The sequence below is a fragment of the Grus americana genome, chromosome 1 (genome assembly GCF_028858705.1).
Source record: "Grus americana isolate bGruAme1 chromosome 1, bGruAme1.mat, whole genome shotgun sequence".
Taxonomy (NCBI): domain Eukaryota; kingdom Metazoa; phylum Chordata; class Aves; order Gruiformes; family Gruidae; genus Grus; species Grus americana.
Window position 1 is genome coordinate 150675175 of NC_072852.1, and position 558066 is coordinate 151233240.

At 41.5% G+C, this 558066-nt stretch overlaps 2 protein-coding genes and 1 long non-coding RNA gene across 8 annotated transcripts; 2 read left to right on the top strand and 1 right to left on the bottom strand.

Moving 5' to 3' along the window:
* The first annotated feature begins 71254 nt into the window (after positions 1-71254).
* LOC129208203 (pinopsin-like) lies at positions 71255-164167 on the top strand. The gene is made up of 4 exons (XM_054830544.1): positions 71255-71600; positions 96760-97085; positions 136472-136705; positions 163815-164167. The coding sequence occupies exons 1-4, from the start codon at positions 71264-71266 to the stop codon at positions 164040-164042; spliced, it is 1125 nt and encodes a 374-aa protein (XP_054686519.1). The 5' UTR covers positions 71255-71263; the 3' UTR covers positions 164043-164167.
* ST6GAL2 (ST6 beta-galactoside alpha-2,6-sialyltransferase 2) lies at positions 151524-343473 on the bottom strand. Of its 6 annotated transcripts, none has more exons than XM_054830484.1 (7): positions 210963-211103; positions 183581-184583; positions 179287-179384; positions 176050-176151; positions 174784-174958; positions 161127-161427; positions 151524-156344 (listed from the first exon to the last, which is right to left on the bottom strand). In XM_054830484.1, the coding sequence occupies exons 1-6, from the start codon at positions 211071-211073 to the stop codon at positions 161159-161161; spliced, it is 1758 nt and encodes a 585-aa protein (XP_054686459.1). In that variant the 5' UTR covers positions 211074-211103; the 3' UTR covers positions 151524-156344; positions 161127-161158. The 6 variants fall into 6 exon arrangements, with proteins under 6 accessions (XP_054686459.1, XP_054686470.1, XP_054686487.1 ...); XM_054830495.1 differs by lacking the exons at positions 151524-156344; positions 210963-211103 and adding exons at positions 209759-209824; positions 210550-210621 and having other exon boundaries at positions 156397-161427; XM_054830512.1 differs by lacking the exons at positions 151524-156344; positions 210963-211103 and adding an exon at positions 343352-343473 and having other exon boundaries at positions 156397-161427.
* On the top strand, positions 239091-260304 carry LOC129208210 (uncharacterized). Its single transcript, XR_008577716.1, has 4 exons — positions 239091-239871; positions 250293-250397; positions 252111-252166; positions 259775-260304. It is a non-coding gene; the product is annotated as an uncharacterized LOC129208210 (long non-coding RNA).
* Positions 343474-558066: the final 214593 nt, after the last annotated feature.

Genomic DNA, 558066 nt, shown 5'->3' on the forward strand with positions numbered 1-558066 from the left:
ATACAAATGCTAGAATGCTTCCAAGCCCCTTAGCTTGCTGTTGAAGACCAACAATTTCCATGCATACATTTGCATTTGTTATAAAAGTCATTCTCCACTGCCATCTTTCTGAAGAGTCCACTGTTTGCTTATAGAAAGCACACATTCGGTGTCTGTATCTCTAAAGTGCAGATGTGGAAGCAGAGAAACACATGAGAGTTAAATCAAAACAACCTCTCCAGCTTGCTGAACGGAGGGCTAGCTCTATTTTGAATACAATTACTGCATCCAAATTGCTACTCCAGCTGTTGGGACTCACCTGAGGAGCAATGTCTTTGATGACACCCTTCAACAGTCTTATTTTCAGTATATCCTCTCTCTTGTAGTACTTTAAGTCAGGAGTTTCTAGCAAACAGCACTTAGTTTCTATGTCATATCAGAATTTCCCTAAACTTGGGAAAACTAATGCAAAAATAACATTGCTAGACCAAAATGCTGACCTGAGTTCAGCCCTTTGATAATGAGTTAAAGAGGTTTGCTCATACCCCCACTGGAAGCCAAAGCATTGCTGGGTCTCCTTCCCGCATGGAAAGCCTGCACCTTCTTCTGTCCTCTCCTCTGCAATCTTGCTTGGTAACTCCCACATAGCTGGTTTCAGCTTGTGGCTGTGGACATCTTCTTTAGGAAATACATCTTATTTGTTCAATGTTTTCATGGCAGCTGGGAACAGGTACCTGGTGGGGAAACACTCCTTATGAGTTAAGATTGCAAGATGTGTAAAACTGTTTATATGCTGGTCTGTAACACGGAGTTGGTATGTAAAATGGAGTTTCGGAAAGGGCAAGTCCATTCAATGAATCAAGAAGATAACCAGGATAAACTGACCCTCATGATCTGTAGATAAACAGACTCCATCTCTTGAGGGAAGGGGGTGGGGGGCTGTTTATATGCATTTGGCCCAGCAAATGCATAGTAATTTTCATTAGCTAAATGAGCAATACAGAAATTGTAAGCGTTTCCCACACACTACGAGCATTCACTTTTGGGGAGTCACCACAAGTCAGCTAAAAAATGGCAATTTGTTAAAGTAAGCTGATCACAGACCAAGACACCCAGTGTCCTTCATGCTGTAGCAGCGCATAACAGAATCACAGAACAGCTGAGGTTGGAAGGGACCTCGAGGTCATCTAATCCAACCCTTCTGCTCCAGCAGGGTCATCATGTTGAGATGTCTTTTGAATATCTCCAGGGATGGAGACTCCACAACCCCCCCAGGCAACTTGTGCCAGTGCTGGGTCATCCTCACAAGGAAAAAGTGTTTCCTGATGTTCAAAGGGAACCTCCTGTATTTGAGTTTGTATCTATTGTCTCTGGTCCTGTCTCTGGGCACCACTGGAAAGAGCCCGGCTCCATCTTCTTTATACCCTTCCTTCAGGTATTTATATACATCGATGAGATCGCTCCTGAGCCTTCTCTTGTTCAGGCGGAACAGTCCCAGCTCTCTCAGCCTGTCCTTATAGGAGAGATGTTCCAGTATGTCCGTGTCTCTCTTGTACTGGGGAGCCCAGAGCTGGACGCAGTACTCCAGGTGTGGCCTCACCAATGCTGAATAGAGGGGAAGAATCACCTCCCTCACATGCTGAAAATATGTTGTCTAATGCAACCCAGGACACCATTTGCCTCCTTTGTGGCAAGGGCACATGGCTGGCTCATGGACAGCTTCTTGTCCACCAGGACATCCAGTTCCTTCTCTGCAAATCTGCTTTCCAGCACAGGATAGCCTCCAGCGTATACTAGTGCCTGGGGTTGTTCCTCCCCAGGTAAATGGCAGGTGTAACCTAGATACACTAACCCTTTCATATGCATTCTTTTCTATTTCAGCCGCATTTTTTTTTTTTTTTGAATGAATGAGTGAATGAATGAATGTCATCCTGTGGATCTTTGAGAGAAAAAAAATAACTCTGTGAGAATTATCATGGCAGAGATCTCATCTGACTGCTCCATGGGAAAGACCTCCAGCTTGGGGCTGTGCCTCAGTAGCTGGCCCAGAGAACAGGGAGGGACTTGAGCACCAAAGAGTGTTCTCTGTTCTGTGTCTCCTAAATTTTACTTGGCTTCAAGCAAAAGTGCAGTATGAAATATGCTATAGCATACTATTGACTGCAGCATGATCTATCCACGAAGTAGGGGTCAGTTCTGGACCACACTCAAGTATCTGTCACTGAAGCCTGGATTTGTTGTGGCCAGTAGTGGTGTCAAAACTAGGAAACTCTAGTAACCTTGTCAAAGATTGGCACTTACACATTACCTTCATGTGGTGCTTCAGACATTCCTGTGCAGCTGCTTGGATGGTAGCCCGTATTAACCGCAGTCACTGGGGACAGAAGATGAGCCCTCCGGCACGGGGCTTAGCTGCACAAGGAGGCAAGTTGTCAGCACATCATATATCACAGGAGGGTTTGGCTCTTGGGGACGTACATAAGGCACACTGCATCAGGACGAGTCTAGTGCAGCGGCGAGCTGGCAGAGGCTTTTGTCCTCTCTTGATAAAATGCAGTTGTCAATTAATTAACATTTTTAATTAACAAATTTTACTCATTTGTGTCTTCTGTTCCACAATGACGGGACCTTTTTATTTATTCCTTCCATTGCTACTGTTATTATTTAATTTAGGCAGTTTACTGATTCAGTCACAGTGTGTCATTCACGGCAAACAAAAACCTCCTTTCCTCTCACATTTTATTATCACTTGTTTCCTGCCAGAAGGGGTCACACGACGACCGCAGCTTCCCCTCGCCGCTGCTGCCCTGCTCTCCCATGCCAGCACATCACTTCTGGGTAAGAGGCACTCGGAAATGCCTCTGAGTTATAGAAAAGAGAGCTGGGAATGACCATCTTATTATATAAATATTTTCTGGGAAAGATCCCATCATATCTGTAGCATTATTTTCTTAAAAGCTCAGATTTATTTATTTTTTTATGGTCATATTATTAAGTGTTATAGCAATTCAGATAAATATACTCGTTCTGCACTTTGCTGTCTTTGCAGGCTGTTATTGCTCTCCCAGTGTTAAACTTGACTCCCCTAGCTCTGCTACAAATGAGTATAAAACTTCCTCTGGTAAAAGAAAAAAGAAGCAGTTGACTGTTGGAACCTTACTGGAAAAGCAAATTGGCAGTCAGGAATTGAAATAAAAACATTAATATTTTATGCTTTCACATCTGATACGCCCTTAGAATTGTCTCCTTAGTGGATTTTTCTTCAAGGAAAAAAAGTCGTCAATGAAGACAGAGCAGCTGAAGAATGAAAGGCTGTTACAGTATTTGAAAAAGTGGGATGTAGTGTGAAACCTTGAGGTCACTTTTGCATAGTATTGGTATTTCAACTGCAAAAGAAGTAAGGATTCCAGTGAGGGGTCAGGACTCCCTTGCACTAGGCGTTGTGCACACAGGTACCAGAGGGACAGCTTTTGTCTGAGACAGCCAGAATCTAAGATCTGGATAAATCACGAAGGGAAGAGTACCGTGTGACTATGGAAACATGGGCAGCTTTTCAGAAATCATCTCTAGGCATGGTGGTGATAAGGGAAACCCTGGTGATCATCTACTCCAACCCCCTGGCACCAGCACTAGATCAGCTCAGCTATGGTTTTGTCAATCCAGGTCTCAAAGACCTCCAAGGATGGAGGTGTCACAGCCCTCCTGGGTGGTGCATTTCAGGGCTGCATCACCCTCTCGCTGAAGATTTTCTTCATGTCAAATTCAACTCCCCCAAGCTATAAAAAGGCCATTCTATGCCACTGCCAAGAAGAGTTTGGTTCCAGCTGCACCAAAATGTATCGTCTCTTGAATGTGGAAGCAACTGTCAGCATAGGTCTGAGCATAATCTGCAGGGGTGTTGGCCCATCCCTTTCAAATGAAGGACCACGTGTACATGGGACCACATGGGCTAGCAGCATTGCTGTCTCACTAAGGTCAGCTGGATAGATACAGTGACTAAACATATTTTTCCTGTCATTGTTAGCTATTTAAGAGATTCATAGCTGCCTCTCTTACAAAGATACCTGAACATTGATACCCCTGAATGTTACCTGCAGGCTGACTAGCAATGCATAGACTCTAGAGGACGCACCTGCTCTGCTCTCACCCTCCCATGTACCTTGCATCGTGAAATCTATGAGAATGGCACATCTGGGAACTGTGCTGAGGTTTGGGTTTAAATTTGCAGGGAGAAATGGTTTGAGATGTTGCTGTGGCAATACTACAGAGAAGAGCAGGGTTTGCAGGGGGGCATCATCCTGCCCTGCCAGGAGGGCACCATGGCTCCATTCTCCAGCTTCATTTGGGGAATCTGGATCCACATGCAGGTCTGAGCCACGGGTGGCTTGGTGGTGCTGGGCATGGCCTGTGTTCCTGTCACCACTGTGTTTCTGCAGGCTGCAAGATGTGTCTGAAGCCTATTTCCAGCCCTTAGCTGCATGAGAACATACCCACTTAGATTTAGTTTCAAATAAACAGCATGGAAATATCTGTCAAAGGAAAAGGGAGAGGAGAAAAAGGATTCCAGTCTATGACGGTGAATATGCTCTGAACTGTAATTTCTACTACTTGATTGCCTATTAATGCTTATTCATCTTATGTTTTGTAGTGAACTGAAGTGATTAAGATCAAAAAATGCCAGAAGAAAAATCAGAATTTTTAAAGGGTCAGAGTCTTTTAGCCAACTTTGAAAAGAGACAAGAAATGAGAGGATGAGTCTGCAGACCTGAAAAGAAAGAAAAAGAGAGGGGTCAGTAGCACTGTGAGGTAGACATTCTCAGTAATTACTATAATGGCAGTACTAAGTAGAGGTGCAGTAACCTATCTGCAACAGAGAGAATGGGCTCACTAGATGAAGTTAAAGCTAAAGCCTGCCTTACTTTATCTGCATACAGCCCTACTTCTTCAAAAGAATTACAAATGAGTAAATCATTACCACATTAGACCAAGAGTTTTAAATCGGATATTAAAATTCTCATTGTAGTCATAGTTTGTTCATTTCTGTGAAATTTTTCATAACCTTCAATTATTCTCATGCAAATGACCTGAGAGCTATTAAAACAGATATAGAGATACACTTAGCATCTCTCATTTTAAGACTCTGAAGTTCCACGTATTATCTTTTGCAAATGCTGAGACACTGAAATGAGACCAACTGGTGAGCTTTAAACATTAGACTGGAAATTGTAAGATGAATGTATCTAAAAAGCTGATACCTAGGGAGCTCATTATCTAACTTCCTAGGATCTTATTGATGTTATTAATTTCCTTCTGTCAAATAGGCAAAGATAATGTGAGACACTGAATGGCCAGGTCATTCCAGGAAGAAATAATTAAACATTTCCAGCTGCAAATGCTTCTTCTTTATGTGACAAATGATGGCCTTTTCATGGTGCAAAATTACACTACAAATCATGATGTTAATATGTGAGATGTGTTCTAATTCTCTCCTATGCTGCAGGATACCTGTGATGGAAAAATTATCCATTCACCCGGAAAGATTATGCAGTGCATAGCCTAAAAAAGTTAGCCAAACATCCTCCCAAGGGAGGTACACATTAGTATTGTGAATCCTCTTCTAGCTGATGAGAAGTGTCAAGCAGGAGTTCTGTCAAGATGAGATTGTGAAACAAACCTCATAAGTACCGTAAGTGTAATACCTCAGAAGACGTTAGAAAGAAGAGATGCAAGGGATACAAAAGGCGCTGGGTGGCAAGTCTCAGAGAAATGTTTTCTGCTAGTTGTGCCCTTACTTAAATTCAGATGGAGATAAAACTACTCCTTCTGCGGGAAGCCTCAGTGTGGCAACACCTCAGAGATGCTGAGCGACACAAAACAAACAAGGAGGACAAATGGTGTTGTCTCTTCACCAGCGTTAATAAGGCAGGACCCTTAAAACTAAAAGGACTTTTGCAAAAAGGCATAAATAGGAATCAAGTGGCTTGGTTCTTTGAGTGCTCTGAAAGAAGCTATGTCACCATTTCTGGAGATGAGCTCAAACTGGTGACACTGCACTGCTCAGCACTGTGCAGTGGCATGAGCTTATAACCTAACTTCAACCGGTATCATGCCTTGGTTCATAAACCAGCTTCTCAGATTGTAGTTCTCAAGCTGTGTCTTGGGCCCTCTGCATCTACTGCATTACACCATGAAGATGTGCCCCACTCTCCTGCGCTCTTTTGACCTTCTAATGAGACCTCTAGAGAAGCTGATATGAAGTTCGGTATGTGACAGACATCCTCAGATATCTGGTGTCCATGAGTCACTGAGACCACCAAGCCCCCTGAAATGTTTTGTGGCTGCTTTGTCCCTGTGAAATTTCGAAATCTCTTGCTTCTTGAGAAAGCAGAGACTAAAAAACACTCTGTGCCCCAGAAATTTTGAGTGAGTTTTCCTCTTTCCTTGCTTTGGAACGTATCTTCTGGACACAGTGAATCTTGAGTCGGACTTCTCAATGTTTCAAAAAAGTCTTTTAAAGGCTAAGTGGGTGGTCATAACCATCTGTAAAGGTTTTGTCAGTGAATCTTTTCAACAGATTGTTAGTGTTTAACCACCACTTGAGGGAATGCTTTATGTGTCTGTAAACATCACTCTATCCAAAAGATGCTGAGAAGATAGTACTTCCAGGCAAATTCTTTGAGAATGTGGGCGAAGTTGCCTGGGGAATTGTGTTTTGGCTCAGTGATGTTAATCCTACCAGGCACAATACTGTCTTTGCTGCTCGTGTGTTGTTTCGCAAAAGGAGGTCTTCAGACCTCTGCTTCCCCCCTCCGCCGCCCTTTTCTTTTTCTATTCTGAGGAGGAAAATAATGTCAACCCTTGTGTTGAACAGAGCTTCTTAACTGGCATAAATGCTGACCCAGACTGACAATGTTCATTACAAAGTTCAAAAAGTGATTATTTTTTCTTTTACTGTTGTAAAAATAGTCATATTTACAACCCAGACTTTTAAATATCTGACAGGCAAACACTGCAAGCCTTCCACAATAGCAACATCTTTTGGGATGATTTATTGGCTGCCAATGGGAAAAGGATTGAGCCTGTGTAGACTACTGAAGTGCACCGTGCATCTGCAAGATTATAGCCTAAAGAAGGTAATGGAAATATATACCACTGAGCTCTTCATAATGTAGGTCCACAGTCAAGCATCTTGACTAATTTACAGTATACAGCAGTTATAAATCCTTTATCACCATGACCATAATTCAGTGAAATGCAAGGCAATTTTTTTGCATATCAAATACATGTTTTTATAATTCTTGTAAATGTTTAGAGAAAAACAGGATTGTGAAAACAGTGCAGAGATATAAGATTTCAGAATACAGTGTCCACCTTCTAGTGCTGCTCATTGTACTGTGTGTTTTGCAAGCCACCAGCAAAAATCAGAACATTACAGTGGGTACAGCTTGGCCTTTTGTGCTTGTTTATAGGTACTAACAGCATGTTTTTAAGAAACCTAATAGCATCAGTTCTCATTTTGTTGAGACAAATGAACAATTGATAACTACCAAGAAGGATTTCTCTTCCTTTCCAAAAAGTTATTGTTATATTCCAGAAAAAAACCCAGCCACCTAATATTAAATCACCCTCCTCCTCCAGTTTGAAATATCAGCTTTCACAGATATACATGCTCTGGTAAAAAGAAAACATTAAGTGCAGCTGATGAAGAAAAAAACAGCAGGTGGCAACAAGTTATATGACACTGCAGGTAAATTAGATGAGTGAGAGTTCACAGACTAGTAGCACAGGGAAAAAGCAAACTATGGTTGAAAAAATCCCTGTAAGTATCTAAAATGGCACTGCTGCAAAGTTTTATGTGCATAAACAAAGTTAACACCACTGTTTTAGGGCAGTGACTATATTTATATGTACTTAACATACATTACTGGCACCGAACCCACTTTATGGAACAAACTAAGCACTTGGCATTTTGCTGTAGAGCCATAAACTCATACAGAAGCAGTGTCCAGCCCCCAGCCTGTGGTGTCATGAAGTCTGTTGTAGAGGAGGCAAAGGATATTACCTTCGGTTAGTCAACCCAATTAATCTTTTGCTCCCCTCCTCCACCTTAAGTGCAGTGTTAGGTTTTATCTCGCAGGTTATAAAACACCAGGCAGTGAAGCTTTGAGGAAGACTCAGGACATGGTTCAATTGTACGGTGGTTTTGGCGTGAGTACCACCATCTCGATTCCTACTCCTTCTGCCCACATATGGGCAGCTTTTTCTCTGCGCAGAGACTGAGAGGGCAGTTTCTCATGGTAAGAATAAACAACAGTGGTACATTGGTGGGAGTCCTTATCTAGCCTTCCCACGAAAGTCCCCGATTAATGAGATACTGGAAAACAGTTTTGCAGGTTTTCTATCTGGAAGTGGCATAAACAAATGGGGTTTCCTGGGAACAATATTTTCCATTTGTAAGGGTCTCCATTATTTGGAAATCTTTTTCTCTTTTTGTATGGAAGAAAGTAATTCCTTAATCTTCTGTGTGAGATAAAACCTCTTTTAAGTCATTTCAACATATCATATTCTTTCAACTCTTTTGAGCTCTTTAAAGGTTCATTCACTGTTGGAAGTTAAAGCATCTCAAGAGGGTGACTGAACCTAATCAGTTTAGACACCCATCTTAGTGTGAGATGAAAAGCTCTTGGAAGTATTTATCTGTTCCTATTGATTCTAGATAGGTAGTTGAAATCACATGTGTGATTTTAAAATGGTTAAAGTCATCAGAGAGGAAACCTAGCCACTGGTATAATTTGGTAAGAATTATGGGATGCCATAAACTTGAATACTTGGAAGTCTTTTGAAACAAGCATCTGTCTGTAGTTGTCTCATAACCTTGGATGTGAGTGATTCTGAAGAGTTCCTTCTTGTTTCCTTTTTTCATTCAGATTTTCTGTTGGAAAACATCCATCGGTCACTCAGAAATTTACACTTTCCAATGGCAAATATATAACAAGCAAAACACAATTATTTCCCTAGTTTAGTAAGACTTAATGTTGTATCAGGAGGAGAAAATATATTAGACTAAACAGCTGGAGAGAAAGGCAAGAGATCATTATTATTTCACTGTTTGTGGTGGCACTCAAAGCAAAGGAAAGTGTGTAGCGAAGCACTTTTCAAGCAAAAGAAAGCATTTCACAGCAAACTATTAGCCAATGCAGAAGAAAAGGTCGTCATGAAATGTATGTAATGGTATGCCAACTATAGATAAACCGTTAAAGCCCATTGTCTAGTGCATTTTAGATCAGAAACACAGAAGCTAAATAGCCATATTCAAATGTGCATATTCTAAACTACTGCACCTGATTAAAGTGAAACAATGATTGTTGAGGAGAATAAGAAAAATGAAGATATGAAAATCTGGGGAAAAAAGTGTGCTTATGCCATTTACATCCATCGTCTCAGTTTCCTTGTGATACGTTTTTCCTTTCTTCTCAATGTATAATGAATTTCAAAAGGGAAGAGATGTAACGAATACAGTCTAAAAAAAACAGAGATAGCAAGACTCTACCAAAGGTCAAAGGGAAATCAAATGCATAGCATAGAAACTTGAGAGAAGATCATTGATTTCCTGAAATTTGTGAGTAAAATTACATGTGTGAAGCAGCCAGACCAAAAAAACCCCCAAAAAGCAGACAGACAGACCTCACTTAAGAATACAGAGTTATCTGGAAGATATTTGCTCAACTAAGGTAAAAAGAGAGAGGAGAACGAAAGACCCTGAAGTGTTATGAAAAGGCTCTCCACAGTAGTAGGTCAGGTAGACTTGTTTTCAGTGACAGGAAGAACTATAAGTCATAAATTCTTCAGGGTAAATCCATCTAAAAAGTTCATGCTCCAGCTTCTGTATGAAGGAGAGATTATTTTTTCACTTTAAAAATCAGACACTTCACATAAGAGAGCCAGGGGAACACAGAGGTAGAAGGGCAGAAGTTACAGTTCAGCAGTAGCAACTCTTTGAAAGTATGTGGCGTATGAGGGTAGTCTACAGACTAAGAAATATGAATGCCTCTCTCTCCTCTTTCCCCCCAAAATTAGCTTTTGTGCAAAGAGGTGAATAATGGTCACAGTGATTCATGTTTGCTGACCCCTTGAATATCAGGGTACATAAGTGTCCCATGGGCTACTTCGGACTGCTGACAGCTTGGTGGCAGAAGCAGACTTGCAGGAGGCAAATGCTTTGCTTTTCCCCAAGTTCTGGCCAGCCATCAGCTCACCTATGGCCAGGAAATTTCCTTTGTATTCTGCATTGTTACTGATTATCTTAAATCTACTCAGAGAATGAGCCTATTAATGGTCATACAGCATTACGGGTTTTAGTTCCCAGCCTTGTCTTTTTTTGACGTTTGTAACTAGCAATCTGAATTCTTTCTTAAGGAATACTACACTAGACAGACAGCTTTCTGAATGTAAAGAAAAAAGCAAAATCTTTTAAATGTCTAGTTTTAAAAGTTAAATTGAAATACACTGCGGCACTTCTTTGCTTTTCTGGCTTATTAACGTACATTTTCAGACGTCATTATTGTTGGATAAATTCAGCCTCAGTATACCTTATTTCGACTTAAAGAGAGCTTTTGCATTTAACCCTACGTACCTCTACTGTGTCTGAGGTTTTCTGCAGGAAGCTTGAGATCGATTCAGTGATGCTATCTATGAGTATGTTGTGTTTATACCAGAAAGAAATCAGTTATTCACAGAAGGAAACTGCACGGGAGAAGAAAAGATGAATGGGAAAAGGAAAAGAGGAAAACTGGAGCAAATGAGAAGAATCATGGAATTTGGGAAGATTTTGGAGAAAGAATGATAGATAATTTTCTCCTAGAGATTTCCTCAATGTTAAATTATTGCAGTGCCCTTAAATCAAGTAACACAACCTTCAAGATAACCTACTTTGGAATACGGCAGCCTGACTGCAGAGTAAAGTGTCTCAGCAGGCACATGTGAGACTCACATTTTCTGGCAGATAGGAGCTGAAATTCAGAATATCACCTTTTCATGCCTGAAGAAAATTTTCAGTGTTTTGGATAGTGATCCTGCCATTTTGTAAACCTGCTGCCAGATTAAGCATTCATCTGAAGCGCCCAGCCTCAGCCCAAGAAGAAGGGGTGGGTGCTTTCAGGCAGAGATCTATGGAACATGTTCTACATGTATAGGATCTTCACCTATCATTTATTGTCCTATGCTATGTTTTGAAGCATAGAAATTCCATTGCCTACAGATTTAATTATCATGTCTCCACTTATTGTATACTCAGCTATATTTACCCCCATTACATAGACATCCATAAGAAGGCCCCCATCTCTGTAGTTTGTATTCATTATATATTCCTATGTAAAATTGGTTCCTCCTGTTGACAATTCACAACTCGTTTTCTAATCTTCCCTTAAGGTGAGCCTCACTCTTTTCCATTCACCTAGCAGTAAGAGACACACAGGTGCTGGAAGACTAAGCCGCAGTGATAAATACTGATAAAGATGATTTTGTGAAGCTCTGAATTAAAGAAGATTGAATTTTGTGCTTCCCCCTGTGGATATATGATTATCCCTACATTTCCTTATAATACCTAGAGTTGCATTCAGTTGAAATACGATTGTGTTCAGAAAACTATAATGAAGGCATTGGAACTGCATGGCAATTCATCAAGATTTTTTTGGAAAGAGCAAAGATTTTCTGCCTTGAAAAAGCTGTAAACTCTTCACACAGCTCCTGGTATTCAGGAAGAGAGAAATCCTCCTCTGGATTTCTCCACTGATGTTGGATCAATCTCTTTTCCCTTTTCTGTCCCTGCTGATGAAACAGGGAGGATGGTTTGCACAATGCACCCATATGCTGTGAGACAGAAAAATGGAGCTTGCCTCCAGAAATAGAGTTCCTTTCCTCAGCTCTTGCTCCTAATCCCAGTTTTTGGGGGAGCTGTGTTTCAGCTAGTGTTGGTGTTTTCAAACTGATCATTGAGTCAGCTGTGATGGGAAATGGTCAGAGAAGGGATGTGGAACTGGGTGCTGAGAGTGGTGATGTGATAGGCAGCGTGGGGGCTCACCACTTAGGACGCTATGATCACTTCTGCTGGCACAGTGCTTCCTTTACAGCTCTGAGCCAGATGTGCCCAAAAGCTGGACCCTGGACACTCTGCGAGTGGGCGTGTGTGTGTGAGGGAGTGTCAGGGGTTGGTCATAACTGAGTGAGAAAGGGGAGTCTTGTTCCTGCTTGTCATGGGAAGGGACTGGGGGATGCCAGTGTCCTGTGGAGAAGTGGCAGTCTTGGCTCCTGTTGACTATTTTGCAACTGTCTGTGCTTGCCCTGGTCTCTTCTGTTGAAATCCCTTTGTGCAAACTTGTTGCTCATTAACAGGGAGGAACTTTGCAAACACCCCAATGCTGTCATTCATATTCTCAGCTATCAACCTCTCTTCCTTGGCCAGTCCAGCCCCATCATGGCCCTTGGGCTGTGCTGGCACCAATATTTGTGTTGTTGGACAACTGGGTCAAGAAACTCATCTGTTGGAGTGGGGAATAAAGCCTTCTTTCTGCAGAGCTTTTCTTCAACTCAGCCTCTTCCTTCAACTTCTACAGTTGGACTCGATGATCTTAAGGGTCTTTTCCAACCTAAATGTTTCTATGATTCTATGATTCCTGCTCTAGTTCGTCACACAGCACAGGGCAGGAGGTGTCATGTGGCTGGGGAGAAGGGTGATGGTGAATATGCTCGTGGCATCATAGCTGTGATACTTTTGTTAGGAACCAGTAAAAGCAGAATTCATTCTTTTGGCTGCCAGCTGGCATCTAACAGAGTAACTGCACACACAAGATCTCTGCAGGACATCGTGGACTGAGTACCAAGGGTCCTTGCAGTCCTAGTTCCCATGGACAACCCTGTGCTGCAGCTGGAGGTGTGACTGCTGCCCAGAAATGTGCACTCAGGCTGTTTCTAATGCAGTGAGCGTGGGCCAGCAGTGTGCTGTGGGCCTGAAGCACCGCTGACTTATTTAGCTGAAGCTGAAGTCTACGCAAATATGATTTAATTCCTAGGGGGTCTAAGCTAGAGTCATGATTAAAACAAGGTCATATGCGTTTTCAGATCTTCCTGTGGAGTCATGCCTCTTTTTCCCCTTTGTGGGAAAGATGATAAGGAGCATTTCTGTGCTTCTCCAGAGCAGAAAGTGGTTTCAGGCCAGCCTAAATGCTAAATACAATGAAGGCCACATGCAAAAGAAAGCAATTGAATGGATAATATTAGCATTAAGTGTAATGAGGGTCTAAGGTAAGGAGGACTGGAAGTGGCATCCTATTGGGACCAGAAGGGTCAAGAAACCTTGCTAGTTTTAATGAGAACTTGTTCAATGAGTGACTCAGAGAGCAAAAGCAGGGAGCAGATGAGATCCCTTCTGGAGCTGGGTGTGAGGAGACGGATCCCCCTCCTCAGCTGTAACGTGCAGGTAAAGTAACAGTGAGTCCAGAGAGAAGCCAGGGGAGCAGTCTGGGGTAATTCTCCATTATTAGGACAGGCACAAAAGGTGTTTCTGTGGTTAAGAGGACAGAACAATTTTTCTTTTGACAGCTTGCTTTTACATGCTCATAAGCCTTTTAGGCTTAAATTCACTGCACTCAGCATAGCTCCTATATGAAATTACTACCATTTTTAAAGCTTAGAAGAAGATTTGCTGAGCCACCTCTGAGTGTTCAGGAAATTTTCTCCACCCCAACAGGCTATATTTACAGAACCAACGGTATTATCACATTGGCGTGAGCAATGGTCACGGTTGGCTCACTTCCCCTTCCCCCAATTTTGCTTTCATATATTAGGCCCCTAATCTTATGGACTGGTAATCTTTTGCTTATTCTTGAGAGAGGGGAAACAGCTAGTCTGCATTTTCAGCGATTACGCTGAGCGCTGTGTAATATTGATAAACAATGTGGTTGATGATTAGACAACTGTGTGGCACACATGCAGCCTGCGTGCCACTGCTTCTGAGTGGAAGTCATTCGTACTATGCTCTTTCATGAGGAGAAAAATAAAATCCAGAAACCTCCAGCTTTCTCAAAATCTTTTAGATTGCAATTGTAAATGTGGATGCAAAATCCATTTACAAATGTATATTGATAAATGAAGTGCTATTTAGGAATTAATTTACTTTCGTGTTTGTGTTACTGTGTGTGTGAATTACAGTACTATAACAAAATCACTGAAAAAATATGTAGTCCTAATTATGAATAATATAGCAGCATCTGGGAAGCTTGGGTAGGTGCCAACATGAGAGCCGATGTCATTTTGGTTTAAAAGCTGGAACAGTGGTTTCTGAATACCGAACATCTTTCTTGCATATTTTATAGCTCTGGGAACTAGCTATGTCAAACCCATTCAAAGCTTATGACTTGCATAAATGCTCATGGCATGAATTGGAAGGTAAGATTTTTAAGAACATGTTTAAAGTTAATTGCTTTAGGTTCGATATCTCTGTACAGGACATTTAGCAATAAAAGGATAGAGGTGTTTTAGTGGCAGAAGGAGCCTAATCACAAAAGACAGACTGTTGTCAGCGTGGTGGATCAGTTATGCAAGGCAATTCTAAATGGTCACATCAACTAGCTCGGTCTTTGCCAGGCAAAAATGCAAATTTTGACCATAGTAAACCCGAATAGAATAATCTAACCCTATTCTAATTGCACAAAAGGCTACATCTATTTTTGAAAGATCTTTGAATGTCTTTTTTTTTTTTTTTTGCAACCTAGTCTGAGAGAAATAATAAAGAAGAATTTTCAAGAAAATAAGTGCAGTTTAGTACTGGTTTTGCTGAAATAGAAACCCACTAGCCATAGTTTTCTTAGTTGCATGAATTTCCAGGCATAAGCACAGAAATCGTTACTCTTTAATAGTTAAAAAAAGTCCCTAAACATAGAGATTAGAAGTCCCAACAATCTGTATGTCTGTGCAGTTTTGAAATAGTAAGAGAAAGCAAAACATGGTGCAGAGCATACAACTTCGTTACAGATCATGACAGCAAACGGTGAAACCCAAGTCAAACTATTTTTCATGCCTCTTTTAAACAAGAGATGTGGCTTCCCTTCTGTGTGCTAAATGGAAAACAGTGACTTATTAATGATGATTACTTCAGGAAAAGTCCCACCCCTCCATGTCCCTCTTAGCTTTCATCTCTCAGATCAGCTATGTTAAATCCGTGGATGAAAATACTCAAAGAACGCGTGTTGTTCTTATCTGGCGCTTTCTCCAAAGAAGAAAAGATATTTCCTTTCCAGCCAGGGCGTGATGGCGATGCCAGAGGAAGGCACACAGCTCCTCTCGATGCCCGAGTGCACGGCCACGCGGTCGTGGTGGAGTTCGTGCTGGCCAAGGGGCACACAGGGGCTGGTGCCCCTCGGGGAGCCGTGAGGGAGGACAGACCCAAGGCACCATCAGCGCTGTTCCCCTCCGTCCTTCTGAGCTGCAGCCTCTGCAGTGAAAACAGATGGGTGTTATGCCATTTGTCTGTGCCTCAACAGGGCCGACTTTTCACTATAGTGGAGATCTGCATATATCAACAGTGCTAGATGGTATAATGTGCCAGTTAATAACAGAAATAGTTTTTAAAAATGGCATGAGAAAGGGTAAGTAGAAATTCTGAGTAATTTACAAACAGCTTAAAATGCAGCATCATCAATGGCATTTTAGTCCTTTTAGTATTACCAAGCCAGTGCCATCATAGAGCCAAAAAATCATGTTGGATATTTGGAGGTGTTGATCTGTGCAAGAATGCAAAATATCAAATTAATTTAAATAATTGTAGTCGTGACAGTATGTAGGCCAAACATACCACAGCTTGATTTTCTACTCCCGTGCTCAGTTTGTGGGGTTGGTAGTTAGAAAGCAGATTTGTACTTGCAAACTGTACGGAGTGGGTAAGATATCACTGAGAATATTCAAAGAGCAAGAGTAACATTTTGGCTTGCACTTTTCTGGCTAGAATCTTATTTTTAGCCAACTCCTCTTATTATGATCTGTTCATAAAACTAAGCTAACTCCTCTTTATATCTCCACACCAGCAGACATCTTATTTGGATCTACCCAAACTATTTTGACCTTGTTTATCACATTTTGTCTTCACACAGAGTAAATGCAGCAGTTTATAAACTCGAACTATGATCTTTTTATTAGCCAAGAAAAACAGGAAATGTTGTTCAGAAAAAAGCAAAACATAACTAGAAGATAATTATCGTAACTAATTAAATCAAGTACAAGTAGTATTTAGCTCTGACTTTTGGTAGCAGACATCTCAGGCTAAAACACATTCTTGCAGAGAATCTCATTCTAATAAAATTAGCTCTAAGTTCCTTTCCCTCCTACTCAATTATAGTGAGTCCTTCTGAATTCTGGCCAGGTTGTCCCTGAAGAGGAGCACAGCACTTCTACTCACAGGAAAGGGTATTTCAGAGACACAGCTGAGATAAATTTAGTTTTGCAAAAAATTGAAAATTATATATTGTTGACTGAAAATTTTATTCATTTGTATCTGCTGGCAAAAGTAATACAGTGAAACGAGATGCAAAATTTATTTGGTTAGGTACAGTACAAATGAAGCCTATAACACTACTTGCCCAACATATTTTTAAATACTAATAAAAATATGAAATTGGCTCTACCCCTCACCGTGTTCCCTCTTCCTTCTCCTACTGCCAGAAAGGCTAGATGCAATGTGTGGATGCTGAGTAAAACTGCACATCTTATTATAAAGTACAATTATATGTATAGGATTACAAGTCATACAGAAGTCTGCATAGAACAGGGAATAAAGAACCTTATTGAAGAGAATGAATAAGATTCCAAAATATGAGAAATTCTGTATCTACAACCAAAATAATCTTCTAAATAATTTTTACCTAATCAAGAAAAAATTGAACAAATACTCCAAATGACAGTGGAGCATCTTAGATAGTCCATTGCACCCTTTATCATAAGATGCAGGCCATTCATAAGAACGCTTCACTGTTCTTTATTATTTGATTATTGAGACACCTACTATATATTTCATTATGAAACAACAAAAAAGGCAGCCATTCTTGAAAAACAAATCTAGTTATGCCCTGATTTTCTGAAGTTTGTGAAGGAGTTCTACCTTTTTCTTATTTAATTAATTTTTTTGTATTACTTTTTTTGTGTGTGTATGTGTGTAACAGCAATATTACTTTCACTTAGTCTTTGCATAGCATTTCCTCCTTACTTCAGGAACAACTACTGCTGAATTACCACCATTCCTAGTGTGTTTATGTCCAAGAGATTAAAAGTTTCTGTGGATCAGGGATAGTACAGAGCTATAGGCGAGCAGGAGAATTGAAATCACTGCATAGAGATTGAAATTATTTTAGTTCCAAGAGGCTTTACACGTCTTTTCAAATAGAACATAATTTCTCTGTAGAAGCATGACATTTCATGACTAATTAAAATGCATTCTGCAGGCCTCTAGAGATTTTATCTGTCGGTTTACTTACCTATGTTCAAATTAAAAAAGCCTTTAAAAATGTGACCTCCTAATGGATTTTAAAAGCCAAGGATATTCAAGATTTATATTTTTCAGATGTGTAATATCTGACACCTTAAAAAGCCCCTGACATCTCTTGCAAAGTTGGGGACTGCATAATGTACAGTCAGGGTTGTCTTCTAACATCCTTATAGCTTGGGTAAAGCACCCAGTGAACACATCTGTAACATGAAGGAAAAATTAAAGACCTAATTATTTGTATTTGTGCTTGCAAGGGAAAAAAAAAACAAGTCACTTCATACCTTGTTAAAGAATGTGTACATATATAATTCATATAGTGGCTAGAAATGCTACACGTATTATATATGTATTCATGTATTTATCTAACTTAAAAGCACAGTTGGATAAATTTAACTCCTAGTCAAACTAGGAGAGAGAGGAAGGATGGGAAGGAGGCAGAAATACAAAAAGAGAGAGGAAGACAGCGCTCGAGGTGCTGTTGCAAGAAACTGTCGTGCTCTGAGAGCGTGATGGGTCAGCCTGTCAGGGAAGTCCTGTCACTCTGCCATTGCCAACCAGGGCGGAGGGAGCCACCGTAGGCTGGTGTCCCGGCTCAGGTGCGAGCTCAGATATGGGAGCTAATGCATAGGCTGGAGGCAGGAGAATTCTTCCTGCCTGACCACCTGTGGGTTATTGGTCTGGAAAGAGAATCCTGAAGCCAAGAAGAGGTGTATCCCAGGTGTGAACATTGCTCATGGTGGGTGGCTGAGGCTAGAGGGAGAATGTGGGAATGGGAGATGTTTGCTGAAGGGCAGCTTGCACATCCCTCCTGTCCCTGGCATGTGTCACAGTTTCCATGTCCTCTCGCATCCTTAGACAACTGCTACAGAACCTCAGAAAGTGGGATGCACGTGTGCTGTTTGTGAGAGAGGTGAATGCAGTTCCCAGCTGAGTTGGCCAAGTGCTATTTTGGTTCTTTGCGGTGAGAGGAGGAAAATATTGCATGTAGTCTGTAAGAGTGTCTGTTTATATCGCTTCTCTCTTCCAGTGATGTCCTTAACCCGGGCCCCAGGGAGGCAGCAGACTTCCCTAAGAGGACCGTCTGTCAGGCATATTGGAGAGACTGTTCGTAGAATCATAGAATTGTTTTGGTTGGAAAAAAACCTTTAAGATCATCAAGTCCAATCATAAGCCTAACACTGCCAAGCCAACCACTAAACCATGTCTCTAAGCACCATATCTACGTGTCTTTTAAATACCCTCAGGGATGGTGACTCAACTACATCCCTGGGCAGCCTGTTCCAATGCTTGACAACCCTTTTGGTGTAGAAATTTTTTCTAATATCCAATCTAAACCTCCCCTGGCACAGCTTGAGGCTGTTTCCTCTTGTCCTATCACTTGTTGCTTGGGAGAAGAGACCCTCAGAAGGGAGTCACCTACAACCATAAATTGTCTTTTCTTCCCTGGGGAGGGTAGGCCTTTCTGACCCTGGCAACACCTGTGGTGTAGATGGACTGTCACCCGCATCATCCATTGAATGGCATTCCACATCCAGAGCCTCACACCAGTTGTACAGAGGCACCTGGGAAGGTGAGGTGGGCAGGGAGGGGGTTCACCTGCTGCCCTAAGCGTGTACTTGCTTCCGTTCATTCCTTTCCTGTAAGTTCTGCCTTCTGCCTGGCAAGGGGAGGATACAGGATCACCTTTATCTCATGTATTTTCTGGTGGCTCTTCCTGTTTCTGTCTCCAGGAGGGCAGAACATGGTTCCACCTGTCTACCTCTTTCTCAGACTCCCTGATGCTCCTTAACCTTTCTACTTCCCCTTGTAGCTCTGCCATCAGGCTGAGCAGATCGTCCACCTAGTCACACCTCACACACCACTGCCATCCTCTGCCAGTGACAGGCTCTGGCACTCCCTGCAGTCTGAGACCTGGAAAATTCTTCTGAAATTCTGGAAGAACTTTTTTGAAAGGAAGTTTCAGATATTTCATTACTCTGCGCTCCTACAATGTTATTAGCCAGTGCAGTGGGCACCTCTGACTCTCTTGGGTAGCTCCTTAAAGAAGAATGCATCCCCCTTTTCTCTGCATCACCCTTGGCGGGGATGGGGTCGATTCTCCTGTTGTCCCAGAGGTGCCCGCTGCTGCCTGCCTGCCTGCCCTGTGCTTGCTTTGCTTCTCCTGGCCACATGAAAGCTTTCACACTCCATGGTGCAAGGACGGCTGGATGTCTCTCTGCCAGTACCTCCCTGTAGAATGTCCAGCCGGTTTCCTTGTTCCTCTGGGGGTGGGAGAACCTCTTCCCCACCCAGCCCTTTGGGGACTCTCAGGGACTGCAGTGTTGCTGTTGGCATCATTTCCAGGAACCGGGAAAACTTCAGTGATCTTTACCTGTGGTGGAGAGTTGAGCACGGAGAATGCAGGCTCTGAAGAAACATCTCATCTTTGACCTTGCGCCCTGCTCTGCTGTTGACGTTATTTGAAGCTCAGGCAAGGAAGATGGAGCTGGTTGAGGACACGCTGGACTGCTTCTGAAAGGGCCCATAGAGCAGAAAATAGAGTGTTACTTAGGATGGGAACAACAAGAAGTTTGTTTAATCAGGCAGGAGTTTTATTACACCTCAGGTAACGGCAATAACTTGAACAAAACAACATTGTTTCTATTTGGTGGACTGTGTTAATATTGGTTATCTTTTCTCACTGATATGTAAAAAATAGCTTATTTGTATTGAAACGGTTATATGGTTTCTTTTATGAAATGAAATATACGATCATGTTTATTTTCCCTTTTTTTTCCCCCACATACAGAAAACATTTCTAAGAACTCATATACCAATAAGGCACAAGAAACTGTCACTGTATGCTTGAATGAGGAACAGACAGAAAACAAGCTGAGCCCTTTGGGAAGAATTTCATGACAGAGACTATATTTCTGCTAGTTAGGATTATGAATTGCTTGGACAAGTAAATTAACCTGGGAGGGCATCGAGGAGGTTTGTATTTGTTTTTGGAAGACAGGTTTATTTGGGAGCAAATGAGAGAATCAAAGTGATTAGAGTAGGAACTATATAAGGGTGGCTATTCATACAGCAAAGCCTGAAGGATCACTGAGCCAGAGGGATCCATGGTTAGATAACATTTATATCCCACACCTCAAAAATACAGTTTCTAAACCAAAATACGATCTGTACTGTTTGAATACTACTACAAATGAAGCCCAGAGCTCTTCTTTCAATAGCAAGAAGTTTGCTGAATTTTGGATTTAGACTTAGTTGTGTTTCCATAGCACCCAGGCACTCCAAATAAGACAGACACCTCATTATTTGGTGTTATGCACTCACACACCAAGAATGAGAATGAAAATTGATGGGGAATTAGGCATCCAGGGAAAACAGAGTGTTGGCACAAGGGAGTCCTCTCGCCAAATTCGGTAATTCGGATTGCTGTCTCACACATTTTTGTTTCTGGCATGGGACACTGTATTCAGTATTGATCTTAATTGGTTTTCGCTGTCCTGTTGCATCCTGCTAGCTATTCCCACTACTATAGAGGTATCTTCTCCCTTCATGGACCACTGACAAGGCCCAACAGAGAGAAGCTGCTGTATCTGTACACAGAGCAGGGCCGATGGGGCATGTATGAAGGATCCCCCATCCTCAGGGCCTGGATCGGCTGTCCACAAGATTGTACAGGTACCTACACAGGAGGTGAACCCTGGGCTTTTTGATCTCTTGAGATGACACAGAGTCGTGAGGCATTGACTAGAAACATTATCTACTAGATAGGCTTGTGTTGTTTCTTGGTAAACCACCCAAAACTGCCTGCATACTATAATCTCTATCAGGCTGAAAATGCTGATAGTGATTGTTCCCATGGAAAACCATGTCCAAAGATTTGATATTTTTGTGAAAAGTGAAATATTGCATTTGGATACTAATGCCAAAATGCTCTTTTCATGGAGACAGCAGTCCTTTTCTAGACTACCATCCACTTGCAATTAAAATGAGCAGTCAGAAATATAAAGCATACTCCTAAACTCAGCTCTCCTAAATTCAGCATCCTTCTAGCATGACTGAAATATGTTCTGTAATATATGCCATCTTGTGGTTCACACATTTTTATAGGATCTAGATCAAAAAGTATTACATAAATTAAGCCTTAGAGTATCAACATCACATGGCTGGACAAATGCATTATGGGCTTATCCCATCAAACATAGGTCCCCAAAGCAGGGGGATTATAGACAATGTTTTTATGAGTGCTATTAAGCCAGAAAGGAAATAAATCCTGTGACTGTTTAAGTGAACAGCACTGTTTCCTTGTTGCATGTTATAGAAATTTCTTCTTAGCTTTATAGACGTGCAGTTTGCAATTGAAATATGCTTGACAGCACTTGTACTCATAGTTCAAAGGAGACCATCACCAAAGTTGTTCATGTTTCTAATATGTTTCATGGAGGATTTCTGTTTGTGGTCCTGATTCCATGAAAATACTGTACAGAAAAGGAAACTCATCATCATAGGCTGACTTTCTATTCATTTAGTTCATTATTCACTGTTTATAAAAATTCACTTTTAAAACTTTCATAAAATGTTATCATGCCAAGTGTTGGTGGTGCAAGTTTGTCATCCTGAAATACCTGAAAGCCAACCTAAGATTTGACGGTTTATTTCACCAAGTGCCATTATATTTAAAATCATACTATTGCTTGCATTGTATAAAACAGCATCTATGTTCCATTCTTGCACTATGCACCATATGTGAGTTATCTCATTTCCTAGCTAATACTCGTGTCATGCACAGCAAGTGAAAAGGAAGCTACACAAGAATGCATATGCTAAAAATTTTCTTCCAGAGCCGACAATCACATATCTCATCCTAACCCCAGCTATATGCACAGCTGATTGCATTACTAGTATTGGCAGAGTTAGCAAAGTCAAGTAAATTACCTTGTGCCTCACAACTGAATAGTTTATCTCAAGGTACAAGGGTATAAAGCCTAAAGCTGTGACAAAAGTTGAAAACAGCTGTTAAGTGACATAAGTTCTGTGCTAGCTTGATTTCTAAAGGACTGAATCACATCTGCCTCATGCCACTGATGGGACAGCCACAGGGGCACAGCACAGGATGTCACATGTCCAGCTATGGGACTGTGCTGTCCCAGCTCAAAGCGTAACTGTAGGTAGCACAATTTTTCTGTAATAACCTCTGTGCAGGGCACCTGCAAGCACAATGTTTTGGATCTCTCCTTACAGGCAATGGAGATCTGGTCAGTCCAGCCAGTGGAGCCTGGAGCACAACTTCACCCTGAAGTAGACACCTCATGTTTACTCATCTGATGTCTTCTCCATTGACTCTAGTGATTAGCGTCTTAGTTTGGTTGGCAACATGTAGGACCCTAGTCATCTAAGATGCCCTAGGATGTGACATGGGACATATAGGAAACCTATGCTCTTCTAGACTGGCAGCTATGGCATGAAATAGCCATAAAGCCACCAAAAGCAACTGAACCAATCCCCTAGTGTGCCGTAGACACCACTTGTATAGTCCTGGTTTAGGTCTTAACCTCGATTGATTCCTACCCTTCAAGCAACACCTATATTGAAGCTATGAACATCTTATGGTGGGCAACTGCCCATCCAGGGCTTTCTCTTGGGCTCTAGCTCATGAACCGCAGCTTCCCACCTGTCTCCACAAATTGCAGACAGCACATATTAACAAGAGGGAGATGACAATTTGGGGCACAGCTAGGACAAGCCACAGGCTGCAGGACTAGGAAGAACAACTGGTCACAAGCCTGCCAGCAGGAGTGGCTGACAAAATGTATGAGTAAGGTGAAGCAGTTTTCATGGATGGTATCATCCAAGTCAGCATCTGGGTTACAGAAGCTCAGTGTTCCCAGCCATGTGTAAGAAACTGCTGTGGGCTGCACGGTGGCTACTCTGCTCAGAGGGGAGACAAAGGCTGCATGCTGCAGGTTTTGCCTGGGGAAACTTCACATTTGCAGATGACTTCTTGTGTTTTCTTTTTCCTTCTTCTGTTCTGTTTGGATGAATCCAAATGTTGGCTTCCACAGAACAGCCACCACTGAGACAGTTTGTTTCCTAGGCTTAGTGTGGGGTGGAGAGAAAGAAAAGAAGGAGAGAGGCTAGGCAGAACTCAAGCTGCTCTGCCCAAGTGTTTTAATACTCTAAAGAGAGGACTCAGTCCTGAATGCGGCAGCCAATGTCTGGAAAAAGTTTTCCACACATGAAAGAGCTGGAGCATCCTTAGCAGCTGTCCACAAATCTGGAACAATCTCCTGGTACCAAAACACAGAGAAATGCAGTACACACTCCTTTGCCTATACACATCTCTTCCAGAAACATCACACATAAAAACTCTGAAAACAGAAACCACACGCACTAAACAACATCAAGACCTTATTGTGTATTTGGAGGCCAGTGACAATATGCTGGCAATCACTTATCTTTTGTTAGTCCTTGGCAAGGCAAGACTTCTCCATGTAAAAATATTAAACAATATTTTAAACATCCATTTAAATAATATTTTTTAATCTGTGAGTTCTCCCAGGCTTACATTGTAGATTTGAGGATTAAAAAAACCAGTATGCCCATCACTTCCAATGAAGTAGAGTCATTGCACTGTATTATTGCTTAGTTTGGGGGCTATAATGAAACCCTCCAAGTTCTCTGCTGTGCTGTTTTTTGGATCTTTATCTACTTGGTACCAGCTTTAAAACTCCGATCTCACTGAAATGCCATTGCAAAACTCTCAGTTTGGTTGCTAGCAAAAACACAGGACTTCCCACCTGAACTTAACTAATGTCATGTCAATAAATAAATTTCTTTGAGAAATGTTATTTCTAAATGAGATGAAACGATATTTACATCAGTTTAAAACAGGTCAAACTCCATGGATTTCAATAGGTTTGTTCTTAGACTGTGCTATTAACTCCAGATGAATGTTCTTACGTTTGGGCAGTGATATTTAAAGTTGATTTGAATCACTTAGATAAAAACTACAAAATTAGAGAACATTTGCGTGGAAGGCAGAGCTGAAAATACTGAAAAGAAGATGTCTCTAAAGGTTTTTAAAGCTTTCTTCTCAGGAAGAATTGCATGTCAACAGCTGGTGGCCCTACACTGACTGCTTCTGCTTTCCCCACTTGAAAACTAGAGCAATGCACTAGAACCTTTAAAGAAAAAAAGCATTTTATGCTGAAAGTGCTTGTGGTCCCTACAAATGCCTACAACGGAGCAGCCCAGAGGAGGGCAGAGAGATGGGGCTGTGCATTCGGGGCAGCATACGTGCCCTGTAAGGATGAGCAACATAGTAGGCACTATGGGTGGCTCCAGAGGGTGAACTGGGGCTGGCGTGAGCTGTGGCTGTCAGTACGTGAGGGAACAGAAGCACTGCTCTCCCACAGCTGGTGGCAGTGGATATTTGACCTAGGAACTGATGTGCTCAGTTTTATTCGTTGTGCCCAGCTTGCAGAAAACTGCTTCCTCTTTGTTTGTCCTGAAAAACTATCAATGCTCTAAAAAGCTTTAAAGATAATGAGAGGCAATAAAATCTTAAAATATTGCTCGTTGCATCTGAGTAACCAGTTAAAACACACATTTAGTTTTAAGACTGAAAGCCAGCGGTAGCTTCAGCAGATGAAGGATATGCATATGAAGATGTACGGCACTGAAGATTGTTTTCCCTGATGAATAACCTCTGAAACAAATGAACCATAAGATAATGCCATGCTGCTGGTCTGGTACTGGTATTTGCATCAAAACAATTAGCACTTAAGTAAATAAATCTCTTTTGCTATAAAGATGTCCTCTACCTGATAGGCTTTCAAATGTATAAAACTGGACAACCATTTATTATAAACTGTAGTGTAATAAAAATAATCTCTACAATGTTTTTTGCAGTTGCAGTCATTGTAGATGACAGATGTGTTACAGTAATGCCGTTCTGAGAGAGTAATACATTACCCATTTATTGCTGTGCAGGAAATTGCTCAGGTAATTATTGTCTAGTTATTTAATCCAGGCTTTGAGGGAAAAAAAAAAAGGAAAAAACCCCACAAAAAACAAAGGGCAAAATACAGTACTATTGTGACAGGGAAAACTGTATTACATTCTTGGATATTGAGTTTTCCTCCAGCACTCCCTAGTGGCTCATTATAATGTATCCATACTTTCAACTGTTGCATACTAATGAAATAAGCATTTACCATTTCTGAGTACTTTTCTGATGCAATTGTGTATTATTAGGAAACATGGGGCAATGCATAGCCATAGCACATCTGTTTCCTCTTCTTCCCAGTCCTCTCCCCCTGACAAGATCCTCCTGGATACGCTTTTAGTTTTAATTCACTTCACAGTATCTGAAAGTTGAAATTACAAGGCATAAACTTTTCTAATTCCATTAAGTTATAAGGCATGTTATAAGCAACCAAGGATGGGCAATGAAAAATGCAGCCTTATTTTCAGAGTTACAGAGGATTTTTTAGATAATATCCATCAAATGCAGCTGGCTTTATGTAAGCAGTTTAAAGCAGAATTGCCTCCAAATGTGCCATAAGAGCACATGAGTAGTAACAACAGATTAGATTTTCTGTACCTTAGAGAACATGTATGCATTTAGCTTAGTTCTTACAAGCAGGCAGCTATCAGAGCAGGGGAGCAGCCAACATAACAACCCTTCTGCCCCCGGATCTTGCTGCAAACCGTGCTGAGCAGGTACCTTTCTTCTCACCTCCCATAATCCCAATTACGACGAGAGTCAGCCCTGGGCTGTGCTCTGCTCCCACCAGCTGCCTTGCCCTTTGCAGGCAGGGACTCCCAGCCCCTGCCGTGCCACCCTCTCCTGCTTGGTCAGCCCTGGGAAAAGAATTCAAATATTTGTGTGTGTTTGTCATTATTTTTTCTAAATGCACAAGTCATTGAGAGCTGAAAAGCAGAGCTGACCAGCCAGCTAATTCAACTATTTCTGTCTTTCTAGAACCAGAGGAGGAGGGGAGCAAACCAGCCCAACCATATTTGAAGAGCTCAGATGGGGCTGTACAAGGGAAGAAGGAAAATCTGCCTTTGGAGGAAAGAAATCTCAGTTCCTTAAAAAAAAAAAAAAAAAGTGAAAGGCCGTGTTCTGTCATTTTAGTTGTGATGATTATTAAGGGAAGTGTGGATGCGTGTAACTGAAATAATCAGGAGAGCAATGACAATGCGTGCTCTGCAGAGCCCAGAACTGGCAGGTTCATTACACCATGCATCCCTTTGGGAATTTGCTTTTTATTTCAGTCTGTCCACGGTCAAATCTATTTCCCTGTGTCAGGGTTTGGGGACAGAGTCAGGGCTCGAGCACACGCTTGCCACTGTGCCCAGATAGAGAATGTTTCTTATGATCTGCGCAGCTCCAGGATTACTATTTTGGAATGAGAATTATGGAGATTTGGCAATAAGAGCATGCAAGGAAGTTTGTTTTCAAGTACCAGCTTATCTTCAGTTGCTTGGACCTAAACAAGCTGTTTCTGTGACTGCAGCACTAAAATGCTAGGTTACCTACAGGACGTCGGAGGCCCAGTTAGTGCCTCGATTTTCAGTACTAGGGGGCTTTTCTCCATTTGCTTCAGGTTGCTGCATTTCTTGTCTGAGGAAATCGGTGCGTTTTTAAGGATGATTTACTGCCCTGCTATATTGATGCTCTACCAAGAGCTGGCTCAAGCAAGAACAGGTTTTCAAGAAATGGAAACTATTAATTCAATGACATTTCAGCAGCCCACAGAAGCACTAAATACTGTAGTATTTGGCAGTGCAGAGGTGGCCAAAGTGGCAGCTTCAGTTCCTGGTTGTGTATTTCTCAGATGCATATCCTTCCTTCTGCAGTACATGCCGTTTGCCAACATTTTAGGGACATGCCTCCTGATGCAGTTGCTAGGTATCAAAGATCTTCAGCCTCTTTCTTTGTCTCCAATTCATTTCACATATTTTAAGGCAAAACATGTGTTATAATGAGTATATCCCTTGCAGCATATTCCTAAATTGAACAAGCAGATGCACGCAAACAACCCCTCGCAGATATTTATCTCTAGTCTTTGATGGGATGCCTTGCCATTGACATGCTGTGTTTTTTCAGGCATTGTGCACGTTGTCAAGTTGCATCACATTATGTCTGCCTACCACAAAATAAAGCCTGGAAAATGTGTGACAGGACTTGAAAATATATTAATTGTGGGTCTCCTTTTAAAGTGAAAGGGCACTAAAGTTGGTGAGATTTGGTCTGAACTTCTCATAATTTTCTTCAATTGCTTGCCAGGTTACATCTATGACCGACAATTCTCTATCCAGTCTGTTAGTCCTTTATCTTTATGTCTGTGGTTTATCCTGTATGTCTCACTAATTCCCTTGTAATAATGACACTCCCTTGGTTCAGTTCATCTCAGGAGCCTTGCTTTTTTCTAGCAGAGAAAAAAACCTGTCTTGCCACAGCATCAGTTCCTGTATATTTAAAATGAATTAGCTTTCTGAGACAAAATAGCTCTTTAAGAGAAGTCTGATGTAATCTATATCTTTATATTAATACATCAAAAATTAAATGCTCAGACTATGTCCTGTCTAACAACTGGATAGGATATAAAAAAGCAGCTCAGGTCCTGCCTTAAGTATCTGTTGCATACATATAAAAAAATCTTTCTGTCTTCCAGCTATGGTAGATCATAAATCATCCAGCAGAACAAACTGAGTCACCAGTCTCTTTTATAGGATACAGATTAAGTTATTTATAATTATTCTTGGGCAGTTTGATCTCAGATATGATTTTCATCTGCCCGGTGGTTGGATCCAAAGACTGAGTCATTTTCACAACCACGAGACATGCACCCTCACAGTAAGATGCAAAGGTTTTTGGACCTAGTGTGGAAGTATGCTATTTTATGGCATAATATATCTCAATAATCTTCCCAGAATGTGTTGGAAAATCAAGGCTTGCCTATTTTGAGGTGTTGTCAGATTCAGGGTGTTTATGAAAGATCTGAATCCCCCGTGACTGGACACTGGAATGACAGTGGCCATGTGCAAATGCCAAGACACAACCAGCTTCTTTCTTCAGTTTGCCTCGTTCGTCACAAGTCTTTGGCGACTCAATTAGTTGGACTTTGTTATAATTCCTGGTAGGAATATACCTTTAGGAAAGGCTTCTCCTCTCATTTTATCTTATGTCTCTCATATCAACTTGTAGCTCATCATTACACTTCGTATCTTAATATAATGCGATTCTGTACAGTGTAACCCACACTGAAACATCAACCCAAATGCAGCTATGGAGCTCCTACATTTCTTTACATTAACAACATTCACTGCTGGTTGCAGAACCAACAATCTCAGCACAGGTGAGTGTTTCTCATTATGTTATTTAGTTCAGTGGTAAAACACCGAAAAATACTTGACAACAATCTTCATATCTCATTGCAAGATTTAAGACTATAGGTGTAGAATCAAATAGTGGAGTGCTTGTTAAGGTTGGTTTTTTATCAGTAGATAAAATAGAGTACGGCTTGCATTCCTTTCACTGAACTGTTTCCTCCATACAGTCCACTGGGAACAGACGGTGGTCCATGCTCTCCCCAAGACCAGCTAATTTATGAATACCTTGCATATTAAATGTAGGCAGGTATCCCACAGTATACTTGAGGGATTTTATTGTTTTGTTAGAACAGGATTCACATTGCCTCTACATGAACCGCAGCTCTACAGTCATAAAAATATCAGAATCTGACTGAATCAGTAGGTTAAAAATACTGACATCAAAATTCCCTGATCTCACAGATGCCTTCTCAGGATGCTTGGTGATAGGATAACTTTGTTCCACACACACCTTCCAACAAAACCAAGTATTGCTAAATTATGCTTTTATTGCTAAATAATAACTATAGTAATAAAATTGTCTTATTCTACATCCAAGAATATTTATTAATCTTATTCTCATTTCTCTCATAAGAAAGCTGTTATAGTTTATATTCTCTAAAATGGAAATACTTCCCTATTTCCACACAATTTGTTATACATACTATCCAAGGTACATTTCTATAACTGCAAACTTACAAAGATTATGCAGATCACTCAGCCACTAGCCTGCATCTGCTTTCATGATTAACAGTGCTTAAAAACTTAATAAATGCAATGGGGAACTTTTTCGTTTCACACATGTGACTTGATATTTTTTCTCCCCAGAGCCTGTTCTCAAATAGTAACTGTGTTGGTTCTCCCTTTGGATATGATCCTCAGACTCCACAGAAACTGATAAACATCCTCAGATGTCTAAAATTGTTTTTCTAGTGCACAAAAATCACTTTTTCTGACATCTTATGCCCTTACTGCCACTTCCTAGCATATTGATAAGTCTGTTTTCAGCATTGGGAAAACAAAGTCTTGAAGGAACTTCAACTTCTAACCTGTAGGCCTTGCCTTCAGCTTGAACCCACATACTGGATAGTTTAATAGCCTGTTACTTTCAACCGCAGATTTTGATTCACATCTCTTTCTCTCTCTGCCTTCCTCTCCTTTTAGTAGTCTTTCTCCCATTTCTCTCACAAGAAAGCTGCTATTGCTTATATTCTTCTGAATTTAAATACTTTCCAATTTTCACACAAAGCATGATGACATTTAGTGAGTGTATTTTAACAAGATTCTTTATTTCCATGAGAAAGCTCCCAAAGCCCTTGTTTGAGATAAGCTCATATATTATTATTGTTTTTTCCAGCACTAGTTCAAGCTCATTGCTTTATAAAATATACTTGATGGTGAAATAGTCCAGGATGAAAACAAATTTCAGCTGAGGCAGATATATCTTAAGTCCTTTCCCAAGTGCCATGTAATTCCATAGTAGTATTAGGAAGTATTTAATCTTTATTGTACATATAGCATAACTAAATCATACAGCTGCCTACCTCTGTAAAAAAGCATCACCTTTACTGAGAATCCTTGCAATATATGGTAACAGTGGAACACGTGAAAGAGGTGTGTCAAGAGCAGAAAGGAACCCATGCAAATATGCAATGGATATAAGCTTATACATAATAAACACTTTTTCTTGCACCTTTCTGGCCAATCAATGAGTAAATTGCTCTGCTTCTACTGACAAGACCCAGCACAAGGCGCCCCACTACTGTTTGTTTAAAAATGTTCCGGGTCTTCGCTTTCTTTTCTCTGCATGATCACTGACAAAGAATCAGGCAGAAATGCAATTCTGCCTTTTACCGGCAGGTTTGTGTGTTGGACTCAATGGAGGGTACACTGGTATAGATTAAAATTTCTTCTGATTTTTTTTTTTTAACAAACATTTTATACCAGCAGAAAAAAAACCCAGATGGTTTTACAGAATAAAGATAACAGTCATTTGGGGGGAAAGCTCTTAAGAGCACATCTTGAATAGTCAATATTAATTATCTTTTAAAAGCCTCAGTACAAGCGACCTGAAAAGTCATAGTGACCACCTGTGACAAGCTCGTACAACAATGTACAGAAACACATTTAAAGCACTTTATTTCCATTCCCAGAGGAACACAAGGCACAGAAGAGTGTGCTCATCCCTCAGATTGTTTATACAGCAGAGGTAAATCTTTCGTAAATCTTGAAAGACACGTTCTACTAGAAGGATGAAGGTTTGGGTTATTTTCCAAGCAGGGAGCCTGGACTCCCTTTGGCAACCAGGCTCCAGAAGAAATGCGTGGAAGGTGATGGACACGTTTGCATGCAACAGTTGTGTCACATGTGCCGTCAGAGCCATGTAATGTCTTTCTGTGTTAGCACAGGCGAGCCGTGTAGTGTCTTTCTGCGTTAGCACAGGCAAGACGTGATGGGAACTGTCTCTGCTTACTTTTGCAACTGAATTCACTGTCAGAAAGTGGTTGCAAAGCCTGCCCAGCTGGATTCTGTTAAAAGTAATAATTTCTGCCCCACTTAGCCTGAGCTGATTGATCTGATGTTGAGAAAAAGATGGGCAGAAAAAGGAAAACAGTGGCGGCTTATGAGTGGTTGCTGAGAATATTCCTGCAGGTTATCCACTGAATTCACAGTTTTTAACCAAGTGATGAGCTAAGTGTATTTCTGGAAAGTGCTCCAGGCTCAGATATTACCTTTTCTTGGGGAACCACTGTGCCAGAGTTCAAGCTTTGCATTTGCTTTCAGGGACCACTGAGCTCATTTCTCGTTGTCTCCACAGTCTTTACCACACAGGGATAAACTTTAGATAGTAGCATGAACTGTGGCTATAGCCCGCTTATGCCTCAGTCAGCATCTAAGGTGCCACTTGATGTCTACTTTGAGACAGCAGGTACTGACTTGTTGTTTAAACCAAAATCTCTCAATGTTAAAAAATTGCCCTTCTGAGAAGGGACTAAGCTAAATAGATGTGCTTGGGTGGTTTTGTGTGCTCTATGGTTATGGGTTCCTCTGAGGGGCACTCAGGAGTGGTGTTGACTGTGATCCAAGTGGCTCAAATGTGTTCCTTTTACAGTCTCCTATCACACCAATTTTCAAATTCTTCACTGAATCTACTGATCCTTTAAAACTGTGTTCCACTTCCAGTTTTAAATGAGGTAGCTAGACAGCTGCAGACACCAGCAGTGTAAGAATGCAATTTGGATGCTGTGAACACACTCCTTTATGCTTTGAAGCTGATGCACTGAGGTGTAGTTTAATTCTGTGTTTAAAAGCAATCTAAACTAAAAGTATAGTTCTGAGTTTCTTAAAATACGTAGCATTCATGTCAGCCCTTCCTTAGATTTGTTTGAACTGAGCACTGTGAAACTTGATCGCTATGAATGTGCTACATATTTTCCATAATTATGAAATGAACATTTACCATAATAATGTGCACATAGCACGTTTATAAACTCTGTTTTGAGTGTTGGTTGTTCATTGTGTACAATTCCTTAGAAAAATAATATGAAGTAAAATCTGAATTCTGCAACCAGTTAAATACAGATCTGACAGAATCCAAACTCCTTCATAAGCTGTCCTGATACATCCTCAGAACACTACATAAGGCAAGCTTTTTGCAGCTAAGATAGTATGGAAAGATACAGTTAAGATTTTCTTCACAATACAAGGGGCTCAAAATGAGTTTGTGTGGGTGACATTCATTGTACATAATATTACACAAAGATATTTGATTTTCTCATAACAATAATGTTCTCAGAAAACAATCAGTAATTTTTACTTCTTTCTAAGTTTTTCTACTTACTTGTGCACTTGTGCCACCAACACAATTTTGAGCCTTCAGATCAACAACACAGAACTTATAGAGGCCGCATTTAAACTGTGGATCCGGGAATGCTTCCAAATGCCTGGATCCAGGTCTTCACCCAGCTAAGCTGTAACCTCCTGTTGGACATGGCTTTGCCCTGATTTCTCTAACACATCTTGGCTGCCAGTGAAGAGAACCCACATGAACTCACCAGTCGGAAGACAGGACATGCTCTAGTCACAGCCCAGCTCTAAATTTTGTCTGATGGTGCTCTGGTGTCCAAGTATTAGAATCACAGAATGGTTTGGGTTGGAAGCGACCTTAAAGATCATCTAGTTGCAACCCCCCTGCTGCGGGCAGGGACACCCTCCGCTAGACCAGTATTCCTCTGCTGATTCCTTTCCACCCTTCTGACCTGGTGTTTCCTTTGGTTAATCTGTAGTCTTTGCCTCGCCCCTCTCTACCCATTACCATACTACTCTCCTCATCCATCTAGCTCCAGTCCTGTCTCCTCTAGCTCCCCTACTCCTCCCAACTGTGATCTCCTCCTGCAGCCAGTTCCTTTCCAGGTGTCCTATTCCTCTCAGGCTCTTTCTGCTCCCAGGCCCATTTTCCTGTTTCACTCTTTCTTCCTTTCCCCCACACCTTCAGAAGCTGTCTCACCTTCTTTCCTTTTCTCTCCATGTCTAGATTGTTGTCTCAGTCAGTCCCATTTCTTCCTGATATCTGCTCTTCAGTCCCTCATCACTCCTATTCCTCACCTCTTCTCCCTCTTTTGCAGTCCCAGCTTTTCCCTTTCTCCGTTTAACCTCTATTGGTTCCCAGTTCTCTCACTGGGACTGGTATGACCTCCCAGTTCTTGCTGCCTTGTCCAACTAGTCCATCTCCCTAGTCCACATCCATTCCATAACTACATGATACATCTTTTACCTCCATGGACAGTGATCCTGCCTTCTTCTCCAGGATATGTCTTCTCCTCCTTTAATGAGCAAAGTGTAGCTCCTTTCTCAACCTTGCCCATGAGCTAGTAAGGAGCTGGTGAAGACCCATTCTCTGCTTTTCCCCTGGTCTCTGCCTTTCCCCTGGTCTCTGCCTTCCCTCCAGCCATGAGAGCTATCAGTCCTGCCTCTAAGACAGGAATGCGCTAACAGTTCTTCAGCTTTCCGTTGTGCTTGAATAGTCTCTCCATGTGTTGTGGTTTAACACCATGGAAGAACGACTGCAGTTCTTGGCAAGTAATATAAAGGCTTCATTTCCCTAGCAAATGGATGGGTAACATTCTTTTCTTTTTAATGTTGAAGAAGATTCTCTGTAATGTTATCCCTTTTCCCTTTATGTTTACTCGCATAATTCCTATAGTTTTTCCCCCAATAAATGCTACACTGAAAAATAAAATGGCAAGTTTCTAGCTACTGCTTGACTTTGAGCCAACTAGGTACAAGCCATGCCTCTCAGATTTCAGAAATTGGTCCAGATCTCTGAATCTGTTGTTTTACTCATCTTTCTTCCAAACTAAAATCTTAAATTGAAAGTTGCCTATGACAGGCAGAGGCCAGTATCTCTCATAGCTTTGAGTTATTCATTAATGTCGGCAAACATAAAAGGTAGAAAGATATAATTCACTCAGGGGAAAAAAAAAAAAAAAAGAAATCTGCTAATACTATTCCATGATGCTGAGACAGTAAAGAAGAATGCAGTCAGTGTTCACATGTTAAAGAGAAGTCTGATTTGGTGAATGCATTCAGGGCAGGATGGGCACTGTGATCCCACTGAACTTTTGCAGGTCCTTAAGCTTTTTAAATGTTGAAGTCATCTTCTACTTCATTATTTTAAGCATATCCCAGGAAACATTCCTGTTATTTTAAGCATATCCCAGGGAACATTCCTGTGGGATTGTATTCATCAAGTCCTTTGTTAGCAGTTGTACGAATACCAAGAAAGAGGGCTACAGTGCTGCCTTCTGGACATTAAAAGGGTTTTTTTCTTGACAATTATTTCCTAGTAAGGGTTCTCTGTTTTAAGAGTACTAGATCTCCAAGGACCATGCCAAACTAAATACAGAGATGTGCAGTATAAATTTAATAGTTCGAACCAAGATACTAATTCAGTAAAAACCACATTGAGATTACCATTTTGCAACCTGAGTTCTAAAGTTGGTGTCAATAGCAGAGGATGAAAGAGAAGTATGAATTAAAGATTACACTAGTGTTTTGCAAATACACAGGAATGAATTTAAGACAAGCTCAGCACAAATGGCTGATCAAATGTCATACTGTACAACTCCAAAGATAAGTTTTAAAGACTTAAAGGTCATAATTTCTTTAAACCCTGCAAAAAGCACTTCATGTGACAGCAAATTTTCTCGTGATGTGCAGCAGAATTATACAAATATGTGATACAACTTTATTTGCCTGGCATATTGAGATAGCATGTCATGTTTACAGCTTTGTTGAAATTGAGAGGGGATTGGGAAGCACGTCCTGTTCCTGAGGGTAAAATGTAATTTTCTAATAAATAAGGAGTGAGGATGGATGAAAATGTAAATCCCTCAGACATTCTGAATTCCATCACGACTTTGATGTATGATTGTTTAATGATTTCCTGAGGGAAAAATGTCACCTTGTATTTAGGGAATAGTAGTTTGGAAGATTTGGTGAAGGAGATGTCCTAGAAAATATTTGTAGGAATGCAGTGGTTCTTCAGGAGATACAGCTGCCGTTTGTAAGGTAGCCTGTCTCTCAAGTCCCCTTGTTTATTACAGGAATAATGCAGCCTTCTCAAGTTCAACAGTAGTACACTGTAGGTTTTTGAGCTTTAAATCTACGTAGCAGTAGGGAAAAAATACTTAGGGAACACGAATCTGCTAGAATGCATTTATGCAGTGCTAGACAGCTGTTGTTACAGCCCAGCTAAAATGGAAACACTGACCTAGATTCTCCTCTAAGAGGCACCGGTGTTCCTTGGTGCCTCCATAGACGTCAGTGCAAACTTATGCCACGTGCCTATTGAGAAAAATGAACGATGTGTTAGAGGATCCATAATACTTGCCTTTCGTTTTCTATTCTGATTCTTTTTCCAAAATCAACTGTGAAGTTAAGAAGGTATCACATGCAGAAATTGTTACAAAAGCAAGTGGGCTGTTTATTTTGTTCCGTATGGTGTAATCAGCAATATCGGTGTGAGATGACCAGGTCTGCTTACTAGGGTTGTGACCTCAGGTGTGCTGAATGTGAGTCAGTAATTCTCTGGATATTTTGCACTGCAAGTAGCACACAATTATAATGTGAATATCTGATGATTTTTTGACACCCTGCCATGCCAGGAAGTCAGCCTTCGGTGCATCTACAACGGTGTTCTGGTCTGGATCAGCAGAGCTCTCTTGCAGCAATTCCCCTAACTGCGAGGAGGTTTGCTGGGGCTTGGTTCCCCTCACGGACTGACCTCAGTGCGTACGACGTGCATCTTTTCTCAGCCAAGCTAAGCCGCAAGACACCCTCCAGGACACAGCCTAAATGAACTGCAGCTGTGGGTGGGCATTCAGCTCCCCGGCTCGAACGAGCACGAGTCAAAAGTAAACTCCCCTGAGCACGTACCATGCCAATGCTGTGCGCTCTGCACCAAGCGTTTTGATCTACGGACCCATTCCCGTTGTGCGGCTCTGCCTGCTAGCAGAGGAGTGGCAGGGCACTCAGCAGGTTACCAAATGGAGGCGTATTTAGAAGTGGTAACACGCCAGGGCTCAGGCAGTTACCCACTCTTTCACCTCTCACTAAGTCACCCCGGGCTTCAGGATTTCATTAAACAATCTGACTTTCTTCCTCAAACAGCAGGCAAGTGAAAAGGAATACCCAGAGACTATCAGGAAATAAAGAGTACAAGTACTTTTAAATGAACGTATGCAGTACTTTTTCTACCAGAAACTACAAGAGAAGAGCAAAATCTTCACATATGTTATTTTACTCGTTCTAAGGCTAGCAGGCTTTGGGATGCAAATATGGAGGAGGAAAAGAATGGGAAACAGATGTATCCAGAAGGTACTGGCGTTTCTTGGGAGACTGGAAAAGGATACCGTACCAGATTTTTTTTAGAAGAAAAAAACATAAGAGAAAATTTCAAATGAAAGCTAATAAATATTATTAATGGGAGAGTTATTTCCTTTGAAATGAATTGGTAGAAAATACTAAATTGAAAAGATGATAGTAGGCCTAATGTTTCCACATGGAATGTTTCAGGATTCTAGCAGGAAAGGTGAAATATGTTTTGAATAAGCAAACTTCACATCAAGGTATTTGAGTTTACTGAATAGAACAGAAACCACATTATGTTATTACGCTGCCACAGCGCCTCTGGGAAATTGTGCTTAGAAGGCTGGCTTCTGGGCAGGCTCAGCTCTGGACTTCATGTCACTCTCTCTTCTGTCAGACGGTACAGGATCGGATGTGTAGGTAATTCAGGCAGCATGCTCTGTAAGAACGTAAAAATGAATTCCATGTCGAAGCTTTGCTTTCACAATGCTCACCGTCTTTTCTTTCATGAGAGTGTCATACCACTGTTGGTAAGAGAAAATTTTTAACTCTTTAGGTTTAAAATGTTGGTTAATATTTGGATTGCATTTAATTTTCATGGTCAGAATTTCCTAAATGGAAATCCTAAATTTCAGTCAAGACTAATCATGAATGTATGGCAAAGCACCCTGTGAAAACATTTTGTACTGTCAAAACAAGACTCTTGACAGCCTCAGATTACATGTGTCCATAGCAGATCTGGCATGGGTAGTGGCAATGAAGCATACCATGCTTGCTCTTCTTTGCTGTCATTCTGGAGGGTGACAGCCGTGAAAGGCAGTCCAAGCTTATTTCTTAGCCTTTCGCAGAAGTTGCTATTAAGACATCAGCTTCTGAGGAGGGAGGTGGTGCAGGCCTCCTTGTGCAAAGCAGTGTTAGGAAGACTCTTACATGTTTCACACTTGCCAATAAAGAATTACAGAAGTGACAACTTCTAACTGCTTAGGTGCAAGCTATTGGCGTTAGCTGGTACAAGCTAATGAGAGAGTTGGGGTTGTTCAGCCTGGAGAAGAGAAGGCTCTGGGGAGACCTTATAGCAGCCTTCCAGTACCTGAAGGGGCCTACAGGAAAGCTGGGGAGGGACTGTTTATCAGGGAGTGTAGTGACAGGACAAGGGGTAATGGGTTCAAGCTGAAGGAAGGTCGATTTAGATTAGATGTTAGAAAGAAATTCTTTAGTGTGAGGGTGGTGAGGCACTGGAACAGGTTGCCCAGAGAAGCTGTGGACGCCCCCTCCCTGGAAGTGTTCAAGGCCAGGTTGGATGGGGCTTTGGGCAACCTGGTCTAGTGGAAGGTGTCCCTGCCCATGGCAGGAGGGTTGGAACTGGATGATCTTTGAGGTCCCTTCCAACCCAAACCATTCTGTGATTCTATGAATTCATCTGGTCTCACAAAGCATAACTGAAGTGTCCTGGGAACTGCAGCACAGGAGCTAGGACACGTCAGCAGTACCAGAGGGGGGTGAAAAGGTGGGTTGAGCTCTGTAGTAAAATATTAACATCACCCTGAAGTTGGGCTCTTGCAGTTTATGGATACTTGCCAACTTTGGCCAGTCTCTGCTTGCAACTCATTTTCCCCATTTAAATAAGGAAAAATATCATTGAAATAAGATTAAGACTTATGACACACTCAGTTACTATGGTGGAAACATCACAGGTTCATCAAGTACAATATTTTGTGTTCAGTTTAGGTGAAATGTGCTAAACTAGGCCCCTCTGAATGACAGGAAGAAAAACACTGAATATCCAGCTACTGCCCAAGACAAGGTTCAGTGAAAAACAGCGTGTGAGCATGTAATTAAAGATTTATAGTTGTTCACGTGTAGAAGGGACCATAAGGACACTTTAGAGATTTCTTAAGTGTGCAGCTTTGCAACTTGCACATTTTTAATACAGCTCTTATTTTTTTCAAGTCATCTTGAATTTCAGCACAGTAGCAGAGAAAGAAAATGAGCAAATGCTGCTCCCGACAAGATTGTCCATCTGGCATAGTTTTTCCATGTAATAGTGTTAGGAAATGTCAGCTGTCACTTGCAAGTGAATGTGTGCAGGTTCAGCTGCCTAAATTTATCATGGAGGGTGACAGACCTAGAGAAATTTGTCCAAGGCTTCGTTTCCAACAGCTGCCACAGCTTGGGATGCAGCAACTATCCTCCCTGTGACTCAGTGACCATCCAAAGCGTAGTTAGGCAGCTGCTAAATTTTAGCCAGCCCCACTGCTGTGGTACAGCTCTCCAGCCAGCTGGGCAATTCCTCTTTGTACCCACGGGGCCACTTCTGTGTGGGGAGGCTTGCACCCCAGCTGAAACCTATGCATTTGGGCCTGGCCTGGCCTGGCCAGTCAGGCGGCCTCATGACAGCCAGCTGTTTATAGCATGTCCGGTGCCGTGTCCTTGTTTTTCTCTGCTTCCGTGCAGGCCACTCAAGGTTGGGGTGGTGGGAAAAACCCCCTGACCTCCTGGGAGAGGGGGTGAGAGGGCTGGTGGAGGCAGTCACACAATGCTGCCTCCTCTCATTTTTAACAGACACCGGAGTCCTGCAACATCTTCAGCCACGCCAAGACAGTCCCACTCCTCACGGCTGTGGAGCAGCCACTGGTGTGAGCATGGGCTCTGCTGTGCTCACCAGTCCTGGGGCTGCCTCGGGGGTGTAGTCCCATCCTGCCCGGCCCATGCTTCAGCTCCTGGGGGGTGATCATCCTCCTCGGGGACTCTCATCTTTCATCTTTTGTGACAGCTGGGAGTGGCGAGCATGAACTTTCTTTTCATGGAGGGCTGCACTATGGCAGAGCAGGCTGCTTGCTGGGACCAGCCCACATGCCCCGCACGGGACAGGGCTGGGCTAGGGGAAGGCTGCCCATCCCAGGCCAAATCCAGGCAGGATCCGCACCACAGGAGTAGGGGCTTGCAGGACTGCCCCAGTTCGTACCACGGCACCGCTTAGTTTACCAGTACAGCTGGCAAGGCTTCTGCTGGCAGGCGGGCTGTCACTTTGGGAGGAGGGGGGCAGAGATGCTCACCCAGAAGCCAGCCATCATGCTAGTTCCTGGGTTGAAGATGCAGCACAAGGGCTGGAATTGTGTTTAGTAAGTTGTTAAACAGGAAAAAAATGGACCAAAACCAGTCAGTTCACAGAGGTCTCCAAATCTATTTAAACACACTGCATGAATTCACAGCCTCAAGTTTGGTACAAAACCTTAATCGCAAGAAGCCTAGGACCAAGGTCTGAAGAAATTAAGCATGAGTGAAGACAAGGAACAAAAGAACAAAAGAAAAGTGATATCCATCTCAGAATATGTTTTATTACTACTTCAAATTAAAAGCTGCAGCCCTTCAGAGGTATTAATATCTGTCCTTATTCTGAGAAATAGCTTCCTTATTGAGTCCACAGATAAATCTAATAGCAAATTCAGGAGTGTGATGATTCCTGTATTCCACAGCATCAGTAAGAATTTATTGCAGTATTCAACACAATTTCTGCCCCTGAGGGTCATTGCATCTTCATTGCAGGCATTTATTGAACAACATCCTGCTTTGCGTAATGGCTCACACAAAGCAAGATGAATTAGAGCATTTCTGAGGTGGGAGCTGTGGGGGTTAAGGTGTGATACGCACAAATCAAAAAGGAAACCTCAGGCTTCTTCCCGACAGTTTGTACAAGTGCCACAGGCAGGAAAATAGAAAATCAGCTATCGCTTAAAAACATCACCTAAACATGCATGTGAATCATATCACAGAAATCTTTGAGCAAAAAGACCTCAAGGGTATTCCCACAAGAATGCTTCTTGCTGCACAGGTGCAATGGAAGTAGCCAGCGTATATTTGGAACTGGGCTTTTAATCACAGATAATCTGTTTCATGTGGGGTTAAAATTAGGGAACAGTTTGAAGCTCCTGGGAAATGCAAAGTGCTAATGGCATAAGTTGATGTTTGGCTATTTCAACCAAAGCAGTCTAAAAAGCAGAATCTAGTGTGGGAACTTGGGATTGCAGCATAGGAACTTTGCAAGCCCGTTATTTTCTTAGCTGCAACTGATTTTTCTTCAAAAAAGACAAGACACAGCTGGGTATACAAGAGCAGTGCTGGGGAACAGCAAAAGCCTATAATGTGGAGGAATTTCCAGTTCTGGATGTATCTGATAGTGGAATAATAAATATTAAACAAGAACTCTCAAAGATATCATGGAATGTTAAAAAAACCCAAATGGCTACTGAATAAAAATAAGAAAACTGAAGAGACACGCCAGCACTTGGAAGTCCCTACCATGTCAGCTAGCATTGGATGACAGCTGACTGTGCGTTGTTTCGTTTAGAGCTGCTTAGGAGTTTTCCCATCAGAACAATTTTCTGGAAGAAGAGTAAAAAGAAAAACATAAAGTAAAAAGCAAAATTTACCTTGGGGGTTTTTCTATTTTCTGTTTCAAAACAACAGAAACAAGATTAATTTTCTAACTGGAAAGAAGCTTCTCCCTCTTAGGGGCCATGCACCTTTTACTAAAAACTAGTAAAATCAGTAAATTGCATTTTTTTTTGCTAAAATCTTCTACAAAAATTAGCAAAATCTTTCCAATCATGCAGCTCATAAACCCCAAAAGCTCCAGTTCAGAGCTGAGCCATGCTTTTTAAATGTGTAGACTTTCAATGGGATGAATTTCCATTTTTCCAGAAGATCTAGATAGAAAAAAACTTTGCCAACACTTCACAGAGTAGCAAAGCAATTCTCACATCAGCTCTAAACCTGCAGACTTCATGGATGCTACCACCTCTCAACTTCTTATATTTCTGTGGTGCTGCAGCACACATTGAAGGATGCAGAGAATTATCTTGCTATTTAAATGTGTGAGAAAGCCAAAGATTTCAAACCTTTTTTTAAAAACTGAGTTGCACTTACAGTAACTTTGAAAAGTGCATCTTGCTTTTTCGAAGAAGATTTTTAATGTAGCAAAAGTGATTAAATCTACTTATTATCAGCCTTGTCTGTAGTGAAAAAAAGTGCATTGATCCAAACATGGTGGCTTACTCAACTGCCTCAAATAATTAGAAACCAGGAGGCTGACTTTAGGTTTAATTGGGTTTAATTAATTGGCTCACATTCACCCTGATATAAGTCAAAAGTACATTCACAAGCATCAGATGGAAACCAGTGCAGATCACCAGCAAGGGGTGGCTGAAACTACTACAGAATTTGTATCAGTCTAACAAGCCAAAGGATATGTGAGATCAAATCTAAAATGAGGATAAGACAGTTCTAGAGGAAAATCAGCAAGAATGATCATATAGTTAGACAAAAGAGGTGAGGACTGAAAATACTAGATTGGAGAGGAGTTGGTGGACATGTGGGATGAGACTCACCTTAGCGCATGCTAGGCATCTGCTGAGTTGATGTCATCACTTGAGCATATTCCCTATGATAAATGGAGAGAAATAGGCATTTCTGGAACACAATCTTTCTGTTGTAGCTAAATCTCAGACTGAAATGAATAATTGCCTACAATGACATCTGTTACTACTGCTGTTATTATTGTAGAGGTCTAAAGTGAGATGACATTTACCCTGCCCTAGGTATTCATATTAAAGGTAGTTTATAAAGTAACAGAAAGCACTTTTTGTTCAAACACTACAGAGAATACCCCACTATTTATCAGTATAGGAGTTTCTCAAGATAGTTTGCTGAGTTTGGCAGGATTACTTCTAAGACACTTTCTTAGACTTCCTTATAAAAGTTTTCCTCAAATGAGGTGTGCCACCATATCTGGGCACTCTTGTGTAGATCATCATGTCAAGAAACCCAGACTTTCTAGTTGAAGTGATGCGTTTTAGGTTCTGCAAGCAACGTAGCCAGGGTAGGGGACACCGCAGGAGAATCTGAGTGTAAATAGCCAATCTACTTATGTTCAATCTGAGCCCTATGTGGTCTCAGCTACACTATAAAGCAATCCAGAAAAATATGCTTGAAGGAGACGCAAAGGATACAAATAGCCTTTAGAATGTGTGCTCTTCATGCCAGTGTTTATGTGTGAGTTAGCATCTGTTTTCCTTTCTTTCAGCTGAACATAAATCCCTTGGGGTGTGAGCATCCAGGTGAATTACAAAGTATGACTTTTCTGATGTTTGACAACTGAATTTAAGAGTGCTTTATGGGCTTTTACTTTCTATTTTGCATTTCTGAAATTGTCTCTACAAGTTATTTTTCATCCTGTTGTCTCTTTCTTCTATGTGATCCTCTTAAGTTATTATCAGAAAAAAAACTTTGCAGAAAGTTCTTTGCATCAGGTAACACCAATGAATGATCTTGCCATTCATGAGATTTCATATACTGACTTTGCTCTGACAGATGACAAAGTCTGAATATCCACTAGCTTTTTACTGCTCTAATGAATCTTCACCATCCTGTGAAGAGAGGACTAAAGAGGAAAGAAAAGTAAAATAATAAAAACAGGGAGTGAAAAGGAAAGATGACAAGATATTATTTAAAGAAGGTAAAATACTTTAAAATCATTCCTGAATTTATTCTGAATTCTTTCTGCCTCAAGTTCTTCTTTCTTTTTTGCCTATGCCACTTCGCATTTTTTGTGGCCTCTCGCATGTTTGTCCAAAGTTCCGCAAAAGGTCTCATGGGGTGGATCTCCAAACAGCTTCCCAAATTTGTTTTTATCATAAAGCTCCCCAAAGGTCCAGCCTCACACGGCTCCCTCTTAACTGGGGTTGTGTCATTAGCATAAGATCCTGAATAATGACTGATGCATGTTTGTGCCAAACTCTGCAATCTGACTCAACTGGGTTCATGGCTTTATTTATTGCTGCTCAAAACCAGATCAATATGCAGCTTACAGCTGTTAAATAACAAGATATGCACTGTGACCTCCTCTTTCTTTCCTGACTCCAGGCTTTTAGAAACCTCATAAAAATTACTTTTGAGTAATCCCTTCTCCAGTCAATATTTGCTATATTCTCAAGTGTATATGGTCCTGTTAGAGTCGATAAGCTGCAGTTTCATGAGTCCCGTGTGCCTTTCTACTATGGAAATACAGGTTTGCTTCTCTATTCCTTTCCCTTCTTCCCCAGGGAGACAAAACCTTGAATATTTCAGTCTCACACCTCATGCAAGGTCATATTTACGGACTCTCTTCTACATCGCTTCATTGTTGGAAAAAGACAAAAATTGCAAAACTTGACCACAAATGATGCTAGTACAAAGAAGCTATGACTGGTTTTCTGTATTTATGACTTTTTCTCACTTTTCTACAATGTGAGAACTGTTCTCTTTGGTATGTTTATTGGTGTTACAACTTCTGGTGTTGCATTTGCTTTTTAATTAAGTTGTCTTGAAGGAAGTTGCCTAATACCTAAACAGAGACAGCTAACTGAAAAAAAAAATACACTCAATTTCATGCATATGTATTCATATGAGAGAAAGAGACAAGACATGGTACAGAAGGATGTTTTTTTGGTTTTTGGTTGGTTTTTGTTGGCTTTTTTTTTTTTTTTTGTGAAAACAGCTGAAAATCAGAAGGGGGCTTGCTGTGAGTTTCAGGCATCAACTTCCTGCTGTTGGTGTCCACATGGACAGACCCTGCCCTCCTAAAAGCCACCCCACACCTCAGTGCAAAACAGCAGACTTTGTAATAGCGTTGAGAGCCTGAGTCTGCTCTCCCAGATGGCAATTTTCCAACTTACATCAGTAACAAGGCAAATTTGAACCAGACAGATTTATTTATATGGGTTAGTAAAGACTTCTTATGTGTGATAACTTTCCCACAGGAACAGCTTTTGAGATAGCTGCCAAATGAAAATTGAATGCCACGATACCATGTTTATTTATGCATCTGTTATCACTGCTCTTATTTACATGATCCTGGTAAATTTTTATGTGTTTTACAGTGCAGACACATTTTTATTGCAGGTTTGAAGCATTAAGTTCATATTGATGGAGCTAAGTGGTAAAAAAGCCTTCTGTTCAGCCTTTTTGAACAGAATATGTGTGTTCACACATTTCCCATGGGAGATGAGAGTTCACACAACTTCAGAAGCTCCAGGTGCTCTCCTAGTCTCATTTCAGAGATCATTTTCATGAAAGCCCATCCTGAGACCCACCCATATCTGCAGCCATATTTCACCTCCAGATGGTGCCAGGAAGGTGAATGGGAGCAAGATATCAAAGCTATCATGTCAATACTGCAAATTACTTATGAGGGAAATTTAAAAACTCTTTGAAAGATGTTATGTCATAAGAACATAGAAGAAATTAATCTGGTAAGGGCAGTAGTGCCAGCTGAGAGACTTATTGGGTCAGGCCCAACAATCCATGAATGCATCTATACTGCTTTTAGGTTTCAGCAGTTCAATCTTTGTCCTAAACAGTTTCTGCATTTACTTACTGCAGTTGGCACTAAGTCATCCATGATAAGCTCCACTGAAGGGATAGATATCCCTTGAATATCCATAGTTTATATAGTCTAGCAAAGCAAAGGCTGAGGAAAGATATGATTGCTCTGTTAAACTACTTCAATGGAGTAAATACCATGGGAAGATGAAATATTTATGTAAAAGTGGAAAGCTGGCATAAGATCAAATGCACAGATGCCTAAGTCATGAAGTGGGTTTCTATTCAGCCTTTTGAAAGGGGCAAAACAATCAGTTGGAAGATAGAGTTATACTAAAATAATAGGTCTTCTGAGGAAAACAGGAAATGGACTCAACAACCTAATAAGTTTCTTCCAGACTAATGTTTTTAGATGGTTCCAGTGCTGGTGATTTTCTCTGTCTCTCCAGCATTATTGGTCATCTTCTGTTGTAAATGGTTTCCCACGGTTTAGTGGGAAAATATCGTGACTCAATTAAGGGAGGCTTATTTTAGACAGATGAAATTAACAGCAGTATTGCATCGGTTAAAAATAATATCCTCTTGGCTACTACATAGACTGTAGAAATTTTTTCTCTCTTCTATCAGATTTTCAAATATGCATATTCTTTTTCCTGTGTTTTAGAACCAAAAGACATACGTGTATATTATTTCAACAAGTAGCTGTGAGATTGGATATTTAGATTAAAAAAATTCTAAAAGTAAAGACCGAATAATGTTCCTAAACAGATGTTGGCCTTTTCTGTACAAACACAGAAAATCCCATGGTTTAAGTTATGGATAAAATTTTGGCTGCTGAAGTGCTGTGTGCATCCACTGACTGCTTCCTACACAGATTGTAACCCATATAGACCTCCTTTCTGATTTGGGAATTTTCCAGAATTCTTCTGGATGAACAACTTTGTAACATTCATTTTTTATCATATTTTTTAAGGGCTGTAATTGTCCTCATGCAGAGCTAGCTCCAGCAGAATCCAGGCGTGAAGTCCCCATCCAGTCCGTTTCACACACAGAAAGGGGCAGAGCTGGCTGGCGGGAGAGGCTGAGCCCCGGGGTGGATGAGGACTCCTGTCCCCTCCACACTGCAGGTGCCCAGGTCAGGGCTGGGAGCGGGCACGTTAGCAAGGACAACGTGTGGCGTGATGACAGGAGTCCTGCAGAATGAAACAGCTGGATTTGAGTATCCCATATTCATATCATTTGCATTTTGGGGGGGGTGGGGTACAGTGGACATTGCAAGCTAGGTGTGCTCTGGCAGTGTGTCTTTTGGCTTTGTGTCATCTGAAAGAGTCCATTTTGAGAGATCCCTCTGCAATGCAAACCGAAGTGTAGTTAAGTAGTGACGATTGAGATATTTACTCAAAAAACCACACTCCTGATGTGAAAGGAAGCACAAACATGGGCCACCCATTGCCTGCTTTGGCTTCAGAGTCAGACCTCCTGCGGGCTGGCACCTATTGCTGTCATTTGAAGGAACTGAGGAATGTCTAAAGTTTTCTTTTCAAATTCAGAAAAGAGAAAGTGTTGGTATCACATGTCTCTTTGCCCCATATTCTGGGAATTATCCATATTCTGAATGTTCATATTATGCCAGAGGTGCAAAGGTTGGCAAGCAGTGGCACATGTTTCTCCGCTGTGCTTGGAGTGAGCATCAAGGGTACAGGGAGGCACCTGGCAGGAGCTGCTTTTTCACAGTGGCAGGATGCTGCCAAATAGGTGACATTGCCTGCAGAGTGGGAAGTGGCATGGCATGAAGCAGGAGGCCAGCGTGCCTCTGCCTGAGGCAACAGCTACAGCTCATGCAAGAAAAGGTAGCGGCAACAGCTTTGGCAACCATTCCCCCTTTTTCACCCGCTTCAGACACGACCTCATTCAGTTGTATTTCTTTAACAAAAAGGAATCACATGGAAGGAGGTGTGAGATGCTCTAGCTTAACACTTAGACCACTTGGAGTTGAGCCCTCCACCACCAAGGAGAGTGGCAACAACTACCACGCCATACGCCTTCACACTGAAGCCTTGTCTCTGTGCCAAGGGAATACAAGGACCATGGCATATTGTCCTGGTTTTAGCTGAGAGGGTTGATTTTCTTCATAGTAGCTAGTGTGAGGATATGTTTTGGATTTGTGCTGGAGACGGTGTTGATAATATAGAGATGTTTTTGTTCTATGGACTTATTGTTGAGCAGTGTTTACACAGGGCCAAGGCCTTTTCTGCTTCTTGCGCTGCCCTGCCAGCGGGATGGCTGGGAGTGCACAAGAAGTTGGGAGGAGACACAGACAGGACAGGTGACCCAAACTGACCAAAGGGATATTCCATACCATATGACGTCATGCTCAGTTTATAAGGAGCTTGGGGGGAAGAGAAGGGGGGGGCGGCGGCGTTCGGAGTGATGGCGTTTGTCTTCCCAAGTAACCATTACGCGTGACAGGGCCCTGCTTCCCTGGAGATGGCTGAACACCTGCCTGCCCATGGGGAGTGGTGAATGAATTCCTTGCTTTGCTTTGCTTGTGCGCGCGGCTTTTGCTTTACCTATTAAAATATCTTTATCTCAACCTACGAGTTTTCTCACTTTAACTTTTCCAATTCTCTCCCCCATCCCGATGGGGGGGGGGAGCGAGTGAGCGGATGCGTGGTGCTTAGCTGCCGGCTGGGGTAAAACCACGACACATATAAAAAGAGGATGCTTGAAGGACACACAATTCATGGAGGAGGGGTTTGAGATTCTGCTTTTGTTTTAAACCACGCTCTATTCAATGTAAAAGACAAAGGATGAATCCAAGGATGGATCCAGCATGAATGAAGATTCCTCCAGGTGCGTGTGAGATGGGAACCACTGTCTCATACTGAGGCAAAAGGGATCTGGCTTTTATGTGATGGTCTGTCATGCAGTGAGGAGTTAACAGGGCTAATTAGCTCAGTGGTGCTAGGATGGCTATAATAGCACTGCTGGTATGAGAACTATCTCCGGTATCTCTGCCCTGCTCTTCACTGTACTGTGTAAAGTGACTGCTAGCTTCTGAGACACCAGCTGGTGTGGGCCACTCACTGTTGGACTGGCATCGCTCTGGATGGGTGCAGAAACAGAGCCACAGACAGCTTGGGAAACTTCCCGTCAAGCACAGATATCTAAGATCCTGTTTGGAAACCTTCTGATTTTTGTCGATATGGAGCAAAGGTGTCTGATTCATGCACTTGGAAGTTGCATCCAAAGTCCTGCCAAGCCTTTCTTTGGATGGAAACATTATTTTTTAAAGCATACTCAATGGCCCCCATCCAGTTCAATGGAAGTGGTAGCACTGACTGCAACAGAGGCTTGAAGTAGCAAAGCGCTTCTGGAGCAGAACATCAACTGTTACAGGTGACGTGAGCTCACCCTGCTCTGCTTGCCAGCAGCACTTTTAGCAGCTGGAGTCACATCAAATCATCAAGAGTACATCTGACTAATTTATAGAAAATTCATCTTAATAGAAATGTATGACTGAAGTATGTAATAATTGGGTTTAGTGCTCATTTTAGCTGTACTGCTAATGAAAATACTGCAAGGAAAGCTATATGCAGAGAGACAGCAAAAGAAAATGCAATATCCTGCTAATCAGACGGGGTTTAGCAATCTGTGGTAGGTTTTTACCAGCTTTTACTTCTCAGACGCTTAACTGGAACACTATTCTTTCACTTTTTATTAGGAACTGCAGACATCTTTCTGACAGTCCTCTTGAGAATACCAAGAGAAAGCAACTATTATTCTTTATGACAAATGGAGATCTTAGAAATCTTATCCTTGAGGGATAATCAAGGCTGCTAATGAAGTCAGTAGAAATTTCAGGTAGAATTTTAACACTTTTTTGATAGCCCAATATAATTAGGGATGAAGTAATGGAGAAATGAGCATAAATAGTGAAGTTCAACACATACAACACCCTGCACACTGATTTTCACACCAAAAAAAGATAGCTTGCCTTCTGTTCTAGTGGTGAAAACACTAGTTACAATAGGCTGCAAATGAGGGATGAGCTATGCAAACATTAAAAAAATCTTAGATTAAATCTACTGAACTTCATGAACCTTCAAAACTATCTGTCACTTTTCTCTAGTAGTTCTGAGACTGTATATATAGGTGTATACATAAAATAGAAGCACTTGTGACAAAATGACCAATTGGAACATATGCTATAAAGCTTTGGGAATGAGAAAAACTGCATCAACCTAGTGTATTTTTCCAGATGGAAGAAAATCAGGGTCTTAAATCAACACCTGAATGACACAAAAACCAGGAAAGGAGAAGTTAATGCGTTCATTTTTCTGCCTAGTTGCTTTGGTGTCAGACTTAGATGCAATTCCAAAAACACCAAGTTTTTTGGATAAACGTCATTTTTTTTAGGACTTTGGATCCCAGTCCAAAATTGGGCAACTAGGTAGAAATATACAGGCACAAAACTGTGGCATACAAAAATGTTTCAGAATAATTTTATTTTACATTTTCTACATTCTCAGATTTCTCTCTGGCCAGTGGATCCTAGGGAAAGGCTCCCCAAAACTATGGGTGTAGAAACACAGAGGTAAATTGCATCCAGTGTGTATATGTTCTCCATTAACTCTAGTGTGATCTATATTCAGGAGACTGTGTAATTATGTTACAAATAGATGAAAAAACACATTGGAGAAGAATGGTTCTGCAGTCTCCAGAAAGAATGTGTCTTCAAACCAGCTTTGCAGGAAGAGGTGGATCCACAGCTTTGCTTTTCTTTCCAACCATTTGTGGCTGGAAAGCCAACAATCCTAATCCACAGCTTCATTTCCAGTCCCAGTGGAGGCTGTGGCTGGCAAAATGGACAGGCTCTATATGCTCACTGGCCTTAAACTAATCTTTAGACAATATTTTCTGTGTTGAAAATTATTTTAAAATGGATTAACTCACTCTGTGTGCCAAGACCTTATTTAATGAGATTGTGATTTTAGTGTAACTAACAGACTCAGTTACTCTCAGATATATTTTGACAGTTAAAAATAACTAAATTAAAAGCAATATATGGCTTAGAAAACTGCCTAACATATGTTTGTTTGAGTTTGATTTATTAACCCATTCGGAACTCATAACCTTGTTTATTTTCCTCAGCACCCCCTCAGCAGCCCACGCTTGACTACTTAACCTCGCATGGCCAAAGCTCCGTACGCCAGTGACGTTATTCCCCATTGCCTCGAAGGTAAGTGAGGATGCAGTCAGGCTCCCAAAGAGCAGACAATTATCTCATCTTGGCTAGGTCACTGGCTAAGGGTCATTTCTTCTGCCCCACAGGGCAGTGATTGCTTACACCATCGGTTCCATCTGCTTTGACAATACCTCTTTTCTGTTTCCCTCCGATGAAGATGTAAAGATCATGTAAACTTGAGCAAGTTTTACCAGATTATAGAGGCTGAGCAGCCTCTTACACAAAATACTCATTTTTCATGAAGTTCTGCCATAAATAAAGTAAGAAGAACCTTTTTGATAGGGTGAGCTGTCTTTGTAGCCTCTTGTGAAATGATTTCCTGGAAAGCTTGAAGCCCATTGCTAGTTAGTGTCAGCAACTTTAGCTGGTCTCGCACACTCAGGCTGGATTAGTTGACCATCTTTAAATTTCCACGCAGTCATTTTGTTCTCCACTGCAAAACAGCCTGTCATTTGTTTAAAGCTGAAAACATTTTTTTCCCCAGGTGCAGTGTTAAAAGATGATGAAAACCAGCAAACAAAAAGACTTACTGCAGGGTGCTGGTGACAGCCCTTTACCCACCCACCCACCCCCTGTGGGGACTCTGCAGCGATAGTGATGGGTAACCTATGGTTCCCGGACTCCTTGAACAGTGTGTTGGGTTTGTGTGGCAAGGTTTTGGTAGCGGGGGGGCTACAGGGGTGGCTTCTGTGAGAAGCTGCTAGAAGCTCCCCCTGTGTCTGATAGAGCCAATGCCAGCCGGCTCCAAGACGGACCCGCCGCTGGCCAAGGCCAAGCCAATCAGCGCCTCTGTGATAACATATTTAAGAAGAAGAAAAACACTTAGAGAGAGAGCTTTTGCAGCTGGAGAGAGGAGTGAGAAGATGCAAGAAACTGCAGACACCCAGGTCAGTGCAGAAGGAGGGGCAGGAGGTGCTCCAGGCACCAGAGCAGAGATCCCCCTGCAGCCCGTGGTGAAGACCACGGTGAAGCAGGCTGTCCCCCTGCAGCCATGGAGGAAGGATGAGGGGGTGTAGAGATTCCACCTGCAGCCTGTGGAGGACCCCACGCCGGAGCAGGTGGAGGCACCTGAAGGAGGCTGTGGCCCGTGGGAAGCCCACGCTGGAGCAAGCTCCTGGCCAGACCGGTGGACCTGTGGAGAGAGGAGCCCACGCCAGGGCAGGTTTGCTGGCAGGACTTGTGACCCCGTGGGGGACCCCACACTGGAGCAGTTTGCTCCTGAAGGTCTGCACCCTGTGAGAGGGACTCCATGCTGGAGCAGGGGAACGATGAGAGGAGTCCTCCCCCTGAGGATGAAGAAGCGGCAGAAACACCGTGAGATGAACTGACCGTAACCCCCATTCCCCATCCCCCTGTGCTGCTGGCAGGGGCGGAGGTTGAAGCTGGGAGTGAAGTTGAGCCCGGGAAGATGGGAGGGGTGGGGGGAGGTGTTTTAAGAGTTGATTTTATTTCTCATTCCTCTACTCTGTTTTGCCTAGTAATAAATTAGATGAATTCCCTCTCTAAGTTCGGTCTGTTTTGCTCGTGACAATAATTAGTGAGTGATCTCTCCCTGTCCTTATCTCGACCTACAAGCATTTCGTTATGCCTTTTCTCCCCTGTTTAGTGAATGAGGGGAGTGAGAGAGCAGCTCTGGTAGGCACCTGGCCTCCAGCCAGGGTCAACCCACCACAACAGTTTTCAGCTGGGTGCCATTGCTGCAAATGCACACACACACGCTCACACGTGCTGAGAGTGGGCACTGGTGCACTGATCCAGCAGCAGCAAGTGCAGACATCTAGCAGGCATCAGAGATGAAGTATTCAGCACACATCAACCAGGCTGCATTTATAAAGTGAAATTTCAGCCCTTCTAATTAGGCTGATAGGCCTCAAAATGTCAACTAGTACCCAGGAGGCTTTTTGATCCTAAAAACAAGGAGACAACAGACTTAAGAAGAATGTTTTCTGTCCTGTCATCTGAATTAGCTGAGTGACTCGGAAAGGTTTTAAGACAATGTTACTGCTACTGCACACTAATACCTTTAAATCCAGGTACACTTAATCAAGTGTATGTATTCCAGGCACCGACTAACTATTTTACCTACAGGAGGTTGCAAGATATCATCTGACTGGAAATTAACTGCAAGCACTGTATCAAATACATTAGTGTTCATAAACTTGAGGGTAAAAACCTAAAACAAAAGGAAAAAAAAGTTCATTATTTGTTAAAAATTAAGATATAAATAACCTCATGTTTCTAATAGTGTCAGCTAAGCTACCTATTTCTAAAGCTACTTGCAAGGTTTTGAGAGCTCCCTTTATAATGTGGTCCAGAAGCAAAGGCAATTACGTGCAGAAACTTTCAGTACAGCATCATGAGTCACTTCAGACTGGGTTTTCAAATGTGTTTCGCACCTGCAGATGCAGAGGTGCTTTGTGGCATTTGCAAAAGTGTCTGCAAATACCCAAGAAGAAGGATGCCACAAAGGTACCTGTTAAAAAGTCAAATAACTCTATTTGCTTCACCTTCCACACACCTGTATCTTACAGGTATGGAAAGTTCTCTGGAAGTGATAAGTATTAAACAAAAAAACTTTATAGGTTTCACTGGAGAGAAAACTCTTACGGAGTTGTCAAAATTTCCCACATCTCTCCTTTCACAGGTCCAAAATTAACAACACTGAATTTCAGGTCTGACTACAGCTGTAAGTTGGTGGGAAACACAAAGGTATGCAGAAAATAAATCAGACCACACTAAACCAAAAACATTTTATTCCCAGTCTCCCAAAACAATGGTTAAACATTTTTAAGTAAAATTATTGAAGAAAGATGTTTCCAGGACAGTAATTATTCTTAATTATGGTATAAACGCATTCTGGAATCGTTTATATTTAGCAGAGATGATAATGAAATCCTTACTACTCAATTAGAAGTTGCTTTTTTTGCTTCATCTCAGAGAGGGTGTAGAGTTGTAGCCTGCAAACAGTTGCAAGGCTCACACACCAATGCTGAGTAAAATGCTGCCATCTTTTGGTTGTACTTAACAGAAACAGGTAGAAAAGACCTACAAGATTTTATCTTCACAAAGACAAGCATCAATTACTACGTCCACAGCAGCTGCTCGTAAGACTGCAGTCATTGGCTATCACCCCGTTATCCTTGTCCTCAGATATAGACTGTAACTCCATAGGAGCTCTATAAACCCTGAACAAAAAGTGGTCCTGTTCACAAATAATGATAAACCTCCCCCCAAAATCCCCAAACCCCACATTAAATAAGTGGTGGAAGGTGCATAACTCATTTTGATGGGAATCATTTTGAGGAAAGCATATCTTGAAATTCTAAATACCACCACTGTTAGATTAATCCCCTCCCTTCCCCCTAGCTTCTTACTGGTTGCTCTACAGGTAAAGCAAGACTAGAAAACAGACATGGACCTTACCTTTGAAGTGAACTTCCCTGAAAAGAGATTTTTTTCCCTTTCTGAAGCCATGGGGAAGACTGAGCCGTGAGGCTGCTGAAGTGAGCTCCGTGCCCAGGCACTGCCCGGCTGCTGCCCCCGCGGGTGACGTCACTCACGTGCACTTGCCCTTGTAGAATAAGTCATTTACAGTTTAACACCTTTCCTGTTTCGGAAAATTACCTTCTGCTACTTTAATTTAAACTATATGATAGTATCTTTCACAGGAGAAGCCATGCAATGACAGAAAACCCTAGGATACAAGCAAACCTGCAAGGTGGAATTCAACATTTTTGTCTTTTATGTTACGTACGGCCCAGGGCCCTTCCCCTTTCCTACTGTACACAAATGACACCTCTCACGCACAGAGATCTGCAGCATGCTACAGCAGGAATACCTGTTTTCAAAACACAATAATCCATAAATCCCACTGGTGATTAAGCACTACTGTTCAAATATTTGTTATCCTTTTGCACAGTAATGAATAGAAAAAAAATTTAATTGCCTGTTCTTTTGTTAAAATGTAATTGCCAATTGTACACCCAGCAGTAGTTAACATCTGCCCAGCACATAAATATTTCTCAACTCTCCTTTTACATTCTAATGCTGTCCAGGGACTCACTCTGTCAGAAAAAGCTAATGCTTACGCTTTGCCAGGATCATTGCTTATGAGGTTGAGGATCATTCCTGCGTGCATACACCCGTATTTGAGGCTTTTGTAGAATTTAGCTGGCTAGTGGTTGGGCTGTATGCATTAGACATTGGAAAATTATGCTGATTGGCCTCCTGTAAGCATTCAGGGATCCTATAAGTTAGGCTGTTCTTGTTTGAGACAGACTTAAAACAACATCCACCTAGAAAATGTACTCATGTCAAATGTACACAGCTCAGATTAAATATATGAATTGTTAGCACAGGTATTATTCCACAGGTATATATTTGTCTTGTCCATATTTTTACCAAATTCAGCCTAATCTTAATCATAAAGGCAAAAGCTTAACTTTCCCACCACTGAATCTGTAAGTCAGAGACAGACGTGCCCTCTTGGCCCATCGGAGCAGCTGCATCCAAGAAAGACCTATTCCTGGGGGAAATAGCTACGGTGCTGTGCCTCCAGGTTCCTGGGAGAAACCTGGCTGAGAGAAGATCTTCCTTCGAGCCCAGACACCTGATCCATTTGCCTCCCCAAGCACAGCTCAATTTCTAAGGTAACAGCAAAGAGGGGATCACCTCAGTTCTGGGAGAATGATTCTAAATCAAACCTCAAAGAAGTCTCTTCTCTTTGACTCTCAAAACCCAAAGACACCAAGATTTTAATGCGCTGCTGCCCTAAAGTCATGTCATTGAAATGAATCACAGAAGCTACAGTGGTTTGCATAGTAGTAATACCTCCCCCTTGCATAGCTGTTCTCTCAGTCTCTATAGCCCATGGACTGACAGGAGTTAAGGCACATTAATTTCCATCACAGGTGGAACACAGGGAAGCAATATAAGCAGAGCTGACTTTCAGAAAACTCACATTGAGTCCCAAACCCAGTGACTGAGTATTCATTAATGCTTGAAATCTGGATCGTGACTCTGGATTAGGAGAGGCACTCATGCCTGAGGACACATCCTGAAGGGTCAGAGAGATCCTACCATCACATCTTCCAACAGATCCCAGTCCAAAGAAAGTCTGCCCCAGCCTCCCACTGATTCACTGAGGAGGGAAGGAAGGGAAACACTGGAAATTTTCAATTTTCACACATATTCCCCTACAACAAACTTCTGCGTGATAAAAGTAAACACCTCAGTAGCCCTTGCTCTATTGTTCACCTCGGTCATTGCGTTTGGCACAGCACCCTTCACCCGGTGTTTACCGCATGGGTCTTCACATGGCTGGTTTCCCATCAGCCAGCCGATTCTACTACGGATTTGCTGGTTGCTGTTAAAGTTACAACACATGCCCAGCAGCCATTTGACTGAGTTGTCTGTTCTTGTTTTCCAAAGGTGGTAATGCTAACTATGGAACATGACAAGTATTCGGCAAATTGGTTTTTGCAGAATGTGAATGTCAATCTCCTCATTCAATTACATTTTTGGCCAGGATTGTCATAAAGCTTTCAAAGTGTTCTCTTAGGGATTTGTAATCACTAATGCCAAGAAAAAACAGCTGTCATCTTGCTAAAAAATCTACTGAATTTTGTAGGAAACCTTGCTCTTGTATAACATGGCTGCTCTTGTTGGCAGCATGTATTACATCTGCTGCAAAATCTTGTTTTACAACTAGATCTAAAATAGGAAATAGAAAGCAAATACATATTTTACAACTGATTCCTGGTTAAAACATGCTTCTGAATTTGTAACAACCTGATATCCCTGTAATACCTGAAATATAGTTATTCAAAATTTTGTTTTCTATGGTTTAAGGACAAATCTTGCCTTGGGTACATCTGAGTGGCAGATGTGAACTGCATGGGCAAATGTTGATGGGCAATTCATATCAAAAGATGAACTTGATGCATGGATATATTGTTCATGAAGAATGCTAATGAAAGCCAATGTTAGTTTTTGAAGGTATTTAATGAAATTGTAGGGGACTATAGATTCCTAATTCTGGAATCAAAGAAATGATAGCTCTCTAAGTTTATCATAGAACAAAATGCATGCTTAGCATTGGCTTTTAATTTAATTAAAATAAAGATAGCATCAGCTTCACTGCTCAGCATGTCTCCACAGACCAGCTGCAGAGCCATCAGCTACTACAGGTTCACAAGCTAGTAATTCAGAAGTATGGCAAACATAGCTTTTCCTGAGTGGTGAAAAATGTCATGGAGCTGATATTTTTGTGGGACATAATCTGATACATTTTTCTGAAAGAAATATTCCGGGAATTAAACCATCTTCCTTCTCCATTTGCACCACATTTATTATTTAACTATTAAACTTCCAGAGAAAAAACTTCTAAAAATTTATTTTTTATTAAGCTTAAATGAAAGCTTACCCTAAACATCGAAAGTTATATTTTAGCTCCACTCCATCATGACAGGCTTAGAAGACTTGAGACTTCACCTGAAGAAGGGTTACACAGGAAGACTAAGTACACAAAAGTTTGGAGAGACTGTAGGGAAAAAAGGTGGAGCTAAAGCAACAGAAAGACATATGAGAGACACATTATCCATATTCCAACTATGTTTTTGACAAAAATGGAATTTGTATCCAACCAGGACACAACATATTTTCTAGTAGAGAAGCATCTTGCTGGAGAGACTTGTGAGCAAGAGAGGAAGAGGGTTTTCTTTTTCCATAATGACAGGCTGGAGTGCTAAGTGCGTGGATTGGAAGTGATCAGCATAATTACAAATGTGGAGTTGATTTTTTTTTTTTTTAAATTCTCTGAAATGTCTGCTCTTAAGAAGTTCAGTTTGTGTTGCATGGGAAATCTTGTTACTATGCTTTGACAGACTGTGCTTTGCTTTAAAATGGATGGAAATAATTTTCATTCTCCAGAAAACAGAATATGTTGATGGAAAAACTGCCCCTCCAGGACCAATTTCTAAGAAAGGGGGAAGAATGTGACAGCACTTTAGAAATATAGATTCTGCTCCTGACTTATATAGTCACAAAAATTCACCAGCTAGTAATTTTGAGTCCCTAGCCAGACTCTTTGAATATTAATGAAATTCTCAGAATGACATAAAATGTTTCTTTTTTATGTGTGTATAAATCAAATGAGTAAATCCACTGTTGGGTTTGTTGCATATTATTCCATTTTAAAACCTCTAGCAACTTCAGCTTCATTTAATTTCTGAGTTCTTCAGATTTGCTTACATTATTTGACTTTTTTAGTTACCTTTTTAGAAAAAAACCACAATATATAAACCCAGTAACTTTGAAGTTCTGTTTCTGTACTTTTCATGGGTCATTTTTAACTGGGGTCATGTTTGAGATATCTTCAAATAAATGAAAGCTTTTCTACATTAAAGTTTTGATTCTCATGGAACCAAATTAATCTAGAAACTAGAGATTTAAGTAAGGAAAAAAAAAAAGAAAAGCAAGCCCAACAACAAGCTGCTTCTTTTAAGGAAATCATGATGAAAATATGGTAGTCATCACCAAGAACATAAGGAATATAAGGGAAAAAGTTGTACCTCTGCTCCAATTTAAGTCCTGACCATGGATGTGACCCTTTATATCACCCAGAACATAAGCAATAACAGCAGCTGGCAAATTCTTAGGGACAGATCACAAACCCCTTGTGCCCTTGTTCCCACCACCTCTATTACACAAATACTACTCAGTCACGGTGTTGACATGCATCAGCCTGCCTCTCAGCTGATCATTGCTTGCCTTGTGGCTCCTTGCTGTCCTTGTGGCTCCTTGCTGTCCTTGTGGCTCCTCAGGGATGTGGATGGGGTAATTCAAGACAAGTAGCTGATATATATTGTCAGTTCTCCTCTAAAACCAAGGTACAGGAGAAGACAGAAGAACTGTGGGCTGAGTCTCACCTTCAAGTGGAGCTGGGACTTGAACAAGGTATACTCTTGGACCTGAGAGCCTGGAAGGTCTCTGTGACTCTGTAGCTCAGACAAATCCAGAGAGTCCTATAGATGTGAGAAAACCTAGAGAAAACAAAGTGGGCAGCCATCTGCTGTAAGACGCACCTGTGTTGAGAAACAATGGAGCTGGCTTTAACTGCATAAGCACAGGTATATTTTGCAGTGAAACCACGGCAGCAATATCTCAAGGCTTGTACAGAACCAGCCAGGCCCAGGTGGCTGGTGCCCAAGTCAGTGTCATACAATCATAGAATCATAGAATCATGGAATGGTTTGGGTTGGAAGGGACCTTAAAGACCATATAGTTCCAACCCCCCTGCCATGGGCAGGGACACCCTCCACTAGACCAGGTTGCCCAAAGCCCCATCCAACCTGGCCTCGAACACTTCCAGGGAGGGGGCATCCACAGCTTCTCTGGGCAACCTGTGCCAGTGCCTCACCACCCTCATAGTGAAGAATTTGTTCCTTATATCTAATCTACGTCTACCCTCTTTCAGTTTAAAGCCATTACCCCTTGTCCTACGACTACACTCCCTGATAAACAGTCCCTCTCCATCTTTCCTGTAGGCCCCTTCAGGTACTGGAAGGCCGCAATTAGATCTCCCCGGAGCCTTCTCTTCTCCAGGCTGAACAACCCCAACTCTCTCAGCCTGTCCTTACAGGATAGGTGCTCCAGCCCTCTGATCATCTTCATGGCCCTCCTCTGGACTCACTCTAACAACTCCATGTCTGTCTTGTACTGGGGACCCCAGCGCTGGACGCAGTAAAAGTGTCACTTTTTATAAGTGTCGCTTACAAAAAGCTGTTACCCAGGGCAACTAGGATGACAGGAACAAAAGCAAGTGTCCACAGGTTACAACTACATTTCCTGCTGTAGTATAGACATAACCTTCTGGCTACTAGATAATCTCCATGCTGCAAAACAAATTTAAGACTCACGCCAATCTTTTAAGACATACAATTTCATCATCCTCTGATCCTTTTCTTCACCATAGTCCTTTCTTCTGTACATCTAATTCTGATCTTGGTGGGCTTCACAGCTACCTCCCTCCTTCTGCTGAAAACAGATTGTTGGTTGAAGGAACTATAAATATCACATCCAGTATGAAACGCAACTGCTGTAAAAAATTCATCTGTGAATCAAAGGAACTGCTAAGCGGTTGTTAAGAAAAGTAAGATGTAGCACTTTGGCAAGAGCACATTCAGAAATATGAAACAGCTCAGTGCCCTACCTTCTCGCTGTGGCAGATCTGACATTTGTGTGCATTGCTAGCTTGGACTGACAGATTAGCCAGTATTTTCCATGAACATCCCTGCTGCCAGGTCTTATAATAAGTAAGGAGATGCCAGATTTCAGCTGAGCTGGAGATAATGTCAGAAAGCAAACTACCCCAGCCATCTACCAATTTACAGATAAGCTCTGACTGCTACCCAGTTCTGTCAGCTACTGGTGGGGGGCAGGATGGCTAGGCAGGACAAAGCTACCCAGTTCTGTCAGCTACTGGTGGGGGGCAGGATGGCCAGGCAGGACAAAGCTAGAGAAAAACAGCTCTTCCCCTTCCTCATCTCAAGAAATGGTCTGTGAATAGGACTCAGGAAACTCACTAGGTTTTCTTCCTTTCTGTTGCCCAGGAGAAAATCTTTTCTCAAAGAAACACCAGATCAGAAAATGATGCAAGGGTGAAGAGCTCTGGATCTGTGTCTCAGCCTCTGCAGCCCCAAGGACTTTGATATGGTAGATGCAAAACTCCTGGAGGTGCAAGAGGGACTGACATGCGAATTTGGGAAGCACAAGCAGTTGAGGAGAACTGTTGGGTGGTAGGATCACTCTGAAGAAGCAGCTGTAGTAGAGGCTGTTAGGGAGACTGTTTAGGGATAGCATTAATTCCTGGGTACACAGTGAACAGATGTGCTTGTGGGAGCTAAATATGGAACAGTGAGCATCACAAATATTCCTGTCTCTCTGTCGCTTGCATACATACACAAGCACACACCTATCTCCAGAAGGGCAATGCAAGCTGAGGGCTCAAATAACCAAACCTTTGTTTAAAAAGTCCTTTTTGTCTGAGGGAGTCTGATGTGGGTTTTGAGCCCTTATAATTTAGCATACTGCAAAATTACAATCCAAAATTCTGCTCTTCTCTGAGCCACCTTTATTGTGGCCAGGCAATGGGGGAAACAGAAGGTGCCTCTGGGTGAGGCTGTAATTTCCAGTCATCCATCTGATTTCCAGTGGGAGCACTAGGAGTGATGGGGCCAACAGAGTGTGGAAGGAGAGAGAAATGCCTGTAATCTGTTTTTTCTAGGGTATGCCCTGACAACGAGGCAGAATGGAGAACATTGCCGAGGAACTTCTGCTGGGGAAAGGCTCTGCCAGCCAAATGCAAATATGTAGGGTGCCTGAACTGTCTTCTGTTGTCCTTTGATCTTTTTTTCTCTGCTGTCTTTTATCGTCCATCTGCAGCTGCACTGAACATCTGTCTTCCTGGGACTAGTGTCAGCAATGCATGCAGCGCTGTCCCTTGGCTATCCAAGGGAAAGAGTGAGAGAGATGCCAATAGCGGTTTGGAGGATGAAATTTGTGCCATACACCCGGGACCAGGACTGGCGATGCAGCTTTCCCACCCCCAGTTTGGCTCTGGTCAGCCCTGTTCTTTCTGAGCGACAGCAGGTCAGAGGAACATGTCCGCCAGTGGGCACAGGAAAATAAGCTAGCTCCCATCTTGCGTAAGAGCAAGGGAAGTTGGATAAAGCCCAAATAACAATCTGAGCTTTCTCCATAGTGCTCATTCTGCCTTTCTGAACAAAAAGTTCCTTCCGCTGCCTTGGTTTTCTCTTTACTTCAGCAAAGAAAGATGTTCCTTATATATTCCCCATTACAACAGTGAAGTGAGGCACAGTTGTTTGTGTTACCTGAAGTCAGGTGCCTTCTGAAGGCACTTGTGACTTTGTGCCTGGATTTCCGAAAGCATTCCTGTTGCCTTTCCCTTACCTGCTGATGGCAGAAGACTCTGGGCATGAGTTGTAAATAGAAAAGGCATAGGATCTTCTTTGGCAACTTCCAAATGATCTGAAGCAAGCATTTATTAAAGTGCAAAGCTACAGAAAGAATGGTTTAAATTTACTATAACCTTCAGAAAGAAAGCTACTGGAAAGAGAAAAATTCTAGTCCTGCTTAGTCTGCCTAGATATGCTGTGTGGTGCCCCTAAAGTTGAAGTATCCCTCAGCACGATGGGCATTCACTGAGACTGGTTAGAGAAAGAAGAGAGGACGTGACCACAACTAGTGTTCGTGCACTGCGGAGTCAAGGAGCAGCTGCAATCTGCTGTCTGGATCCAGACCTTGGATGTGTCTTTAGAATCTGTAGACAAATTAAGCACCAGCTGATTGTGATTTAGAAATTCTGACAAAGTACAAAAATGAGAAAGAAGTTCACGCAGGCATTTCAGAGCCTTACAGAAGCCTAAGCAAAATCATCCCCTGGAAACAAGACACCAACTGAAAGAACTGTCTCACTGCATGGTCATGTTGCTCTTGCTGTGATAGTCAAAGGACAGGTAAGACAAGGTTTCTAGACAGAGGTAGCATCTTCTATTAGGCCAGATAGTATGCTTGGAAAATGAGATAAGCCTTATGCACACAAGCTCTTGTCTCAAATATCAATAATATGTTTTATTAGACCACTTTGTGGAATGTCATCTTGCATTGCTGTAACAGCTACCCAGTAATTGATGGAAGTATTCTTTTCACTACAGTTTGTAAGAACTGCCCAGATTTTTCACAACTATCAGTTCTGCTGGAGACTCAAAGACCGCCCATAGGCATCTAATGTGATTTGAGATGCAATGGGGTATTTGAAGCATTTATCAGGAGAGCACCTTCAGAGACCTACACCCCTCTCGATTAGAAGAAAAGCATTGGACAGAGTCCTAAAGGATGTCTCAAAACACATTAGATACCTCTGTGTGGGTAACTGAACCTAAAGATTGTTTCTAGGCAAAGAAAATTGAGTTTGACTCCCAAATTCTCTCTTAATTTACAAGGAACAATCTTCCTCCACACTGTTCAGAAGGCATTTCAAAATCTTCTGATGGCAGTTTTAGTATGATGCAATATATTCTCAAATATTATTCCAAAATTGGAATAAATATATTTTTGTATCTAACCCTAAATTTTAGTAGCTGCTTTCAGAGTCTTGTCATCATATGCTTTGTACAGAATAAAGAGATTATGAGCAATTTCAGTCTTGGACTCATATCAACTGTTCTCTCTCCAGACTCACAAACTGTGAAATCTGTGCCATCCAAAACATCTAAATATGGAATCAAGGCCAATGCATTTTTTATCTGCTGCCATTTTTTACAAGTAATCAACTAGTTGGGTTTCAAACTATAGACTATGAGATATTGTGATAAACCTTAGGATACTTTGGTTTTGCTTCCAGTATCCATTGGTAAATCTTTGCAGTAAGGATTTTAAGAATTATAAGAAGTATAAATGTTTGCAGCTGTGGACACGCAGAAGGGAAGAGTTTCTCTCCCTTTTCCTTATGTTTTCTCTTTATTTTATCACTGTCATAAAAACAAAATGGTTCCACTGTTAATGAAGCAACTACTCGGCAAAACCATGTAAAGTGCCGCCACTCTTCAGTATCTCAGGATATATACAGTATGTCACTGAGCTAAGCAACCACTCAACACCATATGTTAAGCCAATGAAATTATGATGACTGATGCAAATTTGAAGTCTTTTTAGTAAAACCAGGGAAAGAGTCAGAAAACCTTTTTTTTTTTTTCTCTTTTGAGAACATCAGAAGACACGTTACCTCTAGTGCTAAGCTGGACCAACCGTGTCTTTCTCAAAGAGCAATGGGAAAGTTAGAGAGATTATAAATGAGGGCACTAAAAGCAGTTCCCACCGGAACATCAGAAAGTAATTTAAAGATGTCTTATATTCTCGTAAATTTAAGGACAGATTCTGAAATCACGATATAACCATCATATGGCCACAGTCTCAACTACACACATGAATCCACATCCCTCTGTCCACCTGGCTTACATGTTGGTGTACACCCAATTCTCCACCTTGCTATGCATCTCCAGCTGCTGCAGCCAGGGAACTGGGGCGGTGAGCTCTTGGGCGTTGCTGTGAAGGACAGCACGGATGCAAATACTGACTCCTGCACCGGGGGGACACAACAGCAGGTGTTCTCAGCATTGCTCCCCACTCCCCACATTTACTGTCCCTTCTTCTGTATGATATTAGAGACTTTACTAAAACTCAACACTTGTTTGGAAACAGGAGGTAAGCAGGAAATTCATGGGAGATGCTGGAATTCCCTAGCAACTTTTATTTTTCATTAAATGAAACAAGGAATTCAAATCAAATATCCCTGTTTCATTTCTGAAGCACCACCAGAACCTCAGGATTACAACCCCAGACGGACACCATCCAGAGCACGGCAGACTGCCTGCTCTTCTACTGACACACACTGGCAATTAGTAATGCTGCCAAACTGCTCTGAATCATAATCGGTGAAATAAAAGGAGACATGCGACAATGAATCAGGTATGTAAACTGCCCAACAGTTTGTTTGTTTTGACAAATTTTTTTGGTGCTATAACCCACTTTTTGAAATCTTCCAAGTTTGTAACAGGTAAATGAATTCCAAACCATTTTTTTAACCTAGCTATCTTTAGTAAACAGTTTCATCCGAATTTGCATCAGATAATGAAGAACAATTTAACACTTATAGAAGTACATTTTCATGCTGCTTAAAATTTATTAGAAGCATGTGTATTTGGTAACTGGGTTTGTTCTCCTAACTAGATGCCATAATGGAGATCTCTGGAGGTACACATTTATAAGTGACATTGAAAAAAATGACCCTTTATATTTTTATTTTTAGTTAGGCATCTCTAAAGGAGGTAGACTCCTGCTCTCTCTCTGAATGTGACATTAGCAGGTTTTGGGTTTGGTTTTGTATTCTGGGAGAAGCAGTTCATAGTTTTCAGTGCAGATCTAATCAACAAAATTGTGATATCATGTATTTTCTGAAGGTGACGGTATTAGGTGTATACCTGATTTATTTCTTCAGAAAATTCTTACTTTATTTCACGAAATAAAAGCTACTTAACTGAATTTTGGAACAAACATAGTTATTAGTACAACAAATAATACCTAGGAGGTCTGCCTTTAGACTTCCACTAGGGAAGAGATTTTATGACATGATCCCACAGCATCGCTTTTGCTGGGCTGTTTTTCTATAATGATAGGTGCATCAGTCTGTCTGTCTTTAAGCCAGAGAAGGTGAAAAAGCTGACAAGTGTGATGAGATAAAAGGTTAAATCTAGGTGGAATCATAGGAAAAGGTGGAATCATATGACTGTGATGAACACTTTAAAGGCTTTAACTGTGATCTACAAATTTAAAAGATTTAAATTCAGCAAGAACCAGAGCTAAGAGATGTTCAACGGAGCAAGGCATACTCCGAATATTTTTCCTCTAGCGTTTTATCCAGCGATTCCCTCCCCATGGGCTTTTTTTCTCCTGTAGAAAGACCAGAGCAGTAGAAGTGTAAAAGAGTAGTAGTAGGTAGTAGTAGGAACAGAAAGACACAGTATTACATAGTTTTCAAGCCATATGCTATTTCTGTGAAACACATATTTCTGAAGACACAGATTTCAGCACATAGTAACCATACTGCTTGTTTGATCTATAAATGCTTAAAGCGTAAAGATAGACATGGAAAATATAGACAAAGCAGACGACTGACAAATTACACACAAGACATCTATGTTATGTTTTTGACACATTTTTAAATTGCATTCCTGATCAGCTGCTGAACAGGTATTTATACCTGCTTGCATAGAAAAAAGAAGACTTTCACAGCAATTAGAGTGCGAAGAATGTACAGCCCAACCTTTCCGTGCAGACGTGCCCCACGACCAGAGATGCCCTGGCAGACCCTGGGGGGGACGGAGACGGGGCGCACCCCTGCAGCAGGGAGGGGGCAGCCGGGGTGCGGGGGGAGGCTCCTAATATGCGGGGCCGTGAGTGCCCCCATACGGCCCCCTCCTCCGGTGCCCCCTGTCCCGGGCGGGGGCGGCCCGGGCTGCAGCACCGCCCCGGCGCGGGCGGAGCGCGGCGGCTGCGGGGGGAGCCCGCAGGCGGGAGCGGTGCAAGCCCTGCCTCGGCATCCTTAGTTTTATTTTAATTTATTTTTTCAAAAAATCTGTTTATTCTCCCCCGCTATCCTGAAGTTGGATGTCTTCTCAGCCCGCCTAGGAAGGGAGAAAGAGAAGAAGGGGGAGCGCAGGGCTAGCCCACAGCATCCATCCCGCGGAAAGTAAGCACCAGCCGGCCGGCAGCCCGGGGAGCCGCGGCTCCGTGGACGGGAGGGCGCGGGGGATCCGCGGGAGGGGTGAACCGGGGTGGGGGGCGCTTTCCGTGCGGGCGGAGCCCGCTCCTCGCTCCCGCCGGACATCGCCCTCCGCAGCGGCGGAGCCCGGCCGCACCTTCCCGGGGGGGGTAGCCCGGTGGGTGCCGAAGCTGGGACCCCTGCACGTCGCCACTCAGAGTTTGGTGTGGTTTTTTTTTTTTCCCTTGCGTTGCTGTGGATGATGCGGGTGGGTTTGATTTTTTTTTTTTTTCCAGACTTCTATGTCATCCCTTCAAATAAGTGTAAAAAAGTTTGTGAAGGGCAGGAGAAATCCTAAACTGAGATCCATCCAGCTGGGTGGTTTGGCTGAAGAGGCTTTTGCTCGATGCAGTGTTTAAAAGCTCGGGCAGAGCCGGGGCGCTGAGAAGGTGCTCACTGCTCCCTCGGCTGAGTCCCTGAGAGATGCTCCTCGTCACTTCAGCGCAGCCCAGGAACGGGTCTGCCTCGGTTCCTGTTGGCATAGACATTGCTGTGCAAAAATTCCTCCTCGCACGTAGGAAGGGTTGCCTTAACTTTTAAAATACTAAATAAAAGTAGCTTTTATTTCAAAAGCAGTGGTTCAAGGTTTTTTTCATGCCACACTATTAAAATTTTCCCTTGAGTAAATAGTATAGCTTTTGAATGTGGTGGACTTCACGTGTATTCTGCACTTATGTTGTTCTCGTTTTCATCTTTGTCTTTTTAATGAATGTGAAGTCCTAAAAGTGAGTCTGTAAGTCTGCATGCAAGAGGTTCTCCCACAGATAGCAGGTTTTGGGAGCTGGGAGATACCTCAACGTTTGGACCACAGATCCTCCTCTCTGTCTTCTAGATCACTTCTAAAGACTCGCCCCTGGGTGTCTTGACCCAGTGTGACTTAGGGCATGGGAAAAATAGGACAGGAATTTTGTTTCTGTGTTGTGGTGTTCCACGCAGTCTGCCTTCTTTCAACTGTGTTTGAAAGAATTATTTCAGGTGATACCTCTGGTTGTAGGTGCTTCCTGTTAGAAAGAATTCCATTTCCCATCTGGAAGACAATGTTTAGTGTAAAAAAACTTAAAAATATAGTATTCCAAACATAATTCTGGCATCAAGTAAAAAAAAAAAAATTGAATCCTCTTTCATAAACTTGCACCTGGGATTGTCTTATTATATTATATTATGATTAAATTATTAAATATTATGATTATTTTTTTTAAATTTTAACTTTTCAGTAGAAAGCTAAGATCATAAATGAAGGAAAATCACTTTTAAAATTGATTTTAATGTGAACTGAACAACAAGGTGATTAAGGCTGTATGGACATGTAAATATAAGGGGGTTTTATAGCTCCTTTGTATCACAAGAGAATAAATATATGACAGTAATGTAAGTTTTTTAACAATATGATTTTGAAATTTGATTTTATTTTATGCAATTTCGTCAGCTGTTAAATATTTAAAGTGGATTAAGCATCATCTTCGGCATGTTGCACAACTTTGCAAGGGAAGATGGTAAAGAATCTGCCAATTAGAAATAATGAATGAGTTCATGCAACAAAAAACCAAAACAATCCTAAACCCTTAAAGCTAATATCTTCAATAAGTTAGTATTTATTTTAAGGCAAAGTGAGAAAGAAAAACCAGCTTCACTGGTGTAGGGTACTGCTCAGACTAATGTGTGGTGGCAAGTGCAGAAAGAAGCCTTACACTCTCAATATTAATGCCCGTGTTCCCAGAAGCTGATAGAACATCTTTTGAAACCTTTTTTTCTAACAGACTGCTTCAGAGAAAAGTGCAAGCAGTGACGGGTGTCTGTTTTGTTGTATTTTTAGATTACTACTGTCAGAACCAGTTAACAGATGAAACATTTAGTAACTGGTGATGTTAAATGAGCTTTTGGCCTGTTTCACCTGGCCATATGTTTTTTATCACTTTGGGTATGTTTTCCTTTCCACATCAACTCAAACAAATTGAAGGAGGCAAAATGGATGTTCTTTTATTTGTTTTGAATGCAATTGTAGGTTTCACTGGGTTTTTGCTTAACATTTTTTGAGAAGCAGAATTGGCAGAATTTGATAGAGTTTGGTCCCGCAAGCTCCTGACGTTGCCAGAAATCAGGAGGGTTCAGGGTGTTCAGCTAGATCATGGAGACTTGGGGAGGGCAGAGCATCACCAGTAAGACAGCGTTGTCAGAGTTGCAAAGTAACCTCTATTAAGCCAAGCTATCTGTCTGGAGAGGAGAAAAAAAAAAAATCAAGTGAACCTTTGAGCACACAAGCCTGTCTTCAGGTGTTTTCAGCAGTAATGTTTAATTGAGTTAAATGCCAACATTAAGTAAGAATTAGACCCATTCTTTCAAGGGATTTGTATGGGAGTTTAGAAGCTTTATTGAAATCTGAATTTGGCTTGTACTTCATCCAAAGGTGTAAAAAAGCTTAGCACTTTACACATGAGCTACTAATAAAAGACTTCCTCCTGCACAGCCCAGGTAGATCTTCAGATGTTTTCCTCTGCAGACCCCTGTCTCTTAAGTTCACCCCAAACTTTTTGAAGCACATCTTAGTGAGTCCTTTTTGTCATCTTTCAATGTGAAGTGGACACATGGCTTGACCTTCACAGTGTGCCTTCACAGTGTACTTTTTAAAATGTATCTTCCATTTGAGTTACCAGGGCGTGCTTCTCTTGCGTGGGCATTAAGGCATCCTTCCCCGGCTCTGCACCAGGGCAGAACTCGTCCCGCCGAAGCCGGATGGGTTGCAGTCAGCAGAGAAATGGCCTGGGCGCTGGGCTGTGCCTGGACACCTGGTGTCAGACTGCTCAATTTTAGTCAGCTGAATCCCATCCAGGGAGCAAACGTCCTTTTACAAGCACTGTAAATATGAACTCTTAATATGTCTTTAAGAATGCAGGATGTATGTGACAGTGTATAAAAGATCTACATTTTATTATTTATATTTTGAGCTTAATAGAGATACATATATAAAGTTAGTCATATTTGCTAAGGGAATTATAACCTTTGGCTTTGTCTAACACTAAGGCTGTGATGCTTTAACGATAATATTATTCAGACTCTGCCTGTGATTATTCTGGTGAAGTTAATTCCCACATAGAAATATTTATGATGGCATACTATAATCTTTGCTACAGATTATCTAGGTGTAACCAGTTCAGCTTGGAAAAAAAATTGCATCTGAAACTGAAATTAATCTGCATGTAAATCAGACTTAAGTCTCTTCAGATTTTGAAGCCCGATTCTGCAATATGCTTTGCAGAAAGAAGGAGCAGATAGGACTGACCTTAGCTGCATTCCTCAGTAAACAGATACATACAAACAGATTAGACAAAACTGTTTTCAAAGTGATGGAAAAAGAACAGATTAGTTTGGTAGAAGCTAGGGTATAAGCAGAATTACTAAAAAAAATTAAATAAATCTACCAATGATTACTTAGTTTATTTTGCTGTACATGCTTGCTTTCCTTTGAATTCTTCCTTCTGAAGCTCTCCTTCAGCACAATGCCACCATACTTTTTTTCTTACCAAAAAAGTGCAGCTGTTTGCCTTTTCAGTCATGCAATTAGTGACTGAGAAACACTTGGCATCAAATTTTTTTAATCAGTTGATTCTTTCATTTCTGTTTTGTTCCACTAAACTTTAACTCTGTTCCTTTAAACACAGTTATGATTAAAGTATATTGATGGTTAGTCCTAGTTAGTTTCCTTCTATAACCTGCAAGCAGAATTGGACAGGGGATAATTTATTTTTTTCAAGATGGTAGAAAGAGGATTTCAAATGTTTCTTCTCTTAGATATGCTACCTCAGACCCTTACCGATCTAAATTACTATGTACCTCCTAAATGGGGAAAAAAAACAGGAAGTATCAGTGTTTTAGGTTATCAGTGAAGGTCTGCAAAGTGTACATTTACTCATCAGAAGAGAAAGTAAAGACAGACCGTATACATTAGAGTTAAAAATCACTGCAATAATATGTCATATTTAGTACAGTGAGTTTGTGAAAGTAAGGAAGTAGTAAGAAGAAATACTTGCTATAAATATTCACAAAGATATGGTAAAAGAAAAAAAAACCAAACAATGTCTGCATCTTTAGTAAACTCTGAATTCTCATTTTTCCAGTTGCTTGACACATCTTTTCTTACAAGACAATTTCAAAAAAGTGATGACCAGGAGTAAATCAGAAGATGCTCCCCTTTGAAATGTGTGTAGTCATTCAAGGAGTACATGATTCACGAAAGAAAAGTTTTCATACTTTTTAGTTCAAGCTATGGGTGCCATGCATTTTGCGCCAGTGAGTGGAAATTCCTACATATATCTCTATATATCCATCTATGTTTTTATAGAAATGTCTGTGCAGAATTTGCCTGCAACCATGCAGAGGGCTGGTTAAGCAGTTACGCATCCACATTAAGCACTCTGCTATTGCTTCACACCATAGACACACACATTTGTAGTCCCTGCGTGTGGGTATACAAATTCATGTCTGTGGTGGGAGAGAGATGTGAGGCTTTGGGCGTTCGGCTCCTTTATAAATAATGAAGGAGAACATCTGTCCACTGGTAAATGTGGGAGAAATGAAATTGATATCACAGTTCTGCCAACCTTTGTAAGCACGTGAGAGCTTCAGGGACTGCGCTTGAAATTATTCTTTCTGGGCAAGAAAAATACTTTCTCCTAAAATTTTCATCATTTTAATTAAGGTCTAGCCAAGACTGAAGTTTTGCTTGGTGTAGATTGACTTAATGAGGAGGAAGATACAGTTCTTCCTCTGGGAAGCTGTTGCAAAAGCTGTGCCTTACCATGCATTTTTCTCACCTGAGGAACTTTGCTAGGAAGGTGCAAATAACCTTCTCCATGCTAAACTGTGAGACAGGGAAAAACTGTTTAGAACAGCCAAGGAAATGCCAACAAACTGATTTTTCTGCTGAAAATCAGCAAGAAAACTGAAAAGACTGAGAAATATTTGTTACAGTTCAGAAAGGGAGGAACTGTTATAAAATTATGTACCTACTTTGGTCTTGGTACGGAAAGGGTTGTTTTGTTTTTATCACTTGTTTTCTTCTCTGTTTTCAGACAGACACTCATTGTCAGAGGAAACAAAGGTAGCTGCCCCATTGATAGAAGCGCTGCCCATTCGCTCTGAAAGAAGGGACCATGCTGAAGCACCTTTTTAAGACATCTTCCTTTCTGAGCCTCAAAAAAGACCATCTAACATGATCCTGGGTTTCAATAACGAAGATGAATTTGAGGTGACCGCTCGGTTTTGCTGCCCTGGAGTTAGCTGCAGAGCTGACCACTGGAACGGCACAGTGCAGGAAAACGCTCCAGTGCTGCGATACAGTATTTCACACCTGAGCAACCGCCCAAGAGGCATCTCAACTGAGTGAAGATCGCAGGAATCCTGAGATGATTTGACCTGTAATGGAGGGACGCTTCCGGGAAACTGCTGGAGGACTTCAGCACAGGGCGCCTGGTGTCTCTGCCCTCACCTTTCCGTGTGCAAGTCCAAAATGAACCACACCTGGACATACAACCTGAGCTTTGGTGCACCTACAGATCCTGTTGAGCCAAGGGCTGGACTCTCACGAAATGGGCACACTATAGTGGCTGTTTTTCTTGGATTTATCTTGTTTTTTGGTTTCTTGAATAACTTGATTGTCCTCATCCTCTTCTGCAAGTTTAAAACCCTCCGTAACCCAGTCAACATGCTCCTCCTGAACATCAGTATCAGCGACATGTTAGTGTGCATCTCAGGCACTACCCTCAGTTTTGCATCTAACATCCATGGCAAATGGATTGGAGGGGAGCATGGTTGTAGGTGGTACGGCTTTGTCAATTCCTGCTTTGGTAAGAGTTCAGTGATAATTCTCTTATCCTAATCTTTTTAACACTGGTGCGTGAAGCAACTCGGTGAGTTGGGTGCCTGCTGCTCTGTGGTAAACAGAAGGATGCTTTGATTGCCTTGTTATGGTCAAACACAAGTGAAATGCATGGTTTAAAACATTTTAACAAAAGACTTTATGAAAGAGTAGCATATATCTGATAAATATTTCCTAATGTATCCCATTTTTTGAAATTACGTGTTTTTAAGAGCTAAAAATGGCATCTAGAAAGAGGCAACTCACTGGAAGGAGTTCAACTAAGTGTATGAATATATACAATACTTCCCTCTTTTTTTAGGAAAATCTGTGCCAGTGCTGAACTACAGGCCCCTCAGCGTTGCTTCTGTCATGAGCAAAGCCTCCTGAAAGTACTCCATTTACCATTTGTAATTATCTATCAATCCATAATATGAATTCCCCTATGTCCCAGATAATGACAGTTTTCATCATTAGAAGCTTTCCATTCTCCCCCAAAGCAAAATCTTTATTTTAAAATTACATGCTTGCAGATTCAATAGCAAATGAAGTCATAGGAATAGATTTGTTGGAAATAGTCAAAGTGTGCATCAAAGCTGCAGTAAAACAATGTTCAGTGTTCTTCTCCTGTCCAGACAAAACTTTTCCTGCAACCAGCTTTTGCACTGCTAGATTTAAGGGTTTTTTTAACTGAAACTTACTTTAGTTATTAAAAATGATAAGGGAAGAAGCACAGCCAGAGGACAGCCTTCATCCCTCTAAGGTGGCCCACTGCTTTAAGAATTACATCACCAAGCAGCGACCCTTTCTGCATTTATTCCTACATTCAGACAAGGTCCACTAAAGCATAAACTGGCCTGTGGGTGCACATCTAGACGTGGTCATCCTCTCACTCAGGCTGGGGCACCTGGCATAGCTCCCTCCTGCTGTGTGTCCTTGCTTTGACACCTCCAGGCCAGGAGGACAGGACAGGACTGAGCACATCCCTGGTTCCTCTCGCACCTTGGAGCTGCAGTACATCTCGTGCAGGCACTTTGGCATGAGAAACGCTCCCGTGGCCCTTGATGTAGAGTCAGGCTGCAGATCCAAACCCATGTTTTCCATCTGAATTATAAGCCCTTGCTGTTTCCAGTGGTGTACCTTTCCCTTCCTCACACCTGTGCTCCAGTATTGGGAGTTATCTCAGCCTGGCAGCTTCCCCTGGGAAACTGCTGCATTGCCCCCAGTGAGCTCTCAGGAGTTGGCAGTGTTCTGTAATATAAAAGCACCGACTTCAGCCATCCAAAAAGTAGACCCCATTACCAGCAATACCTTGGCTTGTTTTGGCAGAGTATTTTTGTTTCGGTCTGTGCAGAGCGGAACGACGTGTCTTCTCCTCCCACGTTTCATTTCCATTTTTGTGAATTTTATGAATGCCAATATTGCAGTAACTAGTCTTCTCAAGGAGGAATGGGTTAGGACTGGTTTTTCTCCATCCTTTAATTTGGCCTCTTTTTTATTATTTAGGGGTGGGATGGGAAAATAACATTTGAAGGTGAGGGAAAAAAAGGTATGTGTTTAAGGGATTAGAAAAAAAAGTATATTGAAGGTGCCCTTTGAGCCTGCTGGCTTCTCTCAGGATACCTGTGTGTTACTACCCCGGTAACTGTGGCATTAAACCAGCAAATGGGTAAAAGTTGCTTATGGAATAAGTCTTCTGAGTCAGATCTTCTGTATAAATCAGCTGGATGGCAGGAGAGCAGATTTCTGCGCTATAGTTATACCTGTATTCATGCAAGAATTACTGGCATAATTCATAAATTGATTAGATCTTCAAAGAACAAGCAAGCAAACAAAACCACAAAACCCAGAATGCCAAAGGTGACCTCAGCTCCTCTGAGTGGTGGTGGTGGTGCTGTCAGCAGGGCGTCCTGGGCGGCCGAGGCAGCCTGAATGCGGACAGTTAGGGAACTGTGCACATGGAAACTTTTCGTGACAGTGTTAAAAAAATTCTTTTCTCGAAGTCTTGCAGCGCTCCCAACATTTTTTATTTTACTAGTGCGTATAAAGGGCATACTGAAGAAGTTTGCTTGTGGAGTTATAATTAAAAAATGTTCACTGGAAAATAACGTGAGTAAAAGCAAGTAATAGTAGCAGGTTGCTTAACATTTATCTGTCTCTATGGACAGATTATATCTGCCAATAAACACCATTATTCATCAGATTGTTTGAATTTTTGTACTCCAAATTGTGCTAAGAAAGAGCTACTGTAGGTGTGCAGTGTGTTGCTGGCTTTTCCAGGTCTTATAGCACTTGACAACAAAACGCTTAGGTATACAACTGTGGGGTTTTTTCATGCAGTGTGTACTGTAAGCGTCATAGACAGCACAAGGATCCATTGAATGGAATGGTTAATTTTTTTTATGGCAATCGAGAAGTGACCTGAGAGAGTTGTGAGCTTTTTATTGAGACTTGCAGGTGTTATTATTAAAGAAAAAAATAACATCTCTTTCATTGTAGGATTGTTTTCCTTGTCTCCTGTGGACTTTGGAAAAACTGTATAAAACTTATCAAAATGATTCAGAAACTCAAGAGGCAGAAAATCAAGTATATTCTATATCATGAGCTGATGGCTTAAGATCTCGCTGATTGATGCGGTGTAGTTACTGAGGATAAGGAAGGTTTTTGTCAGTGAGAGGATTTTTTGACACCTAAGCAGTCCAGTTTAGATACAGCCTTTGGCCTGATCGCTGTGACTGCCTTGTAAGTGGCAAAGCTGATCAGATTTATAGACATAAATACAAACACTGCAAAGACTACAAACTGTTACATAAGGCTATCATATAAAAGGAGCATGTGAGAACACAGAGATGGTAGGACTGTATAGACTGGGAGGAGAACATTTCTTTGTGTTATTTACACTTTCTAGCAATCCCTTAGCTATTCTTCAAAAAAATAAATATACTTTCTATTAACTAAAAATTAGCTTACTCTCCTTTGTGCCTCATGTCTGATTTTGGCTCAGCAAGGCTGAGAGGAAGGGTCCTAATGCCAGAGACGTGTAGTAGGAAAGACAATTAAGAACAACTGAAGTTCAGCGTCAAGCTTTGTAACAATGAGCACTTCCATATTCTCATGTGTTCCTTTTTTTCTCGTGGGATAGAGCCTAGGATAACCATCAGTGTAGGGCCAAGATTTTGGATGATGTTACAGTAAGTTCACTGTCTTCAGTGCATTCTCCTGTACCAAATGAAGATATGTACCTTGCTTTTAAACTGCAGTATTTTCCTAAATGATGAAGAAATTTGAATGGGCAACTAATCTTCATGACTTGGTGAGTATTTGATGATGTGTAAAACACACCTAAGGCAACGTAGGTTAAAATAAACCTGTTAAAATGTTTTAAAATGCAATTCATTTTTAAAAGGCTTCTGAGAAGGACTGTATTTTAGTGGTTATTTTTTTCCCCTCCCACTTTGTTTTGTGATGCTATGAAAGCCTCGTTCTCCGTGTTTAAAAGGAAGAACTGAGAGTGAAGGTATTATCCCCCAGGTCTGTGGCCTGGATGAAACCTGAGCCAGTGAAAGTAGAAAGCTGAGATTTGCTTCAAATGTATACGCGTGGTAATAGATCACTCTTTTTGTTCGAAGCGTCTTACCTTTTTAAATCACGTAGCTGTTGCCCTGGGAGGTGATCTGGAAAGCAGATCTGATCCTCATCCCAGCAAAATCGACACTGCAGTGTACATTGATGTCGCTTACTGTGGAATCGAGCTGTAAGTTCTTTACTGGGCAATCCATTGCCTACCCCAGGCACTTCAAAACCATGACCCAAGAACCAGCACCAGGGGGTTGCCATGGGCACAATGGAAAAAAAATACGGACAAAGTGTAGGTGTTTGGTTTATTTATGTGCTGCTTTCCACATGTCTGCTTTGTGATTTCAAACCATTCACAGAAAACAGAACATTTAAAAGCTAATGGGAAGTGCAGATGCTGATCAATAAGCATGTAATGGGGATTTTAAGGAGAACATTAAATATCATGAGACCTGCTATAGAAGTGTGGGAGCTGTTGGGTCCTGATATGGGGGAGCATTAGGGATGGAGCTAGAGGAGGAACAGCGTGGGCTGTTCTCATCGTAAATGATTTTACCCTGGTGCTTGTGCATGTTTGCAGCTCTGTCAACTAGGTCATTGCAGTGGAAACTGCACATGTGGCTGAGTTGGGGAAATGGATGGATTTGCTAAATTTGCTTCCATTACCCATCACTTAGCCACGGTTTGACAGGCTCATGGTTGCACATTTAAGCAAACACGGAAAGGGACACAGAAACGGGACACATTTTCCCAGCTGAACTCTGAGTAAACTTTGCAAGCAAGCTGTAATAAGAACTGTTAAATATATCATGAAATGATTAAGCATTAGATTTTAATTTATGAAAAATACATTATTTAGTAACACCCTCCCATAGAGACCATATATACAAACAGTAATATGCCATCCTAAGATGAAGTTTGTCATGCAGCTTTGATCATCTCACACATAATCTCTCCAGTGCCTCATTAAACACTTCAGATCTCTGGACAGATGAAAAGTTTCAAAAACATTTCATTTTTTCCCAAGATACTTACACTAATGTAGACTTCCCAAACATGTAGGACAGGCAGAATTTGGGCTCAGATGACTTCTGGGGTTCATTTTCAGAATCACCACTTTATGCCATGCCGTATCAGGATTAAATATTAAATAGATTAATACATATGGGAAAGATGAAACCTTCTCTGGCTCAGAAAATCTAACACTAGATTCTAATGCTGGAAAAATTTCAAGGCACATCAGTAGCAAGGATATTTTTGTGACTGTTGAACTCTTGGCTCATGTTTTCAAGTGTCTGCTAGTTGTTTTCTCTTCCTCAACCTTCATGGTAGTTAAAATATCTGGCAGTTTGCCTGAGAAGTTGATTCCAATATTTCATTTTAAAAAATGAATTCAGATTAGTGTTGTGTAAGTGAGCATCACTATGCAAGAGGACAGAGAGATGTCTATGCCATGTGAAAGCTGTGTGATTCGAGGCTGTGTCTTCCCATACAGCATCTTGTCTGTCCTGGACGCAGGAGAGGGCTATGTTCTTAAACCTGTTCTAGCTGAAGTAAGGCATGTGTATGTGCCTTTAAGTCCATTGATAAACCAAGGTCCTATCTAAATGAGGACTTCAGTCTTTTTAGAAACCCCATAGTACTCAACTCTAAGAGTAGATAATCTTTTCAGCCACATTAAAGCCGTTATTGATTCTTTTCCCTTGTAAACTGCCAGAGAACACACTGAATGAGAAACGGAGCTGCTCAGGATTTTATTTGAAAGTTCAGCTGCCTTGTGAGCTTAAGCAAATAATTTTCATCTTAATTTTTTACCTTGATTTTATATGCTGTGGCTTAGACTCACTGCACTAAACTAAGGTACTTAAATTTAGAGTACAGGCTTCTAACGTACTAGAAATGCTCTGCTTACGAAATGCGGTTGAGACCTCAGGTGAAATGAGTGGTTCTTCTCACAGAAGATACATTTATTTCTAGGAGTAAAGACGTAATTCCCCTTGGCCTGGTTGAAAGAGCTCAAGCCTGAAGTTTTCTGAGCCCTGATACCACAAGTACTCACCTCCCAGTGCAAAACCACTCGTAGCAGCTCCTTTCCCAGTGGGCTTGGGATGGGATTAAAAGTGATATGTCTATAAATAAAGCTGATAGCAAGCACAACTAATCAGTAATGTTTAAGAAAATGTAGTTCTGCATCAGGGCCCAAAAATGTCCTCTGTTCGAAGTGCGTAGACTCTGTTACGCCTGCAGTCAATGCAACCCGTGCAAGCTTTCCTAGGTATCGGTATCAGAAATACTCCGCTGGCTCAAAGAGGAGGGAAAAAAAGGGGTCTGACTAACTGGAAGTCAAAGGTGCTTACAGTTCCTTTATCTAAAAAAGGGGAGATTTTGTCATTACCTGAAGGGCTTTACTTATTTTAATACAATGTTACAACTGATGGTTTGTCCTGAGTTTTTCTGCTTAATTTCAAGCACCTGATGTGCGTTGGATTGTATAATAAATAGAAACAGAAAAGTGCTTATTCAGGAGATATGTAATCTGAATTCCTCTTTGGCATCCCCTCTCTAGGGAAACTGAAGTTAGTCTGCTATTCTTTTTATTTAAATAATTAATCAATGAGGTAGTGGTGTATTATTAAACACACTTCCGAGGGCCATATTTACATGAAAAAATGAAATGCTGAACCCCTTTGAGATGAGTGGGAATAATCCGACTAAACCCAGCCATCTTCCAATCCCTCAGGCTTCTTTTATAATCAGTAGAAAACCAAATTTGTACTGCCAGCATGCAAATTGTCTGACATGTTTGAGATGTTCTCTTCAGGGTGATATAAGCTGTGCCCTACAAGCACCCCTTTATCTCCATCAGCTATGAAAGGAGCCCAAGCGCAGGGAAAGATATTTGCTCTGTACTTCTCTGAAGTCATGAGATGACCTCACAAGCAGGGTGATTATTGCTTCTTTAGACTTTCTGTCAGTTACTTTTGCTTATAATTCTCTCCCCACTTCAATGTCCTTTTCCTGGATGTTAGGTTTATTTTTTAGTTTCTTTCTAGTTCCTGTAAGCATTAAACACTGTACAATGTTGAGATCACTTGGAATAGTTGTCCAAGGGTGAGTATTTGGAAGACATCTCTTGTGTTTCCATGAAGAGGTGCCCAAGTCCTCCATCAGAGCTTGAGATCCCACATTCGTCATATAGGGAAAATGCTGTCTGCTCTTCCTACAGATAATTTGTAGAGCACAAGTATTGGGCTTCTGTGTTCTGTTTAAGTGCTTGAAGCTGGGGGTCAGCTTGGGCAAGAGTTTTGAAAAACCTGGTAAAGAAGGAATCATGCCATGCAGAGAAAGTGGAAATGGAAGACCTAATGTTGTACTTTGAACATTATTCCTGAAATCAGAGACTTCACTCTGGTAGGTGCTTTTAACACCAGTTTAGGATAAGAGAGGGTTTTGCCTTCGTTACGGCAGTGCATTGGCTCAGGTGTCATTCAATTTGCCTGTGTTTTTGAGTCATTGCAGACCATGGGTGTTGATGCTAGCAGTGTTAGGTCGGATCCCGTGTTGTGCAGTCGGTATCTGTATTACCAGGCATGGTTGCTTCTCCCTTCCCTGGTCTGGGCAGCCCCAGCTGAGCCCCGTCTCTATGCCATACTGCAGTGGGACTGTGGGGTGCACCAGACCCCCCTACTTCCCTTCTCCTCAGCCCTCCCAGCTTTCAGCACAGCAGAAATTCAAGCATGTGGCTCAAACAGGAGCTGGAGCGTGCTCTGACCAGGTCGCTGATCCCCAGGTGCCCCCAGCATGCACCAGCAGCCACGTGTAAGTTGAATCATTGCATTTTCCCTTGGCTGCCATCCTTAACATTTTCTGCTGTGTTTTGTTGTATGATAATCTAGAGTCTATTTTCCTAATGCCTGACCAAAAGAAAACAGCAAAAAACATGCAGAGATTATCAACAGTGAAGGGTGGACAGCAGCCTGTGTCTCCCTGGAAAGAGAGACAGAAGGACAGAAGAATTCTGTAAGGAAATTGATAACTTTGGCATTTTTTGTGCATAGCTAGCTGTTCATGTATTGCCAACTTAAGTTCTGTAAAAAATGTTCTGCCCATGCCCAAAGTCTGTTTCTGTGTGTGTGCAAGTGACTGCAAATTCCTGCCAATGTTTGATGCTTCCTTACTGAGCAGCCATGCTTGCAGTTCAGTTGCATATTTTTGGTTGTGGGACATCGCTCTATGTTACGGCCACGTGTTGCAGAACACTAAGGACTTTATGCAAGGAGGTATGCAAATAACATCACTTTACATAGGGACCTGGAATAGGAGCTTAAAGACATCGGATTTCCTGCAAAATTATCCTGACAGTGAATTGAGTCTAAAAGGTCACGGCTGTAAGCTGTGTTCGAGATGATGGAACAGCATTTCTGTCAGAGTTAAGTTTAATCATTTGCATTTGCAGGCCCTTTTCCCTAATCCTGGGTCACAGCATTAACCCAGGCAACACCATGCCTGATGTCGGTTTTTCTGTGACTTTAGGAAAAAGCAGAAACCAGCTGTGCCGGTAGTCAGGCCACATACATGTGGAGAAATACGTTATTTAAATGTAGCTGGCTTTCTGGTCCCTCACTGAATAAAATGAAATAAACTAGAACCTGGTAAATAAGCAGTATTCAGTCCAAAAAAGCATATTAGAGAGCAATGGACTTTGCTTGTGAAAGGCTATTAAATCATATTCTATTTAACTACGTGTTTAATAATCTCTAGTAACTCTTAAGACCATCTGTGTGTTGACACATCTGAACAGAATTGGATAATTTTTTGGAAAACTTTTAAACTTTCCTTGTAGTCCCTGAAGTATACCAGAGAGAGGATATTATCTTTGGCTACTTAAATCCAAGTTATATACCTAGTGGCTTTTTCTTAACTGATGACATTCATTTTCTACGTCCATTTCTTTTTAGGAAGCATTTAAGCAGAATGCTACATCTTCCAGTCTAGTAAGCAAACGACTAACTACAGGCTTTTCAGTGATAAAAGGGATTGGCATAGTTCCAAATAATGACACAATAATTGGTAATAACTAACAATTTCATTTTCCCCCCTTTTCTCAGCTGTGGCCAATACTTCAGACTTGAAGTAATCACCGGGGAGGGGGGCTGGGGGGTGTTTGGTTTGGTTTGGTTTTCTTTCTGTTAGTGCGTCTGCTACTTTTCTGATTAGAAATGTCTATTAAGATGAGAAAATAATTTGCAGTAGTTTGTTAAAAGAGTGTGCTGACATGGAAAAATAAGTTTCTTTGAAAGCTGGAGCTATTACATTATTACATTATTACATTTATATTTTTCTAGGTATCAATACTAGCTGAGAAACTGTTTCTGAAACCGGAGATTCAGTAAATGTGTAGTAAGTTAATAAACTACAGCCTCTGATTCTCAGACCACTTATTGTTTCTGTTGATTTCACAGCTAAGATAATTCACTACTTAAGTAATCCAAATGCTTCCTGTTACTGGAAGGTTTGTGGGTTTGGTTTTGTTGTTTGGTGGATTGTTGGGGTTGTTTTTAATACTAAGTCAAAATGACCTCTGGCTGCTGTAAATTTTTTTCCATAAATGATAGAGGGAGGATGAACATTTGATATCTGTGGAGAGCAAATGCAAAGGAGCAGTACTCCAGGCAGCCGCTTCCTTCCCCTGGCATCCCACCATCACTTTTCTGTGAAGTGTTCCTGTGCTGTGACTCCTGAGTGGTTTGGGACCTGGTTACCCCTCTCTCTCCCAGTGCAGATCAGGGGAGGCAGACGGGCGAGCATTCACCCCGTACAAGGGTGAAGCCTCAGGTTCCCTGGGGGTGCCCGACTCCCCTCTCATCTCTCGGTGGTCCAGACAGTAATGCCTCTAACCAAGGTCACCTCGGCACCATCTTTAAAACTGCTGTGTTACAATAGTGCCAGACTTCATGTCCTTTGGCTGAAGATTTCTCATGTTGGCTATCAACGTCGTGCTCAAATGCTGTGGGCAATTTCAGCCAATGACTCTTCCCAAAATGTGGCAAAATTACATTACTTCTCCCGTTTATGGTTTCTTAAACCCATTTCACAGCTGGATGCCAGTATGTTGGAAGTACGATCTCATCCTATGGCCAGATACAAACTCCTACTGTTCCTCATGAGAGCAGAGGAGCCACAGTGCAGAAGGCTAGCGAGTCACTGGGGTAAGCTGTAAATCTTTGCGTATATTTCGCAGTGTTTTATTAGAGGCAGACTTTGACTACGCGTTAATTTTCAGTGTTGTTTGTCGGTTGTATTTTTCTCTTCTTTCTATTGGTTTCACTAAAGCAATCCAGAGCAGAAATAGTAGATAAATACGGGAAGAAGGGATCAAAGGGAACAGGCTTCAGATGAATCAATAGATGGAAACTGTTCTACGCTGAATTATTTTTTAGAGATTTATAACAATAGAAATCTTTTCAGCACCAAATAACTATCAGAAAAGGGAGACAAAAGCAAACTTGATTGTGAAAATTTTTCATAAGGAGTAGTGTGATCATCTTCAAAAATCAACAGCAATGAAAACTTTGCTTAGAGTAGGACTCTAACAATTTCTAAGATTCAAAATCATTAGTTAATTCACATATGTGGCATTTTATTGATAGATGTCTAAGTGTTGTCCGAGTCTAGTACAAACCTCTGAGATAGTCCTGAAATAGCACACTAACATCTGGCAAGATTTGCTTTGAGCTAAGAAATGGTATGAATTTTACAAAAACATAGATAATGCCCTTTATACTTGTCCTTATGAAAATTTTAGAACACACAATGGTTGAATACGGTTGGGTCTGCATTAGACTTAATTCTTACGTGCATATGCACACTGAAGCATGATTGTTTGCCAAATTTACAATTTGTGGGTAATTTCTGTTCTGCATTCAGGCTGTTTATGAAGTTACCCGGGGCGGGGGGCTCTTTACACTGACACATTTAATCACCCTAATGAAATTAGGCGCAGCAGGCAGCACAAGGCAGAGTATCCTGGAGCGGGGGTCTAGCGTGGTGGTCGGGAGCGCTGCCTTCCCCTTCCCCTCCGCCTCCGGCGGCAGAGCGGGCACCGTGCGGGAGACTAATCGAGCTGTCTGCCTCGGTGTGAGCTCGGCAGGAGTTAATTAGAAACAGTTCTAGGGTAGGAAGTAATATCGTAGGGATGAGGAGTTACAAATTCTGCTTCTTAATGAAAGGGTGGAATATCTACACCGTATGTGGGTGTGTATTATGTATATGTTCTGTGCATTGACTACCATGCACAAAGCAGCTGTTCTCCGTGCAAGTCTTTGTAACAAGTCACAGCAGTTTGCCTTAATTTATCCAAACTACCAAATTTTGCTCTGTTTTTGGTCTGCTCAGTTTTCAGAGAAAGAGGATGTGGCAGCACAAGAGCACCAAGGTCCAGCAACGGCTGCATGAGGATGTCGAGGATTGCTTTACTGTATGCACTTCTTAAAGTGTATTTCTATTTAGTATCCTTGTGAGAGGCAAACACTGCATCAGAGGAGTAGGATGAAAGGCTGTCAGATAAATATGCCAGTCAGGATTTAAATTGGCTTTTTCTAATGTGTAGAAAGCAGGTTATGAGGCAAGACAAAGCCATAGCTTAATATTCTTTGTGGTAAGAGCAGTAGACATACCACCATCTGGTTTGCTCCCTATAACAGTTTATCTCTATTGGTCAGGGCATCAAAGGGTGTTTAACAAGGAATTTGAGGATGAGAATGAGTAGGAGTTTTACAAGTGTTAATATCTTTTCTGGGGTTGGGGCACTCAGACCTTTGGGAAATAAATAATAGTAGTAGATACAGGAAGGTAATGTCCTCTTACTGTGCTGTAATTGTTTCTTCTTATCATTTCAATAACAAAATAGTAGTTGTGCCTTGTGAAGGAGTGTGTATATACATACTATGTTTTTGCCATTCAAAAATATGTTGCCCAGCTAAGCTTTTAAAATGCTAAACTTAAAGTTAGGATAACTTTCAGCATCCAGTGATATTTTTCCAGTATGTAGTCCCAGCAGCCTGTGATTTGTGGTGTAGGGACTTCATGCCTAAAGTAGCACTGCTGAGTCTGATAGGTCTTCCTCAATTTATCTCCCAGGCTGCTTTCTCTTGCAACCCCTGCAAAATTTTGGTATGCCAAGGAGTTCCACTTATTAACTATAGAATCATAGAATCATTAAGGTTGGAAAAGACCTCTAAGATCATCAAGTCCAACCATCAACCCGACACCACCATGTCCCAAAGTGCCATGTCTACACATTTTTTGAACACCTCTGGGGATGGTCGCTCCATCACCGTTCTGGGCAGCCTGTTCCAATGCCTGACCACTCTTTCGGTGAAGAAATTTTCCCTAATATCCAATCTAAACCTCCCCTGATGCAGCTTGAGGCCATTTCCTCTCGTCCTATCACTTGTTACTTGGGAGAAGAGACCAACACCCACCCGGCTACAACCTCCTGTCAGGGAGTTGTAGAGAGCGAGAAGGTCTCCTATCAGTCTCCTTTTCCCCAGGCTAAACAACCCCAGTTCCCTCAGCTGCTCCTCACAAGACTTGTGCTCTGGACCCTTCCCCAGCTTTGTTGCCCTTCTCTGGACACGCTCCAGCACCTCAGTGTCCTTCTTGTAGTGAGGAGCCCAAAACTGAATACAGCACTCGAGGTGCGGCCTCACCAGTGCCCAGTACAGGGGGACGATCACTTCCCTGGTCCTGCTGGCCACACAGTGTACACAACTATGTACTATGCAAAAAAAGGTACCATGTCCTGTTTATTAATTCTGAGTCTGAAACCCAATGATTTCATTTGAAAACTCAGTTCTTGTATTATGAGAAACACTAAATAATCTTCCCACATCCACCTTTTCATGTTTTCTATTCTTTTCTCTGTTTTCCTTTTCTAATAATCCCTGATGTTTGCTTTTCTAAATGCTGCTGAGCATTGCTGCTTAGTGGAAGTGGTTTACATAAAGCTATCTATCATAATTCTCGTTGCAGAGTAGTAAGTCAGTCAGAAACAATTGCTGTGTATTTAAAGCTAGGACTGTTTTTCTCCACATATGGCAGTTTACATCAGTAGGGCATTTCATCTGCTCAGTGACTCAGTTTCATGCGGTTGTTCTGCAGTACTTCACAGTCAGCTTTTGTTGATTTTGAGTTATTCAGCATAGTATAATCAGCAAACTTTACTCTTTACCATCTTTTCCAGATCATTTATTAATGTGATGAATAGCCTGGGGCCTAGCACAGATCCATAGGGGACTTCGCTGGCCACAGTTTCCACTGAGAAAAAAAATTATTTTCTCCTGTTCTTTATTTCCTGCCTCTAATCAATTATTTATCCGCGTGAAGATCTCTGTTATTGCAAGGCAGCTTCCTGTCCTTAAGAGCCTTTGGGCTAGTCAAAGCTGTTTGGAAATCCAGGTAGGCTTTATGGCATGTATCACCCCTGTCTGCACAGCACTGCCAAGGATCTCTAATGAATTAGTGAGGCATGGCTTCCCTCTATGGTAGCCATACTGGCTTGTCCCAGTATGTCATACCTCCTTATACATCCGCTACTATATTCTCTAGTGCAATTTCCACCAATCTATCCAGTGTTGCAGATTAGACTCGTTGGTTGGATGAAATGTGCTGTAAAGGATTTCTGTCTGCATCAATAACAAACCATTTCTTAACTGATGTAGCAAAAGATTTCCTCTTCTGAGGTTCTTCTGAGGGGTTAAGGAGTGGAGAATACCACTTCACAGAATCACAGAAGGGTAGGGGCTGGAAGGGACCTCTGGAGATCATCGAGTCCAACCCCCCTGCTAGAGCAGGATCACCCAAAGAATGTTGCACAGGATTGTGTCCAGGTAGGTTTTGAATATCTCCAGAGAAGGAGACTCCACAACCTTTCTGAGCAGCCTGTTCCAGTGCTCTGTCACCCTCAAAGAAGTTTTTCCTCACATTGAGATGAAACTTCCTGTGTTCCAGTTTGTGCCTGTTGCCCCTTGTCCTGTCGCTGGGCACTGTTGAGAAGAGTCTGGCCCCTTCCTCTAGACATCCACCCTTTAGATATTTGTAAGCCTTGATCAGATCCCCTCTCAGTCCTCTCCAGGCTAAACAGACCCAGGTCTCTCAGCCTTTCCCAATATGAGAGATGCTCCAGCCCCCTCATCATCTTTGTAGCCCTCCGCTGGTCTCTCTCCAGTAGTTCCCTGTCTCTCTTGGACTGGGGAGCCCAGAACTGGACACAGGACTCCAGATGTGGCCTCACCAGGGCAGAGCAGAGGGGGAGGATAACCTCCCTCGACCTGCTGGCCATGTTCTTCTGAACGCACCCCAGGATACCATTGGCCTTCTTGGCCACGAGGGCACACCGCTGGCTCATGGAGAGCTTGTTGTCCACCAGGACTCCCAGGTCCTTCTCTGTAGCACTGCTTCCCAGCAGGTCAGCCCCTAACCTGTACTGGTGCTTGGGGTTATTCCTCCCTAGATGCAGGACTCTATACTTGCCTTTGTTGAATTTCATTTGGTTCCTCTCTGCCCAACTCTCTAGCCTGTCCAGGTCTTGCTGAATGGCAGTGCAGCCTTCTGCTTTGTCGGCCACTCCTCCCAGTTTTGTATCATCGGTAAACTTGCTGGGGGTACGCTCTGTCCCCTCATCCAGGTCATTGGTGAATATGACTTCTCACTACACATCCTTTAGCCAGCAAATTCATATTGGATAGAGATAGGAGCAGCCTTCTCCTTCAGTCTTACATCCCACCTCCATAGCACGTGAGGTTGTTGGGTTGTAAAACCACATGAGAAACTCTTGGCCCAAGGGCAGTGTAAACACTGGTCTACGTATTTTGACACTGCATTCATATTGTCCAATATGACTGGTTATTGACCAGTTAATAGCTAGTTATTCTAAAATGCAATTTGACCACTAGACCTTATGACAGAAACTTGACTCAGAAAAGTATGTATTTGTAGTGTGTTCCATCTCTAGGAATGGTAACTGCCAAAAAAAGCAGATTATAGAACCATTTCAAAATCTCTAGAAATACACCTTTATTATTAAAAATGAGCAGTTGCATTCAGTGAAAAAGCAGAGGATCATAGGAGGGATGTTAGCTAGGTGTGCTCTGGTGGAAGCTTGTCTCTCTGGCTGGCAGATGATAATATGCTCTAATTTCACCTCTTAGATCACTTGGTGCTATATCCCATATGTAGACAAACCCTGAGACTATGTGCTATGTGTTAGCTCAGCATGAAGGAAGGTCCTGGGGATCTCCTCCCATCTGGAAAGCAAAGGAGCAGTCCTGGCAGGAGATGGAGGTCCTGCAGGACAACATGGGCATGGACATGGGGATACTGCTGTGAACCTGTCCACCCTGAGAGCATCCTCCTGCTATGCCAGCACTGTACATCCATCCCTGCTTTCCACACGCACACAAGCCTCGAAGGCTTCTGAGATGTTGCTGTACAGGAGCTCCATCTAGTGCTGACATTACTTCTTATTCTGACTCCCTGCGGCAGCTGGATACACTGATATGGAGGCAGCCAATCTAGGAGGCTAGATTTGCAAGTGCTAGCCTGCCTTCCAGAATGCAAAGGGATCCTGCGTAACATATGGAAAGTGAGAATGAAATTAATATTCGGTTTTGTGGTTTGGGTTTTTGTGGTTTTTTTTTTTCTTTTCTTCTCTTCTACTGTGCTAGTATCATTGAGATGCAAAAGGGAATTCTTTGCTATTTTTATGCCACTAGGAGTAGTTGTTTGTTGGTTGGTTGGTTGATGGATAGGCATATTAATAACATACCAGAAAAGCATAGTGCTACTCAGTGATGCACATTAAGTCACAAGATATAGCTAAGAAATAAGATCACCCTTAAAGGACAATGTATACACATTTAAAAATTCAGAAAGGAGGAAAGAAAGAAAAAAAAATGATAATTCTTTACTATTAAAAGTAATACATACTGTCTGTTTTGAAGATATCACCAAACACAAAAGGAAGGGTATGTTGTACAAAGGAGAAAACAGAGACATGACTGTTGAGAAAAGAGCAGGAAAGATTTACTGAACAGGACCGGTAATGCTTGTTGTCAGATTTGTCCCAGCAGGCTTGGATGCAGAGTTAAACTGTGACTCCCATTAGAGTTAAGCAGGAAGAGAATTCTTTAGGGAAAGGAATGATTGCCTGCTCTAATGGACTCACACTACAAGTCATCTAAGCAAAAGAAAACAAATAATTACAGGCATTAGATAAATAGTGATGGATGTATTTATTTCTATTCAAAGTGAATTGTTGATATTTGAAGTAGCCTGTATTTTGAAAGCCTGGACTGCCAGCATTTAAAAACTGGTTGTAACTCCTAATGTGTAACAAATGATTGTGGGACATAATTTCTCAATTTTGAATCAGTAAAAGTGCTTTTAATGCCTTAAAAATCAAAGGAAAATTGTGATCTGATCACTAACATGTGAGAGCATTTAACTAGAATAAGAGTCACCAAATGCAAGAATATTTGATTGCTTTGACCGTTTATTCTTTGTTTATTATATAAATATTTAATAGGCATATCCAAATACAGCCAATAGTGTTTTGGAAGCATATCCCATTCTCAGCTGCTTCTGTCAGTTATTGAGGCATCCATGCACTCCTTTGCAGTTCACATCATTTATAGTAGCACTGAACTTATCAGGAGTTGTTATATTCACATTGTGATTTTGCTATATCATAAAATGATATATTGTGATTTGTTTATTCGCTGAAGTATAGATACTGAGCTGTAGAGTTCAAGTGAGTCGGGCTAGTACTGGTTGGTTGTCCACCACGGACACTTGATCACCTTGAGTATCTTCATCTTAACTCTGGAAAGACTTCTAGGTTCAGCAGGCTTTCTTTTTAACTCTGGAAATGTTTGGGGTCTTCTGCAAAAACCTGTTGGCAGCTGGATTTTGGCCCATAAAATATGTATCTTTTTTTGTTTGGGAGGGAAAAGGACCAAGCTTACTGTGAGTGAACAACAAGCTTAATATGAGTGAACAGTGTGCTGCAGCAGCAAAGAAAGCCAACAGGATGTTGGGTTGCATCAACAAGGGCATCACCAGCAGAGATGAAGAAGTCATTATCCCACTCTACTCAGTGTTGTCAGGCCTGGAATACTGTGTTCAACTTTGGTCCCCACTATACAAAAAAGATGTGGACAGGCTGGAGAGGGTCCAGAGGAGGGCCACTAGAATGATCAAAGGACTGGGAAGCCTGCCATATGAGGAAAGGCTGAGAGCACTGGGTTTGTTCAGCCTTGAGAAAAAAAGGCTTAGGAGTGACCTCATCACCATGTTCCAGTACTTAAAGGGTGGCTACAAAGAAGATGGAGACTCCCTTTTTACAAGGAGTCACATGGAAAAGATGAGGGGTAATGGGTGCAAGTTACTCCTGGGGAGATTCCGACTGGACATGAGGAAAATTTTTCACAATGAGAACAATCAGCTACTGGAATAATCTCCCCAGGGAAGTGGTGGATTCCCCAACATTGGACACTTTTAAGATTTGGCTGGATGGGGTGCTGGGCCATCTTGTCTAGACTGTGCTTTTGTCTAGATGGAGCTTTTGCCAAGAAAGGTTGGACCAGATGATCCTTGAGGTCCCTTCCAATCTGCTCTTCTACAATTCTGTGAATACTCTGAGGACTAGCGAGGAAGGAACAGCAACCATATATGTCTGCCACTCTCTAGACCTGTTTGCATCCCTTCTGAATATTCATTTGTGGTTCTTGTCTCAAAAAATGGAAAAAAACCCAAAACCCTTGGTAAAAATGATTTTGTGAAATTCCATATTTACAATCTCTCACTTGTTTGTCTCTCAGATTTGCTCTTTTGATGCTACTTTCCCACTTGCATCTGTGGTTGTGGAAGTTGTTAACTAACTTAACTAATTTAACTGTGTTCTGTTAGTTTGGCTGAGTTTGTTTCATTCTGGGCTGCCCATCCCAGATTTTGCAGGCTGATCAATATTCTCATTGCCACTTGTGGCAATTCTGGTATCATGCAAGAGGAGGAGATGTAACTGTAGAACCTCAGTGGAGACTGTATATGAGATAGGGAAAAATCTGTCTTGACTGTAGGAGAGAAGTGTGTGTTATAAAACTCAGCGGTAGAAAGCAGAACAGAGTACATTTTTTGGTTGTTTTTTTTAACAATGAACAAGTTTTGTTCTTTCTTCTCCTGTGATGCTGTGCCTCAATAAGTTCTGATTTTTTGCAAAAGTGCATGTGCTGTGAGGAGGTCAGTGGTCAGGTCAACAAATCATAGAAATGCTCCCCCCGTTCTGCCCAGTGAGTCAGCTTTTCAAAGTTTCTGTTTTTATCATTGTATCATTCTACCTCCTTACCTACAAGGAAGTCTCTGATGGCAGCAACTGCTGTGGTGGAAATTACTGTATTTTTGTGGAAGAAATGCTTTGACTTTAAGGTAAGTAGAGCCCAGTAGTTTTGCTTATTAGTATTAATATTAACTAGTATATAAAAGATGGAAACAACACTGATGATAGAACGGATTGCTCCATGTGCACTCTCGTAAAGTCTCCGATGCTATGGCACGTGTTAGGTAAGGTACTTTGGCCCAGAGCTGACAAAATTTCGCCTGAAGATTAAGCTACCTTTAGAAAGAGAGCTTGTTGCTTTTTTCCTCTTGCTTTCCTCCTCTTCTAAACCTCTCTTGTGAATAGTAGACCTACAAATTGTATTTCATGCACAGTCCCTGAGGGATGACACTAGGATATGTTTTCAGAAAGGCTTCTAAGGAGATATAGAAGTGCAGATATGTTGGAAAGGTCATGTCTATTAAGTTGCTTAAATTGTTTATGTTTCATTTCCATGTGTGGAGGGTGTTATTTCTGTAGAGAACTAATCAAAATACTCTCATTTAAATTCAGAAAAGTTATTTCCCTTGAAAACAGCACTGAATCACTGATCAAACTAGTTTTGTATAACTCGGTAACATTTATGTAATACCATTCGGTAGCACAGCTTGGAATCAAACTTGAAACCTTAAAATTGAGGTAGTAAGAGCCTTCATTTGAAGAGGGCTGTTTCTTACTGCTGCTGTTCTGTGCTTACCTCTAAGTCCGTGGGCAAGCACGATGAAAGATGTCAGCCAGAAGCAACAGCAGAAGAATACCTCAGCACAGAATTCTCCAATATTCCTAACTTGGGGTGCATTTAGTCACAAAAAACTTGTCTTCCTTTTACATCTTATCTCCATCTCATAGTGCCACAGAGCATTTAAGCATATTCTGCAGCTAACGGAGCAGCAGATTTAGCAGCTGAAACCTGAGGGGCTAGAGGGAAGTTAACATAACAATATTGCTGAGAAACTTCTTCCATCCCTGCAAATGTCCTTACACCACTGTGCTCTTTCTTGCTTGCTGTCTCTCTGAGTTCACTGTTCACCGCTGCACGGTGGCCGGCCTTCAAGAGGAGGGGTGCAAGGGTTGGCTTTTGGCCAGTCCCAGCCCACCAGCTGCCGATTCATGCTCCTCTTCTGCTTCCAGGTGTGTGATTTCCGGTTCCCTGCCTTGCACCAGCCTCGCAGCTGGGTCTCACCCCGGCAGCTGAGTTTGGACTGGCTGCAGGCTGCAGTGGTGTCAGGAAGTGTAGGGACTTGCCATGGAGTTACCAAGGTTGGTATGGCCAATGTGTGAAGGGAAATAGGTGTAAACGTCAGAAGAAACTGTGGAAGAAGAGTTAGAAGAATGACCTGTGCAGGTAAGGAAGAACTCTATTCCCAGCTGATAAGAGCAGAGCACAACAACTCATTGACAGAAGACCCTGCACCCCACTGAGAGGAGCATGGCATCAAGGGTACAGCATGTCACGCCTGCCATTTCTTTCCCTGGTAGCTCACCATGAAAGAGACGGTTCCCATGCAGGTGCGCACAATCCAGGCAGATGTACTTTCCACATGAGGAAATGCAAACAGAGAGCAGCGGCCTCGCCTGAGACATAACGAGGTGAATATGGGCAGGATTTGTAAGCAATGGATCACTTCATAATGACGGTGGACTCCTAAAGTACATGAGAGCTCTATCCAAAACCCAATCAGTTGCCAGGAAGGTACCCATAAGGAAGAGGTTTGACAAACTGACAGCCGGAGTCCCTTGTTCTCCCTGTTGCACAAAAGAGATCCCAGACAGCCTTCTTGAACACAGACCTTTGTGCTTGTTGGTGTGAGAGTGTGAGTGAATGAAAGCTATGGGGGGATGACTGTGAGTGGGTAAAATCAATCTGCATAGAGATTGGGTGCAATAAAATCATCTTTGCCTTTATTGAGAGCTTGCATTTAGTTTTGATCCATTAATGCCTTCTCAGAGAAGGTGCTGTTCTATTACTCCAAGCTCGGTCTGCCTAAGCTTACCTGTGGCTTCTTTTCATTGCCCGTGGTCCTCGATAACCAGAATACAGTGCAGGATATACATTACATCATGCAACCATGTTGCTCCAGGACTCAAATCCTGATGTAGGATAATGACCTTTAGGAGCTTTAGGAGGGCAAATATACATCAGTTAGTACTCAGAACATTTACCCAATGCAGGCTGAATCTCTGGAATTCTCGTTTTTTTCAATTACTACATCACAGTGAGCAGCATAAAACAGTAAAAGCTGACAGAAAAATGTAACGCTCTTAGTTGGGACTCGCAGGAACAAAACAATGATTTGCTGTGTCCTTCACCTAGAGCCGTACTCTGTGCTGTGCTGCCAGGAAGAAATGTACAGATCTTTAAATAAAAGTAAATAATAGATAATGTCTTGGTAGTCCTATAAATGGATGCCTGTCCTGGTTTATGATTTTAAATTGAATTTCTTGCACTCTACTTACTGCAACTAATTGCTGTGTAGAAAAGGCTCATGCCTCAGACCCAGCTTGCCTCAAAGTCACTTACTTCCGTGGTTAATTTTTGAATAATTATTTGGTCCTGTAATGCAATCTGCAGTGAATTTTTATGTCATCTTTCAGTACTGTACAGTGAGAACCTCAGCTTTGTTCCTGTATGCGTGAATGATGGGGGAACAAATTACATTTCTCACTGAGATTGACTCCTGTGGAGTTATTTGGCTAGGTACCAACTTGAGGCCCTAAATATTTGTTGGAGGTGAATTCTATTTAGATTTGCAATTCCTGAACTTAATTTTGTTGCAATTTTAGAAAACATTACTCATTTTAAATTAATATATGTATTCTACCCAGTCATAAATGTTATTGCAAAATAATAATGAAATGTTGGCATAAAGCATTGTGATTAGCTTTAAAATTATAATTGTTTTCTTCTTTTTTAGCTTACATTAATTTTTAAAATTTGTTTTCTGGTTATTAAGAGTATGGAGATTACATTCAAGTCTTTTCCTCAGCCATAATTCTAAAGTATTGTATTGCTTTTTGTTTTAAAGCTGAGATTTTTACTAATTCCTATGACTGCAATAGATAGGGTGTGAAATGGAATACCAGATAACTGCAGGATTTCTGGCAAAGGCCACAACAGTTAAATGCGTGTGACATCGAGAAAACTCTGATATACAAAAATAGGAGGCACGATGAAAAGTGAGAAGCTTTATTCTACTTTATCCAAACCGGATTACAAGAAGGGCATGAGGGAAGACCAAGGAAACTACTGAGCTGTTAGTCTAACCTCAGTACCTGGGAAGATTATGGAGAAGATCATACTAAAGGACAAGGCAATCATCAGGTTTCTGCTGGCAGCTCATTCACTAACTGTTACACACCTGATCCCCATTTTTTACTTCCGCCCAGTGTCAAACTAAATACTGAATGCAAAACCAGGTTTTGCCTTTGTTATGAAATTATGTTGTTTCAGTCCAACAGATGAGGCCTGTGTATCTGCTGTAATTGATCAAATGATAGTGGTATCTTCCCAGGATTGAGCTACTGAACTGATAAAGGAGTGAGATGAAAAAAAAAAACAAAACTTTTTTAAATTAAGAAGCTGAGGATATTCTTAGCAAACGGAGACATTTGAGCTGATAGTCTACCACAATATTGGAACAGGGTTATCTCTTGATGTGCATCCTGTTTTGGTTTTTCTCCAGTCTTGGCTTCTGTGTTAAGGGGAATGGCCCTTCTTCATCAGCAAGGTCAGATGGAGCTGCAGTGTTGGGGCGTAGAGGGAAGGGGCACATCTCGTGACTCTGTGTACGCTGCGCAAGGTCACACAAAGTAGACCGAGAGAGGGTTGCCATCGCCTCTGTTGTTTCTGTTTCTTCCTCCCATGGGTAAGAGGTGTTTTCATTACTCACAGCCGATTCAATCAAATGTATCTCAGTGTTGGAAAAAGCTACTTGTTTAATATTTATTTTGGTTTTGGGTCTTAATTTCATCTTTTTTCTTTTTCTTTTTTTCTTTTTTTTGTCTTTCAAAGCACCAGTTTCATTCTTTCAAAGTATTTGTAATTTTTCTAAAATGTTAGCCAGGCTTAGTAAATTTTAACCACATGAAGAACATTGAATTCTTTTAATATCTCTTACGAACTACCCCTTCAATGCTTTCCTCTTTTTCCCTTGTTGTCTTGAAAGCATTAGATGTCAATGCAACATAGTGTTAATTTCAGTGCTATTAAAAAGTTCAGGTATAGCACAGATCTTGAACTCTTACTGTGACAAAGAGAAAAGTATTGATGTTTTTTCTGAACTTTTGTGGTCTGGGATTCCATATATCACAGTTCTTGTCCTCCAGAGAAAAATGTAGTTTGTGTTATGTCAGTGGAACTCAGTAATAAAAGGTGAGTAAAGATGAAATGACTCCTGCCAAGATGTGTAATTAAGAATCTCCAATTTTCTTCTGTGAAGAGAAGAAAAATGATTTGCTATAATTTAAAGGCAACTTTTGTGGTTTTGTCTGATTGCTAATATTTGATTTATTCTTAACTGACATCACTGTGGTCCTAATTTAATAACTGAGCATTAATTCTATGCCAGTTAAAGACAAGACTTTTTGTCTCAAAGCAAGCAATCCTGCATTCATGGCCAGTTATCTTCAGATCCGCTCCATAGAGCCATCTGTCATAAAAACCAGCATGAGAAAAGCTGAGCATCTTTCTTATTTTAGGCAATAGGCAAAAATATGAGGAAGTGTAAACAAATGCTGTAAACCATGACAGTGCACACCATAAGGAGCTGCCGGCCACAGGACACAGCCACAGGGGCGAGCGGGCAGAGCTGGCAGCCAGACTTACCTGGGAGCCCAGTGGCTAAAGCAGCGAAGGGCCCTGAGCTAGGCAAGTTTGAACATCCGATTCGGGTTTTCTAGGCAACACTGCACCTGCAGGACTGTAGGGTATTCTCAACCAAAGTATGTCTCACCTGCTGTCTCTTCAAAATAGAGACCTTGTGTCCTTCGTTGCCATCAGAGATAGAACAAGAATAATACAACCTTGCTGTAGAGTGCTCAGCTGGGAAGGGAGAGATTTCTTGTTCCCAAGACTGTTTTCTGTTAGTCCATGGTGGTCTAATCCAAAATGCAGAAATAGATCTATATCACCTTACTGGGGCCTAAGTTTCAAATATAAAATCTGGATTTTTGCCTTAGGTACCTACATGAGCTAAATGTTTTTGATAGCAAGAAGCTCTTTTGTCAAGTAGATAAAAGCATGGAAAGAGGCAGTGCTAAGAAGGTGAAGATAAATAAGTGTGGGCTGGAAGCAAGAAGAGCGGTAGATTCTTTGTTCTTATGTCTGTAATTCAGAACCTGCTGGGTTTTTTTTTCTATATTGAGATACATCTTTAATGCAGAAATTATGGCCAAGGGCTTTCAAGAGCTATGTTATGTAGGAAATCAGATTAGATGGGGGATGTTCAGAAAGTCTCCACTGCCTCTAAAATAGTCTAGCCTTAAAATAGGTTTAAAGTTAGACTCTTAAACTGTATAATTCAGTTGAATTTAGTGGAGCTGTGTCATTTTACAGCTGTGAGCGTATCTACTTTTTAGGTCTGACTTCCCAGTAGTATACAGAAAATACTTTTGTAGGCTCTTGTAACAAGAAAGATGTTTTCTTCATCAAAAGTTGTCTTCTCCTCACACCCTTTTGCCTTCTCTTCCCCTGAGAAATAAAACATCGCCCTGGGTCCTTTGCCATGCCCAGCTCTGCACAAAGTGACTGCAAATTGTTGTCAGGATGGCAGGAATAGCTGCGCCTGCATCCAGCTAACTAGGAAACGAGTTGCTGAATTGTAGGTGAAAGAGAAGCCAAATGCTGTGCCTGGGGAGAATATCCTCCTGTGCCCTGTGTGGGTATTTATGTCCACTGTTTTGCTGGGGTACAGGATAGACTACTGCTATCCCCAGGCGAGTCTCTGATTCACCTCAGTTCCACACCTGGGAAGGAACTACAGGAGAAGCTGACAGTTAAATGGGGAAAAAATGGATTACAGCTGTGGATTCCTCTGAAGGTCACCCTTTCTGTTAACAGATTTGCTGGAAGTAGGTACCACTCAAAACCAGAGAATTTTGGCAGGGTATATCTCAGTGCTACTGTATAGTTGGATGTTACTAATGGCAAGGATCAAGGGGAAAAAAATCCTGGAAAAAGCTGGACTGACATAGACCTATGCAGGTTTTTCATCTTACAGGACCAAAAGAAGAGGCCTGGAAACCATGGGAAAATAAACCAGGGGTGTTAAATTTCTTCCAAGAAGTTCCTTCTGTCATAAATCCTGCGAAGTGGTATCCAGTGTTTTGTCACCAAGAACTGTAAGGAAGCTGCAAGAACAAAAAATCGGAAATAACAAAAAAACCCCATTGAGTCATGACTAAGAACCTGCCATGCAAATCCATAAAGATTTGTATAGGGGACTGGGACATCAAACCTTGAAAAAGAGAGTGGAAATGTCCTACAGCCCAGATTTTTGAACCTTCCACTGGAAGATATAGCTGGTCTCTGACACCTACGGCTCAATATTAACCTAAATCACTTTTTAACTTATGTGATGGATATGTAAATAAAGTTAGAACCTGCCATATCACATATCATGCCAAGGGTTGTCTGTTGTTTCCATATATGAGTGGTCAGAACTGAAGCTCCATCTAGCTGATGGGGTGGAAGTGCAAATTCATTTCGGGGCTCCTAATCTTGAGTATAAAGCTTTTTGAACGTATGAAAGTCAATGCAATATTTGAAAATGCTTATGGATGTTAAAAATTGAATTTTTCTTAGTAAGGGAATCTTTCTACATTTTACTAGTTCATGTAGAAAATGGATTTCCCCTGAGTAATACTAAAACAGCTAAATCTGAAAACCTGCCTAGAAGAGGAATAGTTCTCAAGTATGAATATCTCCCAGTATAAGACAGATAAGAGTTAAACAAAATTATACATGGTGGACAGAGCAACCAGGTCCAGTGAGGATTTAAGCATAGAAAATAATGGAAATAGTTTTCACTGTTGCTTCTAATGATGTAATAACCAGAAAAGCATATTGTTTCTTGGGGTTTAAAATGGATACCCCACAAAATAATGGAAGTAAGCATTTAAATTTCTTGGTTCATTGCAGGCATTGTGTCCTTGATCTCCCTGGCTGTCCTGTCCTATGAACGCTACAGCACTCTCACCCTGTGCAACAAGCGCAGCGCTGACTACCGGAAGGCATTGCTGGCAGTCGGCGGTTCATGGATTTATTCCCTGCTCTGGACCGTGCCACCTCTGATCGGTTGGAGCAGTTACGGGGTAGAAGGTGCAGGTACAAGCTGTTCGGTACGCTGGTCCTCTGAGTCAGCCGAGTCCACCTCCTATATCATCTGTCTCTTCATATTCTGCTTGGTCATCCCTGTGATGGTCATGATGTACTGCTACGGTCGCCTCCTTTACGCTGTTAAACAGGTAAGCTGCTGTGTGCTATCGATAGTGCAAACTGCTCTGAGACATATATTGCATTTCTCTTCTATCAAGTTTGGAAGCACTGATGACAGAGAGCAAAACAACAAAGCAAAATGAAATTAAAAAGACCACAGAAAGCCTCAAGGAAGGGGTAGGAGGTCTTCACCAAGCTTTTTCATACTCCTGAAGCTCCAGTCGGAACAACCAGATAACATCCGTATAGATACTGACTTTGTGGTTTGGAAATACTGTGTTCTAGGAAAAACAGCATTATCTGGGTGAAGGTTGCATTTGTAATGAAGTCAACACTTACCTGTCTATAAATAAGACATCCATGCAAACATTTCTTCCTGGTTTTGGATCATGATATTTTAATAATTTCTGCTTCTTAATCTGTGGACACCTACCTCTACAGTAATGCAATTCTACTGCAATTTGCAGATTTATCCCAGGTATCAGCTACTCCTTGTAATTGTAGGCCACATTTGAAAGTGTCCTTAAATACTATTACCAGCACTATTACTACGACTGCTACAACGCTGACACTCCTCTGACTGGTCTAAGGCGTACTGCAGCTATTCCAAAATGAACTTTCCAAAAGACCCTGCCAGGGGGTGTGGTATTGTGAAGTATGAATACTCTTGGGAGAGTAATGAAATGGTTTAATGATGAATAATGAGAAGGGAATTAGTATATAGGTGTTCTCTAAAAAGCAATTCTCTAAAGTGTTCGGATGAATTAACTAAAGGTGTTAAATGGGGAAAAAAAGCAGTAAATCCCTGAATAGAAGCTCTCATACAAAATGTAGTTTACTTCTGATTAGTCATAAGGAATTAAGGCTGTGCCTTTTACATGATTTGTCAAAACTTTCAGAACACTTGAAGCCCAAGTTGAGTGCTGAGCGGGCCAGTAAAATCCCTTTGATGAATCACACATTAGTACTCCTCATAATGCTGTGCACTAGTAATATGGAAAAAATTTCTCTTGATTGTAAACCATGAAAGTGAAGTTGCAGACTATATCTGGTCCCTGGGCAGCAGTACCATCACCTTAAAGAAAGGAGCAGGATCTTGGAACAGGTACTACTACTAATATGCAGAAGATACAACTTTCTTAAACTTTTGCCTTTTCTTTCCTTCAGCCCTCACTGTCGTTCCTGACAACAGACATCACCTACAACATACAAATACTTGTCTGGATGAAGCTTCTGTAGCATGTGCTTTAGCTTCCAGTTGTAAATGTGGAGTTGTGTTATTTTATTTAACTTTTTTTTTTTTTAAGTTCAGCTATATTAAAAGTAATAGTAGATCTTACTGATCAGCCTGATGGGGCTCAAGAAGTTGTGACAAACATGCTGAGGGAAAAAAGTATCATAGAAAAGATATGTGCAATCTATTGCCATTTTGTATTTAGACATGAAGACAGGGTAGACTGGGTGGAAGACTAGGTTGATTGATTAATTGACTGTCCAGAGAAAAAAAATGGGAGTAGGAATAGCATTTTCCACAATGCTCTCTCCTCCATGCTCCGTGTGCTTTTGAGAGCGATCAGGAAGCCTCTGGGATGCTGAGGTTAGAGAGCGCTGAGAAATTTTGTAACTGGTGGAAGTGAAAAAGAATCGAACCTGATCTTGCATAACATGTTGGAGGGCAGGTCTTAGGGAACTAATGCTTATTAAATGCAAAGGAACTCCAATGAGGGTTAGATTGTACCTCCTCTCTAAAGTTGTTATGAGTCAGGGTCATAACAGCTGCCTGAGTATTTGTGAAATCTTGAATAGCTAAACCCTGAAGTTTTACACAAAGCGTCGAGTGCTTTCCTGCTATCTGTAAAAGATTTCCGTGATAAATTATATTTCAGAAAAAAGAATCTCAATCAGAAAAGTCATCAGTCTTCAGCTTTCTGTGCTGTATATACCTTCAGTACCATAATTCTGAAATCTTGCATTTTATACATTTCCTGTGACATATTTATAAATTTCCAAAGACCATATCATGACAGTCACTGAAATACAGACTTTTTTCCCTTTGATCTAAGGTCCTCTTAACTGTCCTGTAATAGATAAGGTAAACTATAAAGTGCTAAAGTGTGTAATGTTTCAAACTGGAGGAAGAGATGAGTCATATGCAAATAAAAGTATAGTATTTCTTACATAAAACTATAAAGAGTAGGTAGGGTAATAAAAAAAAAAGTTAAGAGAAGTTACTACATCCATTGTAATGCTGTTACTTTCTGGTGTGGGCAAAAAAATTCACTATTTTGCAATATTCTGGCCTCATAGATTAAAGTCCTTCTATGACCCTCTGTGTAATATATTAGAAGAAATGTGGGAGCACTGCAAACATAGTAAGCGCATTATCCCAGCTTCAGCTGCTTGGTAAATTTTCTGAAATATGCATTTCATACTTTTGCAGGATACATAGAAGTTTTTATGTTAGAGCATTGTAGCGTTAATGGTATTGCACCCTGAGATCAAGAGTGCAGAAGTTATGCTGTTATTAATACTGCAATGTAAATTAATTGAGTTGGAAGAAATATCTTAATAGATTTGGGATAGTTAATGCAAGAATTGGCACAGCGCCTGCATTTTCTCTTTGCAGGGACAGTAATTATAGGTCTGCTTTTCTCTTTTTCTTCTCTAAATTTAGTCAGGTGCTGCAGCATTCTGTCACTCAAGGCATTAATAGATCCTGTGAAGTCATCTGCAATCTGTGTAATGGTAAAAGGCACAAGGATTTCAGTAATACAGGTTTTATAAAAGATAGTCTTTTCAAGGAATTACAAGTCAATAGCATCCCTGTATGAATAATGTTAACAGCAAATGCCATTAAACAGTATTACAGCATGACTGTACTATTATCTCAGAGCTCTTGCCATTTTTCAAGCTCGAAGACCCTTAGGAATTGCTCAGCTTATTTTCTTTAAAGGTATGGCGTTTTTTCCCAGAATGGCTTTACCTGTACGGCTGAGTTTGGTTCTGCAGATGGCCCTTGGTGCCGTCCTTGGGCGACTCGCTTGCAGGAGCCGAGCTCAGCCCGGCCCGAGAGGTGGGGCGGGTTGAACGAGTCCCAGGGCAATATTAGGTCTGAATAATGAGTGCATTTCAGGGGTGCTAAGCGAAATAATGCTCAAAATGGAGAGCTGAAGAAAACCTGTGCTTTCAGAAGCTGTTAAGGAACTTGGCAGTGCATCAGATGTTAAGACATAGAGAAACACAAATATTTTATTAGACTTTTCTTCCCTTTGAGTCCATATTTTCACTCGTGCTGATCTTGTTTCCTGGTTTTATGAAACCTGTTCTTCCATCCCTGCAGGTGCTGAAATTCAGTTTCGTTTTTAAGTTTTCCTTTAGAGATGATGCATCTGATACCTGTAAGTAGAAAGGGGCAAAGTTTTCTCCCTCACAAAACATTATTCACATATATTTTGTTCATGCACATTCTACAGAACAAGGGAAGGAAACTGAGAATGGTTTATTTCTTATAGTACAATTAGATTATTTTCTCTGGTTTTGGCTTATAATGCTTCTCTATGACTCTACCATTGTGTTCCCTCTGGAAAAATGTTCTTTATGAAGTCAGTGTCAGTTGTTTACACTTTGAAAAGTGGGCTCCCAAATGTGGAATTACAGAGATTAGCATTGCAGTCACTGTAGCGCAGAAGGCACAATATGATTAAAATCCTTCACTGAGGGGCCCAGAGAACTCATATGAGCCAGCCTAATGAAAATTAGCAAAACTTTTAAAAAAAGACCTCGTCAGTCTGCATTATCTCCCACTTGCACATAAAAATACTGCCCAAGGACAAGAAGAATCCCAGAACATTGTTTCAAGATAAGGTTTCAGATTGGTTTTGTGGAGTTTCTCTTCTTGGCTCATCTCATTGCCAGTCTTCTTTCATCAAAAGCTGTGCCTGAGCAAAGCTCAGCAGCTCTTTATGGAATGTAGCTGGGACATGGAGAACAATAAAAAGGATTGTAAGCAGAGCACGAAGACTTGAACACATAGCGTAATACACATCTGACGGTGCAATTCTTGCTCAGTGCAACAGACCATGTGTTAAAGTGGGCAAAGGGTCAGTGGTCACACTGTCTCATGGGGTTCTGGAGTAGATGGACTTGTGACCTGACCTAATAGTACTACTGTGTTGTTGGGTTTTTTTTCTTTTTTAGTTGAGAACAGTGAGGAAAAAGTAGAGATGGAAAATGTTTATTATGTTCTTTTTATGTTGTTACCCTAGTTCTACTTTGTTTTTTTGTCAAAAAACATAGTGCACCTACTAATGCTTAATTCCTCATAAACTGCTGGTTTAACTAGTGACCAAATTGTGGGGTCAGGTAGTGGAATTACCTGTTTCCCTTTACAGCAGCTTTTTTTGTTTCTTTTGAAAAGTGCCACATGATTTCTGACTTCCATGTGTCACCCTTTTTTATCCCATCCTCTGAACCTTTCTGAGTCTTGTCACCTTGTAGGGGAAGGGGGACAGTCAGGGTTAAGCCACAGAGAGCTGCCTGGTCCTCTCTCTTTTACTCCTCTTCTAGACTTCAAATTAGCAAATTTAGTGGAGGAAATGTGCTTCTATCTCTTATTTAAGAAGTAATGCCCCAGAGAGAAATTGTGAATCGATTATAAGCCTGAAGAAAGTAATTTTGAATTCTGTACGATGAGATTTCGACTCTAGTATATTTTTTAAAGCACTGGATATAAACGACAGTGGTGGTTTTGAAATCTCCTGTGCCTGCAAAGAAAGTCTGCGAGAAAAAGGAAAGGAGAGATGTACATTTTTATGACTTCTGATTCCTTAATCCTGCTTTATGTCTGTACTATTTGGAACAGTTAAAAATATCTGTGAAAGCAATTCTTGCATCGTTGTTCATTAAAGTAGTCAAGAAAGGATTATAAAGTAGAAGGATCCCTCCTGTGACTGTTTCCAGTTCTCCAGCTCATTTGGAAATAAATGATTGTTTGTAGGAAGACAACACATTAGGGCAGAATGCTCAGTGATTTAAACTGAAAAGAAATTATCTTCGCATAATACAAAGAGTAGGATGGAAAAGTAATAATTGTTCCATCATTCCTTCATATGCTTCATGTGTCTATTTATAGAGAAACTCAATTCTCTGAAACTTTCTATTTGATGGCACTCAAGTTATGACTGATGACTGAGAAAACTGATAAAGCAATTACATACCATTAACTCTATCTCGTAAAAGCCCTAAATAAAAACAGGTTTGTAGTCATAGGCCTTCTTTTAGAAGCAAAGCGCAATATCTTCCTAGTTATTTAATGAAACAAAGAAGTTCCAAGATGATGTAGACCTGGTCCTTTGGTTCCTGTAGCTCATCCCTTTCAAATGTGATTAAGTACATATTTGGGATTTATTTAATTTTGAATATGTTTGACCATAACTGCATCTATGCTCAGACAGTCAGCTATACTCATAGACAACCATATCTTGCTGTTTTTTTACTCTATGCTCATATATTTTATTTCTTCCCTTTGGGTCTTCATGTATACCCTCTCTCCTACCTTCTGGTGGTATAAAGGAAGAATGATAAATAACTTTGCCTTTCCTTTTTAAACCTTGCTGTAAATATATGATAATTATAATTCACAAGCAAAAAGAGATTCAATTTGCATAAGAACGGACAGACGTTTTCTGTCACATCATCATGAGGCTATGGTAACTTACTTGAAATGTAAGTCTCATGTTAGGCTGAGAGAATTGGAATAAATCTTAGCAGAATGTAATGAAAGGTGTCTGCTGGACCAAATGTTACAAAGTAAGGTAATCATATAGCTTATAAACAGCATCGTCAAGAAAATAATCAAAATGAATATTTCCAAGTTTTCTGTACAGCCTTCAACCAGTACACAGCAGCCAATATTCAAATCTCCTTACTGGGCAGCTGTTTGAGCTTTGCCAAGTTCTGCATGTGCAAGCCACTGCACAGCTAAAGCACAGAGCTGCTAACAAGCCTTTTTTTTGGTTTAGTTTTTGGGGTTTTTTTATTCTCTAATAACAGTACTCAGGACATGCAGTTTTATTGTTTGATTTGGGATTTTTGGTAGAAGAATGGGCTTTAAATTATGAGAGTAATTGACATTCCTATATAATAGTATGTTTTGTCTGAATTTCTAGATCATTTCTCAAGTAGAAAAGCAAAGCAGCTGACTTTTATTTGTTGTTTCAAAGAGGAGGAGCACTGAAATCCATTTGGCTGCATATAGTATGTATCAGTGATCAGTTCTTTGAAGGAGAATGGCAAGGTTTAAAAAGGAAAGGTAGTTATTTATCATTCTTCCTTTATACCACCAGAAGGTAGGAGAGAAAGTGTACATGAAAACCCAAAGGGAAGAAATAAAATTATTCTCAAGTTTTCTTGGCTTCTGCCATTTTTCTCAAAATCTTGTAGGTGACATGATACCTGGGACAGCTAATTTGAAAATTATTAATAAAAATGTCATGGAATACTTGAAAAAAAAAAGGCAAAAAATCATTGCTGTCACCATTTTGTGAGAAGTTAATTAATTCTGTTGAATATGTAATTTGTTTAGAATCAAGTCACAATCTGCAAATGGTCTTACATAAACTTCCTAGCGTATCAACTCTTTTTCTGTTTAAATTTTTTCTGATCGCTTCTGTAACTACTCTCATCTTTCACAGACCATGAGTCCCATTGCTTTCTTTTTCTCCTTTACCCTGGTGCTATTTTTTGCATACATAGATCGCCTCCTTCCTTCTTTCAGTGAAGACATTTCCATAAATATTTTCCTTTGACAGTTTGAAAATGCTGTGAACATACACAGATTTTTCCAATGCTTTGTAAAGATGATACTACTATTCCTACTCTACAGAAGGAAAGCATGGAATATTGAGAACTGTGAGAATTTAAGGCATTAAGGCATTAAGGTAGTCTAATTTTTTGTCTACATTCCCTCTGTAGTGAATAGAGAAGGAAAGTCACATCCAAGGAGTTTTTTCCCGAAGTAGACAACTTGTGTCAGCTGCAGACAGGCAAGATGAGTCCCACTGAAAGAAGTAAGTTATTGTATTACAACAAAACAAAGAAATGCTTGCATCTTGAAAAGAGGATACAGTGTATCAATAATTTCTTTTTTTAAAAATAGTACCCGTTTTCAATGATTTTTTAAAAAAATGGTATGATTGTTAAATGATTATGCCATTATGTCATTGTTATTTAATGCCAGGTCATAATATAAAATACAAGCATAACAGAACTATTGAAACAAAATCTGTAGCATTTTGACACTGAATTTTGGCATTGATTTAATGAGAACTTTAAAAATACTTGTTTTCACTTTCATAAGCAATTTTCAGATGTCCGCATTTCACATTTCAGACACTTCTATCATTACATTTCTGTTCAAGGATATTACAACGAAGCGAGCACTGATTATTCCTGTTAGCTGATTATTATTATTTTTTAAATGGGAAACCTGCTGGAATAAAAAGTTGCTTTGATTAGCTCAGAGGAAGATTTACAAGCATGCTTAATTTTTAAAGAGCTAACTTATTCTCGTACTCTTTCATAACTATTAGGGTTTGCCCAGGAGGCAAGAGGATTGTTATGTAGCTATCATGATGACACTATAAATACAGCATTGATTTTTGGGGTTCACTGCTTTCAACCATAAAAAGATTTCAGTTTCGTGCACTACATTAATACCAGTTTTTATTGAAGGAGTCTGTCCCAAGGGCAGAAAATCCAGTGTTTTCTGTAACAGTGGAGAAAAATGTGAAACCCTGTGAAACCCTGAGAAATAAAGGAGATATAGCTAACATTTTTTCTTTGTGTATAGGTGCAAGGCTTGTAATTTCAGAATCTCAGCTTTTAGGAGAGTAAAGGTGGGGCGAGTCAATCCAATGTAAAATACCTTTCAAAATGTTTAGAGACTTCAGCTACTGTCCGGTCTTGCATAGACACATGTCTAGCTCTAGACAGGTATGTTCGCTTGGGGTTGTTCTCTGTATTGCTAATTAAAAAGTGTCGACTGACTGTTGAAGCACGCGTGACCAGATTAGTCTTCATTTTTTGAGGTCTGAGCATGCTGGAAGGGAGACAGGCATGAGAAAAGATTATGATCCTCTTTCTCCTGTGCTTGCATAAGCGTAAATCATTAGTTAATTGTTTGTATTTTGCAGAGCAGCAGTGACACAATGTTGGCATAAATCAGGCACTGTACGAATTCATTGTAAATCAAGTTAATGGCTGGTCAGAAAATAGGATTTTATTGGGTTTGCCATTTTTCATTCTTTAGATAAACTAGGGAGGAAATAAGCCTGTCACAATCTTTAATAACAAGCTAATAGAATTTTAAGATCTGATGCTTTAATCTATGGATGCATTACATACGTAAAGAATACGCTGTGGTCTCACAAGCCTTTCAGTTTACAGCAAATGGTGTACATCAATACCGAGCACTCACGATGTCTCAGTTCAGGGGTGGTTTAGGAAAGACTTTTCCCAATAGATAAAAGCATAAGATTTTTTGTTTCCTCTCCAGTTATAAAACTGGAAAGGTTAAATGTACAGAAGGGTGTCTGCAGGGTAAAGAATGTGTTTTTGTGTACTTACATTTCAGCACTGAGAACTGAGCCACACTTACTTACTCTCCTGTAGTTTAATTCCACTTAAGAGACCAACTTGTGACTGCAGGCAGAATCCCTGGCAGAAGACTTGGAGGAAAATTAATTGTCCTACACGTAGCGCTGTGGCATTGTCCCCCAGAGAAGCACTTCTGAGGGTGTATCTGCAAAGGAACACTGCTATGCAGTGAAAAAAGAACAAATGTGCAGTGCCCAAGGGCTTCCACCTCTGGTGACCACCACACTCTTGATACCACGTTAACTGTGCTGTTGTGTGAGCGTCCTTATGCCAGTCCCCAGCCAGTGCTGTCCAGGTTGGAAGCCAAAGCGGAGGGCCTTGGTTCCCTGCACGTAAACCATAATGTATATAGTGAAGCCTTCAGTCACAGTCCAAAATGTTCTGATTTTTTTCCTGGTGGAGCAAAGAGGGTTAACGAGGATGTTTGCTTTGACTTTTTCCACCTTTATTCCACCTCCATGTTAGTCCTGTGTTATTTGCAACTACAGGATTTGGCCACAGATGTTTGTGATAGCTGTTACCATTCATTAGTTCCTCGGTTTAGACCCCTTCCACTGCTGAAAATCCTGAGGCCCCAAGATACAGTGCCTGAGGCTGTATATGTTGGCAGGTATAGAGGCAAAGAACTTTACCTGAGAACTTAATCATGTAGTGAAGAGCGATGGCATGCCAGTATGACATGACAAATCCATGTGCTACAGAGATATGAAATGGATGCTGTCATGGTTTAACCTGGCAGGCAGCTAAAACAACCACACAGCCATTCGCTCGCTTCCCCCCTCCAGTGGGATGGGGAAGAAAATTGAAAAGAAAAAGGTAAAACTTGTAGATTGAGATAAAGGCAGTTTAATAGGACAGAAGAGGAAGATAGTAATAATAATGATAATGATAATGTACAAAACAAGTGACGCGCAGCACAATTTCTCATCACCCGAAGCCAATGCTCAGCTACTTGCCAGCCAACTCCCGCAGTTATATACTGAGCATGACGCCATATGGTATGGAATATCCCTTTGGTCAGTTTAGGTCAGCTGTCCTGGCTGTGTCCCCTCCCAGCTTCTTGGGCACCCCCCTGCCTTCTTGTTGGCAGGGCAGTGTGAGAAGCTGAAAAGTCCTTGACTGCTTGGCAAAAACTAAAATAGTGCATTACCGATGTTATTCTCATCCTAAATCCAAAACACAGCACTATACCCGCTGCTAGGAAGAATATTAACCCAGCCAAACCCAGGACAGATTCAAATGATGATTATGTGCTTATGGAATAAAAATCAAAAGCATGTAAAAGAAGAAAGGTAAATACATAAAACTAGAACAAACATTGTTTACAAGTATCTAATCCATTGTTTCATTAGTTTGTAATCCTACTGGCTAGGTAGGATTTTTTTGCTACCTCAGTTGAATAACTTGCACATCTGCATGAGAACATCTGCATGAGAACCTCTGCATAAACATGGATTCAAGGTTTATGGTCAGTGGAATGCAATTGAGCTGCCAGGCTTTTATTATCTTAATAATATGAATGTATTAAACTAAATAAAGTTATAAGATTATTCATAATTTTTACCACAATTAAAATAAGTTAAAATTTAGATTTCCTAGCTACTTGGCACTAAAGCTGTTTCTTCCACAAACAAAAGGCAAGAAAGCCCAGTTCATTTCTGTCTTACTTCTCCAATGTTTCCTGATCCTGTAACTTCATCTTAACCTGACTAAAGCTAAGGTGGCCTAACCTACTGTAATAGATACTCATTTTGCTAGACTACTACTCATATGCTAATATTTTTATCACCTACTATATCCTATATTTTTTCATGGTGAATATTATACCCTGCTAAAGGGTTAAACTGAAATGGTACATGTATGGTTCCTCTATGAAACCTACATTTATTTTCAGTGAAGGCAAACCTAGGTGGAATATGAATATAACGAATTAAATCATAGAGTCATTTAGGTTAGAAAAGACCTTTAAGATCCTCTAGTCCAACCATAAACCTAACACTGCCAAGTCCCACTAAACCATGTCCCTACCTCCAGGGATGGTGACTCAACCACTTCCCTGTTCCAGTGCTTGACAACCATTTCAGTGAAGAATGTTTTCCTAATATCCAATCTAAACCTCCTGTGATGCAGCTTGAGGCCATTTCCTCTTGTCCTAGCACTTGTTGCTTGGGAGAAGAGACCAACACTCACCCGGCTACAGCCTCCTTTCAGGCAGTTGTAGAGAGCGAGAAGGTCTCCCACCAGCCTCCTTTTCTCCAGGCTAAACAACCCCAGTTCCCTCAGCTGCTCCTCATAATTCTTGTGCTCTACATCCTTCACCAGCTTTGTTGCCCTTCTCTGGACACACTCCAGCACCTCAGTGTCCTTCTTGTAGTGAGGGGCCCAAAACTGAACACAGCACTCGAGGTGCAGCCTCACCAGTGCCGAGTACAGAGGGACGATCACTTCCCTGGTCCTGCTGGCCACACTATTTCTGATGCAAGCCAGCATGCTGTTGGCCTTCTTGACCACCTGGGCACACTGCTGGCTTATGTTCAGCCGGCTGTTGACCAGCACCCCCAGGTCCTTTTCCACCGGGCAGCTTTCCGGCCACTCTTCCCCAAGCCTGTAGTGTTGCATGGGGTTGTTGTGACCCAAGTGCAGCACCCGGCACTGAGCCTTGTAGAACCTCGTACAGTTGGCTTCAGCCCATCGATCCAGCCTGTCCAGACCCCCTGTAGAGTCTTACTACCCTCAAGCAGATCAGCACTCCTGCCCAACTTGGTGTTGTCTCTGAACTTACTGAGGGTGCACTTGATCCCCTCATCCAGATCATTGATAAAGACATTAAAGAGAACTGGCCCCAGTACTGAGCCCTGGGGAACACCACTTGTGACTGGCCACCAATTGGATTTAACTCCACCACAACTCTTTGGGCCCGGCCATCCAGCCAGTTTTTAACAGAGTAAAGTGTACACCCATCCAAGCCATGAACAGCCAGTTTCTCCACGAGAATTCTGTGGGAAACAGTGTCAAAGGCTTTACTAAAGTCCAGGTAAACAACATGCACAGCCTTTCCCTCCTCCACTAAGCAAATATCAGAATTAAGTACAGCATTTTGGTAGTGATGCAAGGTTATGTTGTCTTCACAGTATATACTTTAATACTTAACATTTATGTGAAGTAGGCAAGTCACTCTTTCAAATTGTGCATGCTCTAGAAGCAAAACAACTATTTTTTTTGTGCTTATGTGGACTCTGCACGCAGGAGCATGCATGCAGACGACTCTGCATATTCAATGTTGATATGTTTTTACATGGTCAGGGAACTTCCTTGGCCTTGAAGCAAACAGTACAAGCTGCCTGTGTCCATACTACACAGGGGCTGGCCTTGAGCATCCTCTGGACATTACATAGCATCCCTGTGACCTTCAAACATATTTTGTAGTTCGTATCTTCTTTTTTTTCCCAAAGTGAAATGTCTGAAATGACATGAGGGCTGCCTTCCAGCTCAATAGAGTTATGAGCTCTTACAGCGTGGAGCTGAGAGTTGATGTACTGTGCCCTGATCTATGTAGCAGAGGTGTTGATGAATGCAAGTCTCTGACACAAGTCAGAGGACTATGTAGAAAGGATGAAGCCAAACCTGGTGCAGCCTTGTTCATGCTACCTACTGGCAGTTGTCACTGATGCTTTCTGTCTTTCACATAGTGGCTGAGGGCATTGTCTTAGCGAGTGCTGAGGAAAATCTTGCTGGGGAGGCAAGCACACCAACAGTTAAGGAGGATGGATGATTGGGGATGTCGTGGTTTAGGCCCAGCCAGCAACTAAGTACTACGCAGCCGTTCGATCACTCCTCCCCTCACCCTCAGTGGGATGGGGAGGAGAATCAAAAAAAACCCAGTAAAACTTATGGGTTGAGATAGAGACAGTCTAATAGGACAGCAAAGGAAGAGAAAATAATAATAATGATAATGATGATAAAAGAATATACAAAAAGAGTGACGCACAGTGCAATTACTCACCACCTGTTGACCGATGCCCATCCCATCCCTGAGCAGCGATCATGCCCCTGACCAGCTTCCCCTAAGTTTTATATATATCTGTACTGAGCATGATGTCATATGGTATGGATTATCCCTATAGCCAGTTTGGGCAGCTGTCCTGGCCGTGTCCTCTCCCAGATTCTTGGATGCCCCCAGCCTCCTCTCTGGTAGGGCAGTATGAGAAGCTGGAAAGTCCTTGACTTGGTGTAAACATTGCTGAGTAACAACCAAAACATCAGTGTGTTACCAACATTGTTCCCATGCTAAATCCAAAACACAGCACTATACCAGCTGCTAGGAAGAAAATTAACTCTATCCCAGCCGAAACCAGGACAGGGGATAAGAACTTTGTCTCACTTCATAGAGTGATTTTATTTACTAGCATAGACATAAACTATTCATGCTTTTAAAAATATGTGCCTACTCCCTGTCTTTCTTTTCCAGTGAGGTTTAATTTTAATACATGTGTTAAGAAAACTGGAGTTTTATTTTCTTCCTAAAAGGCAGCTTGTATGAAAAAGTTCCATATGAGCACATGTGACTTTAAGTTTCTTGCTTTCTTCCTTGACTTCAGAGAATTGTGGATACTATTTATAAATAGAGCTGGTTGGGAAATAGACTTTCTGATCTTTTCCCAGTTTGAGATTTTTGATGGAGAGATTTCTTGTCTTGGATAAAGGGGGGGGATCTTAACCTCACTATTTTTTACAGATCAGGAAATCAGCAGTGTTTTATTTTAACATAATCCTCCACTGGGGCATTTAGATATTAAAAATAAAATAATCTCCTCTTGACCCTGAAACCACTCAGGGTCCTGGTGCCCTTGTACAGCAGTTGCTTAGCCAAAACGTTGCAGAACAAAACGGCCTAGAAATCCTTGGAGCTGATGAGCTAAAATGCCTGTGAGATCCAGCATCCTGAATAAAATAGCTCTGTGAGGTAACTAGGCACTAAAAGCCCAGGCATTTTAGATCTCTGTCAGGCATATTGTCAAGGAACAAGAGAGAAGTTCAGGGAAACCTGAGTACCACCAGAAGTGTCTCAAATTTGCATGTTCCCACAGGATGTTTTAATTTTTGTGAATCAGTTTCCCAGTGCAAAAATGTCGCACTGGGAATAATTTTGACCTTAACCGATCTGTCATTTGCCTCTTTTCAAATGAAACACTTCCATTGTTGCAATGCAGCCTGCTTATAAAATGCCAAGAGGGTTCTGTGGTTCTACCTAAAGCTTTTCCCACCTTCTTCGTCTTCACCACCTTGTTCAGTATGCATGACGTGACATGGTAAGAAATGTGCAGCCCTCACATTCACATAATAGTTCCTTGCCCTTGGGATTTAACAAGGGTAAAGGTGCAAATACTGGTAGTCAGCTTACTGAGTCTCATCAGTATGGCAAAGAAGTGTTGAAAAGTCACACTAATTTTCACATTCTAATTATGCGTTCTGTCATGTTCATACAGTCAATCCAAATCAGTATTACTGCAGGGGTGGGTTTTGGGTTTTTTTGGTCTATACTTGTTTTTTCCTTTGTTATTAAAATAAACAGCCAGCATATTTTATGGAATTGTTCTCCTTTACTAAATTGTTGCTGCTTTGCACACTACTTGGCTCTGTCTTATGGTGAGTCAGTGGAAATTAGCTTCTGTGTACTGTAGTAGATTAAAACTGGGATCATGCTTCAATTTACAAGTATCTTACTATGCAGCTGGCTCTACTTATTTCAGTGTGGATGATGGTAAAATGAGGGCCACTGTCACAAGTGAAAAATGATGGCAGAAATAGGGCCAATAACATTTTAAACACACAGACTTATATTTCAGGCAGCATTTTATTAGTCTGAGTCAATGAAAATAGATTTGCAATACTCTGAGTGCCTTTAATTACTAGCCTTAATAGAATATAATCCTACAGTACTCCATACCCAGTGTAACTCAGTCGGATTAAACGCTGGGGCAATCAGCTGGCTGAAGATTAATCTCGGTGTTGCACGCATGGCGTGGGGATAAGGTGGGAAGGCAAGGCTGGAGTGGGAGGAAGGCAGTGATGCCACCGCCTTGACAGCGGCAAAGGCTCAGAGCCGCTGGTGCGGGGCAGGCAGCTGCGCCCGGGCAGCGCTGGGTCGAACACGCTGCGTCCCGACAGAGAGCAGCTTCCAGCAGAGTGAGAACAGTCCTCACCAAGTATTTAGAGTAGAGGCTTCTGAGGGGTTTGGTTTTTTTTTTTTGGTTTTTGTTTTGTTTTGTTTTGTTTTGTTTTTTTGTTTTTTGGGGGTTTTTTTAAATTAAGTACTAACATACGGCTCTTCAAAACATCTGGTCCTGCTGGAAGAAGAGATACTGTGCAGGCACTTCCCAGTTTGCACCTGACAATTCAGTTTTACAGGGAGCCTCCTTTGCTGAAGGAGCGCTTGTCCCAACCTTCCCAGGAGAAATGATGCCCATCTGTCACACCACGTAGAGAGCTCTACATCTCTTCTTATCATCAGGCACATGTTTCAGTTGAATTTTACTTCGTTAGTAACGCAGTTGTCAGATGAACTCTTCAACTGCTTAATTATAGATATCTTCAACTCAAAAATCTCAGAAAACCTTGTGCGGTAAATTGATATCCCTTTGGACAGATAAATTACAGCAAAGAAAAAAGATATAATCACAAGTAGCCAATGTTTCCTTCAGAGAAATATACATAAGGTGTCTTACTCTATTTCTCAAGTTATTTTTAAGAAAATTATGCTTAATCCGTTGACTCCAACTTTTCTATTTCATACAGTTTGCATTGTAACTTAACCACTCTCTCCTTTGTGGTCTTAATTCATCCTTCCTTTGTTATTACAAGATATACAAGTAAAAAGAATGAACATCCACTCTTCATTTTTAAGATTTAGGGGTCTGAGGCTTCACTTTCCTGTTCATTAAGCATCTTTTTTTTTTTTTTTTTTTTCCCATCATTGTTCTTTTAAAACATCTACACCGTAGGCATCTTAAAACAATGAACGACTGTCTCTGGCTTGAGGTAGAGTCATCTGAGCTTACAGTGAATGGGTGATTGTTTGCCTTCTGGTAGTACAACTGACATCTGCTAAGCAGCTGGATTAGTCACAGCTGAGTATGTGCTAGGGCTGCCTTTAGGGTATGTTCCATACCTTCTGCTGTACTTACGAGTGGTAATCTAAATTCAAATGGGAGATCTGTCAACTAAACAGCTTCTCAGATAATAAAAGCCATGTAAAGTTTTTACTAAGGAGATCTGAGTAATATTGGACTGTTTTGTTTCTAGTCATGTATGAGGCAGAAGAGGCACAACGTTGCAGTGTTCCAGAAGGCTGTAACATCCATGTTACCTGGTAATGTGACACTTACCTGAAACTGCACCAAACATGTGGAAAGAGAAATTTTCATTTAGCTGAGATCTTGCTGCTTATATCTGGCCTATTAAAGATTAAATATAAACAAAGTGTGAATAAAACCCACCTGCACAGAAGTAGAAAAAAAAAATTCATAAATATTGTGAGCCTAAATTAAAAAAAAAGATAATTGAGCAAACACTCCTGTGATGAATGGAGCTTTCCCTACCCGGCAAACACTGAAGTATATGCATTTTTTTATTCCTATTAGCAATCCCATTGAATATGCTTAAAGGTTGGTATGCTTAAAACACTGCATACAAGCTGCTGCCTTGCACAGAAAATAGAATGAGTATTGCCACTAGTTTCTGAGCGTAGCTATCCCTAGTTAAACAAAAACGCTGGTAACGCTCCGCTCTGCTCTGATGCCTTCGGTAGGAACTGCGCCTTTAAAAACACCTGTTTCTGGAAAAGTTCACTCAACTAATTCACCTGGATATTGTGTTCTAGTTTCTCTATTGGTATGACTTGCAAGCACTCACTGAAAACCTTTAAAGGCCTTACCTGATACTTCTCTCTCTCGCTTGCTGAGCAAGTTCAGGATATTAGTTCAGTCTAAATGTCAAGTTGAAAGAACTGACTTTCACATCGTTTCAACCTGGCCTTTCTGCATCAATCTTTAAACTCTGTATGAAGAACATTTGTAACTGTGGTTGGCAATCTGGCCTTAGCATTTTATTAATTGCATGCATCCTGGGAGCCTTTTCTTTTTGCATGTTTTCTTTCACTGTTCAGTAGTGAAAAAGCTCTTCTGCCCCGCTCATGCTTCCAGGATGGTCAAGGCTCAGTAGGTGCTTAGTCATGTCAGCCTGGCACATTTTGGATTTTCTCAATATAAAACTAAATGGATTTGCTTTGAGCTCCATTGCTTGCTGAGTAAGTTCAGGATGTTAATTCAGTCTAAATGTCAAGTTAAAAGAAATACGATTCCAGTCTGCTGAATCATCTTGTTAACTCAGTATTCTTTTTACTTTGACCTTTCCCTAGGGAGGTACGGGTATTGCTCAATTAGTTTCGGTCTTTCCAGAAGAGTGGTGGAATTTTGTAAGACTACATCATCCTTTTCTTTCTGAGGTGATAAAATTCACACTGGACGGGCTTCATACTGGCTCTGACTATATCCATCCCTACTTACTCATTGCACTCTGAAGGATTCTTCTCTCACAAAACTCAGAAATGAAAGTGTTGCTCAAAAGTGAGCTGAATTTGCAATATCCATATTTAACAAATTCTGACTTGAAGGGGCTGGGGCTTATTAGTGAATCATTGCTGGAGTAGTTTGTATCTTGGTACTAACTCTCCCAGACATGTGTTGGACCCCTTGAAATTGGAATTAGAAGGAAATCTGGAGAATTATTTAAAATACCTACCTTGCTTTTCCTGGATGTAATTGTCAAAAACAGCGTATCTAGAGCAAAATTAGGCCATAAAAGAATATTATATTAATGCCAACCTCTTACTTGAAGATAAAGGCCATGTTTTGCCATTGGGAGTAGTATTAATTTGCAGATTGAGAGAGTGAATCAAGGATCTGACCACTTGCCCTGCACAGACATGCAGACATGAAAACAGGTATTATAGTAGATACCCATGGAGATCTTCAGCTGGGAAATGAGTGCAGTTGATTAGGAAAGCAAGGGATGATGGCCAACAATGTTCGTCTGAAACAGGAAACCTGGGAACAAGGGGAGCGAGTAGCTTTGGCAGTGGGGCCACAAATCAAGGGTGGGGTGGGCAACGCCGGCCATGGTACTGCTGGAGGAGAAGAACAGAGTTTGCGAGGCCTACGAGGGCAGTAGGTGATAACGGCACCCGAGGTGCAGTTATTTGTGCAGAGAAAAGTAACTGTAGCATATATCATACATATACATAGATATATGATGAAGGGCTCTCAGTTATCACTCTTCAAAGAGATCGTGGAGTCAGTTTGAGTAATTTCATGAAAAACTCAGTTCTCTGTTCAGGAAAATCAAAAGAATAAGTAAGAAGTTAGAAAGTTCTAGGAAAGGGATTGAGAGAAACATCCCCAATGTTGTTATGTCCTTGTATAAGCTTGATTATTGCTAGGAATTCTGGTCATCTATTTGAAAAGGATATAGGAGAAACAGAAAAGGCACAAAAATGGGTCACAAGTGCAATCAGTACTACGAAGTAGTTTTCAAAGAGAGATTAAACAGTGAGAGCAACATCCTTAGAAACCAGCATTCAAACATTATCAACTTTCAATTATGGTGCTACATTTCAGAGTAGTTTTACATTTTGACGCTTTGTCTTTCATTCTGGTGCTTGTGACATAGTTATACGCATAAATTTCTAGGAAATATAAGAAGAAAAGGTTGCTCATTAAGCTAAAATAGCTACTATGACAAACTAGAGGGTTTTGCAAGCTGTGGTATGCTGATAATCCTCTTGTACAGGCTATGTGTCAAACTCTGCCATGCAATAAATGAAGGCATTACCATGCACGTAGATTTTTGGTGATGATTCGCTGGTCTCATTGACCTTCCAGGTTAAATCATAGCAATTAACCAGTATTTAGCTGCATTTGTGATTCTAAATATAATCACTTCTTTCCACTTAAGCTGTCTTCAGTTTCTGAAAAGTAACCTGTAAAGGAAAACAAAGCTCAAGAAGCTCTGTTTCTTTAAGATGGGTCTTCTATGGGGTTTTTTTTGTTGTTTTTGTTTACTAATTGTTCACATTATACTCACCGATCCTGTTGACTTTAGCGATCTTATTTACAGATTTCTAAGAATTCAACTCCAGAAAGGATTCTTAGGTTATCTAGTTTTCCAACCTGCAGCCAAAATGTTTTTCTGAGTTCCTCCACATTCAAACTAATACTTGTTTGACAAAGCACAAATCCAGCATCCGGAAATGCATCCATCCTTGGTTGAAGGAGATTAAGAAAGTTTCTACTACTTTCTTGAAAAGCCTGGTTTGGTGGTTAGTCACTCCAGTTGATAAAAAGGACAACCTTTATTTTGAAAATTTTTTTTTTTGCTCACTTGAGTTTCATGGCGTTGGACACCAAAGTACTGTATGAAATTCTTTAGTCTTGGCATTTTCTATGGCCAGCTGGAAAATTACAACACTGTTAAGTAGCAATGTGATTCCAGATTAAATATAATGGAAAACAATATTTATTTACTCAAGCTTACTATTTAATTTAGAATTGGTTCTTTGTGATCAAGCCTATTTATTAAAATATTTAAGAGAAAAGATTTGTCTGTGAAGGATTTAATGCACTGACCCTTTCATCTCAGTAGAGAAAATTCATTCCAAAATGAATTTAAACATTAGGAAAATGACGGAAATGTGTCTTAGAATTTTTCTTTATCTTTAAAGTAAAACCTGTAATTAATTTTTCAGACCTTTAAATAAAAAAATCAACAAGGATACAGACTCATACTGCTACATTGTTTCTTTTTCAGTATGCCCTTTGTAGAGGAAAAGATAACAGGCATAGCTGCAGTTGAGAAATGGATCCCTGAGCTGGCCAGTCACTTAATCACACAGAATAACTAATTGGGACCAAAAAGAAATATTTTTTTGAAAGAGAAGCCTAGGAAGAGACACTCAGCTTCTTCAAGCTGAAATCCCAGACTCCAAGATCATAATATGATCCAAACTGGAAAGCAGCCTGGCCCATATACAGTCCCACTGAATTCCCTGCGGATACAGACGATGTTTCAGGAGCAGGGCGTCAGCTCTGAATTTCCATGTATACCTCCATAAGCGAGCAAGAGCTGACTCTGTCACACCAAGTCCTTCTTTCCTTGCCCTTGCCCTTGCCATTGCCCTTGCCCTGCCCTTCCCTTTCCCTTTCCCTTTAGTGTCAGTCAACAGAAAGTTTGCTGATAACAATTGTTTTCCTCTAAATTAATGCACATCTTAAGGTATAGCTACCTGATCATGTTTGCTGACTGAATCATTCCAATGGCACTATATCTTTAACCCCTATATTAGATTACTCATAGACTGCTTCTGAACAAAACCTGCATCTGTATAAACCGATACCTTCTTAGATGTAGTCAGTGGTCTCACTGGCAGAAGACCAGTTTGTTATCTGCTAAACTGCCAGTTCACTCTTACAGGATTTTAACCGCTACGCAGAAATATTACAATATGCTAAAGAATAGCCATCATCTAGTTTTAATTCATAAAAGTCAGCTACTGCACCCTTCTGTCTGTCCCCTCGGGGTATGTGAGAACGCGTGGCAAATAGCTCAAATGAACCATTACAGCATGGTAGCAATTTTTCTGCTTGGATACGAAATTTGGAATCTGTATTGATTGTTTTCAGCTGCCATCAGTACTGTGTTATTCTTCTTGTTCCCCTATAACCCACAAGTCTGTGCTACCTGAAGAAATCATTTATAAAAGTGCTACCTTTTGTACAGCAGCGCAGTAACAGCAATATAGTAACACACTTGCTATACTCCTCCCCCTCCACAAACTAGAAACAAATTTGAGGGAAAACTAATATTATTTAGAACTAAAGTTCCAATAACAGCTATCTTATATCCCAGTCATCTTCTAAGAGATTACTTCAGTCTTTTTCATACTGAAATTGTTTCTTTGCCATAGTAATGCTAATTTACAAGCTCAGAGCACTTGGAGCTGTCAAGTTTCAAAAGAATGAGTAGTATCAAAGCCAATATAACATGATGGGCTATTGGTGTTTTTCACCGTTTTCTTCCAAAGTGAGTATACCTATCAGAAACCAGTTGTCTCCTACATTTTACTTTACATATGATTACAGTTCACAGATAAAACTGAAATGGAGTTTGCCAACTAACCAATTTTTGCAAAGTTGCACATTTTACTTTTAGCGTGTAATATATTTCTCTTCCCTATCAAGACCATAATTCAGCGTCAGTATACTTTACAATTGTGCTTCAGCACTATCTATATCGTGCTCTTTCTGCAGAGAAATGGCAAGGATTTATCTAAGTGTAGCGAAGTTAACACAGCTCATCACTTTTACAAATGCTTGGCTCTCTCCTAGAAATGCCAGTAGGTCTCTAGCTGGGCTATTAGTACTATAAAACTGCCACTTCTTCCCTAAGTGATGCTGGTGTCTCTATAGAAATCACTGACCTGCCTTAAAGCGAGCTTGGTGAACTCTGTTTCAGTGAAGACTAGTGGTGGCCTGTTGCAGAGTCAGCTGCAAATATTCTGTAGGTCCCTTCTTCTCAGATGAATGCTCTGTGCTATGGGCAATTTTAACAATTGCCTGGCATTCATGGGCTTAGTAGCTGCCTAACCTCATGTTCAAGGTAGTTACACAAAAATATCTTTGAGATGAAAAAAATAATCTTTTAGAAGTCTGGTTTTGTCTGTCCTCTTCATTATGTGTATACCAGATAAAATAGTTGTGCTATCAGAGGAGGATTAATTTCTTTCCTTAATGTTAATAGCATACACAGAAGAAAAATGTCATTCTAGTAAAAACTAAGTATATATAGATGGTGAAGTAAAATATGAAGTCAGGAGTGCCTCTTCAGCATAAAGTGACATATATAGCATCTGGAATACAAGTAGATCATGGGGAGGGGGTTTGTCGTAAAGATCTGGGAAAGTCTTAGACACCAATAACTGAATTGTTCATAATCTGTAGCTATTTCATACAGACATAGTAAGGCAAAGTCTGCAACGAGATCATGGTTCTCTCTGCTGAATTCTGTATGCGGTTCCCTTGGTGGTCCTCCGGGAGCACAGGGGAGCCCCACCGGTGGTCCATCACCCTGGTATTCTCCTCCTGACAGTGACTATGGCAGATGCTGTCTAGGGAGTGTGTGCAAACCTGGCCCCTCTCTGCAGCCCATTCCCCCAGCGTTCCCCAACATCCACTAACATACATATTTTGTCTAATACTTCCTGCATCTTTACCTCAAATCGATCTAGGTCCTCTAATATATCTGCTACAAAGAATTCATGAGATCTTCCCAACATCTTTGGCAGTTGTCCTGATTTCAGCAGGGATAATTCTCTTCTTAGCAGCTGGTATAGGGCCTTGTTTTGGAGTCAGGATGAGAATAATGTTGATAACACACTGATGTTTTTAGTTGTTGTCAAGCAGTCAAGGACTTTTCAGCTTCTCATGCTGTCCTGCCAACAAGAAGGCAGGGGGTGCACAAGAAGCTGCGAGGGGACACAGCCAGGACAGCTGACCCAAATTGGCCAAAGGGATATTCCATACCACATGGCGTCATGCTCAGTGTATAATTGGGGGGTGGGCTGGGAGGTGGGGCAGCTCAGGGTCTTGGGGAGCATCAACTTCAGGTGGTGAGAAATTGTGCTGTTCATCACTTGTTTTGTATATTCTATTATTATTATTATTATTATTATTTTCTTCTTTTTTGTTCTATTAAATTGTCTTTATCTCAACCCACAAGTTTTTTGTTTTGTTTTGTTTTTTTTTCTTTTCCATTTTCAATTCTCTCCCCCATCCCACTGGGAGGTGGGGCAGTGGGCGAATGGCTGTGTGGGTGTTTTAGCCAACTGCTGGTTTAAACTACGACAGCAGTGAAGACTGACGCAAGGAATTCATTACACTTCTGTCCTAGAGCCTTTTCAGTCCTGAGTCTATCTTTTATACCTTGGTCATCACATGGTCCCAACAGTTTGCTATTTGGCTTCTTGTTTTTCTGCACATTCAAAGAACTTCCCAGTGCTGAGGCTGTTAATATAATTTGTAAAAAAAGAGAGCTGGAGAATGATATCCACTCGTTTCAAAAAACAGCAATCATACCAGTTACAGAAAATTAGGATTTATCAGAGAAGACCATCTTTGCTATCCAGCAGTCTGAGCATATACTGCAGAAGTGTCAGTCAAGGAGTTTTGTTTCTCAGAGATCCACTACCTGGACATTTTCAACTACCTCCATTAAGTCATGGTTGGTGCACAGACCTTTTCAGAGATATTTTTCTTTTTTAACTTTGTTCTTGTTCTCACTATTCTAAAAAAGGCTTCAGACCCTTTGCAGTTGAATGTTCTGGGTCAGAACTGCCAGCATGAGTTAGTCAAAAGTTGGCCAAAATGAACTGTACTAATTTTCATTTTGACAGGTAACCTGGCTAGTGGATAGAAGGGAAAATGTAATTATGATATAACTCAAGTTCTTGATACGTGATATGCTTATAGCAACTAGAGAAATGGTGTCTTAAAGGAGTCCCCATAAGGTGCCCATTTCATGGAGATCTGTCAGGTGCTTTCAGCATTTTCATTACCAATTTGGATGATGGAGTAGGAATGTATGTCTAAAACTGTCAGTGAACATCAGGATTGGTCAAGGCAAGTGCAGAGTTTTGCTTAGATGGGAGAAATCATACAGGATGGATAAACACAGCTTGGGAATCAGTACAGTCTAAAGGATCTAATTTGAATAGTGAGTCACAAACAATGTGTGGGTTTGCGAACAGAATAGATCTTATGGTGGGACAGGTGAGCAGAGCTGTGGAACACCTGACCTGGGTGTGCTCTGTTCTGTCTGCTGGTCTTGATAAACCAAGATAAGTACATATTGAGAACAGACATGAACAATTTTGCAATGTAAAAACATGACTACTAAAGAAAAACAGTTGTGACTAATTGGGCTTACACACCCTTACACTAATGGAGAGACAAAAGGAAACAATTTCTATTAATGAAGGTTTAGATCAGGTGCTACTGAAAGGTTTGTAAGGATATAAGTATTGAAATTGTGGAGCAGGTTGTTCAGGGGTATGAAATGTCTTTCTGTTAGACAGTAACTCTCAGGCTGGTCGAGGAACACCTGTCCTGTGTTAGAGTGCGTACTGGGGAAGGGGGGGATGATGGACACCACCGGATCTCTTTTAAGAATCCTTCCAGCCCTCTGTCTCTATGATTTTAAATGCAGTAAAATTCATGGCATTCCCAACATTTATTTGCAAAGACTGTAAAACAAATTCATTGAGGTAACAGAAATTTTCCTGTACTAGAGGAGTTGAGGAAAATATGCAAACGAAATGGTAGAAAAGCAGATAAATTCAGTCTTTTGCCTCTACCAGCTGCTATTTATTTTAATGTGCATCTGACGAAGTAAAATAAACTTTCAGAAAGCCAGATTTTTGAATATGTAGCAACAGCTAAAACTCAAAATTTTGTGGAAAGCGCTGACTCTGTCACATTTGGTATTTGTTTTCAGTTAGTTAGAGAATACTTTATGACATGTTTTTTATACTTTCTGATGCATATTGCAGTGTTTCTGTTCCATCAGAAAACATGTATTTTCTTTCATCTGAAGTATTATGTTCAACTTTAGAAGGCAGACAAAGGACAAAATTTGGCTTAATCTGGAGTTGAAAAATTGTGTCAGTTGGTAAAAATATAATTCAGAGACATTTTACTAAAAAAACCTTACATACATATGTTTTGTCATAGTCCTTTGCTCTGTTTTTTAATGATGTTTCTGACTCTGCAGGAAAGATACCTAGATGGCTCCACTTTAAGTCATGATTTGGTGTAAAACTGAAACAAAGAAAAAATGACATTTCTATCCCACCTCACCCATATGTATCAATAACTTTTAAGTTTTCATGCATCAGTGCTTCCACAGATTCCATCAGAGAGGGTACATAGGGTAGAAATTGAAAGTCGGTCAGTGAGCACATCCTTTTAAGTTGCAAGCATTTGGAAAACTAGAATGTTTTGACCCATACAAGAAAGCATCTTACTTTTGTTGGTCTTGTTCATAATTCTAACAAGGAATAGCATTTAAAATCCAACTTCCCATCTTTTCTGTATTTCGTAGGAGCCGTAATCTGTTCTTACCCATGTCTTATTGTGTATCACAAGCCTATGGTAAGAACATAAAAATGCTGGATCTCAAGTGTCTCCAAGTCAACAGGACGTGGATAGACTCTGGTCACTGCTTTTAGATTTGGCACTCCAGGACTTGTTTTTCTGATCCCTTTCTTTCCATGTCATATTGCTACCCTTCAGCTGCATTACACTACGTCTGACAACTTCGAAATCCTTCCCATCATTTACATCTGTTTTCCCGGTGGCCATCTCCTACCTCTTGTTTTCATGTGGAGCAATGGCTGGCTGCCCACAACGAGCAGGATTCTCCCCTCTTAGAGAAGGTTTCTGGCAGTGGGTGTTTATTCAAACTGAGAGGTTTAACCGGCTCACTACTTTCCCTTTTTTGGTGGGTCCTGATGTGAAGAAGAGCACTGCTTCATGGAGGTGATCCTCAAAGTAGTGTTAGAGGGACAGTCAGAGTAGATGTTCCCAGACTGAAGCCATGATGGTTGTCCTACAAGGATGCAAATGCCATTAGGAAGGGCAGCTTTACAAAGTCAATACCTGTAGCACCAGATGAGGAGAACTTCTATGGAGGAATCACTAGAAGAGGCCACACAATATGCACTAGAGAATGGATATTACTTCCTCCATGTCTAATCATTTATTCTCTCCTTACCTATTCCCTGATCTGTTCCTCTCATTTTTTTATGCTATCTTCCCCTTGTAGCATCAAATCTCTGGTCTAATATTATGAATATCCCGATTTCAGTATGAGTTTTTTATTTTGCGGGGACAGAAATTAAACTTTTAACTAGAAAAAGGAATTGTTTGGTGTTTTTTTTTTTTTAAATTTATTCTAGGTAGATCTAAAAATCATGCAAAGTGCCTCATACTCTTTGGTTATTTAGAATAGCTAATGAAGATACAGCTTCTGAACTCACAAGGCAGGAACAATTAGTACTTTATTATTGTTGTTCATAAAGCAGATTTGTTTTACTTGTGTAGTAACCTCTTCATGAATAATAAATCAAGAACTGAAAACTGCTTTTCCATATTTGTTATACCTGTACCATCTTTATTAATAATAAGTAGATTTGGGGCCAGCTCTCTACATGCAATTCTGCCATACCTATACATCAGTGTAAACTGACCAGATGCAGAGAAATATTTGTGATGTACTGCGTAACCCTAACTCTCCTAAAACCCAAGTGCCTCCTCACCATGCTGTCCGTGTGCTTGTGGCTCAGGTACGCCTGGCAGGCGGTGGGACCGTTTCATATTCACATGCACACCAAGTTCTGGAGAGACTCTACCCCCCCTCGCCCACCTAATGAGGAGGTTTGGGAAAAGGATTAGAGAGTATTTAGTACGGGCTTCAGTCTTGTTTAGTCCTGGATTATTTTGTGTTTAATCACAAGCACAAATCGCTGCACAGTCGAAGACTGCCTTACAGGGTAAGGTATCAAACTCATAAAATTGGAACAGTGTTGTTCTGCTTATCTTGTCTTTTTAGTAATCTAAAACAAATATGAAACTTTAGGACAGTTTAAGTTTCCTAACTGGAAGTCTTAAAACAGTACATAATTTATAGAGGATTGTCTGTAATACACAAGCTACAGAAAAGGAATTTATCTTCATTTTCTGTGAGCTAAGGTAAATGTTTATAAATACCCAGGCTGGGTACAACTCACTAAGCCAATTTCCCCTTGCTTACGCTCTCTGGCATATCAGAGTGAAAGCTAGAAAGAGCTAACTGTTTCAGGTGCAACACAGTCCTGGGTACACAATCTCCTGAGGGAAAAAAAATAAGTGTACACCTGAGCTTCAGTCTTACTGCTTAAATTTAACTCATCTAACTTAGCAGTTTACATTAATTTCTCCCTCTACTTGTCATTCTGTGTTGAAAAAAATACAATGTGCTGGAGACTGAGATTAAAATTCAAGAGAGTGTTGAGGCTCCTGCTGAGAGGAGAGAGATTGAAGACTTCCAGACTTTGCAGGGTTGGGCTTGTTTTGGTTTGGTTTGTTTTTTTACTGAATACCTCTGTGCCATGATAAGTGTATAATAATTTGAGGGAAAGGGTCTGCCAGTTTCAGCATAATTGCTATATTTTTAAAGATGCCAATGAGATGAGAGCTTTGAAACCCCTTTGGATTTATATTCTGTATAGAGTCTACAGAATTTGACAGGCAGATCTGAGCACATATATTAGGCTTATTTAAATATAAATAGCTATATGTCAAAGGCATACCCACAGGTCATTAATGATGCCTTGCTTTATCTTATCTGTCAGTAGAAATTTTCAGGGGGTGGGAGGTGATCCCTCAATAAAAAGTGGCAAAACTTGACCTCTTCCCAGGAAAAGGGATAATTGTGGTTAAATAATGAAAGACTGCTGATGCCTGAGACATCTTAGCATCTAATTTCACTGCAAGGAGAGCAGCTACGAATCCAAAGGAAAGCAAAGCTCAAGTTCTCACCCACATGTGCTAACCTGGTGAAAAGTACTGTTAAATGCAAGTGAGAGCTTTATACATGCATGCAAAAATGCATCTAGGGGAAGCTCCATTTTTAGGGAAAACATTATCCTGACACTTTTTTTTTTTTAAATTCACACCCCAGATTTAGAGGAAGTATAGGTATTTAGTGCAGAAAAGGTCGCTGTTAATCTAATTCAAGAGGTAGAGAGGGCAGTGAGCCATACTTGCATCATAGCTTTCTTCTCCAGCCTTGGATGACTCCTCTGTAAGACTTTTCGCAGAATTATGGACATATGTAAGTGTGTGTGTATATATATATTATATAATGTATTGTGTATGTGTATACATCATGTATCGTGTATATATACATATATATAGCATCTACAGTATGTGGTGTGTATACATTTTTTTGCATATATACATATATATACATACACACATTCGTACATACACTGCCTTTTTCAATGAGAAGGGAGAGGTCATAAACCAAACTGCAAACACACCTGAAGGGTGGGGAGAAGGTTTTTATGTGTTTTGATTCCAGCTGAATAAGTTTTCCGATCTCAGCTGACATTTACTCTGACTCTTATATTTATTGCCAATTACTACACACAGGCTGTTATTTCCTGCTTTAGCTATATCAGTGTTCCAGCCTTTCGAAGCGTTATTTTTTGTCACCTATGATTGAAAACACTTTTCCTTTAGATGCGGGCCAATGTGCATTCCATTTCCTATGTAGATCGTAGCATTTTATTGCTTAGCATCAAGTAGTGACTTTCAAACCTGGAAAGAAATATTACACCTGTCAGTTCATCTCTTTTTGAAGAGTTCAACCATATTAGTGATTTTGCAGATAAACATTCCGTGCAGTGCTGTCTCTGAAAGAATGTACGTGGAAACCAAGGAATTAATGTGTGCTGTTTTCTCCTTCTGCTCTAGAAATTCTTCAATGCAAAATACACTGAAGTCAGCTTTAAAAAACAGAAGTATGTTTTCATTTTTCCTTTCCCTTAATTTCAGCTGGGCTGCTAGGTCAGTCAAAGCAATTGCAAAAGTTATTAAAAAAAAAAAAACCCACCCAGACCTACAAGTTGGTTATTGGAAAAGTAAATCTGTTAGAAGTATAATTTGTTGGCAAGCTTTTCAAAAAGAGGACTCAAACTAAATTACTGGCTTGATTTTCTGAAAGTGATCTCAGCACCTTCCACCTTTATAAAAGCAAGTTGTGTTGCTAAGCAGCAACACATGTAGTCATGTAGTAATATTCTCATGTGTTACCTTTACAAAACTAGCTGCATTTCTACTCTGTTATTGGAGAGTATCCTTCATACCTTCAGCTTTTCTTCCCCAAGGTGGAATTCCTCAGTTTCGCCCTCACAGACGAACCCAGTATTATGCACCATGGGTATAAGGTCATTCTCAGTCCTGACTTGGTTCAGCAGCTACTGAATCTCGTTCAGGAGTTTGTGTTGTATTTGCTGACAAAACATCCCTTTTATTACCTAACTCATACAATCATAGAATCTTTAAGGTTGGAAAAGACCTCTAGGATCATCAAGTCCAACCATCAACCCAACACCACCATGTCTACTAGACCATGTCCCGAAGTGCCATGTCTACAAGCTTTTTGAACACCTCCAGGGAGAGTGACTCCACCACCTCTCTGGGCAGCCTGTTCCAATGTCTGAGCACCCTTTCAGTGAAGAAATTTTTCCACCATGTAACAAAACCTAAAACCTAGTTGTTTTTGAACTACCTACTCGACGCAGTTACAATAAAAGCATCCTACACTCTTGTTGAAAGAGGACTGTGGAAGTCCTCTAACTACGGGATAGTTAAATCTGGACACCAACAAGCTTAGTTAGTTCCCCAGAGCCTGTCCAGTGTCAGTCTTTTGCCAAGTCTCTAATTTTCTTCCTGTCCCCCTGAAAAACACATAATTTTCTCTTTTCGGATACTTTTTTGACAATCTTACCACTTTCTGGACATGTATTAGCGTAAAATCCCAGATTTACTGGGTGTCACACAATGGGAATAGGAGTAGCTACCTCTCTGTCCCCTTCCTTCCCTTTTCTGGATGAGGTTCAGTTTGCATAACCTTAGCCACCAAAAGATTAGGCCAAATTAGTCTTCTAGGTTTCTTTTGCAGTCAAAAGCAGGAGAGTGGATCTGCTCAAGCCTTGCAGTTCTTGCTGCCAGGTGCCTGATGGTGGCAGTCTGGGTGCTCCACACCAGGTCAGGAAGGATTCTGGCTTTTGGCCATCAGAAAATGTACCAAAACTTCCTTCTTTCCTGAAACAGGTGCTGATAAACCTACATCCAGGTAACTGCAACACTACCTATGGCCTGGGACTGATGTTCAGCTACTTCGAATGAAAGGACCAGAAAAAACAGCTGGTATTTGCTATCAGAGAGAGCTTGCAGACATTCAGTTCGTCCACGGCTCTGAACTTTCAATGCTAATCCCTACAGAGGGGCCATTGCACCTTTCACAACCCCCAGAACCAGAGCCAGCTTTGACTTGATGTTTTTTTCAGACCGAAATAGGTGTCGCCTTTGATCAAGGAGCACTTGTCCCCTTTGTAGTGCATGCTGGAAGCAGAGTAGTGAATCCTGCCTTTAAAGCTTTGTAGTTTCTTTATCATCCATAGGATATAATCTTGTTTTAGGCTAATTCAGGCCAACATGTTCTTGCTGAGCCCATTGATAGGGATGTCAGTTGGTGTGAGTCAAGGCCAGTTATAACAGGCTCACTAGAACCGGACTTAGACAAGCAATCAAATACAAGCAAGTAATACAGTTTGTGATTGCTATCAGTTTGGGAAAATTAGACCTGATGGCTTCAAGGGAATGGCTTCCTATCTATTACAGTCTCCCAAACTATCTAGGGAATTCGTATAAATAGGGTAAGTCATGTTAGACAGACAAAACTCCAACCATCTTAATATTTTATAGCAGATATAGTTTCTTTTGATCATCTTTTTGATAGAAAATTAATTAGAGTTTAAATAACTTCGGACATAACACTTGATGCTCCTTGCATCCCCAGGTTTTTTCAACTAACTATATCTTCCAGATAGCAAACACACTTCACTGCCCTTTCAGTTTCCATTTTCCACATATCTCATTTTCTACACATCTTTGATTTGTTTCAGGCAGGTAAGTGCCATAGGAGTGTCACTGCCAATATCAGAGATAGCAGCTCTGTGCAGTCCCACAATTACTGAAGGACATACATACAAATAGCATTTTTGAGACGCGCATATCATCATATACAATGTATCTGCTTAAGTGAGCTGCCAGGGCTGGTGGCTCTTCAGTGCTAGAGTGATTCTGTTTCACCTCAGAAGCACTTTTTTTTTCTTTTTTGGGCACAGGTTTTAACATTTCCGAATTGCTTTACTTGTTGCTGTCACACCTTTGGACCATGCAGTGAGTTAATCCCTATGCATGAGCCAGTTTTTTGGTGTGGGTTCCTTACGGTGTGCCGGAGGCAAACCAATTCTCCTGGCCCTGTACTTGGCATACAAGAAACAGCAGCCCTAGCTGCTGGGGGGCAGCCGCTTGTGTCTATCTGTCTGTCCTGGCTGCTGTAGGGGTAGGCAGACTTTGCCTGTACTCCAGGCTGGTGGGATGCGAGGCAGCGGCGGACCTCCCACGTCTGTGTTAGCCCAGCGCTGAGCCCAGGGCACAGGCTCACTCGCGGGCAGGCTGAGCTTGTTACTCGTGGCCGAGTGCAGTGCGTGCTTAGCTCTTGCACTGGAATTGGCTTGTGTCCTGCCAACTCCGTGCGTGGGACACCCGCACTCGTGTGTTTGTAGCCATTGTCCTTGCTGGGTATGTCTGTAGCTATAGAAAAAAAAAAAAAAAAGATAGCCTCCGCTTGGGGAAGATGGGAGTATCTAATGTACTTCTCTTTCTAAAACCAAAATGTTAATGCAAACCAAATGATAGTTATGTGTAATACACCTTTAATTTTCTCATGCACACTGATGCTAGAAAATACACAGTGAGGAAAAAAGGTCAGGATAAAACATGAGTTGTATATGATGGAAGTGACACCATGAGCTGCTTGTTTAGTGCATGGGCATATGTTCACTCTCTAAGTCAAAATGCTGCTAAAAGCCCTTTAGCTAGTGCAGTGAAAGAATTCCTGCAGCTAGGAGGATTATAGTGTTCCTTAAGTCCACAGTAGAACTTCACTGATATTAGCAGCAATAGCAGTTATGCTTCAAGGACAGTGTACAAAGCCATAAGTTTTGTATTTAAAGCATAGCTTCACTTCACCTTGAGGCATTAAGATGACTATTCCCATTTCAATAACAAAAATTCCCCATAAAGCCAGACTTCAGCTGATAAAATATTCTTCCTATGGACTTCAATTCCTAAACTTGATTGTGGCATTAAAATAATTAACTATAAAGCCCCTCATGTGATTTTATGGCTTCCTCCTTCTGTATTTGTTGCTATTAACTCAGTATGTGGCCCCAACTGAGCAAAGTGCTTGTGTGCATGCTTAAATCTCAGTTCAGTCAGTGAACATGTAAGTGTAAATGCTTTGTAGATTCAGGGCCCGTTGGACTCTAAGATGACTCGAAGCAGATGTTTCTGTTTAGTCACTGTTTCCACAGAGACTATATATCTCTTCAGTGTTCACTCTTGTTTTGAACTTAGCCACCTAAATGCTGATAAAGAAGGCATTTATTTTTAAGCCAGTGAGCCTTCTTTTCCCATGATTGTCTATCTTAAACAACATTAATCCATAAAGTATCAGTTCCAGGGTAGCCACACTAAAAAGTAGATTACTTGGAGTTTCTGTTTCCTACAGCTTTTTAGAGCTTTTCATGCTTCGGAGTGTTTGATTTTGTTTGGGGTTTTTTGGGGCTTTTTTCCTTGTTTTTGCTTGAGGAGAGAATCCATAGAGGTGGAAGAGGAGAAAGCTCATCATAACTGATTTTTGAGTCACTGCTTAGTTTGACACACTCCTGGGTTTGATAGAGGGTTATTCATACCAATAAATGCAGAGCATTTCTAATTTTCTTTTGTTAGAAACGTAACAAAAAGACAACTGTCTTAATTGGTTCATGAAGGAAGAAGAATGATCTTTTTCCAGCTTTTTCCTCTACTGCAGCTTTTGCATTAAAAAGTCTAGCTCCCTCCTGTTCATTTCGAGAAGCCGTAGTAGACTAAATGTTCAAAGATTGGCAGACTTCCCTCAGATGATTATGAATATTTCATTTGTCTCTGGTTCTGGTAGTACTGTTGAATATTTGATCATGTCAAAACAAGCACTTATAACTGACACTTAAAGAGGTTGGCAACAAACACTGCTGCTCATAAATAGCCTTCTCTTTACTGTGCAGTTCTGAAGTAGTGAAGAAAACATGGTCATTTGAGTGTAAAATGTACAAAGACAGATCCAGGAATAATGCATCAGCCCTGATAAAAAAAATCCACTTTGCACCCTGTTTCCATATTTCTTGTTTAGAATGGGCTAGGTAAAGGACGATTACAGCATCCACTATTTAGATGCACAGAGTATAATAAATGGTATTATTTTCCATCTTAATAAATAGTTGGAGAAGGAAAACCTGACTTGAAGGACAAAATGCATAAACAGCCCCCCAGATTTTTAAGATGCTATGATGTACACATCCCCTACTTGAAGTGGCTCTGGATGCTGGATTCTTACTGTATAGCCTTTCCATCTAGTGGTTAGATGGATGGGATGCCATATGTTCTTCATAACCTTTCAAGATGTTCACAACTGAAAATGACTGGGAGCTGTTAAAAGGAAATGCTTCAGCTGCATTAAGTAAGGAGGAGAGACTAAGGTAAATGCAAAAAAGAAAACATAGGGGAATTCAATGAAAACAGGTTAGATCTTCATCACTGAAGCTTTCCCTTCTTTAACTAACTTTAATGGCTAACTTTAGCCCAACTCCCTTGCCATATATATATATATACACACATATATATATATATAAAACCCTCAGCTTGCCCATGGATGATGGGAGTATGCACAGTTATACATGTTAGTGCCTCACAGGGGTGACCTGGATATCTGCCTCTGGCACTGTGGACCTCCCAGTTGCCTGCAAGATGCAACACCACCACCTCTGTGTATGCCCATCCCTCAGGTCTTCCCTGGCACCTGTGCCTTCTTCTAAGCAGGTGAAGTGCCACCAGTACTCCCTTGGTCCCACAGCTCATGCCCAGCTAAATCCAGAGGGAGCTCAGCAGGGGCTGCAGTAGGTCAAACTTTTGGCTCTGGAGCACAGGAGGGGGCAGGCTGTCCCCTTGGGCAAGGCACTGCCCAGGGCTCTTCTCCCATGTGGAGCCACATGGTGGCTAAGAAAAATATTTAAAAGCAGTAAATCCCTCACTGGAGTCAGGCAGCTGCTGTCCTGTTTTGTCTGGGCTGTAAAGCTCCAGCGTTTAGCCTGAAAAAAGCCCACGAGCTCAGCTGTGGTTGCCACCTGGCTGCTCCCTCCAGCAACAGGCTGGCTGGACCTGTTGACTTGGTAGTGGTGAGCTCTGGACTGACCCCTGCATTCCTAAATTGGGTGACTACACTCTGTTACCCTAAAATCATTCCATATGGCCCATAGTTGTATTACTATTCTTTCCCATACCATTGTACAACAGTGTTCATGTGTTTGGAAGGTGTTGGTTAGCCTTCTGCAAGGAAAAGGACAGGCCCGTTCTCTTTTCTCTGTCAGGTCAACCAAGCTTCCTCTAGGTTGTGGCTTTCCCCCAGGTCCCTGTTGTGAGAGGCCCACATATTTGCCTACATCTAGTCTGAGGCAGTTCTCTGAGGTTCCTGGCACAGCAGATGTTTGGGATCCTTTTCTTAAACCTCCAACCCAACAAGCTCCACACTTAGAGCTAAAGCTGTTAGCATCCCTTTTTACTAACTCCCTCCATTTCCTATTGTAAGCTCCTCTTTTCAGTGGTTTACGGCCCCTCCAGACTTTGACCAGTGCTCTTGAAATTTTCCGGGCTCTGTGCCGGGCTCCCCAGTTTCTTTTCCAATGCACGAAATAGCACTGCAGCCCGTTACTTGGTAAGCGATGTATCTGCTACATCTTGTCAGCTGGGAGGCAATGCAGCTTTTGAGGTCAACCAAGCAATGTGTCACCCTTTTGAAGGCATCTACTACTGCCGTCCTCCTCACTGAATACCCCTGTGGCTTCTCCCATGCTCTGTGGCCTATCACATCTCATGTATCTGCTCAGCACACTGTCGTAGTCATCTAACTACTGGTGTCTAACTTGCGTGCCAGATTGAGTGGAAAAGGAGGGTGAAAGGGAGTATTGGGTATGTATGGAAAATCCAGCTTGGCTACAGGGCCAATCCAGACGAGAGCTAATGGTGCCAGTCTTACGCTCAGTGCCTGAGACCAGCTTGCCTGTTGCTGCCTTCGGCTGAGTTCTGAAAAACCGAAACACTTCTGCTACTTCCCAGAGTGAAAGTAGGGGAGACACACCATTTTCTCATTAAAAAAACCTCAACACCACCCTCCCAACCCTCTTCTTTTCTTTAAATATAGTGCCTTCTATACATTAGAACAGGACTTCCCAATGTTGGCAGGAGATGATCTTTGTCCCAGAGAAAACAGCTGAGTTTACGGCAAAGATGTGTGTTTTCCAGCCATCCTAAATAAATACCTTTTGATCCCAATGGGCCAGTATTTCTTGTGCTGCTTTAAAGATGTGGTTTAGATCTTCTGTGTATTTTAAATGTATTTTATATATAGCCTGTATCTTCACGTTTAGATTGGGCTTTACAAGCTCAGCTATTCTATAACAGTATTTGAATCTATTTTTTCTCACCACCATCCAATGCTCTTCTATCAGCTGGCTGTCCAGACACTAGGCGTTTCTGGGAGGCACTTCCATTAGACTACTGAAAATGCAGTGTAGCAATTGCATTAAATTGTCCAGTAGTTTTAAAATAAGAAATAGAATAATATTAATATTAAATTGCCTGGTGCCTACTATAATTTTTCTGTAGGTTACACCAACTTGAGCTACATTGTGCTGGAGGCCTTCCAGCACCTGTAAACAAAGACCTTTTAAAGATAACACCTTCTAAAGGTAGGCTGCAAAGCTGCAAAGGCAATGAAGACAAGAGTGTGTAGATAAATAGCGTGGAGGTTGAAAAACAAAACTCTGGGGTCACATCCTACAGAGTAGTCTAACACTTGTTGAAATCCTCTGGCATTTCTTTCATTGCTAACGTATCCCAGAATGTACCAGGGTGATACCGCAACCACCCTGAGACTCCGCTGCTTGCCTTTGCCACTATCAAAGCAGCCGTGTTTGGGCTGAAGTGCCTTGGAGGGACAGAAGGAGCACAGCAAACAGGATCACACAGTTCAGCTCTGTTTCCCAAGATGTGGCACAAGGCTGGGGGAGGGACAGTCACACAACGGCCTGGCAGCGTGCTCAGAGGCACCAAGCAATACGGCTCTTCTCCCACCCCTTCAGTTGTGCAAGCACACCTCCAGCACCTCACGCGTCCTGTGCATCAAGCCAAGCAAGCCATCAGCGTGCTGTCTTTGTCCTGGGGCATATCTAATTAAAACAATGATTGTGATGCTGCTTTTTTCTGGTGGCCAGAACACCAAGAAAAGGTGAGATTACTGACACTGAGTAAGCAGATGAGTTACCTAAGCATAAAATATACTTAAGAGCTACAGCAGCTCTAAATTGAGAGACGCATCAACTACATTTGGGGTTCATTGCAATGGGCGCTTAGAGGCCATTTGTCCTTTGGACTCATCATACCATCTTGTCCCCCCTGGAAAGCTGGGACATCCAGGTCACCTGGGATTTAGAGCCATTAAGGAAGGACATACTTTATGATCCTTCCTTACTTCTGGTCCATTGCTTGCATTTCTTACTGCAATTTTGTACTTTTAATCTTTTCTCTGCAACAGTGAGAATAGAAATGTACTTTTGGAAAAAAAAAGAAAAAAAAAAGTACTTTCCAAAAAAGCCCTGAAATTCTAATTTGCTTGTTCCCTGGATCTGCACTGTAAGTAAAACATATTATAGAATTATAATATGAGGCACATAAAAATCAAAACAATTGGCTACATTAGTGTAAACATGGAAGTGAAAGACTGTGTGAGCATGACAGCTAACTAAGTTTGCTTTCCAATAGGCTTGTCTCATGACAAATGAGGTTTTAAACTCAATTATAGAAGACTGCAGCGGAAGATGACCCTTAATAGAAACTGGGGACACATTATGAATGTCCTGTTTCAGGAACAGCTGTAATCAGAGCTTTCTCCTTTTTAATTATCAGAAAAGGAAAAACATACCAGAAAAAAAAAATCAAAACAGAACCTAAACTAGAGTGGATCCTCTGGTGTCTAATTTGAGTTCATTTCATACTGTATTTTTCTTCTTCATGAGAACATTAATAAGAATCCTTCTGCTCTAGTGACATGTGAAGAATTCAATGTCAAAGACCTCTGTCCACCTAATAAGTTTCAAAACCTTAATCAAATTTACAAGGAAGATATTGGGACTGACAGACAGATTTATTAACATATTAACACAGACACAGTGAAAATGCAGGCTTCCCTTCCTAAAGAAACTAGCTAAAGATGTGAAAATAGAAGGACACATACCAAAATCCCACCCACAGTCACTTCAATTTTGCACATCTTTCCTTTCCTTCTTTCTGATCAATATTTTTTCTGTGCAGATGATAAACTCTTGCAAACTCTTCAGGACAGAGATACTACCTAAACACAGAAGGAAAATGTGCTGACTGATGCCTCTGCCTTTATTGAAGATCTTTAGCTTTGAATGCTGTGGCTAGCTGAGGCTTTGCATTCCTCAGTTAATATTAAACTTGTAACATAGCTGCAGCTAACATGGGATCCTGGGTTCTTCATCAGAGAAAATTCCCATTAGTCATTAAAAATTTAGTTCAAATAATCAATACAGGATTTGACCATTATCTATTATTAATCCTTTTTTCAAGCTAAAGTAATTATGAGATAAAATAAGTTCTGTTCTTGAAGAAAAAGGAAAAAGAAAAAAAGAAGAATAGTCCCCAGTGTTTTCAGAAAGGATGGATTTTATATTGTAATTGCCTTTTTGCAGAAAATCATTGGAGGACTACGCAGGAAAAATACTTGTTATTTTTAAGCAGACTAAGTTGATGTGTGTTTTATTTACTTTCAACAGAAATATTTCTACTGAAATTCCAGATAGAACAAATCACTCTGGAAAGCTAGAGTCATAATTAGCTGAAAACAAACAGTGTCACCATATTATTTTGCTTTCCATTTGTACTTACCAAGTTACTATATATGTTTTTAACTTGCAGTCTGATACATAAAGACATATGTTATGCAAAAGCACCCACATTACAAAAAGGCAGGTAAAGCTCTGACTATTTCCTCTGCATTAGCATGTGCAAGTTGCACGCAAGGCATCAGGAGATGACATTTTACTGGGGCGATGAGTGGCTTCCACCTTTAACTGTGTTCTGTTCGTTTACGGAGTTGTGCACATCGGTGTTCTCCTGCATCAGCTGAAACCCATTCGTTTCAAACTTATTTTCTTTCGTTAGGTAAAGTTTGGATGCATTGTATTCCAGGGAGCTGCCTTTTTGCTTATTTAAATTTGTAGCTTTACAGGGTCTTGGTTCCCTTGGGTGCAGTTTACTCTTAAGTACTGCATTCAGGAGGCAAAAAGATCTCAAAGTGGACATAAATTATATTTGGCTGAGTACAAGACTCAATCGATATACTTTAAATATTTGAATACTTCCTGAAATCCTGCTGACACATCTGGGTTTGCTAAAGAGACGCTGGGGGGAAGTTGAGGAATTAACCATAATCTCGGGAGGCCAATGTGCTGAGGCTCCATCTAGAGTCAGTGGAGAGAAACTGGCTCCAAAATTAGCCGCCTTGCAGAGTTTGCATTTCTCTGTTGGCTGCAAAGATGCTTAGGGAGATCAGCCTTGCTATTCTGGAGTTAACCTTTCTGAATGTTTCCTAAGAAAAATAAAAATTGGCTGTTATTTTAATGTTTAACCTCCATCTTAGAGCTCTAGACTCCAAAAGGGCATGGTGCATTAGTCCAGAACGGATCAAAGGTGAGTACATTTTGAAGCATAGACTATGCTTTAAATCCTTCCACAGCAGGGCTGGGTTTGCTCACAGGCTGTTAACTACTGGTAAATTCATCGTAGCAAGATGAGCCCTTGTACCATCGCATTGAAACTGATTGTTTAAGTCTGTGCTTCCTGTTTACCCGGGTCCCCTCCATTTCCCAAACAAACCCCAACACAATAGCTGAACTATGTCAGTATGTGGCATGTTTTTTAAGAGCACAAAAAAAAAAAAAAAAAGGTTTTTGATGATTATCAGGAGTCAATCCCTTTTATCAAAATAGTAAACTGTCTGGAAGAAATAGTCTAGAAAGGATGAATCTTACCTCTTAAAACTTCATAAAAGTGCTGCTTGCAAGGCTTCTCTAGTGTCCCACTGGGAGTGCGGCCACCGCCAGCAATGCACCAGCTGAGGCTTTGTCTAGCCAAGCCTTGAAAACATCCAAGGGCAGAGGTACTAGGCACAGTCCTAGTGTTGCTCTGCTGTTTCCACACCTCTAACAGAAAATGTTTCTGTTGGTTCACTTGTGCTTTGTAATGCTTTTCCATCTCAGGCAAGTCCTGTATGCTGGAATAACTTTGAGTGAAAACATTGTACCGTTATACAAAATACCATACCTGAAAAGCAACTAGAGATGACCTACCAGTTATTAAGGACTAACTTTGTCACCTTTTTGCTTTTGTTCCAACCTCCACTGGGACTCTGATTTATTCTGGCACGCAGCATGATATCTGCAGGGCTTCCCCTGGTCCCTGGTGGAGACAATGAAAGTCTTCCCACTGCATCTGCTCACTTTTGGGTTTGGGTTTGTTTTGCTTCTGGATCTACAATGTTGATTGTCATTGCTGACCCAAGACCAGTAGTCCCAGGTTGTTAAAGCAATCAGTCCAACAACTCAGCTTCTTAAACCTTATCTTTTTTCACATTTTCCTAGGTTGGAAAAATCCACAAGAATGCTGCCCGCAAAAGAGAATACCACGTACTATTCATGGTGATCACTACAGTTATCTGTTATCTTGTGTGTTGGATTCCCTATGGAGTTATAGCATTACTTGCAACATTTGGTAAGCCAGGTGTGGTGACTCCAGTTGCAAGCATCATACCTTCAATCCTAGCAAAAAGCAGCACTGTTTGCAATCCAATTATCTACATACTTATGAATAAGCAGGTAAGATATATATTACTTTTACATTTTATTTTCTTCAGGGTCTGTCAGACATTCTTGACCACTGTGACTATCAGTCCTATAGATGTGTCTTTGGGAGAAGGGCAATTGAGGCTTGTCCAAACAATATCACTGGAGTCTTGGGGTGGAAGTGTTTGCAGTAACATAATATATTGCTAGATAGGATGAACACGTTTGCTTACTGAAATTGCTTGTGTTCTTCTGAGGCCACACTGGGTGTTAATTTGTATGCTGCAGAGTTGCCAAAGGTATTGGCATCTATTTACAAGAAGAATACTCAAACATTCGGGGGGTGGGGTGAGAAAAGAGGGACAAGAGGAGGAAGGGATTTCATGGACTTGAAAACAATATAAAGGAGGAGACCATTTGCAAATATAATTTTCATGACAGATCCCCCTGAAAACAAATGATCATTGCAATTACAGTGTTTGTGGACTTCTACATTCTCCCTTTTAAATTCCCAGTTCAGCTACGTGCCAAAATGGATAATGAATTTTGTCTCATGAGGACCAAGGCCAATTCTAACATTTCTAAAATGCCTAGATCCAGTTCAGATCCCTTGTTCCTGTAAATAGCATTTCCAGTACACAAAAGTAAACTTTCTAATGCAACTCTGACTCTAAAGTTTAATAATGGCAGATCTGGAAGTTTTAAAAGTGTTTTGCAGTAAGAAATTTGGAAAATATGCATAGTTTATCTTTTTTTATTACATTATGTGTTAGAGTAATTTCCTGTCTTCATTATGTCCACTACTCTATTATAAAGCAAATAAACCCCCTTTATCCTTTCTTGCTCAGTGTATGCTGGAGCCTACCCTAGTATTTATCAATAGCAGCATTATATTATTATGGACCCTACACAAGGGGAAAGTTGAATGTAACAACCAAATGTATTCCCATTTTGCTACAGCCTGAGATCATTCTTGGTCTGGTTCATCTAACCTGAAGTTCTTAAACAAGGAGTGAATCTACTCCTGGAGTTTGAGGGAAAGCTCTCATGCAAGCCATGAAACCTTGCTGAAGTCAGAAGGAAAAAATGTTATTGCCTTCCCCAAGACCATGACTTAATTTCCAAAATCTAGTTTGAGCTGCTGTTGAAAAAGATAGAGAGCTCCATTTGAAAAATGCTAATGCTGAAGCAAAATAGTAGCATTTTCTCCTTTCCCTTACATTTTACAATTCTTATGGAAACTTATCAACAGCAGCATCTGCCTTGCTTCTTTATTCTCTAAGCACTTTGACTGAGGTTCTTGACTTCCATGAGATCATCTGACAGTGCTGTGATCACTGGAGAAGGCTGTAATAGAGAACACATATACATTTTGGCATTGTCTTTACACATGGAGCACATCCCAAATAGCAAGAGTATGGAAGCTGGGGGAAACATATGGGTTCTAAAACACTAACTCAGTACAGAGCCTTGGGTACCTCCGTATGTCTCAAGAACAGAATCACATGCACAGTTATCTGTGGTGACAACCTGGCATCAACAGATATACACACAATTAAGGCTGTTTTTATATTCTTAAAGTGCTCCAAGCAGTTATTGAGAACTGTGTATTCTGCAGTATCAAAGGCTTATTAGACAGTCACGCTGCTGTGGGTGTGCTGAGGCAAAAAGCGAAGGCTCACTGTTGAGAAAAAGTTGATTAGCAAGAATAAAACCAGGGTGCTTGCACATCAGAGGAATGTAGCAGGCTGTCTAAAATCACTCTTTCCTTGCAGTAGCTGCCTCTTTCATCTATAAAGGAAATACTTCTGAATGCTTAACTTGTTTCTCAATGTGGGGTTTACTTTTGATCCAGTTTATCATCTGTTATAAGGAAAGATCAGTGTGAGATGATCTGTCTACAAGAGGAAGACCTGTTAGGACACTTTTGAGGCAAGGCAGGCAGTTTCTTAGCAGCAGACACTGAAAAGGCTGGGCAACAATTCAGGTGCACCATGGCAGGGAACAGTTTCTTAAATGTCCTTCTGTCGTCTCCAGTCACATGTGACACCAACATATTATACTTCTCTCTTTGAACACTGACGATGTTTCATGTGTTTCCCACTGCCTGCTGTTCCACAGCTGCCACCATTTAACAAAAAAATGCAAGGGGGCAAAGTCAAATCTGTCTTGGAGGGTGGATCATTAGTTGCCAGCTGGTAGTCACTGTATGGGTTGGGTTTTTTCATAGTTGGCTTCCTTATTGTTGCAGAGTCATAGAATCATGAGTAGTTTGGGTTGGAAGGGGCCTTTAAAGGTAATCTAGTCCAACCCCCTGCAATGATCAGGCTGCTCAGAGCCCCATCTAACCTGACCTTGGATGTTTCCAGGGATGAGGCATTTATCACCTCTCCAGGCAACCTGTTCCAGTGTTTCACCACCCCCATTGTAAAAAATTTCTTCGTTCTATCTAGTCTAAATCTACCCTCCTTTAGTTTAAAACCATTACTCCTTGCCCTATCACTACAGACCCTACTAAAAATTTGTCCCCATCTTTCTTATAAGCCCCCTTTAAGTATTGAAAGGCCACAATAAGGTCTCCCTGGAGCCTTCTTTTCTCCAGGCTGAACAACCCCAACTTCCTCAACCTGTCTTTATAGGAGAGGTGCTCCAGCCCTCTGATCATCTTTGTGACCCTCCTCTGAACCTGCTGCAATGGGTCTATGTCTTTTCTGTGCTGAGGACCCCAGAGCTGGACGCAGTACTCCAGGTGGGGTCTCACAAGAGCAGAGTAGAGGGGCAGAATCACCTCCCTCGACCTGCTGGTCACACTTCTTGTAATGCAGCCCAGGACACGGTTGGCTTTCTGGGCAGTGAGTGCGCATTGCTGGGTCATGTCGAGCTTTTTATCCACCACTTTCCCCAAGTCCTTCTTCTCAGGGCTGCTCTCAGTACCTTCATCTCCCAGCCTGTCTTGATACCGGTGGTTGCCCTGACCAAAGTGCAGGACCTTGCACTTGGCCTTGTTGAACCTCATGAGGTTCACATGGGCCCACTTCTTAAGCTTGCCCAGGTCCCTCTGGAATCAAGACAAAAATCACTCCTAAAGAGGAGATTGGTCAGATTCAGGGTAAATACTTTTCACTGTAATAAACCCAAAATAATAGCTAATACATAGCATTAATCCTCAGCTCTCCTCTTCTTTTCCACTGTGTATTAACAGTAAAACAATTATTTTTATCTGAAACTGAGGAATTAACTTCACTCAAAAATGGTAAAACACATCCCTCATCCATTCATCTTCCTTCCAGAACAGGAACAATGGTAACACCCTCATCTGATGCGTCACCATCGTTCACCACACCTCAGCTGCTTTGTGGTTGTTCTCATTCTTTTTTGTAAATTTAACATCTCAGGAAAAGCTGTCTTCTTCCCAGCACTCAGCTTTTCTGGGCTTCGTGTTTAGCTGAGAATTGTCACAGGCGGCTGGTGCCTCCCAACACAGAAATTCTCTTGCCTCTCTTTTTGGATGCAAGAGGCCACAGTAGGCTATTTACTCCTGCATCTTATAAGTACACTGAGAACATATGGCTTAAATTTTAGTTCTCTGTGCATAAGATAACTTTTTTGCTTTGGGACGTGCCTTGAAGATTGCAAACTAGCATTGGTTGACTGCAGCTGTGGTGTTAGCTTCCAGCTATCATAAATCAATGTTGAATATCGTGGAACCATCAGCCTCTGAGTCAGCCTTAAAACTCATCCTGCAGAGCGCACCTTTAAATTAACTCTCAAGCAGGCCCTGAGTCGCTGTCACGGTCCAGGAACCTCAGAGAAAAAGTTTTGTCTTTGCCGTTGCCTTCTGTACTGACCTGAGGTGATAAAATGCTGAGGAAAATGGTGAATTTCTTTCCAGCCGCAGAGACTCCCTCAGGTGGGACAGCATGGGGCACACCGCTCTCCTTCTTCCTCTGCTCTCCTCCAGGAGGAGAGAGGTGCATCCTTTAAGCTGGACTGTTACTGGGCTGATAGCATCCTGCCAGGCAGACATTAAGCTTCGTTGACAAAGCCTTAAAGCACTAAACTGCCTGAGACGGAGTGATGTTTGGGGGGAAGCTGGAGGAGACAGTAGAGAAGGAGACTGTGTTTTCCCTGTTCTCTCACTTTGGATGTCTCTTTTGCCCCTTGGCAACACAGTCGAGTGTGCCTGGGGCAGCCCTCCCCAAAAGGCAGGCCCCGCAAATGCAGCACACAGCCAAGGACCATGCCAGCTGGGCTGGCACTGCCCCCCGGTTGCCAGAGCAAGCTGGGCAGGGTCAGCATGCTTAGGCTTACAGTGCATCGGTCCTTCATAGTTATACAGTTAATGTAGCTACGCGGATTTTCTGTTTCAACTTCTCTTACCTCTCTGTCTATTTTATTCCCATCACAGCTCCCTGTCAAGTTCTCATTGTCTCCCTGCAAACTTCCACCCATGCGGCCACCCCAAACAGATTTTTAATGACAGCTTCAACTACCTCCCTTCCACTGTGCTCGTGCTGACAGAAACCTGCTCTTTCATGGGTTACATGCAAGCGGGTATTAAGCATTCACTCAAGAGGTATGGAGCTACTCTGTAGCCGTGGGCTTGCTGTTGAGGAGATGATTGCTGGGGGCATCTTGCTTTCATGTATTCCATAGAATAGCACAGGAACCCCAACACGGAAGAGCTTTCTGGCTGGTGTAACTGTACGTGAGGACATACTGCACTGAGAACCAGGGATCATTAGCTGGATAACATAATGGTGTGGCAGGTTTTGAGGTCAACCTTATCTTACGTATCAGAAATTCATTTTTTATTGATACAGAAGTCAAGATATGAATAATGAGTGCCTGAGAGGATATGGTTATGGATGAGACAACAGTGAGATTGAGTGAATCTGCACTTGCTATCTCACATAATTTCAAGTTAGCACTCAAAGAAAACAGGAATTTGCTGCATTGCCACTGACAGCAAATTTAAGTCAAGTTAAGCCTGTATCACTCAAAGATCTACAGAACCAATCGCTTGGAAGCCACTGATCAGATTATAAGTCACAACCTTTGTTGATGTAAAATAACCTTGCTCCACTGCACTTCATGAGCTTCCAACTAATTGCTTCCACACATTTAGTCACTGAGGTAGTGACCTAAGGCTCCCTGGACTACTGAAACTCAGGCTAGCACATCTAATACTGTTTTGCATATTACAATTGGGAAGAGAGTCCACCCAAACCCTGTGATCAGCAATGTGCTATTTCTGGTGTCAGAAAGTGCCTCTAAGCAAAAGTAAGGAGGGAGAGGGTGAGGGAAGGGATGTATTAGATGAGAGTAGAACTCCCTGATTAGCGATTTGATTTCTATTCTCTGTCTTCTTGTATTAAAATCATTGCACATTTAAAAATAGAAGCCAGACTTGTCATTTTCCCCAATGATTTGAAGAAGTGATGCTGAAAAGAGTATATACACTTATTTGAAAATAATTAATACTGTGCCCTTTCCAAATTTATCATGTATTGATAAAGGAGGCAGGTTGGATGAGGGAGGAATTAAATAGAAAGAATGAACAAACTAAGCCAATACAAAGATATATTTTTTTTTCCTGGTGGACAATGAGATTCAAATAATAATAGTAATGTACTTAAAGAGTGTTCTTCAGTGAGACCTGGACCTAGTGTGTGCAACTGTGCCTCTCGTAAGTGAGCACTTACTCAGGCACACAGCCCTGTTGCTGCAACAGGACCGCTCACACATCAAATTATCTTTAGATTTATCTTCATTGTTCATGGACACAAGGTAAAATAGCTGCCTGTGCCCAAGCTGAGAGCCTCTATGGAGAGGCTGTGAAGAAGCAGGGGAACAGTGTTGGAGTCTGATGTGTGATAAACAGGAATTAACCCAGCAGGGATGTGGCATTTCCCCATCAGGTTAGAACTGTGAGCAAAAGGAGACGGTTCCATATTATTTTGCTACATTAGGATGCATGATAGCACACCATCCGGAGAACTGGTACTGACTCAGATCACAAGTCAGCCACCTCCCAGGCACGCTGTGGCTGCGGTGGTCCCCGGGAAGCTGGGCCACCACGTAGGGAGTCACCAGCCCACTCCTTCCAGGGCCTTCATGGAGCTTCCCTGCTGCCCGATGAGGAACAAGGAGTCCTTCTTTCTTTAATGATAAACTGTCTGTCCCTTGTATACGCAGTTTTCTAGGAACCCTTTTCAGTCCTTCTTTACCTCACCTTATGCACTGAGCAGGGAAAAATGCATACGCACTTGGGGAAGCAGAGCTACACATGATAGTCATGAAAAAATAGTAACAACCTTAACATTTCCCAACTGGCTGGCTAAGAGCTGTATTTTCACAGTCAATTTTCATGTGGCATTGTGCAGTTTTCAGTATTTCCAACAAAAGATAACATTTCATTTTTAAAGCTGCAGGAATATGTGGATAAGTTAATGCTTTTATTTTTATCTTTATTTTTTTAAAGCTGCTCATTTTCCCACTTGGAAAACTAAGATATTTTAGCTGCATGAGGACACAAAATTACAGATCTGGAAAGATAGTATACAATGCAGGGACAATTGTGTCAAGCCTCATTTTATGCACCACTTGGAACACACCTATTAAGTCCTCAAAAGAGACCTTGTTTGTTTAGTTCATCCCCTTCTAGAGGTTTGTGGGCTTTCCATAACATTTACTATCATAAGTTGTTGTAATTCTTTCTTCATTAAAATTCATGTACATGTTAATACTCATGATCTGTTTTTCATCTCTTCACTGGTAGCCGGGCTGACTTTGAGTAAATAATAGTCAACATAAACAAGTGATGCTGCATTACCTTCTCAGTCATCTGGAAACAACAAGAATTTTTGTCCAAATAGAATTGCACACCCAAGCTCTTAAGCTGACAATGGGCAAAGTCAAAATGATCTTTTAGTGCAGAATATTCTACACTAAGTACAATACTGTAGTACAGTTCAGAAGTGTTTTGACTTTATTTCTCTCCCAACATGCAGTGTTATGACTTTTTAAAGTTGAGGGGCAAAGAGAAGAAAGGTCTCAAGGGCACCTTTGCCGCTGTCATAAGGCATAACTGCATTTCACACAGTGAGTTCAAAATTACTTAAGGAATTTTTCTCACAGCTCATGACAAAAAGATCAATTCAGGTAAATAACCTAGGCATTTAACAAGGGTTCCGAGCAGCCTCAGCCCTGCTTCATGCTGCCCCAGGCTACATCATTGGTACAGCCTGGTTAAGTATGTTGACATGAACTCAGCCTTGTCCTGCCTGTCGTGTGGGTGCTCTCCAGGGGCTGGACTGGCTTCAACATCACAGAAGGGTTTAGGACTTGCTTCTTTAGACCCAGGGCAAAAGTAGGAAGCAGGCAGCCAGGCCACCTCTCACGCAAGCAAAATATTAAATGAAGTTGGAAACTAATACACATGAATGAACACAAACACAGGATAAGGACATATGTTTTAGACTATATAATGACTTGCAACTTATGGCTAGGGAATGCAGTTATGGAAGACACAGAAAGTGAAGGACAGCAATTTTTCTTTACTTTATATGTGATTTTAAAAAGCATATAATAAGTTGATGTCTCTTCCTATATTGCTCTTTCCATAGCACTGGAGAAACATGGGGCTTCACAGAACTGGGAAGAGACCTCCACATTAGACAAGGGAAATGAACGGGTCAGAACACCTAGGAGAAAATGCAATGACTAGGATTTGTAGCAAAGACAATGGGATCCTTTTGTAGTCCATGTCCACCCTGCAAAAGAAAACAGTAATTTCTGAAAGAAGAAGAAAGCCAGAGACTCCAAAGAGAGTGAAGCTGAGGTCAAATTTGAAGTGAAAAATACTGCAGAAACAGAGGGAGGATCCCTCAAGGGTTTGTACTGGGACCAATACTATTTGATAACTTCATCAAAGACAGGGGGATTCAGCGCACCCTCAGATGACACCAAACTGAGTGGTGCCATTGATATGCTTGAGGGAAGAGATACCATCCAGAGTGACCTTGATAGGCTTGAGGAGCGGGCCTGTGCAAATGTTAGGAAGTTCAACAAGGCCAAGTCCAGGGTCCTGCACTTCATTTGGGGCAGTCCCCAGTATCAGTACAGACTAGGCAATGAAGGAATTGAGAGCAATCCTACAGAGAAGGACTTGTGGGTACTGGTGGATGAAAAGCTGGACATGAGCTGGCAAAGTGCACTTGCAGCCCAGAAAGCCAACTGTATCCTGGGCTGCATCACAAGAAGTGTGGCCAGCAGGTTGAGGGAGGTGATTCTTCCCCCCTACTCTGCTCTGGAGTACTGCGTCCAGCTCTGGGGCCCCCAATACAAGAAAGACATGGATCTGTTGGAGCAAGTCCAGAGGAGGGCCACAAAAGTGATCAGAGGGATGGAAGACTTCTCTGCTGAAGACAGGCTGAGGGAGTTGGGGTTGTTCAGCCTGGAGAAGAGAAGGCTCCAGGGAAACCTTGTTGTGGCATTTCAATATATAAGTGGGGGTTATAAGAAAGATAGATAGAGGCATTTTACAAGGACCTGCAGTGACAGGAAAAGGGGCAATGATTTTAAACTGAAAGAAGGTAGATTTATACTGGATATAAAGAAGAAATTTTTTATGATGAGGGTGGTGAGACACTGGAACAGTTTGCCCAGAGAAATTGTAGATGCCCTATCATTGTAATTGTCTGGACAGGGCTTTGAGCAACCTGATCTAGTGAAAGATGCCCCTGCACAAGGCAGGGGGATTGGACTTGATGGTCTTTAAAGTTCCCTTCCAACCTAACCCATTCTATCATTCTATGATACAGAAAGTAATCTTGTCATAGAACACACTTATTAGGTCCTTTCTTGTCTCTTCCACATACACTGTAAACCTGGATGACTTACCTATTTCTTCAGAGGTTTAAGTGACCGGTGTCATTTAGAATAAGCCCCTCGGCATGGTGCATGTAAACTTTTTGATCTATTTGGATGAGTCAACTTTCAAAACAAAAATATAGCTGAATCTCAACTTAAGATGTCACATCCACCTTAGTACATTTTCATTGAGATTAGCTTAAAAAAGAAGGACCATTGCCTCAACTGTTTCCTGACAACCTTGCAGGTGATACTGGTCAATAGAAAGGGTCACAGTCACACTTACTGTAGCAGAGGTGGGGAAATCAGAGTTAACTGCAGTGATTGAATGACAGGAGATTAACATTGCTGCCTGCTTGAGGGCCAGCAGGGAAATATCTGTAGGAAAATATTTGACCTCTAAAATCATTGCCACTATCCAAAAGGCGATAAAACATCAAACTGTTTAAGGATTCAAAGAATTTATAAGGTTACACATCTCAGCTTTTCTCCAGTACAGGGAAAACACCTTCAGTCAAATTGTTTGCACTTGCCTATCGTGATCAGCCTATAGTTGTGCTGGGAGCTTCAGGACACCATTTACAATCAGCTATTTTTCATACACTTCCTCCTGTCACTTTAAACCTGCAGGGTAGAGAGATAAATGGAAGTTGCGAGTATCCAGAGCTTCCTACAAAAGCAAGGAATGTGATATATTCACAGCTAAAAAAAAAGTGTTATAATTCTCATAAGCAAGGCCCCTTGGTATCCTGTTTGCTCTTGCAAGTATACACCAGCAGAAACTCAACCAAAATAGTATTTTTTTGCTGTCTTCACATGTACATCTGTCCTCAAGGGAGAGTCTGGATTGTCAAGAGCTCTGTCAGTGCTAAGAGAAATGCAGGAAAAAAAGGATAAGGTATTAATGACTGTGCTGTTTCTCACTTGCCATTACTTCAGTGTGACCTAGAAGTTGGGTGAAAGCACTTGGCATTTTTGTATCTCCTTCTGAACTTTCCAAGTTTGGTGTGGACAGTTAAGGTCCTGCAAAGGCATACAGGATCTACAGGTAGACTGAACTAGTGCTACTCTTCAAAAAAGCGTTGCTAAGCCATACTGAATGGATGTTATGGGATCTTTTGTTGCAGTGATCTCAGCTGCAATGCCAGGTCAGGGATCAGACTGAATTTTAACCCACCGCTTGGTCCAGCTAAGGTCAAGCATTAATTTAGCCTCAGAATCCCCCATTTTCATTCTAATGCTTCTGCTTTTCTATATGTCCACATTTTACAAGTAGGACTCCAGCTATGTATTTGCTGCAACCTACCATTTCAAAGCTGAAATGTAGGCATAGGTCAGCTGAAGAAAACAGAACTCTAATGCAATACAACAGATTATATAAAAAAAGAATTTAGGTTCTTTATGAGGACAATCAAATTCAACAGATGAAAAAGATTTGAAAAATTAAGTGTAACCCTGGAGGTAAGAGAACCTCTCATTTTCCTCTCCTGTTCAATCACTGAATAATCTCTAGTGATGTGGCAGTGGCATAATACTAAAATTTTATCCAGAGCAGGACATTTTTGTACATTTTGTGTCAGCTGACATATTACTTCTCAGAGTTTTACTGTGTCCACCAGGTATATCTTTGCAGTCATGTATCCAGCTAACAATTCAAGCAACAATCATTTCAGATTAGGTGAATGAAGAAAAAAGCAAAATGAGATTTCCTAGTCAGATAATATTTTTTGGCATGTAACCTCCTCTAAACAAATATTGTTAATTGATTTAATCCTCAGTATCCTTGTAAAGCAGATGATAATTATCATCATCCTAGTTTTACAGCAGAGAAATTTGAGGATCAAAGGTTAGATTACTGCTCAAAACCTCATGAACTTGCATGGCAAGTCTAATTCAAATCTGTAGAACTTTATTTTATGATTTAATCATGATGCCCTCTTCCTTCAGGGCAAAAAAGCTGCTGTACTCAAGGAAATAATGGTTGCCACAGTATGGAAAATACAACATAAAACGATACTGGACCTGTGATTCATTAGAATAAATCCCTTTTCATTATAAACTGCATCATTTAATGCAATTCAGAAATTTGACAGTGGCCAAATGAAAACAAGTTTGAGGTTCCTTGTCTTTTGAAGTAGAAACTGTTGCAGAGCTTTGTTCCTCTGATGTTTTGTATAGTAACTGCTTTAAAACTAAATTTATTTGTAGACAGTTTATAAACCTTTATTTCTGATTTATTCAAAGAGCCCTTCTTCTTTGGTAGTTGTCTTTTCTTTATACTGGGACACCGCAAACAGATCATCTTCTGTCTCCATATTGCTAGGCTGAAATAGTTTAGTTCTTTTCATTTCCTCCAGTGACCTAGGCTCTTCATCTTTGCTGATCTCTTCTACCTGTTATTCAGTGACAGGACGTGTAGGACCAGTTCAAAGGTGCATGAGGGGAGGTTTAGACTAGACATTAGGAAGCATTTCTTTACCGAGAGGGTGGTCAAACACTGGAACAGACTTCCTAGAGAGGAGGTTGATGCCCCAAGCCTGTCAGTGTTTAAAAGGCATTTGGACAATGCCCTTAATACCATGTGTTAACTTTTGGTCAGCCCTGAAGTGATCAAGCAATTGGACTAGAAAATTGTTGTAAATCTCTTCCACCTGGAACTATCCTATCCTATCCTACTGATGTCAAATCTAAACACAATTACAAACATCTTTAGTCCTACCATTTGCTATACATAATCTCATGCTCAAAAGTGCTCTTGATACTGTGCAAATGCCTGTGACCAAGAATATGCCCAGTTGCCATCACTAACATGTAGTCATAGCAAAAGCAGTCCTGCAAAGGTCCTGTCTTTCATTAGTTGCATTCCCTTGCTTTGTAGGCAATGGGCCACTCTTGTGGCATGAGCATGCAGTAGCTAAAGCAACACTCCAGTGAATGACACGTTGGCTTCATAGTGCTTTCCTCTTCTATTTTTCCCTGGTAATAAGTCTTATAGCTTTCTGAAATTATGAAAAATTCAAATAAAACCCCAATTATTCAAATGACAACCCTTTTGTTAATCAAGCTTGTATTTCATCTGGGAAACAACTTCTTAGGAATTCACTGGATGTTAGTAGAGGACCAACACTTCAATGCATTAGGAGTGATTTCTTGTTTCTGTCTTGTTTGCAGTGCTTAGCTCTCTTGACTATTGCTATCTTCAGAATCTGAACTGAAAACAAGAACATCAGCTCTACAGTGACTTCTTAAATCCCTTTATCTAACTAGGACCAGATTTTCAGAAATGGGTGTATAGAAATATGCAGAGGTCCATTATATAGGGTACAACTGTTGTATACTGAGTACTTTACAGATGACCCTGCTTCAGATGTAATTTTTTATCCTTTAGGCAAAATACTTACTCAAGACCTTACAAATCACCCAGGGCTTTATAAGACTTCTGTGTATGCTGGCTTTAGGCCAATAGGAATACACTACAAGTAGGACTCAAAGGTTAACCAAAAACATGTACAACTTGTCTTCCTTTTCACCTTCAGTGCCTTCTCTCTCAGTGATGACCAACATCAAAATCAAGGGATTTCTATGTGAGTTATAAAACAAAAATCAGGCAGTTTTGTAACTTGTTGGGCAATTTCCCATTAACGCATTTTCTCAGTGCAAAATGTGGTTTCTGCCAAATTAGAAGCTGTTCATTTTGCAAATTTTATTTTCAGCGTGGAAAAAATAAGGACAAAAGGTCTCATTTCAGGCCAGATCTCCATGCCTAAGCCTCTACACCTTGATTCTTGTAAAATGTATCTTCAGTGAAAAGCACTGTCCTTCACCCAGGCAGATCAAGCTCCCTTACCAGACTGCATCCCCCATGCACCAGTGCAGGAATAGCAGTGGCTCAGCTAGGGGAAGACATGTGGTGAAATGTAGACCAGCCCAGAGATCTAGTTTATAGGGGAAGAGGTTCAGAATGAATCTGAACTATAATTCTCTGAAGGCATCTACCAGTAATTGGATATTTTGACAGTCCAAGGTTTTGTCTGGAACTTTTTGACAACCTGTTTTGGCTTTGTCCAAGATAAGAAAGACATTGTAGAAGAACTAAGAATTCTGTCACAACAGAAATTCTGATTTCTCAACCCAATCGGTTCTGTTGTTGCATTACACATGAAACAAAACAACTGCTACCAAAACACAGTCACAAATCAAACCACCCTCAGTAATTTCTAATTCTGTCTTGGGTAAAATCAATACCTAACTGGCTGCAAACCAAGATAAAGACAAAATAACTGAAAAGACTTGGTTTCCATCCCTTATACCCACCACTTACCACACTGTAGCTCTCTGCCTGAAAAACAGTGTGAGCTCTGTAACAAAAGTCCTCATCCAGCAGCAAGATGTGTATCTGGTAATTAAAAAGTTCTTCCAGCATTCCCATATTAGAGCACATCCAGTATGTCATTCATAGCAACTGATGGAAAGATCATTTTGGACAACAGAAGCTGTAGCAACAGGGCAGGTGGTATGGGAATCTGGGGGAAGGGAGGGCTCGTAAGAATCATGGAGTCGTAGGGGTTGGAAGGGACCTCTGGAGATCATCTAGACCAACCCCCTGCTAAAGCAGGTTCAACTAGAGCAGGTTGCACAGGATCACGTCCAGGCGGGTTTTGAATATCTCCACAACCTCTCTGGGCAGCCTGTTCCAGTCCTCTGTCACCCTCAAAGTGAAGTTTTTCCTCATATTGAGATGGAACTTCCTGTGTTCCAGTTTGTGCCCATTGGCCCTTGTCCTATCACTGGGCACCACTGAAAAGAGTCTGGCCCCATCCTCTTGTCACCTGCCCTTTAGGTATTTATAAGCTTCGGTGAGATCCCCTCTCAGTCTTCTCTTCTCTAGGCTAAACAGGTCAGCAGGTCAACCCCTAACCTGTACTGGTGCTTGGGGTTATTCCTCCCTAGGTGCAGGACTCTATACTTGCCTTTGTTGAATTTCATTTGGTTCCTCTCCGCCCAACTCTCTAGCCTGTCCAGGTCTCACTGAATGGCAGTGCAGCCTTCTGGTGCATTGGCCACTCCTCCCAGTTTAGTGTCATCAGCAAACTTGCTGGGGGTACGCTCTGTCCCCTTGTCCAGGTCATTGATGAATATGTTGAACAAGACCGGACCCAGCACTGACCCCTGGGGCACCCTGCCAGCTACAGGCCTCCAACTGGACTCTGCGCCGCTTATCACAACCCTCTGGGCCCTGCCGTGCAGCCAGTTCTCAGCCCACCTCACTGTCCACCCATCCAACCCACACTTCCTAAGCTTGCCTGTGAGGATGTTATGGGAGACGGTGTCAAAAGCCTTGCTGAAGTCAAGGGAGACAATATCCAGCCAGTCAGTCATGCTATCAGATTGGTCAGGCATGATTTCCCCTTAGTGAATCCATGTTGACCACTCCTGATAACCTTCTTCTCCTCCACATACTTAGAGATGACATCCAGACTGAGTTGTTCCATCACCTTTCCAGGGATGGAGGTGAGGCTGACTGGCCTGTAGTTTCCTGGGTCCTTCTTCTTGAAGGCCAGAGTGACATTTGCTTTCCTCTAGTCCTCAGCACTAATGAAAGACAGTGCTTAGGAAGACTCAGTAGATAAAATGCCCAAAAGCTGCTTTTGTGTGCATGTGAGTGTTAGCAGAGTGTAAGACAATGGCCCACCCTCAAGCAAAAACACCCTGAGTGATTCACAAGGGAAGATAGTCAATGGTATTGCACTACAAAAATAACTTCATGATAATAAGGCTTTGGATTTCCTTGTGCAGTGTTCTTGGTCTTAGCATAAATGAAATTCTGTAAGGAACATCTGGAAGAACCGTTTTCCCTAAACATGTGTTACACACATAGCCAAGGATAGGGAGCTTATAAACCACAGCACAAAGGAACACAAGATCATATTTCTACAAGTATTTATTAATGTACTTTAGTCCTAGCAGAATTGGGGCAGGAATATATCAGCATAAACCTATCACAGCTGGAGTCTCTTTTAATCCTTGTGGGCTGATCGAGAGTCCATGAGTGAAGAACTGAAAATACAAGAAGAAACTGGGTAGGCAGAACAGCATATTGACTATGACTAAATAAACACATTTTTCAAGTGTCAAAATACTTCTCGTTGTTATACTTTGAACTTTCAGCAAAATGGGAGTTATTTCAAAATGATCTGGAATCACTCATCCCATATTACAGTAGTAATAGACCCTTCATTCCTCCTCATGAAGTAAAATGTTACTGTAGGGACTGGTAAATTTGCTGCTGCCTCTGTCAGTCAGGATCCATCAATCACACTGCAAAGCCCTAAACAATTCTGACTTAATGAAATGGGAATAGGAAATAGAGGCAGGATCCATTTTGTTGCTCTTCTCTGAAGTTCTTTGCCTGTTTTTGTTCCTCACATTGCTTTAGGAAACCCTTCTTAAGTTTCTTTTAGGTAGGAGGAATTAACTTCACATACGCTACCCCTTTTGTCTACTGTATGGGTTTTAGTAGCTCTATTTAAGGCCAGGGAAGAGCATGTGCGAGATAAATATGACAATTGGTCTTTTTTTCCTGCAGTGATAAACCCCATTGAAAGCAATTGTGCTGTCTTAAACCAGTGTGCCTTAAAGACATAGTAGCGTTGTTAATATTGTGCTTTCATGTGCACCACCAGTCCCTTTGAAATGCAGCAGCCATGCTGGTTACATTGAAGTATGGGGGAAGAAAAGTTTCTGTTTTCCTCTAACAAAATAACTATCCCTAGTTTATGATCCCTGCAGCTTTGATCTCTCACTTTGTTCACTTTATATGAGAGAGCATATTTCATGAGGAATTATCTAAGATGGGTACTTATAAATGACCAAGGATTATCTGAATAGTATGCTATATCCAGGAAAATAAGGTAATATTTCTCAGACATTGGTATATGCTCTTTTGTTTCTGCCTTCCCTGCTCTTCTACCATGGAACAACTTTGTTAGTATTATTTTGGTAACAGCTTATTGATTTGTTTTCTTCTCATCTCTACCATTCTTGGGATGCTCCAGCTGCTCATTAAAATGCCTAATGGCCTCATAGCTACATTCAGCCCCATGCATTTGTAAAGTCTAAATTAGGTCCATTAGATTGCTTATAATTTCATTTGTATAGAAGAAAACAAGCACTGAAAGTAACTGAAAAACAACCCAACACCTCCAGAAAAGAATATTGCTAGGGAAGAAAAATAACATTGCTTGATCCAGGCAAAAGCCTCCTGTCCTCTTTTCTGAAAAAGCAGGCTCAGAAACAGGCAGAGAACAGAACTTTCCCCACCTTTCCTTCCTGGTCGTCTGCCCATACATCTGTCCTCCTTATGCTGAGGATAGCAGCACCTTACATGAGCCTCCTGGCTCACGTGCTTCGTGGGCAGCAAGGTTGGGCCTAGGGACAGACCTCAGGCACTTTTAACTCGTACAAGAGACACATCTCATGTTTCTTTTCTTAACTTGCCAAAAATTCTTCCTACTATCCCTGTCTTAATCCAAGATGTAGACACTTTGGATCAGGAATGCCACCCAGTCTACAAAACATCAGATAACTCAAAAGTCATGAACTCTAACTTCTTGAGGCATGTTCATGTTACGCTACCGTGAACTGCTGTAAGAATGACTAACCAATGCGTAAAAGACAAAGTCTTCTAGTTTTACAGAAAACAATTCAGAAATCCCCAAACCTCTTCCATTCCCCGCCCCCCACGAGGACCTCACCGGTCCAGGAGACATACCTGCTACACATGGTAGCAACAGTTCAAGATATAGCCAGTACACCACATGCACCAGGACTGAGGGTGGAAAAAACCCACTGTTTAGAAGGTGGGCAGCAAAATATTTTAATCAGGCAGCTCAGTTGCAGTCAGATAACTGTCTCAGAGCAAGGCAATTAACAGCAGCTGACACAGCCCGGAGTCAGCACTGGTAGCAATTTTCCCCTCTGGCTGCTTCCATAAAATCAAGGCAGCTGTGATGTCTATTGCCTGCCCTCCTGAACCCCTCAGGGTTTCTGGAGTCCTCTCACAAGCATATAAGGAGTTGTTGCTACAGTAATTATCCTTTATCTGTCAGCATCCTGTAACCAAGAGGGTATTTGACTCATATTTGTCTATGCGCAGAAACAGGTCACCAGAGGAAATGGGTTTTCTTATTTCAGTTATACAGATGACTATAAGCACATAGAGGAGGCTGTTCAGCGTGTAGCAGTATAACCCCACAACTCTGCTGACATTAGTCTTGTCTCAGTTTAATTTGTGGGATTCATGTTTACAAAGAAGCTGAGCCTCAGCAGAAGTCAATTACTGCTCATAACTCTACCTTAGTTCTTAATTTTAAGATCACATCACACCACAGTAAACCTGACAGCAGCAAGATGAGCACCAACAGATGAGTTGGGTTCCTCTCCAAACGTACAGAAAAAAACATAACAAACAGCCAACACCAATTAAGTGTCTATTAGGAAAAAGCAGCAGTTCTGCCTCTGCATCTTGTATGGTGTATCTTTCTAGCTGTTGCTTTCTCCTCCCTTGCTATGCTTCATCATTCCTTGTCTCTCCCCCTTCCTTCCTCTGGATCCCTGTCTTTACTTTTATAATTTTTAAGAACCCAGCAATCCACCAGCAATGGCTCCCCCTGTGATTTGTCACAACCTACGTGTACTGCCAGTTCTCTGGTGGCTACTCTGCCTCCAGGGAAACCCCACCACTATATCACTGCATTACAGTTGGTTCCGTCATTTTAATATATTGAGTTAGTATTTCCATCAAACTTAATAAGCAACTACTTGAACATTAGCATATTTTTAGGAAAAAGCAATAACAGGGCATGCTCTTCTGACTTGCCTTGGGTATCAAGGCATGAAGCTTAGGGGTCAGGCTGTACTTGCGGTAAAGTGCTTTCTTTGAAAAGAAAAAGCATTTCCTTTGAAGTGCTCTATCTGGAGTAACTTACCACTGTAAGAAAGTAGAATCTATATATTAAAATAAGGAAATATTAAAAATAAGGAAAGATACATGCATGGAGTGGACATTAGTAGGTTTTGGGGTGCAGCAGATAAACCCATGCTATTCTGATGAAACGATCAAATTATCCACTAGTCACCCTGGAAAATTCAAGATGTTAGGAGAGCTAGAAGTCCATCCAAATCACAAGTGTTAGTGGACTGTTCGTATTGAGGGATGAAGTAGTCCCACAGTAAGCCACTACTTAATCATTGCTCCAGGTGCAGTTTCCTGCAGAAGAAGGTGGCGGGTGTGATTATAGCAAAAGACTGGCTCCTCTCTCACTTGTCTAGCTGTTCAACAGGTTCATGCTGCAGTCAAGACAGCAAGTTGGAGGAATCGTCCAGAGACATGTCTTTCAGCCAGGTCACAACAGGCGAGCTAATAACGCAGATAAACAGACCAAAACGCCTGTATGAAGTTCAGTCTGTCAGAGAACTATGCCCCTCAGAGCTGCTCAAGCGAAACAGCTGACTCCTATGAATAAAAAGATAGAAGGTGCCTCCTTCAAAGGAATATTGTTCAGAAAGGGGCAGTCTGACTTTGGGAATGAATCCTGGACATGGGTTGCCTCCAAGGTTCCCTGAGATACGATCAGAAAGGTAATGTCACACCTCCTATAGCTGTCACTGCTAAAGAATAGAGGGTATAGCAAGATGTTCTCTCTACCCAACGCAATGTAGTTCATGGGTTTCAACCTCCTGCTGAGATGCTGGTTTGTATGCACTGAGACAATATCCTCTCCCATGTCATAGACAATGAAGTTTACTGAGCATTTTATCAGATGAAATACAGTGATCATATTTTGTTGTTGTTTTTTTAAATGAAAAAAGCAGAGTAAAAGCAAAGCTGATGGATTTGAAAAGCATCAATTAATTGCTTCATTCATGCATCCCAGCATTCAGTTTATGCCCTAGTGTAGCTCGTTGTTCTGAGTCTTCTGAGAGGTGTTACTTGTATATCATGACATATAGTCATTATGCCCTCAACCCTGCCTGCCAGGAGGTGGTGTAACACACAGGATGAGCTGCGTGATTACTGGCTACCAGGAGTTTATGCGACAGCAATCCCACTTTTAACGTTCCGCTAATGTGTAACTGGCTTTATTCTCGGCATGGAATCACAGTGACTCCCTGGGATGAAAACAGTGACTGTCACCTCTCTTGGCCCAACTCCAGCCACTGCGTAGTTCAAAGACTACCAAAAGCAGCAGAATGCCTCACATTTAATGGATGTAAGCAGACTTGTAGTGGTTAAATTGTATGGTATTGCATCACAGACTGAATGGCAAGTTATATTTTCCCTTTAGTAAGTTGTTTTTCATTTTAATCAGTAATTGATAAAAAAGTCTGTTCTTATTCTTTAAGACATGACGCTGGATTCCTTGAATGGGTGGCACAGCCGTTAGCTGAAGTTCACCAGCATTTTGAGTACAGCATCAAGTCACCAGAGCGTGACCTCCTTAGAGGGCTTGACTCTCCCAAGAAATTTATTGCCAAAGCTAGAGCAGTATGGTATATTCTCCCAGGGGAAACCTACAGCACCTGCTTGGGGAAACATGTTCATTTTAGAATAAAACTAGCTTTACAACATTTGCCTGCTTTCCGTAGTTTACTGTGAAAGCTACTTGTTAGCCCATCTGTCCGTTTCCATTTGAGATTTCATTGCAATTGTGGGCAGAACCGACAGGCACCTTCCCTGTTTCGTGCCATCTGTAGTTCAGTGTCATTCACTCAAGGCAGTATGAAAAGACCAGGACTCCTAAACAAATGAAAACAAATGTTTTATTTACAGGAAAAAATCTGTACACTGTGCATACATAAAAATATACAAAATCATAATAGAAAATATAAAAAGTGTTAAAATGTATACAAACACTGCTTAAAAATGTGACTCCTGTAAAATCTTAAGCTTTGTTATTAGAGTACACATTCATTTAAAAAAATCATCATACAAAATAATTCTCAAAGCTATTAAAAAAGTACACAGTCTATATTTGAATAGTTCCAATGACTACATATTGTAAGAGTGATGACATGATATGGACAAATGTAAGGCTTTTACACACAACTCTTATTTCAAAAACAAAACTCTGAATCTGATCACTAAGCCAGAGAGAAGAAATTTGCAGTGTCAAAATTCATTCAATGATGCAGGTATGCCCAGACATGGGCTACTTGAAATTTCAAACAGTTAAATCAGGTATCCTCCTTGTGTGTGAGAGGATAGCTCCCAGGAAAGATTCAGATGCTTTCTAATGACAGTCTTCTGAATTACCTACTTCAAAAAACAATTTAATTTATTCAATATGCATCAACTTTAGAGAGCATGAAGGGGAAAATAGTAGCCATTTATTTTTGCAGTCAATGCATTTAATATTCCTTTCATGGTACATCTGTGTCACTGTCCAAATGGCATTTTTCCATCCTTAAAAATGCTGAAGAAAAAGGAAATGAAAAAGAGAAACCCCACTACATATTGGTCTACATGTGTTTTGAACTCCTGTTTAATTCAATCCATCTCTAAAATTACTGTGTTCAGTCTGTGCAACCATTGAATGTAGACACTTGTCTTCATTTAAGAAAAAAAAAAAAACATCTTGGTTTGGCTGACTTTGGCAAGAAATCTACTGCAACAAGTTCAAAATTTGGATGTTTTCAAAGAAAGTGTCCTGACCAAAGACGGGCAATGATTTAGCTAAACTTCTACAGAGAGGGTGTAGATTAGAGTGTGTAAATCACCCCCCTCTCTCTCCAAAGGTACGTATTTCTTCTATCATTGTAATTTCACTGACTTTACCAGAGTTTCAATAGCATAAAACTGCACAGCAAGGGAGAAAAAGAAGATGGAGTAGTTTAATCCAAGGACTGACTGAGCTGTGAGTTTATGCTCAGGTAAGCTTTAGAACTACAAAGGAATGGAACAATTAATAATTTTTTCTAAGAAAAAAGATTTTGGCTCAAAATGAGGCAAAATCTTCCAGGTTTTTTTCCTTGAATAAACAGAAGAATACCTTGATTTAACCATCCAAAGGCTGAATGCATAAAATGATAGAGCACCGCAAGTCAGAAAAGCTACAGAATTCACAGTGGGAAAAAAAGCATAATGAAATTCAGCATAAACTCGGCACGTTTCCTTAAGCTGCTGCTGCGTTTCTGGTTTGTTTCAGCTAAGTGCAACTGCTGTCCACAGCACCAGGGCACAGAAATGAGGCTCAAGAGCTTCTGAAGGCAACTTACTCCTACTTGTCAGTAAAACTCCACAAATTTAAAACCTGCATGATTGCAACAAGTGTGAAGGGAGCTCAGGGCTCCACTAGCAGAGGCATTTGCTTGGCTGATGATGCGCCTCAGGAGCCGGGTGTGGGCAAACCTCTCATTTACGATGCCGTTCCACTCCGTTAGGCTGAAACAGCCACACGGGAGAGCTACGAAGCCATGCCTGCATCTTCTTCCCACCCCCCACCCCCCCTCCACGATCTGGTTGGAAAATCCTTTCACACTGTCTGCATTTTATACATGTACCTAAACCCAGCACTTTCACATGTTGTTATTATTATTAAAAGATACACGGTTCAGTGTTACTACACACCTCCTCGTTGTTTTAAATTTACTGAATGTGATTCTTTGTAAAGATCTCTCTGCCCTTGCGAGGGATGGGGAAATGCCCATAAATGCAAAAATACTTGGTGTGCTCTTACAGAAACCGCCAACGCCACAGAGTGTAAGCGGTGGTGAGGTGAGCACCTCTGCAAGGTCCTTTATGTTCCCCCTTTATTTCTGCCCCTTCCCCTCTCGCAGCAAGTGGAGCTGAGCCCTCAGATCACGCACACTTGCACTTGTGCCAAAAACCGAAGGAGGACAAGACAAGGTAGGGGGGTAAAATCTCTTTAAGCAGCCACAAGGTGCCTGAGCAGGCAGAGCAGTGAAACATCACAGTGGAAACCAGTGTTGGGAAGCCGTGCCAGGGGATCCTTATTTTTTCAAGAAGATGGGCATCACGAGTCAGTCTTCCTCTGTGAGAAAGCAAGTGCTGGCAGCACAGCTCTGCAGCATCTTCTGAGGTGACGGTGCTACAGAACCCACGTTCGCACTTGTGGAAGAAGCACTGACTGCTGTATAAAGCCGGATACAGCAAAGAAAAAATTTCTGCTGAGAGGGCTTGAATGCACACAGTCCAGTAAATTAAAAATACACAGTTCATTTTACAACATCTCAGCCCTGGTTCTGCATTATTATTTAAATGATGTATTAAGTAGGTATGCTTAGCACTTGTTACATGAAACTTTGCCTTGTTCTGTACAACAGTTATGTTGATTATTCTGACAAATTACTGGGGGAATAATACAACATAATCCTGCTGTGGGTGGTCGAGTAATGCAGTTAGTTAGTATTTTTCTTCTTCGTGAAAATCAAAGTTAAAGGTTAGTGGTTGCAGTCCAGTCCAAATGATACGGGTTTTTCTTTCTTCTTTTCAGAACATGAGAATTTCCAGCTTATGGAAAAGTAGCATATTCACTAGTCCTAGAAAGCTAATCAACTCTCTTCCTTTACAAACATGTGGTAGCTAATCCAGCGTACAGGAAAGAGAGACATGTTTGATTGCACTGTTCAAACTTCATATGTTTTGCAATCATGGTACCAAACATATGGAAAAATAGATTAGTTCTGTGTAGGTTATCTATTCTCCACAAGATTAAATAACAGTGTTGTTAACTTTGAGAATAAAAGTTGCCATCATAGATAACATTAAAAAGAAATCAGCATGTAATATATCCAGAGTCTAAGGCTAATATGAGTAAAACCTATTCATTTTGACATGTACCAAAATGATTTATGGACATAGCTATCCACACAATACAGAAGTACAATTTTTAGATCATCTGGACATACTTTCTGTCAACAAAAGAATCTTAAGAGGATCATAAAGCCCAAATTAAGAGACTACATAGGAAAAGAAGGCTAAGGCCTATGCAAGACACATATTCCTCACTTTTGAGGAAGGAAAATCATCAGACCCAAAGAGCAGAATGAGAGAAAAAGGATTCTGTGATTATACTTACATTGCTACTGAAGAGGAAATAGTCATTAATAGTGTGCACTCTTCAATTGCCTTTCTGTTGCTTAAGACAAAATACAAAAAATACTTTCCACCGCAATCACTCAGCTATTCTTTTCAGTGCCTCTTTGAGCTGGCCACCTTTTTACTGAATGGACATGAGTAGGATATAGCTGTGCTTTTTCATACATAAGTTCCTGCTGAACTTACCCTAAGAGAAAGGGTACAGTTGTGTGGGAAACAAAACCCCAAAACATTAACCTCCTGTCACTTGGGAAATCTGAAACTCAAGTCTTGCCATGAAAAATAATGCTTTAAATATATTAGTAACCAGGTAGATCTTTAGAAGTGCCTTAGAGAATATTCTCATTGTGTGTAATGAAGGAAAACATCAAATTATCTCCATATGCAATCCATAGTCAGGTTTGTTGCAGGCATTACAGCTTCTCTGGGGTGCAGTCTTTCAAACGTTAAATAAAAAATGCTGATAGCCTCTTCCTGTGTCAAAAAACCTCCCTATACTTTCTTAACAGCAGTAACTTGTGAATAATTGAGTTTGATTTGGATCCCAATGAAATACCTAAAAAATGATGTCTGTAATCCTGAATGTTATCTTTGCTGCAGAAAGGTGAGCTCCCTCTGCGCTCGCCTTCAGCGTGATGTGTGAGTGCTGCACAGCCTCCCTTGGCTTCCTCTGGATCTTCTTTATCTGTGCAGACCAGGGGAAGGCATCGTTTCCATCTCACGCACACCCTCGTGATAGTTCTCCCAGGGAAGAGGTTTTTCTCCTGACTGGGTTACAAATATGTTTGTTACTCTCTAAAGAAACGAGACATTTCTCTTTCCCTCTGCCGTATGCAGTCAGTGTGAGCATGGGGGGCTGGCATCAAAAGCACCTCCAGTAGTTTAACTGGTTTAGCTGTGTGTACAACCATCTCCATCTGCGCTGACTTCTTAGCCACCATAAGGCCCCCCTACAGTCGGAGGCCTGTAACTGAGCCTGCGTACCAACAGGAATTAAAGTCTACTCTAGTCAATGACTGCACAGCTTGGACTAGTGATTACGTCATTCTTGAGAGTGTGAAAATCCCATGGAGCCATGAGAAACACTGCATTGTTCAACTGGCCGCTCTGTACACAAACAATAGAGGCTGTTTCACAATGCCAGGTTTGGCAGTTAAATAAGTTCCTTAAGAAAAAGTTACAGTCTAGCATATGTGGCATAAGAGACCACTGACAAATTCTGACAGTCACACCCACAACAATACATTATATTTCTGCCTAAGTATGTCCTTTGCACCTTTCATAAGCGAAGCCTTTTTTTTTTTTCTTTAACTATTTGCAAAGCAGTAATAAATACTCAGGCTCAGAAAAGAAGTATTTCTCATGCCTGCTACTTAATTACAATTTATAGACTCAAGACTAGATTGGTCTAAGATACATTTTTCAAGTATTCTCTTCTTGTTTATAGTACGACAGTAGTACCTTATTGCACATTGTTTCTGAAGGACTCTCTTCTACAAGTGTGGGAAATTGTTTCGTTTGGGGCACTTGACAGATTTGAATCCTGGCAAAATGACTTTCCCCTTCCGATAGAGATCATCCTGCAAACCCTTGTTCATCCTCTGCACCAACAGCTTCTCGTAGAGCAGCGGGTGGTAGGCCCCTAAGGTACAAGCTGCGTCGTAGTAGAGTTCATGGTAGTGACATAGGTCGGTCTGTCGAACTGAAGGGATGTATTCGTACACGTGCACTTCGTTACACATGGACATCATGATGAGGATACCTGGAGCAGGAAGCATAAACAAAAGTCAGCCCCAGATCTCACCTTTCTCACAGAAATTTCCCTGCAGTCATCCAATCTGTTTTTCTTTCCTGCTTTCCTTTGCTGTATTACTTCTGTAAAATCGTTAAGTGAAGTAATAGTTCCTTTTATTAGAGCAGCTTCCACTTGTCCCTGATACATAAAGATTGCAATCCCTGTAGAGTTGACAGGGTAGGACAACAATCATGAGGAAAGAGCAGAAAGCCTATAAAGGGCTTGCATACCACCATCTGCCTCCTTGAGTGAGAAGACTGCTCTCCCACCTCTCCCCATTTACCCCATCCTGTCCACAAAACATCCCACACAAGAATCAGGGACCTCATGCAGCTGCATGCTTTTTTTTTTTTTTGAGTCAACTGATCACTTTTCTTGGTTTTCTTGTATATTATCAATTCTTGAAGCTGTTTAGCAAGACAGACCAGGTCTTTACATTCACTTGCAGAATGCAGAACACACACATAAACACAGAGCAGTTGTCTGGTGCTTTTAAGGAGCTCTTCTTGGTACTTCCACCACTTCCACACCTGAACTCTGACCTGCCACGTACAGGAGATATACAAAAAAAATCCCAGGTATGCCCATTCTGTCCTCCTCTGTGCTTTTGGATATCCGTGTTGTGCGAATATTTACATACATACTAATAATCTTCAAGGCTATGAAGAACCTGACTGATTTCCCTTTCCTTTTTTGTACACCATGGCAAGGGGAAACAAGAATAGAAAGATGGGCCAGTTCTTCCCTTGTTTCTTCCATGTTTCTTCCCTTGACAGCTTTTGGATGTTCATTCAGATCGTTGGCAATATTAGGGTATCAATGTACTACTTGAAACATCTCCACGCTATTACAATGTTTGTTGGTCTTAGTCTGGAACTGAACCGATTCCGCTTTTTCCATCCACTTGCTTCTCCCTGGGCAGGAAGACATGACCAAGAAGGCAGCCTACATACAGGCAGAATGGCATATAAAGAAACATCAGCCATGTGGTGGTGTCACAAAAGCCCACAAAAGCTTCTAACGATTTTCTGGAGTCTCACGGAGAGAGGCTGAGGAAGGTGAATTCCTTCTTAGAGCAGTGCTGCTACGAGGAAAAGCCCCCGACCACCTCCTGCTCAGCAAGGAGGAGTCCACAAAATGCCAACCCATTTTCTCCTGCCACATGTCAATGGCAAACTATCATTAGCAGTGCCAATAGCAGCTAAGAAAGGCCATATGGAAATTAATTTCCTGTTTAAAGCCAGGCAAAGGTTCACTTTGACCTTAGGTACAGCCCAGAGATGCTGTTACTCTCCTTATCCCATGCTCAAGATCAAAACTAGACCAGGACAGATTCAGGAGAAAGACAGGTAGGCTTATGAAAACTTTGTTTTCCTATAGCACAACTGTAAATCCGTACTAACAGAAGGTCTTTATAGCCTTGAAATGAGAGAAATGTTACTGTTGCGACTGCACATTTTCAAAGGGACTAATATCGGATATTGATCAACAGCACTGTCTAAACTGCAATACTTTCACATCAATCACAGCTTCTGGGAGCCTCTTCTGTTTCACATAACCATGGGAAAGGAAAATGACCAAGTAAGCTTTGGACACCTTTTTTTTTTTTTTTTTAAGATTTCACTTAAAGAATAAAAATAGATAGAAAATGTATTAAAGCACTTGTTGCACTACTGGTATCCCTATCCATTGAATGTGACTGTCAGCTCCCAGAGGAGGCAGCTGTATAATTCTGCGCACTTTGCACTTATAAATGAGAACTGATGTAATTGTTGAGTTTTTTCTGTACAACAGCTTTGGATTCATAAAGCATCAAAGGTGTTTTGGGTAGATCTCACAAGTGAAATGAATTAACATAAAAAATTATTTTGGTTTGTTAATTAAGCAAAGCCATTTTCTGAAGTTTAGTTTGCAGTTTGGGAACACGGAGATTTCAACGGCTTGCTAATGAAAAGAACCTTATGTTCTCCCTGCTGTGTATCATTAGATTATCAAAATGATTTTTTCCCTGCCTGATGTGTGAAGTAACTGAAAACCAATTACTTCTGTGATTAAATCTTCTTTTATCATAAATGAAAGGTTCTGAAAATGTTTTAGATTGTTTTACAGCTTTACACTCTACAGTCTTAGAAAAGCTAAGCATATCAATTTCAAAGGAAAAGTCCACAAATGTAGGTGAACTTTAGTCTTAAGCAGCAAGAAACATAGATGCACGGTGAAAAAAATATTTAATCCCTATTTGAGCAAAAAGTACGATCTTAATAAACCATGTTTCCTTGCCTCCAAGCTGTTAGAGAGATGCTCTGAATTGTAGCCTGCCTAGCAACTATGTCTGGAATTGTTTGTTGTTTCAGTTTTACAAATGCTTTCGTCAGCTTTTCCACTGCCAACCTCCTTCCTCCGCTGACGGGGAGCCCACCTGCCACTCCAAGGTAACCGTAATCCAGCTGAATCAGAAGATGGATGGTGGAAACGTGTGCAATAATGAACCACGTCCACAAACAGACAGTAAAGTGACTTCTCTCCTGCACCCAGAGCCAAGCCTGGAGCCAGTTTCAAAAGCTGCACCACCGATGTCTTAGGAGAATCGGCACTGATGGAAAGTACAAGCCTTAACCAGAGTGTGTTTCATTTCACTGCCACGTTACCCAGCTAACCTTACAATTAATAAAGGCAGTTGCCATTTGTGGGATAGGAAAACTGTCAAGAACAAAAATTGGGACCCTTATTATTTCCTTAATAACAGTAAAGATGGCCACAGCGCCACAGGTATGGTTCAACAATGACTACATTTTAAGCGGTATCATTGACTTCCCTCTAAATTAGTTAATGGAGCACCACTTAGAAGTGGTAGAGCTTTAGTTCTTAGTGATCTGTGGATCAATGTCCTCCAGAATCAATCTAAAAGGCACGCTGGGCTATCTAGTTTAGCTCCTTGCCTTTCCTGCCTTGTTCCATCCAGTCCATGTCTTGGGATTTCAGATTAGGTCGCTCATAAATAACTGTAATTTCTGACAGTCCACTGAAGGTTATGCTCATGCTGGACAATGATGTTTTGAGGGAGAAAAGACAGTGACTTGACAGGGTAGTTTCTGAGTGGTAACAGCTAATTTACAGCACACCTTTGTGTTGAAGTCCAGGGTTAACAAACTGAAAGATGAGCTAAGACAATGAGTAGAGATTACCACATACAGAGGCGTCCCTGGGCTAGAGAGGCTTATCTGTCCTGGTGGAAACGGGAGCACTCCTGAGACTTCCAGACCTGGTGCACATTTCAAATGCCCAAATCCTACTCTGGGGAAGAACAGTGGTCATTGCCAGATTTTTTCTCCTTCAGCATCTCTAACACTACAGACCCCCAGCCAGAGAGACCAACGGCATGGTACAACCAGCACTCCCATCCCAGCCACGCACAGGCAAGATCCCAGGGCATGCAGTACTACACACTCAATCTACATGAAGCCGAGGAGGTAGGTCCCTCTGCTTAGCTCTCACAGCCCCCACATTCTCCCTTGGAATGATCTGCTCCTGCTCTTTCGTTCAAAAACAGAAGGTGGGATAGCACTATATTAAAGATGGAAGAGAGGGAAGGCAAAAAAAAAAATAAAATCAGCAACCCTCCCCCCTCTTTTTCAAAAAGAAGCTGTTTTCTTTGTATGAATAGAGTCCTCACTAAAATAGGGAATAAATGAGTTCCGTTCTGTCCTGTGCCTTAGATGATGTGAACCCCCCTCCACAGGGGACAGCCCTAGTGTTGTACAGCCATTACTGAAATACAAGTTCACAAAAACCATCAATCAACTGTCTCTAAAAGAACAGCAGCAGTTTAAACCATGAGTACATTTACACCAATCCGTGTACTAGGATATATTAATTTTTTATTTTCTTTACTGTCTAATGCCATGTCTGGCTTGTTTTCCTCAAGTCCCTAAAACAGGGCTGCCAACAGAGCTCCCCGGGCTACGGGTCTCACGTTCGAGCCCATGTTTTTTCGTACCACTCTAACTCAGTTTCTCTCTTCGCTTGGTGTTACCAACATTGCAGTGAGTTACTGACGTCTGTATCCAGCGGGTATTAAGTGTGCCACGCTGTCTGTATTTTCATCTACCTCACAACTCAGTTTTGCCATCTTCCCTTATCTCCTCCAGTTACCTTCAGTGATCTTACACTTTTTTTGAAATTACTAATAGCTTTTTGGCACTTACATGATCCTCAAAATATTTTTACATTACATTTGAACTTTTATGTTTTGGATGCAATCACAAAGATATAGAAGAGGTATGCACCTGACTGCTTGCTGACTAGACCTTCCTTCTGTTAACCTGTTTTGCTTGCCAGTCTGCACTGTGAATCCTACCTTGCTTCCCATTTGTTATTCTATTTGTTACCTTTACACATCTCTTTCTGTATTATCGATTCCCAGGTTTCTCTTCTGTGGCTAAATCTCTTTGCATTTCCTCCCACACATATTAACCTGTAGTTTCCAAGTTTATTTCCTTTCCCTATTTTGCCCACAGAGTACATGCCTATCTACTTATTTCTTTCATCCATGTGCTTTTCACATCACTGCCTGATTCAGTATCATCTGCAAGTTTGTTTCATATCTCAGCACTCCTCTGTGATCATCAGCATCAGTATGAATGAAAACCAAATTGTCTGACAGCCTGTAGGGTGAAGAATTTCCATATGCTACACTTCAATATTTGTCTTTGCTCACAGTCCTTATGTTAGTTTTCAGTCAATGCACAATTACTACATATAAAACAGCACAGACCGGCTTACATGTAACCTAAGGAGACATTCACGAGGACGATGAGATAGTCATTGTCCCAACACCTTATAGTCTGGACAGAATTAATCTCACTGAGATGTTCATGCCCATCTCTGACGTAGCTGGTCTAAAGCACTCTTTATAGACAATGTGGAAGACCAGTATTTCTAGGGCACAATTCATCTGACTTATTTTAGATGTCTATTTTAGGATGGGATGAATTGTTCCCTGTAAGTGTTGTTCCTCTCCAGTAACTAGGCAGAAACTGAAAATAAGAATCCAGCTCTTGCTATCAAGCACCTTCTCCTCCACTCTCCTAGGTCAGAAGCTTTTGGAGCTTCCTGAAAAAATAATGTAATTGGCTTTTCCAAGAGCACTGTGAGAAGAAATGAAAACAAGGTGTGATTCATCTGACCGACTGTGCCCACTGGTGCAGTTACCCACACCTGAGAGAGGTATCGCAGGCTCCTTTGCTGTCAGTAGAAGCAAGCGGGCACTTTTAGGCAGCAGCACGTGTCTACTCATCCCAGAGTAGGCATTTAAAAATGGATCATACAAGTCATGCCCCAGAAGTTTGTGTTTCTTTCTGGTGACCGCAGGGGAAGCCTGAGTGGCAGCGTGGATACCTGTGCTGCCTGAGTCCTACCTGCACTCCCAGTATGGGATGAGAATTTCACATGTAGAGGGGAACACAGGTCTCACAGCCGTATTTAAAAGATGCCTGTTTTTTTTTGCTCTAGTAAGTCTGAAGCTGACTTAACACAAATACAGACCTGCACCGGAGGCATCTAAAGCTAGGTGGCATGAGTCCTGCTCTCTGACTGACCTAGCCATGGACCATAAACAGAAAGCCATTTTACGTGCAACATTAAGCTAAGAGAAGATGGCTTTTTTTTTACACTCATAAGGATTAAGGTACAGAAATAGGAGTGAAAACAGAGAATTACAAGGTATTTAGGGAAGGCCAGAGGACACGCACAGCTTAAGAAAAAGGAAAACCTGAAAGGGAAAGCCTATAGGCTATCTATGGCATGCAAACATCAAAAAAGGGTGAAGTACTCCTTAGAATGAATGCTGAGAGAAGTCCATGGGGCATGACGCAAAGTCTGCTTTTTATCAGTGGGCCCTAAGAAAGCTCAGTAAAAACTAGATTAACTAGATTAATTGGATTAATCTAGTAGTAGCAGTATTACTATCGTGCCTAGGGAAATTGGTCAAGAACCCGTTAAGGTCCAGTACAAACCAGCAGAAATATTGCCAGTCTGCGTGATGACGTTGCCATGAGATCTGCGGAGGGGTCTGGAGGGAACTGTGCGGGCAGCTCGGAGTCCCCTCAGAGCAGGGGCAACTTGGAAGTGAGATCAGATTGCTCAGGGTCCTGTCCAGCCCAGTTCTGAGTATCTCCAAGGATGGAAATGGAGCTGCTGAACCTTTTCAGAAGTTTACTGAAGTGTGCAGGCATAATATTGTAGGCATGACTCTGAAACCAGCAAGCAGGTGCGAGAATGACCATCAGACCTGATCTCTTCCACGTCTGATGCTTAAGCTTTAAAACTTTTAGATCTTAAATATCCAATTTAAATTTCATAATAAGGAAAAAGTCAGGGTATCTGGCATGGTTTTAGCTTTAGCAAACATGACTGGTGCAATCATACGTTCAAAATCACAACTGAAGATATTTCTGTATAAGCTACTCGAATTCTAATACCCTTGCTGGATTTTCAAAAGTCCCATTTGGAATTACAACTGTGAAAATGGAAAAATGCAAAGTAATTCTGCCTGTGTGGAGAAAAGTTGCTTTATAGTAGATCATTCAAAGATGTGCTTTATGAATGTTTTATAGTTGAATGGCAATGTTCCTGAATACTACATTGGACAAAAAAAAAAAAAGAAAGGATTGTGAGCATACAATATTATTTTAAAAATATTTTAAAATATATTGTTCCAAAGAAATTATGTAGCTGTCACAGAAACAGTCAACCTGCAAATTTGTTATAACAGTACAAGATTAGATGCTAATAAAGTATTACGTATTTCAAAATATTATGTATTAGTATTTCCAAATCCTTAGAAAGAGGTGTTACTTCTTTTTCTCCTATTTGGCAGACATCTATGCTGTCAGGAAGTGTTGGGTACGGTTTAAACTCAGTCCAGTCGGCACAAATAAACTCTTGAGCTTTTACAATCTGCGCTGAAAACATTTAAACCAGAATTAAATTAAGATTAAACTCCTTGCATGGATGGTTTATACAAATGAACATATACTACGGATTCTAATCAAAAGGAGAAAATGTTTTTCAATTTGTTCTTGGAAATTTTAATGACTGAAGAGGTTTTGAATTTCCAACATGCATCTTGTGTACAGTACAATAAGGCTTTGAGGTTAGCACACTAATTTAAAAAGAATGTTCTCTAGTTTACCAGTAAATAAAATATAGTTTAATATACCTGAATACAACAGATGCTGTATGAAAGCATCTAGAATAGTAAGTGTAATTCAAACATTCAGCAAGAATTCAGCATCATTTTAACAAAATGTAAGAGATGCTGAAAACATTTAAATACACATAATCTGATTATTATACTCATAATGCGTCTCATTTCACACCCACCACAAATTTAGTTACAGAAAAGAATTTAGCTAGACACACTAGTAAGTTTATGTTTAATAATCTGTACACTTGAAAGAATTGCAAATAAACATAAAACATTTGGAACATACAGTTTTCCGTATGTTAGTCTACTTCTGTAGTCTCTATTGACTGGATTTCAGGTAACACAGGAAAATCTGTCACTCCTTGAAACTGGGCCAAATGTGCCTCAGTTATTCTTTGGAACATACAGTAAATGTAGCTCTGGGTTTTTAAAATACTATGTTTCTAAAAAAGTGTTCTTTTACCTCTGTTTCATTCATGAACTATGACAAATACTAACCACAAGAAAAGCAAGTATTTATTAAGGAATTTAATTGTCACCAAACGGCCCTCTACCTAAGCTTAATAAATTGTGCGATACTTGCAATCTTTAATGTATAGATACTTGCATTATATAGTAGACCTAGCAAATGATGTATTTATCACTTAATACTGAATGCAAAAAGCCATACATTAATCACAATAATATATTCCGTAATATGAGCATAGACTGGAAAATGCTGACCAGTAATATCATATAGTTTTAAATGTATTATTCAAATTTGGGTGATACACTAGAATAGTAAAGATTTTTTTAATGTGATTTGGGGTGCTGTAAGAGGAGAGTTTGCTCTTTTATCTCTGTATTTCAGGAAGTAGGAGATGCTCAAATTTCAGAGTGCTTTTTATTAGAATAAGAATTTAAAGCTTATGTATTTGGAGGTATTATTTATCTGTGTGATAATACTTGAACAAGGCTGAGCTGGAAAGAGTAAGCACTATTCTGCTCCTTCACCAACTGCTGGCAAACAGCTGAGTAAGTAACAGTAATAAAGGCAACTCTTAATATGTCGAATTGTTTCTTTCGGTTCATGCAAGCGTATTTTTTCTAAGCAGAGCTGGAGATCAGCTGCATTCTTCTATTCAACGTGCTCTCTGAAGCCATTTTAAATTTAAGTTCTTAGTCATACAATGATCTGCTAAAGTTGCAGTGTAATGATAGTCTTGCTTGTACTATTGTCTCCATGCATGCAAATGAAAATTAAAATAATGTTATCAACTATTACTGACGCATAACTGTTAAATCTGTAATGTCAACTGTAAAGCTTCAAACAAGCCTTTCTTTCTTCCGACAATAAAGTAATCTGGGCTTAGTTATTTTGCGTTCAGTGGTTCATGTGCTACGCTAAAAGCTACAACACATAGCAAAGGCTACCGCCTACACAGACAACCTAAAATGTAAAAATTTACACAGAGCACCTTTTGATTTGGGAGTTAAAAAAAAAAAAGAAAAGAAAAGAAAAAAAAGAAGGACTACCACAGAGCTTTCAACTAGCTTTTTAAAAAGACAAAAGCTGCCAGGTATATACAAATGTGAATTTCAAGTAAAACCACCTCAGAAAAGGTAAGCTAGCAAAGCATACCAAGGGACTACAGTAAGTAGAAATTCCTGGCAAATCCAGTTAGTAAACAAGGGACAGGAGCAAAATCTTCATAGAAAAGCCTGTATATAGTCTAGGCATTATTAAAAAGCCCCCAAACTTTCCAAATGCTAATGTATCATCCCATCCAATGCTCGAGAAACTCAAGGGAGCAGTTTTAGTCTTGGTCTTCAGACAACAAAAACGTAAGGTTAGAACTAGGTTGTTGACATAGGTTACCAAGGAGGGTATGGGAACAGTTTTCTTATAGCAAAATGGTAACAATAGAGACTGCCGATTTATACACCATCGGCCTCAATTAAAAACTGAGCTTTGATATGTTCAGATAGAGGGGAGGAAGACTGAGTTTTTACTTCACAGTGGAAAATGTATTAATAGGAAGTGAACAGGTAACACTTATTTCTGCTGCCAAAAGATAGGGAAAATCCTTCCCTAACAACAGTGACTTTTTCTCAACTGTCAATTTAGGATTTGCCAGTGGAATCCAAATCTGAGATTTGGTGGTTGGGTGGTTACATTTCTTCTGAGAAAAATGCAGTATATCAAAGTCCAAGACGAGATGTAAACATATCAATACTCATTTAACAAACCCAATTTTCAGCCAAATGTGAACCAACAAATTCAACTGCAAAAAGCCACCATGGCAATTGCCTAACGCTAATGCAAGATGCTGAGAATACTGTGCAGAGTTTTGTTTAAAAGCATGAAGGTGGCAGCTGCAAAAATGATGCAAAAATATGCAAGAACAGCTTCTCAAAGCTCATCTAAGGATTAGATTGGGGAGACAGAGAGTAAATAATTTATAATGAGAAGTGACATTAGCTCAGATACGACATGCCACCTAAGGCAAAGTTACAAGCCAGGGAAAGTCTACATGAGTGTCTCGGAAAACAAGACAAAAAAGACTCCTAGATTAAAATAAAAGGTTTCTTTTACCCTGGTGAACCTTTCCCCACAAAAAACAAACCCCAAACCAACAATCTCTGTGTTGTCTTGGTCATTACTCATAGCCTTTGAGATGGATCCACTAGAAAATACCACACTAAAGGATGACTTAACTATGCTAAGCTAATTCTTCCTAGACATGGTATAGCCCCAGAAGAACCTAGCAAACGGGACGCGATTTCACAGGCAATGAATTCAGCCTACATTCAACGATGTCCTGAACTTACACCTGTCACTAGGTTGGGTAGAAAACAATGTTCAAGTAATAACAAATATAGCGGAAAAGACTGCGGTCAGATGTGGGTCTGCGTGTAGCGTTGTTAAGGTGCAGCCTGACACCGGTGACAGATGGGCTGCTGCGAGCTGACACGCTGTTTAGAAGAAAACCGAAGACAGAAACATCTACAGGTTAGACGTCTTCTTGGAGGAAGCTGATCTGTGTCGGGTAATATTCATCTCACCTTGTTTTAGACCTCCGTAGTGCCTGTGTGCTGTATGTTACCATCTCAGAAGTGGCCGGAAGCAGTGACGTATTTAAAAGGCTTTAAACAGTGAGTGTACACAAAATGCCATATTACTAAAGCATTCTAGACCTGTGCCTTATTTTGTATGTAACCTGTTGAGCACAACCTGCCCCGCTCTGTGCCACGCTTCTCTCCCCATCCTCTCCTCTCCCCTCCTCTGCAGCTGGGATGCGCTAGGCTTCCCTCACCCCAACCACCCGCTACTGCAGTGCTGCTGCCCCTCCTCACCAACATGCCGGCGCAGAGCTGATGTACATAGGGTTTTGGGGAACCAGGGGCTCCAGGAGGGGCTTATGCCGACACAGGGCATCCCTTAACCCAAAGGAAGCAGAAGAACATTCTTCTCGCTAGCTCTCACGCGGTGGAGAAACCAGGGAAAAAAGATCCTACCTCTTCTCATTCTCTCATTCCCCTGAAGTCTCAGCATGCAAGAGACCACCTCTTCCCCACAAATGACCCACTGGCCCCTTTTCCAAGAGACTTAATAATATTGTGACTTAAGTACTTTAATACAGTTATTAACAATGTTAAAAGATTCCCCTGACATCAGTCACCGCTGAAGGATGGTGACTCACTGCTGCAGAAGAACGCGGTGAGAACGCATTCCACCAAGCATCCTCCCTTTGGGAAGACTCAGTTTCTTATAAATAGCGCTAAGCAGCAGAAATAGATACAATTGTCAGGTGAAAAAAGTAATTACTGAAGGAACAGTCTAAGACCACCCTAAAAGATTCGCGACATCCTGAAAGGAATCACTGTGGTGTCTGCTATAAAGAGCTTAGATTCAGGGACACAGGTCCCTCTGCCTGTGAAAATTCATAACCTCTCTTTAACAACAGCCTACCTTCCTTCACATAGCTGTTTTGAGCACAGTGGTGTTAGCAGTGTGGCCATTTAATAAACCATTTTCCCATATCTTGTTGAAATTAAGACACTCATGGTTTATGATGGTCATCACTTACCCATTCTTCCTATTAATTTTATAGGAAATAATTTTATAGATTTTGTAAGAATCAGCTCGACATTCAGGATACGCCTTTCATACAGGCGCACTCAGTTGCGTCTGCCAGCTTCAGTTCCAACTGGGTATTTGCTGCATGAGTTGTTGAGAGATAAGATCATAAGACCAACATGACTTTTCAGATATCTGCCAAGCTGTATTATATTTTTTATGCTTTATCTTGCCCTTTATGTCCACCTTTGACAATACACGGTTGCTGTTTCTGTGCTGTGTCCCAGTTTATATTATGTTACACGTGCAATGCGTAGACATCCATTCAATAAGGTTACTAAAATAGGAAGCCTCTCCCTATTAAAATATTTAAAATGCATCTATAAGAACAGTAGCTAGTTATCAGATGAGGTGGATATGACTCCCAATAAGCTTATCTTACTGCCTTGTTTTCTTAAAGCTAATAATAGCATTACCAAAATGTCTAAGCATCTCCTTTAGAAAAGAGCAATATAAATAAAATTCCCAGTAGAGGTGAAGGAACCAAATTTGCATCTGTACACACACAGACTATATTTATCTGTACAGCTTTTGTTGTTAATGTTTTTGCTTGTTTAATGATTTATATTTTCAAAGCATTCTCTGCTTGAAGGATATTTTTTGTCAGGAACATTTAGATTTGGGGTTGAAGATTACTGTTCTATTCTTACAGTGAAATTAACTCCACTTCTTCAAAGAAAGCTTTTGAAGTGTTTCTTATATATGGTGGAAGTACTGAGTGACAGCACAATGATCCTCTTCGCTATTCTCATGATCAGCAGCTGTTAACCTATTTTTATCAACAACATTACTCCAAGAAATGCTTTTACAAAATGTGAATGCTGTGGTGAGATCATTCCACATGAGCAGACTTCTCCTTATGAATTTTTACAAGCAGGTTCCAAAAATCTCACTTCAAGAAGTAACCAACTGCCAAGCCATCCTCCTCCAACACACAAGGCCGCCTCCTCCTCTTCTTTCCACTCATGCTCCAGGTAAGCACAACCCACTCAGGTCATAGATGGGCATCTCCCAGACACCTTTATGTCATCCCTCTGAAAGCCTCAGCACCCTCCCTAAGGCCTTTGGTGGGCTCCACAGTATCATGGGATGTCACTGCTGTACACAGAGCCCAAGATAAGTGCTCAGAACTGGCTTTCCCGTGTCAGGTGCAATCTCAGGTATCTTCACTTTCAGATTCAGATAGAAATAATGATAAGAGCATTTTCTGCCTGCAGCAAATACGCAGACCAGTATCACAATGTCAAGAAGCAAAGGAAGCAGTTTCCGAAATGGAAGATGGTATTTGGAGTTCTATTGCCCTCTGTGTCTCTAGAAGCATGAGCAAAGAAGATCCAGCCTTGCTGCTCTGGCTACTTGCATGCTTTAGAGATTTACGATCGGGACCCACTATGCATCAGATAAGTTGTTATGTTGTATGAACTATGGGCAGAGTGCCAAATTACCCCCAAGAAATGCTAAGGAAGGACCAAAAAGTACAGTGAAACTCTATTCCTTTGAGTGTAAGAAGAAGGGGAATACTTTGGGCACTTTCAGACTGAGCACAGGATGCCACGACAGGGCAAAGGAAATCCCGTTCGTTGACCTGTGTAGGGAATACCACTTGGCCTGTCAGACTGCGTCAGTGATTTCACCCTCTCTGTATGATCTGCCATATGCTTTCGCTTGTCTGATGCATCTCTGCTCTATGATCCCAACAAAGAGCTTCAGAATTGAGTAGATAAATTACTATGGAATAATACAAATTTCTCACAGATGTATGTTTTATAAATCTGGTATGCATACTATGGATGCAAAGGGCAAGAAAGCAGAACATTAAATTCACCCAACTGTTTCAGTTCTCATACTATGTGTTTTAGCTACTCAGTGTTTCTGTATAGAGCACCAAGAACAAACAGTACATGTATATGGACTTGATCCTCATGCAATGTACGCATTTACAATTTATTTTTTTTTAATCTAACATGTCGACCGGGCCTCTCTTTGATACACCTACCAATAAAACCTGAAGAAGGAGGGTTGGGCTGTATCTTCTCTTTAGTGTTCTCCTGAATGATGTCCCAGAGCTGCCATATAAACTTTGGATGGAGAATGTAAAACGGCTGGTTTGGATTCTTCCTGCGATGCTGTACATAGGGAGTGAACAGATTGTAGTCTGGCTTCTTATACCACTGGGAGGAAAAAGGTAAGAGTTTTTATAATCTTATGGTATCCAGTGTGGTTTCAACACTACATGCAAAATAACGTGGACTAGTTTCTTTAGGGTTCCTCAGAACAAAAGCAAAGGTAGTAAAGCAGCCTGCACTGGTGGACGCTTCTCCTAGGAAGCCAGTCCTCACCCTGGGCTATTCTGTTTCTTTTCTTCATACGGAGACTCCCAAGTAGCGATTCACTGCAGCGGGACGAGCCAACCTCATCTCCCACTCACAGGTCCGCATTAAACAAGGGGTTCAAAGAGCCTTGACGCAAGACCTGGGTGAATCTTCCTCTGAAAGTGTCCCTGTCCCTGCTGGCGGCAGCAGCAGCAGGTGAAGCAGGCTGACGGCAGCCTGCGTAGGAGACAGGCAGCCTCTGGCATCTGTTGCTAAGGGAGTTTTAGTTCAGCAGATGAAGGTCTACTTTTGTACTTTGCAGCCTGCTCAGCTCTGAGCTCCCCTTGCCAAGAACCATCAGATCAAGTGGTCCGCTGGAGCTGCAGCACCAGCCAAAGCAGAGACTCCCCCAGTGACAACCAGATGGACGTCTGCTGCTCTCAGCGAGGGGGCGGGCGGCGGGGCACAGATGGCTCTGGGGGAGTGGACACAAAGGCAAGACTGGTGGGGAGGAGGCCTGAGAAATGGGGAAGGCGCCAAGAGAGATTTCATTAGGGTGTTGTATTTCGTCTGGGAAGGCAGAGGGGAAGGTGGGAAAAAATGTATGCAATTCTTCATCTTTCTTGATAAAACCTGTTTCTGAAATCTAGCAATGTTCTCTCCTTGGCAAACACACAGAAAACTCACTGTTATGTGAAAATAGCAATATTTTATCAAAAAACCCCCATCATCCCTCTATCCTAACATCTCAGAGCAGCCCATTCCAGTACAAGTGCTGCCTACTAAAAAGCTTTTGACCAACAAAGCAATTTTGACCAGTTCACGCAGAAATAGTAGACTTTGGGGTTCACTGTGACAAGTGAGAACCAAGAGGCTGCAGTACTAAATACATTCATTTTCTCCAGTGCTTTCAGACTGATTGGGAAGAAAGGTCCAAGCAGACATCTTACCACATTCAGATTTGCAGAGTAGGGGGCAGGATCCCAGGCTACTAAGATAACATCTTTGTACAAGGAGCTGTCAACAAAGTGATGGTTTGGGTTCGTGAGGATCTGTAAACACAGATGTAAAGAATTGCACAGTGTTAAAAACAAGTGGGATCCAGAAAAATGGCAAAATCCTTCTCTAAAATGAACAGTCCTCCCCACACTGCTGTTTGTTCTGCTTTAATTCTGGTTGACTTTAAGCATCTTGTTTTGTTAAAAAGAAATATAAAAAGGAGCTTAGCCATAAACAGCACTCATGACAGTTTGAAGTAGCAGTAGGCTGAATTACTCTCCATCTGTGAGGAATGTGATGGGACCACTTGAGATGTTGCATAATTGTATATCAACACTACTGTGTATTCTGGAACTTGAAAATGAAAGCTATTCGATTTCAGCCTGCCCACAGGATCCTCTTCTTGGGCACAGAGCAGCCTTTTTCGAAAGGCTACAGCCCCCAAGGATAATGTCTTTTTTTTTTTTCTCCTGGTCCCCCCCATTTTGGTTGCTGTCTCATTTTAACAGCAAGACAGTTTCATTTCAACTAACTCCAAAAAGACAAATTAGACCATGACCGTAAAAGCTGGTATACCTAGAAAAAATAATTCCATGAACAGACACGTGATAGGGCTATTTTTGAAGGAACTGCCATATTGCTCTGATCTACTGTTCTCATACAACTCCCTCCCGCATCTCCTGGTACTCTGCCTGATCCTCCCGCCCCACTGGAAGTTTTCTTTTCACTCCTGCTGGCTTATCCCTTCCCGGACCCTCCATGCCCAACCAGATCTCTCTGATCCCTGGTGCATCCAATCTCAGGCAGGATTGAGCTGAATGATTTCAGCATTGGTTGAAACAGCATGAATTTGGCTCCAGCTGTTAAACTAATCAACATTCCAGACAAATAAATTCGTACTAATTTTCATTTCCCTTTAGGATCCAATGAGCCATATTTGATTATGCATATTTTTCTTCAGAAAAATAATATTGTTACCATAGCAATATTCTTCCTACCATAAACTTTGAGCTTAATGACTTTCCATCAGCCTTCTACAAGAAGAACAGAATTAGTCGTGCTGCCATCAGCATCCCCAACTCCATTTCTCAGAGCAGTTTTTGCCTGAGAACGTAAACTCCTTTTTTGAGAGTACTAAGTAAACAGACCAAAAGGTCAAGCTTTTAAAAGCTCGGTTCCACAGTTATCACACAAAGGAGCTCTTACTTGCCTTTCACTAAGCAAGAGTCCTTTGGAGGTGTTGTCCACACAAATTTGCTCTTAGTGAGCCCGCATTCATATGTATGAGATGAGTTTCTTCTTGAATAACAATATCTGTTGTGGCTGCACTGGCTTCCTTCACGTCCTTCGGGCTTTCACAGCAGAAAACACGAGGGAAGAAGAGGGCCACAGCAGCCTTTTAATCAACTGAATGCAGAAATTTCCAGCAGTGAGGAGGGAAGGAGGGTCAGTAAACCTGTATGGGTAACTCATCTTCAGTATTGGTAAGGAAAGCAACTTCTATCAAGTGGGCTGCGCAGACTTCTCTCCCAGGAGGGGAAGGCCAGTTTCTCAGCAGGTGGCCAGAGCACCACGGGGGGCTTCTGACCTCTTTGAAGGAGCAGAAAGGTGGTGAGAATGCAAATGTTTGTGAGGAAGCTGTATGAGCTGACCCGGCCTGAATTTTAGCTGTGTCCTGTTTTTCTGAAAGGCCTTTTGGAGAGTAAGCAACGTACAGCACAGCAGAGAAGACCATGGGACCCTCCATTGCCACCCTGGCGGGAGTGTTCTGCAGCAGCTCCAGGACCCAGGAGGACCCCAGCCTGCTGCAGAGAGCAGCTAATTTACCCATTTAGTCTCTCTGAATTTGCTGGGGAGCTAACCAAGCTCAGATCACTCCCTGGAGGTATTTCTCTCTTCTCCTACAGGGAGCCTAGTGAGACGAGTCAACTAAATAGAGTTTCTAAGCCCTCCTCCTTGCCTGGCACAGGAGTTCAGGCATGGTCAGCAACCAGGACATTTGGGCTAACAGTAAAACAAAGAACAGTCAAAAAAAAAAAAAAAAGGTAGTAAAATAAATGACATTAAGATCAATGTTCTCCGATACCTTGATTTCAGCACTAAATCCAGAGTAAGATATTTCTGCTTTCTTCCTCTAAGCAGAAGACAGGGGGCATATTTGACTCAGATCACTTCAAAGATCTACTCTGCCCTACAGCCTCACAAACAGCTACAAAATGAGTATGAAAGGAATGGCAGTGAACAGTCCTCTCTTTGGTGGCAAAGAACAAGAACTTATACACACAGAGAACACAGCCACCAAGGATGGACTTTGCATGGGCAGTCACTCAAAGAAGAGGAAGAAAAAATGAATTCATAAGAATTTGCTCTCATTCAGCAAGAATCAGTATATATAGAGCATGCTACATGGCCAACCATTCTACTGGTGTTGACTAATTAAACTCATCATTTCAATATGTCATAAAATTTCACAGGAATTCTGTTGTTGCTTTTTGGCTGCATTTCATAAAGAGGAAAGAAGCTTGGATTGTCCAAGACCAGACTTCATTCTTGTTCAAAATTGAAAAACTGCTCTTAACCATAAGGTGTCACTATAGCTCAATGCACAATTATTTGTTGACAACCATATGCAGAAAATTCCATTTTCTGTTTCCATTCAGATGAACAAACTGACCTTACGTATAACATCCAGTGTACACTGAAGTTTTTTACTAGTTCATTCCAAATTTTTCAAGAACGACGACTTGCCTAAAGTTACGCATGAAGGAAACTCAGTTCCCACTTCTTTCGCCTTCCAGCGAGGAAATAATTGGGGAACTGGAGAATATGAGAGAAAGAGCTTTGGGATCCCCACAGCCTGGGCTTTGTGAAGATCCCGGAGGCAGTGTGGTGAAGGTCTTCTGTACTGACGGCTCTGGCATTCTGCAGAGCCTTTACAGATGTAGGACACACGAGAAACTTTACAAACCAATTCTTTGAAACAAGGATATCAAGTAACTACTGCAATCACTCTACACGGACAGCAGTGTGAACATCCCTGTAAGGGAGAACTTTTACCGGCTCTACATCATGACTGTTAAATCACTAGCTGTTTCCCAGATTACCCAACACTTTCTCAGAAGTTATTAATTTAATGTCATATTGTACAGAAGTGACATTGACTTGAATTCACAAAATGAAGATCTTACCTGAGAGTTAATGATCCGCATCGTTGTTTTATTTCCAACATCTTTTTCATAGCCACGTGTTGGAGCAGAATTAAATCTTAGAACAGCATCATGAGAATCTAGGAGCATAAATGAGGGGGTAATTTGTTTCTCTTAGTAATATAGAACAGAAAAGTAAAACAAATGATCTAAACTAATGCAAAACTTACACATCTTTCCTAATCTTAATATTCTAAGGATGATAAACATTCTACTATATGCAAACAAAAATCCTCTTGCATCTGCCATACATTATTAACATTATTAAAATCCACTGGAAAAAGTACAGAAGCATCTATTAATTTAGCTTGCAATAATTAAATATTTCTCTTAATTGGATAAACTTAGTGTGGGAAGGTTATTAGTACACCCAGTACACACAATTGCTTGCTATTTCTATTGCAAAATTCACAAAGAATTACTCCATGCAAAAGCATGTTAATTGTGAGGATATCTCATTGAACATTTGAATGTATAAAAATGCTTAACGATAAGCTTGTGCTTCAAGGTATTTCATAATACCTGAAAATCTCAGACTACCCCAAACCTATTAATCATACCGTGTACTTATTCTCAAGGTCAGTAGAAGTCTTAAAGAGTCTCTGCAGAGAAGTCAGCCCACAAACCTGCTCACATACAGAAACCTGAGGAGCCCTCGGTAGCAGATCTAACAGAGCTGAACTGTCAGAGTTGTTTCCCCACATGCTGTTGACCTCGGAGTCATGCAGAATAGAAAGCAGCTATAGGTCAAGTATGGGTCAAGGGTAGACACTATGTGCAAGCCTTCGCTGGATAAAAGATAATCACTCTCCCAGAGCCTCTTTTAAGAGGATCTCAAAGCCCAAAAGGTGTGAGGGAGAGTAAGACATTATATCCATTGCCCAGAAACATGCTGTCCCTGTCAATAGCCCCCTATTTGGTCTACGTTTGTCCCTTCTATCGATGGAAGCAGTGGTTGTCTGCAGCTCAAAAATAGAGAAGGCAGAAGCTTCCAAAGATAACCAAGATGCTACAATGGAGTTCAGGCCTGATCCTACCGAACTGGGATCTTCCGTCCTTTCACACCTTTACTCCACACTTCTTGTACTCCAGACAAGAAAATGCTGTGTGACATGAAGTCGGCAGTCCGATCTCAGCCATACCTGTTTGCTTTAACATGTTGCATCAGAAAAGAGAGATTTTTGCCAAATGTCACCCGAGCCCAACTCCTCAGAAGCTAAGGAGGAGTGGAGGCTTCGTCTCTGTCCCTATGCAGGGATAACCCTTGCCTCAACACCTAGCCTTCATCTGCCTAAACGTAAGCATCTTGATTGCATAGGAGCTAGAGGACATGAGGTCAATAGAAGCTGTAGGTACTCCACATTTTTGGAGACGGAAAAGAAAACCAAAGGTCCCTTATACTTGAAACCTGCATGAATTTAAGAACATAAATTTGGACCTGCATTTGACAACTTTTTGACAATCTGTTGACTGAGAACTGGGAATTGGTTTGGGAAATGGGAGTTGTATGGTTCATAACTTGAGAGACAGTGTGCTGCGTTTCCAACATTATTCATGCTGTTTCTTCATATCAATAGTAAACACTTTTCCTTCACCATAAAATATATGATCAGGACACAGCCTAACACTGATTTGATAACAGCTGGGTTTAAGTCAACTGATTTTAATCTTACTAAGTATTTGGAGATAACTATTTTAAAGATACAAAACATTTGGGTTTTGAGTGCAGATCCCTTCCTGATGATGCCAAAATAATTGGGTCTCCTATTAAATAGCATGATCACGATGGGAGCGTTTGCTGTTCTTGCACAGTATTTCCATATCTAGTTTCATTCAAAAAAAAAAAAAACCAGTCGGAGTGATGGGAGGGAGGAGGGCCAAAGGCAGGACACAAATTAACATTTCTGTCTGCGTTTCTAATAGGAGCACAGAAGAGGGAGCTAAAGGCCTATGAAGAGAAAGGTCCTCTGCTGCTGCTCTGTTAAGCCTTTTTTTTCTTTCAGGAGGGTAAATAGTAAAAGTCTTTTGCCTGCACCAACTTCATCAACCAAGCCTGTACAGCCCATGGCCCAAAAACCCGAACTCACGCATGAGGTGTTTTTCCCCACTCCCTAATGATGCAGACTTGGCTGTGCCCCTGCGGATACACCACCAGTTGCCCAAGGTGCCTCCAAACTGGCAGGTTTGCTTGCATTTTCAACCAAGAGCTGGTAGCCCTGCTGCCAGCTCTGGGAGAGGACAGTGTTCTACAGCTGTGAATGCACAGGGAGAAAAAGCATCTCGAACAGTCCGATCTTTCTCTTCCCAGTCAGGCTCTTCTCACTTTTTCAAGGACTAGAGGGGAGGTGGGAAGGCATGGCCAAGAACTCAGCTGTAACACACACTATCTAGACTCTGCAGGGGAAGTGGAACTTCTTCCCCATAGGAATAATAATACAATCAGATGCTGGAGCTTCCATTTTCCAAAGTGGGAAACACTGGCACAATGTCTCCCGCGTCTTAGCGCTTCCCGGGAGCCATGCTGACCACTAAGACCCATAGGTTTGCACCAGGCCCTTCTGGGATGGCTTTCAGCAGTCAGTTGGCCCCAATTCTCTGCTCAGTCACAAGTACCTGCCCATGGCCTGGAGGACACTTAGAAAAAATCTTCTGTGACTCCTGCTGCCCCACACACTTCCCTGTACAACAGGTAGAAGGAGATCTGAAACTTCTGTGTAGGTGTTACAGAACAGCATCTCCTCCCTTTAGGTGGCATCAGATGACAATTTCCACTAAATTAAATCAAAAGCTCTTCCTCAGAGAATGGCATAAACTTTCTGTGCCCAGAGGGTTCCCAAGAAAATGGGTACACGCAGGAGCATACGGGCCCCAGGTACCATGTCAAGCACCAAAGTCCACACCTGGGCTGCACCTGAGTGTGCAAGTATGTCATGATGCATGCTGTAGTATGTAAATACGTCATGATGTGCTATGGATTCTCCAGTACAGCACTACCCCATACTGGTGTAAACTGGGTGTACTGGGGAACACTGACAGAAGATTTTGTTTCAGTCAAGCCTAACACATTGGAGAAGGGAGGAACTGTTAAGCTTTTTTACCCCAAAGATTTCTACATCAGTGGGGCTTCCTGTGAAACTGAGGGTTACCCTGGTATGATTTTAGCTGCAGGACAGTCAAGCACCCATGCTGTGCTAGAAGCCTATTAGAGTAGTTTGATAATGATAGCAGCTCGAATAGAGCCCAGAGATTTAAAGGAAACCCATCTGTGTCAAAGAGATGATACAGTGCGATGAAGCAGGTATTGGGATGTGAAGTCCTGGAAGATGGGAGGATTAATGAGTGCAGATCAAAAGGTTTTTATAGAGAGCTGAAGGAGATAACTCTCCTTGCTCCAGAAGTAAGTTTGAGACATACATTTCATCCTTCTTTCAACCATTTTAGCATACTGCACGTGTACTACTAAAATGAAGAACTACTGAGATATTAACATGAGTAGTAACACTCATTTTTGAAAAGAAAAAATAAAACTGACCTGGATTAGTTTTATGGCTCCACAAGCCCTTTCTGAACAGCTACCACAAAACTCCCACCTTGATGTGGGGAATTCTGTGTGGCGTTGACATCTCAGCACCTGCAACCTCACTGACTCGGTGCAGCAATGGAAAAACAACAGGAGATACTTCAACTCATTTAAATTCACTCTTGGAAAAGAGGTCAGGGGACTTGACCTCAGCACATGAGGCTGCTCAAAGGTCTGAATTCTGTATGTCTGTGAACTCTAACCATGCAAGAGAAGAGGAGGATGCTCTACTGCTTCTTGGCATGGAGACAAAGCTCAGTCTGGGATAGCAACACCACAGGCAGTTTCTCCATGAGCCACTGCAAAATATAGACGGGTACAACACAGCTTTGTGGAATAAAACCTAAACATGGCTCTAATCTGCTGAAGAAATAAACACGTTGGAGCAAAATGTGAAATATGGCAGATCTGACGAAAAGGGTGCCTCCTTTATACTATAAGCTGTAATAAGATAAGAAGGCATCATTGTTTTCTTTAAATCAAATTATGGCTTCAGGCCTGATTTTCCTTTCAGTTATATTGTCCTGAAAGGGAACAGCTTCACTGAAGTCCATAAGCTCACACTCATGTAACGCTGGTGAGAGAGAACAGCCAAGCTTTGCAGACCTACGCTTGAGAAGAACGAACCTTTTGAAAGACAAACATGAATACACGCATGTACATGTAGCTGCACATGAATAGATGCATTTCACCCACCTATTTCATCCCCTAGAGAGGAGTTCAGTATTGCACCAGCAGACATAACAACGGCACAGCTCCCAAAGCCATGTGTATACAATTTGCCCAGTGGAATTTGGGGAACGTGCTTTTCCCATCCAAGAGTGGAGAAGGGAGCCTCCTTGCCATCTATTGTTTTCACATTCACCCTTTCTTTTAGCTCGCAGAATAGCTGGTCTCCTGTCAACTTGGAGTTTCGTTTCCCCTTGAACCGCACCCCATGCTTATTGGTGCTCAAATAATCTTTCATTGCCTTCTGCAGTCGAGGGTTTAGCATCTTGGAAGAGACATCCCCTTTCCAAAGCTTGTAAAGAAAGGATTTCGACATTGTGGAATATAGCCCATCCCAGTCATCAGATTCGTCAAGCATCTGGCTTCTCCTGTGCTTTGTGCTCCTTCTCCTCATTCTTCTCTGATGACTCCAGTTGTTCGGTAAGATATTTACTTTTGGATTAACCTCATCGGCTGAGATGAGTTTTGCTATTTCTTGAAGGTGGTTGTGTGGCCGAGGCTGACCAGCAGCAAATAAATAATCATCATTCACTTGGTAGAAAGCACTTTTTGATTTTCTTCCTATCTGGGGTGGAAAAAATTCATCTTCATTTCTAAATGCATCTTCCAAGTCAGTCCATTTCTTAATACTTCCAGTCCCCGATTTAAACGTACCTAAGAGATCTTCACTAAGAAGTACCTCATTCCCATCAATGGTTTCAGAGAATGATGGATCGTGTATGGCTCCCATGATGACTCTCTGCTTGCCCTGAAGGGGCAGAAGCCTCTTAGTTTCAATGTAAGAAAAGGAACTGGGAACTGGTTCAGCAGTGTTGCTATCTGTAAAATAGATGAATATCACCAGAAAAAGCAGACCCCATGCAAAGATCCCAAATAGCATGAGTTGTTTCCATTGCTTCAAGTTAGGTTTCATGGCAATGCCTTTACCAGCTCCTCTGCGCCTTGAAGTATTGGTGAAGGAAAATGAAACCTGGAAAGAACATCAAATATTAATCAAGAATGGTTCTAAAAATAGATACAATTCAGAAATACTTTAACACGCTTTGATAGAAGGTGCAGAATTAATCTCCAAGCTGTAGCACGGAGGATTCAGAAGCAGAAACAAACTCCAGAGCCTGCAGACACCGTAGGAGTGACACGCTTTGGCTGTAACCACACAGTGACAGCTGCTCGCTACAAAAGAAGCTGGTGGCCAGTTTCTACAGTAACACTGGATCCTGCCTTCGGGGAGATCATGTGCCTGCCTGCTTCTGCTAAACTGAGTGTAGCATTAAGACAGCAAAAGCAAAACCCACGCCTGCCTGTATGCCCGGTGGCGACAGTATCAGCTGTCTTCTCTTTTGCCACTGAAAGTCCTTACGCAGTGGGAGCGCAAGCAAGCCTGTCCCCAAAGGGACCAGGCAGGGACCACAAACTCCCAGCTGGACAGCCCTCCTCTGCCTGCGGCCCTGAAAGGATGGTGCTCTGCAGATATCGCCAAGGGGGAGTAGGGGAGGGCATGGCACCGGCAGGTCGGAGGGGAGCCTTTTCTTTTCCTCGGCTGGTATGAACTGGCACAGCATCAGTGGGCCACGTCATTTCCTGGGGAGTGCCGCCCAGGATCAGACCCGAATAAGAGAGCGACCGTTGTACCTCTGCTATGGACGCTGCATGTGCGCTGAGGTGGCGTGAAGAAGTTCTGCACGCCAAGGTGCGAGGGGTTTGTGTTTTCCAAAAAGGGGGAGGGCTGGCAGAACTAACTAAACACATGCCTTTATAGGATAATGACAGAGATTTACGTAAAGGGGAGGTGGAGGGAGATGTCAGATCTAGACTTGGAAATTCGCGGTCTACTAATACCTGGGGATTTTGGACAGCTTGTGCATTATTGGAGGGATGCATGGTCCAAAATTAAATAAAGTCTGACTGAGGGAGCTGCGTTCCAAGGAAAATACAAACACGTTGCAGGACCATCGTTCACACTACGCCCTTACACGAAATCACTTGTGTAATCAAGTGGTGTGGGCATCGGTGGCAAAGCTGGCTGAAGGAAGTCCAGCCCTTCCTTATCATAAGCCTTATCATTCACCTCCCTGCACCACAGTCATCCTCAGCCTCGGTTGCTATGCTGCAGTGTAACTCAGCGTACTACTTAGTGACAGATCACTTACCTGATCTGGATTAAAAATAAGCCCCTTCTTCTGGAGTTTTTGTTTCTAACCCAGTTTGTTTCAATGACGCTTAATGGTGGGACTTAACAGCCACTTGTACCAGCCAGCTGGGATCAGAAAAGGGGAGTGGGGGCAGACTCAGATTTCACCAGCAGCTTGTGCCTCCGGAGCCACCATCGCATCACCACGCCGCTCTGAGGGGCACACACAGCTCCACGCACCTCTGATAACACGCTGCCTGCTTATACCTGACCATCAGGAGGGACCAAAATCACACTCACCAGACGCTATCACCTTTCTGCAAGCTGCTAAAGTACATCAAAGCTGAGTGCACGCTTTAGACCGAAGCTGTAACTAAGGCTGTATTTTCACATCAAAAAGAAACTGGCAATTACATTCGCCGCTCCGTCCCTCATTCCTGCACCGTGCCTCCACCACCGCCAACACCCCTGCGTACAGAGCTGGCATGTTACAAACCGGACCAGTAAACTGATACAGCGGGGAGTTAGGGTGGAGAAATAGATGTTAGAGGGGTTTTTTTGGTTTGGTTGTTTTTAAACTAGGTCAGCCCTTTCATCCACTTCAGTGTGGTCACACATCCAGTTGTTTCAGCACAAATGAGGAGACTGCCTACCACAATGCAGAGGCGAGAACAAACCGCAGGTGGTATTAGCAGGGATACTTCGGGCTTGCATTTCTGCTGACCTCCTGGGAATGTGAGGCCACAGCATTACATTTCCAAACACAGTCCATTTTAATGATCTAGACAAAGCCTAGAACATTAAAAAAAGCAAACTGACTTTGGCACTCAAGGCAGTGTCCAAACAGAGAGAGGATTCATGTCACACTTGGATGACCAAGTTTCATTGCAACCACATTCATTTCTAATATACTGGGGGAAAAAAAAATTTCCTGAGTGTGATAGCCCTGTGCTCCGCACACGTTTGGCTTGGCTCACGCAAACCACATGGAAAAAAAGCAATTACTCCAGCTGACCCATTTCCTACTTGCACTCTGCTGCTGCTGCAAGTTTGTTCTCTGCAGCACCTTGATGCTCCCCCCCACCCCTTCCAATTTTAGATCACTACAGGCAATGTCCTGTGGGAGTCGACTTACAGTATATGACTGTTGTGCAACTTAGGTCTGCCCTGAAGTTATTGCAACCTGCCCACTCATCAGTGTTCAGATGGTTTGCATTTTTAAATCAGCATTCTTTGCCCATCTGAACTGCTTTCATCCCTTTTTATCATTTTCCCTGCTGTGTTTCCCCAGCACTTTTCAACACGTGGCTTCCAAACCACTGTGTAAGTTAGTCTTTGCTCAGTCAGATGTTTCTCCCGCTGAATATACATTTCTTACAGGATCTGCAAAGGAAGCATCTTGCAGAATCTTTTTAACAGACAAGCTTGCAGGAAGTCGAAGCTATAAAGGAAGAGGTCATTAATATTTTCCACTGAGTCACGTAACAAGTCCAAACACCATTTAAACATAATCCATAACAAAATCTCATGTTTTTCTCAATTTATTCCAAGTTTTGTTGTATCTTATAGCCAGAAGGTGATAAGAAATAGAAAGGGTTTACTCTTAATTCAGGTGTGAAACTATGAACATTTCTAACTGCCTGTGATCGCGTGTGCTTGGTGAAGCAGACTGCCTCAGCATGCAGAATTAGTCTGGACTCCTAAATTTGATATTCAGGTTACAATCTGAAAAAGGAATGAATTGCATTATTAATTATTTTTCAATCAAAGCAAATGAATTTTTCCCCCCCTAACACTTACAAGGTCATAAAAGCACACTCATCTTAGTCAGCGTGAACATACGAGCATGCACATGATAATTTTTTGCTGCATGAAAAAGGTAATCTGTGTAAGACAAAAAAAATCAGCATACAGCAAGTGTATTTGTCAACACTGAGAGCAAAAGGAGAGGCACCAGTGAGAATAAATCCAAAAACTTTACACATTAACTACTGCAGAAGCTTATCTACAATCCCTTGTTGCAAGTGGGGCCTCAAAAAGGATACTCAAATCTCCTGAAGACCGGAGCTATGCAGGCAAATCTCTCTGCTGCTTTAATGTTTTTTGCTCACAAGAAAAGCCTTGTCCTCCAGCAGTACAGCTGAGCTGGAAGCAAATTCAAGGTCATTACTGTATTAGTTGCAAGAGGACCCCTACAACCTCACAGGATCTTGAAGGTTGTGCGCAGAAAGCCGCAGTAAGTCCGGAGAAATATAAGCTTATCTTATCTCCCTCTGCACTAAACATCCAGTCCTCTCCCCCTCAGCCCCTGCGGTTTCTCACACCTGACAGTCCCTGGCTTTGGGAATGTCTGGGAGAGGAGGGCAGCCCCTCCGAGTGCTCCCCACCCCCCGTTGGCAGCAGACCCCTCCGCTGCTCACTGGGGAATCTCCCGCGGTACCGCCTGGGGATGTGCTTGGGCTCAGGCCCCGTGTTCCTGAAGGAAGCACCACTCGATTGCAAAGGCAAAAACGTTTGTGTAGGAAACCAGAAATGATGATTGTAATGAATTACACTGGCTAAATAAAGAAAACCAGGTGGTTTCATAGATGTAATTATTGAAGTCCACTGGATGCTTCAGGAAGAAACTTCCGCCTCTCTCATCTATGCTCATCATACAGCTTTCAAGCTGTCAAAGCGATTCTACACAAATTTTAAAACTATCGTTAACGTTGCTTATTGTCTCCAACTTCACCACCCCTGCTGTAATAATCCTCCCTGCTTACAGACGATGAGATGGCTGGAGTCAAAGCTCCAGCTAAGGAGGACCAGAGGAATAAGTCTGCACCTGGGGAAAACAGCCAAAGCTTAACCCAACCCAGGTTCCTGTTCAGCAGAAGTAATAAAGTTGTTTGCCCCAATAGCTGATGTTCTCAATTTGCTACATATCTCCCAGCTGATGGGCTTTTTCAATCATTAACTGATTTAAGCTCTGAGTACCACATGGAGAAGGGCTTGCTTCTTACCCAGTCAGGTTACTTGCATGATAGCCATGGAAAGCATGAGGCAAGGTACAAACCGGTGAAGTGGGCAGAAAGGGAGAGACTTACTTATTTGCTTAATAGAAGTAGTAGCAGCGGCTATGAAAAAGAAAGGCAAGCCCCAAGGGTATCTTTGAAGCATCCCAGGAAATAAAGCCAATTCCCCATGGAAAATAAAGGCCGATTTTCCAAAAGCGGCACCCATTTATGGGAAATTTCATTTCGCTACGCTAAGATGCAAGAAACCAATGTGTTCCCCCTCCCTTTATATAGCCCATTGTTTTGCAACAAGGAGCACTTTTAATATTTCTGAAGTAGGCCTCCTGACTATTTCTTAAATGAGAAGAGATGGATGAGGGAGATTTTTTTTTTTATTCCTTTGAAACATTCCTCCCTTTCAACACTGTCTATTGTTAAATTAATTTGTACAGACCCCAGCAGCTCAGAGGTCAGGATGGTTCAAGTTGATGTTCTAAGCTGTGCACTGTTATGTTAAACAGGGTTTTTCTTGGCTGCAGCTTTGCAGCGAGAAGGTCACCTCGGGGTTATTTGGGGTAGCAAATGTTAGCTGTGGGCAACCGTTCCCAAAGGGCTGAGAATCAGACCAGGGTTTATTTGATGGAAAGCTTAGGCAGCCTGAACAGATAGAAAATGCTCCTTTAGTTTGCTTCATCTCTTAGTCAGCTAATTCCAGGGTATTAAGAAACCTCTGGCATAGGGCAAGACAGCTGGAGGCTGCATTTCCAGGATGGGGAAACACACTCATCCTCTCATGTGGGAAGTGCCAAATTGGTTTTAGCATTATCACATCATTTCTGCGGTGGAAGCCATACAGTAGGCAGCAACAGACAGGCAAGCCTGTGGGGAGTGGTGACTGCCAAAAGATGTATATTAGTATGTTGATGGTCTGGGCACTTGTCTTACTGGCTGTGATTAGGCCTCCTAATTAATGAATCTCTTTTGGACAACTTCCTTGTTAGTCCCAATAAATCTGGCTCCTTCCTTCAAGCTGCATTCAGTATTATTTGTGGCAACATAAGAGAATGTCTTCTGAAACAAAGAAACATTCAAACAAGTCAGAAGTAAGATTTTTTAAATTTTTCTTTTTTTCAATATTGCTCAGTGCCTTTTTAACCTATATTTAGTTATCTTCTTAGGGAAGATTCCTTGAGAGGTATGCAAACGATGGTATTACTAACCTGAATCAGCTGTTAAACATGAGCCAAGCATCCCAAGCCAGCGCATTTCCAAAGTGGAGTCTCAGGTTTTTGTTTGTTTCTGGGGATGCAGGCAGGCAGCATGCCTGTTCTCAGGTTCTCTGATAAAACCAAGGATTTCAAGTTAAAGGAGGTGGAGTGGCTTTTTTTTTTTTTTTAATTTTATTTTTACTAATGACCCATTTCCAGGAGCTCAGGCTGGAAGAAAATTACCAAATATAGTGAGACTTGCAGTAAAACTCACTTGAGCTGGCAACCCGGCAGCTGGAGAAATGCTCAGTGGGGCTTCTGCCAAGGAACGTGTCCTAGATTATTCTGCAGGAGCATAGGGGCTTAGATGCATAAATCTTCAGGCTTTAGTGGGAGGTCAAGGGTACCTCCTCTGCACCCGATACCCACTCTCCACGCTCCATCATCAAGTTCAAGCTGCCTGGCACTGAAGCCAGCTATCACTTCCCTACAGCCCACAGCGCCGCCCGCACAGCCCAGAGACCACATACAGGTTATGCGAGCGTGGGCTGACAGGAGGGAAGTAAAAATAACCATACCGGCTCTTAGCCTTCACATGCAGACTTTCCCACTGCCGATGGAAATGTTCATCACAGCATCAAGGGCCAGGGAAAACCTGGCTTCGCAGTGACTGACTGCACCTCTTGGGTCAACCTCCATCTACCCAACCTGCAACATCTTTTCTCCTGAGCCAAGACAGTGGCTCTCGCTCTCGCACACACCGAGATTCAACACTCCAGCCAGAATTTCCTCCCAATTTTTAGGTCAGGGGAGACAACACAACCTCATTGTCTTTTACGGACTCGTTATGAGCCGACCACAGTCTTGTTATTGTAACTGAGGGTTTCCGTAGAAATGTACTACATTGCACTGCATGTGAAATTCAGAACAATTTCAGTGTAAATCGCTTCCAGGTTCCTCAAACAAAACTACAAAGGGGCAGAAGCGTCACACAGTTGTGCTGAAAATAAGCAATTTTCACAACATAACTCAAATCAGTCCCTACAGCATCTCAAGGAGCCCCTCACATAGCCATGTACTACCTGCACTCTGCCTTACCTACTTCTGACCTCTTTTTACCATTCGCTCTTGCCATACCTTTGCTGTGCCCTGGCACTGTTCATAGGCGAGTTGCAGCAAGTGTCAGCAGCGCTTGGTTCCACCACGGGACATGGGTGCAGAAATCACCCCTTTGGGCCACAGTCCCTAGCATGACCTCACACACAAATAGTAGAGAAGCAGCTAAGGTATCTTTTCTGCCTTTGCAGAACTACCATATGGCTCTTTTGGACAGTTTTTGGTCATGTTTCAGCTGCCACAGCACTGCCTCTTGATCCAAGCACCAGGGGGAAAAAAAACAAACTCTTATCTACATCAGTATAAAATCACTGCAGATATCCAAAGACAGTGCAAGTCGCTTTTCCAAAGCGAAACTCAGTATGCCGTTGGATGATCACGGAGAGATCCAGCTTTGTACAAACACCATCCCAGCTGGCTACACTCTTACACCTCAGCAGTTCCTCTACACAGGCAGAACCTTGCGCATCAGGCCACGGAGCTGCACGTGCGTTTTCTGCGCTACATTTGTGCATCTCTACTCCCTCTCATGAACTGCAGTTGTTCCCAGGAGACCCGATCAGCGTTAGGGTCCTGGGAAGCCAAACGCTGTGCATTTGCACGAGGCGTGCAGGCTGAAACGGCAAGCTGGCTGGAGATAAAAGCCACGTGGGGAAAAAAGGCGATCAGACTGATGGCCATCACTTACTTGCACAGCCTCCGTTTCATACGTAACCACCTAATTAACGTACTTACTTTTATTAATGAGGTGAGGTCAATGAGGAGGAAGTGAGTACGCCGACACAGGGAGGAAGAAGTGAGGAACTGGTGCGGGGGAGCTGGGAGGAGGCTGGGATGCTGGCCCGGGTGGGCTGGGAAGGAAGCCCGGCTGGAGAGCAGCGTGGAGGGCAGGAAGGCAGGGGTGAGCGGCACAGAGACTGAAAAGAAACTATGCCCGCAGCAGGGCTAGGGAAAGAGCAAAACACCACCTGCCAGAGGCAGGGACACCTCAGCGCCGAGGGGTGAGAACTGGAAGCACAAACTTCCTCCCACCGGAATGATCATATCCTTCCCTCTGGGGAAGCACCCGGCAAGCCCTGCTCCTGCTGAAGGCCCAGAGCATCCTACCCTCTTTCTCCCAAGCAATCCCTGGGAAAGAGGCGACCACGCTCCTGCACCAGACAGGAGGTCTCGGTGAGCAGCAGGACCCACACCGTGTTCCCCCTTGCTCTGGGCAGCCCTTCCCAGGTCAACGTGCTGCTTTCCACCATCCCTGTGCATGGGAAAGGGGGCACCGACTGCGCTCCTCGCAGGTGGAGCACGGCCCTTGCTCCCCTCCCACCCTGTGCACCAGGACACCCTTGGACTGGGCTCTGCAATGGATTAACACCAAAATAGCCGCACATATCTTCCCCTCTTCTACCCTGTGAACGTCACTTCACACCCCATGCAGAGATGCTCCGAACTACAGGCACGGCTGGTGCCTGAGGACCCAGAACAGGAATTACTGCCCATCTTCAGCACAGACTGGCTTTCTGTGGGACTGATCCTTCCCTGCCCACAGAATCATGTTTTAATCCTTCTCCCCCTGCAAAAGCACGGTTCAGGAGCAGCCCATGCCTATGTTCTGATGTCATGTGTAACTGAACATGGTGGCAGGAACCTCTTAATGCCCCGAAACAAGACAGAAAGGTGCAGAGAAATGGACAGTCTACTTAGTGTCTAATAAAACATAAGAGAAAAAAAATCCAGCCAACATACATAACTGTATGTGGTTCCCCTCCCTCTTTTTAAGGGACAGCTTTTGATACCGTACTTGCAAAAACACATAATTCAAAAAAGGAAGGAAGTGCTTTGAGGGTTTTTTATTTAAAACTTGACAGGATAAACGAATCACAGTCTCATTGAACCACACAAATCTCAGGCTGCACACAAGACTAAACCACGAGAAATAGGACATTACAAATCCTCATGCAGTTCTACACTTCCAGCACAACAGCTCATTTTATTTCTGCTCTTGGCAAGGTTAGAATAAAAGGCTTCTTTTCTTTGCTCCATAAATGTTTTTAGATGCTATATTACTTGAACTTAACACAGCAGTAATTGCACTGAAAAAGGGCAATCTGAATTGCTTCCTGAAAGAAGGAAACGTTTATACTAACACGCGCATGAACAGAGAGCGCAGTTACAAAAGGTCTGTTTCAATCCTATCACGAAAAACTCAACCACAAACTCTTCCAGGCAGAAATGGTTGGAGAATTTTTGATTTTCCACTCTAAAGCAAGGACGTTTCTCAGATATATTGATTATCCATATCTCAATATAGCAGTAAATTTTACATCCGCAGAGTATGTTTCTACTGTATGTTCCAGTAAAGCAAGTCCTATAGGCACTGTGTTTTGCTTTGCATTTTATTACTAACTTTTTTATTAGACTCTAGTTTGTCTTTTTACATTTGTTCCAGAAAGCAAGCAAGCCCTTTTTTAAAGCTCTGAAAAAGAACAATGGTAAATAAATTGTTCCCTATTTCTCAGCTCTATCTCAGTGCCAATTCCCATTTATGTTAGCAACATAATTGTAAAAGAGCATTTAGAAAATTATCATTGTTAATGTCTCATTTCTATATACTCATATACATATATACAAACAGCATGCCTTCTATAGGCTTATTTGCTCTAGGCTAAAAGCTTGAATGAAAAGTTTCACCCTGGAAGAAGGCTTGCCAAACTGAAGGATGAAGTCAGTTTAGTCCTTGTTACATTACAAATACACTCCAAAATTGAAGTTTCCTGGACTGGAACAATTTTTTCCCCCCTTTTTTGTATAATTTAATACTTAACATGACTAGGCTGATGATAAGCCAACCTACACTAGCTGGGATGTTTTGTTTGGCTTCATAAAGCAAAATAAAGTGGTATTAGTATTTAAATTCTTTTTTGCCTTTCCTTTTCTTTCTCCTCTCCATTCTGGCACAGTTTTATGCATGGCTTAGGGCAGTATTAGTTTAAACTATGACTAGATCAACAGAAGTATCTTCTGTGGGGGATACAGCTGTTTGTAATTTGACACGAACAACTGGAACCTGAATCCTACCTGTCTGGAAATTCTGCAGAGAAACAAGATCTCTAAGAACTACCACCATGAAACCAGTAAGAGGAAAAGTGACAATTAAATCAAGGTTGTTGGTTGGATTTTTCATAGATTTCCCCTTTGTGCAGTCACTAGTGCCCACGTGCAGTGCACTTGAAGTCTTCTCTCCCAGCACTTGCCATTCACTCCCTACAAGTACAAATGACTTTACAAGGTGGAAGGTAGCAGAAAAAAACATAGGGTCTCTGAAAGCTCTGACACCATGTCATGGTTAAGCCCAGCTGGCAGCTCAGCACCATGCAGCCACTCGCTCACTCCCTGCCCCAGTGGGATGGGGGAGAGAATCAAAAGGTAACAGTGAGAAAACTCCTGGGTTGAGACAAAGACAGTTTAATAGGTAAAGCAAAAGCCACACACACAAGCAAAGCAAGACAAGGAATTCATTCACCACTTCCCATGGGCAGGCAGGGGTTCAGCCATCTCCAGGAAAGCAGGGCTCCATCACGCATAACAACTGCTTGGGAAGACAAACACCATCATTCCAAACATCCCCCCTTCCTTCTTCCCCCAGCTTTATATGCTGAGCATGACGTCATATGGTATGGAATATCCCTTTGGTCAGTTGGGGTCAGCTATCCCAGCTGTGTCCCCTCCCAACTCCTTGTGCACCCCCAGCCCGCTCGCTGGTGGGGTGGTGTGAGGAGCAGCAAAGTCCTTGGCTCTGTGTAAGCACTGCTCAGCAGTAACCAAAACATCCCTGTGTCACCAGCACTGTTTTCAGCACAAATCCAAAACACAGCCCCATACCAGCTACTGTGAAGAAAATTAACTCTATCCCAGCCAAAACCATTAAAAGAGTGAGAAACTGAGGTGAGAGGCAAAACAGAGCCAGCTAGTTTGCAAGATTATTTGCATTAGTTGTTTTTGTTATAAAAGTTGAAATGACAGGATAAGATTCTGAGCTCATCCTCAGTGGATACAAGTGTGGAATTACCATTTGATGCTAATTTTCACCATCATAAGAGACAACAGAATCTAAAGCCTTGTATTTTGAGATCTACAGGCTACTACAGATGAATGTATGAAAGCTTTTCTCACCAAGATACTTGGCAGAGGTTGTTGACATGCCTTTACCTCTACAGGATAGTCTCCACTTAAATACCGACTTTGAAGTCTGAAGCTAATCAGTATATATGTAATATATTCCCTTTCTTCAATTCTTCAACAGGTGGGATTCTCAAAATTTTCATTAAAATATTTATCAGTAATTCAAATGATGGTTACATCTTTTTGTTTGTTTTCAGCCAACAGGCAGGCTTTTGAAATATCACTTATTTCATGAAAAAGCCCTCCTTCTAAGACTGCCTCAAGTAGCCAAGCCGTGCAAACACCCTGCCTATCTTTTGCACGCTCTGCTTAGAAGATGCAGATGAAGCGCATCCCCTTCCCCGCAGAGAGCATAGCCACCCTCCCAGCAAGATGTCAGACATGCCTGAAATTCTCTTTCTCCCTCTCCTCTCCTCGCTGCACGCTGGCGACTCAGCACCCATGGGAACAGACTCCCTCCCGGCTGTGGTAAGCAGTAGCAGGGGTCTGCCCATGCTCCCCCCGCAGCGCACCCGCCTGCCCGCTTTCCTGGGGAGCCTCTCCTGAGCCAGTGCTTGCTTCTCTTCAGGTTCTCGGCCTTCCCAGAAAACATGGGTTTTCCCTCCCCACGGCACCATCTGCCACTTAGGAGGGCTATCGGCAACACTCAGCCAACTGTACGGAGAATCGGGAACAAAGTTTAGGAGGACGGAGACAAACTTTGATGTGGTTTTACCCCTCACCTAGCATAACACAGCCCCAATCCACATCTGCAGGTTTTAAGTGCTAAAGGCAGAGAGCAAGTAATGAAGTGAAGCCAATTCACTGCCCTAAATCAATCAGAAGGTTTTCTCTGCCAACATACAAAGGGACTGTTCTGAAAAAGAAATCTTTGTTTTAACATAGATTGATTCCTTAGCAACACCCAATCCTGTCAAACCTATTCTGTTGATGGGGTTTAGTCCTGCTTCAATCCTGTTCAGACACTAACTAAATGGAAAAAGAAAAAAAAATTAGTCTGATCTAAAAGCTAATGATTAACATTTCTAACATTTTCATTATTCTTGCTTTTATTTCCTGATTTGCATCTATATTCTAGTCGGCATATGTTAAAAAAGATGTTTTACTAACAGTTAAAACTGCTACAGAAGGTATAGGGTATACTACACAGGATGACTGCAGGCAAAGCAAAATTTTCCTACTTTTATCAGGTTGGGGGTTTTTTAACTGTTGGAGAAAAACGCATTGAATTTCATGCTAAATCTGGGTATAAAAATGCAAAAAGATATACTGGCAGCAATAATAAATGACACCAAGCAGTGATGAGACTCTTGTTCTCGTCTTCAGCTGTCTTCAGTATACTCCAAACTTTTCATATTTTTCAGTATCTGTGCAAAACATTCTGTTACACCTGCTCTGCTGAGGCAAACAACTAAAATTCTTGTGAACCTGTATTTGGAAATGAGGTAGTATAGCAAGTGCTGGTAATCCACACTCACTAGTAGGAAACCTGCCACTAGTAGTAAATTTACCAATCACTAAACCCAGTTTGGTGAATTGATTAAATAAAATTTACCAGTCCAATAAAGTGGAAGGAACTCTATACAGGAATAGCATATTTCCTTAATGCATTGTAACTTGTACTTTATTTGAATGCATTGTACAATTTCATAGTACTTCTAGTAACTATACTGAAATGTATGACATAAAAACCCCAAACAGGAAATCTGATGTTACCTCTAACAGACCCTGGAGGGTGGCGAGAGACACCAGGTTATTCCCAGAGAGGAATGGCACAGCTCCGTGTGTTCCCATTACCCCCCCCACCCCGCTGATACAAAGCTACAGCAGAATCCTGTAGCATCTCACAATCCTGAAGTGAGATTGAAGTAGAGGAACACAAAGATTTTAAGATGAACTTACGAGCAGTGGTAGACTGGTTCTACTTACAAACCACATTTATCCAAACATACGTGTACCTCACATTCTGCTTTTCCAATTAAGGAGCCCAATTCTGTGAACAGCAGCAGTCACACAAGCTGGGCGGGGGGGGCGGGGGTTGACCTCAGCATAAGAAAATGAACACCACTGAGCTCTTCTTAAAGAAGGAGACAGACAATAAGTTGTGCCCCAGAAAAAAACCAAAGAAATATTATTTAAAGTTAGTTGGGGAGGAGGGAGTACCCACACCCACAGCTCTGGACGCAGAACCCCGCTGACTGCATTTGCACGCAAGCACGGACTGCCAGCGCACGCCCTGAGTTCACACTGCAAATCAGGTAGCTGGATACCACCACATTTTAGTCTAAAGATGCTGTACTTTTACAGATTTGTCTCCTGCTTCTATTTTAACCACTTTCTGAGATTGCCAAATCTCTTCAGATTGCTCCAAAAGCAGCAGAAGTTATTAACAGTGAACTAATTTATGATGAAATGGACTTATCATACTAACTACTGATAATTTTTTTAAGCTTTAATTGTTCGAATTTGATACAGCTCTTTAGGAATCCTATCCAATGTGCTTTTGCAATTCTCAATGGATAGTATTTATCTGACTTATTTACTAATTACTTCCAAATTACAAGTGTCCCTCAGGTCTGAATCATTTCTGATGAAAGAATGAGCAGACTTAGACAGTTTCATACCACGAGGGAAGAGAAATTAAAGGAAAAGAATTTCGCTCAGATCAAGCAAATGGAAAGTTTGATTTCATTAAAGTGTTTTCTAACTTTATCACCAGGTGCAGGTAACAATTTTGCCTGTTAAACCTTCCACACCATCATCATGTCAAGATCTCTGCTTACGTGTTGGGGTTGGTTTTTTTTTCATGAAATGGAGATAACCATTAAAACCGATGGGGAAAGCAGTACTCCAGACTGCAAATACTGTAAATGTCACTGTCTCCGTAAAGAAACCGAGTATGGACAAGCACATGAAGAATAACCACATATTTTCAAGCCACTTAAATAGAACATGCCCGAGGGCATGCTGTAGAGGAGCCCACGTTTCCATCAGCGGGTAACGTATACAGTTTCCTTTCCCGGAGTCAGAGAATCCAAGTTTATGTGAATTCTAATATATCACTTTTCTGCCAAGCACGCTATTGTAAGAAACAGGCTCATCAGTGTCTTTAAAATCAATTTCACTTGGCCTGGGCATCAGAGAATTGGGGAAAAAATAGACTTTTAGCACCCCACATTTGCTTTCTAAAATCACCATCTTTCTTGGAAAATGTAACATTGTTAATATAATACATACTTTATGTACTCTATGTACTCTCTGCACAGTTACTATTTCTCCAGCATTTTAGCCAGTGACTGGTGACTCCAGACTACAGTCGTGTGTTTCCTCCAGCATCACCACGTCACTATAACCACCTCCTGATTTCCAAAACCTCAGGAGAAGTAGCATCCCTATTCTGAACCATCTCCAAGACCTAAGAACCAGTCACCATTTTGGCAAGTCTTGACCAATCTGTCTTTATCTTGATGACACTTTTATTTAGCATGCCTGTTCCCAAGTCACTTGACATTCTCCTGAGTACTTCTCATACACAGGACTTGCAATTTTCTTCTTTTGTAACCTCACTTCAGCTGGATGGAAAATGAGGGGAATCTTTTGCTTAAAAAGGTATTGCATTTCAAAGAACAAAAATATAACTGTTTTGTTTAGCGGATCTGAATGAAAAATTCATTTTCGGTTTACATCCCAAAACCACAGTGGAACTGATGTGGTATCAAATACTACTGTCTGAGAAACTTGGACAGTCAAGAAATGAGCAAGTCTTGTTCCTCTGCTGTTACTGACCACACTTCTGCTTTATAGCTGGTTCCAAACAATTGGGACGGGGGGGTTGGACTCACATACAAAGAGGCTGACTTGAATCCAGTGGTAAGGTAAGGAAGACTTCATACTCTATCACATATACTTACTGGGCCCATCCTGCTCTTAGAATACAGTTTTGAGTCATGAAACTCCAGTAGTGTCCATCCAACAGCTTTATTGCCTTTGCATAGCTGTCTGGCTGTTGATGTTCCTGCCTCATTTACTTAAAACATTAAAAGTCAGCAAATAAGGAAATAATATCAAGGATTTAATGAGAGGTATTTTAATTATTTGAAGTGTCATACCTTCTCACTATTCTTTAGAAAACAAGCAAGCAAATTTGGAAACAGTTAAAATGGCACTATCAAAAAGAAAACTACTGTAGAAAGAGGACTTTACTTTCTTGAGCTTCTTTCTTGAGCTGGATCAGATATCTATCTTGGCCATGCTGAATTTCTCAGCAGTCAAGGCTATGAATTACTATCGGCTGCTTGACTGATTAGACATGGTGCTGGTATGCCTGAGACCTTCCAAACACAGCAGGGTTACTGCAGCAGTAGACAATACTACAAAATTGCAGTATTAAAAGGCTATGCCGTTTTCTATCCCTTCTCTCAGCTTGTGCAATGGGTTTATGAGACTCCTTGGAAACTTTCATCTGCAAGCACGGGATGGAGTAGCACCAGTAGTAAGTCAAAGCTTTGCAGCTCTGCTGCAGTCTGAAGAGCGCAGACACACTATTTCTAGAAATGCCAAGAAGATAAAAATTCATTAGGTGATCTCCAGCGAGGCCCTGCTTACCGAAGAAATCATTCAGGGAGTCTCTATGCAGAGCACTACAGTGCTGTGCGGCGATGCTTGAGCTAGCTCAGGAATCAAAAGTTGCATCCTCATACCTATATAGTTTGCTTTGCATTTCCTCTTCAATGGCTGTGGGTTTGGTGCTATCATCACCTGAAGAATCCTCAGGGCACTTTCAACTGCAACTAGTTATTGTTTTCAAAAAAAATAAAGAGCCTCTGCAACACACACAACAAAAGCAGAGTTCCACATATACAGTGTGCTCTAGCTGTGCCCTTATTTATCTCATGACGACCTTGCAAGAACAACATATATTCCAGTGACTGCAAGGCTTAATTATTTTAATTCCGTGGTCCAGGAGTTTTCAGCGGGGTTTCTCTACTGCTTGCAGCTTTTGCAGACTGTAGCAGTATATCTGATCACTGGTTTAAGTAGCTGTGATCACATTACACCCACCCTGCACTGTTCTCATTGGCTGCCTATATAGTGGCAGATTGATTTTTAGCTGGCTCTGTTGGTCTTTTTAGTGCTCCTAATAATAAAACGCCCGAGCAAATAGAAAACCTTCTGATAGGTATTTTATGCAGACACTCTTTTTCAGGGAATTAACCCATGATAATCTACTGTATCTTGACATACAATTGTACATTTGCTGTGGGGTGTGTTAGGTAAGAAGCAGTAACCCCCCTCTGCTACAGATGCTAGCGCCAGTACAGATGCTAGCGCCAGTAGAGATGGCAAACAGGAGAAAGCCCGCACCTTGCACAGACGTGGAGCACCTCCTGGACTCACGAGCTGCAGAGCTCAGCAGGCGCTGGGTGATCCTACCTGAGAGAGAGTCCTACCAGGCAGTGATCAACAGCACCTTGTCTCTTCCAGGAGCAGCACCTCCTGACTTCTGCCGAGTCTCTGCTGGCACTTTCAAACTCCAGCCCCGGAAAGAAAAATACAGTCGAGCATCGACTTCAAACACTCAGCCGCTGCCTCGGAGTGAGGGCTCATTCCAGCTTGACATCTGTTCCAGCCCTGCTTGCTCTGTTTATAAAGTGACTCAGTCAAATTAATTTAGTGTCTTTAAATACAGTGTATTTAGAGACCTTTGCTCATTTGGCTCCACCTTACAATAGCAAGTACCTGCAACGGCATGCTTTGGTCTTCACATCATGCAGAAAACAGCACTCAGAGCGGAGGAAAGGGTTGGTACATAACCAGATCTCACTCCTATACAGAATTAAGTTACAGCTAAGATGCCCCTAACTTGAAAAATAAAAAAAGCATTTCCAGGCCCACAAACATTTTCTCTGTATTTTCTAATACCCATCTGAAATTTTGCAATTTTGGCAGCTAGACATTTCAGGCTACAGATGCTTACACACAATGAAGAGCAGTTCAAGAGCACCCATGGAGAACACCGATCCCAATCTTAGGCTATTGCCACCCCCATGGCTTTCCACAGCAGGAGCTGCCACTAGGGAAACTCCAAGTGACAAGATGACCATCAACCAGAAACATTTTTCACCTGGAGGCGAGAGTACTAAGTAGGCCAACAGAGACACTCTGTTCTACCAAGCAGAGAGGGAAAAGATCTATTCAACAGTGAGCTCCCAAACCAGACGCTCCTATAAGCTCTCCAGCAGTATGTGGGAGAAGGACTCTAACTGTGGTTCCTTCTCCAGTGGATACAGGACTAATGCTTCTGCTTTACCACATGTGCCTGTACACAGCCAGGCACAGTCTGGCTCCAAGCTATCCTGCTCTGAATTTACCCTTAAACCCCTCCCACAACTAAAATAAATAGCAAAAATATGATCAGCCTGAACAAGAAATAGCAGTGAACAATTAAGATGGAATGAATACCAACCACGCAGAAATATTTCTAACAGAGAGATTAGCTTTCTGTAATAAACTCTGGTTTTAACCTTCGTAACTTCAACAAAGTAAAACCCAGTCACATAAAATTTCACAGTCATGGTCTTGTGCCAAGGAAAGCTTCTCTGGAAAGTTTGAGGTAGATCAGCCAAGGCATCTTGGAGATATGAGAGTTCCAGAAAAGTGAGGTGTTCTTCATTTCTTGGACTGTTTCCTAATTTTTTTTGGCTCATCATAACTTAAAAATGGTTGGCTTAGACATTCCAAATTTGCTTGGCTATTACTGGTGCCTTTGACTAGTTGCAGGCTATTTTATTACTAAATGTGGGTTTGTACAAATTCTGAGCGCTGCAGTTGTTAACACCACATGCTGGTTTGTATATACCGTAGGCAAGCCAGCCTGGCTCACTGCAGGCTCCTCCATCACCTCATCAGCTGTGCTCAGGAGGCAGCGTCGAAGTCCAGGACCCTTCCCTCAGGTCCAACTGGGTGTAAGAACTTGGCTGGACTTTACAGTCTCCATGGGGGAGCTACGTTTCATCAGGCTGAACAGAAATGGTCCCCAGGTGCTTCCAGCACCAAAGTGCCTCTCTTGGAAAGATAAGTACGGTCCAGGCACAGATGGTTTCCTCCCCAGACTTACTGTCATCCTTCCATTACTCCTTCAATCCATACGTAGCCTTACTCTCTGATTTGCCCAAAAATTTTCCCAGGGAACATCCACATGGCTCCCAGGTACCCCCTCCTCCAAGGATTACTGATCCAATCTATTGTCCATTTCCATTTCTGCAGTGACTGCAAACTCAGTGCTGGGGTCTGGGTGCTTCTACTGCAGCTTATTCCCTCTCCCTGCGCCGCTCCCTCGGTCTCCAAGGCCCTCTTCTATGCTGGGAGCCTTATACACACAGACACAACATACCTCATTAGACTTCTGGGCAGGAAAACCCAGGGGGAAGATCTCAGCCCTCAAGAAGCAAATTTCCCCTGAGCAAACTAAAAGCTTTGATGAACCCTGGAAAGACTGTGGGTAAGGAATTCGCTCCTGGTGGGGACTGCTCTGTTCACAATCTTGATTTTGATAACGGATACTATGGCAACCTCATGCATCTCTTGACACAGCCTTCAGCATGGTCAACTACTTTAAACAATTCTCCTTAATCTTTGATATTTCCTTTGACAATGACTATCACCTGCCGAGCTGCCAGGAAAACAAGCAGTGCACAGCTGATCAGTGGTAGAAAACATTAGGACATTAAAGACACTTCTCCGTGAAGTATGTTTCTACACAGAAAATGCCTCGGTTACAAAGAGATCTATTCTTTTTGAGATGCACACATGCATGACTCCCATTCACAGGATCTATGTGAGTGCATCCAAAGTAGAATAGGCTTGAAAGTGTCTACATTTACCAAACATTGATCCCACACAGAAGTGCTTTTTGAGAATGACACATTCTTTGACCTACAGCATCTTACTTCTGGTTTCCAGAAACAAAAGATTTCACCACAACCACGTCACCTACACTTAAAAAACGAAAATGGTGATACAAGCACAAAAAAAAATCCATAAAATATAAATTATCTACCTAGTAGATAGTAAGAACTGAAGTTTTTTCCACATTTCTCATCCAACTGCATCGTCATCAGAGCTCTTTGATTTGTACTGGCTTCCTATACCTGTTCTGTCACCTTTTAAATGCAGATAATCTACCTCAGAGGTTTGCTCTTCCTAGGAGAGACCACGCAAAGCTCAGCCAAGTTTTACAAAATACACAGCCCTGCGCTGGGTCGACACAAACCTGCGGAACGCCAAGGAAAGCTGCAGGAAGAGGACTTCTCACGGTCTCCCACGGAGCTTGAACAGCCTCCACTGCCCTTTGGGAAGGGGTGCTACCTCGCTCCACCTCACCGGCCGCTCTATGAGCTAATGAAAAGAGCATGAGGAGGATCTGCATGCACTTTCCTCCCCCTCTCAATTCACAGAGGGCCAGTCACAGGCTGACCCTAACTTAACACTCGGGCTGTAAACTTACTTAACACTTGCAGAAGAATTTATTTTTTTCAAACACACTGATGGCAGCATATGGCCCATCGACAGGTTTATTATTATAAGACACTTTTTCCACCAGGTTATAGTCTTTTTTATAAACATATGTTTCAGCACATAATAAAATCACTAAGAACTGTTTCTGAAACATAATCACTATGCAGGCACAGAAACTACTTTTCAAGGTTTGTCAAGATAATGAAAGAAACAATCTTTTAAGGGACTTCCAGTTTTCTAAATGCCTTTTCCTAAATGTCTTTTAAATCTAAGGGTACCGAGAGTTATGCATGTTAAACAAAACCAAAAAAAAAAAAAGAAAGAAAAAGAAAAGTGAGTTGCCTTTGTTAATGCCACATTATTCTCCATTTTGTCAAAGCAATCATTTTTATACTTAGTAAAACTTCTCCTTCAGCTAAGCAGATCTTTTAACTATGCTTTAAATCAGAACATGAGTTTTATGGGTGAATGATATGCTTCTGAAAAAAAGGTGGCACATTATAAAGAAAATGTCAACATGACACAGCAACGGCCATGCAAACTCATCAGTGTAAAACCATCGTTGATATTTTGTACCTTTCAGCTGTCCTAATAAAAGGTCTGTGTGCGGAGTCAAGGTAGTTAGATCACAGCCTCGCATCCATCTGGAAGACTATATCCAAGTTAAATGTCTAAAAACATGTCATTGCTTGATTTGGCTATAAACCACATTTGTGTTCTTAAGAAGTAACGCTTCCCATCTATGCAGCTACAATGCAATTTCTATGCTAGCACCACAATCTTTAGGGGGAAAAAAAAATAAATCATACAGTGTACACTGCTTTCTTCAAAAAATTCCTGCACTCCTCTTATTCTTAATGCTTCCTCTATAATACCTCATGATATATTTAGCCCAAGCAGGCTTCGTTTTAAAACCAGCTCCTTCAATACATCACAATATGACCCAACTCACGACTGTTTGCTAAGAGCTTTGTTTCCTGCCACCCAAGTTTATTGTCTCCTGTTGAAAGGAGCCTGCAGCTGGAATACAAACTAGGACTTGCAGGGGTCTAGATCCAAAGCCTACTCAAAGGCAGTGCAAGACCTTTCACGGATTTTACGGGACTGGGTATCAGACCTGTAGTTCATGAAGACACTAGAGGCCTTCCAGACTGCATGACACACTACATTAAATGCTCCCGAACCACTAGAAAAAAAAAAAAAAATTGTAACCACTTTGAACATTTCTTTACTACTTAGGGTATTTTGGGGGAGAAAGAGTATTTCTGCAGTTCCTCCCCCACCAATGACCCTCCCCACAAAACACAGATGTTTTACGGCACTGGAAAAAATAATCAGTCACCAGCAGATTTGATGCTTAAAGAAAAAAAATCCTTAATTTTATCATACGCGTACTGCTATAATTGGCATGTGTGAGCTTGCATTCAAAGAAAATTCATTTGTTAAAATTAATCACCGACTTCTCAGCCAATTGGTCAGTAACCACAATCAAGTCTGGAGATGATCAGCTTCACTGGGAGATACAGTGTGCCCTCTATGATGCTTCCACAGGATGAAATCCTGAACCCAGCGAAGCCTTTGAATATTTTGCAAGCAACTTACTCGGAGCCAGGACCTCATCGAAGCTGCTGTACGCTCTACTTTTTTTCTGCTTTTACAGATTATGCCTTTCTAAGAGAGACAGACCAACAGCTCCGACAATAAAACGCTCTCTCTCCACCAGCAGACGGAGCGCGATCAGCAATCACGCGTCCCTACGCTGTGTTTGGAAACACTCGACTGGCGGGATCGGTCTGAGGCGAAGCCGAGGCGTGATGTGCTTGTTAGCCACTCTAATTGCGGGCGGCTGCTCCTATGATGTGGAAACCTGTCTATTAGAAACCACATTTCACAGGTGACTAAACAGCCATCAGATGGTAACGGCTTTCATTTGTTACTGACCTCCGTTCGCCGCCGCAACGGAAGGGGAAACGGCCCCATGTCCAGCCGGTGCCAGTCCAGAGCCAAACACCTCCCGCTCTGCATAGTGAATTATAAGATACCTACAACATCTTTCAGATTTGCAATGCATTGTGTTCAAACAACACTTTGAACTAGCATCTTCTTATCTAGGAATCAGCCTCAGAAAAGAATGTCAAATTCTGCACTACTCGGTTATGCAAAGACTGAGGGCATTTTGGACCATGACTGTAGAGCACATCGCTACATTTTTATACACAGAAGGTATGTACTTAGGTCCCTGTCCCTCAAACAGAACATCATGGGCAGAAGAGACTTGGTATTTCACAGTGCGAGGATCAGAGCCTTTGCTGAGGGACAGACAGGACAGTGACCAGACCAAAAGCAGTCTTTCCAGTGATGGACTGAAAGGCAACTCCACTACCAAAATTAAATACCAAACTTAGCATAGCAGAGCTACTTTAAACTAAGGATCCTATAAAGATCCCTCATCAAGTTTTACACCCTCCAGACCTTTGGCTCCATCAATGACATAATGAATTCACAAAGTTGCAGAACAAATCACCCCATCTCACTAAGTCCTCTACATGTGGTGGACCACATATCTTCCACCCAGACAGGTATGTGTCACAAGGGAAGAAGAAACTTTCCTTTACACAGTTAAGAGCCATTTGGTTCACATGATTTTGCGTTCAGTCCTCAGAGCGCGCTCGCAGTCCCTTCACAACCCCAGCTATAAAACACCCTAATCTCGGATAGTATTTATACAATTTAATACAATAAACAGTGGATTGTACAAAGCCTGCGGTGAATACTACTCCGATGACAATCGCAGAGCTATGCAATGAATAACATTTACTTTTCATTTACATTTAGATTTCTGAAGTGCAACCTTCCAGAAAGCACAATGCAATAATACGCACAACCAGCCACGCTGTCGCACCGCCAATAAAATTTAACAGCAATCCAGGCCATCACATCCCAGAGCCCAGCTCTGCTCCACTTCCCCAGCTCCCACCGAACCTCCAGCCATCTTCAGCAGCCTGGAAGATCTGGCCTCCCCAAAGCGACAGGCGTCGAAGGGGGCTTTGAAGGCCCATAGACCGACAGGCTCTGTCAGAGCATCTGTCGGGAGCAAGTTCCCAAGGTCAAGGACCCTCATCAAGAACACTGGCAACAGTGTCCCTGATGTTTAATTCTTCAAGCGTTTATCCTCCTGGAACTAGCCAATCTTTGAAAAATGTATAGAACAAACATAACGATTTTGGCATGCTTTCCCCTTGAGGCCAACTATCCAAGCACTGTTTCTAGTTTATGTTAAATTTTCAGACCAAATAAAAATAAATCTGAATTTCTTTTCACAATTGCTTTTCTCAGAGTGTTACTGATGAAGAAAAGCAGTTTTCTATGGTTGCACCATAGAAAAGACTGGATCTAAAATACAAAATGCTCCTAGGACCCGTAACACATATCAGGGTTTTTTCCATTATCCTCAGGTATAATATGGTAGTTGTAGTCAGCTTTTCATGTGATCTTGTACCCTAAATATGACACCATGAGTTTTAATAAATTCCATTTATTATGGAATTAATACATATGATTAAGCACATGAAGAAAGGGTTGCTGTATCTGAACCCTTTCCTGTAAATTCTTTGTGGCACAGATTTCATCCCATGCTGCTACTTTTACATTCTTAAAATAATTTTCAAGACACACAATGTCACTGGAAGAAATACTCATAACTTCAGTAACCATTTTAAAACTTTCAGAAAAAAAATAATTGCAACTTTCCCATTTGCATCATGGTTTGGTGGATACCTAAATATGAATGACAGAGTTTTAAGGAAGATCAAAAGATATTACCATATGATGGCATGCAGAACAATTGCTCTGAATTACTACCAGCAAAATCCCAATGCAACTGCTTTCAGTTATGCAAATTGGAAATGTAGTGGCACGACTGCAAATGAGAGCCTAAAAAGTGCAAAGTTCAGGAAAAAGCCACTCATGCAGCTGCTCCAAAAATAACCATGGTCAGATAAAAGTCTGAAAGCAATTATTTGGGTTGAATATTGTACACAGACCACTGCACTAAGCTTCTATAATTACACAAGACAAAAGTTCAGATGGTGCCTAATAAACCATTTACTACATTAATTATATTCAAGTGTGGCAGTCTAATGCTTGGTAATAACTAACAACAAGGGAAATAATTTAAAGAGAAGGATCTGATGTTGTAAATTTCTTTCTTTTTTATTCGTCAGTACCAATGTTACTAGCCAGCCTTTCTAACACACTTCAAACGCATGAAAGGGATACTGCTTAGTGTCAGGAAGAGCTATTTAAGGGTTGTAAACCTTTACTCTGAGGAAGCCAACAGTCTTACTCGACAAAAATTATTTCTGCACTACGAAAGCAGCAGCAAAGCCAGATTTTCCATTCCTTGAATCAAGTCCCTACGCCTTTGTTCCAAAGTTACGGTGTCACAGGGGAGTCCCATTTTTTTGTAGCAGCAACAGCATCTCACAGATTTCCCACTGACCCTGTTCCCTGGATTTGCCTTCACACCAATCACACGGCATTTGTATACATCTGCAATTTTAATAGTATTTGCAGCAACTTCTTATCAAGGCAATTAATATTAGAGATTAATATATTTTGGCTTCTTTTAATGCCATTAGTAGCTGAATACATGGAAAATGAGCCCACACCATATGCCCAAGTACTTCTCTGTAGACTGCCAGCCAATTGCTTAGCAAATACAGAGAAGTTCCCAAAACACAATCCAAAAATTACTGCAGAGAGATTTGCATACAATTTCTGATGGACCAGTAGCATTCCAACAACTTAGGTAAAATCCAACATGCTCCACTAGTATATGCAGTAACTAATATACATAGAGTCAATTCACAATGGAATCATGAGGATGCTACCAACTGGATGCTGTTTTGTCTCATTTCACTAATCTGAAATAGAAAAAAAAAGCAAACCAAAACAAAAAACCCACAAAAAAACAAATTCTGTATGATTACGAGTATTTTCTATTTTGCTTTCTTAATTTTAAACTGGGAAATGGTATCTCCAGATTTTATTTACGCACAACTCTCTGTTTAATCTTAGAGGGCATATAACAATCATTTTGCAGGTTTCAAAGAAGGACAAAGATAACGTGAACATATAACTTTATCCATAATGTCTTTCCACTGGGAGGTTTACATATGCAATCCTAACACCCCTTTAAGCTCCTTTTACAAAGTTTTTATAACACCTTCTCTATTGTTTGGCCTCTCTTTTCCTTTCCTCAGTAGAAAACACATCACACAACATAGATGTAGAGGTCTGTAACTTTGCAACAAACCTCTAACATTTTCTATACATCCTCCAACTCTGAATGTGCAGCGTGGACAATGCTGGGAAATCCTGTCCTCTGCCCGGATCAACTGTAGAAGAAAAAGAGCTCTCCGACGACCACATCAGGCGTTGTGGAGGTCCTAAGCTCCATCGCAGAAGATTTCTGCCTACAAATAGTTCAAAGTCTTTGCTTACAAGATCTCAAATCCATTCACAACAAATGGCAAGCGGAGCCCTGTCTGCTTCAGCAGAGGCGTCTGCCAGGACACCCCTTTGTTGTCAGCGCCAGAATCAGCGCCGAATATCCTTGGGTTTGAATACACAGGCAGGACTTCACCTCCAGACCCTTTATCACAGCTTCTCATGCAGCAACATCTTTTCCCAATAGTGCAGCTTTTGGTCTTAAACAAGACATACACAAAACCAGTAACCACCGCAGAATTTCCAGTCAAACAGTACTTTAATTGGAAAGCGCATGTGAAGGAAAAATACCTCTATACTTCAAATGTAAAATAATAATAAAAATCCCTGTTAAAAAAAACTGCAAGAGCTTCATCTTTAAATGGAAAAAATGTAGTCATTCTTTCCCCATATCCAAAAGTCCCACACTATCAAAGCCAGCTGAATTATTTTTGCATGAGTTTTCCAAAGAAAAAAAGATATATACACATATATGCATTAAAATTACCTGGATGCAGACACCACGCCTGGAAAGTTTCATTGCAAAGGGTTAAAGTTCAGAAAGTTTGCAAGACTGAAAAAGGAAAATCAGATTGAAAAACGAGCAAAAACCTTAACCTTGAGGTTTGCTGCTGCCTCCTGCCTATCCCTTAACAACATTTCTCTCCACATGAAGAAACGAGATGACTAAATCTTACTCCAACAGTTACCAACTAAATAACTTGAACGAGTAACCTCATCAGAATTTTTTCTAATTCCAACTGAACCACATTACGATGACGGAGTAAACTACAAATGGTAGTTGAGTATTAGAGATGATAATGTTCCCGATAAAATATATAAGCAGACCACAAAAGCGATCTACACTGCTTATTAAGAGGCAAATTCGCAGAGATCTTTTTTTTCCCCCTTTGAGAATATCGATTTTTATATGCTAATACGACTGACTATTTATAAGCGCAATCTGCAAAAGCAAATATAGAACTAATAGAACAGCCTTGAAAAGCAACCACAAAAAAAGGTCTCATTTAAATTCCTGGAAAGCACTGCTTCTCTAAACATATCTATTCAAGCTCTCTTGAGCAGGCGAACCTGACTAAAAACACACCCTGCACACTCCCCGCCTGAAAACTGTTAAGAAGCCACTAAGCTATGCCACTGAGAATCCATATGGCTTCACGTATAGGATTTTCCTTCCAGCAAATGCTGCACAGTAGAAACCCTCCCCCTCTCCCTCCCACCCCCCCCCAAAAAAAAAAAAAAAAAAAGTGCTTTCCGCCCGGGGGTGCCCCTACCTACCGCCGGGGCGCTCAGGGCTCTCTGGGGTGCCTGCCCCCCGAGGTGCAGCAGCCGGGGCGGCACGGGCGCTCCGCCTCGCCGCTTCCCACGAGGTGCCTCTCCCCCCGCATGGTGGTGGCCGCCGCACGCACAAAGCGCAGGGCGCGGGCAGCCGCCGGGGGCGGGCGGCACCCCGGCTCCCGCCGGATCGCAGCGGCACCAGCGCCGGGAGGTGACACGGGCAGCGGGCGGCTCGTAGCGGCGCGGCGCGGCACGGCACGGCACGGTACCGCCCCCCGCCCCCCCGGGCGCTGCCCACCCCCCGGGAGCCGCCCACCCCCCCAGGAGCCGCCGCCCCGCCGGGGCCGCCCTCGGCCGAGCGCCCCCCGCGCCGCCGCCCGGCCCCTCCCGGGATGGGGGGGCGCCCCTGTTACCTCGCGGGCGGAGCCGGGCGCTACGGCGGCGGGGCGGGAGGCTGCGCTGGCTGCGGGGCGGAGGGGGCCGCCTGCCTGGGGCCGGGGCCGGGGCTGCGGCGGGACGGACATGCCGGGGCTGCCCCGGGGCCGTGCCGCGCTGTCCCGGCTCATTGTTCGGGAAGGGCAGCGGCGGGCGGGGCGGCCCCGGCGGGAGGGGCGGGCGCTGCGGCGGGAGGGGACACCCCGGCGCCGGGGGTAGAGCCGCACCTTCCCCGGCGTGGGCAGTGGGTTGGGGGCAGTGCTGCATCTTCCCCGCGTGGGGGGAGCGCATGGGGCCGGAGGCAGCGGGGCACCTTCCTCCGCGCTGGCCGGAGACGGGGGGATGCCCGGGGATGGGGGGGGGGGGGGCGCGCTGCGCCTTCCCCCGCGGTGGCGTGGCGGGGCTGGGGGGCTGCGCTGCACCCCCAGGGGTCTGCGCTGGAGAAGTTCAAAGCGGGAGGGAAGGGTGGGAGGTGAGCGGGCGGGGGCCGGGGCCGGGGCCGGGGCCGGGCCGGCAGGCGTCTCGCTTCGCCTCCCCCGGCCTGCCGAGCACGGAAAGCGCCTCGGGGCTCCGGCATCGCGGCGGCGACCGAGCTCTGGCACCCGGACCCCGGCGGGGCCGGCCGGGCAAGGGAGGTCTTCCCTGTGACCGGTCCGGAAAGTTGAAGGCATGGTCCTTTACCCAGCCCTCCCCCGTGAGCCGGGGTGGTGGGACTCTCGCACCCACGCGGCGTGGAAACGCCGCAGCCAGCTTTGCCTCTTTAAGATTAGGCTCCGTTAATTAAAGAAATATTTTAAGCTTAAAGGTCTCCTGAGAAGAAACACATTAACTCGCTCATAAAGCGGGTAGGAAAACCAATGCGATACAGGGCTGTTAGATCAGCGAGCACAAAGGAAACGAGATCAAACAGATGCTGAAGGAACTACGGTAAATCCTGCCTCACGCCGCTGGACCCAAGCGACACTCATCGCCCCTGTCGTACTTGCAGTGTCTGTCCAGCGGTACAGAGCAAGAGAAATGTTTGCAGTGCAATTGTCGCTATCCTTTCTCAGCTTGCTGAACAGCTAAAAATATCTTAAAGCATGTTTTACTGTCTTTGTTCGGATTGAATAGTAGTTTACTTTGCAAATAGTCTAAGTAAGTCTTGGCTTACAAATGATCAGTACAATGATAGATAACCCTTCTTGTGCTGCATCTGTGTTCTAAGTTAAGCGTCTGTGTAAATGCGTCTGAAACTGTAGCTTCTTTGTGCCCATATTTGTAAGGTGTAAGATGATCAGAACAACATGCCTTCAAAGCTATGAAACAAGTGTCGAAATCAAAACAATTCGTACTGAAGTAAAAAAGATGCAATTTTCTAAGTTAAGAGGTAACGTCTTGGAAATAGAAGAAAAATCACAAGGATGTGAAAAGCAAACCAGAATCAAGAATGGGTTAACAGTTTAAAAAACATGGTTGTTGAAAAAACTCTCCACGCCAAAAGCAAATAATGATTGTAAATCCCAGAGAAGTTCATCCACTCACTTCATTTAACTAAGAAGTTTCATGAATTGCAAAGAAATTAATGAATATAAATGTCATTTTTTCCCCTCAACCTAGGACATTGTGAAAACAAATTTCAGACCTAGAGCTAATTTCTTCAGAAATATAAAAATCCTCATTTATCAATGTGATATGATGCGATGCAAATGGATTGCCCTTCCATACATGTGATAAAGGCAAAAAAAATGCTATTGAAAGGGACTGCGATGTAGATCTATCCACAGATTGGTTCTATGGGCACACTGCTGCTTGAGGGATAGTCCTCTATAGCATTCATTCAAAAATCTAAATTTATAAACATAATTAGCAATTAAGGGATGGATATTTTCCCAGTAGTTTTTTTGCTCAGGCTTGCTGCATCTGTCTATAAAATGATGTGCTGGCTCGTACAATAAACCATGAGCACGTGTTTTAAGAAACAATATGAAAGGTAGATACTGCTTACTCAGTGTTTTAATTTATTTAATTAATTTGAAAGTAGGAATCTAAATCTGTAGAACTCTACAGACTTCCCCATCTGTTACTATTTTAAAATGTGCTGGGTTTTAGTAGGCTCATTTTTAATATACCAGTGAAATAGAATTTCAATTTGGAATAGAATGTAAATGAATAGCATAAATTAAGTGAATATTACAGGGAAGCTGGTAGCACTAAGATATTCTACAAGGGAATCTGAGGCAGATTAAACACGCTATCAGGAGAGCTTGTCGCCCAAAGACTGCCCTCTCTTTGAGCAAAAGACTTCCAGAATGGGCAGTTGGATTGGTGACAAATAACGCTGGTTGAGCACAATTTTTATTGACTGCAGTGGGAGTCATCCCTACCCATCTAAATGTAAAATTTATCTGCAGAAGGCAGGTGGAGTTATTCTGCAATCCAATAAGGTTTGCTTCTGCCTTTGACATTTTGCTTTTGGCTTAGACTCCAAACTCCAAAATGGAAGAGCTCTGCATCCTGTATTTCTGACCATTGACCTGATTCTGTCTTCAATTACAGCGGTGTAATAAAGAACAGCATCCCTGGAAACCAGGAAAGTGAATTGGGTAAGGTCTGTGAGATCAGCATCAGGTCCCTGTGATGTCGGAGCAGGCCTGCAGAAGGGTTTGAGATCAGAGAACAGAGTAATTGCTGGCAAGTCCAGAATGGTAAAGAATTTACTTTCACACATTCACAGCTTGAAGAATTTGTCTTTTATATAAATTGATAACAATAGGGTAAAGTTACACACAGTTGCTGTTCCTTTGTTATTGAGTTTGACTACTGGTATAGGTGCATCTATCACTTTGTTTTGTTACAGTGTTGGAGCAGTGCATATAAATAAAGGGGATAAATAACCTAATTTACTATGAGCAAGAGTCACAGTATATTAAAATCTGTGACACAAAGAAAGCGTTCGCCTCTCCTGGAAAAAGTTTTATAACAGATCTTTGTAGTCATCATTTAAACTGGCAGGGTACAGTACACAAAGATCCTGAAAGCCCAGGCACAAACTCATTCAACCTTTTCAAAATATATCCTTGGTTCGTATGGCTCCACTGATGTAAAAGGGAATTTTTCCATTGACTTTACCAAAGCTGAGTTTCACCCAAGTAATTGCAATTTTATTTCAGAACTATTCTGGTTTTGAACAAAACGGGTGCTCTTAAGGTTATGTTGGTGAGTAAGCCCTGGGTACCCGCAGATCGTGCATCTCCCGCTTCTCACGATTCCCCAAGATAGTTTTCTGCCATTAGTCTTGGAGGGGATGCATTAGATGGGTTACTGCTCTCTTTCTGCAAGCCCTCAGACAGCTTGGGGGTGCATGCCGTCCCCGTTTGGGGCCGGGAAGGAAGGAGCACGCTGCAGCCTGTTCCCTGCAGCACCTCAGGAAACAGTAAATCTCCTAGCTCTTCAGCAGCGCTGCCTCCAGGTAAGGCTCCTCTAGCCCGGCATTCCCGTCCTGCCGCACCCGGGAGGACCTGGAGTCGTCACATGCCGTGTTTCTCATTAGTGCTGACCTGTCTTTTGTTTCTAATCATCGAGCATGTTTTTAATAAGCTGGAGTTACTGCTGTTGGCTTCTGCGCACCTCAGATGCATCTCGGTGTTGTAGCTGTTCAGATGCAGACGTTGATTTAGGATTGGAGCCTACAGAGCTCAATTAACAACTCTCCCTTAGGAGAGAGTGTGGCCTGGTTTCTTTTTCTCATATCATCTCGTGGCAGGTGATTGGTAGAATTGCCTCCTCTCCAAAGCAAGCTGCTGTTTTGCCCTTCAGAAACATCCTGATGAGATCCTCCCTGACTCGGTGGTGAGGTGGTTTAGTTTCAGGTGCGTACGTACATTTGGCTGGGCTCACAGGGCTTGTCGCATCCTGGCGGGTGGGTACTGGTGTGTGTACAAGGTGTTTCTAAGAACTCCTTTTGTTTGCACATAACAGGCAGGGGAGGAAAAAAAAAAAGGGGAGGGCTTCTGCCACCATGGCATAGATCATCTCAGAAAGAAATGTGCATCCTGTTGCATGGGTATCTGATCAGCCAGCCCAGTTGCAGGCCAGTGTTCGTTGCATCTGAGCAAGGTGCAGTAGGAGATGCAGTGGGTGTGAACTGGGAGCCTGCCACCAAGTGTGAGTGTGAGCTGCACCATCTCTGAAGCAGCCCTGGGACTCAAAGATATGAGGGACACAATTTCTTTCTACTTTTCCCAGCTTATGAGGGAAAGTGGTAACTTACTGCTGGCCTGACCTGTATTAATAAATAATTCTTATCCTTCAGCGCTGGCTCAGATGTGGAAGCCGGTAAGCAGAGTCACAGCTTATTCTTTGCTTTCCTCTCCCTCACATTTGCCTTAGGAGGGACGCACGGACTTCCATGTCCACAGCATGGACTTTCAGCCAGACCAGGGTCACCTGTCCGTTTACTCCCTTGCGTATGCAAGTCACCTCTGTGACTTCTCCTCATCAAGGAGACAGATTCATAAGAAACAGTAAAGTGCTAAAATGAAAAGCCAAAGGTGCACAAGCGATCTTTAGCTTGGATTTTTCTGCCAATTGTCACATTACTGCAGAAGTTGTCCCCAAGCTTCAAAAAAGGTGAACTTCAGCTGCATCTATAAAACAAGTAGGTAACAGGGTGGAGACTTCAACTTGAGCAGGGCAGGGAGATCGCTTCTGTCCTCTTGGGTGGTGGGTCCCACCGATCTCAGCTGACGTCCTACAGCCAGGGTTTCTGTGGTGCTGCACGAACTTTTAGGCAGAGTCACCGTTAAAATCACAAACATTGTAAATCGCCATCCTTCGTATTAACGAGATTGCAAAGCCCTCACAAGCAGAAGACTGTAGCATCCTAAGGATGCGCAGTCAAAATGTTCCTGAAGACTAGTTGCTTTGATGAACTCGAACGATGATCTCATCCACTTTTTTGCTGAAGCTCTGGAAGTTCCTGTCCATTTTCCCTCCTGTTATTTATTACTATTAGTAGCACTCGTTGGGTGCTATGTACCTTGGCTTGATTCCTTGTCAACTTCCTTTCAATGGAAGTTGAAGATGCTAAAGTAATTTGCAGCCTTTAGGCAATTTTTATTAAAATCGGTCAGGGCAAAACTTCACTGGAATTCAAATCCTGGATATTCTGTATATGTAAATAAATGTCTAGAGACAGATGAGTTTTGGAGCAAATTTTATACACAAAATTACTTAGTATTAATCTCTGCCTGCAGTCTGTGGTTGTGATTTATGGAGGCATTATTGATGAGCTGCAGTGGGCTGGCTCTTTGGTTGAAAGGTTAACTGAAATAAACATGTTTTTATGTAGCAGGTTTTCGAAGAAAAAAAAAATACGTGCCGCATCTGCTGAATCATCAGGACAGGAGAATGGAGAAAAAAATTGGTTTTGGAATGACAGCTTTCTCAGTGTACAGTGGGGTTCTTGCTTCCTATTTGAAGAAATACTTATTTACCGGGATGGTGTTATCAGCAGGGAGGCAAATACATATTCACTCCCCGATAGCCCTTTCTGCCCAGCCTGCCCGCTGCAGCACGTGCCCGCCCGGGGACAGCCCCACCTGTGCAGAGAGAGGCCGGGGCAGCGTGCAAGGGTGATCCCTTCAGGATTAATCCCTTCGGGCCAGGCAGCACGCCGTGCCGCAGCAAGTTGTGCAGCTGCCATGGATGAGCAGAGGCCTCTCCTGTTTTGCTGTCGCTTCCCCTTCTCAAGTTCGACTTGAGCCCCCACACCTGAAGGGATCTGGAAGATCCTTCAGGCTGTCCTCATTGCCACGGCCAGCCTCCACCTGCATACATTTAAGTTTTTTCGGATGTAACTTAAAGGTCCAAAAACAGTGCCCCTATACCATTTGATTGAAGAGCTCTCAAAAATTCATGCTCAGTGCCTGGCTCCACTCCAAGTGTCCCTCTTTGTGTCGCCCGACTGCTGAACGTGGGCGCTTGCTGTTCCAGGGCAGGGTGCAGTGTCCCCACAGGCAGAGCAGTGCCTCTCAAATCGGGCGCAATCAAGGGCAGGATTCATAGCCTGAAGTGGGACTGTGGCTTTGCAGAAGTCACGCATACTAGTTTCACCTGGTTAGGAACCACCCAAGAAAGTTAGTTTTCTGATAGGAATTACTTTATATTTTGAAAATGGGTCATTGTTTTCTGGTTGATTTAAAATGCAAGGGAGCTTTCCCAGGAGTAGCTCAGTTGCTGGTTATTCATTGCTCCAGAGCTAGTTACTGCTGGTACACTGTTTCATGTAACTTTGTAGCTGGACTGGGAAATGCTGCCTTGCTTTTTTGCTGTACATAGCCTAAAAAACCCCCCATGACTCGATCTCCGCTGCAGGGGAGTGCAGACATACCAGTGTAGCAAAGTTGTTCTCATCACGCGTGCTTTCCAAAGGCTTTAAGACAAATAAAGAAATATGAACAGCGGTTTAATGGCTATTTGCATACATACAGGCTATGTATCATACTTTGAATATGCAAATACTGTTTTTTTAAGAAGACAGTTAAAAACACAATTAAAGTACACGGGGTTTAGCCAATTACTGTCACAAAGCAAGTCAGCAATTTTTACCCTCCATTGTTAATATGAAGAGTTGGCAAAACCTGTTCCTATCTTGCTTTGGTATTTTCAGATCAGAACTTTACAGTGCAAACATTGCCTGGTTTGTTTAAATAATAAAGGCAGGACTTCTGACGTTAATCTGGGAAAACAACTTTTAGGCTGGTTTATTTTGTGTTCCCAACCTTTTTCGGAGACGTAGAAGATACCATACAACTTTATTCTACTTTGCAAGGCACTTGAATGTGTTGCAGTTACATCTGCAAAGATGTTAAATATGTTGCTGAAATTGGTTAAATAGAAGCTATTATATGAAAAATGGGAAAGTAAATAGAGGCATACAAGAAAAGCTGTGTTTTGAAATGGTGTCACTTTTCTGCAAGGAATAGACATTGAAAAGACAACTTTAATTAAAGTCTTTATTTTCCAGCACATTTCACAGTTTAAAGATAGTAAACAGTAAGCAGTGTTTCCCACTCGGCAATAAAATTTACTCTTTCCTTGAAAAAAAAAAATAAAAATTAAGACCATTTTGTGCAGGGAACATTCTGCCCCAGTACATAGCACTGGGTATGAACAAGAGCAGGATTTGTCCTGCTGTCAGGAGGGAGGTGGCATTTGGGCGCCTGTCACCACGGCTGTGAGCACACCACCCTTTTCCCGATTCTCTTGCCCCAGCTGAAGTTGCCCCAGTCCCCGTCCCACCCAGGTCTTCCTGCACAGAAATGAACTTTACTGTTTCTCGGTTTTCTATGCTCTTGTTGAAGGAAACAGATGCTTTTCTTTACCTCTCTCCCCTCCCCGTCCGCCCCCCGAACCTGTCCCTTTTATCTTCCAAACTTTTCTGCAGCTTTCTTGCTCTGCCAGTACCCTTCTCAAATTTGCAGTTTGCTCCCGGACAGAAATCTGTTTATGGCAATGGGTGGAAAAAAGTTTTAAAATCCTACTGAAAAAGTTGGAGGCCAATGTTTGAGAAGCATTGTTTTATTTTTCCTGTTGTTTATAAGCAAATGGCTGAGGTGGAGGCAGTTTTGGTTCCAGTATATAGGGCAGCTTCCATCTCCCAAACATTTATTTTAGCCACACAGGAAAGGTGGCAGAGAGTTAAGAAAAGGGAATTAATGTTAACCTTGGCTGGAAAATAGAGTTCTGTTTTGAAAAAAAAGAGAAGAAAAGGAAAAGAAAATGTCAAGACTTTGTTCTTCATTGAGGCGAAACAGAAACCTTTTGAATAAGTTCAAGGGAAAACATGCTTCCAGAAGAGCCAGCCATCAGCATACTTCTCTGGGATGTGGAAGATTTCAGGTGTGTGTTCTTACTCTTCCTCACTGGGAGCAGACACTTGAAACCCATACCCCAGTTGGACACCCCGTGGCTTCTGGCTGCGTCTAGTAAATGCTTCTCTTTCCCTCTGGATTTTGAACAAGAGTCTTGAAGTGAGAATGGAAATTTCATTGAAGCTAATGTGTTTCTATTTTCATTAAATTGTAATTTTCTGGCAAAAATAACAGTTTGAAAATTGGCAAGATCAACCAAGCATATATAGCTCTCAGAATAGAGGGGATGCTAAAGAAAAATATTTGGGTCCAAACTGTTCTCAGCTTCAGTGGCAAAATATGGGTGCAGCTGAGGGCAACGTGCCCTTTGGTTTGCCAGGGAAGGGAAAACATTTCTCCCAACAACTGAACTGAACATTGTGTCCCATCTAGTGCAGTGACGATTACACAACATTGTTTATTCTCCTTTTTCTTTTTCATCTCATCCATCATTCACAGCTCAGATTTCTACAGTGATTCCACCAAGTCAGTTTACTGTACGATGCAAAATGAAAGTCAAGTTAATTTCGCGCTCTACCCACCTCAGTCTGATTAACGCAAATTAAATTTTGTGCTAATAAGACTGAGTGTGTGGCCATAATTGGAAAGCCTTGAGTTCCTCTGACTGCAGGGAAAGTGCTGTTTTTCCCTGCATCATGAAAACATTTGAATCATAACATCTGGGAAATTTGCAACAAACAATGGTATCAATTTGGGCCTCCATATAAAGTTTATTCTGTTTCTCATCAGGGACCATGAATACATATCTATATCAGATTGCAGCCCTTGAAACATTTGGCCCATCTGCCCACCAGAGGAAGACTAAAGGAGCAGTGACACACACCTAATAAGAGGGAACTGCTGAACATCTGTGTTTCTCCATTACACGGAAATCCTCTTGGGCTAATAACTGGCTGCTATACCTTGAATTCAGTCCTGAATTGGTCAGGCAGTTGGACTAGATGATCATCGTAGGTCCTTTCCAGCTGAAATTGTTCTGTTCTGTTTTATTCTAAATCTATTCTATTCTATTCTATTCTATTCTATTCTATTCTATTCTATTCTATTCTAAATAACTGGACAATTATTTGATTCTGTTACCAAAGTCTCAACAGGTCAAGTCAGTGGGAAATGTTGCTAAGGTCGGGATCTTTCACCAGCCATTTGGAGAAAGAGGAAAAAAACCCTCGAAGTGAGACCTCAAAGACTAGCTGGAAGGGAAGGGAAGGCAAGGCAAGGCAAGACTTTGATCTAAAGATAAAGAAAGCTTCAGAACAGTGAGGAAAGAGTTTGGTAAATGTGCGTTTGAGTTTATAGTCCTATTCCATTTAGATCTATATATTTCTTGTATTTGCTAAAGCAAAGATTGTTTTCCTCAACTCCAGCAATGCCCTCTTGCTCCAGCTGTCACCTGGTCCCAGAAGAAGAAATCCGTAAACCCAAAGTAAAACTACAGCAGAGCCAGCAGGGCCAGCAGGTAGGGTTTGGGGAAAGGGTGGCTGTAAGTTCTGGGACTGTGGGAGATCCTGGTATCAGTGAAGTCGTGCACCTGTGTAAGACCAAGGTGCATTTGTAAGACCAAGGAAATGTGCCAGAGTACCTGGCACCAGAGATGATGCAGGAGCACACTGAGATTTAAATAATGTAGAAGCACATAAATCCTGTACGCTGGAATACAAACAGAGAAGGCCAGTGAGTGTCAAACAGGATAGGAGTAGTTGTAAATATAATGTACCTGCATTATAATGGAGCATCTACACTTCCTGATGGGAATTCATGGGGATATATATCATCCATGGGCTACCTCCCTTAGCAGCAGGAACATCATGATTGCACAGTAAGTTTATTAAGTATGAAACAAGCCAGCAAACTCTTTAAGAAGCCTCTTACAGCATACCATCCTAATGAAGGGTTTGAGAGTCAGAAATGTTACCACTCACCAGAGAGCTGTTCAAGTGATGTTTTGAAGTCAAGCCCTGCTCTCTAACCCTGGGATCAATAGGAATTTGCTATTATTTTCTATGGAGGCAGGATCAAACTCCTAACTGGAAGAACTGCAGCACCACTTTTGTGTGTCTCTATCAGGTCTGAATTTAGTTTTAGCAATATAAAATGGGCTTCTCCTATTTGTCCTCTGTCTCTCTGACAAACAGCCTTATAAAGTAAACATTCACAAAGCAGGAAGAACAGATTGTACATGGCTGTAACAACAACATGGTTTTGGTCTGACTGCCCCATAATATATGAAAATAAGAGCACAAAAGAACTGTAAATAAGACAAGGGTCTGAGCACAAGCTAGCCTACTTGTACATCATTTCTATTGCAAAATGAAGCACTGGGACCTGGGCTTGTATAGCAAATAGCCCTAAATTTCTTCCCTCCCTGCTGCCGTGGGAGTATAATTTAGCCGGGGAGTATTGTCTCTATGTGACATCATCTTGAAACAACAGATTTAAAAATGGAGACAGGTAATATTCCCCATTAATTATATTCCACATCTGTAAAGCATATACATTGCACTGTGGATAAACAGAGCAACCTGTGGCAGCAGGCTTCCTGAATATCTGTAGCCAGGTTTGTCATTTACAGTTTTCTCATCGTTTTGTACAATGGGAGCAGACTGGTTTCTGGCAGCGGATGGGAAAAGGTAGGATTTTAATGAGCTACGAGTGTGCAGCAAATGAAGGGGTGTGCACTGTGCACTGTCACCCACCTTTGTGGAAGTCGGCTGTAAAACCTGATATCTGAAGGCACGACATACACCCAATGTGCCAACACTAATGGAGGCATCTCTTTTTTACTCTAGGTATGGAGAGTATTTTTATTTTTGCAAATAAAACATGCGCATCCAGGTACCAAGGATGGAGTTGCAATACCAGTAGTTGTGGATTGACATACATTTGGTTATTTGTGATTTGGTTTTGGTGTCTGCTGAGCCCTTGCTTTAAGACCGATGTTTGGCTGCGGCAGGACAAAGGCACAGGGAAATCTGCTCAAGAGCTAAAGATCTCACTTGAACCATGGGACACCCTCAGACCACAGAGAGTTTTTTCTGGCACGCAGGATAAAATAGGACCCCAACCACGGTGCAATGTCCTCCTATCGATCCTAGCGGTTGCTGTTACTCAGCAGGCAGCTACAAGCCAGTGGTGCTGTCTCAGAGCCTGCCGGCTTGTGCCGAACGTATGCTCCCTCCCACAGCCACGCTGGCTAGAGGGGAGGCTCCAAGTCACACCGCGCTGCTCTTTTCCAAGCGCTCCCGCCCCGACCTCACACTCTCCACGCTAGAGCCGGAGGATGAGGCAAGGATAGACTTCAACCCACTTAGGCTGCAGTATGCTTTTGAGTGGTTTGTTCGGCCTCAATAGATAAGTCACAAATTTTCTTGCCGTTGTGGCTGGCTCTTGCTGTGTTGTCAGCTTGAATGTTACCGAGGGGTTTTTGAACTGGGGAGGTAACTGGGCTTTTAACAGTCTGTGGCGGAAGGGAATATGCATTAAGCCATTGAGAATATTTCATCACAAAGAAGCTTTTGAAAGAACACATCGTATACACCTGCCGAGAAGCATTTCAAATAATTGAGTTGATGATAGTGGAACAAGCAAAGTGTTTGTGAGAGTGACACCGCATCCAGCACACAGAGGACTAGCATTATAATTAATTAATGCTCATAGACGTTTCCTTAGCACAGATGCTACGCTTTTCTGCTCTTCATCCTTTGACAGAGGAATGCAGGGGAGGTGAAAATAAACAGTCAAATCCTCTGTCATTTTTGTCATGTCTTCCCTCTTTTTAAAGCCTCACACAATTGGTGATTTCAAGGTCACTCTATTTACTGATGATTCTCTGTCACCACTAATACCAATTTTGTACTGAAATGAATCAAAATATGTTTATCGTAGCAGCCCCTCTGGATCCCTTACCTCCTTCCCTTTCCTAAAAATGGTAAAATAATAATAAGATATATTAAATTAATATAAATTTAAAATTTGCTTAGAGTATGTATTTTAGAGCTCTGGTGTTTAATGACAAGCCACGGTATTCAAATAGGAATAAAAATATTTATATATTGAGTTTTTCAGATGGTTTTGCAATCCAGCCAGCCTGGGTAAGGTATGATGAGATTCCACAATCACTTTTCTCCCCCACACATATTGATGGAAACCCTCATAGCCAAACACAATTGCATACATCTCTTTTTCAATCTGTGCGTAGGTTATTACTGTAGAGGTGGAAGAGCTGCATACATAAACCACTCACTGCCCTACCTGCAGTAACAGAGCCACAAGTCATTGCTTAGATGCATCCATCTGAATTTTTATTAGTTACTTCATTTCGATGAAGGTGGATTCCTGCCAGCATCCCATTGAAACCAAATCTTCAACAGATCTTAGCGTTACCAAGACTTCTGAAAGGTAAGATAAAAACTTGGCAAGATAAATTGCCATCCCTAATATCTTTTTAAGTTGAACATGCAACAACAGTAGCACAACTTGCTGCCAATTTCTTAGGGTTATCCTGAACTAAAAGAACAGGATGAAAATATTTCATTCTGATGATGCACTTGTTCCTTTCTTAGCTGTCTGGAGCACGATGCAGATTTGCATCATGTTATATCCTGACAGTATGAAGTTCTCAGGTTTTTAGTACAGGAATGGCAGTTCTATACAATGTGAATGTTGGGTCCATATGTGTTTGTGCATGCAGTGTGCTTGTGGACACGCTTAATGTGTTGATTAACAGGTCTGTCTTTTATCAAAAAAATCTCTGGTTGACATCTGTGCAAGGTTTGAGAGCTGTGACTGCTTATGCACTTTTGCAAGCATTATTTTGACTGGTGCACTGGAATTCCGCTTGGGCTTTGCAGTGGCACTTCATTTTAGGAGTAATCTCTCCCAGTAACACCTGGTACATTATTGACGAGGTGACATTAGTCCAGGCTTTACTTTCCTTAACCTCCTTCTTCACTAAGGAAGCATCTCTGGTTTCTTTGCTACTTATGCATTTTTTTTGCATTGCTCTTATTTTGCAGAGTGATTTTTCTTTTACCCTGGCAGCATAACTTCTTGTGAAAGCCACCCACTGGGTTTGTGGGTTCTCATTCATTAGCCGCAGACTCTCCCTTCGTTTACAGGTGTATAATCTGTATAAGATGCATACACTGCCAGCTACGTTTTGATTGGAAATGAATTTTAGCAGCACTTGCATCCTCCCAATAGTTTTATCAGTGCTTTTTGCTTGATTTCAGTCAACCTGAATTAATTCTTGTTGAATTCGTCCCAGACATTGCCTAGTATTGGATTATTTTCATCCCTATCAATAAACACAGAATCTTTCATTAACAAACCTGTCATAATCCATTACATGGGTTCACTTTGGATTTTGTACCGAGTCATTAAATTCAGGGCTTGCCAATACTGGATTAGCTTGTTGGAGAGAACAGTTTAGATATTCAGCTAACATCTAGCCAAGCACTACCCATGCTGCTCCCTCTCCTTCCAGCTCAGGTCAACAAATACATTTGTAGTTCCTTCTTGATTGTGACGTCCAGTGAAATGCAAGCCAAGTTTGGTCTGTTGCTTCAGGTCCTACTGCTTGTCAGAAGAGCTGCCTTTCTGTCCCTCACCTACAGTAGGCATGGACTCCAGAATCCTCTGTCCTCTCAAGGAGTGTCCTGTCCTTTGGGGCGTGTTAAGCCCTATCACAGGTGACACTGGATTGAGATTTTGGAATTATGACTCTGCAAAACGGGGATTATGGCAGTGTGAAGTGCTCTGAAATGTGTTGTTGGAAAGTGCATATATGAAACCGGTGTTAGAACTATTTTGCTATTTGCATTATTATATGTAGGTATAGTAAAAAAGGGCAGTGAAGTCAAAACAGAGCAGTGGCAATTACAGTCTAACAAGAGATGATATTTTAAAGTTCTTTCCCAATTGTACAGCTCATTCTTGTGACAAAGTACTGTCTCAGCATCGTTAATGAATTTTCCTTCCGGGTATATCCTGTAGGCAGCAGCTGTGCCTTTAAAAAAAAAGATCCAGTGAGAAGAACAGCACCATTTTCCTGCCGATCTGCTCAGCTTCCAAGCATAACAATTGAAAATAAGCATATTAGAAAGAACTGAGCAGACCTCGTGAAGTGATTTACAATAGTGTCATGGGGTGACTCCCAATAATGTCACAAATTGAGCATATGGTAATTGTTCACCTCTTACTGTAAGCTTTCAGATGTAAAGTAAAAAAGAAACAAAAAAAAAGCGGTTTTGTTCTGGCCAATAATTATAAGAAGTTCGGCAGCCTACTAGAACATTAGCATATTAATTACATGGTAATCAACATAACAACAACACAAATCATAATGTGTTGCTAATTACTAACCTTGGATAACATTTTGAAAGGGGCCTTCATGCTTTAGGAACCAAAGCCAAGATAATGTGGGCACCTACACTGAAAGTTGCTTAAGAAATTTCAAGAATGCCATTCCACACTTCCCTTGCCTTAAAATAACCCTTGATCCTGATGTTATCTTTTTATTTATCATTACTAATGCTGTAGTTTTAACTGAGATTATTAGTTCGTTTCTCCTGAGCTTTTGAAAGTGTATGGGTGTCTGTCACAGACTGCAAACCCCCAAGTTCCCAGGGGTGGCACTGTCCTGTGGCATGGTCCATCCAACTCCATATCCCCTGGGAAGCTCAGGTTGATGCTTGACATCTCTAAGCCATTGGGTACGGTTTCACCACTAGATGGGAGCATCGGTTACTTAGCCTTTGCTTTGAAGTGGTGCTCTTCCAGCCTTGGAAAGTCGTATTCCCTCTTGGCTCTTGTTACAAACTTGCAGGATGCCTGAACCTCCCCTCATCGCTGTGCAGCACATTCAAGAAGCGCTGGCTTACGCTGGTCCCTAGAGGACATCCCTCTCTGCTGATGCCCTGCATGACCAGCATTCAGAGTGGTACCTGCTGTTCAGGACGGAAGCACGCAGTTGCTCCCTGAGTCTTGAGGGACATGCTGGGAATTGCAAGAACGTTCCAGCAAGCTTGTTTTATGGCTTATTGTTTCATTGGGAAATGGAGCATCTGTAGTTTGCCGGTTGTCCTAAAATCGCTCTGATCACCCGAGAAAAATGAAGATAAAAGGAAAGATGGACTTGACTTTTGTGGTCCAAAGACCAACGGTGAAGTTGCTGTGTTTCCAGATGGATGCACAGAAATGAAGAGAAACCCTACAGGCTAGCCCAGCTCCAGGGCACCCCCTCTGACCCCTGCAGCTGCCAGGGTGCTTCAAAAGCTCTTGTAAAGCTCTTTAGAGATCAAATGCTTAAACAAGGCCGTGATTCAGTGCATGTCCTCCATCAAGAGGATCTCAACCTAGGGGCATGTCCCTCCTTGTGTGCCTCTGGCCCCAGGGGATCTGTTCACTTCAAATATCCCCTCCCTCCCACAGGGCATGTTTGCAATGTTTGAACTTGATAAATACATGCTTTGATACCTTTTCCATAGAGCCATTGCCTGCCCTCACCTTGATGCTGCTTGAATAGGAAGATGGTAGACAGCAAACTAAACTAAGGGCTGTCCTTGTGTTCACTTTAATTATGAACGAGCTGTTAATCCACTATGAGGGAAATGCTTCCTACGGAAGCAGGATGGAGTACAGACCTCAATGCACAACCTGTTTTTTCAGTTGAAAACTACAATGTCTTCACACGTAAATAATTGACAGCCACACTTCACAGAAACGTAACCAAGAGAAATAACGCACATGGACCGTTACTAACTCGGGACTGAGACTTGGTATAAATACAGCAAAGAGCTGCTGGGTGGTAAAGGGTTCAGTTGTGTGCCTCCTGCTCTGGGCTGTGAGGGTTATGGAGAAACAGGATCTGTGCCAGTCAGTCCATCAGCTCCCTCCCAAGCAGCCATTCTTCTCTGAGAAGAAAATCTGGGAAAAGACATGTGGCCAAGATCTTGTTGGGAAAGGCACGGATTCAATTCAGCGCTTACATGAGAGATGGCCCAGAGATTTCAGCAATGGAAGAAGACCCCAAAATGAGGAGGCATGAGGGTTCAGGATCAGGCTCTGAGCCTGCTGGGCAAGTGGGGATGAGCAGTGGAGGAGATGCAGCAGCTGGAGGGCTGGGGTGTGGAGGTGGACAACTGGACTTTGCAAATCAGAGGGGAGAGTGGGTTGCTGCAGGTAGCAGGCCACAGGGATAATGAAGAGCCCCAGAGCAGCCACTGACTGTCAGCGTTGAGCTTTGGCAGGAGAGATGTGCCAGCCAGGAAATAGCTGGTGGCATTGGACTGCTGGAGTAATGTAAGCATGAGGCATGGTCTCAAAAATTCAACTTTTCTCCAAGCACCCATCACTTCCAGCTTCACAAAAAGAAGACAGTCTTAGCCTCTGTGGCTAGGAAGAACCTCTTGAAAGGAGGGAGGCTGCTATGCCTTCAAGACCCTGAAAACAGAAGGCAAATGGGAAACACAAAACTTGGGAAAAAAGGTACTTTTAACACAATTGTGATTTTCTCTAGGCATGACATTTTTTTCATGTCTAAAGTTGACGTTACCACAGGTACCCTTCTACTGTGCTGTGCCAGAGGCCTGAGCTAGAAATGTCTCATTATCTTTGACTGTAATGATTTGAGTCTCCTAGCTGTGTCCTGACACCCTGCTTTTCTGAGGCATGACGCAGAGCCATGTTCCTCAGCAGCAGCCAGCAGCAGAGACAAACACACACTCTGAAGTCTACGGTGTACGAGGAATTGTATTTCCTCCTCATCAGCACCCACTGGGGCTCAGGATGCCTCCCAGGTCACAGACTTACTAGTCATGCAGGAGCCCACAGCCCTGTTTGGGAATTTGGGGGGTCCACACTACACAAACAGTGAAATGGCATCACTGTTTATTGCTGGATGAAGCCTACCTGATTAAAGCGTGACAAACTGCTGAGCCCAAAAGCACACAGATTTGCTGTAGCACACAGATAGTATGTTGAAACCAACTAGTTTTTCTCAAAATCCTTCAACTTGCCTGCAGCCTCAGAGGAGATTACAGTTTATTGACCAAGTGAGTAGCAAAGTGGCTGGGTACCACATTCCATCAGACTTGTGTAGGTTCAGCTAGGAGCAAAATCTGTCTTCAAGTCAGTTCCTCCACAAAACTTTGTGATGTGACTAACACTGAGACCAGATTTTATTGGCAAATCAAGTAGAAAGCAAAGTGAGGTGCAGAGAACTCATTTAAAATCACAGCTGAAATAATACCAAACATGCAAGTGAAAAAATTACTGACAAAGTTAATTGCTATTTTTTCCATAATAAAATAGTTCCAGGTTTATTCCAGTGCAAAAGTCACTTGTAAAGTCTCTAGGGCATTAAAATTAAGGTTTTTTTTCCTTTTGATTTAATCCAGGAATTAGGTGCATGACAAAGGTGGGGACACTGGCTAGAAGAAAATCAGAACAGTCAAAGATATGGGATCTGGCAAAGCTCTCAAAGGCAGTACACTGACAATTAAATTTCTCACTAATCCCCATGATGCATGTGTGCTTATAAGCCTATGGAAATTGGGTTTGATTCATTTTTTTCTAAATTAGGAGTTTATTTCTCCAGATTTTCGTTCTCCCTTCCCTTTCCCTTTCCCTTTCCCTTTCCCTTTCCCTTTCCCTTTCCCTTTCCCTTTCCCTTTCCCTTTCCCTTCCCTTCCCTTCCCTTCCCTTCCCTCTGCTTCTGCTTTTCCTTTTGCTCCTCTCCTCTCCTCTCCTCTCCTCTCCTCTCCTCTCCTCTCCTCTCCTCTCCTCTCCTCTCCTCTCCTCTCCTCCCCTCTCCTCTCCGCTCCTCTCCTCCCCTCTCCTCGCTTACCCTCCACTACTCTCTCCTCCTCTCCTCCCCTACTCTCCTCCTCTCCTCTCCTCTCCTCTCCTCTCCTCTCCTCTCCTCTCCTCTCCTCTCCTCTCCTCTCCTCTCCTCTCCTCTCCTCTCCATTTCTCTACAAGATGCACAGCAGCTTCAGCAGCTATGTTTAGGACTCTGAAAATGTTTGGGCATGCAGAATTTCAGACTCTCAATCTTTTGTACCAGAATTTGCTTTCAGCATCTGGATGGAACTTTATGAATATCACAACTCAATGACAAGTTATTATAGCACATGGACCAAATTCCACCTTATTTATAAATATTCAAGTCCACTCAAATTAATAAAGTTCCACAGTTAATATAGCTGCTTCTTTATAAGTAAGGGCCCAGTCTGGATCCTGTTATCCAAGAACTCCCTAAACCACATTGGTTTGTTTTAAAGCATTCAAATCTCTACCTTCTTAAAATGCAAGTCATGGAATTGATAAATATGCTTGGCTCAGGAGGAAAAATATCACTTTTACAAAGATGCATATCAGCATTAAGTACGGAATTTAAAAGCCCATAGAAATGTTGGCTTGACAGAGGAAGATGGAGCATCCACTCTCTTCCTCTCAGGCTAGGTAACTTCATTAGTGTTCAACTTCACATGTGCAGATTGCCTCTTTCACCGCTCACACTTTTATTCTTTGAAAGGGCACAGTCTTCCTTTATAAGCAAAGATTCAAATATGGGATGCAATGCTCCTGGCCAGCAAGGGCTCCATAGCAGCATTTAAAGAAACAACTGTTGTATCTTTCTAACGTATACTGAACTTCTGCTGATTGCTCTGCTAAGTCAGTATCCATAGTTCAGTGGCTTGGAAATGCTCCAGAAAAGTATCTTGGTCCAGCATTGGAAAATGGTATTATCTGACGCTTAAAAAGTTCACAGGAGACGGTCAGCTTTGCCAGATCTCTTGATTCATGCTGAAATAGCTGAAATCACCTATAGAAATGAGGTGATTTCTTTTCCTATGCAGAAAGGTGAAGACATGCTTGAAAGAGTTGTAATAAAGGCAAAGGCGAAGCTGAAACCAAACACTACAATTAACTTATAGCTGAATGCTTTTGGATAATTTGCTTGGGTTATTATTTCAAACAAATGATTAAAGTAACGTTCCTTTAAACCTGATTTGGGATAGAAAAAGTGTTCTTTACATTAAAAACTCAAGTGAGCTTGCCAAGTCTCATCTGGAAGAGACCTCTGGTCCAGCCTTGTGCTGAAAGCAGGGTCTCTCATTATTATGTTACCCAGGGCCCTGTCAGGCCAAGTCTGGAGTGTTTCCAGCAAGGGAGATTCCACCACTTCTCTGGACAACGTAGTCCAGTGTTTGTCTCATCGTGAAACATGTTTTTTCTTATATCCAGACAGAATTTCCCTTGGACCAACTCTGTGCATCCTTGTGAAGGGCATGCCTCCCTCTTCTCTGTAACTGTGTTTCAGGTATTGGAAGACTCTGACTACATCCCCCTGGAGCCTTTCCTTCTCTAGGACAAGCAAACCCTATTTCTTCAACTTGTCTTCACTTCAGGTTCTTCAATCCTCTCATCGTCTTCATGACCACTCTCTGGATCCTTTCCAGTTTTTCAATGTTTCTCTGGAACTGGGGAGACCAAACCAGGGCACAGTGTTCCAGTTGTGGCCTAACAAGTGACAAGTACAGTGAGATAATCACTTTCCTTGATCTGCTGGCTGTACTCTTGCTGATGCAGCCCAGGATATGGCTTGCTGCAATGGCAGACTCCTGGCTCATGTTCGGTTTGCTCCCCATTAGGACCCTCAGCTCCTTTTCAGCAGAGCTGAAGATTCCCAACCTGTATCCTCAAACTTGAACAACAATTATTGATATTGAGGAAGGAAGTTGTAGTCAGTCAGCTCATAACATACCCTAAAATGATAACTCAAGTCCTCTTTACTGCAGTTTGGACTCCTACACCACAACAAAGGGCACTTTCCATTTTTGCATCTTTCTGCACCAGCTGTCTTTCCAGTATAGTCTTTCTGCTGATCAGGGTTACTTTAGTACCACATGAGGTAAAAAAGGAAAGGGTCCCAGTGGCTGCTGGACAGGATGGGATTCATCCTCCTACATAGTTCCTGTCTGAAATATGAACTGCTGGGACTGGCATTAATCCCAGCAGCAGAAACCTGCTTGGGTAAAAGAGCTTGTTAGTATATGACAAGTATGAAAGGTTTTGTCTCATGGCCACTCACACCTAGATCAACCAGAGGGTAGAGGGCCTCTGCTACTCTGAAGACATGCCAAAGGGAGGAAATATGACACATCAGGACAGATGCTGAAGCCTCAGAGAGGGAAGGGTGAGGAAGGAAGCACATTGTCTGAGTCAAACTGCTCAGTTCCTGGTGCAGTACGTCAAGAGAGCCTGAGAAAGCCTTTGCAAGTCTTCATTGCACCTCTGTTACACAGGAGCACCCTCTTCCTAGTGGTATGTTCCTACCTCTTAAAGAAGGTGCATATTTTTCCCTATTACTTTATTCATTTTGTCTATTCCCAGTTCGTAGAATTCAGTGATCCATCACTTGATTACAATCCATGTTACAAAAAACTTTCAAGAGTTTCGTCTACATTTCCTTTGATCAATGCCATTCTTTTGTTACTAGCTATTCCTTAAATCATTTTAAACAAGGTTTCTCAGTTTCCTTGCACCTGCAGATGCTTATATGGAGTTATCCAATTCCCCCTTAGTCAGTTAGCAATACTGAGCTAAGCATATTTATTTCTTTTAATCTTCTCTAGAAATGAATCCCTCAAGTCCTTTAATAATTCTTTGTTGCCCTTTTCTGAATTTCCTGCAGTTTGTTGGAGCCTTTCTGGCAGAGATGTGCTTAGACTGGGGAGCAGTAGTCTACCTACAGCTTCCCTGTTTGCTCCTCTCTGCATCTTGTCTCTGGGTTCTCACCTCTCCAGCTGGGGAATCAGTGGCAAGGCCCTCAGCAGCCTTTGGAAAACGGAGCAGTAGCCTGAAGTCAGGTCCATCAGCTCTAATGATGGTGTTGGAGCTGAGCCCTGTGTGTGTTGTTTGGCTGAGGCAGGGGAATACAGATGCTGACAGTCCTGAGGAAGCTGCCGCCCTCCTGAATCTGTACACATCACTATGTTCCTGAAGCTTTGCATCTTTACATAAGATATAAATCAGAGTGCTTTGTAACTGCATGCATGCGGAGCAGGCTGATGGAGGGAGGGATTGCATGCCAAAAGGTAGTTTTGTGCACATAGAGAATTAAAGAAAATGATATAGCATAGTGCATGTTCTCAGCCAAAGTGGAATCCTGCTTAATATAGGAGCACAGGCTGGGAGTTAGGGGACATAAAGATTGCTTTGCAGCTTTCACTTCCTGAGGAAGATTATATAGAAATTCAAATCCCAGCATGAATTTTAACACACAGCTTCCAACAGCTGTTGGGTATCACAGAAGGAATTGGCAAGTCTGTGGCAGCAGCTGTGTCTTGCCACATCCCTGGCAACACCACAGAGCTGTAAGAGATGGAGGTGAGGCAGGTACTTCTGTGAGGCGTTTTCCACTTGGGTTGTATTGAAACAGAGCAGCTGTGGTGACAGCAGACATTTGAGACCTCACCATGTTACTTTCTCCAATATGGTTAAAAGAAGATCATAATTGGTTTTGGGTTTGGTTTTTTTTTTTTTTCAGTCTATAAAATGTAGTTACCAATCTATGGTACTATATATACTAAATCAAAATACATGGGTTTGATCTCCAGAAGAGAAAAATATGTTTTGAAGTCAGAGACATCCTATTTCATGCATGGTCACATGATTTCAGAGGCAGAGCTATGAATTGCACTTGCAGTCTTGCTTTCTATTCCACCAACATCGTTTCAGGTGTTTTACTTGCATTTGTGCCCAAAACAAGAGGATGAACACCTTAATCTGAAGAAACTGATGCCTATTCTGACTTCTCTGAAAAACTCGTGTTGTTTCCATCCCTGTTGGTGGGGAAAGGATGCAGCCACAATGCAGCAGTCCTCTAGGTCATCCTTTATTCAAAGTTGGATCAAAGAATAAAAATTAATTGTAGCTGTTCCGTGAAATTCATTTCTGACATACTTTAAGGCGTTTGAGCATTACTATTGCTTTGTAATAGACGAGCAGCACACAGTAGCCGCCCCTCAGGTGACAGAAGTAACATCTAGCCAAGAAATCAGCAGTGTCCTAACATCAGAGAATTCAATCCCTTGCAAACATCTTACCCTACCCTTCAGAACAGTTGGTGGATTGTTTTTTTCTTTCCCTGCCCAAAAGAACAAAAAATAAACAGTTCGTGTAGATGATTTATTTTTCACAATAACGGCTAGCCTTGCTTTTCAAATAGGGAAATGTCTGAAGGGGTGAAGCCTGGACGTAAGCTATGTACAACTTCCAGTGGTTAGGGGTCAGGGCAAAGAAGGGAATCAAACTACTGAATGTGCAAGATTCAATATCAGGTAGTAAGCATTTCTACAGACCTAGTCTGTACTTGCAGCAAATTCAGTGGCACCGTGTACATTCCATAGGGAATATGTATGTATACCATAGGGAACAGGATTTCGGGGAGTGTGGAGTGCAGTCTGTTGGGAGAGGGTTCTCTCTACTCACTTCATCTATTGTTTCTGATTATTTTCAGAGTCCTCAGAGATGCCTTCATATAATAATGTCTCTAGGAACAATTCTTAATGCATTCAAAAGAGCTGGACTGGGAAATGAATATGTATTTACAAATATATTTTCATACAGGAGTTGAGCATGCATTTTAATGAAACAAAACTTGTACTAATAAATGACATTAAGCAAAGCAAGACAGATCATCTCCTTTTACTCTGGGGAGCCTATCCCCAGATTTCCAGGATGTCATGCAGAGTACTACAGATTTGGACTTGATCTCCAGGTACTCCAGACACAACCACTTCTCCCCCTCCCCAAATTCTGAAAACTTTACTATTCATTTAAACACTGCAGGGCTAGCAAATAAGTTGATTATTACTAGGAACAGGTCTCTGACAGTTTTGGGAAAAATCTGTGAGAGTGTATTTGAAAAACTTGAGAAAAAAAACAATATTTGTGTCTATATAACCGAGCTTCTTGGTGCTGGAGTTAGCTTTCTTTTCTCAGATGTCTTAAAACTGTGCTCACACAAAACAGTTTGAGTTGCCCCACAGAAACGTTGGTTTCTTAGTTCTTGCAGTAATTTTGCACCTCTCTGGCATCCACAAGACTATGGTAATCTTAGCAAATTAATGCTGTCTCTGCTGGGAGTAAAGAAAAATGTCTCTATAGCTATTGTATTCAGTTCGATTTGACAATGTTCTTTTCTCCTTCTCTAACTCTGTGCACTCAATGGAGTCTGGAAGGTGATTCAGCTGACCAGCTAATAGGCGTTTATTTCAGGATGAGATAAATTTCTCCCCGTGATCTGTCACTGTATTGACTAGCTCTCCACTGAGTAGGGAGGGAGTTTATGGATCTAACTTACATGTAAACACCTATGTGTAGATAGCAGAATTTGTGTATCCGTAGCCTGGAGCCAAGCTCCCTTTCGGCATATCTCCATAGGTGGAAAATTTTGGAAGAGGATAGTTTTTAAATATTGCTTTGAAGAGACGGACCAAGAAAAAAAGTAGTTACTCACAGATTTGAAAGTGGACAGGCTGATGAGAATGAGAGTGTCCTGGCAAAGCCAAGAGCTGGGGTTGTCTATGAGAAGTAACTCTGAAAGGAAGGGAGGTGTTGCAGTGGTTCATTCATACACATTTGGCCTCTAGGATTGACCTCAACATGACCACAGGATGTCTCTCTCAGGGACGCTCCTCTTCAAACATGTCCACAGAAGCCCGGGGCGAGCACCCAGAACCCAAACCCTTGAACTCAAGCTCTGAGAAAAAGAAGGAGATGTCAGAGCATGGCTTAGGCTGGCAAGTACGTGTAGCACTGACCTGTTCCAAGCCAAGCCCTCAGGCACCACACACATATTTAAAGGGAATGTAAAAATAAATCGAGCAAAAAAGAATCCCAAGAGCAGAAAAAGCCACAAGAAAGACATCATTCTCCCTGAGAAAAGTTCTCCTCCTTGTGTAATTAACTTTGCTCAATTTAAAGTAAATCCTCGCCTGTCTATTCTCTTTATGCTGAGGCGCTTGGCAAGGCTCTAGCTGAAAGTGTCCTTCAGAACGTGGGCAGACAGTTTTCCAGTGGTAATAAGGCAGCAGGAGAGTGTGTGCAGTGGTCTTGGGGAGTGTGGTGGGAGCTGTGTGCTGGGGGACGGCTGGCAAGCTCAAGCCGTGCTTGCAGAACAAGCTTATTTCCAGGCAGAACGTGATGGCCTTTTTCACAGATGCAATTTCAGCAGCGTTCATCACCATAATCAGGTTGGTTAAAAATAAACCATGGTTACATAGCTCAGCCACTCTGTTAATTTGGTACTCGGAAAGAAAACAGGTGTTTTTCTGAAGTTTTGGATGCAAGGAGGTCCTTGCATGTGGACATGCATAGTTTGTGAACCCTTGATTTTCAGTCCCGTCTCTCTCGCTGCACTCCAGGTTCCCACGTGGGAAATCTGGGATTATTTTGGATCGAAACAGCTAGAGTGGGAAAAATGCATCTAAAGACTTGTTTACACTAGCAAGTCTTGCAGCTTTAACTGCACCAGTAAAGAACCATTCTTACTTCCCTGGGTCCCAGTGCAATTATACCAGTTAGGTGTGCTTCTAGTGGTAGAGCTTATTCTGCTTCAGGCTGCAAAACAAGTTCCTCTAGTCCAAATGATACTTTCATACTAGTATAACTACACCTAAACTGCAGCTTCCAGAAACAGATGTAAAACGAACATCCACACAAAAAAACCCATCTATCACTGTGTGCTAGTGAAAATAGCTTTAGCTGGATAAAGCCTCTCTAACACAGGCCAGGCCTAAATGGCAGGCAAATGTGGTATTCTGAGTGGAAGTGTGTCCTGGTTTCAGCTGAGATGATAGAGTTAAGTTTCTTTCTAACAGCCCCTACAGTGCTGTGTTTTGGGTTTAGTATGAGAATAATGTTGATAACACACTGATATTTTTAGTTGTTGCTGGGTAGGTGTAGTGTCTACACCAAGTCAAGGACTTTCCGGCTTCCTGCACCCTGCCAGGTGCACAAGGAGCTGGGAGAGCACAGCCAGGACAGCTGGCCCAGGCTGGCCACAGGGATGTTCCCTGCCGTAGAACATCACGCTCTGGACAGAACTGGGGAAAGCTGCCGGGAGGAGGGATCGCTGCTTGGAAACAGACTGGGCATCGGACGTTTGTTGCTTTTTTTTTTTCCTTCTGCCTGTGGTAAACAATTGCATTTGTGCATCACTTGGTTTACATTTACTATTACTATTTTATTATTATTTTATTATTCTCTTCCTTTGTTATCCTATTAAACTGTCTTTATCTCAGCCTACGAGTTGTTGGGTTTTTCCCCATTCTCCTCCCCATCCCCTTGGGGGGAGTGGTGAGCGAGTGGCGGCGTGGTGCTTGGTTGCCGGCTGGGGTTAAACCACGACAAAGTGACACAGTAGAGGCTCTGTAAACTGCAAACTCTACTCAAGGTATACAAAAGTGTCTCTGCCCCACATTCCTTCTGTATTTAGCAGTGCAAAATCTCTTTCCTTATCATGTGCATCAGTAGGAGAAGGCAATGACTGCGTAATTTATGCTAAAACTCATTCACTGCATTCATTTAGATAGCTATGTTAAACCCTTCTGAAGGTTTTTCATAACACATAATGCAGTGCTATTGATTTATTGCCCCCGGATTCTTCTTTCTGCATACCTCAGTAATGCTTCTGAGCATCCAAGCCTGTGAGTCCTGTGCAGCACAAGCTACGCACTTCCGACCTCCATCCCACATAAGTAAAAAATGCCCTACAGTGGTACTCAGGGAATTTTTGTTGTTCTGATGGGTCCAAGTGTTCCCTTGCATGGGGCTTCCCCAGACTCTTCAGGGCACACTGCCACACTGCTCACTTAACCTGTTCACCAGGGAAGAACTGACACTGTGAACCAGACTTTGGAGCTGGCAGAGCTGTCCCTGCACAGGACACTCTTCCAGATGCCTTCCTCCCTAAGCTGTAGCAAAAATGAGCCTGTAATAACATGCCACCGCAGTGTCTGAGGAAAACAAAGATAAATGTAAAGTAAATTTCTCTGCTTCTACTGTGGACGATGTAGGCTACATCTGCCCTGCCTTATCATCGCCTTCTGTGGCCCCAGCCCTAGGCAGTGTGGCCTGCCTTGCGTGCGTGCTGCCTGTGACTCCGCAGTACCTGGAATTTGGCTCACTCCGACCCTGACATCACTCTTGACTTTCTTCTGCCCCCAAAGTGGTGGGAATCGAGCATCCATACAACATTGACAGACTGAGGGTTTAAAAGACGCAAGACAAGGTGCTAACAACGCTGGCACCTCTGAGTTTTCCCAGGACTTATATGCAGCAGACAAGCAAATTTGCTCACCTTTTAATATATTATTGAACCACAAAACTACCTATCCTAAAGACTCCTTTTCCTCCACCCCCCAAAACAGGATTGGAAAATACATACTGGGTGGAGGGAGCCATAGCTTACCCTAGTGCCAGGGTAGAATATTAGGAGGGCCCAGGGGCAGAGCTGCCTGGGAGTATGACAATTGCCATACATAAATCTCTTCACCATAGCAGGGCAAGTGAATAAGCATGAGAGTTACATTGATCTGCACGTGGAGCCTGTGCAATCACGGAAGTTGTATCTACTCTTGATCAAAAGTCTTGGTCGTGGCCTCCCAGGAGAAGTTCTTCCTTATAGCAGTTACCCTTTCAGGACATGCTGTGGAGATGTTTCATGTCAACCAGGGAGGTCCTTCCGATTCTAAATATAAGTCCTTCAACAACTCTATAGCTGAAGCCTGCGTTTAAGGCAGATCAAAATTCCACCCTGTGGCATGGTAGCTGGCATCTGATTTTAAAAGCACAAGTCTTTAAAAAAACAACCAAGTGAAACCAACAGACACTGTAATTTAAATAAGAATGGTGTTCAGTCCCTTTTCCCTGTATCACTTGTAAAAATAGATGCTGTATACATTCTCTGTATTTACATACATATATGCACACATACAGTGACTGCCAATCACTTTGTACAAAGTGTACAGGTTGAAATGGCAGGTGTTTGCAACTTAGGAAATGCTAGAACTCAAGCAACCTGAAGGTGAGTCTGTCTGAATGTCTGGCACTTCTTTTTCCTCACAGAGTATCTGCCTCTTTCAGGGCACTGAGCAGCCCTGGGCGGTCACGAATCAGGACTGTGCAGTGGGGGAATCAGCTAGCTGTAGGACATCTGTCTCATGTATCAAAATTCACCCCCAGCATGAAAAAAATTAGCTCAGATGGTTGTGATTTTTGCTATCATCTAATGATCAGATGATTCTAACTCTTACAATGGAGAGTATTAAGAATTCTTTTGGTAAGCTGTGAAGCTGTCGGTGTTTCTTATAAAAAATAAAGCCTATTCTTTCAGGATTTGTAGTTCTTACACTTCTTTCCCCTGCTGAGCAGAGCTGAATGGAGGCAAACTTTGTTGGTTAGCTTTTCTTCCCATTCTGCAACAGGTCTCATCTCAGACTTACCAAAATTTTTCACACAGCCACCCTACAACCAGAACAAATGCTCACAGACCCAAGCCACAACAAGGAACATTTAAGGATTCCAGCATCTATTAGCAAAAAGGGGAAAAGAAAGTAAATTTGAGAACCATTCAAGATGCTTTACCATTCTTCCTTAGAGCTCCTGTCCTCCCACATCTGTTGCTTAATTTTTCCCACAAGAAATAAACCGGAGCACAACCAGTAAATTTCAAAGAAAAACATTTATAGCTCTCTCATATCTCCACTAGTCATTTTGAAGTCTGACATAAGAAGACCAGCTGCAAAGGATATGTTTACAAATGTGAATTTTTTGAACGATTGATGACCACATGCCAAACCATAGATGCTGAGTAATTAATTATCCAGAGTGCCTTGTGAATCATAAAGGCAATTAATCTTTTTATTCAGCTGAGCCCTATTGCAGGACATTATCAAAGCCATATAAGCCGAGTAAGCAAGAAGGAAAATATATTCCAATGCAATCTTAAGTAGTAAGATAATTATAAAAAAAAAAAAACAAAACAAACAAAAAAACCCCCAAAAACCCAAAGCAAATGCATATAACTTTAATCGAACTGTAAGTTATTTTTTTCATTTATTAATTCTTTCCTAAATTACATATCTTTTCTAATACCTAGATATGCATGTGATTTTCTGCTTCTGACACCCTTCTGCACACATAATTCCTCTTGCAATCAGTGAAATTTTAACATTTGGGTGTAGGAAAGTTTTTCTTCTTTATTATCTGGAAATGTTTGGTAGAAGGGCTATGTGCATAAGATCTAAGCCCTGAAATGAAGACATTTGGGCTTCCAGCTCCACACAAGACTTCTCATTTAACATTTGTGCAAAGGTCTCCAAGTTACCAGCTGCCTTTACATCAAAGCTGCCATTAAAACCTTCCTGTGTCCCACTTCTCCTGTGAGGATAAAGTCACTAGTAATAACTAGGTTACAGATCTAAGGGTGGTGAGGGTAATCTAAGTACAGACTACATTTCATACACACAAACAGGTCAAAACCCCTGTCTTGGATTTACAGATACATTTCAATGGGGATGAAATTGCCTTTACAGAAATCAGGCTAAGTTCACTGGAAGATTTCACCAATATAATTGGCAGCAGCTTCCTAGGGAGAGGAACTGCCGGAGGGATTGGGTACTGGGGGCAAAAGGACATTAAACACACTCTATCAGCTGCAGACTGCAGACGGTGCAGTAGCACTCCCACTGAGAGGTAATGGATGATGAAGAGACACGGCCAAAATGTCTCTGCAATGCTCATGAGCCCCAGCTGTGCTCAGGAAGTGATTTCTTCCTGAAAATCCAAAATCTTGGACCCTCCTGCCCTGGAGCAGAGCAAGAAGGAAGAGTGGAGGAGGAAAGTACTTTGAATGAAAACCACGTGCACAGTGTGTGCAAGGGGGACGTGGCCAAGGCAGGTATGTTTTATACTTTATGGAAGTGGCCCCTGGGAAACTTCTCTTTGTATGCTTTATGAATATAATATTTGTTCCACCGCGTGCTCAGCCATTTAGGCTCTAAGTTCTTTGTGCTGCAAAATAAAGCCATGAGCAGAGCGGTGTGCTCTTGCAAAGCTTCACTGACTCAACAGGATTCTCACCGGTGTTGCAGGCTGCATACAACCTGAAAAAAAAAATCCAAAGGAGCTAGCATCTTGTGCACACAAGACCTTGCACCCCACCTTATTGAATCTGTCCGTAGGTGGTGTTAAACCTGGAGTGTGGTCTGTCATTCAGAATGCCAGTGCACTAAAAAGAGATTGGCAGGAAGATGTTGTCTAGGAATATAAATGCCATGTGTTAAGTGGGGATTTTATTTGAAAGCTAGGTGAAAAAATGATTTTGTTATTGCGCTGTTTTTTGTTTGCTTGTGTAATTTCAAAGATGTGGCATTTGGTGTTACTGCACTCCAACAAGTTTGGAGCTATTTGGTAGGAATCCTGGAAGCTCTCTTATCACAGTAGACCACTGCACATTCAGAAAATCTGTCTATCATTTGGGTGTTGCTATAGCAACAACCTAGTTCCAGCTGGAAAAAACTGGTTCACTTCTGCCTGCGTACTCCACACTACAAGCTTGCTTTCTCCCATTGAGCAGCAGCAAAATGTCTTTTAGTATTTGAGGCATAAAATAACACCTGGGAAAGGGAACGCCATGGAAAGGACACCGCCCTACCCTCCTGGCATGCACTAGTAAGCAACTTATTTACTTCCAGATGAATAAAATATTGTATTTCTAAAACAGATTCCTGGTAATTATTTCTAACTTTGTTGCTGAACTCAAGTCTATATTAAGAAAAGCAATTCTGCAGCTTTTTAACCAATTAAGCACTTTCTTAGTTTTGCTATAAATAAAGATGCTGTTTTCATGGTAGTTATCACCAGTTCTCCTCCAGCTATTGGAAGGGGTGTGTGCTAACCCACCGAACTATAGAGATTACAAACGATCTCCAGATGGTACCATGGCAGGCCAAACTGATGGTATATTTAGGTCCAAATGCTTATCTTCCCAGTCACAAATGAGGAATTCTTTCGAAATGTGCCTGAGGTTTCCCAGGAGGGAAGGGGGGCTGTCCCTTGGGTCCCGCTTGGGCTCAGGAAGGACCTCTCCTGCACTGGTCCCAAAGTCAGGTCACTGCCAGGGCCGGTGACACGGAGCACGAGTGCTTCGGCAGCACAGGCTGTTTCTTTAGGACAATATGGTTTATGTGCCCCAGCTGTCAGAACTGTCCAGGCGTGAGGACAGTGTGCTGGTAACGTGCCAGCTTTCCACTGCAAAGTGAAAGAGGGTGATTTAGCTAGTCCATCATTTTTTCCTGAGGCAAAATTTCTGCAGGGCAAGTGGTGCCCTCATGTGCACCCCCGGTGCTTGCGGTCTCTGCCACTACAGGCCCCAGGGCAGCCCCCTCTGTCCTTAACGCAGTCATTCAGGTGCAAAAGGATAATGCTGAGACTTTTGGTCGCCTTTTCCTTTCCCTACCTTCCGATAAAAGAGTTGCTAGTTCTTCTCCTGCAGACTGAGCCCACAGAAAGCAGCAGGGTTTGTGTCCGCCTTGCTGAGGAGAAGGAAAAAGAGGATTACTGTAAAGACAGTGGGTTGCTACAAACACAGATGATCAGGCCATTAGTGTGTGATCTGGGCTTTAATATACAACTATCTCTGTGCAAAAAGCCTCCTGGAGGAAAAAATAAATTCTCACAAGTTGATCAAGTCAGATGCTGAACTCTTTGCAGGTCTTGGTGTTTCTCAGCCTTTTCTGATCTGACTTTCTCAAAGGATGGTCATGGACTAGTCCATGCAACGCTGTCACATCAGGCTAATTTCAGTACGATTCACTCCGAGCATTGTTTTATTACCTCTGGCTTCCTTCCCACAATTCTCTGGCATATTTACCTGCGTGAGTGGGAAGAATTTAGGGGAAAGGAGGTTTTAGCAAGGTGGGTGTTGGTCTCTTCTCCCAGCTAACAAGTGCTAGGACAAGAGGAAATGGCCTCAAGTTGCGCCAGGGGACGTTTAGATTGGATATTAGGAAAAATTTCTTCACCAAAAGGGTTGTCAAGCACTGGAACAAGCTGCCCAGGGAAGTGATTGAGTCACCGTCCCTGGAGGTATTTAAAATACGGGTAGATGTGGTGCTTAGCGACATGGTTTAGTGGTGGACTTGGCAGTGCTACTTTAATGGTTGGACTTGATGATCTTAAAGGTCTTTTCCAATGAAAATGATTCTATGATTCTACAATGATTCAATTTTTGAAATGTAAGTAGTTAGAATCTTTCTGAGGATCATCTCTGAATATCTGATAGATTGTTGGTATTCTGCAGACCAAGACAGAGAAATGCTGCTCTAAATGACCTCAGTTCTCCTTCTGTCCCATATATCCTTTTAATCTTGCACCCTGAACCCAGCAGAGACACTGCTTTTCTGTGATGTCTGTGTGTCCGCCAGCTGCTTTAAAGCTTCAGCCTTTTTTATCCTGACAGTGAATAACACAATTGCAATTTTAACAATGGAGAAGTTTCTTGTCCGCCTCCTTCAGTTCAGGCTGGTAGAGTGCTGAGGCTCAAATGATTGAACCGCATCATTATCATGATGCACAGATATTTACTTAACAAATCTCATCTCCAAATGATGCACCAAGGAATACAGGGAGTATGAATGCAATTGGTTTGGCAGCCCCCATTCGAATGGAGCAAGCTTCACCCCTCCCTCCTTTGTGCATGCTCTTTCCTGAGATCTCTCTCCTGCAAACAGCCCTGTGCAGCTGGATGGGGGGGACTGCAGGGGCAGCCAAATCAACAATGGGAAGATCTTGCATGGAAGAGTTTGCTCGGAGAGGCTGAAGCCTGTCAAAATATCTGGAGCAGCAACTGTGCATGGGATCCTGTTCTCTTCACTTAAGGTTCCTAATATTTAGGATGGAAAAAAACTGAAGTCTCAATGCTCTTCTCAGGACACCATTCTACTTTCAGCTCAAGTGGTGCATCTGTTTTATGCTTGGAATCCTTCAGTCGTTATGCACTCTAATATCTTTTATCTCTGCTATTTCCTTCATGCACTTCACCCATAGCAAAATCATTAGGGACATTTATGAAGTTAATACTATGCACAATAGGCTTAGCTACTTAGTCATTTTTCTCTTTCTTGTGTCGTTTATCCACCTACGCATGTGGTCTTTAGAGATGGGTAGGCTTCCTGGGAAGGGAAGGCCAGGAAATACACCTTCTAGTAATGGCATAAGGTACTACTTAATTTGTTTTTTAATGTGATTTGTGATGCAGCATTGCCAAGAACTTATCTTTCTGGTTGACAGAAACAGCCACTCTTTCACACCTGTTTGGATCCTTTCTAAATTCATTTCAGCAACCACATTGTTAAGAACATCTCCTATTGAAGGCTGCCTTGTTCCACTGTGGGTATGGGGTTTATTCTTCCGACACACTGTTTTGCTGTCCACTCATCCCTTTCTGAGCCTGGCTGGCCTGAGAATTCAACCTGTCTCTTGCATGTTATGTTGTGAAGCTCTAACTATAGCCCAAGGGATCAGTGTTGAACAACATGATTTTTTAATGAGCCCACTCAGTGTGGGTTGCTCTTGTTTAACATAAAAGAAAAGCATAATCCCCGCTCCAAGCCATTTGCAGTCTAAGGGCTGGATTGTGGCACTAAGCCACATCGAGCAGTGGGGGGAAGGTGCAGAGGGAGCTGCTCCTGAAGGCATTTTTACCAAGGCTGTGGGAGCTCAAAGAGCAGCAACTGCTGTTACTCTCATGTATAAACATGTGGAACATGACTGACATGAGTTGGTGGCCCAGCTCTCACTTGGGGGGCTTGGAAGGTGGGCATGAAGCTTCCCTTTATGTCTAAATGCCAGAAATGATGCAGGGAGGAGAAGGGTCCTTGTCCCCACTCTTTGTCACTCGCTCAGGATTACAGCAGAAGGACGTACAGGGTTGTTATAGGAGGTTGCAGCAGAGCGACTATCATCTTCCTCCACAGCTTTTTGCTGCAGACCTTGATAAGGCAACCAATGCAATTATCTTCCTGTGCAAATAGGTTGCAGTTGTTTAAATAGGAAGGGCAGCTAGATGTTTGCATTCAGCCACATAAGTGAAGGGACGCCAAGAAAAGCTAGGGTCAAGAAAGCTACTTTCCAGCCATGGCTGTTTACGCAGATTGATCAGACGTAGCATCATGAACCATGCATTTGGTCAGTGTGTGACTCAGAGATTGCTTCCTCTTCATCACCTGCTTTTGAAGCTAGTAACTCACAAAGAACCTTGATCTGCAGCTTTTACAGAAGTGGGCTTCTGGAGTCAGTGCTGTTCCAGTCCTTCAGAGGAAGAAGAACTTGCTCAACCAAGCTCTTATTACTATATAGGAAGCACATCTGTTCCTAAACAACCAGCTGTTTCTTAACAACCCTTTTCTGCAGAATATAGCATTAAAAATAGAAAAAAAATAATTCTAGTCCTCAGGCTGGCAAACAAAACCTTCCAGGTAAGCATTGATACTATAGATTCAGAGATTTTATTTTCTTCTTGACATCAGGGAGGCATCTTGCCAAGAAAGAGACAATCAGTGGTAAGAAAGTAGTTGGGGAAGACATTGCATTGGACATCTTCCAGGTGGCAAAAGAATCACTACCTAGGGAATGAGAACAGGAAGAAAGAAATAGAGAATGGGAAGGAATCAGGAAGACCCAGGACACTCCTTGCACTTCTGCATCCATGTACAGTGAAGACAAAATGGTGGAAAGAAGATTCATGGAGACAACAGCAGATGAAATGAAGCTGGCTGGAAACTGGAACATTTTTAGACTCAAGGAAGAAACCAGTGGAAAATGGGCGTCAGCTAACATCGTTAGCACACTTGACCTTTTGCAACCACATATGACTTTAAAAAGTCCTATTCTAGCAATAGAAATGTGCATTTGTCCTTCAAAAATGCAACACACTATACATCAGTGTACCAGACACAAAAACTGGACTGTTGCAACTCTGAAGTCTATAAAAGATGTCTGAAAAGCATTGTTTTGATAAGTCTGATATAGACAAAGAGGTACAAATTCCCAGCATGGACAAAATTACCAGTACCATTTCCTTTGTACATGGAAGATATACAATTATTAAGAAATCTTTAGTCTAACATAATTGTGCATAATAGTAAGAATTATGCCGGTATTACTATCTAAAACAAACAAACAAACAAACAAAAAGTCAATTAAGTTAAGCCATTGCAAAACCCGTGTTTGGATCAAGTTAGATCAGGACTTACAGACAGCTCAGGCAGCCCTAATTTTCCAGTGTACCCATGCTTTGGAAAGAGAACCAGAGTACCTGCAATGGCACCTAAAATAAGACCACAAATTCCAGCACTGAAATCCATCCACAGCCCAGCAGCCCCCAGCCTGAGATGTGCTTGCGAAATCTAGTAGATGCCTAAATATGAACATCAGTGTATATATGGACAAAAAACTGGTGAGCTGGATACCTTGTCCCTACCCAAAAGGCAGAGCCTTCTTTTTAAGACCTTTGGTCAGTAGGCATGTTCAGCGTGTGCCTAGTGCACGTGGACAGCAGTGGGTCCGGGTTCGTTTCACAACACCTTTGGGAAGGGCAAGGCCCTCTTTTCTGCTACAGTAGTTCAAGCTTGTACGTGAGGTGTGAGGGAGTTGCTTCAGTCACCTCATCGAGCCCCAAAGTATGTGAACTCACATGTCTGCCTCCATAAGTGCCACATAAAATAAACTGAAGTTGCGGGTGAATGGGGCACTGTCCCACTCTCCCATTGAACTGGAGGGATGGTGCAGCCAGGGAAGTACAAGTCACAGGTAAAAAGTACAAGAGGGCAAAGGGTGCCTGACCTAGCCTTGGGCTAGGGCAGAATTGCCTTTCCACATGGACTTTTCCCAGCATCAAATGCAACCTCCCTGAAGCCTGTACGGACAGTACAAGAATGTAACCTTCGGATGAGAAGCATATGCACCACAGATAACCTTATCAGACCTGAACACAGGCACACACAGGTTGAGAAACATTTGGCATGACAACAGAGATTCTTCCTGCAGCCTTGCAAAGCATATCCGTGCCAATTCAGTCAGACACAATAATGTATTGTGAAGTAATGAGTTTCCTAAAAAGGGCCAAACTCTGTGTTATGCCTCATAGGAACCACGGTGTGAGTGGTCCTTTTGTGCACAAGGCTCTACAAGTTAATAAGATTTGAAACCAACATCACTTTAATTTGGCTGTAGTTTCTTTCCAAGGGAAAGCTGGTTATGGTTTTGCAAGAGTAAATGAGCAACCGTGCAGACTTTTAGGCTTGATTATTTTTAATTACCGGTGCAGACATACAGGCACATGAAATATCTGATGAGGGATGGGAACCACACTTCCAAAAAACTGGTTTCAGCTCCCTGCTATGGCAGGCAGTCACATCTCACACAATTATTAAAACATTTTTGTCCAAACACAATTATGCCTACATTAAGAATTGTGGTGGCATTACTATATATTAAAAATAAATACATAAATCAATAAAACCGAAGTAAATCTTTGACCTAGTTAAATCTACTTCAGAAACGAAGCTCGGTCTAACCTTCTCCATGCTCGAGTACTGAAGTTCCCCTTGCAGGTCTGGCAAGGGATGCGTTGGTGACTATGCACACTGGGCCATGTACAGATGGCATGTAGGGGATATTCTGCTGCTACAGACTAATGTTCTCAGCACCTCATAGCTGTCACTGGAACCTTATGCAGAGACAGTGCAAGGGTTGTTTGTCCATCCTATCCCACCTGGAATTCTGCTATGGGACTTTGCTGTTGTTTAAACAGTGGCTGGAAGTTTTGTTCTTGTTTCTGGCCTGCCTCTGATCACCAGGGAGCTGGCCTCAGAGAAGTCTCCTGCTGCCTGTCTTCCTGCCGTTCTCAGCCCTCCGCTGCCCTGAGAACCAGAGCAGCTTCCCTGTTGGTTCTGTTGCGGTGAGCTCAGGGCATGGTTACCAGCTGCCCCAATTGCAAGAGGATTTTCTGTCTCTGAAGAAAGCCATGGGAGGATACATCTAGTACCACAATAAATAAGCTTGGTAGAGACGAAGTGTGATACAGGAAGGACACAGATCCACAAGACTGAGATGGTTCTTTCAGCCAAATGTTCATTTGCAGTAAACACTAAATAAAACCTATGGGCTACTCTTCTCAGAAATCTCTCATCTGAAGTCCTGGGCTGGTTAAAAAACAACTACCGTGGTGTTCCAGGGGAATGTATGAAGTCCATATTTGCAATTAAATTCAAGACAGCAGTGAATGACTTGAATCAGCTGTAATCCAGGGCTACCACATCCCGGCTATCTATTCCATCTGTAGTGACAAGTAATTATGGTTTGTCCAGGGAGTATGTGACTCAGATATCAAGAACACTTCTCACAGTTAATTCTTTAAAGATTTGGTGTCTGGTAGCCCTGGACAGTAGGGCATGGGAATCACTCCCTTTTTTTCTTAATCTTAAGTAGCACAGTGATCCAAATTTCAGTGGCAAAATTTAAAATTATTTTTATTCAAATGAGATACTTTTTTCAGATGGCAAGAAAATAATTTTATGAATGTTAGTCTTTTTATTATAGGCATGCAACAAACGCCTTTCACAGGAAATAATTCTTAGGCATTTACATTTGAAAAGCAGTACTGTAAATAATGAGCTTGAATACCTCAGGGAGTGAGGATGTAAAATCATAGCTTTCAAAGTTAAGTAATTTTTAAAGCTAAGCATGGTCACAACCTCTTTCAGTAGGTGTGAGGGTTTCCTAAAAAAATAACATTTTTTCACCTCTCTAGTTCTAAAGTGTGATTGATGGTATTTCAAAAAAATTCAGAAGAAAGTTTTTTTCTGTGCTGTGGTTATGAATGGAAAGTTTCATCCCTGAAAGTTGTAAAATAACTGAGACATAAATCTTGCAAAAGAAGTGTTTAGAATAAGCACAATAATTCAGACCTAATTATGTGGTCATAAATAGGATTCTTTAATATATAATAGGGTCCAAAGTTTCATAACTCTCATAATAAATCTTGGTTTAGTCTGGAGAAAAAGGCAGGGTTCATGCTCAGATGTGCTCATTTAGATTTATAATTTCTTTTAAACTGGTTCATAAGACCCTAGACTCAATATCATTAGTGAGTTTTGCAGGCAATATAAATCTCGGTTGGAGTTTTTGCAGAAGGCTAATAATTTGTCCTAAAAACTCATGGCTATATTGAATCACTTTCTGATGTCATTAAATTAATTTTGTTTTCTCTCAAAGTCTATAAAATCCTTTCTTGCAACATTCTAGGCATTTCAGCCCTGCAAGGAAAATAGCCATATAGAGGGATTCACATTAATTAACAGTAGCATTAATACCAAAACAAGAAAACCAAACCAAACCCGAGGCTCCAGTCCCATATTCAGCCTGTATCATTAGTACGAATCAGATGTACTGATCAGTGAAGCAATTTGCAGGCGGGACTTTGGGAGTGACAAAGCCTGGGATTTCCTGCCAGCTGCATCACAGAGTTCCTGTGAGATGCTGGCCTCATCATTCAGCTCATTGCAATGCTGCCAAGCCCCAGTATGCAAATTAATTCACCAGCTCTTCCCTTCACCTACCTCTGAGATTTAAAAAAATTACTGTAGGTACCTCTTGTTTCTTTGCTTTCTAGGCTGGTGGGAGTCCCGTTTTTCGGGTTTCCACTACCGTCTTCCAGAACCATACACATACACCATTTTATTCCTGAACAGAATTTATATTCTCACACAATCTCTTGGCTCCATGAGCTGGAGCGTTCACAAGAAATGTATCATGAGGTCCACAGTGGAACCGAGAATTGGTAACTGCTGTCCTCGGTGAGTCCTGCTTGCAATGAGAATGCTCTTCCACTGATTGCATCTGCTTCACATGGATTTACAAAGATTTAGCTCGTGTTTGCAGGTCTCTGAACTGCTCAGGAGAAAGGTGCGATATTCATGCTGAGCACAAAATGCTGTAATGTCTAGCTTTGAAGTCTGCTCAACTGTTGGCCATACAGCTGATGAGACTTATCCAATTTCTAGAGCCCTTCATCTGCTCTATGAAATGAAAAATAGCTGTATTTATGTAAATACTAGATAAAGTGCCAGTAGGTGGCACTTGAAAATATTTACTATGTTTCCTGCATTTTATTGGGCCAATGAAAACATGTTACTGTGCACTGCAAATGGTTTCCTCTATGCAGCTCTTCACATCAGCTTGTAACAAGAGGGGGGTCAGTTCCTGTGCTCTGTTAGGCTGGTGCGTGGCAGCGTAACTCCGCCTCACTTGCTGGAGTGCTGGTGGTGCAAAAGAAGAGTGATGTTCAGCACTGTGTGTCTGTCCCTGGCGTGTGACTGCCTCCGGGCTCCAACACGGGTCCCTTAACCTTCACAGAGACCAGGCACCAGGCTTATTTTCTGACTTTCTGGAATTCTGTTTTTGTAAGATTTAACTGCGTACAAAACAACTCTGATCTTTGCACACACTTCCACGCTTATTTTATTTTACTGCACTTTGAAGTAATTGTAAACAATGGTATGGAAATATAGAAGGAAATCTCTCTAGAGAAGGATGGGGAAATTACTGCAGTTGGAGAACCATAGAAAACAGAGCTACGAGGGACTATGAGAAGTTGTACACCGAAAGCATTTGATTTAGCATGGATTTTGGAAGATTACTGCAGTATAATAATGTCAAATCAATTTAAAATCATTCTTTGCAGCAGTATTGTGTTAAAAAAGGAAAGAGACTTCTGAATGCCTGACCAAATAAAGAAAGTTGAACACTTTCTATTCCAATATAGGTTTCAACACATGGATTCTGCCTTTCTTCCCACTCCGTGCATTCCATGACAGTATAACTTCTAGGAGTTATTGCACTTGTAGTTAGCGATTTCTTTTCAGAAGTGCAAGAGAGAGCAGAATCAGACGTGGCATACCACAAAATTTTATGCAGTGGTTTTGTAATGAGAGAAACAATATTGCTTGAAGTAGAAGGGGAAAATGGTCCTCTGATGTGCTTTTCTACAGCAGCCAGGGAAAACTAGCAACATGGTGGAAAGTAATTTTATGTTTTGACCTCTCAAATTCTTTATAAAGCACTTTCATGTGCTATGAGAACTGAGCTGTAACCCCTGTACCAAGTATTTGAATTCTCTAATCTCTTTCCATTACTCTGCCAAATCTGAGTTTCTTAATCCCTTCTCTTATTGGAAGAGAAAATCTGTCCTGCACCCATAGAGATTCAAGTGATATTAAAAAGCTGAAGAGAGAACCAGTGCACTCGTTTGCCTTTCAGCAAGGAATAAATCGTAAAAGCGAGAAACAACCTCTGAGCGTTAAGGAAAAGGAAGAAGACGTGGCACGAGGGATGAGCGTGACTTCACACGCCCTGGTGTAGACTGTAAGTAATTCTGCTGAAGCGGCAGTGGCGCAGGGGCCGGTGCCACCGAGAGCAGAGTCCGGCCCCTTCAGGATATCTCGTCTCATGATGGACTCTATCACAATAGACATACATGAGGGCAATTTACCTGTTATTGCCATTGTAGATATGCTACTCTTCCTGTACTACTTAGAATCGGCCAGTAAAGATCATACGAGGCAGCAGGAAAACAAGAGAAGCAAGCAATAACTTAGCCACTAAAGCATATATCCCATTTGTAAGATGCTGCAGAGGTTTTAACCCCTTTCTTGCTTTTCTGAAATGCTCTTTGTGCCCTCAGGAGCTGCCATGACAGACTATAGCACCCAGGACCTCTCGTACTTCTGGGAGCCCAGGAAAGCTTTCTGCCTTGCCAATCAAATGAACAAAAAATCTGACGTTTCATCTGAAGCAAAAGATCAGTGCAAACCAAATCTTGTAGCCAGGAGGGGCCCCTCCTGTGGTCAGCAGGCCTTCTGGTTCACTGTCAAGGTTAAGAGTGGTCTCCTTACACTTTTTCTAGGAAAAGACAGGTGAGGATGAAATAACTTCTCTGAACCAGCAGAGGCTGTCAGGTCCTGAAAATGTGAAAGCTAATCATTGCAGATGTAGCTGTACCGTAAACTGCAGAAGAGTCTCAGAGCATAGCTCCCACCCATCCCATCCTCTCAAGAGTCTTGGGCTAAATGAGGCGCATTGCCTCTGGTTTATAGAAAACGAGCACAAGATATTGGTTTTAATGGCAGCAGGCAAATTGAAATAAATAATGCCTAGATCTCTGTAGTGAACAAGAGCCTCTCAGGGATAAAAAAATGAACAATTTTGTCTAGCAAGGGCTTACAGACCACAGTACACCAGCCACTTCACACTGACCCATGCCTGGACAGAGACAGGACTTCTCTCCATTAGCGCTGGTTTGGCTGTTGGAGTAGCTGCTCTGCGGGGCATCAGCTCTCACTGTCGATGGCTCCTGTCCAAAGCAGAGTTAACTCTGATCTCTATATGCACCCAGGGACAGGCTCTGCCAGGACGTCTTCCACTCTGAAGCTGAAAATGCAGATGCTAGCTCCACAACTGAAAATAGAGATGCTAGCTCTGTTCCTCTCTTTCCCGCCTTTCCACTGTATTGTCCTGCTTTGCGTTACTGTCATCACAGAGAGAGCCTGCAGTGGGACTCGAGATCTGGGCTAACATACACTGGTCTGAGCAAGACCCAGGGCACAGGGTGAGACTGTGAAGCACTCTGGAGCTTTTGAGGAAGCTGGATTGGATGCTTTAATATGCACAGTGCAAAAATCAGAGTTGCACTGGTGCTTGCATTGCGGTGCTAAGTTATGTGATTCTTAATTTTTGTGATATTAAATTTGCAATCACAGTGCCTTAGTCATTTTATACAGTAACAAATACAGTCATCCCAACTGTAAAAAAAAGGGACCATTTTGTTGCATTGTTCAGCACAGGGAACAGAGAATCCAACCCCACAGCTTTCACTGACTGACACACCAAATCATCATTTATACAGGCAAAATCCCTTTCAAGGTTACTCACACGTGAATGGTCATAGGATCAGGCCCACAGAAAGCACTTGCTGGTTTAACTTGCTGTTGCATTGCCTTTAGTCTGTCCTGGTATCCCTACTGAAACTGCAGCCAAGCATTGTGTTAAACTAAAGTCTATGTATTTTTGTCTCCACAGCTGTGATAGGAGAAGTCACAAGAGCATTTTGCTGCCAATGAAGTGGAGTCTTTTCAGTAAGTAGTCTGCCAGTGGCAATACACCAAAATATTGAAACTGAGAGTGCAGCAGGTATATAGATTTTGAACAAAAATTAAATTATAGTAGACAGTTCTATCTCCTTGCCCTTTCAATTACTTCTGTTAATGATATATTCAAATCAATAAAACTACGTTTAGTAAAACAGAAAAAGAAATTGCATCAACTGTGTTTGGAACTGATTCCTGAATCTTCCAAATTACTTTCCTTAAACAAAGAAATAAGTTTTTCTCTTCTCTTTTGAGGGTGAAATTTTCCTCTTTCAGATGAAAAGTAACTTGTATCTAAGAAAAAAAATCCAATGAACAATGTGATAGGGTGCTCCTTCTTTCAGGGACCTTTTGCTCTGCCTATATGCATGTAAATACAGCTATGACAGCCACATTCCTGTTTTAACCACATTTTCCTCAGCAGCGATCCTCCCTTTCCCTCCCTATCTATCAATCACTGGTGACCTGTCTTTACCCTCAAAACTCTTCACTGCCTGGCAATACCTGGCCTGTGATAACCACCAATTTTCATGTTCTTAGTAATTACATCACTGTTGTCCTCCACCGCTTTGTTGCGTTCAGGTTGTGTTTCTGAGCTTATCGTGAAACAAAAAGCTGCTCAGTCCAGGACCATCTATCTGAGAAGTGCTCGAACAACACCTGGAACAACACAAACTTGTATTGGGAGAATGGCAGAGAGACATCCCCCTGCACTAGCAATGCTGCCATGGAGGCTAATGCTACTGCACTGCGAAAAATATTCACCCCAACTGCCATTTGAGTTTCACTCAAATTTACTACACAGATTGCTCCTGCAGGAGGAGAGCTCAGGGTCCCTAAGGATCTTGCTGCCTAAATAATAAGAGCATCTGCTGCAGGTAGGAGCGACTCTCTGGGCAATCCCCTCTGTGCGGGGTTGGGAGCTGTGTGAGCAATAGGGGTGGGTTTCAGAAGTCGTGGGGTTAACAAGACTTTAATTACCTAGTGTTCAGAGTTTTATTAACGAGCAGGTGTTTCATTTCTATAGGATCTTTTCAACATGGCTGGGCATGTGTATTATTTGCCTAGTAATATTCAAGCAGGTGTGAATTTACTGATGTGGATTTACCAGTGGCAGGGGGTGAGATGGGACAAAAGGAGGTGAAAGGCTAAGGGGGTTGTTGCTCCTCCACTAACACCGGTTGTTTCAAGGCAGGTAATGTGGCCATGGGGTCACAACGCAGTGCCATCCTTCCCTTTAAGCTCGGGCTGGAGCTGAATTTATTGCTGTTGAAAGGAAATAAACACATTGCTGTGGTCCAGACTCAGCATCGGAGGTGGTTTCTTCAGGAAGTGTTACAGACCTGGAGAGCACATTGATTGTGAAAGTCCTCACACACTTTCATTGGAGTGTTTTTGTCCTGTAGCCAACATCCCTCCTCATGCTGTGTTGTAACACTGATCTGCATCCAGTGGCAGGGTCTCGAGGTTGTGCAGAAATATTGCAAATTTGCTGGCAAAGCTCCAGATAGAGTTCAAAAGAGGCAGATAATATTCATTAGTACATCAATTCAGTAAAACAGTGCCTATGTTCATTCAGGACCATGAAAATTAGCTGGATGTTTCTCTTCTGACACTTAGCAGTACAAAGCTTAGTGTTTTCAGACTCAAGATGCTCTGAAGTTGCCATATTTTATAATATCAACACCAATTTTCTTGACTGAGCTGGTCTGCTGAGCACTTATTTGGAGCGACATGACCTGACCTATTTTTCCTTTCCAAAGCAATCTGATATTTTTGCAAATCTAAAACCTTGGTTTCCAATTGTCTGTTATCCCAATGTGAAATTAGATGTATCTCCTTCAATGCTTACAAGCAGAGTAAAATTCACTCCATTATGATTCAGTGCTGAAATCTTACAATGAGTAGATGACCCTGTCCAGACGTTGTAACAGCTCTGTCCCTGGCCCTTGTGAGGAATGAATAGACTATCTTCTCATCTGATTCCCTTTCCCATCACGGTTACCAAAACTGCAGGGAGGAAAGAAGTGGGGGATGCAGGGGCAAGGCTCTGCCTGTCCTACTTCTGCTTCACCCATCCAGAGGGGGCTTTTCTGAGGAAGTCTGAGAAGATCAAAAAGAAGTCAAGCCCTTAGTATTTCACAACGTTAGCTGTGTTGCTGTAAGAATAACCTATTTTTTGTGACAGTATCGGAATGATGCAGTTCACTTCCCTTAGTGCCACTGCATGAGATTCGTCCACTTAATTTAGGCATCTTATTTATCTATAAGCACCTGGTGAAAAAGTCTTCTGATGTAAGTGCTTCAGTTAGCTGCATTGTCATTGGAGAGTCTTTGAGGGCCTCCAGAGAAAGACACTACTCCGACACGTTCATTTAGGTGGAACTGATTCCACTTGGCCAATTCCCACTTCTGAGACACAGAAAAAACCAACCTCAGTTAGAATTTTTTAAAACCTTTTTTTTTTCTAATGAGAAGAGACAAGTCTTTGTTTCCTTCTTTGTCATAGATCTAATTTTCTAATTCGCCCTCAGTTTGCCACAACCCACTTCATTTCTTGATCTGTCCTGTGTCCATTGTGTCTCCCTCTCCTGTTTTAGTTATTCACCTGACACTTTCCTCTGTCTCCTTCCCCTCAGTGCAAAATGTGTTTGTGCTCCTCTGTTGTCCCAGGATCCACCCATGACTAGCTGCAGGCTTCTCTCACGGTTCCTTAACCTCTGACAGCTCATTGAGACATTGCTTTCTTTTGCAGCCTGAGTTCCTCTCCACCAGCCATGTGTCAGGCCCATCTCCAGCCTCAGTGCCACTCTTCTGATGTTGCTCAGATGTGTTCAGAGTCAGTGCCTCTTGGTGTACCCTCAGGAACACTGGCCATGTCCTTAAAATGTTGCTCCTTGAAGTCTGCGACTCCTATTTCTTCCTCAGTTCCCCTTTTGACCTGGCTTGGGCTGCCAAACTAACACCAGAGCAATCTTGTAGGCAGAACAAGTGGTCATGGTAGGGGACAGCTTTTGTGATGGGGGTTAGAGTTTGCTGAGACATTAAGTTCACCAGCTGGATCCATTGAATGGGACTGAGCAGCCTGAGCATGGACCCGTCCCTTTCCCTCTCCTGTCCTTAGAGGAGCTGTAGCTATGCAGGCGGAGGGAAGGGTGCTCGTCTCTAGAGCCAGCGCAGAGACTGGGGGTGTCCACCCCAGCCGATTCCCGGTCAGACCCCTGGAGAGCGGCTGTGCACAGATCCCTGCGTGCTGCGTCCTACCAGCCCAGGCAGCACCCAGCTGCTGCTTTGGCACAGGTGGGGTTTTCTCTTGTCATGGTAATATTTGTGGCTGTATTTGTCTCCTTGCTTTGAGTAGTATCTTCTCGGGTCAGGTCAATCACAGCACATCATGTCATGCAAAGCATGAAGTGCGGGAATGTGACAATATTAATGGAAAAAATTTTTATGGGCTCCAGGGAGAAGACAAACATTCTGAAAACTAAAACTAAAAATAACTGAGGGTTTCACATCCTCTGACTGGACCCATTTGAAAGTCTGGTTGCTGCCTATTATAGATGAAATAACTCAGTCTGCGGCTTTCAAATAGGATGAAGTTAACTGAGCAGGTCTTTTATCTGTCTTATAACACTCAAGCCCATTTCACATCTCCAATTTAAGACAAGTTCTGTCCTGACAGAGACAAATGCCTACACTGAGGTCAGTACAGGATCAGGCCTCTGTCAGTAGTGTCAGCATATATGAGTTTTATGGAAGACCTTGTCCAAAGGCTACAGGTGAGGAATAGTTATTCCATGTTTAGGTATTATGATTATGTCCTGACATTTAATGCCTTTGCATATTAATCATTTTCCGTGGACAGGTCTGAAGTTCCGGGGTCACAATCAATAGTTATACAATATTACAGGCACCAGTCAATAACAAACACACAAAAAAATTTCTATCACAAGTCTGACAGCTACTGTATGGATTACAATAGTATTACTTTATACAACTTAAACCATTTGTTTGCAAAGTCTCTGAGCACTGGCTAGAATGAAGTCTCAACAGCCTTAAAATGTTAATTCCTCATCTTTTACATAGCACACAATTGCAGTTATTTGGAAATTATAGTTTTGGATACACTAGTTAGTGATAACTTCTTTTTTAAAAAATAATTACACAGTTTCTGAATTATATGCATTGGCGCCTGTTTAGCAGGGCTTTTTTGACAAAAAAACCCATTCCTCCTCTTGAATTCAAAAATGTCTAATGAACAGTGGGTGTTGCCAGAAGAAAATAGAAAACTATTATAAAACAAGGATTTAACAGTAGTGCTGGAAAAACAGGGTAACAATGAGAAAACTTGTCTGGCAAACTAGCTGCACTGCTGGTGCAAACTGGAATAGTCCTTTGGGTTTTATAGAGTTGTGATGAATTACTTCAGCTGACAAGCTGGGCACATTAAATGTCCTCTCTCCTCTTCCCCCTCCCACTTCCCCCCAATTTTTATGTAAGATAGGAAAAAGAATAAATAAATAAGATGATAGGAAAAAGAATAAATAAATAAGAAACAAAACAATCATTATCTTAAGACATGAAAATGAGCAAAACTCTGAGGCTCTGGTTAGTCCAAACACAGATTTTGTCCTCTTCCCCTAGAATACAAGGAATTGGACAACAGAAAATTGGAGTAACACATTTTTGTGGCTGTACAGCCAACATTTTATAATTTACATAAGGGGAGAAAACATCTTTAAGAAAATGGACTTTAACACCATGAAAACAGGAAAAAAACTTTTCCCTGGAGGGCAAGAACAAACTAAACTTGTTTTTTAGGTGAAAAAGAAAACATAGCAGCCAACAGCCCATGGAAACAGTAGATTTATCTATCTGACCAAGCACAGATCTAGTAACCATAGCTGCTTGGGATTGAAAGGTTACCATCCTGAAGTCATTTTAGAGAAAAAAACAACAACAACCAAACAAACAAACAAACAAAAAAAAAGCCTAAACAAGCTGGCTATTCTCCTCTGTGCTATCCTGGTTTGACAAACGTTTAACACACCACTTTTTTCATCTATTGCTTTTGGCACAAAAGCAGGACAGTAGACAGCATCACTTCTTGTGAAGGAAGAGGGAGCTATCCTTGCAGAAGGTTAAATGTGCAACCACATGTATTTGAAGCACAAATGGCAGCTCTGTCCATTGTCTTATGGTCCTGGTGCTGATATACTCAGAAAAAAAGAGACAAAGGATGAAACTCTGGTCTGGTTTCATTTTGACTCAAGCCACAGAGCGAGCTCAATGGAGCCTTTTGCTGTGAGCATAGAACAATCTCAGTTTGGAGTCTTTTTTTTGGTTATACGTTAGGTGGGTCTAGGTGAAAAAGTCAAACCATATCAGTTACATATGCAAAAAAATGTAAGCAGAACATCTGGCCCATTTGTTCGCATGTGTTTGAGTACAGCAGGATGCCTGATATTTTTGGTGGAACCCAAAGGATCCTAGGCTGATAGTGATCCCACCCAAAACTTAACCCAAAAGATCCCAAAACCAGAGGATCCCCCACTGGCTGACTTTTTGCAACAAAACAGTCTGGGAATGCTCACACTTAGCAGAACAATGTCTCAGCTGTGGGAATAGTAACAAAGAGCTGAAGGCAGTAGCTGCTCCAGCTAGACTTGCATGAGCATTCCTGTGCCTGAGATAAAGACACACAGCATCTGTGAATATTCCAGGTTTAAGATGTTGTTACTCACAATATCCTTTCCTGAGCAAGGGGTAAGAGGGAAACAGAAAAATGCAAAGAACAAGGCAGTTTTGTTCTGACCACAGAATGCAACTCTCCATACAGATCCCTCAGGACATACGATCAATCTGGGAAGGGGACAGGGTTAAACATGAGGTGAAAGATTTGAATTTGTAGATCCATTGGATTAAGACCCATATAGCGGATCCCCTCCTAGGTGGAGGAGATCTCCTTAGCATGGCTCCGTAAAACCTTGTATGCGAAAATAGCCAAGGCTAGTCTGGTGCTAGGCCTATAACTGAACTAAATGTGGAGCTCTGATTTCATTGGAAGCTCCTCTTCCATATCCCTTAATTCACTTTCAATTATAAGGAGCTCTTCCAAAGGCATTCTGCAGGTCGGGCAGTTCTGAGGTTACAGCCATTTTGGAGCACTTTCCAAGGCATTTAGACAATACCTAGACCTACTGGAACCCCAATGTTTGTGGTGTCACTGACAGATTTGCACTTGAGTGTGCAGTATGACCATGAACAGTCCTCAGGAGGTGACCAGGAGAGAACAGATGCAGGAAGGGTATTTTACCCTTGACATCAAACTCAGTAGCCTTTTTCTAAATTCTGTCTCTCTTTTCTTAATAGCAAGTGAGAATAGAATGAATGCATGTGGTTGAACATGAAATAATTAGTTTATATGACCTAAAAGAGGTGGGTTTTTTTCTTTGCTTAAAATTTATCATTTTGTTTTGAACAGTGTCTGCTTGATATCCATGGTTTCAAGGAAGGCTGTTCAAGTTTGGAGAATTTGTTTGCCTAGCTGTACTATGTATCTTCATAAAGCCAGCAATGTAGCTGCAATTCAAGGCTCATTTTTCTTCCTCTCTTTGAAATATCTAGTTAGAAAGGAAATCACTCAGGAAGGAGTGCAACAAAAAAGATTAATTATAGCAGAGCACTTACAATGCAATGGTAAGAATTGTGCTGGCCCTGTTGGATATTTATATGACTGGGAAGAAGAATGATCAGGAGGCCCACAGTGTTTCTTTGAGATCAGAGGCAGTGCTCATCAAAGAAAGACCTCATCTGTACAAAGATCCCCCATGTGCTTCATCACTGTTTTTTCTATGAAGACCCCAAACCTCACTGAGTGAAATGATCTCATTATATTGGAGATTGCTAATACTTGTAAGTGGGATTAACACAAAGGCTTATCTAGATTGTAGCAAACCGCACAGATTGGACCCATAAGAATGATACAAAGGCATTGTAAAAAACATTATATATTTCTGAGTACCTTACTCTGTAAATGGCTATAGAGAGTCACATCAGTTCCTAGCTGTTAATTATCTGTGTCTGTGGTGGGAGAGGAATGTGTGACAGTGAGGAGCATGTGGTATATTAATCTGTGAGGACTTAAATAAACTTGAGCTCTGATTAAAGACAGGTTAAGTCCTGTTCAATACCAGATCGATATAATATTCTGGAAGGGGGCAGGGGGAGAGAGAAGTCGTAATTTTTGATAGCTACATGAAAGCTGGGTAGAGAAACTGGTAGAACGAGTAGCAGAATATACTCTCACCAGAGTAAAATGTATTCATGGAATACAAAAAGAAATTTTAATAGATGAATTTTCCTGTGTTTCTTCTGTATATATATTGGTTTATATTCTAGAGTGCCAATTTTCTCAAAGCCAAACTTCACTTAAAAATGGGATAACGTGCTTTTCACAGGCCTAGACATTTGGGATTGCAGAGCAAAAGAGTATCACTGAAATGCCAGCAAAAAGTGTATGAACAGTTGCACACTGTGCAAGGAGATTAGGCAGTCTTTATCCACACCAGTGAAATATCAAAACATCTCTTTCAGGTCTACAGTACAGGCATGACAACCAAAGAATCTGAATTATGCTGTCCTCCAGTCTCTTCTGTCACGCTCCTTTTGGCACTTTGCACAAAGTAGATGGATCAGAGTTCACACCTGTGAAGAGCTCTGCTGAAATTGCAGAAACAAAGGTATTTGTTGGAATCCAATTCCCCAAATAATATGTAGCACTCCTTATCTCAGAGGGCATGTACCAGATGCTAACACATCATCCTGCAAGCAACAAGACACTGTCAGCAGCTGTTGAGACAATGAAATGGCTGATTTTATTTCTCTGATAGCGATTTGGTTGCCTGAAGTAGCTCATTTCTGCCAAAGGTAGACCATGGTGTTTGAATGGGGGGAAGCTGATCATTAATGGTAATTTGCTTTGATCTTTATGAATATAGAATTAGAGTGGGAGGTGTGTGCGCTTTAATTGCCTTCTAGCTTCGCCAAGGCAGACTAATATTGACTAATATTGATTAAGTGGGATGAAATCCTCTTCTAATTTTTTCTCCTAAGGAGAAAGCAAATTGGTTCATTCATTAGATCACAGAATTGGTGAATTGGTTCATTCACAGAAAAGAGGCCTGTTCCCAGAACACCTACTGCTCAGATATCGATAGCCCCCTCCCCCCGTTATTGGAAACTCTTGTTTGTATTTGTCTCCTTTTGGTGAAATTGTTTCCCAAAATAAAAGCACTAATGGGGAGGTTTTAAGAACCCCACTTGCAATATTTATAAAATGAGTGGGCTATGTTGGGCTGTTCATCACATTTGTTCAGTGCCCTAACGTAGACTCTCTAAACCCATTCTTGTGGCACAAGAAAGTCACAGGGTCATTTGCAATGGTTACACTGTGGACCCAGGGAAAGAAAATCAGCTAAGACGCTGGCTTGCTAATTAGCAAGTGCTACTTCAGGTTTATTGGCTTGAAATAAAGTTAAAGTCATTAAAGTCAATTTAAACAAACCTTCAGACCATATTGGTTTTTTGTTTCTAGGTAGTAAGCCCTTGTAATCCTCTAAGGTCTTCATCTCTAGTACATTAAAATTCAACCTTCTAGAACAGGTCCTTTAACTGTGAGCACATCTGAGTATGATGACCTTGTCTCCCTATTGACAATTGTGATGTGGGAGGCCAAAAGAAGTAGAATGGGTCTAGAGTTCAAAATAATATTTATCCAGCTTCCTAGCCCATCAGAGGATGGCCAAGCTCAAAACTACTTGACATATATAGAGAATAGCAACCTGTAGATCTCATTTCCGAGAGAAGTTCCAAGTTTTTTGCACTTCCAAGATGATGATTCTGATGCAGCTACATTAACACTGTCAGGAGTAATTCCAAGTTCTTTGTGTCCCAGAATGTGGTGGTTTTATTCCAGGAGATTTTTTTTTTTTTTTTTATTCAGCAAAAATTCTAGGGTGAAGCGATTGTTTCAGAATATTGTTATTTATTTTGGAATAAAGTGTTCACTTACTCTGGGAAGGCAATGTCATGTAATTTCTGTGCATTGACAATCCTATTTATTGTTATTTTAACAAGCAGATATTGGCTCAGGAAGGAAGATTTCCAAAACATCACTACATTTTATGTGAACTTTAATTTTATTCCTGAGCAGTTCAGCGTGAAGAAATGCCTGTTTCTGCAGCTGAAAAATTGTGTGAACAGTTATATTTGAAAACTGGTAACAGAAGGTTGGAGGTCACACATCAGTCTGAAAAAGTAAGGATGTCTTTAGCGGATAAAGTGCAGGAACCCTCAGGGAACAGAATACACTCAAAATCCATACTCCAATGGAGCCTGTCACTACTTTCTTATCAGTTCCAGGAGGATCACGATTACATACCTGTACAACACAGATTTGTGGTAAGGCCTTCGGGATGCTACCGCTGTTTAAAGGAAGAAATTTAGGGTACTTTGTATAGCAGTTTGTTTACTCCTGCATATGAGTACAAGTGCTTTTGTGTTTGTTTTTTTTTTTTAAAAACCCTTTTGGTTATCAATCGAATTAAGATCTTGATAAATATATTACTTGGGGTTTTTTTCTGTCAAATGCCTCTCGGGATATGTATTTCTGAACAGGATACCTGTAGTATCCATTTAGATTGCCACAAGTACCAGAGAGCTGCAAGAAAGTGGAATTATAGGGAGATTTTGTCATACTGTTGTGTTATAGTATCTTTCCATATTCGCTTTTGTCTGTCTGTCTCACTGTAATACCCAGAGCCTTCTTGCTGTTATGCGGATTCTTATAAAGGCATGCAATTCTCAGTAAGAGTAATGGAAGTGACAGTAACAGTGACAGAAGAAAATGCAAGATAAACGAAAAGCCTGCACAGGAAGATTGTGTTAGAGAGTTAGGCATATTATCTGTTATCATTAAAATAACTATGCTTTATCCATTTATAATGTGGCCAAAACCAAGCTAACTTGAAAGTAAAGTATGATGACACACAGAAAATGGGATTTTCTGAAGTGTTCTCTGTGGTCAGAGTGAGTAGTTTTGATAATTCCAAATAATTTCTAATGGATGCTGAAATAAACCTAAAAGCAGTAATAAATGGGTTCTTTTCTCACTGGGATCCCTTCCAACCACATTTACACCTGTGTTTTTATAAGTCATCAGTGATTTTGAGTACCCACCAAAAGAGAGTTAGGTTTTTTTGCTTTTGGAGAGTGAATGCTAAATGCCTGCCTTGATACCAGCAGAAAAAGTGAGTAGGACAAAGGATGGCACCCAAAATTCCCTCGTTGCTGAAAACATGGATCTGAATGAAGAAACACATTTTGTAGCTTAGCCTGTGCCCAAGTGGTTTTGCCTAGCGATTTCTCCCACCAAGATATGTGCAAGATCATCGTGAATTCCATTTAAACTCCTCCTCAAAATCCATTTCCCCAAGGAAAACCTATGAATTACCCCTCAGGACCTCTGGCACCTGTTTTGCTTTAAATTTTGCTTTTAATTTTTTTCTTCAATCTTTCTTCCTACCAGCTCAACAGACCTTTTCTTGTTCACCTTTTCTTGTTCACCTTTACTTGTTGCATGCACCCTCACATTTCTGAGACTTGCTGTGTCTCTCATCAAACCTGCCAGGCAGTAACTGGCACAAACCAGCCCTCATTCCTGAGTGGGGGTCAAAGCACTACAAAACTCAGTCACTGCCATAGCTGGCTGCCAGACGCTTCTGTGAAGGTTGGGGGTTGGTTTTTTTGTGGTTTGGAAGTGCATGGGCTCTGCCTGGCTGTCTATTTCCATGCTTGTGAGCTTTTTTTTTTCTGGAGAGTTGGTTGTCCAGAGAGTTGATTACTCTTTTCACTGATTTGTTATAATGTTTACATTTAAATAGCTTTTTTCTTTCTTTTTTCTTTTATTTTGGCACAGCACGTCCTATCCCTGTTAATACCAACCCGTTAATATCAGCCTTTGGCCCCTGCCATTCCCTTTCCTCTGCTCCACAGGTGGGAGAATGCAAGCAGAGCCAGGTGGGGGCCAAACCTGATAAAGGAGGTAGGCGTCCAACAAGCATAGCTTTCCAGCAGCTGGCCCAAAACGTTGACCCAGAACCTCTGCTCATCTTCGTCCTCACTCCTCAGGCACGTACCTCCTAGTGAGTATCAAACACGTGAACTTCCTTTATTTTTTACATTCGCCACTCAATCAAGCTCTATACACAATGTGGTTATGGCTGCCACTTTCGCCCCAAATGTAACAGGAAAATGAGAAGTCTTCACCTCTTCCCTCTTTTATAATCTCCCACAGGGTCGGAGTGCTCACCCAGAAGTGACAGAATCAGGCCAGTTATCTCCTCTACCCAAGACCATCCAAACTGAGAGCCTGTTTCTGTTAGTGATGCCCACCAGCAGGGAGAAGGGCACACTGGGTCTGCTCTGAAGCTCTCTTCTGTGTTTCACATTGCACAGATGCAGGGGCAGAGGCGGTGGCTTTCCCCTGTGAGTAGCTCGGCATGCTGGGTGCTATGTCTGTGGGTGCTCGTCGCACGTCCCTGCCCAGCTTGGCAACCTCATGCTCCCAGGCACTCAGCACCACGCTTTGCAGGGCGGGTTGTTCCAGACCTGGGCATAGCAATGCCTGGTTTAAGATGCCCAAACCCTTTGTAGGCCAAAAGAAGGGACTTGCAGAGGACCAACTATCTGACCCCCTTTCACACTGATGCCTGATGAGCTGGACCACCAGAAGCTAATTCTGGCTGTTGGGTGAAGTTAATAATGAATAGGTCAAATTGAGCCAACTAAGTTCAAGATTTGGCAGTAGCGCTGAGAAATGCTGGCATTATCTATGTCCTCTGCACACTGGGTATCCCGTGGGACTATGGCACAGGGGAAATCCTGCTTCTCCTCATTCCCCAGCTATTGTCCTTCTGTGAATATTATAATTTCTCTGTCCCCTTCAACATCCCTGCAATTTCTCAGCAATTGTTGCTGAGATAACTCTCTGGGTTTCTTCCTGTGTTTGTTGTTGTTGTTGTTGATCCTCACTTTAAAATGCTCATTGTTTCCAGTAGCCCAGAACGAGAACTTTTAGTTATTGTTGTTAAAAGGAAAATTGAGTTAAAAAATGAAGAGTTTTTCTCACGCACTCTAAATAATGAAATAACACCAAGGGACTCTGGGTGCAGAAAACGTTAAATAAAAGGATCGCTTTCAAAGGGACAAAACACAGCCTTGTCAAGGCTTTGGTTAAGTTCTTATCAGGAAAGAGAAGTCATCGTCTTTGCTCCAAAAGATCACAGCCTCCCTCTGACGGTACTGTAAAGGAAGGGCCTGGCCCAAGGTGTGTTGCTGTGGCACAAGCAATAAAGATGGAAACGAGTGATTATTTTTACAGCCTCTCCCAATATGATTAGCTGCATCCACCTCTGGCTTTCCACTCGCATTTCACAAGAGAAATGCTTCAATGCTGTGCCTGCGAGTGAAAGGCTTATGTTTCAGAAAGGACATCTGATGCCTGTTGCCAGCAGAAATAATAATGACAGGCTTTCCCATATGAAGACACACTCCTGTCATGTTTTTATAATCATTGCTTTATTTAAAAAGGAAAGAACCCTCCTCCTCCCACTCAGTACGGCTGCAGGATCAGACGCTTGTATTAAAAGCTGCGTTACTCATTTGGATTTTTTTTCCCCATCTCTTCTAAAATGAAACCTACACAGGCCTCTGAATTTAGAAAAACAAAATGCTGTAGTAAATCAAAAATGATCTTTTGTTCTTCTCATTAAAAACCACATTGGGCACCTGCATTCCCAGTCCCTTCCCAGCCCAGGGAGAGCAGGAGTCCTGTGTGGGGCCACGCAGCTGCAGGGAAGCAGCTGCCTGGGCTGAGGCTGGGCTACGGCAGTCAGTTTGTAACATACCCTTCATGTGACTGCATCGAATTTTCCCGTAGTGATTTTTTGCTGTCCAGATACACAGGGGAGAGGCTCCCCAGGGAAGAAGTGCCACAGTCTATGCCCATTGCCTCTCATCACAGGCAACCTTTGCTCCTTTTTTTTTCTCCTGCTTCTTCCGGTGCAGACTCAAAGCCTGCTGTATTGGTGGCAGCATTTCCATGGCTTTGGGGAGCTTAGGTCTGGCTCCGCGCAGGTACAGGCAGAACTCCCTGCCGTGACTTTTATTACTATTATTGTTATGAAACACTGGTTATTTAGTTTATTTTGCTGGTAGAGCTCTGCTGGGGTGGCGGAGGTCTGCCGTTCAACCCTGATTTCTGTGATCAGCAGAAGCCCTTACTGCATGACCTAGCTATCGCTACTCTTTCTGTCATTGCTTCTTTATTTACTTTTTTTTTAGCCACAGGATGGAGATGTGTAAGAATAATCAAACATTCTCTAATGACAGAAGCTGTTCCTGCAGGAAGGTGAACCACTTTCTAAGAAGAAAAGGAGGGTATTGCCAGTCATCAGAGTATGCTGGAAGGGGGACTTGCAATGAGCGCAAGATGTTCCCCATCTCCATTTCATCCAGCTTTGTGTGTGTGTATAAGAGACGCAGGCTGAAGCCAGCCTCCTCCTCCGTGTTGGTGCACCTGAGACCAGCAGGAGGTCAGCCCAGCTTTTCCCTTTGCTGAAATGGGCTCTGCCACAGCATTAAGCAAGGTAGAGCTGGGTTTGACCTCTCTCCTGTCTCCTTCAGCATCACCAAACTGAAGGCTACTCTCAGGCTGCAGAGAAGCCAGGGAAGGAGCCCGAGCAGTACGAGGAGGCCAGGGGTGGAAGAGCAGGGCTTTCCTGCAGATTCCTCTCCCTCCCCACAGACTGAAATAATTCACAAGGAGCCGTCTGATTTCATACATTTGCCTACCCATGAAGCATTCTCCAGAAATCCAGTTCTGATTAAAAAATACAAAGAACTCCTTTTATTAAGTGCTAGAGAAATACTTTATTATTGCCGACGCCCAGATAATTGAAGCCATCTGAAATGTATACAGCATTTTAAGCAAAAGCACCATTGGTTACAAGAAATACCTCTTGTTCCCCCTACTCCCTCCTCCATACCTGAGATGACATTGTGATGGCTTCAAAAGCATGTCTCTGTCTTGTGCTGTTATGAGAAAAACTGCACACAGAAGTTTTTCCTTTTCATGAACAGACACAGTCTTGGCTACGCACATTCGCTATTAACACATAAATAGGCCAGAGTCCAGAAAGTATATCTGCGCTCAGAAAAATCCTACATCTTGAACAGTCCCACCCTATTTTAAAATTATCAACATTTTTACTTCATTTCGAGCAAAATGGCCGAAGATTTTACTTACTGGCACCTGCTAAAGAGTGCAGTTCTGTTTCTGATGCTCAGACAGCTCTGTAATATCACCTTCAAAGCAAACAGGAAAAAAGGTTGCTTCCTTGAGCAAGAGGTACAAGCAATGTGAAGTAAAGAAGACAAGTTAATCAGGTTTTGATTTACTAAGCTATAAGAAGAGAAAATCTAACTGTCCGTCTATCTATCCATTCATCTCATTCTGTCAGTGTTTTGAGGCACTTTGATTTTACCTCGATAAACCAAAGCCAGATTGACATTAAAAAATTAAATATAAGGAAATAAATATAAGGAACTTAAATATAGGGAAAGCTGCAGAGTTTGAGCTGCAAACAAAGCAGATGAAAAACAGTAAGGTTAAGTGCAAAAAAAGTATCTAAAATAATTTCAAAGCAGATGTTTTAAAATTGCCATGACAGCAGCCTTTCAACTGTGTGCTGAAGAAACAGGAAAGTTACTAATGATGCTCCTGCTATTTCTGCCGTCAGAGTCTAGAGTTCTGGCTTCGACTTCAAAGGGAATGATGCTCACACCTTCTATTTGCAATATAAAGCTCTCTTCATGATCAGTCCACAAAGCAACAGGTAACGATTCTCTTTCATGTGGACCAGAAGATATGCAAAGGAAAACTTCCCGCTGCGATGAGCTCAGGTCAGATTCCTCTGCCCAGGTTGGGAAAGGCTCTTTTCTGGATCTCTGTGCAGCTGCTGCATACAAAGCTGCTCGTTCAAGCCGTGGCTGGGAGCACACTGATGTGCTCTCAGCGGGCTGGCTGTTTAGCTGGTGTGAACGGCTTCGTCTCCCTGACATTAATGGAGATTCAGCCATTTAACCCAGCAGAGGATTTGAGCTAACACATTCAATCCCCTTCAAAAAGGCTGGAGGGTGACTGGTCCAGCAAAATCTGAACTAACCTTAAGCTCCTTCATCACAGCAATTTTAAAGGTGAAACTCTTAACATTTTACCCAGCTATTTGGTACATAGCATCCGCGGGACTGGGACCAGCGACGGTGTAATGTGAGCATCAGCATCAGCTGCAAATCAGCTGATGTGTGTTCCCTTCCTGGGCGCTGTGCTGCCACGGTTACACTCCTGTCGTGCCTGAGCTCGAAGCTGGCTCAGGGCTACGTTGTGAGTGTGTGCCTGCCTTTGACTGCTCGGTGGCCCCAGGGGTGTGCTGGCCTCTGAGAGGGCATTTGGCCATCAGGTAATGGTGCTGCATGACACACCTGCCCATTTTAAACCTGAAAGACCGTATTTATGCAGTCAATGGAGATGAGGTAATGAGTGAAATTTGTGCAAAACCTATTTTTTGCTGAACTTCTGTTTTTGCATGAGCAAAATTACTGTAAAATTGCAGTATTTTTGGAAAATTGTCTCCCACTCAAAAAACTCTGAATAATTTTTTTCAGTTTTGTGTGAGATGTTTTCACAGAAACTTTTGAAGCAGATAGTCATTTTTTCTGGCTTTATTTTTATTCCACTTGGGCAATTATTGATCACATAGTTTAGCTTACAGTTCTCTGATTCTCTTGCATTAAGAAAGGGAAGAGAAACCATGGTGACTTTCTTTATCACAAGGGTAAGTTATATTGTGAATCCTTCTGCCAGATTACAAGGTGGTAATTAACTCATCCCTTTTCAATAGTCAAAGCACAAGTGGGGCCTGACTGGTGTGATTCACAATTGACTGTATATTTCCTTTTCATTATCAATACACACTATGCTAGATGAGTGTTTGAGGTGTCACATTTACATAGCATACACCTTTTCACAGTCTATAGCTATCTGACTGCAGTTTCCTCTCTGAGGTGTGTATGTTGCACACTTAAATATTTTTAGCGTCCCCCTTGCTTTAACCTGACAGGGCTGCTTTTCTCTGAGTGCTTTCATTACCCTCTTTCTTCTTTGTGTGCTGAATTCCTTACACTGAGTACCAAGGGCAACTTTTCACTGAACGCAGGCACTTTATCATGCGACACAGAGGAGTATTTGCTGCCCCAGGATTTGCTGCATTGTCAGGAGAGGAGAGACATCCTGCATTTACAGACAGTTATAGATATCAAAGGATGCACAGACAGATGCAGAGGAAGCAGATGTAACATCAGAAGCCTACCTTTCTGCTAAAATGTCCCAGAAATGCCAAAAGCTGTAGGGTGTAGAGAAATCCTTGGTTACATCTGACTATGAATAGCAAACTGTTAGGGACTGCAGGTTCCTGTTGAGTTCAGAGGTTGGAAAGTGCCACTTCCTTGCAAAACTGCTGCTACGAAAGGTCTTTCAAGTCTCCAGCAGAGGTTCCATGCAAAGCAAGAGATATTTCAGATTGATCTTGTGTGACAGCACGCCTGTGGGATCTGTGAGATGCAGGTATGGACTGCTTCCCTGGGATGCACCAGTCTTACACATCCCCACTGCAAAGAGTGGGTCATTGCATGTTTTTTTTATGGCTCTGAGCATTTTGAAGACAAGCCACTGTGCACAAACACTAAAATATGCAGGAATGAATCTGGACCATTAGGCACATTCCTGGTGAATGCTGTAAGTGTGAAGCTAGGAGACCATTTTTCTCTTTTCATCAGTGATAGTAAATGTTGAACACAACCTCCATCAGTGGGGAAAGAAAGAAGTCTATGACAGCATAGCTAATAACCGTCTGGTCAGGATGCTCTTGTGGGAGATAGGAAGCCCATATCCACATCTGTGGTCTAAATCAGGCAGAGGACGGATCCCACATACTCACTGATGGTTTAGGCTACCAGGTTACTGTTGAGCATCTTCCTTGTTCCTAAACAGGAACTTTTCCAGTTCCTTGTAGTAGCACCAAGATACTCCCACCCACATAAGAACGAAACACACACACACATAAAGAGCTTATGGCATTAAAGGTGCCATAAAATGTGGAAGAAAAGCATTCAGCATCTGTCAGCCAGTCAGCATCCTTCATTTGAACAGTAACATCAAATTTTGTAAAAAGCAAGCTGTTGAGTATGTAGGACAGAGGCTGCTGGACCTCCCTTGGCCTAATTCCTCAGCACACTAGCAGGGAAAGGCTTGCTCATGTCCATAGACCACTGAATATACTGACTGATGAGACTGAAAGGTCCTGCTTTTTCTTTTTATGCATTGGTCTTCTGACTCCAAGTGCACGGTTTTCCATATTAAAGAAAAATGCCTTCACGTCCAACTCATGTTGACTAATTTCCCATCATAATTAATATTGTATTACACACTAGATTTTCCTGGAATAGATGTATATTTAATCCCCTTCTTTTGCAGGGGGAAATAAATTCTTTAATTTTTATTCTCCCTCTTCTTCCTTGCAAGAATATAGTTGTCTGTTTCTGGCTTCTCCCCATCCTTCATAAATGTGGAGACAAAGGATCCATTTCTGGAGTGAACTGTTTAGAAAATCCTTTCTTGTCAATAAATTACTCTTTCCTTCTCAAAGAACATTTCTATATCCCTTACTGACCTCTTGCTCCTGGTGTGCTTGAAACATTTATTAGTTCTCTCACCATTTCCCCCCTTCCCTGCCCCCCCCCCCCGCCCCCCCAATGATCTTTGTGATTTTCCACTTCATTTCTCATGTTCTTTCTTCATTTTATTCTTACAATCTTTGTACTCTATGGCCAAACATTGCTACTGTCTGTGGCCAATAGCTAAGGTCACCAGCTGAATGTCTATATTTGGCAGAATTGATATATATGTCCCTATTTTTGCTACAGTAATATCAGTCAGAGATCAGAGCTCCAAAGTGTTGCCATATCTTCATCTACAGTTCTTGCCCTGAAGAGTGTAGGGGCTGAACAGACAACGAGTGGCACCACACACACAATACTTAACTTGTCTTTACTGGAGTGATTTTCAGTCTAAGCTTGAAGGAAAGTCAGATAAATATATATCAACTTGATTCTTATCTGAACCATATGCTTGTGGATTGGTTATCAGGAGCACAGTAATATAAATAGCATGATGTCACACACACTACAGATCCAGCTCAGGAATATATTTATGGAAGAGTACTATTGGATTTGGGCAAAAATGGCATTCCTAACTCTACTTTAAAGTAAAGCTGCAAAACTAGAAAGTCTGCCTTAGCCGTTCTTAGGGGCAGTAAGTACAAATACTCACACAAGCATGAGCCTTCAAAAGGAAGAAAATGCACATGACTTCATCAGATGTTCAAAATGAAAAATCTGTCATTTTTTTACTTGGCCTGCAATAAAGAGAAGTTAATAGTAATTTTGCAGATGTGCCTCAAATCACGAAGAATTTCTGGTGCTAATGGTTTCAGTACTATTGGATTTGTTATATGCAATTCATTAGCTCTGCTTTTAATATCAGGAAATTGCATACATTTTGCTTGTTTTAGTGTTCCCCTCTGGAATGCTTCAACAGGCATAACAGCCAAATGTTGCCAATGCCAACAAGACTGGCAGGGTCAATGTCCACATTTAGGAGGCTTTGTGGAAAATGCAGGAAGGTTTGAAGGTCCTGATAAAACTGTCCCAGAGTCCAGCACCCACTCCTTAGTTTTGCCACCAGGATCCTGGAACACTCCATGGATTCCAGTGACATTTTCCCAGTCTGGAGGAGACAACAAGGCCAAGTCCACCCTGCCAACAGATCAGACTCAGCTCTGCATGTGCCGCTGCTCTAGTCTGGCAGAACACTTTCACCAGCAGGTTTTGCACCCTGAAACATCCCATCATGTTTCTTACTCACTAAACTGTGGGCTTAGTTTAACATTAGTAGCCTAGCAGCATGGTTACACAGCCACCCACTCACCCTTCTCCTCTGGGTCTTGGGAAGCCAAGATGCCCTGTAATGTTTTAAAGATAACTGGAACGTGAATTGGAGGAAAACGATAATAAATGTAGTTGGGCCAATATGCAAATTCATGCAAATATATAAAGAATATTACTTGTCTGGCTATAATTTTAATGAAATACAAAGTGGTTTTTTGTGCAGCTATTTTCAGGTAACCGGAAAATATTTTTTATTGTTTTCAAGTGTTGGTGTTTCACTAGGGAAAAATACAAATATTCATGAATTGTGAAAGAAAAAAAATTCCTGGGGGATTTTGATTGACTGATGCACGGGAAAGCAGAGGCATGATGGATAACGTTGGTAAACAATAATCTACTAGGATAATAAATTACATAAATAACAGAATACATTTTAAACTCAGAAGCCACATGAAGGGTCATGAGTAGAATAGTTATGTACAGTTTAGAGAAAAGATTATTTAGGATTTAGAGAGAAAGGGGATGAATAATAATTTAAAAACATTGTTTATCTTATAATAATAACCTCAAGAAACAAAAGAACTGCCTGTCTAGCTTAGTCTAGCCTTTTCCTCTATAACATCTGAACAAGTCTGTCATTAAAAGTAGTGAAGATTTCATTGCAGTTTTCTGGTGCACGTACAAGTGAATGTACAAAGATTTGCAGCAAGAAGTTATCTATCTATCTGCTCTATTATACTGCAAGGGCGAGTAAGAGAAAGAAGTGGAATCTGTACAATAGAAAGAGGACTGGATATCGAAAAGGATTTTTATCCTGTTTTTCTAAGGAAAGTGGACTTATCTGACTATGCTGCCTGTGTTCTTTTGTGTCTGTCAGCCTGACTCATAATTTTAGAATGTGTTGACTAATTTCAATTTAATGGGCATCAAGGTAGAATTGTCAAAGATATTGTGTTCCTGCTACTACCGGAGATAGAGTATTTGAACTCCCACCAAGCATAACTCTATTAGTAGACACCAAGAATGCACAGCTGACAGGCATAGTATGGATGAAAGCCAGAGGTAACCTCCCTGTGCAAGTTCTCTTGCTCACAGTGCTTCTGGAAAGTGGGACAGTTCTTTTCTGAACTTGAAGCCAAAAGATGGCTCTACCTCCAAATGGAATCCAAAATGGATACGTGCTCACTGGTTAGCAAGAAAACTATAGAGAAGAAGGTTAGAGGTTGATACTTGCCATTTATAGTATCTGAGTTGGTCCTTTAGGATACTCAGTTTTTCTTCTCCAGGAATTCCTGGGAATAAACTGATGATGGATAAACAGAGAAAGTGGATAGTTCTTTATTCTGGCTGAAAAGAAGAAGATAAGAAACAGGATCATGGACATGGCGGAAATAGCGTGAAAGAGTGACATATGCCTATTTCACAGAGACACACCTGAAGGGTTTACAACAAAGCCAATCATACTTAATGGGGCACCAGTCAGCAGTCAGTTAAATGGTCAGCAGTGACATTTAGGAACTTTGGTTGCTTTGCCACAATATTTTACAATGTTCTTTGTTTCCCTATGAATAGAGAAAGTAGTAACATTGATCCTGAGACCCAGCCACAAAGACTTTTAAAAATGACAAGTTTTAAAAGAAAAAAACCCTTCGTTTGGGGTTTTGCTAGCAGCTATCAGAAAGGGACCTCCCTTGGCAAACTTCCCGAGTCTTTCCTACTCCACACTGATGGGAATTGTGTTTTGACAGGTTCAGAATTCAGAGGAACAAGTTGAGGAGTTCCTGACCAGATGACAGCAGTGATCCAAGGGGAGCAGCATGAAAGCAAAATTAAGTGGTGACCATTAGCAGAGGAGAAATAGCTCTAGTGTTGCCATAAAAAGACTTTCCTACCACAGCTCAGTTGGTATGTGCCACTCCTGAACAGCAGGTCATTGGACGTTCAAAATTTGTCCCAGTGAAAAGAAGACATCCAGCATGGAGGCTGGTGTAGCTGAGGTACACGTGGGAGCTCCAGAGAGTGGGACTTCTCCCGGGCTGTGAGGGATAGGGTTAAATTTTCTATGAGAATTGTACCGGAAGCAAATGACAATGCAGCTGAATTATAAATCTTTTCAAAGTCACTATCAAAAAAGGGAAAATGACTGATTCGTTTTCGTAAATCAAAGTTGAGCTTCATTGCGTTTCTTACCCTCAGGAGCTCGTTAGTTGCTATGGAGAGCTTCTACACCAATACAATATTGTACGTATGGGAAGTGAGCATCTAGCTGACAGAAAAATCTAGGTGAACCCAAACATAAATTTCACAGGAGGTCAGAATGAGTTGTTAATTTAGGTGAATAATGACTGTTATAAATATGTAGTGCCGCTTTAAAAATTAAAGTGTAAGATTTATTAAAATGTGACAGATGCAGATAATAGGCTTGGCTTGCAAGATAAGGCTGCCATTCATATAACCTTTTTTCATTTATCAGAGCTGCATTAAAACAATGTATCACACAAATAACATTTTAAAAAATATATCAGCTTTAGTAAAATTATTAATTACTATTTTGTGCCTAACAATAGAACAATTTAATTATCCGTTTTTCAAGACTCAAAGACATGGTTTTTTGTGAATCATTAAAAATCACATTCTTAGTTTAGAAAAATACCCCCCTAAAGCATAGAAGTATCCAGAGTCTTTCTTTACCTTCCTTTACCACTGTGCTCTTTCTGATTTCCATCCTGATTAATGTGAGCCAAGATTATTGTCATCGTGAAGTATTTTCAGCCTTTCCTGGAAGGCAAGTGTTTCCCTGTGTCGACTATTGTATTCCTGTCTCCTTATGGTAAAACTTGTGGATAATTCAGGTCTGGAACCTCAACAGAACAATTACGGTTATAAGTAAAGAATTGCTCAAGGTTTAGCAGATAAATCAATTAGTGACTGGACAAGAGCTCTTTGTGGAATGTTAATAATTTTCATAGCCACTAATATGATGGACAGATGAGTGGTAAAGTTTTCACAAGTAACTCATATTAGTTACTTATGACCAAGGAACAGTTTAGTTTAAAAAGCTCAGAAAAAAAACAACAATGCTTTTCTTAATTAGAAGAATATAGCAATCACCTGGCTTTTCTGAAGATTGCCTGCAGACAGCACAGGCAGAAATGCGCAGACAAGGTGGTACAGATGGCACATAGTTCAAGTGTAGTCCCTCCACTCAAAATCAAATTATCAAAATATTTCTTGCTTGTGAATTTGTTTCCAGATGCAACCTGAACAAGTCTGCAAAGATTATCTTTCTCCATCAGTCGGTCTGCTGGGTGGTATCGTAACCAAAATATCGCCTAAACTGGAACTGTGTGACACTGACATTTTCACGGTGGGCATATTCTGCCTGTTTTCAAATTTCTGCAAACACTGCTTTGCATCTTCTCAGTTCTGCTTTGCAGTTCAAATTCAGCCAATCTGACTTCCCAAGTACAGTGTGAGCTCATACCTAGTTGAGATGACCCGGTGTTTTCTATGCATCTGTGCACACAAGCAGTTGTTGCTGAATCACAGGTTCACCGTTTAGTTTACCAAGCAGCCTTTTGCATGCTCATACTCTCAGGATCTCACCTACTTTATGTGGCGAAACAGTTAATAGCTGAGGATAATGGTGACGATGGGTGGCTGTAAGAATAGCTGCACTTGTTAGACAAAAGGTCTCTTTACCCTGATATTTCAACGGTGGCCAGGAGCGGATGCTTAGAAAGAACATAAAAGTGAGTATAAGCTGATCCTTCTCCAACCACCTGAGATAATATTTGCAGAGGACACAAATTTGAATTAGTCAAGACTAGTTTGAAGAATTTTTAGAATCATAGAATCACAGAATGGTTTGGGTTGGAAAGGACCTCAAAGATCATCCAGTTCCAACCCCCCTGCCATGGGCAGGGACACCCTCCACTAGACCACGTTGCCCAAAGCCCCATCCAACCTGGCCTTGAACAATTCCAGGGAGGGGGCATCCACAACCTCTCTGGGCAACCTGTTCCAGTGCCTCACCACCCTCACACTAAAGAATTTCTTTCTAACATCTAATCTAAATCTACTCTCTTTTAGCTTAAACCCATTACCCCTTGTCCTATCACTACACTCCCTGATAAACAGTCCCTCTCCAGCTTTCCTGTAGGCCCCTTTTATGCAGAAGGACTATGGGGAAGAGGGTGACAAGGGAGTGTGATGGCAAATGAAATTCTGCTGTTCACAAATGCCAGGTAATGAGCACTGAAGGGGATCACTTGACACTTGAAACACCAAGACATGCTTCTGGGTTATGCACTAGGTGTAACTGCATAAGTAACAGACATGGAAATCACCATGGAAAATCTGGTAAAAACTCAGAGGGTTTACCCTATCAAAAAGGAAAATCAAGTGGCAGGGTGTGGATAAATGGGCGAATAGACCCAAATCTATTGAATTCTCTTTAGAGATCTCTTTAATTTAAATAATAACCAATATAATCCTTTCTGCCTTTGGGCACATACTGGCTATGGAGTGACAGAGGGTGTTATGAAGGTGTCCTCTTTCATAAAGATCTTTTCCAGGGTTTCTTCCACCTCTTTCCGAAATTTCCTCTATCGCCCACCAATATGCAGACAGATTTGTGGAAACTAAGGGTATAGGGAAGTTTATTTCATTTAACAGAATAATATAAATCAGATCTAGTGAATATGAATCGGTAAAATCATCTGACTTTTGAGTTTATTGGGATTTCTGAAATCCATCCATTCCTCATATTTCTATGCTAGTTTCAAATACTTTTCATAGCAGTAGCACAAACATTAAATAATTTCTGTAATGAAATCCACTAAAGTTACAATGATGCTAACATGCTCAAGGGGGTCCTGGCAGCCCAATAGTCAAGGAGTCAGTTTTGAATATTTAGGAAAAGAAGTCAGAAGAACCATGACAAAATTCTATAGCAATTTAAAATTTTTCAGATAACATATATTTTCAAAAGGTGAGTAAAAGAGACAAGACAACTGATGAAATTAATCTGAAATGAAGGGGGATTTTTTTCTGATACACCTGCCAAAATAATGTAATCGTCTGAGTACTTCCAAATATTACTTTAAAATAAATATATAGACTGACACTGGCCTCTACTCCATGCCACATTTCTCCAAATATAATTTGCCCTGTGGATAGTAGTTTGCAACACATGAGTACTTGCAGTGATATTAAAGAAGTTATTTTCAACAAAACCCTGTAATTTCCTAAATTACCACTCATATTTTGCGAGAATGACAATAGAATTACTTATTTGAAACTTTGTTGTTTGTATCTTCGTCCTTTCTAGATGTAGGGGGGAGGCAGAGAAGGCGTTTTGAACTACAGTATCAAAACAGGAGGCAAAATACATCATGTACCAAAAGCTTAGAATAAAACAACATAATGAGGACGGCATAGTCAGGCTGCTCTGCGCTCCAGAGCCTTGTCGGATCTGTCTACATCTCTTCTTAACTTTTACTGATGCAGTACATATCAATACTGGAAAATGATTATTTAGATAGCACTGCAAGTACTTCCAGCTACTTGAGCAGCGTGTCATTTGTCATCGTGACTACTTGCTAGAAACTTCTGACATTTACATCATTATGCTTGGGGGGCGGGGGGGGGAACACGACTTTGTTGTTGTTTTTAGAAATGTTTCCTCTGTCTCTAGCACCTCATTAACCTGATTAGGGATTCTCATACCTCTGCTTTTGCTGCAAAACTGAATTCACAAATGCTGTGGTGCCTCACACAGGATATGATTAGGGATTCTTTTTGAGTTTGCCCACCCTAAACTGCATAATATAACTAATTATAAGGATAAAAATAGGATTTCAAGTCCTCAAAAATGAATTAAGAAGAACATGAATATCTGCAGTAGTGATCAGGCCTTGGTTAGTTCCAGAGAGTGTGTGTTTACCAGCATAATGGCAATAGTTCAGTTTCACTAGGATGGGCATAGGTACAATGATACAAAAGTTGCCTTGCATCAGAGCAAATATTTCCACATGGAAAAAGCAGAAAAAGAAACTAGTAAGTGATAACCTTAATGCCAATACAACAGTGTCTGTACAAGGAGGTTTATCAGTCCATAAAAGATAACACAACAGAAAAATCAGGTTTGTTTTTTCTTCTGTCAGAGCTATATATCTATAAAACTGAAAGGCATAACAAAGCGACGTCATTTTTTAATTTCTTGAAACTCACAGATACTCTCCATTTTGGAGGTATAGTGATTTTGTCTTTAGTCCTCTCACCAGCTAGAAGATACTTTCAGAATGATGTTTCCCCACTTCTATTTTCCACGGTTCCAGTGTTTCCACTGCCATTGACGGAAGGAACTAATTTCAAAAGAAGAAACGCCAGAACAGTTCCCAACGTGGTTCACGCTAGCGCTCCCAGAACTGCACCCGCAACTGGTGCAACAGTGCAAGTGCTGGTGCGACCAGTCACACCTGCAACTGGTACAACCTGGTGTGCAGTGTGGGGGCCAGGGAGCGTTGCTGAAACCTGTGCAACCAAAGAGACAATTGCCTGCGTACCCTTACGTGGAATTGCTCGGGGATTCTTCCTGAGCTCACTTAAAAGCTGTGTAACTAACTCTGGTGTTAGCTTGTTTTCCCTCATTTTCCATGCCCCTAATTAGATGGTGGGCCAGCAGGGACAGTCTGAGCACCAGGACTGAGTCTCATCACACACTAAGACCCCCGGTAAACCCGTGCTCAGGTTTGCACTACAGCCATCCAGATGCAAGCAGTCTGAAATGCGCTATGTCTCTAACTGTGCTCTTGCTAACTTGCACTAACTTGCAGTCAGCTCCCCTTTCCAGAAGCAAGCACATCGTTTCTTCAGTGTGGCTGGCTCCTGTCCAGACAGTAAATATGTTTAGCAGGAGTGCTGCTAAACTTTCTGTTTGCCTGCAGGAAAGGGATTGCAACCTCCGCTTGGTTTTGTTTCAGTGTCCTTCCATTAGCCTTGAAGTGGACATGACAAGCTCCATCCTCGATATGTTGTGCTGGTACTCGCTGGCTGAAATTCAACACTTCTACTTCCAGCAGGTGAGCGTTTGTCATTCACATCCTCTATTCCCACTGCCTGGCGCAGGGCTCTTGTGCTATAGTTTCATGGTTTATTTTATTTTTTGGTTTATTTAGCTCAGGAGGTGAAGATAAAGATTTTTTTCCCTTTTTCCTCTCACTCAGAAAAAAATGATGTAAAGTGTATTTTTAGACTCCCTTACTCTGGATTCAAGTATTCAAGATACGAAGTTTTTCATGGCCTCACGGTAATCAGGAATTAAACATGGTGTCACTGGCTCTCTGACATGTTTTCCCTGAATGTACTATAGATTTAAGACTGTGGTGGGTTGACCCTGGCTGGGGGCCAGGTGCCCACCAGAGCCGCTCTCTCACTCCCCTCCTTCACTAGACAGGGGAGAAAAGGCATAACGAAAAGCTTATGGGTCGAGATAAGGACAGGGAGAGATCACTCACTAATTATTGTCACGAGCAAAACAGACTGAACTTAGAGAGAAGATTCATCTAATTTATTACTAAGCAAAACAGAGTAGAGGAATGGGAAATAAAATCAACTCTTAAAACACCTCCCCCCACCCCTCCCATCTTCCCGGGCTCAACTTCATTCCCAGCTTCAACCTCCGCCCCCGCCAGCAGCTCAGGGGGACGGGGAGTGGGGGTTACGGTCAGTTCATCACACGGTGTTTCTGCCGCTTCTTCATCCTCAGGGGGAGGACTCCTCTCATTGTTCCCTTGCTCCAGCATGGAGTCCCTCTCACGGGGTGCAGACCTTCAGGAGCAAACTGCTCCAGCGTGGGGTCCCCCACGGGGTCAGTAGTCCTGCCAGCAAACCTGCTCCAGCGTGGGCTCCTCTCTGCATGGGTACACAGGTCCTGCCAGGAGCTTGCTCCAGCGTGGGCTTCCCACAGGCCGCAGCCTCCTTCAGGTGCCTCCACCTGCTCCGGTGTGGGGTCCTCCACGGGCTGCAGGTGGAATCTCTACACCCCCTCATCCTTCCTCCATGGGCTGCAGGGGGACAGCCTGCTTCACCATGGCCTTCACCAGGGGCTGCAGGGGGATCTCTGCTCCGGCGCCTGGAGCTCCTCCTGCCCCTCCATCTGCACTGACCTTGGTGTCTGCAGAGTTTCTTACATCTTCTCACTCCTCTCTCCGGCTGCAAAAACTCTCTCTCACTGTTTTTTTCCCTTCTTAAATATGTTATCACAGAGGCGCTGATTGGCTTGGCCTTGGCCAGCGGCGGGCCCGTCTTGGAGCCGGCTGGCATTGGCTCTGTCAGACACAGGGGAAGCTTCTAGCAGCTTCTCACAGAAGCCACCCCATAGCACCCCCCTGCTACCAAAACCTTGCCATGCAAACCCAACACAAAGACTTGAGTACTTTGCCTGCAGCAGCGCTTTTTGTGCTGTGGACTTCTGTTTAGGCTCGATATTGTGAGCTCCGCTCTATTCAACATCCCATGTGGATTTTGTGCCACATTACTGACCTTTTATGATATCCTATTGTGATAATCCTTTTTCTAATAAAAAATCCCGTCACACAGAGCTATTTCATCTCCATAATCCCAATGCCTTTTGTATAGTTGGTGGTGCTCAGGCTGTTTCTTGTTAGCCTCAGTCCAAGGTAACTCTCTCAAGCTGCTGTGAAGTTGGGTCATTTTACATTTCTTGCTCAAACTTGTCAAATTTAGTATCAGTAATAGGTAGCACTTAAATCACATTTGCTTCAAACTCTTCTTCCTGCAGCTTCTTGCTTTCAGTGTTTATCAGTACTCTTCAAAGCATGTCCGATATAAGAAGCTCTTTATTGGGACAGTATTTCAGTTTAATGAGGATTTTTGCAATTTCATGATCATTTTCTGAAGTCTAGGTAGTGCTTTGCACAATGATTTCTTTAATACGGCCTCTGAGGTTTCACAGCCTGCATCTTCTCTGACCTATTTCTCTCTATAAACATATTTACGCAACTGCTCACAAACAAGAACAGTTGCTGGTGTCTATTTTCCAGGCTGAGAATTGCACTTTTGTGTTAGAGCTAGTGTTTTAGAAGAATGCACAGCCAGGGCAGGATATGTTGGCTACAGGCTGGATTTGGATTTTTTTGGCTCCGTACAAGTGGGAAAGGGCATCTGCCACCGCCTCCAGCGGGCTGTTTCACCTCCTGGCTAGTTGCTGAAGACTTCTCCCACTTCCTACCTTACCCGGCATCCCTGTGCTTTCTGGATGACTTTTGGCAAGGCCTAGCCTTTCCAAAGTTTCAGATTTTCAAGGTGGGAGTGTCTTGCTCAGTTTGACTCTGTATCAAGCTGCTGCATTTTGTAATCACAGATTACTGGCGTAACTTTAATGAAAGTCTTTATGCTCAAGCCTCTATAATCATTCTTGTAGTCTATTTTATTTGCTCCCCCCTCAGTCACTGAGACTCAATTTAGTCCTCTTATCTGGTCGGTTCATGAAATTCCCTTTTGTTCCCTCAGGGTGACTGGCAGAGCTTGCTCCAGGAAGGGCTTCTGCAGAAGCTGGACCTGAAGGCTACAAGTAGTCCAGGGCTTACGTAGCTGTTAGTTACACACACTCGGTAACTAACTGGAATTGCTGTGAAAAGCAGAGATATCCAGGCTCAGCCTCTGCCCTCGTATGGGACAGCGAGCAGGCAGAGCACCCTGAGTGGGCACTCTGCTTACGAATGCCCTTGGAGGGCAGGAGGGAGGAGTGCGTGGGAACCGGCCAGGTCTGGGGTGGCATCCCACGTGCTGCCTGGCCTGCAGATTGCTCAAGGTGGGAGAAAATCAGAAGCTCCCCCTGGGCCTCCCCACTTACTCCCAATAGGCTTTGTGCAGCCCAGCTCATGTCGCAAAGGGCACTCGACTCCCTCTAGCAACTACCCAGCTCCCTGGACGCGTTTTGCTAGCGCAGCCTATAACTATTTCTTAAGCCATGTTTCTATGTATGCCAGATTCCAGCCCATAATGCCTATAATAAATATGTGATAATTAGAAGCTGATACTGCAGCTAATACCCATTAATTCATGCGGGAACTAAAAAAGCTAATGTTAATATATATTAACTGTCACCTTCATACCTCACATTCCCTTGACAGGGTTTTAATTGCCTACACCTGTAACTCCTGCAGTGCCATGTTTGACTTGGGTGTTGTGTACGATTTGGAGGAGCATGGTCCATACAGAGAGCAGCAAACACAGTTTGTTTGCAGAACACATTGAGATACAACAGACAGACTAAGAAATGCGGAGAAGTCAAATGTCAGGTAGTAAGCTGGTTTGGGTGTTTCTCAGCAGGTATTTTTAAAGACTGCTTAACAAAATTGCAGAACATGGATCTGGGGAGATACCTCTTCACACGGTAAATTGATTTGCTTATCAAATTACATCAAACTGTGCATTTAACACCTCTTACTTTTCCCCAACTGTGTGACATTTAACAAGGCCAAGTGCCAGGTCCTGCACTTGGGTCACAACAGCCCCATGCAGCGCTACAGGCTTAGGGAAAAGTGGCCAGAAAGCTGCCTGGTGGAAAAGGACCTGGATATGAGCCAGCAGTGTGCCCAGGTGGCCAAGAAGGCCAACAGCATGCTGGCTTGTGTCAGAAACGGTGTGGCCAGCAGGACCAGGGAATTGATCGTCCCCCTGTACTCGGCACTGGTGAGGCCGCACCTCGAGTGCTATGTTCAGTTTTGGGCCCCTCACTACAAGAAGGACATTGAGGTGCTGGAGCGTGTCCAGAGGAGGGCAACAAAGCTGGAGAAGGGTCTGGAGCACAAGTCTTATGAGGAGCAGCTGAGGGAGCTGGGGTTGTTTAGCCTGGAGAAAAGGAGGCTGGTGGGAGACCTTATCGCTCTCTACAACTCCCTGACAGGAGGTTGTAGCCACGTGGGTGTTGGTCTCTTCTCCCAAGTAACAAGCCATAGGACAAGAGGAAATGGCCTGAAGTGGAGTCAGGGGAGGTTTAGGTTGCATATTAGGAAGAATTTCTTCACCAAAAGATTGGTGAGGCATTGGAACAGGCTGCCCAGAGAGGTGATGGAGCGACCATCCCCAGAGGTGTTCAAAAAACTTGTAGACATGGCACTTCAGGACATGGTGGTGTTGGGTTGACAGTTGGACTTGATGATCTTAGAGGTCTTTTCCAACCTTAAAGATTCTTTGATTCTAAGATTCTATGATTCTGCTTAATTGACTTGAACCATAAATTTGTCCTGCTTCATCGCTAGAATTGCAAAATACTTTTACTGTATCAGACTGGAAATAAACATTTTAAATCCAAGAGATCTTAAAAAGAGATTTGCAAATGGTCTAATGTGGGCAATGGTAATTTGAGCCAGCTGCTTTAGTCATAAGGACAAAATTGCTCCCCCCTCCCTGAATTCAATGACTGAAAAACTTTCCGTGGAAGAAAACTCGTAGTTCACACAACATTAGGGACATTCATTTGCACAGCTACTTTATGTTGGCACAAACCAGTGTGAAACCTGTCCATCGTACTAATAATCAAAGGAAATGAAGATATGTTCAGAGCAATTTAGGCTTGAAAGTTTCTTGCAGCAGCAAAGTCTCTATGAGTCAGCCAGATGTTCCAGAATGAATTATTCAGAAAAGGATTTTCAAGTTAATTCTGTGAAATTAGTTTTTCATATTTTGTATGAAACAAAAAAGGTGTTGAGCTTGTGACGGCAAAAAGAAACCATCCAAACTTTCTACTCTTGATATGTATAGGAAATTAAGTCTGTCTCTTCAATTCAAAACTTACAGATTGGTAGGATAATATTATGGGTTATTAATATGCCTCCAGCATGCTAAAATCCACGACAAAGCTTTTAAAATGTTGGTTATCACAGAGAAATGCAACATAACCCCTGTGACTGGAATGCCCAGTAAAAGTTAACTTGGTCCTTCAAGAATACAAGTTGCAGTATGTGTAAAGGAACCTAATCCCTCTGGGCTACCCATACCAATTTCAGAGCAGAGACTCAGTTTTATGTCAGGGCTTTTTCCATCCATATTTTGAAGGAAATTTACACCCAATGTCTAATGCAGAGTGGGATTGTGCATTGGAAGTCCACAGTGATCGATGGATTAACTTGAGATATAAAGTATGCATTTGGCTTTCACTAGGCTGATTTGCCTTGAAAACAGTTTGACTATTTCAGAGTCTTGTGTCCTTGATAAATTATCTGCTCCTTCAAAGTTCTGGATTAGTGCTCTTGATGCAAAAAATGCTTTTTTTTTCCCAAGGAAAATTGCATGCATTACCTGATGTAAAATATGTAATTGATTGTCATGGTTTAGCCGCAGCCAGCAGCTAAAGCACCACGTGGCTGCTTGCTCACTCCTCCTCTCCCTGACCAGATGGGGAGGAGAACTGGAAGAAAAAGGTAAAACTCATGGGTAGGGATAAGGACAGCTTACTGGGACAGCAAAGGGAAAGGAAAATAACAACAACAATACTTTTAAAAGAATATACAAAGCGGGTGATACACGATGCCCAGCCTGTCCCAAGCAGTGACGCCTCCCTGGCCAGCTCGCCCCTTTATACACCAAGCATGATGTCATATGGTATGGTATACCTCTTTAGCCAGTTTGGGTCACCTGTCCTGGCTGTGTCCCCTTCCAGCTTCTGGTGAAAATTAACTCTATCATCTCAGCCGAAATTGAGGACAACAATGATGTGTTTGCAATTTTAAAATGTTTCATTGTTCCCACCACACATTTTACAATAAATACAGCATTAAGACTCACTGAGAACAAATTGCTGACTATTAAAATGTCAACTAAAGAAATCATTGGAATAAAATACAGTAATTTTTTTTAAAAGCTATGGTTAATAGATTCCCCTTCAACAAATAAAGGAAAAGCTCAAAATGTGGAGCATAGGAAAATAAAAGAGTACCACTATTTCAGAAGATAATTGGAAGTGAGGGGTTTTTGATAGAGCAATATGGGTCAGGTTTTTAAAAAATCAGGAGGAGTAAAAATAAGAGAGGAGAAAAGAATCCAGGAAGGATTAATTGGCAGATTTGCAGATGATAGGATAAAGAGGCAGAGACCTGCTCTATGGAAGCTCTGGATCCTGTGATAACCCTGCAACAACATTCATGAGCAGCTTTTCCATTCATACAGGCACCAGGATGCCAGAAAATAAAGGGAAAAGGGTGGAGAGGTTGCCAGGACAGCTGGAGAGATGCTTGATCGTGGTGTGTAACAGGAAATAAGCTAGTTCTGGAGATGGGATGGACTGAAACACTGCAAGCTCATGAGTTTCTGTTTTTACAAGAGACATAAGAGTTTCACACAATTTGTAGTCCAAATAAATAGTATTTGTATAATTAAAGCAGAGGGCATATTATCACCTCTGTGTTTTCTTTCATGTCATTTTTATGTATAGTACAAACAGAAAGTTTGTCTGCAAACCTTCCACCCAATCCACATTTATATCCTCCTTGCAGCCCTAATTCTGCTCACTTCCCAGAATCGAGTTGACTTTTACTTAAACCCAAATCCTCATTCTTTTCTTTCGGCTTCCTTTAATCTTTGACTAACCTTCGTGTAGGAACCTCTCTGGGCCAAGACCCTGCACTGTCATGGCCTGCCACATGGACTTTTCTATGGAAGCAGTAACAATGGCAGAGAGCATTTCCCGTGAAAACCAAGAATAGGAGGAGCACCCCAATAACTCAGGTAGGCAACTGAGAAAGGATGGCTAGTTAGCCCAAAGTCTGCATCCCTAGAAGACTCCCTTTGCCTCCACAGAAGATAAAGCTTCCAAGTTCACAGTCCCGGGAATTTCTAAGCTGGATCCTGCAATGGACAAGGAAAAGTGGGAACCGCACTGAACCTGACTGGAGTTCCACCAACCTAGAGTGAATCTACTCCGGAAATTCAAATGGAATTGAAAATCGATGTATTAATCAAAGTTGATTATGTCTGAATAAAAGCTGTTTATCTCAGAGCAAAAGGATTAAATAAATACTCAACTGCATCAGCACCTGCCCATTCCTACCTCTATTTCACTCCATAGTGCTGTGCTCCTTGAGTGTTTTGAATTAACAGCATGGGCAGTTTAGACTTTATTCTGCAGCCAGTGCAAATCACTATGGTTCAATGGGTTTAAATTTGAGTGATGCTGATTTGCACCTGCTGGCCCCGGGGACACAGTGCAGCAGAGTTCTGGCAGCAGTTTTGCAATTAGCTAAGATCAGTTGCAAGGCAAATAGTCCTGCTTCAAAATGCCATCAGTGTTACTTCTCCCATTACCTTATCTCTCAGCTCCATGATAAAACTTTAAGACAGACTTTAAGATTGATCCAGTGGAAACGCAGTGGTTAAAGAGCACCGAGGACAGCTATACATTTATTCACTAGAAGGCCGTGATCTTTCATACAGTATCTTGACAACAGACTAAGCATATGATGCTAACTCACGACTAGGATTTGCCAGTGGTCTTACTTCCCTACAAACTGCAGGTGCACAGCATAAAATGACAAATGGAAGAAACATGAAAAGAAAGACATTTTCGCCCCCTCACAAGTAGAGACAGAATCTTAATTCCCTAGGCCAGGTCCCTTCCCACACAATTCCTTCAGATCAATAACAAAACAGGAATAGGATGATACCTATTTTGCTGATTGCTAAAACGTTAGGAAGGAGAAAATCTGTTCTTCTTCCTGATTCTGTCTCCTGAGATGTGCCATGGTATCAAAACATTAATAACTGATTATGCTACTATTATACCATCTCTTTAAAAATAGTTGGTTAAAAATCAGTAAGAAAAATGGATACAGCTATAGAAAGACCCATGTAAATGCCCAGTACTTGCTTTCCCAGCAAATGGGTATTATTCTTTTACAGGTATCCCCTAATCACTACCCTAAGCATTTGCAGCTTATTGATCATATGGATGTTTCACTCTTGGTCTCTGTAACGCTACATTAATAGTGTCTAGTGTCTAGCATCTAAACATCTTAGACATTTCTGATAGTCTCAACTCAGCTCTTTGTCAGTATTCCCTGAATAGATATTGCTTTCTTTGTCTTTTGTCTGTCACAAAAGACTAGGTAGAAGCTATAAAAAAAAAAAAATAAATCTTTCTTCCATGACGGAAGACCTTGTCACACTTTCTCTTACTGAAGGATATCAGGAGCCTTTTGATTAACGTCAGAGGGAGCAGGGTCAGACCCAGGATCTCAGTATCCATTCTTTTACTTGCTAAGTTATAGTTACCTTACGTTGTTTAGTTATGTACAGACCATATTCATCAGTCATTTTCATTCATGACAAGGATGAATTCATTAGTTTCTGATGCTGATTTAGATTCATAACTGTTACTTATAATTAATTGCTAATGAAGGCTATTAGTGCCTAGCTGGCATTTCTCCCTTCTCTGCTTAATGCTAACAAGTTCTAGCACAGGAAAAGGGGCTTGTCTTAGACGGGAATTGACTCATTTTAACAAATAAGCCTAAACAGTGCTATTAGACTTCCAGAGCACGAGATCTTTTCTACTATAAGCACTGAGCACTGCCTCATAGAAAGTAAAATTAAGGCTACAAAGAAAGCTTTTTTTGTTTTTCACAGCTGTTTGCAAATACAGTCTCGTTCATCTTTCCCCTTAATCTTCCTCCCATACAGATATACATGAGCCACAGAGAAGTATCTCTAGTGGGTTTATGCAGTGGTAAGGACAGGCGGTGAGGCATCAGGCTAAATTCTGCTCTTCACTGCTTAAAGACAAAGTATTCCACCGATGTCAGAGGAGCTATACCAGGTTTCAGCTGGTGTAGCCAACTACTGCAGTCCAGCTTTCCCCATTTCCCTGGTCACCATGGGCCTGAAAGCAACACAGTGTGTGGACAAAAGGGAAACTTATGCCCCTTGTCAACCTTTTGGAAAGCAATTCTCCTCCATATATTTTTTGGTTGAACAGAAGAGACAGAAAGCAAATGGCATAAATGAAAGCATTTCAACTGGGGCATTGTATTTCCTTTTTTTTTTTTTCACTTTACATTTACTTTGCCACCCTCAACAGAAGAAACAAAAAAGACGGGCATTTTTGCCATTACCCCTGAAACATCATGTCCTTTTCTTCCAGCTCTGTAACAAGAAGTTATTTCTAGACCTTATCAGGCAGGTGCTTCATGGGACCTGCTCTTGACTTGATTTTGGAAGACCAGAGAGCACAGAGATGTGTGATCGGACAGACATCTAAAAAAAGAAGCAGTGAGCAGGTACCTGTTCTCACAATTGCCTGAGTACAAGATGGAAACTAGTCACACAATGGGAAACTTGTGGATCCTGCAGCAATGCTCACCATGTCCTCCTGACCTTGTTAGGAGCCTTCAGAAGGATGGACCAGGAAGGGACAAAGCCAAGATACCAAATATTTCTCCCCAGAAAACAGGGCTCCTTCTGGTGATTCTTCCACATTTTTTGTGGGACCATTTTCAAAAGGGGTTCAACAAGAAGCACATGCTAAGGAGTCCAGTGGGGGACTGGAAACAGAACAGGGACAGAAGGTTGAAAAGTCAGGATACTGTAAGAAAGACTTGGGCAGATGCTTTGAATTTGGCATCTTCATGATCTTGGTTTGTAGAGAAGCACTTATTAATTATTCATGCATTTCAAAAATTTAATAACAATCAGAAGAATCTATTCATTCCAATATTTTATAAAAGCTCCTTTCAAATGAGGCAACCAAGGGCTTTATGTAACAAATACTATATGCTAGTTAGCATTAGATACTGAGTAATGCTTTAAACTGAGATATCAACACGCCTAAAAATGTTCAGGGAAATCTCAAAGCAAAAAAATGACTACAGCAAATCTGAAGCATGTCAAAACAATGGTAAATGACCCACAAAAGGTACTTTCCCAAACCAGTTGGAAATCACAATGTTTATTTATTACTGCATATACGTACTTGGCATTTGTATTTTTATATTACATCTTCCTAGCTATTCTAATCATAAGTGCCCTCATGGGCTCGAATCTTTCATTTCAGCTTCACTCAAATATGTACAGAACCTCAACAAACCTAGTCCCAATGTATAGTATTCCTTTATGCTTTTCTCAAACTTGTTATTCATAAAAGCTCATTGATACACCCACTTATAATATGCAGACTCTGAGGGTGGTGTGTAACTGTTGTTACCCACCCTTTCTTCCTCAATATCCCCAGATTTCATTCTGTTTGCCACCATGCCTGGACTGTTCTGTCTCAAGGTCGTCAACTCAACAAGGTTAAAATGGAAAGGTAAAGGGAAAATGGAAAGGCAAGGGAAGAAGAGGAAGCTCCAGGACTGAGTGATGGGATGTGTATTCCTAGTAAACACAAAAGACACTTGACTGAGGATAATGCACTCTGCTGATGAAGATCAGTGATGTGCAGCTGAATACTGTTATCTGTAACTGATAGCTCGTCTTGGATGTATGGATAGATCATGCACATCATTAGCTTGAGAGAACGTCTGTAGTCTCCACCTGGAGCCTGACACAAAGTCTTTTATTTTCGGTATTCCATGGGGACATGTGATATGAAAGTTGTTTTGACTCCCAGTGTGTAAATAAGACTCACACTGTGCAAACAGAGACTGTAGAGAAAGACTACACCATTTGGTGCTCTGCTCTGCCGTGTCTTTTTCCATCATTAGCTGTGGAAGGTCAGATAGCAGGGTAGGAAGTCCTAAATTGTGGCTGATCTTAAAAATCACCTTCTCCATGAGTGCTGGAAGATGTGGGGTTAGACCTTTACTAGCAATGTGATCACGAACCAAAATTCAGTGGAAATCAGTGGAAATGTTTGCACTGATTTCAACAAACTTTGGATCAAACACCATACAAACTTAAGAAAAGAAGGATACGCATGTACTGGGTTCTACCCACAATTTTACAAATCCCTCAGCACTGGGCAGTTTACCCCACTAAGCTATTTCACTATTCAAAAGTACTACTAAAACAACAACAGATTTCCCTCCTTGTCTGCTGCATTCTTGTCACGGGTTAATAACACACATTCATTGTCAAAAGAAAAATAGCAAAACTCTGTTTTGGCAACAGCAAGAGTGACAAAACATAAATAAGAGAAGCAGAAAATAATCAAACCAATGAATATTTCTTCATAGCAATTTTGTATGAAGAAACATCAGTACTGCTTAGGATTCATGGATTATAATTAAACATAGCATTAATATTCAGTACAATTTAAAAAAATGAATGCATTCATTTACTGGTACATTAAGAAAAAACACCAAATCTCATTATACATGTGATGATTCTGCCGTATTTCAAATATATAAAATAAAAATGAAGGCAACTTATTCATGGAGGGCACTCCATTCAGCTATGAACCAAAATTGCCTCTGGATTTACAAATATCTAGTTAACTATAACACTAATTGATTCAATGTGATCCATGATTAAAGGCCATCTTTGTAAATGTGGTTTCTAGTTAACATTCTTCCCAGCTGTTTCCTTGACAGATTCTACTTTTAAAATTATTAAAAGCTAAATTATTGAAGTTCTGATTTTAATTAACATCATCATTTGTATTTATTCTCTACTTTTTTTTTTTTTTTTTTTTTTTTTTAGTATCTGAAGCCAATTCTGAAGATAATTTCTCCCTGAAAAATTCAATGCCAAAACCAGGTGAAATTGCACTTCTCTCACAGGAGAGGTACTCTCATTCCATGCTCTAATTTGCAGTAGCTTATAACTTTCAGCTAAATTACCTTTGTGCTGACAGTTTTAATACTTGTGGTTTTTGCTCATGTGTTATTTGGTGACATAAGTTTGAAGGAAATCTACTTAGCCAGTTCAGTTATCCACATATGATTGTAACAAATTTTACTCTACTTATTTTTCAGATGCTAGCACACACACACGTGCTCACACCTGTACACATCTATACATTCTAATGGATGCACACATGTCCAGATACAAATATACACCAACTCTCAGTGAAATGGTTTGCGCTGAAATACTCAAACATGTCATTATGGATGAGATCTCCAGATGGGCTAAATCATGGTAGTTAACTGCTATTAATGGTGCTGTTTTGGTGCTCTCTTACTGAGACATAGCCCTGGGTTTGCTTCAGTAAGGAACACGTATCTTCCTGGAGTAGAGGAAAAAAAGAAGTGAGGAAGATGTGAAAATAGTATATTGTAAATGTTCTGGTCAGCGTTTTTCAGCAGTGACTTAAATATGCCCCCTCAAATTTTGTTCTGTCTTCCATACTCTGAAAAGGAATACAGCAGACCCAAAATCTGCTTCCAGAGCGAGAGGATTTACAAAGGGCCTGAACAGTTAAAGCAGTGATTGTGGTCTATGACCATGTTGCTCATGCAGCAGATGATAACCCACGAGTTAGCTGTATAAGAACTGAAGTTGATCTGCCAGATAATGGCATTTAATAACAAATCATTACATGATACACACAGAGATTTCTCTGCTTTCAAAGAAGGAAATGTACAAAATGAGGGAGAAAAGGGATAATATTCAAAGTGTAACCCGCTTTCTGTTCATAAATATGAACGATTGTGGCCATGCCTCATGAGATGGTCCATAGAGTTTTTTTCCAAAGCATTAGTTAATCTTTGGAATTTTATTTTTTTTCTTTTTGGAGGAAGTTGGATAGTCCTTTCTTAATGATAGACTAAGGAAAACGCCTTAACTAGTCTCAGTATTACTGGAACAGATCAGAGCTCTGGTGACTTTGAAGAGAAACAGGGGGATGGAGGAGGAGTGGGATGAGGAGGGAGATTTGTAGTCACATTCCCAAAACTTTTCTGAAGCATGCTACTCTTCAGCATATATACTTCAAAAGTTGAAATCCTTGTGTGATTAAAGCACTCCACCCTTGACTGTCGCAGGAGGCTTGACTGCTATTTCAAAGAATGCTGCTCCATGGCCACCTTTTTCCCCCAAAGAACCTAGAGAGCCCAGAAAATGAATTTGTCATGGCTCATAAGAGCAACTGCTTACTGAAACAGAACAGATGTCTCCAGGTACGATGGGAAAATGTAACAATCTCTCTCCTGTTTTCTAATCACAGCAGAAGTGGAATTGGTGCATCTAAGACAAAACATTAAATGGAATATCTTTTAGAGAGCTGATACAGGCTTCTCTTCTATGGACAGGGGTTCTTGAAAAGAATCGGTGGGTAATCGGGTGAATGTGAGATCTCAGAATAATGCAGTAAGCAAAGGTGATTTGGACTGAAGACTCCGTAAACTGGGGAATGTGAAGTGGAAGCAGAGAGACTTTATTACTACTGTTTTGCACTCTAGTGGGAAAATGGCTGTAGCATATTGTGGGTAGTTGTAATACTTGCAGTTCAAAGGCAAAAACAGTAGTGATTTGAGAATAGAGCCAGCATGATTAAATGATTGGAAATTGTCCTGTAGTGTGAAACATGAGAGGAGGAAAATCTATTTCATTTCTCAAAGAGAAGCTTAAAGGAGGCTTGATTACAATCTAGCAGAAGGTGGAGTAACAGGAGCCAATGGCTGGAAGCTGAAGTTCAACAAACTCAGAACTCAAGCAGGGTGCACATTTCAAATTGTGATGATGATTAGTCTTTGGGACAACTGAACAATTGTTGACAAAGATTTTAAAATGAAGACAGATTTTTCCCCTTTTTCTCTCTCTCTCTCTCTCTTTTTTTTTTTTTTTTTTCCTCCTAGAAGATAGGTTCAGGCTAAACCAGAAAAGAGTTCAGATAAACACTTTGACCTATTCTTTGTTCAAGATCAAGCTTAATGGTTGCAACTGTCTGGCAAACTAGTACTCTCTTCTGCCCCATCAATAGTCCTGCCTAACCTGTTGGTTATAAACTGAACCTGTGGCAAGTATGTTGCTTCTGCAGAGTCCTCAACATATATCTGGTGTTGCTAGTAGCCTACTGGGAAGGTCTCTTTCTCTCTCAGCTACATTCTACATTTCTCCTCATTTCAAAATCTCTTTACTCCTGCTCTGGGCTAGAAATCCCCCTGTGTCTGGTGTGTTAGTTCTGTGCAGTTACTTGAGTGGTTTTATGCATACACCAGCAGCTTGGATGCTCTCCAAACCCTAGGAAGCAATGCTATTCCAGCAGGTCACCTTCAATTCGCTGACTCCACTGGAGCAGCTTTCTGTTTCAGCAGGGTCACAATGCAATAGTGGTTGACACAAAAATCAAACCACTGTATTCACCTCCATTTGAAGACTATTTTTGAAAGCACAATAAACATCAAAGAAATATGTCACTACAGAAGTATAGTTACACCTTACTAAACACAAGCAGAGGAATCCTTAAGGCAAGGAAGAACTCTAAACAATGTAGGTGTGGATGAATATAGAAAATATGTGACCCACTGCTGTGTTTTCAAGGTAGCTCCACACCTAAGGTGCTGAATGCCCTCTGCTTCAAATGAGAAGGCAAAATACTGCACAGGATATGTTCTCCAGCCTCAGAGAGAGACACAGGACTCCATATTTAAACACATTGGCCAGATTCCTCCCATTGGTAACTTTAGGCACTCACATATCCTAAATAATCTATATAGTCACGAAAGAGAGAGGAAAGATCATCTTGTTGAGTGGTTAAATTACCTTAGGCTGTACATAGAATCCAAAGTAGCTATGCTCTCAACTGTGGGTCTTATATGCCTTAAATGAGGAAAGGAGAAGAGAATTTGAATTTTAGCATTGTACAATAACATTTATTTAAGAGGATGCAAAGTATTACTGAAATCTGATCACAGACCCATTTCTGACTGTTCCTTATTGCTGTTCTCTTCATCTTTCTCCTTCCTCCTTTTCCTTTTTATTCTGTCCTTCTACTTACACTAGCTACTTGGTCCACATTTGCCTTCTGTGCCATGTAAGAAAATATCTTTCACCATAAAACCATGTACGAGCAATATTTGCATATCCTGTCACAATCCCACACGTTTATCTGCTCTGCTTGTCAGCTGGGCAAGGCTGACCTTCCACATCAGTTTCTGCATGTGGCCAAATACTTGGTTCTGATGTCAGCCGTTGACTACACAGGAAAAGAGAGTGACAAAGATATCTGTCACTGCTGCATATCCACTTTGGACTGCCTCATCACTGACCAACCCCAGAGACGTGCTGGCACAACTGAGAGGGAAACCCAACTGTGAATAGAAGCGAAAGAAAAGGTGATGTAGAAATTAAGAGTGATGTTTCTACACATGCTTTTTCAGTCATAATGCTGCCTTGACAGAGGCTTTGCACTTAATGATCAGTAATCATGGACTGATCTCCATACAAATTGTAGTAGGGGTGAATCTGATCTGTTACTGAATTCTTTATGTGCTATACTGGCTGTAAACCAACCCTGAAAGCACATTCAGGTTACTTGAGCTCTGATATGATTTTTTTAAGAAAATCTGCACTCATAGCATCTCTACACACATTTGGCACTCCTGCAGTCTTCATGCTTGGATCAACTCTGCTCTGGGTTAAAAAAAAAAAAAAAAAAAAAAAAAAGGGTTACTGCTTTAGAAATTTGCAGAGGTTTAGATGACGCCAGGGCAGCGCTGTTATAAGTGTTTCCATCAGATGGGATACAGCTGGTGCCTTTTCCCCTACCACTGTCAACTTAACAGGAGGATTTTCAGTAAGGTTGCTATGCTATAAATCTGAAGACTAAGGCAAGGACACTTGTCATAACTGCTTGACAGCAGCCGTGGGAGGCATAAATCATCATCGGTTGAATGCTGTATATATGGATAATGGGTATGTCACAAAACTGCTGTATATATTATTACAATGGAGCTAAAAACCTGATCATATAGCTTTAATACATACCCTTATGCTCTGAAAAGAACAAGACTGCTCCAGGATTAAATATTGCTTAAAGGAGTAAATTTTTTAAAAGTTGACTTAAAGTCTGGAAAGCGGATGAAAATGCAGTTAGTGTGTAAGATTTTTTTTTAGTTTGGTTTTTTTTTTTTTTTTTTGTGTTTCAGCTGGGAATCTAATTCTGGATCTCTGGCCAGGTACTGTTGGTGGCTATCTCACAATTTTTTATGTCAGATCAACCCAAGAATTTCATTAATATTTACCCTGAGTCCTGTGGACAAGCTTCACTGATCTCCCACATGACTCCTCTTTTTGACAGCTTTTGACTAATTCTTCCCCAGCTTTTCTGTTGCAAGAACTCTTTGTTCTTTCCAAAATCATATCTTCAGGAAGGATATTTGGGCCCTTCTCTCCTGGAATAGTCTCTATGGCCACATCTGTAAGAGCAAACTAAAAAGAATTGAATCACAGGCCAAAGTACTGTCCCATGACTGTTGAATGGTTGGTGAAGGTGTAGGAACAGTTTTGGCCTGGATCAGAAAGTGTGGTTTGAAAGACAGAAGGCTGTTTACATGCAGTCGGTGAGTGACGGAGGGCAAGAGCAGCTAGTGGTATGCCTCCGAGTTTTGCCACACCGAAGTTTTTGTCTCAGGGTCCGAAAACCTTTTGTCACAGTTCCCAGCCCATTTTATTCATTCTTACAGGTAGAGCCCATAAGATTAAAACTCATGAAAAAGACGATGGCATTGGTGGCATTTTTAAGACAGCATTTTAGAAAACACAATGACTGGCACAGTGTATATAAGTACATAACATGTATGTGTGTGTTTATGTGTTTGTTTATACTGCATATTTATTTTGTATGTATTGTATATAATGTTTTTCATACCATTCATCTATCCATGCTTTTGATTACATTTAAAGTTTTTGTCAAATATGGAAGTGAAACAAAATTACTTGAAGTATTCAAGTCACATAAAAACTTCTGAACTCTACCAAATTAAAATGTTTTGATTCCACGAGTATGCTTTCAGACTATTTTCATTTTAGAGCAGAAGTCACATTTTTAGTATCTTGTTCTTATTATGAACTGCATTTTCCTCCTTGAAATGTCAGCATTTCCAAAGAAACAGCAATTTCAGTTCCCGGCTAGCTGTGCACAATGAGTTTATCAGCTTCTCTGGTTTGCAGAACTTGCTGTGTCATGAACTTGAATGAAGGATAGCTATTCTGCTTGGACACACCTCCTATTCAGGATTTTCTTCAGAACAGTGATGATCTTCAGTGTATTTGAACAGTGATACAAGATGAAAGGAAAATCCAGACTTTTGGAAGAAAAGAGAGTCTCTCAGGAACTCTTTGTCAAAGCCCATAACCATGACCTTTCCTCTGCCAAGACAATCCTGCTGTGAAAGGCTTTGAGAGTTACCCGTTGCTGTAGGGATTTGCTATCCCTTGTGCCATTTGGGATAATAGCTGAAATAAAGACATGTAGGTATTTTCTTCATGTGTACAGGCACCACCTGGAATTTGCTATTAAATCATCCTTCCATTACCAGCCTCTTCTAGGGTCTATAGATTGAAAACCTATGTATGACCAGAGAATACTCAGGAAATATAGATAACCCTTTACCTTCTTCTTGTAAAAAAAGGAAAAGAAAATCTTGCTGCAAATTAGTTACCCAACCCATTCCTTTTTTTTTTCCAGCTGGAGGACAAAAAAGTTTAAGGCATAAAATAAACCAAAACTGTCCTCTGTAAGCAGCACAGACTGAGAACTGTTACTATGGAATTAATATTCATAAGGAAGATTACAGGCTTTGGATGCCAAGTTTCAAATCTTCAACATGCAGCAGTCAGAAGAAATCCTCCCATAAGCCAGAGCAAACTCAGGGCCAACAACCTGAAATTCTATCTATCTCCAGTAATGCAACCTGTAAAAGTTCTGTTAAACAGGCTGTACACAACAACATAAAAACTGGCATTCATTTGAAATGAGGACAGGAATATATTAATACCAAAGACTTTTTCTTTCAAGGTTTGTACCTTGAGTGCAAATGAATGCACACCCCATTCATTACAAATGGTACCTGTAAGAACTCTGTATCCAGAATTTATAGAGATTTATAAAGGATGATCCAGCACCACAAAAATTCAAAGAAGCATTCTGACATTTAGGGTAAAAACCTGGCTCTGGCGTCAGTGAAGTTTTGACAACATCAGGAAGGGATCCAAAATTTCATGCTTTGCATGTTTTTCAGAATAATGTATATTCTTAAAACCTTGCCATGCTATTCTCTGAAAATACCGGTGAACTTCTACCAGTTTCATTCTACTAGTAGGCAGCAACAGAACAGATTACTAAAACAGTTGGTAATAAACAATGTCTGAGACTATTCATATTTATTTTTCTACATCCAGCCCTTCTCTGTCCCCACTTTTTGATTCAGTACTTTCTTAATTTTGAAAAGCACCTAATGAATCACTGGTTAATATTAACAGTAACAAACTTTGTTCTTTTGGAAGGGACTCATTACCATGCCAGCTTCCAGCTTTGTGATGCCAAAGGGGTTTCTGCTAGCAAAGGCATCCATACATTGGTCTGCAAGAGAGGGAGAGAAGGGCTGTCTAATTCTCATTCATAGTAAGTCCTTTTTGCAGCACACCGAAATGGGGCGATGAAATAGGGTGCTCTGAGGCCTAAGAAGAAAACATGAACTATGAAACAAAAAATAAAAAGAGTAAAGAAAGGAGAAACTGCTGAAGAGAAGCATAGCCAGGTGGAATACTGCCATGAGGTCTCAGGGAAAGAGCTTACACAGTTATGATCACCCCAGTTCCCCTCTCCATACATGGCTGGCCCTTTTTTCACGAACCATATCTTCTCACAGGGGAGTCTTCAGATGAGCTGTCTTAAAATAGAGGTCTCCCTGCCTTAGCACCATAAATTAGCTTTGAGACTTTCTTGCATGGGCTGCGAAGCAATGACTGAGCTTGCAATAAGTAAAAGGGCATGGAACTGTGATTTACAAGGAACCTGCAAGCCCTCTGGTTCATTCCTGTGTTGGTTCCTCAAGCAGGGAAACAGTGTAAAAAGTGGAAAAAGAAAAGTCAGCCTGCGATTAGGATATAGCAGAACTCCTGTACTTTACAGAGGCACCAATTCAGAGGCTGAAACAGAAGGAATAAATAAGACAGGAAAGCCAAACTCTTCCATAAAAGCAAGAAGAAGGAATTCTTTGCAAAAAGTGACTGGCCACCTGCCAAGGCAGAAACGATCCCACCAGCCCTAGGGTCGCGTGCTGTGTTTGCCCCTGCCTGTCCGTGCTACAGGAGGACCAGAGGCAAACGAAGCCCGGGAGGGTGGGAGCTCTCTGCTCCTTGGACTGCTGATGCTAATTCTGTGCTGAGAGAAGTGACAGACACCAACCCATCACCTGGGACAGCAAGCACGCATATCCCAAAATGTGCTTCCAACTCAGCTGGCGAAAAAAGACAGAAGGAGCTGCTGCTGGGGTGAAGGGGGAAAGTTTTGGGAAATTGAAACGCTGTTGAAGTCCAGGGCATAACAGTTATGGACAAATGCCAAATGACAAGTAGAATGTGCCTCTCGTTACCAGGAGGTCATATCTTGCTATCCATCTTCTAGATTCCTCAATTTAATCATTCTGTTAATTGCCTGCATTAGTATATTGCTGATTTTGGCTGATATTATGATTACAAAGGAAACAAATAAAGAGAAAGGCAACACTTTCAACTCTCCAGCATGTTGTACTACTGCAGAAATTGCAAAGTGCTTCAAAGCTCCCCAGAGCTATGCTACTGCTGAAAACCTGACTTCCTAGTGTGTATTTTATAAATTCGGAAGCGTACACTGGATGATGTATTTCTGTTGCAAAACAAAATGAAAAGGGACAGAAACTAGAGAGGAGTTTGAGTTTGGTGGAGGTGACTGAGTGGCAAAAAAAAAGCCTGTGGAATCAATGATGAAGTTGAGTCTTTTAAACACTCATTTACAGTCATTCATCTCTGGGAGAAGATGTGAGCTATTATTCTAGGTGTCAGGAGTAAACCAAAATACTGGGTCTGTATGCATCTTATGTGAGCAGAATACATGTGCTGGTGAGTACCTCCTTGTATCTGCACAAATCCAGTTCCCTAAACCATGTAGGTCAGGATGGATACAGAATAACACAAATTCTCCATCATTATTTGTATTTTAGTTGAAGCCAAGACACAGAGAATTTGTATTTTTTTAACTCCAGAGAGAGATCTTTTGCAGAAAGAATCAAAGTAACTGCTGTTTTGTTTCCCCCTTCCCCCCTTCATTTCGGGAGATTTGGTTTTTTGTTTCTTTCTGAATGTAAACTGAAGTATCTTTTGACAAAGTTGCAATATTAATGACAAAGGTTCTAATACCTCTACAAGTTACTTTTTCTAAAGAAAAAAAAAATCAATGGTCAATTTTTGAACAGTTTTTTTCTGGAATGGAAATCACTTATTATCAGCAAAGGTGCTATCACTTCAGCAGTGAAACTCCTTGGTCATATTCTAGCCTTCTGTCACCCAAACCAGGTCACCTTTATTTTCTGCTTTGCACAGGAATAAAGCTATTTTGTTGCTTCAGTTAACTATTTTCATGGACTTCAAATAAAGTACATTATTGTTATGGACTGAAAATAAGCATTTAGATATTAAGACCTGAAATACTGATTGAACCATTGTCCTGGTTTTTGGCTGGGATAGAGTTAATTTTCACAAGAAGCCGGGAGGGGACACAGCCAGGACAGCTGACCCAAACTAGCCAAAGGGGTATTCCATACCATGACATCATGCTCCAGATATAAGGGGGGAGCTGGCCGGGGAGGAGGCATCACTGCTCAGGGACCAGGTTCCAGCTGGTGAGCAAATTGCATTGTGTATCACCCGCTTTGTATATTCTTTTAAAAGTATTGTTGTTGTTATTTTCCTTTCCCTTTGCTGTCCTAGCAGACTGTCCTTATCCCAACCCATGAGTTTTACCTTTTTCTTCTGATTTCCTCCCCATCCCACCAGTGGGAGGGAGGAGTGAGCGAGCGGCTGCATGGTGCTCAGCTGCCAGCTGGGGCTAAACCACAACAGTCCTTTTTGGTGCCCAACGTGGGGCACGAAGGGTTGAGATAACGACAGATCTGACCAGAGCATGTTAAAACAAATGTTATACACATTTATTATATTAGTTAAATAGCCACAGTGATGTGTTGTTGTATGATGTGAATCCTTACTTGCTGTATGTATTCCCTGTGGTGCTGTTTATCACCTCTGGGAGAGGGATCAGGATACTCATTTTGTTATACTGTGTAATACCGATATGATAACATCACCAGTCATGAGGTTAACCTCATATTTGTATGTAGCATTACTGTCATGTCTGTACCTCAGACAACATCTTTCAGAATTTATTAATAATCGCCCCCAATCTATGGGGAAGACAGAAGGGGATACTTTTTTCTGCTCTTTCACCTCCCCGTTTTCCTTCAGGCTAGTTAAAACAGCTTTTGAGAATTTTGAGTATCCTTGGGATGTTCAAGCCAGCACGCTCCTATTGCTCTCTCTCCTGAATGTGCTCCAGGTCTTGTTTAGGGTTACAAGAAGTTGTTTTAAGAGTACCACCCAGAGATCTGCCCTGAGGCTGGATAGTCATGGGTGGCATGGCATGTGGGAGAATATGGGCAGGTATCTAGAGAACTTCTCACCTCCAATGGTTTGGAACTTCATTTCCAAACAACTACAGGACCCTGATAAAGTGGTAGAACATTTGAAAGGAAAATGCTGAGGCTATTCCAAAGAGGCACAACTTACTTACTGCACTGTGCTGGGTCCTGGCCATTATCTGGCCAAACGCTGCTCGATAGTAGGCAGCGCCATCAAGGGGAAGAGGGAAAACAGAGCTACAGGCACTGCAACCACTCCAACCCTGGCGACAAGCACTGGAACTACTCCAAACCCAGTGACAGACACTGCAGGTGAACCAAAAAAACAACCTGTGCTGCTATCAGTTGCTCCTATACACAAGAAGAAATACACACAAAAATCAGCTTGCTTAGTAAGGGATGATGATGAACCTGGACCATCACAAGAAGAGGAGGAAGTGGCAGAACCAGAGGTAATCACTCGATCTCTGTCCCTGAGTGAGCTGTGAGATATGCAAAAGATTTCAGCTTGGTGAGCACACCATTACCTGGCTGCTCCGATGCTGGGATAATGGGGCCAGTAGCCTGGAATTAGAGGGTAGGGAGGCCAAGCAGCTGGGATCCCTGTCTAGGGAAGGAGGCATTGACAAGGTGATTGGAAAAAAGACACAAGCCCTCAGCCTCTGGAGGTGACTTCTGTCAGGTGTGAGGGAAAGGTATCCCTTCAGTAAAGATGTTGTATGTTGTTCAGGCAAGTGGACCACCATGGAGAGAGATATCCAGTACCTGAGGGAATCAGCCATGCAGGAGATGATTTATTATGACCTGGACAATGCGCAGTTACCCACAGATCCTGATGAAGTCCAATGTACCCAAACCAAGTGGCAGAAGTTTCTATGGAGCACACCATCATTGTACACCAACTCACTGGCAGTAATGGACTGGAAGGGCAAAGAGGCACCAACGGTGGATGAAGTGGTTGGCTGACTCTGGTAATATGAAGAAAGCATCTCTTCCTCCCTCGTCTCAGCTGTGGAGAAACTGTCCTGGAAGACAGCAACTCAAAGAGAATATGTCCTACTCCCCACCTATACAGACCAGTATCTCAGCTATTAGGAGTAAGTGTCCCTCTGCTCAAGAGAGAGCATATAGAGGGTACACACCATGAGGCACCCTGTGGTTTTACCTGCATGACCACAGAGAGGACATGAGGAAGTGGCATGGAAAACCTACCTTGACCCTAGAGGCACGAGTACATGAGTTGCAAGGAAAAACAATCACAAAAGGGGATTCTTCCAGGAAAAATGCCACTCCAGTTTCCAGCAGGCAGTTCCTCAGATCTAGTGGAAGGCCTAATCATACTTAGGATCCTCTTGAAGGGACTTCTATGTCATTTTTGGAAGGAGTAACAGATACGATGACCAGGATTAGAGGGGCCCTGCCTCCAGCCAGGTGGAGGAAAGGGACAACCAGGTTTATTGGACTGTGTGGACTCATTGGCCTGGCATGTCAGATCCACAAGAGTACAAGGCTCTAGGAGACACCGGCGCACAGTGTACCCTAATGCCATTAAGCCATGAAGGGGCAGAACCCATCTGTATTTCTGGAGTGACAAGGAGGTCCCAACAGTTGACTGTATTGGAGGCCAAAGTGAGTCCAACTGGGAATGAGTGGCAGAAGTGCCCCATTGTGACTGGCCCAGAGGTTCCGTGCATCCTTGGCATAGACTGCCTCCGGAGAGGGTATTTCAAGTACCCAAAAGTCTACTGGTGGGCTTTTGGCATAGCTGCCTTGGAGCCAGAGGAAATTAAACAGCTGTCTACTTTGCCTGGTCTCTTGGAGGACCCTTCTGTTGTGGGGTTCTCAGGGTCAAAGAACAACAGGTGCCCATCGCTACCACAGTGGTGCACCAGTGGCAATACCGCACCAACCAGGACTCCTTGATTCCCATCCATAAGCTGAGTTGTCGGCTGGAGAGACAGGGAGTGATCAGCAGAACCCGCTCACCCTTTAACAGTTCCATATGGCCAGTGCGGAGAGTGGAGGCTGACAGTAGACTATCGTCCCCTGAATGAAGTCACATCACCGACAAGTGCTGCCATGCCAGACGTGCTAGAACTTCGATATGAACTGGAGACAAAGGCAGCCAAGTTGTACGCCACAACTGATAGTGCTACTGTGTTTTTCTCAATCCCTTTGGTGGCAGAGTGCAGACCACAGTTTGCTTTCACTTGGAGGGCTGTCCAGTACACCTGGAACCAACTGCCCCAGGGGTGGAAACACAGCCCCACCATTTGCCATGAACCAATCCAGAGTGCATTGGAATAGGGTGAAGTTCTGGAGCACCTGCAATCATCGTATATGGGGCAACACAACAGAGGATTTTTTTGAGAAAGGGAAGAAAATAGTCTAAATCCTTCTGAAAGCTGTTTTGCCATAAAACAAAGTAAGGTCAAGGGACCTGCAGAAGAGATCCAGTTTTTAGGAATAAAATGGCAAGATGGGCATTGTCACATCCCAATGGATGTGATCAACAAAATAACAGCCATGTATCCACCAACTAACAAAAAGGAAACACAAACTTTCTTAGGCATTGTGGGTCTCCTGCAAACGCATATTCCAAATTACAGTCTGATTGCAAGCCCTCTCTATCAAGTGAACCAGAAGAAGGATTTCAAATGGGCCCCTGAGCAACAACAAGCCTTTGAGCAAATTAAACAGGAAATAGTTCATGCAGTAGCCCTTGGGCCAGACCAGGCAGGACCAGATGTAAAAAATGTGCTCTACACCACAGTTGAGGAGAACAGCCCTACCTGGAGTCTCTGGCAGAAAGCACGAGGGGAGACTCAAGGTCGACCCCTGGGGTTTTGGAGTCAGGGATATAGAGGATCTAAGGCCCACTACACTCCAACTGAAAAAGAGATATTGGCAGCATATGAAGGGGTTTGAGCTGCTTTGGAGGTGGTTGGTACTAAAGCACAGCTCCTCCTGGCACCCTGACTGCTGGTGCTGGGCTGGGTGTTCAAAGGGAGGATCCCCTCTACACACCATGCAAGTGATGCTACCTGGAGTAAGTGGCTCACACTGATCACACAGCAGGCTCGAATAGGAAACCCCAGTCATGCAGGAATCTTGGAAGTAATCATGACTGGCCAGAAGGCAAAGATTTTGGAATATTGCCAGAGGAGGAGGTGACATGTGCTGAAGAGTCCCCATTGTAAAATAAACTGCTGGACAGTGAGAAGCAATATGCCCTGGTCACTGATGGGTCCTGTCACATTGTGGAAAAGCATTGGAGGTGGAAGTCTGCTGTATGGAGTCCTACACAACAAGTTGCAGAAACTGCTGAAGAAGGGGAATTGAACCAGTTTGCAGAGGTGAAAGCCATCCAGCTGGCTTTATACATTGCTGAAAGAGAAAAGTGGCCAGTGCTCTACTTCTGTACTGACTCATGGGTGGTGGCCAATGCCCTGGGGGTGGTTACAGCAGTGGAAGCAGAGCAACTGGCAGCTCAGAGGCAAACCCGTCTGAGCTGCCCCATTGTGGCAAGATATTGCTGCCCAGCTAGAGAAGCTGGTTGTGAAAGTACGTCATGTAGATGCTCACGTACCCAGGAGTTGGGCCACTGAGGAACATCAAAACAACCAGCAGGTGGATCAGGCTGCTCAGATTGAAGTGGCTTAGGTGCATTTGGACTGGCAACATAAGGGTGAGTTATTTATAGCTCACTGGGCCCATGACACCCCAGACTGTCAAGGAAGGGATGCAACGTACAGATGGACTCATGATCAAAGTGTGGACTTAACCATGGACTCTAACACGCAGATTATCCATAAATGTGAAATATGTGCTGCAGTCAAGCAAGTGAAGTGGTTAAAGCCTCTGTGGTATGGAGGACGATGGCTGAAATATAAATACAAGGAGGTCTGGCAGATTGATTGTATCACACTCCCACAAACCTGTCAAGGCAAGCGCCATGTGCTCACAATGGTGGATGCAACGACTGAATGGCTGGAAACATACCCTGTGCCCCATGCCACCCCCCAGAACACTATCCTGGGCTTTGAAAAGCAAGTCTTGCGGTGACATCGTACCCGAGAAAGAATTGAGTCAGACAACAGGATTCATTTCCAAAACAACCTCATAGACACCTGGGCCGATGAGCCACCTGGGCATTGAGTATCACATCCCCTGTCATGCACCAGCCTCTGGGAAAATCAAACAGTAAAATGAACTGTTAAAGACTACACCGAGAGCAATGGGTGGTGGAACCTTCAAACACTGGGATACACATTTAGCAAAGGCCACCTGGTTAGTTAACACTAGGGGATCTACCAATCGGGTGGGCCCTGCCCAGTCAAAACTTCCACGTACTGTAGAATGGTATAAAGTCCCCATAATGCACATGAAAAATATGTTGGGGAAGACAGCCTGGGTTACTCATGCCTCGGGTAAAGGCAAACCCATCTGCAGGACTGCTTTTGCTCAAGGACCTGGGTGCACTTGGCAGGTGATGCGGAAAGATGGGGAAATCCAATAAGTACCTCAAGGAGATTTGATTTTGGGTGAGAATAGCCAATAAATTAAATTGTATGATGTTAATTGCTAAATAACCCTGCCATTATATGTTATCACTACCAGAATTGTTATATGCTGTATCAATGGTATTACAGTAAGAATCCCACAAATTAAGGAAGGATGAACTTTGATGAAACCGAGCAAAGTGCAGAGATGCTAGAACTGGCTTCAGCAACTGGTGCCCAGCAACTTCCTTAAAATCAATATCTTCAACCTGCAGACCATGAGCATGGACTGCACCAGGTACACCAGCCGCAAGCTCTGTATGCAGCATGCAACAATCCGACAGCACACACCATCTCTCTTGCCCTAAGAGACTCTTACGACAGATGGACCCCAAAGTCATGGACTGAATCAACTCAACGGATATTCCAGAGGGATGTCCCATAGACTAAAGGAATGGTATGTGTGTGTGTGTATATATATCAAAGACAGGAAAAGTGGTGGTGATTAATTAGGAAGTGTAGTATCTGTGCATGACATAGATGGTACAGAATAAAGGGTGGAAAATGTACCGGTTTTCAGCTAGGACAGAGTTAATTTTCACAAGGACCTGGGAGGGGACACAGCCAGGACAGCTGACCCAAACTAGCCAAAGGGATATTCGATACCGTAAAGTGACATCACACTCTGGATATAAGGGGGAAGCCGACTGGGGAGGAGGCGTCACTGCTTGGGGCAGGCTGAGCATTGGCTCTGGGCGGTGAGCAAATCACATTGTGTATCACCTGCTTTGTATATTTTTTTATAAGTATTGTTGTTGTTATTTTCCTCTCCCTTTGCTCTCTTAGTAGACTGTCCTTATCCCAACCCACGAGTTTTACCTTTTTCTTCTGATTCTCCTCCCCATCCCACTGTGGGCGGGGAGGGTGAGCAAACGGCTGCGTGGTGCTCAGCTGCCAGCTGGGGCTAAACCACAACCATTATATACTTGACTCCTTTTTCTTTCAAACATACTATGAACTGTTTTTCTGCAGATAAATTATTGTTTATATTCTCTTGCAAGCATTGTTCATGTATAAAAAAAAGTCTGCTGTTTTCTGATAACTGGAATATCAGGAACCCCTAGAAATATCAGCCCTGTATATGTCCCCAGTATTGAACCTGTAATGACTGGTGGGAGGTGGATGGAGGATCCAGGTGATCCTTTCCCATCCTCTATTCCAGCACTGGTATTTCTCTGTGCTAACATCATGGTGTTGGTGACACAGGGATGTTTTGGTTACTGCTGAGCAGTGCTTACACAGAGCCAAGGGCTTTGCTGCTCCTCACACCACCCCACCAGCGTGGGCTGGGGGTGCACAAGGAGTTGGGAGGGGACACAGCCGGGACAGCTGACCCCAACTGACCAGAGGGATATCCCATACCTTATGACGTCATGCTCAGCATACAAAGCTGGGGGAAGAAGGAAGGGGGAGACGTTCAGAGTCATGGCGTTTGTCTTCCCAAGCAGCCGTTACACATGATGGAGCCCTGCTTTCCTGGAGATGGCTGAACCCCTGCCTGCCCATGGGAAGTGGGGAATGAATTCCTTGTCTTGCTTTGCTTGTGTGTGCAGCTTTTGCTTTACCTATTAAACTGCCTTTATCTCAACCCAGGAGTTTTCTCACTTTTACCCTTCTGATTCTCTCCCCCATCCCATCAGAGGAGTGAGAGAGCAGCTGCATGGTGTTCAGCTGCCGACTAAGTTTAAACCACAACACCAATAGGAGGAAACATGTCTATAGGAGACAAAACCCTTCATGGATCAATCACAGTTGAAGCCAGACCAACAATTACACTGCTTTCACGTCTAAGCATAACTATTTGCTTTTCTGCCAACAGTTGTTATAGAACTATTTCCATTTTGTCCATCCCAAAGCCAAATCGTCTCCTTTCAAAGGCAAAACAGAACTGACATGCTTTGACCTAAAAAGATACTTGGGCACCTGACTGATGAGGGCCATGAAAGTACTCAGAGGAAAACATAAAAACTCAGAAATGAGAATTTGGTTGTATGTATGAGACTTAAAAATTCACATTTCTGCAGGACAACTTTTATCTTTTTGATAAAGAAATCAGCCTCTCAGCTGTTCAAAGAGGTCTTGAAGTCAAAATGGCAGGATGTTTTGCTTATGATATTCAGTAGAGGGAAAAAGAACAAAAATACATGAGGGATAATTATGCTCTTCATGGGCACCTCCAAAACATGCGTTATAACTCGTGTTGAGATTTGCTTCCAGATAGCTTTATACACACTTTGAAGTAGATCCTTGTCTGGTGTAAACTGTTAAAGCTCTATTGACTTTGGTGGCATTACAGCAGCCTACAACAGCTATGGATATATATCTGAGTATTCATGAGCTTGCTTCTTCATGTATGTATAGATATCAAGAGTCTGCTTTATTTAGTCGGATTTATGTAAAAGTATTTTGTTGTGGAGCTGTGGGTTAGTGACACATCATGCAATGAGATAAGATACACAGTATTTTAAATTTCAGAATGTATCTTCTACGTGTTTTTATCAAATAAAAGGAGTAATGTGATAAACAGTATTTTAAGACAACAAATTTCTTTTGGTGCAAAATCAACGGAAAATAATTTATAGTAGCTCTTTGAGAAGTTACCCACTTTTTATTGAGGATTGTCTCTCTGTAGCTATAGGTATGAGGCATTTATCATTTGTTATCTCAGACACTCTGCCTGCAATCCGTGCTTTAGAAATGTATTTCATCACAGAACTGTCCAGCTAAATGGATGGCATTGCTCAGTGCTAAATTTATGGCTCAATTACAATCAATCCTACCCTATCAGCTTCCAAAGTGTGCATACAATTAATACAAACAAAATGGAAACCCATCATTTCTGGTGTCATAGTGTTCAAAACAGAAAAAAATATGAAATCAGTACTCTCTTTACAGGTAATGGAATTTAGCATATGTCTGTAGGCTGTGCTACTTTCACCTGCGCTGATAAAATGCAGGCAGCGCTTTTCTTTCTTGCAAATGAGTAATTTATTTCTGTTTTGTAGTTTTAGGGCTGACATGCACACACAAAGTCACACAAATTAAAGATTTAGGAGTGGTGTTACTGGGAGGCTATTCGTTTTACCCTCCAAAACATACTTATGAAGCCCATTCAAGTTTATTCAAAACCTGCTGAACTCTGCTTGCTGTTGCTGCGCTGTATGTGAGGCAATGAAATGAGCAGGACATGGCAGGGCCCAGGCAAAGCACAGAGCCCTGCTCTGCCCCAGTGCGGAAGGACGGAGGAGTCCAGCCGTCGCCTCTGAAGACAGCCCGGGTACCAAATGTAGCCTGCCCATTGCAAGAACAACTAGATTTCCGAGGATGCTCTTATAAAGGACTCAAAAACATTTTTATATTATTTTCTTTCTCCTGGAAAAAAACACCAATGTTGCACCATGGATGTTATCAGACTATAGATTAGATCTAATTATAATTTGCAAGTGTTTTCATTAAGGTTTAGGGAGAAGCCATCACAAAGTTTATAACCTAAACACTCCAGTTAATGACTCAGTGGCCTGAACTTTAGCCCTTCTATTTTCATACAGATCTGTGTCACAGAAACAATGTGTAGCTGCAAATAAATCCTGTCAACACATTTAGCTTTTAAAAAAAAAAATAATCTGAATATGCGCCTGCAGGATTATAAAGGCTCTGCAATCTACAGAGGGTATTATTATCTCTGTTCATTCTCTGGGCCTGCAAATATCTGAGCTGCATAGCAAAGCATTTTCTTTTTTCTTTGCTTTTTTTCTTTTTTTTCAAGAACAATGGTGTGTCAGTTTATCTTGGCAGCATTCCACATTATTCGGTCATAGATGTCACCTCGATACCTCACCACAAGCTCATCTACAAATGTGGCTTCTCCTAAGCTACACAGTTGTACAGAGCTGGCATCAATACAAGGTCTTATTTATAATTACATTGATAAACCTTTTTACCATTCAGCCAATTGATTCTCCGTATTTGTGCCTGCTGCTTTGTTTAACATGATTTTCTCAATGAACTGTTAATATGCTTCACTAAAACACTGACACTCATAAATCCTAGATGAGGTCATCGAACACGCAGTCCAACATGCAGCATGTATGCCAGAGTAGAATAACTTAATTAAATCTTTCCTCTGAGGATTAAGAGGGTTATTCTGACAGGCTTTTTACAAGCCTGGGCGTGCTTGTATGGCGCAGAGGAGTGTGGTGCAGAGATAGGGAGGCAGCGGAGCGGCTCGGGCAGCGTCGGCGTGGTGCAATGCCCCCGGCTGAGGAGATAGCCAGGACCCGCAGGCTGTACCACGCCGGGCTGTGCCCAAGGGCTGGCTCAGGGCGACCCTCGCACCTGAACTGGGCATAGCAGGCAGGTTTGGGTAGCGGGGGACGGGGGGGTGGCTGTGTGGGAGGAAGCTCAGGGCTGACCATGCTAGAGCAGGGACGCCAGCAAAACAACTGCAGCTGCGGGCAACCCATGCTGGGGAAGGGGTACCCCAAAACAAAAGCAGCAGAGGAAAATCAGCAAGAACCAGATATCAGCAGGAAAAAAAAACAATATGCATGGAGCAATGGACAGAAACCATCACGCACACAACCCCAAACCTCCTGCGCCTCAGGGAGTTGGGATTGGGATGGACTGCAGTGTAACCTGCAGTGAAAACAAAGGAATTTGAGCATAGGAAGGGGGAAGGAGAGGTGTTTAATAAAGTGTTTGTTTAATTGTTTATTTTTTTTTCTTGATACCTTAATGAATGATCAGAAGTTTGTGTTGTCAATAAATTAAATTATACAAAAAAAAAATTAGTCTGTTTCGACCATAGCAGCACCCTGACAACTGCTGATTTTTCTCACTTCTTAGCTCAGATTGCATGATCAAAATATTCCTTTACTTCTCTAACATATTTACAAACTCTTCCTCTTGTGGCCCTCTTTTTAGTCACGGTCTCTTTGCTCTTGCTCCTGCCTGTGATGCTTTATGCACTGGTTTCTTCCCGCACCATTTCTTCCTTTCCCCTCTCCCATTGGAGGCTTTCTTCTCTTCTCACTGGCAGGGCTACTGCTGAGACCCGGGCATCTACTCATCTGTGGCTCTTCAGCATCAGCCGGACTTCCCAGCTTCTCTTTCCAGGCTATTGCCTCTCTGTGTGGGCCTGACCCCATTCAGTCTTTATGTTTCTTCTTTCACATACCATGACTGCCCCGTGGCTTTGAACAGCTTCCCAGACACACGCTGGTCTGGCAGTGGGAAGAAACCTTGGCCCAGGTAAATACACATGTAGATAACTGGGTGACAAATGGCTTGAGGGCAGCTCCTCAAGCCACGTGGCTCACAGTAAGAGGGTTAAAACTGGTCAGTTCATCAACTTCTGACTGCAATGGCAGATGAGAATGGCCCTGAAGTAGCCAAGTGTAAGTTGATTTCACTGTGATTCATACCAACAAACCCAGAAACAAATACAGAATCATCACTGGTGAAAGTTTCTGTACAACAAGCAGCTAGGAGGAATGGTAAAGAATGAAAATGATGGGTTACTAGTACAGTCATCTGAATTGATTGGTAAATGCAATGATATATTTCCATTCAGATGGATAAAGAGGAACAGCTGGGCAGGTTCTGGGAAGAAGAAATTCTACAAAAATCTTTGGACTATCTAACATAATCAGCTAAACATGATTTTATATTTTTTTTGGTAGTTTGATGGCCCTGAACAGCCTGCTAAGGAAGTAGATCATGTAAAACACGTTAAACACAGAAAGAGGACAGCTGAAAGGATTAATGCTGTTCTTCCATGTGTAAACAGAAGAATATTAACCAAGAATAAAAAGGTGATATTTCCTCTGTAAGTGCACTGAAGGGATTGCTGATATAACACCATTGTCTGTTCTGAAACTTAATGAATCTCTGAATCTATAAATCTGAGTGATTTTTCCTTCTCTAGTCTTGTTACACAGGACCTACATAGATTGTGTATTGCTGTTCCTCTGGGCCCTAGCTATCCTTCCTTTCCACTACATCAGTCCTCATGTTCTTGCCTGGCAGTGAGCGTGCTAGAGCTATGCCTCATTCCTGTGCATTGAAGTGAGAGAACAATCAGACTCATTGTGCTCAGAGCTGTAATTAAGACAGCCATTTGTTTCTTGTGTTTATTTATTTAGAATAACTGAAATTATGTGAGAATAGATTTTAAGCTGACCGCCACAAAACCACTGTGATCTGTATGACGATAGGGATCAAGGCTTATCATTTTCAGTATTGGCAGGATTAAGACCTATAAGAGGGCTAATTTGTTTAATCTAGTGCCAATGATGATAATTTCTTTCCACTTTTTGTTGCCAAGTTTTACGGAATCATATTGTGCATCCAGCTGTCTTCATAGGGATCATTGTTTATAATAATGTTAAGGAATACTTGGAGACAAAATTTCAGATCCTGACAACTGATGTGTACATAAAGCAGTGGGTATTACATTTGTGTGTTCAGAATCCCACCTGACGGCTTGGTAATTGCATGTTAGTACAAAGAAGGACCTGTTCATAAGTGTAGTTCTCAATTCTGTCTGTGCAGATATGAATGTGCAGGCTTATTACCTGCAGACCTAAGGTAGGTCCCCAGTTTCTGGAAACATACTTGAGAAATGAGTACATTTTCCCAGGCAAAACTCTCTCTTCTCAGGGAGTAGTACTTTTCTTACTTCATGCTCTCACCTTGGGGACAGTACGTAGTTAAAATTAATTCCGTTCAAGAAATTCCTCACTGTAATTTTACCCATTCTTTGGGGAAAAAATACTAAAAAACTTGTGAGATGTCTCAAGGTTCTACTAAGATCATCCTGACCCTGATATGCCACTCAAGGAATACAAGTGGTCCATTCATCTTCATCCAAGAGTGGAGCCCATTCACTTACCCACCCAAAAATATATGTAAGGAATGGGAAAAGACAGTCTTCCAAATGGAAACTAATAACATGTTTGGAGTCAGATACAAAGCATCTAAATCGGTACTTCACCTCCCACTTCTCTAAGTGCAGTGTTATCACAAGCATAAAATGAAGATCTGTTTAAAATCAGCAGTACTTTGCATTGCAAGTGTTGGGGTGGAATGGGAATTGTGAATTTGGCAGCTGCAGCTTAGGAAGCATCTCAGGATGTAAAGAACTGCAGACTCTTACGCTGACAGGAGAAGGGTGAGAAGCAAAGAAAGACAGAGGGAGCAGAGACAGAAGTCCCTGCAGTTCTACAGGGGAACATAATCTCAATGGGGATGATGGAGATAGCCATGGTAAGATCCTGAAGATTTCGAAGTTTGAACAGTGCTTCAAAGACCCGGCTTTCCCTGTATCTTCGTGCAAACCTCCATGGAGATATCTAGTTTCTGGAGGTAACCAGGAGTCTACCTTTGTGCTTCAACCATTAAAATTCCAAATCCCAGAATGGTTTCACAACCTAGCTATGTGTAAATGTGTGTTTATAAACATGAACTAGCTTAAGCAACTCCCACTGCTCGTTATGTATCAAGGAATTAATGGAAAATCCATTTTCATTCATGACATCCTAGCAAGAGTGGCTTTCAGAAATGCTTTTGCAAATGTCGTCTCCTGATTTTTCAGTCTCCTAAGACACTGCTCTGTAGCAATGGTATCATGTACTTTACATTCCATAAGTAATCCTACTATTAAAAAACCCCACACAAAAACAAACAAAAGAAACCCCTGCCTCAGCCTCTAATTGAGAGTTTCCTGCAACAGGTAAAAATAGGAAGAGTGGTGTTTAATGATTCTAACTATCAAATTATATATCAAGTGCAAGACTAATCCTTATTTTTCTGGGTAAGCAAGAAAACACTATTAGTTCATTTTAGTGATAGCTACTTGAGGTAAGGATAGTCTACCATGTTTTTCTAAGACTCGTGGTGATTAGAACTGTCACAGACACTAATAAGGGGGATAAAAAATGGTGCTAAAATAGGAGAGATCGACAAGAAAAATCTAAGTGTGTCCTAACATCAGGAGCAAACAGTGTTTATTCAGGCATGCCCTGTGTGCCTTTTCCCTCATAGATTCACCATAAAGAATATGGGTAAGCTAATTAGGGAATATTTGTTGTATTCCTTTAATTGATTAGTAGTTTCTAGCACACTAAATCAAACATATAGCACTTATTTATTTTTTATTTACTTATTTTTATTGTCTGAAGGGTTAATTAATCCATTGTCATCAAGCTGGCAGACATCTGAATGTTCCAAGACTTTACTATGGAGATGGTCAAAGTAACAACTTTGAACTATCAGGACAACTTGAGCAGTGAATGCATTAAGTTTTTGCATGACTGCATGAGTGTATGTTTATGGTCTATTTCTATACTAACTGTAGTGGTGAATACATCTGCATTTTGATGAAGACAAACATTTTCACGAGCAGCTAATCTCACCTGGGTAAACAAAAGAGGTTACCCAAGTAAACTACTATAGAACATTGGATTGCTCTGTACTGCATTTGTTGGTCTGAATAGACTTGTGGTTGTGTTTTGGTCTGCCTGTTGTGGTTTAATGAATAATATTCTGTACTTTCAAAATGAAATGAAAAAAAAAAGCATCATTTATAAAAGAGGTTTCAACATCAAAGAGTTCTTTATTTATACAAAGATGCAAAGTACCTGCCTTTTGCAGGTCTGAGTAACTGGATGTCTCCAGTCTCACAAGAATTCTAGTGTTTATCAGCTCCTCTCAAGTAAACTTAGCTTACATATGGACTTTTCATATTTCTTCTACTTTCCCACATGCTATTCTGGATAATTTCCAATTCTTTCCTTCTCTGCTTCTTTCTCCCTGACCCACAACTTCTGATTTCATCTGCAACCTTCTTTCCTGTACATACCTCACACAGCTCCATAGCTCTTTCTCTCCCCCCTATCACCAAACACTTGCTATTCACTTCTCTGAACTCTTGCCATCCCCTTTTTGCAGATTTTCATAATCATGCATTTTACTTTTTACATCTTTTTTCTCCAAGTTCCCATCTCCTCCCATTTTATTGGGCACTGGGTGCATATAATTTGCTCATGGCCCAAGCAACCAAAATCAACACATGCTTCTTTCCCCACAGCAGTCCCAGTGGCATCTCAAGGATGGTCTTCCAACAGCAATGGGAATAGGATTTATTCTACTAAACTCAGTTAGGAATTCTTTTAATTGCTTGAAAACATCACAGTCCTTTGGAGTTAGTATGTTTGCCAGGAGCATTTCTCAATGAAAACTCTCATAATATAACTATGTCCTGGTTGAATGTCCTTCTTCAATTCTGGTCAGTTAAAATCCCATCAGACAAGATCTCGCCACAAGTTAAAGTCTCCAGTAGGACCTTGGGTGAGATTCTAAGGAGAAGTCAACAGCTTTCAGTTGAAAAGCTTGAGTTTAAACTATAACTGGCTGTCTCTACTCTCTGAACAAAAAGTAAAAAAATGAGACAGAGAGAATGCTCTTTAAAATATTTAAATCTTCACCTGGTAATATTCAACCCATCTCATCTTGGGCACGCATGCAGTTTAGCAGCAGTACACTCACTGGTAGGTCCCTCCATCCAGTAATTATATTTTCCCAATCATTTTATGAGTACTTTATCACTTCAAAAGTAGATCAGACCCCAAAAGAGAATGTGAGAAAGTTATCTGTTGGAAACTGAAGCATTTGCACACAGCAGAATTAATTTACTGATGTTCAATGCCTTAGTGTGATCTCGTGGTGCTAGCTAAGACTATAAGGGCTACTTTCAGTTGAAACGGGCCATTGGAAATGAGGGTTTGATGGGGATTAAACCTCCAGTTTGAATGAGCTCTCAATATTGAGAACAACTGCATCAAGTGAAAAGATAAGTCTTTGGTCTGACCCTGCCATTCTCTAGGGAATGCTGATTAACACTGCTGCATTGTCATCTGTCTAAACAAGCTAATTACCAGTATGTCAGACCCCCCTCCTGGAAAACTGTGTTAAAGTGCTGTTTAGGGCCTGACTTGATCTCTACAGACAGGTAAACCTCTGTACCATGCTGTGTTACCCTACTTGATTGAAGAACAAGGCAGTAATCGCAAGATAAGCTATCAATTTTGAAAGGCTTCTGAAATTCTGAGGCAAAATGGGATGACTTAAGAAAGGAAATGTAGGCTTAACTCTGAGTTTTTCTAGCTTTTGTGGATATAAATCAAACCCTCTATTATTTTAACTGTTTGGGGTGTGCTATTTTCCTGATCTTTCAGATCTCTCTCCTTTTAGTTTTTCTACTGTACGTACGATCATATAAAAATACATTGTTGTTATATAGGGTCATTGGTAACACTGGGATCTATTGATTCTGCAAGACAATATTAATGTGCCTATTTAGACCCAACCATGTTTTTCAGACTGTGCTGAAGAATTCATTCAGAGTTTATGCCTGCAATGGTTTTGTAAAATACTCTCAGCACTACAGATCGAGCATCTTCAGATTTTACCACAAGCCAGATTTTTAGAGGTGCAGAGTACCCATACTCCAAAGGAGACTATAGGTGCTGCAAGTCCTTACCAGGTCTGCAAATAATCTGTGTATATTTGAAATGTACTAAATTTGAAATAAACACCTACATCTTTGAAAACTAAAATCTGAGTTACAGTTACCGATGGCATGAAACAAGCAAAGAACGATAGATTGTCAACTATTACATTCAATTCTTTACACTTTGGGATTAGGGGCATCAGATGAAGTCAGCAGGAAATCAGTTCAAATGAAGCAAAAGGAGGCTGTTCTCCAAACATGAGAGGTTAATCTGAGAAACTTCTTGAAAGAGTTCGTTGTAGACTCCAAAGGTTTGCATGGTTTCAAGGGGAAAAACACCTGAAGCAGAAATCCATCGAGGGATACTGGTTAAACAGAAAGCGTGACTCGCTCAGGAAGTCCTACAGCCTCAAGTGCCCCGAGCTGGGAGAGTGCTTGTGCAAAGCATCGCGCCTGCTTGCACTGCTCCTGGACTTAACGTATTCCGTTCCGGCCACCCTGGGACGCAGGACACGGGGATGCATGTAACTTCAGTCTGACCCAATGCAGCTACTTTTATGTTACCATACCCTCTTCTATTTTTAAAGAATCTTTTGTTAAATTATTTTCGTTACTTCATTGCTAACCCTTTCCTCTCCCCTCCTCTCACCTCCCTTCTGTTTCTCTTTAATCATGTCTATTCAATTTTTTAGGGGGTTTTATTTGGTTGGTTGGTTTGGTTTGGTTTTGTGGGGTTTTTAACTCTGAGATTTACCTTAGAGCTACTAGTATGTGTTGCAAATAAATTAGTTTTTAAAATGACAGAACAAATCCTGCTGGCACTTATTTCCTGAACCTGCCCATCTCATAAGGCCAAGGAAACCTCTTTGTGTCAGAAATCATTTTTTTTTTCAGTGGAACTGATGTGTGGCTAGAGAGAAATGTACTCTGCTCTTCAAGAGACTCCAAAACAAATCTTTAAATTGAAGTTCAGGGTAAGTAACTATAAAAGTCTGAATCTGGAAATCCTTTTTTTAATTTCTGATCAGTTGAAGAACTTAAAACTGAGGGAAAGAATTTTGTCAAGAACAAAAGCATTGAGCTCCTCAGTGATGCCATCAGGATTTAGTCCACAGATTTTACACTGAAATGCTGACACAATCTTACTACTGCAGTGCACTCTATGTTGTTAGAATTATTCTTTGCTCATATTCAGCAATTAAGGTACCACTTGAATGACTGCTCATATGTAGCAAAGCTGGCAAGCTTTCCACTTTGAACACAGCAACATAAAGTTTTCTTGATGGCCACAATCATAAAATTGTGTTTCTCAGCTGGGAAACAAAAAAATACATGCAGTCCAGGGGCTCATGTGGTTCTTTTCAAGCAACATAAACCCAAGTAAAAATACTGAATTGCTGGACAGCCGGTGGTTTGTGCTGCTATTCATGAAGTCCAGCAAAGCTGGCTGCTTCTTTTATCATAAACATGTTATCTGGTTACAGCGACTGTAGAGTCAGAATAATTTGGGGCATTGTCAGTGTAAATGTTTCTGTTCATCCTTGTTTACCAGTTGCAGAGAGTTCACATACAATCTCTGGAGCTCTCTTCCAACAGCATTTTTTATGTATTAATAATATACAACCTTGTTGACAATCTTGTTGGCAGTTCCAGAAAGACAGAAATAAAAATAATCTCAGAACAAATTGAAAACAAGTTTGTGTTAAAAAAAGTTTGCTGAGTTGAAAAACAATTTCTCATTTATTTTTTAAACCATTAGTGTATTCAACTTGACTTGAAACAGCTCTTTCCAGCTGCAATAATTTTGAAACTTATACATTCCCTCCTCCTCACCCCCCCCCCCCCAAAAAAAAAAGAAGTGAGAGGAAGGGAAATTAAAAATGAAAACTTGATTGAAAGCTTGAATAATTTCATTTGGAAAATGTCAAAACAAAATCTCTAGTTTTTTCTCTTGTTTTCTTTCCACAAAAAGAGCAATTCAATGAAAAGGAAATGAATTCATTAAATCTTTCAGGAAGAACAAATCTGCATTTCTGGTCCCCAAAAAAATTTAACTGACAAATGTTGCCCAGCTCTACCACATAAAATTTCTCCTTTTGCTTCAATTGCCGTGCTTTTCCATGCAGTGCCTAGAATTTAGGGGTCGTTCTTCATTTGTTAGGTGCAAAGAAATAGCACAGAGATTCATAAATGGCATGTTCCCTTTTCTACCCTTGGTCCTAATGGCCTTCCCTGTTTCACTTAGTGTTTGCCATCAGTTATCTCACAGTACTTATTTTACAGCCTTTGCATCTTTTGCCACACCTTTTTCTTACCTTTTTTCCTCATTCATGAAGCCAGTGAGAGACTTCTGCCCTGCTGTCTTTCCCGTTTTCTCTGATGACCTGACCTAAAGCCCACTGAAAGTTGTGGAAGAACTCGTTTTGTTTTAAGAGGGCTTTGCATATCAGTCTAGTGGCATCCAGTTTTCACCTTAACATTATTAAAGCAAATTTCCATGTCTGAAATGCTGTGACTTTAATTGTTTTTATACAGTGCATGCTCTCTTTTTTTTTTTTTTCTTGTGAAGATCACTACGGTGATGGAAACGTTAGGAATATTAATCCTGTTGGATTAAAGGCATTTTTCAGGTTCTATATGCCAGACACAACTGCTCCATTTCCACTTTCATCACACTTTTAGGGGACTCCCAGCAGGTTTCATTCCTACATTACAGCGTGGAATATTTTTGTGGCTATACTAGTAACTGTGGCAATTTATAGTCATGTACAATTATGTTCCAGCACAAGAAACATGGAAACAGAAAACCAAAAGTGATAACGATATGATACAACATCAAACTCTCCCCTAAACCCTTGCAGTAACTCCAGGTTAGTAAATGAATTTAAGTTTATTGGCACCACTTTGCTAATAGTATGAGAAGAAAGGGATGGCTGAGAAATGACCGTGGAGACAGGGCAAGGGTAAAGAGAGGTGTCTCCTGGGAAAGCGTATAAACATTTCTTCACTGAGTTTGCAAGGCTTGTGCTTTGAGCGATGCAATATGGACCTGTGAAATCCACAGCAAAATCTGTCCCGATGCCTCCTTGGAGTCAGGGGTCTGATGGGGGAAGAACTAGTGCTGTCGGGATTTTGGGGAACCTGTATTCCTGCATGAAAGGATTAGAAACAAACTGACCCAGGTGTGAAGCTGGCTGTCAGGGGAAGCCTTGGTTCGTGTATCAGCACATCTTATCAAATATTGGGATAGCGGGGTCTGAAGGGATCACTTGTTACCTTCTTGCAGAAAAAGAAGATAAGGAAAGGGGAAAAAAATGAAGAAATAAATTATCCTTGGTTGATGCAGCTGGTGTAAACAGGAGTAGCATGAGAGCACAGGCACAGGCCACACAGGCTGCCACCTGCCAGAGAAAGGTCCCAAACTTGATGGGGGAGGCAGATGAAAGTGTTCAAATGCAGCAGGGAGGAACACACCCGCACCATGGGGTTCCGCTGGCTGCAGGAGAGGTGAGCATGGTGAACTCAGTGCCGGGTCAGGGCACCCCAGGCAGGCTTGAGCCTGTGCTGAACAGAAAGTGGAGGTTTACAGCCTGTCACAGCTCAAAAGAACAAAGATTAAAGCCTACTGATGTTATGGACAAATTCCCCAAACTCATCTCGTATTTGTACTTGCACAATTCAGGGACATGTCTTGCTCATATATTTTGAGGGAAGTTGTGTCCAATTTCTTAGTCAGGACTCCGGATTAAAAATTTCAAGGGAGGGTGGTGATATAAATAGAGAGACAAAGTTCAGGTCTGTATTTTACAGCGATTACAATGTTTTCTGGTGTAATTTTAATTTTGTATTCCTGATGTTTAGACTATTAAACAATAAAATGCTATTAGTGTTTATCCTCTTTAAGCCACTGATACGTATTGAAAACTTTAACTCAAGCATAACAAGCATTTTTCATATCCGGGAATGCAGAAAGTGATTCACTGTGGTATTTTTCATGACAACACTATATTTGTCATGGCACAGCCCATTACTGAAGTAGGCTTAGTTCAGACTTCTTTTGCTTGAGAAGGAAGCCACGATACTAACACTTATGCAAATATACTTCTATTATTTTTAATTTATATATTATTGATAGTGATAAAGAAAATCTCAGCAGAATTTAACAGTTTCCACTTCTGAAAGAACATTGTTCATAGGGTTTGTAAGTAAAAAATACTCTTGTCTCTTTTTCACTTCGAGGTTTTCTATATTTTCTAATAAATTATTCAACATTTCACGTTATGATTCTTGAGCTTTCTCTCAGATCTATTAAATCCCTGAATATGTAAGTTTTATGAACACTGTTTGTAAAGATCATGCAGAGTCTAAGTGCATTAGTGACAGGGGTCATGAAATATTGAGAGATTTAACCACATCTGTGAGATAAATAAGTATTTCTCCCAGAGGCCTAAGAGCTGGCATGTTCACATACAACACAAAGCCCTGCGCAATATTGACACATTATATCCCACTATTTGGAATTAATCCATAAAATAACACTAGCTCCCGTAGCAGAGTATTGGGGTACTATAACCATCCCCGAATCTCGGGGTGATCCAAGGAGGTGTTTTGTCATTGCAGCAATCATAAAGAGGAGGGAAGGAAATTAAACTGAAAAATGAAATATTCTTAAATCCACAAAACCTTTTTTTAGTTAAAGTCAATTGACTGCTAAAATCTCCCTTTGTGTTCTTTTTTTTTCCCCCCAGTCAAGTTCACAGCAGAATATCAATGAGGTTTGTTGAAATGGAAACTTTTCACTGTGCATAATTAGAGTAAATGAAACGTGCATCAATTCTCAATGTGTTTCTTTTATTTCTGTAAAATTTAATTTCTCCAAGAATGGAGGCAGGAAAAAAATGGGGTGATTGTCAACTTACATGAAAAGGAATTGAAAATTTCAAGACCAGTTCAAGAACAATGATTGGGATCAGAAATCTTCCTCTGTGATAGGGGCAAACACTTCTTCTCAGCCCGATCTCTGTGCCTTGGTTCTGCCTGTGAAAAGTGGGCACCACTGACAAGAATTAAGCATGTGGAGGTGCAGAGTGAATTTCCCCTCAGTATGCTGCTGGAGTAGCCTAATTGGAAAACCTGCCACTGCTCCTGTGCCTTGAATTTGCTAAGCGTTGAGTACCATTAATACAGCTGGAGCCAAACTGTACGCTGTCACGACCTTCCCGAGAGGAAAGCTCATGAGGGATTAGGCTGAGCCTGCCAAAGTCGCTTTGCTCGTGGTCTGTGTCAGATCTGAAAGAGCTATACTTGCTTCAAATCGGTCCATACCAGGGATAGCAACTGTAAAGTACAGCATTTGGGTGAGTCTGACCCCGGGAAGTGAGGACCAGTCAGGTTAAAGCACTGGGGCCATAACAAACCGCAACTCTTTCCATTTCAGCAGGGACCCCATCAATGCCGTGCTGCATCGGCTGCCGTGCGTGCCAAGGGGAGGAGGACAGGCCTCTGAGGCAGGCAGAGAAAACAGGCAGGGAAGGAAGAAAGAAAATGATGTCATGCTCCTCTTTTGCAGATGGGGAGATGGGGCAGGTGAATGTTGGTCAAGGACGTGCAGGAAGATTGGGTGGAGGCTGGGGCTGTGCTCTGAATGTCACCCCGATGTCCTCAGGGCTGTTCTCACGAGCAGAAGTCATCTGTCCACTCCGCTTGCCAGCTGAGGCTTCATCTCCCGCTGCCGTGGCAGTGCTCCTCTCCCACCTCAGCTGCGGGGTAGCACGCGTCTGCTGAACCCACCATCCCAATGTTCACTGTGAACAGGTCTTCCTGTGCTTTTGCAACAGGCTGGGAACGTGCCTGTGGCTGTAGGTACCAGAGCACAGCTGCTCTGTGGCAGCCTCCGCTGGCCACCCTCCTCAGATGGGGTGCTGTGAGTCGGCCGTGCTCCTGGGAACACAGCCCTTGTCTCAAATCAATCTTTTCCTGGCTTAAATGCCCATGGGGCTCAGCGGTATGGCGAAGAGGGCTGGAGCATGAGAAGCGGTTAAATGCAAAGATAAATTTCTGTTTAATGAAATTACTCCTGTGGGACTTTTCAATGTGATTGAGAAGGCCATGGAAGCCCTCCGGATGTGCTCAGTCACACTGTACTCCTGGTGTGCTTTCGTGGATGCCATCAGGATCGACGGAGAAACCAACATAACAGAAGTCTGAAAAACTTTACCTTGTCAGATACATCACACTGGGCTTCCAACCACAAAAGCTAAAGAAAGACAGAGGGCAGAGCATATTTCACTCAGTGGGGCCAGTTTTCCTGCTTTTATTGTCACTGGATTTCTAAATTACAGAAGTTGAGACACTAAACAATAGAGGATGCTCTGTTAGGACGGCTGTTCACACTCTGTAGTTCTCTGAGTTGAGACGCCTCCTGCTATAAAACTTGAAGTTCACCATAGCCCGAAGTGCTGCTATTATTCACTTATTACCACAGAATTGCTTAGCAGTCTCACAGGACATGCAGGGCCCTGTGATACCCGGCGCTAGATGAGCATGCTGCGAGAGACAGAGTCCGTCCGGAGGAGCTGCCAGCCTGAGCAGACAGTCCTGTCCCAGGGAGGATGGAGGGCTGGCCAGCTGCCCGCTCCGTGCAGGCAGACCGCGGTGGGGGTTAGCCGGACACGAGGCTGCAGCTGCCAGATTGTCTGCCGGGCAGATCATCCCCACTTTAGGAGGTGTCTCAGATCAGAGGAATTAATTGCTTATTGGAAATGTCCATATCTCTCCATTTTAAGTAGTTCAGAGGAGAAGTCTCACTTTTACATGGCTGAAGGCAGCTGAGATTAGTCTCTCCCAAAGTGACATGTTCAGTATCACACGGGAAACCTGTCAAGGATTCAGCATGAGGGTTTTTTTGAGTCCTGGTTTACCACCTAATCCACAAAAGCACCTTTCTTCTCCAGTTCGTGAAAGGCTAATTTGTCACCAGTCTTTGCCTTACCCAGAGATAAACGTTCACACCTCATTTAGGGGGAAGAGAGTTGGTACACAACATTCTTCTTCCTGTCCCCCAGCACTCCCACTTCCTTGTACAAAGCACAACCTTATTTTCTAGAAGCACCATTCCTCTTTCTTTCATTCTCTGAAAAATGCTACTCTTGCACTTTTACTTTTTGCATCCTATGAATAAAGATATCAGTTGATGAGATACACATAGCAGTCAGACCAGGAAATGTGAAACATATTGTTATTAATTTGGGTCCACATAAATCTTTGTTTGTCACAGAAAAAAACCCCAGATCGACTATTTTTAGAAAACATTCAGTCTTTTATTTTGTCTGCCAAGCATTTCCAATCTGAATCTCAGAGAAAAAGCAATCTGTTACACTCAGACATTTGGGTGATGAGGGGGTCTATCAGGTGCCACGACAAACAAGTGTGTCTCTGTGCAGCATATTCAAATACCTCCAGTACTACTTCTCTTCCCTCCCCAAAGCACAGACAGTGGTAGCTATGCTGTAAACAAAGACTGACTCTAGAGCTGACTTAGCTGTGCTTGAGGAGAAACTCTGTCCACGTCTTTGTGCATTTTTTTTTTCTTTATAATTCCTCTGTCAGACTTTTTACCCTGCTGACCCTGAGCAAATTTGTCAGAGCAAGATGGTCATCCAGTTTTACAGGCTTGGGCACAGACTAGACACAGAAAAGCAGAACACTGGACTGTAAATTGCAAAATCCCAGAAACTAAACTCAAGGAGAGGCAGAAGTTGAAACACTAATGCAATATGAAAAGAGGCATGCCATTTAAATCAGCATTGTAAAGGGTCAGCCTGCTATGGAAACATGGGATTTTTTTTGCCAGTTACTGGCTTTTTTACCTTGACATGTCTTTAAAGGGTTTTATTTCGCTCAAGATGAGGAAATTGCATGCTTTCTTGACTAGGATTCCCTGATAAGATGGTATTCCAGTTACTCTCCTGAAAGCAAAGTTTTTACTACAGGGTAAGCAAATTAAGGTGTAGAAACTGAAGCAATGTGGGCCATATAGGAGGTGCATAGGAACCATTTTCTATGTAATAAAATTTTTTGTCCAAGGCACATTCAAAAGCTTATGTCCACAATAAGATAACAATGCCACAAATTTAGTAGGTCTCTATGGTGGGTTGACCCTGGCTGAAGGCCAGGTGCCCACCAGAGCTGCTCTCTCACTCCCCTCATTCATTAGACAGGGGAGAAAAGGCATAACAAAATGCTTGCAGGTCGAGATAGGGACAGGGAGAGATCACTCACTAATTGTTTGTCACGAGCAAAACAGACCAAACTTAGAGAGGGAATTCATCTGATTTATTACTAGGTAAAACAGAGTAGAGGAATGAGAAAATAAAATCAACTCTTAAAACACCTCCCCCCACCCCTCCCATCTTCCCGGGCTCAACTTCACTCCCGGCTTCAACCTTCCCCCCCTCAGCGGCACAGGGGGACGGGGAGTGGGGGTTACGGTCACTTCATCTCACGGTATTTCTGCCGCTTCTTCATCTTCAGGGGGAGGACTCCTCTCATCGTTCCCCTGCTCCAGCATGGAGTCCCTCTCACGGGGTGCAGACCTTCAGGAGCAAACTGCTCCAGAGTGGGGTCCCCCACGGGGTCACAAGTCCTGCCAGCAAACCTGCTCCAGCGTGGGCTCCCCTCTGCACAGGTCCACCGGTCCGGCCTGGAACTTGCTCCAGTGTGGGCTTCCCATGGGCCACAGCCTCCTTCAGGTGCCTCCACCTGCTCCGGCGTGGGGTCCTCCACGGGCTGCAGGTGGAATCTCTACACCCCCTCATCCTTCCTCCATGGGCTGCAGGGGGACAGCCTGCCTCACCATGGCCTTCACCACGGGCTTCAGGGGGATCTCTGCTCCGGCGCCTGGAGCTCCTCCTGCCCCTCCTTCTGCACTGACCTTGGTGTCTGCAGAGTTTCTTACATCTTCTCACTCCTCTCTCCGGCTGCAAAAGCTCTCTCTCTAAGTGTTTTTTTTCTTCTTAAATATGTTATCACAGAGGCGCTGATTGGCTTGGCCTTGGCCAGCGGCGGGCCCGTCTTAGAGCCGGCTGGCATTGGCTCTGTCAGACACAGGGGGAGCTTCTAGCAGCTTCTCACAGAAGCCACCCCTGCAGTCCCCCCGCTACCAAAACCCTGCCACGCAAACCCAACACAGTCTCATATTTAATCCCCAGCTGAAGTGATAACCATAAACAGCTAAAACTTATCCCTGACAACAGACTGACACTACTGACACATAAAGTCAGCTCTGATACGCAGGGTCTGCTGATCGGTTTCAATATCCTGCAAGGAGCTGATGTATTTGTACTAAAACATTCAAATACGTTCCCTTCTCTCCACGCAGGGCGAATGCTGTTGGGCAGCAGCTTCTCTTCCCCAGTCCCCCACCCGCCGTGAGAAATATCTGACATGCAGAGGTGCACAAGGCCTGCTCTGGTTGTCACTTCTACTTAACATCTTCTTGCTAGGGCCATCGTGAGAGGAACTCATCTGGAAGAGTGATAGGGGCTACTGAAAGGGATTTCTGGGTCTTGCATTGCCTTGAATTACTAAGGTAAGAATACTTGGATAACGCTGTTCTGCGGTCCTGTGAGCTCCGTTTATCTTATGTCAGGTGCCATGAGCAGTGCTGGCTAAGCAAGCACAAGTGCAGCATCTGCTTTGTTCTCTGGAGAGGTGCAGCACTGAGCAGGCTCCCCATCCATGACAGAAAGCATTAGGGAGAGCTGGGGCTGCCTGAGCGGAGACTCCTCCTGGAGCTGCCCCCGGGCAATTGCCACTCTTCCGCACCTTCGCTGGTGAGCACTTGTTGTAGAGTTGCTTGGTAGCTCTCTACACCTGGTCTATGTCAATTAAGAAACCTTCCTGCCCTGACAGCACACACCAGAATACATATGTAATATTAATCATACAAGTATATAGATTTGAAAGGAGAGCTTCAAAGGACAGTGAGCAGCTTGAGTATCCAAATCTGGGCAGCTTGTATAGCCAAGTCAATGTATTTCAGATTACTTTTAATAAGAAGCAAAGAAGATATAAGAAAGGGACCGGAACCATTTTCTGAAAGTATTTGTGAGGACTAAGGAGTGAACAAGTGTAGTCCTTTTTTTTATTATTATTTTATTTTTTAAATGGATTACATGGAGGAACAAACTGGGTAACTTAGAAATCTTGCAACTTTGGCAAACATCACAGAAAACTACAGAAAACATTCTTGTCCGAGATAATGTGCTCTCCTGTATGTTATACTGAAGCCCAAGATGAAGACTTTTGAGTTGGATCCTTGATTCAGCCCAGCGCTGGGGGAAAATCAAGCCTGATCCTGTACACTTATTTTATATCCCAGTTTGTTCTTTTCCTCACTCCTTCCATTCTGACCACCTTGGTTTTATTTTCACCTTAGCTGTCACCCCTCCTTCATGCTTCAGGACTTTAAATAATCTCTGTCTGACAAGAGTTGGGAGGAAACCTCCTTGATAGGCTGATTACATCACAGGTTTTCAATATATGGCTTTCTTGCACGATCCTCTGAAGTATCTCATCCTGGTTTATAGCAGAAACAAGATGCTGGGTATCAAGGGCAGTGCCTTAGATATGGTATGACAATTCTTACATTGGTGTGTGTCCTCTTGCTTTTCTATTGCCTATCCCCTTGAATTTCTCTCCTCTACTCTCATCCGTTCTTCTGTAATTCCTCTCTTTTTTCAACCTCCCTCCACTCAGTTCAGTTTAATTTCCTACTTTCATTTTCTCTTCTTCTGTGTCATTTTTCAAATACACACAATGCTTATATTTTTGCTGATATGACCAATAGTCTAATGATGATTAATTTGGCTCCAGTTGTATCTTTGGATATGATTTTCATAGCCATTCTCATGTTGTTTTAGAGAAGTGAATGCACTTAGACTCATAATCTCTGTCCATGAACAGAGCAGAGCATTTCAGGAGTCAGTGCTTGTCCCAGGCATGTATTTCTCCACACATCCGTTTCATGACAGAACCCACGTTTATCAGCTTTCAGGGCATAAGTGTGTCTTCAAGCATCTGATCACCTGGCATAACAGTGATGGTGTATCTTCAAAGTTCCTTATTTCCTTAGCGCTGATGGCATACCTATATCCTGAGTTACGTCTGTGTTGTAGTGATGCTTCAGCGTATCTCCTCAGACTGACACTGAATGGGCTGATCTGACTAAATTCAGATACCTAGAGCATAGCTGGTTATGTCTAGGCAGGTCAGCCGAGGTTCCCATTGTAAAAAATTTAGCGTACAATCATCTCATTCCAAGGTAGACATCTGAATAGTCAGTTGATTCACACCCTAAAAGTGTTCTTCTGAGCTAAGAATCAAGCAACAGGAATCCCACCCACTGAACTGGAGGGGGTCAATTATGTTGATGCCCTTTGCTTAAGGTAGGCATAAAAACCAGGTACTCTCCTTTATGAAGAAAGGTGACCTTCACTCCATATGTAGGTGTTCAACTACTATCCAAAATGAAGGCATATGCAAGGCACAAGGTGGATGACCTGATTTCTGCTGGTTATGGTTTTGCATGTTAGTGGTAGGAAGCAATAAGAAGTTGGAAAGATGCACAAGACACAGCCTGGGCAGGTACTGAGAGCATGGTCTAAGCGTTGGGCATGATGGGGAGGTACTTTGGGCTGAATGGTAGATGAGAAAATCTTAGGAATTTGGTCATATTCCTCTGTTGTTCTACCTCTGCTTTTCTGAAGGAAACAGGACTTTGTGTGCTAAATACATGGGCTCACATCAAAGAACAGCCTGATTCCACCTAATTTTTCTCCACAAATGGAACATCACTCAGGGTTTTGACTAGCATTTTGAGCCATCAGGGTCACAACTGAAACTGTGCAGTCACCTTTGATACTGATCTTTCATCTCCTGAAGCACAGATGAGCCCTGCCATTTGTCTGAGACCATGGCATGGGTCCTTCTTTACTGAAAAACTTACTAGCATGTTTACTTTCACTTTGTGAGCATCAAATACTTATTAAGAGCTTTCCAGTATTTCATATTGCCAGTGTTTCCTTATGCACGTTTTACATCAGTTACTGAAAAACAAATAAGTCCTCCCAATGAGGACACAAACTCTTTGTCTTCTAAACTATATTTTCTCAGCCTTTATCAGTGTTTGGGAAGTTGGAAATCACATTGCTTTTAATAAATGAAGTACACCCAATTTCTCTTGTATGTTGATCTATGTGAAGGATCCACAAGTTCTCATGCCTTCTGCTGCCCAAGCTGCAATAGAGCTGGACTTGTGGGTCCAGATTGTGGAAGAAAAATAGCACAAAAATAGCACCAGAAGAAAGCTTTTCAGTTTACATTTTTTTATGCCCTGGATGTCTCCAGTAAATAGGAGTGGTACAGTGGCAGACAGCTTGGGCTCACTCTGTTCAGCCAGGAGCGATACACTACATAAAACCAGAAATTATAGGAAATTGGTTTATGGAGTGAGGATACTGAGAAAATCACCATGTGCATATAGGAACTGCAGAACCAAGAGAAAGGCAGGTCATAGGCCCTGGAGTAATACATGTCAGGTAGGCTACGTATGAATCAGCCAAGGCAAAGCACACAGAGATGAAGTTGAAAATAGTCTTCTGGTAGACCACAGCTGGGAGCAACAGGAATACCTTGGGAATGATCCCCAGTACACAGGCCACAAATGTGCAGCACAGGCACACAGGGACACAAGCCAAGACAGACACTTGCAAGGATCCAAATGGTGCTCAAACATCACTGGACCTCTCAGAGGAGAAGTCTGGACCTCACATAACTACAGGCTCCTACCTGAGATGACTTCCTAGGCTCTACATGCAGTCCAATGGAGATTTGTCCTGCAAAAGGCAATATAGCCTAAAAAGGATACTCCGAACTTTTCCATGGGCTAAGAAGAACAGGGAAACTTACCTCCAAATGTAGGCATCTATACAACTACAAGTAGTTTTAACATACCCTATTCCTTACTGGGTGTCATTTGGAGGAGCACAGGGGCACAACTGTCTAGTCTCTGGTTGCCCTTGCGTATTCATAAGACAGAAGACATTGTCCTGTAGCCACATCAGTGTCTTCTGGGGGAAGCCAGCATTGCTCTGCTGCTGTTCCACATTACGCAGGGCTTTGTGCTATTTTTTTCCCAGAACTTGGCCCACCTTGTACCATTTTCCTTCTAGTCTAAAGAATGATGTCCAGACCCAGACAGGGTTTTGTTTTGTCAGACAAATATATGTGATGGCCTGCCTTCTGCTGGCAAGAGTTATGGGTCTCTTTCAGAAACACACAGAAAAAAGAAAAAAAATAATAGGTATAGTGCAATAGGATATATCAATGGAATTAGGATTGGGATTTTGCTTCTTTCTACAAGAGGGCAGGTGTCTCTGTTCTTCTAATATACACATAAGTAAAAGAAGCGCCAGATGGCTGATGATTAGATTTGGTTGCTAAAAAATATCTAAGCCTTTAACTTCTGAAAATTCACAATTTCCAAGCACAGTTACACTGCCTAAAGACCTGTGACAGGTTTATTTGTGGCAACACAGAAAATGAAAGAGATACATAATAATTTAGAAAACTCTTATGTGGCTGTGCTGTCAATTATGTCATGGTATTCTTTGGGATACTTTTATGCTTGCAAAACATATAAGTATTTTTTTGGCTGCAGCTTTTCAGAAAACCTGTTGCTATAACATGCCCAGCAGTTTGCATTATGCAGTGTAAATATGCAGCGTATGCTTAAAGAATGTGAGATCCTAACATGTAAGAATGCTCATCTTCAGATGAAAAAAAACAAATGAAATGACCCTGTGATGATCTTGCTTACTAAAAACATTTTTGCTCTTTACAGTTCTTACATATTTTAACTAAAAACTGCAATGCCAAAGTGTGGCATCTTTTTCTCTAATTATTTTACATGGAAATTCTTCTTATTTTACATGGAAATTCTTCTCTTACACTTCAAGGTCAAGAAAGGCATTTCAGCCAATGACTGAAAAATAATAATGTAAAAATGCACATTGATTTAGATTTTCAAAATTGATTAGCAGTTTAAGACTGTGACAGCAATTTATGTGGTGTTTCCAGTTTACTAGAAGCTAAAATTGATTAGCATTTTTTCAAAAGTACCATGCTAATCAAGGTAAATTAAGTCATGAAATGACTTGATTACTAGACAATTTGCCCTTTGAGAGACTCTTTAAATAAAACTAGTTTGGGAAACATTTTCTGACAGCAGATTTGCTAAAACTATTGCTTGCACTAGGAGAAGGTAATAATGTTTTTTCTTTCATGCTTTTTCTTTTGTATTTCCTCATATTTTTTTAGTAAATAACAATCCTAGTCCATATTGCTCTACTGGATTTTTTTTTTCCCTTTCTTGTGCATTTCACTTCAAGACTTAATTATATTCGTTCTGATAAATAATTCTATGTGCTGTCACCCTGTCTGCTATCCCTGTATGGTATAGTGGAATAATGTGTGGACTAAAATCTGGAAACCTAAGTCTGCTGCCCCAATTAGAAATATTTCCAGCAGGACAGATAGTCTAACAAATCTATCTTCAGACTCCCTTCCGAGTGTGTATTTTACGTTCTAGAGATATGTATATAGTTTCAATGGGAAAGACTCCTGAACATTATTTTCACTTGAGGGTGAAATTCAGATACACATAAAAAATGTATTAAGCCAAACTAAATGGATTTTTAAATTATTCCACAAGAGGTGGTGGGGACAAAATCAAATCATCTTTGTTGTCTGTGAGAGTCTTTCAACTCTGTTAATGATGAGAGAGGTCTACCTTAAGCTCTGGCTTTGTGGCCCCTTCACCAGCTTTCACTCCCAATCACCCCATATTTATTTGGTGAGGGGATCGCCACAGGTCACGATACCTCTGAGGACATGCAGCTTCATAGACTGAGGTATCAGCTCTCACGCATGCACACATGCATACACACTGGAGATGCTGAGCTGAAGTCTACCTCATCTTTTGCTCAATTCTTCACCCCTGGGAAAAAAGTTCTGCATAAATAAAGGTATGTAATGGAGAACTGTATGAACACACTGTGTGCCAGGCCAGAGCTCTTTACATGACAACATAAATCCTTGTCTGCAGCCTGTGGCACCTCCAAGAACAGAGACCACAGTCCCTGCCAAACCCCCCCTAGCGATGCTGGCACCAGTGCTTCGTGCTGTTTAAGCCAGATGCTTCTTATTTAAGAGAGCAATTGGAAACATAAAGCACTAAGAACTAATGTTATCTGGGTTCACATCTGGCCAAGATGTATGGACCGCAAGGCTGGTTTACTTTAGGAGTGGGCTGGAATTCCTGACTTTCTGTGGTGGATGGTATAGTGAATGTAGGGGAGTATAGTAAAATTAGGGGAGGAGATGTGGCTGTGGGGTTGTTCATCAAGTGAAATTTTTTCAGATTGATGTGATACTAGAGTGAAAGTCTCCTGCTGAAAGGGAGGAAGGAGAATACACAGGCAGAAGGAAGGACAATACATATGCAAAAGAAAATAAATTAAACCCTGAAGTATTTCTGTATTTCCATTTTCCCCTTTGTATAGATCAGATATGCTTTTGCACAATGGTTCAGATATCACTAAACATATGTAGATCAATGCAAATCTGCAGACACCTGGCTTTTGTTCGGATGGTATTGCCAGTAATGCAGATAGCTTGGTTAGAAAAGTTAAAAACTAATAGCTGTAGCTCTGTCTAGCCAAGGTCCCTACATTTCTGCTCTCTTTTCCTCTCCCCTCTTGTTTGTGAAAGGCTGCCTTGCCTGTCTTTCTTCAGACCATTTCCATTGCCAGTAAGGAGCTGTCTTGTGTGAGAATCCTGCCTCTGCTTTCACATACCCTCCACCCTCCACAATATTCAACAGTGTTGATCGGGTTTTGGCAAGATATATGATTTTTTTATACTTTTTCAATCTTGGTTTTTTCCAGACTGTCCCTCTTTCCCTTGAGAAGCCTAAAAAATATGTAGTCTTTTTAAAAAAAAAAACAACAAACAACCAGACCTTGAGAATTACAGTTCAGGAAAGTAAAAAATGTGTGCAGAGTGATAACTAAGCATGGGCAGTCACGCTGTGTGGCAGAGATTGCAAGCTGAATGTTTTGCTTATGCTCATATTGATTGTAGCTATCTTTCCATTTTCTCACATGAGCCTCATAAATTATACACCCTTGCAAACTGTGCCAGTTGGCATTTAAAATGTGCCCCTTTACCACTGGGAGAAAAGGAACAATTAATGAAGCGGTGACAACCGGTGCTTCCTCCCTTCCTGGGGAGAGAGGAGACAGGGACAAAACCCATCCAATGTGGATGACACATTCAGTTACTAACACCACTGTGTGAAATTCCTTGGGTTTAGATCTGAAAGCAGAGCAACATGTTTTAATATTCCATTTCAAAATGTTTTTACAAAAAAAGGATGAAAAAAGAGATGGTGAGGGAGCGACCCCCCCGTCCAGTTCCCCTGGATGATGATGAATGCATCCAGGGGCTTTTGCTGCTCTGTTTTTCGTTGCAGCCACGCTCCAGAGCCACATGCTCTGCACTGCCGTAAATACAGTGTTTCAAATGTCAGAACTGATTTACTCTGTCCCTTGGAAAGAGAACAAAGGAAGTCAGTTTTTGAACCCAGTAATGACAATAAACAGCAGTAGTTGTTCAAAAATAGCCCAGATCAGGAACTAAATAAAGAGGGTGCTGTGTATGCTCTTAACCATTATCCATGCTGTTCCTACTAGCTTTTACTCATAGTGTAAGCACTTTCACTGACATTAACAGTACCACAGCTTGTCAGAAAGTAGTCATATGAGCCAAGCCTTGAAGGACAAAACACTTGTGCTTCCTAAATTTCCACTATAGCAATGATAAGAAATGTGACTGTCCTCAAACACGCACGGTAAAACCAAACATTGCCTGCTAACTTGGATGTCACATTTTCAAGTTGGGCTTGCTTGGATGCATTTGTGCGGCATAACGCAGGGCTATGTAAAGGTATCCAGGCTAGTGTGTGCCCTAGAAGCAGCATGGTGCTGTTCAGGAGGTCTCCAGCCAGGTGAACGTACTCTTCTAATGCAGCTATCTTTCCTACTTTCAGCAACTCAATATTGCGCCCTATTGGTAAACCCAGAAAGCCATATTTAGAATTTAATAGTTTTATATATGTAGATGCCAATATAGATGCCTTTCAGTTGTCTGTGTTTAGATTCCTATTTTTGAAAACCTTACCTACGGCGGTCCTTTTGCACTGAAAGTCTAATACCAGTCAAACTATCTTATTTAAATATGCTAAAGCAAATTTATTCCTGTAAATATGCAAGACATCATGAAGCCTAATGTTTTCAAACAGATTATGTCTTATTTAAAAGGGGTGACCCTACTCTAAAAAACATGAAGAAACTGTAATAAACTAAGGGTGAAATGTTGCCTAAATTCTTCTACATGGAGCTACTTCACACTTCCGCTTGCTGCATCTCATTCTTCTGTGATTATTCAAAGCTTGTACCTTCCCAGCAATGAAAACATCAGCCCTGAAACTAGAAATTTCACAAAAGCAACATTAATGGTGTCATCTTCTGAATGCCCTCTTGCCACCAACAGGATACATGTTTTTTCACGTGGTGTGTACACAATTTTCTACAATGTCTAAACAAGGCAGCACAGTTGACAAACTTGTTCTTGTTAATTGCCAAATCCTCACTTTCAGGGCTGCATAAATCTTCTCAATAAAAGATCACAGCTGATGCTGTCAGGTCAACAATCTCACAGCATGTTTTTGGTGCCAAGTCAAACACAAATTCCCCAGGGCTTACACTGGTAACACCTTCTTATATTTATTTTTTTGTTCTGGATATGTGGAATAACAGCTTTGATTTCGTTGTAATGTGTTGCTGTTTGCTGCGTGTGCAGGGCTGCCAATTTCTGAACCACTTGGCTTGAGAAATTGTGCTGTGAGAAAAGTCCCTCTTCTTGCTTCTAGTCCTGCCTCGCTGCTGCCTCAACTCCCAGGCACTGCACATCAAAATATTGCCAGGGACACCATGAGAAAAATAGTTTGTGTCTGGTTGCTCTTTCTTTGTTAAACAGCAATAGCTGTAACCTCGTCATACCGCTTTTTCAAAGATCTGAATTTTATGCTTTCTACAAAAGTTCTGTTTCCTTCGGTTCGGAGTTACCCCTGGTTGCCTGGCATAAAGCACCATATGTCTTGGGTTCAACTGCAGCCTGATTGTTCCGTGCAGGTATGGAGAGCCAAATCACCTCCATCCTCTGCAGTTTTACCCCTAGGACCACAGGTGTAAACATTATGCGTGTCTTAGCAGTTAAGGTAATCTCACTGGTAACATCTGGCTTGCTTCAGCTCTGGAGGCATGTCTGCCACGTACGTTAATGCCATAGCTCTCATCTTATGCTTAATGCAAACCCCAGCCTGTGAAAAGCGATGCCTTGTTTCACTCACGCTGCCAAGCCCGGTGGGATGAGGTGGGAGACGGAGAGAACGGTCGCCACCTGCTCTGTTCTACAGGGTGGTCTTGGCCCCACGGAGCTGCCAGCTGCTGCTGCTGCTGCTGCAAGAGGGAGCCTGCACATGGAGCAGGACCCACACCACCCAAGGGGTATACACCACCCTTCAGACCCCCCTTAAAGCAATAAGAAAAATGTAAAAACCCAAATTAAGGCGAAGAGGCGTAGTTTGATGCCTTCAGCGTTCCTCTGGCTCAGATGGATGGCTTGCCATGACACAGAACTGAGGTCTTCTGCCCTGTGGCAGCTTGTGTCAGCATCACTCCTAGCCGGGCCAGTCCTCTCCCACTTTAAAGCCACCCAACCCTCAGCGAGACCCTGCCCCTGGCACTTGGTGTGGGTGTGCTGTCACTCACACCCAGCCTTCTGAGATTCTGGCCTCAGCGGTTTCTGGGGGCCTGATGTGTTTAAAACAGTACCAGGGACTTGGCAAGACATTAGACTGATGGTTCAGCTGCACAAAGCTGATCTCACCTTGCCGTGTGCCAGTCTGCCAAATGAACAAATGGTGCCAAAAGTACCTCATATTGCTTGGCTACAACACTGATTTTATTATGTTTTTCAATGCTCAAGCTTATCCCCTTGATCCTTTGAATTATAAAGCAATTGTGCAGCTCTACTGAACTGTACCCATCATGGAGCCATTAATGGTCTCCTTCCAGGCACCCTCCCTAGTAGTCTGTCTAGAGACAAAACCCCACACCAAGATCCATTTTCAAGTAAAAGGCATTCCCAGCTTCCAACAAGGTCTATCAGGATGCTCCAGTGAACCTGGCTGGGCTTCTGCTGCCAGAGAAGTCTGCCAAGGGAAAAATGGCTTGAAGAAGCTGCCACTCCTATTTACTGCTCTTTCATTTGAGGTGTGTGTGGGGGAAACAATGCTTGTGTGCACCTCTCTTTATCTCTGTGGAGCATCTGTTCCCATAGATGATCTTGGCTAAGGATTTTTTGCAGTTGCTTTCCAAAGCCTAACAAATTAGATAGACTTTGGTCCTTTCCCTCTGATAAATGTCATATGAACATGGCTCAACTACCTTTGCTAGACTTGCCCTTGAAGAGCAATATCTTTCTGAAGAGCATTGCTTTATTTTTTTTTTATTATTTTTTTTCAGTTCATCATTTCATTTCATTTCAGAATTGATCAAATCATGTTAGCTGCAGACTTACCACAGGAAGCTTTTTTCTCACCTATACTGCTAGGCAGATCTAACATTGGCTTGGTTGCTTGGACAGATTGGCCTCCTTTGAGTCATGGATAGAGAGTGTCTGGGGGTAGCCCCAGTACACTAGTTAATGAAAGGGAACACATAAATTTGAACTACCAGAACTAGCAGTTATGCAAACAGCTGGGCATTATCTGTACTCCATCATGTTCAAATGAATGGTGTCATCACTGCAGGATCACAGATAAAAATAGCATGGTTTTTCTCTTAAATTCCCTTAAAAATTCCTTTTTTCTTCTTCCCCCCCCCCCCCACCCGGCCCCGAGAGTAGAAGGTTCTGATTTGCTTGCCCATGGATCTTTTCCAGTCTGATTTCTCATGCTGTCATCACCAATGTGTTCATATAACGATACTGTAGCTAGAGCAAGGGGAGTGGACAAAGCTTGTGAGTGTCATGTACCAAAGCGCCACACTGGTTCTAAGTGGATCCTGCACGAAATACAGAGGGATTGTTTGCTGTGGGAAAGAAAGTAAAAGAATCGTTCTTGTCACTGAAAAGAAATTGAAGGTTCCCATACATTGCTGTAGCCCTGGGTCACTTTCTATCATGTGCTCATTTTTTTCCAAATGGACAATTTTTACCCTTCTTTGTTCATTCTAAGAAGACTCTTCTTCTCCAGCCTTCTTCAAACAACCAAAAAAGCAACCCAAAGTTTGGCTGAAAATCCAGATGGAAGATTACAGAATCTACATATCTTAAATGAGACGGATGAGTAATGCAGCTTACTTGTCTAAATTGCTCAGAAATCCAAATTACATGCCACATGTTACTCCTTAAGCTAGTCAAGAGCAGAGGTTTTTTTGTTTGGGGTTTGGGTTTTTTTTGTTTTTAATTAATTCAGGCTAAATACCTTTAATAACTGCAGAGCTGAGAAGAAAGAGCACTGCTGTAAACAGTGTTTTGATTTCATCTGACCCTTGCATTATGAGATCAGATCTTAAGATACATTATCTGGAAATGTGATGGTCCTTAATTTTTTCCTTTGAGTGTCCCTGGTTTAAGCAGACTTCATGCAGTCTAAAAGCAGGAGCTGGACACTCTGGTATGCTCTCAGTTGCTACTTGTTAAAAATGAAAAATAAGAGCTGTACTGACATACAGGTGTTGCATGTTTCTGGGGGAACAGCTTTGGAACACAGCTGTAGAGTGGGTACTTACAGACATAGAGATAGATAGACAGATATATACACGTTTATGCTGACACTTTGCTGAACCAAAATCACAACACTGAATATCTTAAGATAAGATTAAATCCAGATTTAAACCAGACAGGCTTAGCCAACTTTAATAAATAACACAGTCATTACAGAGATGTAGAGTTGCTTGCTTAGAAGTCCGTGTACAGCTGGGTGGATTAGTTGCATATATGGAGAAGTAAGCGTTCCGCCTCCCAATAGCTGTGTTCGTGCAAACTCAGATGCATATACCTGCGTCCATGATCACAAGTGAAATGTATGTGATTTGTACTTGAAGAGAGAGTGGATCTGTTAGCTAAAATGGACACTGTCTTTAAAGGTATTGTCCTTTCCTGGAAGCGTTCCAGAAATTGAACAGATGGCAAAAGCCTGATGATTTTTCAGGTATTTTATCTGGAGCACAATGCAAGTGACGCACTACCATGATGCACGTTCTGCTCTCCCTCCACTAGCCCGTTTCCCAACCCCACTCCTGTCCAGATATCCCACTGCTAGCCAAAGAAAATACCAGTTTTGTTTTAGTATAGTCGCAACTCTAAGCCAAGAGAATCAAATCTTAGCAAGGAAGGACACGCAAGTGCCCTTATTCTTTGCCTTTTAGCTCGCTTTTATTACAAGCCACTTCTGGGGGGAGGCCAAGCTAAAAAACATGGCAGCTAACTGAATAACAGAGGTGCTGAGCTCTGACCTCAGACGCACCTGGCAGCAGGATATTGAGCTAGAAAAATATGCTCAGAGAATTCAAAGGAGATCTGTGGTGAAAGTAAGGTACTGCCTCGCATCTGTATTGCTCTCTGTAGTGCCTCGGAAAGCATAATCCGATGGTGCTTCCCAATGAGCAATGCAGAATGAATGCTTGCCTGCTTTGCACGCCATTCTCATGAAGAAATCAATTTTTCATTTTTAAATATAACATTGCACCTACTTACAATTTCTAAGGCTATGTACTGCAATTTGCTGGCACAAACAACTGATCCTATAAACTTCAGCAATGTCAGGTAACATCTGTGGGGAGTCCAATCAATAAATAAGTTCTCTCTCCTCTGTTGCTGAGTGATTTCACCACCAAATGACTTTGTTTAATGCTGTGAAAGTGGCCAACCATACTGTATCACTTGAGAGAAGAAGAAATTTGGAATCTGAAAGCATGGGGAACGGAGAACCACGCACTATAATTATTTCCCTGGAGCTCCATCAGTGGGTTTGTGGATAACCACAGAGGTAAGATCTGCTGCCTCATGGGATCTAATCTCAGAGACACTGAGCAGGGACATTTGGACTCTGCAACAGGAAGCAACTTGGCACCAGTGATGCCCCAAAAAGAAGATCGGAACTGCAATCTCAACGCACGGGGCTGCCAGATTTCCCAACTGTACAGAAAAGGCGCAGCTGTCTTTTTCTGTGCCAGAGTCAGGGTGCTTGCTCTGACAATAAGCTCTAGGGAGCTGATGAAATCTCTAGAAAAAAGACAGCAGCTCGGAGAAAAAGCTCTTGGGAGTTTTCCTCTTCTGTGCTGAGTCTTGGCTTGAGTCACCTTGTTGACCTCTGGTTGAATGCAGCTAAAAGACAACAGGGGTTTATGAGATGGGCGGATCTGGCTTTATCTGAAGGCATTTTACAACAATTCAGTTTGAACACACTAAAAGAGATGTTTTTGCATCTCACTATGTCAGTTTTCTTTTTAAGACTGTTATCATAAATCAGACTTTTAGTTGAGCCAGAGAGGTGGGCAGCTTTATTCTGTCTTTTTTTAAGAAGAACAGCATAAAATAAATATCCATAAAATATATTGGGGTTTTTTGGACCAACATTTTGACTCTTCTCCCTGTCCTGTGCTGGGCTGCTGTAACTTGTATCCTCCTCCCAGTGATCCCAGTGGAGCAACAAGACAGACAAGGACCTAAAACAGCTGCTCTGTACAGGCTCCCCACCCCCTGAAACAGTCCTTGTCTACTCTCTTCTGTCCCTGTAACCAGATTTAACCCCCCCTGAAGTGGACAAAATTAATCAAGGATCAATTCAATAAATGCTTTTACTTCAGCAGAGAGACAGTTTGTTGCTGTTTAAAGGGGGCAGAGAACACCCTTCAAATTGAATTAAAATATATTTTAATACAAAATATACTAAATAGAATGATAAGAGCAGGCAGTTCTCCAAAATCTGCTCCTGTTCACACAGCCTGTTCCAGCCAAATGCACCGAGTTAGGCTTGGGACATAGATGCATCAGTAAGATGGGCTGTTGTTTTGATTGTTTTGTGCTGAATTTTGCTGAAGGTGCCAGCTGTCAGTGAGATGAGTGGGTTTCTGGTCAGAAGGAAAATGCTGCAAGAATATACCTTGTTAGGGCACCTATCAGCTCCCCATGGATTCACCTTATCTAGTCAACTGTCAGAAACAAACACTTACTGTAGGCAGTTCTGTGGAGCCAATATAACTGTCAAAGAAATTGGTATTTCTTAGTATCCTTGATATAATTGCCATGTCCATTCCCAGACACTGATTGCAGAAATGGTATGCCAAGTGTCTTCTTCAAACGCTTGAGTGAAGAGATTTTATTATTTGTTAAGAGGGTCAAAGTAGTAGTTGGGGGCCCTCTGGGACCACATCACCAGTGCTGGAAGAGGTTTGAAGCCCGCAGGTGCTTCTAGGCTCAGTACTCCGGAGGGAAACGCTGCCGGCATCATTAGCACCATCCGGTTGGCTGAGGCTGATACTAAGAATATCAGTTAGTGGTATGAGGGGAAAATTCTTTTACAGGAGCACCTACAGGCTGTAGCCAAGAGCTGTGTAGGTGCTGACTGTGTAGGTATTGTGCGTATAATAAGGCACAGTCTCTGCCCTCAGTATGCAGTATAAGCAACGACGACAGATGAAGGGTGTATACATGGAGGCAGAAATATTATCTCTCTTTTGCAGATGAGGAACCATACAATCTTAAGGTCTAAACACTAGCAACCGAACATCAGGGTCAGATTCCCATAAAAGGAATTGTTTACCAATGTTTTTCATTTGCAAGTAGCATCTTTTAAGACATTCAGGAAGAGAAAGGAATAGCATTGCATCTGAATGAAAATCCTTAGGTGTTATGGCAATGTATTAAAACATATTACATCTGAGTGTTTGTCAAGTACAATATGCAAGTGGCTAATGCTGCAGTCAAATGCATTTTTCCAAGGAATCAGCTGCTTTCTTATTGCATTTATCAAATGTATCTCCATGGAATGATATTTTCTAAGACATGAATCAACACAACATATGTTATAGTGCCTCAGCTTTGTTTTCATAATGAAAAGAAGCTGCTTTAATAGCATCTGTTGTAGTGCTAGGAACATATCCTGCCACAGTTTCTCAGTGAAAAAACTCCAATTTCAAGTCAAAGGACTTGGATCCAGGTTTAAAGCAATGGGCAAGCTAGTTGTGATCATGCCTGCTATTACCTAGTTATCTGTTCTGCTCTGCTCTCCTTTCTTTAATTATTTAGAAGACTTAACACAAAAATGCAGTAAAGGAAACATTCAAACTCAGTATCATTTCTGGATACAGATATTCTTTAAGCCGGCAAGGAATTTTGAATACAAAGTCCTATTGAAGTAATCTCTTTTTTTTTCATTTAGGGTTGTATCTTCCCTGTGCTGCAGTGGTCTTCTAAAATGTACATTGTAGATTATCTTCCTTTGAGAGAACAGTAAAATGAAAACTTGCTGTACTGGGACATGGTAAACTGCCTCTAATCTAATTTATATTACAGGGCACCAATTACTGGGGAATTCATATGCTACTAAATGTCAGTTCCACTCTTGTCCTAGCAATGACAAAAACAATTTGTAAGTCATTCTAATCACGAGAATGCCACGCTGAAAAATTATTCCTTCACAATTCCCCTGATAACTGCAAGAGTATGGCTTTTCAAGGTCCTTCCACCCTTACCACTGCCCTGCAGTAGAAGGTAGGGGTAGCAGGTAGCAGATGTTTGGATTTTGAGTCCTTTCTCTAAGGGCAGTAACAAAAAGATAATGGCAGAAGGTTTGAATAGGTTCTTTCCTTTTGACCCTGCTAAGGTACAAGGAGTTACAGAAAAAGGAGCAGTTAGGATCAGGAGATTGCATTATGTTTTTATCCACTCTAAATACTCTAGCCATAGTTAATATTTTATATTTCCATGCAGTGTGACAGACGTGAAGGTGTGCAATGAGTGGAGATGTGATACCTGTTCCAAAGAGCTTCAGTCTAAATCAGATCCAAGGGGATTTCACAGGAAATGGGGAAAGAAGGAAGATGTCTGAGGACAACAGGGAGGGCTTTTAGGGCAATAAACTGTGAATTACACCAGTCTTTGCTTCCTTGGCTTGGTTTTGCAATTCTTATAAGCAGAACTGTAGTCAAATTATGCAAATAAAAGCAACCTCTGGCACAGGGAATGCCCTTTGAAAATCCCTGTTTATTCAGTAGATGAGGATATATGGACCCTTATGCTTTAGTGATGGGTATTGAAATGCCTGGATTGGCACATTTTGCTATATATAAAAATAGAGAGGGGAAATAGAAAACTTTGACATATAAAAGGATGATAAACTAGAAACATAATTTAAAAGAACTCTGCCAGTGCTTGAGTGTCTGGCATTTTCTGCTTCATGAATTGTAATCTTTGATGGGGGGCAGGGAGGAGAGCTCATTTCAAGTCAGAGAAGCAACAGAGAGAATTTCTGATGAAAACCTAGGTTGGCTTGAAGGTACGTTTAAATCTCTGTCTGTGGCTAATGCTGGCAAGGTCTGAAGACTTTTTGTATCAGTGAGAACTTAGGACTGTATCCTCCAAAAATAATTCCACTAGGGCTGCTAGGGTGGATGGAGTAAGCCATTACCTGGAGACACATGCTGACCAATCAGCCCAAACATCAGCAACACCTCCTGCCCACCACTTACTAGGGTATTTACTACAGGGATGCGTGGCTACACGATCACGAGTAGGGCAGTCTTGTGTGTCAGGTGCATGTAGTCCCTTCTGTAGGAAGAGACAAATGATTCCTGCCTCACTGTGTTCCTGTTGGGGCAGATCTGCGGGAAGAGAGAGGAGCCAGATCCCTTGTGCCATGGGCAAGGCGCTGCAGAGCATACACTGGCCATGGTAAACACAGATTTTGTCTATCGGCCGACACACTTTCCTAGTTCCTTCTTCTTGTGCGAGGTTGCATCATGCTCACAGAGCACAACACTTCCAGCAGACAGAGAGGTCATGGCATCTGGCCTCGGTCAACAGCCCCCAGCATTTCTCTGCCATCCTGACCTGATAGTAAGTTGCTTTGAGAACATCCTGCCATGCTGATAGCAAACAGATAACAGCAGAGTCCCCTTACTAAAATGAGTGTGGTCAAGGCTGAATTTGATATGAGGATGTAGCGCAGAGCCGAATAGAGTTACCTCTTCTTGCCCCCCCCCCCCGCCCCTTTGCACTGGAATTCTTCTCATTGATGTGTTTCTGCTTTTTCATATATCCATGCAGATGATGAAAGCAAAAGAAACTTAGAAAAGGCAGTGCACAGTTGTATTCAAGAGTGTTCTAGCAACAACCTTATGTAGTTGATGGACATCAAAATAAATTTTTAAAAAGTGTTCTTTGCTTATACCTTCTTAGCTTCTTTTTTGTTGTTGTTGGTTTTGTTCCCTGCAGATTATTATTCTCTAAGTTGCACCCTGGTATTATATTTAATGCACTAAGCATCCCAGGTAATGACACAATTTTGACAACATTTTAATTTATTGATGGAGTAATGTTGCCTCTGAAAACCTGGAACATGAGGTATATTCCTACTTATAATCTCCATTATGTAAATTTATATAAGCTCACTTATCAATCCCCTAGTCATCTGCACCCCTTAGCATAATTCCTCTATCAATATAATGTAAAATAACTGAGTGTCAGGAAGCAATACCTATTCTGTACTTGGCTGCAGATCTGAGCTCTGCTTTAATATTAGCTTATGAAAGTTGCCCCTTAATAAGCACTGAAGTCTTCCGAAAGGAAAAAAAAAAGTAAGTCTGGTCCTTTCGACCAGCAGAAGAGATGTAAATTTACTCACACTAACTGGAAAGCAACCATTGCAGACCTAAAACCTAGTCCTTCGAGCTATCATGTTTGCTCAGTAGCAAAGAAAAATGATGTCTAGGGACACTAAGCAGCGGTTTCAAATCATGAGTGTATGTTTTCTAAATATAAGGAGCAGCTTTTCCCCTCATAGCTATAAATACAGCTGTGTCACCTATATGATCCAATGGACAGCTGTAGCCAACAGAGATCTGGACTGGACTGACAGTAACAGATGAGCCAGTGGTCCCATGTCCTGCTAGTCAGGCAGCCGGCTTTTCTGGATTGGAGTTATCCATCAGGGGAGTAGATGTGGGTTCAGTTAGGAGGCAGTCATTCTGTTAATGCTCTGTATTGCTAGACAATAACCTCTGGCCTGTCCCTGGAGTAACTCGTTCATACTTTTCAAATCAAAACGCAGCCAGCTCCAGGGTACTGGGACCCTCAGCTAACGGCATCATTCCAGCCTCTCATTTCAAATGCCATTGCTCAGCTGGGGCAAGGAGAGTTGTGACCTGACCTCCCTGATGGCCTCTATCATCTTCTGTTGAGGCCAATGAACTTGATTCATAGGATCAAGGTAAAGAAGAAGAGTGCCTGTCTGGGGGTGCTTTTTGCTACATATACTGAGAAGAGCTACCTGGAGAGTGCCACTTGTCAGGCAGATGACTAATAAAACATGTGATACAAGCACATTTAACAAGCACAAACATCGGTGTCTTGAGCAGTAAATGTGCATCTCCTAGCTTTTTGGACTTTTCCTGAGCATGGTAAATCAGTACAATCAACACTAGAAACGTGGACAAGAATGTACATGCAAATAAAAAGCACACATATCTCCTCACATATCTTAGCTCTCATTCCTCTCCTGCTAAAAGTTCTACATTTCAAAAGCCATCAATCAGCAGGAAGACACAGTTTCTTCTTTCTGAGCCTATTAACATGTTCAACACAATAAAGAGGGAGAGGAAAACAAGAGGAAAATGATAGGGGGAAACAAAACAAAACCAAACCACTCTTCATGCAGTTCTGAGAACCATTTACCAATCTCATCTCCCATAGAAAAATTCTGCTCTGTTTCAAACACTCCGGAACGCACTTAGCATTGCTCTTGAGCACACAAAACATTCCTCGCAACTGCCTTCGCATCCTAGCAATCCACAGAAGACCTTACACATTTATTACAGAAAATCTTTGAAATCTAATAGATCTCAAGCCGCACGCAGGCTCTGAGCGCTCCCTGCCACCCCCCTCCTTCCTTTTGCTGAGTTAATCCGCAGCTCTGCCGGCTAAGGGGACTTACCAAGGGCTTTTCGATGGGAGAATGCAGTTAGGCGCTCTCGCACACTGGAATAGCTGCTACCCAGTAATGAAGCAGGAACTGAGAAGTCTCACTCTTTCAATAGCTATTCAGGTAGTGCTGCCAGCTTTCTCTAGCTCTCTGCATACACACACATGGGGGGGGGGGGGGGCGGGGGAGAGAGAGAGAGACGCAATAAACTCTGACTATAATTAAGAGAGCTCCTTTCTACAAATTACAGCAGCAAGAGATCCCTTTATCAGCCTTTTAGCACGATCTCTTCAAAAAGGAGTCCCTTGCAAGAAACACTGCATCCTTCCTATTATCTATCTTTTTTTTCTTTTTTTCCCCCATAAGAAAAATTAAAGCCAGCTCTCTCAGAGATTTAGTCATTGATGTATCATAGGGAGGTTATTGTTGTTTGGAGTTTTGATTTTTTTTCTTTTTATGATGAAAGTTTTATTATGAAATTCAGCCTAGTTTGCAGCCAAACAGAGACCTGACTCTTGCTCTTTTTAAGGAGCAGCCTCCCCGGAAAGCAGTTTAGATCAATAATTTCGTGCATTTAATGACAGTACTTATGGAAGAAAGCATCTGTGCTAAGCAATTCACTAACTGTGAAGGTAACAATTTAGTAAATACATATCACTGCCTTTTTGTACCTACATACACCGTTAAGGAAAAAAATAATGCCATGTGTAAATTAATAGGAGGATCTATAATGGAACTCCTGAACTTGGAAATATTTTAGAGAGCAAATGTACGGTGCCCCAATGTGCCAGTTCCACAAGGAATGAGCGTCCAGTCTGTCAGTTAGCGATGATGGTTACTTGCTCCTAATACACATGAAGTAAAAACTGTCATAAAATTTTGGGATATTATTGTATTTGGCAAAGGGATTTGAAGGATTTAAGGAAGTTAAATCTCCAAGACAGAGCCTTTATTTATTAAAGAATCCTCTTTCTCTGAAGCTTTAAAATTATTTATCCTTTCATTACTTCTGATGTCACCTTTGATAAAAATCGGATAAAATATATCCTCTCCTTAAGTAAAAGAGGAAAGTGTTGTGGAAGATTTCCCTCCATGAATCCATCTCTCTCACACATAGTCACCCATACACCCACATACACACACGCGCAGCGCAATAGCAAAAGTAACAACTGGGAGAAAAATCATTAATTTCCTTTAATTTACTAGCAGCCTTGTTCCCCAGATAGCAATGGCTTTGTCCAGATCTTGGTACAACCTCAGTAACCACAGGGTCATCTGTAAAGCAGATGAAAAAAAGGTGAAAAAAATTAAGCAGGGCATATGACTGTGACTTTGCCCTCGTGAGCAAGGCAGGCAGCGGCACAGAGCCAGCTCTGCAGAGCCCCAGTGTGACCATGACTTGGTACCACCATTCAGAGGCACAAGGAGACCTTGTAATAAGGATGGAAATGGGGAGAACAGAAGAGAAAATGATTAACAGAAGCCTATTAAAAAAGCAGTCACAACTGAGAGGTGCCTTATTGACAGTTCTATCTAAAACACGGTAACGCTCTGCAACTCTCCATGACACTCTTGTTCAGCCTGCTAACCTTTTCGCAGGGGATGTTTTCACACACAGCTGTCCAGTTGTTAATCTCCAAAGCATGTACTTAGTATTTAATTACCTTTCATCAAACACAAATAATTCTGGGGTCTTGCCAAGTTTATTAGGAAGTCAGAAAACATGAAGTGTTCAGGCAGAGGCTACTTCAGAGGCTTTGATTTGTCTCAGTAGCAGGAGAAGTCTTGAAAAGATGGAAATTTCTGTCCTTCCTGCTCAGAGTGGATGAGACAGTGCGTGGTGGGTACAACCTTGTGCTTAAGCTGCAGGCCAGCCCTGCCTGGCACCTCTCGTTCCTAAAGGGACCCCAACGCGGGTGGGCTCAGGAGGCATCTGGAGTCATTGGAGGGCATGGAGAGTAACAGCCATGACTTCCAAGTCTTTGTTCTTCCTGGTAGAAAAGGGAGGGAGTATTCGTTGTCTACAGCCCGTACATTGCAGCATCTCACTGTTAGCATCATTTGCTGGGGAAGTTTACCCTTATGAAACATGCTCAGTGTCTCTATTCATCCTCTGGAGAGGTCAGCCAGAAGACTGGAGAGCTGCGATGCTTGCCATGCCAGAGGGCTGCTCCCAAGGTCAGAGCTGCTCTATCAGCACCACTGGGGCTTCCCATCAGTAGCCCAAGGAGACCCTCAGCTCTTCCCCATCACAAGCACCCTTGCTGCAGGACCATGGGGATTGGAAATCCCCTCACTAAACTCCCATAGCTGGCATGTCTGTACTACTGCAGCAGGATAGAGCATGGCTTGGGAAAGAGCTGCAGGTATCTGCCATAGGTAGACCATCCCTGCCTTGCAAGCTGTACTAGCTGAAGTTGTTAGTTTTGAAAAGCTTGTTTCTAGAAATAACAAGTAGGCAGTGGAAATCTGTTTACATCATGAGGGCAACCTGAATAGCTGACATTTGACATCTTTTTGCATTAAAACAAACTTTCCATCCCTCTAGCTACTTCTCCATCTGGGCTTGCTAAAAGAAGGTTTTGCAGAGAAGAATCAAAACAAAGGGTTCAAAGAATGCCTATTACCTTTAGAATGATAGGAGGGCTCTGTTCTTAGGGGATTATATTAATTCAGTCAGATCTGTGGGCTGTCACTTGTGAGGACATGCAACTTTTACACTTTAATAAAAAAAAAAAAAAAAAGATTCCTTTTTGTAGTGCCGGCAAAGAGGCCAGGAAAGCTCTCCCATAAATTACTGCTCTACAACTTGGAAAGAACTAACAAATCATCTGTGACCTGTGAATCTAATTTTACTGTGCAAAGAACTTTTCCTCTAGGGCTTTTTTCCTGATTCATGTATCTATTTGCCATTCTTCATTGACATAAACCAATTTCTGTGGTTTGCCTGTCAATAACTGTACTTAACTTTTAATGTGTAATAGTAAAGCCATTGACCTCCAGTAGAAGCAGGTTCTTAAAGAAACAGCTCCCATTTTCCCTGGGACCTACAACATTTTGCTTTAAATACACCTCTGAACAGAAATGTGCATTTAATATACTAGAGGATGAGGGTGATATATGGGGTTTTTTATATTTCTTGTGTGGATGCTACTCTCCATCAGTATCAACTAGGAGTTTCATACACTGATACCTTGTTTACTGTCTGAAAATAATAAGACGTATCTAATACGGCACATGAAACTTTGGCAGTCAGTGTGGAGTGGGTACTGACTGGTGCTAGCATGTCCTAATGATGTTTTTTCCTCTGTCTCTTCATCTTCCTCCTAACACTCTCCATGCATGACTGATTGGCCAGAAAGACTACACTGAGGGAGTAGGTATCGGCACACATTTTGTAATGATGTCAGAATTATTCCAGCATCAGTATTACTAACACAGGAGAATTGGTATTACTTTTACAGTTAAAAGAAATCTGAATGGTCTGAGGAATGGAAATTCATAACAACTCGTGCATGCCAACAACCTCTGCCCTGTGAGTGACACCACAGACATACTGTCCTAATGAAAGCACTCCACTTTTTGTGGTGATAGCTCAGATGAAACTGATTTCTGAAGTCATAACCATACCCTTCCTTCCTTTCTCACACAACTCTAATCATTTTACAGTTCAAAGATACAGACACATCGTGTCTTTCAGGCAGTAATTTTTATGTGTGTTAGACTGTGCCAAAATGAAGCATGTACATGTTAATGTCACAACTGTAAGATTTTAATCCATTGATTAAAGGCAATTTAAGGGAGGTGGGGAATTTTTATGATAATGCTTATATTCTGTTCTCCTTCACATTCAGGTAAACCTGGTTTCAACATAGTTACTATTGATTTGCACCCATACCAACTCTGGTCCGCAACACAAAATTAATCAAGCTATTGCTGTCACATCTAAGACTGTATGTAAAACACCCACAAATGCTACATGACACACCAAGCTTTTGTACCTACAAGTATTGGCTTGTGGCTTTTTTTAAAGTTTTGTAACGCAGGAGGAACTGAACAGGGAGAAAATTCTTTATAAAGCCTTTTGTATTTGTTTTTTCTGGGTTTAAAAAAAACCATGCTCATTTATCTTGACATATTTCAATAAAACCTGAGCTATGGAGTTGAAGAGATGTTCTATTGTGGGTTTGGGGTTTTTTGAGGTGTTCATGGTAAGGAAAATTCTAGGCAGATCCATTCAGAAGCTCTGGCTGACTCAGGTTCCCATTGCGGTAGCTGAGCAAGCAGATTGAAAGACAGACTAAGTCCAACACTGGACAGGCCCTCAGCACAAGTAAAGCTGCTGTTTCTGCTACAAAGACTCAAAGCTGAGTTATGGCAACCCAACTTGTAGCTCATCAGTTACCCAAAGCAAACTCTAAACTGGGTTTCCACTTTCGTATTTGTATCTGGGCAGTTTTAATGGCCCTCACCACCTACTTAAATCTGAGGAGGCAAAAAAGCAGTTTGCTTGGTAGTTGCCATTGAGTGGACATATCAAAATACCTGAGAAGTGAAAAGAAGGACATTAAGAAAGGAAGTACTAAACTAACCCCAAGAGCACAGCTGTCCTGGGGAGGTGACAACTAGAAAAAGGCCTCTGCAAAGCATGCAGAAACAGCAGCAGGAACAAGTGAGGTGGGCATAGAAGTGGTCAGCTGCTGAGTCCAGTGTTTTTCCAGCAAGTCCTTGTCTCCCTACTCTTTGCTCCGGCAAGGAGCCACCACACAGCATGGCTTGCTTTACTACTTCATGCACTTTGAACATATTGGAAAGTTTCTTTCCCGTCCGTTAGAGCACTTGTGCTAGCGCCCGCATTAACTGATCTGGCAGCAAGTCTGTTTGGGTTCCACCTCTGTCCCCATCAAGCTGCTGTGGCAGTATGTCCTAGGTGATCTAAAGGAGATTGTTCCCCTCTCCTGATTCCGGATGGCTGTGGTGGTAGCTAACAAGCATGTGTGGGTGTTGCTGCTGTGCTTGGTGGAGAAGAGTCATGTAAGCATGACAGGAAAAGAAAGCTGCAAACATGGGTTGTACTGTTTGCTTTGGAAGTGCTGAAATGTGTGGTTGTGCTGATGTCTTCCAGGCTTGAGTGCCATAACTGTGGGGGAATCATTAAAACATCTGGGATATGCCTAATAGTGCATGGTTTCATGGTAGGGCATGACATGAATTATCAGCTTGCCTCTGCCAAAAGGGACCGTTTCCTAGAGAAAGGTAAAAACAGGATTTCACTACTGTTTCTTTTATGTGAAGGGCCGCTGATTATCCCAGTTCTTGTCAAAGATGATGGGCTTACAACATGAAAGAGCAAAAAAGGGACAGGAGTCCTCGTTTCAGTCTGAGTCTGAGCCTAAGCTCACATGAAAACAACACAAAGACATGGATTAAGCACAGAGCAGTGACCACCTTATCATCCAGGTGAAGGTGAGTTAACCAAGGAGAACAGAGTAGGTGTAATGCAGGGAGCAGAAAGGTATTTGGCATGTTCATGCAGTGGTTGTGCTTGGAGGCAGAGGTTATCATCTGCCACTTGGGTAATGTTGCAGCTTCTGTCCATGTGCTTGGCCCACCTTTGTGCAGAAAGTAGGACATGGAGGAAGAGGGCTCTTGCCATGACGGGGTGTTGAGATCTAGCCTGGACTTGCACCTGTGCACAGGAACTCACTTGTGCTCCCAGACACCGAAGTATGTGCACAGTCAACAGGAATGTGATGCAGCTGAGAAAATGGTGGTTGAAAAAAGGAGACAACGCAGACTAGATCAGAGTCATACCAAACAACAACTATCCTTCTTAGGCAAAGTACAAATAAACTTCCTACAATTAACCCAACATCCCAGGCTGGCTTTCTTGCAGGACACAAATCCAGGCTGGTGCCTGCTAATGTCCTGTGACTACCCACTTCCTTCTCAGGCGTACCACACTTTGCTGGGCCATAGCTGTTCCCGGGTGTTGTCTCAGGCCCATAACATCACAGCACACTCCAAGGAGCTTAGGGGAAGGAATCCCAGGAGGAGATGAGGGGTAGTTGAGGGAGTCTCAGTACCACTGGAGCGCTAGTTGCATCTTGCCATGCCTTGGTAAATAGTTGTCCCAATGAAGAGACACCTTCACCTTTGAACCAAGCCTTGCATTGCTAGACAGGACACAACCAGTGGTGGCACAAAGGCCATGTGATGAGACCTACAGCAAGGGAGAAAGTACAATTAGCAGCCTCCAGAAAGAGAGCTAATAAGCATCAAAATCATACTCCAACTACCGCGGAAGCTGGATTGCCAGATAAAAGTTGATCAGAAGCAGTGCAAGAAAGAACTGGGGAAGAAAATGAACATTAGCTATTTTTATTGTCTCCCTGAGGGAAAGGGATGAGAAGAAATAATGCCAAAAGCACAAGAACAGCTGATAAAGGTTTACTCAGCTCAGAAAATCCTACTTTTAACATTTTTTATTCTATGAAATATAAATTAAGACATTAGTACTTGAGGGGGTTTTAGTTTTTTAATAAGTACAAATCTAAATACATTCTACTTGGTGTCTGAAAAACTTGAAAGCCTGAGAAGACTTGAGATGATCATAACTACACAAATAGGGCACTGCAGGAAATGTCTTCTTTTATTGCTTAGTCAGTCCTAGGTAAAATAGTGCAAAGTTACTCCTTGTATGAAGAGAGTATACACAGCAGTCAAAATATTTGAAGTCAACATTTAGCTAAAAAATGGTAAAAATGGAATTAGTCCAGTTTACTACCAACATGAGCATCTATGTATCTGAGAAAAGTGTAACAGAGGAAGAAAATACATCAGTTTGTTCCTTTTGTTTTCTGTTAATTCTCCCAACACTGCCTGTGCATGCTCTAGGCATTTTTGTAAAGATTGGGTTTAAATTCACCAAGTTGCTATGCACTTAACAATGGGTTTATATTTCTGCTCAAAGAATTCATGTGTAGGGTTGTTGTTTTTGTCAGACATGAGTCCACAGAAGAATAAAAGGCATAGAAAGATCAGATAATAAGAGCATTTAGAAAACAATGATAAATCCCCAGCAACGTAATTGAATATGTTGTAAATTTTAAATATAATTTATGGTTGATCCTTTCCTCTTTCTCCTCTATATAAGCCCATGGTACTGAAGAAGTAGTAATGCCCTCTGCTACTAGCTGGGCATAAGACTAATATGACTAAATCTCCTGGGTGCTCAGCACCTCCAGAGGTGCGGCAAGGCTTAATGTGAGGCATGCCAGAAAGCCAAATTTAAATTCCTGAATGCAAACCTTCCGCTTAACATTTTTCACAAACAGTGAGCCCACTGAGGAAAGACAGGACAGAATTTTGCTTCAGGATAAGAAGCAGCACAGGGAAGGAGAAAAAGCCTACCAGCAGCAGTAGATGTGGTCTGGATAGGTCTATGCTGTCTTTCATGCCGCACAAAAGAGCTCCGGCAAAGAAAGCCATCTCCTGTGGTGGAGTGCACATTCTGCTGCAGCAGGCATGACGGGGAAGGTTGGTATCCATAGGCATCTCCCTTGAGGATATCACCCTAAAGGGGCATGAAATGTGATGATCAGGGTAATCCAACTACATGTAATTTATGAATTCTGGCTGAGATGCGGAAGTTGTTGCTTTGAAAAGGCTGCTGCGGGGGCTTGGACTCCTCTGCTTGCTGAGCGACCAGGGAGAATAGAGGGCTAACCTTCATAATTTGGGCCAGACTAGCCAGCGGGTGGGCTGAAGCCTGGAAAGACTAGCTGGCTTTAAACATCATTACCAGCAAATTCATTTTTCCACCCTATGGGCTGTGTGTGTGCATGTGCATGTGTTATTGACTCCAGATTTTAAATGCCCCTGAAGATATACCCAATGGACTGAGAGTGCCCATGAGTTGAAGATAACATTGAACTTGCAGCTGGCAATGGGAAAGGGCTATGCTGGCCTAGGGCAGGGAACTTGCATGCTCCAGAATTTCATTTCCCTGAAGAAGTAACCAAAAACCAGCCTGTGCCCAGGAAATGTGCTAAAAAACATAGAAAATGAAAAGCAGTGCACAAGTAACAGGAAATCTGAGAAACTGCAAGCTGAGCAGGCTGGGATCCAGTGCAGTAGCATGGAGAGTGTCCACGCAGGAGTTGGAGAGCTGGCCTCTTAAGCTTGTGGTCTTTCTCTCATTGACATCATCCAAAATGGGGCTGAATGTTCATGGAGAACTTTCAGATGACATCCAGACCAAGCAACACGCATGTTGCTCTAATGTCAACAGTGGCGAACATGTGTGGAAGTCTTGCTGAAAAGAAGGGTGGAGAAGTGGCTGACCTGGCCCAGGGGGAGGCACCTTTCAAAGGACAGCCATGGCAAGACATCTCTAAACTCCATGTATGCTTCTGACATCGCTGATCTAACTTTTCACGTACACCTGTGTTGGGTTTGCGTGGCAAGGTTTTGGTAGCGGGGGGGCTACAGGGGTGGCTTCTGTGAGAAGCTGCTAGAAGCTCCCCCTGTGTCTGATAGAGCCAATGCCACCCGGCTCTAAGACAGGCCCGCCGCTGGCCAAGGCCAAGCCAATCAGCACCTCTGTGATAACATATTTAAGAAGTAGAAAAACACTTGGAGAGAGAGTTTTTGCAGCTGGAGAGAGGAGTGAGAAGATGTAAGAAACTCTGCAGACACCAAGGTCAGTGCAGAAGGAGGGGCAGGAGGAGCTCCAGGCGCCGGAGCAGAGATCCCCCTGAAGCCCGTGGTGAAGGCCATGGTGAGGCAGGCTGTCCCCCTGCAGCCCATGGAGGAAGGATGAGGGGGTGTAGCGATTCCACCTGCAGCCCGTGGAGGACCCCACGCCGGAGCAGGTGGAGGCACCTGAAGGAGGCTGCGGCCCGTGGGAAGCCCACGCTGGAGCAAGTTCCAGGCCGGACCGGTGGACCCGTGCAGAGGGGAGCCCACGCCAGGGCAGGTTTGCTGGCAGGACTTGTGACCCCGTGGGGGACCCCACTCTGGAGCAGTTTGCTCCTGAAGGTCTGCACCCTGTGAGAGGGACTCCATGCTGGAGCAGGGGAACGATGAGAGGAGTCCTCCCCCTGAGGATGAAGAAGCGGCAGAAACACCGTGAGATGAACTGACCGTAACCCCCACTCCCCATCCCCCTGTGCCGCTGAGGGGGGGAAGGTTGAAGCCGGGAGTGAAGTTGAGCCCGGGAAGATGGGAGGCGGGGGGGAAGTGTTTTAAGAGTTGATTTTATTTTCTCATTCCTCTACTCTGTTTTGCCTAGTAATAAATTAGATGAATTCCCTCTCTAAGTTTGGTCTGTTTTGCTCGTGACAATAATTAGTGAGTGATCTCTCCCTGTCCTTATCTCGACCTGCAAGCATTTTGTTATGCCTTTTCTCCCCTGTCTAATGAATGAGGGGAGTGAGAGAGCGGCTCTGGTGGGCACCTGGCCTCCAGCCAGGGTCAACCCACCACAACACCCTACTACTAAAAGAGTAGTCTGCTATCAACAGTGACCATGAGGTTTTCCTCTTTATACCTTAGGGACAGATGTTGTTGGGACCAACTGTTCCCACTTTGTAAGACAAATCTCATTGGGTCAAAACACTAACTCCATGAGATCAAGTAGTATTTATCAGATAGTACAACATGTTACTTTCTAATCACTGCTGTTTAAAGAGATCAAAATTCAGTGCTATAAAATTATTTTATCTTGCATCTAGTAAGTCTTACTGTATTTACAGAAGTAATTTTCTCAATGCAGAATGCTTCTTGAGTGTATTCCTCCCAGTATTTATTGCCCAATAGAGTAATTGAAGGTGCTTCAAAAGAAAGTAAAGAGATTTTGAAGAAAAGAAGTACAAAAAAGTAAGAACTAACAGCTATTAATTATTTCCTCTTTATGTATGTAGCACACCACTTTTAGATGCACTTACTTGTAAAATTATTATACAGTTGTTATAGAAGCATCAAGCTGTTCACCAAGCCAATGCAAAGCATTTTAAGCAGTACTAAATGTAAACCCAAATGAATTAATGTGTTTTTCATGCAGTTTCTTTGTTTGTTTGCTTGTATTTTACTCCCAAGAGAAAATCAAAATGAAAACCAGAGGCCTGTTCCTGCCAACTTTTGCTCAGCTAAACTATTCCGATTTCGACAGAACGGTGGAAATGTCTAAGAATTATCCACGTGAGCAAGGTGTAAGAATGCCACCTACCATGATTGATTGTAATGCTGTCTCCAGTGTGGTGTTGATTATATAAAGAAAATGCTTTGATTTCAAGACATAAAAAATCAATTTCAGTTTTATTATTATGTGTCTTGTACCTAAAGCAGACTGGGCCAGATTCCTTGTTATATTGCATGCTATATAAGCATTAGCACTCCATGTAGCAATTTGCATCCAGTTTGAACGTGATGTCAATGGCCAAGTGAGAAAGCTGACCAAGAACATGGCTCTGGCTATTACATCATGATGATTAAAAATAATGGGTAGCTTCATTTTTAGGGATCGCCATTCTTTTTTACCTTATTGTGGGAGATTGAGGTATTATTTGGAAACATTGGACTAAAACAGTGTGAGATGAGTTCTTTCACAGAAAAAAAATCTGATTTCCCGAACAGCGGGACAAGTAGTAGCCAGGTCTGTTCAGATCCTGTGATGAAACAGAGGTAGAGCTCACAGTTTTCTGTACTTTACTGCCTAGGTTCAAAGGCTGGCCCACCAACAACACAGTGCAAGTGTTTAGTCCTTCACATACCATCTTGGAAATCAGCCTTGCAGTGTAGGACATTAGAAAAACCTACTCCTCACTTTTAAAAATTCTAATTGAAAGTAATGGTGACATTTCCCAATGAAGTCAATAGTTTGTCCTTTTTTGTTTATTCCTAAGGGCCTCAAGAGAAGGTTAAAGCAAGATTACAGAAACCAAGGGAAGTTGTTTCCAGCTTCAACATCTCTACTGAAGTCACACATTGAAAATACCTTTCCTTTTTGAGAAACTGTTGCTAACTCAAGTCACTGAGACTGCATGCCTGGCTATTGCTCCATAAAGAGAGCCAGCACACAATTGTTAATAATTATCATCATCATGTTTACAATACCGACAGACTGCAGATTAATTAGGCATCATATAGGTGGAAGGGAGAACAAAAAGCCAGTGGCTAAAGGATGACGTTTTTGTGGCTCTTGTGAATTTTTATCAGGTATTTATTAGTTCCACTTAGTGGTCACCTGTACAGTGTTTTCTGAAAGAGGGTTTGGGCCACTCCTGGGGAGGACACTGCCTGTCAGAAGGGTGAAGTGGGAGGAGGAAGATAGGTCAGTGACATGTGGGGGAGATCCCAGGTCACGCAGCACAGCACCTCACATGGTAGAAGCTGTGTTTAGGTGAATCTCACCTTCAGTGACTCAAGAGAAGCACCTCTGGTAAGGCAAATACATTCTTACAAAGAAATAAATTCAAAGACTAACAACTATGACAATTAAAGTGAGGGGCAAACCACTGAACAACTTCCCGTCCTCAGCCTTATATCACCTAAGCATACAAGGTTGTATGTTTGTCTTCCGAGAAAGGAGGAGTCCAGATGATCTACGAAACCACTGCATGATATGCAATTGTACAGAAGCAGTGACAGCTCACTCAGCAACCACCATCCTTCAGGAAAGGATCCGTCTCCTTCATTAACATGATGGTGTCATGTATGTACCTGTGTTTTAACTTAGAGTTAATCCCTTTAATTAAACTGTGCTATGAAAAGCTTTCTTCATAGTATGTGTTACATTCCCATAGAAACATTCAGATTGATCTTGGATTTTGCCTTTAGCACACTTAACTTCTGGGTCTGTAGTAATCTGACACACTTCCTTTAACTATGAGAAAAATCTGTCTTTTTTGACTACAGCAGCACTGATTGATTCTGTGCTTACAAATGGATTTTTTTTTTATGGGCTTTTATTCACTGATGCTTCAGAAACCTATTGGTTGGTTGTATTCCCACAGCTAAAATAAACTGGTGGCACAGGAGAAAACTGCCACATTTGCTGAAATGCCACAGACAAATTGCTACTCCTTTAGCTAACTTTATTTTTTATTTTATTTTCCAAGAAATGTGCTACATTTCTAAAGAGACCAATCTTAAGGAAACTGAACACTCTGCCTTTATAAAGAAAAATGAGATAATATGGGGGTGGGTAGAGGGTAGAATATTTCTGGTTATTCTGAAAGTTTTTATTCTTTCCCAGTAAAATGGTATTAAAAAGTATCCAAAGTTCAGTGCTGTTGTTTTTTTTCTAAAAGACCTGCAGACTTAACTCATTATTCAGGTGAGTGGTCCAGAGAGGTCAGCAGGCCCATTCCAATGAGTGGTGACATTTAGCGAACTCTTGCAGGATGAAAAATTAAAACGCCAGTTCTGTAAGTTGCCTCATGCTGGCTGGTGCCCCCGTGTCTGGCGTGTCTTTCAGAATGGGCACCGGATTCCATTCCATTCAGGTGCTGACATTCTGGATAAATAGGTAATTTTTTAAATGCCATAGCATATTGGCTGTGCTTTGAGGCATGTTCATGTGAACGAGGAAAAGAATGGTAAGGCTGAGTGTATACATAAGCCAATGAAAGACCATAGCTGTCTAACTTGAGCCCTGTTCATTTGGGGAAAAGGTCCTTACACTTTTGCTCTTTCCAGTTAAATTGCTTTGCCATTATCTGTATCTAATTTTCTTGCAGACTTCCCCTGGGAACAGAGAAAGGAATGGACATATTAGAAGGATCAGACAGCTGTGAGTACAGAATCTATTGTGCAGTTAGAGTCAAATTATTACGGGTCTGATCCTGGGGCATGCCCAGAATCCACAACCCTTACTGAAGTCAGAATAAGGAGTCCTCTGCATCTCACAGATCCAGGCTACAGCAAAACAAGGACTCATCCAGGCTGCTGCTAACACTGACAGAATTTTTAGACCTAAATCCACAAGAGGTTTAACCTCCTAAACCTGAGATTCCCAAAGCACTTTGCCAGCTGTGTATCCTGACAGATATCTATATTAATTTGTGTGCCTACATGTCCACCACTGCACACATGACTGCGCTGAACTCTTTGGTGCTTTCTACAGTATCTTGACTTTGGAGCAAGGCTTTTCCTCAATACAACCTCATCAGGCAAATAGCTGTTTTCACAAATGCAGGCTCCACATAACAGGGATGAGATTTGGTATAAGTAAGCTGGAATGCAGTTGCTAGTGAAGAAACTGCAAAACTTGTAAATAAATTGTTAACTAGCCTTAATCTGAGCAGCATTCAGATCTGGTTCAGGTCCACATCTGCAGGTGGCAAAGGGTCTGCGTGCCTTTTTAAATTTTGCGATGCCCTCATTGGAACAGCAATACCGATTACAACACAAAAAAATTCTGAGACTTGAGGATTACCTGGGTGTGGTTACACTGTTGATAAATTGTGAAGGGTAAGAGTAATACTAATGAAATAATGACTGTGATATTAACATAAATGGTTATTCCAGATATAGGTAAATTGCTTTCTTCGTCATATTTCTAGTCCTCAATTTCAAATTGATGAACCAGTATTATGCTGCCAAATTCACCAGGAGATGTCAGATACATGTCAGATACACAGCATGAGGGAAACAAGGACAGATACCAGTAACAGCAAAAAGAGGTTTCCTGAGACAGCAAGGAAACTAAACAAACACTGTGAAGGTAGAAGCTCTAGTCCTGGTTGAACATACATGTGTGACAGGCCCTACTTTTCGTTTTCAGAGTTACCAACATGCAAACTGCTCTAAACATGAGGTCTAACAGGGTGTAGGAGGATCTATGTTTTAGTCAGCCCTGTAAAAATGCCAACAGAGGTTGGAGATGTGACCGACATTAAGGGGGCTGTACGCAGAAGGTGTCAGGGCACGTCTTATCAGCAGATGGGCAACTAAACAGTGTTGAGTCTTGAGGGCAATGCTGTCTTCAAGCACTAACGAGGAATTTGTCTTAGCCTGAAATATGAGTTGTAGTGAATTATGGTGTGTGGTCAAAGTCGATCTCATCTGAAGCTGAAGGGGGCCTCTACTACCAGTAAGGATCTGTCTTGCCTATTTCCAAACCAAGATACCAGTCCTGGAGATTTTCTTGTTTCTTCCTCTTTCTTCCTCCCATCAGTGACTGTAATGTGAGGTGATGGTTGTAAATAATTATTCCTCCTCCTTCACTTCCTTGTGGGCCATCTGCTTTTTACCCTTTTGTCTGGATTTTGTAATTGGCAGCAGAAGTAAACTAATACCTAATAATTTTTGCAAGATAAATTCAGCAAAACTAAGTTTAACTGTGTAATTAACACAGTATCGCAGGAGTTTAAACCCAAAAAGGTCCATTTTTTTAATTACCTCTTTTATTATTGCTCCCAATTGCACCTCTCTCTTTTTTTCTAGAATTCCTTTCCCATCTATAAGTTCAACTTTTTTCTCTCTCCTTTCTCATGTTTTGCTGTTCTCTTCCCCTTTTTTGTTGTGCAGCTCTTGCCTAGGTTCTCATACCCTAAACTCTCTTCTGTCTTCGTTCCCAGATGTCTCACTCCCTCTCCCTCTCTGTCTCTCACTCCCGCTTTTTCCGATTTCCTTTTTCTCTTACACCCTTAAATTCTCTTTTCGCAGCCTTTGTCTAGCTGCGGCTGCCGTGATGTGAGGGGGAACTGGTGCTCTACCTATTGCACTTCAGGCCCTCACACACTCAGACATGGACTCTCCACGGTCACCATGCTTTTCCCTGCAGGGAACAGAGGGACACATCCCACCAGCACAGAACATCAATCTTTACTGATACAGAAAAGTAGTCTGTGGGAACGGCAGCCTGGGAGCCGTTCTTCCAGTGATTGGCTGCTAATAATGAATGATGAACACTTTTAGTTCTAGAGTGAAAGATGTTTTGATGGGTACATTTTCATTTGCCACCCTGTTTCTCGTAGTGTTGACTTCACAGAGTCATAGTGATGACTGGTGTAATAAACCAATAATTGGGCTATTTAAACTTGAAGATTGATCTGCTGCCATCAACGTTAAAGAAAAAAATACCATGTTAAGTTCTTTTCTGATTGATTTTTTTCTAAACATGTCAATTTACATCACTAGGCTTTAAGACAGCATTGATTTGACCAAGTAAACAGATGCAGAAATATTAGTGGAGGTGTGATTAGCGTGCTTTTCCTCCTTTTTCAAGATTGACTTAGGATACCTCAGTGACAGTAGGTTTTTTCAGTTGATAACCAAACACTGCCTGAGGGACGATGCCCTCTTATGACATTTATCCCATTCTACTTAAACAGAGATGGATGTTATAAATGCAATTCACTGTTATTGCTGAATATAGACTTATATCCAAAGTAGGACATTTCCTTGTCTGGTATGCAAAGCTGTGACAACAATTTCCCTGAATTGCTTAATTAGATGCTATCTGTGAAACATTTATAAATGCAATTGCCTTCTAACAATATATTCTCTTTTTCCACCCCTACCCCCGACTTAATTTTGTGTTTCAGTTTGCTTGTAGATACAAAGATTGAGGTCTTGCCATCATTTGAAATGAAATAGATTGATTTATCCCTGACTATTGTAATTATGCCACAGTAATCATTTTGCCCCACCAACGACCTTCACCTTCGTTCCCAGACTAAAGTTGTAATTTGTTTTCTTTGCCAATTGAGATGTTCATTCATCTCATCAGGTTACTCTAAGCACTGTCTGCAGGGGGACTGTTGTATTGCATTTAACTGCAGGCTGGATTGAAGCAGCAATTGTTTATGTTATTCACCTAGGGCATCACTAAGGATGAAAATCAGAGTTCACCTAAATGGGAAGACAAGCCTCCCTAAAATTCCCACTCTTGACAGCAAAATACTGTGTCATTTACAATGAGGGGAGTGGTTATGGAATGACAGTTAAATTTATCAGGAGGATGTGGAATAGAACATTAACCCGTGCAATTAATTGTGGATAATAGACTTGCTGGAAAATGGATTTCAATTTGTTAGAAGTTTGACATTGTCACAGAGTTTATGTATACACATACATCTTAAGTGAAAGCTCAGAAAAAACTTTTCCTTTCCCAAGTAAGCATCCATCTGGTAAAAAGAAGAAATATTTAAGCGTATGGCCCTTTCCATAAATGAGGATGCTGTGAGCACATAAAGTTTTGCTATTGGCTACATAGATACTGTCTTTATTTTTAGTAATTTACCTTGAGTTACTGCTTTTCCCTTTTTATTACTGCTGTAATGTTTTCATTTCTTCTCTAGCTACTTCAGTTTGAAATGTTTTCAATAGTCACTTGCAGTATCATTTCCACAATATCTATTATTTATTTAGATGTTGCTAATAGTACAATATTTCAACTGTCAAGAAACCTGATGTCTAGACTTCCTCTCACTTCCTTTGGTTTGAATGACAAATAAGTTGCACCTTCTGGATATATTTCTTAATGCTAAATAGTAACTAGTTCACTAGCTTTGCAGACCTAACACACAGGAAGAACTAAGTTTTGCTGAAGGAACAACCTCTTTCCATCAGTTGTACAAAGGGTATCATGTAGGTATTTTCTTAGGTCCTCAATTCAAGCATTTTTGTTACAAAGTAATAGGAGTATGTGAATTACTCCTTAAACGCAAATTTTGAGAGTCTCAATCTTGACTGGGAAGCACTTACATTTCCATTTCCTCTTGTCCTTCAGAGCAATGAACTTTAACAGTTCTCCAGTGAAGAGCCCAATTAGAAGTCAAGATTAAAGTTCCCACAAACTCCTGTAGTGTCAAGTCTCAGCTGAAGATGTAAGTAAGTGAATAGATCAAATAAAAATATGGTTTGTGGGTCAAACCTTTCCCTTATAGTCAACAGTTGTTGCAGCAGACCTCAACCTTTACAGCAGCAGAAGCAATCACATGGTTCAAGTTATTCACTGTTAGTAGTCTCCGTCTTCTCTGTAAGCCTCTGTTTTTTCATTTTATTTCTGAATACTTAAGGAGCATCAAAGCTTCTCACTGGCAACATATCTTCTGCCAGTTGTCATCTACGGACCACTGTACTCTGGCTTCCTATTTCAAATGAACTTCAGAGATATCCTGGAGGAAGCACCATATAGTACCGAACTACCGTCCTTGCTTCAACTACATTTCAAAATGGCCTAATATGACTCTTGGAAAAGTTATTATAGGGCAGGCTGCAAATACATCGCATATCTCCTTATGGGTTTCAAAAGTAGTTGACTTCTCAAGGGTGTGGTAAAAGTGTCCTCTGTTGACTTGGGATCTAAAGGAACTCATCTAATCAGGGGATTATGAAAAACTCCAAACCAACCCAGACAGAGAATCCACTCTCCAATGGTTCTTAATTTATTGTACAGTACAGGAAGCCTAGACAACAAGAGAGGTCTGTTACGGATGACAGAGTTGCAAGTGTTCAATGATTCTCCTGGGAACTTTACTCAAGCTTCTCTAGACATTAACTCTCTATTCCAGGATGATTTTCTTACTGTGGAAATATCAGATAACTGCAATGCAAAACCTATCTGTTGACACACTAAAATACCAGAAAATTATTGCACTATATCATAACTCATCTTAATTAAATTGACTCTGATTTTTAAAGCTGACAGATTGTGCCAGCTCTTGTTCCTTGTCATCAGTTAAGTTTAGCTACTCAATAAATGTATCTTCCTTCATAAGAAATAACACCAACAGTTTGATTGCTTGAAATGGCCATTTTTTCTCTCAAAATTTCCATCTAAGGTGGAAAGCTAAATTGTACCTACATATCTCAGTTTGTGTTTCCTACAGCAAGCCTTTGCAATTACATTTTTATTCCTCTGGAATCTCTTTTTAGAAATGAATGTTTTTAGGCTTAGATCACAAGGAATTTGATCTTGAACGTACATATGAAATTATGACTATATACATAAACATACATATATATATATATAAAGAGGGGCAATTTATGATTCAAAGACAATTCTGTATATGCATATATGTATTGCATGTATGTATGCCTGCTATATGTAAAGAGAGAGATAGGATTCAGATGACTAGAAGTTGAAATAGTAAATATGACATTTGAATACTTCATATGTTAGCAGAAGTGCTTCTTCTCATTTGCTTTACATGTTATGTAAATCAATGTTTCGAAGAAAAAAAATATCCAAAAAATTATGAGACAGTCTGTTTAGAAAGTAGTGCTGGACAGTGGATAAAGTTTAAAGACAAATGCTTTTTTCTTGCAACTGCATCACTGTACATGAAAACAAAAATTTGCCGTTAACATCTTGTTCTGAACGTATGGGGATGTAAGCAGTGTTTCTCTGAGGTTTACAATGCCACCTTTGAGAATTTGCATGAATGAAATAAATTAGATGTTGTACAGAAATGCTAGGAATGCTTTCCCAGAAGAAAGAACATTACAGCTGAAATGTGTCAGTCTTTTGTTTTCAGCAATAATATAGACCATTAAGTAAGATGTCTTTCTTACCATAGGGCTTCACTCACATATGTTCAGGTAAATACTGGGCAACCTCTCTGGTTAATAGTTGTGGGTTCTTAACACAATCATTTACTATTCAAATAACATTATTATCAACATTACTAAAAATATCTTTTTTGCACAGAATTTTATTCTTAAATGTGTTCATTATGATTTTGGCGTCAGTTTGAAACAGGCTAGAGATATTGCTGGTGGCATAATCACCTAAAAGATATGATCATGCCATGTAAATGCAGAGGGATTCTGTGTATTGTGAAAGTCACAGGTATCAAATCAAAGTAATTGCAGCAGCAATCATGAAAAGGTTGTATGGATGTTCTGCAAATTGTCCGTGGGCTAGAAGAATATGACCGTCCTGTCACACTATGTAGCCAATCCGGTTTGGTCACTCAGGAACTGTAATTTGAGTTGCAAGGAGATGAGGGAACTGACATCAGTCATTTCTTTGAGGCACAACTTTAGTTCATATATTTCTCCAAGACACTTTTAGGGTTTTTTTTCTCTAGCCTCTCTCCCCAAAGGTTTTAACTGCAGCAAAAATGTCTTTTAGTCCCATTTTCTCGTAGGTCTTACGACTGAGGGAAATATGACAGACTAGCTTTCCTGTCAGGATTTGTCTTGATGCTTTCCATATACCCTTTTCATCCAAAAGATTTTTGAAGTTGCCTTAAAATCCAATAAAATTAACCCCTACTTACTGACTAGAGCTTAAAAGACCAATGCTTAAAAGAATGTCTGAATACTGGCTGTTCTTATGGGACCTAATTAAGAAAATGTAAATTTAACTCTTCAAGCCCTAATTTCAAAATTATGATAAATAAAATCATTTCTGCCAATCTCAGACTGTTGGGCTGTGAAATAGGAGCTGTGTTTTGGGTACTGTTACGTATGTGCATGAATTTTTGTGCACACAACTATGCTTATTGCTAAATTTGGAATCTTCGTGTTCACAAATAATCTTTCAAGGTTGAGCTGAGAAAGCATAGTCGTTCTTGTGGGACTAATTTTGGGTTAAATATTAAAAATATATTCTGTTGCATTTCTTTCTGCCATCTCATGCCAATTCCCACCATGTATTTAAAAATAGTTTTAGAAGTCATTGCAGGAATAAAGCATAAATCAAACTGTAGATTAATTGCCAAGAAAGAAGAGTCTTTTTCCTACCCTTCATTGTCCCAGGCAGACAGCCATCCTCTTTTCCTTCCAGACTAAACTACCTAGGTGTGCACTGAAGAGGCATTGCAGAAAAGTGCTGCTCTCTGACATCGCCTGCTCTGAACCTCTTCCTATTGCAACTGTCAATATGTGAACACATTAAAGACTTCTCTTCTTTTGATATGTGAGCATTGCCTTGGGATATGCTGGTCACATCATTTTCTCTCAGTAGATAATGATTTCCCATCCTCTACCTTGTCCTGAGTTGGGATTTGTGGGGAAGGGAAAGGCTTGTCCTATTGTCTTTAAAACCCGGTTTTCTGGGACTTGTGATGTATCTTTTATCAAAAGGGAAATATGACAAGCCTATTGAATATCGCCTAAAATCTCTCCTCTGTCTTTCAAGGACCTCCAACCCACAGAGCCTCTCTTCATGTGAAAAATATCTGCTGTTCTCAAACTCATTTTCAGCGCTCTTTTGACACTTATTTTTTCTGCAGTCTTCCTATTCCACCATGAAATAATGCTTTATCATTGGCAGGAGAAAGTGAAAATGAGCACACAAGTGTTACGATCTTCCAGATAGCCAAAATCTTATGGTAATTCAAGACATCATATCAAAGTAGTACTGGAGGCAGCAAGAAGGCAGCAGTTCACAGCAGAAGTCCCAAGTGACTCTTCCACAACAGCCTTTCAGTATGAGACATGCTTGAATACTTTTCTATAGTTACCCCTAAAAGTAGGCATGACCTGCCGTCCGGCATTGGAGGAGCTGTATGCGACTGTGAAATATTTCTCTTTGTTAGGTTATGAACTGTTTAAACTGACATTTGGATTGCATTCAGGAACAATGTATCCTAACTCTAGTCCAGACAGGGTTTTGAAGAGGTATCTGTTGGACAGGCCTGCGCTGACCTATAAAAACCAAACCTATTCTGTTCAGTACAACTTTGACAAAAAAAGAGAGAGAAACAGGGTCCAAGCCTGTGAGGAAGGAGCTGTTGGTCAAACTGCAGCTGAGAGGTTTCAGGGAACCTCTTATAAGATGCAGGATCCCAAAGCAACCGCACTGTTAGCCCAATATTATTGGCTTCCCCCAAACAGGCACTGGGGTGCAAGTGGTCATAAATGTCCTCAGGAGCTTAAAAGGGTACTTCAGGGATGAGAAAAGGACAACTGGTATGCTGCATTCCCTAGTTACTGCTACCTGCAAGTATTTTACCTCTTTTCTCTCAGCTTTATTAGTCAGCTAATTTATTGGAAAAAACATTGGATGACTGTGAGGTCTAGTCAGTAGCCTCATTGTTTTGTTGTAACTCAGACTATAGAAGGACAAAAAAAATGTCAGGAACTATTGACCTTCCTGTTGCTCGAACAATTTCTTTTCTTCAGTCTGCATGTTTTGCAGCCATGGAGGGGAGAAGCGGTAAAAACTGTTTCTGATCTCACTGTAGCAGTACAGTAACAGTACCTCATATATTTGCCTGCCAAAAAAATATGCTGCTGTTCTTCATAGAAGGACTGAAGATTTATATGTCTTGTCTTTGTGCTATGCACATCAATTCCAGCTGATGGCTTCAATAGCTACATCAGTCAGGACCCTTTGAAACGGTCAGCTGGAGGCAGCAGATATTCCCAAGTTCAATCAGAAAGGAGCCAATCACAGGCATTTTGGGTCTCCAAAGTCAGTGTGACTTCCCCGGTCTACGATGTGCTGCTAAACCAATTTGTTTATGAATTGGACATAGGTGATCCTCCCCAGCTCCACACTAGCTATGCTTTTAGTCCGTTGAGGAATCCGATGTCTCGCATGAAACTGCAAGATGACTTGTAGATAGACACCATCTATGGTGTAAGTGCTGCCAGCTAATTCTGATCAAACTGCCATTTGAAAGGAGAACAGAAACAATTTAGTTAGCAAAAATCAAGTTCTTCACCAAAGACTCCATTGCCTTCATTCCCATTTTTACGCCAATGATTTGATAATCGGGCTTTTTGTTCTAAAACACTTTCTCATGCAAAAATGTACAATCAATCTCTTCTGTTCACATTGCACACTGACATTTATTAGTACCTTTAATATGCAGTTTCCATGAATAGTGTTATAGCCAGATGAAGGGAATAGCTGACTTGAACTTCTAGGTCACTAATTCTTCACAGATTAGCTCTGTCAGCACTGATGGATGAAGCAGGAGATCTATCAGAATGGATGTGAGAGGTTTCACTACTGCTTTGTAAATCATGCAGGAAATCCCAGTGTAAACTAAGCTCTGCCTGTCACAAAAGTTAAAACATCACAAGCAGAGCAGTACCCCCCCAGTTAAATTGGCTTTTTGTTGCTGTTGATCAAATTTCTTATAATCCTTCCCACTTGTTTTGTCTAGTGCTGCATTAGTGGTGAAAGGTCTTGGGATTTATTAGCAGAATGTAAAAGCAGAACAGAACAAAACAGCCCAGAAACTCATAAGCAAGGAAAAGTATGTAATGCCTTTCTGTGTAATCCCATCGGTGCTCACAATTCCCATGGGAGTCGTGTGGGTGCAGAGCTGTGTGACACTCTCCAGGAGCAACCCTGGTTTTTGCACTGGACACCGATGTACTGAGCATAAAGCACTCTGAGTTTCTTTCCTGGGAAAGGAAAAAAACCATGCCTAACAATTTGCAAACAATCTGTCTGAGCTTCTCATTCTGTATTTCAAAAAAAAAAAAACCCATCCTCTTCCTTCCTTACTAAAATTTAAAAACAAAAAAAAGGCTTATTTCATGTCTTTGGTATAGAGACAAAAACCTTACAACATCAAGTGGAGTAGTGGTGGTTTGTGGAATGGGAGTGTGCCTTTTTTTCTTTTTTTTTTTCTTTAAAACTTAGTAGTGTATTTTTTTGACTACTTCCTAAGCTATATATTTTTACCTGCTATAGGAGGTAGTTTCACCTTCTGGGAGGTTTTCTTGTTCTCATCCTTGAGACAGTAATGCATTTGCATACACTGAAGCAGCTGGGTCAGGCTGAATTCCAGTAATAATTTGTCATTAAAAAATATATACATCTATTAAAAAATGTCCATGAGTTCCCTTCTCTCATTAGAGGAAATCACAGTGAGTCTGGCCTCTCATCCAGTAGGTCCTAGGCACTGCCAGACGTGTCCAAATTTTGCTTTAAAAAAACCCTCCAAATGCTGATTGTTAGCATTTATGCCTTGTAGTTTCAGTAATTTATAGTGAGATTGATAAAAGAAGGCAAAGAAGAGGTGACAGAAAGATCTTCGTTACTTAAGCCAGCCAGGAAAGGCTTGGAGGAGAAACAATTTCCTTCTGTGAATAACATCTGAGTAAATAAGGGAACACAGATCACTGAATAAGCTTCCCCTTGGGAGGAAGAAAAGCTCTTTAAGCACAATAACTGGCTCTGAAAAAATTCAGACTGGAAATCATAAGTCTCCTACCACTAGGGCAGTGATGTTCTAGAATAAGCTTCCAACTGGAGCTGAAGGAGTAAGTGAACCAAGTCATTCTGAGGACAGAGCTAGACAATTACTTTATGAAGGCATTATCTATTGCATGGCCAGTGGTGATCCAGGGACCGGCATTAAAGAAGGTCCTCCCAGTCCCAAGTTCTTAGGACAAATGCCCGAAGACAAGAGCTGTCTCCACCCAGAAAGGTATTTCTCATTTATCACTTTTAGGACAGAATAGCCAGTACCAAAGTATAACTGTTAAGTCTAAAACACTCTCATGGTAAAATAAGACAGGAGGTGGGCTGCACCTTTTCTTACCAATGCTAGTTTTGTGACAGAGAGATATTACTGATTTTGATGGAATTCCTCCTTGTCTGAGTATGTATGAGTGAAAAAAAAGATACTAAAGCTTATTAGAGATTTACTGTTGTCCTAAAAAATTCTGGGAAGGAGACAATGGGAGAAGCAAGATCTAAGTTATCTCATTTTTATTAGTTGTTTCTTTTTATAACTTTCCTGAATGACTTCCTCAAGTATTTCTGGCTCAGGCTCCTCCTAATTGCCCATTGCAAATTTGGGGACACGTGGCTGAATCAATTTTTAAAATATAACTGGTCCTGTATTATGTGCTTGTAGCTCAAGCTGCAATGAGAGAATAAAATTTGAGAGTGTCTTTTGACTCTGTGCACTATTAAGTCTTGTCTTGATGATCCATTGATATGGTTTGCTGCTGGTTGAATGGTTTATTAAATGCCTTTCAGCCTGTGTTGTATCGGCACATCACTCATTAGAGACACTTCAGGAGCCATCAGCCCTGCAAACAGGGTCTGAGTAATGAAGACCCTTCTTTTTCTGGTGTGAATACAGACAAAGTGAAATCATCATTCAGGCTCTTGTTCCAGCAAGAGGGCGGCACTTGAATTTCTTGTAATGATGGTTACTGAGAGCCATTAGACAGGAAGCTTATTACTTAGCTTTGTCTCACAACGTGGGTTTCAATGGGTGTGCTTAAACTGTGGGGCAAAAAGCTCTGGGCAGAAAGAGATCTGTCCCACTTGTCATCTGAGAGAGGGTTAATGGAGCACCTCATGGCTCTGCAAACTCAGTTTTCCTCCCAAAGAACAGAGGCATGGTTCATACCAAAGCTGTCTCGGGTCAGTGTCAGGCTGGGACCAAGGTGTGCAGCCTTGACACACGGGCTGAAGAGTATGGAACAGTTAGTGTAGACCCAACCAGTATCACCACAGAGATCTCACAGTTGTTTCCATGACATTTATTGGTATTTTCAGTTCTTCATGAGTGGTGAACAGGAATGAAAAGAACAGGCATTCTACTTTACAGAAAGTGAAAAAAGAAAACATGAGCAGACTTTAAATCTGCTGTTTAAGTGATTATTTTTAAATCTTTACGTTAGCTGTATAATAGCTTTTTGTCAAGCATTAAATCTCCTCTGTTACGTATTTTTATTTCATTTGTTATTGTCCTGTGACCATACCTAATAATAAATATTAGCAGGTGGTTTATTCAGGGTTTAGTTAGATACTAGAGGCTATAGGACTTAAGAAAAAGCTGTTTGACTATAAGAGTGATCAAACACTGGAGCATGTTGCCCAGAGAGGCAGTGGAGTGTCCATTCAAACTCGGACTGGATATAGCCCTGGGTAACTGGCTCTAGTTGATCCTGCTTGATCGAAGATTGAACTAGATCTCCAGAAGTCCCTTCCAGCCTCAGCAATTCTGTGATTCTGTGATATCAAAGCAGACACATAAGAAGCCATATCACCAGATGCTAATCTACAAAGTACCAGGATTTCTTTTTGCTGATGTGAGTGGGAATTGAACAAGATCATGGGTGGTGTGAAGCCTTGCCAGGAAATCTAAGATGTGCTTTGTTAGAAGTGTAGTGTTAATAAAAGCATCCTTTCTGTGAGATCTGTTTTTTATATTCAACAACTAAGGGGCACTTTCCACTTTTTCTGTTGAACTGCATGCATTTTCTGTTACTGCTGTTCTCCATATTTTTCTGTGACACCAATATATGCCAATAAGTATTGTTCTCTAAAGCAGACCACAGAGAGTAGCAACTTACTGTAAGAGAAACAACCACTTTTATCACTTAGAGGAGAAGCAAGTGCAAAAGTGAGATATGTTGTTATGTTGAGATATATATGATAAGTTGATTTTATAAAATAATTAATAGAAGATTCAGAATATATATTTGTGGCAATGTATCAGTATTAGAGTTTCAAATTGTCCAGTCGTCTTTATTTCTCAGTGGATTTTCCACTGCAGCAGCAAATAAAAATAAGAACTGCTTAAATAAATACCTAATGAAAACTTAGCAGTCTTAAAAGAAATATTGGTTTGTTGTTTTTGTTTTTTGTCAGAAAGCTGAATTGTAGGACATCTGTTGTTCTACTCTCTGCTACCTGAGAATGAAGACTTTTTTATTGTTTACTAATCTGATCTTAGAAATGGTTCATAAAACATGCCTGATAAATAATAATAATAGCTTCTGGGTAAAAAATTAGATTTGGGCCATTGCTGGTTTTAAAATCACAGTGTGATAGAATAAGGCTGAGATAATTGCTCTGTTAGACTAGTTTCCTTCTATTTTGAAGCTCTCCAAGTGTATTTTAGCTGCTCTTAAATTATTCTTTGTAGAATCCATAGCGAATTTCAAAGATATTTAGATCAAACCCAGGTCATGGCTATTAGCTCTTTTTCACACCAGGCAAGCATCATAATAACTAGTATTGAATGGTTCTTGCAGAGGTGGAGCATGAATTTTAGTGATATCTGAACTCCTATGGGGTCCTATTGAAATTCACATATTTTTAATATGCTGTCCAAGTTCAAAGAACAGGCAAAAAGTTGTGAATGTATTTTAAGTTCTTGTATTAATAACTATGATATTAAAAACCAACACCAGTAAAATGTTTTCATGTAGATAAATTTACAGCAATGCTTATGAGTACTGAGATGTTCTGGGCAGAACAGTATAAGAAGGTTCTGCACATAGATATTACCATGGCTTGATATTTCTTTGTATTGTTTCCAGATTTAAAAAACATTTCCAAGTTTCTGTGCACTGGTACACCACTACGCTGTATTGCAATCTTTAGCATATCACGCTGCTTTACTCCAGCCAAGCTTATAGCATACATCACCATGGCAACTGTAAGTCAAATTACAGATATTTTGCATATGACTTTGAGTATGTTATGTTAGTGCTGTGTCAATGTCTTCAAGTCCTCTAGTTTTACACCGTGGGAAATTCATTGTCTGCACCATGTATTTCACTCTGTAAGGGCAGAGTCGGATGCTGTGGTTTTAAGTTCCAACGGGGTGTTTTCAAGAAGTGATGGCTACACCTCAGAAGCTTTGTTGGGCTTGTAAGGTTTAGATGAACATCCCAATGATTTCTTGAACTACCTGTATCTCTCAAGCTTACAAAACCAGAATGGAAAGTTTTCAGAGTATAACTTCATTTGTAAAGTTTGCATCATTTCTGCCTCTTCTTACAAATTCTGCTCACATCTCCTTACCCATAAAATATCTTCCCAAAGTCATTGGAATGTTAAAGGCATAAGCAAGGAATGAATTTGAGGCACAGACTTGATCTGCAATTGGTAGTTCCAGTAAGTGATATTTAATTTTTTTTTTTTAACATTCTTAAAAGTTTCTGGTGGACTCAGTTCTAGGTTGTGCCAGGCTTTTTTCCTCTGAGGCACTGAGTGATTAGACAGCAGTAGAGTGCAGTGTGAGAGGGCAGCTAAAGAAATGGCTGAATGGAGGAGCGAAGGGTATCACGGTATTTGTATATGACCAGAACAAGCCAGAGAGGAATCTAGCTCAGGGTGAAAAACTGAGGGGCTCTAGTCCTTGTTTCCCATGCATGTCGTATCACCCTGAGAGCCCAAATACAGCCATGTCCTCGGTTTGTCACTTTTGAAAACACATGCACCAGCAGTTTGCAGATGATTTGCTAAAACTCTAGGTTTTGCATATGTGCAGATATTCTCCCTGTAGAAAATGCCAAAGGCCAGTCATGTACTGCATTTCTGCTGCATCGGTACTTTCAGGTCTCAAACACTCAGGTGAAGAAGCATTGTGTTTTGCTCAGACAGACTCCAAGCCAACAACTTTCAGAAGAAAATCTGTTTACTGGAATTCACACAAAGTTTCTAAGTTACATGTTGGGTTTCATGCAGTCTGTGTCAAAGGCTCCCTCTGATACCTCTGCACAGAAATGTGGCATTACCATCTTTCCAAAATTATAGTCCACTACTGAGTTTACCCAAAAGAATGTCTGTGACATGGTTTCCCCAAGGAAAAGAAAAACAAACAAAATGTAAACATTAGAGGTTACCCAGCAATACAAAAGCTTGTATACTTGTACTTGGAATGGTGATTGGTACGGGACATATGTAGGGGTCTAGGAAGTTGGGCGACTTCCATTCTAATTATTTCCTCATTGACATAATTAACCACAGATCAATATCTTTGGGACTTTTTTTTTCTTTTTTTTTCTTTTTTTTCCTTTTTTTTCTTTTTTTTCTTTTTTCTTTTTTTTTTTTTGTAAATAAATCAAGTGGCAAAGTACCCAGCTGAACGTGTATTCAAAAAGTTAAGTAAATTTCACACTCATTACATGCAGCTATTTAGCTCCTGTAAATAGTTTCTTGTAAAATTTGAATGACGTCACCGAAAAAATTTTCTGGGAAGTAACGCGTTTCTTGTTCCCTGCAGATTCTTTGCATGCAGAGACTGATACTATGCATCAATTTCGCCTCTTTTAGGAGAAAAGCCTATTGCCTCCTATTATAGCCATTATTAATACATTATGCAAATAATAGCAGGTTAGCTGTTACAGGCGTTTAAAAAGCACCTGCTAGAAAAGCAGTATAAAGCTATGACAAACATTTTAAGAGGTGACTTTGACTTACTTGCAAGGTTCTGATAAAGTGTTACTAAATGCCTAAAACTGAAGAATTGAAAGCAAAAATTCTAGCGTTCTGCACCACAAGCTCATCACTCCGAGCGATTATCTAGTGATTTCATTCTTTGTTTCATGAGCTGAAAGTGCCATCCAGGGCTCCCTGAACACTGACTCCTTGCAAATTATCCCGTTCCATGGCAGGTGACAGGAGAAATAAAAACCCCACAATCCTCTTTGTCTCATCTTTATTACCCCAATCAGATTATTCTCTTTTTTCTTCTATAATCACTACAGAGTGCCAATAAGAGAATATTCTGATGTCAGCAAATGTTTCCTAAATGGGAATCTGATAAGTACTCAATTTGTATTCGATTTGTACATAAACGGTGCCGTTTTTCAAGTACCATACAGTGCACTCTACTTAATCAGGATGTGCTTAATCAGAAAAATCATTTAATGGGACATTGTTCGGGGATGCCTTTTAAGCCCAGTGATAATTAATAACAATGAGTGCGGATTAATGGTAACAGTAATTCTGCATATTGGGACACTCAAATTATTTTGTCTTGGTGATGCCTTTTATGTGTCGCTCTCCTGGCGATTTGTTCACTTTGCTTGTCTAAGAACAGTTTTCAGTCTCTACGCCAGAAACAGGAGGATCAGTAACCAGCTCACTGCTGCTTAGTCCCGGTACTCAACGGGCTCTGTAGAAGTGATGTTTCAGATTTCTCCCTGCTGGAGCAAGCAACACTGGTAATACCAAGTCTGAGGAGGTTTGAACAAACATTCTTGCTAAACGATACTTGCTTTTACCTCTTGCTGATTAGTGGTGGTCTAAAATGGTAAGTGGGAAAAGGTTTGTTGGGAAAAAGGTTATTTTCATAAGAAAATTTACATGTCCTGCAATAAGGAGGATACTGAAATTTGGCATTTACAGCAGGGACGCTGTGACTTGAAAACAGACAAAACTGAGATCCCTTCACCCATCCATTTAATAAAAAGTAGCACCTCTCTCTACAAACCCTGCATCGCTTTCTGTTTAGTAGGGCTATGCAAAGAAAAGAACAAACCCTGCAGAGACATCCGCGGCTGGGCTGAGGTTCCCTTTGCTCTGTGCTATTCTAGCTGATCACCAGTGATTGCCGCAGCACTTTCCAACGGGGCAAAGCTGCTCCAGACAGCCCAAAAGGCCACCTGAAAAGTTCACCATGTGCACAGCAAAAGACAAGTGAGGGACAGTGGTAGTCACATTGGCATGATACAATGTGTTTTACTGGAGCCCCCTGATTTTCTCCCATAGCAAGGTGTTTATGTGGCTTTTTTTATAAAACAGTTCTACGCAGGTTTTGATTTCCTTCCACATTTCTAACTGGGAAAAACAAACAAACAAACAAACAAACCCCCCAAAACAACCTTACTTTAGGTATTACTTACTGCAATTTCAGGAACTGCATGAGGAAAAAAAAACCTCTCTATGCTAGTGCACTGCTGTGGGTTTCCTCACCTTATCTGCAGAGTTCACTTCTGACCTTCAGCACCCACTGTGCACAATCACACAGCACACAGAGAGAACGGTGTCCATCCATTCAATCAGTTAACACAAGATGCTATTAAGAGGTGGTCTTGTATATGCAGAATATAAAAAAATACACAAATTTTAAGCATGACCTGGAAAGGGAAACAGAGAGTTGGATTCATTTGATTAATATGGCAACAGCACAGACATTTACATATGAACTAATCATCATATAGTCACCTTGGATAGCCAGTGGAGAGAATGAGGCAGTGGCATGCCACTCATATGAATAATTAAGAAAAGAATTTAAAATCATTTTTTTCTTTATGTATTGTATTATCTCAATGCTTTGCACAGCATGAAAAATTGATCTGAGAAAAGAGGCTCCAGTGTAGCATCTACACACAACAAAGGAAATGTATTTGCTGTGTTTCAACTACACTGACTGTAATATAGTGATAGAATTTGGGGTTCATGCTAAAAGATCCTTGCTCATTTCATCAGCTTCTACAGGAGAAGTTTTCATACCACAGCAGCCATTAATCAGCACCTAAGTTGGTCAGACCTTCTAAAAGATACCCATACCAGCTGAATTTAAGGTAAAACCCCAAGCTAACAAAAATGAGCTCAAGAAACACACTAAAAAATAATTTCACATAACAGGAGTGCCAAACCTAACAATGATTCTATTCTGCCAAAAAGCCTCATTTCACAGTTTAATTCTGGGTTCTGGTCTTCTGATTGCTCACAGCGCAGGGAAGTCAGTTGATTTTCAGGCTCTTATTTGAATCTCTGTCCAAAACAAACCCTGATACGGTTCTGGGAATAGGTCCATACAGGAACTTCTACCAGGCATTATGGCTGAGACTGCTCTGTGTTTGGCTACCTCAGCCGTGTCTGGGTATGCAATTCAGGTTCATGCCAAAAACTACTTGTCTGCTGGGCTGCAATGCGTCTCTCATGTTATTAGTGGAAAGAGCCCCTAAGAGTAATATTTATATCAATGGGAAACAAAGGTTTTGTAGGAGACACAGGGTTAAATGAGATGTAGTGAGGCATTCGAATGAGGCCAGCCAACTCTAGAGAAGGAGGATCCAAGCCATCCTGCACATTGTGGTCTGAGGTCCAGAGCTGCATTTAGTCCTGCATTGCAATACTTTGTTCAGACTTCCAATAAGTCGACAGTAACCTACACAAGAGTATGGGCTTTGGTGGAGATGCTAGATTTATATTATTGGGTTTGAAAATCTTTTTTATTCCCCCCAAGACAACTGGTGTAAGCCTGGATTCCCTGTTTTGGTGACTCTTTAAATGTGGTAGTAGAAAGTCATCAGGCTTCAGGAAGTATATCCTGAAGAACACCAAAATGCAGATTCCTCTGAGAGAGAGAGAGAGAGAGAGAAGTCAGTAATAATGAAAATACTTGTGTTGGTCCTGAAAAAAGGTTTAGAGAAAATACAAAGAATATTTTTCCTTTAGTTAAGGTGAGCAGTAGGAATAATTAGTAGTCATTAAGGGTTTACTAATGGTGATTTATTAATTTTGAGTGAAATGTTGGTTTTAGTAAAATGAAAAGAATTTTTGCTGTTGACTTCAAGGGAGGGAGGATTTCATCCTTTCTATTCTTCAGCAATAGATAAGATTTTAAAGGGTGAGAATCATCTTACCTAACCAACATTTATATTTGAGCTAAATTCCCTCTGCTGTTAAATCACATAAATAAGCATTTTTAGGATGAAATCAATCCGACCTATTTTAGATGTCTATCTTTAGAAGGATTAATCGCATCCTAGAAATGACCATTTCCTTCCATTTACAATAAAGGGAGCATAAACTCCTAGCACAGATATAGGCACCTACATTTAATCAGATAAATCCCACTCCAGTGTGTCTGAATACATTTCCAGTTTCCCTATACTGAGTATGCAGTACAGGAAATTCTGGTCAAATTAACCTCTACATTTTTTTATGCTTGGCTGTATACATCTATTGGTGTGATATTCTAATTTTGTCTTATTAGTCAGAAACAGAATATGAAAAATGTTTTTAATGTGTTGAAAATGTGGTTTTTAATTATGCATAGAAGCTGTGTATTAAATAAACTAATACACAAGCACAAAACACTATTAAAAACTGTGGGAATATATATGAACACTAAAATATAAATATTAATGTGTTTACTGGTGTCAGGATGTGCATTTATAGTTACTACATTTTCCATGCAAACACTTGAATGCCTGTGCTTCACCTATTGTTTATGCTGTCAGAGGCTGTATATACTCCATGAAATATTTTATGTGGTAAACGGCTTTAAACTTCTGCTAAATGTATACTTAATAAAGACCGTACAGATGAACAAAGGCAGAAAGTTTAGCTTTCTGATAGATATGAAGTCACATTAAAGATGTGTTTGACTAGCTGAACCACACTTCTGTTTTCTAGAGTTTTGACAGAAATGTACCGCACTTAGAGGGAGGGAAGCACAGAAGAAAGGACTGGCTTGTTGCTGGAAGAAGTATGTTTTCCTTACTGGGCTGTAAGACAAGCTTCCAGTTCAATATATTGCAAATTACTAATACATCGCTTGCATCACTGAGTGCAATTGATTGCATTGCCTCTTTTGGCCTCCTTTTACATACATAATGCTGACCTTGGTGCATTCCTAATGAATTGGTGGAGTTCCTTCTCATTTACATTGTCTCCAACCAAAAGTCAATCAGGAATTCTGTTCTTGCTTTCACATGGGGGTTTCGATCAAATTCTTTACAGCAAAAATCCATTTTGGAAAAAACCATGTGTGTTACCTTATCAGCAGTTTCTTTTGGCAATGCCTACCAGTGGTGTTCGTTTTAGTAAAAGAACAAAAATGTCTGGTTAGAAGGAAGAGTAGAGAAAGTGTTTGCTCTTTAACATACTTATATTCAGAATTTCACAATTCCCCGAGTTATTAATTTTTTTGATTCAGTTTCACACGGCCTCACAGTAAGATTTTCCTTACAAAAATTACCAGTTTGGAAGGAATGATTTTAAGGTCTCCAGTATTTTATGTGACAAACTCTAAATGCAGTGTAAATTCAGATGATTGACAAAGAGAAGAGGGAGTGAAGACAAGCACTGCTGTTTTACAGTGCTGCCAAAGCCTCTCTCAAATACAAAGGCAAAAGTGTTTTCGAAAAACTCTTTAAAATTCTCTTGGAAGGCTCTTTTGTTTCTGAAAGCTGTCAGGACTGCTAAAAAGATATTTCTGGAGCAATAACCAAAAAAGAGTTTTTTAAGGTTGGAGCTTTGTAAACTTTTAAAAAACAAGACCTGAAAATTTTCCATTTCAAATGCTATTTCATTTTAACCACAGTCTTTATATACAGCCTCATACAGAATGCAGCAGCAGCAAATTACCCTGCCCGCAGTTTGGCCTCGATTGACCAGTGGAAGAGAGGAGGTTGGAGGAATGACGGTTGCAGGAGAATCGTGCAAGGCCAGGAGACCACGTCCATGTTGACTTCTTGGAGGGGGCCTTGAAGACCAGACTTGTCTGCTGTGCGATGGGAAGTCTGCAGGTAGGTAACACAGCAGAAGTGCTCCATCAGGTGAGACAGCAGCCTCAGCACCACCCATAGCTCACTGCTTGCTGAGCTTATCGCCTTCTGGAAAATCTTCTTTCAGAGCAATGAAGACGATGACTATGAGTTTCTCGTGCACCTAGGCAGACAGTAAAATACCAAGAGAATTTGATACATCTCCCCCTTGACAATAAAACCAATTTTTATTGTTTGGGGCTTGGAAAACTGAATCCTGCTACCTCTTAATTAGTGGCAAGGGGAGCCTTCCTTCCAAGTCAGCTTGCGCCTCTCTGATGGTAGCAGGAAATTTGCCTGTCATCTGGGTAGAGGCAGAGGACCACATGGAACAGCATGGAGTCCTCTTCCTGCCCTGTTAATTGATCTACACTGGCTTAGTTCTGGCAGGAGCAGGAGCAGAAGCAAGGGAAAAAGCCCTCATCAATCCAACAGAAGGGATGGCCAGACCCCCGGTTATAAAAAATATGTGACGATGGAGTTTACCCTCTGGCTGAATTATGTAATGATGCATCAAAACTTTATTGGTTATGCTAAAAATAGCAGGGAGGAGTTGATGCATTAAGCCACTATATGGTTACCAGCTGAGTATAACTCTCTGAGGATCAAATACTGTTTTGTTTTTTTCATGTGGAATTAACCATTCTTTTAATTGTTAACCTTGAAAATGGCTGTGAAATGCTTCCATATTCAGAGATTCAGCTGTATAAATCACACCTTGACTACCAAAACAGATCTTTCACCATAGAACTTGTAATATGGGGTAAGACAAAGCAAAAGAACCAGAATATAAAGCATGAAAGTGAGATTTTTAACATGCAAGCATCATTTGTCTCCCAGTCTAGGTGAAATGCAGAAGTCCAACTTTGTGTTAATGAGGTGTTGATCTATAAGAGTCTTGCAGAGGGGCAAAAGCTCATGCCCTAATTATTGCAGCTGGCACCCCTAAAGCAAGTGAAGCTCTCTGCATCATCTCAAGTAATCAATCTGAGTAAGAAGAAGTAGGTGCTTTCCTCAGCTCAGCCCTACCCAGGGTTTTCTCTCATCTCCTCTATAAGGCTAATGGCATCACAAATCTGCATCTCCAAAGCAGTCAGCAGCTGGCAAGCCATTTGGCTGCTCTGCTCAGGGAAGATGGCCTCAAGACAGCCCTGGATGAATCCAGCACAGCCTGCTCTTCCCTGCTGAGGATCAGCAGAGGTGAGCAGCTAAGACCCAGCATCATGCACGTTTTCTTGACTGGAAGGTTTTTATGATGATGGAGAATAGGAAGCTCATCAAAGGCTGAGCGAATATTTTACTTGCCTCCCTTCGGAGACAGGGAATGTGTTAGTGTGGCAATTTGCCTGTTCCTGTATCTAAACTGTTCCATAAAAATATTGGATTTATTCTCTTTGAGCCTACTGTAATATATGGCACTCAGCAGAGCTCAAATCTCCCTGGAAACACTCTGGATTTTCCTGGCTCACAGCCAAGAACAGTATGCGTGCAGGGGGACAAATTATTAGAGGATATTGGGAAAAAAACCTTGAGAATTACCTATGTCTGTTTGGAAACTTGACAGATACCCCTCCTTTGGTAGCTAAGTAGTATGGGCAGAGTTCAGGAGCAGAGATAAGCAGCAGGAGGGAGAAAGTTACAACAAAACATCCAATGAGAGTTCCTGTTCTTTTTCAGAAACCTTTTAGATTGTCCCCATGAGATTTAACAACAGGCTTTTATAATGTTCTTTGTCCCTGCAGACAGTGCTTTATATCCCATAATCTGGAAAGTGAAAGCTGCCTGAGGTCCACGGGAAAACCCAAGCCCCATTTCTCAACTTGATGAAGCCAGTGAAATCTATGAGGATGTCTTTTTTTGCATTTCAAACCATGGCACATTTTTTGCAGCTTATCAAGCCTGTAAAGGGCAGAAGATCATATTATTCAGATCCACACCACAGTCGTCTTGGTACAGCTGATGACTGTGTCAGGAAAACGTTTATTTTTCTACCTGTCAAGAAGAAACACAAGAAAAAAAAGTCTTGGCAGAGTATGGGGCACCCAGGCCCTGAAAGGGAGAGTCGTGCCCTGGCTTAGCCTGTGCACATAACCCAGCCCCACAGAGAGGTAATTACCTTTTGGGAGCTCAGCAGACTGTGCATAATTACACTCTGAGGAGGATTACTGCCTTGTATGAATAATACCATGATGCAATGGCAAGTGCATAGCGTATGCCTCAAACCTACAATCCAGGCTGGATGACAGAGCCCTCCTGAGACCACCCTGCCTGCTACACAGATTAGCTGTCCCCACAGGAGGAATGCCCTGCATGAATCAGTTTCCCATAGAGATCTCACTTGTTCAGAGATAGGTAATAAATGTAGTTTTACTCCATCCAGGAGATGGAGAAGTGAAGACTTGCTACTCAGAGAAATAAGATTTTGAATGTGGAAGAGAGAAATACATTGCTCGCACTGCCTGCAACTTAACCTATACTCAGCCATCCCTTCCAGTTTCTCCCTTCCCTTCTCCTCCTCAGCCAAGAGACCTACACACTGGTTCTGGAATCCAGAGCAGCTTTCTGCTGAACCTGACATACCAAACAAACAGCAGAACATTGCACAGCCTGTGCACATGGGCACAATGCACAAAGCCATACCCCTAGGCACGGGCAGTTATGTATGAGACTATTCAGGCCTTCCCTGGGTCTTCCTGTTCTCTTCCCCCTTCTCAGTGAACTTCAGTAAAGACTCTTGAACCACCCACCTGCCTGTCAAGGAACACACAGAAACCTGTCAAGGGGGAGACCTTTCTATGTGCGATGGAAATGGGCTGTAGGTAGAGGTGAGCCCAGCCTGCAGGAGATTTCTTTGACTCAATTAAATCAAACAGTAAGGCCTTAATGGGCTTGTTTTTCTGTTCAGCTACTGGCTTTCTTTGGATAATGACTCCAGCCCCTCTTGTGCAGCCAGGTTTCTCAGCTGCTGAGGTTACCAACACCTAGTTACCTGTCCCACTTCTTCAGCTTGTCAGTTGGCTTCTGAAACCTTCAAGCCTTTAGCATAAAGAGACACTGATTGACAAGTAGCTCTGACATTTGTGCCATGACAGAGGACAAGAAGCTGTGGGGAGACAACCATAACTGCCATCCCAACCTCAGCTGTCCTGGTGGCCCATTGCCTATTAGTCCCCACAATATTCTTTCTTATATTATAAACACTACCCATTGCACACAAAGTCTTCTTAGCTTCACAAAAGCCTGGTGGTGCTTGAAGTGCTTTTGGGAGCAGATATGAGATCTAAGCACAGAGGGGTCCCAGAATGGCATTTCCTCTCTTCTTTGGGACACTACGTCAGTTCATTTGGGGGAAACAGCTTCACATTTCACTGCTTGGTTAGACAAAATTTATATGCTTGAGTTTGGTTGTGGAAGTACTATGACTTTTCTCCCACTGAAATATAACCCTTGATTAATGTTTAGTTATGGCTATAAATTGTGCAAGCAACAATTCCACCTTCTATCAGTTTGTCCTTTGCCTCCTAATAGTTTATTAGGACTCCTTACCTACCCTACTAGACTTGAGCGAAGATGACCCAAAAGAGGGAAGAATAAAATACACAAAATCTTTCCCTTCCCTCAGGAAACAAACAAGTGAACAAAAAAACCCTAAAAAATCTCACACATCATGAAGACAGGATATTAGTTTGAACTGAGAAAGACAGGAAGATTGTGTCTGATGTGTCTCAACCACAGAGGAGATAGCATAGAATTGCAGAATCATTGGGATGGGAAGGCACTTGTGGAAATTGTCTAGTCCAAGGTCTTCCTCAAGCCAGGGTCAACTATAGCAGGTTTCCCAGGGCTGTGTTCAGTCAGGTTTCGCATATCTCCAATATTGTACAATGCCTCTGAGCAGCCCGTTCCAGTCTTTGATCTCCCTCACAGTAAAAAAGGTTTTCTCTTATGTTTGAAGGGAATTACCCATATTGTTAATTTGTGCCCATTGCCTTGTCCTGTTACTGGGGTCTGTTGAGAAGAGCCTGGCTCCATCTTCTTTATAGCCTCCCAACAGATATTTACACATACTGATAAGGTACCCCTGAACCTTCTCTTCTCCAGGTTGAACAGTCCCAGCTCTCTCAGCTTCTTCTCATATGAGAAATGCTGCAGTCCTTTCATCACCTTAGTAGCCCTTTGCCTGACTCACTCCAGTATGTCCATGTCTCTCTTTTACTGGTGAGCCCAGCACTTTACCCAGCACTCCAGGTGTGTCTCACCAGTGCTGACTAAAGAGGAAGGATCACTTGCCTGGACCTGTTGGTGATGCTTTTCCAAATGCACCCCAGGATATTGTTGACCTTTGCCATGAAGGGGCAATGCTGGCTAATGGTCAGCTTGCCTATCGGGACTCTCAAGGCCTCCTCTGCAAAGCTGCTTTCTAACCAGTATGTTCAGAGCCTGTATTGGTTCATAGGGTCGTTTCTCCCCAGGTGCAGGGTTTAGCATTTCCCTTTGTTGGTTTTCAAGAGGTTTCTATTGGTTCATCCCTCCAGCCTATCAAGGTCACTCTAGATAGCAGATGGTGCAGTTGAAAATGCCAGAAACTCCTTCACAGAAATAACTTTTGCAATGGGATAAAAAGCTTTAGAGGGATGGCATGGCAGGAAGAAAGGCAGTCAGGGAGGCACAGGTGATAGGTGGATACAGTGGGGATGGAGCTACAAGGCAGGAGGGAACAAGCAGTAGGAGAAGAGAGGAAAAATCCTTCTGGCATAGGAGTATGAAATACGAGTGTCAGCTAGGACAGACACAGCTTCCCTGTCTGATATGCAGGAGTAATGAGGAGCAAGGAGGAAGTAACCCCTTCCACTCGTGGCACTGGATGTGGAAAAATAAATACTGTTTCTTGACGGGGTTACTAAAGTCAGCTAAAGCTATACAAACTCACTTAAGGACATCCATTTAAATATATTGGCATTATTTGTGTGTACACAGATCTTCAGAATTAACTTTGAATAAATACGTCAGTTAGACTGGAGTTTCAAAGGAGGAAAAAAAGCAAATACATGTCTAAAACATTCCTTTTAATTGGGATCTGAGTGCCCAGCTCTAGGGCAAATTTGAAAACCTTCACCTCAGTGCAGCTAGCCCTGGCCAGCTGGCTGATCGGCTGCTCCAGTCCTTGGGCAGCAATCTTCAAGGAAGACCTCTGCTGGGGGTGTTTGTATAAAATACTGGCTTAGTTTTCAGGGGGAAGTTTTAGGCAAGCCTTCAACTAAAAAAATAGAAAGTGCAGCCTTTTGACAGATGAGTCGGGTAATTAAAGGTGGCAGGGTCCTTAAGTGGAAGGCCAGGGGCTAAGTGCCAAAAAGTAAATAGAAATCTGAATGGCAAAGTGTAGGTGACATATAAGCTTTAATGAATGCTGTGTTGAGTAAAGCATCTAGATGAACAACCAAAAAGAAACACTCTTTGCCTGGTCAGTATGTATCACATGCCCTATTAGGGCAGTATTAGGTATCACAAACCATTGACAAAAAAACCCAATCAACCAACCAAAAAAATATGTTGTCAGTTATTCAGGTTTATCTTGATAAACATGATAAAATTTTGATCTTACAGAGAAAAGTTTTGCTTCTAAAAAGAAAAATAAGAGGAACCATTCTTGACATGTCTCAGCAAAATGATTAAACCAATAGGTATAATACCACACACACACTGCATTTTAGATATTTGCTGCAACCGCAAGGATTTCAGGATACAGAGCTTCACTGTTGTTTAGGGGCTGCTTGGGAAGCACAGATTTAGGCCACTGGTATCTATAAACATTTTAAAACATAATAGTTTGCATATGCTGTGATGATAGACTGCAGCAACTGCCAAACAAGTATAGGAAAGTTTTTTTACTCTGAATAATACTACACTGTGAAAAGGTTCAGAATGAAGTCATTACTGAAAGAGAGAAGCGAGCAGAAATTGCAAGTGCTGGATGCACACGCATTGCAGCCAGCCATTAATGGATGAATAAGTCTCTACGATGGCTAAAGTGGATTTAAGCATAATGATATGTTACAGTGGTGATTTGTAGTGAATTCTCTGATGCTTTTAAATTAATAAGTCAAAAGAAATAAATACGTGCTCCAATTTATTTTAAAAAAAATGAAAACCTTGCCTGGTTTTTCCTGACTTGTGTGTGTGAGCAAAAAAAAAACCAAAAATGGATCTATACAAATACATATTATAACTGATGCTTCTATAAGTGACAGCTCCACAGTATTCAAAAAGAAGAGAAATATAAAGAAGTACTGAGGAAATGGCTTATCACTTCATACTATACTGGTAACAGAAGTATTGATCCATACTACAATATCAGCCAGTACCTCCCAACAGGGGTTGAAGGATTTCCTTTAAATATGAGGTATGTGTCCTGTTATGCACAGTAGTTTTATCAAATACCTTTTCAAAGAACCAAAATTAAATGGAAAACTGGAAATTTAGAGAATGTCACTGAATGATGGCTTGCTTCAACACTGAAAAATGTCTGGGAGAAAAATGACAACATCCCCTCAAACAGCTATTTTGGAAAGAAAGGCTAGAGCTTGAAAATTGCTGTTGACTCATCCTGTTCCAGTGGGTTTCACAGACACTTAACACCGCTGAGGCTTGGGCCCAAAAGCGTGGCTGGTCCCTTAGCTTGTGTTCAGGAACAGAGCGGTACCTTTCCATGAGTGCTTGCTTGGTACTTGACATCAAATTTTCTTTTTAACATGAAGTCTGTGCACTTGCATTTTATCTGCAATAAGCCTTAAAACCCTCTCAAAGCAGATGCTCTAGAGCGAAGGGAGAGTTAAGAGGGAAGAAGGAATTAGATTAAGAGGAAAATCTTTTGTTAGTTATGCAAGGAAGAATTTGGTGTCTTACACCCTCAGCCAGCATAAATCATTGTCATTGCAGTGGTGACAAGGGAGCTGTCAAATTAAAGCTGTTCAGAGTCCATCCCTTTCTTTCTGCGGCATCATTTCTCCCTTAAAAGAGTGGTACTGTACCTGAGAGAGCTGCTGGGGCAATGCTTGGGTTTTACTGTTACAACATACCTACTTTGTGCTGCATCCCAGTCAAATTTCCCATGTAAAGCCTGTTTACTTGGCCCAGAAAGATCACCATAATGTAAGGGGAAATTGTGGCAGTTCAACAGAGCTGGAAGTGCCTGTATTCCTGCCCTTCTGCTCACTGCTGGCACGTGGGGTTGGAAATGGCCAAAGGGAAAGGGCAATGCTTGTACTGGGCATATGCTGCAGCAATCACCATCCTGTGCTTCTGCAAGCGTAAGGCTACCGGCCAGCAAAGCAAAGCCAAGGCACTTCTCTTTACCACAGGCTCCTGCCTTGCGAAGGTGCTCCTCATGCCTGGAGGATTTCTAAAGGAGAATTTCACGCCCCTAATACATCCTGTACGGTGAATGTGTGAGGATTTCACTCAAGAGATTCATATGCAGCCACAAGTAGTGTTCTACTAATTAGCATTATAGTGCTGGGTTTAAATAGCTTCTGTTGTTTACAGATGGGCTGTCAAGACTGTCACTGGTGTATGACTATTTTTAATAGGAGCATAATCAATAAAATTGACTACATGTGTTCAAAACTGCCATGAGAAGCCTATTATACAAATACAGTACATTAGAAAAATCCCTTTACAGGAGTTACGCATTGAGAACCAAATAAACTACAGAGTACCATGTGCCATGAGGACATTATTCATTCATGATGACATGACTTTGCCTTTGATGAACTCTACACTGTACAAAGGGAGCCACTGAAAAGTTACATGTGGCGGCACAGTAGGGACTGGTGCCGACAGTGAAAATATAGTAACCACTAAAAAGTATCTCAACTGTAACTGCATCTGTCACACACAGCCTTGGTGGGATTGGCGGAAACTCTAGGAGAAAGAAAATACTTTAGCTTTACTAGACCATCTGTGGGAGCCATGTGTTTTGCAATAGCTGATTTTTAGTCAGAGTCAGAAATCTCTGTCAAGTACAAATGCTAAAGCAGCCAACACAGAGACAAAGCAGCAACTTCGGGATTTGCATCATGGGGGAACGTGGTGCAGCCAGAATATGCTCTGCTGAGACTCCTAATGCCCAGACATCTGAGATGTTTTTAGGTGGTATCAGGGTCCGACCCTTTCTTCCCCACCATGACCAGACATTTTAGGGATTGTTTTAGATCCTGTTGGCCTTTTTTGTCCAAAGAGGTGGATGGATTAGGATGATTAACTAAAAGAAACCATAAATATGAGTGCATTAGAGAGAGATTGCACTAATGTACATTGTAAAACCTCAATTTAAACCCTGATTAGCCAAAACTTACATCTTGTCTCACTCACGGTGGGGCAGAAGTAGACCAGGGGCTGACTGAAATGTCCCCATTATAATATTCCCTTCCAAAGGAAGGGTAGACGTGGGGAGGAAGGATGGAGAAAGAGGAATAGCACACATGAAGAGTTTGTCCTGACATGCCACCAGGATTCATTATTCATTGCAGACCTGAGAGCTGGAAAATGCTCCTTAGTCCCAGAGTGTATTGGTATCTAGAGTCAAGCCTGTATGCCACTGCTGCAGAGACCCTCCAGTCTATACACAAGACCCCCTCACTCAGCACCAAGCCCACTACACTGCGACTGTGGAGACCATGATTTCCCATGTGCCTGACTCTCCCTTGCTCTTCCTGGAGAGCAAGGAGTTTATAAAGGATACATCATTTGTCACAAATTGCAGCTGTGAAGGTACCTAGCAGATACTTCCTCTGCAGGCTGGAGGCTGCTGAAAGCACCCGCTGTGATTTTCCTCAGTATGCTGTCATTCAAAACCAGCTAAGCAATCCGAGTGAGAGCTCCGTGTCTGTGGCTGATTTACGAGCAGCTTATAGTGAATATTGTAAATGCAACTCCCTTTAGGTACTGGAAGTCTGCTGTATGGGTGTCTACCCATGGCTTGATATTTTCTGGCCTTTCATTGATCAAGCAGGATTCTTCAAAGCTCTTTGCCTGCACCAGACCTCATTAATACACAGCCTCTTTTTCTTTATTAGGCTCCAATGCTCACTTAGAATATGGTGGTTCTGGGCTCACTCCTGTCATTAATTTAAATCACTGGAATATCTGAGAGACATACAAACACAGCCTGCAAAAATAACGGAAGTGAACATGCCCTGAAAGCTAAGTAAATCTTCATGGGAAGTGTGCCTCAAGTTTCCCCTCAGATGTGGCTGCAAACGTGCTCTCCGAGGTTCAACATTCTCCAGAGTATCACACGGATCATGCGCCTGATCTGCTATCAAATAAGCCGCACCGCAAGGGCTATGAGTGAAGATTTAGAGATTAGTCACCAGGGAGGTCCCAGACACTGTGCTTAGTAAAGAAGACAAAAATGGATCTTGCATCATGTGCTAAAAATGGCCGAAACTTTACCTTCAGGAAATCAAGCTAAGGGAAGACATTAATAAAGAATATTGATTCTGTCATATATATGCACCTGCCAGTAATCACCACCTCTGTTTTCCTTGGATGTAACCCAAGACATCTAGCTTTCATCCAGAATATAAGGGTAATGGAATGGAAATTAGGAAAGTTCCCTTAATATAGGTTAGAGCAATTTTTATAATGTGTTCCTTTGCACCTAATATAGGAAGATATAAAATGCCAGAATAGTTGTTTAATTGTAAGAGAGGAGTCCAGACTTTATTCCAGACAGGATAATAACTAAATCTTGTAGACACATGTGAATGCAGAAAGGAGATTATATCAGTTATGCATATGAGTAATTTAATATGGAACAAAATATGTGAGCAAGCAATTGTGGGGAAGATGAAAAGTCACATTGCATAAAAGTGCCCAGCATTACTTTGTGAATTAGCAATGCTGTGTGTCATTCAACTGTCGGAAAGAATCAAGAATGTCACTGTGACAAATTCTTCATATGGCATTACAGAAGGTTCTGCTGTGCTTGAGATTAATTCAGCTGGCTTCTAGTGAGCATTAGCAATATAGCAGCAAGAGGTTTGCAGGGAAAGACCCATTCAGAAATTTACCCTTAATATGAAATAGCTATTACAATGCAGCATCCTGGACCTGAATAATACCAAACCTATGTCAGCAAGCCTGGAATTGATGGCTGTGCTGGTTTTGGCTGGGATAGAGTTCATTTTCTTCATGGCAGCTAGTACGGGGCCATGGTTTGGATTTGTGCTGTGTTGATGATACAGGGATGCTTTGGTTACTGCTGAGCAGCGCTCACACAGAGCCAAGGACTTTGCTGCTCCTCACACCACCCCACCAGCGAGTGGGCTGGGGGTGCACAAGGAGTTGGGAGGGGACACGGCTGGGACAGCTGACCCCAACTGGCCAAAGGGATGTTCCATAATATATGACGTCATGCTCAGCATATAAAGCTGGAGGAAGAAGGTGGCAGGGGGCACACGTATGGAGTGATGGCGTTTGTCCTCCCAAATAACCGTGACATGTGGAGATGGCTGAACCCCTGCCTGCCCATGGGAAGTGGTGAATGAATTCCTTGTCTTGCTTTGCTTGTGCGTGCAGCTTTTGCTTTACCTATTAAAATGTTTTTATCTCAACTCATGAGTTTTCTCACTTTTACCTTTCCGATACTCTCCCCAGCTGTGTGGTGTTTCGTTGCTGGCTGGGGTTAAACCATGACAATGGCAAACAATTAACATTTGCAGAATTCATGCATTTGAAATTCTATGTTGCTTTTTGTTTTCTCCTACTATTCAAGGAGAAAAAACAAAATCAGAACCTCCCACTGCTCACTAGTAGGAGAGAAGCAAATCCATTTTCTTCCTGAGGTTATGAAATGTGTACAAGTGGGTGCACATATGAAATATGCTAAATTTTTCTCCTGAAGGCTTTCCTTCATATCATGTAAAGAATGAAAACCAAAAGAACTGCTGCAGTATTACAACAGAGAATATTGTTAGGATTAAATATATGCCATCCAAAATTTACAAACATGGAAAAACCTCAGTTGCATTCAACTGTTGTCAAAAGATGGATGAGAATTATCAAGTGTTTTTTTTCATTTTTTTCAACCATTTTTACTTTAAGTGTTTTCAGCCATGAATGAAAATGGAAGCTCACAGAAGTCCTGTAAAAATATTATTAATAAAGTTCATTTTCTATGTGGGGGAGATGTTTCTGAAATGGAGTGAGCCACATATACTAACAGAGCAAACCTTGACCCAGGAGATTTTAATAACTGTGTAAGTATTCTGGGAAGCAAGATATCGGAAATATCAGCTGTCAACATTAACACATGACTTTTGGTGTCGTAGTACATCATTATTCAGTGCTTCTGAGACAGTCCAGAAGTGAAAGTTATGATAATGATAATGCATTAAAATAAACTGACAAAGCTATATAAAACAGTGGTAAATATTTTGCAGCAAATGCACTCTCTCAAAGTTGTTCAGCTCGTTTTGTCCACAGCAAATATAAAGGTCAAGGAGCAGTTGAAACACCTCCACTTACTGGGAGTAATTTCTGCCATATATAGTCTCATTGCTTATCAAATATGAATAGAGGTGGTAGATTCCAGCTGAGGTGATATTCTTTCTCTGGAGTGATTGCCACATCTATTCCCTAAAGCTAATCACTCAATTTTTTAAATGTTAGCAACTTTTTATCTCGAATTTATTTGTTGTCTGTTTAGTCACAAGGACAGAAGAATGTCTCTATTTTTATTTGTTCTGTTATCTAGCTGATGCCTTTATTCACTTGTAAATGTCAGTCATGACCCTTTTTTTAACTGAAGAGACTAATCAAGGATACAGCCACTAATGAAGATGATCTTTTATTATCTGAGCTGTCTGGTTACATTACAGCTCAAAATATAGCTTCAGTTTTAGTGTTTGTGCTGGGGCTAAATCACACAACAAAACAGCAGCTGTTATCTTGAACTATAGTTTTAAAAGAGGTCTTTATCCATCCTTTGTTTTAACAGGCATAATAAAGTCATGGATTTGCCAGTACAGAGTACTGCTGAGTCTACAAAAATAGAAACTGGAGGGGCTTATTAATTAGAGAGTGTCTTTCCTTAAACTCTCTAAGGCAGAATGAGACATTTCCTTAATAACCACCTATATTTTTCATAACACTTTTCCTACTGTGTTTTGGGGCTCTATCAGGCCTGTGCCCACTCACAAAATCCTATCTCAGCTAGAACTAATTTCGGTCTAAACTCTCTGAAATATACCCATCTTACTGAGCACAATATCTTTAGTGAAATATAGAAGGGTACTTGAAATAAATCCATTCTAGCAGCTAGGGTTTTGTCTATTAATGATGAAGATCATGACCATATGGTGCATCCGGATTGTATGTGGAAGCAGTATTTATTCCAGAAAATCGGTGTTATGCTCCTGATTGCTGTAAGTGGAAAAAAAAAAAGGCAAAAAAAAAAGGCAAAAAAAAAAGCATAAATTTACAGTAGCTGGAGGTAGCGGTTTCTCAGTTGATAAGTAACAGATAGAATGTGCTTATTTCAGTAAGGGGAAGATGCACAGTCGTCTTGTCAATCAAAACTGGAATCAGGATGTTTCTGGCCACTTGCTAATCTAAATCACAAATCAAGTAGAATTGTGTCATGTTTCAATATTCTGTGGGAGTAGTCAAAACAGCTAACTTTTAAAAGTCTCCCTGTTAATTGCTATGAAGACAAGCCTTGTATGGTAATACTGGGTTGAACTGTGTGTCGGTAAGAAACGATCCCTTTTTAGAGTTACAGCAGGTAGGCAAGACTCTTATTCTACCAACGATGTGAGGATGGACGCTACTTGGTGGACACATGAGCACGTAATGTCCACTTCAACGACAGGGCTACTGTACATGCTGAAGAAAAGACATAGGACTCAGCTTTGTGAAACTCCTGTGCATACAGAAGCACCTCGAAATGTGCTTTTTGACCATCATGGCTGGGCCTTTCGGATCTGTCTGAAAGGGATGGTGACGATTTCATGCAGCTGCTGTGCTGTATACCTGAGCCATTGGTATCACACAGACAACTCTGCTGAATACTTAGTGGATTCATTAGCATCAGAATGAACCCTTTGTCCCTAACTAGGAGCGTATTTCCTGGCAATGCTGCTAGCAACATTATTCTAAGTTGTTGGTACATTCACGTCTGCAGGCTGACTTAATGGGGCCAGACACAGAGACAAAAGCTAGCTAATGTTAGAATTAATTTTCCACTATTTTCCTCCTCATGTTGCCAGACAGAAATTGTAGAAATTGAGTGGAAAGGAGAGGGAGAGTTTGAAGGGACCATCTGGCTCAGAGTCTTGGCCTCCAAAATTGCTGTACAGAAGATATTTAATGCAAAACTGCCTGAAGTTTGTTCCATACTCCCCTACTTGTAGCAATTTATTTTAATTTTCCTTTCAAGTCCCACCTCAGTTTCTTTTACGTTTTCCTTTTCTGTACATTTTAACTATAAAAATATAATTTTCTTGCTAATCCGTTCCTCTTCTATATTTTTTCCAGGGGAATTGTATTTCTTCTTTGCTATTTTTCCCCTCTTACTCAGTAAAAACTCAAAGTATTACACTGCAGAGCTAAAGCAATTCTACCCCTTTCCCAATGAAATCCTTGAGTTTAATTCACATCGGCCTTACATACTAACTTCCTTTGTTTCTTTACATTTACTGTTAGAAAGTCATACAGTTTTGTCCTAATTTTTCTATCTTTCAGTTCAAAAATTCAAAATCTGTCACATTTACTCAATCCAGGATTATTTTCTATGAGCATTTATTCTATGAGGTTTTTTGCTGCTCATGAAACCTAAATCTAAAATAGCATTACTGTTTCACTGACTATTTGTCAATAGTCAAGTTTGCTAAATATAATATCCCCGATGTCTGGGCCTTATCACGTTTGGTTCTTTGTGTGGTTTGGGGTTTTTTGGTGGATTTTGTTCCCCATCATGTGTTTGAGAAGTTGAAATTTCATCTAATGATAAAATTTCTTTGTATGTATTTCTCTCATTATTAGCTAGATCTATATCCAGCTCTGAAAAGTCTGTAACACTGTATTTAGCATCCTTCTTAGGGGTAATCTTTATCAGAGAATATTTCCTTTGTTTTTCCTTGCTGCCACAGTGCAATTCATTCCATCAGCTACTTAACAAATAACCAGCAGAACCATCTCCCTCGTTTCTCTTTTCTGAATGTGTGGATGCTTTCATTCCAGTTAGCCCTACCTTTCTTCCATTTTCTCACTTTTTCTGTGATGTCTGGTTTCACAACCTTTCCAAGAATCTCAGTCTCTTTGCAAGCATAAAACAAACCTTTCGGTGGTTTCCACCAACCCAGACCTGAGCTCCCAGCTAGAATATGTATGTTCTTGTCTGTTCCTTTACTCACAGCTGAATCTGTGATACAATATCATATGATCACGCCATATAGATTGTTTCAGCTGCTCATGGTATTTGTATAGGGAGTAGAGGTTATCTGAGACTATCTCAACTTTCTTTGGCAATCACCTGGCTCATACCCTTTTGGAAAAGTAATGTCAAACTCAATCTCCTTTAAGAAAAGCTAGTGTACCTGTAAATGTTTGAATATAGTGTAATCACCAAGAAATCACTTATTGCTCTTCAAACTCTTGAATCCTTTTCATCCATCTTTCCAAACAGGAATGGTCCCTGAGCCTTCCATTCTGGAACCACGTTTCCCGATCAGATTAAACAGTTCGTTGTCTATGGCAAGAACCTGGCTGCCTGCTCTGATGTGAAGAGCAACCAGTGGCCTTTTCAGTCCTGAGTCTACCTAATGTGCCCTTTCTCCTCAGCAGACAGCACCTTTTTGATTCTCTTTCGTAACGTGCCGACTTATTCCTCTCAGTAATGAGGCTCTAGTGATGCACCGGCACTAACAAGAGACACGGCTGTTTCTCTTCTGTTCATTTTTCTTTCTGTACTTCATCCTGCCTTTGAATGTCTCTGGAGCATTCTTCGATCTCTCCTGGACGCTGTCTCTGAAGGCTGCTATTGTCTCGTTGTCTGTTCACTTCAGACTAGTTCTTTTCTTCTTTCTTGCTATCCCATTATATCATGCTGCTGGCTTTTTTCCTTAACAACGGAGTGATCCTACTCCAGTGCTTGGGTTCTCTTGCGCACAGCCAAGCATTTTCCTCATGATGCCACTGGTCCCCTTTCTTCTAAACAGATTTTCCTTTTGGGTCCTCTTGTATGCCGGGTATCTGCCAATCATTTCAGCTTTCTACCACATCCCTAAAACTCTGAGATCTATTGTTGTCTTCATTTACACTTTCATGACCTTAAGCTTCTCCTCCAGCAGCTCTGTGAGTCAGGAAATACCTTGGATGAAGAAACAGCTCTAAAATGATGCTAATCTCACAGCTCCAACATTCAGCCACCTCCATGGCCTGTGCCGTACTTAATATTTCCCTCGCTGGTGCTGTAGCTGCCCTCTCCATCTAGCTTAACATTTCCTAATATAAGAAAGAAAGAAATCTCGTCTCTCTGTATGACTCTCCTAACTGATAAGCAAACTGATGGTTGCTGCCCTGTTAACAGACTACTCTGGATGCAATTTTTTTTAAAGGTCTCTAGTGGAATCAGTCCTGTCCTTAATTTGACTGAGCTAGGATGAGCTTCCTATTCCTTCAGCCTTTTCAAGCTGAAAAAAATAAAAGAAAAATAACAATTACTCTCTCTCCCATGATCATCACCAAAATTTTCTACAAAATAGAAACTCATATTAAATCAAATGGAAAATTAATTGACTAAATAAAATCTTCCCCAACACCAAGATTAGAGGCTCTGCCTTAGCTGACAAAATTTATGGCAGCTAGCCATGATTTTTTAGAATTAGCAAAACAACTGTGTATTCCAGGTTGAAGAGCAACCATACAGCAGATTAGCTGTTCTTGCAACATGGCACAGTAACAAAAAAAATCTGAATATGATCTGAGGCTCAACTCAGTTTTACCTTATGGAACAATGGCATTTTTTTTTAACTCCTGATTCTGTTAATGCAGTATCTTGTGTGGTTCTGAGAAGGTTATTACTAAACAGATATTCATAGTAGGAAGACTTTTTTTTTTTTTTTTTTTTTTTTTTTTTAAGGAGCAGAAGCAAATTATCCAAAATTTGAGGAATTCTTGCACAGCAAAAGATCTTACAGTACTTAAATATGTACTTCCCTATGCAATGATGATGACCCATGAAGGTTGCATAACAGCAGGTAATAAATAAGAAATCTTGGGACAAATTGAAGAGTGTAGCCATTTAATAAGAAGGTATTGCATTTATTTCACTCTGATAGTAGCTACATGTTATGGGAAGACTAATGCCAAATATGAAAAATAGACTCCTATTGATTTTGAGTTTAACAGTATTTCATCAGTGTAGCAGTAGGAAAATTATTCCTTTAGCGTCGATGCTTTAGGAAGATACTGGATACCAAGCTTTTGTCTTTCAAGATTTAATGGGGAAAATCCACTTATCCCTTTGATCAATCATGGATGACTTAGTCCTTTTTCGTTGAAGTCTTTGAAAATCCATCTGTATAACTTCCATTATGCTGTTAATACCTTTCAGACTTTAAACAGATTGTGGAAAAAAAGAAGGAAGATTTCTTTCCATTCTCAGTACCATCAAATGCATTGTGCTGTTTAGTAATAGCTTAAGAAAATTAATTGAGAAGACTTTATGAATCACAGTCAAATAACATAGCAATAATATAATTTAAAATTATAATACTATGTTAAATATTTGTCATCTTGAAATTTTCATTAGATTGTTTTAGAATTATACAGGAAGATCTCTCTTAAGAAGATTAGAGCTTTAAATGTTCTTCTTACTACAGTGATCCAAGGAAAGTTAAGATGACAAAACAGCTGGCTTTGCAATCCTCCAGTTTATTTTTTTCCCTCTAGCACTTGAGACAGGGAATTTCTTATCAAATTTTGACCAAAAAAACACTCTTAAGCCTAAGATGGCTTGCTTTTTCCTAAACAAAAGTACAAGGTAACCAGAAACAAGAAATGGAAAATAATCTTCATGAAATAGCATTTTTAGGAGAGCTGAAAATAAAAATTTCAAAAAGGAGGAGTTGGGCAATAAAACTCATCACAAACAAGTGGACATGACCAACCCAGTGTCATTTTTCAAGCATAAGAAATTGCAAAACATGTGCTTTACTGCCTATGTCTCCATGCAGTCCTGAGAGACTGTGCATAGCCTCTGTGGAAAACTTCCTGGGCTGTGCAGTTAGTGATATTGAAGCATAAGTATATACTGATGTGCTAGCCAATTAAATTAAACTAACTAACTCAGACATTTCTGAACATGATACCAGGAGTTCTCAAATGGTAGTGTTGATATGTCCTAGATTACGAGATGAAACAAGTGGGATTAATTCAATAAGTGCAACGATATTTGGATGTCTCAGCCCTGTTGGTGGAAGCCAGGACAGTGACCTGGCAAAACTAGAACTCCATAAAAAAACACATCTGGAAAATACCAGAGCAGACAATGTGCCTTAAAAATAATAAGATGGCTAAATGGTGGCCATGAAAAGTTTAAGAGCCGAAGACCACAGCCTTTAAACTAGATGTTAAAGAAGAAAAATAAAATACCTGAGGAGGAAAAAGTATTTCTTTAATGGTGACTTGGGACACCACTAGAAGCTCCTAATTGCCTTAAACTCAGTCCTTTCCTTCTTTGTTTTCACAGGGAATTTGTCAATGTGGGAACTAAGCAGGAACTTGAGTAAAGACTTTGAGGTTTGGCCCCTGGAAAAGACAGTATCGGTGCTAGCAGACATGAGTGAATTATCCACTGCTAAACAGAGATGAAGGACTTTATCTGCTTATTATGGGCAAGTGCTGATAAATTATTGTGTCATTAAAATGGAAATTGAGTCCTGTGCTGCACTGGCGGTGATGTGAGGAGGCATGCTGAGGTGGTGTGAGTCCTCACGCTCTGGTGACGGGCACAAGGTTAGATATCTATGCCCGGCTCTAGCATTTGAGTCAATCATCTGATCATCCTCCCCCCTGTAATTTCCTCTGTTATATGCTTTGAGACCTGTGGACAGTCAAGGAGCAGTTACCAGCAAGAAGAGGTTTTGCCAGGTGGCCTTAAGGCCTGATAATTCAGTTACACTGGTGCAGTGATAGGATAGCAGTGCTAATTCTAGTGGACCCATTTCAGATTTATCTCAGGAACACAGTCAGTCACCCTCAGTGTACTCAAACAAAGGAAAATGGAAGTTCAGGAGGAAATTTATGGTAAAATAAAATGATCCACATTGAAGTAAGTGCATGATATAAATAAAGTATAGTAATAATGTTGTTATAACAGTGACAGTCTAGGCATATAAGCCAAGTTAGGTTTACAGAGAGAGGTAATAACTTTTACTGGACCAGTGAGGTCATTGGAAAAAAAAAACAGAGAAGCTTTCAAGCACACAAGCCCTTCTTCACTTTGGAGTTTGGTAATTGGCATGCAAACTGAACCATTGCAAAAATAATTAAAAGAGCTATGTTTGGGGAAATTGGTCTCATCAATCATTAACGAGAGTTACCAAAAATATGCACTCTGCATAGGTAGCAAGAAGGGAAACTGCAGACATCTTCTATCACTGGCTAGAAGCTGCTCTCACACTCCAGAAATCCTTAATAACTAAATTGATTTAAACCCCAAATTCAGCCCAGATGAAAGCCTGGTTTGTAAAGCTTAATAATACTGGAAATTTTTCTACATTTTTAAATAAAGTTTCCATGCATGTGAATTACTCAGTTACTTACTGTCATATGTAGAATATCAATAGGTTATTGCTCTACTCAGCTCCCAGTTAGGCATTAGCTTTTCTATAGCTCTCAGCTGGACCAAAGAAAGTGAATTACTAATACTGAGAAGCAGTCAGCCTTCATCTGATTGGCAACCAAATGCCAGAAGCTAAAAACAGAGCTAGTAGGGATGCTAAAATGTAGGATGTGGAACACGAATTGGGGAAGAGGCGTGTAATTGTGAAATCTCTTCATGGATGGAATAAAATGGGACAGTAGGAGAAGATGAAGAAAGCGGCTGGAAATGTGGATTGAGGATCATGAAGAGAATATCTGCCCTGTGTAATGGACTATCACGCCGAGAGCTATGACAGATCAGAGCAGCTGGATCAGTGCAGCACACAGAAACACTGTTGTACATTAGCTTGGTTCTGACAGTGGTCTAGGCGGCTGCATGAGACCACGGTTCCCAGGCTAATAAACCCTGCCAGTCAGCTCATCACTGCCCATTCCTGAGCTACTGTGGTCTCCACTATCCAAAATGTTAGTGTACAGCATTCCAGTATAGGCATCTTTTAAAGATGTTTATCTAGAAGTGAGTATTATAGAGTTAAGCAGGGAGGAAGGATTGCTTTGGAAAAACAGACTGTTGAGAAGTACAGTCTTTATCCTATATCCCATATGATCTCTACAAGAAAAAGATAGCTAACTTTGTACTCCTTCCCTTCGCTCTTCCTTCTTTCTTCACCTACATGTCCAAGATGTCTATGGGAAACTTTGTGCTAAGGAACTTTATGGACGCTGATGATTTTTGTGCTTGCTACTTAAGCTGCAAAAATAAGAGCTGTCCCTTTGCAGGAAAGAGGGTGGAACACTCCTGAGCTACAGCTGAAACTGAACATGGCAGAGATGTATCACTGGAAACAAGAGAGCAATTCTGTTTGAGTTGAACAGTCCATTCGCTGCAGGGGAGGCAATCAATGGAATTTGGATAGCTAATAAAGACTGGCTTTTCACCTCCGGCATCCTATGGTTCAAAGCTCATTCTGGTGACACTTGCAGATGAGCTTAGGACTTTTAATTCCCAGTGGACATGTATCTATTTCACAAAGCCACCCTTCAGTTTGAGCTTAACTGGGAAGGTCAGCTGTGTGCAGTGATAGCTAGTAGCAGGAATGATGTGGCTCAGGTTCTCTATAAAACCTGTGGAAAGAAAAGTTTATGGTCACTCTTGTGCACTAAGCCTGGATCTTGCCACTGCTGGATGAAGCACATTAGCAATAACAGTGAGGAGGGTATGAAAGAATGTATTGGGATATTCGTCTGCAATATCACACAGCTAATGAAACTACAGAGTCAGCCCCAGTGAAATCACTGCTGCCCAACCTGGGATTTGTTGCAACTTTTGGCATGGTTCATGCATCTAATGAACTTACACATCCATATCTCATTTAAGGATATTCAAACACTGGCCTTGAGTCAGCTGGGTTTGAATATGGCTGAAGAAAGCCAACAATACTTTCCTAACTTTTGCTGGGTTCCTCAGACCTACTGTGGCATTTCACTACGTTGTGTAGGAACATGGCAAAATTTCTCCTCATACAATCCCTTTTTGGACAAGCAGAGTCACATGAAAACAGCACAGGAAAAGCCTAAGAGATGTTCATAGTCAGGCGCTCTGCATCTCTGTTTTATGAAGTATGAAGTGACTGAGCACTTACATGGTAGAGATGACGTGCAAGGAAACTCAATTTTCTCTCCTGAACTGGCAAAGAACTTTTTATAATCAAAATGAGAGAACAAAAGTGATGATGCAGTGGTGTTAATTTTCAGCAATATGGCAATAAATAACAAAGATCCACTCCGATGCACAGCTGTGCTGGAAGGAAAAGTGTTGACTGGCTTCTGATCATTTGTTTGTTTTACTCTGGTGTTAAAAGCATTTTCTTGACTTACCTAGGTGGAACTACGGGCAGATGTGTTTGATTCTTTTTTTCTATAATTTCCAGTATCAGTGCAGTTCAACATTACTGTTATCCTAGATCTCAGCAATTGGTAGGGTGATTTCTTGGCTAACAAAACTCTGTGAAATGTGAAATTTAAGCCTTTATGTTACACTGAAATTGTCCTAAATTTAGGGGAGTAGAGACTACTTAAAGAAGAGTGAATTTTGGATTCAAATAATGTTTTGTCACAGAAACAATATTGGTACAAGCCCAAAAGATGTCAGTATTAGTGACATCCGTGGGAAACTGAAACCTGCATAACATTATAAAGCGGTAAACTGGCAGGAGAGGTTCATAGCTTCCATTTAGAACACTTTCGTATCTCCTCACTCAAAAACGGGTTTTGGAAAATGAAAAACTTGTAGAAAATACTTGCCAGAAATTGCACTAGGTTCTAAATGGTCTGTTGGTATACTAGTGAGTCACACTGAGTAACAACAGCATGATGTAAAATTATTCTAATTAAATGCTTCTGAGAAGACTTTGAGATCTTTGGTATGCTTTTCATCTTCCAGAAGCAACAGACAATGGTGCCTACAAATTATTTTTTCACACATTTTTATTGCTACTGTGTCTGGAAATGTGTTAATATTTTTTAATAACTTTCATTTAATTTTAGCTGTTTTACCCATACTGAATGTGCAAAATGCCATAACTATAAGAAGTGCCTGGGGCAGAGGATTGAGGTTGTAAGGACTAGGGCCTTTTGTTGTGTAAATAACATGCGAAGAGTATAATTCCTACCAGAAGGTTTAGAGATTAGCTCCAGATTAGTTTTCCAATAATGAATGCAAAATAAATATTGTAAAATAAATAAGTGGAAAAGCCTTTACTTACTCTGCATTCATACAATATGTGTCTGAGTACAACTGTTTCCTAAAGCACACTGGAGAAGCAGGTCTGAGGGAAAGGGGAAAACAAATACCTATGATTTTCCTTAGACCATAAATAGTGTGTTTATACGTTACTGGCTGATCTTTAGTTCAGTAAGCTAGTTCCACAAAAGTTACTGCTCCTCTTGAAGGCAGTGAAGTTATGTTGATGTCATCTAAACACCCAGCCCAACAGGGAAGAGGATCAATTCATTCTAGGAGCATGTGTGTGGTGGGTTGACCCTGGCTGGAGGCCAGGTGCCCACCAGAGCCGCTCTCTCACTCCCCTCATTCACTAGACAGGGGAGAAAAGGCATAACGAAATGCTTGCAGGTCGAGATAAGGACAGGGAGAGATCACTCACTAATTGTTGTCACGAGCAAAACAGGCCAAACTTAGAGAGGGAATTCATCTGATTTATTACTAGGCAAAACAGAGTAGAGGAATGAGAAAATAAAATCAACTCTTAAAACACTTCCCCCCACCCCTCCCATCTTCCCAGGCTCAACTTCACTCCCGGCTTCAACCTTCCCCCCCTCAGCGGCACAGGGGGATGGGGAATGGGGGTTACGGTCAGTTCATCTCACGGTGTTTCTGCCGCTTCTTCATCCTCAGGGGGAGGACTCCTCTCATCGTTCCCCTGCTCCAGCATGGAGTCCCTCTCACGGGGTGCAGACCTTCAGGAGCAAACTGCTCCAGCGTGGGGTCCCCCACGGGGTCACAAGTCCTGCCAGCAAACCTGCCCTGGCGTGGGCTCCCCTCTGCACAAGTCCACCGGTCCGGCCAGGAACTTGCTCCAGCGTGGGCTTCCCACAGGCCACAGCCTCCTTCAGGTGCCTCCACCTGCTCCGGCGTGGGGTCCTCCATGGGCTGCAGGTGGAATCTCTACACCCCCTCATCCTTCCTCCATGGGCTGCAGGGGGACAGCCTGCTTCACCATGGCCTTCACCATGGGCTGCAGGGGGATCTCTGCTCCGGCGCCTGGAGCTCCTCCTGCCCCTCCATCTGCACTGACCTTGGTGTCTGCAGAGTTTCTTACATCTTCTCACTCCTCTCTCCAGCTGCAAAAACTCTCTCTCCAAGTGTTTTTCTACTTCTTAAATATGTTATCACAGAGGCGCTGATTGGCTTGGCCTTGGCCAGCGGCGGGCCTGTCTTAGAGCCGGGTGGCATTGGCTCTATCAGACACAGGGGGAGCTTCTAGCAGCTTCTCACAGAAGCCACCCCTGTAGCCCCCCCGCTACCAAAACCTTGCCACGCAAACCCAACACAATGTGGTAATCCATGCGCAGTAGTGGCAAAACAGAAAAATCTCCTGGGAAATGAACCCTATGAGGAGCCGCTGGCATTTGCACTGTGCGTGGTACCTGTTTACTGCTATCACTGTTGGAGGTATTATAAAAGGTTTTCAGAATTTTCTTACATCTGTCATTCTGAAACAGACCCTCAATGACAGTTTAGCCATCAGCTTCTTCCCCGCCATCACCACCCTTTCCTCTGCTGTTGCCTCAAGTCCTCCTGGTGACCCACACAGATAAGTCTGCTTCTCTGGTTTCTCCAATATTATCTCTAATGACACCACTAATTTCCTTTTCCACCTAAGGAACATGTGAGGGTCTTCAGTGGCACTGCATCTCAAATCTTTTGGTCAGCACCACTGACTGCTGATGACGTGGATTCAGGCTTTTTGGTGGGAAAACTGAGATATTTCCCTCACCTCCTGACTGTGCCAGGCTGTGGCTGGCCGTGGGTGCCAAGCACTGTTCAGGAAGCCATGGACTGGAAACATGAGCACTCAGGGAAGGCACCGGGATTCCCAGGGAAAGAAGAGATATTTGAAGGCAGAAGGGTTCGGTCACAGACTTCAGGAGTGGTAGCCACCACCTAGAAGGAAAGCAACTGCACAGGACACATAGTGCTGCTTCCCAGAAATACTACCATGACAAAGTAAAAGTGAGCGGATGCAGCTCACTAGCTGATTTCGTTTTGTTTTGTTTTTAAAGTTCTTACAAAATCTGAGGTCCTCAGACACCTCCATGCACACCTTCATGCAATCTGACAGATAAAATCCTCCAGTAACTAGAGTTGTAATCTCTTTTGAATGTGCTTTTATATTTCAAACCAAGTCAATGACAAGAACAGGATATTTAAGTCCCTGCCCAATTTAGCCTCACATTCTTGTCACTTCTTTGATATTGGTTATACTTTTACCGGGTTATTTTATCTTTCATCTTCTCACCTACTATAAAATTTCAGTCAAAATAGCTGAAATCACTCTAGTGATTCTGAGCTGACAAACAAATCCTTTAAAAGAGGGGGAAAATCTCAGCTGTTGTATGTTGCCATGTATCCGTAATTTCTATGCATGAAAAGCATAATGCAAAATCTGACTTTTTGCCTGGCGTGGCTTTTTCCTCATTTTGGATTCAATCTGTGACCCCTGTATTTAAGGACCTTTGTATTTGGCTATCCTGGTATTTGCAATGGGAGAAATTCTACAGCACCTCTGAATTGTTTTTCAGTTTTGTCCTTGTGTGGTGTCAGTTATTTGTTGTTAAACCAGATTTACACAGAGACTGTGACAGTAACAGCAGCAGCCTGTAATCTGTCAAGTCTGTCTGAAACGTCCTTCAGTTGCCTTTGTAAATTTAGTGCATCTGTATAAAGCCCCTTGTTGTGTAAAATATATGCTCTGATTTTGATCAAGTCCTCCATATGCTCAGAGCAAATTTCAAGACACTTCGATAGCTGTATGCAAATGCAGAGACAGATTCTAGGCTCTCCGATACATCTCTTTGTGCCTTTTTGCTGCTACAGTAATTGCTTTACATTTCTCATTTTTGTGCTATATTGATGATAATGTTAACACGGGAAAAGGTTGTAACTTTCCTAGTTTCTACTTTTCAGGCTCTTTTTATGGCATAATTGCCAACTGGTCCTTTCAGGTTTGTTTGTTTGAAGCTTGTTCTATATTCAGTTTTTGGTTTTACAGCTGAACATCAGCTTTTCTTATATGAAGCTGCTATTAATAAAACAATGGGAAACTTGGACTGGGGATTTAAATGAGCAGATAAGACAATGGTTCAAAAATGTCTGCCTGAGGCATTAATTGCTTCCATATCCTATTCTTCTATTTCAAACATTTGAGAAAATGACACAAGGGAATAATCTAGGTTTTGACTCTTTTTGAAAGTAATGTCCACTGTTTTCCATAAAGTGAAAAATATTCACAGTCTACTGCCCATCGTCCATTAGAGTAAGATGATTCACAGCAAAGTACCCTGCTCTCTGCTGGGGTTGTCCACCCTCCTAATATCTGATGGACTCGTTACACCTTACTTCAAGGTAACACACTTAGCAGTTTGCTGAATGAGGAGCCACCACCAGAAGTCATAAATAAACATAGAAATACAGGACAAGGCCCATCTCCTTGTCCTTGAAGCTGGTGTTAGACACAAAACCCACTTGTTTTTTACAAAACAGAGCTGGGCGATGTAACAGTGACATTTCCTTCTTGTATCCCTCTGCTGAGGACTTAACAACATTCCTCTTGCGTGTACCTGGGACTGGTTACACACCTCTGCCTTTGGAAAGTGCAGCTGACGAGCAGTGACTTCTAGCTGCCCAGAGAGTGCTCCACTGCCGAGTAAAGGACATCTTTGCATGGGCCTTCTGATTTTTTCTGTCAAAATTGCTCCAATTGTTATAATACAGTGATGCATTCATAGCAGCCTGGAGTCTCCTCTAGAGGGGTTCAAGGCTATAGTCCCAACTTCACCTGTGTTTTAAGGCCCTGTCTGATAGGTATGCTCCCTAAAGCCCTACAGGATAATTCACATCTGGTTACGCATGGAAATCACAGGAGTGAGTAGCTTTTGAATTCCGTCAGGTTTGACAAGTCTTGGACATGCATGACTTGTGGAAAGCAGTGACAAAACCCACCTCTTATCAATGTCTCAGGGGAGGTATGACAAGCTCCTCTGCCCACTGTCCTCATGGATAAAAAACTTACCTTGGGGTGAACCAGGCACTTGGCTTCCCTGTGCTCTCCAGGCAGACCGCTCGGGGCCCCCTCGTCTGCGAGTGCTTAAGATTGTATAGGTTCCTGTTAGAAGAAACTTGAACACCCTGGGTTTCTGATGTCTCCAGGGATAGGCAGCAGCTGAAAAGGTTATCTCTAAGGTCTGTATTTGGGGGAGCATGTGCTTGGCTTGACATGTAAGTAAACTATGTAGATCCATTTTTTTGATCCATTCTGAGCTTTTCACCCCTTCTTCAGTTTTAAGCATGCAAGTAAGAAACACATTTTCTGATTCTTAGTAAGTAATCAATATTAGGAATGTTTGTGTGGTATTTCTCACTGATCACTGATTACAGAAGAAAATGCTACAATCATGCATGAATCCAATACTGACAAACTAAGAATAAGATAACCTATCATGTTTATACTGCATTGGAACACCATATGTTTGCTTATGCCCTGAAATCCCCAGAGCAGTTATGATGCCCATCGAGTCCACTCAGTTTGTGCACCATTCAGTAAGTCATTTTTTCCTCAGAGAACTACCAAGAAATCCACCAGCTTCTTCTTGTTTCTACGTTTTCAAGACGGTTAAGATTTCCATTTACAGCCTGAAATAAAAGCATAATGCTTTGGCATCAAAATCATTACAAATCTCTCACTTGCTTCCATAAATGTGGAGAGTGCCATTTATCTCCTCCAAAAAGTAAAAATGAAACTCAGTACCCTACAAAATCTTTTCAATAAGAACAACAATCCTTTCTGTAGTCCTATTGGTAGATGATGAAGAAAAATACCAGTATCTATAAATATCACAGAAGCGTACACATTAAAAATGGAAAGGACAAACCAGATCAACTAGTTAATCTCCTTACAAATGAAGTGCTATTACACACTGTACAATATAATTTATTATTTCTAATTCTTATTTACTATAACCATTTAAATGTACAGGAGAAACTAATCACTTTAATGACTGGGAGACCTTTGTGAATGACTGAACTTTGGGGGAAATTAGATAGTATGAAATCTGCAGAAAACAGAAAAAGAACTGACAAAAATGACATTGGGCAATCAGGAGTTTCTGTATCAGGTGTCTTTGAAAGATGCAGGTCTGAAATGAGCATGTTGGGGTCTGAAATGCAAATTCCCCAGCTTTTATATGTAAGACATTTAAACTGAAAAGCTCAGAGCAACCTGTGCTCCCCTGTGGATATTGAAGGGTTACAAGTGTATGTAAGTCAAAACACAGTTGATGCTGAAATTACAGTAGCTTAGTAACAAGAGAAATATACTGATGATGGAATGAACCCAGAAATAACTGATGTTAAATTAGCCTGGTAAATGGGCAATTAGCATGGATGTGGTGCGTACAAATATGCCTCAGGTATTACCATGCTAATTACTCAGAGGCTTCATTATTCAGGCCTTCCCTGCCGTTAGTCTTTTTCCTTCAGTTTGTAGGTACATGTCACATTGCAGCTAAGTTTTATTGTGGAAAAGGAAAGGGTACGGCAGATCTCATTGATAACCATTGCGTGCTATCCTCAGCTTGTTCAGCATTGCCCTTCCCTTGATGCAGCGTGTGCAGCCAGCGAATGCTTTTGAGCTACAGTGCTGTTAGGGTGGGGGGGCACCAAGAACAGATCAGGTGAGTAGGTAGCCCTGGTGAAACTCAGCACATTAAGTCTGGCTGATTAAGTTACATCTTCCATTCATAGATACCTATCTATTGCAGAAACTATAATGAAGACTTTGGGCAAAAAAAAAAAAAAGAAGAAAAAAGATGGTCTGATCTGTCAGGACCATTAGACTTTGGAGAGATTTTCTGAAGCTGAGATGGATCATTAATGAGTGATTTCAAACCACTACAGTAATTTCATCTTTATGGATTTCCATTATTTGAGCAGTGGTAGAAATATATTAATTAATTTTTCACTGATGCATCTAAGTAGCCTTTACACACAGCAGACAAATAAAATCAACAGTGAAATCATGGTTTAATTATTTACCTAGCAACAACTTAGAATCAATACAACATCTCTTACTGACTGCGAGAACTTAATCTCCTTTCTGTTCTCTTCTTTTTATGTGGCTATCATGCAATCAGGAGACAAAAGATGACAGGATTTCGCTCATATAATTATAGCTCATCAAAATGGCCTTCATGAACAATTCATTTGTCAGATTCGACCCTTTTTCTGTTGGAGAATTATCTGTGAACTGATCATGGCTTTTATTATTTGGTTGATGAAGAGCTTTTTCCAAACACATCTGAGTCTGACTGTAGCAAGTACTTCTTCAAGTATTTGTTATTTAGAGTTCTCTGGTTGGATCACATCAGCGCTCTCGTATGGTATGATTTTTTTACTGTTTGATTAAATACACCTCCTTTACAAAGCAGAGACATGCCAAAGAAAATACTACAGTGCTGAAACTTTCGCAGGGAGAAAAGTGAATATTCTATGGAGACTTACCAGGAAATTTTAAGGCCTGAAGTCACAAAGTATAGGTATAATGCAGAATAGGGATAACAACTTGCCGCTGTGCTTAACCATTTTATTTCTGTCTCAGTATATTTCTTTGTTAAAATACTGTCCAGCCTTTCTAAATTTCAGGACTTTTTAGAAATTCAACATTAAATGTCAAAGCTGTTATATGTAACACTTGCTAACAGGTTCTTAATAGATTTAGGTCAGCGTCAGAATGAAACTCTCTCATAGTTCCCTAGAAAAAAATTAATGCTCAGAGAAAATATTGTAAATGGTGTAACACACCGTAAATACCACTGCAAGTGACTTTCAAACAACTCTTGGAATGCAGACCTCCTTATGCTACTCCTACAGATTCCTCTCCTCCTACCACGCTTAGGTCTGCTGCAGATTTCTGATTACATACAGAATGCCAGTTTTTATGCTTTCATACATGTGCACCCATTTAACTTTGTCCTCCAGCTTCTCTGAGACAACTTCTCCATCACTACAGGATGGTGATATTGAGTGCTGTTGTCTACCTGGAATTGTGACACTTTGCAGTAAAATGGCGGTCCCCTCCCTCCTCTCTCCCCAAACCCATACATCCATTACTCTCTTAGGAAATACTTTATGTCTCTTTCAATAAAATAAGTACCACTTAACTAAAATACCCTACAAGAGGACTTTCCAGTAAATAAAGCTGGAATTATACTCTCATCCCTAGCCAAAGTATTGTAAATTTTGGGAACCTGTTCTCACGTATTGTGCATTCTCATGTATTATGTGCTATGTCAGTCAGTCACCAAGCCTCTAACTTGTAAATTTGCATCATCCCCACCCATCTGTCAGTGTGCTCTAACTCAGCTCTCAAACTGAAAATATGTGTGGAGCCTGAAAAGCTTTTTCCCAAATGTAATCTTGCAACACATTTGCGTAAGCACTTACAAAGTAATGACTATCCTTTACGCTGGGTCTTTCTGAGGTTTCATCTCACTGCACTCTTGTAGAGACAAATAATACTCAAGATAAAGTGCATGTCACATCCCATTGCTTCTTCCCCTCTCCGCTGCATCAAACAAAATCAAACTGGTGCAATCTAACGTGGACAAGTTACACAGATTGAATGATTCATTTCAAATCAGGGGAAACAAAATAAGAGAGAAAGAAAAGTGGTCTGAGTAGGAAAAGTGCTGTGAGAACACACTGTGTGTTCTCCTCTGTAATAAACTATATCTCACCAGCCTTGATTGCTTCTGAAGAAACCCTCTGTCCTCTGAGCACGAGGTCCACAGAAGCCTTCTCTCATCCAGGTTGGTTTCTCAGGTTGGACTGGGGGTTCTGGTGCAAACTTTTCTGCAGCAAAGACAGTGATAAAGTCTCATTCATTAACTTACAGATTTTTCCCTGTCTGAGGATGTGTCATCTAGTCCCCTTCCTTTGTCTGACTGAGTCAGATCTCAAAGACATCCCTCCTCTCCCCTGCAGCTAAATTTCATGAAAGATATAAGAATTTATTATCTTTGAGGTTTCTTTTCTTCCTCCACCCTTTGACTGCCCGTCCTTCCCCCAGTGGGAGCAGTAGTAGGTGTCTCTCCTCTATGCAGCCCCTCACCTTGATCAGCTGTGCAGGGAATTGTCATGCCTGAGATATCTATCCGCCTCTGTGAAATTTGGTTGAAATGGACCAATGGATTTGAAAGAAAGGCTGTGGTCATGTGTACCTGAGGAGCACATACATGTTTCCTTAGGAAATCAGACTAAAATGAGTGCCAGGCTCAGAAACTCACCTTTGACATAAGAGGCATATTTACTCAATCCAATGGATGTGGGAGCCTACAGCTCTGGTAAAAGCATCATCGTAACAATCATATGAGCAGAAGAAATTTTTTTTTAAAATTATCATTGTGATATTTTTTACCTAGCACATTAAATTCAAGAATAAAAAGCGAGGTTAGTAGCTGAAAGGTCAGTGAATTGCTTGAACATCATGAAAAGCTGCAAGAGACATCTACTAACTTGAAAGCTACAGAGTTATAATGGCGCAATACACCTTCCTTGTTGAGAGACAGCATGAACGCACACACGCACAGAGTCCCTCCAACAGTTTGCATCTGGGTATTTAAAACACATCCAAAACTCTGGTGGTGTGCATGCATATAATTACATGTACTCAGAGATTTCGGGGAGGTGGTGGTTTCCTCTTAGCTGACCTATTATTTTCTCTTACTATACATCCCTCTTGGATTCGAAAACAAAGACAGGAGATTACAGCTCCCAAACACCACTTCAGGGAGGACAAAAACCTAAACCATGATCTCGAGGTGCTATCTGCTCTTTTTATCTGAAACTTTTTTTAAGAAGATTATTATGCTTATTTTTACATCAATACTGCATTGTTGCCTTATCGCTCCTCTACACAGTTGTCAGTGCGGACCGAATAACTCATTTCAAATGCCAGTGCAAAGAACATGAGCCTAATACGTGTTTGGGGATGGTAAAGGTCATGCAAATTTAATATTCATATTTTGTCACTTCTAAATACAAGGTCAGGAAAATACAGCACATCAGTACAAGTATAGGAATGAGGCATGAAGTTCGGAAGGAAAATAACATTTAATAACTTAGATAACCTGTTCAGATACCCAGATCAGCATGATAGCATACGACAAATAAGCAAATTAATTGCTTAGCATAAGACATGCTCTATATTAACTCAAAATCCAAGTTTGGATGTTTTGCACTTGAACAGTAGATTTATTTTGATGTGTTGTTTTACGATTTCATCTGACCTTGCACTGCAGGTAATTGAGGAGAGCCAGATGGAGGGAGAGTAAAGACAGAGTTTTGTACCAAGGGATGTGTGTTCTGCCATGTGTAAGGGATGCAAAATTCTGCACAGTCTGACCAGTCGATGGTTAAACACTCTCTGTACAGACGTATCTGCCTACACCAAGTAGAGAACAGGTAGGAACTGGCTCCAAGACAAATCAAAGTATATCACGTAGGAAAACAGTGGCTCTTTCATGAGGAACCCCTTTCTTCTCAATGTGCCAGAAAAAGTCTGCAGTCAGCCCCCTGCAGATGGTTGTTTACAAAGTCAGTGGAGCAACAGAAAATAGTGCTTCTGAAGCACAATGCTCGCTGGGTTTTGCTCCATTGATAATTTGTGGGAGTGAGGAAATGAGTAGAGATACCGGTCCCAGCTTTATAGAAATTTAGTCAAGGGCTTTGTGTACAAAATGTGTAGAACTGGGACAGGGGAGGAGGGTGTGTTCCTCTTCATGCGAAAACATCTGAGCTTCAGTATTTCCAGCTCACACTGAGGTTTGAGAAAAAGTTCAAAGCAAAACCAGAAGTCAAGGAGCGCAACTCCCACCACCACCCTCGGGATTAAAAACATGGAGTAAAATAAAGTGCTTTCAAACATCAGGAACTTAATCCCAGGCCCCTCCTAGCCTCTTCAGAGGGTCTAAAGCTCTCTCCTTCCCTCTGTCCTCAGGCACCAGTAAGAGTCAGTGTTTGCCTCCTTTTGGGCCCTCCGCCCTTGCTGCTGGTCCGTACAGCCCATCACTGGCACTTCCTGCTGCCACGCAGCACTGACATGACCGCGTCTGTCACTCGGGGACTGTTTTGTTATGATCCACCTTTGGGGATGATTCTCTGTGGTAAACATTGGCTGTCTGTTCTTATCCCAGCCAAATGCTGGCCCTGGGCAGCAGAATGCGCTGAGGAGGAATAGGAAAAGCTCAGCCAAACGTGCAGCAAAACCCTCCATGTTCTCCAGGGAGCCTTTGATGAGGATGGCCAGATTTGGCCCGGTATGCTGCGTGCATTGCTGTGCTAAAAAGCCATGTTGTTATAAGGCTTTAGAGAAGCTTTCATAAATTTCCATTGGTCAGCAAAGACTGGGTTTTTTTCCCTTCAGTGATTGTCTCTCAAATCTGTAATGGTCTGGACAGTTTCCTCCGGTGAGCAAACTTTCTTCAAAGAAAGGTTTCTAGGGGTGCAAATCCAGTAAGAAGAGATTAGTTAGGGTCAACTGAGAAATCTCCAGGAGAAATATAAAGACTCTCTTGTGGATCTACACAAACTCCTTGTCTCTCCCTGGCTGAGTTGCTATCGCACTCCTAGATAAAACGCTCGAATCAGAAGCTGGCGGCTGGCCAGCATGTCTTTCATCCCACCCGAAAGGTGAAAGGCAGGGAATTTGTGAGCTTTTCAGAGCAAGCCGATGATGAGTTTGCTCAGCAGAGATTGGATTTCTGGCAAACAGCTTGCCACAGCCTTTGTCTGCCAACGCTATCATTTTGTCTATCCTATCCGTCCTTTGTCCCTCCTGATTTCCGCCCGCGCTAACATGAAATGATGGGCTTGCCCGTTTAACTTTGCAGGCTAAACTTCAGCTTCATTACTATGTATGAGATCTATTTTCACCCCAATTTAACATTAATAGAGTAATTTGCAGAGTTCTTAACTGAAGCACAAATCTCTTAAATTACTATTTTACTTCCTTTGTATGGATCCAGCTTAACATTTACCATTTTTTCTAATTTAGTGTTTATGCAAATGTCACACTTTTGCTCCTCCTCTTCGCTCCCTACTTGGATCCTTGTTCAGAGGGCATCATAGTCATGTAGCTTTACTGCTGTCTGCTCCCATTAGACTGATCAGAGGAATCAGCTGTGACCACGGTTTAATGCTGTTGGACCAGGTTACAGCCTGCGACAATGAACTTCTAAGTAATAATCCCTTAGAGTAATTTCTTTAGTGTCTGCAGATTCATGGTCCAATAGCTCCTTTCTCATCCTGGCTCTGAAGACATTGCCCTTTCCTTCAAGGATGCAATGCTTTCTATCCCTAACCTGTGACTACACTTCCAAGAAGCAATGTGAGCTCAGGACCCCAAGGCCTGGTGCTTTCAGCCGCATCCTGAGAGTGTTTTCATCATGTTTAGGAACAGCCCAGTTTAAGAAATCTGCTAGTTGTGGCAGACAACGCATTCAGACCTGCCCAGGCTGGATTTTCTTGTCCTCGTGAGCAAAAGTTAAGGCCCTTTCTAAGGAGTTGAGAGAAACTTCATGTTGTGGTTTAGCCCCAGCCAGCAGCTGGGCAGCACGCAGCCGCTCGCTCAGTCCCCCGTGGTGGGATGGGGAGGAGAATGGGAGGGAAAAGGCAAGACCTCGTGGGTTGGTGTAAGGACAGTTTACTGGGACAGCAAAGGGAGAGGGGAAAACAACAAAACAAAACAAAACAAAACAAAACAAAACAAAACAGTACTTAACAGAGTATACAAAACTAGTGATACACAATGCAGTTTCTCACCCAAGGACCGTACAACTCAGACCGTACACTCAGACCCGTCCCGAAGCTTGACCATCCCTGAGCCACGCGTCCTGGAGCTGCTGCCACCCCTCCCCGACTTGGCCCCCCTTTTATACTGAGCATGATGTCACATGGTATGGAATATCCCTTTGGTCAGTTGGGGTCACCTGTCCTGTCTGTGTCCCCTCCCAACTCCTTGTGCACCCCGAGCCATCCCGCTGGCAGGGCAGTGCGAGAAGCAGAGAAGGCCTTGGCTCTGTGTAAGCACTGCTCAACAACAGGTCCATAGAACAAAAACATCTCTATATTATCAACACTGCTTCCAGCACAAATCCCAAACATCGCCCCATACTAGCTACTATGAAAATAATTAACCCTCTCAGCTGAAACCAGGACACTTCAGCTCTATACCTTAAGAGCTCTCTGGGTCTTGGACTCAGGCAATCTCTTAACACATGGTTGTGAGTTCACACCATGGATGGTTGGCAAGTCTAGTCTTGAGAAGGGGCTCTGAGGAGTCTAGCCATACACAAATGTCCAATAATCTTAATTTATAAGTTAATCTTTCTTGATTTATTTGCAACTGTATAGCCTTATTGGAAAAAAAATGGCTCTTTCTGTTCCTGAACTCTTCAACAGCTGAAATGCTGCTAAAGCTTAAATATTTTGGTGGGTTTTTTTTTGGACTTCATTTTGTTCAGGGGTTTTGCCGGGGGAGGTATACCCTTTTTCTGACAATGTTATTAACGTGATTTAATGGTAATAGAGCAATGTCTCACGGCTCTCATCAAAACTGGAGCCTCCTTGTTTTTGTCAAGAGATACATTACAATTCAGACCCTGCAATGTAGCTCTCGGTGTTTAGACAAGCCAGGCAGGATTGCCTTGCCAGAAGCCACAGTGAAGATTTACAGGACAGCCAGCCCTATAATGTTGGCCTTCTCTCAAGTGCCCCATCTGCTGCTGGATGGTACGTACAATTTCACTCAAAGCATCAGGGAATGGCAACAGACATTACCTTGGCAAGAAGGTTAAAATGCCTGAGAGCTTTCTTACCCTTTTAAGAAAATAACTCAGCATACTATTTTAAAAGTACAATAGATAAGAGACAGCTGCCACAGTCAAAATCTTTTTATGGCAGGTTAGGGGCTTTGGGGGTGAATGTTCCGCTTTATTTTTGTCTTTCTGGGTGGAAGAGCCTTAGGATTCAATGTTTGCTGTCAGTTAGTTTGTGAAATTGCATTTCATATGACAGGAAAGGGGCTTTAAAAAAAAAGCTGAGCAAAGGGACATGAAGGGAACAAAATTCTTTTGGAAGATAAAATAGCTTCAGAAGAATTAAAGTTCACACATTTGCAGCTGGAACCTACTCTCACAGTGCCTGATGCTGATGAACTTTGATGTCGCAAAGCATAACACCCTTCCTTCTGACTATTTTTAAAAATTTCAACCACCACAAATTGCTAAAGGTGGGAACGGTGATCCCGGAGTGCATTGTAGTAATAAGACCCACTGCTGTTGTTTAAAGCTTGTAAATCAGTTCGCTATAGTTTTCCTCTCTAAAGTCTTTCCTGCCGTGACAGAGAAAAGGTAGGACAGAGGAACTGATAAAACGCTGTCAGAGCCCTGTGACAGACAAATACATCTTCTTGTCCTTTCAGTCAGTATTGCTACTGTTCAGTTTACCGGATCTTGTTCTTCAGAAGATGAAGCACTGTTCATTTATTCTTTTATATCACAAACACAAGGAACCTTATTCATATTCTCTTGTACTAGTGGTACAAAGAACTTTTTTCATATTCTTTAAACAACAGAATATCTGCTTTTTATGTATTTCCAAAGCAGAGTGGTGCTGTAACTGTGAGCTTCATCAGCAACGAAGAAAGTTGAGTTCAAACAGTCACAGGAACCAGCCTCAAGATGAGCGCTGTCATTGAGAGGAAGCAGTTTTCTTACTGGGGAAGAGAATCATAGACTTATAGAGCAGCTCAGTTTGGAAAAGACCTTGAGAGGTCATCTGGTTCCAACCACTCAAGATAGGTTCAGCTTAGATCAGAACATTGCCTTCTCTCAAACCTAGGCAGCTTCATCACCCAAAACTGTTTTATCTTTATCACATTTACCTACACTGGCCAATGCTTAGACAGAGCTCAGATTTTTTAAAGGAAATATATCATTCCTTAAGAATGGGCTAGTGGAAAATGTCTGCCTCTTTCCAAGCATTCAACACTGCAAACAAAATTGGAATACTGAAGAATGAAAGAGAAGATAAGCTTCATTAGAGTCAGTAATTTTATTAATCTGGAACCTGAGTCATATTAAGAGTCTGCCACCCTCTGACAGGAGCTTAAATACTGCTAAAATCTGCTGATTAGAAGAGGAATCCTCCTAACTAGAAAGCTACAAAGAATAAAAACCTGAGATGCTATTTTTGCCAACTTGACATACTCTTAAAGAAACAGCACTAACTACATACAATCTTTTATGAAATGAGCTCAGCAAAAAACGTGGGAAGCAATCACATTGCAGTATCTGCAGTACTCCGGCTAGTGGTTAAACTCAGTGTACGAAGAACACATTTTCTAAACAGAATTAAACTGTTCTGGCAGTTCTGACCTCTAGATAGTCCTCTCTCTTGAAGGAAAACTGAAGTGACTTTTTAAGTTTCGGAAGAAATGTCTTCTGTGCCTGCAACACTATTTGTGGTCAGGAGACCTGTAGGTGATTTCCCAACGTGTTTGGCCTCAGTCTGCAAGAAGAGAGAGGCTGAAGCAATGATGGGGTTTAAAGACTTGGGAAAAGGGGCAGGAGGAGGCTTCTAAAATCTGGGCATATTCCTTCTCATTTTTGTGCCTCAGATTTTCCATCCACAAAACAGTATTAAACCCACTTTTTGAAAAACACACAGCGATGGGGTGGAGAGGTCTAGTGCAATTTTTCAGAAGTCAATAATGTCAAGGTGCTTTTCTTGATGAGTTTGAGACAGGTGTACTTTATGTGGTGGAAGCGAGATCTCTTTTTAAGCTAGTATGCTTCAGGGCTCAAGATTTCCTTTCTAATCTTTGTTTACAATTCTGTGAGCACAATAAAAATGTATACACTCAAATCTGAGGTTGGTAATGTTTCCTGGACAGTTAGGAGTAAAATAACAGATATTCAGAAACCTACAATTATTTAGAGAGGGGAGAAAATAATTTTTTTTTGAACAACAGCAAAATACCAGCTACCTTCAATTTTTTAAATCATATGTTTATTAGCCAAAGGTAAAATACACCAGACTTACTGAAAAACAATTGCCAGTGCAAGGGGTTGGGGAGAAAAGTTTAACCCCCTTTTCTGTAATAAGACAGCACATGAGTAAATAGCACTGGGAATCTAGTGTGTGCACAGCATGTGAAAGGGACGTGGAAAGAGGCAAGACAATATGTTCACTCAGGCATCTACCCTCTGGGTGGTCTCCAAGTCCCTTGAGCACTGCTGGCACTCACATGTGTCGTTGTGTCGTGGTTTTGCGCCAGCTGGCAGCTAAGCACCATGCAGCCGCTCACTCACACTCCCCTGGTGGGATGGGGGAGATAATCAAAAGGGTAAAAGTGAGAAAACTCCTGGATTGAGACAAAGACAGTTTAATAGGTAAAACAAAAGCCGCACACACAAGCAAAGCAAGACAAGGAATTCATTCACCACTTCCCATGGGCAGGCAGGGGTTCAGCCATCTCCAGGAAAGCAGGGCTCCATCACGTGTCACAGCTACTTGGGAAGACAAACACCATCACTCCAAACGTGTCCCCCCCTGCTGCCTTCTTCCCCCAGCTTTATATGCTGAGCATGACATCATAAGGTATGGAATATCCCTCTGGTCAGTTGGGGTCAGCTGTCCCGGCTGTGTCCCCTCCCAGCTCCTTGTGCACCCCCAGCCTCCTCACTGGTGGGGTGGTGTGAGGAGCAGCAAAGTCCTTGGCTTTGTGTAAGCACTGCTCAGCAGTAACGAAAACATCTCAGTGTTACCAACACTGTTTTCAGCACAAATCCAAAACACAGCCCCATACCAGCTACTGTGAAGAAAATGAACTCAATCCCAGCCAAAACCAGCAGACATTGTCTCATTGGCTTCAGCAGGACAATTCCTCTGCTTTACAGGCATGCATTTGAGCGCTTTTCTGAGCTGGAGCTTAGCTTCGTCCCGACACGCGTTGATTGCTGCTGAGAGGGTGATGTTGGAGCTAGGTGGGAGCATTGCCAGGACTGGGAGAAACTGAGGAGGTTGTGCAGAGGGGAACTGAAGTAGAAAGAGGAGAGATAAGGGGAGGTAGTGAAAAAGGGGGAAGATTTACTGTTACACCAAATCCCAGTATTAATTAAAATGCAAGTACACTTTGAGTTATGGGGATATCACTCTATTTTGGAATACCTGTATCTCTCGTAACTGCTTGAGACTCATTTTTGAACTTTATGATGTCCCCACAAGCCTTCGATAAAATTGTAGCTCCGTAATTCACAGTGCTTGTTAATTTATTATATAGAGAGCTGTATGTATTATAAATGAAAGCCTGTAATAGGTTTTAGGGCCAATTGACTACACTGAAAAAAATATTCATCGCGTAATTTATTTGATGTGTTTTTCCATTAATCTTTGAATAAATAATTCAATGAATAGTAATTGACCAGGTACAGAGATGGTCAAAACCTACCAGAAATATTTGCAGAATATATTACAACATTCAAAAAAAAAGGTAAAATTTGATGAACACTGTATTTTAGCTTTTTGTTGAGGTACATAAAAGTGCATGTTTGCTTCTTCAGTATGTTTCAGTATAAGTCATCTGATGGATCAATGTGTTTCTCAATATTTCTTCAAATTTCAAACCCTATTTTGTTTCCTGAGACCATTTTAAGAGTAGATCTGAAACCTTTCATATTGTTTTGCAAGATGCAAGAGATTTACACTTAGCCATTGCTGACAGTAGAGTTCCGTTACACTTTGATATTATGCTATTCACACTGAAGCCCTTTTCAGCAAAGGAGTTTGTACCCTTATATAGCATGCTACGAAAAGTGCTCATGTACTGGTTTTGGTTTGTCTTTTTTTTAAGCTCAGGGACACATATGAGGAAATGTATAACCTCCTCAGAGAAGGGAGATGTCCCTCGTCTGGCACTTCTCTTTGGGGGAAGAGACCAGAAACAGAGGGAAGGACTGACACTACAAAAGACTCCCACAGTAACCCAGGGAGTGCTCCAAAATGGTAAGGAAATCAAGACAAAGACACGGAGAAGTTTGTTAATTTGACTGACCTTTACATCTCTTGCTTTATATAAATCGAAGAACAAACACGTTAGAAATCATTACAAATTCTCTGTATTACATGATTTAAGCCTCTCTAGATAGGATAAGCTATAAAACAGAGGAGGAAGCAGTAAAAGAAGGATGCTTTTAATCCTGGTGAGTCTCCAGGAGTTACGACTGGAGTTGGGAGCTAAAAAAGGCTGAGTTTATGATCTCATCTCCATGGAGGACTGAAAACTAAAGGAAAAGTGCAGGAGGAACCAAAGACCTTGGCCCTGATTGAGGGAATTTACAATCACATTTCACACTGTTTGGGGCCGAAATCCAGCAGGTTGGTGAATAGCAACAGGTGAGCATCAGCAAAGCTCTGACTGCTGCAGTAATAAGCGATGCCAGGACAAACAAGTAATGTTGAATCCAGCCCTCATATTCTCCCTATGTGCTTGGTTGATCTATTTTGTAGTAAATTATGTCAGTGGAAGATTTACTTGAGCAAGGCATACCTAAGCATTTAACTATTTATCCTAAAAGTGAGGATATATTCTGTACTCTTCCTTTTTGTAGAACACCCATGACCATTAATCAGAGTTACCTTATAAAAGGATCAAAAGCAGCAGCTTGCTCATTACAAACTACAACTCCCTGCTAGCTGAAGGAAGAATAGACTTTTGAAGTGAGCAAGAGGGAGAGAAGCACATGTAAAAGGCAGTAGAACAAAACAAAAGGAGTGGCCAGATTTATTGTGGTGGTAGAAGGAAAAAGGCACAAACTATGGTTAACATTAAACCTTAATGATGTACTCAGTTATAATTCTTTCTGTGTTTCTGATAACCTGAACAAGCCACTGCACCTTAATAAACAGTGCTGATGACACATTAATCCATGTAACACGATACCTCTGAATTTTGGATGTGCAGGCAGATCAGTCAGTAGATGTCAGAGTAATGATCAATGTATTGCATTCAGAATGAGTTTGTCACTGAAGTGTCTAAGAATCACTCAACTGCTATTACAATTACACTCAAATGCAATGTAAATGTAGGGATGTAACTTATATATTGTATATGTACACGTGTGCATGTTAATTTGACAATCGCTGCCTAAGAGAGTGATGATATTCTGTCTCCACATGGTGCAGAATTAAATAACTGTAATTGTCCAGACTAATTGACACCACCTGAAGAGCAGAGCCCTGGCAGTTCTGTTTGCATGGGGTTTATTTCTCACACTCAAACCCAGGATATTTGATCTATATTTACTGATTTCATTTATTTTACAGCATAATTCTCCACAATGATAATCCTCCAGATATTCTTATAGAAGCAAAAAGTATTTCTTGAAGTAACTTTTTACAGTTCTTAACCTGTACTCTTACAGTTAAGATATAGAAAGTAAGAATTAAACCCACAGGGTATATTAGAACAATTACACTGGTGCACTGGAATGGCATAAATTATTAAGGACAGAACCCACATGTTAGATTTATGCAGCTAAGAAGAGAAAACTTGGAAAAAGTATGTCTCGCAATATTCAATATTCCACAAAGTCTAAATTAAAAATGAAGACTTAATATTACTTTGAATGTAAATTGTAGTATAAGAATAAAAAGGAGCTGGAGGATGATAGCGTTTTTGTCTTATGCAGGATTTGCCTGCTCAGACCCATCACTAATATCAGTGGAAAGCCTTTGGCTAAATCACTATGAACTATGCTGGAAATGAACATCAGGAAGAGTAGCACTGCAAGATACCTAGGCATCAACCTGTGGGATACCTTGAATGCCACATAATCACTGGGTATTATTCAAAACCCAAATAATTGCTGAGGACCCAGTTACACTACCCCCTTTCTTTCTCATTAGCTTTTTATGATCCTGAATCTTTGCAGTATAAAACAAATGAGAATATTGGGGAAAGCAAGCAGTTCTTCAGTGTTGCCAAAAGTGTCACAACCTAGCCCTCAATCAACTAGGGTTGTTACTACACACACACACACACAAAAAAAAAAAAAAAATCTCTTACACAATGGAATTTATTCGAGATATCTCTCCCCTGTCTGAGCCATCAGCTCTCATAAATATCCGTGAAAGGCTCATGTCCAAACCAAGGCACTATGCTGCCCAAATTGGATGATAATGTTGTAATAGTTGTTGTTTTGACATGATGGTTGTTCTTTATTGTACTGGAGATATGTAGTAGCTGTCCCGGCCTGTAAAAATATTTCACAAATAATGACCCAACACACAAAGTCCTTGCTCAATTATTATTCAGGCAAGATTCTTTTGTTCTCATAAGTAAAGCTAGATTTGGCCCCAAAGCACTTATTCTACAGAACTGTTATTAGAAAACGATCACTGCAAATGCAATTATTTTCAGGACAGCATAGCAAAGAATGCCCTATTCCCCAAGCAGAGATCAAACCCAATAATTAGAAAAAACCAAAGAACACTCCAGAATGATTTGGTGAGTAATCACAAGTAACAAAAAACACAATCTATGCCAGTGTATATTATTCCACTTCAAACACAATGGCAAAATGAAATATAAAAGCAAAGACAAGGCAGACAGGGACACGTAAGTTGTGTCTTATTGTCAGCGTGTATAAGAAATCACTGGTAAAAGGCAGAATATGTAAATACACATCTTTTAAATGCTGAAAGAATGAAAGGGGAAATGGCATGGTATTGCATGCGCTGTTTCTGTCAACATACTATGTTCATAAAGATGTGGCATACTATTTTCATAAAGATGTGTTTTTATGTAATCTGCTCTTTTGGGAATTTTCTTTTTCAAATTTTGGCTGTGATAGCACTTCAATCAACTTATATCAAGTCACAAGGATTCTGTGAACAACCTGTTCTTATTGGAGATCCCTCTATCATAAGTACTTGTTCTTAAAACCACTTAATTAGTGCAGTATTCTCCACTGGGGCCTCCCTACCAGTTCATTAAAGGCCAGCCTTAATAAGTTGTTACCATAAAGTTACCATAAATACCTACTTTAAATATCAGACATGGAAAATGGCTAATGACTCAGATACCACTGTGTGTGAACACTTGAAAAAGCAGCCTGTAATACTGAGACCTGGCCAAAAAACAATGTTTGGGATTTGCTGGAAATTTCTTTCTCTTTCATTTGGTTCTAGTCCCAGCTGAACACCTGGGAGGGTGGATAGCCATTAAAGCTAAAGGGCAATGTTGGTAGAGGAACAAAATAGACTTCTACAAAGCTAGGACAAAAGGAGACGTGAAAATGTGCCCCTTAGGAGTGTGCTGTTCCGGAAGAACCTCCTCTTCTGGGCGCAACTGGCAGGTTTGGGTCATGGGGGCTGCAGGTGCCCGGTGTGGGAGGAGGCTGGGAGCTGCCCGGGATGCTCATATTGGGTCCAGCTGGCTCCAACACTAGTGGGAGAGATGCCAGGGCAAGGACACCCCCAGGGGACTGCAGCCATTGGTCACCCACAACAAAGTAGAGGAAAGACAGTAAGAAGCAGAAATCGGCAGAAAGCAACGAATACGCATGGAGCAGTAGGCAGAAAGCACCACGCACACAACCCCAAACCTCCTGCACTACCTGCCTCTTCACAGGAGGAACTGGGAAAGACTGAGTGTAACCCAGTGACAATAAGGGCATTTGACATGAAGAAGGGAGAGGAGAAGTGTTTGAAGTTGACTCTGGGAAAGAAAAGTTATTTATTTAAACGTTTGATTGCATTCTTTTTTTTTTTAATATCAAAACTAGTCGGCAGAAGTTTGTGCTATTTAAACACAACAATTGTGTTATTGTGTCAAAAAGATTAAATTAAGTAAAAGTTGCACAAGGCAAGGCTGTTTTGCCTGCAATGGCTCCCAGCAGCAGCAGCAGGACCAGATAACACAAGTTGGTACGTAGTATTGGAACCAAGTCTGCACATACAGCGTGAACAGCTCATACGGAGAGTGCCTGATGTCACCTGCCAAGCTGAGTCTGCTCCACAGGGCAAGCAAACTTGGATGTTGTTTTTTTAGGTGTGAGGGCCTAGGACCAGCACAAGTCTGGGTCTGGGTGTGCCAGAAAGGAAGAAGTCACTGGGAGGAAAGCCCTGGAGAGTTTGGTTTGCTGCTTTTACCACTGTTGGGAAACAAAAAGGGTTAAGGTGCAACCTCTGCTTCTGCAAGAAGATACTACAGCAGTAGCCACTGTGCCAAATATTTTAACTCCATTCCTTGATGATAGCAAGTGCACTGGAAACCAGTTTGGCCTTCAAAGCCACTGACGTAGGTAAAACCATCAGTGGGACTGTGCTCACTTTGCTGCACTGCACACCTGTCTGTAAATGACATGGTTTTCCGTGACGGCGAGGCAGCAGACTCGGTGATCGAGGATCTCACTTCTGACTCTGCTTGCTCTGTTCCTGCGAGCAGGTTACTTTCACTGGCAACCATATATTCATTCTTTCTATGGTGATATTACCACTCATTAAGAACTGAGTAATAGGACAGAAATCTGCTTCAGGATAAATGTTGAATCTTTCTTAAGAACTGTCTGTATCTAATGGAGCAAAGAAAAGTCATCCAGGATAATGTAGATTGCTGCACCTTGAAGTGCATGGGGGAGCAGTCACTGCTTTGAAGCTGGGCTCTCGCTGTATTCCTGTGTTTTCATGTGCTCAGCAAAGCCCCACGGTAATGCCCACAAAGAAATTCCTTCTCAGCGCGAATATAAAAGCTCGTGTCAGCCTCTGAGGGAGCAGCCAACAGCGTGCAGGAAGCTGACTGACCTCAATGGCAGGGTAGTGTGGAAGTGATAAAAATGGGAATAATCGAATTAATATTTAAGACCACTTTACATAATATCACCTAACTTTCTTTGAATGGGACGTACAGATGTTCCCTGATCTCCCAGGGAACAGATAATGCTTTCAGCATTCTGCCCAAAGGTTTAGTAGGCCCATGAGAATCACCTTAGTCTTATCCAAAGAAATAAGTTAGCCAACTGTCATCCAAGGCTGGACACTCAAGAAGTCAAGTCCACACGAGCTCTAGGCACAGTGGAGCAGTGCTGGAAACCAAAAGGTCATTTTACTGCATCCTTGAGATGAGTATGGATGGAAGTATCTGCCATTTCTGTAAAAGTGAGGACATTACACACGTGAAACGCAGATCCACTGCTCTGAACTTTCTTTGACTGCAGTTTGGATGCCAAAACAAAACTGTGAATACTCGAGTGCCTTGGACCCTGGATGTTTTTCAAAGCACTTTCTCCCTGCAAACCCTATTCTCACTGCACTATTCTTACTGACAGACTCTAGACTTAAAGTGTGAGTGGAGAACAGGGGAAGTGTTACCAGAGAGAACTGGAATTGCTCCTATAGTGGTGTGAAGCCAAACTGTGGGCTTTCACCTGCCTCTCCGCATATCTGCCTGACAATTACATTTCAGTCTTTCTCTCTCATAGCGTTCTCTCATCAGCCTGCCTAATTCTTAAATTTCTATATGACTTGCCAGTGTAGAAGCATATCTGAATTATCACCCCGCATTTCTCAGCTGCCACTCTAAGTTTGCAAGTACAACCTAAGGGACTGGCTTCCCATATGAAAACACGCAGTGCAGTGTTCCTTACAAGAAGTAAATAATTGGGTTTTAGGTTTTAGTCTTGGATACAAGGAGATATTGATATAATCTATTATGACAGAGCTTTAATTTTCACTACTATCAATTAAAAGCACCACTCAATAAATCAGGGATGAAGAGTCTTAATAAACAGTGAGATAAAAAATGACTTATCATGTCTTTCATTTTGATGTATGTACTTAATATTCTCTTTCATCACTGTAAGAAGATAGTGATCTTGCCAAAAGCTAGAACAGAGAGAGGGAGTAGGACTGATAAACAGCCACCGCTCTGCAGCTAACTGGAGTTTTCTTAGCTGCAAGATGTTGTTAAAACTGTACCTTCAGCTTCTAAAAAAATTTAATCTAAGTTCCTTTTGGGAGAGGCAGGCAAACATTGAACAGTGGGCTGTTGTTCTCTTTCTGTAACTCCCACAGCATAAAATAAGTTAAACCAATTAGACCTCTCATGCAAAATGTCAGCTGTGACTGCTGCGTGGTGGGCTCCACAGCTGACTTGGCAATGCTGTTTGGATGGTGAGAACCTGGCACTGCTGAGCCTCAGCTTTAGCTTGGAGAAAAAAATGGTAATATTCATCCTGAAGATACCCTTGAGAACGGATGGCTGGAGAGATTGGATGAGGTTGTTGACTGAAGTCTGACCTACTTTGGTAATGACCAAGAAGCTTTAGTATCTGGATGTTTCATATGATCTATTAGGTTCATGTTGTGCCCAAACTACTACACAAGCTGAAAGTAAACAAACTCTGAATATTTGATTAGTTTGCTCTTCATAACAGAAGCTCTGATTCTTCAACTCAACAGTTTTCTTCAATTAATTGGCCCAAACGAGGTCCTCTATAATAGGATTTATGCAACTATTGCTCTTATTTTGATTATAACTTCACAGTACTGACACTGTAATTGTGATTGAAAATGCACTTTCAAGTTCATAACTTCAAATACTTCTGTCATGAGGAATAAAACACCCAATCTTGTAAAATGCAATTTTATTGTTATTTACCACTTTTTAAATACCACAGCTTGACCAACATGCTGCTGGGGAGTAGTGAGGGCTGGCTGCTCCTCAAGGATCAGGGACCTGAGGCTGACAACACGGCTAGCATGTATCTCCTGCAGTACCCAATGGAGGTGATTAGGGCAGGTCCAGAGACAGCAACCAGCTTTGACCAAGAGTCTGGATCATCAGGCAAGTTGTGGTGATGAGGCAGGTACATGGTCAAGCTGGGAAGTCAATCAAAAGGTTGAGATTGGGTCTGATGAGAGTAAACAGACTCAGAAACAGCCTGATCATCTCCCAGGCAAGCCCATAGTGACAAGCAAGGTCCTAGGTCAAGCTGGCATGTCAGCTGGGATGATCTGGAGCTCAGCAGGTCTCGTGGCCAGGCAGAAGCATGGCTGTGGAGACCAGCACTCCTGCAACGTAGTGGGCAGAGAATGAGTTCCCAGGGCTGAACTGAACAGGGCTTCTGGGCCCATGGGCAGGGGTGCAGATGAAAGCCCCAGGTGAGGTAGGTCGGGCCCCAGTAAGGCATATTAGTGCCCTCAAGGCCCTGACAGACTTTTCACCATGCTCTCAAACAAACAACAAAATGAATAATAGGAGCATTGTCTTACACATTTATATTTTTGCAACATATGTCACAACAAACAACAAAAAAAATCTCCTTAAAAAGACTACTTACCCTACAAAGAATTTTTCAACCTGACACTCGTGCATCTAGCTTAATAGGTTTTGCTATTATTTATTCATTCTGTAATGTCCTTTATCTTTATCTATTAAGCAATACTGTCAAGGCATCAGAGCAGGGATCATCTTCCATTATGATACTTTGATTCCCATGAACAGCTATCTGAAACCAGTGGAACCAATGAAGATATCTACGCCCAGCAATTCAGCTACTTCACATCAGTGCACATGTGCACTGATCCAAACGGAAAACTCCAAATCAGGCATCACAGCAGTAGTAGTGATGCCAGATCAGGTCTGCAAGCAAACTAGTTGCGTTAGTGTGTAACAAACAGCTCTGCTACTTCCACTTGTAGTCTGGAGACCTCCACATCACCATGGAGCCGTATTGCACTGATCCTTGCTTAGACTAAAAAACAGCAAGAGGGGTTCTTTTGCTCTGTTTTGGTTTGGTTTGTTTTGAATACTGAGTTTGTTTACCCATTCTGAACACCATCTAAAATTCAATGCTTTTCCAATCAACATCTTTGGTTACTATGAATTTAAAATTAAGATGTTCAAAGTCTGTGCAGGACTGTGTCAGAACATTACGTCACCTGTCTGTAAAAAGGCTGTCATCCAGACAGAGCCTGGAGAAGCTTGTATTTTATATATAGTGATTGCAAGTACAGAAATCCAAACATTTTAACATAGCAGTCTTTAATGGCTAGAAGGTAGGACATTATACCCAATGCCATCTCCAAAGTTAAAAGATATCACCTTATTTTTGTGAAACAGAAAGAAAAGAGATGAAAAATCTGTTTTAGCTCAATGTTACCAATGATAAATATTGACCTTCAGGATGCAACTGAAGGTTTATCTTTCTGCCTTTGCTTGAGGCAAGATGACTGGGTAAGTCACAGCACTAGGAACATGTGTTTGGGATTTGTGGGAATGTTTGACGGGGACTTTTGTCACTACAATGCAATAGTCTTCCTGTTTTTAAATGTGGCACATGCAACCAGGTGTTCAGATAAGCCTGTTGTCATAATGTCAGAAGTAAATATTAAAAAAGTGAATAGCTAAAAAGTACAAATTAAAGGTACAGAAGTTAACACTATGTGCAGTAATAGGAAGTGTTCATATGCACAAAGGGGTTTCAGTTACAGCTGCTGGAGGCAACATAGCTGTAAGCCTCATACTTAGACATGAACATTTACTGATTTGTTTTAGTTTCAATTGCAGTGGATATTTCTTATGAAAATGAAGTCTAATACATCAGTGGTGAACAACAGCATAGATACAGCTTCTTTGCCACTATGTCCCTCCAGTTTTACAACAGGATAACTCTATTTATTTACAGTATAATTCTTACTGAAAAACATGGTTACAATCCATAAAAATAAATTGCCTAATATTTTATGTTAGAAAATATTCTTGGGACATTTTCTGGAGGAACTCCTACTGCTGACATTCAGCAGACCTTTCAAAATCACCAATAAGAAGCCTCTGGGCTTAGAAAATACCCAGTGAAATTCTTTTCAGGTTAAGCTAGCACTTAAAAAAAAAAAAAAGAGAAGCAGCCCAATTTTCTTGTTTGCATTGTGACCTCGACTCATGCCAAAGAGTGTAAGAGCTGTCAGGTGAGGCAGCACAGCACACAGAGCCAGGATCTCTGGGACCGGTGGGTGCAGCAGCCTGGCCTGGTGCAGGGTGACAGTTCCTCCTTTGGTTAGCCTTTGTATCAGGTGGCAGCAGTTTATTTGGAATGTTCAAGCTCAGATGATGATACGTGCTGATGTGTTGCTAGGCTTCCTATTAACTCCTACTAAAAAAGTGGAGGGAATTATACTAAACCCAAATCCTTGCAGCAAAAGAACTCTTCTGCATAAGTTGCCAAATCAAAAACTTGGAAATCAGCAAATGCCAAATGTAGGTTTTCATGCTGCTTTTACATTTTCTGTGTCTATGCTACAGTCTTAATTGCTTGTAACATCCCATGTTTCCAAAGACACCTGCTTTATTCAACACACATACCAGATGCTACTCAGGGAACTCATATGCAATGGTGCAGTGAATGCAGCCATTAGGAGGTTTGCTGAGAGCAAGGTAAGGGACTTTGGGAAGTAAAGAAAGGCATTGATGTTAGAGCAGGTGAACCTGATATTAAAATGATCTGTATTTTGTCCATGTCTTTGCCACTTGCAAATGTTCAGAAATCATAAAACAAATCACACCAAAATATGAACAGCTAGAAAAAGCTCTGGGTTCCTCTGTGGTTGGACTCAGCTCCACACCACTGGGACTGACTGGGAACAGAACTGACCATTCCCTATTGCAGCTGACATCTCCAAAATGGTCGTGAGGGCCTGTGACAGAGCTGTGAACTGGAAGGCTCTGGCATTATTCCACAGGGACAATGACTGTTTTGTGGGATAGGTACATTCTGTGGGGCACCTGACAGCCTGGTTCTTGTACTCCACTTGCATATACTGAGAGGCTTTTGGAGAACATCATGGCTCATTTCAAGCCTGCACAATTGTTTACATTGGCTACTGAGTGGTACTAAGTGGAGAAGACTGTATGAACCTGGACCTCATCCCAGCACAGAGCTGAACCTTGGCTAGGGCAGACACCAAAACTCATGAGCTGGGAGCATTCCCAAGCCACAGGAGGTAGTCATCATCTGAGTGAAGATAAGAACCTTTAATCTTTGTTTCCTCATGTACAAATGTGCATTTTTATTAGCGCAATTTATGGTCATGAAAGTAGAACATCTGTGAGTGTGGAACAGAGAGGGCTTCGAAACAGGCAAGTCATCCCAGTGTGGGAGAAAGGCAGACTACACCAGGGCAATGATTGTGGTTGCAGGTAGCACGCCAGTCTGCATCACCTTTCCACATTGGCACTGAGGCTGCACAGGGAGAGAGAACGTGAGTGGAAAAATTGGGTCACAAAAGGAAAACAGAACAGGTGAAGGCAGCACTGACGAAGAGCAGAATAGGAAGAAGATGTGTAAGTGACAGAGAGTACATTGTTTTCCCCTCTCTTTCCCTCCCATTAACAAAAAAAAAAAAAAAAGGTCCTGTGTGTCATTTACATGTATATGTGTCCAATGCCTTTCTTGTTCATCATGTTGACTTTGTTCCTGCTTTCCCCACCATGAAAAAGCAAAAGGCACAGCACTGCTAGAATACTCTAGAGAAAAGGGAAACATCAAACAGGGCACAAAGCAACATCAAAGACCCACTTGATGGATTCTTGCAGTATCAGAAAATAACCATACCCTTGCTGGTGAGTGCTTGGGCTGAGTGATCCCACTGGATTATCTGTGTAAATGAGTGTTTGTCATTGTCTACAAAATTTCACAGCTGAACCCATATTCAAAACTTGCAAAATGTATACAGTACCCTACAAATAGCAGCACCAATAAAAAAAAAACAAAACCAAAAAAATCCCAAACAACCCCCCCCCACCCCACCCCCCCAAAAAAAAACCCCACCAACCTATATGTCTAGCATACATTTACATAACCACAGAGACTTCACTTCTTAACTGTATTAATTTACACTGGTTGCATATCAGCCTGAGATCTTTCTACCTGAAGCTTACAGATGAAGAACCTTATTCCGCATTTCTTGCATTCCTGAAATTCACATTAAATTAAGAATTTATGAAGGGAAGGCTTAAAGCCTAAATTAAACCATTAATTCTCTCTTGTGCTAACAGATCATAGCAGATATGGGGGGGAAGGAAGCAAGACAATGAACAGAAGGAGATTATTTTTGTGAAGCATAAATTATCTTTGACTGTACACTCCTTGGGAGGTGGGGGCAGGCCATCACTGATTGTTTCTTAAAGCAGTTGGGTGTGGAAGTCCTGGAACAGAGACTAATGGCAAAACCTCTGCAGCTTTTTCCTCTTATTATTAAATCATCAATAATATGTAACTTGAACAGCAGCTCTGAGAAAGAACTTTGTGCTCAAAAGCTTATGCATTTTTTCTAACTGCATTAGTTGTTCTAATAAAAGAGAGTATTATCTCCCCACAAACATTCCTCAGTAAGACGCAAACTGCATGTGTGTGTGTATGTTCTTAATTATGTTAGCTGTCTTGCTGGAGTTGTATGATTTTCTTAGAAGAAAAGTTTGCAAAGCAGCTTGGCAATGGATATGAAGAAGAAAGGGGGAGAAAGGAGAGTGAAAAAGGAGGGATGGAGACTGTGGAGGCATTTTGGTTCTGTTTGTTAGCAAAAATATTATCAGTGCATGTGAAAACCTAGAAAAAAATTGCTGAATAAGGAGAAAGGATGGGGGAACTGGCAGTCATACTTGGGATAAGGAGGAACTGCTGCATTCAGTCTGACCTTTCTGCTGTGGAAACTGTATTTTCTGGTCAATGGGAGAAAGGGAGTTGCTGTTTCCATAAGCAAGGCTTCCAGCCTGGTGTGGTCAGAAGTAGGTGGCTTGGTGAAAGGCAAGGGTGGTGGCAGATACCACTTTTTGGGAGGGCTGAGGAAAGTGAACCACCACCACGAGCTGCAGGAGAAGAGGACAGATGGCAGGAGAGATGATAAAGAGAGGAATCCATGTAGCTGCAAGGTGAAATCAGTGTTGTGACCAAGGTCACAGCTTGCAAGGTTGTGGGGCCAGGCCATCATAACGCCGGTGTGGAAGGAAAGGCCGCATACCACGTCTATCTATAGTCAGTGTTGTTGTGACACTGCAGTTGTGACGCTGTCCAGTGGCACAAGACGCAGACTAGTAACAAACCCACTACTTCTCCAACACCGTCCTTCAGCCTGTGCATACACTCACCACTCATTTTAAACAATACAGCAGAGATGTTTATACCCAAGCTAGTCAGACAACATGTGTTTGTAGGCAAAATAGAGAAAGAGGTACTATTAGATCACAACTCATGCAAGCTATTTTAGACACCTATGGTGTGGTGAGTCATACCTTGAAAGTGCCTATTCCTCTTTGTTGCCTCTAAAGGGAATTCAGCTTGGTGAAATGTTTCTATGGTTGGTGAGGTGAACCTAACCTTTTCAGCCCACCTTCTTAGTCATTTGGAGTCAAATATGTCAGATATGTTCCCTTTTTTAAGTGAAGGACTAGCCCTGTATTCATCCATTTCGGTCACAGATTGTATCTCCTCAACTTAATCATATGAGACAGCCCAGTCATTTTGATTATGCTGTTTACCTGACTGAAATGGTTAAGACTTGTTTGCATATAACCAAGAGCTCTGCAGCTGGAGCCAACAGCTACAGCAGACGTTATGCAGGTGCCTGTATCTGTTATGAAAAGAAAACTTTCAATCATTTAAGTGATGTGATTAAAATCATGGCTGAAAAAGTACTGCTTAATCATTCTGCATAGGTGTGCCACTCATCTACTCAGATGCTCAATTAAAGTACACAATGGAAGACTATTAATAAGCAATTCCTTAAATTCTGAACAGAACATTTATAGCTTGATAAATAGTCACATTTTCTTGGGCACTCTTTTTCAATGCACTGTTTGAATATAGATAAAAAAGCAGAGCCAGTTGAGTTGCAGATGTTGCTTTCATTAATGGATTAATGTGATGTGTAATAGATTATACTGATTGCCATTAAATCAAACTTCAATAGATAGCTGGCATATTTAACAAACTTAGTCATTTTCTATGTAATGATGACAAGATGACTCATCAGTATGACAGTTTATAGACAGAAGTAGCATTTTTGTGCACTGGAAGACAGTTGGCTCCTTTATCACCTCTACTGTTTGACTTTACTTTGAGGGCTGCTGGTTGATGTTATTTTGTCTTGGCTAGTGTAACAAGGGTGACCAGAGGATACAAGACAAGGGGAACGTGGTCTTAGAAGCCTTCTCTTTGTAAGATTCCCACCATGCTATCCTCAGTCACCTCTGTCTAGCTCTGGGTATAACCACTTGTACCTCCCTGGAGAAATACAGCTCAAGGCCAAATTCAGCATAAGATTCTTTAAATCTTTATTACTGCCATCAGTACAATGTAACAGCAGGAGGCCCAAGAATTTTTTCTTTTAAGAAGTTAGTGCTAAGATACAAACATGAAAGGTAACTTTGAAAAAGCTAGAAGAGATAATGTGTTTTTAAAAGGCTGTTTGTACTATTTTTCTGCCATTTATTTTTCTTAAATGGTCCAGTGCTCTTTTCCCCCCACTTCCCTTAAAATTTTGGCATGTAAGCTAAGAAATACTATGTGATTTTTCAATATAATCTTGTGCTGTGTACTGACTACTGGGACAAAATAAAAAAGTATTTACCATAGGGTCGTTCAAACAGCAGGTGTCCTTGAAGAAAGTATTTCTGTCTTAATGGAAATATACTGATGAGATAAGGCTGCATTATAAATAAATATTCATGTATTATGAGACCTTGGAGATAGTTCCAGTATGTTCCTAGATATAGTCAAATATGTTATTTTAAAGGACAAAATCTCCTAAGGTTCATGGTAGGCATCCTCTGTTATCATCCTGAATGTCCATCTCATCACTGCAGCTCTGCAAAGATTCTTATTTACTGCATAGCATTAATAAGAGTAAAAGTGCCCGTATTGTGAAAAACATGAAGTAGCTTCATTTTACACTATAAAAGATCACCAGTGAGGTCCCTGTTATAAGATCTGAGATATAGCCATTTAGACAAAAGATAAATTTTAAAGGCATGCAAGAGCCTTTTAAGCCTTTTCTTGTAACAGTTTATGCAATTTCTTCAAAAAGGAGAAATTGTATTTTAAGAGAACCTTGAAGTTTCACATGTGAACTTGCAAAAGGCAGGAGACAGTAAAACTACAGCAGTTTTGTACAGCAATAGATCTCTATGAGTTAATTTCCTTTTAATCTCAGACTATTTACACTAGGTACCTGCACATGTATTTATCCAGCTGTCTTACAAATACACTTGGGGATTTAGAAATAGGTTCATTACTGGGCCCAAATCAGTTTCCACAAGTACATACAGGGATGCAGATGCAGCATGGACGAAATGACTTTTTCCAGGTGACATAAAACACACCACCCAGTTTCTGTACATGGGTATGGGGTTATATCCCTCCTTCCTAACCATTTCCCTTCAACCTTCCCTCAAAATTAATTTACATCTCCTATTTGTCATCCGCTTCACTACGAGAAGGTTCACACAAACACTGAGCGCTTTTGAAAATCCTGCCCCAGAGGAAAAGGTTGCATTGTGATATCTCACAGCAAGGATCAGTGGGGACTGCAAATTCATCTGGCTAGATTTATAACTCCGCGTTTTTAGTGTCCTTGTAGATCCATTTTAAAAACCAGAATCTTCCAGTTTATTTCATTTGTTCAGAAAAATCTAAACATCATCTCTGAGACTTTCCTTATACTATGGAGACAGTATTCTTCATTTCATTCTGTTAATACCCTCATCAATATGCTTTAAGCAGGCAGGAAACATGTAGCAAATGGCTCGGTAAGCCTCATGTCCTTCACCCCATGCTTGTTGAGACGTTAAATCTTCTTCATATCCCCAGTGCATCAACCATTATTTTGGAGGCAGGTTTTAAAGCTCTTCTTCACAGAGGCTTAAATCCTGATCAAAAATTGTCTGAAATCATCAAGGCCTGTGCTGGCTGTTCAGCCCCTTCAGAAGACGCGCTTGTCAGCACGGTCTGACTCATTAGTCTATTCTCACACTGATCATTTATTAGAATTAAATAAATGAAGGATCCATGCAATAAGATGGGCCTGGCAAGTCAAGATATTATAGCCAGCATGTGTTCTGCATGTAATGCTCACTCATGGAAATTGGACAAGAATTCCCTCCTTCCTTTTTTCCAGGCAAAATGGAATTTCTCTGTTCTAATTCTGCCTCTCTTTCTAGTCTCCAGGCGGGCATCTGGTGGCACAGATTACCGGAGGGACCTTGAGGAAGGAGGTGAGCCAGGGGCACTGCTGGAGACTTCGGCAGCACAAAGCAGCTGCAAAATTCCCTTTGCTGGCAAATCCTCAGCTGGCTAGACCTTCACAAAGAATGAGCTGCGCACTGAGGGTTGGTGTTGAAAGGATGGACGGGAGATGTGCTGATTATTCTCTCAGCAGCATCCACTTAGCACATCTTTTATGATGAGCTTGGAAGCGTTTGCATGTGCTTCACCAAGTCACCCTATCTTACACAGTCTAAAAGAAGAAGCCAAGAACTGAATAAGCCTTTACTTACCTTTTCATCTCCACAAGCAGCCTCCAAGGAATAGCATTTGGAGGCACGCCCTGGATGAGGCCAGACTCACTGCACAAAAATTGTGTTTATCCTCTAACTCGGTCAATAATTCTTTTCTAGTTGGGTGAAATCCACAGGTTGTTACAACATTAAAAAAGAAGTAAAATCACCTAATAAAAATTACTATTTTCTTATGTTGCACACATTAATAATAAATACATCAGCAGCATTGCTATGCAACAGCCCTTTGTTGTCAGAAGGGGTTAGCACACTGAGCTTGAGCAGAAGGGCCTGCAGTGCATAGGTGGAGTTAGCATCCCCTTGTTGAGAGAGGGGTCCAAGAGCAGGAGAGGCAAAGGAGAACACAGTCCCACAGTCCAGACTTGGGAGAACTACAGTTACATCACATAAGAAAAGATTGTGAGATCTGGCTGGACAACTTTGCTGTTATCCAGTTTCTAACATATACCACGTTCTTTTCCTAAAACAGAAAAAAAAATCCCCAATAGGGATGAATACAGATATTTAAAAGATAAAACAAATAGATTTATTACAGTCAAGATCTCTTTCTTAAATTTCTTGTGCAGGCTTGTAGATCACAAACAATAAACAAGGCCCTGTGCCTTCATACTTCTTAACCCCTGGGAAGAAACAGGTAACCCATTAGAGAATGGTCCATTAAAAATGAAAACACAAAGCAAAGCTGTGGCTTCCTGAGTAAAGTGGGTACTTTTCAATGAAAATGTGCTTTTGAAAGGGCAATTTATCAATCAAAAAACACTTAAACTACCTATGTGTTCTTATGCAGAAGAAAGACTGTCAACACACTATAAAACCTAGATTAGGCACTTGTGATACAGTGAAGTACACAGAAGAGAGTCAGTTGCCTCCTTGCTGATTTTCTCATTCTTCGGTAATGTTCTCTGCTTATGACAGGATACTGTTCCTATTTTTGGCTCATTAAATTACCAGAGAAAAGGTACCATTTTGTATGAGATTCTCTATGTATCATTCCTCTGTTGATAAAAGCTTGTTATGACTTATGCAGGTTTTTGTTTGTTTGAAGAGAGAGGGTATAACAGTATATAGTGTAGCATATATGATCCAAAATTGACTGTAAAGGAATTTCTTTCTATTCAGATACCTGCTGCCAAACCCTACAGAAGTCTGCATGCGCTCTTCCACTGCTAGCAACCATTACAACAAAGGAGTGACACACAATATCAGGACACGTTGTGATACTATATGAGGACATCGCATATCAGTGCACATTGTGGCAACTGTTTTGGGTTAGAAATATATTCTAGGAAAATATTAAGCAGCCATATTACTCTGTGGGTCTTGGCTGATGTGAAATCAGACCTGGGTTATGGATCTTTCCATTACACCAGCTGTTTATGGCAAGCTTGGGGCGGTCACTGCAATTAGCATGAGTAATATGGATCATCCTTGCAACTCACTCACCACTGACACCGGCAACCACTCACACAAATGACCTGAAAGGAAAAGCCTGCCTCAGATGGCTTACAAACCAAAAGCCTGGTCTTCTAGCTGAACCCCCATGAATCATAAACTCACAAGAAATTCTCCCAACTCAATTTTAGGAAAAGCAGTTTTACTAATGATATATGAGAAACAAGACATTGATGAATAGAGAAACAGGACTATAAGAGGATCTACTCATGGGATGGTCTAATCTCAAAGGTAAAATATCAAGTGAAAAAAAAACCCTAGAAGTATAGGCTGGCCACCTGTCTAACTATTTGGCTGTGACACTTTTCTCTGGAGCCATGACAGTAAATTTGGGTTTTATTGTTGGCAGGGCAGAATCCTTTTGCAGGAAAAATTGAAAAGACGGGAAAGAGTAAGTGATGTAACTGATCTAAGGCTAAGGAAGTAATGGAGCCCCTTAATGAATTAAGAAGGTTTTTATTTCGTTGTCTAAAGAAAAGTTCAATTCACTCATATTCTGTATGCTAAGGAATATTCCCGCCTGACATGCACAGAGCTGCAGAGCTCCTGTGCACTGCTACAAATGAGAAGATAAACAGATCATTCTTCTCAAAGACACACTGAACAGCTGTGTATTGAGAATATCCATTAAATAGATATCTAGAACAGAATTATTTTTTGTTCATTATAAATTCATAACAGGCAAAATCTGTGCTTTTCATGCTGACTCTGGTTTTATGCTGTCAGAGCTTTTAAACTATGCTACATTGCCTCAGCACTTCATTTTACTGCAGACTGGTTGCATTTCTCGGCTGGTTCTATAAGTCCTCAAAAAATCATCCCATGGCAACATAACAAATAGGCTTTATGGCTTTTTTTCCCCTAAAGTAAAAAAAGAAATCTTTTGAAAGCAGCTAGCTTTTGAAAGATTTTGTCTGTGTGTTCCCTGCTGGTCCCTCTACCTTTCCATAGAGGAAAAACAAGCAAAAATTTCTTCTTCAAAGCAAAAATTGGTCAACCAAAAGATTTTGCCCTGAGCTGAAAGTACACAACTAATCACATCACGAACACTGTTTTAATAGGCAAAGTCTTCTATCTGTGAAGACTTCCATGTTTCACTTTAAAGAGATCCAGTAAGATTATTTTAATACTGGCTTATTTTGAGTTTTTGAGCCCCTGTTGATTGTCTACATTTCCTACAGAGGACCTTCAGGGATATTCCTGTTCACATCCTAGGAAGAATATTTAGGCCTTGCAATGTCCTCTAGAGTGATTCAGCAAAGGTGTTTAGAGTATGCTGTGCTTGGAAAACTTTGTACAAGCTGTTACATAGCCCAAACAGCAGTACAGCATAGCCAATACCCCCTCTTTTTCCACCTCAGTGCACATGCCCACTCATGTTTGGCACATCTCTTCAAAAAGTCTCTGTTTATCTAGCGTGCCTCATGATGCGTGCATCCCAGTGAACTTATCTACTGCCTTGGCTTACTCCTGTGCCCTGTGGTGCTCCTCAGGTGTTTGTGTCTCAGCCTTCAGTCGGCATTTAGAAACAAATCCTATTGGCAAAAAGACAGGAGGGCTCCAAATACTGTGGTGTTACGGACTTCTTTGTTACTCCCCCACGGAATGGGCCTGGCTGTCCCATTAGAGCTCCACTTTCAATATAGGTTCAGGGCTTCACCTGACTTCTATATAGGACAAAAAACCAAGACCTCAGCTGGACTTCGCACATGAACCGTGGCACAAGAAAACCAAAGATGTCTTTGTCCTGGGCAACAGCCACTATTTCTGGTCCTTGCTGGGAGACAAGTATGTATCTATGATGACATCTTGTCTCCTGCTGTACCCCAGAGAAGGACATTAACTCCTGAATTACCACCAGTTGTATGAGTTGTAATTCCCCTTTCCCACATTTTCTTCCCCTGCACTTAAAGGGTGATCTTTGAGCCTCTGGACTGCCCAAACCCCAGAAGGGTCTTCAGAGGGAGACTGAGGGCATTCCCATGATTTGGGGCCAATCAGGCAGGCCAGGACTCTGCAGGTGGGTCCAGGTTTGCCAGCCCTGCTTGAGCTGCCTAGTAGATACAGACAAGTCTGGTGGGAACAGTGGGAAATGCTGGTAGACCAGGGTCTGGCTTTGACCCACGTAATTGTATTATTCTGTAAGCCCACACATTCTTTTTGATGCAAGGCATTCCCAACAGGAGGTTGGCAATGCCTCCTACACAGATCTGCATGGCGGTGGTCACAGGATGTAGGTTACATATATGAGCCAGGATGAAATGCAAGCATCTGCAGCTGCTCCAGGCATGTATAAAGATGCCATGCCACAGGTAAACCCTAGGGCCCAGCAGCAGCAGCAGCGTGGTAAGCAATTACAGCAGGATGTTTAGCATTGAAGAAGCTCCACAGAGTCAGAATTTGGTGGAACCTTAGGCTGGTGTGGACGTAGACCCTTGGAGGCTGCTCAGCACATTCTGCAATATGGAGAAGAGTGCAATTATGTTTGCAGGACCAGAGGCAGTGGTAGGGTGTATACGGCACAGGCCCTAGTGAAAGGAAGGGGCACCTCCCTTCACTGAGCCAACCGCCAGTGTTCACCCCCTCCCAGGGGCACAGCATATAAGTCCTTGCAGATCTGTCCAGTTACAGTGCCCAGATCCCTGGTCCCAGCCCAACTGCAGTTAAGATGTAGACCTATAGGATGAGTTAAGAGGGTTAGAGAAGTAAGATCAAACCACTATTCAATGTGAACAGTTTCATAGCTCAGTCAGTCACTCAGCTTCTCCTATTGATTTATTTTTCTTGCATGGACATCACAGGCATGAGTCTAAAGTTTTCTATAGAAATATTCAGTTTGGAAACAGCTGCAGGGAGGTCTTGGCTGACACAGATGCACACACCCTTGCTAATGATTTTTCTTTAGAACCCCATTGTAGAAAGCAAAAGGCTAATTAAAGGTAGTTAGGGACCCGAAAAATATTGTTTCAGAACACAACATGTAATGAAAGCTCAGACAGCTCAATGATTAAACTGCCTTTGGAAAGAGCCAGTCTGCCCTCAGGCTTCAATCTTTTGGGTTGAACATATTTGTCAACACTATATCAGCACTTTCTAGGTGGCATTTGGTGCCTCTCAGAATTGGGTATAAGGGCCATGTGTGTGATAATGATATATTGAATTTATCAAGGCAAATTACTCTTCCAGTAAACTTACAATTATACTGTACTGCGCAAACTCTGTGACATACATATTTCCCTGACTTCAGCATATTTAACAATTCTGGGTGTATACCAGTGTGCTGGATAGTCTTGTCTGGTTACAGAAATTAATTTTCAAAGGTATTTCAGCTTACATATAGAATCATAGAATCATAGAATGGTTTGGGTTGGAAGGGACCTCAAAGACCATCCAGTTCCAACCCTCCTGCCATGGGCAGGGACACCCTCCACTAGACCACGTTGCCCAAAGCCCCATCCAACCTGGCCTTGAACACTTCCAGGGATGGGGCATCCACAGCTTCTCTGGGCAACCTGTGCCAGTACCTCACCACCCTCACAGTGAAGAATTTCTTTCTAACATCTAATCTAAATCGACCCTCCTTCAGCTTAAACCCATTACCCCTTGTCCTGTCACTGCACTCCCTGATAAACAGTCCCTCTCCAGCTTTCCTGTAGGCCCTTTCAGGTACTGGAAGGCTGCTATAAGGTCTCCCTGGAGCCTTCTCTTCTCCAGGCTGAACAACCCCAACTCTCTCAGCCTGTCCTCATAGGAGAGGTGCTCCATCCTCATATGTGGAGCAGAGTCTGGATTCACAACAGTTAAAAATTCTATCCCTTTAAAAATAAAAGACAGGGAGAAAGGACTGTATTTCTGAATGTCTTCTGCTGTCTAAACCATGAAAGAAAGACATCAAAATATTTTGGGGAGTGGTTTATTTGCAACTTGCTGACCTAGCTTATGGCCAGGTAGCTTTGCAACTGAACTCAGAAACTTGACTTGAGAGTCTTGTGTAAGACATCTTTGTTTGTTTGTTTAGATCCATCTAGTCCCAAAAATAGTCTAAGCATTTTTCCTGAGGTTCCTATACAGATTTTTTTCACTCTAGTAAAGGTGTATATGGTGAGATGAAGAGGTTTGCTTACCGTACACACAAGATATAGTTCCCCATGAAAGATAAGTAACAGGAGAACATGAAGGAGGAAATCCTTGAATACACTGCAGGAAAGTTCAAGGTGCGGTGGTGGGTCACTGTTGCAAAACTGAAGAAGCCAGGGAGAGCAAGCAGATTTATGCACTTTTAGTCAGATGGATTAGCTGAAGGAATTAAATGCAAAGATGGATTTTTCTCCCATCCCTGTATTTATAATATTGAATTGAAAAAGAACTGGCAGTTACTTCTTGCTACTGTGCTTACAATGCTTTGTCTGCTGCATGTTTTATAAACTATATTGAACAAGGCGCATAAATATAAAGCCCATCAAGTAAGCATCAGTCCCTTGTTTCTACCTCATACTCTCTTTGCTCTGGTCTTCCTCTGGGCTGCTGTCTTTTCACCTTAAAGTGAGAGCACACACATGAACAAGGGAAAGAGATATTCAAAAAAGACAATGTAATGACTTAATGTGGCCAGTGATCAGTATTTAAGATTATCAAGCATGATCTCTGAAAATGCCAATGGGATATAAACACATCAATAAAAGAGCAAGTTCTCATTTGCCTGCCCTCCAGTCCCCAGACTCTGCAGAAGGATGAAGGTGGTTACTGAAACTGCGAGGGGTTTGCAAGGAGATTCTCCCTTCCCAGCTGACTTTACATGTTTGTTTATTTAAGTCAAAGTTCTTTCAACTGTTCCACAGCATCAGGGAAGAGAGGAAAGGTGGGGACAATAAATTAAATCTTTGTCTTGAGTAAGCATAAATGGTACCTGTGCAGTTTAAGAAAAGGAAATCATCATAAGGGTGCACTGCATAATTAAGCCTGTCCAGGTGTCAGCATCTGGGGTGACTCACCTGCTTGTCCCACTTACACTCACAGATGCAATAAGCTGTAAAATGCAGCCACTTATGTCACAAGAAGGTTGTCAAATTCCTGGCTTAAATATATGTGATTTCAGTTTTGCATAGCTCTGGGAAAGATCTGTTCCCGTCTCTAAGCGTAGCACATAAAAGTGGGTGTAACTTTCATGCCAGCATGAAAGTGGGAGGAGGGCTAAGAGGAAAATCATCTAATGAAAACTGAACAACACAAAGGAGACCCTCTGCTTTAAAGTACACTTTCTTAAATTCACCAGTCAGAGGCCGAACTCCCTTCTGCTCGCTGGTGTATGATTTATTGCTCTCTTATTCCTGCTTTCTGATCCTATAATATCTATCAACCTGGGTCAAATTCTGATTTCAGCAATTCAGGTGAAAATTTAAAACCCCCTGAAGTACTCCTGGAAAAAAGTAATGGATTTCTTGTGGATGCATAGGGTTGTAAATTGAATCAGTTCTGGTCAATAGCCTATACCTGACATCCATCTGTTCTAGGATTTCAAACTACAAGTCCTGCTCTCTAGCATCCATCCAGATTCATTATTATTATTTTTTTTTATTGCAATAGACCGAAAATATTCCAGGTACTTTTCAGACCAGCAGAAGACGTAGTGTTTCTCCTGCAGATTGTACCGTGTAAAGTTAAAGAGACAAAGGGTGATGGAAGCAGACATAATACATAACCCAAGGGATCTCTATAGTAAACAATTTTATCAGAAATGCATTTGCCTGTTTTAATTACCTTCTTTTTTTTTTTTTTTTTTTTTAGCTTATTTTCCTAAGGAATTAGAGCACAGAAGATTATTCATTCACTTAGTGGTCAATTATGCAGGGAAAGTGTGGAGAGTTTTTTGGTCTTAGTTCTTAACTCACTAGGCATGAGAGACTCCAGTCAGGTAGTGTCCCCTGTGTAGATTCACCAGGGTCTTAAAAGGGTTGAGTTCATATTACAGCCTTGGTATAATTTAATTAAAAACTCAATCAACCATGAGACATACACCCATTGGAAAGCAGGCTTCATTAATTCTGTGAACACTGAAACTGATATTCATAAATAAATTGATCTTCCCTCTCTGGTTTTCTCTCCATGGGTCAGTTCTCACCTCCTTCTGACCATCCACACCAACAAACCAGCTTTACGCCCAGTAACCCCTCTTGTATTTAACACATTTGAGCTAGAGCCTTAGTTTCAAAAACACTTTTGGATCTGGTTAGTTAGGTGTCAAAACTAAGGGCTTGAACACTGTAGAGAAAAACCCTATCTCAACAGCTCTCCTATTGCAATCCTAACTGTAGATTCAGTGTGTTGGTGCAGAACAGACATGCACCGAGTCAATTTACTCTCTCATTTTGTGGAATTAAGGTTGTGCCTTGCCTTAGCATTATGAATAGCTATACTTGTGCAAATTTCCTTATGATAGCCAGGTCTTAAAGATCAAGAGATGTGATCTCTGGACATCATTCCAAATGCCCTGAGAACTGGTGGAGTCCACTGAGCTGGACTGTTCCGTGTCCACTATAGGGACTTTCTTGATTACATGTCATCATTGTTTTACAGCGAGTTTATGCTGCAGCCAAAGCTGTGACCTCAGCATAGCCTAAGCATATTTGTGTTTAGCTTATAATAGCAGAGTTGGCTATGCAGTGAGGACTTCTGCAGCAATTTGTGGATTAGTGCAGGCTGTAAGTCAACTTGGGATCTGAGGAAAGTACTTGGAAAGCTGATATCAATATTCAACTGAATTTGGTAAAGCTAGCTTGGGTGTTTACAAAACCTTCCATCATGTCTTTGACTGCAACATAGATTTCAGAGCTAGAGTCCCTGAACAGAACAGTACTCAAGGAGTCTTCGCACAGTAAATGTAATGCACATCTGAATAACTCTGTTGTTCTGATGTTGATTAAATAGGTCTAGCAGAAGCAATTCCAAGGTATATCCCTTCATGCTATGAAAACCTTTATTTTCAGATATTAGCCATTACTATATAAAAATTTGAGGGGGTTTTGGCTAGAATATGCACCATAGGCCAAATTAAAGCTGAATAGTGCTACAGATCCTCTCTCGAGCAGCACTTTGCATATTTGTGTTCTAGTCCCCATATGTCAGAGAGTTTTCAGATATTAAAATTTTCTTGGCACAGCAGCCATCCATAAACTACATCTCTCTGTGGAAAATAGTTTTAAATTGGCTAATATTTCATTCAAATCTTCTTAAGGTAATAGTTACCACTTGTATACAAAATGAGGATCCAATATAAAATGCTGAACCCTTCCCTCAAAAAGGAAAAAGTCCACTCCAGATGACATTAAAAGGCTTAACTAAGATTCTGCTTCTTCTGTTGCTCCAGAATGACTCATTGCTCTCCCCCGCTTTGTTCACGTACGTGTCTGGGTGACATTCATTGCTATCATCTGCTTCACTTGCAGCCAAATACCAGTTCCAGTGACAGTCCTTTCCCACCTGACTTTCCTATTATATATACATCTGGGAAACAAAGGCACATCTCATTTTGCTTATAAAAAGCCCTGTCATTCAAGTTTTTTTCATGCTCCTTGGGACCAGGCTATTATCAGTGACCTTGAGGGGAATGCAGGGATCATGTCACCTGGAGATAGTGGGAAGGGAATAAAGTTATCGCAGTACAGTTGAAGACAAAGTTGCAGCAATTGGGAGCATAACCTATCTTTTTGGCTTCTCTGAGGAAAGCACATTGCTTTCTCCTGGCATTCCAAGCACTGGAATGCATCATAGGGAAGGAAGGAGAGCCCTGAATCCTTGAGTTAATGTCTGAGCAGCACTCTTAAGATAGCCTTTTTCCTCACACTGCCATAAATGCTGAGCTAAGAGTTCAAAGCAGAGCAAAAGCTTGCACTGGTTCACTTTGCAAGTAAGTAGGGGAATTGAGAGAGAGGTGCTGATGCATGGACTAAAGCAAAGACACGCCAGCTGGAGCAAGCTTTAGTTTGCTCTCAGGTCCTGCTGAGCAATTCTGCAGGGCAGATTAGTTAAGACCCTCCAGATAAGAGGTTTAACTAAAAAGAAGAGTAGGTGGAATGAAAAATTTTGTAAGAAAGAACAGATTCATATTGGCTGCCCTGTATTTGGGGAATAGAAACCTTCCCTCTTTCAGGCTGTTTGAAGAAGTATGATGGGAATGTGGAGGAGGTGCCTGGATGGTGAATAAAGGGTGCTGAGATGGTCAAATATCAGATGCTGTTAGAAGACCACCTTTTCCCAAGAGCTATATCTAAAAATTACTTTCTATGCTTCAGAGGACTGTGGCGGGTTAATCTTGGCTGGCTGCCAGTCACCCACCAAGCCATTCTCTCAGTCCCCCTTCTCAGCAGGACAGGAGGAGAAAATACAACGAAAAAGAAAAAACTCAAGGGTTGAGATAAGGACAAGGATATTACTCACCAATTACAATCATGGGCAAAACAGACTCAACTTGGGGAAATTAATTTAATTTATTGACAATTAATAAAAGAGTAGGATAGAGAGAAATAAAAAACTAAACTAAAACCACTTTGCCCCCATCTCCCTTTTTTCCCAGCCTCAACTTCACTCATGACTCTTCTACCTCCTCCCCTAAGCAGCACAGGGGAATAGGGAATGGGAGTTGTGGTCAGTTCATAACACTTCATATCTGCCACTCCTTCCTCCTCACACTGTTCCCCGGCTCCAGCATGGGGTCCCTCCCATGGGATACAGTTCTTCATGACCTTCTCCGATGTTGGTCCCTCCCATGGGCTGCAGTTCTTCAAGAACTGCTCCAGCGTGGGTCCTCCACAGGCCATAGGTCCTACCAGAAAACCTGCTCCTGCATGGATTCCTCTCCACAGACCACAGCTCTTGCCAGGAGCCTGCTCCAGCACGGGCTTTCCATGGGCTGCAGCTTCCTTCATGGCATCTCCACCTGCCATGGCATGAGGTTCTCCATGGCTGCAGTGTGGATATCTGCTCCAGTGCAGTCTTCCACGGGCTGCAGGCAGGCAACCTGCTTCATCATGGTCTTCTCCGCAGGGGGAATCTCTGCTCTGGTGCCTGGAGCACCTCCTCCCACTCCTCTTTCACTGTGCTTGGTGTCTGCAGGGTTGTTTCTGTCACAGTTTTCTCACTCTGCTTTCTCACAGCTGTTGCACAGAGGTTTTTACCCTTCCTTAAATATGTTATCACAGAGGCACCACCAGCATCACTGATGGGCTCAGCTTTGGGCAGTGACAGGTCCATCTCAGAGCTGTCTGGAACTGGGTCCTGGAGTCTTCTCACAGAAACCACCCCTGCAGCCCACCCACTACCAAAACCTTGCCAATACAAAAGGACAGCACTTCTGGTCTTTTGGAATTAATTTAATGGCTCTGTAAAAATTTCTTCACCTCTACTTATGACAAAGTGCAGATGCTTTCAGTTGCCCAAGAAAGAGTGAAGATCGATCCATTCTGCTGCACTGCCCTTGCGAGAGGGAAGATCAAAGAGGGAAAGCTCTGCCCTCCTGCAGGTTAGCAGGAAGAGGTAGAGGGGGTCTTCAACCTTGACTCAGAGAGATGCTTCTGTGATGGGGCTGGAGAGTTGGCTGGCAAGCAGCTTGAAGAGGGCTAGCTTCTGGGCTGAAAGCAGGTGAGTAACTCCATCTGTCAAGGGAGACAAATGAGCAAACCCCTTCCACCTTTGGCACCTGAGAGGAGATCTCTGAGGGGTTTGCTAGTAGCCTGGGGGTGGTCCCAGTCACTGCTGTAATGTGTGCATCCTTCTGAAAAGTGTGGGAGCACCATAGTAGGACCTCTTGCAGTGTGTTTTAAACACACATACACACACACACATATAAATATATATGCATACAAATGTGCATGCATTTATATATACATATACCTGCATCCTGAGAGAGAAATATTCAAGCCCTCACATGCCAATCCATGTCGCAACACACCTGTGCTGGCAAGCTGTCAACTTTCCCGTTTCTGAAGGTAACAGGATTACTACTCAGTGGAGGGACTGATGGAAAAGGTAGTGAGAAGAGATAGGCTAGGAGAAAATAGCTGTTTCCTGCCGTCAACAGCAACGAGAGTGACACCTGAAAAGTCATCCGTTATCCCATAAAAACAGATGGCATCAAACAACACATGATGTATAAACTCAGACTTCTTGGGCTTGCCTCTGAACACTCAGGGCAACTTGAGAAAAAAATGAAAAACTGAAGTCTCAACAGTCAGGCACACTGCTTCGCAGGGTGAGTCACTCAGCAGAAAGCAATTATCAGCTGATTTTAAGTGGGTGTCTGCTGCTTTCTTAAATGACCTACTATATGAAAGGATTTTATACAAGGGTGCAATCCACACATCAAGAAAAACTTTGATTTCTCTTTTATTTGTTTCAGGACAGGAGAAAATACCAAATATGTGTACCCTATCAAAACTAGTAAGTGCAGAAAGAATTGCATCTTAGCCATAAGGGTTTAGCGTGTGGTGTTTTTAGAGAAATAGCAGAAAAATCATACCTCACTGTTTGCACCATGAGTTTTATGCTCCTGAAGCTTAGCTTTAATGGATAAAATGAAATGGATTGCTTTGAACTGTACAGCTCTCTTGAAGTGAGCTTTTTGAATGTTAGTTATTATATATGGGTGCACATAACATGCCAGCACATTATTAAAACCACTACGAGATCTGGGAAAGAGCATGTTTTGAAAGGCAAATTGGCCTCTTCTCTTGGTTTCAGGTGGACATGTGCCTTCCGTGGCTTACAGGTACTCTCCAAGCAAAATTTCTTGTTTTAAGCAAAGTTCTATATGTTCTAAGCTTTGATTTAAATGCACCTATAAAAAACTACTGTCATAAATTTCTACTTCAGGTTCCTCTTTGATTTCATATTTAAAGGAAATAAAAAACATGGGTGAAAGAGCTGCATGTTGTGGTTGTAAAGCCCCATACACTCCTGAGAAGGATTAAACATCCCAAATGTGATGTAGGAACTGCAACACATAATCCAGAATCGAATACATGCAAAGTGAAGTGATAAGATTATTTTTATTCTGTGCCTTTTTTTTTTCCAGTCTGGCTAAACAATGATACAGTCACTTAAATAGCATGAAAAATGTTTTTCTAAATGAACTTATTCCAAGATAACATTCTTGCATCAAGAATATGTAGCTTTCACATAGTGAAAACAACCAACCAAAATGCTATTCAATTGGTCCAATGACTGCTTTTTAAAAGCATCTACTTCCTCACACAGGTGAGTTGAATGCATTCAATTCAACCATCCATTTCTATTGATTCAGAAGACACATTGCCAGTTAGATACAGTTATTTGCAATGCTAGCACTGGTAGATTAGCAGCTAAAGATTTTGAGAGGGGGAGGCTCTTTTAATTAAGATCTCTGAGAGATTAACAGACAAGGGGTTTATTTATAATAAGAGTCTATGCATGTAGAGCATTCGAAAAGTGGCTAGGATCTCTGAAGTAGCAGTAAAAGTTTTTTCAAAAAGTCAGCAAGCGTGCAAGAATACAGGCAACTAACTCAAAAGCCAATTTTGCTGTGTGCACTATGAAATACTGAACAGGCTTTAGGCTTGGGATACTGATATTAGGTGCTTAATGTTTCTCTCCATACCAAGTTCCAGGCATCAGTGTCAAGGTTGCCTTGGTGATTTGTTTGCTGGGCTAGGAGTCTCTGAAATCTGTCTGCAACAGATTTCTCTAAAAGCTGCAGGGAAGGAGGAGAGAAAGGGTATAGCTAGGTAATCGATTCAAATCTTATCTCTGCAAGGGTTATCTTTTAACTGTAAAATCTTCTTAGAGAAAGTTGTAACTTGTTTCACTCTTTCCATAAACTATGAGTTTAAAAATGTTATTATGCTAAATTTTGATAGCTGTTTGCTACAAAAGGAATGAACTAACTGAATACTGATTCTCTCAGGTTTTTTAAAATGTGTCTTTTCAAAATATGTCTTACACATATGCATGGCACAGCCCAATTTGTAAGATTAAATATTCCTAGTAAAAGGGTCTTTGCAAGGCACCTTCTATGAGTTAGTTAATTTAGGCCTCCGATTCAGTAATGTAAATGGAAAATCTCAAGGTCATCCATTTTTTCTCTATTTCACTTAAAAGTGTTCCAACCTGACTGCTGGGGATAGGTGGTGGGAAGAGGAAAATAATGGTTACAGAAGAGAATCTGATAGGTTAAAAATACCTCTGCAGAACTTCAAGATCAACTCACCATCAGAAGATCTGTCTTAATCCCCAACATTTGAAATATGGCATGATTTACAGGTGTTGGCCTGCTTAATGTTATTTCACCTGCAGAAAATATCAAGAGGGATGAAATAAGAACAAGCAGTGAGCTCACATCTGCCTACAGGCTCTGGTCTCATAGCTATCGCTATGCATTATAAAACTCAGCGCTACAGCAAGCGCTGGTCTTCCACCGATCCGCCTTGGCAGCCCACCTCCCACTGCCTGCTGCCCGCTCACTCTGGCCGACTTTGAGAGTCTCAACAAATAAAGCTCTGATAACACGACTTAACAATGCCTATCTTAATATATATTTTTTATCAGTCCAGCATAAGTCCTTGTTTTAGCAGAAAACTGCTAGCATTTCTTCTCCTGTGCTCCTCCTATCAATGGGAATAAAAAATACGCCCTAATGCACCTTCACTTCATAACTTCTCAGCGCATCAACTCTTTGTGGTTTGGAGAATTTTACTTTTAGCAGAAGGTAGGGGGAGAATAAGAAAGTTGTCTTAAAATGCCCTAAAAAGAGAGGTTTTTGTGTGTAGGTTATACCAAACTGCTGCATTTCAGCTTGGATTTATATTTGGCTCAAACCCCAATGGTATCCCTTTGGTGATGTGTTCCTTCACTTATTGTCATCCACGACTGACTCTAAGAGACTTTTTTTTTTTTTTTTTTAATGAAATGAGGCATTCCACTCTTCCCACTCACTCCTGAGGTAGGCATTGCTCTGAGTAACTGAAGCTACTACATCCAGACAGTTTGCTTCTTACTAATATGGTTGGACTTTCCTTTGGGTAGGGACATTGACAATACAATCTCTCATGGTCCTTTCTGGGTCTATCTGCTGTTACACAGAGAATACTTTATGCCACTGAAGTATCAGGAAAGTGAAGGCATGTGGATTTATGTTTCAAACCTGAAAAGTGTTGGTGTGCTTGAAAGCTTCTCTGTCCTTTTTCTAACTATATCAAATTGCCTAATAAAAGACATATCCTCTCCTTGCCATCTTTATCATGATAAAGCCTGAATTTAGAAAGAGTCCCAAAAATAACAGCTTTTTTTCTTGCAGAAATATTACTTTTTTTTGCTGGGATTTCACATGAACAGTGGTGAGTGTCAAATATCATCAGAAAGAAAACCAGCTGATGACAACTCCCTCCTGCTGTTTTCGGACACCTTTCTGATTTCTCATTTAAAGCACAGAGTAGCTGGTCGCTCCATGCTTTCCTGAAGCTTTCACTGCAAGTGTTGAACTGCCCTGGTCTAGTGTAGTTAATGAAATACTAATGTACAGAAGTCAAAGCAGCCTTCAGAGATGCAGATGTGGAAATTACTGTTTGCTTATTACTGCTTTGCATAATTATATATAGCAAAAGCACACAGAGATGTCTCTATAACAATATAGGTAAAGCTCAAGTGTGGTCATGTGATAGTAAAATTCAATAGGTTGTGAAGAGTTCAATCCCACATACTGACCGTAATCATTCTAAGGAATAAAGCAGGACTGGTGGCTGGGAGATTATTTTTCTTTTCTGTATGAGCCTTATCTAGATATTGAATAGTATTGAGTAGCAGCAATCTATATGAGGCTTGATCCATCTCTCAGAAATTGGTCTTTGTGGATCTAACAATTAAATTTACACCAAAGAATTAAAGGAATCTGTGAAATAACCATATGGAAATGATGATATTTTCTATCATGGAAAGCCTCTTGAAATTCAGAGTCTTCTATTTATGTCTAGAAGCACTTTCTTAAAATACAACCTTCAGGAGTTTTATAGAAATTGCTTTCAAATCTATGAAACTCAATTAATGATGTAGGGTTTCTTTCAGGTTTCTTACACAAAATTATAGCAAGGATATGGTTATGTATTCTGTAGAGTGGGTTAAATTCTCATAAAACATGTGTCGCGTTTTAGCCCTGGCTGGCAGCTAAGCACCACGCAGCCACTCGCTCACTCCCCTCTGGTGGGATGGGGGAGAGAATTGGAAGAGTGAAACTGAGAAAACTCATGGGTTGAGATAGAAACAGTTTAATAGGACAAACACAAAAAGTAAAATAATAATAATAATAATAATAATAATAATAATAATACAAAACAAGTGTAACAGCACAATTTCTTATCGCCCGAAGTTGATGCTACGCACAATCCCCAGCTGCCCAGCCTCCCAGCCCACACACACAAGCAAAACAAGACAAGGAATTCATTCACCACTTCCCATGGGCAGGCAGGTGTTCAGCCATCTCCAGGAAAGCAGGGCTCCATCACACGTAACAGTTACTTAGGAAGACTAACGCCATCACACCAAAGTCGATGCTGCACAAAACCCCCAGGTATCACACCAGGTCCCCAGCTGACACACCAGGCCCCCAGCTGACACACCTCTCAGCCCACCCCCCAGTTATGAATGGAACATGACGCTATATGGTATGGAATATCCCTGTGGCCAGTTTGGGTCACCTGTCCTGGCTGCGTCCCCTTCCAGCTTCTTGGGCACCCCATGCCTTCTCATTGGCAGGGCAGCGTGAGAAGCTGAAAAGTCCTTGACTGCTTGGCAACAACTAAAAACATAAGTGTGTTATCAACATTGTTCTCATCCTAAATCCAAAACACAGCACTACATCAGCTGTCAGAAAGAAAATTAACTCTACCCCTTCCAAAACCAGGACAATGTGACTCTAATAAATGTCTTGGGACTCTAGAAAATGAGTAAAATGGATTACAATTAGCAGGAAACATCACTACTTCAAGAGTCATACTTGTGATAACCTCTTGGGAGGATGTCAGGGGCTCTCAGCCTATTGCTTGAGAATATATACATATGCTATGTGTCAATCACCAGCAGGAAAGCAGAGATGTCATTTGATTGTTTTCAAAAGCTATTGTAGCTCAGAGTAAGCAATAACCTCAAGTTCATTGTCTATTGGTGGGGTGCTGCAAGAGATTGGTGCAGGAGTGAGAGATATTACTGTCTGTCCCACAGAGGTGCAATATATTGAAAATGCCAATGTAATCAATTATTCTATTACTTTACCTCCCAAAATATAATCCTCACTTCAGAGATTAACTTCCAACATGTATTATACTTTGTTTCATACTTGTCAGCAGGGTAAAAATGAGAACAAGAACTTTTTTTTGACTGGCTAAAATGGAAACTGATGTCTTTGACTACAAAAGGGGATGCTCCTAGGCCCTACGCCACTTTGATTCAGTTTAGAATATGTGGGAGATGACTGAAAGAAATGGACTTATGCTACTTATCATACAGGTGAGAGTGCCTCCTGTAATAATAGAAAGTAAATTCCAATATTAATATCTTGGCGATGATGTGAGCTGAGAGTTCATTACAAGGCTCTAGTGTGAAAGTAAATTTCTCTAGCCTGTCTGCAAAGGGGACTTGGGGATATCTACCTCATGCATAATACATTGGGAAGCAACCAAGGTCACATCCATGAAGGAACATGGTCAATAGAGATGCTGTCTTGTGAAATAAAGGATCACCTGATGAACAGCTATCACTTATGACAACACTGTTCCGATCTTTATTGCTACTGACATCTCTTTAGCAAATCCATTAGCCCCTCCAGCATAAGTTACAGCAGTAGCTAAAAGGAATTATTTTAAATACACAAGTGTACTTACCAAATGTTTATGGAAGTGGGCTACTTCACTCTCCACGAGCCACCAAACTTTAGACTCCTACTCTCCTGCTCCTTTCCTAGGCTTCCTTCATGTCTCCATGCCCATGGACCAGGTCCAGGAAGCCAGAGAGAGTTGAGGGCTGTGACAGGAGCCTGAATCTCCTCCTACTTTCTGTTTCTGCCTGGCTCTGCCTAGGAAACAAACTTGTGAAGACCAATGCAAGTAACATCAGACAATCCACTTGCCACAGTGAGACTAATGTGATTTGTAGCACTCATGACTTTAAGATAACAACCCCCACAAAGGCTTTTTTTTCAAAGCATATCACTGGTTTTCACATCTTATGAGAAAGGAAGCAAGTACTTTTCCAACTCTAATAATCTGAAAAGTATACAGACAAAGGAATGGAAATCTGTGGAAATCTCCTTGGGCTGTCAGTTGACTCTTGTGTCATCCTTGAGTGCTTCCCAGTCCCAAGATGGAAATATTCTTGGCTTATTCCTGTTGTGCAGAACAGCCTAGGTCAAAGTAGGACTAATTGTAAACTGAACTGTTTCCTTTGCTGGAAAATCATCCAAACTGAGCCTACAAGAAACTGCACATAAAGAAGAAAATACTTCCAGCAAAGTCTGTATTACCTTTCTTTCTCTCCCTAGTTATTTCCTTATGGACTCATTCATAATCCAGCCAAGCCTCATCTGCAAATTAGCTAGGTTTTTGGTTTTTTCTTTTCTCTATATCATTTTGGATGGAACTGTTCTGCCTTGATGTCTAAAATTCTTTTAGCTTCCAATCTCTGCCTATTCACAGTCAATTCATATCCATCTGTTCCTGAGTTTTTCAATGTCAAATGTTCAGGTTTTGTGCTTCAGTTTGTAGTACTTTCTTTCTTTCCAGTTTCAGCAATAGAGATTATCTAATATCACAGTCTCTGCTGACTTCAGTCAGCTTATTAAGGCAGTGTCTGCCCTTGGGATAAGCACCTCTGGGCCAACTGAGAGTAACCTCCCCCCACCCTGGGCTTGGAAGTGCAGCATGAAGGCATTTTAAACCAGTGCTGGCAGTCAGCTAGGGTTTAAAAGAAGCGGTGTTTTCACCACACCTCATCCCAATGCCCCTGTTTCCCTCTACCAGAAGATGAGTTCATTGTCCTGAAAGCATGGTTAGACTACTTATTGGCCAAGCTGGTATATCAGTTCAAAAATCTTTGCACTACTGTTGTCTACATAGTCTGAGTGTCACTTCAGTTTGCTTGTGATGACTTCCATTTTCCTGTCCTCATTCTGCCTGCTCTGTCTCCAAAGGTCATTGGCTTTGCATCCCTGCTCACCACTGTGGCACGTTATCAAGAGTAAACCAAGAACCGCCCTAAATATTTTCCATGTATCCATATTGCGTTATTTCTCCTTTTGTTCTCCCTATCTGATAGCTGAACAATCCTCTCTTTCTTGTTGTATTATAAACTAAACCTAACTTATCTCCACCATGGCAAATTCTTGCTGCATCAATATGCCACCCAATACCAGCTTTCTTTGGCCATGTACAGACTTACCTGCCATTTGTTCAAGGATCCTGATCATCCAGTGATTCAGATCAAATATTTCTCAAAGCTTGCCTCATCATAGTAATCAGAATGCATTTGGAGGAAGAAGGAGGGACAGGATTTGGGATGTATCAGAAGCGTACACCCAGACCAAGGAACTTGGAAGTGCTCCCAGGCAAGTAATACAGTCATAGCCCCAGCCGATCTAGCTTTTTTCACTCCTTCCAAGCTCTCTGCTTCTTCCTAATATCTCTCTTGGGAAGGAGGGGGAGATTACTAATGCAAGGAAGCCTGCAGCTTGCTTGTCATGCACATTCCTGACAGTTTTTAGGAACTTTGATCTGAATAAATCCTAAGTCAGTTCAGCATTCAAGTTCCTGATTTCTCAGGTCATTTGAATTTCCTAATCAGTATTCCTAGTTTACCAAAGTTTGCTCTCTTTACAAAAACTATTGTCACTTAATCCAAGACTATCCTCCATGACCTTCTATGACATTCTCACAACTCCTGAAAACCACATCTAAAATAACAATGCTCAGCTCTTCCAGTGATTGATTGGTGAATAAATGCATCAGATATACAAAGGAATGTGTTTCTCCCTCCAGTTTTGAGTAGTACTTGGCTGCATGTACGCATCTGTCTAGGGCACAGAGGTCTTTTGTGCCACTGCTAGTTCCAGTACAGGTCTTTGCTCATAAATACAGAGGCTCTGTCTTTGCTTCTCTTGCAGAAAGCCAGCACGGGTGTGCAAAAATGTTGCTATTCATTCATTCAGTGAATGATCTGAGTGGATTATAGTTGATGATGCAGCAACCCCAGCTGACTATGACTATGACTATGACTATGACTATGACTATGACTATGGCTAATATAAGCTGGCCTCAGTAACCAAGGATAGCCTGTCTGGCAGTCAGTTATCCCTGTGGAGATAAAGACAAAGCTAATCCTAACAAGAAAGATCTTTATTCAACCAAAATAAAGAAATAATCTCAGAAGTCTCCTGTGAAAAAAGGATGGGTTTCTATTTAAAAAGAAAAACCAAACCAAACCTTTTTCTGAGCTTTTTTATTCCTCTAGTGGGACAAATATCTTGTTTAACCCAACTGCTACCTGTGGCCTGGCTGACTGATGTACCCTTCTGCCAATTTACTACTTTTTCAAAGAATAGTACCTTTCTCATACTTCATATGATGACTATGCTTGCACTGGACCACAATTAAGTAGCTTATCCACCAGTATTATTCCAGTTGCTTGATGAGAATACTCTTGTCCCTGTCACCTTTACAGCTCAAGCAGACTGCAAGATTCACCCATTGAGGGGTTATGCCTATCTGAGGCAGGGAGCCATGGGTGGCATGTGATCACATGTGTCTCTTCCTCCACAGCCCTTCGGTGTGTTTACTGTTTGGAAGGGTGTCCTGGCTCTGGCTAGGATAGAGTTAATTTTCACAAGGAGCCAGGACAGGTGAGCCAAGCTGACCAGGGGGCTATTCCATACCATGTGATGTCATGCTCACCATAAAAGGGGGCCAATTAGGGAGGAGCAGGTTCGGCGCAGCTCTGGGATGGGCTGAGTGCGGGCTGAGCATCCGGTCAGTCATCGGATCGGTAATCCATTATCAGTACTGTTGTTGATTGTTTGCCTCTCCCTTGCCGTCCCAGTAACCTGTCCTTACCCCAACCCACGAGGCCTTGCTTTTGTTTTCCCATTCTCCTCCCCATCCCACCAGGGGAGGGGTGAGTGAGCAGTTCGTGGCGCTCAGCTGGGGCTGGGGCTGGGGCTGAACCATGTCAAAGGGAGAGAAATAGATGCTTCTTAGCATGGAATAAGAGTTACCTGTATGGCCTCATCACTGAGACGACGTTTCTTACAAAAGAAGTTACGTTAGCTAAGGGAAGAGATTAGGGACCCCTCTTGTAAACTGGTTGGCTTGAGTATTTTGCTGTTGGCCCAATGACGATCAAGAGAGGAGTCTGTTCTCTGCAGAGAGGACAGGGGAAGGGGAGATGAATTAAGATAAGGGCTTTAGATGGAGAGTCTGTGGATGAGTCAGAGACACCATGGTGTTTGTGGAATGTGTACTGCATTGCACTTACATGCGGATGCATTTCACATTTCCCTTCCTTCCTCAGAGGCTGTTGTTGCTTAAGCAATCCCTCAAATATGCCTAAGGCTAGGTGGGGGCTAGTGGAGCACCTGGCCTACCTTCAGCCACATCAGTCACCAGCAGCTTGTGAAATGTGCAGCAAACCATGGTGATGATGTTGCTCTTCACTCTGCCAGTGAACTGATCTCACAGTGACTTGAGCTACCCAAAAACATAGCTGATGAACTCCTGGCAGGGATCCGTGGATCAGACACCATCTGTTACTGCATAGGGAATAAATGCTGCCATTGAGCTTAGAGTATCATCACACCCTCTGCACCAATCTTGTGTACAAGAATAGGGTGATATTTGGTAATAAGAGGAAGACTCCAGATTTCTGAAATAAGTTTCCCACTACTTTTAGCAAGGCTTTGGCCCTTCACAATTGTAACATTTGTGGCCTTCCACTCCCCTTCCTTCTCCATGACAGCAGGGTCATACTGTTTCTCGTACAAACATCCTAACAGACCTGAGCAGCATGCTCTTCCTAAATGATGGCCAGAGTGTTGTGGAACACATTCAGCCAGACATGGCACATCATAGCAATGAGACACACGGTGGACTCACCAAAGATAAACCACTGGGTACATGCTGGAAAGAATTGAGCCTGGACAGCCTCTTGAGAAGCTTATTCACCCAACACTGAACCAGGTAAAGACTCAGAAATGAACATATTGCTGCTCCACAGTCAGTGATAGCTCATTGCAGTGGCTCTACTCCTCCAGAGCCTCACAGCTTGCTCCACAGCAACATGTAACTGGAACACAGCATGGCTCAGGATGGGGGTGCTGATACTGTGTTTTCAAGACCAGCATGATGTGGCAAGCCTTCAACAATCACTGATATCCCTGCTGCATTTGCACTTCCCTGTAAAAGTTGTTCATCTAGGGACTGTGGCATCTGAGATAAGGTAGTCACTCATCCAGTCTCTTGCTTCTTCTTGCTTACAGTTCTGAGACTTTCAATTTGTCTCTCGCCAATTTTATGTCAAACAAATTGCAACATCATGCTGTGGTGAAACCAGCAGAAGGGCAGCAGAAGGCTGCGATCCTTAAATGTATGAAAGGTAATCGAGAGCTTCTGGGATACATGGCGTAAGCAGCTTGTTGCATCCAAGTTAGAATAGCTTGCTTGAATTCTCACTAATTCCGTGCGGGCGCGGCCGCAGACCAGCCTGGCAGTGTCGCTCCGCTTGCACCCTGGGGCGGTCGGAGGTGTGTCGGGTCATACTAAGCACTTGTTCTTGTGGTCATGAAGGTGGTCATTTCCTGGGACAGACAGTCAGAGAAGGGCTGAATCACGGCAACACCTGCTCCAGGAGGGACAGCCAGCTGTGAAGGCAGACCTAGCAAGAAATGGCAAACTGGGTGAAGTATACAAAGCCCTGACCAATGCTCATCCCAACATGACTGTATATAAAAAGGAGCAGATTCCAGATAGATTACAGTGCAAACACAACAGGAATATTCAACCAATCTTAGAAGTGGAAGATAAAGGATAGGAAATTGTATATATTAAGTCTGAAGGTTTTCAATTTGGGCCTGTTTTCAGAAAGAATGTCACCAAAGAAGTCATGAACGTTACAGACCTGTACTCCTTCTTGTGCCATCTACTTGGTATTAATGCACTGCCAAACAATGGTTCATTCAACATTGTGAAAGATACACTTGCTGAAGAAGTTCCAGTAGCCTTTGGAGCAGACACCTGTGCTACTGTTGTAGGAGTCTTTTGGAGCGACTTTCTTGTTATGGTTTTTATTGCAGTTTTTGTTAAGCACTTTATCCTCCCCCAAACAAATACCCTGCAAATGCAACATACTGAAGCTGCCCAGCCACTGTTACAAGATTAATAACACTTGGTACTATTTTCTGATTGATGCTTAAAAGAAACTTATACAAAAAAATAATAGAAGTGGATCAGCTTAAATACGTGGAGTAAAAGGAAACGAATGCTGATACATAGTTACACTGGAGTACATACATACCAGGTATGCAGAGAAAGAACATGTTCTGGTTCTACAACCACTTAATCTTTCAGGGATTGAAAATACTCTAGGTAAACCTGGATGCAATGTTGTGCAACCTGCTCCAGGTGATCCTGCTTTAGCAGGAGGGTTGGACTAGATGATCTCCAGAGGTCCCTACCAATCTGTGAATCTGTGAATCTGTGAATTTTTTATGCTTGAAGTCTTTTTATGGGCAAAACAAACATATCATACAGGCAAAGCCAAGAATTTATTGCTATTCTAATTAGTCTTATCAGTCTAGTCAAAGAATTATCAGTCCAGTTATGATGCTAATAACACTAATAGTTCAAATTACATAGCATTAAATGATATATACACAAACTTTCTAATATCTACCCCTCTCTGGTACCCACCCTCCCACTGTCCCCAAGGGCTCTGTGGCTGCTGGCTTCTGGGGGTGTGCAAGTGAGTCCTCCTCCAATTGGAGTGCAACATGGATCATTTCCTCCTCAGCCTAGGATCTATCTAGGGTCATTTTTGCATATTTGCCAACAGCCTTTAACCCCTTCTCTTTCTTCTTTGGTCTGGAAGCCCATGTTACATCTGAATTTACAGATGTCAGATAGAAGTTACTTCTAAAACCATTTTACCCAGCTCTCAAGGTTGCACTCCGTTGATGACTAGTAATTGACCACTGGTGAGCTACTTATAGCCCTGGGGCCACATCCTTTGCCTACACTTTCAAGGCCTCTGCTATCATCCCATGCCTGTAGCCCTTGAAGCTGTATTTCTTTCTAGGATCAAATATAATTGTGCATGAAAGAACTATTTGGTTTTTACTATTAGTAGATGCTACAACAAATATATATAGCATTAAGTGTTATGCCAGAGAGCTGTACCACACTAAGCAAAAGCCAAAACAAAATAGGTTATTTAAATAATTGCTGTTATTAGCTAAAATTAATTTCCAGGGTGGCCAAGCAAAGTCCAGACAAAGCCTGAGAAGTCATGTGGCCCATGTTGTTACTTAACAGGTAGCCTGTGTCCTGTTTTAGGCAATGGAATGCCATATTTACTGGGTTAATATGCTGTAATAGACTTTCCCAGGGTATCTCCAGAACAGCAAGCTGTAGAGGATGGTCCTATAATGCAAATGAGAAATGAGCGCTTAACGGTGGGAGAGCTGCCTAACACAATCTGCGTAGGCTTTTAGTTCAAAGGACGAGGTACTACTACACAGCTTAAGATATGGTTCAGTTCCAAGCTCAGTCACAGCTTCTTGGAATTTTCTAAAATAGTGCTTAATATGGGCATTGTCTCAGTCTCTCATTGATAAATGAGAGGAGTGGAGAGCAGTGATTGTCTCATTTACTAACAGTGAGAAACTAAGGTAGCAGGCAGAAGGGTATGAATTCTTACTGAGTTAAATATATTTATGTGAAATGCTTGAATCTCACAGCCTGCATAGGAAGGAAATATTTCTGGCCTCACCTGGCAATTTCCCTTTTAAATGTTATTTCTCCTTCTTACTTACCAGTTGAACTGATTTGCTACCACTGTCAATTGCCTCCAACTGCCATAAAACTAAGTGGTGTTTTGATGATGATGTTTACACATCATTTGGACAGGGATTCTTACTGATGGAAGTATTTTTCCCATCTCCATCCCCACTCAACATGCAAAAGACAGGGCCGACACAAAACCAAGAAATTCCATCACACATTGAGGCATGGCAGTCATTCCCTGCCATCTGGCCGGAGGGACAGGGTTAGGCGCCAAGCTCAGGGCTGGCTGATCAAACATCCTAAAGGTGACAGAGATGTCATCGCTCATGCTGCAGTTGAGGAAATGATGTCCTGGGAACATTGTCTGTGTTTGCTTAATGTAGAAAGATGGTTCTAATTTATATTCAGCATTCACCAAATTAACAGCCTGTATTTATGTATCCCAGCCTGTATCCCTAGAGAGAGTTTTCAGTATCAAGGTTAAATGAATGCCTTGAACTATAGACTATTTATTTTTAATTTAGATGTCTGTACTAGTCTTTTAATACTATTGAAGTGAGAGAGGGAATGGAGGCTTAGTAGTTAATGGGCACTGCTCTCTTTAGCGAGCTCTTGTCCTATTACCTTTGAGCTTCAGGGTCTCATTTTGCTTCTGCTTGGTGAGTTTTACCGTTGAGCTCAAAATTAGAAGTCTCCAGTCCTTATTTTGTCTACTGTGTTAAAATACATACCAAAGTCACAACTTGTTCCAGTAAAAATAATTGTTGTGTAGAGTAAGTGAGGAGAAATCAAGACAAATGACTGATAAATATGGATGGCTCTATTGGTAGTCTCACTGGAAAGCGGTTAAGGAGCAAGAAGCGGGATGTCATTACTGGAGCATGAAAAAACTCAGCGCAGGCAATTTGAGAATACAAACATGTCTCAGCAAGAGGTAAGAGTGTGTACGCTTTCTTTGCAGAGAAAGAAAAGAACAAAAGGTAAAGCTTGATCTCCAGTCAGCAGACATCTTTAGACCTTCTTAAAAGAAAATGAAACAAAAAGCCCAGTTGCACTGATACATATCCAGCTCCTGTCATAACAACCTTGAAGGAAATCCATCTAAGAATGCCAGTCCCCTGCACAGATGCATCATTGAGGATGAGGAGGGAGACAGAGCCAGGGAGCAGGGTAGAATTCAAGCTTGAGTGCTTTGCAGTGTCCTCTTCAATGAATTTTTTAGCCCACTAACTGAACAACCTGGAGCAATGTATCTGTGGGAACAGACATCTTCTATGGTCCATTGGCTACACAGTAAGTGCTCATTTACTGCATTGCAATGCATCTCAAAACACTGCATCTTCATTTTACTATGGGTTCTGAGCTGAAGTGAGTCTTTGGATCTAAGCCACCATAATTCAAAAGGAAATTTCAATGCTGAGAAGAAATTTCCATCCTCTTTTACCTATGTGTTTCCCATGTACAAAAGTCTTGGAACAGCCTTCAAAAATAAACCCATTCCCTCAACTTCTGAAGTCAAATGACCTCAGACTTAGGTCTCTTATTCTCTCTCCATCTCTCCCCAATAAGTTAGGATTTTTCCAAAGCATGTAACACTCTGGCTCTTGGAAAAAGTAGGATATTTACTGCTTAGTCCAGCATAGTTGTTAGGCCAATAGTTAAATACCTTCGAAAATTTCACTGGTACTTTCTTCTTTACTGTTCTGAATTTTATATTTCCCCATCATGATCACCTCCTCCAAATTTCCTACTGACAGTTATTCTAATTTTTGATTTCCCTGATATACCCATAAGCAGGAGATATATCATGACATAGCAAAACTACTCTTTATATTTATTAAAAGAAGGAGAACTGGTGAAATCAGCAATAACCACCCACCTACCGATCATGGTGGCTGACTCTCAATTACTCTGTAGCTTGTAAACAGAGCTATGTAGCATGATACTGGGGAGCTGACGGGAATGCCATACTGGTAATTCTTTCGTATTGTATTATTTTACTCTTGGTTCCTTCAAAATGTGGAGCTGTCAAAAATGCATTCTCAAAACATTTCTTGATAATAATTTTGCAGAAGTTACTCTAGAGAAATTAAGAAAGAAAATGTCTTGAAATTTTTATTTTCAAAAGTTTACAGATTTCAAAATTCTAAATATTAATTTTTAATGTTATGATATAGAGCTGTGTTGACTGGTATATTTTTATACCATTTTTGGTGTCATCGATTTTGCATTTTTCATAACGCATTTTGCATTACACATTGCAAACTCTGACCTGGAGAACATCATACCTAAAAAAACCCAAACCCCAAACATTGTTTTAATCTTTAAGACCAGCAGCTACATAAGTCTGGCACTCTAAGTAGGATTCATCTCAGGTGCTGGATGGCTAGAGTAAATGAAAAATCCCCTCATAGTCAAGTCAGAGAAACTAGGCGCTGTTGAAGTGTAATTCATCTAGTTTGTTTTAGACCTCAACCTTAGTACAAGAAGAAATGCACTCCAGGAGGACTTAATTCAGTCAATGATATAGGCATCCTTTGTCATCTGAGGTAAGCAAGGGTATCTAAGACATCCATATGGAGATCTGTTCCTCACTGGAGTGGCAGGTGAAGTGGGACAGTCTGGTTATCTCAGATAGCATTGGACTACTGAAGTGAATCCAAGATGTCTGATACTTTTCATTGAGTAGAAAAGATGATTAAAAAAACCATTCAGGTATCATAGACACCCAGGGTGGATTGAGCTGACTAAATTTAGTTGTCTAGTGCCATGTGAGACACTTGACCTTCAGTTGTCCTTCCACTGTGGCCTGAGCTACCTGTGTGCCTTTTGTTATATCTTCTTGCCCAATGAGGGTGTCTTAGATATGCCAGAACAACTCACATGGTACAAGGTGCCTAAAGTTAGGCATCAGGATCCTGCCCTTTGGTGGGATTCATTTCCCAATTAAGACACGTAAATTTAAGTTTCTATATGTGCACCAAATGTCCAGGCTTTCAAAAGATTCAATGCAGTCAACAGAGCCTGGAGAGCAATCCCTCTGGATAAATGTAGCAACTATGGTCACCTGGGATGCCCAAAGGCTTCACAACAGCCCAGCTCTCTCCTAGGTGTTGTGTCCTCACTGCCTGGCCCATGCAGGTTGCTCAGATACCCCAGAGGACTTCAGATGGCACGAGACACCTCAGTGTGGGCAGTGCCTGGAGCTCTGCAGTGTACATGCTGACATTGCCAGCACTTCGTGTAGGTGTTGTAATGAGGAACTGATGCCCACCCCTATAGCTGGTGAAATAAAATCCATACCTTGGTCAAGTTACTCATTACTGAGCAAGTAAGATGTTTAGATCTAGGGGGAAAAAAAAAAAAAAAGAAAAAAAAGAAAAAAAAAGGGGGGGTGTTAATCACAGCTTTCCTCAATAGTTATGAGAAAAAAAATCCTATAACTTTAATATAGGGGCAGTAGTAAAAAGACATTGAATGAAGCAAAACCAGAACAATTTCAAAATGTCATTTTACTCTGTGAGAAACCTTGAAAATTATTTCTTTTCATTTTTGCAATGGCAAATTCTGAAACTTGCATTCAGCTCAGCATCTGAAAAGTCTGTTTGTTTCAGACTAGTCTGCTCTGGAGGGCCTGCCCTCTACCTTCACAGCTGCACACCTTTCGGAGAGCGACCATAACACACAGCACACAATGATGTCATTCCTAACCTGTTTCACTGCAGACACCTTCATAAAAATCTGGACTATTTAACTTTGAAAAAATGACTTATCAACTATTTCTACACAGTCAGAGGCACCAGATCTTGCTTGGGCTTTGCTGAATCAAGCAAGCTCTGGGCTTATACACTGTAATTTTGGAGATACATTTGTCCTTCAAAATTTTTTTTGTTTTTTTCTAAGACCGCAGTCCTCCTGATTCATTTTCAAGTTACAGCTCCTAATAAATAACCTGGCCGACTTCCTCTATAACGTTTTTTAAAGTATGGTCTGCTAGAAAAATGTGTGTGTGAAATTTTGGACAGATTGGTTGAGTTTGGGGAAAACTAGCAAAGGGGAAAATCGATCTTAGTTACACAAACGTTACTATGGAGAAACTCCTGTCTCTGCAATAGGCACAAGAAATGGTGGTTTGAGATCCTGAAAGAACTGCTGAAGAAGGAGAAGCTAAAGAAATGTGGGTTTGGAACATTTACTCATTCTAAACCTGCTGGCAGGAAAAAGAGAGGAAACAACCTGCTTTTTAAGCAACCAATTGGAAACATCACTTTCCCACAAGGGAAAGGCTCTATAGATCAGGCAACGTATATTCACAGAACCATGGTTATCCAGAAAAAATATAAGCAGTTTTTTCATTTTATATATGTCATAACTGTAGCTCTGAGGAAACTTTGGTACAGAATGAGAAAAACCTCATGTAAAATTAATGGAAAAAATGAATATTTGTTAGATCCCATTAACCTGCTCACTGCCAATATGTGGCTCATACCAATGACTTTCTGATGACTTTGGCCTCCAGTCTGGAAAATAACAAGTCAAAGAACCTTGATTATCTGCACATTATTCCAGAAGGTAAAAATAAAATAAAATAAAAAACCCCCTCATTTACCATTTTACATTCCTAATGTCTAATGTGTTTTTTCCATTTCTTAGCCCTATTTGCCTTCTTCAGGCTTCTACTGCCTTTAAGCAGTTGCCATTTATTACCCTTCTTTCCCTCTCTTCCCTGGTTTTTCATTGCTTTATTAAATGATACACCTCAAATGTTCCTATGTCCTTCAGTCTCATAACCTGTATTCCTGCTTCCTAAAACTTGTCGGCATCTTTCTCCTCTAGAATGCACGATGTTGGTAAGAGACCTCCAAGACACTGCGTGAGAGCACAAAGCCAGTCATATCCCATGCTGTGTACCAAGCACTTGCATATGTAGCATTAATTTGCACTGGCCTTTTTGACTGTAGTCTCACATTTCAAATGCTGTTTTCTGTCATCTTTCTGCACCTTTCAGCATTGTTGCTTCTGAGTTTTTTTCTTCTCTTCATCCTGAACATGTGTTAGATTAGTAAGGGTAGTCTTCAACTGAATCTGGCTTTTAAATCTCTCTAAATCCCTTTTGTTCTATCTCAGTACTTTATGGTAGTAAGCTATTACTTGATTTGGTTATAGTAGTACAAATCTCTGTGTAGTAAGACCTGCATGCTTTCAGTAATGTGCTGTTTACTTGCTCATTAATAAGGTGCTCATTTTAAGAGAAACTTGTCTAACATCAGTAATATACAAGTGCTCCTAAAGCTCATTCTGGCACTTAAAACTTCTTTCCAAGTTTTCAATCCAGATGGTATAACTTCTATCCAGAGTTAAACTTCTTTTTTTTTTTTCCAGATAATGCCTTGTGAAATGGGATGCTTAATGCTAAGGTAAATTTACAAATATCCACTGTATTCCTTATGTTAATTTTAACACTTCTAACAAAACAAGTTTTCTGGCCAGTATTTGTTCTTCAGCAGTTCATGTATTGTCTAGCATGGGGATCACTAGAGCCATATTTTGATTCATTCACTGACTTTGAAAAATGTTTTGTTCCACAACTTGCTGAATGAAAAGCAAGAAGATCAATTAGAAAATGGGGATCTACTCATGAAATAAAAAGTGGAAGAATCTAGCCCTGAGAGCTCTTTCTTACATAATATTTTCCCCTTCCCTTAATTCCTAAAAAGTTCTTTTTCCCAGAGTATTTCCAAAGAGTATTCCTTCCTTGTCTGAAGGTCACTGTAGTATTTACTTTTATTCAGTTGTTGAGTAAATTACTTCTCTTAGCTTTACCGTAGCTTTTTATACCTCCCAACTTATATCAACATTTTAGTTTACCTGAGACAAATTGTGAATCTACTTATGTCAAAGTGAAATATGCCACTCTTAAACTGGAATAAGAGCACTTGCTTTTTTTGCTTTAGTTTCTGTAAATTGGTTTTATGTTGTTAGTGAAAATGACTTAGTTGAGAGCACACAGACCCAGTTGCCATGGCTCAGCCGGCACGCAGTAACTTGCTTACCTGCAGTAATTCAATCACGCTCAATTATGGGGCCACATCATCAATTTTATTGCTGTAACTTTCAAGTGTAGGTGAAGCCTACAGCCTATATAATTCTGGGAGGTGATTGCCCTAAGATATGATCAAGAACAGCTGGATTGTATGCATTCATATTTTCCAAGGTATTTGAGTAGTGTTTCTCTGTTCCTAATATTTCAATCTTTTTGATGTATATTCTTACTGATGACAGGCTTGATACCACTGTAAGTTATCTCAGTCACTTTTGAGACATTATTAATTTCATGTCTTCCTTATTTATGAGTAGACCTGCTTTCTTCTCTCTGGTAAGCTTCCAAAAGCTCTTGTACTGCTTTCATATCTCTGGCACATATCAACTCATTTTGCTGCTTTGTTCCCCAATATCAACTTTCACTGCAAACCTGCAAAATTTAGCAGCAGTCCACTGAAACATTCATAAAATTTTCAGGAGAAGCAAGATCCTGTTCTCAGTGACTCAGCTCCCATAGGATGTTGTATCTTCAAAACACAAACAACAGCTATGATTAGTAGTAAAAATCCAGTTTCTTCCCAGACTTCAGGAGAGTTATGAATCTAGTCTGCTAAGTTCTGATGAAGCCTTTCATTCCCACCTCTTTGCTATGAAAAAGTAAGCAATGGTGTTGATTTTTTTTTTATAGAATCACAGAATATCTCAACTTAGAAGGGACCCAGAAGGGTCTAGTCCAACTCCCTGCTCCTCACAAGACTAAGCTTCTCCTGTATTTGTTTTAGGAGTCCTCAAACCCAATCTTAAAAAAAAAGCCTCAATAGGTAAAGTTTACCTGAAGAACAGGATGAAATTAGTTCTGAAATCGTGGTCCCTGTAAAGCTGTACTTTTTTTTTTAAGGGTTATAGGTTCTCAGTCTCCTCTCTTTACATGTGTTGTGATGACTGTCTTCTTTTGTGACTCAGTGCAGATGTTCACGGGTTTTAGGGGATCTTGGTGTCCATGCTGGCCATCCAGAAGCAGTGGCTTTAAAATTTCTCTCAGGCTTCCTCTGAAAATTTTAAGGAGTTCCCATCCCACAGATAGGGCAATACAAATCAATTAGGTACCTCTAACTTTCTCTTGAGCCAGTAATGTGCCTGTCCTAGATCACTTTTCTCTGCCATGAGGGAGACTCACCAACCCTGATGTTGTTAAAGATACCAGGAAGGAACTGAAACATTCAGAAATGGCAGGAGCAAGCACAGGCATGAGTATTTTCCAAAACCCATTTATGGGAGCTCAAAGCTGCAGCCAGACTCCCTCTAAAAGCCTAGCCTTCAGGTGATGGTTGCAGAAAATACTCAGCACCACCACCACAGGTGCTGGTGCCCTACAGCACTGAGCTTGTGCTGACTTAAACTGCACCTAGAAAGAGAAGGATAAACTGGGATGAGTTTCTTCCACCTATGTCTTGTGCCATGCAGCCTATATCCCAGTGGTTTGGATTGTCAAGCAGTCCAAAATGGTTTGGAGCTGATCTTCCATCTTGATGGTCCCTGTCAATATAAGTCCATTGACGCTGAAGCACAAAAGAACAAATTGCATCCTATGCCTTCAGTCTGCTTTGTGTACTGAGAACTCATTTTTGTTTTACTTTCATTCGTTTTTTTCTTTTCAGGGGGAATGCAAAACCTTTATTTGTATTTACTTGCCCTGTAGATTGTAATTAGGGTGATCAATGTGCTTAGACAAAAAAAGCAAGGAGATAACTGCATTATCATTCTTTGACTAGGGAGTTTTCATTTTGTTTGAATTCATGTATTGAAGATTATTGTAATATAATTACAGTGGGTTTTGAGTCTCAAGAGAGTTTTGGAAGTACCTTTTCAAATGAAAATTGATCAAGACTAGCAACAGGAATAAAAAGTTCAACTGTGAAAAGTTTTTAAAATCTCTTAGGGTTGCTGAGGTGTATATATCTATATTGCCTCTGTTGTCAATTCACTGAGGGTCCAAAGGCTTGCTGTGTTCTGGGGTGGAAGCTAAGAACCTTAGAAAAAGACTAGAATTTTATTTTTTTAATGGAGTTTCAGTAAATAATGGTGTGTTTAGACTTTTTCCTTTGAATTCAAACATACAAAAAAATCTTACTGGTAGTTAAGTAATTTTACATTAACAGCTTCACTTGTACAAAAAGTGTAGACAATTTTATTGGTTACATATTTCACCTAGACAAAAGTCAGAGTGGGGGTGATAATTTCCCTAAAGTCTTTGTCCTGTTGTATCCACCTTAGGCTGCAATATTTTCGTCTTTTCTATTGTTGCCCACCATTTGATATTTGACCCAGTGGCATGCCAAGCTTAATGCCTCTCTTTGAACCCTGTGGAGAGATGACTGCTGTATCATATTCTGTTGGAGCTGAGTGCATACCCTTCCCAACAAATAGGACCTCTGTGTACCAGCCAACCAGTCCTGAGAATTACCCAGATGTGAGATCTGTCCCTTTGCCAGTTTGTATCTTCTCCTCCCACCCATGTTTGTCTTACTCCAGTGATGTGCAAGCTGCATTAGTAGCTGCATTCAGTGAACCGTACTGGCTGCCTGAGATGGTGTTTGGATACACAGATGAGAAGCTTGACCAAAGGGCATCCTGCTTCTGTGAGCAGAGACATTTCTGGGGAAGACTGCTTCACTGGGGGGACTTGGACTTTTCCAGGGACTTGAAATTACATCAGAAACACATCTGCTAAGACCACTTCTTCCTGGCTTTTACTGCAGTCTTGCTATGCTTTTCACCCTTTTTTTTTTTTTTTCCTAATTGTTTCCACTGCTCTCCATCTTCTCTTCCATTCCCTTCTCAGGTATAGTAGTTCAATCATGGGGAATTAAAGCCAGGCATTACTGAATTCTAATCTCAGCTTTCAAATGGTGATTTGGAGAAAAATTCAGTCTGAGTTACTCGCAGCAGTATGTAATGCTTTGCTGAGGCTCTGTGAGCATAGCTGTACTGCCATGCAGATGAATAACTTATCCATGTTAATGCACTCTTGACTTTGTGTCTGACTGCTGGTGCCATAATCATACATATAGCCTATGGGTTCAGGCTCCACTATGAGAGTTGACAGTGGGGTTCCTGGGGAAAAAGTGTCTGTTTTCCTCTTAATCCTCCTCACCTGAATCAACAAGCTGGCCCAGCTAGAGAAAAACACCCCAGCGAAGAATCCACAGCAGGGAAGTACTGTAGACAGCATATGGGACATCCTTGAACCATAAAGCAGTCCCTCCAAATGTAGGGACAGCTGGACACATGGATCACCATGAGCCTAGGTACTGTCTTTTTGAAATAGAGACCATGTCTGGACTAGTGAAGGTGTCCTACTAAGTAAGCTGGCATCAGACAATAGTATTCATATACTCAGCTTCTACTTAGACTGCCATTTGCAAAGGAAAATTTGGGAGTGAGGGAGTTGAAGTACAAACTTCTTAGAACTGTGAGGTAGGTGATGGTCTTTGTCTTTTTCCTTTGTAGGTTTAGATGATCTCTCTGCTTGTCCATGAGGGCTCACAGCCTTGCTGGGCTCTGAAGGCCTCCAGGACTCTCTTCTGTACGTTGACTGTAATGACTTTTCTGTAGCCTCAAGCTGAGAAGACCATAGCAGGTGTCAGTGACTCAAGTGGTGTTTGGGAGGTCAGCCTCAAGTCTGGTGGTGATCCATTCAGCTGCCCCCTAACCAGATCTCGGTACAATACTGAAGGGGATAGGTAGCCTAGGAGTGACCTAGGCAGGTGGGATGCATGCACCAGTCAGCAGGAAGTGTGTTGTACTATCTCCATTTGTAGACAGGACATCAACCCCCAAGCAGACCAGCCATCTTAATGTTCTCTTAGTGCAGTCACAGTGCCTCATAGGCTCCCATATGCTCTATAAGGGTCTGCAGAATTATGGAGTGGTTTCCCTCTGTGTTAACCATTATAAACACCTAAAGAAGCTTAGCTACTGCCAGAGTACACAATTGACAGCAGAGACCACTGTGTCAGGGAGCTTCATATGACTCTTTCTTTCCTATCCTAGCTGCCAGTTTCCCCCATCCTACACTGAATCCTCAGTGAGGTGTGAGCCAGGTACATCCAGGGAGCTGAAAACAATGGCTACACTCTAAGGCTTCAAGATGGGAGTCCTGCAGGACGTATAATCCTACTGCAGGAATGTCACTGGCTTCCTGGTACATGGCCCAACTTCATCTCAAAGCTTTGTACATGTTCACAGCTGTCTTGGATCTGGAAGACAATGCAGTCCTAGCACTGAGTATAGTAGGACCCCAAAACCACTTCTCAAGAGAGGATAGGCTGAAGTAAATCAGAGCATAATCAGCCTATCATTATCAAATGAATAGTTTGTCTCCCAGATGATATATGCATAGCTTCTGCCAGTCCCACTGTCTTTCAGTCCTCCAGAGAGGGAAGGTTATGGTTTTTGGTGTAAAAGAATCAATTCAGGTGCATCACCAAACTAGAAAAGTGGGGGTTTTTTAACCCATGAAGTGGGAACAATGCTGTGAAACATGGCAAAACATCAAAAGGGGAAGATTTCTATCGAGATCATTTCCCATCAGAACATGGGCATCATCAGACTAATTCCTCTGCAGTCTATCCCTTCAACCTTTTAGCAGCCTATCTGGAAGCCTCCTTAGTATACGTACCCTTAGGTATACATACCCTTAGACCTCTATGAGGAGTCGTCACTCTCTTTTATAGGTAACTTCAAACATTTTGGTCTTCATTTCCAAGCATCTGAGTGCTCTAAGATCTTTTTCTGCTGAATTCTGGTACTGATAATTTGAGGGTGAATAACAAATTGTTTGAGCAGCTCTCAGAAAACAACATAGATAGCAGCATACGGATGAGTCTGTATCACCATCAACTCCCTTTATAGTCAATAAGGAGAAATAGGTAATTTTGGCTTATGATTCATCTGATCTTTTCCAGCTATCCGCTTAGGAGGAGATTTCTTGTGTCCTGTACGTGTTTATTTCTCTCTGCTGAGAAGGCACAAAATCTAGGCGCCTGTCTCAGACTTTGATGTACCTACTGTAGGCATCCATGGAGAAGAGTGATGAACACCAAAGGATTAGGACTCTGATAAGTTTCTGCAGGAGATTCTTTTGTGGAGAGCATGTCTCTCCTGGAAAAAGTAATGGACTGGTATAAAACTGCTTCTTTTTTTCATCAAGCCTTTACATAATGAATCTTCTTCAAAGAAAGTAGACTAGACTTCTGTGTGTTTGCCTTTTGTAAACAGTTTCCTACATACACATTCTTTGTTGGAGGAAAACTTCCAGTTATTTTCTGAGATTTGACATGCTTCTTGGTTTATTACACCTAAAACATGCTCTCCTCTTGAACTTGGATCCTATCACAACGCAGAGAGATTCACCAGGCACAGTCATGCAACTGAAAGGATTATATCCACTGGCTTTCTCATTATGTCCATCAAACTCATAAACCAACAAGTAGAAGTCCATTGCTTGTCTTTCCTACTGGCAACCTCAATACCCTCAAACTGTTCTCCTCTCACCTATACCTTGTATTTTTCTTCCATGCTGTCTCTTTCAGCTGGGCTCCAAACCATCACACTATTGCAACTGCTCACCACCACCACCAGCATTAGTGTGGTCTGTTGTCCTAATATAGACCTGATGCATATATTTCACCCATCACAGAGACACACCTACCCATCCCAACCCGTTTATAAAGATGCAGCTTTCTAGCCTGATCTCTATCTTTTCACCCAAATTTTTGGCTGTGACTGAGATACAGAGAAATGAAATGCCAGCCTGGCCATTGTGACTCTGATTAACCTAAGAAATATGATTTCCTTTAGCCAGAATATACCTGAGAGGCTACATGGTTTTGGGTTAACAAGTGCCACACATGTATCAGTAGATACAGTAGGATTTGGTAGTGGGGGAGGCTTGGTCAACATCCTTTTCAGCAGACGATGAGGCATACCTCATTTAAAAAAACAGTTAAGGTAGCTGAGTCAGTTTTGATTAATTCTTCTCATTTCCTCCATTTTTCTTGTCAGTTTACCCAAGACTGAACACATCCATTTCAGTTTTTCCATATCTTAGAGTTACTGCTTTCTACTGCCAACTCCCCGCACCTGATGTATTTCAGTGGGAAAAGGCAACACAATCTCTCTTTGACATGGAAATTGTCCTCATAGTTATTTTTATTGATTAACTGAATAGAAAAGAACATGAAGCCCACATATGCCCAGTGTCTAACAATCTGTTATTATTTCAGTCCCAGAAAACAGTAGCAACCTTAGATATAACTGTGCCAACTACCTTCTCTCCCTCTAAGTTACACCAGAAAAAGCCCCCTCATATAAAATCTAATGCAGGTCTGGGAAGAGTTTTTTCCTCCCCATTAGGGTCTGTCTGTTACTGTGGAGGGCAACATTTAACGTGGGACTGTCATGCGCCACCGTTACAAGGAATGCTTTGCACAGCAGAAGTAGCATGCATAACTTTCAACAAATGAGGAACCTGCCAGGGATCCTACAAGGAGTTTTCATGCCTCATACAGGTATTTGAATGAGTATGCCTGGGATAGAGAGGTATCCCAAGTCACTGCTCCTAGAAGTGCTTTCACATTTGTGTGTTTAAAATTAAGTGGCCCAAGTGCCAAAAGCACACTGGGAAAATGAATTGCTATTCCTCCCACCACCCACAGGCTAAAGGTTCAGACTACGTCTTCCTCAGGCCATCAGGCCCTGACTATGGTCCAGTCCTGGTTTTGTGATGACTATGACACACTCAGAAAGTGTGAGCGTAGTCCCCATCTTCTTGGGCTCAGCGTGGGGGTGTTCCACCTCCTGGGCACGTGCTCCAGACCACAGTAGAAAAGGTAGCTGTTGAACTGACCCTGAGAAAAGTGCCTCATCCACAAAGCAAGGTGTTTGGAGCGTATGATTCAGGTGTACATCAGGACAAGCCAATGCACCAACTAGACAGCAGGAAGGTACTGACTGATGTGAGGCTCCTCTGGCATGGAAGGGCAGGGGAGATCATGGACAGTCTGCTCAGGCTTGGAGACAGAGAATGTTAAAACTGTAATTTTAAGCAGAATTTAGCTCAGCTGTATACACCACCTTTAAAGCTTGAAATAATTTCCTGTGTACCATGGCTGTTACATTGCACCCCATTTCCCTTATATTCTGCCCACCAGCTAAAGCATAGAAACCTACCCTCTTAAAGAATAAAATTCCAGTTCCAATCTCTGGTTAGGACTTTGTTCCAGTGCTCAGATACCTTTGCTTTCAAGAAACGGTGTCTTATTTCCAACGTGAATTTGTCTGCTTTTCACTCCCAACACCAATTCTTGCTAAGTCTTTTCTCTGCTATACAAAAGACCCCTTTGGTAATTTGTCCCCATGAGGGTACTTATATACCATAATCAAATCACCTCTCAATCTTCTTTTTGATAAACTAAAGACATAGAACACTTTAAGTCTGTTATGTTCGAAGAAAAAGCATATTTTCTGAGCACCTGTCACTCCCATGTGACACTCTCACATCTAAGCAGGACAGTCATGCATAAAGCTGAGAAAGCAACATCTTTGGAATACTTTGGGCAGTCATTTGCTTTTGTTTCTCTGCCTTCTTTTAAAAACAGGCAGGTAAATAAGCAGATATTTTAAACTAAAGGCTATTTCAAAGTCCCTGTGTCATCTGGCAGGCAGAAGGGAAGCTACTGCTTTGGGTTTGGGTGTTTTTTAAATTGTCTTACACCTTTAACAGTCATTTCTAGTTAAATGCAATAAAAGTAAACTGTTTCAAATTCTGATTTGCATCCATGGAGCATTCATTTGTAACACACTGCTGATGCAATGGTAGAAAAAGAGGTTTTCCATTTAATCCACCCTGTTCATTTTAGCATACATTGCAAGAATTTGACAGGCTGTCTCCTGAAACCAGAATCCTTAAAATAGAGCCAAGATTAGGTCACTTAAGAGCTTCTGCCATTTCAGAACCTTTTCCAGGTTTCTCTTTCTATTGGCATATGTGTGTTTCATATTAGGGTTTTTGTTTTGGTTTGGGTTTTTATCCTTCCTTTAGTATATTAGTCAGCATATTTTGGGGGGGTTAAGGCTCCTCTTACTTTGTGCCTACATTTCCAACATCTGTTTTGGGTTGGTCTCAAATTCCTCTATTCAGTATCTTCCAGTTCTTTATCTTAGAGTATAATGAATTGTGGTTTACCCTTTTCCCTAGATAATATAATCTGATTGCTACTGATGGTAAATGATAGTGATAACTTCTGTAAATCTCCACCACCAGTCCCAGCTAAAGAGAAGTTAATTTAAAATGAGTAAAATCTAATACAAATATGAATTTGCAGCCAGCTTCATTTCTATTTCTGCTTCAAACTTTCTGACAGACCATTAGTTTTGGTAATATTTAGTCAAAGAGTTTCAAGAAAAGGCTGATCTGATGAGACACTGAGACAGTGAAAAAATGTAATACCCATCAGGAGTCAAGGAGAAGGTGAAACAAAATGATTCTTGCTAAAGTGCATCTGAATGCAAAAGAAAACCTGGAGTATAACTCTACCACATGGTAAACCTGAGCTGTAGGTTGGGTTTGTATGCCCTGTCTGCATGCTTAAATACTCAAACCTGACCTAGAATTCCCTCTAGCCCAGTTTTCTGGTCATCAAAAGTTCTCAGAAACTGAAAATATTGCCAATACAGTAAAAAGAAACCATATTCTCTCATTCTTGTTCTATGAGGGTAACAACAGTTGGTCTGTTTTATAATTTTTTCCATCAGTGACAATAAAAATTTCTTTTATTGTTTTTCAGCTCATTCTGGGCACAAAGTTCCCCATTGGGGAGCCAAATAATAAAATCCTTCCATCCTTGCTCAGGGGCTCACTTGGAAATGGCTGGGCAAGATTCCCTGGATGTGGCTTAACATTAGAGAGCTGTAGATGACCACCCTAAAAGTAAAGAAGTTTAAAATACTAGTCACATTGTCCACAGAAAGATGTCATTCATTATCGCATTTGAATCTTCATCCTGCAGAGGCATATGATTACAGAAAAAGAAAGCGCTCCTGTCTAGTTTATTAAAATGGTTGGGGTTTCATTGTTTAGGGTTTTTTTACAGCTGGGATAGCCATCTGAACTCCCTTTCTGTGATGCATGGGAGGCATAAGGATGTCTCTGAGGACTAACCAGTGGCAGTGAAAAGTATTGTGTCAGTGGTGTATTACTGCAGAGTTCTTAAATGAGCAATATTTTCTGGTTAAAAATAGATGCAAATATGCTGTTCCCTTTCCTGTGCTCTACATGTAAAAGAACCACTTAATTAAGCTAATTAGGATAATTAAATCCCTAGGCCATGAGACTGCTCTCAGTTCAGTTCCTTGGTAAACTGCAAGGTAACTGAAATGGGTTAACATGGTCACTATATGGTGTAATGCTGCAGAGAAGCCAGGACAGTGGAAAAACCTCTCAGGACAGCATCTCACATGAATTAAACTGGAATTATTTCAATAAAAACTCCCCCATAATGTTCAAGCAGGGTTGTTCTGTACTTATGCTTTCTTCTTCTTGTGTTTTCACATTAGTGCTTTTTCTATTACTGCTTTGCTTTGATTTCTATCACATCTTTTATTGTATGATGATTGGTCTTTCAAGAAACCTGATCTGCACGAAGGTCTGAAGGTACTGGAGCATTTATAAAAGACCACATGCTACTAGGCAAACAAAAGTCTACAGCAAAATATCCCTGAACTCTAGGAAAAAGTTTGCTGATACTTTGTTCTGAGCTTGGGCAAACTACTTTACTTTCTCCTCTTCTCCCCACTTTCATGCATGCTGCTTAGAGCCCTCGGCTTCCTGGATTATGTTACTCCATACAGCTTCTGTAAATGAGATGGAGTTTGTAGAAAAAGGAACTGCATGCAGATCCACAATTACATTACTTTTTAGCAGCACAGCATGATGTATTCAGCAAATAAAATATAGTCTTCACTGGTGGTAGAAGACAAAACTTAGCTTCCACCAGAATGCCCTAATTTGCCCTAATGTTCTTTCGTCTCAGTCTTCCTAGTGATCAGTAGACTAGCTACCAAGGATCCATGCTGTGCTGAAAGGAAGCATACAGAGTTCAAAGCACTTCAGCCTTAATGTAAAGCCCTCGTTAAGAAACATGAAATGCAGTATTTGATATTGTAAAGTTATGGGCAATGAAAAAAATGAATGCAATAGCTATGAAAAACACCACAGACAAAAAACCTGGTCCTTCCAAATGTCCAAATTTAAATCCTACTTTGATGCCTCCAAGAAAGATCCCAAATTTTGATGAAAAAGGTCTACTGGGCTGGTACTTGTTTCTTGGGTACAAAAGGCAGAAGGGCCAGGATGGATTTTTTTCTTAAGGTCAGATTTTGTTGTGTTTTTACAGACAAGGTTGCATCACAGACTCTATTCAGTCTTACAAATTGCTCTGGGTAAACTTCAGAAGTGGAAAGTAAGTGATAGAAGAGAAGTAGAGTTTATCAGCAAAGTCTGATTAAAACCACAAACACACAAGAATTGACTTGTGACACTTGTATGAGACATGGTAGCTGGTTTTCGTTTTGCCTCTTGTCCTTTTCCTGCTGGAGGCTTAAATAGAACATTTAAGGTGCTGCAATCTGTTTCATTTCAGTATCATACTTAATCTCTTGGTAAAGTATTTATGCTAATTTAATGAAGCATAGAAAAGACAGGCAATGATAAATATGAACCTATATCAAGTGGGTCTTGGATGTGTAAATTTCCCCCAAAATGCTCATCATTAATAATTGCCCTTAGTTATCCCTCTGGTAATAGTACCCTTGAGTCTGATGAGCTCTTGTGGCAAGCGACAATCATTTAGCTTCATTTCATCTTCCTGGAAACAGCCCCTTTGAATTTAACTCACTGAAGAATCACTCCAAAGATTTTTATCATCCCCAAAATGTACACATTAGCTGAATGGCTTGATATAACTTTTCTTTAACTTGACAAAATTAGAAAGTGGGTTCCCAGGACTCTACAGTGACCTACATCTGACTGTTTCCTTGGAGATTTTTTTTTTTTAAGCTTGGGGGTATTTTTCATTAAAAAAAACCCAGAAACATAGGACTATGGATGGATTGTTGTTGATGAATTTGTTTGTTGGGTTCTTTTTTTTTCTTTTTTGAGCAGATCTACAGATCCACCAATCTTTCTCATTAAACTAACAGAATTAACACATATCTACAGAAAGGGCACAGCACAAATTAAGCGAAGGTTTTACATCATTTATCCAGTTATCAAAACATTTAATTCAGCTGCAGTGAAACATTGTTAAACCTCAGGTCATTTGAATGTTGAAGCAAAATATTCCCTTTAGAAATTTCACAGCTATTAGCCTTGAGTTACCAGTGATGAATGTTTCTGGAGCTGTAAAATTTCTTCAGACCCAAGAGCACATTTTACCCTAGTTTATTGTGGTCTTTCCATCTCCTTGAAGAGGGACCATCATTACTGATTAGCTGTGCTAATGCAGTGCAGTGCAATAACTGCATATACCCGTGCCCACTTTGCTCAGATTAGAAATTGAAAAATATTGTTCTTTCATAATGCTGGATCCTGAACTGCAATAAAACTTGTGAGACTAGCCTCTGATGAAAATAGGCTTTCAAAAGCAAACACAAGCTGTCCTCCTCTATTTTGCTTTAGCTTTCAACATGTTTGTGATATGGATGAACATACTGGGTGCATGGATATGTTTCTCTTTTCTTGGTTGTAGAATGCTAATCATTTTTGTGTCACTAGGATTGCATTAAACTTCTAGCTGGGTTCACACAATAGATTAATTCCTTTACACATTGTCATAGACATTATGAACTGGCTGGAGAAAGGTCCTTTTCCCTCTTAGGAATATTTTCTAGTTTGGGCACAGGATTAAAGTATTTCTCATTATGTGTTATAAAGATGTTTATGTTCTCATGACTCACAAGTCTGCTCTAACATGCTTGATCTGTCCCACCTTCCATGTCCTGCAGGTCTCCCTACTCTCACTCTTCCTGGCTATTTAGAACATTTCCAACCCCAGTTTTCTCCTCTACATCATTTAGTAGATTATTTCCCAACCTGTGAACTAAAAATCACATCCACTTCCCCTCCTCACAAGCATGTCAGTCACACTCTTCCTTTGCAAAACATAACTTCTGGTAGCCCTTTATGCCCATGTTGTTCAAGTGAATATATTGAGTGACAAAGTGACTACTCTGCCATACCTTACCTAGCTTCTTCTAATTCCCAACAGCTTTACTTATGTCTCATCTACAGTCTCTGTTGCAAGCACTGGAGTTAATGAGATATCCATGTTTCTTCCTCAGCATTCTGAATCATGATGAAAACCATAATATTAATATAAAAGGAAGTTTTCCAACTGTAATTGATTTCCATTACAATATTTATGTGACCAAACCACAGGATGTGGTGCAAGCTTACTTGAAAATTATGCCAAAGGCAGAATAGTGGACGTGAGCACAGATCAACAAGTGCCATTGCTAAGAATATCTGCTTCAGGAACTAACGCTTCTTAGGGGAAGATAAGGCAGTAGCTCTCCATACATAATAGCTGGTATTTTCATATTCATGTAGACATACATTAGATGTACACAGATAACAGACAGGTACCAGATGATTTTTCCTTGCTTTATGTGGAAAGGTAAATCTAGGCTGGTTCTCTGATTTATTTATTATTATTTTTCTGTTGTCTAACAATAGGAGCATTGTGGCTGTAATATATTACTCAAAGGCAGAGAATAAATGAACATGAAGAAACCATTGCAGCTCTCATCTGGCAAACAGAAGGAGCCTGAAAAAGCTTAATACATTATTCAATAGCAAGTGATGGAATCACAGAGCTAGCAGATGTAAAAGATTCATTGTACAAGATACTCAGCTCCTCAACTGAGTATACGGCATGCTCTTGAAACCCATTAAAAACATTAGTATGCAAAAATGGTGATAAAAACCTAAACAAAACTGTGCTCAAAATAAACTTGATTTGGGATTATACCTTTCCACGCAGATTTTATTTGCTTGTTTGTTTTAGTAGCACTTAAATACTTTAAGTACATTTAATTTAGATTTATTAAGATATTTAATTCATATAAAATAAATATTTTATAACTGAGAACATATTTCTTCCAGAATAATAAAACAGAAAAAACCCATATAACAAAATATAGTTTGCTAAAGTGAAAAATCACTAAAGTGAGATTATTTAATTATAGAGATTAAGATATTTTTGTTAAATCACAGGGGAATATGCTTTCACTTGCAGACTTTAAATTTGCTTATGGAGCTATGCACAGCCAAAAGTATGTGTGGTCAAATTTGCACCTACAGATTGTTTAGTTAGCTCTCTGATTAGCCAGATTCTATGGACAAAAGCACGCAGCTTGCTTTAATTCACTAGCTGTATAATTGTTCCCTCGAAAATTTGGCCAAGTAGCCATCAAATCATATTTGTCAGGCCTTAAATAATTCATATTTACCAACTGTTATCTCATTAACAATTGACAAACATTTATTAAATGCAAATTATATTGTAACTTGGATTATGGACTCAAAAAAGTAGTTTAATTTTGATGGTTAGGATAGTTTACTGTCTAATTTGGGAGAGAGGCTTCGCTTTTCCGAGCTGCCTGGAGCAGCTTCTGGCTGGCCAGCTGCAGCTCCAAAGAGCCACCCCAACAGGTGCTGTGCTGGTTTTGGCTGGGATAGAGTTAATTTTCTTCACAGTAGCTGGTATGGGGCTGTGTTCTGGATTTGTGCTGAAACCAGTGCTGACAACACAGGGATGTTTTGGTTACTGCTGAGCAGTGCTTACACAGAGCCAAGGACTTTGCTGCTCCTCACACCACCCCACCAGCGAGGAGGCTGGGGGTGCACAAGGAGTTGGGAGGGGACACAGCCGGGACAGCTGACCCCAACTGACCAAAGGGATATCCCATACCTTATGGCGTCATGCTCAGCATATAAAGCTGGGGGAAGAAGAAAGGGGGGATGTTCAGAGCGATGGCGTTTGTCTTCCCAAGTAACAGTTACGCGTGATGGAGCCCTGCTTTCCTGGAGATGGCTGAACCCCTGCCTGCCCATGGGAAGTGGGGAATGAATTCCTTGTCTTGCTTTGCTTGCGTGCGCATCTTTTGCTTTACCTATTAAACTGTTTTTATCTCAGCCCACAAGTTTTCTCACTTTTACCCTTCCAATTCTCTTCCCCATCCTGCTGGGGAGTGAGGGAGCAGCTGCTTGGTGCTTAGCTGCCAGCTGGGGTTAAACCATGACATGGGCCCACAATCACAAAGACCTGTGATTTCATATCAGTAAGTTATAAAGGCATCTCCATGGGTCCCCTCAGCAGGTTCTATTGCTTTTCAGGCTGAGCCTTGTCACTCAGCACCATGTAGAGCTGTCAAAGTCCCAAACATTGATCCTATTTCTTCTGGAGTTAATTTGTTCCTTGGATCCTCTCCTATCCCTAGAGGGCCAGATGTAAGGGGCAGATATTTCCAGTCTGAGTAAAGAGGAGGAAGTGCCTGCAGAGCCCAGTATGAGGCACCAATTCACATCTCCACGCTGGTCTGAGGTAGGATGGAGGGAATAGACATGAGGATCACCAAAAGTATCTACAGGAGCTTTGTAGCCTACTGAATAAGGCACACCACTGGCAGAGGGCAATCCTCTCTTCTTTTTCCAAGAGTTATTTCTAGGTTTTATCAAATATGCTGTGTAACATACAGGACATAACAACCGAGGGAGCTAGTACCAGACCTTCTAAAATAAAAGATCTCTGTAGCTACTAGGAACGAGAGAGAACAGATATTCAAATCACTTCATGAAGCCATTACTTAAATGACATTGTCATTCGTCTTGATGAAGGCAATAATCTTTGGCCTGTGAGCTCCCTTTCCCCTGCTCTTGCTTCTCTGAGGCTAGTGATGAGCCTGTGTCCAGTCTGCAGGCTCTAATCTTCTCTGTCCTGTAGGGCCGCCTTGTGTCTTCACTGCTGTTACACATGACACTGAAACCTAATGGCAGAGCAAGGACATAGGCTAGGGATTGTTAATTTTGCATCTTTTATATTTGTGTAAGTAAATGCTGAGAAATTGTTCTCAATTTGTATTTTTCTCTAAAATCTACTTCTTTTCTTTCATATCTAAAAAAGGTCTTGCATGTCCAAAAGCTGGTGTAATTTTTCCAACAATACTTAGCTGGCTTAATGACAGACATTAGCTCATCTAAAAAAAAATCTTGCCCTGTCTTTCTCTGCCTTTGTACCACTACAGTAAAATACTACTGTATCTAAACTAGTAGCTATAGGTTCCCTTTACAGGGAGTATAAATTAAGTATGCAATTCAGATGACCTAGTTTACACAAGGATGTTATCAACTGCCCGCTGGTAAGGGTAATTTCTCTCCATTAGCTATAAAGAAGGTCTATAGTGACTAGCTCTGATGTGGAAGCCTACGTTTGATCAGATGAATCCCCAGACTACTCTATAGATTTCTTGCATCTAAAAATAAATTATAAGCATGTAGCAAAATCACTATAGTATACCTTTTAGCCGCTCTTTTTTAGCAATAAGTGAAGTGTTAAGTCACATTCTCTTTTGTCACTGGTTAAGCACATTACTGCTAATTTTCAGCTACCTGCTACTATTTAATTTAGAACTCTACAGAGAGTTCTTTCTACTATTATGAGAGCAGTCATTTAACATCATGTGAGGTAGCAGATGAGTACAGAAGAATCTGAGAAGTAGATGTTTTCTAGGAGCATGTAAGAAATGAAGGAATGGCAAGTATTTTTTATAAATGGAAAGCTGGAAAGTGGAGATAATTCAGAACAAAAGCAGCACATAACAACACAGAGAATAAGCATATTTCAAAGTGATCATCCTTATAGTAGCATGAGCATACTGCATACAGTGGACCTCACCTTGATGTTGCTAGCCCTAAGGTAGCAGAGGGTTTTGAAGTGCTGGTTTTTGCTTCATCCTTAATGTGCAGATGAATGTTCACAGAAGGAAAGTTAACTCTTCTGCCACTATCCAACCTTCTCTTTGTACTTCTCCAGTACTTGCCAACACTCTTCTGAGCCACTTCAGCAAACTAAGTGATTTTTTTGAGATGGTTTTCTGCTGGATTAGCACATATGCATGGCTCTGTAAAGGACCAGACAGGACCAGAAGCAGCAGTGCAAGAGGAGAAATTGTAGAGCTAATCGTGAAATAGATGGAGGTCACACGATAACCTAAGTCAAACTCTCAGCTTCCACGCGAGAAAGGTGTTTCTGTCGTATCCTATTTCCAGTCACACATTCCCAGCACTTTGTCTATGTGAACATGAGTTATATGCTGCCGGGCTAAAGACTAACCCAACAACATCAGCAAACAATTCATTTCCAGATAGCTCAGTATTCTGGTGGGCATTGGCTTGGAAGCTTGCAACATTTCTCACCCTACTGCTAGTGTTAAATGCTAAGAAGGTAGCAAGGTGAGGTTACCATAGGTTCAAAATTCAGATGTGCAGTGGTGAGAGCAGCCCTGTCAGCAGCAACACAGACTCCAATCATGGAAAAAACCCCACAATATCAGGGTCCGAAGAGCAAGAGGTCAAGTTTAGGATTATAGTCATCAACATGAACAGTTGACCCAGGTCAAGGCCCTGGCCCAGACACAAAAGCAGTCTGAGCCCCAGGGAGCTGCAAGACAAGGCCTTCAGATTGTGCTGCCAATTTATGCACAGCAAAGGTACGGGTGTGCATGATTCACCCATTGATATTAACTCTCTAAAACAGATTTTGCACTTAATCTGTAATAACCTGCCTGTTAGAGTATCAATCAGCAGAACAGATGTTTTGCATTTCAGTCATTTGTTCCATCTTTCCATTTTCACCTAACAACCTGCATGTACATGTACATCATCCTCTGACCTCTAGCCACAGGGAGGCAATTCACTGACTAATGTCAACTGGATGCTAGAATTTAATTTCCTTGTGAAATTCAGATATTCCTATATTTGTTTTCATCCCATATTGGGATATGAAGTCATAAATTACTCATGACATTAATTAAAAAAAAAACAACAAAACTTTACTTTGAAAATACTATAATGATCCTTTGTTTCAAACAATATTTCTCAGAGCTGCTGCATCAAATGATCTTTTTCAGTTTTGTCAAGCCAACTAGGAATGATTCATGACTTACAACAAAAATCTGAACTTGAGGCAGTTTAGCTTACAAAGAGGAGCCTGAGGGAGGATGTGATAACAATTTTCAAAGATGGAAAAGATTACTGAAAGGGCAAAAAAACCCCAGTGCTCCATGACCATAGTAGGAAAGACAAGAAGTAATGGACTAAAACAGCAGGAAGACTGAAGTAATGTCATAGGAACATGTCTCATTTCTAAGAATGGGTTAAAAATGAACAGAGCTCTTTGGGGGAGCTTGAGGTTCTTTAAGAACACAGGAGATGAACATCTGCCAGTAAGTATCACTGACGTGCCTTATGGCAGAGGGTTTGCACTATCTGAGCCAGCAAAGTCTCTTCTGGACATATGAATTTGTTCACCACTGCACTGAACCCATCTGAGCTGCTCGGTGCCCAGCAGCAGTTAGTGCCCTGTGTGGTGGTGGCACTCTGGGCAGGGTCCCTGATTGCCTAGCAGTGCCGTCCCCATGATGGAAATCCGCTGAGGGAAGCATTAGGGTGGACAGCAACGAGAGGTGCGATGCATCCTAAGTGGCATAATTCAATGAAATTGCCATCTCCATTCAAAACCAAACAACACCCTCAGACAGGAAGTTCTCGCCTAGCTTGGTCTATGTCATGCATCATTTTGAAAATCTAGATTTTTCAAGCCTAAGCTGCTAGTAGTTGGGTTTTTTTGTTTGTTTGGGGTTTTTTTGGTTTTGGGGGCTTTTTTCCTGCTACAAGGTTCAAAGGTTAAACCATTTACTTTTGAATTTACCAGTATCCCACAATGGCATCAATGAATGCTGAGAGAGATGCTTTGTTCTAGCAGAGAGGCGGATAGCAACACACAGCCTGCTACAATGCAAGGACACACACGCAGCTACTGGTGCTGGCCCTGGAAGCATTCAGTTTCTGAAAGTCATTGAGAGACTGTTTTGGGAGGTGAATGGGAATGCAGTCTTGTTTAAAGAAGTCTTTCCAACTGAGAGATTATGTCATTCTTGTGAAAGATGGTGCGTTGCTCTGACAACATATACTTTCAGGAATAAGCTGAAATCATAGCAACAGAGAGCTCATCACAGCCTCTTATCTCTGCAGAGGTGTCAATGCAGTTCAAGAACAGCTTGAGTAGCTTGGTTTCTCCTGCTGTTCCCAAGGGAAGGGCGCATAGCTACAGCAACAGGTATATAAAAGAGCAGAAAACACCATCATGACTTTATGCTCTTCAGGAAGAAGAGCTTTCCAAATTTGTTACCTGATGGATCAGCTGGTCTGTTGATTTAACTGATACAACATAGCAATTGAAATTACCCTTTTGCATTGGCATGCCAATGTGATGAATCTGGGGCACGTGTTGCCTTTGGGTTTCTCTGGAGGAGAGAAGTGAAAGCTCTCTTCTGCTGGGAATGCTGTGGGTGGTGGAAAGATGAAAAAGAAAACAAAAGCCATTTCCCTGCACTTGTTATTTCCATGACTATGAGGTTGGGGTGAAGGTATATGTCCTTCTGTTTTCCATCACTAAGTTTAGCTAGCTAATAGCAATGAACTGATTTCCACAACTTTCTGTGCTCCTTTCACTTGACATAGGCCCCTGACTAACTCCTAAATCCGCATTCATCATCTCTGAACGAAGAGGCTTTCCTTTGAAAGGGGATGCATTTCTTTCCTGCAGTTTGAGTTAGGAAAGTCAAATAGCAGAGCAAGACTGTCATTCTTTCAGCTGAAAGGCTCCTGAGAAGAGAAGTGCCCTTGAACTGACAGGTGGGAATACTCCTTTCTTCTTCAGAAGAGGTGTGTAAGAAGTTTATGTTGTTCTTTTGCAGCGTACTTTTGGGGTTTTTTTCCATACCACCCTTTCCTTAGCTACCAGTAGCGTTATGTGTTTAATTGTGGTGGTGCATGCCCAGCTCCACTAAGATTAGGGGGAAAATATTTCTTTATTATTTTGCTTCACTGTCTCTAGCTCAGTAGGCATGCTCCCTTTTTCCTTCAGCATTCTCCATGTCTATAATAGGATTTTTCTCATTCAGAATACAGGAGCGCTGAACTTAATTGAGGGTTACAGGTGGTTTGTTCAGTGACTAATTCCTAAAAGCCTACTAGCAGTAAAAGTGGCCCTCATTATACTAACATGACTGTTGCAGGTAGGAGAATCTATTTCAGTTTGGGAAAGACAGATCTAAATCCAAATCCTCTTGGGAGATTTCCAAAGTTTATATATAAAGTTGTATGCAGAGAAAAAAAGGAAATTGATGCCTTAGCCAAAAGCATCCAGGAAATATGCCAACCTTTGCTGCCTTATTTATTGACACTTTCAGAAAGACCACAGATTTAGAAGACTGTTTGCCTTTCCTGAAGCAGTGCTGATTTTCAGCAGACTGTTTTTTTATCAATGTAGTGTTCTCTGTCCTAGAATCCCCAGGATTACTCTCAGAAATACTTCTAAGGAGGCAGGCCCCTTATGTGGCAACCAGATTTAATGAGGTGTCATGTTTTTGAGAATAGTCAAGTAGTTCCAATTTCTTTCCTTTTTTTTTTTTTTTCTGTTCTGTGACTTTCTCAGTGGCACAACCAATACAGATACATAAAACCAAAGATATCTTGATTGTAATTATAGCTATTTTAAAAAACAGAATTAAAATCACCTGTTCTTCTATATGGTTGCAAATATTTTGCACAAATCTCATGCTGAAATATTAATTCTATTTGCCCATTCCTGAAAATCCATGAACTGCATATAGAGAAGAATGAAAATATCCACAGATAAGATATGTTCTGCTTACTGATCAAGTGCATTGTTTTATTTTGGACAAAATTGTAAGTGAAGGTGGTGCTTATGAAAATGAAGTATTATCAATACTAGCTCAAGCCAGGCATAGTGCCAGCAAGTTGTGGAAGAGCTACAGGGGGAAGCTTGCTTAAGTGCCTAATAGCCTGATTTCCAAACCCCTTTCTATCCCCTTTCAGTCCTGGCTCTCTCTTGATCAAAGAATGCCTAGTTAATGAATTATGATCACATTTATGGTGATCTGTTAACACAAACGAATTAAGATTAGGATGAAGCCACCAAAATCAGACCCAGATATCAGAAGGGTTTTTAATGATTCTTAAATTCCTATTGAACTTTCAAGAAAATGATTAGGAAATTAAACATTTACGGTGTCACCAATCTTAACAAATAAATACCATCAGAATGTCTTCTTTCTTTCCTCAGCTGGAAATCACATGGCACTGACTGAAAGCTATGAAAAATGCTCTTCCTCTCACAGCATCTGGCTTCTTGGCAGCCTTGACTGGCTGGTTTCACTGGCTATTTCTGCATTGCCTGCAAATCTCTCACACTGTTGTTTGTCTGTTTGGTTTACTTTGTACTCTTGGAAAATGTTTTATTTAATTCCATTTGAATTTTGAGAATTTCTGGACTTTAATTTTATTGAAAAAAATCATGCAGTGCATGAATCTCTTGTCCTTGACTGCCAAGCTTCCTTCAGAGTGGAAGAGAAAGAGTGTTAAAGTATGAATGTGAGGTGCTTTAAGGCAGAATTTAAGGAGTAGAGAAGATAAAGATGCTAAAAACCCTACCCTTCTCCATCATCATCTGATATGTGATTTCGGGCTTGTTTCTCTACGGGTCTTTTACCCATCTTGGTCTAATACACACGTTCAGAAAAAATGATCACTGAATTAGTCACTAAAGTAGGGCCTGCTTTTTACCATATCTTCTGACAGCGCAAAGCACTTCCCATACAATCTGTAGCAGAGCTTCTGAGAACCATTTTCCTTAAATATATTAAAATACTTCTTTCTTTGTATTAGTATTTTATCTCTCTGTAATCTCTTCATAAGCAGTATGAACTAATAGCTGTATTTAGGTTCAGGGTAAAAAGAACTACTTCATGTTTCTTAGCTAATTAAAAAATCAACCATATTAAATGTTTTATCCAAAAAGAAAAACATTGTTCTACAGTTATTTGCTGTATTGGGTTTGTGTGGCAAGGTTTTGGTAGCGGGGGGGCTACAGGGGTGGCTTCTGTGAGAAGCTGCCAGAAGCTCCCCCTGTGTCTGACAGAACCAATGCCAGCCGGCTCCAAGACGGGCCCGCCGCTGGCCAAGGCCAAGCCAATCAGTGACGATGGTAGTGCCTCTGAGGTAACAGAGTTAAGAAGGCAAAAAAACCCTTAGGAGCAGTTTTTGCAGCCAGAGAGAGGAGTGAGAAGATGTAAGAAACTCTGCAGACACCAAGGTCAGTGCAGAAGGAGGGGCAGGAGGTGCTCCAGGCACCAGAGCAGAGATCCCCCTGCAGCCCGTGGTGAAGGCCATGGTGAAGCAGGCTGTCCCCCTGCAGCCCATGGAGGAAGGATGAGGGGGTGTAGAGATTCCACCTGCAGCCCGTGGAGGACCCCACGCCGGAGCAGGTGGAGGCACCTGAAGGAGGCTGCGGCCCGTGGGAAGCCCACGCTGGAGCAAGTTCCAGGCCAGACCTGTGGACCCGTGAAGAGGGGAGCCCACGCCAGGGCAGGTTTTCTGGAAGGACTTGTGACCCCGTGGGGGACCCACACTGGAGCAGTTTGCTCCTGAAGGTCTGCACCCCATGGAAGGGACCCACGCTGGAGCAGTTCATGAAGAACTGCACCCTGTGGGAAGGACTCACATTGGAGAAGTTAGTGGAGGACTGCCTCCCATGAGAGGGACCCCACGCTGGAGCAAGGGAAGAATGTGAGGAGTCCTCCCCCTGAGGAGGACGAAGCGGCAGAGACACTGTGTGATGAACTGACCATAACCCCCATTCCCTGTCCCCCTGTGCTGCTGGCAGGGGGAGGAGGGAGAGAAAATCAGGAGTGAAGTTGAGCCCAGGAAAATGGGAGGGGTGGGGGAGGTGTTTTAAGATTTTATTTTCTTTTTTCATTACCCTACTCTGATTTGATTGGCAATAAAATAAATTAATTTTCCCCCAAGTCGAGTTTGTTTTGTCCATGACGGTAATTGGTGAATGATCTCTCCCTGTCCGTATCTTGACACACAAGTCTTTTGTTACATTTTCTCTCCCCAGTCCAGCTGAGGAGGGGAGTGATAGAGCAGCTCTGGTGGGCACCTGGCCTCCAGTCAGGGTCAACCCACCACATTGACCAGTCCTCTGATTTACTCTAAGGTTTTTGACCTATTCTATAGTAAACAATAGTCAAGTTAAAACAAAATGTTTGAGCATAGGCATAAAACTTATATTCAGGCACCTAAAGCTGGAATGACTTTTAAAGATGCTGAACCTCTGTCATTGACAAAAGGGAGATCAAAATTTTCAGTAAAGAAGTCAGTTAAGTGTACATATACAGAAAACACAAAATACTTTTAGGTGGTACGGTGCAAGATACTGACCTTATTTTTCATTTGCTTTGGAATGTTGTAATTGGATTTGGCCAGATTTAAGCATTCAAGAAACGTGTCTCTTTCCCTCCATCCTGCCACTCTGGAGCAACTAATGTTATGCGCATATGCATAGACATATATAAAACTTCTCAGTCAACAGAAACTGCCTAACATTCATATATCTGTCATGATATTGCATTTCCAAAGTCGTATTGTATTTCCAAATATGAAACATGATCCCCATAATCCAATAGCTGCTGAGAAGCCTGGTGAGATTCTGGTGGGTTTGGTATTACTGTTGAATGGTGAGAAGCTGTGAAATGTACAAGAGCTTCATCACCTTCAGTCCATGGGTCAAAATCTGTTTCAGCCCCGGTTGTCCCAGGACAAAGTCTGCCTTGCATCATGGTTACCAAAGCGCCAGGTTGTGGTGCCAGCTGGCTGCCTGGACTGTCTGATGTGCAGGGTTACTAACTCCTGCACATGTAGTGTATGTAATTCATTTTGCTCGGAAGCCTCTGTTTCAAAAAGCAAGACTGCAGGACTCAAGCAGCCTAGACTGCCTCAGACATTGCAAAGTCCTGGCTCCCCAAACTGGAGGTTGCTGTAGGCTGCAACATCTCTGGTCTCCACCAGAACTCCTCATCCATCCACCCTCTCACACCTCCACCTTCTCTGCCTTGTTTCCCCTTCAGCTATAAAAGAAATAGCATGCATTGTGACCAGTTCGATGCTGTCTGGACAACAGGACAAAAGGACCTCACCACTTTCAAGCTCATGGTGGAACATTTCCCTCTGTGACACATCATTTTAGGACTCTCACTCCTTCATGCAACCACTTTCCATGAAGTGTGTCAGATTTACCTATCTTTAAGACATCTTAGTGAAAGGTAATTGAAATTATGCCAGCAGATTTGAAAATATTAGGAGGGCATAAGCAGACAGATGGATGGAGAAAATGATTGCCTAAGACTTGTTTCTTAAGGAAATTAGGCTAAAACCAGGCTTTTTTCTCTAATTTAGCAGAAGAAAGATATTTTAATGTCAAGAACTACTTTAGAAAAACTTGGCAAACCCTGAAATGTCCACGCAGACTTATCTTCATGTGATAGTGTTTGGAGTCGTGACTACTGTCTATGTAAGGATTTATCTCACTGTGTGTAAAAGTTGCCATGGCAACAGCACTCTTCAAATAATTATATAAATAATAAATGAAAGATTTTATGAGCGTACATTAAAGCTGCAGTTCTCATACAGACTTCTTTTGCAACACAAATTGAAGAAAAGGGTCACACGGAGTTTTTCTTGGTGAACATATTTATTTGCTTTGCTTAAGGAAGTAAAACATTTGCTTTAGGAGGTGAATACTAAAAATTATTAATCCAGAAGACAAACATTGGCCAAACCCCAGCTGAGGGATAATAAATTTTATGTTTCTTAAAGCCAGAGGTCAGAAGCACAGGTTCTGAGCCTCTCCCAAAACCGTGAAGCAAATTAAAAGCTGCCTTAACAAGGCCCCTGGGAGTCCACCTGTACAGACAAATTCCCAGCAGGTGCAGAACCACCAGAGAGCTGCTTTAATGTCCTTCTTTACACCCCAGACAGAGGCTGTGACCATGGAAAAGGTGCGTAACTGATGTATCTGGCCTCCTTGCATCTCTGACAATCTTAATCCAGCACATGTTGGCTAGAGCTAGTATAAATTAACCTGCTCCCTACGCTTTTCTGGTCTTTCTCCAAGTACACACGTCTGCTCTTACAAAAGGGAATCTGAGTAATCATCCATATATATTTCACATGTTCTCAGGGCCATGTCCTGTAGTGATTCTCTGTACAGAGCTCTGGTTGAACACATGCAGAGTTGTCTACACAAAGCACTGGGGAACTGGGCATTGAATATTTTCATCAGAAGGTACTGTAGTCTCTTGATTCGAACTATGGGATTTTTTTGTGTAGGAGTGCTCTTTAAAACTGAGAAATGGAATTAGTGCTTTGGCAGGAGGGGCAGGGGTAAAACTATTGTTCATCACTTAAAACTAGTCAGGAAGAAAATGTGCATATGTTTATTGGATGGGTTCATCAGTGATGACTGCTATTTTCAGCAGTCTTGGTGAATCAGGAGGCATTTACATGTGCAGCCTGACTGGTTAACATTATTCTATATTGTCCTCAGTATTTTGGATTAATGAGGAGGTAAACATGCTTGACTCAGTTCAACATTTCAGGCAATTTTGAACCATGCTTTCCCTAACTGTTTCTTTAGGCTTATTTATAATTACTATAAAGCATGTGATATTGAATAGGTGGATCATATTTGTGTGTGTAAATATATGTATATTTACACATATATTTATATTTTACATATCTATAATGTCTATATAGAAAATATATAAAATGCACAGTTAATAGAAACAAAGAAAGATTAATCCTGCCAGGCCCAGTTCTGAACTTCAAATCATTTGGATGAAAATATCTTCTGCTAACATTTTGTGACTTTTCAGACTTCTCTGAGTAGAAATAAAGATCCATTTTTCAATGTGTCTTTAAGGTCTAAAAAACTGCTTTTTTTGGACTAAAGCTGAAAGTGAGTTCAGAGCCAGGATTTTCATAAGCATTGTCCTGAAACCAGCTCCCTCTTGTTTAAGCCAGGAGACCAACAGCCTAAATATCCCCATAAAATAAAGTTGGCTGTTTGTCATATAAGCAAATCTCGAATTCTTTAGTGCAGGAAGCCTGAATTCAGCAATGTGTCTAGTTTGAACACATGAGTAACCTCACCAACCAAGTCTAAACAAACATATGACAGTCCTTCCAAAAATGAGCAGTAGGCCAGTCCAGACTATGAAGCATTGTTGTGATAACCCGACTGAGAAAATGGTAGATCAATTGCTTTTTTTAGTTCAGGGTTTTGAATTAAGGACTTTAAGTGATCAACTGAGACAGAAAATCATAGTTGATAGTAGTAAAGTCTGTATTTTAAACGAAGACATGTATCTGGATAAATATAGCATCTGAAGCCCTGTTCTTTCAGGTGAGCAGCATCCAAAAGTGGGAACTCAAGTTCATCATCTTTTAATTTCTTGTGGATGATTCTCAAAATGTTCCACCAATGATGGGTCTAATTCTGTTTGTTAAGTTTGGTTTGCTGTGTCATAGGACAGTAAGAGACCACCTGGATTGACATAATCCAGGTGTCCCCAACGAAAAGACATCAAACCCTCCCTGACCCCACATAACAGTCTTCATCCCTTTAGTACAATGACTGGAATTTCACAAAATAACTGCCTGCAGAAAGACAGGACTTACAACTGAGAAATACAGAGACATTTCTGGAGTGAAAATGACCAGTTGATACTAGGAAGTGGACCATGCACCACAATACAGAAGGCAAAAAACACAAATCAAATGATGGTATAATGGGGGAAGGGGAGGGAATCCTTCCTGTGTGCAATCACACAATTGGTTTAACTCTGAATGCTTAAGCAAGACACATCACTGGCCATAAGATAGTTTACTATCGCTAAGAGCAGATGCCCATGAAATGCCCCTTTGCTAGCTGTGGCTAGTATTCAGCCCTCCAAAGGAAGTAAAACACCATCTTCCTTCCCACTCTTCCTCAAAGCCAAGTTATATATTTCAGTTAAAAAAAATATTTTTTTCCTGTCCCCTACAGGTTGTCAAGAACCCTAAAATATAGTATCTGTTAAAAGCACCAGCAATAAGTGGAACAAGCATACATGACCAAGTCTCTTCAACCCTCACTAGCATTTACCAACAAAGTCAGCACTGGAAACCTTAATCACAGGCTTGAATTACAGGCTCCAGGATTACTCTCACCTTGTCATAGAAATATTATCGGCAAGCTATCAAGTTTTATCATGAAGCCATTTCAGATTTTGGCCCCCTTCTCTTCTAACGGGAAGCCTGTCCTTCAACATTTACCAACTTTCTTCATCTTTGCCTGTCCTTCTTTAGCAAGGATCTGCTAGATCCACAGGAAAGCCCAGTATGGTGATGAATGTGCAGCAAGGCACAAAGCGAACACAGTGAGTCTCGACTAAATAGTGATTTGTGTATTTTTGTACCATTCTGGACAGGCTTTTTGGGAGGTCACTGCAGCAGGTAAAACTGCAGCATGCTGTTTCCCCAGCTGAGTCTGCTGGGATGGCCTGGCTTGCCACTGAGACCACAATACATAACAAGAGAAAATGCAGGTTCTATCAGTACATTCCCTAAAAACACCACATTGAGGGCAGAAATATGTAAACTTCAGAATGAAAAGCCATGGAGGTTTTTTTTATCATAAAAATTGCTTCCAGATCCTTTGTTTTATTCCAGCTGCTCTAACCTCCGCTAAAATATTGTTGTGCAAGTAGAGGTCATACCCTCTGCTAACTGACAGCTCACTTATCCTCTGGAGAAAGGAAAACTGTGCATGCTATATATAAGAAGGAAAACATAACATAACCTGGAGTCCAGAGTAGCCTGAATTTCAGCAAATCCACTAGGAAAGAAGCTTAAATACAATACTGAGGAGCTGGCCTAGGTCTTTCGTGCTCCTTCTGACTTTTTCTTACACTGATCAAATGTATTTACATTTGACAGTTTACTCTGTCTAGCAGTTTCCCTCATCTATTACCAGTTCACGTACCTTCGGCTCCGCAATGCAAATAAAGATCCTAATACTCTGCTTTAGGGTAGAACAATTTAGATTACTTCTCCCAAAGAAGAAGTCTTGAAGAGAATCTAGCACAATGAGTGGCAACACTAAATAATTTATCACCTCAGATTTTCTTCTTTTTATTTGTTGCGGTCCAACTGAGTGCCTGTATCATAACACTGATTCCAGCAATGGTCAGTTAACAGCACTCATGAAACCAACACAGATTAGATAAATTTTTACAGGTCTAGAACAAACAGTAGTAGAATGTCAAATAGCATTATAAAAAGATTGCATATACAGTGGTGGGGTTTTTTTTCCCTTTGCTCATTAGAAGTGCTTATATAAGCTGACTAAATAAGCTGACAAATTCGGATTTCATATGTATGCAGCAATGCAACAATAAAACACTTTTACACACTTTCGGTTTATTGGATAGTAGCACATTTGTGGAAATTGTTTTCAAGTGTCTTTACATTTGTTCCTTCATACATCAGTTTTCCTAGCAGTTGTGTTTTTCTGATTTCCAGCAGAGCTGGGTCTGGTCCTGGGACTCTGGTCATTGCTGATCCTGATGCCCTCAAAGGGACGATAATAAGCCCGAGGTATTATATGTCTGAATTACAATGGCAAACACACCCGAAATCCAGCCATTTTTTGCATAGTCACGGATGCCGCACATTTCTAATGCTGTATTTAAAAACATCTTATTTTCTAAAGTCAAGCCAGGTTTATTGCCATCCCTTTCAGTATTTATAGGTCTGGATTAAAATCATGTAACCGTATCCATTAGAGATACCATATCCATATTTTGAGGATACTTCTGCCAAAGCATCTATTCAGCACCTGGCTAGGAGCAACCAGTTTTGACAGGGCTCATGCCAAAAAAGGATTCTTCCACAAAATATATAATGCTTACAATTATTTCGGATATTTATCTTATTGAGTTTGTATCTTTCAATAACCAATGTGGCATACTCTATTTTTTCCCATGAAGATCTTGCTAAGGCCTTTGAAGGTACACCAGGCACACTGCATTACTGTATCACGTCTGCCACTTGGATTCCCATAAAAGTCATGCATCTGCCTCCACCATCGCACCTCAGCCTGTTTGCAAGCACCCTGTGCCTGAGAGGAAGGCCCAGAAACTTGGTCTTCTGAAAGGACAACTAGCATTTGCTTAGGAAGAAAACCTTGTACATACAGATCACCACTGGTTGACCCAGCTCTTTGGGGAATCACCAGGCCCCATGAGAACTCCCCATCCAGCTACCTTGTGGATGTTTTCAAAACACGTTAGAGGCAGCATGCACACAGCCCACACTCAGTAGTCTCATTAATTCTCTCCTAATCTGTCCAAATTTGCTGCCTTTCAGGAGAATGACTGTATAGTGCAGCTAGTTTCCCAAAAGTACTGGACTCTGTGTCTGCACAGCACAGTACATATGAACCGTAGCTCCAGCTGGGGTACATGCTGTCGTCATACCCAGAATACAGATGTTGAGTAGACAGGTGACAGACATTCAACTCATAACAGCTACCAGACTTTGGGAAAATCTCAACTAAAATAAAGAATCCTTAAAGTTCTCTAGGACCTCTAATAGGATGAAGAAGAGATGCCATGTGAAAAACATGAAATGTTGATGTTTCACTGAAAGTCTTAAATTTTTCTCACACTGAGACTTTGGAGAAACCCTGCTGAAGGAGCAGAGCTCCATGGTATGCTTCACAGAGGTAAAGCCATAGTGAAGCTCATAAAAATAGCTTCTTGGGAGTCACTGCTTCGTCAGTCAGTTGCAGGTATCTGTGTACTCTTCAGTGACTCTCTAACAGCATGCTTCCTTCCGTAGTTATGAGTTTTGCATGTACTTGCCACCCTGTCCTTTTCAGTACTGGAGAAGTTTCACCAGAAGAACTGAGGACATCTGAAAAGTTAAAGCAGACTTACACCTGAAAACTTCAAGGGCTTGGATGGATGGTTTGCTTTAAATCTATTTTTTTATTTTATACATTTTTAGAATTGAGTTTCAATTTTAAAATGTCCCAGCCCAAAGAGCCTCCAAATCTGACAGGTAAGTGAAAAATACTCGAACATATTTTAGTAAACCCTGAGACTTTTCAGTGAAACCTGTGAATACTGTGAAAGAAGACAGAGGTTCAGAAACAAGTATCTGAAATGTGTGTTCTTATATGATAGCTATGTGAGCTAAGAGACAACTGAGTTTTAAAGAATGACCTTATGTGGACAGATGGGTAGTATTCTAAGATGCTGTTTCTCCAAATTTTGAGTGATCTCATCTATCCAGCTTCTCCTGCAGAGTCTTCATTGAGGTCAGAGCTTTGCCAGTGTCTTCTGTTTCATTACTTGTCTTGTTATGATTCCTAAATAAAAAAGGGCGTAATTTGTAAACCTTAGAGAATTTATGAGGATTATTTTGGGGTTTGATTTATTCAACCTGAATTCATCCCTTGCATGTGAAAGTAAAAATCACTACTCTCAGACAAAAAACCCTAGAAAACTGGCAAACAATTCTAAAACTAGCAAAACAGGATTGCAGTTTTTAATTCATTCCTGAATATCCAAAATCACAAATAACACAGCTATGTAGAGCAGGATCTTTGGGCAGTAGTAATCAGTGTAGTACCAGTGAAACTGTTGATCTGGCTGATAGTGTTTAGAACCACAAATAAATTACATGTAAAGACAAAAGAGCCTTAAGGCACATTTCTTTCTAATGTACCTGTGAAGTCCTGAGTCAAGAAATCCATGTTTTTTCTTGAGCAGCTGGTGACAGATAATAAACCAGTACATGAAAACACAGGAACAAAGATGAAATCTCAGGGAAAAAAAAAAAACAAAACAACAAACCTTCTAAATAAAGAAAGAAGAAAAGAAAAAATGCCTATAGAGAATTTCCTGAATTGTGTGATATTATAGACTGAACTCTGTCCTTGTAGTATTACACTTCAGAAAAGACAATATCCAAAGGTAGGAAAAGCTCATTCTTTATAATCATTTTTACCCCCTTCGGTGGGTATCTAAATGTGTCTTTTTCTGCACCTTCAGACCACTACGTATTATTTTCAATTTTGATGCTACTGGCTGTGATAAGGGAAGTATAGAATAGTGAATTTGTCAAGTGTAAAAGATGGAAAAGTATCCTCCAGCTGTGTACTTTTCTTTTTATACTTGTTGGAACTACAAACACTGAGCAAATTACCACCTTCAGGACTTACAGACCATCCATAGGAAAATCAATAGACTTTCCTATATGCAGCAGATCACCCTGGCAATTGGCAAGCTGCTCCAAAGTGGAAGTCACTCAAAAGTCTGGCTTGTGAGCTCTTCCTGGGGGCAAGCGGAGCTGGAGGCACCCCTCCATCGGAGCCCTGTGCAGAGGGGCAGTTGCAACCCTGTGCTGGGATGATGCAGTGTCGTTGCCCTTCTGTGATGATGGCACTCAAGCAAATCAGCTTTGGGACTCCCCAGACAGCTGATGTTTGTGTCTTGTTTGAGGACAAAATCTGAGCCATGCTGGTCTGGATCTGTAAAGATGCTTCTAACACACATGTCTTTTTTCTTCTCTCTACAACTCAGTCTTTGAGGCTTCCAGAGCACTGAAGGGATATCTATGAGAGATGCTACTTTGTCTTCTCAAAACAGCCCCTGGAATCATGAGCTGATTAAACAGCTGAAAATATGCTCAGTGTCAAAGGCAATTCATTTGCATGGGCTGTACAAGCTAGATAACCAAGGTAGTCCTGTTCTGGAGTATTTGCACAACCAGAACACACTTTCCTAAAGTCGTAAGTACTCTGGAAACCAGCTGAAGAGCCAGGGATGAATCTCATTTTGCAAATCGGGCTTTATTTAAACCTTCATCCTGCATTTAGCACCTGTTTCTGATCTACGCCTCATCTTTACACCGAAATGATAGTGCATATAATCTACAGATGCAGACTTTAAATTAGCTTCTGCCATAGCACAGGTGATTTATTTGAAATGAGTCAGCATGCATTTTAAAGTCTAGAGTGTGCACTGAGCCCATATCTTTTATTCCTTAGACTTCCATGGGATGTTTAGTCTGTGCCAAGAATGAGGCATGTGGCTGACTTGAGTAATACCGAGATATAAGGTAACAGGCACATCTCTGGGTTAAACAGCTGCCTGGAGAACTTCTCATCACCACACTTTAAAACTGTCTCTGAGCAAAGAGTCACAATACACACGTGCAGCAACACCACGAGGGGCTGTGCAGTGTCAGCGGGAATCCACAAATACCCCGCAGTTAGAGAGCAAAGAGTTCCCCGAGGTACCAGTTATGTAGCTGCTGCTCCTTTCTTACCCCTCCTGTCCTGCAAGGGGCTGCAGATCAGATGGAAACCCTCAATCAAGGCTTTCCCCCCGGCCTCCTGCTGTCAGGTTGCACGGTAAATAAAGGTGCTAAGGCTGCTATTAGGCTGGATCTGCCCTTCCTTTCTTTCGCTGTGACTGGAAGGGGACTCCCTGCTCTCTGTGCTGCTGGGTACTCGCAGTAGGGTGCTTGCCGAAACACAGACACATTGACTTACCTCCAGGCAGCTCAAGAAAACTGAGACAATTTGTACCAGCAGAGGATCTGATCCTCTATTTATGACTGATGCAACTCCAGGTGTAGTCCATGCTAATAAGGCAGGCAGAAAGCTGAAGGAGGGCAATAGTTCTTACCTGTGCTCATGAAATACCAGTTCTGTGAGTTATGCCAAGGACAGCACAGAACCTGAATAACTGATTGAAAATATATGTAAGCCAATTTGTCCCCAAAAGCCCCAGAATAAATGGAATGTGCTTCTCCATCCAAATAAAATGAGAACTGGGGCTCAGTATTATTTAAGGCAAAGAAGGTGATTTATCTCTGCAGCCTTGGTGTCCTGGTTTCAGCTGAGAGGGTTAATTTTCTTCATAGTAGCTAGCATGGGGCTATGTTTTAGATTTGTGCTGGAAACAGTGCTGATAATACAGAGATGGTTTTGTTCTATGGACCTGTTGTTGAGCAGTGCTTACACAGAGCCAAGGCCTTCTCTGCTTCTCGCACTGCCCTGCCAGCGGGATGGCTGGGGGTGCACAAGGAGTTGGGAGGGGACACAGACAGGACAGGTGACCCCAACTGACCAAAGGGATATTCCATACCATATGATGTCATGATCAGTTTATAAGGAGCTTGGGGAAGAGGAAGAGTGGGGGGCGGCGGCATTCGGAGTGATGGCGTTTGTCTTCCCAAGTAAGTTACGTGTGATGGAGCCCTGCTTTCCTGGAGATGGCTGAACTCCTGCCTGCCCATGGGAAGTGGTGAATGAATTCCTTGTCTTGCTTTGCTTGTGCGCGCGGCTTCTGCTTTACCTATTAAACTGTCTTTGTCTCAACCCATGAGTTTTCTCACTGTAACTTTTCTAATTCTCTCTCCCATCCCGATGGGGAGAAGTGAGCGAGCGGCTGCGTGGTGCTCAGCTGCCGGCTCGGGTAGAACCATGACACTTGGATTGGGTTTTCTCTATTGACAGGAGTGGCAGCTAGCAGCTGTGTTTGGGCGCTGGTGAAGGACAGGGTCATGCAGCTTCAGGCCCTTACCTTCCTGCCAAAGAAAACATCTTTTCAAGATTTACCGACACTACCTGTCCTGAACCGTAACCCAAATGTGAGAACCAGTGTTATTGTTAAAAACACAGCTCCTGGCTCCAGCAGATATCCTTGAGCAAACATACATTCTGATCAGAGCAGTTGCTGCTCTTTCCCCAGAGCTGACCATTCCAGTTTTCCTGCCCTGTTAGGGCAGGTCAAATAAGAAAAAGAAAATCTTAATTTGCTTGTCAATGGGTAGGGAATTTTCCTGAGTGTTTCCTGACTGGTTCTCTGTCAGATCGTCCTGAGAGTTGGGGCCCAGCTCTACAGCAGGAAGCCTGGCAACTTCAAAGCCCGCAGCAACCTGGGAAGAAAATCAAGGCAGGCAAAGGCTTCCAGATGCTGAACTTCTTAGTACTTCTCTGCAGCCAGACAGCTGGAAAACCCAAGCAGATCAGAGAATCTTGTCAATTATAGTTAGGATTGTTTTGACTGGGTATAGCATTTTGATGTACTGAGACAAATTATGGATCTCTTCCCATGCAATAGGAAATTCCATTTTGCTGGACGCTGTTCTGATGTAAAATTGCTTGGGGGGTGGGGGCAGACTTTCTGGAGCACAGGGATTCTGGGCTCTGCCTTCCTTTAGAGACAAGCACCCAAAGTCTGCTGCCTAAGGTACTTTTCAGTTTGCTGAAAACTGTGGTAGGTGTTTAATGCACTAAAATACATTAAGGCTCTAGTTCTAGGGACCAAGCTGACTTTCACTCAGTTCAGCTGCCCTTTATACTCCTTTGTCAGTAAACATTTGGCAGCTATTTCAAAACTCTTGGATACACCAACAAAGCAGAAACTCTGTAAGGTAAGTTGTACGTAGGTGCTAATGCCATGATTTTAAAAGTATGAGTATCTGCTCATGAAGAATAGAAATATTTCCTCTTTAAAACAATGGAAATATGTCTTTAAAAGTTTGAGCCTTAATTCCTACACTTAGGCTATTCGCAGTGCTATATTGTGCTGTTGGAACAAATCCATTTTTGCTCTTCTTGAAAACACATAGACCCATGCTGACTTGCATATTGTTTAGACAAGCCTAATGCTCTACCCTTCGTCTGGTCTATTTAAAGAAAATCAATCAGCATTCCTCTGATGAACTTCATGGGCACTGGTGTTAGACACTCGCTTAGACTTGCCTGCTTAATGGAACACATTCTTATTCCAAGCACCTTTTTTCTAAGTAATAATGAGACAGCTCTGAGTTTACCAAAAAGGGGTCATAGTTGAACAACAATTATTGGGCAGGAGCACAATCCTTCTTAGGCAGTCACTGATTGCAGGTAGGAATTCCTTTCAAGGCTGAGCAATTGCCTTAAGCACCTACACTTGTACACACACTGGATTAGCTATGCACCAGATAAAGAAGAGGAAACAGATGCTGGAAAAAATCACAGGAAAAGAGGAGAGGAGAGGAGACGAGAAAGGAGAAGCAGGCATAAAAGATGCCAAAACAATGAACACCACTCTTAGATGTTTGGGAAATGATTGGGTTAAAAGTAATTCCTTAACGCACCTTTTGAATTTGTGCTGAGCTATATGTCTCCTAGCTTCCCCTCCCTAGGTTTTTGTCCATCTGTCCACCCTTTGTAACTTCCATGGGTGAGGAATCTATCTTCTTATCTGTCTGGAAACTGCCTGGCTTTAATTTAATCTCTAAAACCTGTCAAGTCTGGACAAAGTGAATCTATGCAGACAATTTGAGATCTCAGACCTTTTGGATGAAGAAATCCATTTCTTGTAAATTGGCTCATTGAAACAAAACAGTAAAGTGGCAGCATGCCTCAGTCTGGTTGTTGTTTAGGAGTGTTTGCTGGCATATACAGCGTGGAATGTGCTGTGTAGGATGCTATCCATGCATCTCGGCATTGCTATACTTTAACACTATCTGGTAATTGCATGAATTTCCAAAGGAGAAACAATTCTGCCTTGAAGTCAGAGGGAATTTATTTTACCTGTATCTTTCATTTCCTTCCACTTGTTTTCAATTGAAAAAACCCACAACAACAACAACAACAACAAAAAAAGCCTGTGGGCAAACCCACCCCTGATGACATCAAAAGAACGATTACTGGTTAATTTCTGTAATAAGGTTTCTGCGTTCCCTTGAGTAGTTCACTCTGCATTTCTGGTGGTCTTTTAAAACCCTCTCGTTATGTGAGCCACGTTCATACCTGTCAGTTGTGCTAGAACCAGCAGGTGAAAGAAATTGTTTGGGGACGGCACTCGAGCAGCAGTGCGCTCTGAGCCAGGCAGAAGGATGGCAGCGCAGCCAGTCAGCCAGCGGTGCCCGCTGCTCCCAGCACAGCTCAGCTGAAGCCGGGAATCAGGACGGGTCTCTCCATGACACTGGGGGTGAAGATAAATCTTCACGGACAGAGCCATACAGCTCCGTTAGTCTAATGATTGGATTCTGTCCCTCTGACAGACCCACAGCCACTGTAGTCACACACACGATGTGAAAGAGAGCTGATAATGCGTCAGTGAGGGGTTTCTCATCTCTGATACCCACGTCTCCTACGCACTGCAAGTTGCTACAGCAATGATATGAACTAAGGCGTCAATAAATGAGAAGACTATTGTCTCAACTGTCTCTCTCTTCTCGAGGATCTTCATAGGCTTTGCCTTTGGGGAGGAAATGACAATAAAATTGTGATTTTGCTTTCAAGTTGAATTTTAAGGAAAGAAAATGAACATCAAGGGAACCGCTGTTTGAAAAAGGCTATGTATCTCTGAAACACTATTGGGCCAATAAGAGGCAGCCCACAAAAAGACAAGTTTGTCACCATCAGCTGAGTCACCCGTTAAACACCAGGGAACAGGGAATGAAGTGATCATCTGAGGAGTTTTAGCTGATTTTCTTTGGGGATGCTGCTGGGTGACGAACCATTTGATCCACATGAACTGAAAATGGAAGAGTCATAATGCATTAAGTTTCCCTAAGAGCAGAAGTCCAATGATGAGAGGAAGTCTAGTGGTTCATTGCTTCAGGGTGTTCCTGACATCTAGCTGCAATATGTTTGCTTGGACACATACATGCATGTACACGAAACGTGGCAATAAAAAAAAAAAAAAAAGGATAAATAATCTGCTCTGTGTTGAGTGAAACAAATATACAGCATGAGAAAGATGTAGGGACAAGAATTTCTGAGAGAGGTCAAACCACCTGGAGTGGGACTGGGAGAAACAGGTTGAAGGGGAAGGGCTGTAGGAGGAGAATTAGAAAACAGAAAAAACAAAAGTGGGGACATAAAATGAAAACTGCGGAAGGAGTACGAGATGAAAAAGGTATATGCAAGGAAAAGGGTGAGAAAGCTATGTGAACAGGTCACCTACAACCTGCCCTCAGCAACTAGCCATTCCTGATCAATATTCTGTGCCTGCCAGCAGCCAAGGGCAAGGGCTTTAAGCCAAGGTGAAAACCACCTGTAATGAACTATTGCACTGTGATACAACTACGGGGAAGTTTCTTCTTCACTTCAGAGAGCTATTTGCCCACATATGGCTTGGTTTCCTCATATATTTGTTCTTAACAAGTGTAACTGAATGATATTAATCTTGCTCACCTATCTGTGTCTAATCCTTTTTAGCCTTCTACAAAGTACTTTTCTTGAGTGATATCTGTCATGGGGTTACAGAACTGAATTATGTATTCTGGTTTTAAGTGTTAGTTTGTAAATGTTTCCTTTTCTGATCGATTTTTTTTCTGTTCCACTCCTGCATCCAACCTGTATCTTCCATTTATTTTAGATGACAGTTTAATATCACCTTATACATTTCCTCTCTAGACTAGTCATAACAGTAGCTAGCCAGAAAAAAAAGTTTACATAAGAAAGTATCTGTTAAAATAGTCCTCTTTTTAGGAAAAAAAAATTACTTTTTTTTTTTTTTTAGCTCACATCCTAACATCACATAGAAAACTTTCACATTAGCAATCACTTCATTACTCCATCACAGTTTTACCTTTTAGTGGCAGGGATGACCAAAGCTGCATAAGCTGTAAAATGTGGAGGCAGCACTGACTCACAGACTGATTTCAAACCCTGATATATGCAGTACCTTCTAATTATCTGGTTTCATATTGCTTGTATGCATGGGGCCAATGTTTTCCTGATATTTAAAGACTTCTTCCTCTCATTTCAATGGCAAATTAAAAAAAAAAAAAAATTGATGAAAAATGTTAATATTTCCTTTCAGTAAGGAAATATTAACTTCTACTCCAGCTTGCATTTGTCACTATTCCAGCTACTTATCTAACTCTGGTACGTCCTTCCAAATTACATCTGAAAATTCTGGTTTGGTCATTAGTAGCACTGACAACACTGTCACCCAATGGTTAATTACAATCAAGGAAAGAAGATGACAGCTGGTTTAGCAGAGTGACTATAACATTGTTTGTTTTAATTAAGAAAGCAGCAGCAAGACTATATGTTTTGCAAAAGAAAGAAGGAGATGCATTCTGGAGAAGAAGATTATATCAGTGGAATCTGAAAGGAGGATTAGCTATGAAAGCAAATATGTCCTATCAGGAAGTACTTTCCTCTGTGGTGGGTGCAATCTGAGACAGAAAAAATGCAGAGAAACAAAATTTCTGAGCAGGTAGCCTTAGGAATGTCTACAGCAAATCAGCCAGCAGAGGGGTGAGAGAAATCCCTTGGATTAAATTAGAGTAAGCATGTTCTTTTCTTTCATTTTTTGACCCATGTCTTTTATAAACATTGGCAGCTGTGTTGTCAATTTTGTTTAAGTAAATCCATTCTTTCCACTCTCTCCCCCACCATTTTACCTTAATTTGGCTTGAATTAGGAGCAATTTTGGCTGACAGCAAAACATTCCTTCCCCGGGGGTTTGCACGATCCTACAAACAGGGGTAGTGGGACACCTTAACCAGCAACCTCGCCTCCCCAGCAAATTTCCCAGCCTATCTGGTGGGTCGTGGACCCCCCCAAACCGTAAGCCAGGACACGACCTGGTCTTGTGGAGTCAGGAGAGGGGACAGACTCTAACAGGGGTAAGCCAAGAGGCCTCTTTAGCATGCAGTGAGGAATTAAAGAATATGCCAGAACCAAATCAGCTCCGTGTAATACTTCTGAAACCTGAAGTGGGACATCCAGTGCCACTGTCAGTCCCTTCAATTCGCCTTTAAGTGCTTGAAAAAATATACTTCAACATCAGAGCATCCAAATTCAGAACAGAGCACTCCCTATCTGTATCTCATTGGGAAATTATCCAGGATCCGATCCCAGATAGGGACAAGAGCGATTCTTCTAACTAAAGACACACACAAATATTTAATGAAAGCACACAGGGTTGTTAGGAAACAGCTTTTTTTTAGACAAGCGACTATAAGTAGTTTATTAGGCACAGTCTTAGACAGACTTGTGTTTCATATATATGAAAGGAACTGCGTGCCTAAAATGTGTTTGCGTTGCCCTACCCGGTTCACTGATCTAATCAAGGCTGCTATATGTCCCTACAAACCTGCACTCACGTGTATCCTGAGACCATCACAGCTATTGAAACACTGCAATTCTTAGCTGCTTAGAGACGGACCACAAATTTATATGTTTAGACTCAGGCAGAGAATAACTCCGTCTTTAAGAGGAAATACATTTTTTGTTTTGATTCCAATTTGAACAAAAAACTTTGCTGTTTAAAGAAAAAAAAAATACCTGGGAGAAGAAATTACTGTTCCCTATGTAGCTCTGGGAACTACATCTCACTTGTCTGGCCTTCTGCAAGTCCTCCCCAGGCCATGGGCACCAGCATCTCGGGCTGCCCAACGTCCAGGCACCCACCTTCCCTGTGAGGCACAAGAAACCTGAGCGGCGAGCTGGAAGGCAGCTGGCACACTTCTGGTCGAATCCAACCAGGGATTTGGTGAATTGTTGTCAAAATTGGACAAACTGCCACTTGTAGATTTCAACAATCTTCCATTTTATTTAAAAAGAAATCTTTCATTTTTTGTTGAGTCTGACCAGGTTGTATCATATAGGCTACATAAAGATAAATCTTTGCAATACGTCAGTTTGAATAATGCTCTGAAGCCAAACATCTGGAAGTACATATTTTACCAGCGTAGCCTATGTCAGACAAGCTAATGTTGATATTTTAACTGTTCCTACCCTTATTTTCAAGACCTGGATCATGTTATGGGAATTGCAGTGCTCATGGCAAAATGACTGATATGAAACTGCAGGAATTTTAAGCCCTTGGGGGGCAATGGTATGCTTTAGTAATCTGATGCAGAACTGAACTTCATGCTGATTAAGCAGAGTAGCCATCTTAAAATGATTTCCAGAAAACATTTAACTTCTAAAATGCTTTTTGTTACAAGAACTTTGTGGAAGGAGCACAGACTCCGCTTCTGGCATGAATTAATAGTGAATTGGTTGGTGTGTTAACAAACGCACCCTCGTCCTCTTTGTCCCTCCCTTTGGGCATCCCCAATACAAATGCATCACTAGGCTGGCTGCTCTTTCTGACAACATAAAGAGGTTCTAACTTGAAATTATTTTGCTTTTCAGTGTTACCCTCCCTTCTCTCCTGTTTTTCAAGGTAGACTGATTATCTCTGATATTACAGCTTGCCACACAGAAGGACATTTTTACTATTTCTGTTCAAGGTAGAGGACCACATCTTCAACTGGGGAGGGGGGGACAGACACCTCTCTCAGTGGCAGCCTGTTCTAATGTCCTGAACATGCCTCCTACACCACTGTACGTGCAATATGTCCTGCAGTTCAGCGAATACAGAGATGAATGAGAATTTCAGTAAGTCCTATAGGTAACGAGTTAAATGACCCAAGCAATATGTACCAGCCTTGTAGATAGGAAGATATACTTTCTCCTGTAATGAATGTACCACTAACGTCTCCACTAAGCACAACATGATTTTCTACTATTAATCCGATGGCCCACTCCTAGAGGACGTTTTATGACTATGTATTTCAAATCTTGATCAGCGGGAAAGCCCAAGTCTTGGCACAAACATAAACAGCGACGATAAATTAGACACAAGCAGGGTGTAACTTCTCAGGATCCCAGGCTCTGTCTGAATTTACTGGCTGTTTGCTGAGGCTTTATGACTAATGGTAGCATAAAATATTTTAGTCAACTGGCAAAGCGAAGACTCAGAATGATTGAGAAGTACTGTATCCGTCTGCTCTGATTAACGGTGGGTAAATTACTGCTAATCCTGGTAATAAATGCCATTAGCAGTAATTCACTGAATAGCAGCTCTATAGGCTCTGATCATGTCAAAGTTTAGCTAGAAACAATGACTGACTAATGTTGGCAAGTTCCAGACTTTGCTGTGCTTCCTGACAGCTGCTTGAAGACATTGCAGGTTGCAGTAGGTTGTGCACACTCATACCTTGAGAAGGATTGGAAAGGATTTTTTATCAGCTATTACTCTTCCCTTCAGCTGGAATGACACATGCAATATATTTATGTTTGAAAGCAAGCAATGCTCCTCTGCTGCCTCCAGTGAGGTGAGTTTCTACAGGACCTGGGGACTCGGTGCTACAGCAAACTGCAGTGCTGCACCATGAATTTGACCCTTCAGGGGAAAAACAGCGTGGAATCTGCTGGAATCTTTTGCATCCCCGAAAGGGTTACCTTCTTTTCTCCTGCTCCATGCCCCCCATGAGGCAACTTCTTCACATTTCCACCAGTGTAACAATATACACTCACGTAACTCTGCACCAGCCGAGCACACCAAAATCTGGTAGCAAATGGATCCATCCTATTGTCCTGTCTAATACGCCCCTATGTGAAGCACAAATGTAATATTATGCTTTATTGTAATAAGGGAGAGTCACTGCTCCCATAAGTTGTGGCAATGGATGTTATGCAGTAAAGTTGCATCTTTAATTATTATATTTAACAATCAGCAGTGACATAAGCTATTACAGAGGTCACTACACAGCATCTTCGCTGGAACCTCAAGTATTAGTTTCAAATAATTCCGTCATACTCTCTCACAGCACTGTGATAAAAAGCTATTACCTTCTCATATGCATACAAATTTGGGACGAATTTCATAACAGTGTATTGCTTGAGCTCAACATGTCTGTTACTGACCTTCAATTATAGGATGTTGCCTCACTGCTTTCCTAGTCTTGTGCATTTCTAGCACATATTTTGCCACATGATTTTATACAGCTCTGGTTTTCAGTGCTGTGTTGGGTTTGCGTGGCAAGGTTTTGGTAGTGGGGGGGCTACAGGGGTGGCTTCTGTGAGAAGCTGCTAGAAGCTCCCCCTGTGTCTGATGGAGCCAATGCCAGCCGGCTCCAAGACGGGCCCGCCGCTGGCCAAGGCCAAGCCAATCAGCGCCTCTGTGATAACATATTTAAGAAGAAGAAAACCACTTAAAGAGAGAGCTTTTGCAGCCGGAGAGAGGAGTGAGAAGATGTAAGAAACTCTGCAGACACCAAGGACACTGCAGATGGAGGGGCAGGAGGAGCTCCAGGCGCCGGAGCAGAGATCCCCCTGCAGCTCGTGGTGAAGCCCATGTTGAAGTAGGCTGTCCCCCTGCAGCCCATGGAGGAAGGATGAGGGGGTGTAGCGATTCCACCTGCAGCCCGTGGAGGACCCCACGCCGGAGCAGGTGGAGGCACCTGAAGGAGGCTGTGGCCCGTGGGAAGCCCACACTGGAGCAAGTTCCAGGCCGGACCGGTGGACCCGTGCAGAGGGGAGCCCACGCCAGGGCAGGTTTGCTGGCAGGACTTGTGACCCCGTGGGGGACCCCACGCTGGAGCAGTTTGCTCCTGAAGGTCTGCACCCCGTGAGAGGGACTCTATGCTGGAGCAGGGGAACGATGAGAGGAGTCCTCCCCCTGAGGATGAAGAAGCGGCAGAAACACCGTGAGATGAAGTGACCGTAACCCCCACTCCCCGTCCCCCTGTGCTGCTGAGGGGGGGGGAAGGTTGAAGCCGGGAGTGAAGTTGAGCCCGGGAAGATGGGAGGGGTGGGGGGAAGTGTTTTAAGAGTTGATTTTATTTTCTCATTCCTCTACTCTGTTTTGCCTAGTAATAAATTAGATGAATTCCCTCTCTAAGTTTGGTCTGTTTTGCTCATGACAATTAGTTGAGTGATCTCTCCCTGTCCTTATCTCAACCTATAAGCATTTTGTTGTGCCTTTTCTCCCCTGTTTAGTGAATGAGGGGAGTGAGAGAGCGGCTCTGGTGGGCACCTGGCCCCCAGCCAGGGTCAACCCACCACAAGTGCTTTGGGATGCATGTGGACCAAACATGCTGTACTTGACTCATTGACTTGTCCAACTTGTTTCAGACTTATTGAGGATGGAACACAGCAGTGTTCACACAAAGGTTGTGTGAAATTTCCTCACAGAACAAAGCATTCTCCCCTTGGCAAAATGAAGTGATCATTTCTTCAGCCAGCCTAAGGAACTACTGGCCGTACCCAGCCACGCACAGCCAGACATTTCTGTTAATGTGGCTTTGGTCAAGCAGCACATGAAATGTCAGGTGTTTGAGCAAGTAATTTCTGGAACTGGCATATTAGTCTTTCAGAATATCCAGATATTGAATAGCACTGAGCTGTCAGTTAAAGCTTCAGGATAACAGTAATGAGTCGTCAGCTTGGGAGAGGGGGAGAGTTGTTTCACAGACATGAGATGTAAGAATAGATACTGGCAGCACTCCATGCATAAACGGTGAAACAAGAGAAAAGGGAGTACTTAAAGAAGCACATGCGATACTGGAAAAATAACACAGTCATTATTTGAACCTATTAGACATACATTCCAACAAAAGTAAAATGGTTTTCTATTCCCAGACTGGTAGCAATGCATTCGTTCATGCTCATCATATTTCCTATTTTCATTAGAGGAGAACCATTCTGCATGCAAGTCATTACAAATAAAACTTCAGGCTCCTAAATTATGCTTATCTCACAAGAAGCTGCTGTTAGATAGTTTAGTCTAAGTATGCTATAAGTAAAATAAATACAATACATTCTTAATTTGATAGTTTGCCATGTGATGCATTTTTAATAACACATTTTCATTAAATTTTACTGTTTCAGCTATCTGAAATAAGTGTGCAGATATGAGACATCTGATCTCCTCAGAGCTGAACAACAAAAAAGACTTAAACAGGTTATTTTGTTTATAGGTCTTGAAATGATATTTTGAAAAGATAGCTGATGCTTCAGCTTGCTCCTCTCCCAAAAACTCATTCTTCAGAGGAACATTCACATCCCTCTCATATTTACACATCTTCTTGCCTGTCTCACTTATCCACCCTCAAACCTTTAATGAGCTTTCCTCCTCCCCGGACAGCCTTGTTGCAAGTCTGCCCCACATTGCTTCACACCTTCCCTGCCACAGAGGCTTTTTCTGTGAGTAGCCAGATCTCTTTGTTCCTGCTCCCAGACAATTTGGAAAACACATTTGGAGTCACTAGGATTCAGTCATAGTGTGCCATGCTCTTGGACCTAGCCTCAGAAAAGTATCTCATATATCCAATATTCATTGTTTTACAGGTGCTTGCCTGATGATTTTATGCAATAAAAGCTGCACTTTCATACTGTGTAAGTCCACCTCTGTATTTACACAAGTTACGTCCTATTTCAATGTTCAGTTGTATCTAAGAAATGGCAGCAAACTCCCAGCTAAAGTACAGTTTTCTCATTTCTGGTTGCAAAACAGGCAGAGTGGTTCTGTGTGTTTGTTGAGGGTTTTTTTTTAAAAAATGTTATTTAAAATACCTTTTTTCTTTACTGTAAATCTATGGTGAAGCATAAAAGAAAGAATAGCTAAGAAATGACAGTCCCACAGAGAAATAAACTCTTACAACGAAGGTTTTACGGGCATACGACTTTTTGCTATAAGGGTTGCTGCTAGGTCTCTGACATCCCTTTGGCAAATGTGAGGCAAAACTGTCGTACAGCATGAGTGGAGCTGTCACAGAGGCACATGACCAAACCAGCAGCTCATGGCCCAAGCAGTGTTTTGGAACGGGAGGGCATTAGGTAGACATGGGGAGGGAGGGTGGAGAAGGCTAGAGCCTTGCCTACGTCTGTTGCCAAGAAGCCATACCTTGTATAAGCCCAAGAGCAACACTATTTTGGGTTGCTTCAGTTGTTGTTTAGATGTATCCTCTGCTCTATAGACTGTCTTTCTGCCTCGAGAAATCATCCAACAGTTTGTGCTTGGAGCAGAGTGGATCTGGTTTGGGACCCTTAGACACGTAGGCTATAAAACAGTGTCATGGATATGAGGTGGATTTTGGGGGCATTTTTAAAAATTAGGACCACATCTGTTTTCAGGAGGAACCTAGTTAAAAATTTTCGTGTGGTATTGCTTGATCCCTTCTGTAAATGCAGTTTTAATGGAAGAGAAAGGGAGAGCAGCTGAATGGAAGGCATAAGTTTACAGCTCCTGCTTTCATGGACTTCCATTTAGGAGCATGCTAATATGACTATTAAAATAAGCTGCTAAATGGGTCAGTAAAATTTTATAATGCTTCATTTAAGAAAAAATTTTTCCAGGATTTTTCTCCAGCAAAAAATGGAAGGGGAAGTAGACATTTAAATAGCGTGACTTTTGGATGTGAGAAAATTAAAGAATCAGCATCTTCACTTTTAAGGTCTTCTCGGTAATTATAATCAATGCATCTTGAAAGACAAGATTTGACAAGTATTTGTTTAAAACTCAAGTGAAAATAGATGTTTGGACTTATGCATTCCTATGCTACTCTGTTCTGCTAATGTGTGAGAACAACATTAATTGCATAGGCCGGGAAATGGATTGCTTGGATGTGAAGTCCTTTCTGAATGAAGTTAAAATTAGGGCTTTCACTCTTCACTGCACTGAGTATTGTGTGTTCAGTTACTCTTAAACCAAGTGGGTGTAAAATGTCACTGCTGTAATGTGTATTCTGATTGGGTACACAAATTATAAATTAATTTGAGGCAGTTGCAGGCATCAAAGGGTTCTTTGTGCTCAGATCCTATCAACTCGTATATGTTCGTTTACCTGATGCATATTAGCTAAAACATTAGCATACCCCCTTGTGTAAAGTACTTGCAGGAAGTGGGCTGAGCTGAAGAGGTAACAAGAACTCAGGTACACATATTTCCAAAATCTGAAGCTGAAAGTGTTATAAATGATGTGATGTCATGTACAACCTCATATTTTCTCTTCTGAAAGCATCTACTTTGAAAAGAGATACTTTCCAGGCTGTTTGCCTGAAAAGGAAAGCTAAAAAGAAATTAGCAGGAGTAAAGTAATCCTTTAATATGCTTCTCTCGCTGTGCCCAAAAATGCAGGTGACAATCTCACCCCTTAGACAGCATCCATAGTAATGTAAATAAAAAAGCCACCCACAAAAAAGAGAGGTGAGGCATGAATATGCGAATGTTGCTACTTATCTCTCACGTACAGCCACCGTGGCCTTTTATTTCATGCTCAGCTAATACAAATCTGCATTTCAAAGAAACTAATAAAACTCCATAAAACACAGAATTTGCTTTATTTAAAAACAACTCAGTTGCTTTTTTATAGTTTCAGCCAAATGTATTAAAATCACACAGAATGACCTCTTACAAAGAAAGCAATTACTTGAAAAACTAACTTAGCATGACAATACATGGCTGTACACACTTTGGAAAAGTGTCACTTTTTCAGGCAGAAAGCATTTATCATATCAAAGTAGCTATTATCAAATAATCTGCTATGGACTTCTTAACGTGGAAAGGGAGCTAGAAACCTCCCACTTGCTTTGTGGCAACAACTGGTTTGCAGAGGACAGAAGTGTGGCTTCCCAGCCCTTACTATGAATAAGAATACTACGTATTCTTCTCTTCTTTTGCAAAAGCTTGCCTAGGCAAGCTACAGCCCTTGGCAAACTCACCAGCAAAAACGACACTCAGAAGAACAAAGTGCCACATTTGCACAGTATGGATTCCCTTCTTTGGACATCTAAATCTTTAACCTGTTTGTATAATATCTCAGGAGGCAGACTGATGCGGAGAGAAATAAATTAGCAACTCCACTTGACACTGAAGGCTAAGTCTCGCCCTCTCTGATTATTCACTGTTTTTCACTGAGCTCTGTGTAGTCATCTGCATGCCTCCCAAGCAGAAGTGAAATACCACTGAATTAAACCTCCCCATTCATTTCCATTACTTGCAGTTTCTTTCTATACCTGCTTTACAAAAGTAGAATTGACTGCACAAGAGACACTTCGCACTGACATGTGGGTGGTAGTTTGTGGGCTACCTGGGGCTTTCCTATGAGTTTTTATATTTGTCTGCTGGACCTTGTCGTATCCCCTCCTCCAGAAAAGGAGGCTGTCAGTGAAAATGGTTGGCCATCCCCGGTCACTTCACGTTGCTTCAGAGGTTTTGCAGGAAATGGAGGAATCATAGAATCACAGAATGGTTTGGGTTGGAAGGGACCTCAAAGATCATCCAGTTCCAACCCCCCCGCCATGGGCGGGGACACCCTCCACTAGACCAGGTTGCCCAAAGCCCCATCCAGCCTGGCCTTGAACACCTCCAGGGATGGGGCATCCACAGCCTCTCTGGGCAACCTGTGCCAGTGCCTCACCACCCTCACAGTAAAGAATTTACTCCTAACATCTAATCTAAATCTATCATCTTACAGCTTAAAACAGTTATCCCTCGTCCTATCACTACACTCCGTATAAACAGCCCCTCCCCATCTTCCCTGTAGGCCCCCTTTAAGCACTGGACATCAGTAACATGTTCTGGGCCATCTTAAGGGGTGAGGACTCAACAGCACTTATGTAGCTAGACCAACTGTCCATGTTTGTGCACTGCACCCATTATCTATGCCTCCCTGTGACATCCCTGCCAGTGCTTGAAAGGGACCAGCATACACTGATATGCCATGCTGTCACATCAAATGTAGATATACAAGCATTTCTTGCTAAAGAAAAATGAGACAGAATAGGTAATATGCCTTATTATTTCTGAATTCCCACTTTCATCCATGCATATGTGTATAGTAATAAATAGATACAATCAGAGGGGAAGCTCTGCCTGTAAAGTCCCATCCATTTTTGTCCGATCCTTTAGAGCTGTATGACTAACTGCTGGAGTCCTGAATATACATGGATGGCTGTTGGGTTTTTGGTAAAGGTAGGACTTTCCAGGGTGTCCAACTGACTGTGCAAATCTTCTTAAGTTTATATTACCTAACTTTGGTTTGCTACACTGTGGTAGAGGAAGCGTTAAATCTTCCATATGACCAGTGACAGAATCCATGTTATTGAGTCTGCTATGCTTTCTGCAAAGACTTTAATACTAAAGCCGTAGCCTTGTGCTGTCAATTTACTGGCAAGAAGCAAGCCTATTTGCATTTATTAGTTGAAAGACTGACACCAAAAACCAGCAAATATCAAACCAGTTGTGAGGTGGTCAGGATCAAGTTAGTCTACAATCTGTCTACCGTCTGCTGCTTTGGTTCCACCTGATTAATGCTAAGCCATCCAAAGGAGGAAAGCCTTCACACGAATCTGTTGGAAATACCACATAAGACCACAGCATGGTTGTCTGTTTGAATATCCCAGCTCATCCAGAAGAACAAGTTTATTGAAGGTATCACAGAAGACTGAGGTGATTGCTATATCAGAAAAGTTTCTGTCCAGTTAGTTATCCAATGGCATCACTTCTGAGCTCATTTACAAATTCGTAGAGGAGCAAACAATTCAAAGAGCTGTATCTCCAGTATTGCTTTCCCTATTGTGCCCTTATTGCCTTTGCCAAAAAAAGACCCCATTTTCTTCCCGGTTTGTAGCAGACAATGCTAATGGCCATTTTTCTTTACTTGACAGCAGCATAAATTGCCATGTGGCACATCACCCTACTGGCCAAAATTCTAAAGATGCTATTTTGATGGGTCGCTATAGAAATGATGCTTTCAGACAGACATTACCATAGCAGTTCTAGTCAATAAGCTGAAAGAACACAATTTGCAGATGAAAGGATTCCCCCAGGAAACTGTTCTTGCCCCAGTTTTTTTTTTTTAAATTGTTACAAAGGTTCTGCCTCCAACAGTCTTCAAGGCATTCAAGTAAGGCTAGAAGGAGATTTAGAAAAAGCTAGGACACACAGTGACCAGTGACAGTAGCAGGAGGTAGACAGTCCATTGTGTCACCATATTTCTGCCTCAATCATGCCAGAGATTCACAAGAACTCTGCTGCTTCTCAAATGGTTTACCACCAGCACGAGCTCTGAGTCAGGATGTCAAGGCATGGCTCTAGACTGTGTAACTCCCAAAAGCCTTTTCGTCCCTCACCAGCTGAGAAGATTAAGAGCAAAAAGGGCCTCCAAAATAGATAAGCAAGCCCAGGTAATGGCCAACCAATGAGCCAGTCAGTAATAGCCTTCTGCTATTAGCTTGTAAAAGCTGTGCTCCTGGGAAGTGAAATGCTTCCCACACTAAAGCAGCTGATGAGCAAATGGATAAAAAATGAGAATAACAACAGTGTTTAAGAAACTAACAATGAACCAGTAGCTGCCTTCTTACTGTTTTGCCCTTTAGCATCAGAATCACTTCCTTGCTAAAACTGATGATAGGGAGTCACCACTTTTCAAAATGCGTTTGGAGGCAAGGTGTCTCTGGTTTATCAGCAGATGCATGACTGCATCCCCTGCCTTGCTGAGGTGGCCACGCTGAGGTGACCAGGTAAAGGCTCTTCTCGGGTCCCCATGGGATTCTCACAAGTGTAACCTCGTGGGAAACTGCTCAGGGTCAAGCTGCTGCAGGACCTCTGCTACCACACCAACCATCTCAGACACAGTGGAAAAGCATGCCAGTTACAACTCTGTATGAAAAGCAGTTTTCTGTTAACAGCCGCGTCACTGAGGATGCCAGTTATGAACCAAAACAGCTGCTTATCCTGTGCTGGTTAATCAAGAAGGCATATTTCATAGCTGACACTGGCTTTGGGTAGCTAAAACATGTACAACGTTTATCCAAGTGTCTTCCGTCTTTTCACTCGTGTGCCTCCACTTTAATCTTCCTATCTTGTACTTTGCTGAGCTACGTTTTCTCCACTTTTAGTTGAATCACATACACACACATAATAATAAATAACAGTAACTGCACAAGACAAAGACAGTACTTTCCAGATTCTGTAAGAAAGGGGGATCTGCATCGAGAAAAACACAGCATCTAAACACCAGATTCAGCACGGTGCACATCACAGAGCATGACACTTTGGTGGATTTGCCAAAAAAGGGGGTTGTAATACTTCCTGTTATTTGCTTATTTGTTTTATCTTTGATGTGATATTCTTCCTCTCATCATAGTGCTTTTCAAATAAATTAAAAAAAATAATTAGATAAAATGAAGAGTTCTTGCACAAAGTGAAATAAGGAGATGCAGCTTGCTAGGCACGAGATACACATCCAAGTGAAAGGTGAGATAGGGAGTCATCGTTCTTTTCAGCATCTGAGACAGGGTGGTGGAGGGCAGCAGTGTAGATCAGATAATTGTGTTTTATTTCATTAGGACCTGCCTAAACGACAAAATACTTCTAAGGAAAAGAGTGGCTATTAAATTTGAGATCTAACGAGGGTATGATCAGATTTTAATAACATGCTTTAACCCAGACACAGAGTGAGGCTAAAGTACTTTTTAAACTGCTTAGAACTTGGTCTGACCCCATCAACAAGGAGCATTTCACACTGCAGCGAAGCTGTTAGAGCTATGGCTGGGGAGCAGGTAGGAGAAGCCATGCTATTGAGTTAAGTATGCAAATCTTTAAGCAGGTGAAATTTCAGGTATCTAATTGGATCCTAAGAGGGATTTCCTTGTGAAAAGTATTATTCTCCCTAACTTGCTACGGTAATTATTAGTTCATATTTCACTATGGGATATTCTTTTCTACAGTGCCGGTATATACTAGCTCTGCAAATATTAAATCATATTCAGATTTAAAAGTTCATGATTGTTCTTTCACTAAGATACAATAAATACCTCATGCTTTCTGAAGAAAATTCTTATATACTGCACTTGTTTTACCTATAACACTTGTTTTATAAATGAATTTTTCTTATGAGACATCAAGGATACAGCAGTCAGGATACAGGATAGTTACTGAGCATATTAACAAAATTTTCATTCTTACCAGCTGCGTTAACAGACTGCCTCTACAGAAAAGCTGCAGTCTCTGTCATTGCCAAAAAGCCAGATGCTCAAATATCCTCTTTGCATCCTGATGGTCACTGGATGACCACTAAAATACCCAACGTTATGCCCCTCCCTCCATTAACTTATGAAACACTGTCTTTTTTTGTTGTTGTTCTGACCTTTATCAAAACAGACTTATATGTGTATTTCTGAAAGTGAAAGCAAAAACATCTAGAAAAAATGATCTGGCTCTGAAGTTTTAAATACAGTCCATACGTCACATAGGCTCAGCGAGAGATCCAGCCTGAGACACACTGATAGGGTGTCACCGTCGCTATCACTCCCCAAGGTCACCGGGTTGGTACTTCACACAACGTGAAGCTCTGCTGTTCTGTTGGAAAGAAAGCATCAGTCTACTGAAAATAATTGTTAAGTATGGCAGCAGATTACAGAAGCAAGAAAATCTCTCAGGATGTTTTCAAATGCTTCAAGCAAACTGAAGACAGATGGATCAATATTTAGGAATTATTCTTATCTGTTCTACAGTTTATTAGTAAAGTCAAAGTAAGTTCATTAAAACTGTTGAAAAGAATGCTAATGGCTTTTCTTACAACAATAATCATTAGAGAATACCATAGTATCATTATGAAGTGCACTAGATTTCTTTTCAAATTGTTGCAAGCTGAAAATTCAAGATTCCTGGTACAGAAAACATCACAGCATTAGCTTCTTTAGCCACTAGATCAATTTTCCATTTAATGTGGAATAACTTATGTCACTTGATGGTCTTTAGGGACCTTTTTGCAATAATCCACTTGACAACTGAGGCAGGTAAGCTTTGCAAGATTTATAATTGATCACTGGTGCTATTGTAGACATGATGGAAATACCATATATAACATAAATACTTTTTAGCAAAAAATATTATTGCTTCATAATCAGGTGTAGGTGTTAGTCTCTGATTTGGCATTGCTTTGACATAATGAGCCTATGGTTCTGCATATGCAGAATATAAATATAATGATGTTTTTATAAGCATTCCAGACGTCTTGCCTGTATATGAAATGTAAATACTGCGTTCAATCTTTAGCCCTTGAAATTGGGTGTGAAGGAGGGATTCTGTTTGGGCCTAAATACAGGCAAGCTTTATTTGGGGGCTATATTCCTATCGAAGTGCAGCTGTTCAAATGCTCTTAACACCCAACAAAGACAGCATTGTTCTGCGGAAACGCATTTGCCAGAGTTGGTGCGGCTCTGGCCAGCTGTAGGTGGGACGACTGCAACAGCAAGAGCCTGTTACTCAGCACTCCATTGATCCATGCCTGGTGGCTTCTCACAGCGATGAAGGGCTGCATCTAGCCGGGTGGATGAACAACGGGGAAACAAAGACCTTGCTCGGATGTAGTGTGTGGCGTGGATGTGCGCTTGGACTCCTGCAGTCCACAGGGGAAAGCGTGCAATGATTCTAGCTGGCATAGGTGGCTGGTGTGGCCTTTGAGACTTCACTTTAGCAGTAATGCTATTATTCTAATTGTTGATTCAAGCCTATGAACAAAATTCTTGAGCAACTGAACTTAGATGCCCATAAAAGAATACTGACACTCACACTTACACTGACCCTTATTCAGACACCATTTTCTCACACGCTTCTGACATGATCTTCACCCGGTTACAAAATGGCAGAATTTAGGGACAATGCATTGATTTAGCAAGAAGGAAAAGACATGTAGTACAAGGTATAATCTATCATGCTCTGTTTGTATTCACACATGAATTCTGTAAAACAAACTACAGGAAGGAAAATCTGTTGTAGGAGTCTCAAGCTAGCCAGCAATTCCTGGTCCCTGGGAAGCTGTTCTGTCTGGAGAGTCGCCTACAGATACAGATAGAGAAAATAGGACAGACAGAACACTTCATCTGTTGCATCTCATTGCACCACAAATTTTGTAACCTTGTAGAATTTTCTGAAAGATTAAAGTCTTGCTAAAATATTAAGAACATACAAGAGCCTATGCAACACTATTATCTCGTGGTACTGTTATAATAGTTGGAAATTTCACTAGAGAACTATAAATCCTCCTGTTCTGAGGCACAGGGTAATACTAATCAAGGGGAATTAATAGGTTGTTACAAAATGCTAACAAAAATGTCTTGTCCATTTATTGGAAATATTTGGCATTTTCTGAGAAATAATATTGGGCTAGATGGATCACTAATACAATCTGTGGTGGCAACAGTCATGTACTTGCACAAGAAACAGCTTTGTTTGACGGTAACTTCTGATTGCCAAGAAGGTCTTCCTTTATGTTAATTTTTATAGTTAAGGAGTCTGCACCAGGACAACATCAACTTTAACAGTGTTTTCCTGTAGCTCAGCTAAGGCTATATACCACACAGTCATCACTAGTCCATAAAAATGCGAGTTGAGGGGTTTTGTTTGTCTGTTTGTTTGTTTTCCAGAGATACTGGAGTAATGCCTGCTAAAATAGTCCCTCTGTCTTTCTTCCTGGGGTGGCTAGACTTCACCTGGACTTTTGAATCTGCTACTACCTTTGAAGTAATTAATTTACTTTTTTGAGTTCAGCTGGCTTGGCCTCTCACCTTGAAGGCCCTGGGTACAGCCCCTGTTTGAAGCCCAGCCAAACCTGCCACCACATTGGCAACATGAGAAAGAAAGTGTGTATTAAGAGAGAAGCAGAGAAGAGAGATGAAAGTGAATTTGATTCCACTCTTTGAAGTCATAACACTTAAGGACAGGTATCTTATGCAAGGGATTGCAAGAACATGATGCCTTCTTCAGTACTTCACAAGTTTCCTAAGGGACTGACTTTCTGCAGCCAAGGGCAGAGTATGTATCTCCCCTTCTTGCTGCCACTATCCCAATATCACATCCAGAGGCTAAGCAGTATGACTCAGCTCCCTCCCCCACATTTTTGTTTCTCTCTTTCCCATCACCCTTTCATTATAGAAAATGAAAAGGGAACACTGTAAGTTCAGTCCTCCCTGCTGACATAGCCCCAACACTTATGGGGATAGAAATACAGAGTAAGGTCTCTGTTTTTTTCAGTTTTCTGTATCTCCTAGTAGTTTCAGTCAAGATCAGCCACAACACCTTTAGGAATATCAAGGTGCAAAGTTCAGCTTACATGCTGATGTTTTGAAGTATGACTTATTTTCCCAGTTTATGTGGACCACCTGTGGTTTTGCAAATTGCATTAGTTCTTTCAGTTGATAAACCTGTAGATCAACTAGTTGGTCTTAAACTAGCCCTCTACTACGAATGCCTTATGTTTCATTGGAAACAATGTGATCAACCCCGTGAAATTCTATATTTTATTCTATATTCTATATCTTATTTTTTTGCAATTGAAATTAGACTTAGTAGCTTCGGATTTGTGAATTTGGGAGAGTATGGTCTAGCTATTACAAAATAAAATAAAAGATATGGGAAATAAGATTACTCACATATGCACACAAATTGATAGGAGTAAAATTTCAACAGGGTTATGAATAAAAGTTATTTCCTGAGTTTCTTGAAGTTTCATCCCAGAAGTTACTTTCTTTAGCACTAAGACCACCTCTGATCACCTGCTTCATACCCTGAATTTATTTCATATTGGGTTAAATCGACCTCTGTATGGTATCCTCATTCTCTTCCCAAGTGACATCCTGCCCCTGTTGCCATCAGTGGGGCTTTTTCTTTTCTTTCTAGAAGTCTCAATTTTCATGACATAATGTCTACCAAAACTTTACTGGTGAGTTTGGATCAGCAGGGAAACAATTTGCTTGAGAGAGGCACCTACACGGAACTTCAACAGAGGTCCCTGCTGAAAGCAGCGTCACAGGGCTGGGCCACGCTTAGCCAAGATGGAGAAACAAGTCCCTTTTGAATGCTCTGGAGTGGCTGTGGTCTGCTGAGACCATCCAGGGCACCTGCGATGTCCATGAGCTCCTTTGGGCAGTACCAGCCAGCCAAGCGGTGAAAGGGAGCGCTTTCCTTCCTCCCTGCTCCCCGCTCCCTGCCCTCACCGCCTCCCTCCCTTCTGCAAGAACAAGGCAGAGCACCAGCACAGGGATCCACTGCGGGTGAAAATAACCAAGCTTTTCAGCTCAGTGAATTTTAATCCGGTAGCTGGCTGGCTGCTCTAGTTTGCTTTGTAACCAGCACAACCACACCGGCTGGGGAAACACCAGAGGAGAAAGAAGTGGGCTTGGCAAACTGTGGAGCAAGAGGAGTGTGTGTGGAAGGGAGGATTGCTCCTTTCTGCAGCACGTCCCTCATGCCACCTGGAAACAAGCAATGACAGTGGGAAGCACTCACTGCTGCTTCTTGAAACATCTAAAATATCTCACCTAAGTGAGGCAGACTGGATACCATCTTTTATTATTTTACAACAGAGAGTGTTTTATTTATGAAAAGAATGTATAATTCAAAAAAAAAAAATCTTGCTACCACATCTTTATGCAAGTCACCAACAATTACCTTGTTTTAACCTTGAGGTTTTGTTCCTCAGACTTCCTAGATAATGTAAGTCAATTATCAGATGAAGATTTAGGTATTTGTCATTCAGGACTGTGCCACAAGGAACCTGGGGCCACGGTGTAGCTGCATTGCCGTGACCCCAGTTCTGCAATCAGACACCAGTGCGGTTCTGTGTAAGAGCTTACCCAAGTGGAACTGATTGCAGAGTTAAGACCTAAATCTACCCATGGCAAGGTCCTGATGAAGAGACTTTAGCTAAACCCCCTGTTTCTCTGAATATTCTGATTAAATAAGAATGGTTTGGCTTTTGGTTGATTATACAATTTACTGCAAAAATAATTTTCCTCTCATGAAAAGTCAAGGTTATACTGATGATGTACATTTACACTAAGAAAGCTTCTTTTTTTTTTTTTTCCCCTCTTCCAATTAGTTCTTTGAGGCTTTCAAGGATTTTTAATTTTACAAACAGAAGACTTAAAGCTCCAGAGAGTGGGTAGTTTGTCACTTTCGGGTGAGCAGGGAAAAGTGCGTTAGGCTCATGGAGAGGCTGATGTTCTCTCACCAGCTGTTGCATGCACCAGGTCTCATATGGATCTCTCCTATCTGGTGTTATTTTGGTCTAACTGCTATTAGTTTTTAAGAATGTGGATAAAAATACCGCCCTGACAAAGTAAACAGAGGTACACACCCAAGACCTGCAGCAAACGTGCCGAGGATGAGAAGTCATGGCTGTAGCTAAAGGGTACAGCAGGTACCACAAAGTGAGAGGGGGGCAGGAGGGAGGCAGCTCGTCTTTCGGGGTTCAGACAACTCTCCACAGATGGGTTCCTCTGCAAAGAGGTAGTGCAAAGAAGTAGTTTTTTGAAGCGAGCAGCAGCTGAAGTAGTTTCCAGATGGGCAACGGCACAGAGGCTGTTTTGCTGAAGCAGCAGAGAGCAGCGCCAGGGGACCGTCTGTGAGCTCTTCCCACAGCAGGGCAGAGGGCTGGGTATGCGACAGCAGAGGTGAAGCAGCAGCCCATCCTGCAGAGCCCCTGGGAACTGCAGTGTCCCGGCCAAACCTGGGCTCCGGCCCCTCGCTTTGGACACAGCGACCGCAGTGAGTGGTGGTGCAGTCTCCTCTCTGGTGGATGAGCGTAAAGTTTCAGGCTGCCCTGCCACATCGTATGTGTGTTGGATATGATAAAGGGATTTTTATTTGATATGTGGACAATACTGCTGATTATCATTGGCTTTCCAGATTTATTCCATGTCCCCTTCCATTCTTCACTTCCAATAATGTTTTCTTTGTTTTATAGACTTGGTGCTTTTACAGACTCAACTTGGTGTTTGCTAGGAGGAAGTATTACATGACAAAAGTATTTAGTTTCCCAGGGACCTGGATGAAAAGTCAATCTAATACTCTTTGGTATTTATACAGGAAAGAATCCCTAGAAAATTAAATAGGCCTTTTTTCTTGCCAGTAGCACCTGAAAAAAGAGTTACAAAAGGGTTCTTCTTCTCATCCATTTCCCAATGGAAAGATACTTCATTATTGCTTTTGTTACTGTAATTATCATCACGCAATCTGAATAATTACAACAATATACTTCAGCAAACTACAAATGCTGAAAGGATTTAAGTGTAAAAAAATCCAGATAGCATTTTTTCCTTTGCATAATGTAAAAGAAAGTTATATGAACCACATCTATTTACTTTTCCAAACCAGCTGCTAGTAGTATAGTAAAAAGCCTGAGAAGTTGCTTCACAAATACTTTTCTCAGCCAATATCTAATGGGAAAAAAACCCAACTTATTCACCCAAGTGTTGTAAAATGAGCCAATCATAAAATGACCAGACTGCATGAAGTTCATTATCCGATCCACTGACTTTTTCATGAGAATCAGCTTATTTATAGTATGGTGCAGCATATGAGCTGCCAAGAGTATGCATATAGTAGTATTAAACTGTACAGAAAAAAAACATTTTGTAGCACATTAGTGAGATTCCATTTGTGTGTGTTCCTGACAAATGGCTCCCCTGCAGTTGTCTCAGCATTTACTTGCCAGACAAGACCCATTTACTGCTTCATTTATTGATATGCAATGGAAGTTATAGAGTAAGTATCATATCAGTGAATCTAAAGTAGTAATTGACGCAGTTCTTAGAGACATAATGTCTGGAGAGTCTAAAACTAAACTAACTCCAGGAGATGTTTATGAGTATTGTGAATGAAGGAAAAAAAAAACCCACCCAAGAGCGATAACTTGATGATGGGATTTTAATTTAATTTGAAGTAATGCAACCAAACTGCATGAGAGGAAGGAATGGAGGGAACAATCAAGTCTCTTAACCAACACTATTTTATCCTGCCATTAAATTGTTATAATTACCCAGTATTTGACCAGATGGCAAGTCATTTCTAAAGTCAGACCAGGTGTTCAAGATGCAGAGATAATCACAAAGCTGATGACTGTGGTGAAACTAATTAAAAAGTGTGTTGCAGTGGCACAGTGGTGCTGTGGAGAGAGAGAGTGACCAAAAATAACAGGATAGAAAAGATCTGATGTATTACAACAAAGTCACTTGGAAAATAGTAAGCAAAACCAAATAGAATTTAATCAATTTAAATTATCAGGGTCAGAGGAGCACTCTAATAAACTATTAGATAATGCAATCTATTTGGGGCTTTCGAGGGTTTTGTTTCTCTTTTCTAACACAAATGGGAAGACAGAAGTGAAAGGCAGAACTAATAAAGATGAAAACTGTCAACCCGATCAGAAGAAGGGCAAAATACGGGCACAGATGCACATCAAAATGAAATATGGGCACAAAAAATCCTTTTCATGCGTATGAACGCTGATTACATGGCCACAGCTGGAAATTACAGAGAGCTTTATTCATTAAAGACTAACTATCTTCAATTAGGCTTTGCTTTCATGACAAAACAACAGAGTAGCAAAGAAATGAATTGCTGTGCTGTGCCTGCAGCTCCCCTGAACACGCTGCCCCGCAGCCAGCGCGCTTCTTCTACTTAATAGACGTCTTCACCTTTCCAGGACCAAAAATCAATTCAGACATGAGGGAAAATGCATTTAACGGGGGGGGGGGGGGGGGGGGGGGGTAAGCAAACTTTAAAAAACAACCCCAGCAAGTAAACACCCCACCATACGATAAGAGAAATCAAAATGTCTTATTGCCAGCTCGGTGCACGTTGGTCCGCCCTGCTGGCTCGGTACTTTGTGATCATCTCTGACTGTCTGCTCTAAAAATGTAAGTGCGAATGCTCACGCTGTGCCCATGGCCCTGAGGAGATCACTAATTGGCTCCGTGCTATGCCCATACACGAAGCCTGATGCTAAGGGGTCCTGGACACAAGTAAAAGCTAAGACCTATTAAAGACAGCCCGCCACGAGGTTTTTCAGTCAAGAAAGGGAGGCGTTCCCAGCTGCCCAGCTGTTCATCCTTGGCAGGCGGGGTGCTCCTCTCTATGCCCTTACAGCCTGCTCCGGAGTCTGGGGACACCCACAAGTGATGGAGGTTGTAACATCCACGGGCTGAGGAGAGCCTAAAATCCTCTTCTTCAGCGAGCATTTTTCCCATTACAGAATGATGAAAATTATGTGCACCCCTTCACCCTGTGCTGCCACATTGTGCCGATGAAGTATTTTGGCAGAGTAGCATGGGGAGCTTTTGCTAGCAGTAGCAATTAGAATTCAGTCACTCCGCTGCTTGGTTTTTATCTCTGAGAGAGTTTTCAGCTGTGTGAGCTGGCTGCACTTTGTGCAAGGATGCTAGTAGCGTTTGCAGTCTCATCCAGCCCTCCAACATTTGGTAGAGTTTCTCCTTGTTGCAAATGTCTTTGCCTGCAGAAAAGCTGGAGATTTCTTAGTGAAGAGGTGCTACAATTTGAAATAGGAACAGGTAGCAGATGGAGTTGATAAATCAGTTGATAGTCCAATTAATTCTGCCAGTAAGAATTCTGCGTTCACATTAGTACTAGCAATAACATCTTGTTGGCCTCTCTCTTGATTGGGGCTACAGATCGCAGGAACCCTGCTGCTGCAATCAAATGTTTCTTCATAGCTTCTCCAGAAAGCAAAAGGGGTCAATATGTTAATGGCTGTGAACAACTGATATCTGTTGTACCTTACTTAGTCATTGATGTCCAGAGTAGAATAGCTGAAAAACATACTCTGTTAAAACATTATCTCCCTATGTTTTTATCAGTTCTCTAGCTGGCTCAAAAACAGAAGATTCATTTTTAATCTATACCTCTTTTTTTTTTCCTCTTTTTTTTTTCTTTCTTTTTTTGGGTTTGGGGTTTTTGTTTTGTTTTGGGTTTTTTTGTTCGAACCCAGATTTGGGAACTTTTCAGTCAACTCTGCTTGTGACACTGACATTGGGAATACATTTCCCTTACTGGAATGAGAAAAATAAAGAGCCATAATTGGAAACAGGAGTGCAGACCCCAGATAGTGGTGCAAGTCTATGTAAAACAGTTTACCCAGTTGAAAACACAGCTGCATTTATTCCAGCAGTGCTTCCTCACCACAGAACATACACTGCAGGGTATGTAGCTTTCCAAGTATTTTTAACCTCTTAGGCAACTGGTATTCTGGCAAAAACGTCTCAAGGCATTTGATATTCAGTGCTTTGCAGTTTCTAATGGTTATTTTTCTAGGGAGGATTATGAACAAGTATCCCAAGGACTGCAGCTTCTCTGGAAGCTGGTGCAGGCACAATGTCTTTTACTATTATGATTATTTTCAACAAGTTCATAATCTCCTGCACCAGCTGTTGTTTCTATGCTGTCTTCCTGCTGTCATACTTGCCCTTTGTTTAGACAAGCAGGGGGTTTGCTATTTTTTTAGAAACAAGAAAATAAAGATAGGTTTAAGGGATTTGGAAATAAAAGTTTGTATATGAATTCAGTAAGGAAACCATAGACCTGAAGTAAACACACTGCTAAGCGAGGGAAGAAGCAATTTTCACGTTAATCTACAGATTTTTAATTAAAAGTTAAAGCCCACATACTTGTCCCTCTGTCCAAGTCTACAGTGACCTGCAGAGGTGTTTAAGGGCCACGCAATCAATTTTTAGTGTTCAATAGGGCTTGCCACCTGCTCACATTTGCACGCAGAAGTGAGGGAAAGGCCCTTTCCCCGTCTGGCCCTGCCGTGCAACGGTCTCTGCTGGTTAGTGGCAGGTAACGTTTCGCAGAAAGGAGGAAGACTAGGTTAAACTCTGCTGTCTTCCTTGCACAGAAGACAGCAAGTATGAATGTAGGTTTCCCCAAATCAGGTGTGTGCCTTGGCTGTTAAGCATAAAGAAGGAAGAAGCTAAAGAAGGGGAATAAGGGAAAAGAACAGGAAGGAAAAGGAAGTGTTTCTTCTTTCCTTTTTCATAAATGATCATTTCCTTACATTAGGAATATACAAAAATAACTATCTCTGGCTATAACCTGATGCATGAGGTACCTCTAGGAGCTCTTGTTGTTGCCTTTCACAGCCAGATTCAGCCCCAGATGGGCTTCATCTTTCCAAACCCCATCCCTGTGTACGGACCCTGGGAGCATCCCCCCTCCTGAGGGTTTGGCCGCAGGGGCTCACAGCCAGCTCAGAGTTGATGTAACAAAGGGCAGCCCACATCCCATTCAGATAGTGTCTCTATATCCATCTTGGGCTTTCTGTCCCTGCTTCCACCTCTTGTACACTTTATTTTTATGTCTAAGCTCTGTCAGGATCTCCTTGTTCATCTAGCAAGCCTCCTGCCACCTTTACTTGACTTCCTTTGTGTCAGGATGGACCATGCTTGAGACTGAGGACGTGATCCTTGAAAATCAACCAGCTCTCCTGGATCTCTCTTCTCTACAGGGCCACATCCCATGGGACTCTTCCACTGAAGTTCTTGGACAGATCCCCAAATAAGGGATATAGAGGTCCTAAGAGATCTCTACAGTCTTCTGAGTTATTGCAGGACAGACATGAGATCACCAGACATTCATTCAATTTAAAGTAGCCTTGATAGTCCTAAGCTCACAGGCATAGTTTAAGATAACACTTGCTCTGTGATGAATTTACATCATTTGCCTCAGTATCTGCTTTAGATTTCCCCTTTCAAAATGAACAGTTAAACAAAATTCATATTTTGAACAATACAGTTTGAGGTAGCCTTTTTTCCCCATCAGGAAACCTAGAGGCTCCATGCTGATCCCACGCTCGTTTCACAAAAATGCAACCCCACTAGCTTTGTGAATGGCATCGGTCCTGCAAATCTGCTCAGGTGTGACAATCCTGTGCTATTTAAAATCTAATGCATGCTCAAGGACCTCAGAAATCAAGCCCCGCATCAGATTAAGCTTAGTCCAAGTAGATGTAACCTACTGTCATATTTACATATGTTAATTCTGTCACAGAATGGAGAACAGCATCTCAGTAATAACTACACTCATGCTAATAAAACCAAGGTGTCTAGAGAGGATAATTACTCTGTGACCTTGCTGCTTCACGGTGAATGACCTTGTAAGATTGGAGACTAGAGGTGGTTGAAAATGTTCTGGTAGAACGTTTTTCCATTACAGAATGATCCCAGAACTGGGACATTGCACAAGAACATATATATTGTCCTGAAGATTTTGACACAAAATTATTGATGTTGCTTGTTTGAATAATTCTACAGCTTGCAGTTTAATGTGATCGCATAGTTCTGTTTGAACTTGTGTATCAGGATTTGAAATGCATAAGGTAAAATATAAAGTTCAAAGTGAGAAACTAAGAATAGAGACTTTCAACAAAGTCATGTCAATGTTTCTCACACTTTCCCTGTGATTTTTTTTTTTTTTTTTTTTACTTTTCACCCCCAACATGAAGAAGAAATGAAAGGTAGACTGTTTTTCACTTTTTAACTAGAGGTACTTAAAGGAGAGTATTACTAAGGCAAAAGACAGACCAGCATCTCCTAGATAGGCAGAAAGGTGTCGGTTTAATTACTTTGGACTTCTTTTTAATTTATATAATTAAGGCACTGAGATAATAGCAGTGTTCTCAAGCTTTGGCAAGAAATACCTGCATTCTGCAGAGAAAGCAGATGATTTATCAAACTCTGAAGATAATCAGCATATTTACATACACACTTTTATGTTTAACTGCCAATTTCTGTTTCCCAATTAAAGTGGCTTATTTTACTGTTATCTTTAGCTAATTAGTACTTATTTTAGGGAGTGAATACAGAGTAAGTTTCATGGGAAAGTAAACTCATTGGCTCCAAGTAGGGAGAATAGCTTGATGGCTGAAAGAGAATTGCCCCAGATAATGAATTCCTACGTGTTTTGTAATGTAACCTAATGCCTCACGCAGCTACTAAACTCCCAGATGGCCCAGCAGAGGCACATACTCATCAGGTGACATATTAGCCAATTTAAAAGATAATTAGTAAGCACCACTCTTTCTGTATTCTTTAAGCATTAGGAAGATTCACATTCCACTCTTTTATGTACTGGCCTCCAATTCAAAACATATGGAGCAATTTCTTTTTTTTTTTTTTTTTTTTTCTGGAGGTGCTGGTTTCCTGCTGCTCCCACTGACTTCAGCACATACTTATTTGCTAAAGATGCTGCTGTGCATTTTTGCTAGTGTGGCTTTGTTTTTCCAAGCATCTTCACTTCTTAAGGTAGTCACACTGTCAGTGTATCTGCAGTTGCAGATGCCTGTCCCAGGTTTCAGAGTACGGGCAATTTATTATTATCTTTCTCATATCAACAGTCCTGATGCTTTACTTCATCACAACAAGGTATGGCTCAATTGCTGGAGGATGTCAGTGCCTGTATATGTGTTGGCATTAGGACAAGCCAATATTTTGGTAAAATTATTCACCAAAACCAGGAGGAAGATGAGGAATGGGTCCAGAGTCCAGTTTAATTCTGAACCATAGTATGGACCTGGCTCCTCTGGGTTCCCAACTTTTTAGACAGGCAGATTAAAACTATTAGCTGCAACAAATTGAGTGTGTAACTGTGCATATAGCTGAGTAGATTTAGGCTGGGCAGACTCTGAACCAAAGGGCACAGCTGCTCTGTTCTGGTGGATCCCTCTCCCCAGAACATGCCAGCCTGATTTCCCTCCCCAAGCAGCAAATAATAAAAGGTGTGAAGTATTGGGCCGAGCTTATGGGAGGAATGTGCTGGGACCTGACCCTTCACCATCTGGATTTCAGACAATTTAGCTCTGGATCTGCTTTGCATGTCCCGGGTGCCTAGCCCTACAGTTAATTTCTCCATAGAATATCCACATCCATTCTCACCACTGTTTATAACTTGGAGGGGCTTTAAGTATAGTCAACATACATAGAATTGTTGCATATACTGGATTCAGTTGTCTGTCAAAAATCTGTTTAGATCTCTTGATCACAGCTGTTCTTTCCCCCATTTTTTTATCCAATTATTTTTCAGTCATAGACTTTACTTTTTTTTCCTGTTTGCTCATACCTCAGTCTCAATTTTCTACTATTAAAATCTTGACAGAACAATTATATAGGTATTATAAATAGGAAATTCCATTTGAATACATTGTCATCCACCTACCAGTTAGTCTCATATAAGTGCTTAAGCAGCAGTGTTTAGTAGCAAAATCCTAATCCTACTGCTGGATCTGTAATTATTTTGTGTTAATCCTTTATACGTAATTTGGGCAGACCCACAAACATCTCCACCCCTTTGCTCCATAGCATGTGGTTTCCTGCTGAGTTCAGTGACATACAGGAGGAGCAGGCAGCAATCCCAATCCTCCCCCCAAATTCAAGACCTCAGGCTCTTGCAAGATGTTTGCATTTCTGGATGGTTTGACGTCCACTCTGGGCAAAGCACTGCATGACACCGGTGGGTGTTATTTTCCCAGGCTGTGGCAGGGATGGCACCCAGCTGATCAGCCGGAGTGTTCCCGTGCTTCGCCATTGCTTCTCTCTGCTATATACTTCGATACACAGCAATTTCTTCTCAGCTCTCGAGGCTGCTCTTCTCCAACAGACAGTTACTGTTTGCCACAGAGTTGTTTATAGCTGTGCAACCGCTGTTTACAACCTGTGCCCCAACTTTCAAGTCCTTCGCTGCTATCCCACACTTAAACCGCACGTCAGACCCAGGGACGCCTGGTGCTCAGCTCCAGTTCACACAGCAAACTCCCACAGCGAGCTGATAACAAGCTTAGCAGGACAGGAGAGGGACCCGGCAGCGTAAGGCAGCATTAGCAAAAAGCCTGTGGCTGCTCTTACTGGGCTAGCTACCTCTCATAAATGCTTATGAGGAGCGAGGAGTAATTTTCTGTCTTTTCTGTCACGGTGACGTACCAATTACATACCTTCCCAGTCATCGTAAGGAAGGGATTCGCAGGCTCTGCCCTTTCCAAACTCATATGCAGCAGCTGATCATTGCACACACTGCTGATGTACAGCAGCTCTTCTGCCCAGTGGGGAAAGAAGGAAAAATGGTAGAAAGTTCTCTTCCCCATCTTCAGAATTACCAAACCAGTTCAGCCTCAGTAAACTTCAGTGCACTGGCAGGGAGCTACCGCTGAAATTTCTGTCTCTGTGCCTCCTCTTGGAATAGGTCCCAACCGTAATCACCTATGTGTCTGTTGTGGATTGCAGAAATGTGGGGAAATATCTGGATTTCATAAGCTGCTGCTTCTGTACTCCTTCAAATTAAGGACAACCGTATAGATTTCTGTGAAATGTTGGTGGGGAAAAAAAAGCTCTAAGACTTAGAGGTGAAATTTGTCACAGCTGTGAATGTATACACAGCCAAGTGTTAAAACCTTGAAAAGGAGATTAAATGTGTAAATGAGAGGCATTTCAGCAAGACAGCAACAGAAGTTTGCACAGTAAAAATTAGGAATACTATGTAAAAGGTGTTATTCTAAAGGAGGCAACTTTCAGGTTCCTGTGAATGGAGCAAAGTTTAAACCATAATTAGTCTTGCTGACAGATTAGCAATTTTGCCAATTGAAAGTATATTGTTTATAAAAACTGGTTTATACTAAGAGTATTATGTCTAAGCAGCTCTAATGATCACAGAGTCAATGGCTCAAATATTAGAAGACAAAGTTTTAACTGTGTGTTGGAGAGCACGTAGTAATGATTGGACTTGCAATTACCACGAAATTATGAAACAGGTTTGTTCTCAGATATCTGTGACATTAAAAGGGAAGAGCCTTATAGAAGTTTTGCCATCCTTAATATCTTCAGGGATCTGCCAGAGGTTTTAAATTACACTATGCTTATTGAAATACGCAGCTTTCAGCCCTGAGTTTTGGAGAGATGTTCATTAATAGAAACAACACGGTTATGCTGACTTCAACCAGTGAATCTGTCACTTCAGGATGTATTACAACCACATGTCACGATACAAAAAAAATATACATCAAAGTCAAATCAAGGTGGTGGAACAGCAGTGGATGTGAGCCCAGCGTCGTTGCTCAGGAATAGCTCGGACAGGTGCACAACGGGTGTTCTCCTTCAGCAGGAGATGCAGTATTCACTTCAAAGAGCAAAACTAGCTGTCCCTGAAATCAACAGAGATGCCCACATTGATTTCAGTGGGAGCTGCATCAGACACCAGTGACCAGCTCCAAAATTCAAAGACATTTCATCAATTTTCAGCTAGAGAAGGGGTGCTCAGCAGGACATAGCTCAGGCTTTAGAAGTAAATGCATTTACATCTGGTTGGTGAATAATTCTATATAGTGTATATTTTGCACTACAACATTTATGAATATGTGTGGTAGGAACCTACAAAGTGTGCAGTAACATGGTACCCAGAAGAATGAGGTAATTTTCAGTGCATCTCAAAGTAAGTTGAGAGAAGCTTAAGGAGGTCTAGTGGTAATACTCTCTCAACACGGCAAGAATTATGTATAAGATTTAGGGAATAATTATATTCATTAAATTAATGGATGAAAGCTTATATATTGCAGGAGCCTCCTCCTACTCAGCATTCCTATAAATTATAAATAACATTCAATTTAGTGTGACTCCATAGAGAAGACAGTGCCCTTAATCTTCAGATGAATTTCAAGCTTATGTCTTCATTAATCAGAGGAGAAGGAGTTCTTTTCAACGTTTGAAATTTTTGCAGGAAAAAAGAAAAGAAAAACTACACAATTTTGGTAGAGAGTAAAAGTGAGATTTCTTTCCCAGAACACCTACATGGAGGAAATAAGATATTTTGCACACTCCTATATAACAAAACTATTTAGAAAGAAAAAGAAATTTATATCCTGCATCCTGGTTCTAATTTAAGATTCAGAGGTTATAGTTGCTTTCAATTCAGGACAGTCCAAGAACTTTATTAATTTTGGTTTTGAGCAAACTTATAGGAAACACACTGTAAGTTCAAATCTGAGATCAAGGCAAGATTGGGCTTGATTCTGTTGTGTAGTGACAAAACATACCATTTCTTCATGTTCTGATGTTCTTTCATGGCTATAACTAATGATGTGTGTCACGTAAGATCAGCTGAGTTTCAGTACAAGACTGTGCTGAACTGAGACTGGGTTTGAAAGGAGGATCCTTAGGCAAAATTGTCTGTATCTGTGCAAGGCAAGAAAGCCCTCCATGTTCCAGAGCTGACCTGCAATTAGAACTGTAGGTTCAGATTCAAGTCAAATGATTCAGTACGAAGCACTTAAAAATTTGAAGAGATTATACTTTGAGGTTCCATTAGTCAATCCCTTTTCCTTCCACCCCTTCCCCTACACAGGAATGCTTTATGACTTTTTTATTATTATTTTCCATTATAAGCAGTGCTTTTCTGGTCTCCTTTCCCTCTTTCCTCTCATAACCCCTGAATATATTACCTTGTTGAAACATTAAAAAAGCTGCAAGTATTATAATAAAATTGCTTAAAATCATTGGAAAGAAGCACTGGAGCACAGGATTTTGCATTCCAGATTGTAAAACCAACACAAATAATTTAGTTCAAATTGGGAGGACTGTAACTCACTGTTCACCAGAGGGGCTCGCTGCTGATCCATATTTTATGGAACGTACATTTTTAATGAATAAAGAACGGCTTTCCATTTCGAAATGGAATGAAATACTGATTGTTCTGTAATTTAAAAAAAAAAAAGAGAGAAATTTCTCACTGCTCCTGGCTGCAATGACACACTTGATTGCTCATTTCCCTTGTAGGTCAGTTCTGTCACCTCATTTTCCCCCTTCCCCAAAGAGCACTATGCAGCCCTTCATTTTTCCCTCCTCCTCCCTCTTACCCCACCCTCTCCCGACCCCTTTTCCACAGGTACCATCCCAGAACTATTGCTCCTTCCCCCTGACCTGCCCAGGGGTGCGCACAGCACTTCCCGGCGAGGTGTTGCCTCCACACCCAGGGAGGGTGGAACAGATTTTCCATATCAACACTTGTCTCGGCCATCTGTGCTGGACCCCTCCACACTTTCACTCCCTGAACAGGGCTGTTATTCAGAAACCAGGACCCCCCTCCACAAATCCACGTGCCCTTCTTTGCCCAGACCCCTTTGGGCAGGGCAGTCTGAAGAGACAATTGTTACCCTGTGGCTGGAACAAGAGGGGTTTGTGCTGCGAGCTTCGTCTGTCATTGTTGGTTTATTTTGATTTAAGGTAGCTACTCCACTGTTCTCAAATTGCCTCTCACTCTTGTAAAGGGTGGTGTAGATTGATGGCATTGGCAAAACAACACAAGGAAAGGCGAGCTGCAGATGCCAGCTCCCTGCCTGGCCTGAAGAGAAACTTTCTCCTTTCACAAACATCACACAAATGCCCAGTCATCCATTCCCTAGCAGGAATAAGGGAGAAATTATCTCAGCATCTGACACGTTGCCAGCGTACCACAAGGATGTATATACTATACGTAGCGCACTGCATTTTGTATATTTTGACTCCCAAACGTTTCTGCCAGAGTCACCGCTGAGCCTCTTTAATCGGCTATGGGCCCTTGCAAAAGGGAAGGATTTAGAAGGCCTTCCCGCAGAAGAAAACCGGCCGGGAAACACCTTTCCAGAAGCTAAAACCAGGTGAAACCCAACTCTGCCCGGCCGAGCCGAGCCGCAGCCGGGGGGGCCGGCGGGCAGCGCCCCTCAACGCCGCTCCTCTGCCTCCCTCTAGCGAGGCGGCAGCGCGGGCAGCGCAGGCAGCGCGGGCAGCGCCCGGCCCGGCAGCCGCTCTCCTGAGCCTCCTGCCCCGCTTTGCTGCATCTGCAGGGATTAAATACGCGGGGCACAGCTGGTTTTCCTTTTTTTTTTTTTTTTTTTTTTTTAACCCTCACACAGACTGCCGTGCTCTTTCTCCAAAGAAACAGGACCTGCACAGCACGCAGTACTTCAGTACTTTGGTATGTGGGTTTTGCTCTGTAGTTCTTCTCGTACTTGTTTTCTTTTGGTTCACAGAAGCAGGGGTGACTAAGCCTTTCGCGGTGACTGAAAGGCTCTAGGTGTTTGAAAAAGAAAAAAAAAATCACTCCATAGTTAGTTCTCCTAACAAATCATAAGCAAGATGAATGAATTAATAAATTCTGAAGACAGCATCCAGGCAGCTGTTGTCAGTCCTATATTAAATCTGACTAGTAAATGGGATATGGTTATTCCACTTTAAAGAGTATCTTGGAGAATGTTTGGATTCAGGTCTCTCTGTCAGCTGCATCTCAATTAATTTTGCATTATAGAAAGTAGCAGTACGGAGACCGGCAGCCAATGCAATTATTTACATCCTCCTGACACGATCTTCTGGTGCAACAGCATGTCAAAAATAGTAATTCACATTAGGTGAGTCATATGCCTTCCCTTTAAAATGCAGACAGTATGTGCGTATGGCTATGCGGCACCCTAAAACAGACTACTGCAGTCCCACCAGTTTAAAGCTAAGGTGACTTCAAAATTAATTTAAAGCTTCATATCTGACCAGCAAATAGAGCACATGAGACATTTTCCATCCTCCACCAATAAAGCACAGGTAAACAGTACATATAATTGCCTTTCTCCCACCACTACCTAAAGACACTCACTATAATCTCCAGGTCCATATTCTTTTCTAAACACAAACCCAAAGGCAGAATCTGACTTCTTGCATCTGATGAATGTTCTTGCTGGAGCAGGAAAGTAAGAAGCCAACTTGCAAACTCCCCAGCTGCTGGGTGGTCCAGATCTCTATTTTGGACTGGTCCTTCCTTCGTGCACCAAGTTGCCAGTTGTTTACTCTAATGAGCATGCCCGTTAGTCACATTTCAACAGTCCTACACAAAGGGCATTTGATTTTATCTTTACATTCTACAGAAGTGCAGTATTTTCTAAGACAATAAATTTGAAATCAAGAGGGAACACTTAACCAGTTCCACAAGGTGGTATCTCTCTCCTCGATCAAATGTGTGATTAATATATAGCAAGAGACAGTGAGTCCCAAGAGGGTGATGAGGGAAGACTAATGGTACCTTTACATCATGGTTAACCTGTAACAAGAATCCATTTAAGCCTGGACATTTGATGAGCCTTTTCAATCGTACATTTGTTCAGCTACAGATTGATTTTAAAAATATGTTGGCTGGCTATTTCAAGGACAAGTGGTGCTTCTAATCAGTTCCACCACAAAACTAGATACTGTTTACACACTATAACTGCAGGCATCCTTGACTTCTGTAGATTTGCATTCCACAGATCTCTGTTGCTTTTTTCTTCTGGTGCTGTTATGCCATTACAGAAGCAGAAGAGTCATCTACCAGCATTAGTGATCTTTTTCTTTTTTTTTCTTTCTTTTTTTTTTCTTTCTTACTGTTGGTCTCTGCTCTGTGTATTCCTGACATGCACAAGATTTGTTAGAAACATGCTCACTAATTGGTGCTACTGGTTTGCTCTGCTGCAGGGTGTACTGTGAGAATGTACATTTTAGAGAGAAAAAGGAAATCAATGACTTTCTAGCAGTCTGTATGCCGTTTCCAAATATCTTCTACCTTACATCGAATTCAACATCCCCGAGGAGGCAAGAAACTGGCTGAAAAATCAGTGGAAATTATGTTGCTAACTGCAATACTATGTTACATATATTATGTGCACAGAATATGTATATACATAGAGTTTTATATATGTATATACTTAGCTCCTCTTTCTTCTAGGAGAATCCCAGCACGGTGGCAAATTCTTGCAGATGTTTTTGCCAGCATTGTAGTGGGGCTTGGAGCATCTCAAATCCCCACTCTGAGGCAGCACATGCCCCAGGATGTCTAAAGACAAGGAACACGAGATAAAAATCACAAAGAGGCAAAGTGGCGCTCCTTGGATTTCCAAACTGTGTCAACAGACAAGGTCATGAGACAGTTCAGATGAGATTTGCAATAAGTTCAACCAGCTGTAGTGATATTTTGGATAATACTTGAAAGGAGACAGAATTTTTATCTGTGTTTCAAGTTTCAGCTTCTGAAAGTGACAAGTTTCTGTTTTCTGTGACAAATAATAAACACTGTGTCTCATTTTTCCATGCTGGGGCATCAGGTTAGCTCTGACTCACAGGGAAAAAAAAAATATAAATAAATCCTCCTATGAGGTAATGAACGTCATATCCTGCAACAAAGGGTATTAGTCACAAAGGAGAGGACTCCTTAAGAGTTGTATTACTTATTTCAGCAACCAGCGGTAGAATAGACGGGGCAGTTTGTTTTTTGCATGTAAATAGATCTGAGCTGATTGCTTTTAGGTCTGTTGCTAATTAGGAAATCTGGAAACCTCTGATACTAATCTACTAACCCCAAGAGAAAAGCATTAGATGATATGGATAGCAAAGCAGTTAGACCTGTGCTGCTAGTCTCTCTCTGCCTCGCACAGGTAAAAACACGGAATAGCAGATGGAAACCTTCCCCATCCCTTTTTCAGGAGCAATTGGCTTAATTGTTTGTCCGGCAGGTGGAACCCTCCTACTTCTTTTTTCTGCTACAGAGTGACTCCAAAGCAAAAGAAAGGCGGCCACCGTCCCTGTGCCTGCTCAGCTTTGCCGGTGGGGCAGCCCAGGCTCCCCCGGTGCCCTGCTCGCTCCTCATCTCTGCTCCCGCTATCGCTATCCCCATATAGGCATATAGGACCTTCCAAAAAAAGGGAGATAAGTTGTTTCCTCTGGACTGCTTTTCGTTGCCCTGCTGCAAATGAAACTTTGAAATACTATAGAAATAGAATGAACCATTAAGCTCTCTTGACAAATGTGTGTTTGTTTTCCCTCCTGTCCGTAGATAAGGAGGTCATTTGTGAAGCTGTATCTTATTACTCAGAAAAGATTCACACTGTCCACATCGGTGTTTTCCCAGCTTAGCTACATGCCTGTCAGGCATCTTCTCTTCCAACAAGCAAGACAGACCCTCCTTAGTGCCCACGACAGTGGATGCTTTGGCTTGTCAAATCAGGAGATGCTGCAGGGACCATAACCGTGCGCAGCAGCTGGGAAGTCGCCCTCTGAGAACACGGTCCCCGCCAAACATCACATCCCCATCCACAAGCACAGGGTGTCCTGCTCTGCAAGATGCGGTGCTGGTCACAGCCAGACGGTGAGGCCGAGGGGATATTTCTGAAATGTGGGATTGCACGTTAGAAGAGGGGTGACAGCTCTGCACTCTGGAAATACAAAGTTAAGGCCTGGCTGAGGAGGAACACATAGCAGGAACCGCAGTGGGACAGACATCCTGGCTGCCTACCTCATCTCTCCAGCAGCCCCTTCTTTCACCAACGGAGGGTGAACTTGGTTCCTTGCTGCCATCTCTGTTGGGTTCCCCTCAAAATTTGTCATGATTCAAAGAGTATCTGGCCAAAGAGCTCTAGGACACTGATTAGAGCTTTATCCTTTAAAGACAGAGTGGTCAACACCTTTCACACACAGCTTCTTATTTAAGCAGAGCTTTATACAACTGTTTTTTCAATATTGTTCCTTTATTATTACTTTGCTTTCTCACGTTCTTTTTCCATATTCTACATAGGGACTGACTCATTCTTCTCCCTTCCAACACATCACATTACCAGAATATTCAGTCTGCTTGTCACTATAAAATTATTTGATTTGCAAATCATTTTTTCCCCTTGATATTTTCACCTGTAATATTGATATTTTCCCCTTGATATTTTCACCTGTAAATTAATTGCTAATTGGTACCTCTGCTGACCCCTTCCTTCAGTCAAGGTGACTTTTTTTTTCATTTTTTTAAACTTTTAATATAGATCAGTCCCTCTTACCTCTAGAGTCATTTTAACCATGTGTAACCAACAAGGCCTAGAACCAACAGTCATGTAGAAGGGAGCTGCTGCTTCCCAGCACCTGATATATCTACTCACATCCCCCCTTCCCCCTCCATCCAGCTGCATGTTCTGCCAACTTTTTCTTTTTAAGCTATATTGCATTGCAAATACTTACCTGTACATCCTCTTTGCTTTTAGCATTACCGCACCAGGGGTTTTTCCTTCCCATTGCATACATGTGTGTCAGCTTAATTTTTTTCCAGATGGATTCGCTTCGTGTTTCCAAGTTCAGCATCACTCCTTCCCCAAGAGTACTTGCAACTGCTCCCCAGTCTTCTTTCTGTGAAGCTCTATGACTCCGAAGGGCTTCACTGTTTAACGCTCCTATGCCTCTTTTTTCTGTTTACCTTTCTTCTCTGAGACAGTTCTGTCATTTCCTGGCTTGCCTCAGAAGAATAGATAATATAAAGAATGAGAGACACAAGTTTAAATCTCGTTTGGAATTTTTGCTTCATTATTCATTGTTCTTCATGAGTTAACACTTTATTTTTAGATATTAAAGTTCAGATTACCTCCACAATGACACTTAAACACATACCATATAGAAGTATGTTTTATACAGTCTTAAATTAAAATTCTAGTTTTGTCTTTAAATGTTGAGTTTACTGTGGGTTTTTTTTTCCTTGGTCACTGCAAATTATTTTATGCTTTATTATAGCAGGCTACTGTTTATACCTTCCTATAAAGGTATTTACATTTTATCATAAAATAAACAAGATAGGCACAACTAACTTGATACTGATCTGATGATCTTCCCTTTTGCTTTTCCTAGATTTTTTTAAACTTTAAAATCTGAAATAGCAGTGCTAGATGTTCATCATTTGTTGAGGAGGGGGTTATAGCTAAGATTTTTCACTTCCAGTCTCTGATCTTTTCTGACTGACTAATGGCTGGACCTAAATTCCCACTGCATTCCAAGAGAGAGTCTTAAGGTTACTAAGGTTACCAATATTACTCAAGTGCAAAGGTATTTTTTGTGGAAAAATATATATTCACATTTGTATGTTCAATGAAATATGTGTGTACTCCATGGGGAAAAACAAACAAAAAAAAAAAGGATATTCAAGACATACAAGAGTTGTATCATCATTAATCTGAAATTATTAAATTCTGGGGAGCTAGGAAACCTCCACTAACCTCTACTCCAAAGGACCACAATCTCTGAGCATGACTACAGCCAGGTCTCCTGCCTACTTGGCTTCCAGTTGTTTGTTGCTGCAGCCAGCTCTGACTCTCTATTTTTTTCTTTTGGTATTTCTGTGAGTTTTGAACTTGTAAAAGGTTTCTAACTGGCAGCATCAGAAATGGGACATCTGTATTTACTCATGTAACAAGCCTAGCATGAGTAGCAGCATCAGTACTGCTCTGATGCTGGCTCTGCTACAGAAAGAACGGGTCTAGTCCCCCCTTCTATGCCAACATAGAAATCATCTCTCCCAGAGGGAGATGCACCATATAAACAAACAACAAGCAGAGACCACTATCATGAAAGCTAAATATATCCTTAGAATATGTCATTAAAGTAATGGGGTCTCTGCTGAAACTGAAGTCACTTGCCAGGGAAAGGGAGAGCCATATATGATGTATGGGAGATGAATCATTTTGGTTATGGGCACAAGAGCAAGGTATCACTGTATGAAGTAAGATATAGATTTATAATGTGTCAGCTCCACTGTGGTAACTGCTTGTGTTTACCACAAGATAATTGAGAGGCAGCTTATCCCTAAGTGAAAGGGAGATAAAGTTGCCTCGTGTTTACCAGTGAGGCAGGATATGCCAATAAGCAATAGCAGTGGAAGAGCCAATAGTAAATCCACTCTCTCCTGAATGTGGTGTCCACACCTATAAAGATCTTCTGAGGTGTCTGCAAAGTCCCTGATGGTTAGGATGTATAAGAGAACCTGAACTGGATGTTAGTGCCCATCTTCAATAACCAGTTCTGGATATAGTTTTGTTCTGAGGTCTGTGAAGATTTACACTGAGAACATCAGCTCGTTCACAGCAGCCACACAATGTTTGCAATATGTTAATACCTTCTGCCTACATTAGGTCTGAATTGTGAATTGGAAGCAAAACAATTTTCCCAGGTTATCCCTTGCTCTTTACAAGACTATTTTGCTCTGAATAGTTGTTTTCTTGATTAGGTTTGGAGGCAGGGGACAAATTAAATAGCGTTGTTCCATCCTTTTTGCCTTTCCACCTGTGGAGATAGAATATATTTGTTAGGATGCAAAACCATTATTCACGGAGGCAGTGAAAAGCTGGGTTTGTGGTGACTAAAGCTAGAAATCTCACTCAAGGCACTTGTGCACGGTAACTAAGAGGTCTGGGCACCTTTGTAACGACTGCAGAAACACTAGCAGTATTGATGGCTTCTGATCAGACCTGGGAGGAAGCTGATCTGCTTTCTGTGCCATGTTTGCATACATAACAATGACCTCACCACCAAAGATTTTGTTCTGTATGCTAGAGAGAAACGTCCCTCGGAAGCAGTGTTATTCTTAGTGCGGCCATTATAGCGAGTGCCTGCTCCCACAAGTGGAGACGTAAGCAGGTCCAGACCCCCCCAGCTGCTGGGCCCAGCCGCAGCGACATGCAGGACTGTTGGGAATAGCTGGGTTGCAGCTCCGTAAGACATCAGTGTTTTGCTGCTTGGAAGCACATTTAATGCAATGAGGACTAGTGAAGGAAATACAGCCTCCCTGGATAGTAAACTTTCAGGTGTAGACAGGCTTGTTGTGCTTTTACACTGCTGTTGCTGCTATGGCCCTTTCCCAGTGACTAATACTGAATAAATAAAAGGGTTGTGCTGATGACCTCGTGGGGTGACCTGTTGAAGTCACCAGATTGGTTGTACCTCTGTTAATTCTGTCCACTAAAGTATACATTTCTATCCTATCCAATGCAGATTAATAGAAGGATGCTTGTAACCTAGTATAGAGTAATTTCATTTCCCTAACTAGGTTGTGTGCACCATCCATAAAGCTAACCATGTTCTAAGCTTCATAACATTTTACAAAAAGGGGCCACCAATTTGTTGCATGCTTTCCATTTAAAAATGACCATAGTAAAAGTGCAACAAGAGCTGCCTATAAGAAAAAAACTACAATCTTTCTATATCATAATCTTGATTTCTCCAATAGTCTCCCCTGTTTTTCCCACAAGAAAGATACAAAACGGCACGTCTGTATGACCTTGTTATCCCAGTGCCAGATGGGATAAATGCCTTAAAAACCTGGTCCTATTTCTCACAGTGCTTCTTCTAAATAAAAGGCCTGAGGAAGGAGTGAAAACTATACCACCCTTCTCTTTGCTGTCCTTGAATGAGCCAGGAATAGAAGCCATGTTAGGGTATCTCTGATCTCTGGTAAGAGAATTAAAAAGTGAACTTCCCATCCGTGCCCCCTTGCACCACTCAGGGAAAGAAAGCCCCGTTTCCACCAAATGCTGAGGAGATGTGATGAGCGCTTTGCTTGCCCACCGGCTCTCTTGGAAGTTATCTCTGTGTGACACTGCAGGAGCAGCCCCCTTCCCTGAGCTGCGGGTGCTGCTTGGCGAGTAATTGCCTTTGTTAATTCCAGGCTTTTTATGCTCCAGCAGATATCATATGCTTGGTTGTAATCTTTATTAGTCTCAAGTGGCTCTTGTCGCACAAAAGGCCTGGAATCACAGTACCTTTAAACTGCTGCTTTCTTTTTCTGCTCCTGGAGGAGTTTGAGGTGCAGCCAGACGCAGCGGTGCCTTGTGTTCCTCTGAAAGGGACCCACCTTGACCCCAGGGTCGACACTGTAGATGCATAGCTGACCTCTACAAAGATCACCCTGCAACATCACTTCCAATGATATAGCACACAAAAGCTCCTCCAGTCTATCAGACTCACAGAAATCTTCTTTGGGGCCCAAAATGCAAGGCAGCAGCAGGATGAAAGGATCTGTGATAGCATCTCCAGTTGCATCTGCTTGCTTCCAGTGCCTCTAGCACCTCATTGCTGCACCGTGCAGGGCCTTATCTGCAAATATTCGTGGCAAATTCAATGGAAATATATCAGAGATGGTATGGAAACATAGTATTTCACAACCACAGTATAACTCCCAAAGAGTCTATCTGAAACACAGAAATATTATTAAATAAAATGAACAGACGTAAAAGTAACCACGTCAGTACAATCCTGTTACTTCTTCTCTGTTTACCCCAAAGCAAACATGAAATGATTCTGATTACTCTGTACTGTTACTGCAGGAGGCTGGCATTTCTAAAAACATCTAACACTCAATGCTCTATCTTAAAAACCACCACAACATCAGGCTTCTTGGGCCAAAATTTGGCTCTTTGTCATGAATATAAGACAAAATAGACTGGACAACAGAGTATTCATTCAGAAACAAACTTTAGTAAGAAACATGAGCAAGTGAAACAGTTTGCAAGGCTAGATGCCATTGACCGATTAAGGTAGACAAGATTTATCCCTGGGGAAAAAATGAATATTGTGGTCAACCCACCACAAACAGCTTTGCCTTTCTATACCAAAGAAAAGCTGAAGAAATCACCATGTGGCTACAAAAAAACCCCTTAATTTTCTAGAAATTTTGGGAATTGTCGAAGAAGCTGAATTATCCCAATGGAATTTGGAAGGTACCTACACTTACCCTGCTGGGAGCTAATCACAGCTGTCTTAGCAGCTTCCCACCTCCAGTAATACAAAGCAGATGATACACAATCAGATGCAGTATCCCACACTAACCGCTTACGCTTCTCACCACCTCCAAGGTCTGAACCTCCATTAGGAAATCATTTTATGATACCAAAGCACTCATTCTCACCTACATTGAGCATTGCATGTCCCTGACAGAAAAGCAGCCAGGATTTTCAGGGGTACCGTGCTGATGAGATCACACCTATTAATGAGCAGGCAGCTCTCTAATAGGGTGTCACTAAATAAAGTAACTCCACAGCCCGCTCAGGGAAGCGCGTGGTAGGAAAGGGATGGGGAACTCTTCTGCTTGAGGCAAAGGTGGGTGAAATGAGGTAAAGGCATCTCTGTTTGGGGAGGTGGGAGCTGTGCCAAGGGCAGGGGGAAGCTGTCATACCTGGGGCAGGAAAATAGAATAGGGAGCATATGGCAGTAGGGGTACGGGGAGGAGTGACAGTGTCGGAGCCACGGCGGAGCGACAGGCGGGCAGGGAAGCTGCTCTCCCACTGAGCTCTCCTCTGTGCCTCCATCCCTCTGCTGTGGAGCAGAGCTTTCCCAGACAATTCCTATTACCACCTGATGATTTATAGCCATCTCTCTCTCAGATGAACCAAAACACGTGTCTCTTCTGATGGACTGTGTTCTGCAAAGCATGAGGTTTTGCAATACAGCTGTGATGTGTTATCCCCCACAAAGCAAATGTGGGAATATTTATGTGTTTTTTTAATACAACAAATATATTTCCCCAGATGCTCTTGACTGAACATGTTGCTAATGGGACTGTGTTCAGCTTTCCACAATAAAATGCCTTTAGAAAAGAGAGAAAATAATAAAAAGCTCAAGAATCAAAGGTGATTTTTTAAAAATAAAACAAGCTTTCAACTGCATCTATGTTTCTTTCTTCTCACAACTGGTCTAAAATCTACGTTACAATATTGCTCATTAGCTCCTTCCTCTTAAACATGGCATTACCCAGAGGAGATGGGTCATATTAGCTGTGGTAGGTTCAGCACAATAATGGAAACCAGGCAATGCCATACCATGTGAGCAGGCATCTTGTATGCTAACGGTTGAATATAAGCCCTGTTAATGGGCTGGAAGTTGAGTCAAATATTAAACAACAGAAGTTCTAACACTCAGGTGTTTCATGAAAACTTGGCTGTATTTGTTTCAAAGGTTATATGAGAATTCACCTTAAATATCCATAAGACCATTTCCATTTGTACAGCTTGTTTACTGAGAAGCATTAATAGATGCCAGGAACTCAGACCACTTGTTGTGAAATGCATCTCCTTATAATGCTTTCTTAAATTGGAATTAAACAGATTACTGCAATCAATTCCTGGATATATAACTTGATGCATGTTCCTATTGATTCGCAGTCTCACTGAAATGAAGGAATCATGTTTCATTGTGAAGAATAAGATATCTCGAAGAATTTGAGAATCACCAAGTATATCTTAACCACTTTAGCGCAAATTCTTTCTTGACAGTCCGTTTTAGAAATGGACTGCTTTCACACTTGTGTGTGATCAAACAACTATAACTTGTCAATTTTTTGTGATCCTCAGTCACTTGAGCCTTCCTGCCGCGATCACCAGATTATTTTTCTTGACTGAGACATGCTTATAATATTACGTGCTAAAAGGTATTTTCAACATAGTTGGCACTTGCTACTACTGACAAAGCATAACTGACCATCTCTCACAAGCTTACCTTTGCCAGCTGCCTTCTTTGTAGTGTCATGTGTGTTACCGACATGCAGTCTGCTTCTCCAGTGCTTCACAACTCTGCTTCTGTCACAGACTTGAGTCTAAAGGACACACTCCCGCTCTTGTGCTCAGCCCTCTACAACCCTCTTTCACGTTTGGGTTTTTTTTTTTTTCCTAGTGATATGAGGCTACTGCTTCTTTTGAGATCTGTAATACTTTCAAGGCTTAGAAAGTAGATCTAGAACAACAATATCTAGCTACTAAATATAAATGAGTAGTTTGCTTTGAAATGTATATATGTGCTACTAATAAACATCATTCTCAAGCATTTAGTAGAAAGTGCAGTAAATATATACATATATATATATGGTATTTTATGCTGTTAACAAAGAATATTAATTAGAAAAGAGCTTAAAATTACACAAGTTTCAAGGTAATGTTCTTATGATTAACTTCTCTATTGGGCTATTTTGAAATAAATTCTAGGCCCCACTGAAAAGAATGGCAAAATTGAGACTGAATTCAGTAGAGAAAATACATCAATCTTTAATTTTTAGCTGTATATAATGAGATACACAAAATTAAAAAAAAAAAAGAAAAAGGAGAAAAAAGAATTAAAATTATAAACCAAATGCAAATCATATAGGTATTAAATACAACTGCAAAAAGACAAGCACCATTCTTGTGCTTGAGAAATACTGAAATACAATTACAGACTCTGAGATATTGAAGTAAACCACCTGATAGATTCAGCTCTGATGACAGTAACCGTACTGGAGTACTGCATTTTGCTTTAGGCACAAAATTTTGAGGAGGATAAGAACTTATCAAAGAGAGAAAAGCAGAGAATATGACTTTATGTATGAGGAAAACAAGCATAAATTAAAATAATTCTAAAAGAAGAATGTGATGACTGCTTTGCAGTACATAAAAAGTCATCTTAGGAAGAACCTCCTCTTCACTGGTGGACAGTAGTGTGCTTAAGTAACAAAAATTAAGATTATGGTTAGACATTAGAGAACAAATTCTAATAGTAGACACAAGCCCTAGAATAGATTGCTTGGAAAGGTTGTCAGATCACCAGCAGATCATTGGATAGATATTGCCCAAATATTTTTCAGAGGAGATCTAGGTATAATTAATCCTAACTTCCAGCAGGGCATGGAATGGAAGGCCACATTTTTTCCTATACGTTCTTAATTTTAAGCATAAGGTTAAAATTTGCTCACTTCATTGGGTCTTCAATCTGTACTAAAACGGTTTCCTGAATTGAGCAAAAGCTTGGAAGAGTAAATGAATTTTTAAACCTATGGATGCCAGGCATTCAATATCAAAGGGCATTTTTTAAGTTTGCCCAATCAATACAGTTTTCAAGTGGCTCTAAAGAAATTAGGTGATCAGCTGCTGGTAAATTTGACCAGATCTGTGTATTGAAAATCTTCTGAATAAACCAAACTGACTAGGTACTTGAATGCATTTGAAAACTTCTGTTAACATAAAATGCCCACCAATTCAGAAGCTAAAGGCTAAACCAAAATGGAAAACCAACTAAATGGCCTCTTGAGTTGCCTTCTTGTACATATACCTTTACAAATAAGAATACACTATAATGTCTGTACGCTTGCTTCTACTGCTGGCTGCTTGGTCCTGATATCTTCATGTGATGCAGGAAAGTTTGCGTTTCCCAGGCTGTGTTCGTATCTTAAATAGAGATAGGTCTTTGTCTCCAGACTTTATTTTGGTATCTTCACCATCACTAAACTGTATACAAAGAACCCAAACTTCAGGTAATGTACATCAACAAAGTACCATGAATTGCATGGAAGCATGGTCATTCAGAGCAGTGGAAGATTGAATCTAAAACTGTAACTGAATGGGGAAAAAGGGCTCTGCTAAGATTTAGAAATCTTGCATAAAGGAATAGGATTACTATTTTTGTTTAGTATTTTAGTGGTTTATAGGCACAGATAAAAGTTATTCTATAAGCAAATTTATTTGATAAGAATAATCTCTTGATTAATATGTCCCCTATGTTTGCATCTCAGACTGTGAGAATGGCGTATTCATAGCCATTTGTGTTACTGCCCCAGCCGCTGTTTGCTCAATTGATTGCCTTGCTATTGTTTTTCCGTCTGCTCATCTATACGAGTGAAATTATCTTGCCTTTTTCTCTTTCCTGCCTGTTTTCTCAGATCATTTAACAATGAGCTACACTTTCCATGTAGCCCTCTCAAAAGACATGAAAAAGGGGAAAAGTATGGGGGAGGGACAGAAAACTCAAAAGTCAGTGTCAGATCCATATGAAGTAATTTCCTTGCTGACACTGATTTTACTCAGTCCTTCAAAAAATCATTGTGTTCATGGTTTCATTCATTTCATTGTTTCTATGGGGTCATACTTCAGTGATTCATTACTGCAATTTAGCTTTATTTCAATCTGGAAATGCTGAGATTGTATTTCTCTTTGGGGAAAAAGCAAACAAACAAAACAAAAACCAAACAAAACTGTATTTTAACTGTAGTTACCATTAAAATGCACAGAAAATTACAAAAAAAAAAGTGATTACATCATTCAACTCCCACTTCCCTGACCCTTTTTTTAAAAAAAAAATTAATTACAATAATATTGCCACCCTATTCCTGAATAACCAAAATCGTGTGCAATGGACTGCAGTGAGGGCCGCCTTGACCTCTGCTACTGGGTCTGTGCTGGATTGTAGCCCAGACCACATGCCTGCTCAGCCGACATTCATAGTTTGGTATCACCCCCATATACCTCAAGGTTGAGGTGCCGGGACCAGTTGCCAATTACCCCTCCTACTGACCAAGAGAATGGGTAAGGGATTGGCACGCACCTGACACCAACTATCCAGGCATGTTATTTCTGTTTTTTGTCTGGCCTGATAGCATATGAGAGCAAAGCTAGAGCCAAAGTGGAAGCGTGCCTGTCTGAGGAGGGATTCCTTCCTTTCGCTGTGCCCCTCAATGGCACCTGTGCGTCCACCCTGACCCAAGGCAGCTTGCATGCTCACAGTCTGACACGTGTGAGGCATGAGTTCCATGGGCTTAAGCTAATAATAAGTATTCACTTCCCTGAGTAGTAACATGTTTGCCCGTAAATTATCTATGACACTAAATTATAAATGATAACTGAACAGTACATTGTGCTGTGGGTAGTATTTAGGAAAAGCATTTAAAAAAAAGCTTTTTTTTTTAATACATCTGTCACCTACATAGCGCACTGGTATAGGGCAGTATAATACCATTTTACTTCATCAAATCAGCTTCCAGTGTTGCAGGCCCTGACACAGAGAATAAGAACATTTCTGTGGTCTGCGACTCTTCCCTCTGAACTAGGAATAAATAGAGTGAGGCACAAAGCAGGAGGGGGAACGGGCCCTCAGCGTAGGCTGGCTATTGAAGAGTGGGTTGCAGTCTAGACATAAAATAAGATTGTCACAAACTATCTCCCCTGAAGCAATGTAGAAGCAGGGAACCAAGATGTGGCCACTGCTTTTTCTTGATCTGCTGTTATTACAGCACAGCTATGCCCTCCTCTGTAATGAGAGAAAATATCGTTAGGAGGACACTCACATAGAGAAGAGAAGAGAAGAGAAGAGAAGAGAAGAGAAGAGAAGAGAAGAGAAGAGAAGAGAAGAGAAGAGAGAAGAGAGAAGAGAGAAGAGAGAAGAGAGAGGAGAAGAGAGGAGAAGAGAGGAGAAGAGAAGAGAAGAGAGGAGAGGAGAGGAGAGGAGAGGAGAGGAGAGGAGAGGAGAGGAGAGGAGAGGAGAGGAGAGGAGAGGAGAGGAGAGATGAAACCTGCTCCGTGATCCCTGCTGTCCCCAGGTGGATCTAAATTCTGTGGCAAGAATTGTGGTGGTGCTCTGGGTAATGGACTGGAAATGCCACAGAAACTTCCTTATGATAAAGAAGTAATACTTTTCCAGTATTAAATGTGAGATTTATGAATAGATCAAGTGGAACAGTGGGCTTTTTCCATTTGCAAAAAAAAAAAAAAAAAAAAAATCAATGCTTCTTGCACTTTGGGTCATTATCAGACTTCCAGTTTTAAGCATACCATAGACATTAGTAAAATGTCTAGCACTATATAGCACTATATAGCATACCATAGACATTAGTAAAATGTCTAGCACTATAAGTGCTAGACTGTTCCTGACTAAGGCAAACATGGCAAAACCTACTCATGGCAACACATGATTCAATCCTTTCTACACCAAGAAATTTGTTTGCATTGGGTTTACATACCAAGGGTTTGGTAACAGGTGGGCAACCAAAATCTGATGGCATCAGAAAAGGTGATGACTGCATGTCGTGGTTTTACTTCAGCCGGCAGCTAAGCATCACGCAGCCGTTCACTCGCTCCCCCCCAGCAGGATGGGGGAGAGAATCAGAAGAGTGAAAGTGAGAAAACTCACAGGTTAAGATAAAGACAGTTTAATAAGTAAGGCAGAAGCCACACGCACAAGCAAAGCAAGATGAGGAATTCATTCACCGCTTCCCATGGGCAGGCAGGTGTTCAGCCATCTCCAGGAAAGCAGGGCTCTGTCACATGTAATGGCTACTTGGGCAGACAAATGCTTGCTCTGAATGCCGCTGCCCCCCTCCCCTTCCTTCTTCTTCCCCAAGCCTCTTATAAGCTGAGCATGATGTCATATGGTCTGGAATATCCCTTTGGTCAGTTGGGGTCAGCTGTCCTGTGCATCCCCTCCCAACTCCTTGTGCACCTCCAGCCTACTCACTGGTGCGGTGGGGTGAGAAGCAGAAAAGTCCTTGCCTCTGTGTAAGCACTGCCCAGCAACAACAAAAACATCTCTATATAACAAAAACATCTCTCTATTATCAACGCTATTTCCAGCACAAATCCAAAACATAGCCCCATACTAGCTACTATGAAGAAAATGAACTCTATCTCAGCTGAAACCAGGGCACTGCATCAGAGAAACTGCCCTCTTGCCGGAGGAAAAGCTGAAAGTTACGGCAATTGCACGGCCTCCTTTCTGCCATGTAAGTCAACAGCTTTGAACTGTTGGATAAGCACCTCATCTTAATCTACTGAGATAATTTTTCATTCACTAATTTGGATGGAGAGGGGCAGAGAGGAGGGTGAAAAGATGTACATACCATATAACTTCTGGCAGTGAACAGAAGTGCCTACAGAAAGAGCTTAATCACATAAAATTTCCCAGAAGAGTGAGGGAGACAGAGACATCTCAGTAGATTCTCCAGGCCATCTTTAGAGGAAAACATCTGTCTTCCTTGGCTGTATGCATAGCCTAGGGAAAACTCAACTTTTGTCTCAAGTAGCTCTATCAGACACCTAAAATTAGGTGGCATGTTTTCGGCTTTCACTTCCAGTCTTTATCATTCATCCACTTCATTGGGGGAGTTTAGAGCATCCTTCCTATTTCCTGAGGCAGAACTGTTTCCTTCAGGCTGTCTGCAGACTCAAGAGGACAATACTGCATTAATTGTTTCTGCATTTGATTTTCATTGGACTAAGAGGAAGAACAGGTTTCGTTCAAAGCAGACCCTGAATCCAAAAGAGGGAATTTTAAATACTTTTCATGTAAACGCCTCTATCCTATGATGTAAATTTTATCTCTATCTTTTCACTCTATTTTTCTGTATCAATAGTAGATATCTTAAAAAAGCTAGTTGAATTGAGACATATTTTTCAGCTTTCAATGTCTCTTGAGTCATTTCACTTGTTTTGATTGAAATTTTTAGTGGGAGTGATGTTGAAAAAAATCAAATAAACTAGTGAAGTATAACCAGCATCCAAGATAGTGAGGAGAATGTGAAGCTAAATTAGTTATGGTCTCATATATAATACTCTTGTCAGAGGCTTATATCTGAGGTATAAAATGCACACAGAGGAAGTTTAATGTATGGACTTTTGCCATTAGGTTGTATTTCAGTATGAGTGGAAGTATTTGAACAAGTCAGATACTATCTATCATCTGATGGCACATCCTCCAGGCAAGTGTGGGGTCATGTGGGGCTTCCCAGCAGTCTCCCCAACCTGAGATACTTAATCATCCCAAAGACACTGGCACTTCTGGATGCTTGCCCAGTTGCTTGCATACTGCTTAGTGTAGGGATCTGTCTGGATAAAAACAGGCATCTGCAGTGGATGTGCCTACTTCAGAAGCAGTTACCCTAGTGTCCCTTTTTAACCACTGGAAAGAATAGAGTGTGGTTTGTCTTGTCTTTAGCAGATGTCTTCAAAGATTCAGATGACCTACACCCTTCACTTCAGGCTTCAGGTGAACACACATTTCACTGACCATAAAGGGAGTCTGGAGTGACTAGCTCATGAAGATGTCTATCATGTTGGTGTCTGAAGTTAGGTCAAAAGGCTTTTTTTTTTTTTTTTTTTTTTTTTTTTGTTTAAGATTGTCACACATGAACCACAGACAATATCTACTGCCAGCACACTACCTGGTTTTGATACAGGCTTTCAACTCACCTAATGGAAAATTTAATTGTTTCTCAAGTCATTCTAGGATCAGAATCATGAAAAATTAATGCCATTGACAGGACTTTGGGTTTGGGTTTGGTTGGGGGTTTTTAACAAATGCAGTGTCACATACTACACATGCTTTGACATTTCTGTTGTGTGGGAGTCCAGCCCACCTCCCAGGGAGACTGTCCAGTGTTGTTCTTCTCCAAGGGAAGGGAGGAAGAGAACAAAATAGTCTGTTAATTTGACTAATGCTGTTGTCTGATGTTGCTCAGGAAACTTTGCAGTTCAGTCGCCTAGTAGCTATCTAGTCCATAATAATTTAATGGCTGTTACCTAACAAGTAGGGGGGGTCATAACTAATATTACTTGCTCAAACCATTATTTTCAAAGATGGCTCCCTATCATATTTCAAGAGTATCTGCAATATGCCAGACATTGTCTAAAAAACAAAGGAATATACAGTCCTTACTTCAAAGAGTTAACAGTATCAAAGTAGTATATTGAGCTGGTAAAGCATGATTTACTTCATTTTTCATTGCAGCGTATATTCTGAGGTCTCAGAACTCATGAGACCTTCATACGCAGTAATCTTTCTCTCCTTGCTCCCAACGCACGGGTTATTTGGGTGACTGAAGCTGATCTATGATGCCAGTGATAGGCTCTACCGCAGGCTAAGATTTGTTTCAGTCAATCAGTCCTTTGGGAGGCTTTTGCCATGTGCATGGGTGGGTGGGTGGGTGGGTGTCTCAGGTGCAGGCGGGGCGCCAGGAGTCGGTGCGGTTTCTGTCCATGGTGCTGATCACCTCTGACGCCTGCCTGGTTCCTGCTGTCGTCAGCGGCAAGGGCGGGGGGGAGGGGGAAGTAAAAACAGTTTTACTGCAAAGTCAGCGAGATTTGAGGGTTAAAAATGTATAAATTAATTTAAATAATCTATATTAATCAACTTAAATAATCTATATATTATAAATATAAGAATTAATTATTACAATAACACTTAATAATTAATATGGTAGTATAAATATTAACATAATCCTTTATGCCAATTTATATGTGTTGGAATTACAGCACAAAATCCGTCTACAAATTACAAAAATCAGGAAAGTTCATAAGCTAAGATGAATATGTGCCTTTCTGTTTTCTTCCATATGTTGATATTTTTGATTACTCTAAGCAGAAAGGGAGAGATTGCATTTTTAATACTTATATGCAAATGCATTTTAAACCAGTATATAACCATAAAGAACATATACAGAAATCAGGAGCAAGTGGGAAGGGCTATTGAGTTTCAGAAGAGCCTCTCATTTGTTGAGAAAAGTTTCATGAGCTTTGCATGTAAATTGTTTGAAAGATACTTCAGATTTGCTATCTTCTGCTAAAGCACACAGGGTCTGTTGTTGTTGTTGTTCTCATTACATCTAACAGCTGCAGGATGGATAGCCTGTATACCACAGAGCATGTAATAAATAATGAATCACTTTGAAACATTGCTTTCATGAAATGTCACATACAAATATGATGTTTACTTGTAATTTGTTTAAGTTATAAAAACACTAGCTGAAAGGGTGACTTCCCAATAAATCTGCTAGAGTACTGGGTAATGGAGCCTAGCTTCTTTTCTTTTCTTATTTTTTAATTTTTCACCTCAACTAATTTATGAGTCCTTTCCAAAATCATGCTCCAAAGCACATTTTTAGCAAATTCCCCAGGTGAAATGCATCTATGGAATTGTCACCAGATTCACTTCAATTTTTAATATCACTTTTCAAAGCTTCAAGTTCAATGAACAACACATGATAGAAAAATACCAGCTTTCATACTATTTGCATTTGTTGTGTCCAAACACTAATGCCTTAAGGATTAGTTCACAAATGTGAACTTGTTTTTTGGGGTTTTTTTTGTTGTTGGTTTTGGTTTGGTTTTTTTTGTTTGTTTGTTTGTTTTTCATAAATCAAGAAATAGAAGTAATTATTCTAATTAAAAACAGAATTAATTGAAACTATCAAAGAAAGTTGTTCTGACAGAATCAGTTCCACCACTGCTTTAGTAACAATTACATATTTTAAACTAGATACTTAAGCTTCTTTCAGATCCCCAAACAAGTTTAGCAATGCTATGCAAGCTTCCTTCTTTCTTTTTCTGCTATAATCCAGGTCTGCAGGAACCATAGATTTTTAAAGGTCACCTGCTCCTTTCCTTGAGTACATCAAGATTTTGACAGCAATTATGACTATGAAGTGTGTTTTTTGACACAGAATGCCTTGCAAACAGTACCAAGAGCCCAAGAAGAAAAGCAGCTGTAGGTACAAGGTTTTCTGGCCAACATTGGCCATTCCAATCCCAAAGTCTTCCTTCAAAATCTTTCTTGCTGTGATCAGATGCTCTTTTATCAAGTATACTTGGAATATTTTTTGTCATTTACACTCTACTTTGCAGACCAAGAATCCTGTAACAAATCTATGGCATTTTGAGACTAAACTTTATTTCTCTAATTCAACATTTTTTAATGTCCTGATCCAAATTTCACTGAAGTCAGTTACAATAATTCTGACGGCCACTGGAGCAGTCCCCTTGAATTGGGATTGTGCGCTTACTGATACATAGGAGCTACACTGAGACATTATTCAGAATTTTATCAATACAGATTTGTGTGCCAAGTGCTTTCTGACTGTATTTAAAGTACCAACACTTAGATCAGAGAAATACGGAAATAAATAGTGCTTTTTGGATGAAAGCATTCTCACAAGAAAGAGGAGCTAAGATGTTTATGTCCACAGCTAAGAACTTTTCACTGGAAGCATTTTTTAGCTTTGCCTTATCAGTATCAGGATACCTGTAGGTATTGAGGTGCTGATTTAAAGAAGTTTGTAAACCTGGTAGTGGAACCACTGAAATCTACAGGATTAGTCTGATTAGCAATTAGTTATCCATAGGAAGACCTGAATTGCTGAAAGCAGGGCCTGGTTGCTAAATAGTGGTAATGGACATCAAAACACAGAAATAATATTTGTTGCAAATAGATTTTATCACAGATATGGTAAACAAGGTATTTGTATGTAAGCATCAATGACCAAAACAAATGACAAAATGATAAATGCAAAAGAAAGAACTATGTTTTGTGACAAACACAACGGTGTACAAGGGCCTACACAATGGCCAAGCAGCATCTAAGTTTTACTGAAGCCCTTAAACTGAGATAAATATTTTTATATTGTATTTTTTAAAAAGACAAGGTTATCACGTCAATCCAGTTGCCTTCCTATTCTGTTCCAAACCCTTTGAAATTACTGTATGACTTCAAAAGGCAGACTTTTTTCTTGAAGTTAGAGGTGTTTTCTTAATCCTATCGATTTCAACCCACTTGCTCTAAATCAAGCAGAAATACTCCAGTCAATTTCAACCAAGTGTTATGGTGCTCTTTTAGACAACATTCATGAACGTGCATTAGTAAACACATGAAATACAAACCCATGTACTTCTGTGAAGTTTGGCATCACTCAGCAGTCATAAAATAGTAACTTGTGGCTAAAAAGGAATGTCCTGGTGAAACTAGATAGTATTTCAGGCCAAAGTATTGGCTTTGTGAACCTTGTCATTATATGCGCAAGTTTCCCAATTTGACAATTTTACATAAATTCAGGACATCTTTAATGAGATTTGCTTACTGTAGAGCTTGCAGTTAAACAGCATCTCTACAAACTCCTATATATTGTGTCTGAGATTATTACTACCCAAACCCCTCCACACTCATTTCCTTCACATTCCTCCAAGGATATATCTACTATGACATTCTTTTCCCACACTAATTATGAATGCTGTTTACAGATTCCTGGTAGAAGTAGATGTGCTTATAAAATCATCTCTTATCAGTTGAAGTTGATGAGAAGAATGATGAAAGGGGATAAAATCAGAATAATTTTACTTTTTGTTTTCATTTTGGCTCCAAATACTATTTTAAATTCTCTGGCTTAACAGTAGTGAAATGATACATTTTTCCTTTTTTATTTAAACAGATGATTTAATTTGAAAAGACCAAATTGCATTTCTCAGAGATCCCTTATAAATTAGATCACAGAATTCAGAAAACAGCTCTGAATTGTGCCCTGATGGCTGTGTGCAGCTGGCTGGTCACTGAGAAGCTGATGCTTTTTTTTTCAGTATAAGTGACTTTTATAGTAACAATTACCGTTATGGTTCTCCTCTGTTCACCCATGCCTTTTGTCTTGTGTGTGCTTTTTAAGACATCAGTAAATAAGTACACACTTTAATTTTCCTGGAAGAATGGAGTGGTGGAGCAAGTGAACCTATCTGGATGTTTGAAGAGATACTGGGTAACTTTAAAGATCAAAAAAATTTCAAACCTCTGCAGAAGACAGGTCTCACATTTACTCTGAAAGCTTTAAAAGTGTGAACAAGCATGGCTATACCGTGGTCGCACAGGTTACTGCCTTTCAATAACTAACCATCTACATATGCTTCACTTTCATTGTGAAACACAACATGCTAGCTTAAATCACATTTTATGTGACTCTCACAACATGCTACACAGGTATGGACTTTAATTAGACTTCTGTAACTATTATGCAGGAGATCTGTAAATTGTTCTGGCAAAGGTTCCATTAAAAACTAATTTAAAGCTGATTGATACATGTTTTTTCTCTCTCAATATTTTGAAATTGGCTGACACAAGTTTCAACTTTTTCATTATTAGAGACCATGCACAGAACAACAGATTAAATCATTGCCCAGATAAGTTTGTCTAACATGCTGTGTGGATATTTCAACTATACTACAAGCTACTGCTGCTAAAAAAAAAAAAAAAAAAAAAAAAAGAAGTTTAATTTATCTGATCCTAAAATCCTCACAGAATCCAATCAATATTTTCAGGTTTTCCCCTCAAGAAATCATTGATTCTTTAGCCAAAATATATGGACATGAGTGAAGAGAAAATGGGTCCAAACAGCACCAATTTGTATCAGTCTACCCAGTGCCATAGAGAAAATGATTTTATATTGTTTAGGATCAGTTACTGGTAGTGATGCCTGAAAGGCCAGTTTTTCACATTGCCCTTGCTAGATGTTTCCAAGGAAATTCCCATGGTTAAATCTCAATGGGATTTTCTTCAAAATTTTTGCAAGATCTTACTTGGTCAAAATTATGCACTGAAAATTATCAGAATGTTTATTTAAACTTGTCTATATAAGAACGTGAACATCATACCTATTAATAATAGTAACATTTAAAGTAAAGTTTATATGGTATCTTCAGATCATAGTCAACAAAATACAATTTCTGTGTGGTTTCATTTAGTGCTTAACATCTTCATTATATTTTTTGGTTTTAATTCAGTTTCCTTTCCAATTTTTTAGCAGAAGGCAATATCCATGGATCTGTAAAAGGAATATTGCTCATGTGAAGTTCAAAATGAGAAAGAATCAGTCATCATAGGCTTTACCAAAACTTTTCACAGATTTCCTTTAAAGACTGAAGTCCTATGAGAACAAAGATTGAAACTACATGAAACTGGGCTGTTGTTTTTTTCAGTGAAGGTACAGAAGCATTTTTTTTCTAAATTCTTCTAAATCTGCATTTGTAAAGATCTCCATGCTATCATCAAAAAAGAAATAAAAAATCCTTCCTAAACTGAATTTTTAAAACTTAATGTTCTTGAAATCCTTTCTCAATTCCTACTTCCCCCCACCCCACCCCCCCTCCGCCAGGACAGCAACAGAATATTGGGTAGTAAATAACGAGCAATTTGAATTCAGACAGATTAACTTAAAGCCCTCATGACTGTCACTGCAGGACAAAGTAGCAGAGGTTAAACAACTGAAGGTAGCTTAAACTCATCTGCTAGTCTTTGCCATCTGAAATAACATTTGTTTTTTCTTGCATCCGTATCAGTTCAAAGCAAAATTCAGGACTACAAGCCACCTTCAGCATGAGTTAAGAATATTCATATAGTCAGTAATAGCTCCAAAAGTGTTTTAAAAACTGCTCTCCCTCTTTTGCTCTCTCTTTGCTCTAGGGTATCTCTTTGTTGCAATACGGCACTCGATTGTCTCAAGGTTTGCAAACAGATCTGTGGCCCACTTCTGCATCAGTTCACTCATGACTTGGTGACTTTATTTGCTGGGGTGGAGCTCTGGCACCCTCCATTCACCACACTCCTCAGCTTTGGGTTATATTTGGATTTCTGTTTCCAATGTGGATGTGAGGTAACTAATGCGGTTTCAAGATCATAGCGTCCACGTAGGCATGCTCCTTTCCTTCTTGGGTATGTGATTGGTCACTGACACATCGTAAGTTGTCATACAACGCAAATTATAAATGGGAGAAGCGGTAGCCTAGCTGAGGGTGTTCCTATGCCAACTGTTCCCCAGTTCAAAGGCCTTTTGCTGTAAGGTTGATAAATGGTGGGTCTCCTTTCAGACAGATTTATTGTGCAGGGATAGATTTCCCCAGAAATCCAATAAGCTTTTCAATCAGCTTGATCTTGTTTAGTTCAAGGCACACCAAAGAAAGGTGGATCCTTGGTTTGTCTGTCTATTCCCCTTTGCTGGTCCTAACTTGCCGTCTTTTTCAAAAATCAAAAGGAGAATGACGAGGATTACCAAAGCTTGCCAAATAACTCTTTTGTATTATGTCCTATATTAAGGATCACTGATTTGCATCATAGTTTCATTTTGTTAGCTATTTTATTGTGCTTAATCCTCATGCTGTTCAGTGATGCTGATAACAATGCAGAAAAGCCTAAAGGAATATATGAAGTTTCTGTGTCAGGGTCTTCACTTTACAATACATTTGTATAGCACATATTGCAACGGAGCTTTGATGTGACTGGCTTCTGGGAACGACTGGCAATATCAATATTAAATAATGATACTAATACACAATTTCCTCACTTGTTTCATTTTAATCATATGCTCAGTACAGTTCAGATGTAACAATTCATCATAAGGCAGTGTATATCTTCGATCTGATTCACTCTTATTTACAGCCAGGTAAAAAGGGAATAATGTAATACAGCCGGTGTAAGAGAATGAAAAAAATGAACACGTTCTATTTTCTCTTTCAGTCCCTTAATTTCAATTTTTTTTATGACAGCTTTCTTACAACAAGTGTTGAAAAAGTAGTTCAGTTCAGGTTGCTTGAAATTTCTTACAATAAAAGCCTTACTTTTAATTGCATACAACTTTGCAAGGCATCAGGCTACCAGCTGAAATTTTTCATGCCAGATGTCTGACTTAGATTGAATATTGATTTTCTTTTCTTCAGCATTTCAGCAAAAACAATATTAGCTGCTTCTGAGATTTGCGTAAACATTGAATAAAGCAGCAACAGAAATTGACTGGAGCTATAATTTAAGTATATAAATCTGTACAAAAATGCTACCCATTCTCTTAGTGTGTTCCACAGATAAAATTATCCATATCTGTGGAGCACTAATACTCTGCACTGCAAAAACACCTGGAGAAAATCACCAGTTTTGTTTTCATTGCAAACTTTGTATGAAGTGTAATGTGAAAGGCCACATGATTAATGAGGAAGGTGAACAGAAGTAGTGAAGGTTTACTCTTATTGAAAGAGACAGGCATCTCAGAGAAAGAAGTAGTATGTCATTAAATGCTATTATAAAAGGTACATGGTCTTATCATTCTGTACTGTTTTGTTTGGTTTGTTTGTTTTTTTTTTTTATTTTGGGGGGGTGGGTTTGTTTGGGGTTTTTTTATATTATATTTTTATATTATAGACTGATAGAAATTATGCCACAGAATTAAACACTATGTCATGTGTAGTATTTACCACAGTAGGAAAAAAGAGCAGTTGCTTGGACATTTTATCCAGTTTACTATCAAAAGAGTCACATCAGTGATCTACACTGTCTGGAAGCTCAAAACTGCAGCTGTATCTGTATCTTCCCACAAGGTAACCGGGGACTGTTAATACCTTTCAAATATATCTTCCAAAAGAGTTCTCATCCAGGTGGCTTTTCTGAGCTGTTGAGCAAATGGATGGATAATTTCTTTGGGGAATCCATGGTTAATAAAGAAACTGCAGAGGGAATCTAAGATGCATAATATCCCCAAACCACAGACTGATCAAGAGGCCCCTTTTTAGAATAATTCTACTATAAACCTTTCTGTAGCATCTGTCTCAGGAAAGCTTTTATTACAGGCCTGAAACTAAGCTGTAGTAAAAGCTTTCTTACTAAGGCAACGCTCCTCAAAACCCTGTTGGGTCTTTTCTTTAAGGAAACTAGTGGTTTTTTAAGTAATCCTGTAATCCAATCTTATAAAATGCATAATTACACCTTGCAGATTTTAAAGCATAGGCATCTATCAGAAAATAGAATTTTACCTCAAAGATAAATTTAGCCAGGTTTATTCCTTAGAGGTTTTATATTATGATGTAAACCTGTGGTTTCTTGAATACTGTGAATTACAGTCCTTAACAGATATGTTCACTGGACGTAGACTTCAGTTTCTGTCCCTCACATTTCCTATTGTTCAGACTCCTCTGAAAGACCAACTATGAGGAAGCATTAAGAAAAATAAACTGGGTGGTAGTTTAGCCTAACTGGCCCTAAACAAATGTTTTTCTTTTGATCAGCTCCATGAGTTGTATCCAGGGTGACCTTTTTCTAAGCAAAGTCTCAGTGATGGACATAGGTTTAAAACACAAAAATCTTCGCTGTTACCAAGAGGGAGTTCAAATATCTAGAAATAGGCTCAAGAAATATTTGGAAATATCGTAGTGTATTTGCATAAAAAAACAACAGATATTGTACATTAAAGCTAACTGTCATTGTTTCCACAAACATCTAATTTGGGATGAAAAACCGTATTCTGAAACAATCTGAGTAAGGACCTGTATCTTTAGCCTTCTGCTCCTTGATAGGTATCCTGCCTCTGCACAAGCTCTCCACAAAAATATTCAAAAGATTTGACTGTGACTGAAATAAATATTCATTTTAGTATTTGAAAAATTGCCACAAAAAAAGAAAGAGGACTTGAGGGCAGTTTGTTAGTGAACTAAATATCAAGTGCATTCAGTAACTTAGTTTGAATTGTTCCAGGTTTGCACTGTGGCTAATTAAAGTAAAACCTGGCCCTTCATCAGTGTTCAGCCTATCAGGTAAAATTGAAAGCTGGATAGCCCAGTGCAGGATGAGCCCTTGGAGGCTTGCAGCATGCAGGAGTGAGGATGCAAGGGTGTTTGCAAAACTTCATTTACCAAGGTACCGGTATTCATCAGATTGCTCTTTAGTGCTTCATACTGATTCATCTAACAACCTAAAATGAAAGAACAGTAAGGGTCCTTCTGCTGAGCCACACTACCAGTCAACTTTGGACTGCCCCACTATGGGGTTATCAAGTCTACTGCTGTCACTGTTCAGAGCAAGACTTTTACAAGGGGCAGAGGCAGGCCACCGTCTTGGGCAGCCACAAACCACCAAGGACTGAAAAATTTGAACATGATTCAAGTTGAGTTGAGGCAGGCTTCTGTGCCATCTTTCTTAAATATGAAAACTAAGTTTTAAGGTTTCTTTTGTGAACAGCATGTTTTCAAGCTATGTTCTTTAAAAAAAGAAAATTATGTTCAAAAGAAGAATAATTGTTCTAGAAGCCACAAACTGTCAATGGACTGCCTCCTTCCTGGAAAAGATTACCTCAGTTCTAAGCGTTTTGATAGCAGAAGTAATTATCTTTGGAAATGTGGTCAGGTCTAGTATGGAATCTGCCTTGCAGTTGCAGTTAGTATCTCCGGCATCATAGTGCATCTTTTCCCAAGAGCCATAAAATTTACTGGTACTTATTTGTGCACACCCTCAGATATCATGAGAAATAAGCTTGGTGTACAGCTGTGGTTGATGGATGCTGTTGGGGTGCAGCTGGCAGAATACAACAGGAATCCGGTGTAGCAGGGTCCTTTCCCAAGAGAAAGCACCAGAAAACTACCTGAAATAGTAATAGTGGATGGGCAAAGAAGGGATAGTAAATTATTAACTCAAATAATGTTCACACCTCACTAAAATTATTGTCTTGATCTTTCCCAGCTACATCCAGGTGAAAACCCAAAGCCATATCAGCTCAAGGAACCTATAGTTTAAATTAACATCTCATGAGAGAATATATGATTTATCTTAAGTAACTAAAGGAGTAGATACACATGCAAGATAAAACTTGGCCAGTGCATTTGATTCATTGAGTGGAAGGTTGCAAACCATTCTTGAGTATCAAAAACTTATCAAAAGAGGCTTCAGAAATAAAAAATAATCAATTTTCAGGATACATTTTAATGAATTTTGTTAAAATATAATCAATTTAAAATTAATTAATTTCTAGAAATGAAAAAAAATAGTTTCCCCACCTGCCACAAACAGCTGTTAATTAGGTCCACTAAGGACAACAGCAATTTGTTACGGTCTTCAGTGAAGACCAAAGTTGGGATTTAATCTAAGAAAGGATTTTTTTTTCCCATCGGTTAGCATTTTTTGAATTTGCCTAAGGCAGACATTGGCTAACACTTTTTCCCAGAATTTTCCACACTCTGTGTTGTCCTAACTTCTTTCTTTGTATTAAGCTGGAGAAAAACAGACTAAAATGTAATTAAAAATTTCTGTGAATTTAATTTAACATCCATTTTAGCATCCAAGCATTTTCTATCACATTTTAATTGCTGGAACTTGTTCATTTATTTGTAATTGAGACACCCTCAATATTGCTTCCAAGGTCTCCGACTTCTACTCATTATTTATATTGTGTTACTTATGACAGGATTTCTGTTTAGAAGGCGCCTTGATGCTCCCCTGTGTCTAAAATGTGTCTCTGTTGCCTGGGAGGAGGTTTTTACTGCAGACTCCCAAAGCAAACGTTACATCACTAGCGTCACTCAAGATCTACTAGCGTTGCGCTCAACCCATGAGATTGGCTGACAAAAATAGTAACATTTCTAACCTTTAATTCTTTGGCTACCTTTATTTGGGCTTCTTAAACCGAGCCAGAGACTTGAAAGCAGTATTAAGCACACCATTTATGAGTATGCAATCATAATTTATTGCACATAATGTACATAATCAATGGCTGGGGCTAACATGCTACTTCATGTGAGATGCTCAGCAGCCCATTAGCAAGCAGAAGCCATTCTGCTGGCCAGGCAGCTGGCAAACAGACAGGGAAATGCCAGCCCTTGGGTCGTTCCTTGCAGTGGGCTGAGCTTTGCCCATTTGCCACCTTCCTCCTCTTTTTTTTTTACATCTTCCCACATCACGTTTTTTCTTTTGAGTGTAGGATGATTTTATATTTTCTGCTTTAAATTAGTTCTTTTACCAATCTCAATTCCATACTCCTGTGGGCTTTTTATTTCTACTTTTCTATCCTTCATGAGCCAATGGCCTATGTTACCTGCCTCTCAAGAGCTGACGGTGACTGCTATAGCTCAGCATGATCTTGCCTTTGTAAAAACTGGGGCATGGGCACGTGTGGGCCCTCTTTGCACATGTACCCTTATTCTCAGCACTTAGAGGCTCATTGTCAAGCATCATTTTGAGACAGAGAGCAAGAGTCCTTTCACGGGAAAGCTGATACTACCGGTGAGCTCTGCAGGTGAGGTTTGTAAGAGGCATGGCAAAAGGGAGACCCCCAAGAACTAGCTGCCCTGCAGCTGGGAAACGCGGTTGCACGTCCAACCAGGTTTGGAAGGGAGCTGTGGGGAAAGATGGTCCTGCCCAGCCCCACACAGCCGTGCCTTGGTTTGATGCTTGCCCGGTGTTAGGCCCAAGGGTGGCGCGGGAAGGGTGTCAAGGAGGGCAATGAGAGCACAGAGCTCACCCTCCCTCTCTGCCTCAGCTCCCTCCCCTTCCTCCAGCCCTCTCCTTTCAGCATCTCACTTTTGATCAGCTCTTTCTTTCCTTCCTTTCTCTTTCCTGTTGGTTTGGAATGATCCTCTTCCTTCC

Coding starts and splice junctions, on each gene's coding strand:
- LOC129208203 (XM_054830544.1), top strand. CDS start 71,264: ATGAACCACACCTGGACATACAACCTGAGCTTTGGTGCACCTACAGAT. Junction 71,601..96,759: donor CTTTGTCAATTCCTGCTTTG/GTAAGAGTTCAG, acceptor GGTTCATTGCAG/GCATTGTGTCCTTGATCTCC. Junction 97,086..136,471: donor TCCTTTACGCTGTTAAACAG/GTAAGCTGCTGT, acceptor ACATTTTCCTAG/GTTGGAAAAATCCACAAGAA.
- ST6GAL2 (XM_054830484.1), bottom strand. CDS start 211,073: ATGTCCGTCCCGCCGCAGCCCCGGCCCCGGCCCCAGGCAGGCGGCCCC. Junction 184,584..210,962: donor CGCCCGGCTCCGCCCGCGAG/GTAACAGGGGCG, acceptor TGTTCTTTCCAG/GTTTCATTTTCCTTCACCAA. Junction 174,959..176,049: donor ACTCTGCAAATCTGAATGTG/GTAAGATGTCTG, acceptor TTTTCCTCCCAG/TGGTATAAGAAGCCAGACTA.